The sequence below is a fragment of the Micrasema longulum genome, unplaced genomic scaffold (genome assembly GCF_059751315.1).
Source record: "Micrasema longulum isolate JH-2025_06_02 unplaced genomic scaffold, ASM5975131v1 h1tg000086l, whole genome shotgun sequence".
Taxonomy (NCBI): domain Eukaryota; kingdom Metazoa; phylum Arthropoda; class Insecta; order Trichoptera; family Brachycentridae; genus Micrasema; species Micrasema longulum.
This window is the reverse complement of record NW_028277292.1, coordinates 283,705-808,457: the sequence shown is the minus strand read 5'-3', so window position 1 is coordinate 808,457 and position 524,753 is coordinate 283,705. Positions and strand designations below refer to the sequence as shown.

The window sequence follows — 524,753 nt, the reverse complement described above, 5'->3', positions numbered from 1 at the left end:
AAATAAAATTATTCAATTCAATTTCAATAATTGCTCATATTTCTCATGTGCACTTTGATTGAATAATAATAAAATTGGAAATTAGCCATTGATTTTCAATAAACAATTGAAAATACTTCACTCTTGTTGCTTTTATTTCACATATTCACATATTCACACAGCCATTTCTGTCCACTACTGAACATAAGCCTCCCCATACTTTTCAATACGTCCCTTTCTTACACTTTCTGTATCCAGTAACCAACAAAAAGGAAATGTCACATACTACGAATACCGATAAAAATAAATGAAATTGATTAAGGAAAATTAATAGTATTTTCAAAATCAATACGGCTATTATGGAGAAATGTTTTTTAAACATGACTTAAAAAAATATAATTTTTAAAAACATGTCCCCAGAAAAACATGACATGTTTAGCATTGACACTTGTGACGTAAAGATTCGTGATGATGTTCAATATTTTTTTTAACGGATTCAAAGAAAGTTCAAAATAAACATGCATTGTGAAGGGATGTTAGTGGCGTGGCCAATGCAATGACCGTTTTCATACAAATATTTTATTTCCTTCTAATAAAAAAAAAAAATTACTCTACAGTATTTTTTAGACCCTAATTACTTGAAAATTGTAAAAAAATGAATATTTCTCTATTCGCTTTATATCATCTGACCATCATGTGGATGAAGGTATCGCTTTACTTTTTTTCTCTTTACGAGGTCTCTACTCAACTACCCTTTTAGCTTTTAGTCCATCTTTGGTCTTTTAATCTAGCAGCATGTTCCGCAAATGACCATTTAAGCTTAGCAAATCTTTCGACGTTATTTTTTACTGCACTATTTTTAAACATTATTTGAGTAAGTACTTATATATATATCATAATTATCACTAAGTTTATGATTACTTTGCTTAATATCTATGTATATTGTCTATGATTAGTTAGTATTCAATTAAGTTCACACCAATGATAATTTTAGTTGTCATTTGTCAAATTTCGCTAATTTGTGGTAGGCCACTTTGCTTTCTGTCGGGCTTTTGTATTAAAAATCATATACCTACTTAAAAGTGTTTTTTGTTATGTCATCGGAGATAATTTAGTTGATATTCGACGCTCGTATTTCCCAAAATGCGTGTGTCGCTATTGTATTGTTTTATTATTCAATACTTCTTTACCATATCAATTGACAGTAGATACGCTGATGGCTGTCATGCCTTTAATTATCTAAAATGTAATGAGGCGAACGGGACTGCGGCTCCAGTTCTCGATTTTGAGTTCAAAACTGAAATTGTACAAAACGAGTACATTGTATCATTTAGGGGTTATTACAAACCTTTTACCAGGGCTGGGTTTATAACTGCTGCTCTGAATCATTCTGGAGTAAGTATATTTATGATCACAAAATATTTCATGAAAAACATCAATTCATCAACATATTCCTGTACTGTTAGTGAAAACAATTCGTCAACTGAATGCAGAACTATCATAACTGCATTTAAGCTAGTTTTGCAGAGGAGGCATTTAAACATATATGGTTTTCGACCAGATCTATTAAATTCATAGACTGCAAAATTAGTTTATGTTACATTATTTTTTAAATAGGATAGTTCTTCAGTATAATAATAAACTCTCCCGACTTTCCTGATATTTCTGCACACGTCGAAAAAATCTATGGAAATATGATAATTCCAGCTAGGATCTTTCTGCACAACAAAATCAGTTGCATAAAGAACACAATGAGCTAATTAAATCAAAATTGACTTGTATGTGACTTAGGATAGATCTGCATTCAGGTGACGAATTGTTGTTCCTGTTCCAAAAAGTAATACAATTAATATGAGTGACAAACAGATATCGACCTATATCACTGGCCACCGTGTGTGCTAAAGTATTTGAAAAACTTCTGTTTCCAAAAAAAATAAATTAATGATGCTTAATTCGGTTTCCGACCAGGTTTGTCAACCGAGACTGCCAGGACTTAAGCAATCTGTGCGTTACTATGTAAATAGCAACGCAGAAATATTCACATGTTTTTTAGGATTTGAGTAAAGCTCTTGATGCAGTTCAATACAGTATATTATTATGGTCAAAGCTTTACAATGTGGGATTTCTTCGGAATAGTAGGCATACTACAGATCTGGTACAGGTTTGACCCCACCATACCTTTGTAACATCTACACAAATGCGCTCATATATAAATTAAATGAAGCAGAAGTCGGTTGCCATATTGGTAATGAATCTATAAATATTATTCGCTACATTGATTATGTATGGTCCTCCTCCTTATTTTGAAATGGCAATTTTCACCTCCCCTCTGGGGTGTTCTAACCAATGTCGAGTTGATTCATATTATTTACATTAATTTACATATTTATTTACACATGTGTTAGTAATATATTATATATAGAGTTAGTATTTACTACTTATTACCTTTTATACAATATATTTACAACTAATGCCATCAATTAATATATATTTAAAACATTCATATTTGTTAGTGAAAATTAATGATGGAAGTTCATTGCAATTTATTATAGAAATAAAAGACGAGTGATACTTAAATCCACAATTAAAAAAAAAAAGTACCATGGACTATTACTAAATCAATATTTTCAAAAGGACATAGTTAGAAATAGTCTCTTAAGTTTAAATACTTGGGACATGTTCTTCAGGTGACCTGGATATTGAGCGACAGAGACATGTATAAAAAAAAGTATGAAGTGGTTTAGAAATGAAATCATCCGACCTAAGTCAGATTAAAAATTTACGGTTAACCTGTTAACCGAGTATGACGGAATATTCCATCGTTCAAATTAGTCATTCTGTCAAAACCGTTTAATAATAATATGTGTAATTAACAATGTTATTATTATACATAATACAATTATTACATTGAGCATGATGAAAAAACTCATAATTTTATAGAAATATTACTCGCTGTACATACACACTCTTAACAAAATTTCTCGGTAGAGGGGTTAATAATTTCAATATATTTTTTAATAAGTGTTAGCAGAAATTCAGATTAAAACAGAAGTTAAAAAAAATGTGGAAAATAATGGCCAAAATATAGTGACATTTGACAAAAATTAGTAGGCAGCGGGCACTCCATATAGGCATTTGACTATATAGAATTTACGCATGTATTCTGGACTCTTAATATTTTTATGATAACCAGGGTAGACGGTAGGCACTGCTTATAAGTATGCCTATATGGAGTGTATGCCCATGGTAGACAATATGGAAAAAAGTGTGTGTGTGCCATTATGTGCACAAAATATATTTAAAATGTAGATAATAATAAACCGATGTTATTTTTTAAATCCCCCCATAAAATCAGAATTTATTAAGTGTGCCTAATACATTTCGCGATGTAGGTATTCGGTTAAAAGCAACAGTGGTTAGAAATTCTTGGGATCTTTTGTCTCATCTAGTTTTACTTGACTTTTTTTCTATTTTCATAGGACACAACTATGTATTTGGTTGAAGCAAGCTTAAAAATGCAGCCTTTGTCTGAATCTCATGGCCTTAAAGTAGCGGAGTATAATGTGCATGTGTTTGGACTTGTTTTCCATTCTTAAAAAAGTTTTTTTTTTAATTGACTTAAAACTGAAGTTAAATGATCTATAGTAAATGTACATAGAGTAGAGCATGTAAAGTGATAAAATGTGAGTCAGAATAAATTGTGATAGTGTTTGCGGTACATCATCATCATTCCTTTTCCGTATCTAATGGTGCATGGTACACCAATCGCAGCATATCTTAATCAATTTTTGTTACATGAAGGTAACGCTTACGCTTCAGGTACCAGTCCAGGGACTATGAAATATTCTAGTGTGAAAACATCCTTTTAAATAAATATTTCAAATTAACCATGTCGGGAATCGAACCCGAGACCTCTTGCATGGTAGGCAGACGCGCTGACCATTACACCACGAGGCCGACGAACAGTTGCGGTACAGAGTGCTAAAAAAACACTATTTCCATTCTTTTGGATATTTTCTTTAATAACAAAACATAGATATTTTGGACTTAACAACTTTTAACCACACTACTTATAATTTTATATTTCCAAATGATTACATAAACGTGTCAGTATACAAACCCGGTACTAATACAACCGTACCATTGACAAACTTTGATTTTGTGATCTCAACACAATACTTAATAAGACTTGTATTTTAGGTAAGCAATTGGAGGATAGTAAATCGTTTTAACCCAGCCCAAGACTTTCCGAGCGACTTTGATGTAGTTTTATTAAATGAATCGGACAAACAGACTGGTGTTTCTGCTCTGGAAGACCATCCCTCAATAAAGAGTGTAACAGCGCAGCAGATGGTGCACAGAGCCATAAAATACCTAAGCCCCGAAGAAGACACTTCAACGCACAAAACTAATTCTAAACCCAAAAGGAGAAAAAGGAACACCTCTTCAAACCAAAGTACTTGGAAAAGCAGATTCATCAGATCACAAAGTTCTGAGGAAGATATATCAATAAAAGTATGCAATTTTACTGTTTAATAATTTGTGGCAAAACTACATTTAGACTAGGGATGTAACGGATGTGACTTTTTCGACATACGCAGATGTGGATTTTAATTAGTGACATCTGCGGACGCGGATGTTTTAAGAAACACTACAGAAAAAGATATACAAACAATTTGCAAAGAAAATGATACATTTTTTCATAAACAAAGTATGTAAAGGCAAGTTGTAATATAAAAGTAGTATTTTTGCTACCTTTTTATTTTCAATAAAAGAAGTCATAAAATTAAATTTGGTGGTAATTTTTTTACAAAATGGGAAAAAACGTTTAAAAATAAACAAGAATATCAAAATTTGAACATTACTTTAAGATATAATGTCGTCGGGATCTTAGAACAACGACGCATGCGATTTTCTTCAATTTAAGAGCGGTTTCAATTTTTTTTTGACACTTTGTCTCACAGCTTCATAAGTATAAAAGTATACCATTTGATACTTGGGTTAGCTATATTTATATGTTTTTTTGAAATCTTTTAAAATAAAGGTCTTTATATAACTTTTTCAATGTCGAATATAAAAAAAGTCGATGTTCCATTTTTCGCACATATGTCATTGTTCTACCATGCCTAAATAAATAATAAAATCACAGTGTGATAAATAATTCTTCTGTTCAATTTTAAAATGGCCACCTGTAAAAAGGGTCAAACATAACAGAAATAATACATTATGTGCGTATAGAAAATAAGGTTCTTTGCTACTTAGTCAACAAGTTTATTATTCCATACACATATAACTTAGATAGACTATGGGAGGATGACAGGATATAGCGCTGCAGCGTCTAATTACAAAGCTTTTAGTTTACAAATAAACAATTTAAGATTTATTTTACATTGGTAATTAGTAGATATTAGTAATTACTTTCTAGCAATTGCGGTGATAATTTTTTTTCCAGTCTCGATTTATATTTTCGCAGGTATATGTATAATGATATTATTGTGTCATATCACTATGACAATGATTTCTACTAGTAAAGTATTAGGTGTACAACTTTGCTTCTGCCGTTTTCCTGTAGATGGCTTTAGCGGTAAGTAGTAGTAAAAAAAAACAGATCATACACTAAACTTGGGCATCTGTCAATATAACCTCATAGAAACATTACTTGATTTGTGTCTGGATTTTAAAGTTATTCTCTATTGAAAATGACAGTTTACAAGCCAAATTCTCGTCATTTGCGAGACGTTTTCAATTTTCTGCTTCAATATAAAGAAATCTGCGGCTAAATCTCATTCAGTGCTCTCAAATACTAATGGTGAGGCCACTATTAGTGGAAGAACATATCGTGAGTGGTTTTAAAGCTTTAAAGCTTCAAGAATGGTGATTTTCACATCGAAGGCAGCCATAGTGGTGGAAGAGAGAAGATTTTCGAAGATGCAGAATTGGAGGCATCACTTGATGAAGACTCGTGTCAAAGTCAAGCTGCGTTTCCAAGTAATGTCTACCCCATGTTGCAAAAGTGGTCAAGACATTACTTGGAAACATTGGAATGGGAAGTCCTACCCTACTCTCCAGACATTGCTTCCTTTAACTATGACTTGATTTGATCAATGGCACACGGCCTGGCTGACCAGCACTTTTGGTCTTATAAAAAAGTAAAAAATTGGATCGATTCGTGGATCGCTTCAAAAGATGACCAGTTTTTTCAACGCGGGTTTCATACGCTGCCCGAAAGATAGTATAAAGTAGTGGCCAGCGATGGACAATACTTTCAATCATAACTCATAAATGTTTAACCATTTTGTCACAGTATGGCCTCGAATTTTGGAAAAAAAACGGTAAAAGTAAAATTGTACACCTAATAATAAGATTTTTGCTTGGTGTCTTTCACAATATAGATCAAACTAAAAATATGTACAGTATTTATATCTAAAAAAATTAAGTATGAATGAAAGTAGTTAATTAATAATAAATGTTTTTTGCTTTAATAAATCTATTGTTTCGTGCGCGGTGTGGCAGATGGCACCGTCCCGCTGAAACCACATGTCGTTCAGATCCATACCATCCAGTTGAGGCCACAAGAACTCCATTATTATGTTCCTGTAACGAATGCCATTCAAAGTCACTGCATTTCCGGCCTCATTTTCAAAGAAGTAATGCCCAATCACGCCGCCTGACCAAAATCCGCACCAGACAGTTGCTCGTTGTGGGTGCATTTGTCATGGATCACGCGCGGATTTTCTAAGCCCCAAATTCAACAATTTTGTTTGTTGATGAACCAGTCAGATGAAAATGTACCTCATCGGTAAAGATGATTTGTTTCGAAAAATCGGCATTCACTTCATTTTGCTCCGTCAACCATTGAACGAATCGCTGGCGCTGTACATGGTCTGCTGGTTTGAGCTCCCGAGTGAGGTGAACCATGTATGGGTGAAGGTTGAGGTCTTCTGTCAAAATTCGCTGCGTGGTGCTTTGTGAAATTTGAAGTTGTTGTGAACGATGCCGAATTGATGTTCCCGGGTTTTCGGTAATACTATCGTTTACAGCAGCAATATTTTCGAGAGACCGAGCGGTACGTCGACGCTCAGTGGACTTACTGCCCATAATCAACCCATTTTTTTCAAATTTATTGATCACTCTTCTCACCTAATGCCACATTAGGTGCACTTCCACGACCGAAAATTTCGTAAAGTTTGCGAGAGGTTTCAGCGTAACTTTCCCCATTTTTGTAATGGGTTTTTACAATGATAACGCGTTATTCAGTTGTGTAGCGCTTCATTTTTAATAATCGGAACAATCGTTGATGCCTGCTGTCAAATTTCCGAGTTGCGACCAGTAAAATAAAAAAATGGCTTCAAATTTGAATCGTGCACTCATATTGGGTCACCCTGTATATATTTTTATTCTGTTGGTCATATTTTTTTAATACAAAAAAATTCTACTAATGGTTCATGCTGTTAATAAATAATGTCTCATATCATCTCTCAGAATTTATTTATATAGACCTGAATTTTCTTATGTTTTACAGCAAGAATACAATACTTTTAGAAAATTATTGAAAGCTGTACCTCGACAAATAACAGCTGTCTTACAGGCAGATATTTTATGGGGGATGGGAATTACAGGTTTGTAAAAAACACCTTTCACATTTACGATGTTAAAACTTCTTTAAGTTTGTGTCAAATGCTGAGTGCAATATATTTAATTTTATTGGTTAAAGAGACGTTTTTATGAAAATCTCATGTTTATTCCCAATTGCTTAGCCATTCTCTATAACTACTTTACTAACTCACTATTTTTCAATAGAAATCGAGAGGATTAAAAATCTTACAATTCTGTGTTTTCTCCTTATTCATAAATCAAAGTAGAGGTAAATACACACACAATTTTTAAAACGCATTTGATATGTTACTTTTTAGCTCCATCCTTTTTAAATGTATGCATCACTGACAATAATATTGGGGCTGTCTCAGCTCCCATCTTTGTGTGTCCAGGTACCCAAATTTTTGTCACACTGTTACACTCACCAACACAATTAAGCGCCCGTAAGCACTCTAAGGTTAATTTAGAATTGATCTCGACAGAGTTCAGTGCTTTTAGAGCAGCCTGACTGTCTGAGAGAATATAAATTCTTTTGTTTTTGTATTGTCTGCGCAAATTTTCATATGCACAGGCATAGATGGCATAAAGTTCCGTTTAGAAGACAGTGGGATAGAGCCCTAGGCTAAAGGAGAACCTTTTCGCGGGTCTAACTCCGTGTATCCCTGCACCTGCTTGTCCATCTTTCTTGGACTCATTGGTGTACCACACAATGTCTCTTTCCCTGTAGGGTAGGGGCTATCGGGCAGCCATTGTTCCCTATCAGGTGTAAACACCATAAAATGCTTTAAAAAGCCAAAGTTTATTTAAATATTGTCCATAGAACAAAGTACGATTTTAATATGCGACTCCAAAGATTCTGAAGAACAATGACACACGTGACTTTTCTGGAAATTTAGCCATAAAAAAGGATTATTTGCATTTTAGGTTTGAAAGAAACCAAATTTATATATCTGATCCGTGTATTAAAGGCAATACTTTTGTAGTTTTTGAGTTATGACAAAAAGTGTAAAAAAAAACATTAATCTGCTCTCCTGAAAAGTAAAAAAATTACACATGTCGTTGTTCTATGATTTCGATGATATATTAGTCTATACATACATACATGTAAAAAATGGTGAAACTAAAAAGTAACATGTACGCAATTGAAAAAATATTTGTGTATTTACCTCTACTTTGATTTTAATATTTTCAAGTTAATAAAATTGTTGTAATCATTACTAAAGTGGTGTATTTTTTAATTCCATTATTTTTAATGTCTTTTAATAAAATAAATGTACTATGAAATTTCAATTTGAAGAATTATTTAGATTTAATGAAAAAGAAATCGTTTCAATTTGTATCTTTCATCTCTGAAATATAACTGCTCACAATATGATCTTAAAATTATTGCTTTATTCACATTTTCCATATTTTACAAAACTTTAACTTTTTAGGTAATGGAGTAAGAGTTGCAGTATTTGATACTGGTTTGGCCAAAACACATCCTCATTTCAAAAAAATAAAGGAAAGAACAAATTGGACAAATGAGAAAACTTTAGAAGATGGTTTGGGACATGGAACTTTTGTGGCTGGTGTCATTGCTTCTAGCAAGGAGTGTCTGGGCTTTGCTCCCGATGCAGATTTACACATTTTTAGAGTGTTCACAAATAACCAGGTATTTATTTACCCTAGACAAGTAAATTTTTAAGTACAAGTAGAAATTTTTTATTTGAATTTAATTATACAATAAACTTTTCTAGGCATGTTAAATAAGTTTATTTATTTTTTATTGGTAAATATAACGAATTTTTTATTTTATTTATTTAAAAGCATAATTATACATTTATACAATTTAAAAAAAATTTCACTTGTTATATTTTTACTAAAACTAAAATCCCACCAAGCCACTTTTTGCTTGTTGGTGAAGATTATATTTATACTGACTTAATAATATTATTTACATTTATAAAAACAATGAATAACAGATTAAAATTAACAGCCGGAAAGATCAGAATAAACATGTTTATACAAATAATAACATATAATTTTTTTTTTAAATACTAGAAAATATATGAAAAATTAAAATATTTACACCTAAGCTACTATTCATATATAAACTCTTGATCGAGTAGCCACTCTCTTATTTTGCTCTTGTTACAATGTGAGTTAAATTTAAGTTCTTTTGGTAATAAATTAAAAATTGTAGGTACTAAATATTTGAGAGTTCTATTTCCATATTTATTACATACTTTTGGTACTACCAAGCCATCATTAGACGTGAAACGAGTATTATGGTTATGTTTGAGAGGAAACTTGAATGTATTACTATTAAATTACAGTAGTCCTCGAACAGGCAGAGTTTTGATTGTTTTGTACAGGAGATCATTATTACTTCTTTGTTCGTAAATCTCTGCAGGTACAATTCGCTTAACTATAGAATACTGTAGACCCTAGATGATTTTAATATTAGTTTTAGTCGAATGTCCCCACGACTTTATACCATATCTTATTATTGATTCTACCAAAGAAAAATAAATAATTTTAAGAGTGATTTTAGGCAAAATAAAAGATAACTTATAAAAAGTACTCACAAGAGTCCGCAATCGATCACAAAGTTTAAATATATGACGATCCCATTTAAAATTATGATCAATAGAATCACCATTGGTTTTAAAAAAAATATATCGATTCATCTTGACTCTTTAAATGGTTATTTGAATTTTTCAGGTTTCTTATACATCATGGTTTTTAGATGCATTCAACTATGCAATATTAAAAAAGATTAATGTGCTGAATCTGAGTATTGGAGGTCCTGATTTTATGGATCAACCATTTGTTGATAAAGTATGGGAACTTACGGCCAATAAGGTACGATACGAGTACATTATTTTTTAGTTGATTTTTTTCACACTATAGGCATTCATTTAAGTAACTCATTTTTTAAATCTTGTGATTTTGTGAAGGTTATAATGGTATCAGCAATTGGCAATGATGGCCCTTTATATGGCACCCTGAATAACCCGGCTGATCAAATGGATGTGATTGGTGTGGGAGGGATTAACTTTGATGATCAAATTGCTAAATTTTCTTCACGAGGGATGACAACATGGGAACTGCCTCAGGTATTTTTACATAAAGATTTATTTAAATAGAACAAGAGAGATTATTATATGAGGGGTGTTAAAACAAAGATGGCATTATCTGCTCATTTTCGTTTCTAGTAATATGCAATTAATGTTTTTTTAGTACTTTTCCCAGACTGCAAGGATGATTTGTTGTAATTTTTGCCAGCAGATTCTCTAAGTATGTACATTTATTCGTTAAACTATTGACTTATTTTAAATTAATATATGGTTTTGGTTTGCTTTTTGGTTTTTGTTCTGTAATGTAAAGGAGACTGCAAACTTGCTGCGAAACAAGATAAAAATTTAAAAAAACAACATCAGCGTATGAAAATAAAAAAGTTTAATTATTTTTGTAAAATGAATGTCCGTGAGGGTTAGTAAATAAAGTTGAAATAAAATTTAAAAAACTAAATAAAGTAAAAAATATATGAGAAACTGCCATTTATGGCCTGAAACCTTTACATACGTCAATAGCATCTTTGTTTCTCTATCTATCGCCATATCTAACTCATTTAAGACCAATGGTGGAGATTGCCGTCTTTGTTTTAACACACCTCACTTATATGTGTACATACAAAATTAATAAACACATAATTACATTGTGATTTTCAATAGGGTTATGGACGTGTCAAACCTGACATTGTAACGTACGGTAGCAGTGTTAGAGGATCAAGCATGAAAGGAGGTTGCAGGTCACTATCTGGTAAGATTTAGAAAAAACGTAAATACAGTAGACGCTCTCTTAACCGGCCTTGACGGGACCGACCCAGGGCCAGATAACGAAAAAGCCAGCTAAAGAGAAGGTGGTGAAAAACACATTAAAAAAAACACTTTCGCAAGGGAAAAAAAACACAATTTTTTCAAAATACTAAAAAAACAGAACTTTTATTCTATATCTATCTCTTCTATAGAAACTCACACATTAAAAATTAACATTTCATAAACTGTAAAAAATATGTACAGGAAAAAGCCACACATCGTTCCAAAAAAGGCATTCCTAGAAAGGCCGGTTAAAGCGGCGCCGGTTAATTCAGCGTCTACTGTACCTAATTTTTAACGCAATCTGAAATTTATTTTCTAACCTAATTATTGATGTATTGGTTTTGGTTGTCTATGATTGTTTTAATATAAGAGGATATCTGATGACTTGGACATTTCATCTTATTCCGTGTCTGTTTATATGGCATCCGCATATTACAACCGGCTAATCTGTCACCAGCCTGCTGTTTTGTGTCTTCCCGTGTTAAGTCCCTATGAACTGCTTACAAACTGTGAGCACTAGACATGAAGAACGTGATGCCTTGTAAAGTAGGCAAGCTTGCACAGTGTGGGGTTAATCTAACTAACTTAGCTTTGACCCCAATTTAAGCTAACCCATATTGGTCTGTTTAATCCATAATTGAAAAGCAAGAAAGTATTACAATTTGATGATATAAATCATAATGTATATGTGCATGAGACTGCTGCGAGACATTACAAAAATGTATTTATTTCAAATCTTCACAAAATACAAATGTGTAATTTAAAAATAATCTTACATGTGCTCTAATGTAAAGATGAAACTATTTATTTTCTGAATCATTTAACACGTGTCATACGTCCGATAAAATAGTCATAACTCAAAAAAGCAGAATTTCCAGGAGGGCCAAAATACTAAATTAACACGTGTTAAAACTATGTATTTTTCAAAGATTTCTTTATATTTTTCTTTTCACGCTTTAAAGCAATCTTGATGTGTCATATATACGAGGTTTGTTCAGAAAATAACAAGATTTTTTTTAATTTCGCGGGTTTGGAGAGTCTGATTGTCAATTTTTTTTTAAAAATGTCAGTATACATGCCCCTGAAGTATGCTAAAATTTTCAGCTCTCTTCATTGCTTACTTTGTGGCAGCCGCTACGGTTAGACGTGTTCGGCGATTTTCGTCTTGGCGATCCAGAATGCCTCCACTGTGACGATTGAGCCTTAGTTTTGTCATATCCTTAAACCGATGTTTCGTCACCTGTTATAACACGTTTTAGTAATTCTGAATCGTCATTGACTTCATTTAGTGATACCTGAGCAACTTCCATTCGCCGCTGTTTTTGTTAGAAATTAAACAATTTTGGAAAAAAAAATTCTGCCACGCGTTTCATACCCAAAACATTCGAAAAAATTCAATGACATGACCTAATCGATATGCCAACATCATCAGCGACTTCTATGATTGTGATTCAGCGATCGTTCATAACCATTTTATTAACTTTTTCCACGTTTTCATCGGTCGTTGATGTGCTGGGGCGTCTGGGCCGTTCGTCATCTTCAATGTCTTCACGGCCATCTTAGAAATGCTTATACCACTCCTTAACTCTTTTTTTACTCATAGCAGACTCACCATAGGCGTTTGTTAACATTTCACACACTTTCTTAAATTTTTTGCACAAAATTCGATACAAATTCTTTGATCCATTTTTTTAACAAACAAAAATCACCGAGCTCATAAAAACACATCTAGCCTTAGTGGCTTCTACAGACAAAGTAAACAATAAATACAGCTGAACATTTTAGCATACTTCAGGGGCACGTATACTGACATAATAAATAAAAAAAAATGACAATTGGACTCTCCAAACCCGCGAAATTTGAAAATTCCCGTTATTTTCTGAACACACCTCATATTTAGATTTGTCTGAAAAAAATCTATAACATTTTTTAAGGAAAATCTCAAGTGTCATGAAGAAAATAGTTAAAAATGACCCTGAGAATGGCAGCCTTCAAATAAGTGTTAGTGTAAGTGTATAATACGAGTAAATAGTAAAGCTAGAGCTTTGTAAAATTTTCAAAACATAATTTTTCTGTATACTTCACTAAAAATCTGATTTTTTCAAATTATGACTCTATTTTATCGGATGTGCGATATGCTTTTACTTTAGGTTTCAATGTTAAAATTCTTCTTTCTTTGTATGTACATACTTACTGCGTAAAAAATAACCTTTATATTATCTATAATGTTTTCATTTTAATATTCTTCAGCTTTTGATTGTATTTGTCGTAACTCAACGCAGGGCTTGTAGTCTCATGAAGTTTGGATATGAGACATTATTTATGTATTATTATGTAATTAAAAAAATATTTGTGATTGGAAGCCCTCTATAAATACCAATATGACCGTGTTTATTTGACTTCTGAAATTAGGTACTAGTGTGGCGTCACCGGTAGTGGCTGGAGCAGTTACATTGCTGGCAAGCGCTGTACTTGGAGCTGGTGGTGACCTGACTCCGGCTGCCATGAAGCAGGCTCTCATGGCTTCAGCTCGGAGACTCCCAAACATCAGCATGTTTGAACAAGGCCATGGGAAGCTGGATCTACTTAAGGCATATCAGGTATTTCACTTTTATATTTTCACAAATGGATTAAACTGGTATGTACATAATTGTTTTTATTACCAATTTTTGCGTAAACTTTGAATCAATTAAAATTTTCAAATTTATTGTTTTCTGACACATCTATTTGCTGAGCGACCTTATTCAAAACGATGTATACTGCATTTTACTGGACTAATGTTAAAGTCGTTTTGGTCTTTCTGCATTTTGATCAGTTTTGACATAATATTTGTTTATAAAATATATACCAAGATACTAATACACATATAATACATTTTTTTCCCATTGAATCCATATCAAACTAGAGCATTTATACATTCATACATTTATGAGCTATGAGAGTCAGATTTAGTTTATGCACTACCGAAATAGAAAATATGAAATTGTGTAATAATAACAGATCTTAAAATAATATATTTTAAAGTTGGTAAAGTCAGTGAAGAGGATAATAATTTGCAGATTTTGGCTTTAGCTCGACTATATGTTTCACGAATGCTGATTGCTTCCACAATAAACATGTTTTTTTTATTAAATACAGTTAAAGCATCTCAAAGATCTTAATTTATAACGGAACTTTCTATCAATAGTGTCCTTATCTATTCAGATTTAATTTCTCAAAAACACTTTATCATGAAATAGCAGAAAAGTTAAACATAATTCCTTGATACAGCTTGCCCCTCACATACCGCACACCGCATCTGAGGACATAAGTGATAACTTTCTTGATACACATCAATAAAGATAGCTTTTGTAATCGCCCCCCAGCTGCAACGTGAACTAATGTGTACTATCTATTTTAGTGCATGAATGATGCTTCTGCTGGTTTTATTATAAGCACTGTATATATTTTTTTCTGTGATACAATAGTAATTTTTTTTTGCGATTAATCTATTTCTAATTGTATTTCATGACTTTTTTATAAAATGTTTAAAACATGTGGTAAAATGCGAAATTACTGTGTCTACTGTTTGGCTAGCTAAAGATAAGAGCATTTTTCCCCATGATTTTGGATGTACATACTTCTGTGACTTGGGTCTAAAAAGGCCAATGCTGTAAATCACAATGTTAAAAGAGGATACTTTTTAAGACATTTTGTGGCATTTCAATAAACTGTTTTAGGTTTTTGAAACTAGTATCAATAAAAAAACACTGCCACATCTGTATGTGCATACAAAATAGTAGGACTCAAAATATCGAACACTCTTTTAGTGGAACAGAAGGGCTGTCGATGACTGTCAACAAGCCGGTTTCTTCTGAAGAGTTTTAAGTGGTTTCCTTTTCACTAGAGCAAATATTAGAGAAGTTTCTGATTGGCTCACTATAGAATATCCCCCCTGATCCCAGCACTTCTAAAATTGAAGCTTATTAAAAGCAGAAAAATCCACTTTTATGAATTATATACTTTGTACATAATAAGCAAGGTAAATAATGAATTCAACTCCTGTATAAAAAATATTTTAAAAATACAAAATTGTAAAATACAGATATTTTTAAATTAACATTGACCTTATACAAAATGTTGGCAAGACAAAAATTAAATCTGACATTGGCCGTTTTAGACCCATGACACAGAATTATTAATTAATATTAATTCTATGCTCATCTTTCACCAGCTGACCAAGATATCACATGCGTAACATGTATCAGTTATTATTGTGTGGAGTATTTTAACCCCTTTCATTTTTTTTGACATTTATTGCGGAAATAAAATAATTCTTATTAATAATCATGTTTTCAGCAATGACAAAGGAATTATAATGGAAAATGGAAGTTTAGGCGTTTACAGGGATAGTACATAATACCTCAAGGGCGCTTTACTAAATCGCTAGTAAAGCGCACTAGAGGTTATATTATGAAAATGGCACTATAAAGTTATACATTACAATAATTATGATCTGTAATTGGTTGTATTTCGCAATTATTGTACTGTTTTTATATGTTTTGAACTTTCCTATCCCTATAAGTTTCTGGAAGATTCCATTTTACTACAATAATGACTCATTTTCAAACTCAATGACAGCGCAATTTCTATGTACTTTTAGTATTGTTTTTTATATTGTGTACCGTTATTTTCAAATACATAGATGTATTTTTATCTGAAATATTAAGTATTAAAAATATTTTTTGTAAATAAATGCTGCAACATGCATAGGTTGTACCTAGTGAGGTAATAGCCAAAGAAAAACCTGTTGTGTCCGTTTAAAAATGACCACCAAAAGTAAAAAGAAATGGTAAAGGTTATGCATCATTCGAAAGGAAATTTTCCGCTCTAGAAGATGCTGTGTTTGCTTTTATGTTACATAAATTATTTTTTTAACTACAAGTCTTCAAAATGGAATGTAAAGTAGACAAAAGTGAACATTTTTGATACCTCGGCATTCAATCAAGGAAATAAAGGTTCCGAAGCTGCTCGCGATATTTGCGCAGTGTACAGTGAAAATGCTATGAATTATTGACTAGTTTGTTGTACTGAAGAAGAATACATTATTGGCTTATCTTCTTCTTCTTCAGCCTTGTTGTCTCCACTGCTGGATAAAGGCCTCTTCCAAACGTCTCCACTCCTTCCCATCATGTGCTTTTATCATCCATTTTTTACAAGCTATGGAGGCAATGTCGTCGACCCATCTAGCATACAGGGACTTGTTTATTTTCATAAATATATTAGAGTTTGCCAAAAGCAGCCCAACTTAGCCCTATTCATCTTGGCAACTCTGCTGTCTGGTTATCTTTACCGAGTTTGACTTTGTGTTCTAGATATATGTATTCGTCATCCACTTGGATTTTATTATTTTTAATGACAATGTCTCGTCCTGTTGGACTCATAATCTTTATTTTATAAATATTCATTTCCAAACCGATCCCCTTTGAAGCCTCATGTAGTTCCTTAATCATTTCGCCTAGTTCATCCGTGTCTTTACTTATGACCACTATGTCATATGCGAATCTGAGGTGACTCGAGTACATGCCATCGATCTTTACACCCTTATTCTTCCAATTTAGGGTTTTAAATACATCCTCCAAGGCTAGTGTAAAGAGTTTTGGCGATATTGTGTCCCCTTGTCTGGCACCTTTCTCTATTTGCATTTTATCAGTTTTTGTGTCCTCATCAATCCTCACCTCTATAGTAGCGTTGTCATAAATAACTTTTATTTATCTAATGTATCTAGAATCAACTCTGGCATTTTGCAGTGCTTTAATAACAGCCCATTTTTCAACTGAGTCAAAATCTTTTCGATAGTCTATACAAGCTAAATGTAGTGTTATGTTGTATTCAGTTGACTTTTCTATGAGTAGTCTTCTACGGGTTGATAGAAATCTAGCTTTTGTTTTAATCGGTTTGTTAGAATTTTTGTTAACGATTTGTAAAGGTGCGACAGGAGACTGATTGGTCTATAATTTTCGAGATTGTCAGTGTCGCCTTTTTTAAATAATAATTTGATTTCTGCATTTTGTCAATCATTGGGTAACACATTTACCAAGTAATATTTTTATGGCTTCTGTTAGTTTTCTACCGCCTAATTTTAACATTTTGCTAGTAATTCTGTCTTCACCTGGGGCTTTATTATTTTTCATATATTTCAGGGTATATTAAATTTTGTTGTGCTTCATTTCCGGCAATTCTTCAGATCCTACATTCATTAAACACACCTCTTCTTGTTTTCCATTTTTGTCTTTGATTTTTGCTATATTTGGTTTACCATGTGATTCATTTCCCTCTAATACCTACATGTTTTTATTATTTTCTGTTGTTTGCAATATCAGGTTTGCATTATATGTTCTGATATCTTTTCTTATCTGTCTTCTAATATCTTTATTTCTTATTTTGTATTGATCCGAGTCTCTATCAAATGTTTTCCTTTCTTCCATTAATATTAGGCTCACAATTAGTCAATAATGTACTCTCCTTCATTATTTTACAACAAATGAGTTAACAATTCATAGCATCTTCACCGTACAATGCACACATATCGCCAGCAGCTTTGGCAGCTTTGCCCTCGATCGAACGCGAACACAAGAAGGTGTCGAAAATGCTCACTTTTGTCTACTTGAAATTCCATTTTGAAGGCTTGTAATCAAAAAACATAGTATGTAACATAAAAACAACCATAACATCTTGTAGAACAGAAAATTTTCTTTTAATTGACGTATACATAACCTTCACCATTTTTTGATTATTTTTGCTGGTCATTTTTAAATTTGAAAAAAAAAGGACACCTCCTATGTTATTTGTGAATATTTTAAATAAATAAACTTTCCCGAACAATATATTATTCTAAAGAGATATCTATGTATCGTCTTACAGGTTTAAAATCCAGTATCTACTTTTCTACCAAGATTTGAACATACCAAAAATATTGTGTTTATGTTTTCTTTTCTTTTCAGTTTTTGAAAGGATATGAACCCCAAGGAACCTTGAGCCCATCTTACATAGACCTCACAGAATGTCAATATATGTGGCCTTATTGCACACAACCTATATATGTCGGTGGAATGCCAACTATTGTCAATGTCACAATTTTGAACGGTCTCGGTGTTGCCGGGAGTGTGGTAAGTCTCATTCAAATGTCTCAATTGATTTAAATTAGCTATGAAAGGAATGCAAGTCCAACCTGCTGATGGTCACGCCTGTTAGAAGAGCTGTATCTACATATATTGAACAATACTACTTTGGACATTGATCTTTAAAATTGTCTTTCATCTTTTTAAAATATTTAGAGGCAAGTGGTGTACTTTTGGACACTTTTTTTTTCGTATTTGTTATTTTTTTCTCGTATGTTAACACAGATAGGGCATGACTATTTGACAATTATTGTAGTCTGTATTACTTTACGGGTGGTTCAACCATCATATATTATATGTCAATGACAATAACAAACACGTTTTATGAGTAATGACAAGATTGACAGAAATTTGTTGCCAGCTGATAAAAATGTAATTCCAATATATTTTTGGGGAATTTTTATCTACTATATTGCCAGAGATTTTTTACCGATTTTTTCATTTTTCCAGTTAAATGTGACATGGCACCCGTACGTGAGTCAGCAACTACAGATCAGTGTGTCGCATGTGGATGTTCTCTGGCCGTGGTCAGGATGGCTTGCTGTTAGCATCACCGTGCATCCTGAGGCTCGGAATTTCGAAGGCGTCGTTCAGGGACATCTCAATATTTCCATATGTGGAGACTTCCTTAATACCACCCTCATGCTGCCCATCAGGTAAAGTAGACAATAACAAGCTAGATATTTGATTTTTTTAAATATTTGACAGTGAAATCAGTAAAGTTAAATTTATTTAAAATTGCAAAATGAAATTGAAAGATTGAATTTTTCAAAATTGTCATTCGTTTATTGACAAAAACAACATTGCTTTTTGTATGAACAAAACCGATAGGAAGACCCACGGTCTTTAAAACGGTTTTCGGGTATGTGAATGAAGTACTTTCACTGTAATATTTCACAGCACTAAGATGCCAAGGCTACCAGATTACAGAGATATACCTTTGGCAGCTTTTCTCAGTCGGCAATGAGCAATATTTCCTTGTATGTGGGCACCGCCAAGGAGACTCAGGTCTTCAGATGCAGTGAGCGGTATGTGGTGGGCAAGCTGTGATATTTCACTGTATCCGGATTGGTACCTAAAGCATAAGATTGATTCCTTTACCTGTATGTGTGCTGCAATAGAAATGATCTATATGTATGCAGCAGTGGAGTACCAACGCTTGCCCTTTGCACCATTAGGTGCGGATGAAGGAAAGGTTATGACAATTACAGGGCCTATAACCTGTCATTGGCAGATATGTTATAATAAACAAATAAACTTGATCAACAATTAACATTTTACAACAGAGATGAAGAACATTTAAGAGAAGGTAATATAGAAGTCTAGGCATCTACAGGGCTTATGACCTGTCAATGGCTGGTTTAAGTGGCCACTTTACACACTGTGTAACATTCACCATTCTGCCTATATTTGAACATCTATATTCCTTCAATCATAAGCCCTGTAGATGCCTAGACTTCTATATTACCTTCTCTTAAATGTTCTTCATCTCTGTTGTAAAATGTTAATATAAACAGCTCCCCAGGGAGTTGAATCCAGTCCTTGTCTACAAAAATTTGGACAAACTCAAAATACTGTTGATCAACAATGTTTTGACTATGTCTAAATGTTTGTAGACATTGGTGAGATTCATGACTGAATTATTTCACCTACCTACATTAATAAAGGCTTCAGCTCTTTTACTTCATAAAAGTCAACATATGGAGGAGGTGAGGGAATATGGATGTTTAAACATAGGCAGAATGGTGAATATTACACAGTATGTAAAGTGGCCACTTAATCCAGCCAATGACCGGTCATAAACGCTGTAAGTGCCTAAACTTCCATATTCCCTTCTAAAAAATAATTTCCAACTCTGTTGCAACAAACTTAAATCTAAATAAATGTATTTTAATCTCAAGTATTTTTTTTTAAATGCCTCCTTTTTGAACTCGGTGGCATGTTATTAAAATACCTTTTAGAGTTTTCTAGATTTTTTTGTTTTACCTTTCTTTACAAATAAAATGATGATACCGATAGTATTTTGCTTTATTTTTAGAGCTAAGATAATTCCTCAACCTCCGAGACACAGACGAATTGTATGGGATCAATTTCACAGCCTTCGATACCCTCCTGGATACTTTCCGAGAGATAATCTAAGGGTGAAAAATGATCCTCTGGATTGGAATGCTGATCATATACATACCAATTTCAAGGACCTTTACCAAAACCTACGCAATGCCGGTTATTATGTCGAAGTTTTAGGTAAAATATTCATTTTACTTTTTTTTTTGGATATTGAATACTGAGAAACAAAAGTATAAGTGACCTTGGGACTCGAAAATATTTGAATGTGACAAATAGAAAGAAACCAGTTGTTTTAGGTACCTACCTATTTAAAAAAACTGTGGCTTAACTTAAAGCTGAAAAAAGTGGATTAGGACATTTTTATTTCTGTATACCTCGCAATTAATTATGGATTTTTTCTTTGTTTTTATTTTGTGCTAGGATCTCCATTGACTTGTTTGGACGCACAACAATATGGTACATTGCTGTTAGTGGATCCAGAGGAAGAGTATTTTCCGGAAGAAATAGCAAAGCTGAAGCGGGATGTGGATAATGGATTGTCTTTGGTTGTGTTTGCTGATTGGTATAACACAACTGTTATGCGGAAGGTTCGATTCTACGATGAAAACACCCGCCAGTGGTAAGATATTTTGATTAAAAGAACTTTTGTAATTTATCAAAAATGTTACATAACAATTGGGCTGAAAAGATTGTAGGCTGACACATAGATGGCGTAATTGGAGTTAAATCCATATGAATTTTAGTTAGTACCAACCTTGAAAAGATACGTGTATAAATTTGACAGCTGTCGGACAATTGGTTCGTGAGATGTAGCATTGTGAGTGAAATTAGTTTTGTTATTCTGAAAAAAGTGGATAAAAAATTATTTCATGTGTTAATGAAGCATTGCTTTTTGGCGAAAAAAATTACTGTTGAAGCCAAGGCTTGGCTTGATAAACATTATTCGGACTCTGCATCAGGAAAATCAACTGTTGAGAAGTGGTTGGCTAAATTTAAACGGGGTGAAATGAGCATCGAAGACATGCGCACAGTGGACGCCGGAAAGAGGCTGTTATTGACGAAAACATAAAAAAGTCTAAAATAATTTTGAATGATCGTAAAGTGAAGTTGAAGCGGGAGTGAAGAGATGCGTGTGCAAACTAACCGTAGTATCGAAGATTACTAAACCGTGGACTAAATGGTAATGCTTGCTGTTTGTGCGGGGAAAGCAAAGACAAATGTGAATTATTATTGAAAGAATTTGGCGGAAAAATATTTTTATATTTTTGATACATTTTTAACATTATTTGGTAGGATTATGCAAAAAATTAAATCAATGTGATGATTAACAAAAAAGGTATTCAACAAATATGCTACCTGGGGGACCCTAGGTACCTCCCCTAGGCACGGGAGGGTCAATATAGTTCTTCACCCAGCCGATTTGTTTCTTCTTTTACGAGTTAACTTCAATTAAAATTGATGTTTTGTTTTAAGATTGAGAATTCAAATTGAAGTATTTATAATGGGTTCCTGTATACACATTAAAAAATACAGCAATAGTTCAGTTCTAAAAGATGTTCAGTAAACTAATTATTTCAAATGAATAAATAAAATAGCATAAATACCACTAATAAGCATTATCGAAAAAAACAAAAGAGGCGTGTTGTGTTGGTTAGGACATGTAGAATGAATGGACAGCGAAAGAATGAACAAAAACGTTGGTGGATGCAGAAAACGACGAAGACTGAGACATACCACATCCAACAAATACTTAAAGATGGACATCTCAAAAGTCATAATATTCGGCATGCGTGTATAAAATGTATGAATGTAGAGGAAAAGAGGTCTGTATGCAAATACGGAGTGATGTGGCGTTCTATCCTCTCTGCTTACTACTACAGGGAAGCGGCGTGATGATTTTGTTTTACCACTAATATAACAATAGCATGAAAATAAATAATACGCTTTAAATTGCTCTCTGTAATTGTAAAATAATCGTTTCTACAATCTTGAATGCTTTATTTTGGCCATTAATTTGCTTGTTTTTTGGTTCTAGGTGGATGCCAGAAACTGGCGGGGCAAATGTTCCGGCATTGAACGAACTTCTAAGTGTTTTTCAAATTGCTCTTGGTGACCGAGTTTTTCATGGAAATTTTCAGTGGGGTGATCACTCCATGTATTATGCGAGTGGAACCCACATACACACATTTCCTTTTGACGGTTTACTATTAACTGCACCTCTGTTAGACCAAGGCAAACAGCTGTTGTCTCCTGAAAATAAGGACATAAAGCCCGTAGAAGAAGTGGTTAATGTGCCCATCTTAGGACTTCTCCAAACCAAAGGACACAACATTATTTCCAACAGCATAGAGAATGTAACGACGCTGAACAACCAGTCTTTGAATGTCATGCAAAATGCAGGACGAGTAGTGATTTACGGAGACTCTAATTGTTTAGATAGCAGTCACATAGAAAAGGCTTGTTTTTGGATGCTAGATGCCATTCTGGGATACACATCTGCAGGCCACTTACCCAAACTGTTTTTAGATAACAATGTACCCCACAGAGAAGTCAATATTATTCCTTCAGGTAAAGCAGTTTGTACAAGTATTTATGTTGTTTTCTGTGCTAACAAATCAATTATAAAAGTAATTTATTGCAGAAATAAAAGACAATATAATAAATTACAATGAACAAAAATTTCATGAACACACTCGAATGTTTTATCTAAGTAATTACAAATTATGATAAAGGACTGTTATTTAAACTTATGAACGATTAACTAGTGTTAACAAAAAATATTAAGTATAAAATTTAAATACAATTAATTGCTTAAAAATAACATTATTTATGTAGTTATAGAAATTGATAATCCCAGTCAATACATTAATCATACATATGTAGTAAATATCACATAAGAAAATTAATATTAACAATGATTTTTCCCCTTTAATCACTAAGAGCGTATTCAACCAGTTTTAGATTCGAAACCTCAACATAACAATTGGGAAATATCACATACTATGAATACCGATAAAAATATATGATATTTCACAATCTATTGATTTAGAATAATTAATCGTATTTTCAAAATCAATATGGATATTATGGAGAAATATTTTCATACATAAATGTAAAAAATAAATTCAATAAAAGTATGTTCGTAGAAAAACGCAACGTATTTGGCCTTGATTGTTGTGAAGTCAAGAGTCGTGAAATTGTTCTGCACAAATTTCAACGGCAAGGAACAACAAAAATGAATCGTGGCGTATTAGGGGCGTGGCCAATGGAATGACCATTTTTTCGGGAATTCAAAATTACAAATTTAAAAGTATTTTCTATGCTACTAATAATTGGCAAATTTTTTTTTTTACTGGATGTTATTTCATAGACTCATACTACTTTAAAAATGTAAAAAAAATAGTTATATTTTCAAAATCTTAATAAAATTATGTGATTGGTATTAATTAGAAAAACCTAATGTTCTCAGATTTACCACAACGTATGGAAGGTAACGGACTTCATAAATATTCCAAAGTTTTGGAGAATATTCTTGGCACTGTGACACAGCCATTACCTGCCTGTCCTACTCTGGACATCCTCAAAGGACAACCTCTCAACTACACCCCGTCTCTTACATCTTCCCTGTATAGGCAACATCATCTTCTCCAGCAAAATGATGTTCTAATTGGTATGTATGTAAAATACTAGAGCTCATCGTACAATATATGTCACACTAAGAGAAAGACTACTAACTGTCGAACAAAATAATTTACATTTTTACTATGCGAATTTAAAAAAGTATAATGTTTGAAGTGATTCTCATTCGCTTATCTGCAACTTATGGTTCATAGAGCACTGCAATTGTACTCCAGCCACAGTGTATCAGCGATCATTTGTAATGAATGAACTTTTGAATTAATATTTCATGTCGACCGTGCCGGAAATCGAACCTGGGATTACAGTCATAGTAGCAAACATAACTAGTAATTCACGAGGCTGACTTATCTCCATTCAAATCTCTTTTTCAGGATTTTTTAGAGTAGTCACTGTCAGTGGCGGCTGAAGGGGTTAAAAATGGGGGGTCATTATTTCACAAAAATTTTCCTAATTTTTTTTTTGTAAAAATACATGAAAATATATATGTGTAAATAGATTTTTCCAATATGATACACAAATTTACAAAATACCTAACATAGCGAGTGCACTTTATCTTGGCTCATAGAGTTTCTTAAAAAGGTCTTAATTTGCTTTTGCGTCGAAAAAAATCTTTCACTCGCAACTGTCGTCATCATAATTCCTCAAATAAAAGTAACTTGTATATTTAACTTTAAAAACACAAACGAATTAGTAAAAATGTACAGAATTTAAATTTTATGAGTCAATATGAATTTAGTGCATTCGAAACAGGACCCTAACAAACACTAGATAATTGGACACTTGCAAGAAATAATATATTATAATAATATTAATTTACAAAGCTCATTTCAATGGTGTAAAAAGGGACGAGAAAATGTAAGTTTATGTTAATCCTTTCCATTAAGAGTTCATCCTTTTTAAGTGTAGTTATGTAAAATACATAGGAATTCATTTATCATTGTATCTCTTCCAGTCTAGACTAATGCCAATATTATATTAATATTATCAATCTTATTCTTATCTTCCTTGTTTCAATTGTTATCTCTACCGGGACAATGCCCAATGTTGTGCTAAATGTTCCGATGTTCATGCACGCACGGGATGTTTTATCTCTTTCTTTCTCATGAGAAAATCTAGAGATAGAGCTTTGGGACAGTTACAGAAATGACCTACGCATGGACATAACGTGAAGATTAATAGGTCCTTATATATTTGTTTTTTAAAATTATAAAACCTAATTGCATTATATCATAATTATCATCATTCCCTTTCCGCACCAAATGGTGCATAGGGCACTGCACTGGTACACCAATTGCGGTGTATCTTTAAAAAAAATGTAACATAAAGGTAAGATGATCAGTCTTACGCTTCAGTTGCCAGTCCAGGGACTATGAAATATTCAAGTGTGAAAACACCCTTTTAAATAAATATTCATATCAACCATGTCGGAAATCGAACCCGATACCTCTTGCATGATTGGCAAATGCGCTGACCATTACACCACTAGGCCGACATTATATTATATACTTTCTTTATAATATTTAAGTAAATTATTTTAATTGGTAGCAAATTTTGGGGGGTCATTCACCCAATGGACGTAAGGGAAAGCCGCCATTGGTCACTGTATTTTATTAGTATTTTCCAAATTTCTTCCCGAGTACAAGATACATATATGTTTGTACATGCATATAGTGAAATAAGTGATAAACATTTACATGCTCTTATATACTTTTTTGCAGGTGTGGGTAAAACCTTTGATAGAATAGATGAAATTGATGATGGTATTTGGGTGTGGCGTAATAAGCAGCCAGCTAAAGTGTATCCTACAATGACATACCCCCTCCAATCTTCTTTTTCCTGGATAACTAGTTTCTCATTGATACTTCTTACCTTAAGTGTAATGTACGTTTTTATCAGGTATTTTATCAAAAGACCTACATTTAGAAGAATAGTTTCCGAAAGTTTCATGAGAGTTGTTAACCTTTTCAATGTATCAGGAACTCGTCACACGACTGTTCCATAATGACTGTATGATAGTGAGAACTGGGCAGAGGCGAAAGGTAAATAATTAGGATTGATATACTAAGGAGTAGATTCAGAGATTTCGCTTTAGTATGCGTATCCTTTCTCCTTAACTTGTTCGCCGTTATGCCTGGAACAGCTGTCAAAATCGGGTCTCTCATTTAGGAAATGACGGCCAAAGCCGCCAGTTCAAAAGACATTGCTATTAAAAAGCCTAAGAGGAACTGAAAAAAATATATGGTAGGAGGAGATATATTGTGTACCTTTAAAAATCAGTCCTCAACGAAAGCATCACAACACAATTTCCAATATCTTTCTTTACCTACGGTCCAATCCAAAGTGAAATATTTTAAAAATAAGTTGTGATGTGCGTTCATATGAGTGGATCCTATGGGAAAAAAGTGTCCACGAACACTTGGTGATATAAAAACAAAGTATGTAAATTTAAACCAATATTGATTGATAATTAATATGTACTTTGTATTGAGTGTGTCAAATGAATTGTGGTAAGTCAAGTCAAGTTTAGATATAATTTTGAATATCAAACAAATGATTTTATTTGTATAACGTTGTACTTTATATTTCTTATATTTGATACTTTATATTTGATGTATTGTAATTCCTTTCACTAGTGAGTTTTTTTCATTTTCTAATATTGTTATTATTTGTTGTAAGTTGTAACATACCACCAATAATAATGTATTTAACCAATTTAGGCTAAACACTGGCTGTGCCTAAAAAGCCTTATTCAACCATAAATTCTACAATCTATACATTTTTAAACTTTAAGATTAATTAATAAATAATTTTGTGACTGCCAAATATAATGAGTAAGTTTTTAGATCAAATATGTTATTCAGAAATACTTTAAACGTACCTTTATGTATAGTTAAATTATAGACAGTATTTTGTTTAATGACATCATCATTATTCCCTTTCCGCACCTGATGGTTGCATTAGTACACCAATAACAGCGTATCTTGATCATTTTTGTTACATGGAGGTAAGATAATCAATCTTACATTTCAGGTACCAGTCCATGGACTATGAAATATTCTAGTGTGAAAATACAGAATGTTTAATGACACAGAACCCAAATTGAAAACATGTTCAAAATAAATTTCTAGCTTTCACCAAGAATCCCGAATATAATATATGTTTTAATTTGTTTTCTCATTTTCCTTATACTATTGTATTTATTCAGAATACAATGTTGTCATGATAATATAATATAACCCATGTTCGGGATACACAGTCAAAGACTAAAGAGTGTGGTTCTTTTGTGGATGAAATTAAACTGTGTGATAAAATGCACAATAATTTAAATGTTTAGATATCTGTTATATTATCCCTAAAAAGATATGTCTGGAAAACAATACAATATCTTCTGGTTTCTGACACAAGTTGGTAACTAACACTTTACTAGTTGTGAGATATCGCACTTTCAAAGTTAAAAGCTCATCGCAAATCAACAATTTAAATAAAATCTGAGTTGAATATTATAAATAATTATATTTTGTATTTATTAAACACAAAATATTTTTTTTTTCTTTTTGAACAAAGATTATTTGAGGCCATTTATGAAAACATCTCATTCTTCGAAAATTTGTTATTACCAGCTTGTGCCAGAAACCCGACGATATTAGGTACTCTTTTGCCTTGAACTACTACTTATCAGTAAAAGCTCAAACAGAGCATGGTTTATAATTTCTTTCGACTGATTTTGTTATAATTCCACGTTGGTTAGTTTATTTTGTACAAATTAGAATAAAATGTATGTTGGTCTTGTTCTTTGTACTTATTATTTTTAGTAATTTGGCTGTGGCGTTATTCTAATAATGTAATTGTAATTTATCGAATCATAGAATAAACTAACTGTAGGTAGTATTATACAATAAAATAATGTTTTTTTTAGTCATAAATAATATGTATATTGTTTTAAAATCAGTAATCAACAAATTAGTCCCGCATTCAAAAATAAAAATGCAATACCAAGTATTAGACATTTAATAATAATTACTTATTAACAGCATTTCAAATTGTGATTTCATATTCTACATTATGTACATAGGATTAGAATTAAACATTAAATCATTTATGGGTGCATTGTGTATATGTATGTTGGTTTATAATCTTATTTGCATTTTATGTTCTTCAGTATTACAAAAAGTGATGATTTTTATGGATATTTCACAGTTGTATTTTCATTATATTTGTAATAAGTACATATTGAATAGCTTTATTACAAATCTGTTCATATTGTAAATGAGCCAAATGAGGAATAGCTTTATTGCACAATTTAAGACTAAATAAACAGAAGTTCCGTTATTATTACCCACAACATTTTGTCAGGACTGAAATCGCGCCCAATCGTTCTTTTTAGTTAAGTTATCTACCATATGAGTCAGTGTATGTCATCAATCGATGATAGTGTCACAGTGCAAAACTGTACCATAAATTTTATGTTTTTTCAAATGTTTCGAATCGCTGAGGATAAATTAAGTTTTTCTAGTTTTCTCTATTATTATTATGTTCCTAAACATCCAATTATTTGTATTTTTACTGGCAAATTTAATAGAAAGTTACAAATGTTTCCTTTAAAAAAGTGTGAAATTGTGACACTGGTGCTTACTCTAGAAAATTTAGCATCTTTGCTAATTTGCAAGAAAGTTAAACATAACCAAATTTGACTAACGAATACGGAGCTGTCAATATGTATTCTGGCTTACATGACAATCCAGCTGTGACAGATACACCATGAATGTTAAAAGATGTTGTACTAAAGCTTTTTTCATATAAAAAAAGGGTTTATAATATCTTACCCCAATCTACATAATAGGCGTCATTTCAAAATATTGCTTTAAACATTTCTTCATTTATAAAAATCTTTTATTTAGTCTCATAAAAACCATAAGTTTACATAGATTTTTTAACATTCATCGACAAATGTTCAATTCATAAAATAATTCAAAAACAAAAAAGAAGTTCAAATACTTACTCATTAAAATTGTCTAGCACCGCATATCCTCTTAAAGTACAAGCGTGACCATACGATAAAAGTGGACACTGTCTATGTTCTTCAGTATGTGGTAAAGCTATAAGGTAACAAATTATACATTTCGAATGGAAAATTAATCTAGGATATTAGCGTATGAGAGATTTGGCTCTTAATTTCATTTTCAAATAAAAGAACACAATACGTATATCGTTCGCCACTAGCTAATCACTAAAACCCATTTTGACCATGTCCTAGTTAGAGGTTACAAGAATAATATTTTGCGATTAAATAATTTTTACAGGAAAACATAACTTAAATTTAAGTCGGTGATCAAAATAATATAAGAAAAATTTCTGTAGGTAAACAAAGCGTGAGTGTGGTTAAAATATGGACCATCTCGAATGCAATGTTTCCAATTTTGGATAATACCAGGTGAAGAAAAAGTTTTTTCTTATTAGTTCCTTGCTCATCCGATTCCTTGATTGTAAAATAAATAGCGAAAGAAGAAATGTAAGTCTGTTGTTACAGTAGAGAAACATGAAGTATGTAAGGCCTAAAACCGATCTAGCGGTCGAAATGCTACTTCCACATCATGTATCAGTCTATCGTATACTTTTGAAAAGTTTACGGTTTGTCATCTTAAAGCAATATGCCTAATTATTATTTATCGGGAAAGAATCATCGAGCTGATGCCATCATTCCAGCACGTCAGTTGAATATATCAAATTGGATAGGAGATGAAGAATTTAAATAGGAAGGAGGGAAAACACCTAGAACCTCAAAGCAATGAGGCGCCCCAGCTGTAGAGATGGAATTTCACTCTATTGCATAGAACAAAAGCTTTACAAATTTTTGGTTTTAGAAACAATTTTAACATTCGGTTTCGGTTTGTGTTTGCAATTCTCGACCTGAGTATCTATGGCCCATTGTTTTGTTGTAAACTATAGCTAACTTCGTTATTGATAATCCTAGAATGATTTTTTCCATATGGGCACAGCTACAGCTGTGGTGTCTTATTACTCTGAGCTTAGAATGGAGGAAATGAACAATAAAATGAATAGGGTTTCGGCATTTTGGTTTTCTTTAAAAGATAGATGAGATAATGGCTTAGTCAATTTACGAGTATGTACTCGTTACACTATGTATGTGGTTAAGTTTCGCCGAACATTTGTAGACTCCGATTTTAAAGTAAAATAAAAAGTAAAAATAGCTGAGAAAAACAACTGATTTTTATTATGTAGTTAGTTTTAGTCCAATCATTAGATTATTTAATCAAAACTGATTAACGATCTTTGATGGTGAACATCTAAGAATAGGTTTTTGAATAAGTGTTGAATTTGCATTTTATCAAAATGGAAAATTGTAAACATAGTTTTTTTGTTTTATTTTATTAGATTATTGTGGCCACTAAATAATTCATAGATTTTGTTGAAATATATTTATTGATTACCTGTTTTGTATTAATTATTGGATTATTTAGATTTAGTTGTAATTTTAGTCGTATAATTATAATAAATATTATTGTTATTTACGTCGTTGAAGAATTGATTTAGTCTATTTTCATCCTTATTTATTATAAAAAGCGCATTGTTAGAGTATAAAACTTGTGCTGTCTTTATTTAAATGTAAAATAGCATTTATACACATTAACATTAAGATTGTATTAATTACCAGTATACTGTTTACGAAATCAGCACAAATGTATAAAATGTAATTTTTAAAGATTTTCATGCGCTGTATTAATATTTCATTTTAACTTTTGCATTGATGAAATATTAATTTTACAAATAACACATTTACTATAATATCTGTATTATTCCACAACAAACCTATTTCCATCAAACAATATTTTGAGAAGGTATGTTATTTTTTCCAAAGTTTTTATACGCAATCAAAAAATCTTAAAAAATACAACGTAAAACAAATAAATTTTCAATATGCAAATTTATACATTTTAATGATTGGGTTAAATTAAAAAAATTATTAAAGATTGGTCTGTGAGAATATATTGTGGGGTAATTACTACAACTAGGTACCTTCAAAATCAGGATTTTTAAGTTAACCACTAAAACATATCTTTCTCCATAAATGCTAGAAATTGACAAGTCGTAATGCATTCAAATAGGATAATGATGAAGAATGCGCGACCTGACTTTTTGTTGCATTCATGAAAGAAGATACAGAAATGTGTTGATAGTAGTTAACTTTAGTTACCTAGGTGTAGTAATAACCTCACAATATCCTATATGAACATATGTAATTTAGATCAAAAATTTTCTTCATCAAACTTGTTAGATCTTTGGATTCAATATTATTATATTAATCTTAATCACAATAAAACTTATCTATTCAAAATAAAGTTTCAGACGTTTTTTGCTTTCTAGCTTTGGTATTCTTCAATTTATAATTATTGGACGTAATAACAATAATTATAAAAGTAACATATGTTTCTTAGTTTTTATACTGTGCTAAAAGAATTCTCGTGTTCCTGTGCTGTGTAGTCAATACATATGCAAAAATGAGAGATTTAAAATCTGAAAAATGGAATATTCATAACCAATTGCAGCAATCAACTAGGTATATTTGAAGTCAAAAGTATTTGAAATAAACATATTTAACAAACCATTTGCTAACATTCGCAATACAAGCGAACAGACCGCCCCTAACGAGGCCTCAAGAGCTACTGGCACAAGTATAGGCTACTTGGCTACTGGCCTGCATGATGTGTGAAATAGTTTCTTTTACTCGTGAATATATCTTTAGTATCGAGAGTAAGATGTAAAGAGAGTGTTAGACAATTGTATATTCAATACTCTTCAACTTCAAACGCTGCGACATTGCAACACATTGGTAAACTTCAGATTGTATTGATAATTTCTAATAAACTGTGCCAATAAGTATTTATTATTCAATAATAAATTATTTCAATCTATATGTAAATGTATAACGGAGGAATATCGAAAACCTTAACCTAGTATTTATTTTATTTGTAAGGATAATAAAGCTATTAGATGCAATGTGTACTAGCTACACCTCACCAGGAAGGGAGGGTTAAACCAGCTGATGTCAGGTCATAAGCCCTGCAAATACTTAGATTCCAACATTCCACAATAATTTACATTCCTCCTTAAAACAGGTTTCCCTAGTGAGGAGGATTCCATTTATTTTGTTTCAAAAATATTATAACTGTATATCAATTTTTTTAAATCCTTCATCTTATCCAAAAAAAGTGATTTCCTTCTTCTCTGTTGAGATATTGTTATCTTTAAACGAAACCCTACGAGTATTTAATTCCAGTATTAGTCTACAAACGATCGGACATAGTCAAAATATTGTGACTTCGGACATTCGTGTTTCTACAATTTTGTATTTATTTATATCTCAACAGAAATATCAATCTCTCAATGGTTAAATCTAGTACTTGGCTATAAAGAATTGGAAACATTAAAATACTGTTAAGTATTATATAATGTAATATATTATAATTCATATCATGGAAAATCTATATTTATTATCATATTTATAAACTATGTATGTGTTCTAATATAAACACAAAGTCATTAATTTATTTTTATCGAGTTAGTTTCAGACTCAAACCTTTTTTAAATGCAAGTGTGTTTCGTAATTATTTTGCTTATTTTTATAATTTCTACCTACCTACTTCCAATCAGTATTACTAATCATTTTCACATGGTTTCAGAAAATATCATATATATATATATGTATATTTATGTACATAATACTTAAATTTGAGCAGGATTATCAGAAAACACATGAAACCAAAAAAAATGCTAGCTTTTACATTCTAATATATTTATTTTTATTGAATGCAAACATTGTTGTATTTATAAAAAAGTGAACGATTGCACAGTAAAACAGTAATAATATTTTTTCTTGAGTTGTAAATTTTTGAAGTATTGTTATTGTTAGTTATATTTATCATGTGTTTATATTGAAGAATGCCAATGATATAAATAAACATGTTTTTGTAAAAAATAAATATTTTGTATCAAATTATTTATATGAAATATCCTCTAAAACAAATTAAAAATGTAAAATTGTAAAAACGTGTTTTATTTCGTCACCTTTTTTCAAAAATAACTCAGATGGCAAAAGGGACCATCTGTATTATTGTCTATGTTTTAGTTTTCAAAAGTTTTAATTAATATTTCAGTAAATACACGCAGCAATAAAACAAATCAGCGTCATTTAGAATGGTAATTTATTATTGAAAAGCAACACTAACATATTTTAGTTTGTGGTTTAAAGTCTTGAAATTGAGACATATTTCAGCTCTCCTGAACATTTTTGAAAATTACAGATGGTCCCTTCTGCCATCTGACTACCGAATTATAATACACAGTATTGTGCAAATTAATGGAATATTACACATTTGATCATACAAAAACGTTTATTATATATTTTTTTAATTACATATTTATTTATTTACGGACATTGTCCATTTACGCAATTTGTAGGGATGAATATTATAACATAAGAACACTTAAATAAATTTAAAAATAATAAAAGAAGCATTGACTAACGTAAGGGACATGCAACCATAACATATTTTTTATTAAAATGGACACAATATATTAATTATTTACTGTACAGAAACATACAGTCAAAAATGATTAAATTACACAATAAAGATATGGTTTAAAGACAGATCAGCAAAGTTTGTAAATAAAAATCATACATATTCAATTATGGTACATTTTTAAATATACCTCCTCCTTTTGCTTATAACAGTTTTAACACATTTTGGCATGAAATAAATGAAATTTTGACGATTTTGTTTTGTTTTGTCGTCTTGAAACCACACTCGAATTACACCTTCTATATCTTGGTGCTGCTGTCAAATTTTCGTATTCTAGATTTATAAAACGCCCACAAATTTTCTATTGGGTTTAAGGTCAGGTGAATTTTCAGGCCATTTAAGCATAATATGACACGGAGTTGTGCCCTGTTGAAAGTTCTGTAGTCAAATGAGCACCAATAGAGCAATATATTTCATGCTATTCATCGTTCCTTGTATTGGAATCAAAAATACAATCCTCATATACGAAAATCAGTCCCAGAACATCGTCTTCACAGAATGTTTTACCGCATGGTCAACATGAGCCATAGTGAGTTTTTTTATCCCCACTTTTTCAAACAAATTTTATGCAATATCCTTGTACGAGAAAGTGGGTCTCATCTGAAAACAGCACCTTTCTCCACTTTTCCGCAGTCCATTTGACACATTTTCCAACCCAAATAAGCCTTTGATTCATTACCCGTCAGCTGTTTCTTATGTGGTCGAATTGCTCTTCTTCCAGATTCAATAAGTCTTCTCGTATTATCGAGTAATGAATCGTCACTCCAGTGGCTGCTAGGTCTCATTGAAGTTCGTAACTTGCCTTTTTGGTGTTTACTTATATTTCTGATCAAAGATATTTCATCTTGGACAGGCCTCCCACATGTCCTAACTCTTCTTGATTCAACTGACCTTGTTTCTCTTTTCTGCTTAATAATCTCGCTGACTACTTCCTAAAACACAAAACATTAATTTATAATAATTATTTATCTCGTTTAGACCCATTGAAGTGTTTTATTTAAGGTTTTATATTTTTCGGTATATATTAGATACCTAAGAACGATGATATAATATGACAGATGACAGTCGACACAACTATAGAAAAACATAACAGTTGAACTTGTATGCATCTCATCAAATCTGAATGCAGGAATGATTTCAATATGTGTGAATAATTAAAAAAATAATAATATTATTTGGCGATCATTCGAATCTTTAATCTTGGTTTAATTACAATTTGCGTTATTTTTTTACTATTTGTATTTTGCCACGGCTCGATCACAATTTTTTATATGCGAAAATTTTGACTTTTAATTAAAAAGTAAAAGTTCTACATTATCTCTGATCGTAATTAAATACGTAATCCATAGAATTAAAAATAGTCACGTAATCATTATTTAAAAAATAAACAAAATCATTACTTACTAATAACTATGGTATATAATGAAAAATTATTTGCAATAGTATAGAAAAAATATTTAAAACAATCTCTTGCAGTTCTAATTTAATTAAATCCGTAATTTAATTAGTAAAATAAAATACACATTTTTGAAATTCGTTCTCAGATATGAGATGTGATTGGTCACATTGTTTTCCATATGTCAGTTAGACCACTACAACACTAGTACCGAATTTAAAATGACATTATAAATTGTGCAATGAGTACCTAATTAAATTTTATAAGTAATTACAAATTAATTTATCATGTAAAATGATTGACAAAAGATGTATAATGTAAAAAATATTTATAATACTAATGACAAACTCTCACAGTTCAAATTACTGTAATGAAATTCACATTTTTGAAATTCGTTCTCAGATATGAGATGTGATTGGTCACATTGTTTTCCATATGTCAGTTGGACCACTACAACACTAGTACCGAATTTAAAATGACATTATAAATTGTGCAATGAGTACCTAATTAAATTTTATAAGTAATTACAAATTAATTTATCATGTAAAATGATTGACAAAAGATGTATAATGTAAAAAAAATATTTATAATACTAATGACAAACTCTCACAATTCAAATTACTGAAATGAAATTCACATTTTTGAAATTCGTTCTCAGATATAAAATGTGATTGGTCACATCCCACATAGCAGTGAAACTTGGTACAAACTTAATTTAAGATTGATGGAAGGTTGAAAAGGAAAATTTGACAAGTTTTTATCAAAAGTTGCTGGAATATTGTTATGACAAATTTGAAGAGACAAGTTTTGACAAAACTTGCTGGAATCTTGTTATGTCAAGAATAGTATTTCAGAATCCGAAAGTCAAATAGTGATGATCAACACATTGCCATATACATAAAAATATGGAGAGAATTCCTTTTTTTATTTAAACTGTTATATTTAATCCCAGGACTTTTCTACAAGACCAATTTTTTTTTGGCACCACAACAGGCCGTGCGGCCCAATTACAGTGGTGAATTACAGCACGGTACGCCCAGCCTTAAGAATATCACATTTAATTTTTGTGTTCTTACCAGGAATCGAACCCAGAACCTTTCATGTGTGATCCAAATGTCTTAACCACTACACCACGGAGGCCGCCGAATTAAATAAGTGCATGACAAATATCAAAAAAAATGGTTAATTCCAAAAAACATTCAGATTGGCAATACTATCAAAGTCATAGAAAAATAATATATTTCACCGTTTTAGTCCGTGGGTTTCATGTCATTTTTAATTACGCATTTATCATTGGATGTTTTCCCGGTGATTTTAAAACTTTTTATACTGTTGAAGTGTTAATACTCAGTTTAAAGGATAAACTATTGATATGCCACTGAGGAAAAAACATTGAAAATGAGTTTTTGTTGCACTGTCACTCGACGAAACCATCTTGTCAAGAGCTCTTTAAAAGTAAATATGATATTAATATTTCATTCACTGCATAATGCTTTCAATAGTTTAAACTGATTAATTATTAAATATCACAAACATTATACTATTATTGAATTGAATTGATTGAATTATGTTTTATTTACAGAACGAAAAGGCTGTTGATAATATATCGATATAATAAACCATTTATAATAATACTTTAATCCCAGAGGCTCTTATACTTCACAAAAGTTAACAGATGGAAGAGTTGAGGAAATGAAGATGTTTAAACATAGGCAGAACGCTTAATGTTACACAGTTTGTAAAGTGGCCACTTCAACCAGCCAATGACAGTACATACCTAGACTTCCATATGTCCTTCCCAATTTTTTTTCCTTTTGTTGCAACAAATTTTGATTTGAATATCGGGTACTTTTTATCATGAGAAATCCCGCTAGTCGAAAAGCTAGTAAGTCATAAAACAGTTTTATTTATTTGTTTCAGAGTTGAGAGACAAAAGAATGCACCGGACTCTGATCTCCAGTCAATTGACATGAATTATTTGTCATCACATCATCTGACATCACATCATCTGACTTTCTTGGCAAAAATAGCCCGTAATTTTTATTATTTATTCAAAATAAATATACTGAGTAATAATAACAAGATATTTTATTTAGTAATAATATTTTTAAGAAGCTTCGTGTTTTTTTGTTTCTTTTTTTGTTTTTTTATTTGTTTTTTCTTGTTTTTGTTTTGTTTTCTCTATTTTTTTGGTTTCTTTTTTGTATTTTTTGTTTTTTTTGCTCAATAAATCCAAACTTGCATGATGTTTGTTTTTTTTGTAAAAACAAACATCATGCAAGTTTGTTGGATGGTAACTAGGAAGTTTGCTTTAAACTTGCCTCAAGTTTACAAAGTTGCAATCTCAAACTTGGGTCAAGCTTGAACTCTTGATACTTCAAACTTGATACAAGCTTAAGGCAAGTTTAAATTGCTATCTGGGATTGTTTTCCAAATGTCAGTTTTACCACTACAACACTATTTAACATTTCCAATAGACAAGTAGGTACCAAATTTAATGACATTATAAATTGTGTAATGAGTAGGTACCAAATTAAATTGAAAAAAACCCTTACATTTAATTATTATTTTCACATTTTACTATTGGTCACGCTAACACTCAATTTAGTATTGAATGTTTATATTTTTTTTAATACTTTTCAAAGATTGGAACGAATTGTTGATTTATCTTTCTTTTTCTAGTGCCTTGGCGGGTCCTCCCAACGTTGGCGATCACTACAGCAAAAGCATATGTATCTGTCCTGCTCTTCTTTCATACTTCGCAGTCAAGACAATTGCTTATTGATGTACTCGCAGTAGTGATTCCTGGGAAAAGTTGACCAGAGTGGTGCCTCATTGCCTTCTCTGGTGGATTTATCTGTCGGGGTTACCTTCTCTTAGCTGGTTGGTTTTGGTTTTGAGGCGCCAAAAACTCGCCTTTCATCCTCTCGTTATCTGCTGTGATCACACGGCTATGAGTGTGATGATCCTATTGACCAGGGTTCGTGGCGTGGACGCTAACGAATTGGACTAGTCAGAAGTGTTGCCGATGGAATGCAACTGGGGGTTTGCAGCATTTTATAGAATCACATCTTCCAGCAAGATGCGACTCACTGCGACCCTTCTGACAGTTCGATTTAAAATCTATTTAATTATTTGATTCAAGAGGTTCGATATGAAAACTATTTAAATGGGTTAGGTTAAAATACGGAGCGCTGTCTTTTTAAAATTTCGGCGTATCCAAAAAAAGTACAAAAAAAATAATATTTTTGTTGATTGATCTTGATGAACGCTACTCATGGGCGACTATGTGGCCTTTTAATTCAGAAACTCATGGCCTAGCCGAAATAGTGTAAAAGAAACGAGGAAGTTTTTGTTGAGTGACGTTAGCAGGCGCTACTCAGGGGCGGCTTCGTGACGTTACGAAATTATTTCATAATAAATTCATGGCGTAGCCGAAATACGAAATTGCATGGTGTTTCGAAATTAAACAATGAATGACTTTTTTTATAACAAGTTTGCTCAAAACATTAAAAGCTGTGCCGTGCCGCTCATGCTACTAAGCTAAGTCAGACAAAAACAAATTAAAGTCATACAGGTGTACTTACCTATTATGTTTATTAAAACTATTATTTGATGATACGATTATTATGTTTACTCTTATCTGTACCGGTCGGCCTCGTAGTGAAACGGTTAGCGTGTTTGCCTACCATGCGAGAGGTCTCGTGTTCGATTCCTGGCATGGTTGATATGAAATATTTATTTAAAAGGGTGTTTTCACACTAGAATATTTCATAGTCCCTGGACTGTCAACTGAAGCGTAAGACTGATCATCTTATCTATATGTTAAATTTAAAAAAATAAATTATTATGCCTTTATATATTATTATGAATACCATTTATCCTTCAGTCGTACATACAATTATTTTCAAAGTTGATGAATTAAAATTATGTCAAATCGCTTTAGAATTATTTCATGGTGTAATGAAATGACATCAAATCATTTACAATAATAAAACGTTTTTAACTTATGTATTTATTGTGATCTCACTCATATTTAAAACAAATAATTTAAACTTACCGAAAGTAAACTTCGATTTTAAACTATTGTAACCTAAAAATATTTGACATCTACAGTACCTACCTATCTATTTTATTAAGTGAAATGTCACGTTTTTAACGTAAGTATTTATTACAATCTCACTAATTTAGAACAAATAATTAAAATACACCTTTCAGCACATACTAATTTACTATTTCTGCTCTTTTATTACCCCATTTCATAATTTAGAACAAACAATTAACCACAGTTCGAAGAAAATAAACCCCATAAACAAACAAACAAAAAGTAAACTTCAATTTTATAACCTCAAAATATTTTACGTTTACCGTGAACCAGTCTGACGAAGAAAGAGAGAGATAGCGCTGTACAAAACAATTAAGGACGCATTTGTATTCCCTTTTCAAACGCCTTATGTCTTCTGCTATCGCTGACGTATTTAACATGGGACGGCCTTAAGAAAAAACATAGGGTGGGTTGATAAATCATTATTATATCTAATATAAAGTTTATATTTGAAGCACTAACTTTGTAGTTATTTATTATAGTAAAATAAATAAAACAACTTTGTTTTCAACCAATAATTTTTATTTTTCACCGACCGGCTTCAAAGCCAACGAGCTTCTTCGTCAAGGTTTACGTAACTAATGAATTGATTCTTTTTTTATTTTTATCATGTTCACTAAATACTACACGTGGGCCCAATAAATCAAGTCGTTTTTTCCTAACACGGATGGTAAAATAATTATAACTTCAATAAAGACACTGGATTAAAAGTACTTCATGTTGAAAATAAAATATTAAAATTAGACAACTTAGAAATCTTAGAAATTGAAAAAGCGATTCATAATAAGAAAACAATAATTAATAACCAAATAAACAATATTTCTTTTAGTCCTCTCCTGTCTTACTTCGAAAATAATGATTTCAAATTACCACCCGTGTAAGGAAAAAACGACTTGATTTATTGGGTCCATGTGTAGTATTTAGTGAACATGATAAAAATAAAAAAGGAATCAATTCGTTAGTTACGTAAACCTTGACGAAGAAGCTTTTTTGCTTTGAAACCGGTGGGTGAAAAATAAAAATTAGTGGTTAAAAACAAAGTTGTTTTATTTATTTTATAATTATTATATCATTTATCAATTGGCAGGTAAACACGAAATAGTACACCATAAGGCGGACTGATCTCCACTCAATTTCTTTTAGCAAAATTTTTACCCGCGAGTAGAATCTAAATAAATTAAACCAAAAAAGAAAATAATAAATAAGTATTCACCCACCCTAATTTTACCGGACCGACTGGATTGAAGAGATACGTGTAAAACAGGCCTGTACATGACCGACTCAATCAATCATTTTAAAACTATTAATATTATAGATTATTTATTGATGATCAACGGACTATTTCATTGTACTAATATATTTCGTAGTACTTTTAGTACAGCTTTTTATGTTGTTTCGCTATTCACTATTTTAAAACAAAATAATTACTACACAAGGCCATAATGTGCTATATTGCTCTGGTAACGGCCGCGTCTAGTTCGTGGTAATCTATGTATTTAAAATAGTGTATTTACACGAGAATATTTCATAGTCCCTGGACTGGCACCTGAAGCGTAAGACTGATCATCTTACCTTCATGTAACAAAAATGCAGCAAAAAATTCGTGCATTCATAGAATTTGCAACTTATATAATAATATTATTGGAGCCAATACGAGTGATATCTTCAACTTAAATAATAATAAATTCAAAAGGGAAATCAGCGACAGCATGCTGGCACTGTCGTCGTGGGTGAGTAATGATGAGTAAATACAATATTATTTTTTTCATTTTATTTTAAATTTACAATGGTACATATTTACAGACATTTTATTTATGAATATGTTGAGTTTTTCTACTGACATTTCTTGGTGGAACTGCATTTTAATAATAATAATAATAAAAATACTTTATAGTTTTATACCACTTTTATTTATAATTATTTTATATTTTTTTTACCAGTGACCGGGTTTCGTCGTGACCGACATCGTCAGACTGATCACAGACGTCAGACCAGTCTGACGATGACGATCACGACGAAACCCGGTCACTGGTAAAAAAAATACAAAATAATTATAAATAAAAGTGGAATAAAACCATAAAGTATTTTTATTATTATAATTTTATTTATGATTTTCCAAATTCTATTCTTGTATAATATAACTTTATTTATGACACATTACGTATATTGATAATTATACTATAATATTATATCTATAATATTATAACCGTATTATTGTAAATATGACTGTAGATTTAAATAAATAAAAAAAAATAAAAAAAATGATCAAGATATCTTGAGATTGGTGTATCAATGCAGTGCCCTATGCACCATTCGGTGCTCAAAGGGAATGATAGTCATAATAAATCGAGTGGTGCATAGTACCTAAACCAATTACAGCGTACTTTGTTAAATAATTATAATTTTTATTTTGATTTTTTTTCTCTTTTTTGACGGTCGTAAACCTTATGATTCTTTTGTAATCGTAAAAAACAATAAATGCAGTTTTTCTTTAAGAGAAAATTTATCACAAACTAGAACATTTTACAAAATGTGAAAACTCACGGATTGCGGATAAAAAAATAATATGTAAAAAAATTATTTCACTTCCAAAATATTGAACAAATTTAAATTTCCGATTTTGGGCTTGTCAGTTCAAATAAATCGATTGTACTTCAAAAATAATTTCTTTAAAAGAAATCTCGATTTTAAATTGTTTCTCAAATATATATCATCCTGTTGAAAAAAGGCTAGGTATCAATATCAAACATACTGCTTTAACGTCACCATTATGGAAGACAGTGGTGATACATTCTCTTGGTATTTTCAATTTCTACGTGAATAATCAGTGCCTTTTAAAAGACACAGATAATCAATTCGTAATGAAAAAAAAAATTGCTCGTACACCATTTTGCATTTTTGTCACAAAAAGTTAAGATGATCAGTCTTACATTTTAGGTGTCAATAAATGGCAGTATCTCGTACATTTTTGATGGTGAAGGTGGGACGTTCTTAGCTTCCCGTCATAATGAGGAATTCCACTGTTTTCAAATTTATTTATTATCTATTAGCGTACTATTTAACTAAGCAAAAATATATATACATATATTTTTTGTGCGTTACAAAGATATGACTTTTTAAAGTTACATTTATCAAATACCGCGCCAAATGACTGTAATCAGTGTGTCACTTTTCAGTAGTGACGTCATGAAACGGTTGGCGTTCTTACTTTCACTATCCGCGGTAAGTTGTATTTCTCCAGCCAATAACAATACTGACAAGAATCTATGGAATATGGCTTTGATAACTTCTTTTAGTTGATCGTAATTTGCTCATTTCTATGTAATGGTTGTTTTTACGAACGTTTCGATTTAGAAAAACCTAGAAAGTTGACATAATCTCTGGTTGAAATGTCAACAAAGTATTATTTGCTGGATTTCAGGTCGTAGATCGTATTATTCGCCGCCAAAACGCTGTTGAAATGTCAAAACTTTTCAATCACAAATTCTACTCTTTTTTTTCTATGGTCGAAACATTCCTTATAAAGTGCGGGGGCTTTAAAGCGGAAACCGGGAATACTACACGTAGATGTAAGGAGTGACGTCATTATTTACGATTTTAAAATGAATACCATTTTTAACATTTTTTTTTTCTATTTGCGTGCGTTTTTGAGATATTTCATACTACTCCAAAATTTTTAAATATTCACGTGTACACGAAAATATTTTTAAAATTCAATTCCGGGTTGGGCTGGAATTCCTCATTGCAAGTGCATGAAGTTCTTACCAAGACCTAGTAATTTCAGGTAATGAGTTCGGAAGGAGAGTGAAACCATAATTATTTATTAATCATCAACGGACTATTTCATTGTACGGCTATACTTCGTAGTAATTCTAGTATAGATTGTTATGTTTGTTTCGTTAATCGCTATTTTAAAACAACATAATTACTACACTAGGCCATAATGTGCTATATTGCTCTGGTAACGGCCGCGTCTAGTTCGTGGCAATCGATCGCGGCCACCGCGGGGAAAAGTGCGTACGGAACGGAGTTCCTTTTTCTGCTGTCTCTCTCAGTCGGCCTATGAAAATGCCTAGGTATTCAGAGAGATCTAAATATTAATTTATCTCAATTAAATGCATTACTATTTAGTTTAAAAAGCTAACTGTCTAGAATCCACAAAAAAAAAATTTTTAAATTAAAAAACAATTATTTTTTAAATTAAAAAACAAATATTTTTTTATTAAAAAATAAAAGATGTTTCTTAAAATTAAAATATGTTGGTTGATTAAAATTTTATATCCTGTTTTCAGTTTGTTTATAACATGTTTTGAAATCAATCTGGTAATATTTCGCACTTTAATTATTTACTACAAACATTTGGCAATCGCCATTCATGTTGTCGCGGACTCCAATTCAGGAGGCCCGAGGTTCGAATCTCACTCTACCACAACTTGTTTCCTATTTTCTAACACAGTTATTTATAATTAAAAGAAAAGGGTCGTTAAATTGAAATATATGCGTGTAAAGGGGATTACTTATTGTCTTTAAAATATAATATTAAATAAGAATATAAAAAAAGAAATGTCTGGTCTAAATTTTTAGTTGGATTATTTGCCGGTTAAAAATAATTATATGCTAGTTACACGAAGCCTTCAAGTACCTACATATAAAAAAATATAATGCATGTTTCTTTAGTATTTTGAATTGTGCGATTTTGAAAAAACAGCTTTATAAAATGATAAAATCGTACAAATTCCTTATTATTAATTTTTGAAGATTGATTATTATCTATAAATATTATCATCTGTGTCTAGTATACGAGATTTAGGTATTATACTTGACACGAAACTTTCTTTTACAATTATTTTTCAACATGTTATCAATAAATCCTTAAAACTCCTTGGATTTATTAACAGAAGCACAGCTGACTTCAAAAATATCAATTCCCTTAAAACTCTCTTCTGTTCCCTAGTTCGCCCGCACCTAAAGTATTCCTCTGTTATCGGGTCTCCATATTATGATGTTTACATCAAGAATATTGAATCAATTCAACATCGATTTTTGAGAAAGATAGGCTGGAGGTTTGGCTTATCCCGAGACCAATATACGGATAATGAGTAAGACCTTAAATATATCTTCTCTTCAATACCGTCGAAATAAAACCGACCTTCTGGTCCTATTTAAAATTCTCAACTCACTCTTTAATGCGCCTGAACTACTGAGCTTACTCTTTCATACCGATAACCATAGAAATAACTATGGTTTTCATTTCCTTATGTCCAGAATTCTTAGGTCTACCAACAAACATACCAGTCTTGATTTCTTTGATAACAAGTTGTCTTCTTTCAAACGATCACTGAATTAAATTCAATTACAAACACCTCCCTTCCGCTTCCACTCCTACAAAGTCTACTATATACCATTGAGTCTTTCTAATTTTTTTATAAAAAATTTCTATGTGTGAATATGTCCTTAAAAATGCCCACTGGGCGTAAATATAAATAAATTAATAAATTGAACTTACACAAATAAAAAGCTGTAAACTGTAACATAACTTTCAGTGCTTTGATTTTCATAGTATCACTGCTCGCAAGCGCAAGTGAGGCAGCGCTACAGCCTAAGTCAATCTAGCCACTGTTTGTGCAACCTAATCACATACTTGCACACGTAAGGTATGAATTATCCGGCATTAAATTTAAACCAGCATTAAACCACGAGCCAGAAATTAATTTAAACCAACATAAGACCACGAGTCCCCATTGAAACTTGGTTTTCAACATTTTGCGAAGTGGTTGCAACGAGCTCGTGGAACACCGGTTATAAGCTATATTCAATATTTATATGGAATTATTGATATGGCGCCACACATTAAAAATGAGAAAGTTTAATGCTTCTCAAAACTGTATTTTAAAAACGTTTTCTTGTAAACAATACGAACGTTTAATTGTACTGTAAATCCTTTCGTCTTTACTCATACCTGCAAGTACGAGTACATATACGTAGATTACGTATGTCGTCATAATTTATAAATAAATTAGTTCATCAATCATAAACGCCTATTTAAAAAACTGTAGGGAAAACAGCGACGCCACAGTTATACATTCAAGCTGGGATTTTTTAAATCTAAATCTAAAAAAAATCATGCTGGCGTCAAAACAATAAGAAAAGTTACAGAGGTATTATTAAATAGAGATGATGCTTCATAGAACGATTGGTTCAAATTCTGTCCTAAAAATGATCACCATTGCTGTCTAAACCGAGCAGTTGAGTAAAAAAGACTAACTCTATGCGAGATTTCTGAGACTATTTTACGCTGCTTCACATTTACTGACCGCTGCTCGTAAAACTTTATTTCCCATCAAGTTAAGTTCCGAAACCTCAGTTGAATGGAACACGAGACGGGTGCTCAGTACCGCGTCTGATGTATACATATACCTTTATCGATGCAAAAAAAGGTACTTTTATTTATTTATTTAGAAAACATTTTATACTTAATGTTTCAAATAATATTCCAAAGGAGTTTTTCGGAAAAACTCATGAAAGGACACGCATATAACAATATTAACACTTTAAATGATTATACTCGTATTATTCACAAAAGCAGAATAAAAAGTAATATGTAGGTATTATAAATTAACAACTTTATCAAAAAAATATTACAAACTTATTTTTTGTGTTCTAAGCTAAAAAATGTGAAATATTATTAAAAATTACATAAATGTACCTACATAATATTTCATTATTTGGATCAACTGAAGCAATATTGTTAAATCGTAGTTGATACCTACTTCTGGAAAAAATATAATTCTCCATAATGTCCTTTTCTCACATGTCGAAATTGGTACTCGAAATCGTGGCAATTGCTTTACTGTTTTAAAGCTACGTGTTGCAAGGATTTGGTACCAAACTTCGTCAACTTCACAGCCCTCAAAACGTCACGATTCATGTTCATTATCAACTTTGTTCCAAACCATTAAAAAAATTGTTGAACATCGTCACGAATCTTGACGTCACAACTATAAATGCCAAACATGCCGCGTTTTTCTAATGAATTTTTAAAAAAATATTTTCTTTTTTAAATTTATACAGGAAAACATTTCTCGACAATATCCATATTGATTTTGAAAATACTATTAGTTATTCTTAATTCATTTAATATATTTTTATCGGTTTTCGTAGTACGTGATATTTCCCTATCGGTGTATTGTATACTAATAGTATTATAAAATGCTGTTTCAAGTACCTACATTTAATACATTACAGTGCATTGGGATGTTATTTAATTTAATTTTACTTTTTTGAGACTACGTATTATTAAATGTCGGTTCCCTGCAAAAAGTATACACAAATATATATTTATATATATAAATATAAAAATGAAATTGTTTGTAGATTTTGACGATCAATCTTCATCGACTCGGGTTCGTACATTATGAGTATATATAATAAATATCACTGATGTTCATTAATACACAGACCGTCAAACTAGCCGATGACAGACATTTGCATGGTATTCGGTACCGGATGGTAAAGGTGATGTATGTAGAGGTGTGCAAAAAACCTTGATGGATTTATTTTATATTTGTAAAAAGAGGCTCGAGGTTCTGATTCGCAAAGAAGAGACTTATTAGATTTTATTCAGATGAACACGGTAGAAGTCTTGGAAAAAAATGATTGGCTCTGTGGAGTGACGACATATAGATATTCTATGAACAAGTAAGGTCATTGAGATAACTAATGAGAAGAAGAGAGAAAAATTGATTTGATAACTTTTCACCTGATGCTTATCATAAATAATTCTACTGAAATTTGTGTATAAAACCAAATTTTTGTAACGGTAAGTGTGGCAGTATTCTAACTTAACGATAGCAGTATTTATTATTCAATAATATCCCATTTTCCATGCCTATATTGTTATGATTTTGATGTTTGAAGTGAAGTTATATAATTAAGAGGAGTCATACTGGCGATACATTGTAATTTTATGAGTAAAAATTAATTCCGTTTTTAAAGAAATATTAAGATTTTATTAATTTCCCAAACTTTTAATTTTTGAAACTTTGCCCCCTCTTCTTAACGGTATTCAATTGTTTTACTTAAACATTGGAATTAAATTCAATACAGGTAACCCTCCTATAACAACGGACCCAAAAAAATTAAAATTTCTCGAAAACCCTTTTACAACACGGCTTCTCACAAAACGGTTCTGTATTATATGATGTGTGTACATCATCAGAAAATGAAATTGTTAGCATCTTACTTCTTCTTCTTCTTATGGTTCCTCTACCCGATGGAGGTTGGAAATCATCGTTGCGATTCTTACTTTATTGGCAGCTGCCCTGAACAAAGACTGAGTGCTGCAATGGAACCAATCGCGCAAGTCCTTGAGCCAAGAGATGCGCCTTCTACCTGCACTGCGTCTTCCTTCAATCCTTCCCTGTAGAATGACTTGTAAAATTTTATATTTTTCGCGTCTCATCACATGCCCAAAGTACTCAAGTTTTCTTTTCTTTATGATCTTCAGTACCTCTTTATTTTTTCCATTCGTCGGATAACATCATCGTTTCGGACTCTATCCACCCAGGAGATAATTAATATCCTCCTGTAGCACCACATTTCAAAGGCTTCGATATCTTTTGAAATGTTTTGGGTGAGTGTCCACGTTTCGACACTTAAAAACAATTCGAGAAATCGAAAGGAGATGAAGGTTTTGGCGATATGAGTATTCAGGAAGTTCCAGATCTATTAATAATAATAAAAAATCTTTATTAACCATAATATATACAATGTGATAAATACAAAAATAAAATAAAAAATTCTTAAATAAAACAAAGGTATACACGGTTAAATTGCGGACTTGTTGCCACAAGCAATTTTTTACAATCTGAAGAAATTCAAATAAAAAAAATACAGAAATGTTTAATAAAAATACGTTTTTTAAATTTGATACGTTTTAGTTCATTTAATCGCATCTTACAAATATTCATTTACACTGTAGAATTAAAATTTTATTTATTCGAAACACTTTTAACATTCTTGAAAAATTTTTCATTCAATTTATTTCTTGAATTTTTTTGGGTAGCATATAAATTTTGACTACCATTTCAATATTTGTATAAATGATTGTTTCATCAATGAAATTTTAAATTTTATTTTATTCCTGGTGTTATGAAAGTGGCTTTTTTTAGGTACTTAAATATTCAGGTCTTGATTATTAAGTTCTATTATATAAATGCCCGTCACTGTTAGTATAAATTTAATCTAATAAAAATTGGTAAACATGTTGCCAGGTAATCGGCATTCACCATTTTCCCATCACGTATTTTCTGAATTTTAAAACATCCTGTACATTAGTAGAGTTACCCCAGAAAATAATACCATATTTCAAAATTGAATAATAATAAGTGGACATAACGCATCCATTGTTTGATATTTTATTCAGTTTACCTAATACAAATACATAACCTCTTTATTTTAGCGACAACAGTATTCACGTGTGCTTTCCAGTTTAAGTGGTTATCTGATTTAATACCAAAAAGATTATATAAATAAAATAAAATTAAAATACCTAAAAGATTTCATACCGAAAATATAGAAATATTATTTGAATCACCTGTGCAGTAAAAAAATAATGCTGTATCATACGCAAAAAATAAACAGTGTATTTTAACAATTTTGGGTAGTTTATTTATGTAAATTATAAATAGTAGAGATCCTAAAATACTACCTTGTGGTATCCCTTTCCACAATTTTTCAATTTGATAAAAATGTTTCTCGAATACGAGATATTTAATTTATTTTTTTGAATAACAACTTTTTGTGCTCTACAAGAAAATACAAGAAAATATGTTATACTTCAATGAAAAGACGTTTCTAGCTAGAAACGCCCTTTTTATTTAGTAATTGAGTAAACATCTTTCTTTTTTAGTGTTAGTATGCCAATTGATTATACTCAAATAAATAAAATAGACGTTACTGGCCATTTACTGTTTTTCAAACTAGTAACGCTGACCTAATAATCAAGTAACTTCTAAATTACCAGCAGATCTTAAATTTAATTGAAAACGAGTAGGTACAATTATTTCAGATGTTTTTTAAAAAGGAAAAGAAGAAAAAATAAATATTTTAATCAGTCTATAATAATTATATAAGTCAAAACAGCTTTTTACATTTGTTAATCTTCGAGACTTTTTGGGGTTTAGTATCATTTATTAGTGAAAATAATAGGGTTGTAGTTAGTTTAGGAAGATAGATATATTTTTGGTAGATGCGTATTTTTTTCCTGATTCCGAATATGTATTTAGCTCATTTTTGAAAAAAATATTAGATGCGTCCTTCTTACTTATGACGGCAGTATTTTGTAAATACGATTCGAAACATTGTAACACAATACCACGTATGCCTGTACATTCTAGTTTGTTCGATAGTTGTATGTGGTCAACATTATCGAAAGCCGCTGTAAAATCCAAAAAGACTACAACTGTTTTTCTAATTTCATTTATTGAGTTTAATATTTCATTTGTGAAAGATAAAACGGCAGTAGTGGTTGTACCTTAGATTATATACATCCGGGTTGAACGTTTTTTTTTTATTCTGAATTGTTGCTGAAAATAAAACCAAAATTCTCAAGAAATTTTTTAATTCTTTTAAACACAATATTTTCAAAATATTTTTTTTATTTTGTAAGAAGCAAAATAGGTCCATAATTATTATGATTCGATTTTGACCTTTTTTATGTTTTTGAAATCTAATAAGTTTTTTGAGATAACTTAGAAATACACCTGTAGAAAACGATAAAATATAATTAAAGTAAATATTGGGGAAGCATGTATCTCTGAACAGTTATGTTTAATTATGTTGACCTATATTTTTCAAATCCGACACTTTTGTGTTTTTGAAGTCTAAAATAGTTTTGTATATTTCATCTTGAGACCGGCTCAATGAATTATTTAAAAAAAAAAAATATTTGGAAGTTCAACAAGAATACATAAAATACATAGATTTTTTAAGTAAGCATAACTAACGTTCTTTACATATATTCTCAATTATAGAACTCCACCATCTTTCATAAATTATAAATTGAATGTAGAATTAATATTAAAATGTTTAGAATAAGCCAAATTATGTTGGATTAAATTATTTAAGGGGGACGTAAAGACGTTGTTAAATTTGACATTAATTTATTATTTACATTTATGGAAAAAGTCATCTCAGAGTTAAAATGTTTCTTCGTGCTTATATTATATTTAATTATTTCCCAAGATATTTTGATTTAACTTTTATTATCTTTGATCGCCTGACTATTTCAGTTTCTTTTCGCCAATTGTTCGACTTTTGCTAGAATTCGTTTATATTCATTATAATGTTTTTAAACAAATAAACGGTATTTTTTTTTTATTTGTTTCAAGCGCTTGTTTTCAATCAATTTCTTAATTTCAGGCTTTAATCATTTTAGTTCAAGTTTACATGGATATTTACATCATTTATACGAAATGCACGGATTTACACTATTAGTAATTTCATTGATAAAATAATCAGAGCTATACATTTGTTTTTATTTTATATTTGTAAGGACATTTGGCTGATCCCAGGATATTTGTGAGATATCACTCTTCTTTATCAAAACATTTTTTTTCATTTAAAGCTTGTATGTAGATTTGGGATGTGATTTAAAAAAAAAAATATTTTTCAAGTAAATTAATAAAATAATATGATCTGATACATGCCATCATAAATATAACATGTCTGCTGTATGTTGGTGCCTAGTATGCAATATAAATAATATATTGTCTATATTATATATTTATCGGCCTCGTGGTGTAGTGGACAGCGCGTTTGCCTACCATGCGAGAGGTCTCGGGTTCGATTCCCGACTTGGTTGACATGAAATATTAGGTGCGGAAAGGGAATGATGATGATGATACTATTTTATTGCTTTTTATTCTAGTTTATTTATTGCAAGATGAATATCGTAATATTTTAATACACTTTTAAAAGATGCGGTTTTTTTTTTTATTTTTATTTTTATAACCTCAAAATGGAGTAAATATTTAATTTCTCGTACTAACATCCTTTCTGCAACAAAACAAAAAGTAGTTTTATTTTCTTTAAAAGTTAGTTTTTGCAAAAAAAATATTGGCATTTTTTTTAAAGCTTACCATGAGGGATGTTCCTTAAAAGTTTCGAGGTCTGGCCTTGAAAAACCGTGTATATGTATCAATGTTGAAGTCTCCGCATAAAATGACTTCTTTGTTTTTAAATGTTGTTATTTTATTTAACAAAGTCTCTAGTTGTTCATTGAAAGTTGACATATTTGTATTATTATAGTAAATATCTATTACGATAGTATTTGATTTGCGATTTTCTAAACTTACGCATTTAAATAAGAATACTCTATACTTAATGCGTTTATATAATCTAATTCAACTAAGTGGATATCATTTTTTACATATACACCGACACCTCCATGTATGTGAGTAGTACGACAAAATACTGAGTCTAATAAATTTATGGCTACCTTTTCTATTTTTAACCAGTGTTGAGATATGCTAAATTTATTTTATAGTAAGTACTTTATATTGAATTAATTAATATCATTAATAATTAATATAATATTAAAATGGCGAAACTGTTTTTTTGGAAATTAATTCAGACGTTCAAATTAATTTCCGGGAGAAGAGAAGCGATGTAGATCGTGAAATAAAATAATTTACGCCTAAGCCTAGTAAAAAATCTAGGAACAGCAAGCGACTCAAATTCTCACACTTTTTAAAGATGACGGAGAGCGCAAATGAAAAGAACTGAAAAAGAAGTTAAAGGGTGAAGATGATAATATCATTCAACCGGAAAAACATATCGAACAGCGATGAGGAAGACGATCATTAAATCGAGATAAACTAACTACTGTTAGTAAATATGAGTATGAAACCACTTACCGACTTTTTTAGTCTACCGGTTTCAAGACGTACCCGTCTCTTCGTCTGGACACCAATTATACCAACATGCAAATACTAAAATACACCTCCACCTTCACCATCACTGTAGTTTATAAATAGTATTTACAAAAATACACAAATCACATGCAGATTTATGGAGATGCGAACACCACCATTTGTCTAAACATGCACTAAGCTTTATAAAAAACGACGGAGGGGGGGGGGGGGGGGGTAGAAAAAAAGTAAGACACTTTACATCTATAGAAGCTTACAAAAAAAATGCAAATTGGATAAAAAAAATAATGAATTAATTTAGAAAAATGTTGTCAAAACTGAAAATCCAAATTCAATAAAACATCATACTTTTTACACCCGGGGTGTCAATCTATCTTTCATTCATTTAAACCGGAAGAAACTAAATTATTGTCAAAAGGATTAAAATTTAATCTCAATTACAATGATATAACCGCTTTATACGCTTTATAAATCTAGCCATGGATATCGAAACGGCACTACAAAAATAACAAAAAACTCATCACTACAAGTGCGCAGAAGTTTTAAATAATGATATTGATTTCACAAAAGAAAATAATTCCAAAGAAAACTATTCTCCCCATTTTCTAAATATTCGAAAAACCTTAAATGAAAAATATATCATTTTAACTAAAGCCGATAAAGGAAATTTAATTGTGATTTTGAATAAAAGTGACGACATATTAAAAGTAAAAAATTCTTATACAACGAAACTTTTATAATCTTTCCAAAAAATCCTACCAACAAATTTCTAAATGGTAAATATACGTACATTAAATCATGCGAAAGAGATTTTTTCAAGAGAGTAAAATATTACCACAAATAGTTCAAACAAATCCTCGAATTCCCAAATTGTATAGAATTATTAAAATTCATAAGGATAATAATCTTATTAGACCAGTAGTCTCGTGTAACTCCCCATCGTTTAAATTAGCTTCATTTATTACAAATACAGTTAACAATTTAAAGGTTTTTCGGCCTAAATTCACAATAAAAAATTCATAAGAACTAATTGACACTTTTAATGTTCTGGGAATTACCAAAAATGCGAAATTAGTATCATTTGAAGTAAATTTTTTCACAAATATCAATGTAGATGAATTAAAAACAATTACAAATAGTATTTTGAATTCTTCGGATTTACCGGAAGACATATCACATGATTTAAATAGACGTAAGTATTACACTCAAACCTCTAGTTTAGCCATGGGCCAACCCACAAGTCCTTTGGTGGCTGACGTATTTTTAGATAAAATTAAAAACGAGATTTTCAAATCTAAGTTTGTTTCTAAAATTCATCAATTCTTAAAATGAAAAAATAAAATTCACTTCAATTCAAAAAGAGAATAATTTTATTTTTTAGATTTAACATTAATAATCTTAAATAATATAATACAATTGAACATATACCGGAAACCAACGTACACAGATACTGTCATTGATAATTCATCCAATCATCCAATTTCTCACAAACACGCTGACTTCCATTCCATGTTACACCGATTGGTTAGTATCAATTTATCTAAAAATGATTTTAAAATTGAACCTGATACCACTAAACAAATAGATTTGAATAACGGTTATACCGTTAAATTAAATGATACCCTTTTAAATAGAAAACTAAAACAAAAATCAATAAATATATTCTTATATCCTCCTATAAATGCTAATAAAGATAAATATAATACTTGTAAATGGAGGGTAATTTTATACGTAAATAATACCCAAACTAAAATTACAAAATTCTTGCCAAAAAATATAAAACCTGCATTCTACACTAAAAATAATATTGGAAAATTACTAATAAACTGTAAAGATAAAAGTGAGATATTTGACAACTCCGGAGTTTATCAACTCCAGTGCAGCTCTTGCCCATCGAGATACATTGGGAGAATGTCACGTAGCTTCAATATTCGCATTGAAGAAGATATGAGATGTTAAATAATAATAATTTTTCAGAGTATGCTAATCATCTTATAACTTTATATCACGATTTGGATAAGGGTAAAGGAGTAAAAAAAATACATTCAAATAATAAGAAAGGACTTAAATGAAATAATATTGAGATTTTTCACATTAAAAAAGCCTTAAAAAATTATATTCCCTTGATAAATAATCAAATAACTTTTCAGTTCAGCCCTCTTTTCGAATTAAAAATTAACCAATCGGGTAACCCCACCTCTACCCCTACTTCCTCTCAACTCCCGTAATTTTATTTTTTTTGAGATCAAACATTTTTTTTTTTTAATGAGGATTAGTGCATGTTTAGACATAGTGGTGTTCGCATCTCTTTAAATCTGCAAGTGATTTATGTATTTTTGGAAACACTTTATATATACTGCGGTGATGATAAAGGTGGAGGTGTATTTTAGTATTTGCATGTTGGTGTAGTGAGTGTCCTGACGAAGAGATGGGTACGTCTGGAAATCGGTAGACTAAAAAAGCCGGTAAGTGGTTATATACTAATATACACTAACACTAGTTAAAATGTTTGACCACAAAGTTAATGCTTTAAACATAAATAATAAGATTAAACTGATGTAAATATGATTTTTTTACTGTTCGACACATAAATAAGATTTAAAATGTACATATACTAGTTTATTAAAATGAATACGTCTTATATCTAGGAAGGTCTGAATCTGAGTCCCGAATAATTTATCTTCTGCCGATTGCTACGTTATAGTGGCTCCGCACACTCCCACGTCACATGGCTAGCCTAGTAGCGACATCTAGCGTCAACGAGTGTCATAACTTCAAAACATTTCACTAACAAAAAAAAGATTTGTTTTTTTTCAGAACCTAACCCTCATTTCTGTGTCTCATGTAAAACGGTTTTAAATAACACGGCATTAAATAGGAACCTATCTACCGTGTTGTCGGAGGGTTACCTATACTTCATACAATCACCCTTTGGGTGCGCCCTCGATGTATTATATTACAAAAATGGTGCTGTGTAAGTTATCTATAATAATATAAATAAAAATAATTATTGTTATGGACTGAGAAAGGCATAGCTGGACTAAATTGTGCAAAAACTTGAAGATGGACATGTCAAAAATTCGAATAATTGGCGTGCGTACCTGAGAAGATGCATGAGTGTAGAGAAAGAGAGGTGTATAATTTGTAAATATGTAGTAATGTGACGTTTTATTTTTCTGATCATCCCTACGGAGCAATAAATGGCTTGAATGTTTGTTTATTTTAATCCGCAAATAGGTAGTTTTACATGGATTAAAAATGACATAAAAAAACATTTGATTATGATTCAGTTTATAGTTTTTATTCATGTAGGTACCAATTTAATATAAAATAATTATTCTTAAAAAGTAGGCACGTTTAATACAATATTTTTCACACACTTTTAGAAAAAATAAAATTGATTTTTTAGTATCAGACAGTACTGTAATGTTTACCTATTGTATCTTACATAAAAATATTTCAATACACACTCTTTCACATTATTGTGATCATAAACAAACAAAAATGATCAGTGAAGTAAAAGAGCTGAAACCTTTTGGTGCGGTTGAGATTCTAACCGAATTATTTCACATTCATACTAGGCAACGCCTGAAAATACCTTTCATTTTTTATACTTCTTGGATCGGCTGATTTATTCAATAATAATAATAATATTTTAATGATTCAGTCAGAGTCTCACCCGCATCAATAAAGGTTTCAGCTCTTTGACTTCACAAATATCAACAGACTGAAGAACTGATGGTATATAGATGTTCAAACATAGGCAGAATGGTAAATTTTACAAAGTGTGTAAAGTGGCCACTTAAACCAGTCAATGACAGGTTATGAGCCCCACAAATGCATAGACTTCTATATTCTCTTCTAAAAATATGCTCGTCATTTCTGTTATAATATATTAATATTAATAACTCCCAAGGGGGTTCAATCCAGTTCAAGTCTACAAAAATTTGGACAAACTCAGAATATTGCTCATTATATACGTATAAATTATTTAAAACACAAGTAAATACTACTTTTTTTTACAATTTTAAAGTAATAGGGGTCTATGAAATACGGTGCAGTGAAAATATTTTGTTTTTAGTGCCTATGGTATTAGTAGGATAAAAATATTTTTTAATTTATAATTTTATATTCCCGCGAACACAGTCATTATATTGTGTTGACACGTCATGATTCATGTCAATTTTGAACTTTGTAACCGTTAAATTTTTTAAAGAACATCGTCAAGATGGCGTGTTTTTCTAGGGAGATATTTTTTTATAATTTCTTTTTTAAAGTTATGTATGAAAACATTTCTCCACAATATCCATTTTGTTTTCGAAAATACAATTAATTTTTCTTAATGCCTAATAGTAGCGAAGTAGCTGAAGTTTCTGAGATACCTCTTCATGAGAGAGTGCGGGTATTATCCTTGGCTCTACCCGACCGAGTTTCTCCAGGGTATGCTTGGCTACAACATTTTAGAAACTAGAAGGAATGTGTACTTGACTATACATTTTTATCGATTTTTACGTTGTATTGTCGATAATCTTGGGATTATGATGAGCGTGGGTTTGTATTTTGTATATCCCTAAGACATCGTCGGCATAGATTGTTTCATATTCCGATATACAGGACTAACCTGCCGATGGTTATGCCTGTTAGAAGGGCTTCTGCTATGGCGAGCTATAATTCCGAGCGTGAGTTGGAGACAAGTGATTGCTTTTAGCGTCGTTATTAGTGGTTTCCAGTTATCCGGCGTTTTTAGTATCCGGCAGTGCTCTGTTCCGATATATGCCGGATTACAGAGGTACCGGTGTATAATATAAACAGTTTGTTAATATTAAACTTATCGTTTTATGAATAAGCATATTTTTTTTAGTTAAAATTTGGTACTTAAACATCATCAATATTTATTAATAAACAAGGCACGCAGTGCCATTTACCTTAAAAATATACATATTAAAAATAATATAAACATTTCAATATAATGTGAAAAACTTAAAAATTAAATATAAAAGTATTATTTTACATAAATACTATATAAATAATACAGCAGTTTTGAATAAAGAACATATTTAGATATTTAAAAAAAAATAAACAATGTGTGCAGATAAAAATTTAAAAGGAAACGAATTTGTATACATTTTTCTTTAAAAGGTACAAAATATAAGTATATAAAATACAATAAAATTATTTGATATCAAAAAATAATAATAAAAAAAATAGTCATAATAATGACAGTTAAAATAATTTACGTACGTAATTTAATACGTACTTATTTGTTTTATTTAAAACAGTTTGAATAAGTAGGTACTTCAATGTATATTAATTCAATTTAGGAATCTATGCATTATACAACATTTATTTAGAATGTTTTATCTCACCCTCCATTCTTCAAAAGACTTCTCAATTTTCTTCCAACCACTACCAAATAAAATCAGTCCCAAACTATTAAATTGTCTTCTCTACGCTATGCTTATACGCGGTTTTTCAGGGCCAGACCGCGAAACTTCAGAGAAACATCACAGGAACATCATGGTAAGCTTTAAAAAAAATATTTATAATTTTATTCCAAAAGGTTATTTAAAAAAAAATATATACAAGGATTTTTTTTCAAGCTCACCATGAGGAATGTTCCTCTGAAGTTTCGCGGTCTGTCCCTGAAAAACCGTGTATTTTATATCTTGATGCCAATACGAAACTTATAGATCGTCTGGAGCGCTTGCAGAATCAAAGCTTCCGCTTGATTTTTCATCTTAAAAAGTATGACCAACTCATGTGGCTTAGTTTTTATTATCGCATAAACTTTCAATCTATCTCGCTTCTTTATAATATTCTTCACAACCCCTGGGCTCCAAAATATCGTTGCTGAGAATTTCATTTACCATTCTGATCATGGTTTTTCGCTTCGCCCTTCTTAGGAGAGAACGCTATCCATTCCTCGACATAGCACATAATTTTTCAGCTTTTTCATTTCTATTCAAGGTGCTAGACTTTGGAACCTTCTCTAGCTACAAGAAATGCCTGAAACATTACCATATATCCTTAGGACCCTGACCTCCCTTTTAGTAGTTATTTATAAAAGGTATATATTTTAATTCCTTTACTTTCCTTGGTTTTTCTTTCTTTCTCCTTCCAAATCCATTACCTCATTCCACGTTCCTCATCCCTTAATATGTATAACATAATGTATTAACTCCACATTAAAAGACAGCTGTTATTTTTAATTAATTAGGTTTTTTCATGCACGTATCGGTTGACATGTATTTTGTTTTTTTGGTAAAAACTTTGGCCAGTCAGTTTTATGGTTGGCTGAAAGATATTGCTTTCTGCAATAAGTCCGCCAAGGTACGTATTCTTTGTACTTGAATATTTAAAATAAACAAATATTTAGGTATTGTTTGTTCCTATCATTATTGTCTGTATCCGTCCCATATGGTTTATCGACCTTATGGGTTAGGGCAAGCATACTCAACCCGCGGCCAGCGAGCCGCACATGCCCGCCGAGCTTTTATGCGCGGATCGAAACACATTTATTATCAGGAAGGTGATTGAAAAAAATGTTGCATTCTAGTTATGAATACGCGCGAATAATCACCGCCCGCCGAAATGACGGAAATAAATGAAAATCGGGAAATACGCTTTTGTTGATGTTTAAGCTAGTATTGGCTGGTATGCTGACAAACGATTAGTATTATTATAATTCTGTTTCAGTTTATTAAAATATTTGTTGATTTACGAAGTGGCGGCGCCCTTATCTTAATTCAAAGAGGTTTCAACTAATACTGTTTTTCCCTATAAGATTTTTTTGGTCATGTCAGTGTAATCAGTCAGGCGGCCTCCGTGGTGTAGTGGTCAGGACGCTTGACTCACACACGGAAGGTTCCGGGTTCGATTCCCGGTGAGAACACGAAAAATTTAAAAAGTGATTTTTCTCAAGCCTGGGTGTTCTGTGATGTAATTCACCACTGTAATTGGGCCTCCTGGCCTGTTGTGGTGCAAAAATAAATAAATTTTAAATAATTTAAATAATCGGCCCGCTTAACTTAGCAAACATAGTATGTATGTGGCCCGAAGAAAAAAAAGGTTGAGTATGGCTGGCTGAGGTCCATAGTTCTTCATAGCTAGTTTTGTAAATTGACCCGGTAGACGCGTGTCCTGTGTTTTTTATCAGATTATATTTTATATCTCGCCAAAGACACGAAAAAGAGCTGCTCAAATTATATTTTTAAAAATGTAAATAAACAAAAAATTGATAAATCATGTTTATCCGTCTATTTTGGAAGGGGGCGCGCTCGTGAGAAGAAAAATATTGGTGTATTGTTGGACAATACTAGTGTTAGTGAATTGTAGTGATGTAATAACCAAATAGTTCGGTTATTTCGATAGCCAAGATATTCCGTTATTTTGACAATCAGTTATTTCGTCAGGAAAAAACTCATTATCAAAGCGATATTTTTAAGACAAAGCGAGGTTTTAATTTATTTTGTAAAATTGTATTACTTTATTTTTAAGGAATACCCTGCTAAGCCTCTATTTTAAAAGCTTACCAGCAGGTAGGAAATAAAAGAAATAGAGGAAAATTATGAATAATACACCACAGCACCCCGGCCAATGAGAAAAAACTTTTTTGGATTATTTTTTACAACTGGCGGGAATTTTTACACGCAACTCCAGTTTCTCAGTTGGCCTTTAAATCAACTGCGCCACCTCATCAATTACATATTGCTGACGAAGACGGTTCGAATTCGGGAGATTTTGAAAAAACGGTTTTCAAAATGGCAAAATCTAATGATTTTTTAACTTTATATCAGATTCCATACGTAATCAATTATGAAGAAATGAAAATTGAGTCTGCTTTTATTTAATTTATTTAAAAAAAGTATTCAAATATTACCCTAAAAATAAAATTTAGGATTTTACAAAACAATAAATAAAGCTCCAACTCAAAATAATAAAACAAGCAATGCCAATTTTATTTTTAAAATTAAATGATAATATCTAATAGAGATAGATAAAATACAATTATTGTTACCCAATGTAATTTTTAAGTAGCCAATTAACATAATATTCACCGTATTATGAGCCTTGTAAATGACTGGATGGATTCCATTGTAGGATCTTTTCCGAAATCTATTTTGGCAAAAACAACCGAGAATTATTGACTCTCCCTTCCCGGTGATGTGTATCTAGTACACATAGCATATAATAATTTTAATATCTCCATGAATATAATAAAAAGTGAGTTATGGTTTTTTTTGGTAATCCTCTGTTATACATTCACTTATCGATTGAAATATTAAAAAAAAAAATAATAATAATGATTTGGCTCAGAAAAAGCACTTAATAACAACCCGGAGATGGATCGCTAATAAAATAAACAATTTACTAATCTGACGTATGTCGTTATTAAAAGTACTGTATACACAGTTGTCTCAAACACTCTTTACGCCTCATTATTGATGCTATGGGTATATTCACGAGCGAGGGAGACAAATTCACACACCACGTAGGCCAGCAGCAAAGTAACTTGTACCACTGCCACAATGTGTCAGTTTTTTACAGTTGCTTTCGGGACTTTATTAGCGGTCTCTTTGTTTGTGTTGCGAACGTCAGCCAATGTTTGTGTCATATTTTTTGCAATAAGATTGAAAATATTATCGCTTTTGTCTTCAAATATGAATGATTGAAGCAATTATCCAATATGTCATTTTTGCATGAGTAATGATTACACTGCACCGTAACACGTGGATGTTTATCGATCAAAAAAGGAAATAAAATATAGGTATTTTTATTACCTACATTAATTTGGGCATAAGACCCAAAATAGGTATTTTTAGTATCATTAGTAACCTAAGTAATTATATTAGTAAGACATTTCGTAGGTAAGAATAAGCATTTTAAGTATTAGTATTACTAATTTAGATGTTTTTTTATAAATTGATTTTTGTGAAAATCGCCTCAAGTGCTACTAAAAATAAAATCTAGAGAAACAACAAGTCTAAAAATTTAATCGCCTATGTAAGAAAGGAAAAATATACGGTGTTACAAAACAGTGGGCACATAGTTATTATTATTTATTTAATTGAATCTGGTGGTTATATTTAACAATTTTAAAAGTGTGCCCTCATTGGTATATCCCGTATCGAGTACACGTTTTAAATGATAATATTAATAGTTGTGTAAATAAAAGCTTAGATTATATTCAATATGAATAAGGTACAGTGCATTCGAATATTTGAAAATAAAATATGAGAATAAAAACAAAGAAGGTCCACAGAGAAGTTGGACTGACGAAATCGTCGAACTTCTAGGACGTGAATGGGAACAGAGTGCCTAGGGCAGAAAAACATGGAAAACATCTGCATCTGCTACAACAAGAGGCGTATATCCAGCAGTGGAGAGGAACGGGCTGATAAGAAGAAGAAGATGAAGTGTTCGGATGTTTAATAAGCTTCTGTTAATGTGTAAGTGCCTGTCAGCGAACCAAGTAAATTTTTGCTTGTGTAAGCACACTTACATGATTTATATGAAAAGTTTTTGTTAACATAAGCAAAGCATATTAAATACTTGAATAGACTATAAGTATCTTAAAAGATTAAAACCTTATTTATTATTCGGTTATTTTTAATGAATCGGTTAAATAAATCGGTAATGCGCATCGCTATTAAAGTAGAGAATGTAGCATGGAGGGGAATGAAGAAATAGCGGGAGCTGCGAGAGGCAAGGGGAGTGAGGTGCGGGTGGCGCCGCGCCGTCAGTCGCATTACCAGGGGACTTGGAGAGTTACGTCCGCGGCGTTCTGCACGCTGCGGGCTCACCCTGCCTTCATTCTGCTCTGTCCCCGCCTCGACCAGTACGCCCGTGCGCCGTGCGCCCGTACGCCCGCACGCCCGTACGCCCGTGCCAGTTTGCCAGTTTGCCAGTCGGCGGCCCGTCAGTAGTCAGTACGCCAGTGCTCGCGCGAGCGTCCGCTCCTCTAGTGTCGCTACACACCGCGCGCCGCAGTGAATCGACCGCTTCACGTGATCGCCGTACCTGTAGTGTGATGAACTAGTGCTCGCTTGGACAGTGTCTGCCATGGATATCCTACCGTGCGGGAACATCTTCCGAGAGCTGGAGGACGTGCACGACACGGGCTACTACTCCTCGCAGACTTCTCTCGAGGACCACTGGCAACAGGTAAGTGCTTCATCTCCGTTCTCAACTCTTCACTTCCCCAGGTTCCAGCTCAACGAACATCTCCGTACTTGGAAACTTTGTTTGTTCGATTACTGAGTACTTGTATAAATTGTATGCTCGCTGTTTTATTTCTTTGCGGTAAAAATATTTTGCGCGATTATTTTACTTGCGTTGTGATGATGATGATAATGATAAACTATCGCGATGTGATACTATTGATTAAATCGGCATCCACTTCCCAATACTTCATGATGAATTATTATGAAATAAAACAACTTTTTTATTGGAGTCACGTTTATCCGTGTTACACTAATAACAAAGTTTTTGTTCTTTAATAATTAATAGCGGTGTAATTGTTTTTTTGTTTTGTTTTATGTTAAAACCATGTACAGTGTATGTGCTATTGCATTTTCCTCCGAAGGTGGGTTTTCTTATAAGAGTCCAACGTGCTCAGACTGGAATCTGTCGAAAGATCAATATTCTTCTCGGCTTTATGTTTCGGGCAATCGGAGGCTCTATCGGCTGTAGCGGTTTTGTTATTATGCCCCTCCGATTGAAAGCGTTATCGGAGTAAGGCAGTGCGTATCTCCATTATCAGCTAATGATGTTTATCAAACTGTTAAAGTAAAAAGCCACGGACTTGGAGTCAATTGATTGCGCAGCAACTTGCCAAATCAGGTGTTTTATGAAATTTCCATTTTCAGGTGTTTTATGGCATTCTAGAACGTGGTTAATTGTATTTTGCACGTTTGTTTAAAATACTTCGTTGGTTTATTGTATAGGTATAGAAATTTCTGCCAATCAACATAATTCAAATTTCTCCAATTATGAATTATAGCGATGTTTAAGTCAACAAAACCTTGTTTGTAAAAATGTGTTGAGAATTCATTATTTATAAATATTCGTTTTCCGTTTTTGTTTGTTTAGGTAAGCTATTAAACTAAACGGAACATTTTTTTCATTTCCGAATGCTTGGTAAACTCGGACATTGATTTCTCTAATTGGATAATGTTAGTCTTCGATTATAATATGGGATAAAAATACTACAAAATACGATTTTCATGCACTGAATTTGATTGAACAATTGCAGAAACTAGGTTTACAAAACTGTGTATTTTTTTCTAGCTCAATATTATTGCTGTTTTTTGCCACTTTCATTTATGTATTACTTAATTAGTTTTCACGTCTTATACTATGCCATTTATTGTATAACTTCGATTACTGCGTGAATAAAAAATAAAAATAATAAAACCAGCATGGTAAGTAACACATGTGTCTGAATTTTTATTTGATATGAATGAACCATTGCCTAATTTATTACTATAAAATTTTAAACAAATTTATTCGGTTTATCTATTTTTTTTAATGATTTATTTTACATTATACATTAATTTCATTTGCTTTTGAATATTAATGATAAAAATGGGGAGACCAACGAAAAGGTTTTAAAAAAATTAAGTATGTAATATTTATGATAAAAATAAAAGTATTCTCAAAAACATATTTTTATTGTCTTAAAACGGGAAACATATCCATAGCTAAGCAGTATAGATGTGTATCACCAGTAAAAACCAAAAAATATGTATCAATTTTTTTACTGCTCATCATATATAACACAATGTAAATTACTGTAATAAATACGTAATTTTGAAAAAATCTTTTATAACTTTTGTACATGCATATACTTATACAAAAGGCACCCTCTGATGCCGGTATTCTACTGCATTTCCACAATAACCACCGTCGTTTTTTTTTTAATAGCTTTCGGTTTACTACTGTTGTAACATTGTCATTTGTATGTGTTGCTGTTCATGGCACTCAACTGTTCGTTATTTGGATTTTAAAAAAAAATCTGTGCTCAAAAAAAGTATTTTCCTACATTTTGAATGAATATACATATTTTACTTTATATGATGCAAATATTTTATTCCATAAATTCTCAGATGTTTTCTTATTAGAGCAAAGAATTATGTTAATTTCGGTTTCCGAAGATGTTTCTTTTTGATGTATCTGAAAATAAATGGGGACTTAATAAAATCAAATAAAAAATATGTACGTAATTATTAATTACTACACATATTCCTAAATATTGCATGTCTGTAATCTACAATTATAATAATATGATAACTTTAGAATTGCTATCTTACTCAAATAAATTTGTGTCTTATTGATTGGATACGAATAAATATTCCCACAAATGAAGAAATGAAATCCATTTTTCATTACAATTTTTTTTTAACATCTAAAACTTGACGAGTCGGAGATGTCTTACCGCGGAACGAAATATAGTTAGTTCAATTAATACATTTTTTATGGAAACACGATTTTCAATACGGGAATCATCGATCGTTTAAGCGCAGCGCTCTCAAAATATAATAATTTTGACTAACCGAACAACGGGATTAATGATAACACGAAATAAAAAATACATTGCATTTAAACATACATTAAAAATTGGTAAACGGTTTATCAAAGTAGCAAATGTAACGACTAATATGGTAAAAACAGTATAAAAACTACACGCGGGGCCGTAAGAGGAGGCCCATAGGCTCATTTGATTTATGCCCTAAGGGCAAATAAAAATTAAGTTTTTTTCTGTTCGCGTTATTTATGTTCATGTCAATAATTACTTCATTCTGCTGTTCTAATGTTAAACACTTTGCGGGTATTATTAAATTACGAATGAATTATTATTCAATATTTTTTGATACTTTAAAATTGATAAATAATAATAGAATTTCCATGGACTTAATCGATTCACAAATAAATATCTGATGATGATAAAATTAATGAGGATACCAAATAGTTAAAAATTTTACTTTTAATAATTTTTATAACATTTGATTCGTATATTTTTTTTCTCCAAAAAAAATTAAGAGTATTAAATTCGTAAAATAAATAAGAAAACGATTTTTCTAGGTATGCATCCGTACACGTATGTATGTATAAAAAATACCTACTTGTCGACGGTATTTTGGTGTTTCTGACAATATATCAGAATCAGCAATACTTATTTGCCGGCACATCGATACGCTTCGAGTTCCCCGAATTAGATAACCTAATTTTAATTATTTACTCCTGAAAGATTAATTCTGTTAGATTCAAAAACAAAATTTTGATTTTCTGATTATCTTTTCAGATAATTACATTAATGTATCCAAGCAGCTTTGTGTTATTAATAGTTTAGACCTTCTTTTAAACTAATCATCCCTAACGGTATTGGTATTAGAGTGGTAAAAAAAATATAACTGCTGTTTTAAAACAGTTACCCTTCCGAAGCACTTAAAACAGTTTCACAAAAATAAATTAAATCGTTTAAAAAAAACAAAAACTGAATCAACAAGCGCAGAAGTAAATATAAAAATACATTTCGCTGGACGCAAACGATTCAACGCCCCGCCGCACTCCGTACCGCACTTTGCCCTAACTTCAAATATTTATCCATAATACCTACCTATTCGTATTGTTATCTCCCAAGGAAGAAAATATACACATATTCGCATGAAATCTCCCCGGCTCATTATATTTTTGTATAATGAAAAGACAGACCGCGTTTGCTCTTAATAAACATTTCAAGTCGAAACCTCGTGCACGGTAGCTAATCGGGCTAACCACTACACTACGCGTTGAAATGCGGATCTTTTAACAAGGTAAACTTTTTATGAATGGAATATGGAAGTCTAGGCATTGCACAGCTGACATTCATCATTGTCTGATTTAAGTGATAACTTTACACACTAACATTCACACCTCTGCTTATGTTTGAATGTCCATCTTTCTTTTATTCTTACCTCTGTTCTTTCATTTATGTACAGTAAACGAGCTGTAAGGGTTTATTGCTATGCATGAGATTTAACTAGTAAACTCTTAGACCGGTAGGTTTCATCACCAATATTTTAAGAATATCATCTTTGTAGATTAGTACTGGATTTAGCCCATTAAGATTTTAAAATGTTGTTTATAAATCGTATTATACAGAGCCTACAATGCATACAATTCCCAGGAGTCATAAAAACTTTTTTTTTGTAGAAATATAATTAAACGTATTGATTTGTTGAAGCGGTGGGTTCTAAAGTGCATAATATAAATTAAAACCATACCAAAAAAAAGAACATAAGTCAGAGCATTTTCATGGACAGTTAAATCTAACACTTTGAAATGATTTTATATTAAATCGAAAATGTTTAATTAAAAAAAAAAAAAAAACATTACATAGGTGGGTATTTTACATTTCTACCTCTCTAATATTTAAGAAGAAATACAAATATTTCAATCACAGCCAAAGAACACTCGGAAAAGTATTTTCTTTGATTTAAAATCACTTTATACAGTCACTGGCTTAGTTTATAGTTTTACAATATTTCTCTACCAGCTGTAAAATTATAATCTATTTTATTTGATCGAATAAACGCAAATATAACATATACAAACATAGTAGTTGTTACTCACTTTAGTGCATGTAGCTAAGTAAAGGTGAGTAAAAAATGTACTCAAACTCAAGTTTAATCTTATCAGATACGTAATTCAATAATAAATTGGCTTCAATGATTATTTTTTTGTATTAAACGAAACAGATATTATTTCACAGTATAGTGTTTATAAACATGACTAATACAATATTTTGATGTTACCACTATAAATCGTAAAAAAGTATTTATAATAATTGAATCGATCCATGTTAAAGGGGCGCAAGTCCATGGACTCAAAGTTTGAAAAAATCGATAAAAACTTTTTAAGGAACTTATCATATTTCAAATAATATAAATGTATGATATACAAGTTTATTAAAAATATTTTATTTTTTTTGGTTAGTTTTTTATTATAGTTTTTTTTAATCCACGGAGTTATTCCCTTTCAGCATCTAAATATTTTTCTAATAAAACAAAAACTTTGAAATCATGTTTTATTATTTTTTCAGTAAAAAAGTATTACAATATTAAGTCTGCTTCTTTAAGTTAGAATGATTTATAGTTCTCATTTATTTTCTACCATCTCGTCAACATCGTGATCTCATTCGATGGTCTAGGTTAGCAGAATTTTGTTTCCGCTTTCTCGTCGGATTCTCCTCTTTACCCATGTTGAAATGACTTAAATATCCTGTAGCGTGTCACCTTAGAGTTTTAAGGTAAAAGTACTAAACTGACACTCATAAAGTATTGCAGTTAAATTAAATGTTTTATTTTAATTCCATGTTAAACGGGAAATTGTCAATGATCTAGTCTTCTTTTAACATGGAACTAAAAACGCTGTAACAATTTTCTACAAGTTGTTTGTTAGATTAGAGCTTTTTCGTTAGATACTTATTGAATGAGGACCAAAAGATATGTATTTTAAAAATAATCTTACTTAAAAATGTCGAAATCACCAAAAGTGTGACTTGTGTCCTTTTAACATGGATTGATTGAATTGATTTATTATTTTGGTCAAATTTTCATCGGCATATATTCTTAGCGTTCTTCTATTGATAAACATATATAATTTATTTTCACTGTTGATATTGTGACAGCTAATAATAAAATTTCTTATCTGTAATAACTAAGTGATTAACGTTACGAATATATAAAAATATTATTTTCTTCTAGCTAAACTTTAAACATTTATTTTTTAATTATTAATTGAAATATCGTTGCATTTGTAAAATGCATTAATAAGCCATAAGGATTTACTTCTATTAAGGCATAATCTCTTTACTTTTGCCGTCCAAAGCACACATTTTGATAAAGTGATTTTTTTACATGTATTACAAAGTTTAATTACTACCATAATGTAATAGGTAAGTCATACGTTTTCTCAAATGGGTTTATTAATTTACAATTTATAAACATTTTATCCAATCACAAAATTTTTCATTCAAAACAAAATTTAATAAAATTATAATATTAGAAATCAAACACTGATTTGAGTCTACTGAACACTTTATTTTATTTTTACAAATATAAAAAATATATTAACAAAAATTTGGTCACAATTGTTTCGCCTTGTTGTTGTAACGAAATTTTTGTTTTTATATTTGTAAAAATAAAATAAAGTGTTCAGTAGACACAAATCAGTGTTTCATTTCTAATATTATAAGTTTAAATATGGAGTTCTACAAAATAAACACCAAATCAATCAACAACATGTATCTATAAATTGTTTAATACATTTTAAATAGAACTACGTGGCTTATCGGGACTTTTTTTTGATAAATTGAGTATGTTGATATTGGGTGATTAATTTCAATATTCCAGAATTTTGAATCGATTTCTAAGTATGTAAAACAATATTTATTCAGTTTTGACAGTCTTTATGTAGGTATTTAATTACTAAAACTTCCAAGTACACAAGCAGGATCTACGGATCCATGAGCGTCTTTACGGAAGCAGTTGAGCATTTAATGTTACCCACATGCGCAAATACCAACACCAACTCATGCAGCAAAAAAATGAACATATGGTTAGTACATTCGTACGCGCCGCTTGATTTCAAATATGAATAAAAATCTCCTTGGCTCAGAATTTTCTTAGACATTTTTCTGCACCGTATAATAAAATATCTGTAGTTGCAACGTTCGATTAAAAAGGGTGCATAAAAAAACTAGATGCCATCTCAGACTAGAATCTTCCATCCGTATGTTTGCAGAAGCTAGAGCTTGTTTGTTGCGTGATACATCCGAGATTCCTTTACAAACCAGTTTAGTGATATCTGCGCAGCTTTAGGACCCTGTTAAGAGTATACGGTGTCTCCAAATCTCGTGGTTTTATACAAGACGCAGTTTCACTACGCGCTGCCATCTAATTGAGAAAATCTCGCATATCTGTATTGATCAAATTAAATAGTCAGTACATCTGCAATTCATTCGTTATCTGATATCAGATGTAGTTCCATGGGACGCTCTTGTAGCTGCTTCGCGCCGGATCGGCACGTCAACAGCGTGGGTAAACTTGTTTAACCAGTCTTTCGCTATACCCTTCCTTTCTCTCTCATTCTCTCTGTTATCTATCTCATTTATGATCTTCTCTTTCGCGCTGCTCTCTCTGTCTATATTTTGCCGCCTTCTTCCGTATTCTGTCTCTGGTTCTGGATTCCATCGCAGCCATATCCCGTCTTGTTTAGGCGTAAATGGTAGTTAAAGCGTAACGTCACTCTTCGTGATGGCCGTATCCGAAATTAATTAAGCGATCTTCATATTGACGAAGACATTAGTAAACAGAAGCATAACCGCTATCATTAAACTCCGCGTTAAGCAAAAATAATATTACGATGAAACATGAATTTATACTATCTGACGTTGAAACGGAAGCAGTTTTCGCCATTCAGTGGATTTCAATAAATACTTTGAGGCGCAAATTTGTACAGCCAAGTTTATTTTGTGTACTTAAGTGTAATTGTTAGTTACAGAATGACAACGTGAGAAATGTTTACAGGTTTTCTTTAACTACTGTTTTATTATTATCAAGTACCTTCACAGTACACGCGGTACACCAATTCATAGCAATTGTTTGCATACCTGTGTAATCTCGCAATGTTTTGTTTATTGAAATTATTATAATTATAACTTATTACGAAACCGAAAGCATTTAAGATGGTGAGTCCTCGGGCGTTTCGCAACAATTGGGTCTAAGCGGGGCTTAGGCAATAATTTTAATCTTCGTTGCAGCGTTGCCTACGCTTGTTAGCATTAATTTGGATTTAGCTCTGCCTCATTCGACAAGTATTTTTTTTCTTCTAAATATAGAACTTCAGCAGTTGCTCTTCAACACAAATATACTTGGATATTGCACATCGTATGTATACTGATAAAACCCTCTAAATGCGTTTTTGACTTTTCTGACAAAAATCTATTTGTCATTAATACTTTTTTAAATATTTTGGACATGATCCATACTCATGAAACCATCTTATTTCCTTTAAATTATTTTGATGGATGAGATTTAGAAAAAAAATATCTGATAAACGGAACAGGTTTTCACCAGAAAACACTGAAAAATAATAAAAAAACTGTTTGCAGATTTTTATAGATGCTAACTTTGAAACTAAACCTCGGTCAATTAAGAGGATTTTATGTTATCAGACGATAAAGCTCAAAAAATGACATATAACTGTGTTTCAAACATGTTTTTTCAAATTTCGTCATTTAGAGGGTTTTATCAGTATGCCTATGATATTGTGTTTATTGCAAACGGGTTAAAGCGCCTCTACACGCTGGCCAATACGTATTGACAAACGCATTCCCCATCTTGTAGAGGGCCTATTTGCGGCTGGCAGAACTGGCACTTGCGCTATCACATACGCTGGCGCGCGGTCTGTCTGTTATCGGTTATTCGAACACATCAAAGGACACTGGCCGATCGCTGGTCGTCGCATCCACACGTTGACCCAGCTTAAAGTACGCTACGCTCTACCGTAGAGGACGCAGGTGATTTTTTTGTGAGTTTTTGACGTCCGCACAGTTTTGACAGATACTGAACGACTCTCCAGTCTGTGGGCAGTGTAGCGATTTCATTGGCAATACGCGCGTCAGCGTGCTGGCCAACTTCGGCCATCGTGTAGAGACGCCTTTACTAACCGCAAATAATGTTTCCTTCTCGTGAATTGAAATACGTAGGTTTGCAGGAGCTGTTTGTGGCTTCCTTAGCATCTCCTCACTACTAAATACCTACACCCGTACTTATCAATGTATTCTTGGTACTAGTCAAATTACTAAAATTATTTAATTAATTGAAAATCGATTACAGGTAAGTGTATCAGATAGATAAGATAAATAATAACCCGTCATTTCTTTTAAAAAAAGAGAAATACTCGAGTTTTTATTGTTTACGCAAATATATAAAATTTCAGACCATTTCCTAAAAGTTGTAAATAACTTGTGCTGGAAAATGGAAATCGAGTTGTGGTAGGGGGATTTGAACCTGGAACCATTGGTTCGCGAGTTTACGATACTACGACGGAACCACAACCCGGGTCGCGTGTACATAAATATGATATGAACACATTTCATAATGTAGACAAATGAATTTTTTAGTGACAATATTCGAATACCTGGGTACCTTTACATTTATACATACACCCACAAATGTATATTACTTACATAAATATTTGTCAGTTAATAAAAACATTTTCATACCATTCCTTATGTACTCTTCTGGACTGGACTTCTTCTCTGAACCTCACGGTGAATAAGGCGTTGCTATTAGAAGTACATGCGGTTACATTTGACTGACGTCAAAGTAGAGCCGGTCTTCAGACCAGCAGCGTAGCGCAGCATAAGTTAGCATTAAAATTACGCCATTTAAAAAAAAGTTCTTGGCCTAGTTGGATTTTCGGCCTTGAATATCGTGTAAAATAAAAAATATTTTGCAGAAATGAAAATCTGCACGTATTGGCTATTTTTAAAAACAGGGAGTAAAAATAGTTTTTCTGTTTATACCTCTATGAATCATTTGTACTAAAACATTACGTTCATACATATATTATTTCATTAACCAAACTTCGTTTCCCAAGAATGCACATGTGTTGGAAGTTGGAATCAAGTGATCTTTTTTTATTCGTTTTTATCGGAACAAATGTGTAAATATCAAATGATCTTGTCGAATAATAAATAAAACATGTTTTGAATTTCAACGTAAACATTTTAACACGATTTATAAATAGACGATGACCGCTTTATAGAATAAAACCGCGTATTTTCTGCAGATCTCTCTTCCTTAAAACGTATTATTGATTCAGTAAATTTATTATGATACCGTGAATGCAAGATGATCTGTCTTACGCTTTGAAAATAAATAATCTACTGTCAGTTGGTTATACTGATTGGAAACGAATATAATGTGTGGTGTAAACATGCGAATATATTTTGGACGTATTTTGTATATGTCATTAATTAATGAATACTCATATACCAATCCATAGCAGTTGATCGAATAAACCTATCGATTGGTTAAAATATGTTTTTTGAAAAATATGTATAAAAAATCGTGGTAGAATAAATATCGACAGCTATAGTAAGTTATCTGAAAAAGAAAGGGGTAGTAAAAATACAACAGTCAAAATAAATATTCACTTTTTAGCTGTTCTCTACTTCCCTATTATCTCATGAGTGATCAACACCAACCCCTGTTAAATGAATCCTTCTTACTTCTCTAGCTCCCGAAGCAAAGTTTTGTTGCCTCTCAAGAACTTTCCGATTAGTCTGTTGTGTGTCGACCAAAATGAGATTTTTCTGGCCCCGACAAATAGAGTCAATTAGTACTTTCCTCGTGAAAGTTTGAGTATTTCTATGAAATTTTGTCAATTGGTATGACAATTCTGGTTCTTTAGCGATTATTTTTTTAACGTTTCTTCATAAGCTGGCCTAGTTAGTTGATTCTGGGTGTATGCCTAGCATATAAGCACGCCAATTTGACAAGTATCGATAAATCTGTCTACGTGTACAGACGCATGCCCTTTGGTATGTAACACCTAAATCCCGTGTAAAAAAAAAAAAAAAATAGAATTAAAGTATAATAATATTAGAATTCTTAAATTAAATTAAAAATTATGGAAGGTAAAGATAATAACATTTAATAGTGAAAATTTATCCTTAAGACTTCTAATGTTCGCAATTGTGGTGATAAGTGCTGAAACATAATTATGAACTGACATTCAGTAAAAAATATTAATAATATCGCATCAATGACATCTAGAAAAGCCGAAGGTTTGTTTAGAATCATGAAATTGATTAGTTCTTGGCAAAGCATATCCAAACAACAAGTTTTCTTGAGAAGTACATACATTCAGAATCGAGAGCCAGATTGCCACTCCCTTTTCCCATTCAAGTCCATTTTTTTAAATTATTTGAATTAGTTTTTAGCCTTAACGGAGATAATCGTGGATATCCAAGGAATTATAATGCTTGTAGCTATTTACCTAATTACTTAGTACTCATATAATAGCATATTTATAGATTGTAACATAAAAGCGCACGAGTATTTTCAGATCAAAGTTTTAACACGGCAAGTTTTAACAAACCGCGGTTTATCGATGTGAATGTTTCTATCGGATTCGCATTTCCATATTTTCACTGTTATCGTAAATAATAAACAGTAAAATTCATGCCATTTATATTGAATCCAGTTTTGACGGTACACTCGTTAGCGCTAACATTTTACTCATTAAGAAAAACACAAGTTATGTCGTTATAGAATTGTTTGTTACTATTTTGTCATGTAAAGTGACTGTTTCATTTATGTGTAACCAACGTACAGCAGATATCGGCCTCTCGTGTGCTGGCGAAGGCGAGTATCCAAGAAGGTAAAGTATTCAATAATATATATAGCTTTGGTAACCAGTAACCACAACTCGGTAACTGCCCATTGCAGCCGATGGATGCTACTTTATTGCGTCGTAAAATCGCATGTTTGACGTCGAATATTGTTTGAAGTATACATATTTATCTTTGAATTTATTCACAATAAATTTATTTCTTTTTAAATTCCATCTTTTGACGGTTATTACGAAAATTGAATCGAAAATAAAAGTTTGCGGTCAACTCAAAACTTGAGGCAGTCGAGCCTTCCATGTTCCGCTATGTTAATTCCTGTTGTTTAAAAAGGGGTAGAAATGTGGTGATTCGTCACCACGGGAAGTAGTTATGTCGCTACCCAAGTAAATAGAGGTGTATTCTATAATAAATATACAGTCCTATTGCTAGACAACGTTTTACATACAACATAAACCTTATATCCTAATATCTAGTAAGAAAATATATGTAGGTGCAGACAGTTTTCAAAAAGAGCTGGAAGTGCGCATAGGAATAGCATGCGCTCCATTCAACATTATGAAGGCTGTCTGGATCTGTAGTTCGAATATTTATTAAGTGAAAACTAAATTGCTGTCTATATGACGCCTGCATAACACCTATTCTCTTCAACGGGTGCGAATGCACTTCAGCGTGGCACCTCGAATTTTTATTTAATTTGTTATAAACTTGTATCCATACGTTTTCCATCTAAAGTTGCAGATTTACAATAAAAGTTTTTCAGTCGACTACATGTCCATCAAATCTAAATTTAAACGGATCTATTTTGGTCGTACGATAAGTTATATTATAGTCATTGTGTATTTTACATCCAAAGGCTGTCCGTGTATCGGCATGCCGTGGTGGTATCTGCCTAATCGATTGAGTTCATTCAATTTCGGGTCTATAATTAGTTAGTACAATATTTAGTGAAGTAATAACAACACTTTATCTTCTGACATGCCCTCTTGGAACTCAGTGACTTCTGCGAATTGATATTTTTTCCCCCTAATCCGAGCATTCCAAGCCGTTGCTCCGCGGTCTGTGCTCATTTTAATACCGTACAGTAAATTACCAATAAATCGTATATTATGTTAAAATTAAAATAAAACTATTTTGTTTTTAACCGCTTTTAAAAAAAATAACTACCTACCGGTTTCGAAGCTACACAAGCTTCGGATTAGTGGATACCGTTTAAAAAAACTAGGATAATATTTATTTGTAAGTTATACCTTGATTTGGAAGCTTATAAAAAAATGTGTTTTAAAAAAAAATACATAAAAATAAATATTTCCGTTCTTATGATTTACCCAAATGTTTACATTTTTGGGGGCATTTTCAACGACTGGTAAATAACTCACTATTACAAAATGGGAATCAAGTTGGGGTAGAGTGGGATTCGAACCTTGGTTTTTTTATTATTTGAATCATAGTGAATAATCATAAAGTTAGTGCTTCAAATATAAATTTTATACATATGTTATGTATTTGTATATTAAACATAATCTTTATCATATCCCACTTGCCAGGAATTAAACCTGAGATCTCAAGCATGGTAGGCGAACTCGCTAACCACTAAAGTACGAGGCAACGGAACTGTATTCTTTACCTGCCCGGACACGGACAAAATACATTCCACCTGATAAAATGTATTTTCTCGACTTGACGCTGTGTTTGTTAGAGTTTAATATTTCGCTTTGCTTTCGTATAAAATAAATGTCTAACCATAATAAATATTTGTATTTTCTCTTAGTTTCTGAAGCTCCTTTTTCTCATTTATCTACCAGTAACGTATGACCGTTACAGTCGTAAGAGGTGTATCTCTCTAAACTGGTTGTAAAACTTCACAATTTCTTTTTATTTCCAGGTATACAAAGTCTCACGAATTAATTATATTGACTACGCATACTGTGCTAAGAGAAATTTCAGCAAAACAATGTACCTTATAGTGTCGGACTAATCTTATTTACCTAACGGTAGTACCTAATTAAATATCGCCATGTATCTGTAAATAAACACTTAATAGTATTATGAATTATTATACATGAGTTAAATAGCGACATTTGCGTTATATTATATATTAAAGATGAATACTATTTTTATTTATTTATTAGGGGATTTTTTTTTTTTTTGGAATATTGACTCTTCTGATAATGTAAGTAAAACGAATTATGGTAATGCTAGGGTTTCATTAAAATTATTTAGAGAACAGGTATTACAAAACATTACGTCACTCTTTCAGTTTCCCCACTTCCGGTGGCTTAACAATCTGAACATTCCATGCCATTGGGCCTGTTACCGCAATTGCGCGTTTTTCGAATTCAATGCGCTAAAAAAACAACTAAAAAAGTCCGTTCAGATGCACATCGACTTTTCTAGGTAGACAGGTGCGTAAAAATTTATGTTAAAGCTTTTTTTGATTGGGAAAAAATCTATTCTACAATAGAGTGTTCTTTGGTCTTCTTCGTCCCACGTTACCATTCATTCTCGCCATATATACCTGTTTTACCATTCTTTTGACATCCATTCGTTCTAGATGCCCAAACCATCTCAGAAACCCTTTCTTAATCCTAAAAATGAGGAACTTCAGCTCTACAGGAAATTGGACACAAAAAATGCGCGATAAACATTAGAGCATTAAATCAATCAAAGTTTTTGAAAACGTACGAAAGAAATTACATATTTAAAAAAATACAAACGTACTATTTTGAACGACGTCACTGGTAACCGGTAATTGAACATGTTGAGAAAGAAAAATTGTAAACATATTATATTTTTCATATAGAAAACTTAATTTTACTTTGTAGATAAAATTGAAGATAAATTTTAATTTCCCTTTAGAATACGTACCCAGAACAAGTCATATCTAGTAAGATAGTAAGCAACCTTTCTTACAATTTGTCTCGTATTGTGTACTTTTTTTGGCTTATTATTTGTTTTTCCTTTTTTAGAATAAAGCTTTACTCAATTAAAGTAAGCCCCGATTTTGATTTGAACTGAATCAAAAATATAAGTGTATGTTTGTCGCCTAAATGTGCTCTTCCTTATAAGCTTAGGTCATGGGCCAGGAAGCAGAGTGTAATGCTCTTGAAAAAAGTACCTGGTCCACACCATGCGAAGGAACTGATAAAATGGTACTCGCAAAGTTTTGCTTTTGACCTGATAAAGCTCAGCCAAAATCAAGTGAGGGTTATCACTAAAGCCCTTACAGGGCACTGCAGATTAAACAAATATCTTGCTAGAATAAACCTTTCCCAAACTTCTAGATGTAGGTTCTGCAGTGCAGATGAGGAAACACATATACACATTGTATGTGAATGTGATGCTTTTCACCATAAAAGAATGAAGATCACTGGTTAAAACTGAGGATGTTAAAGAGCTCACCCCATACCTAATGGCCCGATACTTTACGGATCTGGGCTTGGAGGGGGAGGTTTGGCAAAATGAGAACTCTCGCCTTCCACACAGTAGCCAGGCACATTAAATACCTGGGCTTGGAGGGCGAGAACTATTTACGGGGACCCGTCACAATAGATCTTCACAGGTCGCAGTGACGTCAGGAGCTTGCATAGCACTGACCCCCACCATTAAGAATAAGAATAGTCGCATAGAGATAATTATGTTTACTCAGTTAAAACAATCGGTGGACAAATTGCTTATTGATTTTTTATGAGGTTGTCAGATACAAAAGTACAAGACTTGTAAATTATAATTTATCTGTTGTATGAGTATTTTATTTGTACATGGCTATCTCAAAAGACTTAGTTTACGAGCATAGTTCAGAAGGTAATCTTCAAATAATGGTCATGTGTACTTTTGTTAAAATTGAGTAAATGTGACTTTTAGTTTCTGAAGTTTTTTGTATTGAAGCAGATAGTGAGGGAGGCAATTTATAAACATAAAATTTTTATGCAAATAGAAGTACGAGTATTCTTGATACATTTGAAGTAAAAACGATTTTCGAAAATTAATGTACAAAAATATTTTTAAAAAAAAAATTCATTTTTGGACTTGACCATTTTTAAAGAATACGTGAGTTTATGATTTTTACATCTTACTTCAGTTTATTGTCATTTGATATCAATAGGAAATAGAGAAATTAAATATCTTATTATATTTATATTGATAACGCTGATCTCATTACTGTAGACATTGATTGCCAGACTTGTAGCTCATTAAACACTAATTAATAATGTTTTTTTAGGAGTTTTTTGTCTTTCCTCATTAGATTGGCGTACCCTTTGTAACACTTAAATTATTATAAACAAAAACTGCGTTTGTTACAAACTAAGACTGTCGTTTAGAGGTGCATTCTTACGAAAGTATGGTCGTGTTCTTTAAACCTCTATATTCCTTCAGTTCAAACATAAGCAGAATGGTGAATGTTACACAGTGAAAGTGGCCACTTAAACCAGCCAACGACAGGTCATAAGCCATGTAATTGCCCAGAATTTTACATTCCTTTCTATATGGATATAAATAACATCCAAGCGGGTTGAATCTATTCAAAATAAATAATTTTTATTTTCTAATAACTATAGAAATTCACACATCATTCTGCCTATGTTAGAACATCCATTGAAATTTGGAAAAAAAACATATGAACGTTAATTGGATTGGTTTGTAAAAAAATTGTTGGAAAATAACTGAGAACCATAACTATCCACTTCTAACACCCATTCAAAGTGTAACTAAATTGATTTCATGAATTTAATTCTTTGATTTGTTCTACCATGTGTTAAAAAAAAAACTACATTTTATGAAGATAATAATTACTTACATAAGACGGACGGTAGCTATATAGACAGAAATCATAAAAATATGATTATAATTTTAACTTTTTTTTAAATCACTAAATATATTTGACTTGCCGACCAGTTTCAAGACATGATTGTTCCTTTGACAAGGCATAAAATAAAATCAACATCAATTTACTTACAAAAAATAACAAGTAAGAATCTAAAATGCATTATTTGCTAACATTATGTGTTCAGAGTTATTCATTCAAATATTGATTTAAAGATAATCAGTTTTATAAATATTTATAAATATATACACTTCATATCTAATTCGTAAAGTCTAAAAATAAAATTCATTTCGGCTAACTTTTTGATCCGAGTGTTATTTAGAATAATCGTTGATGGGACTGCCCATTGTCCCGGCGCGGCGCCGGAAGTATTTTATTTACAAAATGTCCGATGACGTCATCGGGTGCTGCTTAAGTTGAATACATATACAGCGTGCCCAATAATACATGCCTTCCCACGAGCGTAGTGTGCGAGCTCCTTATAGCGCTCCCCTTAACCAAACTGACTTCAAACGTGGAGACGGGATTTACCAACCGCAAAATTGCATTCACGCAATCAATTACACATATCTACTTTAATAACTTATAATTGAATTTCACGATAACTAGCTCTTCTTATGTACCTACATTTAAATGAATGGGACACCGATATAGTTTATAATGTTTTAAACTAAAGCTTAACAAGCCTATACTTATTATACATAAAAAATAGATAACCCCTCCGTATTATCGTTTGTTTATGTTTTTACGTATCCAATTAATAAAATTAATCAATGAAAACACGAGTAGAAAACATAACATAAAAAATATTTAAAGAAACATTATTATTTTGTGATAAGAATGTCAATAAAATTAAAATGATTAAGTATACCATCAGCACTCGTCATTTCCCACCTGATTTTCCATGGGGCACCGCGTGCAGTGATTCATTCATTGGCGGCCTCTGTGGTGTAGTGGTTAAGAGACTTGACTCACGCATGGAAAAATTAATGTGACTTTTCTCAAGCCTGGGTGTTGTGTCGTGATTCACAGCTGTAATTGGGCCTCCTGGCCTGTTGTGGTGCAAAAAAGTGAACAATGAAATATTATGGTGCAAAACCATAATTGAAATCGAACATTTCACGTCTATATGACCAGGAATCGGGGCTTTTATTCGAGACTTGAGATATTTTCAATATCGGGACTCTTGAGATGCTAGTATCCGAGCGCTCTCTAGGGGGTAGTGAACGTGTTGCTAGCACGTCATTTGCATTTTAATTAAACAATATAACGATGACAATTTCAAATTTTATAATATGGCAATGAAAAGAATGTAGGTAGAATTTTACAATCTCAGTGCTAGCGCAGGCGACACTAAGAATCCATAGCAAAAACCACACTCGCCACGTCAAAGCTGCCACTTTTTTACTAGACAGTCTGCACCAGTGCGGCACTGCTCGCATGTATACTAAAGATGCATAAATTTTCTCTTAGCTCTGTCTGAAGCACGATGGATGCAGGCCGACTAGCCGACTTTATCCTAAACTAGTAAGTTGTTGATTTAAGGATTTTCTGTTACGTTATTTTAGTTAGGCTATTGTTGTGCGACTATGCTTGTTAGTTGATTGATATGTTTTGTATTCATATCCATAAAAAGTTTCATTAAAAGTAAACTAAATCTCGAAGTTTCGAGACTTAGCATCTGAGTCTCGAGATTCAAATTTGTGTGGACACTGGACGGCTTACTATGAATTAAAACCCGGGACTTCAAGCGTGGTAGACGAAAGCGCCGACCATTACACTACGAAGTTTACTTCTCCACGATGTCTTTTTCGAGATTTTTACTCGAAAGTAGCCATCGGGTCAAAAAGTCTCGTCCAGAATTCTGGTTTTATTTTACATTCAGAGCTGTAGGCACTTTTTAACCGCCCGTTCCCGGAGATCTTTAAGTAAATATACGTAACTATAAATGTTGTTTTCTTGAAAATAATATGTCTTCCTTAATTCCTATCCATCTTTGATTTCAATAATTAAAAGAAACGCATTAAAAAAAACGGGCCTAAAAATACGTATTATGTGTATTTGAAACTGGTGGTCACCGAATAATTAAAAAAAATAACCAAAACTATTGTTTTTATTATTTATATTCGTACGATTAATAGGTATGTTATGTTAAAAATTCTTCGATTTAAGCATAATAATAATGAAAACACCTCAACAAATCAATCGACGACCACGAAATTCAATATAAATGCTCCCCGGCTGCATAAAAAGCAATATAAGTAGATATTTAATATTTTTACAACGAACGGAAAAAGTCCATGACATTTTAAAAAACTTCACAAACGCGGAACTGCTAACTTTTAAAGAACAAACTTGTCTTTCATTTGAAACACATTTTTCTTGCTCTTGACTTTCAAACGACCGTGAAAAGACTTTCTTTTATAAATATTAAATCAAGCATATTGTATGTAAAACAAGCAATATAAGTTACCGAATTATTATTACTTAACCAAGTTAAATATATTTTTTTGAATTTTACTTTAAATTAACTGAAATTCATTTTTTAATATTTGTTAAATTAAATTGACTACACATAAAACAAAATAGTTTTGTGAGGGAAAAGATGAATGTTTGTGTTTTTTCAATACGAAATCAAGTAACAATATTATTTTCAGTTCCTTAATATAAAAAAAATCTGATCAAAGGTAATTCTCGCTTACACAAAAAAGCCTTCGTTGTAAAGCAGAAACTAGATTTATTGATTTTCCTTTATGAATCGAAAGACAAAATGCTATCACGACACGGAGTGTGCCTATAGCAGGTCGTCACGCGATCTCTTACCCTGTGGTACTTTTAGAAACCAACCCTTGTGTAAGCTGTAAGCACCCCTTAGTTTAGCGTAATATCGTCACTTCAAAAGCATACATTAACAGCTATCAAAGGCGTAAATGGACACGGTGGTTTTTATAAGAAAAATATATCTCAGGTGAATTGACCGTGAAGGGACCTTTAACTTATGAAAATTAAACGCAGTTTGATTGGGGTTTATTTTTTACCTAAGTTTTAAAATTAAAATGTTGAACCTACATAATATGTACATAAAACCGATAAAATTTTTAAATGAATAAAAGTGAATTAGAAAAAAACTAACAAATGTATAATAGAGGTGGAATGCGTACGGATTGATGAGTGGATCAGGCCAAATAGGTAATGAGTTGTTTTTATTTATAGTATTTTATTTGTGAGTTTTATGTGTTTAAATTATGTTTTATATGTATTTGGTATTATGCTTTAATTATGTTTAATAAGGCATCTTTTAAAATTATATAAAATGTCTCCGTCGGCTCGGGGCACCCCAGTGAGAGATAAGCATTGATGTAAAAAAAGTAAAACATAAACTGTAAAAGAACAAATAAATAAGAACATAAGTATGCAGTTATACAATTATTTTAGAATGGAGAAAATAGGATTGTGAATAATTCGAAACGATTGTGGGTTTCACAAATCCCATGTTTGCCCCCTAATTTGGGCATTCGATGTCCAAATTGAGGGTATTTCATCTTTGTCTGTTTACAACTCCTGGGCATCGTCCCGCGTAAGGTCAGACGTGAACTGCTGACAAACTGTCAGCAAGAATCTTAAGCCTTGTGGGTTTTATTTAACATCACTTTTATACTAACTAAAAACTTGAACGTCTACTTTATGCTAATTTTTTTTATTAAATTAATTTAGTTTTGACTTCACGCGCCCTGCTACACCAATACGATGCCTCCCGCTTAGTTTATTATGCAAACAGTAAAAACACTACGTTTCAATTTGAGCCATTTTTTAAATTTTAAAGTTTTTACTTAAACCTACGAGGCATAGTATAAACTCATCGCTAGATCGCCAGTTGTGTCCATTGAAAATTAAAGTACTCGTACGTAGCCAAAAATGTGTGCACCAAATGAGCAATATAAGATTTTTGCAGAGTATACACACACTTTTATTTCAGCCATATGTTGTGTTAAAAATGTAATCATACCTGCATTACATACCTAATGCAAAAAATATTTTATTGTAAAAATAGTACCTACTAAAAAGTGTCTGATTTCTGAGTTTTATGAAAATGTACAGCGTGCCTCGTTACGGAGCAACAGCTTTTTTAAATATTGTGAAATGTCGTTAAACATTTGGTACCCATTGTATAACACAGAGTGAGATTGAGGTACGTTGATGTTTCTGGCTTCAGCAGTAAAATGAATGTCAATATAATAGTCTGGAAACAAGATCCTGAAAGGTTTGACTAGAAGTAACTATGAGTTATTTAAAACATATACAAAGGTTGCGAATGGTATTTGGTTGAACGAAGCCTTTTTCTTTGTTATACAAGTAGGATTTTCCTATTTCCTACCTTTGCTTTGTAGTAAATTTTAGGTTTCTCTACTCTACACAACTGGCGTCGCGTCTGTGTGGCTATGACACGCAACATAGGGTACGCACACAAACACAATAATGTAATATTATAACAATGTGTGGGAACTGGGAACGGGAACAGACTGGGTGTCAAATCACCCTAACATTTTTCGTAAATGTAAAATTTTGTGCCTTTGTGTAAGTGTGTATGAACACATACATATACACGTACATTTATTACATGTGATGGTTTGTCATTGTTTTGGTGTATACAATGTTTTCCCCACAGTATGTATACACATGAATATTGTGAGTAATGGGCCAGTTAAGATAAACATATTTCCTCTTATTACTCAAATTCTAATTTAATTGAAAGGACGTTGTTTTTTGAAAGTCATTATATATTTTACCAATTATTTTATGACTATTACTAAATAAATACTCAAATTAGTCACATTAAATCTTTACAAAAAATATCCTAGCGGAACTACGGCAGAAGTTATTAGACTGACAAATATTTAATTTTTTTTTTTTTTTTTTTTCATTCAATACATATCTTCTTGCAAGCGGTAAAAATTGGAGCATTAAATTGTACGGCAAAGTTTACTGAAAATGTACGAAAAAAAAACATATTAATAATAACGGACTACTTTGAACGACGTCACTGGTTCATATGTTCACATCATTGGTAAGAGAGTTAGGGAAGATTTCCGGTTTGCTTGTCGTGAATGGACCAATGGGCAGAACTGATCGAGAATAAGCCCGAAGAGAACCTCTGACGTCACGCGCGGAGTTATTTCAGAAATACGAAACTTTAAAAAATCATAGCGCTGATAATACGATATGAAAATATTGAAAGAGTTGTTTTTGACCTTGTTTAATAGTCTATTAACAAATTAATCAATTAAAAAACCACTGAACTTCCTGATTCTGCCTTTGTTTGAATATGCATTTGAATTGATTTATATTTCACAATTTTGTAAAAATGGGTAATGAACCGTAAGACGAAAACAGTTTTAAATCAAATAAACGTTGATTTGACGGAACTAAAACATTAAAAATTAAAATCATAAAAGATCGCTTATCCACTTACTTCACTGTCTTTAGAATCGTTAGCTGCTTTATACTATCTCCATGATAAACGTATAAAAATATTGAACAGGCGTTTCAACGGATGTATAGAAAACCGTATGGTGTAAACACAGTCTATTTTGGTAAGGCGTGGATGGCTGCAGACATCCAACTAGTGATGCGAATACATCGATTATCGGGATACACAGAATCTAGCGTTTTTACTTATTAAGTATGCCGAAGTTACATTGTCATTTTATGAACTAAAACACTCAATATAACATAACAAGTAAACGTAACATTTCAACGTTAACTCTTTCGTCTACCCTCTCATCTCATCTTACATTTTCCACCACCATCATTCATTTTACGTGCATAGGGCACTTCGTTGGTAGACCAACAGCGGCGTATTTTGATTTTTTTGCTACACGAAAGTAAGATGACCAGTTTCACGATTCAGCTGCCAGTTCAGGGACGGCGAAACATTCTAAGTCATTCTTTGCCAATCATGTCGGGAATCAAACCTGAGAACTTGCATGGTAGGCCAAAGCACTGACTATTACACGTCGAGGCAGACTTTTTCCCCTTTTTTTATTTCGGTTGTTTCAATCGTGATTTTACAATTATAATTGATCATTCAGAAAATAAATTATTCCCGGTAACTGGTTATTAAATATTCGAAAACTATTTGTCCTCCGAATTAAACCATGAAACTATATATTTTTTTCAATTCAATTCAATTTAATTAATTTATTTTAAATAATACAAACATAACAAACTAAAGTTAAATGCGTACATATTATAAAAAGACAAAAAAATATAAAAAGAAACTCTTGTCAAAATAGTCGGAGAATCCTGTTCCGGAAAACCCCTTCGGATACATGGAACAGATCAACATCCAGAGCGATGTTGTTCAGCATAGATAGCACGATGTTGTTCAGCATGTTGTTTAGCAGCCCTTCCAACAGGCATAACCATCGACAGGTTGGTCCTGTATATCGGAATATGAAACAATCTATGCTGACGCTGTAATTTAATATTTAATTTGTAATTTTTTGTAATGTTAGACCTAATTATTTGTAATAGTACCCACAGAATACCCAGTTTGAGAAATATCAAATTTTATTATTGTAAATTTACCGGTAATCGAACCGAAATTCTCGTGCACGAGGCAAAGGTGTTCGCCACAACACCCCTTTGCTAAAAGCAAAAATACTTATAGGTAATCTTTTTGACGCCGAGTTATAATTATTTTAACTCATTTACGTCCTTTAATAGCGAAAATGAATATACCAGGAAATTAAATAACAGGTTTATACTTTATTCGATTATTCTTTTATATTCCTAAAAAAATGCACGAAGATCATAATATAATAATAATGGCCCATGTTCCACCAAATATTAAAAATATTATGTAATTTCAACTGTTTTTTTAGTAAAGAGTTTTCTAAGAAGTTTCAATTGGTAATAGGTATAGGTACTGTCATGTCAAACTAATGTTTATATTTTTTTTACGTTCGTGCTCTGTAACAATACTCAAATTAATAATGGAACGTCATACACTCGAACAAGGCTTGCGATTTGTGGAAATTTACTTTACAAAGCAGTTTTCAGTCCGTCAAATGTAAAAGTTGGCGACAACATTATTCCCGGAAATGGTCCTGTCAATTGGCCTCTACGATTCTGCGATTTGACGCCATTGGATTATTTCCTACGCGGCTATGTTAAGTCTTATGGAAATAACCCAACTACTCTTGAAATATTGAAAGCCAATATAACTCGCATTATTTCGGAAATAACGCCAGGTTTGTTGGAAAAAGTGGCCTAAAGTTGAACCTGCAGAATGCGCTACACGATCGCTAGGCAAGAAGACATTTGACAGATATCACTTACAATAAATTAAAGTGTATTTTCATTCTAGGAATACTGTATAAACAAACTCATCCAACACACATTTGTTTTTTTTTTACTTCAATTTATCACGTTTAAAAAAAAACACCCGATACATATGGTTCCTCTTTTAATTCTCTAAAACCTGAGTTAAATCAGGCAGTTGTAAAAAATATTTGATACGAGAGAATTATTTGAAAGTTTTCTTTTTTTTTCTTTATAGTTTGCTGTCAGTTCGAACATAGAATATGTTTCAAAGGTTGTTTTTTATTTGTATGGAAAATAATTACCAGATGCAAAAACATGCTAAAGTCCATTTTATTAAATAATACGTATAATGATAATATATATAAATTCAAACAAATCAGGTCACAGGCCAGTTGGAATTTGACCTAAAATAATGCATATAATAATGGAAGGAATCAGGTGCTCTAAGGAGAGTCACCCGACACCATTATTTGATTGACGAGTATTATGGGATAGATAAAAACGCCAAGTTAGTTTTCATTTGAACATACCTAAGATGTCAAAGGGTTTAAACCAAACGAAATTCCCAACTAAGACTTAGGTACAAGTATGTTATACCGCTTAGTGCATTTGTTTTCAGGGTCGACGATGGATGCTATAAATAGCCAAGATAAATTAGAATCAAATGTTCGCGACTGAACAAACTCTCCTCCTTTTCAGTGTTATTGAACTTTCCTGACCGTTTTCTACGTAATGTTTAAGAAAAATCTACAAAACCAGGGGAATGGTAATGGATGATACTTCCAGCCGCTCTATACTAGATAAGTTTAGAAGTGTCTACATACTCGATATTTGTCGCCGACACGTGACGATCGTCATTTGTCGCCGAAACGTAGCCGTCAGAAATGTTAGACATTTGATGATCGTCAAAAATCGAGTATATCTGGTATGAATTCGTGACATTTCTCGGTCGATATTGTTTATTGAAGACATTTGATTGTTGTCGAAAATAGAACGCAGGTATCGCGTCATTTGTCGCAGCTTGACGATCGTCAAATGTCCACTGTGTCTGTGAAGACCTTAATAGATTTAATTTAACAGACATGTATATTACCAATAATTTTATAATGAATTAGTGATTTTAAGAAGGTGCATAGTATGTCGATTATCGTATGAATGACGAAATAATACCAAACAAATAATGTCATCGAGTGAATTGTAGATAATTTAATTTCGAAACATCTTGTAATATTTTTACCTGACCTCGAGATTCATTCGACCCAATGAAACACCCAATTATTAAACATTGTTAAACAATATTATTTCAAGTGGGTAATGAACTGCAAGTAATCTTATTTTCCCAGTACTCGAATATAACGAACAAAAAAATCTGAATGTCAAAAACGTCATATTTACATTTCTCAATTATAGTCATTTAAGATATTCAATCGGTTTTTATAATAAAACATATGTACATATTTTTTAAGCATCAGTGTTGATTTCAAATATAATTTAAATAATAAGATCATGTATCAACAAAGTAAAAATTGCCATAAACCATATTGAACGTCAAAAAAAAAAATATCTTCTTTAAATGTATATGTTTTTAGTATCAGTAGTATAGTAAGCAAAGCATGTTTCGTATCCTATAAGTGTCGCGCAGAAGGTACGAAATTTGTAAAAACAAAACAAAAGATGAATAAATCGTTAAGCCGTTAGTCATGAAGGATTCAGTGGCAAAAAATGTATCCGCGTCAAATGAAATTCTCCTTTGTGGAATTCACCAATATTATCCTTATTGCTGTATTTGTATACTCGGCTATTGTAAACATACCTAGTATGCGAGTTGGTATTTCTTTGTCTAAACTTTTTGAGCTTGTAAGTACGCTTTTCAATTTATGGTGATGCATATTATTTAAGCTATATGTTTGTGTAAGACTGAACGTGTTTTGTGTCTGGTAAAAATAACATTTCCCTCAATATGTTTGCTGGCTAATGTTATGGATCTTTCGTCCATGTTTGCTCGGTTGTATTTCAGTCGTTCAATGAAATCATCCGAATAAATCTTTATATTCTACCCGACTTCATCATAACTGTTTCCTCGTTCGTGCAACAGAAGATTATTTAAGTAACGCGAAGCATTTCATTGTATGTTAAAAGCTAATTTGATGCATTTTCGTAATTCCGTCGGGGGTCCTGATGTGACTAATATTTAGGGAGAGTGCATCCAGGATATGTAGCATCTTGAAGCACGTGCAAGATATTTATAGAATATTTCATTTCCTCCCATCCGAGTCTGGTTTGCATGTTTTAACGTTTCGGAGATTTACGACCTACAGAATAAATTATTTTTGTAACGAATACGAATTTTTTATCATCTCCGGGATTTTCCTCACATACACAAAATCTTCAATTAAGATGTTATTACTTACGTTATACATATTACATACGTTACACAATATAATATAAAATATTGTGTAATATTTTATGACATTTTATATTATTTTTATTGTTATTAATTTAAGAAGGCCGACAGACATGAGTTATTTTATAAACCAATCAGGCTTTTTCATAGTAAACATATTTTAATGGTGCCTTATACATACATAAGTAGGTAATCATTATCTTTTAACAAACCACAAATGTATATATTTCAGGGCAAATTATTCAATTGTCGTGGGTGTATAATCAGTTACAAAAATATAAATTTTATACATAAATATGTCAACTTACAATATAAAAAATCATTCACTGATTTGAGTCTACTGAACACTTTTTTTTATTTTTACAAATATAAAAACCTAAATTTCGTGACAGTTGTTTCGCCTTGTTAGGACATTTTTAAACGAATGCAATGAAAATGCCCTAACACGGCGAAACAATTCTCACGAAATGTTTGTTTTTATATTTGTAAAAATAAAATAAAGTGTTCAATAGACTCAAATCAGTGTTTTATTTCTTATATTATAAGTTTAAATATAGAGTTCTTCAAAATAAACAACAAATCAATCCATAAATATGTCATTAGGGGAGCATGGGTAACAGTGAATCACGGGGTACAGTGAATCGTTTGCAATAGCTTTGTGTGCATTGCGCGCGCACATACGCTGTTTAGTTTGGTTGTCACTTTCTCATACCCTCTTCGGTCAACACATTATTACAAAACAATTTTTTTACATATATATTTAAAAAGTGTTTTGAACAAATACGGATTGATAATTTGAAAGGTCTGATTTTTCCATTCATTGGTCAATGTTTAATCTTTAAGTGCACTATTTTTGTTTATTGATATAAGAGCTTGTTATATTACCAACAAAAATATTTACGAAAACTGTTATTGGGTTACAGTAAAAAATTTCGTCTTGGGTCACAGTGGATTCTGATCTACTGTAACTCATGATGTTTTTTTAATACAATAAAACGTTGTAGGTCGTAGAAAGCAGATTCAAGAAAAGGGGACTGAGAGCTTAAGACGGAAAGCGAAGTCCATTTTTGCAACTGATAATAAACTAAATAAACTCAAAATATAAAAAAGGCACAAGAAAAGAAACGCAAACATACAAAGAAGGCTACAAAGATTTAAAAAAAAATTTTCAATTTTCGAGTAATCTTTATTCAGAACAAGAACTAATTTTTGAATAAGGCGGTGGAATTTTAACGGTATATCTCAATATCTTCCTACCTCTAAAGGAGGGAACGGTATATAGGTTCATTTGAGGTTGAAGGGAAAATAATTTACTATGCAGCCAAAATTACAGATGAAAATAGCAACGAGACGGAGGTCAGTTTCCTTGAAGAATCGGTTAAAAATCCAAATCGCTTCCACTTTACCCCAGTTTCGTTAATATATCATAAAATAAAGAACACAGGCTTAAGAAAGAGACTGCCTTCTTTGTAGAGCGTCGTGTAAAAGCTAAAAAATTCATGAAAATCAGAAACATTTTTTCTGATGATAACTACAAAAACATTTAGACAATGATAGGAGCATTGATGTCTTTGTTTTTATATATACATATTATATTCTTTCACTTACAATACATGTCATATATTTAATATAGATACACATATATTTAGTAAAAAAAATAGTAGGTACATTTTTAAACTTGTATTTTATTTTTAGTAACTTTAATTTATAACCTTATACCATCCACCCTTCCTGACTGTGTCCTGGCGGGTAAGAATTTAATATGGAGTTCTATTTGTGAAATTGAAACAGACCCTTCAAGGAGTGTTTTCAACTCGATGATGATCTAACTTATAAATTAAAATCCACAAACGTACAAGCTACCAAAAAAAGTATAGATTATAAAAATAAAAATACTAGTAGCATATTGTATCGAATAAAAATCTCTCGAATATTCAGCCGAAATATTTAGTATTGCTGTGCGTAATATCGTTCGGAGCCGAAGGATTTCACCTCCGCGCCATCGCCAATCCGCTTTATTTGATAACAAAGTTTGGAATGGTACCGAGTCGGAATTTTAAGTGGGATTCTTTGCCCGTTCGATCAATTAGTCCGCACGTAGCTACGGGGAATGCAGACTACCTTCAGATAAGAGAATATTAGAATATATTTTGTTCCCGGTATCTGCAAACGATACCAGAGTGCAGTGTTTTTTAACCTGTGGGTCGCGACCCCACGGGGGTCGCAAAGCCTTTAGCTCATTCACAAATGATTATAGACGTACTAATAAGCGCCGTGATAACAATTTCTCACCGTGGTTGTTTATCGTATTCGCGATCACAATGGAACATCCTTGAGATCGGGATTATTATAATTTTAATATTGTCACACTTTAACCTGATGCTTGGCAACGCCTAATATTAAATGTCAAAATATTTACGTTTCGCGGCACAAAATTCATGCTGCGCAATCACATATTTGAATTTCACAGGTGTAAATATGGAAATATTCCAAAACTGTAACTGAAGTAAAATAATTAAGTTTTGTAAAGTTTTATTTGTTTGTTCACAATTTATATTGCATTTGGCCGGCGGTCGGCAAGCCAAATGTCAAGAGAAGCGTCGCCATAGTAATTGTAAGTAATTTAATGTTCCCTTTTTTGTATAAGATACTCCATACTATTTTGTCAATGAAATATATTGTATTATTTTCTTATAATAAATGCCGATTATTTACCGATGAAAAAACAAACCGACACGAGCGTTGACTTAGAGATTACACACGCGTTGACTTATGACCGCGATAATTTAAGCATGTTCATTATGGTTCATTGTGGTCGCTGAAATGCTTATCATGTTTTTAAGCACGTCGATAGTCATGTGTGATTGCGCTGCTTGCATGGGTGGTCACGGCCACAAGCACGGCAAAAGTAAAAAGCAAAGGTTTTAGGTCTTTCACTAATGTAAAAATGTAAAAATTTTATTACCACATTAGTGTTGTGATGAAATGTAAGTTTCAAGTGCGTATAATTTTAGAAATATTGATGATTAATACATGGTTTAATGATAATTAGATTTACGTTATTATAAGGACATTCAAATATTATTTTTGAACTATTTTAAGACCAAATTTAAAAACAATAATTCGTGAGAAGGCTGTGCCTATTTGTTTTTTTAAACAATTTGTCTAATAGTAGTTCCGTTTTTAAGACGCAAATAATAAAATTATTTTCGAAATGAAGTCATGTATTTCTCTTTTTAGTTTTTATGTTCACTATTGAAGACAACGTTAGTTCACAAAGGTAGTATGTGATAAATGGCCCTCATAATTTCATAATTTCTCTCGCAAGCTTTGGATATTCTTCTTTTCTCGGTATCCAGCAGTCTTATTCTGTCACAATTTCATTTCGTTACTTCGTTCGTTCATCATATGTCCATCTTATTCTAATGCAATAAACCATATTTCGCTCTCGTTCCCTCTCGTACGATACGAATGAATTTACGAAACGAATTAGTTGATTGATCCTTTGCGAATGAACATGCCGTAAGCATCTTATAGTTCTGTTGCTAGCGCTCCGCTGTGCCCGCTTTTACCTTGAACTTGATTTCTCGATTAAAAATAATATGGCTACCATAAAAAAAACGAATATATTGTCGTTAAAATTGCTGTCATTCAAGTAGGATAAATCATTAATAATTTATCTGGGTCGCCAAGGTTGTCGGTTTTTTTACTAGTAAAAAGGTCGCGTATTCAAAAAGGTTGAAAAACACTGCAATAGTGAAAAGGCTCGTCATATTTCGTACTTTCCTTGCGTTTGTAATGATTTATGTAGCTAACGAAATTTCGAGTAATCAGATTACGCTTAATGTTACTACAACTTCCAGCATTTGGTGTGGATTATCACATTAATTTGAGGTAAATCTAGTATTATCAACGAAAAATGTGGGGCTTCATACTGTCAAGATCTCTCAAATGTAATTTCAGAAGAAAAGTTCAAACAAGATTTAACGGAATGGAAATTCTCATAGTCATATGCGTCCTTATATTAATTGATACAATTTAATTTAAAGATGATGTAAATTATATTTGAGTAAAAAGGTATTTTCCAGAATTAAAAAAAAGCTCTTAGATACTAATGACGACTAATGATACATTTGACTAGTATGATACTCCCTATAGATAAAAACGCTGTTTTATATTTTAATAGTTACATACATTATATTACGTATAATATGGGTTTTTTTTGAACCTGTAATTTTAAAAACCCGCTACGGTAAATACTTCAATTTTGGGGTAATTTTTTTAGTAGTAAAAGCGTTTTAGAAAATGTAAAACAGTTGTGGTAGTGCGGGGTTTGAACCTCGGACATATTAACATATTATTCAAATACAAACAGTCACTCACCCTCACTTCTTCATACTTACATGTATACACACCCACTCATTCTATACTTCTTTATGTTAACGATATATTTGTGAATATTTGTCGATATCTGTTATTGATTTTTTTTTCATTATTTTTCCTTTATCTGTATGCGAGAGATAAACTACATTATCTCCATAAATCCAACTTTTCAGGTATGACCAATTACTGATTTTCCATTCTTTAAGCATTTTGTTTTTCAATGAAAGGCTTTAAAGTAAATTTGTTTTCTTAAATACATACATTGATACACATTGCAAAAATACACATTTTAAAAATCATTTTTTACTTTCCGTGAAGTTACATTAAATAATAAATAGATTACACTAAATATTATTAAATCTTTGTATAAAACCACTTACCGACTTTTCTATGCCTAGCAGTTTCAAGGCGTATCCGTGTCTTCGTCAGGACACCAATTAAACCAACATGCAAAACCTACTATAAACCTTTATTATAGTTGTTGCACAAAAATATAAAACCAACACGACATGCATTTTAATTAGCACATGCACTGATTATGACAAACATGCACTGATTAAATTATGAAAATATTCTGTTATTTGAGAAATAGTTGATAAAAGGTAGAGGGGCTTTAAATATTAATAATAAATAAATTGTCTTCGCTATTAACGATATTAGGAGTTAATGCTGTTCACCATATAATAGAGGACAAAAAATGTGATTTCACCATAGTACTAACTCAATTTTATCATTATTTGGACTTTGGAAAACCCATAGTTTAAATCTGGTACACAATTATACTATTTTATATTCTCTTTTACTACAATATTTGAGTTTGTCCAAATGTTCGTAGACAAAAGACTGGATTTCATCCCCTCGGGAGTCACTAAGATTAACAAATTACAACAGAGATGGAGAATACCTTAAATAAGGGAATATGGAAGTCTAGGCATTTACAGGGCTTATGACCTGTCATTGGCTGGTTTAAAAAATAGTGAACGTTACACAGTGTGTAAAGTGGCCACTTAAACCAGCCAATGACAGGTCATAATATCTCTGTTGTAATTTGTTATTCTGTTTTACTGTTGATATCCTTGATAAACATTGAAAAATAAAATAAAAAGTAATGTATGTACGTATGAAAGTCTGTAAAAATATATCCTCGATTACGTATGCGTACTTGAACTCCAAATATGTATTGCATTCATATTTTCTTGCATCAGCAGGATGTTTTTTATTCCCCTGTTACCCTTTATGTATCAATTACAATGAAACTTTTAATTTGGCACGCATATTTTGTCGGTCATCAGTGCAAGCAATGAGAAACGTGTGGTAAAATAATTAGCGCTTACGGCTCATTGTCTCATTTACTGACAACACGTCTAATGTTATTTCAAACAAAGTCAAGACGACGCGATGGCTTCCATAATGTATCCACTGTATGTATTCATAACCATACAATTTTATTTGTATATTTTCACACAGTTCGTATGTTTGCATATAACATGATAATGACGCGTTTTCGTGTTTTAAGAAGTGAAATAATTAAGAACAGTAGTTATGAAGAATAATGTTAAAATTTATTTTTATCGAATTAAGAATATTTTCAAACAGAACACAAATTTGTCAATCGTCTACCAATAAATTTATGTTATACGTTGTACGTTAAGTTTTTATTGAAAATTAATTCCTACAATTATTATTATTATTATTATTCGTTATAGGCAGGCAGCCTTTGCTGATGCGCCTATACCTCGTGTACTGCTTTTTGTTCAAGTTCTTCTTCTTTCAAAAAAGCATCCAAACGGTTTTTGAACTGGTTGACTGAAACGCAATGGACTTGGCAATGTATTCCAGTCTGAAACTACCTTGCTGAAAGAAAGTTTTCATAGGGATTGAGGGAGAATTGAGGACAATAGAGCTTCCAGTTACGACCCCTTTACCCCCCCTATGCTTCAAATATTTTATTTTATTTATTTTTTCACTTCAAATTACATTTATTTACAAATTCATGAACTGATTATGGCTTTTAAGGCTGTGCTAGTATTAAGCCATAATAATTACAAATAATAAAATGAAATTACAATGACATGTGACTTAACAGAATAACAATCCAGAATAATAAAGTATGAATAGTAAAGAAAAATAATAAAACATTAAATAATAACAATCTAAAAAAATAATAAGACGTAAATATTAAAATATAAATTATGCAGATAATGACAAATTTTTTTTAGAGAAACAGTTACCAATAAAATAATAACATTAAAAAGAAAAGGTTTATATTCTTGAATAAATTTACAATAGTTTTTTCTCAATTAATAATGTTTTATATTATCAAAAATAAGTATGCCTATACCTAAAGCGTTTTTAATTTGAAGTGTTTTTAATAAAATGTTAAAAATGAGCAAGGCAAAGGAGGAAGTTTAGTGTTTTTTTTTGTTTTTTAATTTATTAAAATACTTTTTAACTAAGCCGTTTATTTAATCGTATTATGTTTATACGTTTATCAGTAAAACTATTTGTATTAAATTCGTAATCAGAAGATTTTGAAGGCATCCCCGAATTCGCATTAAATCATAATTGTTTAAATAAGACCATTAATGACCCGTACGTATTTTACATTAATTTGAAATTTATTATGTTAAAATGAAAAATAATTTCGAAATGCCAAAAGAACCCTAATAATAATCATCATCATAATGCCCTTATCAGCACCGGGTGGTGGATAGAGCACTACTTAAGTACCTACACCAAATGCATTTTGATCATCATCTGTTACATGAAGATACAGTGATCAGTCTTACGCTTCTGGTGCCTGTCCCTCCACATACCAGAAAATCAATTAGGGTTCCCTCTCTTCATCAGACATATTCTTGCTGAACGACGCAATATAAATCTAAATCGGCGGGAGGCTCAGCCGTCAAAACAGACAATGCCGCTGTAGAGCGATATTGCCAGCAGAGGCAATCTTTGACCACTCAAAATTTTGTTCGATTCACAAATCCAGATTTGGCCGTATGCCATCAAACTATGGCTGCCGATTTGCCAAACTCACAATGAAAGGAGCAATGAAAGTTATAGAATTAACTTCAATTAAAATCACGGTTAACGATTTTTTTAAATTTTATTGGATGGTTGGCAGAAATTGACATTTGGCAATAAGTCCGCCAATGTACAACTTACATTATTTTCAAAAAAGTTGAATAAGTTATGATCTATTTTTAAATATGGTTAAGTCATTGCCAGATAAGAACGCTCACATACTGACCACGACGTAAAATATATGTCAGCGTAGGCATTCTTATTTCTCCACGACTTTGCCCATTGTAAATCATTTATACATACATACTACTGAAATCATACTTAGTAAATCGGAAGCAATATACCTATGTAAATGAAAAAAAAGTCAAATACAAACTCTGAATTTTGGAGTACCACAAGGATCTATTTTGGGTCCACTATTATATATTTTATATATTAATGACTTATCACTGTACAATTTTGAAGGAAAAAATATAATGTATGCCGATGACATTGGACTATTATATAAAAATCAAACTGACGTATTAACAAACAATAACATAAACGAAGACCTTACTATGTTGCAGTGGCGAGCGGTGAGTTTTTAAATTGGTAAGCTATAAAAATTCTGATAAAATGTCCATAGCGGTAGTATGGCATATAAAAAACAAGTCTATTTTATATTTAATAAATAATTCCTAACAAATGGCTCCAGCGGCTAATAGTTTCAGTAAAAATATTTTCTAATGTAGCACAAACATTTGATTAAAAAAAAACTATTTTTATATCACATTATTATTCACAAAACGACATAAGTTATACATGTTATAATTATTCATATATATTTATTCTTAACACTATACACTAGTAACGTTTTTATCATAACTCTAACTAAATTTTAAAAGTTTAAATGGATACTGAAGAATAACCTACAATATTCAACTGTCATCGTATGCACAAATACGAATTACAATAAAAAAACAATTATCGAATCTTTGTTTTTTTAAAACCCACTGAAGAATTTATACTTTATTATGGATTAAAATATCAATTCGTTTCGATTAACATATCAATATATTAATAATTTTAAAGCAAATTTACTTTCAAACCACCGAAACATAAGTATGATCAATTACTGTCAATTACTTACTTATTATTGTAACTTTCGTGTTAAGACGTACGAAATATATTCGTTATCTCTTTCTCACACATAACAAGTGCGTATATTGTCACCTCCCTTAGACTGTCGTAAGTCAAATCGATGTATTTCAAAGAATACTAGCCCTTATGAAAAAGTATTGAAAGACTAAATTGCATTAATGAAAGCTGCAAGATTTTACTGTAATCGCAAGTGTAATTTTTCGAACGAGATTCTAAACTTTTAGGTTAAAGACGTATTTGAATTAGTGATTTTAAAGTGAGCAGAGTAATCTCGTGTAATCCAGTAGTGATAATTTTGGCCAATAGAGGCGCAACTGGTCGCTGTATGGAATAAAGGAATATATAAATTTACTTACCCAAGAAAAGTAATATATTTTTTTGGTGATGTGTTTTTTCCTAATAATACTACAGTATTATAAAACATTACTTACGATGCCAAAAAAATATGGTAAGCTGCATGTAATCGATTATAAGGAGCATTCGCCCCTGCTATGTTGACTAAATGGACGAACACAAACTTACTTACACTTAAAGGTTTTAAAATAAAACTTCCTTTTTGAATCTAAAAAAATGACATAAAATAGATGCTTACATAAACGATGAACGACTCACTGAAATTGAACATGTTAAATACTTAGGACTAACACTTGACAGACAATTGACATTGACAATTTTTATCAAAAATTTAATTAGCAAAGTAGCGACATTATCGAGTCTTTTTTTTAATCAAAAATTTTGTTCCAAAAACGGGAAAGAATTCTAATGTGTGAAGCTTATGTAAAAACTCAAATATGTTAAATGAAACTACCATGGGGAATAGGAAATTAATATGACATAAACAGACTACAAAGTTAGCAAAATAAAATATTGAAGTTAGTATACATATAATCTCCTTTATCTAACGGCAACTAAATAACTCTTTGAACAAACTAAACAATTAAATGTAACTACTCTTTTAACAGGAATCTTTAAACGTATTCATAAATTAGCCACTGATGTAAGAGAACATCAGAACATTATCATATAAAACTTTCTAAAACTAGAGAAGGACAGTCGAGACAAATAAATCAGGGACTGAAAGTAAACAATAAACTACCAGACAAAACTAAACAAAATACTCGGACAACCTTTACAAAAGATGTTGAAAATATGATCATTAACAGAAGAATATGAATTTTAAAAATAAAACAATATTTTGTTTAAAGTATGTGATCCGTAAGAATTTATGAATATTATTTTAAATAAAAAATAACAACAATTTTTTTTAAATGTAAATGTATTTATAAAATATATATATCTATGTGTTATATTCTCGCAAGCCTTGTAATAGCGCTACTTCACACAAGCAGTATTTTCAGTTTCAAGGTAGTACCTTCCTCGAAATGCTGACCAGTCAAATATATTTTTTGTCAGTCAACTGACGAATTGTACGGAAAACAAGGATTTTATTCCGGAAAATGATCTCGCCACTACTATACACATTCAGATGAAAATAAAATTGAAAGCGTTTATGTTTTTATGACAACCCTGCCAACATAATGTTTTGTCAGCGTTGTCCAAATATGTGTGGTTTCCGTCAAGGAATATTAAGCTGACGCATCTTGAATATAAAACAGTCTTGAGTTAATAAGAATGAATTATCCCCTCCAATCTACACAGTACCAAGCGTGCTCCTAACATTATTATTTGAAAATAATTTAATCATCTATGAATGTAGTGGAATTTGCATAGCGCCATTAAATATAAATTAATCAATAAATAAGTAAAACATTTATTTATTTTTTACTAGTAAACAATACATAAGTAATTAAATAAATTAACTATTCACGTTGAACGTGCTAAAAAAAACAGGCTCTTGTGTTTGGCAAGTGTACAAAATAATATAAAATAGACACAAAAATGCAAAAAAAATAATAATAAAGAAACAATTAAAAATGGAAAAAATATAACATTAAAAAAAAACAAAATTAATTAATACACACGCATATATATACGTATAAATATATGCATAATATGCATATATACCTACTTCTACAATACATACGGTACATATATACTTACGTACATTTTATTTAAAGAATACAGTTAATGTAAACTATGCAAGGAAGATTTTCTTTAATTTATTTTTAAATTTTTGTGCAATTTATTTCTTCCCGTAGATTTTATACTAAATTAACACAAACATTATATATTTTTAAAGAGAAGTAATACGTTTTTATGATATTTTATAGTTATTTATTTATTTGAATTATTGTACATTACATTACAAATCACTTTTATCACCAGCCCTACACCCTTAAAATTATTTATCACGCTAATAGTGTTCATTTGATGGTGAATACAATGAAAACTTAATTAACTTGTTTCAAATTTGTTTTTTGTTTATATTTTATTTATTTTTTAGCACCACAAACAGGCCAGAAACCAAAGATTACTGTTGTGAATTACAGCACGGAACACCCAGGCATGAGAAAAAATACATTTAGTTTTTGTTTTTCAGCGGGAATCGAACCCGGAACCTTTCGTACATGAGTTAAACGTTTTAACGCCACGGACGCCACGAACATTTATAAGAAATAAATATTTTTTTTAAAATTATTATCTCCTTCAACCATATAGCTATGAACTGTAGTAACTTTAGGGCCTCGATTATAATGGGAAGGTGAGGACGCCATACCTTCACCTTGGCGGTATAGTTGAAGATCTCTAGCGATTACGAAGATACACTACCGACCCCCCATCTTCAAGTTTTGGGTTTATATGAATACTTACTTCATTGATATGAAACAAGGGGAAGCGTACGTCACGGTACACATATCTACGCTCTAAAATGTCATAGCTTCAGTATGACGTCATAGTTGAAGATTAAAGTCTCCCGATCGACTACAAAGATGTACTACCGATACCCCCCACCATCAAGTTTTGATGTGAGTATATTGGTTTATACCGACAGGACTAGAACCCCTCGATACATTTATCTACGCATTAAAAGTGTCAAAAATTTTGTTCCACCCAGCAATTTTTTATTTATTATTTATTAAAACTTTTAATCGTTTTGAAGTGGGCACTTTCTATCACAGAAGCCCATTTAAAATATAAATAAAAACTATTTTAAATGTTGATGAAATAAAGAACGCGGACTAATTTTTGCAATCATTCATTGGTTCGTTCCGATCATATGATGTCGATATGGCAAGTAAGTAGAATATACCGAGGAAGATACAGATAGTACAGAAGTTAAGTGTACCGCCTCGATATATACAGATGAAGATAGCGTTCACAATCAAGGCACTGTTCTGAGTAGTTAGCCTAAGTCAATAGTGTTCGTTCGTATGTTGCGGAAACGAGAGCAAATACGATGTTGATAGCGTCAGAGTGAGATAGATATATGAGATGCGAACAAATTTACGAAACTAAGGCGTGATATGCTAATGAGTCTGTTCGTTAAAGTGGCTCTACACGCTGGCCAAAATGTTGATCAGTACGCTGGCGCGCGTATTGGCAACGAAATCGCTAAATTGCCCACACGTTGACAAGTCGTTCATTACGTACGTGCTAGGGCAACGTGTAGATGCATTAACAAGCGTTCAGCCAGTGCCCTTTGATAAATGTTGAAAAACCGACAAAAGACGGATCGCGCGCCAACGCATGTGCCAGCACGTGTGCCAGCTCTGCCGGCCACAAATACCCCCTCTAAACGTTTGCGAATATGTATTTGCCAACTTATTGGCGAACGATTGGCCAGCGTGTAGAGCCACCTTTACCTGTCACGGGTTAGTACATTGGTTTTTTACACATCCATTGCATATTCATTCTGCTTTCATCTTAGCTATACCAGTTTGATGTTTCACTTCCTTGTGTCAGTTAAAAAAGGTACCAAAAATTGAAATATTTGTGCGAATTATAAGAACACAAATGTATATTTTTTTTCTTAAAAAAAAAAGTGCTGGAACTAAAACTCTATTGTGACAGCTTTTTTTAATACGTTCAATTCATTTCTTCAAGGGTTTCCGAGAAATATTTAACAAACTTAAAATTTATTTTGATTGACAGATTTGAGATGATCATCCCCTTTCTGAGTTATAGTTATAAACGAACAAGGACTTATTATGATAGAAATTATGATATTTAAGAAAATAATAAAAATGACAAAAATAACTACGTTAAGTTTATGCGAAATTCACTGTCATTTTAATTTAATTTAATTAAAACAAAGAAGATGCAAACAAATTTACTATATTAGCAGTAGTAATATATACCAAAATAATCAGGAACTTCAGCCCTACGGGAAATTGGATGACAAAAAGGGTTTTTTTGCGCGCGGTAAAAATTAAAGCATTAAATTGTATGGCAAAGTTTCTTGAAAATTTGCGAAAAAAATAATAAAAAATATTTCAATAAATCGCACTACTTTGATTGACGTCACTGATTCATATGAACCAACCAATGATGTGAGAGCTGTGAAGGAAATCCAGTTGGCTTACCGTAAACGAACCAATGGGAAGAACTAACAGAAGAATCTCTAACGTCACACGCGGAATTTAAAAAAAAATACAAAACTTTAAGAAATTATTGCGCTGATATGTAAAAAAATATTCTTTTTTTGCTTAGTTTAATGATCTTTTAACAAATAAAAAAATGAAAAAAAGACACCAAACTTCCCCATTAAATAGAACATAATATTACAACGTTATAACACTATCTTAATATAATTTATCGTGAAGTGTTTAAAAGTGAATAATCAATGAATTGTGAAAGTATTTATTTTATCAATTGTTAAATTTCTCCTAATCAAGGAGGAACTTACAAATATATTGTGTTTATTAAAAGAACTGCTAATCATTTTGATACGCAATCTGTTCTGTAAAGTAAAACTTTTTTTAATGGAAAAATAAGAAATTTCCAAATTTGGTCGCATTTTGCGTTAGAAGTGTGTAACAGCGATAGCTATGAGAGTGATACACATTGCGCATGTGTAACAATACAGCTGATCTTACGTTATTGAACTCCAAAACTCGCGTCCGGACACCGAAACCGTCCTAGCAAAAACACCGTCGCAGAAAGACATTTATTCCGCTATATCGCCCCTCCGTCCGTGTGAAGTTCTCATCTCCCCTTTTTCTATAACTGCCTAATTTTACACGCTGGCACTTCAACCCTTCCCTATTGCAGACTTGCTTAGCATTCAGACCCCGAAAAACGAAAATCCGATAGAGAATTGAAGCTCGCTGTACCAACTTATAAAACGTATATACCTACATAGGTATGTAGTATAGATAATCTTCACAAATACATACACATTCGCTTCTAATTTCTGGATGTAGGTATTTAGTATTTTTTACGAAGGATTCAACGCTTATTTCAAATACTTAATAACTACTTGCCCATAATACACATGCATAGTGGATCGCAATGACTAAATATTTGGGGTGAAATTTTAAACTTTCTATTTTATGTGAAACTACATAATTATCACAATTATTTACAACCCTATATTAACAGAGTTCCCCAAAGTACCCAGTAGTTCAAGATAATTATTATTTCAATGTCACATATAAAAGCTATAAATATAGCATACGCTGCTGGAAATACAGATATTGCAAATACAAATAATTAAGGTTCACTCAGTACTAAGTATAATCATTGCTAATCAAAATATATCCATCGAAGTTAGACTAGCTTAGACTAGTGAATACAGAAATTTAGCCCCGAAACTCATGAATGGTAGTGAAACTTGGAACGGGCAGAGACAGGATGAAAGCAGAGCGAACGGTCTTAAAATGCGATTTCTTTGACGAATAAATAGGAATTCGATATTGTGTTATATTAAGGAAAAATCTATGTTTGACAGAATTGTGAATGATAAATCAGACAAGAGTGCAAATCTGGGCAGGTTTAGTTTATAATATTAAGAAGGGATTATTTAGATGTTTTAGTCACGTGGAACAAACGGATGATAAAAAATGGCATACGGCGAGAGAAAATGGTAACGTAAGATGAGGACAAATTCGAAAGACTTAGGTATTATTAGATCAATAAAATTTTCAAATCAGGTTATGTCAAAAGCAGACACAATCGACGGGCATGCATGGCAAGCATTATGCATTTGAAAATAGATAAGAATGTATGTTGGGATAGAAGCATGTGGCGTTCTTTCCAGAGGGAAAGAAGGAGGTAGAGACCTATCCCGAAAAAATAATAAGGGAAATAGTGTAATGGTGGTAATATGTCTATCGAAGCTAAACTGGCAGTGCGCAACGGAGTTTAAGTCCCAGTACTTATATATGGAAGTGAAACATGGAACTAGCAGATAAAGGATGAAAGCCGAGTGAACGCGGTTGAAATGTCATCTCTCAGACGAATGTGTAGGAAATCAATGTATGACAGAGTTACGAATTAAGAAATCAGGCGAAATCTAAGTCAGGTACAATTGATAAGATTAAGAAAGGGTCTCTAAGATGTTTTGGTGATGTAGAAAGAGTGTACGACTAAAGAATGGTGAAACAAGTATATATGGCAAAAGTAAACGGTAACATGAGACGAGGACGACCAAGAAAGACGTGACATGATCAGATGAACCAAAATCTTAAGTCTGGTCATGTCAAAAGCAGGCAGAACCGAAGGCCATCTATGACAAGATGTATGAATGTGGAAGAAGCTAGAAATGTATTCCAGGATAGACGTGTGTGGCGGTCCCCTACGGGGAAATGGCGTGATGGTAGTGGTGGTAAACGTATGAAAAACCGAAACCGAGGATACCGATAAAAATAAGGGCTGTAAACAAAGTATTTAAAATGAATAATAAGTCAAATAATCGACAAAGGTAATTTTTATATAAAATTTATGTTTGACGAATGTAAAACGAAAAGCGTCATTAATAATTATTATTATTGAATACCCGTAGTTTTATGACACCAAAGTTATTTCTCACAAAGAGCTATTATTGTTTCAGGCAAATGTAATCGCTTCGCACACTAACTGTTAGTTGATTGTTTGTGGTTAAAAGTAAATAACTTTCCACATTTCTATTTAAAATGAAAAAAAACTTTCTGCGAACACTATTAAAACTTGTATGTAATTGAAAAACACGATATAACACTTACCTACATCAAACAATGTATGTACGAGTATGCATTTTTTTTAAAGCGAGAACTTCTTTGGGAGCACCATTTACACTTTTTTTGCACGGCGAAAAATCAGTCAGATCCGAGGAAGCTCAGCTAAGCCCCGAGAGAGAGAGAAATAAATGCTGTGCGTCGTTGCTGTGCCCTTCTGTGTTTCATTTTCGAAAATAATTTTACGTACCTAAGTGTGTGTAGTAATAATTATATATATATCGTTATGTTCATTCCTATGCTTATATTGAGTTTATTGTAAACTTAAAGTCGATTACAATGGACATAGAAGTTTCTACGTCGGTCATGCGGTCAGCTGTTTATTCATAGGTTTTTTTATCATGAAATTATTCTTTTTATTTTTCATATTACAATCAAACACTGATTTAAGTCTACTTAAATTCGTTTATTTAATTTTTAAACTCAAAAACTAAAAATTCGGGCAGTTGTTTTTGTGTTTAAAAATAAAATCAACAATTTTAATTAGATTTGTTGCAACTGAGAGGGAAAACATTTTTGAAATGGGAAAATGGGAGTCTAGGCATTTACAGGTCTGCAAGCATTTGGACATGCTCAAAACATTCTTTAATTAACTACACGGTTAAAGAAGAAGTATAAAGAATTTGAAAATTGTCTCAGGCGTTGCCTAGTAGGTATATTGGTTCAGCCCTTTTAATATTCCCTCCTCAAAAATGTTTTCCCTCTCTGTTGCAACAAATTTAAATATGAACAACTAACTCCCTGGGGAGAAAATCCAGCCTGTCTGCAAGCATTTGGACATACTCAAAACATTGTTGAATTTTAATTAGACTTAAATCAGTGTTTGATTTTAATATAATATGGAATTCTACAAAATAAACGCCAAGCCAAAGTAAAAATGCGATTTTTATATTGATTCATGTACAATGTTGTAACAATTTCACATAATAAAAAAAAAACGCATTATTAAGTTTATTAAATATTTATACTGATTTATAAATGTATGAAACTAGTTTGTAAATCTTCACCTTAAAAATATAAAAACCTGCTTACAAGCTAGCCTCACGGTTTAGCGGGTTTTTACTTTTATTTTTGTATGCTTTTCGAATCTGAATATTTTTTTTATATCAAAAAATCTTTAAAATGTCTATGGACCCATACAAAATAAACATTATCCCTGGACTATATTATGTTAATAAAAAAATTTAAAAAAGGTATTTTTATAATTAGGCTTATTTCTATTTTTATAAACTTCAAGATTACACATTTTTTATCCCATATATGTACATTAAAGGAAAAGGTTCAGTACCTGCACGGAATAATAGAGAATTTCATTAAACACGCGTTAAGTTATTACAGCATGTAGTTCTTTGAATTTTTCTCTGTGAGAAAATAAAATAAACATGGATTAAAAATACACGGAAAAACGTACATATTTTTCAAGTTATATTTTTATTCGAAAACTTTGCAGTCGCGATCTCAGATTTTAAATAACCCATAGTAATAATAATACAACGATTCCCTCCTAAATATTATGTATTAAGTAAATGTATAATTATATTTAGTATATCGAGGCTATACTGACAGAATGCAGTAAGTCAACGGTCTGTATATTTTTACTATTATTAAATATTGGTACAAGATGTTGATTTCAAATTTTCTGCATTGCCTAGAATGAAGATTACTCTTTCAACGCTTAAAAAAAAATTGTGTGTGAAATAATGCGTTGAAATTTTTTATTTTTTATGAATAAATTTCTTTTCATTAATGGTATATGTTTTTTTATTCTAATACAAATCTTTTTTACATCTAGTAAATGTTATAACTCTCCAAAAAAGAGACAAGCTCTTGTGCTTATAAAATAATAATAAAGCTGTAAATGCGATTATCTCGGAACTTGTTTTAATAACTTAATGCATTATGTTAGTAAATCTTAGATATTGTACTTATTATTATATTATAATAATATAATATATATTATTACACTTCACTATACATACATTAAATGTATTTTCGATGTCGATAAATCGAATATGATAGTTTAAAAAAAAATATATACTAAGACTTAATATGAGATCACTGTTATACTAAAACAGGTTGTCTCTGAGAAGCATGTTTACTAAGGATGGGATGCCTGAGAAAAATATCTAAAGAAGGGTCCCGGGAACAGAGTGAACGACGCACTTATCAACCTAAAAACGGTTAAAAGTGCTTACGGTGCGAATGTTAATGGATGCAGAAATCGAGGAAGACCAGGAAAGACATGGCATGACCGAATTCAACGAATACTTGACTTGGACATGCCAAAAGCAGATTTTTTAATGTGGCGTTCTATCCTCTCTGTCTAGCCTTACGGGAAACAGCGTGATGGTTTGTTTGTTTAAATGAGTTTTCCAATCAATAACATTTGCTTTATTTTTTTATGAAACGGCCGCGTTCGCAGCCAAAATGGGCATTCTGTTATTTTAATGAACGCAACCGACATATAATGAACACTCATGTACGATGTTATTATTATTAAGAGCGGCTCTATTTGTACAGGGTGAATGGAGTGTGACCCTGTGACTTGAAAAAGGATCAATTATTCTTTAACAAGACTATTCAACTGGGAGGCGGCGCACAGTGGTGAAGTCATCTAGTTTGTCAGTGAAATAAAAAATATATACCAGAAGAAGATTTTAATCAATCTCCTTTTCTTGCATCGGGTATTATTTTTCATAAAAATGGTGTCCAAGGAAATAAGCAAATAGACCCTAGAAAATAATAAATGAATACACTTTTACAAAGTTACAATTATCTTTCCTTATATTCCACAGCATACTTACAGCAACGCAAGTTCAGATATTATATTAAGCAATGTGTTTTCTTGGTAAATTTAAAGTTTCTTAACTATTTTTAATTTTTCTTAATTTTCAATTTTTTCAATTTCAATTATATTTATTAATTCATATTAATTCATACATAAAGAAATAATTAGGTAAATTTAGGTATGTATAAAAAAAACACATAAGTATACATAATATGCAGAGAATAATATGTTAAAAAAGTAAAAGAATCTTGTAACGAAAAACTCCCTCAAAGACGTGAAAAATGTCAATGTCCAAAGTAATATTGTTCAACATAGAGATAGCTTATTATTAATATCAGACAAAACCACAGCAACGCGTGGCCGGTTTCAGCTTGTTATCTATAAAAATAAACATATAATTTAGCCCTCTCATAGGAAAATAAATTAAAAATCACAAACACGCAGGTTATCTTACATGCGTGTATCATTTATCATTGTCAATAACCGACTGAATTTGTCACACAAACATCGGCTGCAGAACAGCGTCTCTGTGTTTCTTGTTATGAGTTCTATCTTCGTGCTCTCTCTTACATAGATTTATTGCTGTATTGGAGTCATTTTTCACGTAGCAAGGTTAAATATTAATAGTACAGTTATGAAAATTTGACTTTTCAATTCAGATGTGAAAATGTCCATTCAAAGATTACAAAAAATACAACTTCAACATTATATAAAATAAGAGAGATATATATTAAGTCTTGTGTCGTATATAGACTAGTGTGAGGTCACAACTACACAATAAATAGCGTGTCATGTTTAAAAAAATAAATAATTACATTTATAATTTTGTGTTGGTTTAATCAATCGATAAATAAGCAGGTAAAAAAAAATTCTGTTGCATTATCAAGGAGCATAATAATTTAAAAAAAAAATTTAGTGCCCATATAAAAAAACATACTTTGTAATTATTTTTTATCCACACTAAATTTAGACTTTCGTATTATTGTTTTTTGACCACTGTGCGAAGGTAGTTATAATATGTTATGTACGAGAATCATGCTTTTCTATACATGTATATCTATTTGATTGGCTGTCTCTCTCTTCCAAGTGTAGGTAATTGACTATGGTCAATAGTTTAAAAGATAGGTATTATGTGGGTTGAGAGTTTGAGAGTCCTGTAAGAGATGAGTCTCTCTTGCGTGTAACTTTTACTTTTACTGAAAACCGTAATAACAATTATGATTTTATCATTCTGCAAAATGGCGCAATGTGCATCGGGCAAAATTTAATTTCGAACATTCCTACCAAAATATTTTTTTACAATGCGAGATAAAAGAATTGCCGAAACTTGAATAAAACAGTCATAATAATCCTGTTAATTATTTTATGTTCCTAATTTAATAAAATGTTTTAGTTTTTATTTTCCATGTTCCCAATAGGACAATAAAACGTCATATAACATTATTTAAATATTACAACATAGATGGAGAACATTTTAGAGAAGATAATAAGGTCTAGGAATTAACTGAACTTATAGCTTGTTATAAGCTGGCTTAAGTCGCGTCTTTATACACTCGCCATTCAGCCTATGTTTGAACATCCATGCTTATTCGATTCTCCCATCTGTTGATTTTTTCAATTAAGGAGTTGTAACTCCCTCAAGACTTAACTTTCTTGGGAACAAACGTACTATAGATCTCGATTTATGAATGCTTTGCACTAAATTTGAGTTTTTCTGCAAATGTATCATAATTATTTTTATATTTATCGTTTTGTGTTAAAACTGGTAGTGACCGATCGAAACAAGATTTTCAGCCGAAATCGAAACCGAATTTTGGCTTCTGTTTTCGTTTCGGCCGAAACCAAAACTATGTAAAATAAGTTAAAAGTCACTTCGAAACTTCAAGCTTTTTAGACCGGTTTCAAAGCAAACAAGTGAAGTATTTAGTAAACATGGATAAAATAAAATAAGAAATAATTTATTAGTTACGTAAATCTTGACAAAGAAGCTTGTTTGCTTTGAAACCGGTCAATGGAAGAAAAAAAATAGTGGTTAAAAAGAAAGTTGTTTTATTGATTTCATTGTAATGAAAAACCACAAAGTTAGTTCTTCAAATATAAAATTTACACTAAAAACTTGCTTATTTTGTTAACAATTTCTTCGTCATTTTCTTTTTCTTTATATTATAGATCACTTACATACATATTTACTATATGTATTTTAAAAAATAAATATTTTTATTTCTTGTAAATGCAAAATGTATATTACTTTGTAAAAGCCCTATGAGCGCAGATAAATAAATAAAACATTATTCCTAGTACACGGACTTTCTCTCCTAATGTTGTTATATAATTATTCAGTTTCGCTACAAAACAGCTCAGCTCAATATTGCTTGTGTGGAGATGTGACATAACCCCATTGCGTTGATCACAAATCGCACATGCTCATTTATGAAACTAAATAGTTTTGTGCAAGAAAACTAATCGAATTAACCATTTATTTAAATTTTGCTGAGAGTAGAATCCCGGAACTCGTGTTAATGGTAGTAGAACGCGCCAACCACACACTACATATTTTTGAAATCGGGAGCATGCTAGGTACTCACGGGAAATGTTGTGGTGTTGTGACGCTGCCCGATTAAATTTCGATAAAAATAGTATTTTCGCAATGTTTGTATGTGAGAATAATATAAACTTTTTATCCTAATACATCTATATTTTGATTAAAAAAATATTTATTTGTTTATTGACTACTAAGCTGAGCCAAAAAAAAAAGTGTTTATCGTTCTACCAGCGCTTGATTTTTTAAATTTTTTAATTACTCCATATGTGACATCTCAAGTTCTCTTCCCCTTGTTCTCGGTGAGTTCTGCTGACAGGTCAGTTGACCTTTCGCTAGCCGGAAATTTATCACGACTCTCTTATCATTGGTTGATTCGTAAGAACTGGTGACATCGTTCAAAACAGTTTGTTTTTATTCAAATATTTTTTCCGCAAATTTTGAAGATACTTTGCACTACAATTAAATGCTCAAATTTTTACCGCGCTTAAGAAAAAAAAACAATTTTCCGTAGGGCTGAACTTCCTTATTTTAATAGTTTATTTTTAACTGGCTGTACTTTTTTTCCTATGTAGAATTTATTTTTAATTAAACCTTTTAATTTATTTTTTTCATTTAATTATATTATCTAAAATACACACGCATTTATGGATTCATTGGTGTTTGGACGAAGAGACAGGTACGTCTCGAAACCGGTAGACATAGAAAAGTTGGTGAGTGGTTAAATACAAATACTTAATAACATTTAGTAAAATGTTTGGCCACAAAGTTATTGCTTTAAATGTTAACAAATTTATAATTGTTTTCCGGCCTCTCAGTACTATTAATTTTAGCATTTATTTGTAAACAATACTATAACTGCATAGTTCTGATATTCAGAAGAGAAACTTTCTTCATACTAAAAATCGAAATATCGATTACTTCCATTTGAGCAGCACACGGGCGTATTTATAGCTTTCACATGGGGGGTGTTTTAGAGAAATATAGGATGGCTCGATTGTAACCCAGTGTTATGTATTTTAGTCTAGCTTTGTTTTTTAAGTATCTCATATTATTAAGCTATAGCTATAGGTCAAAATTTCTTAATTAGTAGTAGGGTGGCTTGAACCCTTTAAACCCTAAACCCCCCTTTCATTATATTTTCCCGTTTTTATTTTAAACTACAATAGATTCATATGCCCAATTACAGCTCGAAACACCCAGGCTTCGAAAATCATCTTCAATTATTCGATCTTACCAGGAATCAAACGTGGAACCTATATCCACGAAAGAAGCGTCTTAAGTAAAACACCACTACTAATAATACATTTCTGTAGTTTTGCGTGTTAAATATAACTAGGTGCTCAATCACAGATGTTTATCACCATATTTGTCACTTCGCCGTCGATTGAAAGTCCTTAACCAATACTTATCCATAAGAATTTTTTATCGCGTCGATTATTAACGACAAGTGGGGCCATTGTGATTGAGCTGCTGTAAAGTTTGTATTAGCGTTTTCGACGCGATAGCGATGGCTACTCTCAGGCGAAAATCCTGCAAAATGAAATCAAGTGGAGATCAGTTCACATCGTAGAGTAGTGGTTGCCGCATTCGCCTGCCATGCTTGGTCCTAGGTTTAATTTGTGGCTGGGTGTGGACTTTTAATACTGATTTTAAAAGTGGTGGTACTCATAATATAAGCATAATATTGATTAACTTACCTTTCGCGTAGCAAAAATGATCCAAATACGGTGTAATCAAAGTAAAGCTCTATGCACCATTAGGTGCGGATAGGGTAATAATGATGCTGATGTATAATACACCGTGTATTTATATACTGGATCTCTCCACCACTTCCATTTCCACATGCAGTGGTGCATAGGGCGTTTAATTTTTAAACCAAATACAGCGTATTTCGGTCGTCTGTTTCATGAAGATGATCAGTTCTAAGATTCGGGTGCTAATACGGGAACAATGTGTTAATAATAATAATAATAATAATGGATAACTTATGTAGCGCCATTTTCGTAATATAATACCTCAAGGGCGCTTTGCAGTTAACACAATATTTCAAATGAATACTACAGGTCCACTCTGTCAGGAATCGAACCTGGGCCCTCAAGAATGGTTGGGAAACCACGCCAACTACTGTAAAACGAGGCGGAATGATTTCCACTCGATTTCATCATTCAGAAACGAGAACACTCGTCCAGAATTCTGGTTCCATTTCATACACAGAACAGTATTTGTCGTCCGCCTGAACACAGATAACTACAATATAAAATACAAAATTTTAATGATGATCCTCTGTAGTCTCGGGCATCACGATCTTGGGAATCCTAGTTTGGTCCATCCTCTCAATGGGGTCTCACCAGAATAGTCTTCTCTGTCCGTCCTCCATATTGCGGGTTCTGCCAATATTTTCTAATATCACTAGGTATTCTATATTTGAGAGTTCTACGCATTAGTTATTACTGATGGCTATCTTCTTTCCTCAGCGTCGAGTAAAGGGCCAGCTGTACTCTAGCGTGTCACTGGCACCAGCCGACAATGGGAGAGATGGAACTCTATGGCGGGGATTTTCTGCCCACATCTCTCGCCCGCGGGCGCGTCATAAATTATGCCACCAATCTACATACCATTAACCGCGGGAGGGCGACTCCAAAACTACTCTGGCCAGGGATATTCACGCTTTGGTCAAAGGGCCACACTGAGAGGATATGTAGAGCGGTTTAATGAATAGGCATTTTAATATACAGTTTTTCTGTCACTCTTTCGCTGTTGCCCCCCGAATGCTGTGTGAAAAAGGCAAATGCACGTCACGTCAGACTGATTATGCCTTACTAAAATCGAGGTCTCGTATTCCCGTTTTCCCTACCCCAAAACTAAAAAAGAGTACAAAAATAATTCTGCAGTGTCAGCATAAAAGAAAATCTATAAATAAACAAAAACTATAGGGTCACGCCAATGATAAATATCTATATTCTCTTCCTTAATCTCTCCTCCTTTCCTTTTCCCTCTTTCCGATTTTTTCCTTTTCCCCATTGAGTAATAATTTTGATTTAAGGTAATTTATAAACAAATACGTTTATTTCTATTTTTATATATTTTTAACTTTTTAATCTTTTTTTTTTCTATTGAATATGTTATGTAACTTGAATTATAAAAATAAAACTTTTATTTTATTGGTTGGTTGGAAGAAATTGCCATTTGGCAATAAGCCCGCCAATGTACAAATAACATTATGTACAAAAAGTTAAATAAATAAATAAAAATAAATATAGTGCGTAAAAAAAAATCGCGCTTGTGCCAAAATCAAGGGAGAAAATATGGGAATGTGTTTGTATAAAGGAAAGTCAGACCACGCATCCTCTTAACAATAATTTCTTGAGACCTGTACGGTATTTTCTCAAACATGCGCGTCTATAAATATACAAGGCCTATTTTATACACGACGTAACGCCACGATAAGGTTGCATAGAGTGGATTTATTAAAAAAATTAATATGTATTTTATCTTAAAATAATACAAACATCATACCTGAAAGTCCGAATATGAACGTAATTCTTATTATTATACAACTAGATACTAATCATTAATATTTTTAAACTCTACGCTAAAATACTAATATGGCAAAGAAAAATATTGAATGAGAAAATTTAATTTTAGAAAGAACCAGAAGATCTGTTGATAATGATTCATGACATGTAAAACGGCACAATTATTGAACCACACACCAACCACCGCAGCAATACCTACAATATCCTATCATACAAAGAATGTTTCAACAAATTAACCATATTACAAAAAAAAGCTTTAAGAATATCTCGAAAAAATAAAAACAGATACACAATGATAAAGTTAAGCTAGCTCTTAAGGTTTTATTTTATTTCGTGCCAGGCAAACTCACTCATCTCCTCTCGATTACCTTTTGCAAGAGTTTTATTTGAAAGTAGCCACAAAACAAATAATAAAATTTCAAAAATAATAAAATTAATTTTATATTTAATATCAATGCACTCTAATTTTACCGTATTGTGTGGATCTGGACGAAGCGTGTGAAATGGGTCTAAGATCAGGTTTCAACCATTTATTAGAGATTTTAGTTGACGTTAATGCTAGTTGTTTTAATTGGTTTGAAATACCTTTTTTTTTGTAAATATGGCCAAAACTCTTTTCGCACCCTGAGAAAATTATTTTCTAAAATAATATATTATTATGAAATTCTAGAAAGGGTTAAAATCTAGTACACGTCCATAAATATTTAAGACCAAGTACATGTATCATTTAATTTTAGTTTTATTTTTCACATTATGAACTTTACATTCAACCGATGCTTCATAAATCTTTAACACATATATTTTTAATGTTTTTATTCAAATTTAAATAAAAGAAAAAAAAACATACCAAAACGTGTTAATAAATGTAAATAATCATCATCGTCATTCCCTTTCCGCCTCTAATGGTGCATAGGGTACTGCATTGGTACACCAATCGCAGCGTATCTTGACAATTTTTGTTACGTGTAGGTAAGATGATCAGTCTTACCCTTCAGGTACCAGTCCATTGACTATTAAATATTCTAGGGTGAAAACACCATTTAAAATAAATATTTCATATCAACCATGTCGGGAATCGAACCCGAGATCTCTTGAATGGTAGGCAGACGCGCTGACCATTACACCACAAGGCCGATAAATGTGTGTATTTGTACAATAAAAAAAGCTTACGCCAGGGCCACTGTCGCGGGCTGGGTTCAATTTCAAGGTGTTCAGGGGCCGGTTTTGGCTCACGGGCCGCAGTTTAGAGACCCTTGGTTTAGGCCAGAGATTATCAAACCACGCACCTTGTGATAATGTAGATAATGGACGCTTAAAACGTCTTATTTTAAAATTTCAAATAACACCATCATCCTTCCCTATCGTATTTTGTGGACGATAAGACGCATCGGACCACAAGACGCTACCCAAAATTCAAATATTAATTTTTAGAAAAAAAATTGTTTTGAGCGATAAGACGCATCTGACCATGAGACGCACCCTAATTTTTGGCCGAATTTTCAAAGTAAAAAAGTGCGCCTTAAGGTCAAAAAAACATTTAAAAAATACTGTTAGTGTTTACTGCACATGGCATTTAATATGCGCACCATAATTTATTGATGCTGCAATCAGTATCTTAACCATACATCAAATAATCTTATTGGATTGAGTAGGAATCATATTAGATCACGGGATAAAAAAACTCAGGTTGTGTTCCCGTGGCTGGTGTTGCCGACTTACGGGCCCGAGGTCCAAGGTTCAAACCCTACTCTACCCCAATTTGACTTCTATTTTCTAATAGTGAGTTATTTACAACTTGTTGAAAATGGCCACCAAAATTAAAATATTTGGGTAAATTATAAGAACGCTAATATTTCTTTTCTAAAAATAAAATTTAAAAAACTATAGTTTTATTAATCGTTATGCTCACTTAGTATACGGGTATTATATCTTTCAACTCGATTTTTTAAAAGATATTTGAATTCATTTTAACAGAGGGAAAACATCGTTGATAAGGGAATATGGAAGTCTAGGCATCCAGCCAGTCTGCAAGCATTTGGACATACTCAAACATTGTTGAAAAAAATATGTTCCTTATATTTTTGAAGAGATTTTTTCTGTTAACCTGCTACTTGTATCGTTTTGCCGTGCAAAGGTAGTACTTTTTTGACTGTTTTTTGTGTTCAACAATATTATTTCTATTAAAAATGACTGTAAACGAAATGATCGATTGAGTTACCTATGTAGATTACACGTAATTGCATAGAATTTTAAAAACAATCATAAAAAGATATTCTACTAATAGATTACAAATACTTTTCGAGTCATATACTTTCCTCATCATCATAATTCCCTTTCCGCACCTAATGGTGCATAGGACACTAGATTGGTACACCAATCGCAGAATATCTCTATCGATTTGGTTACATGAAGGTTACTTCAGGTACCAGTCCAGGGAATATAAAACTATTCTAGTGTGAAAACACCCCTATAAATAAATATTTTATATCAATCATGTCCGGAATCGAACCCGAGACATCTTGCGTGGTAGACAAACGCACTGACCACAACATCACGAGACCGACAAATTCATATACTTCATATACTCTGTATTCATATACAAAAAAGTAATTCATTTACTTTATATCAGAATAATTTTATATGTCGAAGAATATAATTTTAACTTATTTTTGTAAAGCCTAATCACAAATACAAAAATCAAACTATTTTTTTTACAATTAAAGATACCAAATTATTTCGCATTAGTTACCAAATATAATAATAAATGTGCTATTGTGGTTCATAAATTGAATTACTCGTGTCTATTGTAAATGCATTTGAAATATTCAAATCAAAATTCTAAATGCAATTTCAGAATCAACCGATCTATTTCAAAGTAATTTTATCTTGGACTTCTTTGGTATAAAATCGAAATATTCAACGACAAAGCAAAATTTAGAATCAACATATAAAATTCCTTTGCTAAATCAACCGCGCTGTTTTCAAGCAAACCTTTTCTTGGACTTCCTTGCCCAAATCCATGAGACCAGAGTCTTATGTTGAGTTGGAACGAACAATTAATTACTTCTAAAAAATTAAAGGGCTTCTTTGGTAAGAAATCGAACTTTTCAACGGTACGTCGTAGCAACGAAAAATTTATACTCAATATATAAGCGTGATTTTTAAATGAACCATACTGTTATTAACCTCAAAAATTACACCCTTCTTCGATATCAAATCGGTTAGGTGAAATTTCGAATCAATATATAAAACGGCATTGCTAGAATTACAATTCTGTTTTCAAGCAATTTTTTTTCGGGCTTTTTAGAATAAAAAATAACTTTTCAATGTTATATTTTTATCAATTTTTGTAAATTAACCTTGCTGTTTTCAAGCCGAATTTTTCTTGTTTTTTTTTGGTATAAAACAAATCACACTAACAGTCATTTGTAGAGACGTTAAACTCCAAAATATATCACTATTTTAAGATGAAATTACATACTTAATTAAAATAACAGTTGAGTATTTTTTTATAACCATCGAAAAATTATTTTAACTGGATTCCGAGCAAAGCCGGCTAAAAATTCTAGTTGTTCTATAAAATACAGTGGAATCCACTTATGATCACTTTGGAACCGGTAATTTTTGATAACGTTATGGAACGAATAAAAATTATCACACAATAATACGAACCTTTATTTTTCACAAAACATCGAATTATTGTTGCGAGGATATAACGCGTGTATTGCCTGTAAAAAATAAAATTAAAATTCAGTCCTCAAAAAACATTCAACGAGTGAAGTTCTTTTAACATACAAGATCAACAACGGAGCCGTGCCAGCATCTACCTAGACCGCCATCTTCATACACGCTAGAAAATGGCTAGATAAATATATTTTTTTGTTGAGAATTGGTCCATATACATTCTCCAAAATGTTTCCCATCTCTATTGTTATATGTTAAAAAAAACATTGCTATATTTTTGATACAATACTTCAGATTCACGATCTGTTGCCGACTAAGGGTAACGTTTGTAGCTATCTGCTGATAATTGAAATGTGTAAGTTTTAATTGAATTTCACATGTATAAGGCAGGCGATAGTTGTTGCAGTAAATTTGTGTAAACGCATATTATATTTGATGGACGTTGCTTCTCAATTGCAGGCACAAAATGTAATTAAAAATCAAACAATATGCTAACATCGGAAAACACAGCATAACTGATTGATGTGTTCAAAGTATTTCTCGAAGTCATATTTCCTCGAATTACCATTGAAATATTCATGATTTGCACGTTTTTATTTATTTACACACGTTGGGCATTTTCTCCAAAAAGAAAAGTACGATAGGTACTAGGAACATCATAGTAAAAAAAATTAACATAAATAATATACCTATATAACTTCAGAGTAATGATTCGCTCCCGCTTATAGAGATGCCCTTTCGCTCTATTGCCCAAAACAATAGCGTACGATTTTTTTTGTTTTTGGTTTAGTAGCAAAATTTTCGACCTGAGTCCGTTGTATTGCTGTAAACTGCAGGTAACTTGTTTGATACTCATATAATGGCTTTAGTCCATGTAGGCGATTCTATAAACGGTATTACTCTGAGAGGATATCTATCCAGATAACACATTTAAAAAAGCACATAATGATACTATGATTTATGTATTACTCGTCGATGGGGAATTGCTATCCCGAAATTATAATGGCGTTCTTTAAATATAATAGCTTGTAACCATAGAATTATAATAGTCCAGATCAAACTGTATTATAATTCTATGCTAGTAACACTAAAAACAAAGTTTTGAATTTGACGTGTAGTGCTAGTTTGTAGTTGTAAGGAATGTAGGTATATTGTTGGTGACAACAATATATCTACAGTCGTTTACATACCCACACAGCTTGGCAAGTCATTCTAGATTCGTCTCTCCTAGTAAACAGTCGCTCTCTAACCACAGTAATATAAGCATTAAGAATACACCACATTCAACTACAATAAGTCTTATTATTGAACTTCACATACCACCATAGGGTACAACAGAAGTGAACACTTATTCAATCAATAAAATAAAAGGATTGGTAATTACATGAAATTGCGTATCTGAAAATTTCTAAATGGATGAAAATCTAGTAACTACGTGTCTGCAAATATTTGGACATACACTCAAAATTTAGTTCTTGTGATAAACCTGTTTTTGGTCTTAAGATACAGTATTATTAATATTAATAAATCTTTATTAACCATAATATACAATGTGATAAACATAAAATAAAACAAACGTATGCATAAATATACTTGTAATAAAAATTTAAGAAAGGATAAAACAATAAAAGTAAGTAAACAAAATAAATAAAAAAGTTATGAAAACACAAACAGTTCAAAATATTATACATATAAGATTATGGTGTCCATTGCCTACATTAATTACGTATTATGTATTGAATTGCATCCTCTAAATACTCATTTCAAATATAAAAAAAATTATTTTTTAGAAGCTCTTTTAACACTCCTGCAAAACAATTTATTTTCTTAATTATTCCTTATTTATTAACGGCAATTCAGCCGTTAACACAACATATAGCGTTTATGATTCAATATAAACAGGAAAAAAGAAGGTATTTTATATATGACTACTCTTACAAACATAATTACGAATCAATTGGGACCGGACCTTATTCCGATAATCGAAAATTGGATATTTTTTTTTTCAAAAAGGTCTATTTTATTTAATTACTGTATGTATGTTGAAAATGATTATGAATGATTGAAAAGGCAAGAGTTTCACATATGAAGCGTAGTTACAAGTGCTGTACATTAGTACAGTATGTACGAACCGTACTGTAAATGGAAGTCATTGCTTGCTGAACATCTCGGTCGAGGTAAGCTGTTTGACTCTCATCATCCGTTTTCGGGCAGTCAAGTCGTCATCTTAAATGATTTTTTAGAAATTCTGAAAGTGATTAGGATATTCAGCGATTCGGATTGTCGGAGTTCGGATAGTTGGAGTTCTACTTTACCACGTATTTTGAGATTTCATTAAATTTAGAACATTACGCACATAATATTTAACCATCAACTGAAATTGATTACCTATTTTGCCGGGAATAAATTGGTGATCTGTTTCCATAATTGCCTATGACTGAATAAATTAAACAGGTACGTCATTATATGAGGCATATTAATTTACAATTATCGTTATGAAAATGTAACTCGCGGGGATCGGAAAATCATTTTCTATTCGGTTCCTGTGAAATTTTATATCACATATGCCTAATTATTGTAAATACGAAATACCACCGAGTCGAGGTGAGAGATACTCAATGTTAAAGAAACACACCATCGTAAAGTGAATAAACAACAGTACGAGTATGTCTACACCAACACATTCCTTTCGGATGCGAAATTTACATAATTATTATATAATGTTCACCGTGGATTTTTTCAGATGCTGATTTCATTTTATTCAAGGTCTTCTAAACGAGCGCTCGACGATCGTCCGTTATGAATTTTGAATTTGAAACGGTCGCTTTGAACGTGCATGCTACGATCATCCGGCATACATATGAAAAGATGGCATTCCACATTCTGCATTTGTATTGAAACTGCAGTTTAGCTGCTTCATCCGCGTGAAGGAGGCGCTGACAGACAATCGATATTGCTAGCGTTGACGGAGAATGCCCTTGTACACCATCCACTGAGTGACGCCCGTTGGAGGGTGAATTCCAAGATCCGTCGATAATTCCTCTGATGTCAACAACGCTTCGAAAAATAGAACTAGTAAAAACCATAACTTATAATTTGCTAAGGTATCCAAAATTAAATACAATTAACAATAATTTGAGTTTGTCCAAATTTTAGTAGACAAGGACTGGACTTAACTCCCTGGGAGCTGTTAATATGAACATATTACAACAGAGATGAAGAACATTTTAGAGAAGGTAATATACAAGTCTAGGCATCTACAGGGCTTATGACCTGTCATTGGCTGGTTTAAGTGGCCACTTTACACACTGTGTAACATTCACCATTCTGCCCATATTTGAACATTCCTTCAAATTTTTCATCTGTTGATGTTTCTGAAGTTAAAGAGCTGAAACCTTTATTTATGCGGGTGAGATTCATCTAATTGTATTATTTCACCTACATACTGGGCAACGCCTGAAAATTATTATTATTATTATTTTTTTTCAATTTCTAAATTACTTCATGGGCCAGGTAGATTTATCAACAATATTTTGAGTTGAAGTTGAGAAGTCGAGATAAATCTCACCCGCGTAAATAAAAGTTTCAGCTCTTTAGCTTAGCAAACATGAACAGATGAAATAATTGAAGGAATATATGTAGATGATCAAATATAGGCGGAATGGTGAATGCTTCATAGCGTATAAAGTGGCCACTTAAACCAGCCAATGCCAGGTCATAAGCCCTGTAGATGCCTAGACTTCTATATTACCTGCTCTAAAATTCTCTTCATCTCTGTTGTAATATGGTTAAATACTATTATTGGATTCAATTCTACTTTTATTTTTTTAATGTTTGATTATGTCTTAACAAGACGAGACGCGTCACATTATAAGCAAGAGCTTATAATACAAGAGTATTTATTTAAAAAAATAATGTGGAATTCGATACAATCATAGTATTTTATTTTGGATAACTTGTCAAATTTTAAAATGAAATTCTACAAATTAACTGTGTTCACAATTAAAAAAACAAATCACAACTTATCTTTCGGCAGAACAGAAGTTATAGGCTCTTTTACCCGAACAATATACCTGTTTACTCAACTTAACCGTTTTAAATCCAATTTGATTCCAGCTAGAATATAATATTACATAATAATTAGTGAATAACATAAGTCGTGTCCGTTATTTTTTAAATGAAGAGGACGAGATTAAAAAATACATCAAATTGGTATATAATGTATGCTTCATTATTTTACAACAAATTAGTCAATAATTCATAGCATCTTCACCGTACACTGCGTTAATATCACGACTGGCTTTGGCAGCTTTATTTCCTAGATTGAACTATAACACAAGAAGGTCTTAAAAATGGTCACTTTTGTCTACTTGACATTCCGTTTTGAAGGCTTGTAATCGAACAAAATAATATATGTAACGCAAAAGCAAACACAATTTCTTATACAGCAGAAAATTTTCTTTTGTATGATGTATAACCTTTATTTTTTAAAAACTTTTGTTGCTCATTTTTGAATTTGTATTAAAAAAACGGACAGAACTTATGCTAACACTTAATATATCAATTTTAAGTTTTTCTATTAATTCTAGCTGTTATTATTTAAAATAGTTATCAGCAATTCTAAAAATATTACGCGTATGACAAATAAATAAATAAAAATAAAAAGTTAAACTAAAAAGAGCAGCAATATTTTGAGTTTGTCCAAACTTTTGTAGACAAGGACTGGATTCAACTCCCTGGGGAGCTGTTTAACTTCACAAACATCAACAGATGAAAGAATTGAAGGAATATAGATGATCAAATATAGGCAGAATGGTGAATGTTACACAGTGTGTAAAGTGGCCACTTAAACCAGCCATTGACAGGTCATAACCTTATCTTAAATGTTCTTCATCTCTGTTGTAATATGTTAATAAAAAGAGTAGGATACACTTGGTATTACATATTTAATGTATGTAACAGTTAGAAATTAAGTAGGTAATTGTTTCATATAATTAATCTTTTGAAAATCTCGGTTTTTGATTCACAAAATGTGTTATTTCAAAAAGTATTTCATTCGAATAGCCTTTCAAAGGCTCAAAAAACGAAAATATACACGCAGATATAAAATGTGCAGGTAACCTAATTTCTAATTAGCATTCAAATTCATAACAGTTTTAAATAAAATGATGTTTAGCGAACACCTGTTTTAGTCGGTGTACGTAAAGTTTTCGATGTGTTGATTTATTTCAAGCAATGTAGGCACCGCCGCGAAAAATAGAACATTCGTTTCATAGCCAGTTACGTATATTTTTTATTCAATTGATTTATTTTTTCTTTTCTTGTGCAAATCCTTTAAGCAGATATGTAAACATTTGATAATAATAATACTAGCGGCTTACTGCGTTCCTTTTAAAATAAACACCGAAGATATACAAATAAACCAGCACGGTTTTTTGTTAGATCTAGTCTAGACTAGGTAAAACAAAGTTTTTTAAGGCTTAAAAAAATATGCACCCGTGTTAATTTTTTCCCACCTATTCCTGTAAGTTTGACAACGTCGCATGACAGTGTTGTTGTGTATCCTAATGTTGAATCGTGTGCTGCATGTGTGTGTTTTGTGCTTATTTCTCTGTATTGTGATCACCTACACCCGTCCGGTGCGGCAGTGTAAGAGACAGGGATGCCACCTGCCCACTATTAAACTCCGATTCAATATAAATGTGAAATGTATTATTACAGCTCCTACCTATTATAAGGTTTTATGTTATTGCCTCGCTTAGATACCTACTTGCAGCGCGCGGCTTGACACGAAAACTTAATTCCTTATCAATTTATGGTAAAATTTAATAAATTTATCATAAAAAAATCTTTGCATATGGTAGAGCAAATCTAATGCGCTAATTATGTATTTATAACTCGGTCCGTCCGCTGTGGCAATTATTATAAATACTCCGAAATTAAATAAATACTGACAATTCAGAGTGTCATGTTTGTATTTTACATCTCCATACATATTTTTACAAAACACAACTACAACAGGTAAAGTGGTGTGGTATAGCCTCAGAGTAATAATGCGCCAAGCTATAGAGGAGCCCAAACGTAGGAAAACCATTCTATGACTATTGGGTATTAAGTTAGCTACAGTTCGCAGCACAACAATGGGCCATACTCAGGTCGAGAATTGCCAAACGGATATCAATTTGCATTGTAAATACTCTTAAATACGTATCTGTGTATTTAATATTGCAGGAATATTCCAATTTTTTTTTTTATAATTCGCCTATATTTATTTTATAAAATTGAAAATACATGTGTGTTTATTTTTTTATTTATTTTATTCGCAATATACTTATGTTACATTTATTGATACGTAAATCCCAATTCCATGAAACAAAAGTCCTGTGTTGAGTTTATTTGTTTGTCCGTCACATCTCCGAAACGGCGAGTCGTAGCGGCCTGAAATTTGAAAATATCATTTAAGATGCGATTTCAAGGTTAACGTTGCTATTTTCGAGTAAAAGTTTAATCGAACTCTACTCGATAAAGACTCAAATTTTATACGGATTCCTAGTGCGAGTGCGGCCCCGACATATTGCCCGTAATTAACTGTTATTATCAACAGTAAACAAACTTTAATTTACTAATTTATTCCTTAAATTGAGAAAAAAGAGTATCTGAAGTAAATATGTTGATATAAAGAAAGTTTTTAAGCAACAAAATACACGTGTCGGGACAATAAATGCCAAAAATCATGGAAAAATATTCGAAATCAATTACCTTTGAAAACTGACTTCTTTAACACCTTTGACGCTCCTACTGCTGCAACCAAACATACTACAATTTACAATTTACAATAGTCGGTTTTTATTTATTATAACGTACATATACAAGTCATTTACAAACAAAGCCAAGCACAGCGACAAAAGCATCCGATAGAACTGTTATGCCTATGTGGTCAAACAAAACAAAATGGCCGCTAATTTGTTGCTAACCAACATCGCTTGCGTTCTATGAAACATAGTGATAGGTCTTCTCTATAGGTTGACCCATTATTACTCTAAGGGGAACAGCAGATTTTTTTTGAACGGATCTATCGATTATCAATAAATATTGTTATTAAAGACAAAACAAATTAGTTTAAAGGTGTATAAATTATTCATTAAATTTATCGATACCCTAACTTGTAAAACTCGTAAGTTCACAAATAGTCAAAAATGATATTTTTGCGTATTCTGTTACGCCTTCATATTATCTTTATGTGCGTAAAACTAGTATATTCGTAGTATTCCATTACTGAAAAAAATACATTTCGAAAAAAAACCTTTTCGTCCGCTATCGAGGTAAGAACTGATTTTACTTCTTCCCTCAACAAAAGTGCACATTGAACACTCTTCCCGTAAGTTTGGGACTTACGAGTTTTCCAAGTTATGCCGACGATACAATTATTCGACAAGTAAATATAAAAGCGATGTAGGGCATTCCAATAAAAAATAATATAATTATATTACTATTATGCTCTGTTAAATAAATATCAACACATTTTTTCAATTAAATTCTTGGACCGTGTTATTTACTGTAAAACGAGATACGCATGCATTATTATATATGTAAATGAATATAATAGATGTGACATATATAAATATCTCCATATACAAATATACATTTCCATATTAAAACAAGGAAACAAAAACAAACAAACAATTACGCTGTTTCCCCTTTGCATACAGATGTCGCCTCCTCTACATTCATGCATCTTCTAACGCTCGCGCGTCGATCATTCGGACTTTTGAGATGTCAATCTTCAAGTATTTAAACATATAAATATCCAAAAAATTAGTTTTTAACAAGTTCTGACTTTCTATGTCAATCAACCGTTCGGTATTTTTAAATTCTAAAACAATATGTTCTGCTTTCGAGTTTCCAGATGCAAACTCCAAAAATCACACAGTCGCTCCTTCAGGGCCCCGAATACAATGGGAAGTTAAGAGAATCTCCGATATAATTTATTTTTTGTATTTTGATATTTTTTGATTGATTGACTGATTTGGTGTTTATTTTGTAGAACTCCATATTTAAACCTATAATACTCGTATAAGAAATAATACACTGATTTGAGTCTATTGACAAAACTTTTGTCACGAAATTTTTGTTTTTATATTTGTGAAAATAAAATAAAGTATTTTATATATTTTACTTTATACTGTCTCGATATGTACCGATGAAGATAACATTTGAAATCGCGGGCTCGGTATCCTTATGTATTATTTTGCTCATAAAATGATTATTTAACGCATCTTAATCGATTATTTTTTAAATATTTGAGTAGTGTAGTGTCAAAGACGGACATCTGTCATTCTGGTGGAAATTTAGATAACAACTGATTCTAATAGATTTTGACTCATACTTTTGAATGGTACTATCTATGTGTTACAAAAACGGATAGAATGTATATAAAAACGCCGTAAAAAATCGGTGTTTATTTCAAAATCGGACTCCTACATACTAGTTTAGTTCCAAAATCGGACACCTGTACAACCAACCAATCAGAGACCGGTTTTGGGTAACGTGATTAGTAAACTGTCATGGCGGGTAGTGTGTTGCCGTCAGTTGTTCGTTGTGATACGCTAAAATTAAAGGTTTTCTGAGTAAAATTCTGATGTCATTTATTATTTGAAAAAACATTACCACAATACCAAATCCGCACCTGACAATAAATTTGAATGGTTGGATCAAAAACGGACATCTTTGACTGAGTTTGTGTCAAAGGCGGACATCTGCAAGTTTTTGAATCAAAAGCGGACAACTGATTTTTTACAGTTAAATTTCAGCGACTAGTAATGAAATATTGATATTTTTAACTCGAAATATGTGTTTTGACAAATACAATTAAAGTATTGGGATAGAAAACAAAAATAATCTATCGATAGATACATCAGGGTTAAAAAGTGAGTGTAGCTCAAAATCATCTATATGACAGATGTCCGTCTTTGATACTACACTACTCATATACCTTAAAAAGACATACGTAGTGCGCAAGTCGGTGTGTGCAAATTGCTAACAATCCGATATTAACAAAGATCATGATACATCGTTTACCGCTTTACACGCTGCTATGCTGAAATCTACTAAATACATAGGTACCTTGAAATAAATTAAAGTATTTGAAAATGGGAAAACACCACTTTTTTTAAACTTTATTTCCCGACCAATTTTAATGGACATTTAACCGGGCAGCGGCGTAACGCACTACCTCATTCCTTATATGTGCCTTCAACGTAGACCCCATGTACATCTACCTGAAAAATGACCAGGAATGTTTGTTTTGTAGATTGTATACAGTTAATACATCCTAGATAATAAGCAAAGAAATTACTGTGGTAATACTACAGACTGTATTTCTCACACACTACGTGTTGAAAAGTGCAAATAAGTCTTCCCTAGAATCTCGTTAGTGTTGAAATTAAACCAATATCAATGTAAATATACCTACCCATAATCAAACTAGTGGCAGCGATTTCTCCACGTTTACCTGTAAATCAATATGCAGGTAATTGAAAATTTAGATGCTGATGATCTCTTCTTACACATTGATGTTGTTTTATTTACATTTACATACAAAATTATTATTATTATTACGATTAGTTTGATAGTTTGTATGTTTGACAAATTGGAAGTCGCGTTGAAGCCGCTCAAATTGAAATATTTATTTTAATTATATACTATGTTTATTTAATACTTCACCGGAACACATTATATAATTGAATTCACAATCTATTTCCTGAGAAAACCCGTGCCTACGAATAAATTTAACAATTTCAGTTTAGAATGACTTCTTTATTTTCTACACGAATAATGAATTTATAATACTATTTTTACATGTACAATAAAAAAATGTCTTACGTTTCAAATGCATTGTTACAAATTTCAAGTTCATCTTTTACTAATTAAATTTTGTAAACAACAACATCATTATAGCGCCAAACTAATAATAAATAAAAGTTTATCGGCGCGTTTCTAATACTAATTATAGTATAGAAAAGTAAATGTCGGTAGCTTGGATTATAGGTTGACCATAATTTTACGGTTTATTGCATTTGCATCTACTTACATATTTTTTTCATTTCCTGCTTGTATTTTGAGTTTATTTATATGTCCCGAACATTTCTCGGAAGACTATTTAGGTCTAAGATACAAATGGGAACATTGACCATATTCTACTGAAATAATAATTATCACAAGATATGCTTATTAGGCTTAGGCCCATGCGTCGTAAAAATATAATTATTTTATTTTTTATTTTATTTTTTTTATTTATTTAAAAAAAAAAAAAATATTTGCGTTCTTATGATTTACCCAAATATATAATTTAGAGGACCATTTTCAACGAGTTGTAAATAACTCACTATTAGAAAATGGAATCAAGTTGGGGTAGAGTGGGATTCGAACCACGGTCCTTCGTTCCGTGGGTCCGAGACACTAGCCACAGGACCACAACTCGATTTCAAAATTATTTTCTTTATTTGTAAATCGTGTAACCAAAGTATTACATTCCTAGGGGTTACAACAACTCAATTCGGGACATAAATAATATTAACATTAAAAAAATAACACATATTGAGAACAACAAAGAAACAAAGCAAGTTTAGCACCTTTATAACTAAATATAGCACAACAATATATACGCCAAAAACCTTTTCTTACACAAGCAGAATACAAAAAAAACACTTTTAAGAATAAAAAAAGTAATGAATCTACTAAGGGAGATAAGGTCATTAACATCACATGCCATGAAGATGATGCAGCCATAGTGATGATGAGAACATATCCATCTCAGTAAGTAAACATCTGGATGCCTAAGAAATGTCGTATAGTATTATTGGAAACATAATTCGGATACACAAAACGTGTGTCAGACCGATCATGGTGTATGCAATAGAGGCGAGGATAGAGAGAAAATAAAAAAATCGAAAAACCAAGTAGAAAAACTAAATAGAAAAACCAAATAACTACTCAGAACGTCAGAGATGAAAGTACTAAAGGCAATCGCAGGGAAACCCCAAAGAGGCAGAATCCAGAGTCAAGAAGTTTATTTATTTAACTATCGATATTAATCAATATAATGATTAATTCCATCTGGACAACGTCCGTCTGGAAGACCACTCAAGAGACGGAGGAACAGTTGGACCTCATCATCTCAGTAGAACAACTAGTTGTCTGTAACACAGATCTTAAGATCTCTTAAAGGATGAAGAAAGAAAAAGATTCATCAATATTGTTGTCTTTATGAAACATATAAAGAATACTGGACGGGTGTTGTTGACTCGATAGTTACAAAATACTCCGTTCTGCCCCCGGACACGGAACCCTTCCGGAATAGGACAAGCCAATCAGTCCATTAAATAAACATATAAAAATATAAAAAAATAGTACGATAAACATCAAACCACCTTGGTATTTTTTTTTGCGCGATGTGGATTTGTATGACCCGTGTGAAATAAACCAGATCTCGATATCTAGAAAATTAGGACCCCGATTATAATTAAAAGTCAGAGCTATTTTCCTGTTTTTAAAACAAAACATGTTTTTCTGTTCGAGAATGTGCTATTTGTATGAAAGTTAAAATTGCCTTCGTAGATAACCTGTAACAGTGTACGTAAAAAATAAATGAATATTACATTTTCCATACGGAAAACTCTATTTAACTTTATAGAAAATGGAAAATAACTCTATTAACTTTGCATTGTAATACGGGTCCAGCCATGCAATTGCAAATGACTAGAAATAAACGAATCGATAAACTGAACTCGATTTATTATTCATTAGAAAATTTGCGTTTTTTGTATGCAATTTTATCTAGATAATGTTTCATGCTAATATGTTGTAGTGGTTTTAGGATTCAGATTTCAAGGGGTGTTGGCATCAATTAAAAGATTTGTACTAAAATCTAAAGGTTTTCAATTCTAGTTGTCATATTAAAGTGGTTATATAAAAAAAACTAACAACTTAAATAGTAGATTGTTTAATACTGATTTGTATTCTAACATTGTTGGTACTAATTTATTTGTTGATTGAGCCATATTTTATTATAAAAAATGACCGACGTTATATAAAAAACAATAAAATGTAAAAAAATAGTTCACGCACCCAGTAAAAGTATTTTACAAATATAATGATAGAAAAACAAAATATTAATAAGAAAAGAAAAGAAGTTTGGGGATAAGTAAAAAAGGGGAGTAGAGAGATTTTTATAATATTGTTAACAAGTTTGAATTTTTCTTACGATAGTAACATAAACATATTAAAAGATACATAAATTGATGACACACTGACTAATGTTTCATTTTAGAGTGTTTAAATGTTTTTTTTTTAAATCACAAAATTTAATTGAAAATATTTTGTGTATGTTGAAATCTTTGTAGACAGGCAGGTATTTACAGTTCATAAGCTCTGAAAATGTCCAGACTTCCATATTACTTCTTAAAAATGTTTTCCCTCTGTGTTGCAAAAAAATAAATCGCAAAATTTAGTATTACAAATATCTAAAATGGGGACATTTTTTTTGGACAATGGATTATAAAAAAAAAGAATCTGTCGTCTTGACATAACGAAACAATTTATTGAAATACGCTCTAATAGATACGGAATACCGCTTTTTTTTTTATTTTAAAAGGAAAATACATATTAGAAATGCTTTTACGTACCAAAAGAGATCGAAATAAATTAATAAATATAACATGAAAAAAATTAGGTTTGTTTTAAAATTTATAGGGAATGTTTTTAAATCTTGACAGAAATCAAATCGAAAAAGTTTGTAACTAACTTATTTTTTGATAATGTAATCGAATAAACTTTTTTTGACCCAATTAAAAACACAAATTGATAATTTTGCCTTCATGAAATTTAATTTAGTAAAACAAACAACCTTACCATTTATTATTTTAACACGTTACAAAAAAATATTTGTACGTTTTAAAAATAATGTCTAAGTATTTTCTGTTGTTTTGCCAGTTAGTATTTGTTTTGGTTTGATTTCTTAATGTTTACGAATTATCTAATGAATGTAGAGAACGAGTTTCACAGATGGACCACGCGAACGCAGCATCTGCATATTTGGCAACCGACGAAGGATTTGTGGAGATTATAACAGGATATGCTCCTTCGGAAGGAACGGCCACCTAAATTATTGGTTTTAAAAAAAAACCACGGTGGTCCCCGAGCTATTTTAGATTACGTAAAACTAAACAAACAAAATAAGTTGTATTATTTAAAATACACAATAACAAAACACCGACATGAACCGTTTTTGCCACCATTGTATCTTTATATTCTTATAACTTTGAAACAATATTTAAAGAACTTTTTTTCTGCTCTTTGAAATATTCTTATGTATCATATGAGTTTAAAATACCGTCATAATAACTAACTTTACAGTGTTGATGAATGGTTTGATTGTCCGGAGAAGATTGTCCTTTATTAAAACCGTTTTTTTTCTTGCTACTCTTTATCTGTTTTTTATGTGTATTGTGTTACGTACTATTTGTGAAATATTTTTAATATGTGTAGGTACCATATGTATAATTAATCTTACTGTAATTTAATGTCGATTATTTATTTTTAACATTTAAAAAAAATATTTATTCATATAAAGATACATATAAAAAAATAACGTATCCCTAACTCTATGAGGCCAAGAGCCCTGTGTTCAGTTGAGATACAACATATACTTATTTGTAAATATCATTTTTATATACATGTATGTACTTTTTCTTTATAAATATTTACAATTTACTTTTTATTTTTAAATTTATCTTATTCACCTTATATACATACTGTGTGACATTATCTACATATTTCTATCTTTTTTATTACGCTGGGCAGTATGTTTTTTTGGTTTCTACGTGTCTTTAAATAAAAATGAAACATTATGTTAGTGTTTTTATTATTTTTATGCAATTTAAAACCATATTTGTACTTACTTGGAGTGTTTTTGTAAATGCCCCTTTAGCGTATTGTAAAATAAGGAATAAAGAATTTTTATGAAGATCACTAGTGATCTCATTCAAACAGGATTCTGTCTTTTTTATTATTACACTAGAAATTGAAATTAAAATTATTTTTTTAAGATAAATCTACGTTTCTCTTCTACAAAGGTAATGCTAAATTTATATTTGATACCCAGCTTTATATTTATAAAAATGTATATTACTAAATCTTCTTTGGGAATAAACCCAAAACAATCTCGGTTATTTTATATGTATATTAATAAATATATTGAGCATATATAATATGTTTATTTATACCTTTACAAAACATTTAAAAAAAAAAACAAGTTATTAAAAGAAAGTGGGAACACGGGGAGAAGAGAACCTCTGATCAAATAAGAAGACATGTTTTCATGTTATCTTTTTAAATCGTGGAATATTAAAATATCCTAAGTAAAAAGATGCCAAGTTATGGATAATTTTAAAAATCCAAAATGCTGTAAGGAAAATGCCAATAATGAATGTACATAGAACTGTGCATTATGAAAAGCGTTTAATTTCTTTTGGAATCCAAATCATAATAAGTGCATGGAACGTTTGTATAGAACCCACTTTTGCCCTATTATTTCTCATTATCTTGTAGGCACATACTTTTGTTTTCAAAATTAATACAATATTTATTTTATTTTGTTTGTGAATAGAAATACTTAATCCGCGTTAAAGATGAGTTGAGTTTCGCGCTAACTAATCTGATAATATAAAACGTAAGTATAACGAACCATATACATTGATTGCATTGGTATAACGAAGGGGTATTTTTGAAAGGTTTCACTTATTATTACAGCATGTGGTCATCGATTATGCAAGGAAGGGGTTTTACCGACAACGATGTCAGATCCTAACACAGGTGCGTTATTAGGAAAGGTGGGCCCTGTATCGTTAAGCCTATTGATGAAGAAGGTAAATCGTTCTATGGAACTAAAATATCTAAGAGGTTTACGAGAGATATTTTCACCCTTCTTTGACTACGCTAAAAAAGAACGCCCGTTCTATTCTGTGTAGTCAATACACCTGTAAAAATGAGAGATTTATAATCTGAAGAATGGAGTATTCATTGGCAATTGCTTCAATAAAATTTATTTTATTTAAAGTCAAAATATTTGAAAAAAATATTTGCTGACTCTCACAGCTAACGAAGCCTCTAGAGCTACTGGCGGTAGAATTGACTACTTGGCTGCTGCGTAAAGTGTTGTCTCTCTCGCTCGCAAATATACCCGTAGTATCAAAAATGAGACGTAAATAGTGCGTGAGACGATAGTAAATTAGGGACTCGTTTACTTCATACGCCACAACAATGCGACACATTGGTAAACTTGTGATTTTATTTGTGATTTATCTCTTAAAATGCCTTTTCTGTGCCCAATAATACTCAGTATTAAACAAAAAATATTAAAATCGATACGTAAATGTATAAAGGAGGAGTACCGAAGATCTAAACCCAGTTCTTGGTATATAAGTAGAAATATTAAATTCATTAAATGCAATGTACTCGTACATTCATATTACCGGGAAGGGAAGGTTAAAACGACATGCTTGTAAAATAAAAAGCTACATATTTGTAAGAGCATACTCCAATTATACTCAAAGAAAACGTACCCACGTAAGCTTGCGTACTTGAAAGAGGTAACGTGAAGTTTTTTTACAATTTCCAAGAAAATATTCAAAACATATTACATAAATAAAACACGAGACACTATTAATACACACATTTGGTATTATAGTCAGTAATAAGTTTCATCGTTTTCGCGATATTGGTGAAAATAAAAAAAAGGTTTTTTATTGGGACATGATTTGCATTGCACTCGTGTTGTGAGGCTTCACGGACGTAGGTTCTGGATTCGATTCCTAGTAAGTTCACGATGATTTAAATAAAATAAATTTCTATTGACTAAATTATTGATTAAATTACATAATATAATGTGTATTTATTTGTTAAATTTAGATAGTCGGGTCAATTGGATATGACGTAATACATTTTCATATAACGTATTTTTAGGTGGTTCTAAAAGTAAAATGGCTGTCTTTGGTGATGTGCATAGAATATTTTTAAGGTTTACTAACTACCTGCTCAAAGTTTACTCCTGTAGGAAAACTTTATAGGCTAAGTACTATTATACTGTGGGTTGCAAATAATATTTTATTTATGTTAATTTCATCAAATATTTTTGCTTAATAAATTGTTTTTTATTGGGGTTAAATAATACGCGTACTGAATAAATAAATTATTTATTGCGTAAACAAAGAACTGAATTAAGTACCTACCTATTCATTTAGCCAAACTTCGTTGAACATGGATAAAATTACATATAAATAATATTTTTTGTTAACAAACCCATTTTTTTTTCTATTATCCTTTCCTTAATACATAATTTTGTATCCAGACATATGAAGAATACAGTTCAGAACCCTAGATGAGTGTTTTCAACTCGATACTGATTTCTTAAGGTCCTGGGTTTGATTCCTGGCAGAGAGGGCGTGAAGTATTGATATTAAAGGTTTTTTAAACTGCAACATTTAGTTGTTCCTGGACTGGCACTTGAGTCGTAAGACTGATGAACTTATCAATGCAATGCCCTATGAAGCAGAATGATGACGATGGATCACATTAATGAAAACTCATCTTTGTGATCGCCACTGAATAATTTATTATTTAAATCGGTAAATAAACATTTATTTTAAATATGATATTTCTACACAAGAAACGCTTACCTACAGCATTGAAAACCTGCATTTTTTCTACATTTTATGTGTTCTATAAAAAAGTTACGTGTAAAATATGTAATGTTATTCATAATATATTATGTTTATTTAAGTAAAGCGAAGTTTCGAAATACAATCAACATTTTACTGTGGCTGTTTTGAAGAACTGTTTTTTTTATAATTGACTTTGAAAACGGTGCGTTGTCGCAAATATGCATGTATGTACGTGCTTTTTCGCGTTAAAAGACGCTTACTGAAATAATCTTTTCTTTTGTTCACAGGTATGCTGGTTTACAATTCAACGACCGATATTATAGGCACCGACATCGGTATGTACCTACGTTTAATTAAAAATAAAATACGGATGTTAGATAGAACACTTCTGCCAATGAAATAATGATCCACGTTAATATGCATATTTCTTTCACCACTTGAGTTTCAGTATGTTCCAATATGGACAACATGTATTATTAAACAGTGTGATCATAGCCAGTCATAAAAAATATTCTGGTTATCTAGAAAACGATTTATCAAAAATGAAATTAATCGATCAAAGATGATTTTATTCGTTGCTTTCGTCCTTAAAAACGCAATATTAATAATGTGTACATTATGATAAGTTATGTAGTACTAAAATAAATGCAAATAGTCATAAATAAACTATATTTTGCTGTTAATTGAACTTTGAGCGAAATAATTGTAGCATGTACGAATATTGCTGTTTTCCTTTCACTTTTAATATTTATCACAGTTGTTTTGAATTTGACGTATAATATTATTTATTTTAGTTTTATCAAAAAGCTTTTTATTTACCATTATTTTGGCGTTTATTTTCAAGTAAAATATGTTATTCGTGTGAACATATTTGTGAAAATAATTTAATTTACAATATGTTTCATTATATAAGGCGAAAATTGCATTGAATGATATATTTAGCGAAATGTTTCTGGTATGAATTTAATATCTAGCGAAACTCGGATGCTACTGAATAAAATTCTCATATATTTCTTTGATTTAAAAAAATCAATACTTGCCTACCCTTTTTATGACAGAAAAATTACATAAATAAGGTTTTTATTACTTTTATCTTTTGTATATTATGTCGTACATACGTTTATCTATAAATGGGAGTATTGAGCCATAAAACCTTTTCACTTAAATTATGAATTGTTCATACGACTATCTTCAGCAGGAAGAGTGGTTGACGTAATGTATCTATTTTTATTTAACTGGGTGATTATATAATTTCCAATGTTATTACATTTACACATATTTATAAATTGTTAGTAAGGTTTAAAAGGTACTACATCGACCTTTTTCAGTTAGACAGCAGAAAGACGCATAAAACGTCAATAAAAAAATAATTATTTAAATTACACGAAGATTTCCACGTACGTAGTGCACTAACTATTAACAATGAGGCACCGAATTCGATTTCTAACTGGGTCATAATTTAGATCTGCAGGTTTATTTTAGTTTTTTCTATTATTTAAGCTCGGGAAGAGCCTGAAGCTTTCAACTAATAACTTTGCCCTAGTGTAATCATTCATAACTCGTACGTTAAATTATTATAGACATGGTTCTTCGTCTTTTATCATGCATCATAATTACATTTGTAAATATTTTGATTGTGTTATGATTAAATGATATGTTGTTATACATTTCACTATTATTCGGTAATAACTAAGGGGTTGTAATTCATATCAACAAGATGATTTATCATTTCATTTTGTATTTCTTAGAAAATTAAAAAGTTAATTAACTTATAAACAAATTACAACAGGGATGGAGAATACCTTAGTTTCAGTGCTGCAGAGCAGCGTTTATTTTATAATTAAAAAATACATTTAAGAATTTGTTACCCACTAAGTCTAAAGACTTTTCGGTGGGACACATTTTTTTTTATGACAGGTTTATATTACATTTATTTTATTTATATTTTATGGATTTATTTATAAACAGGCACTATAAAGTATCTAGAAGATATTTCTTCAGTTCTTTTTTTTTTCATTTGAAGATTTTTCATGTTAATGATGGTTTGTGGGAGATCATTGAACAATCTTGGAACAACGCAATTTAATGTTTGCTCTCCGAAGTAATTTGTAATTCGTGGAACAGACAGTGAGCCCTTAGTTTTTAATCTAGTGTTGTGAGTGTGGGAAACTCTTTTTTTATATTCCGGATCAACAAAGTGATCTACAATCAATTTGTAGTCACAAAGTTGTTTTACCGGCAGGACATTGCAGAATTTAAAATATACACCTTCGCCCATATGTTTCGCCTCAAGTGGCTACTCGGTTAAGTGGCTACTCGGTTAAGTGGCTACTTTACACACTGTGTAAAATTCACCATTTTTCTTATGTTTGAACATCCATATTTCAGTGAAGTTTCAGTGATTTAAAATTAACTTTTGTCTAATGATTGAACTATTTTAGCATTTGAATCTTGGGAAGTTTTTTGAATAAATATTGCAATGCGTTACATTCACATCGAAATATTTTACGGTAGTATATTTTATACCAATAGCCATAAATCCTACAAAATATGACTTCCAATAATATGGTGCAAACTACATAACTTTATGTGGGTCGACATACATGATTTGTTGGATAAGTATCAAATCAGTTACAATAGATACTTAACATTTCTCGATTCCATTGTTGATGGATGGCTTGAAATGATGTCAGATTCCTATGCGTTTAGAAACTGAACGCGTTCAAATATATGTACATTCTGCGACATAATATATGTAAGCAATTTACAACAAAACCGCAAATACGTTCAAGCTTTCCTCATAAAATTATAAATATAAGTACGAAATTCGATCCGGTTTTGTATCACGTACAGGTAATACATTTGATATATTTCATCAACACAGTTGGTAAAACATTTACGCTTAACTAATTTACATAATCACCCATCTAAGCTAATAATGTTCTAATTAAAGGCATTTAAAAAAAGGATACGGTGTGTGTTTTACGTAGGTGGATATTTCACAGCTTTTATTGTTTTGAATAGGGTTGATATTAAGTGAAATTGATACAATGTATCCATTTATCTTTTTTGTTTAGTTTGACTTATTATTTATTTTCCGTCAAGCGCTTTCATTAAAACTGTAGAAAACGTTGTTTCATGTTTTCATATATAATATTTTGCATAAAATGTTGATTTGAACCGCGAAGCTAGGCTAGGTCAGTAGTAGGCATAAATAACACTGCGGATCGTAATTTTTTTCCAAACAGTAAGCGAAATTTTTTATTTTAGGTTAAATTTTTGTTTGTTGTTTCGATTAAAAAATCCGTTTTATAACATATCATAGCATTAATCTTATTACAAACAATACTTCTTTTTTTATTTATTTTTACATAATAATGTAGAATGGGTTCCTGCTACCTACTTAAGGATTTTAAAAAAAAGTATTATTTTTTTTGTTATTTTATGTGCCATTATTTGCAGCCGTATAATGGTTAAAATGCTTACCTGACGTACCGAGGCTTCTGGGATAGATTCCCAGTGAGATCACATTGAGTATATGCAATTTTTCTCAAGCATGGTTGTGCTTTGATGTATTTAAAAAAAATATGTATTTGAGCTTTTATCATTTACCAAAATATTTGAATTTTAAAACCATTTCTTAAAAGCCGTAAATAAATTGTTCAGAAAAAATGGGTACCCGTGGAGTCATGGTAGAGTGGGATTTAAACTTGAGACCGATCCGTGAGTTAGTAATACTACCCCCCCATTTACAACCCGGTTTGATTTATCAGTGTTATTTGACTTCTTGACTTATTGTGATGCAAAATAATAAGTATTTATAATAAAACCCAGTAAACTCCTATGTAGACGGGACCTAAAAATAAAAACCTATGAATATTATGAAAACAGTGAAACCCGTTAAACGTTAAGACTTAATTAAAAATGAGCAAAATATAAAATAATGTATGGCGGTAGACACGGTGGTAATAAATTAGAAAAATTTATGGTTTGTTTCGAAAACCACAAAATATATTTTGCCTCCGAGTGAAATAAACTGGCCAAATTCGAAGAACGAATTATTTGAAACGACAGAAAAAAATGATCGTTATCACTATCACTCCTCTTTCATATATAGAATACCTGCGTTTTCCGGTCCAATATACTAGGCCCCGAGAATTTCTCTGTCCACACAAAAAATCAGAAGCCGACGACTGCAAACATTCGTCGTTGTTCCAAATGTGTTGTGCAAACTGACATATTACTTGTTTTGTTATCGTTTTCGAACGATTTTCTCATTTTCTAAGACCTTGTCCTAATAATTATGTAGTTTTTTTTAGAACCTTATTTTTTTTCTGTAACACTTTATTATCTGTTCTTACCGTAGGAAACGATTATTACTGTAGAAACTTAAAACAGTACATTCTTAATTATAAGTAGATTAAATTCTTAAATAATAAAAGAGCATGTACAATATTTTTAAGATATCCGAATCATTGTATGCAATTATTGAATGAAACTCAATTTCATATTTAAAAATCATCAAAGTTTAAGTTTATGGACTTACAAATAAATTTATTCTTTAAGTAAAATCATAATATTTTTATTTGTAATAGTACTGTCGGGGGTAATTTGTGAGCATTTAATAAAATGCGAATGAATAGGGAAATATTGAATCAGTGTGCAGGTATTATGTGTCCAGGCGGATGAGGAACAAAACTCTTGGTTTGAAATAGAACCGGAATCCTGGGTGAGCTAAAAATCCTGAAAAAGGAAATTGGGTAGGGATAAGTCAGCCTCGTAGTGTAGTGGTTTGTATATTCGACTACCATTCTTGAGGTTCCGTGTTCGATTCCTGTCAGAGTTAATGTGAAATATTTGTTTTAATGGTGATTTAACGCTGCAAAATATATTTCACTGTCGCTCGTCTGGTACCTGAAGCTTTAGACTAATTACCTTACTTTCTATGTAACAAAAATTATCTAGATACGCTACGATACGAATGCGGTGCCTTATACACAACTGGGCGGAGATAGGGAGATTTTTTTAATTTTTTTATTTTATTGTTTTATTTATTTATTTTTGCATCACAACAGGCCAGGAGGCCTAATTACAGTAGTGAAGTACATCACAGAACACCCAGGCTTGAGAAAAATCACGTTTTATTTTTTTGTGTTCTCACCAGGAATCGAACCCGGAACCTTTCATGTGTGAGTCAAGCGTCTTGACCACTACACCACGGAGGCCGAAGATGATAATGATGCACGTATTTTATTAATCTTAACTATCACACACTTTCGCATTTCGCTCAATTTTAAACCAGAAAAACATTTTGTTGTGGGTATTATTTTACCAACCATTAGATTATCCCCAAAGACGTCCTTTTTGATGATCGGGAGAAAAATGTTAAAATCTGTTTTTTTAAATAACGGCATTTAAGCGCTAACTGCAGTAAACAATTATACCATGACTTCATGTACTGAAAAAATACAATTAAAAACAGATACATTTCTTATTCTTATTATAAAATACAATCAATTAAAAATATTATAAGTTTTTTTTGCATCATCTGAATAATCCAACCGCATTTTCAACATATTAATAAACCTCCCCACTGCGACATACGTAATACTGTGTTACTTTTTTTCTTGTTTATCTCTTTATACGTCTGCTTCGTACGTTTCATTCATTGGTTCCCCCCTGTTTTCATGTGGAAAATACAAACTTAGTTTATAAAATCGAGTAATTGACGTGGTTACGGTGTGAGTATTTACGCATCGTGAAGTTTTATAAAAATGCGTAATTTAACCTAGTTAATGCATTTATAGGTAGTCCGGTAGTCTAGTTACGTCATATTATGTTCGTGATGGCAAACTCCTAGAAACATTATTACACGGCGGCGGCGGCGGCGGCTCGCAGGATGAATGGGCAATTTAGATGCATACTAAAGGGATTACCCTAGCCGATTGAATGACAAATTCAATGAATAAACACAGCTATTTGAATACGCTGTGAAGTTATTCAGAATGCAATGTATTGTAGTTTTATTATGGATAAATTATAAAGCGCCATTTTCGTAATATAATCCCTAAAGGACGCTTTATAAAGTGATTCTAAAGATAAATAAATTTAATTGAAACTTTTAAATTTGTAATTTATGCAAAACAATTAATTTTGCTAACACATGCTACGGATTTATTCAAATGGTTAGAACATCATCATCATTCCCTTTCCGCACCTAATGGTGCGTAGGGCATTGCATTGTTATATAAATCGCAGTTTATCTTGATCATTTTTGTTACATGTAAGTAAGGTGATCAGTTTTACGCTTCAGGTACCAGTCCAGGGACTATGAAATATTTTAGTGTGAAAACGTTATTTTATTATAAATAAATATTTCATCCGTTATTTCGTTCCGAGACTTATTGCATCGTAGACAAACGCGATGACCATTACACCACGAGGCCGACACTACCATGATTAGAACAAGTGGATTTTAAGTTTTTTCCGAAACATCACTTCACTTTCACAGTTTTGCACTTCTGCTGGGAGAGCATTCCATGCTATAGGCCAGTGACCGGAAATGCGCGTTCACCGAATTTAGTACGCTGTTAGCGTAGAGGTAAAGTATTTATTCTTCTCGCCGTAGACGTAGCTGATTTAAGCGTAAGACGTCTGTCATCTGGATTGCATAGTTCCCTTAGATATTACGGAGCAGAGTTTTACAGTGACTTGTACATAAGTCAACAGTGTTTGTATTTCACCCTCTGTGAGATACGTAGCCAGTGTAATTCCCGAAGTGTTGGAGTGATATGACTGAACTTTCTGAAAATAATTTTCGCTCCGGCATTTAATACAGACTGTAAGCGAGTCATTTTGTTCATTGGTATACCTGCGTAGACACTATTGCAATAATCGACTCTAGACACTACAAACGCATTTATTAATTGACAGGCGGCATTGACCGGCAAATTTTTGCGTATGCATTTAATTTGTCACAGCTGGTAGAAGCATGAACTTTTCGTTCTACTCATTTGAACGCCAAGAGAAAGGTCAGAATTAAGGAAGACTATCAGTGATTTGTGGGAAAAGCGGAACTCCCTACATCGGGTAGTGCCGTATCCTGAATCAAATTAAGTCATCTGGCTGATGACATCCACGGTTTAATGTAAGTTTATTTATTTATTATATTTTATTTCTTCAATTCATCCATAAATTAAATCAACAAACGCGCTTCTCTCGCTTGGTTTGCAATAAACATAAATCTATATTCAAAATCCACATTATTTGATAATGTTCTCTATATCCTTAGTGTACAGGAGATAGAGTATTGGTCCAAGTACTGACCCTTGAGGTACTCTGGTAGACGTAATATGGGTAATTCAGAATACCTGAAACTAGTTGTGTTATAATATATTTAACTCTTGTGTGGTGAAAATTACACAGTGTTTAATTTTAAATAAATACTCTAGTAGGCATCTACTCTAGTTGGGTGAGCTTTTGCCCTGAAACACAACTGCGTATTCTCTTTCATTAAGGTATGAACTGAACCATCTATGTTCTATGTGCCTGATCACGAATACCATAAGTTTTCTCCAGACGTTCAAGCAAAATATTATGGTCTGCAGTATCAAATGCCGCACTCGTGTCCAAAGGAGCCAGCAACACCAGATGACTAGAGTATACCGCTGTAATGATGTCAGACAGTACTCTTATCACTCCTGTCTCCGTGGAATGAAAACGTCAATATGCCGATTGCCTTTACCGAAAATAGAGAACTCTGTTCGATGTAGTTAACGAGTCCATGAGAAACAATTTTTTTAAAGTATTTTTGATACGATGGGAAAATTTGAAATAGGGCGAAAACTAGTATAAAATGTAGTGTGAACGTATGTATCCATCGCTGTCGTTTCCAAATTAATTTCTCAAAGATAATGCTCATTGTTTATAGTGTATCGAGAACGTTTTAATAATCAGTAATCATACATCATCATCGCACATGAAATTTTCTAATGTTGAGTGCATTCATAATTTACAACTATTACCAAACTCGAAGTTTCATACAAATATTCTTCAATACTAACATCGAGTTATTTTTGTCAGTAACACTATATCGTCAACAATAGAGTCATATCTGATCGTAATCATTATTTATGGACGTTCAGAAAAACGTACCTCGCAGTAGTATTAAAATCATGTAAAAAAAACGCTGGAATAATAAATAGGTAACTTAATAGATGTGACTATTAATTATTTATATAATAAATCAAATACTCAATTATTGTTAGATTAACTGCTATCGTATACACGATTTTTCAGGGCCATACCGCGGAACTTCAGAGGAGCATTATTTATGATGTACTTTCCAAAATATCGTAATGAACTTTTTGAAAAAACCCGTTTTTTAATTTGAAATTTTTTAAACGTATTTGACCAAAGAAACGATACGCACTGGACGCGGACTTGTGAAGCGGTTGGGTAAGGGAGGGGTAGAAGTTTATGGAAGGGACGCTGGTCCCCAGATATAAAAGATTTTATAGTGACTGACCGAAACAAGGTTTTCAGCTCGAACCAAAACCGAATTTTAGCTTAAATTCTCGTTTCGGCCTAAACCGAAACTTACTTACTTGTTTGTTCATTCATTTTGAGGACCTCCGATAGTTCCTCAAGGCCGGTAGTATGTTAAGTAAATAACAGCATTTATCGATTCTATTCCTGGCCGATTATCTTTCGTCCCCATGCTTCCTTTGTTTGACCCATCCTTATGGTACCTACCTAACATCAAGATAGAAGATATTCAAAATTAGAAGATTCGGATTTAGAACAAAAACAATACAACATTTTTGACTTGACATAAAATCGGATAAAAAGTGGTTGGAATCGTCGCGCGTCGTGGAAAACATTGTATCATTTTATAGTTCATTTTTTCATCCAGTGCCAGAAATTGAAGAACATTCAGACCATATTAAAGGTAGGTATCCATTCTATGTTCCTATTCCTTTCTCAAATATTTCCCGATTCACAAAACTGAATGAAATTCGTTTTTCATTTACAGTCCGCCTTTTCGTTAACATTTTTATTAGAAAAAAAAAAAACGCCCAAAATTAGGCGTTTTTATTGTTAAACCTCCCGAGTTCATTGTAATAAGCGTTAAATATAGTGAAATACGCAATGAAATATGTATATCCAATTATGTTTTTGGACGTTTTATTATCTAAAAGCCAATAACTGTAATTGCCTATTACACAATTTAATTTGAATAATAAAATATGATTTGTTATAATAATCGGGAAGTCGAAGGATTCTTATGGTTTTTGCAATAATTAGATTTTTAAATATTTAAATTTCCCAGATTATTTTATAGGAGTTTGGTTCACAGCTGTGGAAAATGAAGTTGTCAGATCACTTAGTATCTGCGCAAAGATAAAGTTGACTTACATTTAAACAAATTTTCAATTTTGAAGCTGACTCTATTGATAATTAAAGATAATGAAACGTTTTCCTTTTGTCACTGCCACAAACTCGTAAACAAGTAGCATTTATCATATTATTCGATTACCTTTGTCAACTCTAGTAGTTAACGTGAAAACTTGATATTTTCTAATTATTGAAAACTGTGTTGTTATTTTCTGTTTCCAAACGTAAAATGATCGTCGCGTGGTAAGTACTGTACATGTACATCCATTTTACGCATGGCCGCCATCTCAGCGCCGCTAAATACTAACTCCGGTGAACCCATGTACTTTACCATTGTTCGCATGGGAAGTGAAAATCTCGCGGCTTTACACCTTACTTCCATAATATCGTAAACTACAAAAACTAGAAACTTTGGAAGTGTTTATTTATTTTATAATCACCCTTTATTTGTGGATGTGCTTGTGAGAGCGGAGAATGAGTACATTTGGTAGGGATTGTACTACACTAAGTACTTACTTGACATTTCTCATTATTACTCACACTGTGATATTTCCCACTTGTCAAACTTTCTCACGCTCGCGTCTTCAACAGTACCTCGGTACTTTCAGAGGGTGGCCATGTTATTAGAATTATTTTATAATTAAATATTTCCTTATTATGTTTTCAAAATATAAAAAATAATTATGTAAATTGCAAATCATCATCATCATTCCATGTCCGCTCCCTAGTTGGAGCATATGGTGTCCACGAAGCTCTTTCTGGCATCTCTATAGGCTGCCAGCTCCCGTGCATCCTCCCGAGTCAAGTTCGCGTCCCGTTGGTTTGACACGAACTGCCGACGAAAAGTCAGCAGTGGACGTCCAGAACGTCGAGAACGCAATGCCTTGTAAAGTAGGCGAGCGTGATTAAGGCTCTCAGGAGGAAGGCCTGGCCAAGCTGACCGTATCGCCTCCGCTTGATGACAGTTGTCACCGGAGTTTTCTGCGTCTTATTACTTCATTCCGCACAAAGTCAAACCACCGCACACCCATTCTCCGATTCTTCCGAGACACCTATTCTCAAAACTCAGTATTTTACTGTTTTGGGCCCTAGTGAGGTGCCACGATTCGCATCCGTAGAGGAGAATCGGTGTTATGCAGGCGTTATATAGGCGGCATTTGTAATTACCATCGATTAAATATTATTATCCGCCGAGACCGAACGCGTTTATTCCGTTACAACTGCTAGCGCATTTGCGGAGTTACTATTTCCGGAAGTTACTCCTGATAAAATATACTCGAGTGGTCGCAAAATAGTGTTTTGTTTTACATTCAATCGTGTTATCAAATAAACTGAAAATCACTACGTTATTTTCGAATAATAAAACACCGGACTTGAACTGAACCGAGGCACAAAACTTCAATAAAATATTCGTTAATATACTCGTATGAATTACATTTTTTCATATGAAATGTGTTTTTGTTTTTTACTAACGTCATCAATCATTCAATTGACCGTTTTTGTAATTATATTTATAATTTAAAAAAAAAAAAAAGGTTCACAAACAATAAACAATGCATATGAAATTGGTATAATAATAATATTTTACTGAGGGAATTATTATTTTACTATACGACTGAAGGGTTCTGCCCAGGTTACATTTAAATGTTAGTTTATGAAGAATTTTTTTTTGCACATATTCCATTAAATTAATGTGAGTTATGTAATGTGGTGACCAGAATACAAACCCAAATTTCAAATTACTACGAACCAATGAATTGTGCAAACAAATTATAGATGATACATCTTTAAAAGATTTACATGTTCTGTATATGAATCCTAACCTAACATCTTTAGGGCTTTTTCTTCGAAATTATTAAAATGAGAGGATATGTAAAACGTGAGTTGAGAGTTATAGCCTAGATCTCGAATCTTGTTGACTGAATTAATGCTCATATTATTAATACTGTAGATTAAATATTTTGTTATTTTTTTCCTTGTAAATATAATATTGTAACATTTTTGTACATTTAGGTGCATATCATTCAGATCACACCAAGTACTTAAAGCATCGAAATCTTTTTGGAGCATTTATTGGTCAGCTGTTTTTCAAATTCTAAGCAATATCTTTTAATTGTCAGCATACATCAGAAAATTTCATTTTAAGAGAGAGCCAAGATCATCAATAAAGACTGAAAATTAAAGCGGCCCAAGATTTGATCCTTGTGGCACACCGATGTCACAGGTATTGGTGATGATTCGAATCCATTCATGCAAAAAATCTGGCTTCTATTTCCTAAATACGATTTCTCTTTTAATACATTGAAATACAAATTACAAAGGCAATTAAATTAATAATATGACGAAATAATGAATGAAATTTGTGCATTGAGCTCTCAGTTTTTTTAAGATAATAATAATTCATCAGCATTATTTTGATACCTTTCCGTACACGATGATGCATCGGGCATTGCATTTGAGCATCAATCCCAAGTATCTTTACTCTGTCTTCTCCACTTGTCCCCACTCGATTCAGGATTTTTATCTGAGATTATCCGAGGAGTCAAAATCAGTCGTTCGGTGTTCTGGTTCTATTTCATATAGAACTGTATTCTTTATCCGCCTGGACACGGAATAGATAATTATTATGTAATGTACACAATATTTGGGTTTATCTGAAATATTATGAACTACGACAGATTTTAAGTCCTGTAAATAACAGGCATCCACATTCCCCTGAGCATACTCTCCGTCATTGTAAAGAGTTGAGATTGAGAATCTACAATAAAAAAGAGGTTAAACTTCTTTAAAATGGTATGACAAAAAATCATACAAAATTATCACATCTTAAACGCATGTATTATAGCGCCATATTCCCTTTTGTTATTTTATCAATAATAAACGCGCACAACTTACCCAACATTTCGACTCAGTTACGAAGTAATTTTTAAATAACAGAATAGACCACAAACTTCATTTTTATCTATTCGTAGTGACCCTAATGCGATGGCCTCCCCCTGCATATATTCACATACATATGTACGGGTCCATATTAATTTACATGTAGAACCCATGATGCGTGGATGAAACGGTTCTCGGCTTTAAGCGCTGACATTATCATATTTTTCAACAATGAAAAACATATTACAACAGAGACGAAGAACATTTAAGAGAAGGCAATATAGAAGTCTAGGCATGTAGAAGGCTTCTGACCTGTCGTCATTGGCTGGTTTAAGTGGCCACTTTACACACTGTGTAACATTCACCATTCTGCCCATATTTGAACATCTTTATTCCTTCAATTCTTTCATCTGCTGATGTTTGTGAAGTTAAAGAGCTGAAACCTTTATTTATGCGGGTGAGATTCATCTAATTGAATTACTTCACCTACATACTAGGCAACGCCTGAAAATGTTATTTTTCCAATTTATTTACTTCTTCATGGACCAGGTGGATTTATCAACAATATTTTTAATTTTTCCAAATTTTCCAGTTCTTGTCTTTAAAAATTTGGACAAACTCAAAATATTGTTGAACAGTGAAAAAGTTCATTTCGGAATTCGTAAATCACATTGATTTTCAGAAACCATGCTTAAAATATCTAACATTTTGATACGTGTTTTTTTAAACACCTACAATGTTAAAAAAAAGTTTTATACAAAACATTGCACTAGATGTTATTAAATATTTTTATTTATCCACCCACTGACTTTTCTATGTCCACCAGTTTCGAGACGTACCTGTCTCTTCGTCAGGACACCAATTAAACCAACACGCAAAGCCCACTATACGCCTTTACCATAGTTGTTGCACAAAAATATGAAACCAACAGGACGTGCATTTTAAGTGAAGGTGTATGTATAGTGGGTTTTGCATGTTGGTTGAATTGGTGTCTTGACGAAAAGACGGGTACGTCTCGAAACCGGTACACATCGAAAAGTCGGTAAATGATTATACACAAATATTACCTGACATTAAGTGGAGTATTAAATAGTTTAGGGCCCGGTATATATAGGCTAAGTACTAAGCCCTTTAAGGAAGCTTTACTCGTGCCAATACGTTCACCAGTACTTTGGTGCGCGTATTTATTTATTCAATACGCCCAAAAGGCTTTTACAAATACAGATGTTATAAACAATTTACAAATAAACAAATACACTTTAAACGTACATATTAGTAACGAAATCGCTACTCTGCCCACACGTTCATGAGTCATTTAGTGTCTCTTGGTGCGGGCCAATGTGTGGACGTGTATTCTCTGGTGCATATGTCAAAAGCGCACAAAAAGTACGTGGCGCAGACACCGAGATGGACATAGAAACTGTTGCAGTCACCATGTTTTAAAAATTAAATATTTAAACCATCCTTGATTTCAAGTCTGCAACATATCACACACCTATGGCTCGAATGTGTCGGAAATAAAATATATACTGCCAAAATAACAAAATTGTCAATCTTCCTGATATTTTCCCAAATTTTGCTAATAATCTCTTAGAAATTAATTTCGTTAGTAAGAACTTACGTACAACTTATTTTTTATTGTATTGTTAACTGTATAAGAAAAAAAAAGCTAGTTTAATTCTATCAATTTTGTGTTATTATATAATTGAAAATAAACATGTATATTTATATGCATATGAAATTGTATCCACGCATACCTTCAAATTGCATATTTTCTAGAATGTATCTTTGTTGAATTACCTTATACAATAAAATGAAAAATAAAATAAAATAAAGCCACCAATCAGACCATGAAGGTATGAGGGCAACCATCGGAACTTCATCACGCCAATTATAGATAAAGATAAATAAACATCAGTTCGCTCTTGGCACCCGACGCGTGTGTTTCTCTGATGCCCGCCCCCGACTGCGTTCGCCTCTTCGAACCAGCTCGGTCCTTTTGCGTACTGTTGAGGTTGATTGAGTGGTCAGCGCTTTCTCGCCTAGCCCATCGGAGCTAATCTCTCGGTTTTAAAAAAACTGCATTTAGTTGATCGTAGTTATGCAGGAGGCAGCCAGTAACAGAGAAGTAAAACTGAGATAATAGCACTTTTGTGAAAATAGTGAATATTCAAATCTACATAACAGTTGGAAGGTTTTTATTTTGAAAAATGATAAATAACGCATATATTCGTTTTTTTGTAATACAAAAAAATATTTAATCATATATTTGACCAGCTTTAATGATATTTAAAGTCGGGTTGACCATCTAACCTAACATGTGCATTTTGCAGAAAACAACCAGCCCTCGTTGAACTCTTACGTATGTTGTGTCATTATGGTATTAAAATGTAAAGAATCACTTAATTAATTTGTTATAATAACTTTAAAAATAATTTAATTATGTGTTTAAGGAATTTTGTAGACTGACTGGCTGACCACACAATATAAAATATGCATTTTGCAGTTAATCTAATATTGGATGATACCTCCTTCAAAGTTTGAACTTATGCATTCAGCATTAAAACATATTTTTTGTTGCGTGTATTTTTAAAATAATGAATTTTAAAATTAAAATACTTCAAATTTATTTGAGAAAACTAGATTTCTGGAAGCACTTATCTTCCCATCAGCATCTATACCATAAGATTTTTCTAGTGATGTAAGTTTTTTTTTCTGTAAATTGAGGGAAGCCGTTTTTGTGATCAATTCTATTTTCCGAAGGTGATAATTACAGTTTTTGAATGAAAGCGGTTGGCTGTTTTTAGCAGAACATAGAAATGACCTTACGGCATCCGATAACACCAATATCTCATTATTTTTAAATTGTGGACTGGCTGCATAACTAAGTTCAATTGTTGTTGCATCGTATTAACTATTTAAAGCCAAAGGATCATGTTTTGGGTCGTATTTCTTTGGAAGCTTTGAAAGATAGGACACATTATTTTTATTATTTATTATTGTTGTTTATAGCGTGAAAAGAAAAGAATAAGTAAATGAATAAACAGAAAAAAATATTTTTCTAGTGTATTGTAAAGTGTCTTCAGCAGAATGATAAAGTAATAACATGTAGTTATCAAAGATTTTTTCTAACTATATTGGCATTTACGTAATTTTTACAAAAAACGCTTTTACTTCCATATTTTTTTTCCTGAAAATCTTGATTAATTTAGTTTTTTGCTTTGAATGGTTTAAACGATACAAAAACAATTTAATGAGATTGCTTTATTATGTCGATTTACTCGAATCTAAATATAAAAAAAAGTGCAAGAATGATTACTAAAATGACCAAAGATATTTATTTTTATTAAAAACTTTTTATATGTTTTTTTAAAAAGTTTTTTCTTGATATTTTTTTATGTAATTTCACATGACAACGGCCGGTCACTTAAGCCTGGGAAACATTTAGGGCCTTAGTTATAAACTTGATATAAAGTTACGCCAAGGCATAGTGGTAGAATAAGAACGGAAATAACATCCTTATTCTACCACTATATTAAGGATGGTATTTCCATCCGTATTCTGCCACTATGCCTAGGCGTAACGTTATACCAAGTTTATGAGCAAGGCCCAGAATAAATGAAATTTTTACCCTTACCGTATGTATCTACCTACCTATCTTATTTATTTATTTGCTCTTATTTATTTGAAACTTCAAGTATAAAAAATAAGTATTTTGGCGGGCTTATTGCTAAAAGAAATATCTTCCAGCCAACCAAAAAACAGCCTGGTCAAAAGAAGAGTTGGTCAAAAATGTGTACTAAAAACGAAAACATATGATATTTTAAAAAATACACAGATTAGATAAGATAAGATTTTATTAATTTATGACAAAATTCAACGCTTTTAACATTACATATTTTATTTGTACGAAATACTCCCAATCAGCAAAAGGGCTGGTATGAAGGGATATAATTTATTATGACACCATAGTTTTAATAAAAAGTCGATAAAATAACATCACGGATGTAAGAACTGAATACATAATATACGAGTACATAAAATAAAAAAAACAAATTAATTTAAAAAAGCATTTTTTTAATTGGGAGATAAGGCTTGCACATTTTAACTTTAAAAAAGTACATTATGTTATACATATTAAAGGATGAGGAATGTGGTATCAGATAATGAGTTTGGAAAGAGAGAGAAAGAGTAACCAATAAAAAAAGATAAAAATACATATTTGATAAAAAAAAAAACAGTAAAATACAGGGAGTTTAGGTTTCTGAGAATATTTAGTAACGTTATACGGCGTTTCTTGAAGGTGGCTAGAGAAGATGCATTTTTACATAAAGAGGTAGCTATATTTATAGAACTTTGTTTCGATACTCTAACAAATACATGTGTTCATTTACGATAATTGGGGAAGTCATGCCTGTCCACACATCAAGTCCACTAAACTCAGTGAACGTGGAAAAATAATGTTCATAAACGTGTATTTTTTTAACAAGGGATTTGACAATCTTACGCACAACATCCTAATGCTTAGATAACCATTGCACTATGAGGCAGAGTACAATAATTGCGCGGCTTAGCTGTGATCATGTTTATTTTTAGCCTTTAGCCGATGTTATGGTTTTAGTATAATAACTTGTATGTTTTAATGTGTTCAATGCGGTGATAGTGGAAATAAATTGGTATTTGTTACTATGCATTCATAAACATGTTTACCCATTTATTTATATTTTACGAACTCAGTGGGATTGTATTGATAATCTGATTCTTGAAGGTAAGGTGATCAGTCTCACCCTTCAGGTACCAGGCCAGGAACAACGAAATATTGCAGTGCAAAACCACCTTCCAAATTAATATTTATTTATTTATTTAACACTTTATATAGATATACAATATGTATACATATAAGGGCGGGCACATTGCCTTAAGGCAATTTCTGCCTACCTACCCAAACCGTTCAGTGTGAGAAAATTACAAATACATGGGCATATTAAATCTTACAATTTTATACAATAATTAAACACAAATATATAAAAAATTAACACTATACTATGAAGAGGAGAGAGGGGACGGTAAGGAAAGAAGAAGGATAAAGGAACAATTGAAATATTTAGATAGTGACATTTCAATCTTGACTTAAATGTAAATAATGAAGGGTCGTCTCTAACATTAGAAGGTAGATTATTCCACAATCGAGCGGCTACTACTGTGAAAGAGGAGGCAAGAAAATTAGAGCGATGACAGGGTATTAACGGGGTTCTCTCGTCACTAGAACGAAGAGATAGTCCGTGTTGTGAAAGAGGTTGGAAGAGCTCTCTCAGATAAACAGGCGAAGTGGGAATATTTCACGTCCACATTCCCAGGGCCTAAAGAACACATCAATCACTTTATGAGGTGCATTTTTACCCGAGAGCAGCCATCGAGTCGAAAACGTTCATCCAGGGTTCTGGTTCTGTTTCACAGACACAACTGTATTTTTCATCCGCCTGGACACGGGGAAATATATATTTACACAATTATAAACATTCAAAACAAATAAGTAATTTATTTTCGAGCTACTTTTTTATATATATTTTATTTTAGCAGTAAGGTAAACTTAACTCGAGAGATTACTACATTACCTTAATAAGGGATTCACTAAATTAGTCCTCGAGTTACTTATCTACATTTTCAAATAAAATATTCCGTCTTATCCAATATCAAAGAACTTGGATGGATTCTAGGAGTTTCCTGAATCTATTAGGAAGACGTACCTTCTTTACATCCGGCAAAGTAACGGAAATAAATACGGAATATCTTTACCTTGAGCGGCAAGCCTCGATAAAAATGTACAAACTCATTTCTGTACTCATTTCATAAGGGGTCTTTCGTAAAAAAATATACATATAAAATCCAGTAGGTGGATTGATGTCCTAACGAGCATTTTTATGATAGTAAATAAAAAATATGTCTTGTGTTCTAGTGGCTAGCGCATTGGGTTATCGTGCTTGAGGTTTCAGCGTTATTTGACAGGACTTAACCTTTAAAAAGTCCGTTTAAATTGGCTCCCCAAAACACCACTCCACAACATATGATAAAAATGTAATCATACCTTTAAAGGTTCGTTACGATCTAAAAAACTTTTATTTTTACTAAAAAAATAATCCAGAAAAAAAGAAAAGAAAGAAAGAAAAATGTGGGGCGGCGGATTTGATTTTTTTTTTAAGGTCTGCTTCTTCTTCTTCTTTGTTTAGATTTACGTATGTACATACGAGTACACACTTCTACATATTTACGCATGTAGAAGTATGTACTCGTATGTACATATTTATGGGAAGTTGACTAATTTTGCGAAAGTTGGTATATGTGATATGCAAATTATCAGATCTTTTTAATTAGTTATACAGCTAAGAAATTGTTAAGATTTATTATATTTATATGAAACCATCGGTCTAACAGGAAAAAAAATATAATTTTTAAGAGTTATGCTATTGAAGAGTTGAATAGAAGTGTTTTTTTTAAATTATGTTGCATAATATAACTCAAACTATTTTTTTTTCTCTCGCTCTATGGAACTGAGTCATAGATATTTCGAACATATGGTTTTTTGTTAGTAATTTTTGAATTTTTTTGTAAACTTTTTTTTTCTGGGCGTTTAATGTATAAAATAAAAAAAAACGTTTCCGCTCAATAAGGTTTTTATCTGAAGAGCTAAAATCCACTCAATACAATAAAAATGTATTTTTTATATTGATATTGATAAAATTCTGTAATATCTCTTGAGATATCTGAAGTCTGCATCTATTTAATATCTCATTTTTTCGATGAAAATAAACAACGCATGTTTAGTTAAATAGAAGCTTATCAATTTACCCGATATAAACTTTATTTTGTGTCGAGTTGTTTATGTGCGTGACCGAGCGATAGCATAAAAATACATGTATTATTCACACAATAAATTTAAACTGAGTCACCTTACAGAGAGCAATCACTTGGCTTCACACAAACCAGTAACAGTTCTTTATATCTCAAATGCCAGGGAAATAGGTGATCAGAGAAAAAACAACATAATTTTTACAACGTTATAAAAACATAACTTAGACGCTGATGGAAAGATTATTTATTTTTAAAAAATCATTATAAATATTAGTATAAATTTAAAATAGGTACTTATTACTTAACAATATTTGAGGATGTCAGAATGCTTGCAGACTCACTGGATTTTCTCCTTAGGGAGTTGTTCATATTTCAATTTATTGCAACATAGAGGGAAAACATTATTAAGAAAAGAGTATGGAAGTCTAGCTGATATGGTTCAACCGGATGAATCTCACCCACATAATAAATTTTTCAGCTTTTTTACTTCACAAAAGTCAACAGATGGAAGAGTTAAGGAAATGTGGATGTTTAAATATGGGCAGAATGGTGAATGTTACACGGTGTGTAAAGTGGTCAGCCAATGACAGGTCATAAGCCCTGTAAATGCCTAGACTTCCATCTTCTTAATAATGTTTTCCCTCTCTGTTGCAATAAATTTACTTATTACTCAGATTATTTTTTGCCCCTTTTTTTGTAATAAATATTTGCGTTTTTATGATTTATCAAAATAATTTTATTTTCGGGGCACTTTTCAGCGAGTTTTAAATTACTCACTATTAGAAAACGGGAATTAAGTTGAGGTAGGTTCAATCTTCGGAACTCGATCAGTGAGTACGCGACACTAGCCATGTGGGCATAACGCGATTTGTTCATTTTGGTTCTTAACAAGTTCATTGGAGTTGTACTCAAATTTGTTATCTTCTTCATCTTCATCCCTTACGCGCCTAATGGTGCATAGAGCACTGCATTGGTACACGAATTGCAGCGTATCTTGATAATTTTTGCTACATGAAGGTAAGATTATCAGTCTTACGCTTCAGGTACCAGTCCAGGGACTATGAAATATTTTAGTGTAAAAACACCTTTTGAAATAAATATATCATTTCAACCGTGCCGGGAATCGAACCCGAGACCTTTCGCATGGTAGGTTAACATGCTGACCATTACACCACGAGGCCGACATATGACTGACCATTCGTTATCTACATACCTACTAACTGATAGATATTAAATAGTCGAACATTAGAAAGTTATGCGATATTCCTACTTCCTTCGCTTGTTTGGTGAGATATTTATTTTGTTTAAAGTTTATTACAAATTCATTTTGATGGGTATAATAACATGCTTAATTAAGGTCTGTTGACATAAGTAAAACATACTGTTTACTAAATCGTTTGTTACACATACAATATATTAGAGTACAACTCTACTATATGGTACCCTTTTTAGAAAATTCACATAAATAATGTTGAATGAGTCCAAGGAAAATTTTTAAGATTCATTAATTCCAAACTGCATTTTCCTACAGAACAATTAAGCTACATGTCTTTGTTAAATTCTTTGAATTTTTCTACTCTTGAGGATCGCAGGAAAATAACTGACCTAATATTTTCATATAAAATCATTAATTCTAAGTTCATTGTTGCGAACTCCTGGATTTAACCAATCTTAATATACCAACACGTAGAACTAGATAAAATAGTATTTATTATTGTCACCCTTTTTAAACCAACTATCTTTGTCACTCACCTATACCGCGTATACACAGACTAGGAAATGAATGTACCTCTCATATCGACATTTTTAACTCGAGTCTCTGTAAATTCAAATCATCTCATTATAAATATTTTATGATGTCCTATATTAACGATTAAAGAATTATTGACAAAAGTTACTTATGCAAATGATCTGGTGTTATTTAATTTTACATATTTTATATCTTTTCTATGCTGACATACAGATAGACAACAGATAGACACATTCTTAAAAAAAAATAAAAAAAAATGGATAAATGTATTTTGCAAATAAATCATGTTTTCGTAATATCACCATATGTTAATTTGGTTTATCTTTTATTTTTCTTTTCTTTTCATGTTCATATCATACCATATATATGTGCTATAAACTTTTAAATAATTAAAAAAGGAACGGCCCACGCTCAGACGCTGAAGTTAGTGAGCATTTTTTTCAAACCATGTTATAGCTTAATTTTAATATGTATTTTTCTAAAGTGTATTTTTGTAATTATATTTCTTTGTAAATAATATGTGTATGGAAAAATAAACAAATAAAAAAAAATACACACATGTATGAATATATTTTTTTTGTTATTTTTCTTTTTCTTTCTATACCCATGTTTTAATATTGTTTTTTAATTTTTGTTTATCTAACTAACTCATTAAATTGTTATAATTTATAATGTAAAAGGCACTTGTGTCGTATAATAAATAAATAAATATACATATCACGAAGGTGTATATATTACTATAAATACACGTGTATGATAATAATTTTGAAATTTCACCGGTCCATCTTTAAGCCAGTCCTTAATACGTAATAAGTTATTGACGACTGTAGGTTTCCACTAGATCGAGGAATATTCATCTCCTCCTCTCGAAAACTCTGTGACCTAGAGTATGCCGATGATGCGGTTATAATCGACGATTCAGTCAGAAGTCTTCAGGCCACTGTAGAGAGCCTTAATAGGTACTCCGCATGCATAAGTTTAAAAATCAATATTACAAAAACCCATGTACTGTGTTACACTTCATGCCTTGATGCCCAAAATCCCCTGAATCTGTCAAACCGAGTTATTGAAAGGGTCGAGAGTTTCAAATACCGTGGAGCATAAATATGCTACAGAAAATGGCAGCTTTCAAAAAGAACTAGGAGTGCAGCTAGGAATAGCAGGCGCTACATTCAACAGTATGAAGGCTGTCTGGAAATCGGATGTTCACTTATTGAAAACCAAATGCCGCTTATATAACGCCTGCATAACAGCTATTCTCTACGGATGCGAATCTTGACACCTCACTAGGGCCTTAAATAGAAAACTTTCGACTTTTGAGAATTGGTGTCTCAGAAAAATCTTGGATATGCGGGTGGAATGAAGTAATAAAAGAACAGACGCAGCAAACTCCGGTGACAACTGTCACTAAGCGGAGGCGATACGGTTGGCTTGGCCATGTGCTGCGGATGCCTCCTGAAAGCCTTAACCACGCTTGCCTACTTTACAAGGCATCGGGTTCTATACGTGCTGGACGTCCACTGCTGACTGCTCGTCGGCAGTTCAGTCAAAACTACGGGACGCGAACCTGACTTGGGAGGATGCTCAGGAGCTGGCAATTGACAAAGATGTTTGGAGGATCTTTGTGGACACCTTATGCTCCAGCCAGGGAGCGGACATGGACATGGAATGATGAATGTTTCCTCAAAATAGTTAAATAAATATTTTTTTCGTCGAGGTTAAAAGCGCGCAATCTCAAAATAATAGTTTTATTTGATATTAAAATATTATATGAATTTAGTCATGAACATGCCTTTATAAGACGAACAGTTTCTACGTCAATATTGTCAGTATCCATTTATTGAAATTTTCTGCTTTTTTTACCTTTACATGAAATGAGTTCAATAGAATTGGAAAATATCACTGAAAATGCAAACTTGATTTTATGAATGCAATCATTGTTCTATCTTCCACTGCCAAGGCAGATATGAAATCTACATTTTCAACATTCAATAAATGAATGCCAATCACAATTCAAAATAATTTGACTGTTTGTTTATTAAATAACAAAAGATCTGGAACTATGCGTCCAGTTTTAAATGAAAATTTAACACCATAGCTCACTCTCAAAGGGAATGAGTTGAATTATTTTATAAATTTAAGTATTTTAAATTAAATATTTCTTCAATTAAATATTTTAAAGGTAGTCTGTTGTAAATGTAATTCTGAAATTATTTAAGATAGTAATTTTAAACGTAATTTTATTTTGTATTCTGTAAATACTTATGGGTAATACGAGTACCAACAGTTTGCTTAAATTAATTTGAAAAAATTATTTTTAGGTCATTAATACTTTTGGCACATTGGTACAAACAGCAAACAACACAGTTATAAAAAATAATTTAACCACTCGAAACGGTTTAAACGAATTAAGTACCCGCCTATCTACCTCACAAAATGCAATATTTATTTTTATAAGTAATGTAACGGGTGGATTGTAATAAGTAACATAAATATTACGTGGGTTATTTATTACTCGAATCGTTTCTATTATTTTATAAAAAATATTTTTTAAATGTGAATTTGGAATATCTTTTAAGTTTTTATTTCAGCATTAAATCGTTGTTATTTCCAATATGTGAAGCGGTTTCCTAGATTAGGTCACCTACTTAAATATTTCCTTGTTTAAGATTAAAATCAACAGTAGAAACATACAAATAACTAAACAATAGGTCGTTCGGTTTCACAAAATACGGTATTACAGTTGTACGTATTTAAATTGTAATGAAATGAATAAATTACAACAGGGATGGAGAACACCTTAAAGAAGAAAATATGGAAGTCTAGGCATATACAGGGCTTATGACCTGTCATTTTGAAAAGAAATCGTGTGCTTAGTTTAATTTCGTTAATTTGATATCAGATAATGAAAACGCTACCAACTTGACGGTTTTATTGACGAACCAATACTGGTGTCATGAAAAGTACATTATAATAATGAATACTGTCTATATCAGGGGTGTCCAAACTTTTAAGCCTAAGGGCCACACTGACTACTCCACCAAATCGCAAGGGTCAAGACCAAGCTAGTTAATCATACCAACATACCGCAGTTTAAAACTACGCACAATTTTGGGTTTCGGGGTTCGGGACAAGCCGGGGAGAGAGGTATCTATCTCGCTGAAGACTGGGCTGGAGTGGACTCCGATCTGTTTGCAATCGGGTATTTTTGCAGGACGGGAATAACGAAAAAATATATAATATGTATATTTAGAGCGGATTTTTACGATTATCATGATACAGTATTGTGCGAATTTATTTATTTATTTATTCACTCTTTATCAAAATACAATTCCATGTTCACTTTGTCCAGCTAACAAGGGTACATACCCCGTTCCAAGCTAGGCAATTACATTTTAATATACTATAATAGTTAACAAATTAATATAGAGCACAGACAAACAAAATATAAACTTATTCGGATACACATTTTGATTAATATACATACAGACATACATATATATACACACATATATATATAAATATACACATATATACACATGTACATACACACACACGTACATACACCCATGCGCATACACACACATACATTCATAAAAACATAAAAATCTATAAATATATATTTTTTAAATTATTCCATATTTTTAATGGAATACAATTCGTTGTAATAATAAAATACTTTTTTTATTAATATTTTGAGTTACAGGTGACGTACAATCATAAAACTTTTTTTTTTAATAGGATGTATGTCCTTCTTTTGCTTTTATAACAGTCTGAACACGTTTTGGCTTGAAATCAATAAAACTTCGGCTATTTTCTTTTATTTTGTCATCGCGAAACCACACCTGAATAATAGCTTCTATCATCTTTATCTTGGTGGTGTGGTCCTATATTTGTATCCTAGATTTACAAATCGCCCTCAAATTTTCTATTGGATTAAGGTCAGGTGAATTTCCAGTCCAGTCTAAAAGAGTTATCTTTTTATCATTGAAATTTCTAAGCATAAACATTGTACGTGACAAGGAACTGAGTCCTGTTAATTAAATACAGCTCCACCATTAGGACAACATTTACTCAGTTCTGTACTCAAGTGCTGCTTCAATAGAGCTTTTTACTTTAGGCTATTTATCATTCCTTCTATTTGTATCAAATACCTGGTCCCCATATACGAAATGCAGCCCCAAAACATCTTCTTCACAGTCTATTTTACAGTTTGGTCCATATGAGCCACAGTAAGTTTTTCATCCCCACTTTTTCTAACAAATTTTGTGCGATATCTCTGCACGAGAAAGTGGGTCTTATCTAAAAACAGCACCTTCTTTCAGTTTTCTACAGTCCATTTGATATATTTTCTAACCCAATTGAGCCTTTGCTTCATCATACGTGTCCGCAGAAGTTGTTTCTTCTGTGGTCGAATTGCTTTTTTTACAGATACAATGAGTCTTCTTCGTACTGTTGAGTCATGTATCATGGCTGCCAAATCTCGTTGAAGTTCGTAACTTGTTTTTCTGGGGTTAAACTTTTTATTTCTGATTAATGATATTTCATCTTAGAAACTAGTTTTCCGGTTTCTTCCACATTTCCCGACTGCTTCCTGACTCACAAAACATTCATTTGCAATCTCCTTCGGAGTCATTGATGTATGTTCACTTAAGGTTATAATATTTTCCCCGTTTCCTCGGCGTGATTAGTCATCTATGATTTAATTCAACTCAAAAACACTGTCCAATATGCAAGCAATTTATAAAATTAGTCCTTTATTGAAAAAATGAAAAAAAAAAACAACAGACAGTATACCAACAAACATCAATATGAGCTCCCAAAGGATTAATGAACTGTAAGTTATATAAATAACTGTAAAATTAACATATGAGTGTTGTTATACGTAAAAAATGACAAAAATTACTCTTTTTCTATTAATTCGCCCAATACTATATAACTTTCAATGTGTTCAAAAAAGTTTTCATTATTAATTTTCTGGTAAAAAAATAAGCACATACGAAGCGGTTCGCAGTTGGCTTTACGTCATTTTGACGTCACGCGTTATGCCCGCTGACTGAGCTTCAAATAAACATTGCGTACATGTTTGGCGCCAAAACGTCGTACGTGCTGTTTGTCCTACAAGGCGCGAAACGTCTCGTTTTCGGGTAATTCAAATTATGCATATTTTTAACCTTTATAGAAAATTTATCCGACGTCCACCGGAAGAAATATTAATACCGTCACTATAGTAAATTTTTGGTCATTGAAAAATTAAAATAATGAAAACCCTATTTCGGTTGTAGTTGGTACCGCCATCTTGTAACAGAGCTAGAGCGTGTTGTGGAAAAGATCTGCTGCGCAATCGCTGGCTCGTCTGAGAGATTCGAGGACTTTCGAGAGTTTGAGAATAAGTATGTTTTAACAACCCTTTCGACCGTTCTAATTACATCCGTGAATTACCGATGTTTTTCATGTATTGTAAGTTTTAGGATAAGTCTCAAATCAATAATTGCAGTGAAAATGTTGAATTTCATTGTGGATGTCAGTTATTGTGTTTCTTAATTGCTCCTCAAATAAAAACACCGGATTATTATTTTGTAAGATTTACGTACTTTGTGAATTTTACAATGTAATTTAAATAATATAAGGCGGGACGGATACTAGGCATGTCTGCTTGCTGTTGCGGGTCGTAGTTTGGATACCCCTTGTATAAATTTGACTTATTATGAGTCCCAAGGAATCTCTTTGGACCACATTTGAATTTACCGTTATTTGATTAACCATTGAAAATGAAGTAACAAATCAATAACATTAATTTTCATAAAGGGGAAAAAGAAAAAGTAACAGTATTTCTGTTCATCCATTTTAACAAAATACACATAACACGTCAACTTGAAAATCCATATTCAGAAAACTACAGAAATTTAATGATCGATCAAAAAACAAAAAAAAAAAATATTCAAGGGTATTCTTTGTTACGCCAAAGCTATCTCTATGTTATGCTAACTTTTTATTTTGTAGCGTTTTTATAACCTAAATTTTTATACATAAGATTTAAGATATTTTATAAATGAATATAATTGTAAATAGTTCGTTATTATTTGAAAAATAAATGCCAGATTAGATCAAAAAGAGTATTTAAAGTATAAGCAAGTGTGTCAAATTAAAATAGAACAAAAAAATATGCCGATCCTTTCTCAAAATTACTGCGCCGATGTCATGCCGGTTATGCCGCCTTTGATTTTTTCGATTGGCGCACACGGTTAGTACCAACTGTTGATAATAATTCAAGAAAAGTTTAAATTCCCAAAAAAAATATATCACGATGAGAATCGTTCTGAATTAGATTAATTTAAACTAAATGACAATTTAATACTTGTAAAGCTAAATTAATTAAAATGTTTTTTTTTTTACTTTCAACAAATTTTTACCAGAAAATTTCATTAGTTTGATTGAAGAAGCTTATAATATTATCTTCTTCCAACTAAAACAATTAAGAAAGAAGCCAAAGATACGAATTGCGGATTAAAAACATATTAAAACGTCTTTTAAAACATTATGTAAAGGTTCTTTTAATTGTTTAATTTGAAATCTTTAAAAGTAAAAAAACATTTTTCACGGTGTGTAAAAAGCACACACCTACGTAGTTACAACAATTTAAGTTTTCCCAAATGTTTGTAGACAAAATACTGAATTGCACCCCTTAGGGAATTATTAAGATAAAAAAATCACAATAGAGCTGGAGAATATTTTAGAGACGGGAAATATAGAAGTCTAGGCATTTATAGGGCTTATGACCTGTCGTTGTCTGGTTTAAGTAGCCATTTTACACACTGTGTAACTTCACCGTTTTGCCTATGCTTGAAGATCCATATTTCTTCAATTCTTCCATTTGTTGATTTTAGTGTAGTTAAAGAGCTGAAACCTTTATTGTCGTGATGTTTGAAAATTGAAATTTTTTTTCAGGCGTTGCCTAGTATCTAAAACAATTTGATCAAATGAATCTCTTTTTAAACATCCGCATTTCCTCGACTCATCTGTTGATGTAAGTGAAGTCACAGAGCTGAAACTTCTATTGTTAAAAAGAGATTCGTCTGATTTAATTGTTTCACATACGTAGTTATAAAATCTGTTGATTTTTGTCTAGTAAAGGTTGGTGAGATTCCAACAAATTATTTCTCTATCATGGAAACACCTGAAAATATTATGATTTTCAATTTTTATACCCATACTTCTTGGACCAGATGGTTTAATCAGCAATATGTTTTATTATGTTCAAATATTTGTAGAGAAGTACGGGACTCAAAGTGTCGAATGCAGGTCATGCCCTGTGAATGCCTAGATTCCCATATTCCCTTCTCAAAAATATTTTTTGATTTATAAATTATAACTGGAAAAATCCAGTACATTTTTCATGTATGAAATTTCGGACGTATTCAAAATATGGAAATGAACTAAATTTTTGATATTTTTTAGTAATTTATTTAAATATATAATACAGTAATTGAATAAATAAATTCATAAAACATGCTTATTCTTTTTTTTAATCCATTATTTGACATTATTTTTTTACTAAACAAGATAAAGGATATGTTTTTTACCAAATTGTAATTTATTATCAAGTTCAAGAAATCTTTTTCTTTCAATCGTCTGAGTGTTTAGTAAATCGTCAAAGTGGATGTAACACCTCTGTGAATTCATTATCAATGTGTGATATAAATAGCGTTGAACACACATAGCTTGATTATTATTCCTTGTTGACAAAACACACGCTTACCAACTTGCACACATACATAGGTACGTACATTAATCTAAATATAGCGTAATGTTTTGTGTACATATTATATGTATTTGACAATTAAACAAATATTGTTTTTATTTGGCATAAACAGACATTTCGGTTAGACAGACATCTTAGTAGAGGTGATATATTTTTAAGAAGTTTATGTATATTATCTTGTGTTTTATCGCGTCCTTTCGTGGTGTGATTTTGATTTTCATTATAAATAAATATCCAAATAAGTTCAGTGTCAATAGAAAAAAAAACAGCCATATATTTTTAATATCAAACACATAGTCGTTCCCTGAAATAGAATTTGAAGCATAAGACTGACCACCTTACCTTCAAGTAACATATGATCGAGATAAGCTGGATTTATTTTACCAATGCAGCGCCCTATGAACCATACAGTGCAAATAGGGAAGCGATGAATGTTTACCAAAGAGGTAAAATAAACTCACCTTTATTTTCTAAAAATACTTGCAAATATCGGTATTCAGCTTGAAAAGTTAACTAATAATTTTCATGTTTGCATTATGTGAGGAGGCGGGTTAAAAAATCTGTATATGAAACCGTACATCATGATGTCCTATACTCAAAACGTCATCAAAATTGGGCAAAATTTTAATAGAAAGTTATTTTGCACTTTATGCTCATGTATTTTTTTATAACATTATACAAATGTTGGGTTCTTTTCGAAAGTTGACTATGTATTCCTAAAAAAATGAAAAATTGTAAAGCGTGATTTATATCACACTACAGATTTGGGGACGCAAAATATGTTTATGTATTAAATTTCGCCAAAAACCACTATTTTTTGGTGATTTTGCAACTCAAAATTATTTTTTTCATCAGAACGAACTGTATCCGATACGGACATACTCGTAATAAAAAATAATTTAACATAAAAAATATGGGAAAAGTTCGAAACAAAAAATAATTTTTCAAATACTTATTGCTGTATTTGGTGGACCGGGCTATTTTTTTCAGAAATTAACCAAATTCGTCATCCCTTCTTAACTTGTATCTGCAACTTATTTTTTTTTACTTCAAAAAATATTGATTCGTGAAAACACTAACTTTTAAAAATAGTCAGTTTTTTGAAAAAACCCCTGCAAACACTGAAGGAATATTAAAAAAATATATCACTTGATGCGCGTGCGTATTAACCAAATAATGAAATAATGCACTGGTTAATTGTGTTATTTTTTTACGCTTACGCTTTCATTTGATTTTTGTTTAGTATTTTAAGAACAAGGTCGAACTGATTACATACATACGTACTATTCATTTGCGTATGATAAGAGTATCCGTGTATTTCTATTTATTATAGCTGGGGTGGCCAACTTGATTAGATTTTTTTTTTTTTTTTATAAAATAAATATTTGCGTTCTTATGATTTACCCAAATATTTAATTTTGAGGGCCATTTTCAACGAGTTGTAAATAACTCACCATTAGAAAATGTAATCGAGTTGGGGTAGAGTGGGATTCGAACCACGGACCTTCGGTCCGTGAGTCCGAGACACTAGCCACAGGACCACAACCCGATTTAGAGTAGAAATCTACTTTTTACTGTCCGGAGTCTATGCAATCTACCAATCACTAAATTCCTATTCGCTCCTAATGGTGCATAGAGCACTGCAATATATCGCCAAGTGCAGCGTATTTCGATCATGCGGTACGTAAAGGAATAGCCTTTGAAATCCGGCAAGTGCCATTACAGGAACTTTGGAATATTGCAGTGTAAAATCACACTAAAAACAAATATTTCACATTGGCCATGCCAGGAATCGAACCTCGGACTTCAAGTATGGTAGGCGAACGCGACAACCACTACACTATGAAATCACTTCTTAATTCTCTTTTCAGGATTTCACAAAAACGAAGCCATCGAGACGAAAACTCTGGTCTAGAATTTTAACGATTCTATTTTACCCTCAGAACCGTATTTAGAAAAACAATGTTTTGTAACGCATGCGTTACAACTAAATAAATGGTAATTTGATGCAAAACGTCATCGATTTTTAAACCTTTTTTTTTCTTGTCGCGATCGACAGATTTTATATCTATGATCGACATCGACTGGTTGGCCACCGCTGACTTATAGAACAATTTGTATATTATTTATCAAGTATCTATTTCCTCGCATACTGATGCAGTGTCGTTTCCGGTTTGCACTGACAAGAGAGCCCACCGGAAGTCCGTTTTGGACAGTAGCCATTTGCAGAAGTTCTGTTCCCGAGTTAATGTGAGCATCTATTTAATGCATACACCGAGAAGAAGGGGACACACAGAGCCATTTTTTTTACATACGAACAACTTAGTACAACCATTCAGTTGTGCATTGTGGAATAATAATATTATTTTTTACAGATCAATAATTAACATATTATTTGAAAACTTTAGTGACTTTGTTATTTTTCTTTGCACGCATCGTGGTGCAGTTATAAGCCTGCAGTACATAAAATGCCGGGCCCGACTCCTGGCAAGGTCGTTGTGTGTTTGAGTTGCTTGGTGGGACTTTTGTATTTACTAATAATATTTCCTTTCATGTATCTTACATCATCTCTACTCTGGGGGCGAGCGGTGAGGTTTTCAATTAGGGAAGCAGTCACTCGGTAAAAAGTACAAGGTAAAATATGTGCCAACTACAAACACAACAATTCGAATTAAGTGCTTTGAAATTAACTAAAAAGCAATTTTTGACATAACTTCATCGTAGAAGATTTAAATTTAGTCAATGAATTTTATAAGACTATCATGTCAACTGATGAGCTGAATGTGTTATAAAACAGTGACAGTATATGAAAAAAAAGCATGGATTGGTTTGTTCGAACTGCTTTCATAAAGCTAATAAAGTTCTTAATTTGCGCATGCGCGGATTTGAGAAATCAGTACTGGGTGATTGTCTCATCATAGGAACCAACATACACCGTTGCTTATTTCAGAATTAGTCAGAGCGCAGTAAATTTCACTTCAGTTAGCGCATAACTGCGCAGTCGAAAGGTTGTGTGTGGGCTTGTCGCAATGTTTTAGAAGCAATTAATAAATATATCTTGACTAAAAGGATTAGTTAACTTATAGCTGATTTTATTATAAAAAAAAAAAGATGCTAATTGTTTTGATGTATTTTTTTAAGGAAGTATTAAATATAATAATAATAAACCTTTACTAACCATATTATACAATGTTATACATACAAAAATAATAACCAAGATAAACATAGTTGAATGGTGGCAATTTCTTATAGTCTAAAAAAAAAAAAAACAATTATATAAAAAAATAGCTAGTTTTACGCTTTAGATTATAGACCAAAGTCCATTAAATATTGCAGTGTAACATACATTAAAAAATATTTTATGTAAACTGTTTCGGGAATCGAACTCGAGACCTCTAGCACGATAAGCAAACGCGCCTACCGCTAGACAAGAAGGCGGACAAAAATATTAAAACAATAAAAAAAACAAGTAAATGTAGTTCTACAATGTTTAAGTATGTCCAAATGCTTGCAGACTGGCTGGATTTCCTCCCTAGGGAGTTATTTATTTTCAAATTTATTTCAACAGAGAGGGAAAACATTTTTGGGAAGGGAATATGGAAGTCTAGGCATTTATAGGGCTTATGACCTGTCATTGGCTGGTTTAAAGAAGAAGTATAAAAATTGGAAAATTGTTTTCAGGCGTTGCCTAGTAGGTGATTTGGTTCAGCTGGATGAATCTCACCCACGTGATAAAGGTTTCAGCTTTTACTTCACAACAGTCAACAAATGGAACAGTTGAGGAAATGTGGATTTTCAAACATGGGCAGAATGGTGAATGTTACACAGTGTGTAAAGTGGCTACTTAAACCAGCCAATGACAGGTCATAAGCCCTGTAAATGCCTAGATTTCCATATTCCCTTTTCAAAAATGTTTTCCCTCTCTGTTGAAATATATTTAAATGTAGTTCTATCTGTTCTGCGTAATTAAAGAAAAAATATTTTAGTCGTATATGCCTGTAAAATTGTATCGACGAATATATACTAACTGTGATTTTTATAAATATGTAGGTGTCTTTGTTTAATTACCTTATAAAATAAAATATTCAAACGCAAACCAACAACTATTATAAAAAATATGTAAAACTTTTTTACAAGTACCAGTGTATTATACTTTAGGGGTACAGTGGTGGGAGACTGATTTGATGAACAGGTATTTGAATATATTTTTTCTGTCCTTCCCTCTCCAAATACTGTGCGAAAAAAAAATTCCTTTGCTTATTCATGTTTGAATGAAGTGCCCTATGTACCATTAAGTGTGAATAAAAAATAAAAGAATTGAATTTCTAAACGTTATTCTAAATCGTCATACAATGTAATGGAGAAGACTTACATATAACGTGGAACATATAAAAATACAGTGATTCGATATTTTATAGGAAATCATAATAAATTGAATGTCAATAACAGACATTAGACCGCTTTCTTTGAAACCTATTGAAATTACATCATACTTATATTGTATCAATTTAAAAGATTTTTATTGCTCAGTCGTATATTCGCTTCAAAAATGTCATTTAAAAACAGAGGAATGTGAAAAAATAATTTGTTTATCAAATGAAAAATTCTGTAGCTCACTCAGTAAAATTAAGTTTTTGAAAACGCAATAAATCTTGGCAAGGCTTATGATCTGACCAATATTAACAGATAGGTAGTGACTATTGACTCGTGTGTCCAGGCGAATGATGAACGCAGTTCTGTGTGAGAGAATCAACCAAAACCCTAGGCGAGTTTTTGCCCTCAGGTGAATTCGCGAATAAGGAAAACGAGTGAAGGTAAGAAGGTGGACACGTAATATTGATTTCAAAGGTTGATTCAGGACTAACACTTGAAGCGTAAGACTGAAAACCTTACCTTTGTACTTTAAATAACATCGTAATAATAATTTATTTACAATTTTTTACACATTCAGGTTGAAAATAATATAATCATGTAATAAATATTCAACATTTACGAAAACTATTTTCTCATTGTTATCATTTTTGTTTGTTAAGTGTGTAGTGTGTATTAAAACACAGAATGAGGAAGTTCAGTGCTATGGGAAATTAGACAAATAAAATGTTTTCTTACACGCCGTAAAAATTAGTGCATTTATGAAAAAGTTAGGAAAAATGAACTGCTGCGAATTACGTCTCAAGTTCTTCCAAACCAACCAATGATAGTGTTGTGACAGCTTTTCGGATTCCGGGAAGCCAACTCACCAGTCAGGGCAACTCACCGAAGACTACTTGTGACGTCACGGGGAGAGTTGTTAAAAAATTACCTAACTTTAAAAATTTATAGCGTATGTGTAGCATTGATCATACGACACATAACAAAACTAAAGGTTTTGGCTTACTTTGATAATCTATTAACAAATAAAAAATAATTGAAAACCACTCAACTTTCTTCATTCAAATTTTGTATCTAGTATGAAATAAAGATGGGTTCGGTTAGTAAAAAAGGAGTAGCAGTAACAGTTGTCGTTCGCAAATTAAAGAGTTACTTGACAGGATATACAAGTTACAAGTCAGGTTATGTAAACGGTTTCTAAAATAACAGTTTAACCCGTAGCTATCTCTTCACGGAATCGCAATTTTTGTGTTTCGCTTGAAACTGTTGTACTTTTTCCTTACAGTAACAGTTCAATTTTTTGTGAATCTGTTTCAGGTGAATAACTGTTTTAAAATACCTGGAACATTTTTTTTTCACCTCTAGCATGAAAACTCACCGTTTCCGTCAAAGGAAAGCATATTGGTGTTATACGGTGGTGTAGGAACGTCGAATCTATATTTTGCTAAACAGCCAGGCCGCTTTTATTAAAAAAACTGCAATAATCACCCTTTAAAAATTTCATGGTTTCAAAATGTCACATAAATGAACGTCATCTCTTACATTCAGAGGTTATATGGGATATTAGATCTGGCTGTTTTCTGCAGAGTACATATTTTAGGTTGTGTGGTCAGATTTGAAAAATCACCGAAATTCCTTTAAAATATAATTCAGTTGTTATAAAAAATTAATTAATTGATTCTTTACAATTCAGTGCCATTATATAAATATAAAATAATACGATCAATACATACTGACACAACATACATAAAAGTTTTACTAGGGCTGGCTGTTTTTTTGCAAAATGCACTCCTTAGGTTGCGTGGTCAACCAAAATTTATGCTATTATCTCAGTTTTACTTTTCTATGACTGTCTGTTTTCTTCATAACTCGTTCAATTGTCGTACTTCATTCCAATGGGCCATATGCGAGAAGTCGAACTGTGAGTAGTCGAACTGTGAGTAATTACACAGTACCTAGGTACTATGTAAAGGCAGTATTCTGCCAGAGGCTTGTGATACGGCTTACGAGTTGCGAGTGTGTAGGAACGTATGTAGAAACTACCCAACTATGTAATGTATGCACGAATTAAGCTGTTTCATAGGGTTCGATAGATACCAGGCGCGTTCCGTCCATAGATACTGTGGATGCGGCGCATCCCTTGGAAATTTTAAAATAAAATGTATTTTATTTAAATAAAATTATTAATATGAAATAAAATCTACAACTATGCACTACTCCTAAAATTTTTACTGAGAACATTTGGGTGCGCGCGCAGCTAGTAGCTACGTATGCGTATTTCCTATATCAACGTATGTACTGAATATTTAGGTATCTTGTCCTTGATAGTATTCGTTGTATACGCGGGATGCTGCTTTTCGAATTGCGTTTAGTTCCACAGCAGATATTCGAATATTTGCGCATGCGTTTTAGGTTCATAATGTTTTAGATTTCTCCTACGAGACTCAGAGCGATAAGAGCATCCAATTTGTAAATGACTCTAATAACTTGTGGCATAGAGTTTGAAGTAGCGTATTATAGGCATTTGGCCTAAATTTAAGAACGACTATCTCGGGTCTTGTTTTAGGTGTTTTTTTTTATGTTTATTTTCTTTTCACACCAACGGGCACCGTCCGGAAGACCGTCGGTGGCGATCTTTCATCTTTATTCGGCGGAACTAAGGGACGCGGAATTCACGTTGGAGGGGGCAAAAGTGCTGGCTATAACGATATGGTCTCTTAGTTACAGCTTAGCTAGCTCTCTAACTTAAGGAAAATAAGAAAGTTTAGAGCTTCACCTCGAGACGCGCCTGTGCTCCCTTCCTCCCTCAATTTATTGACCGTCAACTATTAATTATTATTATTGTAATGGATAACTTATAAAGCGTGTTATATAATTCCCCAAGCGTGCTTTACGAGAATGATAATATGTAATAATGAAATTAATTTGATTTAAAACTTAAGTATAACTTTTCAGGAAAACAAATTATTTTGTCATCGCACGCTTAGAATTTATTCAAAACAAAATTGTATAATAGTTTAAATAAACAAATTGAACATAACTGATTAATGTGTAAATTTTATGATATAACATTCAAATTGTGAGTTGTCACATTGTGTAAAGTGTTATTCTGATAGTTTTTATCATAGACTTGCATTTCCATAATTCTCACAAAGCGCAATTAGTTTTAAATAAACAGCCTAAATTATAAATTTCATCAACATCTACACGATACTGGCATCCGTACAATACTACAATAAAAGAAATTAATCATAAAAAAAAACGAACGGAAGAATTTAAAAGTGAGTAAAAAATTCCTATACAGTCCACAATATTCTTTCTGTTATCAGTTTACAAAGTCTGGAAGGTGATGAGCTGACCAAACATCGATCATGTTTCATGGAGGTAAGGGTCTTATGATTATGTAGAATTACTTTTACAATCAAAAGTTCATGTTGACCTTCCCAGGAATCGAACCCGTGACTTTAAGCATGGTAGGCGAACGCGCCAACCACTATGCTACGGGGCGGACTTATTTCCACTTGATTACCTTATTCAAGATTTTTGCCCGAGAGCAGCCATTGAGTCAAAAGCACTCGTCCAGGATATGGTTCTATTTTTATACATATATCTATTTTTAAACCGCCCGAACAAAGAGAAAAAAAATTAACTGAAAAATTAATGTTTATTTGTAATATTAATATTTAAAGCAACTTTGTCGTTAAAAAAATCATTAATAGTTGTAAATAATTGCACATAATCACTATGGTACCATTTCTATGTCTACTCGTTTCGTCAGGACACAAATCACACTAACATTCTCTCTTCCTCCCCTCCCCCCTTTTGAAAGTATTTCTCCCGCAAGAACAAACATACAAAATAGAAGCACATCGGTGTTAACTAATAAGGGTATGTGTCCTATCAGCGCATTTGTGCACTAGTACTATGGTGAAGGTTTATAGTGGGATTTGCATGTTGTTGTAATTACTGTCCTGACTAAGAGAAGGGTACGTCTCGAAACCGGTAGACATAGAAAAGTCAGTAAGAAGATATTTTAAATTATTTTTAAAAAATCTTTAGTTTATTTGTTCCTGGTGTCATTTTAAAAAAAAAGATAAGTTTGTCACATAGCAACGAACCAAATAATAATAATGAGTATCATCATCATTATTTCCATATTTGTACCCAGTGGTAAAGGTGTGAAATCCTCGACCTGGATTCTTAATACTCAAGGCGGAAGTGATCACAATTGATGGTTTCGATAAACCCTCATTAGATTAAGAAAAAAACATGTATTTCATATAACAATAATATTAGAGAGTTCAATACAATTATAATAGCAAGGGCGTGTGAGTGACTAGGAAGGGAAAACCAGGATGAATAGAGCCGGCCGCCTCGCGCTGCTCGTAACTTAAACAAATATTATGTACCTACACAATACTATGTTAGTGCACATTATACACTAACATTATACAATGCATGGACACTACAATAGGGCACTTTATTGATACTCTAACTGCATCACGTCTAAATAAATGTTATTGTAATATGGAAGGTAAACTGTTTAGAACCACTTTAAAACTAAAATTTCACATTTTTTTAACACCGGAAATCTAACAAGTACATGTGTATGAAAATAATTAAAATAAATCTTAATTAAGTTAAAACAAATCTTAATTATTTGTAACCAATTAACATTTAAAATGCGTATTTTAAAACACGTATTTTTGTCTTATACTTTGTAGTTTCTATTATTATATCTTATTTTATATCTAATTCTTAATATTATATATATTTTTGACACTTGTGTAATGATATTTACTTACATGTCCATTCTTATTCCATTATAACACCCACTCACACACCCTCTCACACACTTACACTCACACAAACACACTAACATGTATTGTACAAGTATTTCACGTATTTCTGTGATATCTGTCATTGGTTTTATTCTCTGTATATTTTATTTGTTATATTTTTTCTACGTGTATTACTGTTGGGATCCCCAATAAATAAAATATGTAAAATAAATAAATAAAAAAAAAAAAAAAATAAACAAATAATAATAATAAAATAAATAAAATAAACAAAATAAATAAAATAAATAAAATAAATAAAATAAATAAAATAAATAAAATAAATAAAATAAATAAAATAAATAAAATAAATAAAATAAATAAAATAAATAAAATAAATAAAATAAATAAAATAAATAAAATAAATAAAATAAATAAAATAAATAAAATAAATAAAATAAATAAAATAAATAAAATAAATAAAATAAATAAAATAAATAAAATAAATAAAATAAATAAAATAAATAAAATAAATAAAATAAATAAAATAAATAAAATAAATAAAATAAATAAAATAAATAAAATAAATAAAATAAATAAATAAATAAAATAAATAAAAAAAAATAATAAAAAAAATAAAAAAAAATAAAAAAATAAACAAATAAAATAATTATTTAAAAAAAATAAGACGACAAAGAAGCGTTGTATTGGTATTGTTTTTAAAGATACGCTGCATTCGCTGTAACAATGTAGTGCCCTACCACTATTTTGTGTGGAGTTGCGAATGATGATAAACAAAGAACCAAGTTAAAAGTTCCAAAGATTTTAAGTGCCGGTAAATGTAAGTTCCTCCGATTCTTGTGGAAATATTGTGTAATTTCAATCAAAAATTGTCTCTCAAGAAACTTTCCTAAAATCTTAAACTTGACATTTTACCTAGGTGCAATAACACAATGAGTCTCTATACACGTATACATAATTTATTTGATAACACTAAGATATAGAGAAATTAATTTTACGTTTTATAGAAATACCAGAAACTCTTGGAGTGATCGCGCGAAAAATATTAAGCGAATTAAATCAACCCACGTAGGTTACCTTTCTGGATGTTCACCTTAACCACACCCCCCTGTATATTTGTACCCAGCCACGGGAATGCAAAGTGTTATGAAGGGCTCCTCGGTATTAAATTAAAGCCACACCTACTAGTTCATATTATCAAGTTTCGTAGGAAGCAAACGAAATTCCACCTGTGATGTTGGACTATAGAGACAAACTCAAACGTACAGTTTTAAATGTCTGGCTTTATTAGTTGGTGGCGGGACTTGGTGACATTTTCCGAGATTTCAAGAGATATAATTTTAATTCAATTTTTTTCAGTATTCAGTATGTACATTTAATTATTGTTTAAAACGCTACGGGGTGCACTGGGTGCGCAATAGAATTATCTAATGTTTTACCTACAGCCTTGCTGGGTGTTAAGAAGATATGCGATGCTAGACAACTTTGATGAATATGCATTTGAGCATTGTTTTTCCATCACTCTCGCAAATGCCTATCTGATACTGTGCGAAAAAGTCTACTGCACGTCAGGCTAATTTTGCCTAACTAAATTAGACAAAATCGACAGTTGACTGTGCCGTTTCCCGCATCCCAAAAGTGAACCGGTTTGATTATTTTGTATGCAACATTTTAACGAAATTGTATTTTTCATGGTAAAATACTAGCTTTCTATGCAGAATCCCACATAATTGGCATTAATCATTATATTGAGCGGTATATAAGTCACTCGATGATGCATATTGTATGCTGGGCAGGGAAAGTCATAAATGCTTATCTTATACATAAATGCACGCGGTTACTTATAGTTGTACATCTACATGAAGTCAATCTTCTTTGCACAATAACTACCTCTTTTATTAAAATTAAATTAAAATTGTAATTTTTTCCTCGGATTTGGTAAGTAAAATATATGTTTTTTTTTTTTTTTTTAAATATTCATCCTTGTTGTGTGTTGTGGCTAACAGTTAAATTTAAGAAAATCATCTCCCGTTAAAAAAAGAAATGATGAAAAAAAAAACTGACCTTAAAACGTCCTAGCGCGTCCACGATGATCTTTATTTCGGTAAGCACTTTTCTGGGGAGGGTATCATTTGGGTTGGATCAGCACAATATTCCTCGAAGGACCATTTTATGTATTATAAGCTACGTTACGTGTAAATAGAAAGTTGTTAAGCTTATTATACTTTGTTAATGCGATGCGTTTAGTTAAACAACACGTTTCGTTGATCACATTTGTTACGTGCAAAATAAGAAGTTCTAAACTAGCCTTGAAATCCACGTTCTATTTATGGATATCACAATGTATGTATTTCTTTTCACGTTCGCTACAAATGGGAGTATGTAGAAATCGCCAGACACCTCTAGGAAACCCTTTCGCCAGCAGCAATCTTGCATTTTTCCATATCAATCCTGCGCCGTCGATGGTCTACCAGGGTAGCATAAGTCCGCAGGTGTGAAGAGGAGGCAGTTCGGATTAAGGCTCTCTTGAGGCATCAGAATAAGGTGTCCAAGCCATGTTCAAATACACGATACGTCTTAAGGAGGATTTGTTTTTGCTTCCATTTTAGGAGTAGTCGGAACGCAAACAGCATAAGAAATTATTCATTGAATCAATAATTATAACAAAGTTTAATCGAGAATTTGTGACATTCTCTCCGAGATTATTTTTACACCGCCTGGTTACGTATAAAAGTACAAATATTTTTTTTTTCCAAATTGTTTTTATGCACTTATAACTATAAATACGTACATACATTTTTCTCAAAACATAATAAAAGCTTTAAGCATTTTTTAACGCACATAATATTAATAAAACAACAAAAATGATTTAAAGTTGAAATAAACTTAAGTAGTACATATGAAAGCCCCGCGACCCTAAAAAATAAAGTCAGAATAAATTTTGTTGGTTTTTTGTTTGATGAAGAATAATACAGAACCCCTATTCTGTAACTAATTAGTTTAGTAAATTAATTCTTATCGTATGTAGCGAGAACGAGAGCGAAATACTATTTTGGTAGCATTATAGTGGGATGGATGTATACGAAACGAACTAATTTACGAACCGAAATTGTGACAGAATAAGGGCTCAGACCCCTTAGCGTGCCTTTGTTTCCTTCCTTTATAATTATCTCATTGTAACGCTATTGAAATCGTTCTTCGCTCCCGTTTCAACGATGTTCGAGCGAACACTCGGGGACTCCTGTGCTAAATACTCAGTTTATAATTATAATGTAATTTTTCTTTTAATTTTGAATTTAATTCGCGATGATAGATCTATGTAAAATTGAATTATATGTAGATCTAATGGGAATGTATTTATTAATTATATTAATTATTCCCTTCAGCAACCAATGGCAACGGTACACCAACTGCAGCGGATATTGTTTTTTTTTTGTATGGTGGTAAGATGATCAGTCTTCAGGTGGCAGTCCTGGGGCCATAAAATATTCTAGTGTAAAAACACCCTTTAAAATAAATATTTCAAAACAACCATGTCGGGGATCGAACAGGAAACCCCGTGCATGGTAGGTAACGTGCTGACACTTAGTTTGAGAGACATTTTTTATTTTTAAAATTTATTTATTTATGACAAAATACATGGTTTTAACTTTACATATTACATTACATATTTTATTTGTAGGAAATATTCCAATCAGCAAAAGTACTGGAATGAGGAGATATATGATATAATGACACGATTGTTTTAATGAAATGTCGATTTGAATCGAATATTCGAATGAAATAGCTAAGTCGATTTTGGAATGAACTATGTATCTGAATCTGGCGCGACATACGCATACGTAAAGAAATAAATTATTATCGTTAAGAGTTTGCTATTCTAAGATTTGTTATTTTGGAAATGTTGAAGTTGTGCCGAACTCGTTCGTATTGAAACTTAAAACAGAAGACACAAACATACGTTTAAGCTCCTAATAATAATCATTGTTTTTGAAAAAAATAATTACTTACATACTCGAATATTAAATTTCTTATGCTTTTATAATTTTTATTTTATTTTTACTACAGTTTTTACATACAAAACATATAGAAAATAAAAGTACAAGGAACATAAAATGTTAAAACAGTCAATAAATATTTTCTACAGAGATGTAATAAAATTAAGTACACCGTCGGAAATTCTTCAATATGTAAAGAAAATATTGTTCTTAAAAGTAAACAATTTTAAGTATTCTGAAATTGTTTTTTAACAAAATACGCGTCTTTAAATATTTATCAATAATTATAAAGTAAAAGTTAATTGATATAAAATAAAAAAATAAATAAACATATATATGTATTTAACTTACATAATACAATGTCTGGTAGCTCGATCCTAAATGTGCGAGGTGACTAGGGTTACCATATGGCAGGCCTTTGCCGCATTTGACAGGCATTTCAAGGTCTAGACAGGCGTGCGGCCGGCAATGTTCTGATACAGCGTTTTTAATAGGATCATCTTTGATTCTCAAGCATCGGTAAATTTTTGACACAATAGCAGCTACCCCGCTTTTTACCCAAGATATGCATTTTTATAAACATTCGGGCATTTTAATTACCCTGTACAGGCATCCCTTCATGTTAAAATGGCAACCCTAAACATGACCAACTTACTTAGATAATATATTTACCGAGCACCATTTAAAACTCCGTAACTTGAACTGATTGCGTACCGAAATAAACTTTCATTTTATTGTTTTTTCGATAAATAATATCTAAACTATTCCGCATCTCAACAGTGTTTGTTTTTAAATTTCGTTTTTGTGTATTTATTTTTGGTTTTAAAAAATGTGAGAAAACTAAAGTAGTAGGTAAGTCATTAAAAAAAAATCTAAAGTTAATTATTTATGCAAAGTTTAGCTTTGCAGTAAATGACTAAGTATAAACGAGCCAGTCTATCATATAATGTTAAGTTCCTTTTTGAATTTCAGTTAAATAAAAAACGTGCCTTACAATGTTATTTTTACGTATTTTTGAGCGATAAACGAGACAGTTTTTTATTTTCATTTTCGCACGATAGGTTGGTGCATAAGACACTAGTGGCATACGATATGAATTCGGCAAAGGTATCTCGATCATGTATCCTTCTTCTTCAACCTGTAGTCGTCTACTCCTAAATCTAGGCCTCCTCTATCCTCCTCCACGCCGTCCGGTTTTGGGCTGTTTGCATCCACGATGTTCCTACATGCTTCACAATGTCGTCTCTCCCGAGTCGTCCAGGGTTTCTGGTAGACTAGGCCAACGCCATTTTGATGTTGCAACTCTTTCAATAATGTCCAACACTCCTGTTTTGGTTGATGATCTCATTTCTAACTTCTCTTATACTAATTCCCAAAATTGCTCGCTCCATGGCTCCCCGTGTGGCTTTCAGTTCATACACACTTTTGTTGGGTAGTGTTGGGTACTGATGGTCTCGAACCCATATCATGTAAGATAATTTATTACACAAGAGAAAGACGGTTATTCTAACAGTTTAGATTCCCGTTTAGGCAAACTATGAAATATTATAGCGAAAAACGCTAATTGAATAAATGTTTTCCAGGACTTAAATTATGGTAATCAAATTACATTAAAATATTTAAATTTACAATTCATTTTTCCGTGTTAGCATTTTTAACTAAATGAATTTAACGATAAATTATTTAGATCTACCATTATGTATTGTCCAAACCCAATTTTTAAATAAATTCAAACATGACCGGGAGTAAAATTTTTATAAAAGACATATTTATTTGTCCAATCATATTGATGTCTGATGACTGTCACCTCATAAAGATTTTTGTACTGTCGAGTTGCTTATCTAGAAAAACTCGTTCGGTCGAACGTTAATTTATTTTAATGTATCAGATGTGTGTGACTCACACAAGGAATGCGTCAAAGGTTAAGTGGATATCTCCTGAGCCCTGATCTCTAACTTTTCATAAGTAATTTTATTAAGGATTTGAACCAATTTATATATCAGACGCTTTAATTCACTGCAATGTATAAAGTTAATAATAAATTAATAATCGTCTTTGCTGAATGATGAGCTTCCATTTTCTATTTATTTTGTGAGCAACGTTAGCAAAGATACATATTTTGAATATATGTATACATTATTTAGGAATTTAGTGATATGATCATACACACTACTTAATGTATATAATATTACTCGTACGTAAATATACTAAATTAAAGTTTGATACCAAATCTTCACAACAGAAAGCATTCAAACAGTTTAATCAGATGACCAATTTATTTAGCGTACCAATTTCAAAGTACAAAAACAGGACTAACGTTTTAAAAATAATTTTTCTATTTAACATTATTAACTTTGATAGTGCTTGATAAAGTTTATTTGATTTATTTTTTAAATAATTTTACCAGAAAATTACAATGGCTCGGTTAAAATATTATTTTTATTTTTACTAGAAGCGTAAATACATGTCTTCTAAACATGCTGTAATTTACCTGTTTCTAAATGAGCCATTAACCAAAAACTCCTTGAAAAATAATACAAAATTTGGTAAAGTATATAATTAAATTCCTAATTAAAAAGGATAAATATTTTTTTCCGAAAATCAGGGGGTGAATTACAACACGCAACATGTACCTTTGATTAAAATCATTTTTTTATTTTTAAAAACATTGTATAGCATATTCTGAAGTTAAACCAATAGAATGGTGAAAATTACACAGTGTGTCGGGCGATGACTTAACCCAGCTGACGAGAAAGCATAAGCTCTGTAAATGCATAGACTTGCATATTCTCGACAGCTTCATCTCCGAAAAAATATATAAACAAAACGTGACTTGCTTTCAGACAGTTTTATTGATCTGGATGCCAGATATTGTACATATTATTATAGACGCCCTGTATGAAATAGAACGGCTGTCGCAATCGAGTATTATATTGTGGGTGCTAAGCTGGGGTCACACGAGGACAATATAATGGACAGGATAATATTTTCCTCTCCGGGCTCCATGAACAGCTTTGCCCGCGCCGGGCAGGACGATCGAACAATTCAACAATTTAACTGGAATTCACACGCGGAACGCTGCGAAAATGAATAACGACGCGCGTTACGAGCGAGTTCGCAAAATATATCATTTCTGTTATACCAAGATGTTTTTAGTGAAAGCACTCTTGCTATTTTAAAGACCGTACGTCTTCCTAGTGGGTTCGCTCATACTAAAATGTTAAAAAACATTTTTTTTTCTCAATAAACGTGTTATTTTAATTTCATAGACCGTGATTTAATTGCATTTCACTCTACTGCTTTCATTTCCCCCTTTGCTATGAGTTCGGCAAATTTAATGCAGAGCTTATGTCGGATATTGCCATTCTTCCCCAAGACATACTGGAAACACGAATGGTAGCAAAAACTGTGTTCACGTGTATTGAATTCAATTACAAAAGTCTCTTTCCATTACAGTATTTTTCATAAATTGAATAACATTAATTGAGATTACTATTATCATCATGTGAACCCTACCCTAGAATAGCACCTGAATTGTTTACAAGTTATTCCGTTGCACTATTTAGTGGGCAGGTATAAATGAGGTCGAGCGCGTCGTCCGTGCCGCCGCGCCGTGCCACCGCCACCGCGCCGCGCCACGTGCAGGTTGAATTAGACGCTTCTTACATATTTTAAAACATTCATATGGGTACATGTATTTATGCATGTATGGACTCAGTGGAAAGATGGCTAAGTATGATATGTCACTTTTTTAGGCATATTGATTTATATTTATCACCAGGTCGTCTTGATGAGATCTACAATCTGGCGAAATGTGGTATGTCATTGTTTGATAGAGTTAAAGAATATTAGCCGTGTCACTTTATTATACGTCTATTTTTCCTTTTCCAAAGATGGTAAATTGAAATATGTCACTTAACAAACAACATGACTTGAAAACAGATGTGACATTACCATCTTTAGAGATGGGTAATGGTTGACAATGTATATATCTTGTTTCGTCGACTTTGTTTTAGATGGCTAAATATGATATGTCAAACATATATTGTTTTGTCAATCATTTCTTTATTTCTAAAGATGGTATGTCATGTCTATTGAAAAATGACAAAATAAGAGTTAATTCAAATAAAAATATTTTTAATACTTATTTTTTTAACACTTTATCTACATATACAATATAAACTATACATATAAGGGCTGGCATATTGCCTTATGGCAATTTCTTCCTACCTACCCAAACCGTTCAGTTTGAGAAAATTACAAGTATATGGGCATAATAAATTCTAAGAAATTAAACTAAATCTTAAAATTTTATACAAAATTAGCTACAAAAATTAATTTAAAAAAATAATTAACACTATACTATGAAGAGAGGAGCGATAGGAAGGAAAGAAGAAGGAGAAAGGAACAAAATATTTAGACAGTGACATTTCAATCTTGATTTAAATGTAAATAAAGAATGGGATTTCCAACATTAGTGAGTAGATTATTCCACAAATGAGCAGCTACAACTGTGAAAGAGGAGGCAAAAAAATTAGAGCGGTAAAAGGGTATTAAAAGGGTTCTATCGTTACTAGAACGAAGAGTTACAAATTAGTTAATTGATAATAAAGTATTGTTAAAGAGAGAGATGTTACGGTTTGTGTGTTTCGGACGACAGTTATTCATTATGGAATAACAATTATTTTAGTTTGCATTTAGTCTTTTTATATTACAGTGAAGCGGTGATATTGAATAAAAAAGTAAAATTTATTTGTTAATGTATTTTAATGAATTCTTAGACTAAATCATGACCTAAGCGGGAAACGTAAAATTAACCTTACGCCCTGACGCATGACGCGGCGACGTGCTGACGCAAAGGCGGCGGCATTGTGGGTGCTCGGAGGGCGAGAGAAGTCTGGAAAAAAGAAATTTTCAGCATTTTGTGTAAACACGCCATGGTGAAAAAAATCCCGGAGAAACAAATGCTCATTGCATCTTCTGGCATTATAATTAGAATTAGGCTTGTAAACTAAAATTTGGATGTTTCAGAGCAAAATGTATTGAAAGTGACATATCATGCTTAGCCATTTTTCCACTTTTTTTTGTAAAAGGCAGATTTGGCGTTTGTGTTAAAAATAAATCAAATAAAATAATAATCAATTTATAAAACACAAATAAAATAGTCATATTTGTATAACTTATTGAAATAATAAATGAGTACAATTTTTTTAAATTGTTTTATTTTCATAAATATACAATTTTGTATTCCTTTTAATTATAAAGTGAATTTTGGGACATCTGTTAGCTATTAATTATTTGTTTTGAATTCAAATAATTTTCTCATTTTATAAGAGTTTCAAATTCTAATAAAATATGCTGTAAAGAAGGATGCCTCGCGTTTTTGTAGTCGACCTTGCACAAATATGTGGGTAGAAAAGCCTTACCAGTGTTTGCCAACCAGGTTATCACACGCGTCAACTTCAAACACGAAGAACTGGCTGCATGTTTATGATGAATAAAAATTTATAAGAAATATAATTTCGATAAGATTTTTCTATTATCATAAAAAAAATAATTTTGTAAGGACCAGAGTAAATAAAAAAAGCAAGAGACCATTGCTGCGGAGTAATGAGGAAGTTCAGTGTCTTTTTATATTTTTTATCTGTTAATAGAATATTAAACTAAGACAATTTTTTTATTTTAGTATATTGTATTATCAGCGCTATGATTTTTTAAATTCTTGTATTTCTGAAATAACTCCGCGTGCGACGTCAGAGGTTGTTCTATGACAGTTCCTTCGATTGGTTCGTTTACGGTGACCGGGATATCCTTCAATGCTCTCATATCATTGGATGGTTCATATGAACCAGTGACGTCATTTAAAGTAGTGCGATTTTATTAAAAAAGTTTTTTTTCGTACATTTTTAAGAAATTTCACCGTACAATTTAATGCTTAACATTTTTTGTATCCAATTTCCCGTAGGGCTGAAGTTCCTCATTTTAAATTTCATTTAAAAATTCTCTGAGAAGTGGATATTATTTTAAGTTTTTTCAGGGGACACTGATATGAACCAATAACGTTTTGTTTCGTAAGTGTTTAATGAGATACCCACAAGTTTCAGGTAAGCTAGAAATGCCTCTACATTTAAAAAATTTTGCAAAATACGCTGGGTTAGAAATAGATCATATTATGTAGGTACAGATTTAATACGGAATACTTGTTTGTAATATTTATTATTATTTTGCGACTAAATAAAGATACAATACAACACAAATGATTTAAATGTGTATGATGATACGCAAAAACTCCAACCATAGATATTTATGTTTTCATCATAACTTTAGTTATTTACGAAGATGTACGCATCTCAACATTAGAGAATCATTTAGTAATATGATTATGTAAATTTTGATCATCACTAAATAATAATGTTAAGTATTGTAAGAATCATGCTTTATTTTCAAATCACACCTCAAAATACCCAGAAATATGAAGTATTATTTCATCAGATAGCTTATTATTTTTGGATTCATTGGAAGAGAAAAATAAAATCTAGATACCAATGTACTTTATAAAGATGGCCTCAAGTGGCTTTTAAAATCGAGAAAAGGTCTGATTTGATTGGTAATTTCCTTCCATGTTTCCTTTTTACATTGCCCTTGCGTCGAGATAAGGTTTATCTAATATATTTCTTATTACTTTCAGAAAAGTTCCATCTCCCTTCCGGTATATGGCCACTCAATTTTATGAAATTTCGATGATGTGAAGATTAAATTGAAAGAAACAACACAGAGTACTTGACCAAAGTATGATGTTTTGTTTTTTCCATTTCATTATTTGTTTTTTTTTAATCAGACGGAGCACGCATGAGTGAAAAGATGAACATATTGTGTGATGTCATGAAGAGTAAACATTTAGATCTAATGTGTGTTACGGAAAGTGGAAAAAGGGAAGCGGTTTGATGGAAAGCGGACGTGCCGGTTCTCTGGTCCGAGGTCCTAGAAATCTAAAGGCAGAGCCTGCCAGGAAGTCATCGCGTTTTCGTCACCATGAATGATAGAATTTATGGAATAGTATTTACAATCCCGAGACTAATGTTCGTCTGATTTACAAATGTCGAATTGACAAGAATAATAGTATATAGGATGTGCTCCTGTGAATTCGGATGGCGAATCCGAAAAGAAATTTTGGACTAGTGCGATGAATTGAAAAAAAGACAATGCCAGAGTAGTACTTGCGGGAGATTTGAATGAGTAGGTGGGAACTCAAAGAAGTGGGACGGAGTCAGCCCTCGGTATGTTTGGGAATGGAAGGAATAATACTAATGGATGGATGAAGGTATGTCTGGAATGGAAACCTTTTGTGTCAAATACATTCTTGGATCCACCAGTATACGTGGGAGAGAGGCAATGGAGGGTCCATTATCGACTATGTAGTAATTGAATCTAGAATGAAACCCGCGACAGTTCATGCTCGTATGTACCGCCGAGTCGAGGGGAAAATCGATCACTTCTTAATGGTATCGAGAGTAAACTTGTTCCTCTAATGTTTTTTAGAGTCAATGTTGAAAAACTTATAAACGATCATTTTAAAAGGGCAGTTAACGAATGTGTGGAAAGTGTTAGCGTTGATAATCGTATGGGAGTATTAAAAAAATATTGTCTTTAACTAGCAACGGAAGTATTCGGTGCGGCAAAAAATATAGAAGGAATGGTGATGCCTGGTGGGACGATAAAATAAATAAAACTGGTGCAAAAAAGTCAGAGTTGAATTGGTCTCAGAACCCTCTGTGCGTAAGGCAAGAGTCATAGATCAAATTAAATGACGGGGGGTTCACAATGGAGTTTAATACTGACCCTAATGTACGGATGTGAAGTATGGAATTAGAAAAACAATTATGAAAGTAGGCTAAATGCTGTTGAAATGCAATCTCTTAGATGAATTTGCGGTAAAACTATCTACAATAGATGCACAAATGTCGAGATCTGTGAAGTATGCACGCCTGAGACATTCTGCATTCGTTTGGAATTGTAGTGCGAATGGCATTGATGTAGAAAATGAGTAAGACTGAGGAAGACATCGCATGACTAAACCCATCAGAAACTTGGTGATAAACACGTCAAAAGTCGAAAAAATCAGCGTACCTGTATAAGGTGTATGATAAAATGTAGAGAAAGGGAGGTCTGTTGGCAAAGACAGAGTGATGTGGCGTTCTATCTTCCTTCTCTCTTTCTACGGGGAATCGATGTGGCGGTTTGTTTGTTTTTAGAATTATGTAGGTGTGTATGTAATAATATGTACATCAGCTGTTAAAATACGCTAAATGGTTTTTCAAAATCACATATTTATGCAAGTCACATATTCACATGTTTATATAATGAAACAGACATAATACATGAAACATTTTAGCAAGGATGATTCACCGGCAAAATAAATGTAACATTCTGAGAAAACAGTGCTTTATGAATGAAACGTTATTTAAATAAAGCATTTTTGCATCACAAATGAGTGATAACAATAAATTTGTACATAAAACAAGGAAAAGATACTATTTAGTACATACTACCAGTAATTCTAAAAAAACAGGTTTTGTTCTTATTGCAGAATAACTGTTAAAATTATTTCTTGTTTATATTTTAAAGCATTTTGGGCTCATTTCCCGCGTATCGTCAAAATCCACACGGCACGGTAAAATAAGGGTGGATTGACATTTATTATATTATTTTTTAGATATAAAATTGTTTTGTAAATGTCAATTTAAATCGAGTGAAAATTAGTTGGCCTCATAGGGTACTGGTTATTGCGTTTGCCTGGCTTTAAATAACTGTAAATAGTAATTACGCAATCAATATTAATCCACCCTGTTATTTTATCCTGCCGTGTTGATTTTTACCATGGTGTGAAATGGGCCATAGTCAGAGATTAATGTAAGGTTTTAATGTTCTGATTTTTCAATTCCATTTAAAGGGTATTTGAACGTGATTCAAACAAGGAGTTTTAATTTTTAGTGATAAAGAAAAATAACTGAAATCTTTTAATCTAAGTTTCATATCTTACAAATGAATCGTTATTTAAATTATGACAGTTTCTATTTCTTGCGGTTGAGTAGTCATTACCAACGACTTAAGGTGTAAATTATTATCATACAATTTGCATTCTTCTAACAACGTTTTTAAACCGCATTGTTCTAAGAATAGTAAATGTTCTAAGAATGGATGAGTAATTCCTTTATTCATTATTGAAGGTTAGGTTACTTTAATTACTTTTTGAACAATCTATACTGATATTATACTTACTACACATCTATATCTATACTAATATTATAAATGCGAAAGTGTGTTTGTTTGCTTGTGTGTCCTTCACGTCTCAACGGTGTGACAAATCGACTTGATTTTTTAAAGATGAAACAGAAGTAAAAATGGCTACTTACTTTTCATCCCAAATATTCAAAAAATAATTAAATATAGTAACAATGAGCTACATTATTTGAAAATGATAAGCGGTAAGGTTGGATGTTAAAATTATTCAGTTTGAAATTATTTCTTTAAATTTCTATAATTGACTTTGTCTATGGTTAGCTTGATTTGCCTTTTGTTTTTCATTTTCATTGATGAACATATATACCGCAATGAAAATTTTAGATTTGTGAACAGAATAATGATTCTACGTAACTAAAGACTAACAAATCATCGTATTTCTTTCATAGCCATAGTTAGAAGACCAAGCTACTTTGACCCAATGAAATTATTATATGTTTGTGATTTTTTTTATGAAATTATATATTTCTTATTGATAAAAAAAAGTACTGTCATGTGTTTCTAGAGTAAAGCCAATTATTCAAAAATCAAGCGGCGTTATCACTCCTGACTTGAGATGACACACTTGCCATGTCTGCCTAGATCGTGCCATGACTATACCCATTGTACATTGAAATAGATTTTAAGATTGTTTCAGTTAAGTCAATTGAATTTACTATATTATATCATCAATGTCAGTCCGTAAGGGCTTTCATAAGCGTGTTGATTGGCTTGACAATAAAAACCCTTATTGATAAACGACAAAACTAATTAACTACCCAAATAACTTCTCCCTTATACCACGTGAGCGAAGCCGAAGCTAATACTATAATACATGCAAAAGTTGAAAACGTGTTTTACGAGAACAGATTTTTGTGGACATTATCATTTGCTTTCTAACGTCATCGCTTAGAGTAAATAAAGCTTAACAATCTTTCGAGAAGTTATGTCCAAATTTTTGACAAAAACAACTAGATTTAACCCCTTAGAAAGTTATTAACATTAATCAACAGACAAGGAGAACACTTTGGAGAAGATAATGTGGAAGTCTATACATTTAGGGCTTATGACCAGAGTTATTCAATCATGGGCAGAATGCTAAATGTTACACAGTGGTCACTTAAACCAGCAAATGAGAGATCGCATTTATTATTATTAATATTTGGTTGATTTATACATCGCCATTTTTGTGAAAAATTACCCCAAGAGCGCTTTACAATTGTATACTTAAATTTACATTCTAACTAAACTAAAGTGACATATTATATTTTCTGATTCAAAATTGAGGGTATGGTAATCTAAAGAAGTGAGATTTTATTTAGGATCTAAACTGACTGGGACTACCGATGATTCGTAAGTTTCGAGGCAATTGGTTCCAGGCAGAGGGGCCGGCAACGGCAAAAGCACATCTCAAAATCTAGTGTTTGGGGAGCGCCGGATTGCGACAAGTTTTCCTCATCCTGAATCAAATAGATAAATAGAGACCTAAGAGTAGTTTTTTTTAAGATACGTATTTTCCCTAATACAAAGGCCCGATAGGTATCTTGGAGCCATTTCATGAAGCTATTTGAATACTGTCCAGCAAAGCTAGTATTTTATTCTCTTTTGGCTTTTTAACCAGTGCAAATCTCGAAGATGTTGTGAGATGGGAGAATATTTTTTTAATCCTGAAATAAGCCTTGCTGCTGCATTAAAAACATATTGAAGTTTATTAGATGTCATCAATGTCTAGACTTCCATATTCGCTTCTCTAAAGTGTTTTCCTACTCTGTTGTAATATGTTATAAATAGAACCTACTTCTAATGTTGCAATGACACAACAAATATTTTTGCAGGTCAAAATTTATATTTTCAATTTATTACATTTACCTCTGCGTTCGAGCGGATTAAGAGTATAGTTCGTTTTTTTAAATAGAATCAGAATACTGGACTAGTGCTTTCGACTCCATGGCTACTAATAGGTAAAAATCAAGTGGAGATAAGTCCCCCTGGTAGTTTAGTGGTTGGCGCGCTCGCCTATCATGCTTGAGGTCCCGGGTTCGATTCCTGGGATGGTTGTCATGAAATATTGATTAGAAAGGTTGTTTTTCACTGCAATATTTCATGTTTCTGAACTGGCACCTGAAGCGTAAGGCTGACCACCTTACCTCCATATAACGGATGATTGATAAACATTGCATTTGATATACTAATGCAGTACTCTATGCTCCATTCAGTTCGGACAGTGATAATAATAAACAAAGTGATGTTTCAAATAAATATTTAACATCAATATCCATTGATAAAATAAATGTTCTATTCATTAAAAAAGCAAATTATCACGCCGTTTCCGTAGAGGCAGACAGATAAGATAGAAAGATTCGTTTCTGTTTTTGCATGCAGAACTCACTTCCTCGTCATTCATATATCTTTCGCACGCACTCGGATAATTTCTACTTTAGAAATGTCCATCTTCAAGTATTTGTTGAATTTATTCATGCCATGCCTTTCTCGATCTTGTAGTTCGGAATACTTAACTCGGGAAAAATGGTTGGTACATATCACCTTGTTTTTTTTTTTGCTTTTCTCTATCTTATTAAATACCGTAAATCCGTACTTATGATATGCTCTTGACGTAATAAAAAAAAATAGCCATTTATAAATCATTCGTGACGTAAATATTTATTTAAGACTTCAAGTACAAAGAATTAGTACCTTGACGGACTTATTGATAAAAGCGATAACTTCCAGCCAGCCAAAAACAGGCTGGTCAAAAGAAGAGTTGGTCGAAGTTTTGTACTAAAAACCATAAATGTATATCATTAGATACATACATAGAAAAAATAATAACCTAGTTAATTAAAACTAACAGCTGTTTTTTAATTGGGAGATAAGGCTTGCGCATATTAACTTTTTTTTCAAAGTACATTATAACGACTTTTTCAAATAACGACTACTTCATCCACATACTTTCAATTTATCTACAAATTGCTTTCGTTTTCATTATAAACGTATCGTTAAGCCGTTGTTGTCTCATTGGCTACCTACTTCCCTTCAATTTAGAATGGCATGGAATGCGCTGTGTCGCTACAGATGCGTAATACTACGAACGTAGTATGTATGCAGGTAACATAAGTTAGATCATCGTGAGTCACTCTTGCGTTAAGATAATAGAACCTAAATGCTTTTCACCTTCACGTTTGGGGTCAAATGAGTAGATACAGTAATGATTGAGACTTTATGACTTCACCTTCGTGACCGCAAGTGACAGTAGTTTTGTTTTAGGACGCATGTTGTATGCTTTAATATTATTTTTTTATTTTAATTTAGTAAAATCACGTGACCTAGCTACTTCCAACTCCTTTTTACTCTCTCAGTACTAGGGTCATTCCTCAGATACACGAAGAAAAATAATCATATCTCGTTATTTTCTTAACCACTAGCCAATGTTATATTTTTTACAAGACAATATAATTTTTATTTCGGTAGCTCACACCTCTGCTGACGTTTGTGTTTTATAACGATTGTTTTTTAAAATTATTTTACATTAAAAAAACTTTAAAATAGTTAACTTCTTTCGGTTTTTATACTTATAAATATGTTTAAAAAAAAAAAAAAAACATTTTTTTTAAATGTAAAAATATAGAAAACAGTAATATATGCCTTTTGTTGTCTGTATCTTTATTATTTTACACCTCCTGAGCCCCAATGTCATTCCTGAAGTATATATATTTTTTTGTTAACTATGCATTTTTTTGTTAACTATGCATTTTTTTGTAAAAATATTTAAAAAAAGAATAGAATTTATAAATCGAAAAAACTTTTTTGTATACTCTAGTACTGAGGGGTTGATTAAATAACAAATAACGGTTCTCGAAGGATGTTTAATTCGATTGAAATATTATTTCTGTAATAGAGCATTATAATTCCCATATTATCGACATCCCATTAACGATGTTCATCCATCGCCAATTATCTAAACTTAATTGATTATTCATTTACTTGTTACCTATAACCGATTACGAATTATTTAATCAGTCGAATTTCCATCAATGTTTTTAGCGCATCATATTTTATGTTACATTGTTTATACCGCTTTTCCGACGCCGCGCCGGCCGCCGCCGACGGTGTATTTACCATCACATATAATATCACACGGATTAGCATAATTAGGACAAACTCATTGCAATAACGCGTAAGTTACAATAATTCGTTTCCATAAATACATACGATCACTAAACAATACGGAAGAAAGACTTTGAAACCATTTTTAGACTGGATCTAAAGGAAACAAATGCCTTCCGCTAAGTTTCATTTGGTTTGCTTTCGACCGGGTTATCACAAGAGCCCTTACAGGGCGCTGCAGATTGAATAAACGTTAATTTTAATGACTCCCCGGGGAGTGAAATCCATTTTTTTGTCTACAAACATTCGGACAAACTCAAATATTGTAATAAAACCAACTGGTCCAAGAAGAAGTTTGAAAATTGAAAAATTGTTTTCAGGCGTTGCCTAGTATGTGAAATAATCCAGTCAGATGAATCTCTTCGCAACATTAAAAGTTTCACCTTATTAACTTCACTAAAATCAACAGATGGAGGAATCAAAGAAATATGAATGTTCAAACACAGGCAAAATGGTTAATGTTACACAGTATGTAAAGTAAAGCCTTGTAAATGCCTAGACTTCCATGATCCCTTATTTAAGGTATTCTCCGTCCCTGTTGTAATTTGTTAAACTTAGCTAGACTGAAACTTTCTACAACTTCTAGATGCATGTTCTGCAGTGCAAATGATGAAACACCCAATCACATTATATTTTAATTAAATAATTTATAAAACACTAGCGGATCCGACGGACGTTGTCCTGCCTGAACGTTGGCAAAAGACTTTTCATTGATATATAGGTACATACCTAGATACTTGTTTGTGATTAAATTTCAAAACTAAAAATTGTTAATATTCAAATATTAAATTCAAGTAGGTACCTTGGTACTATTTTATGGTTTAATTTTAGTTTTTCGAATATGGCATTCTTTTTGCAAACGTCAAACTCCGATCTTCTCACCAACAGAGGGGTGTACTTATGTAGAAATACGATTTTTAAAAATGTATTGAATTTAATATTATTTTAGCATTACCAAAAATCCAGTATAAAGAAATAAATAGGTAGAAATTATAAGGGATTTAAGGAAAAAATCTGATTGAGATCCACAAAAAAATGCTGTTTGTAAACGTTCAAAAACAAACTTTTTTTATTTACAAAAAAAAACATTTTCCAATTTTTGTAAATGCATTCTCCTCGAATGCAACCATGGTAGATTGATGAATAAAACATTTATGCTCTTTACTTTTTTTTTTAGATATTTGATTGAAGATTTTAAGATCTACGAACACGCTCAGCGCAAAGATCTATATTTCTCTAAAAATCGGTTAAGCCGTTTAGAAGGAGTTCAGTGACATCACACGTACAGAGGAATTATATATATATTAAGATTACAGCTGCGTCCTCAAGGACGCTTGTTTCACATGAGGATATTAGAGCGCCTGTCCACTAAACAGCCCGATTCTTTAAGAAACGGGGCTTGGGGGAGCAGGAGATTTAGCAGTATGAGAACACTCTTCCTCTACCTAATAGCCAAGCTCTTTAATAGGATTTCCAGTCTCGACATAAGTTTGCGTCTCGAGACCGAGACGAGACTCGAAGATCGAGTCTCGAAGTTTCGAGACTTTTCGAGACTTATAGACTATTCGATAATAACGATAATTCGGATGCAAACTAGTGAATGTAGTAAATAAATCATATCTTAGAACACTATCAACTAAACTTATTATGTAAATGAGTACAAAACATACCAACCAACTATCCCTTTGTATCACAAAAGCCCAAGTAAAATAACATAACAGAACAATCTTCTTAGATCAACAACCAGTTAAGGGTGAATCCGGCTTGCAGCCAGCTGGCATTATGCTTAGACAGAGCTAAGGAAAAATATGTGCAACTTTAGCACACATTCGAATAATACAGCACTGATCCTGCCTCAGTCTTATTTAAAAAATGTAGTTAAATAACAAATACGCGTATCAATAAAAATGGCAAAAGCCGTTTTAATTATTCGTTTTTAAAAATACGTATTGTTAGTCTTGAATTAACATATTTTTTTGAAGAATCTCATTATAAACATGTTTATTTTTTGGGTGGTACCGTGTGTGTTGAATTTGTTCCGACGTTTCGGCTATAATTCATGGTGAACATCTTCAGGGTGAAATCAGCTCAACACACACGGTATCACCCAAAAAAGAAACATATTGATAACAGTGACCGTGAAAACCTTCGCACGTATTTAATATAATTATAATCTTTTAATTAACTAATAGCAATTTATTGATTTTGCTTAGTCAGAAATTTAAATTAAGACATTGTATGCTACTATTTAAAGTAGGTAATGCAAAAAAGTGAATAACATTTACCATGTTACCTGTGAAAGCAAAATATTGTGTAGTTTTATAGTTTTTATAGATGAGTTAAATAAACACCTTAAATAGCCTTAAAAGTATTAAACTTTAAAAAAATATGTAAGCTATTAATATCAGAAATCAAAGGGTTTAATCTATGTCTGAAGTGGTTGAAGTTATTAACAATTAAGTTTTTCTACCGACTTTTCTTGGTGGAACTGCATTTTAATTATAATTATAAAAATACCCATATAGTTTCGTTTCTATTTTATTTATAAATCTTTATCAGTGACCGACATATGTCTGACGATGTCGGTCACGGCGAAACTCGGTCACTGGTAAAAATTTATAAATAAAAGTGGAACAAAACTATGTACATATTTTTATTGTTATAATTATTAACAATTTATCAATTCAGAATCGACCATAAAAAATGTTAATGAAGCAATCGAACTTAGCGATTAATTTTATGGTTTTGTTGCATCACTACAAACGTAATAATTTGCTAAACATGTTTTTCTGTTCCATTAATTTAATGTTTATAGGGTACTTGTTATTACAAAGATTACTCCGTCATCGTTAGATTGATCTACACAATTAGGCGTATTATAAAGGTAACACTGTCCTTCACGTTCATGTTGCAAGTGTTTTTTTAAATTTAACGTCTTTAAAGGTATTACCTACGTATTTAAAAAGTTAATTTTAGCATTCATTAATTAACAATATTTTGAGTTTGTCCAAATTTTTGTAGACAAGGACTGGATTCAACTCCCTGGGGAGCTGTTTAAATTAACATATTACAACAGAGATGAAGAACATTTAAGAGAAGGTACCTTCTGGACAATTTGGACAAACTCAAAATATTGTTGATAAATTACCTGGTCCATGAAGAAGTATAGAAATTGAAAAAATAATATTTTTAGTCGTTGCCTAGTATGTAGGTGAAATAATTCAATTAGATGAATCTCACCCGCATAAATAAAGGTTTCAGCTCTTTAACTTCACAAACATCAACAGATGAAAGAATTGAAGGAGTATAGATGTTCAAATATAGGCAGAATGGTGAATGTTACACAGTGTGTAAAGTGGCCACTTAAACCAGCCATTGACAGGTCATTAGCCCTGTAGTTGCCTGGACTTCTATATTACCTTCTCTTAAATGTTCTTCATCTCTGTTGTAATATGTTAATTCATTAATTAAGCTAGAAAATTTAGTCAAAAGTTAGTGTCTTTGTGATTTTCCATAAATCGTAATTGTTTTCACAAATAATAATTACCGCATGCTAACATCATTCATTTTATTTCAATACTATTTGTATTTTAATTATATATTGTAATTGTTTTCACGAAAACCAATTACTAAGCACTGACATTCTTCACTGTATTAGCATGTTATTTGTATTTTGATTAAGAAATGTTATAATTTTAACGTAAAATAATTACAACGTTCTAACATCCTTTACTTGATTAGATCGGAGTTTCGGATGACTTATATCAAATTTATAAGTAGGTACTTTTAGAAAATTTAGGTTAAGTACATTTCATTATTAGTGTAGCAAATTTAGCAGTTCACATTGAAGTGCTGGTCACGACTCAATGGATGGGAACAAATTATAAAATTTCAAAAACAAGGATAAAAGTAGGCTGAATGTCGAAATGCGGAGGTAAAATTCTGTACGATATGTGTACAAATGTCGAGATCCATGAATTATATAAGTCTGAGTTGACATTATCTACAAAATCAAGAAAGGAGTGCTGCGTTCGTTTTAACATGTAGAGCGAATGGACAGCAAAAGAACGGCTAAAATAATTTTATATGCAAATTTCGATGGATGCAGAAATAAAGAAAATCAAAAAAGACATGACCAAATCAAACAAGTAGTTGAAAATGGACTTGTCAAAAGTGGTTATAAACGTCGTACGAGCTTGAGAAGATGTACAAATGTAGAAAAAGGGAGATCTGTATGCAAAGACAGATGAATGTGGTGCTCTATCTTCTCTGCCTGTCGGCCTCGTGGTGTAATGGTCAGCGCGTCTGCCTACCATGCAAGAGGTCTCGGTTTCGATTGCCGACATGGTTGATATGAAATATTTATTTAAAAGGATGTTCTCAGACAAGAATATTTCATAGTCCCTGAACTGGTACCTAAAAAGTAAAACTGATCATCTTACCTTTATGTCACAAAAATGATCAAGATACGCTGCGATTGGTGCATTAATGCAGCGCCTTATGCACCTTTAGGTGTGAAAAGGGAATGATGATGATGATGATGATGATCTTTTCTGCCTACCCTTACAAAAACGGCGTGATTGTTTTGGCTCTGCGTTATTAATTATTTTGCTAAATCTCCCCCTCCAAGCCCAGATCCGTGAAGTATCATTTATGAAAAATTAACTATTTGTAAAAAAGTCAATTTACAATCAAAATAATTTAGATCTTGATTTTTATTTACAAATCTAATTATTCTGAGTAGAGGCGCATGGAAACCATAATTAGTCTTATGAATACCGAGGAACAGAATGTCATTATTTCTGAGTTTACGTGAATGAACATTAAGAGATATTTGTTGGAGAATAGTCGGGACATCAAATAAACTATTAAGTATCTGAAACATGCAGATTAAATCTGCATTAAATCGACGTTGTGAGAGACTGGATATATTCAGGAAAAGTTCCATGTCTGTATAGTTATAGTGATCTCTTGTGATTCCTAGTTTGAACGCATTTTTTCTTATAAATTTATGCTGAACTGATTCAATGCGATTTATATGAGTAACATATGAAGGAGACCATATATCGGAGGATCTACTTCCAAATGAAACAAATACGCCCGCCCCGTCACCCCCGCACGCACCGCTATGATAAGGGACCTATAACGCGCCAATTACACACATCTTTTGCCGAACATTCGGCTGCTGAATATTTAGTATTCGGCCAAATCGCTATTCGTGTGATTTGTATTATGGCTTCGAAAGACTACATCAAACACATTTGGATGAACAGAATAATATCCAACACCCGTCACCACTGTTCTCTCCCGTCACATGTCAGGTGTTCACTTCTCACGAATATGTGTAATATCTCCGAAATCTCCGAAGTATTCATTCGTCTGCGTAATTCTATAAATATTAATATATTTATTAAGGATACAATATTTTATTTTATTCTCATATTAACAATATTTTAGGTTTGTCCAAATGTATGTATACGAAGACCAGATTCAGCCCCCTAGAGCGTTATTGATATAAATATATTACAACAGAGATGTAGATCATCTTAGATAATGGAATATGGAAGTCTAGGCATTTACATGGTTTATGGCCTATCATTGGCTGTTTTAAGTAGCCACATTACACACTGTGTAACATTCACCATTCTGCTCATGTTTGAACATCCATATTCGAAAGTCAGCAGATGTGAGAAATGCAGTGCCCTATGCACCACTGGGTTTGGAAAGGGGTATGATGATTACGTTAAAAGGAAAAAAGTATTCATTTATTATTCTTAAAAACTTTTTTTTTTTTTCTTTTTTTTTTCTTTGAGTATTTAACTCAATGTTATTTGATTATACTATTTATTGCTTTAATTACTTTTATTTCTTACTTTATAAACCATATCTCAATGTTCATTTCAATCGTAATTTTGTATTATTTTCAATTGGTTTCAATGATTCTATTATTTTATATATTTAAATCTGGCCAACTGAATTTAACAGCAAATTTAAAGAAATAAATAATTAAAAATAAAATACCCTAACATAAACATTAAAAAGGTAGTATTTAGAAATACCTAGTTAGGATTGACAGTGTCTAATATAAAAGTAAATCTTTTCCGAGAATAACGCCTAAAAAAATTACCTAAAGCGTAATTAATAAAATAATCGTTCTTGGAAATTATCTTGTTTATTAATCAAAATTACGAGTTGTAAATTTACTTCAGAAGATTATGTTTTGTTAGTCAATATTACGTTATTTATATCAAGTTCTTAAAAATATCATGTTTCTTATTCATTAAGCGGATGAGGTTAAGTATGAATGACTAAAATGCCTCATGTTATGAAATTTTAAAATACCTTAAATATTTAATTTGCTTTTATTTTGTAATGAATATCTTTCGTGGCTTGGATATAAAAGGGTCAATGTCAGATTTCATCATTTTCTTGCCATCATTTTGTAGAGGGTTGATGTCAATGAAAAAACTTGAATATTTAACTATTTTATACTAACATATATATGTTGTAATGTTTTTTATTCATATTTGCCATCATAGACGTCAAACAGTTCAAAATAAAGCCACACAATGGCTAAATAATGACGATTTACGACATTGGCTCTTATGCATCCTTTATTTTATTTTCTAATATATATTTTTTTATAGGATATTATTTTATTTTCTCCTTAGTGTGTAACATGTTCTTCTATTATACTCGTGAAAAACTTTCGCTGGAAGAATATACTCTTTTCTATACTTATTTTTTTTAGATAATTTCTATTGTTTTTCCTAACAAAAGAAAAAAACACTACAATAAACGTGTTCGTTGTTCGCCTACCAATCTTATCTGTGATGGGTTTGCGACATGGTGGACGGGAAATTTTTCAGGACAGTTCAAAAAACCTTACGGGATTTGTAAGGTTTTTTGAACTGCAATATTTCATTTGTCTTGGACTAGCACCTGATCGCCTTACCTTCATGTAACAGATGATCGAACTACTGTACATTCACGGAGAATGGACCGCTGTGCACGTGCAAACCACGAGCCCACTGCGTGATATCGCATGATTGGCCCATTTTACACCACGGCACGATAAAATACAATACGGTGGATTGATATTAATCGTTTTATAATTTTTTTATTTATATCCCTACAGAGATGAGGTAGAATTTTTTCAAATTCAGGATTATGGATATTCGAACGTTTACAGGGCTTATGACCTGTCATTGGCTGGGTTAAGTTTTATAATTATTTATTTATTTAATAGCTGGCAAACGCAATAACCAGTGCATCATGAAACCGAAGAATCTCCAGTCGATTTCCTTTTGCAGGATTTTTACCTGAAAGGTCTCACTAAATTTGATTAAATTATCATTAAAATTTCTTTTGCTAAGTTTTACTATATTATTTGAATCGTGTTGTGGTCCTGTAGCTAGTGTTGCGGACTCACGGATTAGAGGTCCGAGGTTCGAACCCCACTCTACCCTAACTTGATTTCCATTTACTAAAAGTGAATTATTTACAAGTCGTTGAAAATGGTCACCAAAATTAAAATATTTGGATAAATTATAAGAACGATTTTTTTTTTTTTTTAAGTAAGGCGTTTTTATTGATATTTTCATGAAAACCATTAACTATAGAATTTTATGAAAAAAAAAAAACGAAAAATACAAACTTTATCAAATTTAAATAGATACTAACGAATCTAAAAGATGATATGTGTGAAATAGGCTATTTTCCGTCGGGTATCATGCGGCTGGTTTGTTTATTTGGAAATTCTTGTAATAATAGACATAATTTAGGCCGCATTTGGTTTCCGAATGCAGTGCTCTATGCACCGCTGGGTGCTGCAAGAAGAACGATGACAGTGGGTCTTAATATTAAAAATAAGTAATAAACATGTGTTTTTTTACAATATTTTGAGTTTGTCAAAATATTTGTAGACAAAATACTGGATTTCACCCCCTAGAGAGTCATTAAAATTAACATATTACAACAGAGATGGAGAACAATTGAGAGACGGGAATATGGAAGTCTAGGCATTTACAGGGCTTATGACCTATCGTTGGCTGGTTTAAGTAGCCATTTAACACGCTGTGTAACATTCACCATTTAGCCTATGTTGGAACATCCATATTTCTTCAATTCTTCCATCTGTTGATTTTAGTGCAGTTGAAGAGCTGAAACCTTTATTGTTGTGAAGTTTGAAATTGGAAAATTGTTTTCAGGCGTTGCCTAGTATGGGAAATAATTCGATCAAATAAATCTATTCATAACAATAAAGGATTCAGCTCTTGTACTTTACTAAAATCAACAGATGGAAGAATATAAGAATTATGGATGTTCAAACATAAGCAAAATTGTGAGTGTTACACAGTGTGTAAAGTGGCCACTCAAATCAGCCAACGACAGGTCATAAGCTCTGTAAATGTTGAGACTTCCATATTCCCTTCTCTAAAATGTTTTCCATATCTCTTGTAATTTGTTAATGGGTATTTAATACATCTATAAAAAATGACATTAATACATACCTTAATAATAATAATGAATTGTTCTCTGTGCGTTTTGCTTTGGAAAATATTGTTCGAAGTATTCCCGGGTTATTGGGCGCAGTAAGCATGTTTTATATGTATTATTACTGAGTGAAAACACGCACCGCAGCATCCGCTCGAATGTCCGCAAATAAAATGTACATTTTCATTGTTGCATTCGTAATGATTGCTCTTGGAAGCGATTGGTCGTTTGCAAGATATAAATAATACCACAAAATGTTTTGTACTGTGACAACAAAGCCTTTCCACCCATCTGGGTCAGTGTACGCGCGATTTTACAACTCCGTGTAACGTTACCCTCAATATTTTTCAACGGATGAAGTGAACAAAGGTGAGACTAATAGTTATCGCTGTGAGTTCATAATCGCTTCACGCCCGGTGCTCGCTTGCGTCGAGTCGGATACCACGCTGCCGCGCGCCGCGGCGTCTGGCGGCGCTAAATGCACCATCTGAACGTCAATCCTTTTTCTGCGGCTAGTGCTGTATAGGGCACTGGGTCGGGGCCTGTCAAGGTAATTTATTACATAAAAGCCAATGCAGTGCCATATGCAACACTTGGTGCGGATAGTAAATAAAACAATACAAAAATTTACTTTGTTTTTTTTTGTAACTATTTTAAACTAGAATTATTCAACAAGCATTATCGATAACATCAAGAAGTAAAGCGAATGGACAGTTAGTTGATGGATGCAGAAAACGAGGAAGACCTTCCGAATACATTAAAAACTTTATACAACACTTTTGTACGCAGTAATTTGGAGTTTGTATCCGTTGTGTGGAGCCCACAATACATAACAAACATAGAAAGGATTGAAAATGTTCAACGAAATTTTTTTAAATACCTAGATTATAAAAACAATAAAACTCTTTGTACTTACAGCCAATCCGCCAAACAAAATGGATTTTTTATCCTTGAAAATAGACGCACTGTATCTGAATTATGCTATTTACAGAAATTATTAAATAACAAAGTAGACTCTTTTAACCTACTCTCCAAAATTAATCTTACTGTCCCCATTCGCGTGACAAGAAATAAGTATTTATTCCATCTGCCAGTCTGTAGCACTAACTATGCACAACACTCTTTCCTCTATCGTTCTTGCTCTAACAAATATGTTTTTTTTTATCTATTAATATATTTTACATACCCCTTAACTTCTGAAAAAATAAATTAAGACTTATTATTTCTGGCTGCGATACGATCCCACTTACTATTTAATGATGTACACTCCTGAACACTTACTCTTACACTAATACACATAAACACACATCTACACTTACTCTCATACAAATACACATAAACACATCATTTTGTTGTAACACAATTTAATAATATGTATGATTTTTATTTAGAAACTTTGCTGGTCTGTCTTTAAACTGTATTTAAAAAAAAAATGTTATTATATCATTCTCAACTGTTTGTTTCTTTTAAATAAATAAATAGATAAATCAAATAAAATAAAATAAATAAAAGTCAGAATAATTTGTATGAATATATAGGAAGCGCCGGCTGTATGTAACGACAGAGCGGTGAGATGGTTTATTCTTTGTCGAGTTAACGAAATGCGTAAAATGTATTGCTAATATACTAACAGTCAGCGGATTGTCGATAGTCGACTTTAAGTCTTCTCCAAAACTCGTCTCACTAATAGCTTAGCTGATAAGATAACCCTTTTATTTCAACATCCAATACCGGTACAGATAAGGTTTTAGTGAGAACGTTTAATATAATGTTTCTCATAACGATACTCAACATTACACCTGAAATATAATTTATTTAAATGGAACAAAAATTGAATACGTTTTTTATATCAAAAAAACTATGTATAATCATTTTTTTGTTTCCATTTTGGTACATTTTTTATTACATATATCACAACATCTATTCAAACAAAAAAATCGCACATAAGCATGCGCGGGTATATTATGCAAAATATGGAATGGAATAATGGCATAAATATAATTTGTAATATTTACATGATACACTTAACGTTTCACCTCTAATGGAGAAAGATATCGTGTTCAGAGAGGGTTCATTAAAAAAAAACTATATTAGTTTAGTAATTTCTATACAATGACAGATTATGTATGCCCTGTAAATGTTTAGACTTTTTATACTCCCTTCTCGTGTTTTCCCTTTCTTTTGCAATAAATTTAAAATGCCAATTTCAAAATACAGAAACAGGACGTGCGAATTAAGAAATTATTTTTTCCAGAAATATTTTCAATAAATAAAATTAGTTAATCCAGAGAATGCGCAACTTGAACGTATAATTTTGGATGTTTTACCGTTTGTGCTTGAATATGTAATTTTTGTACTTAGAAAATGACTGATGGTTATTCATACTTTTTTGGCTTGTATTATGTACTATGTGTAATTGTATTATGCTTTTCATACCTTTTTAGCCTTTATGAAACATACATATTGTACATACATTTTGTAAATTTTAAAAACTTTTTCATTCTTGCTTGCAGATATTTGGCTTGTATTATGTAATTTTTCAAACTTTTTCCTTTTCAAAATTTTTTCTTCTATGGAATGTATTTTTTATATATCATTTTGAATTCATTTCCATACCTTGTATTATGCCTATTTTTATATATTTTTTTTAATTTTCAAACTTTTTTTTATTTGTAATGTATCATAATTTCTATTCTGCCTTTGTAAATAATGTTATTTTTTAAAATATAAATACGTCTGCAAATAAATATTTTTATCTGCATGACCCTAAATGAGTTTTTCACAAAATCTCCCTGGAAATACCATATAAAATTATGCATAATATGTTTTCAATTTAAATAAAACAAAAAAAAAACTTAATTTTTATGATTTTAAAAACATGAAAAAATACATTATCAGTTTCTTGTAATAAGTATTTGTTTTGGTCCGTGTTCCTTTAGCATTCACCGTTGTTTAATAAATCTCAAAGTCTCATCATCAAGCCACAGCTTGTGTTTTTTATTAGCTAAGTTGGATGTTACCTCTTGAACATTTTTAATCACCGTTAGCGTTTCTTCCTTAAACGTTGCTATCATTATTTTTATTTGCACCTATATTGATGGTTTCCAGTTTCACTTTAAGCCTGTTTTCTAGATTGGAAAATGTATTTTGGTTAAGTGGAGGAACTGCATCTCTTTTGATGGTTTTCAAATTTAGTCTTATGTTTGTGACTAATATTTGGTGATCGCCGCCGCAATCAGCCCCTGGATACGTTTTTTTATTGGATATATCTAACCTCCATCTTTCTGAAACCATCATGTAGTCTATTTGATTCCTGCAACGATTCGATTTAATAAAAATAAAAACACTAGTTTTTAAATTACTTATTATTTATTTAATTACTGATCGGTTTAGAAACTACGCAAGCTCCCTTATCGAGTTATAAATAAAAACCAGTCTGTAATGTTATAAATATTAAATCGATAAAAACGTGTTATTATTTTAATTTTAATTATATTATTAATACAATTAAAATTAAAATAAAAACACTTTAAGGGTATAATATTTATAATGTTACTGTAAATAAATATTATCATTGATAGCTGCAAGTGCTACAATCATGTTGTATCTATGTTAAGATGGTAACGAGTTACACATAAATAAATATAAACCAAAGAAATATAAATATATATCTTTCTTACGTCAATATTTGCAAGTGTATTATAATTTTATCCTTTTGAAAATTTTTGAAGTCGTATTGTCGTCGTCGTAGAAGTTGATGTAGCTAGTAAGGGAACAACGTGTCTATTTATTTCACGTCAGTATGTAGGTGCCTATATTTATTATTTATTCTCTAGTTCACTATTATTCATTCAAATAATTGTTTTAAAATAACAAATTCACGGAAAAATTGTTTGAGGATAAGAAACCTCATTGAAATTTGCGGTTGACGTCTTCCGCTGTGATTAAGTTCCAAGGTATATTAATTGTGAAATTATTGGGTAGATAATACTATTGGTGATTTCATTTCCGTAACAAGTAATGAATTACACACAGTTAAGACGCAAATCAACATTGAATACACATAATTTATCATAAGATAAACCATATACCCCAACTGGATTACGATTTTCTAATAGTGAGTTATTTACAACTCGTTAAAAATGGCCCCTAAATCCAAATATTTGGGTAAATAATTAGAACCCAATTGTTATTTTTTCAATGAAAAAAAAAATTGTCTAGGATGCTTATGAAATAGAAAATTTATTTTTTAATTATAACATAATATATACATTATGAATGAGATTGTCTTCAAATTTAATTGTTATGAGTAATTTTTAAAAACAAAGATTGCTCGCGGGATTTGACGCGAATTACAAAAGACTCTCCAGAAAATTACATTTCAAGCGGATGTCGAGTTTTGAAAAAGCGTGAGTCAATTGCTTAGCACATTTTCATCACCTCTTTTGTAAAGCCGCTTTTGATTTTCATCTTCATTATAATCTTACCCGCGCTATACATTCAATCGTGTATAGCGCACTGCATTGTGAATGCAGCGTATTTCGATCATCTGTTACAGGAAGGTAAGGTGATCAATCGAAGTTTTATGCTTCAGTAGCATGAACATGAAATACTTTCATGTAAAATCGCAACCTTCCTAGCATTCGAACCCTGGACCTCAAGCGTGGTTGGCGAATGCGTCAATCGCTACAGTTCGAGGGGGACTTTTCTCCTCTTGATTTCCCCCTTCGAGTCGAAAACACATGTCCAGGATTCTGGATCTATTTTATTTTTTATTTATTTTTTTATTTTTTTATTTTTTATTATTTACATACAAAATTTACATTTTTTTATTAATTATTTTTTATTTTTTTACAGGACTCACCAAGCCAATTAATATGGCTTGTCGGTAAAGATCCTTTACATTAAATCATATGATAGTCCTACATAATTGTATAATAATAATTACTACTAACTCAAATATAAGGAGCGAAAAAAAGTACAGATAATTTATGCTTTCAAATAAATATTTAGAAAAATGTTTAAATAAAGCAAAAAATAAGTGAATGATAACGCAATTATAAGATAAAAAATAAATAAATACAGAACCGGAGTACCAAAATTAAAAACACAAGTGTGTAAATATTCATTTGGCACAAAACATTTTTTTAAAAACATTATTTATTAACATATCCATATCTATATCTAAGTCTATATCTATATCACATCCTCATCCATATCCATACATATACATACCCGTACATGCACACATACATATCCATACATACATATATACACATATATACACATACATACATATTAAAATACATATACACATATAAACATCCATGAGAATATTATTATTTTTACAAATATTCAATTTTATTCATATATAAACTCCTGATCGAATAGCCAGTCTATTATTTTGCCCTTGTCACTTTTGGTAGTGCCATTTCTCAGATTGTTTGGTAACAAATTGAACATATTGAACATTTCACTCGCGGAACGGTATTCTTCATCTGCCTGGACACAGGCTTTTTATTTAAGTTTCAATTAAATATTAGTTCGTATTTCTGTTATGCATTTCATTTGCGCAATCATGTAAGTCAGTATTGGCAAAAAACGCGTTTAACTCTTAAAGGCTCAAAAAAATACGCGCGCGGCTGTGTTGGGTCAAATTAGACCCAGTTTTAAATGTCGCCTTTTAGGCATTTTTGTGGATTTTAAAATATGATTATTTTATCACAATATGATCTAAATCACGAAAACATTTGTGGTAAAGTTTTGTGTACAGTTTTTCATAATTTAGTTCAGGAAAATGATACTTTTTTACAAAATCGATCATTTACAGTGGATCTTATCGATCCATCTCCGGTAGGTATAAGTTAAGAAAGTTTTTGATTATTTGCGTGACAGTTCAATGACACGCGGTTATGTGATAACTTGGCTTTATGATTCTTGCTTTAACTTAAGAGAAGTAACGTATGGACGAGCATAATAATCGGCATATGTGAGTTGTATTTGGTACAAACATACATACCATCACGCTTATACGCGTACTTACATATGAGCCGAAACGAACAATAAGGCTTTAAATGTCCATGATTTATGTAAATTAAATAAATAAATTATAATTAAGCAATCTCTCATACATTCATAAACTACAAAATTTATTTAACTTTTAAGGATTTAAGTATCACTTGTTTTTTATTTCTACAATAAATTGAATATTTATTCAGCAATGTTTAGCGTGTGTCTAAATATTTTTTGACAGGCTGGATTTCACTCCCTAGGGATCTAAATTCTAAATTACTACCTAGGGAGAGAAAGAAAAATCCAGCCGGTCTGCAAACAGTTGGACATATTCAAAACATTGTTAATTGAAATAGCTGGTATGAAAATAAGTATAAAAATTGAGAAGTGTTTTCGGGTGTTGTCTAGTATGTGAAACTTTTAAGCCAGATGAATCTCATCAACATCAATAAAGACTTAAGCTCTCTTATTTATTAATATATTTGTTATTTTACAATTTACGTAATATTTTTTTTATATCAAAGATAATGTTCTCTCCTTTACTTCACAAAATTCAACATTGAAAGCATCCACCACATACCCGAATCCGTTTTAAAGACTAAATGTATTTCTTCGGATTCACTCATACAAGCAAGTTTTTTTTATTTATTACGAATTGATTATATTTCTTCCTCTACCAACCAAATTCAGTAAGGAAAAGCGCGAACAAATATTTACATTTACAACTTTCGATTTCCCTTTCGCTGTCGCTCTTCAAACCCCTTCTCATCGTCTACAGGGTAGGAACAAGGGGAAGTATGAAAATAAATAAATTATTTACGCAATTCGAACCCCTTTATGTCGTCAGTGATATGAAACGTTAGTTTCTACTCCCTGGAGCACCTGAACGCCCCCAGGTGACACTCAAGGCCGGTCACCGGCAGTGCACCCAAAAGCAGTAGACTTATCCAAATAATTCTGGTTGCAAACCAACTTTTGCCACCACTCATACCTACTCAAACTTTAATTATTGAAGAATTTTACTCCATCAATCGAAGGCAATAAAGGAGATGTATATTCCGTGATCAGGGAAGTTCTCAGCAAAAGATGCCCACTGACAGGGGCACCCACAATCGAAAATCTCAGGCCCCAGACACGTCCGGTGACTCCTGTTTAGTAAAGGATTATTACCCTCACCTTCCCTTAGATCGGGACAAAGACGGCACAAACATGACCTCCTCACCTCGACTAGCATGAATCCATTCCTCCCGTATATGTGTTATCTACAGGTGCAGTAGGCCTGGAAGTTATCTCGGTCGAGACGAGAGGCCGCCGACAGGTCCCACCTTTGAACCCACCCTTCCACAAACGCAGAAAATGCCCTCAAGTTGCTCCTATTTGCCACTAGCTCGGTACACCAAACATGTCTCGGCACATTGCTCAGACTACAAACCATAATGTCCCTCTCCGTGTCCAAGAGTGGGCCGTCCCACAAAATGTGGGACGCTGTTTGACGGAGTTCACCGCAAGCACACGCTGCGCAATGCACTAGACCCAAATAAAAAAGTTTTGCGCCAAACTCGCCGTGTCCTGATAGCTTCTGAACCACGTTGTGGTTCAAGCAACTCGTATCCAACTTCAATCTTATCGAAATGTCCGGGAAAAACAGCATATGTATGTCTACAAAAGTCAACAGATGGACAAGGTTGAAGAAATGTGGACGTTGAAACATACGCAGAATGGTGAATGCTACATGGTGTCTAAAGTGCAAAAATAATTTACCTCTTTGTTGCAATAAACTATGATATTAATTCATATTTCACATTAGGTGTTTAAAATAATTTCGTTTTATTTATCTTTATTTAAATCATTTTCCTTGGTTATGTATTTAAATATATTAACATGGGTTTCTTTTGTCATTGTTTTATTTCATTAGTAATAGTTAAAATAGTATTTTTAATTGATTCTTGAATAAAGTAGTAAATTTAACTTCAAATAAAAATGTATAATGTTTCAAATCATTCAATTCATATGTTGTAGGACCGATGTTTTTATTAAAATATTTTTTTCTTAGACATACTTCTGTGATTAATGTACTTAGTTTCGAGCCTATTCGGCCTTGTCATGTTATGGCGCTGTAGCTTAGCCGGTGGCGATTGGTTTCGTGAATGGAGGATCGTGGGTTTGGGAAGGCAAATTCGCGCAAAATCTTTCAAATTTCAAATTATTTTTTATTTATCGATTCTTTACGAACTTGCTGTTGCAACGTACACAATACATTCAAACGAAAAACGAACAAACTATCACACCGTAGGAGTAGGCAGGATTGAACATAATATCACTTTGAATTTGTAAACAGACCTCGCTTCCTCTACATTTATGCATATCATGCACGCACGCCGATTGTTCCGACTTTTTATCAAGTCCATCTTCAAATATTTGATGGATTCGGACAAGCCATGTCTTTCTCGTTTTCTGCTCCCATCAATATTTGTTTCGTTATTATTTTTAGCCGTACTTTCCTTGTATATTGTTTTCTCAATTTTATTTCTCATCACCAGGCGTTTAAAAATGCTTTGCAGGCTTTGTTGAACGGTGATTAAAATGTAAACAAACACAATGTGTTATTAATTTCACAATATTCCAAATCATTACAAATTAGGTATTCTTTGACAATATTGTAACTGACTTCTTTGATTTCAGCAAATATTTGCCGTATTGAATTTTCGAAAAAATATCAATTTTGTAAAATTCCACATTTGCATTTGTAGAAAATGTAATATTTCAGTTTTATTTAGTTGAAAATGCACGTAACCAATGGTAATGAACGTTTTCAAGAAATTTCTAGAATCAAAACATTGTTGTTATTGGTTTCGTCACACGTACGTGTATTTACGTATACATATTCGTGCACATTGTTGTAGGTTACACTATTACACTCGGGCCAGGTATTCGTTGAATATTTTCAAAGTGCTGTCATCGCAAACCGGTTATTCAACCATTGATAAAGGTGTAATATAAACCTCGTTAGCTCCACGGGCGATCAACGACTAACCCGCAGTTAGGCTATGCAGAAATGCCGGGCTTAGATCACTCACATGCGTTGATCATAATCAAACGAAAACGTATTTGATGTTTACATATCTGTGTTTTGCGCACGTACGATTGTAATAGAAAGCAACAGTGAAGAGTTTTATAATATCGTTAAACCACATCATTCATTTTTTTATTCGGTACATATGAATAAAAAAAACATCGAAATCCGTATGTTCTCAATCATTAAACTCCTATTAGAATTCCTTGAAATTCACCTTATTCGTCGGTGACCATCATTACATGACATTGGCAGAACACCAAAATGATGATACGCTTATAAAAAAAAGTATATTTTACTATAAACCGTGGGTTTTTGGAAACATGCTTATTAAATTATTTACGGACGAATTAAATTAAATATTTTCTTTTTTTGTTTGCTTTAAACAAGACTTTGGGTACTGAACTGCTTTATTTAATTGCGTGCCTTAATTTTTACAAATAACGGAAAAGAAAATCTCAGTATTCTTATTTAATGCATTTTACGTATTTCATCTAAATGACTCAATAAAATAAGTGTCGGATATAATTTATGCATCAGTGTGTACCTGGCTATGATTATATTTCAGTGTAATTTAGTATTAAGAATGCTCAACAAAGGGTACTATCATAGAAGCGTCATTTGATACGATTACCTACATTATGTGTGAATAAATTGCACAATAATACAGGAATATCATGTCTCAGGTATTAATGATAATATTCTCTGCCAGTGATTATTGCAAGATCAAAATAACTAAAGTAAATTGATGAGATGATTTCTGTTATTTATTTAAAACTAATGTATGCTGCAAACCAATATTGTGTATTTATTACCGTTATTTAATTTACACCATCTTGAAATGGTCGGATTAGACCCAGTAGTATTGAAAATTATTAATTTTCTGTCTGAAAAGTAATTTTTATGCATCATTTTCTTCAACAAAATAATTAAAAATTGTACACAAAAGTTTATACACGGTTTTTTAAGCTGGCTTTTATCTGACCCACCATCGCCATGTGTGTATTTTAATGAGCCATAAAAAACATATTTTTCCATGGTAGTCTCGCGAGCAGAAATCCGAAGAAGACTAAACATCTTTACTTTAAACGAAATCAGGAGTATTTTTTAAAGCAATTTAGCGGGTATTTATCTGTAATTTTACCAAATATTTTGACTTGCTAGCCAGTTTTAATACTTAGTCCTGAAAATAAGTGGTAGGGGAAGCAAATCTCGGCTCCCTGATCTTGAGTTTATATATATAACCCATAATGTCACTGTCCTTACATCTGAATTTTAAGAATTAGCATTTAATTTGAATTGTAAAATTTAAGCATAGTTATTGAGAGTTTTGAAAAGGTCTATCGATATCTTCCGCCAGCATTCGAATGCAATTATAAGTATTATTTATTTAATTACAATTTTTATGTTTACATTTGTTACGTTTTTTATTACATAATATATTATATCATTTTATTTATTTATAAACACAAAAAAATCCCACATAGGCATGGCCTGTGCGTGGGTATACTAAATCTAGAATACACGATGAAATCTATGGTGTAGATGCATTTATAAATACATATTTTTTATTGAATTTGTGAAACCACTATATTTGCGTGTGATAATAAAGCCAAAGGTTGCAAGTAACTCGAAATCTTTTGATTCCTTGAGGTTGAATCTGTTTAATCCTTTAAACCTATTTTACATAAACTACACAACTGTTACAAACTTGTAGAGAAAATATACCTCCACATTATATTAAACAAGTTTGAGTTGACCCAAATTGATGCGGTTTTACTCATAGTTAAGTGATAATCGCTTTACCACAACAATATTTTTACTAAATTTAATAAATTATTGCCAGTGATTATTTCCACGTACCCAAAAACCACTTCGATGACCGAGGGTCTCCCTATTGATTTCGTTCACACTTAAAAATAGAATTTTTTTATAAAATCGAGTTACTTTTCTAGATTTCAATTTCATAAGCGGCGATTTGAATTTGATTTAACTCTGCTGGGTTAATTTCCCCTTTCACTGCGGGTTTGCCAATTTGTATGGATGGCTATTTCGGATATTGTCATTCTTTTATCATGACAACATTGCAATAATTACAAGAACAGTAACTGAAAACTGTGTTGATTTCCTTGTATAATCCTAGGGGAATATTTAAGTAGTGTCAGTGAAAGTGCTTCTTCCACATACCCATAACCGTTTTAAAGACTGTGGGTCTTCCTATCGGTTTCACACATCAAAAAAAAAAAAAAACAATTGTCAATAAACAAATTATTCTTAAAATTTCATGTCGCGATTTTAATTAAATTTAACACTAATACTTTTACTGCCCCTTTCAAAATGAGTTTTGGAAAATTGTGTGGAGGGCCTTTGTCGGATATTGTCATTCATTCTCATGATCATATTGCAAACTCGAATTGTAGCAAAAACTGTGTTTACTTGTTTCGCAACAGCCTGTCCATTGCCCATTAAAGTAATTTCATAAATTTAGTATCATCAGATTAAATCATTATTGTCATTATATTAACATTTATTTACTCCGACGCCCTTCATATAAGTCACTAAAAGATTAATTCCATATTCATGCATGTAACACCGCTTATTTAAAAGTTATAAACTACATAAAATTACTTAAGTCACAGTGAAAGCATTTTTTGCAGGATAAGTATTATCAATAATCGCCAGATACTTAAGTGATTTCTGCTTCCCAAGTTGAACATACAGTGTTTACAAATTGCCTCCAAGCTTTTTAATCGGTATCCAAGTCCGGAACGTCTTCCCGTGCAAGGTTCGCGCCTTGATGTTTACATTTCAGATATAAGCGACGACAAACTGACAGCAGTAGACGTCCATGACAATAGAACCTGTTGCCTGTAAAGTAGGCCAGCGTGGTAAGGTTCGCTGGAGATATCCGCAGTATACGGGCCAACCAACCGAATCGCCTCCTCTTGATGATTGCAGTCACCGGAGTGTGCTGCGTAAGTTGTCTTATTTCTAAATTCCTTACAAAGTCAAACCACCGCACTCGCCAAGTGATTCTGTGATGCATACTTAATACAATCATCGTTCCAATTCTACAAACGAAAAGACATGTCCTCGGCACGTGTAACTCCAGTGAGGTCACATGATTTTTTACTGTTTATAATGTATACGCTGAGAGAGTCCTCAGTTCCAGAAAAGTAGATTTATGTAGATGAGCAGCAAATAAGGAGTGAAAAAATGCAAAATTGATTAAAATGGCATATTTAATTATTATTTCACTTTCAATTACAGTTTAATATACTTTTATCTGCTATAAGTAACTTATGTAAATAAAAAATACTCCTTTTGTTAGTCTCTGAACTAGTCTAAAAGCAATAATACGCCACTCGCTTATAGAGTCGCCCACGTGAACAAAAACCCTTATACGATTATCAATCACGAAGTTAATTAACAAGTTAGTTAACAATTTACAGCAATACAACGGGCTGTAGGTACTCAGGTCGAGAATGGCAAGCGCAAACCGGAACCGCCCGTTGCACGTTTGTTGTTAAAGCTTTTGTTTTATGCAATAGAGCGAAAGGGCATCTCTGTAAGCGGGTAGCGAATAATTACTCTGAGAAACTACCGGATAGTAATAGTCATTGGTAGAATTCATTACGCATACTCGCATCCATACCACTCAAGTTGGAATTCAAGATTCTTAAAACAATTGTCGTTGGCTGGGGTTGGACATTCTGTAAGAGATATTTGTATTGTATTTTATCTTTATTTAGTCCTGAAAAATGAAAATAAATCGTAATATATTTTAATTCAAAATTCGCATTATTTTCGAAACATGGAAACTCGAACTGTTCTTGAACTTTGCAACAATGGTGATTGGACTCATAAAGGTAATAAACCTAAATCAGTGATCGAACATCCCATTTCCAAGACAAACAAAAACTATTTTTTCCGAGTACCTTAGCCGTGTACATGACATGTAAGGCTACTAAATACAGGGGTCCAAAAATATGTTTAAAAAAATTGAAAAACATGGAAACTCATTAAGTACTTTTAAGGCTTTTTAAAATATATTGTTTTGAGTTTCAGTCAGTCTCGCCTTAGGAAGCACGAAATTGTCTCCATTTCTCGCTTGATGTAGAAGAAAACGAAAGTTGTTTTTGCATTAACTATTAATACTTGTATGTTAAAACAAAAAGTACCCTAATAGGCACATACCTATTCTTTTACATAATTATAAAAACATATTTTAATAATTTTTTTTTGTTTGATATGTTTCTTCAATTAAAAAATATTAAATTTATCAGATCAATAAAAATAAAACCACATTTTTTGCCTGGCATCTTTAAGACTTACAACCCTGTAGAAAGGTGGTAACGTATGATATGTCACTTTTTATAAGTTTGACGGGCTCTAAAAAATCAGAATTTTAGTTTTTAGTTCTAATTCTAGTGTCAGTAGATGCAATAAACATTTTTTTTCACTATATCAAATGTATAATATGTATACACAAAATGCTGAAAATTTTCAATTCATTTCCAGACTTCCCTGACATACCATATTTAGCCACCTAGAACAAAGACGGTAAAACAAGATATGTTTAGCATATCATATATTGCCATAAACAAAAACGGTAAAACATAATAATGAATTGAATTCAATAAGGGAGTTTAGTGCTACAGGAAATTGGATATAAAACTTCTTTTAAAAGGGTTTTTCGGTATTTTACATATCATGAATTGTCAACCATTACTCCATTTCTAAAGATGTCACGTCTCTTGTAATATCTTGTTTGTTGTTAAGTACCATACCTTGAATTGCCATCATTGAAAATAGAAAAATAAACATATTATAAAGTGATACCGCCAATATTCTCCATCATCATCATTATTCCCTTTCCGCACGACAATGCATTGGTACACCAATCGCATTGTATCTTGATCATTTTTGTTACATGAAGGTAAGATGATCAGTCTTACGCCTCAGCTACCAGTTCAGGTACTATGAAACATTATATTCTTAAAACACCCTTTGAAATAAATATTTCATACCAACCATGTCGGGAATTGAATCCGAGACCTCTCGCATGGTAGGCAAAGGCGCTGACCATTACACCACGAGGTCGCTAATAATCTCCAACCCTATTAAACGAAGACACGTCATATTTTGCCATGTCATACTTAGCCATCTTTCCGAGAGATAATATTACTATGTCTCTGCTATACTGTACTAACTCGGGCGCCGAAAAACGTGACGTTTATTGCTTTTATAAAATTCGTGAATTAAAGCTTCACTTGCCTTTTTTTTCTGTATATTCCAAAAATATTGTTTAAGTAAATAAATAGAAGAACAAAAGAGACATATAAAAAATATTTAAAAAAACTAATCATTTACAAAAAATATAATACTTGAGCGGATCAATTCTGATCAACGTCGCTCGGCGGTGACTCGAACGTAGTAATCCCCGAGGTAAGTTTTCTGTTGATAATAAATTCTGATTGCTCTAACTTAATTGCTAAATCAATTATTGATTCTCGATAAAGTAGCAGACAGCTAATGATATAGGTACTCCTGGGGATGCTACACGAGAACGTTTTATATCGACCAAGTTTTTAAAAGTCTGTCTGCGGTTTTTGTCTGTGTTTTGTGATATATTAATATCATTTGACCATACAAGTTTATATATCATTCATAAATAAAGATGCTACCAATGATGTATTATTATATAAAAACGTTACGAGCACGTAATTGTCTTTAATTTCTTCCTTCCTCTCTTAAGACTTCACGCGAAGCTGAAATATGCAGAAAAATGTTTGAGTGTGACGAGAAAATACTTTTCACTTTAAATGTGAAAATAAAACCCAAACCACACCCAGACGTAAGATTTTTATAATTATATTTAAATTTAAGTTGTAATATAATTACATTTATCACAATTTTAATAAACCTACATAAACCTACTAAATATATGAATATAGGAAACAAAAGAATAGAAATTACACCATCAATTGTAATAGAAAATGAAAAACTTAATGAAGTCACTGAAATTAAATATTTAGGTGTATTGTTGGATTCAAAACTTACATTTCACCAAAACGCTAAGATGATAATAAATAAGATTGCAAAAAAAATATCAATTTTGGGAAGGATCAGAAGATTTATTGATAAGGACTCCTGCAAAACTATTTACAAAGCAATTATTGAACCACACGTTAACTACTGTAGTAGCATTTTATTTTTATCAAACAAAGAAAACATAGATAAACTAACTGTATTACAAAATAAAGCCTTAAGAATCATTTTGAAAAAAAAAACAGATATACGAGGGTAAAGTCGATGGTAAATGAAATGAAATTATTAACATATAAACAAAGAATATTTTACAATACAATGATATTTGTTCATAAAATTATAAACTCTAATAAAAAACAGAATTTTGGAAAAAAATTGATCGGAACCAGCATGAACACGATCACAATACTAGAGAAAAGAACAAAATTAGACTTCCATTTAGGAAAAAGGCAAAGTCACAAAATTCAATTTTATTTAAAGCAATTAAAAAGTATTACGAAATGGAAAAAAATATTTATGAAGAAAAAAACATATCAAAATTTAAAATAATGGTCAAGACATATGTGATAAACAATTTATAAATTAAATATATTTGCAATGTTATTATTAGAACACACATAACAATATGTATGATATGTGTGCCCTACTTTAAGATTTAAATAAATAAATAAATAAAAATAATACTCTGACAGTCATTGTTGTTGTTTTGGTAACGTGCACAAATTAATGTACTAAAGAAATATGTATGCACATACCTATATCTCTTTCTCACTCGAATGGTATCACGACTTGCTGTATTTTTATTTAGAATTTGTGCTATGGGCAATGAGATATTTGCTAAAAAAAACTGCCTTCATTCGTTTGACAAGAGACATTTGGTACTACCAATCAATAGTTCTACCACGAAAAAAAAAAACAACCGTTATCATCGCGTTTGAACATTCATTTGTTTTCTACGTTGATGACATTTGAAACAAACATGTAGGTATTTAATCATTTTATTGAGTTCTGAGTGCTTAATCGTTGATGGTTTGATTAGATTATTCATAATATTGCAGGGCAATGCAATATTACGATGGGGAGAGCAATAAGGCCCAATTTTATTAAATTGTCGTATTTTCATAAGGAAGAATTAAGAATTTTTAATATTGAATCTTATTTTATCATGCGGGTCGTCATAATTTCACCAGTAATTTATTATTTGAACGAAATAACTAAATACAATGGAATAAACAAAAAAATTTTTTAAAAGCACGCTTTATTGAAGTTAGGTTATTATTATTTTGAAGAGATAATTATTTTTAAATTATTTCGTTTAATCGACAGTGTTTTGAGTACGTCTAAATATTTGTAGACAGGCAGGCTCGTTCAAATGTAAAAAAAAATATTTGGTTTTAAATTAACCGCCTCATCTCAGATGAGAGACATTTTTTGTACAAGAACAGCGATCTCGTTTTGTTAGAAAAAGTGACAACGAAAAGATAACGACAGCTCATATTGATCAAACAGTTGAACATCCGTCAAAGATGATGTTTTACGGGCTGCTTTTCTTATAAAGGTACCGGATGCTTTGTGCCAATCGAAGGGATGATGAACTCGCAAAAATACATAGACTTGCTAAAACAAAGATTGAAAGCTGAACTAAGAAAATTTGATGCCAACGCTTAAGAAATTTTTCAACAAGATTCGGTTCCATGCCAAGTGTCCAAGCTCACGATGAAATATTTCAAACACAAAAAGATATCATGCCTGGAATGGCCAGTAAACCCACCGGACCCTAATCTTATTGGAAATCTGCGGGCTATTGTGAAAACTAAATTTTGTCAAATAGATTGCACAAACAAAACAAAACTATTGAGGCTTTAATCCATACGTGGTTTCGAGATCAGCAAATATCAAAATACTGTAAAAAAACATGTCGATTATATGCCAAAACGTGTTGAAAAAGTTATAAAAGTCAAGGAAGGACACATTTTCTATAAAAACAACTTAAATTGTATTAACTTCTTTGTTTTCTTGTTCTATAACTAATAAATGTAGCTTTTTTCATTCCCACAATTCGAACGATACTGTAATACATGTTTAAAAAAAGTTCAACAGAGTAACAGATTAATACATATGAAATATAATACTTATTGAAATTTTAAATTATACATTGCAACAATTAAGAAACATCAAACATACTAAGAAGAATGATATAAAGACATTTCAGCCGGTTAAATGCATTTGGCACTGACAGATGTTTTGACGCATTGTTATTTGATTATTTCTTTTGTTCTCAGCTTCATTTGCGATAAGTGATTATTTCGTACATATTAATTACCATACTACATCTGTCGTATTAGGAAAAGATCACATATACGCGTAGTTCTAGGGATACAAAAAACAAAACTAAAATCGCCAATCTTGCGTATGGGTATACGAGTACTTTATTTATTTATTTTTAGATTCATTTTAATTTAATTTACCTTTATTTTATTTTTTAACAAACATAAAAATTCAAGGTAAATTTTTTTTTCAAAGTTTTTTTTAGAAATAGTTTTAATTACCTATTAAACGTAGCGTTTTAAAATAAAACCGGTCAAAAATATTTAAAGATGTTCATTGGCAATTATTTGTAGTACAATATTTGATAATACTCGTACAATGTAATAAAATATAGCGCCAAGTACTACTTGCGCTGAGACCTAAAAAGGGGGGAGTTCAGTGTTTTTAAAAATATTTTTCAATAGACTATCAAACTTAGCCAAATTTCCTTTGTTGTATATCGTATTATTGTCGCTACGATTTTTTAGAGTATTGTAATTCTTAAACTACTTCGCGCGTGACGTCACTATTGTCCTCTTCGGTGGGTTGGTTTCCCGGGAACCGGAAATCCATCACAACGCTTTATCGTTGGTTGAGTTAGAAGAACTCTCGACGTTTAAATTTATTTCAACAAAAAGGGAAAACATTTTTGAGAAGGGAATATGGAAGTCTAGGCATTTACAGGTATTATGACCTGTCATTGGCTGGTTTAAGTGGCCACTTTACACACTGTGTAACATTCACCATTCTGCTCATGTTTGAACATCCACATTTCCTCAACTCTTCCATCGGTTGACTTTTGTGAAGTAAAAGAGCTAAAACCTTTATCACGTGGGTGAGGTGGGTGAGGTTTATCATCCGGCTGAACCAAATCACCTACAGGGCAACGCTTGAAAACAATTTTCTAATTTATAAACCAGCCAATGACAGGTCGTAAGGCCCTGTAAATGCCTCGACTTCCATATTCCCTTCTTAAAAATGTTTTCTCTCTCTGTTGAAATAAATTTAACGATGAATAACTCCCTAGGGAGGAAATCCAGCCAGTCTGCAAGCATTTGGACATACTCAAACATTGTTGAACTATTGACGTCATTTAGTTGCCGCGAGTAAGAAAACATTTTTAGTAGCACTGAACTGCCGCCTTCCGGATTTTAATGGCCAATATCATAGCCATGAACTGTCCACAAATACTGCCGATAAAACATAGAAATCGCGACTTTTCATTCAAATACTTACCGTTGACCGTCAGTTAACAAAGTTGATTTGTAAAACACAGCCGTCGCGTCGGTTATCGTTACAAAAAGTTGACGGTACCTAGCACTTACGGAAGTTTGATAGATTCATTATAAACCGAACTAAAGTTTAACTACACACCTGTTAAATCACGTTAATAAAAAAATACTTTGACGTTCGATGACATGTAATATATTTTTTTATCTTTATATATATAATTCACCGAACCGTGATGTCACCGAACTCCTCCTAAACGGCTTAACCGATTTACGTGCGTTTTTTTAGAGAAATATAGATCTTCGCGCTGTGCGTGTTCGTAAATATTAAAATCTTCAATCCAATTTGTAAAAAAGAAGAAAGGAGCATAAATGTTATACTCATCGATATACCAGGGTTGCATTCGAGGAGAATGCATTTACAAAAAAATGCAATGATGTTGTTTTTTTGTGTTTATAAAAGTTTGTTTTTAAATGTTTACAAACAGCGTTTGCTTTTCTTTCCTTAAATTTCTTATAATTTCTACCCATTTTTCAATTTTGACTGGGTTTTTGGTAAAACTAAAATAATATTAAATTCAATACATTCTTAAAAATCGTATTCCAACATAAGTACACCTTTCTGTTGGTGAAACGACCGGAGTTTGACGTTGGCAAAAAGAATACCATATATGAAAAAAATATTTATTTAAAGTTTTGGAATTCAGGTACTTACTTAAATTCATTTTGGAATTTAATCATACACAAGTACCTAGGTACGTAGGTACCTACATACTTATCAATGAAACGTCTTTTTCCAACGTTATAAATAGCAAGCAAGCCAACGTTTGGGCAGGACAACGTCTGTCGGGTCCGCTAGTTTTCTTATGAATTTGCACCTTCAACTACAGCGAAAAGCTTTGTTTATCAAACGGGCTACATAATCGCAAAAATTCAGCAGAGCGCCTTATTTACCACAGAGTATGGTAAATAAGGCACAGATGAGAATATACGGCGGCTTCCGTGGTGTGATAGTCAAGACGCTTAGCTCACATACGGAAGTATGTTGTTGAGAACACAAAAATTAAATGGGATTTTTCTCAAGCTTTGGTGTTCTGTGATGTAATTTACCACTGTAATTGGGCTTCCTGGCCTATTGTGGTGCAATAAAAATTCTATCATTGATAAATAACTATTTTTGAAATATATGTTTATCCTACATCAATGTCACCTTAGAGCCCTGCGAAAAGTTATATCGTATACTATGTAGATTAATCTAAGTATTCTTAATTTTATTTTAAATAACGCTTTGTACTGTATCTGGCATTTGCATGGGTTTTGGTTGAATTAAAAATAAAAAAAGCATTTTCTTTTCAAAAATATGCCTTTGTCATTGAAACGATTTTATAACTATGAAGCATAAATAATATTAACACGAAGTCCTTTTTAAGGTTACTTTCGTCTCAGAAAAGTTATTTTATTCAAAATAGCTATACTATTAAGAAGGTACATTAATTCAAAGCACCAACGCGTATTTTTTTTTAGTATAAAATAAAGTCATATTTGCGGTATTTTTTTCCATATATTACCTGTCTCCAAATAAGAATCCGGCATTATCGTTCTCTTATTTACAAATAACGGTAAATAAGGTACTGCATTTCAACCTATTCCAGTTGCGGCTGTATGTTATATGTGAGCAAGATGATCGTGCTTTGGCACCAAAAGCGTAAGTGATCAAAGCCAATTAAACGACTCCACATATTTTTTATTATCATTATTTTTATTTTTCTTTTATTCATTTAAAATTACATTCGTTTACATATTGCACGTTATATTACGTTTACAACTTATTAAAACTTTTAAGGCTGTGCCCGTGTTAAGCCATAATAATTAACAAAAAAAATACATTGAAAAATCAATAAAATTGTAATAAAACGTAATACAAAAGAATATCAATACAGAAAAAAATATCATAAATAATAAAATTCCAGATAAGATAACGTAAACAAATAATCGTATATAAATATTAAAATATAAATTATACAAAATATACGCCAATTTTTTTTACTAGATATAAAGCACAAGTGCCTTTTAAAAATATAGCATTGTAATGAGTTAGTTAGATATACAAAAAATTATAAACAATAATAAAACATGGGTATAAAAAGCAAAATAAAAAACATATGAAACATTGATTGTGTTTTATAATCCCGAAGTAACACGAATTTATCGAGCAAGTTGAGACATGAAAATATGATAAATTGTATCCTATTTCAAGAATTAAAATCATAGTAAATAAAATAATATATAAATAAATTGTACATGCAATAATAATTTAATAATAGGTAAAAATAATGTCAGTCTCGTGGTGTAGTAGAAAGCGCGTTTGCCTATAATGCAGGGGTCTCGGGTTTGATCTCCGACATGGTTGACATGAAATATTTATTTTAAAAAGGTGTTTTTACTCTAGAATATTTCATAGTCTCTGTACTAGTACTTGAAGCGTAAGACTGATTATCTTGCCTTTATGCAACAATAATGATTAAGGTACACTGCGATTGGTGTACCGATGCAGTGTCCTATGCACCATTAGGTACGGAAAATTAATGATGATGATTAAAAATAATTATAATGGTATAAAATATTTTTGGCACTTTTTTCATTTCTAGCAAATTTCTTTGTGCTTGGCAAGAAAACTTAACTTATACAATAAAATTACTAACAGTGTCGTTTCCGTGTAGCGGTAGACAGATATTATGAAATACCATACGTACGTTTATTCTTACACTCTTCCACATTTATACCCTTATCATATAATATCCACTTCAATGGTTCCCTTCGACATGACCAGACACGACATTTTGGCCAACTTTGTCCTACGATATCATTCACTCTCGCCATACATATGTAAATATAAATCTGTTGCCTGGTGTCATGCTTTACAATTGTATTGGAAAGTATCAAAACGAGATTGAAAATATGATATAGTTTAGAAAAATATTTGTGGGATTTGAAATCTCAATGCGAATATTCTCCAGCTTCTCTATTAAGAACGACCGTTTAAGTTTTTAATTTACACAAGCATCTTGAACGTACATATAAATCTATTGCATAATTGTTTTTGGATACAGCGTTTGTAAGTATCTGGGAAAAATCCAAGTAACACAAGTATCACTTAGTTGGCCATCGAAGGTCGTTCGGTTGGCTCCATCATCACTTGGTATGAACAGCGCGTGCATTTATGTATGCAACAACCAACATGAACATTCTCTTATTAGAAAATTAATGGGCTAGTTCGCAACAACGACTGTTGAACATTTGCTTATCTGCTCGAGGCAAATTTATTCATAAATGATTAATGCTTTAGATAGAGACATTATTAAATTATTATTAGGGAATATGGAAATCTAGGTATTTACAAGGCTTTTGACTTGTCATTGGCTGGTACGCATCATCAGTCATCACTTTACACTTGGTAACATTCTATTCTAAATTATTATGAAAATAAAACTTACTTATTAGTTAACATATTACAACAGAGATAAAGAACATTTAAGAGAAGGTAATATAGAAGTCTAGGCATCTACAGGGCTTATGACCTGTCAATGGCTGGTTTAAGTGGCCACTTTACACACTGTGTAACATTCACCATTCTGCCTATATTTGAACATCTATATTCCTTCAATTCTTTCATCTTTTGATGTTTGTTAAGTTAAAGAGCTGAAACCTTTATTTATGCGGGTGAGATTCATCTAATTGAATTATTTCACCTACATACTAGGCAACGCCTGAAAATATTATTTTTTCAATTTCAATACTTCTTCATGGACCAGGTAATTTATCAACAATATTTTGAGTTTGTCCAAATTTTCGTAGACAAGGACTTATGCTTTATTGTAGGCAAGTATGTAGGCTTTATTTTTGTTTAATATTGATTTTTATTTATGCTTGGTAGGATGCAATCAACCTGCCAGAATTTGTCATTCTGACGAAAGAAAAGTAAGATATTGTAATAAATGAAATAGTTTATTACGCTTGCATATTAGAAGCCTTTTTATAAATTGAAAATATACCCTTTTCAAAAACAGTATTCTATTTATACAATGTTCTATTAATTTAAAAAAAAAATGTTTGTGTATTTTTAGGGTGAATGTCAATTAAATACTATAATTAAGTGCTTTTTTAATACTCTTAAAATTATGAAATATGCATTCATACTTACATATAGATGATATATACTTACTAGATACAACGAATCTAACTAAATTTAATCCTCTTAGCGAAATACTTTTTAATGTCAGAATTTTGTTTGAAATTTCCAAAAATTAAACAAATTAATTAGTACAGCTTTTGGTTTAAATTAATTATTCAATACCAGTACCCTGTTTACATTAGGCGTATCTAATCACAACACAGAGGACCCAGGGTTAAGTAAAATGACAACATTTTTTGTGATCTTCCTTGCCAGCGTTTACTATTATACTGCAAAAGCCGCCAATTATGCATTAATTTAAGCGCGGTGCAATTTTGATATGCATTTCATATTTATTCCACATTTAAGTGTTCTGAATAGGGTATAATGAATAGTCAAATAATTAATTATATGTACATAAGCAATGACTTAAATAATATTAATAGATGGCGTACATTCGAGTATTTTCTCATGTGAGTATTATGTAAACTGTGCACAACGCAGTTGTATAATACGTAATTCATTCAGGTTTGTGTGAATTTAAATCTCACAAATTTTTATTTTCAGATATAACGCAATTACCGCGAAAGGGGAAAAAAACACTCTCATTCAAATACGTAAATACATATTTTCCGTATATTTTATTTGATGTTACTTTTAAGGGATAAAATAAAACCTCTCTTTATTGAAAAATTAAGATACAGCAATACAAGAATATTTAAATTGAAAAAAAAGTTAATCAGTCTTCTAATTTAATAATTAATTAATGACCATCAATTCTTCACAGAACTCTGCACATTACTTATAAAGCCTACCTAAGCTTAATAAAAAGCTGCAGATGCAGGTCCAAGTACGAATTACGAATATTGTGCAGTAAAACACGCGTTTTAACATTTTTGAGCGTGAAGGTGAAAAAAATACGCGAGCTCCTGAGGAGGCTAGGGTACCAGGAATATCCCAGCTAAAATGCTATAAAAACGACTTTTCAAAAAAGTCATTATGATCGTCATAGTAGTGTTTATAAAAGTATTTCTATTCATATATTTTCCATAAAATACTTTTGCGAGAGTACGCCACCAACTATCGTGAAAGGACCGCAAAGGGTTGGGCGAGGAATGCTTGTAAAAAATAAATTTATAAAATCCGGATTATTTTGATTAGGGCTGGAAATATATGACCGAATATATGTGTGAACTGACCAAAATATTGAAGAATGTTAAAGTGAAGAGCGACGGTTTTTAATATTTGTTGTTTGCACGGGGGAAAGTAGAGACTAGGGTAAATTATTATTGAAAGAATTCGTCAGAAAAATATTTTTATAATTTTCATAAATTTTAAACATTATGAGGTAAAATCATGCAAAAAATCAAATGATTGTGATGGTTAACAAAAAAATTATAGAAAGAATATGGTACCTGTGGGATCCTAGATACCTCCTTTAGGCCCGGAAGGGCTAAGTAAACATCTCAGAGCATCTGTTGGAGATCAAATCATGGTAGATAAATGCAATAGCCAAGGGTATTTCATAAGATATTTTTTAATATGTTTTTTGTCATATCTGTATTTTTTAATACTTTTGAAAAATGAATAAAAAACAATATTTAAATAAGCACATCTATACATGCATTTCAAGATATTAATTTACTTTTCCATAATTTAAACACAATTTTAGCATAATGCATGGCAACAAACTTAATAGGGTAGATTAATCGATATTTGTAGATTGAATTTCGACGTTCATATTGCATATTCAATATCGGAACTTGCACCGGCAATGTACGGCAAGCTTTGGGTCCGTAATTATTTGTGTTTACGACCCATCGTTTTGATTATGTAAAATATCTTGTATTCTATCGCTGGCTTCGTGGCGTAATGGTCAGTGCGTTTGCCTACCATGCGAGAGATCTCGGGTTCGATTCCCGACGTGGTTGACATGAAATATTTATTAAAACGGGTGTTTTTACGCTAGAATATTTCATAGTCCCTGGACTGGTACCTCAGGCGTGAGACTGGTCATCTTACCTTCATGTAACAAAAATGATCAAGATACGCTCCGATTGGTGTATCAATCCAGTGCCCTATGCGCCATTAGGTGCGGAAAGGGAATGATGATGATGATATATTCTGTTCGCCCCGCCATCGCCAGAGAGCAAATAGTGTTACAAGCAGTTTAGTTTGATAATTGCCCATTTGCAGATAATTTGTATTTTCACAGAACGTTTACATACGTCCTTTCACGAACGTTTTATTTTGGACTTAATGTCATTTGTTACATTGTGCATTTCAAGAGTCTTAATGTGTGGGAATATACAAATTACTGTTTTCCTTTCATATTTGATTTGTATTGAATGCATACCGTCGAGATTACAGTTATTTACCTATTACATTTTGACGTTGCTAGCGGTAAAACGAATACATTATTATTGTTTTCATTGAAAACGTATTCGCATTGAAATACGAAATAACAGCTTAAATGTTTTTCCCGCAAGTATGGTTCGTTAAGTTGCATGCATAGATCGCCAATTGTGAACGATTCTTTGCCGCTTTTTGTTCTCTCCGACCTTGTGGACGAGTTGCAAACTAGATTGACGTCACCCACTATACATAGTAAGCTGACTTATGGGTTATTTTAGATTGAAGATCACTCGAGTGTATCCAGTCAATGGGAAAAAAAATCTGCGATCAGAATTATATATAAACCTGACGTTATTTGAATCGCGATTGACAGTTCAAAAAACGAACCCACGCAAAAACGTAATAAATAACAACATTATTCGGTAAGGAGATTATTCTGACCTTACCCAATTAAATCATTGTCGTCGTAGGGCTTCGGAAAGCCTCAATTCATTACGTTTTTAACAAAGTCTCTCTCCGCTTTACATCGTATTTTGAACAATCAGTTCAGGTTTAAGAAATGAAATCGTGGAATTAGTATTATAAAATATATAAAATTTACCCTTTTACGCAAAATGTTTCAAAGTCTTTAGTCAGAAAGTAAGGTAGAGGCAGTAAGCAAGTAGATGGTATCTCTACTGTCAAAACATTTTTTTTATTTAAAATACTTCTAATTCTTGGTAAGAACTGCATTTAAATTATAACAGTAATAATACATACTGTTATAATTTAGTTTAATTCCCCTTTCAATTATAATTTTCGTTTTGTCGTGACCGACATCGACTAGTTTGACAGTGTCGGTCACAATAAAATCCGGGCAATGCTGAAAATTATAAATAATAGTGGAGTTCACTAAATACGCATTTTTATTAATATCCAGTGAGATAATAAAAGATGACCCTTATATTACGCGCTCAATCAACCCTTCTGTTACGCGATTAATTCGTACCGCGTGATATGGAAACCGTGCTACAAGAAACCATGAATTATATCTAATCAGATTATTTGTACCGCGTGACATGGAAACCACGCTAAGCGAATTTCACAAATAATAACAATATATTCACTCGAAGTATAAACAATTTAAGAATAAATGTAAAAATCAAATTAAATAATACAATATTTTTAAGTAATATAACAGGAAAATCGTAAAGTATAGTTTTTTACTGTTATATTGCTAAAACTTTTTTATATGGAGTAATGGACAAATTTTTCAAGTCATTTACGTTGTTGAAATGTCTCGAACGAAAAATGCGTTATACGAGTATAGAAACCGCGTTATAGGAGGGTCGTTCTCAATTTTCGCTTCCCCTTATATAGCACCACGTTTTCCCTTTAAAAAATTGTGTAGTAAAAAAGCTCTGCGTCCAGTCAAATAAAGAATACAGTTCTGTGTGTGAAATTGAACCAAAATTCTGGACGGGTGTTGTTGACTTGATGGTTGCTCTCAAGTAAAAATCTTAAATAAAGAAATCGAGTGGAGATTAGTCCGCCTCGTCGAGTAGAGCCTGGCGCGTTTGCCTTATCTTGAGGTACTGGGTTCGATAAATGTTTATAATTTTTTATTTTTTTATTTTTTAAAGTTTTATTCATTTTAAGAAATAAGTAACATACATAATTGTATTTTTGTTCCCGCAAAGCCGAAGCTTGTCTGCGGGTTACATTACATCTAAAAAAAAAATTATAAGTAAGTACATAGTTTAATAATAATTAAAGAATAAAATATATTTATACACTTAAGTTTCACTTGCTGTTTAATAATTTTTCGACTATTTTTTAAAATGAAATTAGGTTTTTTTCTTCACGATTTTCAGCTGGTATTAAATTGTACAGTTTTGGTACTACACTACCCATTGTTCTGTCACCATAGTAGTTTTTCTGTCGTGGTACCATCAGCTGCTGTGCCAATACTTGTCGGGTCATGATCTGGTGGTTTATTTTGGATTTAAAATTGCAATCGAGGTAATGATCTGTCATTATCTTATACTGACACTGTTTGTTAATTGGCAAAACGTTAACAAAATCAATTAATATTTTATTGTTGTCTTTTGCTTCATTCTTTATTTTTACAGGTACGATAATTTTTAAAATTTGTACCTGTAAGTTCAAGACTCTATCCGTATAAGATTTAAAACTTAATCCCCATATTCTTAATCCATATTGAATAATTGGGTCAACTAGCCCCAAGTAAACTAGTCTCAGCACTGGGTATGGTATGTATGGTTTTAAATGGTACATGTTAAGTAGGCGAACTCTTAGCTTATTGCAAACTGTTTTTATCTGTTCTTCCCAATTAAAAGTGGAATCAATAATAATACCTAAATACTTATATTTTGAAACGTGATCTATTTTTGTGCATTTGCAGTCTTGTAGATTGATATGCAAGCATTTGTGAGTGTGTGCATATATTAACAAATCTTCTTTTGGTCTATTATATGGAGACGTAATGTGTAACGCTTTCATTAATTTAAGGTAATTTTAAATTTATTCAGACTGCAATATTTCATTTTTGTTGGACTGGCACCTGAAGCGTAATACTGATCTCCTTACCTTTACCAGTTTACTAACGCAAAGCCCTATGAGTGTGGAAAGGGGAATGATGATCAAAGGGGAAAGATATAATCTAACCGGACACGCTAAGTAAGTAAGTAAGGGGAATGATGATGACGATGATAAATATAACTAACTTTCATTTGTAATTTTTAAATGCACATCCTTTCGTTGCTGTACCATTCAACTGCATATTTGAACTCCTCTTTTTTTTTCTCTTAAGTTGATTCGCTTTGTAAGTATTCTTTTGGGTATTTTTTGTTTCGTTCACTAACATTTGATCGTAAATATATTAAAAACAAGTCTTAGCTATTTTTGTTCTGACTAGTTATTCAATTTCATTAATTTAGAAAGTGGAGGGCTTATCAATTCAAATCGCTGGGATAAATTTTATTGTACAAGCGTTTTATTCCACCGATTCATAAAGTGTTCACGGTTTTGATTAAACATAATTCTGCGTATATTATGAAAAGCTGTTTCTTGAAATAAAACGATAAATATAAGGATATTGTTCAATGAAATATGTTATTTGTGTAAAATTTATATTTTAATCGTTATGAATTTGACAAACCTGTTTATCTGAAACTAGAAAAACATTCGAAAACTTCTCAGGATAATATTTATGAAAATAATCTATTTTATTTTATATATTTTATATTGGAAAAACATAACGTTCATTGAAAACTAGAGTTAAAAAACATGTGAGATGTTTTCAAAATAATAGTTTTTCGGAGTTTGGAAAACATAGCCTCACAAAATTATCACTTATTTAACTATAAAGACGGTTTGAAGATGGTTAATTTTACGCGCACACAAAAAAAGTACATTTAATTATTTAGAAATATTAGATATTAGAAAGGCACTAAGTAAAAATTGGAATATTATTCATAATTACTATGCAGTCCTATTTTTAAAACATTCCTTCGCCCTAAACCCACTCATAAACCCCCCCTCTCCTCCTTTAGAAACACCCACTCACCCCTTACTGGCGGCTTACTTGGCACATTTTTCATGATATTTTAACTTATATTTAAATATACGTTACCAGTTAAATATACTTGGTACACTTTCACTTATTTATTTGACCAATTAGAGCTTTTACCCTCTAATGGGCATCTTCAGACTGGTAAATCTTTTTCAGTGTAAGGATAATTTATATAAAACTAAATATTATCTTAAGTGTAGGTATATTTAAAAAAACAAGTCAAAAAAGATACAATCATTTCAATGAAACAGAGTGGGACAAATTGACTAAAAACATGTGTTGGCGGTGTACTGTGAGGGAGGATTATTTTTTTATTTTTTTTACATCATAAATAATAAAAATAATGAGTCCTCACTGGAGTTACCTGTTCCGAAGACGCTTAACAATATACTTTTTTTGTAAATTGTTAAGCGTACTTTCTTCCGAAACACGAAACTGATCATTACCATAGTCATTCTTCTTTCCACACCCAGTGGTGCATATGGCATTGCACTTGTAAACTAAATGCCTCATATTTAATTTTGATCATCTGTTACATGAAGGTCAGTTGAGCAGTCTTACGCTTCAGATGCCGGTCCAGTAAAAACGCAATATTACAGTTCAAACAACCCATAGAACCAATATTTCACGTCCACTCTGACAAGAATTGAACCCAAGTACTCAAGAATAGTAGGCTAACGTGCCAATATCTACACAGCGCAGCGAGGCGGACTTGTCTCCATTCGATTTCGTTTGTTCAGTATTTTTACCTAAGAACAGGCATCGAGTCGATTAATCACTCGTCCAAGATTCTGCTTTTATTTCACGCACAAAACCGCATTTTTCATCAGCTTAGACATATAATAAACAAACTCATGCGATTATTTACTTGCCTTAGACGACTTATTTTTTAGATATATGAATGTTATTTGAAGTAAACGAAATCCATATCAAATAAGTTCAAACGAACGAAGTTATTCTATTTTAGATTAAGTAAATAAAATACGAATTCAAATAGTTTTTTGACATCGGTTTTTCTATGCTGGGGATTGCAAAGTAAGATAAGATCTATTATTTAAATTTAGCTCAATATTGTAGGTACATTTTTATTTTAAGGGATAAATTATGAATAGATGTCAGTTGCTTTTGAGATTTTTTTTGCGAAAATGGCGCTATATATTTTATTCTACTACTTCTGTGTGGCTAAGGTATAACGCGAATCTACGGAGGATACAAGATTTGAGATAAATCTCTCTTATTTATTTAAATGACGATGTTGTATTTTTGGAATATTCAAATGAAAATTTTCACACTGGATTAGGAAAGTGAAATTTTTATTAAAATAAATTATCCTTGCCATGTGAAGACTAATCAAACGAATGAAAGTGATGCCACTACCACAATAAATATGTTTTGCTGTACTAGAAAGAGTACGAGAAAGGAACTTATAACAATAAAGAAAGAGGCGCTGTTCTGTGTCCGGTATTTGTGTGAAAGAGACACAAATAAAAGAAAAAAATCGTTCAATCAGTCGGTTATTGACCGTGAGCAGGAGTGCGCGTTAGTTAAACAACCGGCGTACTTATGATTTTTAATTATTTGGGCCAAAACTGGCCTATATTATTTTATAATTTTTATAAATTATGAACATGGAATTATTTATAACAATGTTTAATTTATTTGTCTTTTGCTTGAGGTAACACGGTGCTAAATCACCGCGTGTATAATATTCTTTTAGCACAGCCTTATAAGAGTCAATGTTACCTACGGTAATTGTGAATATTTCTGAAAATCAATTCTCAAGATGTTCTTTAAGAATATCTACTTTTGTTTTATCTCGTACACTTGAAGAGGATATGTATCTGTTGGTTGTAGGTATGTCGTTTAAATTGAAACCATAAATAAACAGGCGAATTTTAGAAATGGTATTTTATGTTATACTTAAGAAATACATTTTGTAAAAACAGAAAAGTTTTCTGCCCAAATCTGGACTTAAAGAAATCAATAAGTCTAACTAATTAAATGATTAAACTTATATGTATTAATCTTCAACTTAAATATTATATTAAAACGCTTAGATTATGTTGATTGCAAAGGCGATAAATACAAATGATGATGGTCACTGCTCATGACAAATAATAGTCATCGTTTACGATGGCTTGGAAGCGCATTTAACTTTTTCCATTGCGGGCTTGAATAATGGCATTTTATAGCTATGATATCATCAGCTCAATTTAAGAGACTCTGTTTGCCATATCATAATGTACAAAAGCGCTAAGTTCCTAATGTTTTCGGATAGCAAAAACGCCTGGAATTGTTAAGTGCATGCCGCTTATCAAAAAAATATTTGTTTATAAAAAAAAAAACTGTATAAAATACCTTTAGTATTTTTAAACGATGTTACCTATCTAAAACAAAAACAATTAAAATGAGTTAAACGAAAAAATAGTTCAATATTTTTTTTTGTCTAATAATGTAAAAACTTATAGACTTTTAAAATTATGTTACAGTATTGTAAATTTTCAAACTTATATTACCATTATTATTTTATTAATGAAAAATGGTTCAGTTGGCTTTAGCAGGTTTTGGTTATCTCTGTCTTATTCCTTTAATTTTATTCTAATCACGTTTTACCACCTCTCCGCTGCTTACCTTCGGCAGCATTCCGCAAGCGCTGCTTACGCCGAGAAAGTTAAATAATTTTGTCTTGTTGCGTTAGTATCCTTCGCAGGGCCGTAGCCAGGAATATGCCAGGGCAGGCTCCGCCTGCCCTAGACGATTTTACGCCTGCTTTAACAGCTAGCCAGAACATTTTCCTCAGCAAAATATTCTTGCCAAATATTAAAATAAACATTTGTTCAAATTAGAAGTGGAAATAATCCGATGAATTTACTTAAAAAATCATAAAATAATTCGTTTTTAAACATTATAGATATTACAAGATGTCGGTTGCTCAATATATCCTATTTTTGGCTGTTAATGAACTAACATTACACAAATATATAAATATAACGAAAAATGTTTATTTGACAGCCTTTTTGAATATAAGTTGCTCTCAGATTAATTAAACTTGCTAAATGTTTTTAATACTTACCATATAAAACTACATATATACCATCAAATTATTTATTAAACACGTCATTCTCCACTGCAATATTTCGTGTTCCTGAACCGACACCTGTAGAGTATGCACCATTTGGTGCGGAAGGATGATGATTATGATATTTTGCTATGCCTGTGTATAAAATGCTTAAAAAAATCAACCTCCCCTGATTCCAAATTCTGGTTACGGCCCTGAATCCTTCAACAATCTACATCGGTTCAACAGGACATGTTAAACGTAAATACTGTATTGCATAAAATATAAATAAACAAACAATTTTGTTTGATAAAAATATGCGTTATACTGAATACCGAAAACAGTGAAGATATAAATTGTCAGCGCATATTTCAGTGGGTTTCTGTTAAATAAGTGTTTTAGAAAACGCGGAATTAAAATACCCACTTGCTTCTAAACTATAATTCAAAATACTGTCACACATATTATTATTTATTATAATAGGCTTATTTGTTTTCACATTATTATGTTTAAATTGGACGGCACCTCAGTACATTTATACCGAACAATACAAAAGTCGAGCGTTGACCTTTTTGTTACGTACTATCTTTGTTTGCCATTTCTTGCAACATCAATTTTACTTTGGTACATTTACACACATGTAATTTTAGAGTTCACGTGGTGGAAAATGAGTTATTTACACAACTGTCCATATACAAAATGCTATACAAATGACACAGTTACTGTAATTACAATGTCAACAAATAAGGTCTTTTACCCTACGTGAACAGACAGAATGAAGGAAGAGAAAAAAACCATACATATTGAGCAATATACCGGTTGAACATATTTCGTGAACTGCGGTGCAGTACGTAAATACGAAAATTTCACAACTCTCAACGGCATTGTATTCTTCAGTCGAACACATGTTAATTTATTCAGTGAAATGCGTTTGTTGTCACGTGAGAATCGACAATAATCATCAGTCATCAGCACTAGAGTTGTACAACGAAAAAACCTGTTTTATGATAACCTAAATATGTGTACTTTTATCTCACACACGGTTTAATTATTTTTCTCTATAGTGACAATGTAGGTACCTAATTAAAATGCTAATTGTCATCAACTAGTTAAAGCAACAGTGCTACGTAGCATATCAAGTTAAATGCCGATGATCAAGTTTGTGTTTTTGATTTTTCTTTTAAATTTCGAAAAATACAGAGAAGACACGGTTTTGACAATCTGCATCTTATTTCAAAGCCAAATACCTACTACATATTAATGGGTGTAAACATATCGCGTTCAATCAATTTAATCGTATTCATTGAACAATTCACTTCAATCTAATGATGTGCATGTAATGTCCTTCTGCAGCTTTTCTCGTTTGGCAACGCGCAATTTTTCCGTGTATATGGGCACCGCCAAGGAGACTTGCGAGTACGTCCTCAGGTGCCGTGTGCGGTATGTGGGGGCAAGCAGTTAAAACAAGATGTCAGTTTTTTTTAAATTTAAATATGAGCGCCAAAAGTAAAACAAAATGGCAAAGGTTTAACGTCATTCGAAAGAACAAAATATTTTCTAAAAGAAATTATGTTAGCTTTAAAGTTACGTAGGTATATTTTTACAATATTTTGAGTTGAGTTGTTCAAATGTTTGCAGACAAAATACTAGATTTTATCCCCTAAGGCGTCGTTAAGATTAGATTATTTTTAATAATCCGTAAGGGAACAACAACAGGGATGAAGAAGATTTTAGAGAAAGAAATACGGATATTAAAATATTCTCCATTGCTGTTGTAATTTGTTAATATTACGTAAATTATTTTATTTGATTACAAGCCTTCTGAATAGAATGTCAAATAGACGAAAGTCAATATTTTCGACACCTGTTTGCGTTCAATTGAGGGAATAAAGAAGAAAACAAATAAAGAGAATACAATTGACTATATCTATATATTTTAATAATGCTACTAAACTGTATTTCTTCTTTTAAAAACGTAATTTACGTGTTCTTTATTTTAATATAATAATTTGTAAATTTGTTTTTTTTTTTGAGAAACGTGTTAAATCGAACTAATACCATATAAGAATTTCGGAAATAATACATACTGTTGTTGTTAAGTTATATGCTTAATTTGTGTCTTTAAATAATTAATAAATTATGACAAGATTTGTATAACTCATATACATATAATATAAATAATGGCTGTGTTCATTTAAATAATTTATTGCGATTTTTGTCATTTGGCCCACCTCTTTAAGGGCGAGGTAAAACATAAATACGTATAGATAACTAATTAATAGTTATGTACATATACACAAATGCACGATTATTTGCCGCTCTTCATCATTTAAATTACTATACTTCAGTTATTTAATTATTATTTTTCTTTGTTTGCAGGTAAAGATTTTTCAATGACGTTTACTTAACATACACGGTAGTAAATAAAAGGGAAAAGGGCAAGAAAATTGAATGGTAAGCACATTTTCTTACTGATGTATTTTAAATATGTATTTACAGTACTACGTACTAGATTTTAATCCTGGGTTCAATATATAATGTATTGCAAATTATTATTATAACGTATGGCATATTCATCGTTGGTAGGATTTTCTCCTTTTTTAAACTAGACGAGATAAAAGCGAATGGGCACATGGTGAATTTATTAAACTAAATAGTATTTTTAAAAGAAAGCGAAATCATCATTTCAAAAGATAATCTTCTTTTTAACTTTAATCTACAGTAAAAAAGCATGACAGTATTTACACGCATTGAACATTATTTTTTGTAACTAACTAATTGATTTAATTTATTTAACATTATTCCCATATTGGGAATATAAAAACACATAAAAATTAATCGTCTCCAGTGGAGTGTTTATCCATTAAGGTAAAAACCTCTATGTTGCTAAGAATTCATGACTTGTCTACAAATATGTGATATTCTTAAAATACAATATATAGAAATTATTCTCGACATGATATTAGTACAATATTTGCTACGTACCTTAAAAAACTACGGAAATATTTTCTTTGCATCTCAGGGTAATAATTCACTAGAGAAGCCCTTTAGTTTTATAGCATAGAACAAAATCGTTCAAAGTTTTGGTTTGTGTTTGCAATTCTTGACACTAGTACCTACGGCCGAACTGTAATCTGTAGCTAACTTCGTAGTTAGTAATCATATAATGTTTTTATTCGTATGGGCGACTATAGCTAGTGGCGTGTTACTCCTCTAAGCTTTGGATGTATGTTAAAAAATTTCTACCTTTTAATTTATTCGAAAATGTTTTTGTGTTATTTTAAAGGCGGTATGATTTTTATAGAAACATTTGTAACGTCACAAGCATTATGAGATTATTGATAATATCATTTATCCCTCATAATAATTATAAAGGATTTTTTATTGCATTATGTGGTTACTATGCGGGTTAATAATTGGCGAACTAATAGCGGGAATGAACGATGACGCTATAAAACGCGCGCTAGAAATATGTATTGGGTCGAAATAAATTTTAAGGAATTTAATAACATAATCTGATTGCGATATACTGAAATCGAATAATGATTGTAAACATTAAAATTCTTTTTTTTTTTACAAAAAATGTATATTCTCCAATTTTCGGCAGTGTATGCATGCTCGTTGAATGTAGCCCTGGTAGTAACTAATTTCAAAACATTTTACTCTCTAGGGTACGTCGATGTATTAATAGGTCGGTATCTTCATTTACAAAAATGATTAAGATACGCTGCGACTGGTATACGAATGCGGTGCTCTTTCCACCATTAGGTACGGAACGCAAATGATGATGATTTAAAACATTTTTTTTTTTTTTTTTAGAGTCTTTATTCAATAAAATTTACATATTATTACATTATAATACATTATAAAGAAAACAAAGTATTAAGATATATTTTGTCCCGATAAACTATTCAATAATAGTTTGTCATCGGGTGCTCAGACATTAGTTTTAATTAATAATCAAATAAGAAGAGTACAGACATAATACTGTATACGTATAAAATAATAAACATAAAAATAGTTTAAAGATTTTTTTTTTTTAAGTAAGAAAATAGAGTAAAATAATACAATTAAAATTAAAGAATAGTAATTTACTGAAATATATTTTAAATATAAGAAAGAAAAAAAAATAATAGACACATACATAAATAGTGTGTGCTCATAAATGTAATCAAAACAAGATAAGAAAATAAATTAAACAAGGTAAAGTAAATCTAGAATTTCAATTCATATCTACAGAAAAAAAATATAAAAAAATAGTAAGAAAATTAAAAGTACGTATTAAAATTAAGATCTAACATTTTACATTTGTAAATGAAATAAGAAAGTAAGAAAGTAATAAAAGAAAAGAAAAGGTTAACCCAAGATAACCCAATAGCCATAGAAATGTTTTATCTTTTGAAGAAATCGATAGTAGGTCATTTATTTATTTATTATTCAGGGTGTTCTTTAAACCCTGTCACATCCAAAACCACAATGATCAGTATAGGCAAGAAGACGTAAAATATTTTTAAAAAAACAAATGGTTGCTTACTTCTGCAGGGGAGAAGTGAAAAGCGCACGGCGCAGTATCAGATTCCCCCTTCCCCCTCCTCGTTTCCCCCTTGCAGAAGTAAGCAACCATTTGCTTTTTTGATATTTCATTGTTTTAAATTTCATTCGTTCTAAAAAATGGTTTTAATGTGCCAATATGTCTTCTTGCTCATATTGATCATCGTGGTTTCGAATGTGACAGGGTTTAATGAACACCCTGTATATACGGCCTAAGCCAGTTACAACAGTTACATGAAGAAATATAAATACAAGAAACTGAACAAAAATAACATAAAACTATGTAGCAAAGCCAAACAAGGGCAATAAAATAATGGTATATAATATATTCATACCCACAATAAAAATATAAGACTTCGCTAAACCATGCCAATCCATCTTCATCCCATACTTTTTTAGTGGCGAATAAATCTACGAAAAGCCGGAAGATCTATTCAAAAAATTCCAAGTTATGTGACGAATTGCCTAATTTACACATTATGGACGTTGGGGCATAAAAACAAAAGTTTTCTTGGAATATTTTATAAATATCAGATTTTGACTTCTAGTGACATGTTTGGGAACATGAAAAGATATTGATTGCAACAGAGATGGGACATCACTTATAGCATTCAGTATTTTGTAATGGATCAAATACATAGCCTCATCTCCATTCAAAGCAAAATGGCACTTTAAATTGCGTAATGACGATCGAATACACAAAATAATGAACTTGTATATTATGCCGACCCATTAAATGGAGCCACATGCATTATTTGTCAAATAAAGAGGAATTATTAATTTTATAAATATGAAATTTAATTTCTGTACGTTTTATTTGTACCTTGGCGGACTTATTACGAAATATTAACCCCAAATTTACTACCAGGATTCAATATATTCAATTCGATATCTGTGATTACGAGATAACAGGACGTATTATTATCAGACTGAATCATTTCATCTACCTACATGGAGAGAAGTCATTTGACCTGTCTGATTAACTTCTGGGCGCAACTGTTATTTCCATTCATAGTTTATTCATCCTTGCGTGGACTAATTAGTGCAGGCGCCTACACGAGTTAACCTCGGTAAAATTATTAATGTGAATTAAGCACTTAATAGAAGGAAAGTAAAATAGCATAAATGATGCCACTTTATATTTTATTTCTTCTTTTAATGTAACAAGAGTAAAATATGAGTGTGGCTACTCGATCAAAAGTTTATATGTGAATAGTTATCAAACTAGCTTATGTGTAAATATTTAAATTTTTGATGATATTTTCATTCTTGTATTTATTTTTATCTATATTACCAATCTTTCCGGCTCTTAATTATATATGTAACTTCATCGTTTTTATAAATCTAGGTAATGTTATATAAGTAATTATTAATATAAATATCCACCGACGTGGCTAAGCGGAATTAGTTTCTTTAAAAAAAATTGAAATGTTATAACTGTAAAAATGTATATTAATAAAAAAAAAATCTAAATATAGTTTTTAATATTCTTCATTAAAGAAGAATAAAACAATATGCAAAACAACTCATTTTATAAACGTTTAACTATATTTTTTTTACCTCCCGACGGAATGGAAAATACTATTCCACGCGTAAAATAAAATCTTGGACGAGTGTCATCGACTAGATAGCTAGCTACTTTCAGGTAAAAATTATTAAAAAGGAAATTGAACTAAGAGTAGTAAGCGCGTTTGCCTACCATACTTGAGTTCCGAGTTCGATACTTGGCAAGGTTGACATTAAATACAGGCGGTTCTTGACATTGGCACTTTTAACTTTCGCACAATAGGGAAATATCACATACTACGAATACCGATAAAACTATATGAAATGGATTAAGAACAATTAATTGTATTTTTAAAATCAATATGAATATTGTGGAGAAATGTTTTCATACACGTGGTTGTTGGATGGGCGAAAAAAAACACCCACCATGGTTTTGTAAAGCACTAATTAAAATCATTAAAGAAAAAGAAAAAATCCACAAAAATGGAAGAAATATAACTGCGCTGCAAATTATTCAACCTTTTTGCTACTAAAATCCCGTCAAAAGCCTGTAAATTAAATTTGTTTTGACAAATACGTAGAAAATATAGAGACTTCGCTGAAGACCAATCCAAAAGTTTTGTTGTCATTTTCAAATTTTAAAAGATCTAATAACAAAACTTTACCTATAATAATGCACTGTGGAGGTGTTTCTGTTAGTGACAGCATGTCTATTTGCAATAAATTCAATAATTATTTTAATTCTGTTTATATACTCGACTTCAAAAAAAAACTTTTTTAACATTGTAAAATGAAATACTTGTCAGTGTGTAATAAGTTTATGTTCCTTTAATTATGTTTATTTTATTATAATATCAAAATAATGAATTGGTCAACTATATTATGAAAATCCCTCTCTTCCACTCTATTTGCTCATCCCTTAACCTTAATAACGAGCTCTTTTTTTTTATATAATATATTATTTTTCTCTTTACTGTGTAACATCTTCTCTCATTATATTTGTGAAAAACTTTAACTGGATGTATGTACTATTTTTATGTTTTGTATTCTTTTATAACAACTGTTGTTTTTCCTCAATAAATAAAAATAAAAAATAAAATAAAAATTCACAAATGTAAAAAATAAATTAAATAAAAATATGTTGCTGTGACGTCAAGATTTATGAAATTGTTGTACACAAATTTCAATGGCAGGAACAAATAAACATGAATCGTGACGTATCAGAGGCGTGGCCAATGGAATGACCGTTTTTGCGGGAATTCAATATTACAAATTTAAAAGTAATTTTTATGCTACTAATAATACGCAAAAAAAAAAATTTTACTGGACAGTATTTCATAGACCTTTATTACTTGATATTTACCTTTTCGCTATTTCGTACATTTTAACAGATTATGATTTTTACAGATTTTTATCGATAATGCAACAGTTGTTCGCTTCCATGCAGTTGCTACTGGGGTCAAATAGTGACAGCTGCGTTTAACAGATATAAGATGAGGAAAATAATTAATCAGGCCATCGAGGAAGCTGACAGGGAAGGTGTACCTATATTAAGAGAATTTTGAAAGAGCTATAATATATGGGCCGCAATTATGAACGCATCTTATAAACTACATCGGCACATATCGGGACGGTTTAAAGTATCGTCGATACTTTTGTACGAAAATGTGCATATTTGTATGAAAATTCGCAGTATCTTCATCGGTAACCTGTAATTGAACATACTCGTATACAGTTTTAAAAACTGTACACATATTATATTTTTCTTACAGAAAACCTAATTTTACTTCTTTGTCTTCAGCCTTGTTCTCTCCACTGCTGGATCCACTGAGGCCTCTTCCAAATGTCTCAATTCTTTCTTATCACCCGCTTTTATCATCCACATTTTACTGGCTACAGAGGCAATGTCATCTACCCATCTTTTCCGTGCACTTCTGACACCTCTATTGTTTGACCATGGTTTCCACTTTATTATTCTGGGTATCTGCCTGCCATTATTTTGCCTCGCTAAGTGTCCTGTATACTGTCGTAATTTTGCAGCACGATCCATGATACCCATGACTCCGGTTCGGTGCCTAATTTAATTTCTTATGCTGTCTCTAAGGTATACACCGAGCATCTGTCTTTCCATGGAGCGCGTGCATGTAGATAAAATTGAAGATAAATTTACTTTATCATAATACGGGTTATGGAACGCAATAAGATATATTAGAGACTAGTGGACAGAAATAAAAGAGCCAATAATGAAAGATTCTAAATTCTGAAGAAACTCTTGAAACTACAACATATGAATTAGTTAGCCCTGTGGTCGGTAAACCGTGGCTAGCGAGCCGCATGTGGCTTTTAAGTTTCTTGAGCGCGGCTCTCACAGCACAAGTTTAACTTTTTGTTTGATTCACTTCGTCTATGGATCCTAAAGAAGAACTTTTAGTTGTATTGATATTTGTATTATTGAGGATATGGCAAATGTTGTCGCGCATGGAGAAGCATCATATTTAACTCAATAAAATTGTTCCAATTTCACCATATGGAGCTAAAGGTATGGCCGAAGTAAGAAAGGTTTTATTTATATTTTTAAAGCAAAAATTAATAATGAGATACTTGTTTAATATTGCATCATTCGTTAAGACGCGCTTTGTGCAAATACATTTTCCAAAATAAATTTTCATTGTTATAGATTTTGTGATCAAGATTGTCAACACGATTGTCGCTAAAGTTTTTTATCATTAATAATAATAATAGAGTCTTTATTCTATAAAATACACATATTATTACAATATTAATGTATTATAAAAAGAAAAACATATAGTATTAGAACATAAATTTTGTGCCGATAAACTATTGAATAATAGTTTGTCATCGGGTGCTCAGACATAAGTTGTAATTGAGATTATAATATAAGTAAACCATTACAGTCATAATTTTGTACACATATAAAATTATGAACATTTATTACATTGTTTAAGATGCTTTAGTATTAGACAGAAAAAAATAAGTGTTTGATAGAACAGTACAGTAAGTGTTTATTAAAATTAACATCTTAAATATGTTAATAAAATAAGATAGAAACAAAAGAAAAGATTATAATGGATAAATGTATGTGTGGATTATGACAGATAAAAATACTGCGTTTCTTAAATGAATGTTTTACGTAAATAATAAATCAGTATTAAAACATTCTGTTTACTAATATTGGTAATTTAATGAATTTGTACTTGAAATAGAGAGTAAATATGGAGATATTCGCTGCATAATAAGATGTGTAGGGTTTCCAGAAAAAAAGTTTAAAACGAAAAGAAACTCGGCTCTCAAAACGAATCTGGATTATTGTGCTTCCGATCTTTGGCTCTTTTTTACTAATGAGTTTGCCGACCACTGAGTTAGCTTAATAAATAAACTAAACTTGGACGCCAACAATGAAGATATTAATGAGTTGATTGAATCTTACTCAGTACCTCTGTCAAATAAATACTTTATTAAGCCTTTTGCTGTTTTTTTTTTACATCCCTTGACTTTCGAACATTCGATATTCGCACACATTTTCAGGAACCAATTGCGTGCGAAAGTCGAGGGCCTACTGTATTGATTTAAAAGGTTGAGTGAAGCGTAAGTTTGACCACCTTACCTTTGTGTAAAAGATTATCAATATAGGCTGCATTTAGTTAATCAATGCGGTGCACTGTACATCACTGGATGCGGACAGGAAAGTCGTCGTCGTGGGGTGAATAACGATTGCGGGGAAAAAGCTTAAGTTTGATTTTCCATTTAATAGCTAATAGCGCCAATTTCCAAAATAAACCAACAAATTAATTGATAGAATTCCATTTTTTAATTTGGTAAGGTATCCAGAATAAAATACTTTTACTGAATTAAATTCTATTTTTATTTTTTAAATATACATGGTGTTCTTTAAACTCTGTCACATCCGAAACCACGATGATCAGTATGGGTAAGAAGAACACCTGTATATACAAGAGTGTATAATGTGACGCATTTCGTCTTGTTAGGACATTTTTGTACATATATTATACACTCTTGTATATGAATTTTAAAATTAAAGTAGAGTTTAATCCAATAAAAGTATTTTATTTTGGATACCTTACCAAATTTTAAACCAACAAGGTTTACCCACGTTAAATGATTAAATATATGGGGAGTAGGATATTAAAATGACATAAACAGACTACAAAGACAACAAAACAAAACAAAATATTAAAGTTAGTATATGACCTTCCCTACTTAACTGCAACTAGATAACTTTTTAGACAAACTAAGCAATTAAATATACCTGAACTCTTTCAACTAGAATCATTAAAATTTATCCATAAATTAGCCATAATACATAATACGAGAATATCAGACAAATACCATATAAAACTTAATAAAACACGACAAGGACAATCAAGACTAATGAACCAGGGACTGAAATTATACAATAAACTACCAGACAAAACTAAACAAAAGACTCAGACAAACTTTTCAAAAGACGTAAAAAATATTATTTTGAACAACAGAGTATGAATGAAAATGTATATATTATTCTATGTAAAATAAATGCGTTAATCTGTAAGGGTTTATAAATATTTTCAAATAAAAAAAATAAAAAAAATGATTAAAGGACATTGACTCACTTTTACAAATTATTCCCGATGCTCCACCAGATTATCTATTGGGTAGAATGTAGATTCGTTATCTTTCTTATTTGCGGTAATCTTTGTTTTTAGACAGTATGATAATTTTGAGCAGCATTTGAGGTTTTAGACACCTGGACTGGTCCAGGGTAGACTGGTCCTGTGTAGTTCGTGATTGACCCGGTCCTACTAACAAGGCCGGAAACATTGAAATAGAGATATGTTTCTCACATATCGGCCAGTCACTTCGCGAACGATAAGTAGGGAAAATTTCCCCACAAATTTAAACAAATAGATAAGATTATTATCATATAAACTTAATTTTTTTAATCCAACTAATAACTATCGGATAGTAACCACTTTTTTAAAATGCTTTAGGTATTTTTCTGATTTATCTTGGTTAATTCTCTGATTATTTTGCTTGTTTATATATGTACTGATCCTTATCTAAATACGTATTCATAAACACATAAATGTTTATCTGTCAACAAAAAAATTGTATTCGTGAAATGACATATTTTTAGGTTCGTTTCCAAGAACCTCTCTTATCATCATTAATGTGTTCGCTTCGTAGTGTTTCTCATTTCTAAAGTTTTCTGGAAATAAACTGTGACTTCATAAATTCAAGTTTCTCATTAAAAATAATCCTGCCTCGTATATTGAAGAAACGGCAATGTAAGTTTTATTTTTAAAGTGCCCGCGGCCCAAGTTTTGCATTCTTTGTTAAAAATATAGTTCTCTCCTCCTTATTATTTTCCCCTATCAACGTTACAGGATAATAATTATAGTGTAACGTTGATACAAAAATCTAGTATTGAACATGTCATATTTTTTGTCACTGCGTGTGACAGTGTACCTGGCATTGGAATAAGAGTTTTCAAAAATGTATAGAAGGTCAGTTAATATCATTTTAATATTACCAATAATTCAGTAAAAATAAATAAATGGGTAGAAATTATAAGCAATGTTCTTTGTAAACATAAAAAAAAAAAATTATACACAAAAAAAACGTCTTTAATTCTTTTGTATATGTATTCTCGGTGAATGCAGCCCCGGTGAACGATAAAAAAAACCTCGACGCTCCTAATTTTCTTCTACCAAATAAATTAAAATTTTAAGGGCTGTAAATATCCTCACGGCAAATATCTACATTTCGCTGAAAACTGCACGTAAATCGATGCAGTAGTTATGCAGTCCATCGAAGACACATACAAACATTGCCTGTTATATATATCAGACAAATCCGCACTATTGCTGATTATGAAAATAAATAAATCACATTAAATATATTATTATTTGAGTTTTTATAATCTTTTAAAGTATCAAATCTGCCGGTGGTCACCCTGTAGAAAAAACATACCGCCAATTGATAGCACTCAAGAATTAACAAACGAAAAGTGTTATATATTAGCCGAGAACGGTAATATAGTCGTATATATATATATGTCTACGGTGCAGAAAATAAAGACATTTTTGTAAAATAAATATCAATATTCGTAAGCGAGACCAACATTTAAAAACATATCTTAATAAATTATAATTGCAATAACGATGATATTAGTCCCAAATAATCATCAAATCTAAACAAAAACAAATATTTTACCTACTTCAAAATTCTATTTAGCACTTAATTTAAAAAATATATTTTCTTAAAAATATGATGCAAAAATTCAAATAGGTAACCCAGTTAATATTTTGTATCGACGACTATCCAGCATGGAATCAAATTTGCGACCACGTGCATAACATGGCATAGTTGCCTAACGCGTTAAACACTAGAGTCGATAACACAATTAAAAGGCGTAAAATACATCACAGCGTAAAATACGCTCCACCAGCAAATTGGTTCAAATTTGACACAATTATGTAGGTGTATGAAATAATTTCTTTGATGAATTTTGTATACATACAAAACAAAATTATTGAACTTTTTAAGTCAAAATTTCATTGTTTTTAATAATACAATACAATTTATTTAACATTGGTACTCAGTCAAACATTATACTCACCATCATCATCATTCCATGTCTGCCCCCATGCAAGAGTTTCCATGAATCTCTATCGGCTACCAGCTTCTGTGCGCCCTCTTAAGTCAAGTTTACGTCCCCCGTAGTTCTGGCATAAACTGCCGAAGAACAGTCACCAGCGGACGTACAGGACGTTAAAAACCTGATGCCTTGTCAAGTAGGCAAGTGTTTTTAAGGGTCTCAGGAGGCATCTGTACTATATCGCCCAACCAACCGTATCGCCTCCACTTGATGACAGTTGTCACCGGAGTTTGCTGCGTCTATTATCTTAATACTTTATTCCTCACATAATCAAACCAACGCACACCCAAGATTCTTCTGAAACACCTTTTCTAAAAACGAAGTATTTTGCTGTTATGGGCCCAAGTAAGGTGCCACCATTCGCATTCGTATGCAGGCGTTATATAGGCGGCATTTGGTTTTTACTGAATAAATATCAGATCTCAAGACAGCCTTCATACTGTTGTTTGTAGCGCCTGCTACTCCTAGCCGCACTTCCAGTTCTTTTTGAAAGCTGTCATTTTCCGAAACGTATACTCCCAGGTATTTAAACTTCTCGTTAAAACCGTTAAAACCTACGAACGAAACTAACTAATTTAACGATTTTTAAAGTTTTTAACGATCAAACATTCTAATATTGTCCGGAATATTGTGTTAATTAAAAAGTTTTATGGAAAAAATCCGTTTGCACTGTAGTGGAATTAAAAACAAAAATACTAGCTTGAACATTTGAAAAATCATGTAATAATATTCTAGAATACTTTTATGAGAAAAATAAACATCGTTAATGAAAGTTTTTGACACAAAAATCAATTTTCAACATGATATTTTCATACAAATACATTTTATGTAATTATTCCAATTTATGTGTGGATATTTCAATTGACTTCATCATTCAATCTTTTGATAACAATTTGTAGAAAATCGCCCTTCGGGTTGGCCAATAGTTTTTTAATATCAGAATCATGCAATATTTTTTGAAGTTTCCATAAACAATGAAAGTTAACACGAGAATCAAAAAGGTACAAAACAGTTTCTGTTGCGATGTACGTACGTCCTTATTTATAAAAGAGAGGGCATTATCTGCTTACGATTCGCAGTGTATTTACTAAACATTTAGTCAATCATATTTCCACAATGAAGATCAATCGTTGTCGGATGATGAGTTGATGAATGATGTTGAAATATAAGACGGATTTAGAAATATTCGAGCAGCTATGAAAATTATTTTTTACTAATTCATGCAGTCAATTCTCTATTTATTAGTTGTGTTTTTTTATTCAACGGTTTTAAAACGTAAAACCCCCACACGATTCAGATGTAAATTCAATTGAGCTTATCGTAAAAAATATGACGCTGCCAAATGGTTAAATCAGCCACTCAATAGGTGGCTAGGCCGTTCATTAAAATACCGTATTCAACTTAATGGCTAGGACGTTCGTTTAATGAATTCATCCTTTAACGTGTTGACTGGTTGAAAGCTAGCCCTTTGGAAACGGAGGAACCAAAAGCCACCAGGTTGGGTTAGGAAATGAGTGGCTGATTGAACTATTTAGCGGCGACATATCTACATATAACTTCTCCTACAACTTTTTTATTTGTGGAGGGGAAATCCATCTTGGATACCCAGTCATTCTGACTGGATAGTGCCGGACTCGTACCGGCTAAAACCCCCGTCTTCTTTTACGGACCTAATCCTACCTTGCGGTCTACCCGAGTCCGCAAATTTATCAGAATAACTTATATATTTCTATCTTGCTGCCTCTACAGGAATAGGTGTCAATAACATTTTGTATATTTCCTTTCTTGATATTATGAGCTCCATGAAGCTTCTTGCTGCGTTTCAGGCTTCCAGTGACCGCAACATGTCGTCCACAACGCAGTCTGCGTCAACATTTCTGCCCATTTGAGAGCCTAAACTTCTCGCTCTCCGCTCCCTTTCTCGCAGACAGACAGGGTATGTTCGGCATCGTCGGTTTCTGTCTCGCAGTACACGTATGCCTACGTCGGGAATTTATGAATTTTCATTGTCCCCGCCTACTCTTTTTATTGTTTCACATTGATGTAAAGGCACCATTTTTCCTCTTCCGTAACAATTCGGTACAAAAACGTTCCTGGTGTCCACGGGTTGCTCGGTGGCGGGCAAGATGTCGAGAAGCAATTTGAGGGCGACTTTCTTTCTTTGTCTCGGTCAGCTCGTCGGGTTCCCAGCTCTCTATTTTTTGGAAAATCCCATTGAATGAAGATGATTGAGAATCGTCTTCTGAGCGAAGTTCTTTTGTTTGACCAATTCACGACTTGTTTGGTGACCGTCCTCCTTCAAAAGTAATAGTACATAAGTAGGTACGCTACGAAATTATTCCTCAACCCAAAACTTGCCTTTATATCCGTTTTAACTTACAAAATATATATTTTATATAATGTAAAAACTTAAAGTGTGAAAAAGAAAAAAGAAATTAAAAAGTTTTATGTCACATAAATACTTTAACATACCAGTTTTGTATAAAGTTCATGCTTATTTAGACTAAATATATTTTTTAAACAATGTGTCTATATAATATAAAAAATTTTAAAAAGGAAATGAATTTTTTCAAGAGGTATTATTAAATTTTTATTAAAAAAAGGAATAAAATTATTTTTGATATCAAAACAAAAAAATTTAAAAATGAAGTATACACGCAAATATAGTACACAATGGCACCTATACTAAAGTATACATAGAAAGCACTATAATCTAACAAATGTAAATTACCGTTCACTATCTTCAAAATTATTAAATAGAGTTCGCGAATTGCTGCAACTAAACGGAGTAGAATTTAATTGGACTTGTTGAATGATCATTATCAAAGATTATCTCTTTTTTTTTAAAAAAAAAAAACCTCTATGAGGAAACCATCAACCACATTATCAATCAATGATAAAGGTTAGACGCGATATTTATTTATTTATGCATTTCAATACTCTCAAAAATACCCGACAATAAAGTTTTTTATTGAGGAAATTAAGTACGTCTATATACCATGATACTACACACTCAGATTTTAATTTGGAATGAAGGTATATAACCCGCTTACATTGAGAGCCGGGAGCTTTTAGTTTAGTTGTACGTACATTTAGTGTTTTTCAGTTCTGTCCAACGTATTTTGTGTAAGTGAAGTCTGATGTCCCGCGTCAAATCCTCCCCCTTTGTGCGGATAATTAAATATCCATCCCCTAGCTTGGATGCGCCTGACAGTTACTAAACCGTTTTTTTTTTAATTCATGTGAAATTTACAGCGAATTTTTAGTGGCGCAGTTGGTTAGACGGCCAACTGGAACTGGCGTCACGGATTCCCGACAGTTGCAAGAAAAATATCTAAGAAATATTATTTTCTCAATTGCTCTGGGTGTTGTGGTATATTTTCATAGCCTTCTTCTATATCCCATCTTTCCCACCTACTGACAAGCCTCTACAAGGCAAGATTTAGCGGGTTAATTCTTTAAAAAAGTGAAATTACTAATCTGGGCTGTGCCAAATTACCAATATTATAAAATACAATCTTACAAATAATTTTGGTAATAAAATCAGTTGTATGTATTTTTGACTTGTATTGAAGTTATTTATTATAGAAGCGGAATAAGGTAATGGAAATCGTTGCACTGTAGTCATTCATCACAATTTCTTTATCCGCACCCAGTGGTGCATAAGAGACTGCATTGGAATTCCAACTGCAACGTTTTTGTTACTTGGAAGGTTATATGTTCAGTCTTATGCTTCAGGTGCGAGACCAGGAACAATGGAATATTGCAGTATAGAACCGGCTTTAAAACCAATGTTTCATGACCATTCTGTCAGGAATCGAACTTATATTCACAAGCGTGGGAGGCAAATGCGCTAACCACTACACTACAAGGTGTACGTTTCTTCACTCAATTTCCTTTTTCAAGATATTTACCTCAGAGCAGTAATCGAGATGAAAACACTCGTCCAACATTCTGGTTCTATTTCACAAACAAAGTTTTATTCTTTATCCGTCCGGACACATAATTATATAACAGTCATTTAACATGATAACATAAGTTAGACAAAAAACAGTTAATTTTGGTATTAATTAAATAAAATTGAAACATATTTTATTATTTATTTGTATGCTTCGAAATAATTTTCTACTTGCCACTGATAAACAAGCCTCTATGCAAACATCTTTTTCAAACAAGCTTTAAACACTTCTGATTTCAATCTCCGGGATTAGTTTGCAGCAAAAATCTACATTTCCTTCTCCAATCACCCCATAATAAGATGTGTTTTTTTTTCTTCATAGTCTTTATTAAATAAAATATATTTCTTATTAATATATTATAAAGAAAACAAAGTATTAAAATGTATTTTGTCCTGATAAACTATTCATTAATAGTTTTTCATCGGGTGCTCAGAATTTAGTTTTGATTAATAATCAAATAAAAAGAGTACAGACATAATACTGTATACGTATAAAATAATTAACAAATATAACTTTGTTTTGATGCTTTGAAAAATATTATTAATAAGAAAAAAACTCAACAACACCAGATAAAAATAGTTAAAAGATTTTTTTTTTTAAAGCAAGAAAATAGAGTAAAATAATACAATTAAAATTAAAGAATAGCAATTTACTTGAACATATTTTAAATATAGGAAAAAAAACTCTATAAATAGTGTGTGCTCAAAAATATAATCAAAACAAGATGTTAATTTAAGTTAAACTCGGTGGGGTTGTCCTCTATGTATGGTATCAAATGGCAGTATTCGTGCTAAGAACAGTAAGAGATTAATTTTTTTTTTGAGTTTTTGTTTAACTTTAATTTGTCAATAGGAACTCTGCATGGTTTGTTGATTTGTAACTGCAAGGTACAAGTTTGTAAAGTTCGTTTATTTCTACAACATCCAGAACATGATCTTACTCTAGCTAGAGGGCAGGTCATAATCAACCAAATTTAGTTAAGAGCTTCTGGAATGTGTGGAACTTTACATGCAAAGAGGAACTTTGCAAATCGTCGTCGCTTAGGTTAAAGTCGCTAACCCGAAAAATGACAGTTTTTAGTAAAATACGCCATTCGATGCGTAAAATTATGTTCTTTAAGAGGAAAACGTCACAAAGGTAATGTAGTTATAAAAAATATTCACGAATCCGAATTATTTGTTTTTTATAACATGTTTCTTCTATTCTATTCTATAAATCTTACAATACATTTCTTCAAATAAAAAATATTTTTTAACCACAACATTATAATTAAATAAAATTTAAAAAAAAATTCTTAATATTTCTTTCCTTTCACTTACTCTTATAGCTCGGATTGTCCAGATTATACACAAGCAAAAGTCACTTAACATAATTTTGGCCACCTTTCTTCATTAAATATCTTCCAGATATTTTTTAATGTATCAGGAGAAAAAAGTTACCAATGGAATCTATCAAAAAGACACGAATAAATTATGTTATACACATAAAACCTCCAAAACACAAAAATTAGATTTTTCCTAGGTTTCCAAAATTTCAAATGGAAATTTCTAAATATGATGCTTTTTGGGTTAGTTACTGTTACCTGATCGGCGACGGATAATGCGACATAATTATGCATACCTGAATATTCAAATACATAAAAAATATGCACGGAAAGTAGACCACTTTTTTACGTATGGGTGTATTTTTATCACTATGTAACATTTATGTGTCTTTTCATGATTTAGTTCCAAAATTTCAAGGACCTATGCAAAATATTGTATTTAAATAAAAACTTTTTTGCATTTTGCTGTATTGTCAGTGCCGAATCATTAAATACATTTTAACCGGTATAACTTCTGCGTCATATTTAATCAAAAGCGATTATTATCAGAGATAAGGTGTTATCACGAATATTATGAACATAAGTATATTATGTACATTCCATTTCTGGTAAATAAGATTATTCATTAATTAAACTGAAGAAGGTGCGGAGTGTTGGAATTCACTAAAAGGTTATCAATTTTCAATCGTGTTTTATTTACTTTGTTTGTAGATTAATTAAAAAAGTATTCCCGAGTTTGCTGCTTATTGAATATACCATTATAATTCAGTAGTTGGATTACATAAAATCAAAGATAAAAATAAAAATTTAAAGCCCATTGCAGATTGCAATAGACCCGAGAGAGGCTTGACGATTGGGAGATCGCGTGAGTTGTAGTTTTGAAGGAGATTTCTCTACAAACGAGCGCTGATATTATCTACGCTCTATCCTACCGAGTTCTTCTCCTTAGTATGATTCCAACAGTCTAAGACCTGTAAGGATGTGTGTCTGGTTACGATTTATGTCAATTATTGCTCGGTATTCTCTACAACCCTGAAATAATGCGTTACATTTTGACAGGCGCCGCGTCGTGGTGCAGTGAATTAGACGACAACTGTGAAACTGGCGTCGCTGGTTTGATTCCCGCTAGTTGCAAGTTTTTTGTAATGTACCTTTAATGTTTTATGTTTAAAAAAAATATATCAAGCCATTGCCAATATATATATCATTGTATTGCAACAACCGATTAAAAAAAAAAAAAAATTGATTAATACATTTTTTTACGGATTTATCTAGTCCTCTTAACAAAAATAAATATATTTCTTTACAATATATACAGACAGGTACAATAGCTACTAAATACAGCTAAAAACATAAAGCTAGGGTAAAGAAATTTAATTAATTTAATAAAAATTATTATCTTAAGACAAGATCAAGTCTATCTTAGTGATTGTTTAAATTTAGAAAGACTTACACCAAAAAAGTCCAGATCTTGTTTCGAGTTTACAATGCTACACAATCGAGACATTGGTGCATGCAAGACGTAGTTTGAGCTGTGCTTATCAAAGAAAAGCACATTATTCTTTCGCAACTGGCGGATCGGAACATTAGATGCCACTCTTTCCAGTAACGGTGGTATATCAATTAAGCCATTTTGCAAACTAAACATGAATATTATGGAGTCCATGTTATTTCTACGTTTTTTTAGATTTGAGATTTTTAACATTGACCCCATTTCTCCGTAAGTGTAGTCTCCCCTCCCGAGGCCAATCATCATTGCTACTGTTCTTAGCAGACGATGTTGCACCGATTCGATCTGATTTATCCGGCCTACATAGAAGGGAGACCAGATCACGGAGGCATATTCTGAAAGAGGACGAACAAGCGAGCAATAAAGTGCTTTAACTGTGAACAGATTAGTAAAGTCACAAGATGTTATGCAAACAAAACCAATGAGTTTTAGGGACTTATTATTCATGATATCAATGTTCTCATTAAATGTTAGTTTACAGTCCACGATAATACTAAGGTCCTTAGTAGATTTGACTACATCTAAATTAATATTTTGGTTTTTGTAATCGAAGGAGATTTTTCTCAAGAGGCTTTAAACTCCATAAGAAGACATTATTTTACATTTTTTAATATTTAATTCTAGGTTGCTGGCTTTGCTCCACTTATTAAAAGAATCAATATCTGATTTTTTTGCAATAGAGAGGGGAACATTTTTGAGAAGGTAATACGAAAGACGTGTGAGAGGATTAAAGTATTATTAATATCATACTTTTATCCTGTTTTATTTAAGTATAAAAATGAATGTATCACTAAATTAATCATCATTTCATGTCCGTTCATTATCTCAAGACCGTCGAAATAAATCCGACCTTCTAGTCCTATTTAAAATTATCAATTCACTCTTTGATCCGCCTGAACTACTGAGCTCAATAAAATTAAATATCTCAACTAGAAACCTCAGACAAAACTTACTCTTTCCTACCGATAACCATAAAACTAACTATAGTTTTCATTCCCCTATGCCCAGAGTTCTTAGGTCTGCCAACAAACACGGCAGTCTTAATTTCTTTGATAACAAGTTGTCAAAGAAATATACTCCAATCACAAAATGCAAAGTAGTCGTTTAATCCCTTATAGTTACCACTATCAAACTTATAATAAAAGGATTCGTTAGGTAATTAAGCAACGCTTTTTAAAAAATACTTTTTGTTTTGGTAAATCAAGTTAAATACCACTCAACTTAATGGCACAAATATTCCAGTCTTCCCGGTTTCCAGGATACCACCCAATTGCAAGGGTAAAACGAACTTCTTAATTAATTCAATTATGATGGAGAACTAGAAAGTTAGCTCTAGTTAGATTTAAGCTGAGGCATGTTTAGTAATACAGCGAACTTTGGATTTATTTGTCCTGTGCTTGACATGCCCGCCATCTTATAATTCCACAAAAATTACGAGAATTATTATAAAATACAGATTTTCTTCACTGACATTCGATCACATATATTTTTAGGTATCCGATTGAAGCTGCCAAATTAACTATGTGTTCCACATTAAAAAATAAATAATTCGTTATGTTTTAAATAAAATTATTTTGTTAAATGATTAAATTAAAAATTAGTTTTTTGGTAACTATTTCATATATTTATAAAATCTTTAATGTATGCTGGTATTTATTTTATTATGTGAATAAAGTGAACATAAAACGTATGAGAAAATTCAATCATTATGTTTGTTCTACTCTTTACATTATATTTTAAAATAGTGAATTTAAAAAAATAATTTAAACCTAAAATAACAATAATGTTGTTATAAACTTAGGTCTCTTATCAAGTTGATTGAACGTCTCGCCGCTTTATTATTAACTAACACGTTATCAATAACATCAGTGAACTTATTCAAGACAATTAAAATATAGAGAAGCGTTATTAGCAATCTTTGAATTTCAACTTTCGCTTACGTTCGTATTCACAATGCAAAGATATCGATATAACGTTGAAAATATATGATTTATAAAAAATTATTCACTCGTAAATAAATACATATGATTTTTTTTTTTTTATTGAGAAAATCGCCATTTACAGCGTACTACAAATCAATGACAGGATTCTCCGTAACAAATTGTTGAACGCTGAAAAGTTTTTTTTCCACGGGTGAAAAAAAACCTATTCCGAAAAAAATATCAGCTTCTGAAAGTGAGATACTCGTAAATCTTTCATTGCGTTTTCACTTTTCCTGTTTTGAAAATGTGTATTTCCTTCTCCGGATCTCTACCTTGTCGCGGTGAGGAGGCTTGAGTATTTCTCCGCCAATGATTCACCAAGCTATGCTGGCGGTAGTAACTGTAGAAAGGGGCTCCCCTTGCCAGCCCAAAGTGGCTGACTGTGAGTGCCGCAAAAATAATAAAACATAGAAACTTTGAAAGCTTTCATTGTACCCCTCACTGCAGTTTTGTCAATTTGTGATCTATCAAATACACATCGTCAGTATAGTCACCTTATTCCAGTTTCCCAGTATGGCAGTGAACGAGTACAATGTTAATATGTTTCTTTTTTGGGTGATACCGTGTGTGTTGGATTTGTTCTGACGTTTCGGCTACCATTGCAGGAGCCATCTTCAGGGTAAACTGAGTGTGGTAGCCGAAACGTAGGTTATAGATTTTAATTAAGAACAAATCCAACACACACGGTATCACCTAAAAAAGAAAGATATTAATAGCAGTGACCGTGAAAACCTTCGCACCTATTTGAGTACAATGTACTCGTAAGTTCTACATTGAGACCGCGGACATACGAACCAGGGTCTTTTCTAAAAAGAATAATATAAAAAATATGTACAAACAAATCAACTGTCACAAAACCCCTATACGTACGTATTGGAAACTTCGGAAAATTCACTCAATACAACATGAACTCAAACAACAAAAGAAAAATAATTCGCATTCCAAAGCACATGAGTACATCAAATTATTAAGACAACACAGGCAAAGTCCCAACACATATCCTAACATGACCCTATCAAATTCACGAGCAAGTCTCTTTCGTCATAACACTGATCCTTGCAAAACCCTAATTGTCTTAATACCAACAATAAGAACAATCCTGTGCAAAGACTCTAATCGTCCAAACAATTTTTTTGACTTTAGAGCAGACGAAAGGGTTCTAGAACATAGTCAGCGCGCATTCCTCTCTAGTTGAGACTTTTAAATTCCGTGTTTATATAAAAATATGAGTGAATTACCGAATATACCTACATTTTTCACATTGTATCTAAAAACCTTAATGATCTACCAGGACATGCGAGAGAGGGGATCTAATATGTAATGGTACCCTTTTCAGGACTTGATGGTGCATAGGGCGCTGCATTAGTCGACCAGATGCAGCGTATTCAGATCATCTGTTACGTGAAGGCGAGGTGATAATTCTTAGGATCAGTCCAGGAACGGTGAAAATTTGCTGTGTAAAACCACCTTTAATAAAGACCCTCGTAAGGAATCGAACCTGAGGTGTTATACTTGCTTTAGGCCTATTATTTTTATGGAATAAAAGTGATCAAGATGCTCTGCGCTTGATAAACCAATGCAGTGTTCTTTGTTCCATTAGGTGCGAAAAGAAATGAAGTTGATGATGAAGATCAATCAACAGTATTTCGAGTACGTCCAAATGTTTGTAGACATAGCTAGATTTCACTCCCTAGGGAGTTGTTTTGATTGGAATTTATTGCAACAAGGAAACACGTTTTTGAGGAGGATATTATCACTAGATCCTCAACACAAAGACAACTTGAAAAAATACAAACTAATACCACTTTCAGACAAAGGGATTTTGAGTATTATTTAATTAAAATCTATAACCTACTTTCACTATCTATTAAAACAGTTAGTTACGAGAACATGTTCAAAAAGGCTACAAAAAATGGATAGTGGAGCTTGGTAGAAGTAAAATGGATTGTCTCATTCGCCCAAACCAATATTGAATCAACTGCTCCACAAGTGTATAGACAGTCTGAATATTTTGTTAATTATTTCTGTTTATTAAGTTAGTTTTCTTTGTTTATTCTCAAATGTAAAAACATTTCAAAAAAGTAAATTGTTAGTTGTCCTCGGCACGGGTAACCCCAGTATGGTCACATTATTTTTATTATTGCTTATAGTTTGTAAGAGTAAAATATGAATAAATAAATCAATATATGGTAGTTTAGACATTTACTGACTTGTTTAAGTGCCCACTGTTAATGTGGATTTTTAAACATAAGCGAAATTTTTTTTTATTTGATTTAATAGCATAATTATACATTTTTACAATTTAAAAAAATTTCACTTGTTATATTTTTACTAAAACTAAAATCCCACCAAGCCACTTTTTGTAGCTTGTTGGTGAAGATTATATTTATACTGACTTAATAATATTATTTACATTTATAAAAACAATGAATTACATATAAAAATTAACAGCCGGAAAGATCAGAATAAACATGTTTATACAAATAATAAAATATAAATTTATTTTTTAAATACAAGAAATACATGAAAAAATAACATATTTATACCCAAGCTACTATTCATATATAAACTCTTGATCGAGTAGCCACTCTCTTATTTTGCTCTTGTTACAATGTGTGTTAAATTCAAGTTCTTTTGGTAATAAATTAAAAATTCTAGGTACTAAATATTTGAGAGTTCTATTTCCATATTTATTGCATACTTTTGGTACTACCAAGCCATCATTAGACGTGAAGCGTGTATTATGGTTATGTTTGAGAGGAAACTTGAATGAATTACTATGAAATTGTTCCAAAATGATGCAAAGCCACAGTATTCCTCGAACAGGCAGAGTTTTGATTGTTTTGTACAGGAGATCATTATTACTTCTTTGTTCGTAAATCTCTGCAGGTACAATTCGCTTAACTATAGAATACTGTAGACCCTGGATCATTTTAATATTAGTTTTAGTCGAATGTCTCCACGACTTTATACCATATCTTATTATTGATTCTACTAAAGAAAAATAAATAATTTTAAGAGTGATTTTAGGCAAAATAAAAGATAACTTATAGAAAGTACTCACAAGAGTCCGCAATCGATCACAAAGTTTAAATATATGACGATCCCATTTAAAATTATGATCAATAAAAATACCCAAATACTTATACTCCTCCACAAATTCTATGAGTTCACAATTACATGTGTTAGAAATACCATCATGCAAGCAATCTGTGCAATGAGCAATAATATTAGGCAAAACATATTTTTTGGCATGAGGAGATTTTATGTATAAGCATTTAGTCTTTTTTGCATTAATAATGAGACCATAGTCATGAGCCCATTTTAACAATTTATTGAAATCACTTTGCAATATCTCTTGTGATTCTAATGGGTTTTTATTGGAAATAACTAGTGCGGTGTCATCTGCAAAAATAAATCTCCTTACTTCTTTAAAAACGTTGCAAATCACTGACACATAAATTATATACAATTTAGGACCCAAGATAGACCCTTGTGGCACCCCTGATAGACATTCCCTCGCTAGACTTAATGAATTCTTTATTTTTATACTCATTTTCCTCCCCACTAAATAATTTTCAAAAAAAGTTAATAAATTACCCCTTATGCCAATTGACTCCAAAATACATATTAATTTAGAATGACACAAAGTGTCAAAAGCTTTTGAGAAATCGATGAAAAGTACAGTGACATGATGCAAAATATTTAATTTGTTATTGATGAAATCTGCGAAATCCTGCAGCAAGTCATCGCAACTCTTTTTTTTTTGAAAACCATATTGGAAAGGATCAATGATGTTGAACTTTTTTAAATAAATATCTAAATAAATGCAGACATATTTTTCTAAATTTTTTTCAATTGCAGGTAAAAGTGAAATTGGTCTATAATTATTAACAATTGAATGATCCCCCCCTTTGTAAATTGGTCTAACTATGCTATGTTTAAACATCTCCGGAATCACACAGGTCAGCAAAATAATATTTATAAGGTGTGTAATTATAGGACCTAACACCGAGACATGTTTTTTGATATCGCACATTCTTATATTGTCAATACCGGTTGTTTTAGAATTTTTCATCGAGCTTATAATTTTTGTTATTTGAGAAGTTTTAGCTCTAGGCAAATACATTGAATGCTGTTTTGGTGTAAACGTGAATGATTCATGTTACACAGTGTATAAAATGGTATTTAAACCAACCAATGACAGGTCATACGTCCTGTAAATTCCTAGACTTCTATACTCCTTTCTCAAAAAATATTTTTCCTTCATATTAAAATGCAATAAATTTCAATGTAAAGAAAAAACGCTGTTTAGAAAATTGCATAGTAATAAGAAAACGAGAAATATTACATTTTATAACTGAATCTTTTTTAACACGGTTCTGTAGAAGGTAAACGGTATATTATAATCTACAACTGCGATCTTTGTTTACCTGGTGAACGGAAGTTTGAGCTGACATCGACAGGATCAGGGCCCTTATTTTTCTTCTTCGTTTCGTAAATTCGTTTGTGACAAATGTACCGAGAACGAGAGCGAAATAGCGTTTCGATTGCGTTAGAGTAAGATGGATATATCGTCGGGGTAACTAGTAAAATCCATATTTTTCCAGCACGTTTTACTTCAGGGGAGAATAAATACAGTTTTTACTTCAGTTACGATTGTAGCGAAACTTTTTATCGATATTTTTTATAAAATTCAAATTCAAATTATTTATTCACAAAGTAACATAACAAATAACAAAGGATTTAAGACGTTAAATTGGAACTTTATATCAAACCAAGAACCCTTGAGCAATGGTTCGACATTGTTAAAGTATAATACTCTCTAATAGCAAGAGTATTTGCCCCTTAAACATAGTTTCACTAATGTGAAAGATGTCGATCTCCAAAGTGATAATGTTCAGCTGCTTGACTGCTCTTCCAATCGGCATGACCAGAGGCAGCTTGGTTCTGGAAACCGGGAGGTAAAACAGTCTGTGCTGACGCTGTCGGAGATAGCCATCAGGAACATAAAACTTGATACTCTCTAAAATGGCCGAGTTATTGATGAAACCCCTTAAAAGTTTGAAAAAATGGGTCAGTGTAGACCCATCCCTTCTAAGTTGCAAACTATTGGTCCCAAGCATACCCAAGAGGAACCTAGTGGGACAGAGCCACGGATAACTACCATACTCCCTCATGTAGAGATACCTCAGAATTTTTTTCTGAAAACTCTCCAACATGAGGGATTTAAAAAAAAAAAAAATTATATAAGAGTTGCTTTATTATTTACCTTGCTTATAATATACAAGGTTTATATTTCAAAAGTGGATTTTTCTGCAATTAAATTTCTTTAAATTGATCTAAACTGTTGGGATCAGGAGGGATATACTAATGTGGGCCAATCAGGAACTTCTCAGCATTTGCTTATGTGGAGAGGAAACCACTCAAAACTCTTCAGGAGAAGCCGGCCTGTTGGCAGTAGTCAACAGGCCTTCCGTTCCACTAGAGGAGTGTTCGGCATTTTCTTCCCTACTTTGGTTTATTTTACCAATAGCCTGCACTATATTGATCATGTATAATACTACCTCTCGTGTGAGTTCTTTATTACCTATCACCGATGGGATGTCGCATAGATCTTCACCCAAGCTTCTGCATCGCGCTTCCAGCTGTTGTCTTTGAAAGCTGAAAAGGGAGCAATGCATCAACAGGTGAGGGACATCTTGAGGAGCTCGTCATCGCATGGGCAGCTGTCGATTTCGGAGAGCTTGAAGCGATGCAGGTAGCTCATAAACCCACCATGACCCGTAAGCATCTGGGTGAGCTCGTAGCCAGCATTCTGCATTCTCCTGAAATCATAGGCACGGAAAATGGTAGGGAAAAACATTTTAGTTATACTTCCGGTAGGTTCACTTAAATAACGATCGTTCCAGACTTGAAGGGTTCTGCTTCTTATTTTCCTTTTGGCAAAACTGAGCGGGAAATCGGCAAAATCGGGGACTGTCTTCTTGAGTGTAGCTTCCCACACTCAAGTTCACACACTGCGGAATCCTTGGCAACGAAAAGGCTGACAAAAAAAAAATATAAAAAAAATGAGGGATATGTACAGATTGTTTTAAGTCCTAACAGAAATCGCCCAAATATATATTATTTATTATTTGTGGGCTTACGAGTTTTACGTTAGGATGACAATGTAATACAAACAAACATGCGAAACTTGAAATTCTTGGTAACAAAGGTCTACGATGTATGCAAAGGAAGCGATTTGCTGATGAATGTCGATAAATCGAATGTGATGGTTTTTGAAAGAAATGAAAGTACGGCTAAATGGGAAATCACTGTGAATGGAGTTATACTAAAACAAGTAAAGGATTTGTGTATTTGGGAAGTATGTTTACTAGGGATAGAATGACTGAGAAATATATTAAAAGGAGGGTGAGTGCCGGGAACAGAGTGAACGGTGCACTTAAATCAACCTAGGCAAATAAATGTTTGTCACAAGAGGCAAAATTAGCAGTTCACAACGGAGTCCTGGTCCCGACCCTGATGTATGGGAACGAAGTATGGACTTGGAAAAACAGGCATAGAAGTAGGCTAAATGCTGCCGAAATGCGATCTCTCAGGCAAATGTGTGGTAAAACTATGTACGATAGATGCACAAATGTTGAGATCCGTACATAATGTAAGGCTGAGACGAGCATTATCGACAAAATCAAGAAAGAAGCTCTGCGCTGGTTTGGACACGTAGAACGAATGGACAGCGAAAGAACGGCTAAGAATATTTACAATGCGAATGTTGATGGATGCAGAAATAGAGGAAGACCGAGAAAGACATGGCATGACCAAATCCAACAAATACTTGAAGATGAACATGTCAAAAGTCGGAATAATCAACGCGCGTGCATGAGAAGATGTATGAATGTAAAGGAAGCGAGATCTGTATGCAAAGATAGTGTTTTAATTCAATTAATTTATTTTAAATATAACCTATACATTACAAAAATATATTCAATACGTACATATTATAAAAAAAAAAAAAAAATACACTAAAGAGACTCATTTCAAAGAAGTAGGAGAATCCTGCTACGGAAAACCCTTTCGGATACATGGAACAGATCAATATCCAGAGCTCACTCTGCCTACCCTTACGGGGAAACGGCGCGATGGTTTTGGAACTTACGAAACGAATCCCCACTGCAACACGGGCCCAGGTTCTTGTTTTGAAATAAATGCACTCACGCACACTATATTACATTATCGTTCTGTGATTGTGCTTCTCTAATCAACATTTGTTTTAGTCATCGCATATTTGCACGCACGTGCTGTATCGTGAGTTATGACAATCGTATCTTTGGGATAGTATTCGTGCTACAAGGTTTATTTTATCATCTGTGTCACCAGTTGTCTGGGTCCAGATGGATGCATAATACAGTCGTGTGTGTGAAATAGAACTAGAAAAATCTCGAAAAAAGAAGTTAAGTAAAGATAAGTCCGCCTTTCAGCGTATTTTTTTTTTTTTTTACATATTTATTACAGCAATATACAAGTAATTATTTATACAACAAATGAATTCAGTAGTAAAAGTAAGCATACATATTTTTTTATTTTTGCTGTTGGTTCATCTAAACTGCCTAACTAGGGATAGCTTCCCCGTTCTAAGGCAGTAAATTATGTATTTTATAATGATATTTAAAAGTATTTACAGTTTTATCATCATGTGTGCTTTTTCAGTCTTAAAGGTAAACAATGAATATCCAGAGAAAACACAAATAATACCAAAATCTCTATATCCTAAGTCCCAAGTCATTACTAGTAAAACAAGCAACCAGCTTACGTCCTTCTACATCGGACAACGAATTCTCTGACTCCCTCCGACCAATATGGATTAAGAATGCAGTCAACACCTTCCTCAGCCTGGCAATCCCACCACATTTTCACGAAACTGGGATAAGGTTATATACCCTCGGGCCTATATAATATTGCTGCCTTTGAGCTAAAAAAGTATTGACTCCTCTCTGTAGAATCAGATCCTTATTGGAGTGTCTAGTATTATGAACATGACAAACCCTTGCGTATTTTTCCCTGTTGAGATGTGGCGTATTATTGTATTGGTTGGCGTCTTCGCCTACCATTCTCAAGTCCTGGGTTTGATTCGTGGCAGGGTGGACGTGAAATACTGACATTAAAGCTTGTAATATTTCGTAGGTTCTGGGCTGCAATTTGAAGCGTAAGACTGATCATCTTATCTTCATGTAACAGATGATTGAAATCCGCCGCATTTGGTTTACCAACAAAGTCCCGTATGCATCACTGAGTGCGGAAAGAGTAATAATGATGATAAATTGAACGTAGTTTTGCAAAAAAGCAGCCATTCCTCAATTTTGAAAAAATTAAATATTTATGTTATCGGGTGCAGTAAGGTTAATTCTATGTCCTGCTAAAAACAGCAAGACTGCTTTCTATTCATTAGTATAACTACTAAGTTTAGGTTCATCGCGCCCGCGCCGCGCCGCAAAACGCTTGCCACTAGGGCCCAGCACTTAAAGGTCGATCGGATAAGAAAAATGATTTTTAAATTTTAATTTGACTCTATTTTCAATAGTAATATACCAGGGTTAGTTGATTTGCTCCACCCCTTGATAAAAGGTAGAAGAATAACCCATCAAAGATTGAAAATGATGTGAGCCTGCGTATCAGACCATCCCACACATAATAAACGAAGATTTGGAGATGAAAATAATTTCACCAAGACTGGTTTTTCGGATGTTAACGCCCACGCAAAAGAAAGTTAATTCGAACACTTACAGGAAGCTTCTTGCTATCTACTAGCGACATAAACAGGATTATCTCGATCATTATGTAACTACGGGCAGAACATTAGCCCACCACTATGGCCCCGAGAACAAATGCTAAAGCATGTAGAGGAAACCCGGGGGTCTTTGCTGCCCTGAATGTTTTGGGTCCCAACGTCCTCCGGCAAGGTCATGGCATCAGTCTACTGCGTCGCTGCTGGGTGTTGCTCGGTGGCCAGCCCCTCAAAGTGAGCCACAGTGACGGCTCCTATTACGCTTAACTTGCGAGAGGCGATAAAAAGAACGGGAAAGGCGAAAAGGGGATACTGTTTTATTATAATAAATTTCTTGCGCACAAGGTGCTAATGTCGATAGTCGTTATTCACGAAGCTGTAATTGAATTAGTTGAACTTCAACCATATTTCCGTGATCTAGCCTCCAGTAACTACCGGTTTTTCCCGAAACTCAAGAACAGTTGCGTGGAAATACATTTTTGGACGTCAATAAGATCATGAGCTTTGTTGATGAGTAATTGGCAAGGGTTAGACAAATGTAGTACCAGGAAGGTATAGAAATGTTGGAGCATGGTTTGAAAAAGCGCTTACAAGTCCAATAAATATGATAAAAAATAAAAATTTTCATCCACTCCGCAATATGTCAGAGGTGAAGCCTATCAGTCAACCCTCATATTTTTTATTATAACTGAACGTTACGTGTATATTCAATATTATCATTCCCTTTTTGCCTCATACTTAATGGTGCATAGGACACTGCGTTGGTTCACCGATCGCAGTGTATCTTGATCATTTTCAAAGTTCGGAATTAAAATGATCAGTCTTGCGTTTCAGGTGCCAGGGACTATGAAGTGTATTTTTAATATTAACATCAAACACTGATTTAAGTCTCCCTAAAATCGTTAATATTATTTTTAAACACATAAACGAAAATCCGGACAATTGTTCTGCCTTGTTAGGCATTTTTAAATTAATGTGAAGATTAAATGGACTAAAGGTCCTCAAATTTCTAGGTACGTAATAGTAAATTGATCGTATCCAATCATATCGTACCGTTAATTATAATATGGAGTTCTACAAAATAAACACGAAGTGAACCAGTAAATAGATTCTGTGAACTATTATAGTGTAAAAACACTTTTACAAATAAACGTTTCATGTCAACCATTTCGAGAAACAAGCCCAAGAAATCTAGCATGATAGGCAAACAAGCTGACCACTACACCACGAGGTCGGCATGTGAATTATGTGAGACAAATTTCATTAAGTATAATTATTTATATCTTTATTATAATTATAGAAGTTTTCACGACGGTCGTGCGCTCTTAAGAACACTACATTTTTTTAGTCGTTCTATTGTTCTCTTTAAGGATCAAATTCTAATTGTACTACGTCACATTAAGTGGATAACTAGAGAGATCCATTATATAATACTGTTTTAATTATTAATGTGAGAAAACAAATGTGTATATCATGTTTTTAAAATTACCTGGTACCAATACACGTGTAAAATATTGTCTTCACAGCAGATATGTTGCCTAGCAATTTCACGCTTACATAACTTTAATACGAAATCAGACTACTAACTCAAATGACTTAATCAACGTTTGAATTTGAATTTTTGCCAGTATTGGTGATTGAGGCGATTTTTTTTTATTCGGCATCAAAATGGTTAAAGCTTGTTTGATTCCTGCTTTTGAAGAGCAAAAAGTTCAATTAAAATTTCATGTTACACAAAATATGAATGGGGCAATAAAATAGAGAGCAATTTATGAAAAGCTGAAAATAAGACCATGTATTTGGTAACGATTTTACATGTATTAAAATAATGAAAACATAAATATATATACAATTGATATAACACAGACTCGATGAAAATACTGATATTGTGCAAGAAGTGTTTTTCATATTTTAATTTTATAAATCACAAAGGATTTTACATGATAGTAAAGGCCACATTATTTATTGATTAAAACTACAAATACCTTTTAAAGTTATACGAGTGTCAAAGTGGTTATTTTTGCTAGTTTTATTTATGTTATCAAGCGCAAGATGCAAAACTATATTATTTACTCATATATCATACATACATATATACATATGATTTAGCATGCAAGAAGAATTATTGTCGATACATTTAATGCTTTCTTGTAATACATTAGACTTCGAACACCGTACATTTTTAAACTATAATGTACAATAGACCGATCGTACCGATTATCAAAAGATACACATGACAACACTTGAAAATTTTATTCAAAATGTGTATCTTTTATCGAAATATTTTTATATTTTCCCAGTTCGCATATAAAGCGGAAGTATGATTCTTGCTTTCATGTTATTTTTTTTTTATCAAGAAACGCTGTATTTGGTGTACCTATCAAAGTCTTGCAATTTGCCGCATTACAAATATAAAGTAGCTAGAAGGTTATTTTTAACTTTTCTAAAAACGTGATTTTCTTCTAGCGTGAAAACGGATAGGAAAAAGAAACAAACTTACCCTTCAAAGAAGCTTATGAGTTCGTTAAAAAAAACATTTGAAGTTGTCAATTACCTACGTTTGTTTTTATATTTAATCCGCTTGTTTTTACGAATAAATTGCCACCGATTTACAGACTGAACTTTTTCACAGGCCACAGATCCAATTTAATTAACTCTTGAGTGGATGTGATGTCACACTAGTCGACACACGATACAAGACTTGATATATCTCTCTTATTTTTTTAAATGATCAAGTTGTATTTTTTAAATCTTCAAATGGACATTTTCAAACTGGGTTTGGAATCTAAAATTTGTATAACTATGCTGGATTTGAATATAAAAAAATATTTAACCTTACTACCCGAAAAATGATGTCCGCAAATACAGCAATACATCGGTATTAGAGAGAGCACGAATATATAACACATAACAATAAAGACAGAGACACTGTTCTGTAGCCGCCGTAGGCGGTGTCGTGTGAAACGAATTCAGTCAGTTGTTGACGGTGATGGAAGACGCACGCGTGAATTATGAGTGGCTAATTTATGATTTTAATTATTTTTGCTGTAACGGGGCTAAATTATATGTATTTTTTAAATATTATGTAACAAGAATTTTTAAACTCTCTGTTTTCATGTTTTTTTTTCTAACGTCTGAGCTTTAGAATATTTCGTATTGTGCTTGTGGTAACACGATATTACATCACCGGGCGCAAAGGGATTTTACCACAGCCTTTTAAGAGTTAAAGCAACTAAATTCTAGACCCCGAAATGCTGTTGAGAATAAAATAGTGCATTAGGGGTGAAGTTTGAAGTTCCGCGGATATTGCTGCATCTGAGGCAGCGGAAATTTCTTAGTTCAGAGGAAATCTGGTCAGAATCAGAGGGCTGCCATATTGGACTGTACGTTAAGAATAATTCCAAAGTCCGATAGCTAAAATAAATAAGAAATATCTTTGCTTTTAAATTTGTTGCAAAATCAAATAATTTCGTTCAATTTTATGACTAATTCATTTGTTTGTATTCTTTATATAAAGTTTAGTTTTTAACACATTCAAAAATCATGATTTAAAAAATGATTAAACGTAATTTAAAATTCAATTACAGTGCCAACAAAATCTGCGTTTATTTAAGTTTAGTGCAGATTTATTCTAAAGTAATAGGATGAAAAAGGTACATTTGTATTCCCTGTCGGTTTGCCCCAGTTTTACTATATTAAATAGTTAACATGAAAGAAACATTTTTTAGACTGAAAATTTGTGAAATGTGGAATGACCCTTATACAAATAATATCAAACTAATGTAATGGAGTGAAGCTCCGACCACATAACTATTCACAAAATATGTTAAATTTTGATGTGTATTATGTATGCGGAACTTGGCATAATTTTTTACACATCAAATGGAATGAAAACCTAATAAAAATAAAATCAGTATGTAATAAAAATGAAACACCCGATGAATTCCGCGTTAAAAAAATACCGATTTGTTTCGAGAAAATTCAAATTATTCTTCAAATAAATCATATTTACAGGCGCCATTTTTATAATTGTTCTCGTGAATCGTAGTAATCATTGCTAGCATTGTTAAATGCATTCGTAGTGCAACGTAGATAATGTCGTGTCATTATGATATTACCTTGGGCGCTTTTTGTCTAATTGAATGACCATATTATACTTAGGAGGTAATAGGTACTCCGCGAACCGAGGAATAAAATCACACAATATATTGAATAAAATAAAATCTTAAAGTATTAAATTTGCTGTTTAATGGAGTTTTATCCGTTTTTAACAACTGTTTATTCATAATTGAATTACTGAATATTTCAAAGGATTGAAATGATTAATTTACGAATACCTAATTAAATATTTTTTTCTTACGTTCTTGATATTATTAACATTAAAAATAAACAGATCTTAACAAATAAGGAGAACATTATTTTTTAGAATTGAATATCGGATATATTAATCGAACTAATTAACAGTCATTGGTTGATTTAAGTGGTCACTTTGCTTTCTGTGAAACATTTCCTATTGTGCCTCGAGTTCGATTTTACTTCCATATTACCTTATCAAAAAAGGTCTTAATTTTGTTGAAATATCTATCGAGCGTGACAAACTACCTAAGAGGTGAAATCCAATACTTGTCTGCAAGGATTTGGATATACTCAAAATGTTGTTAAACTAACACCTGGCTAAATATACTTGTCATGGATAAACCCAGTAGTCTATAAATGGATAATATTATTATATTCTGATCAAATTGTGTAAATATCTTTGCACTAAACAATATCTCGATATTGATAACAACCATTCCTCTCGGATTATTGTAATTTCATGCTGATGACCTTCAGGTGTCTCAAAGCCTTAGTTAACTCGAATGCTTTTATATACACTATACGTTTACCTACAATTCGTCATTTATTTACCTATTGATGCGGTTAACTCACTCAACTATATTCATTTTATTAGACCAACCGAGGTAGGTACTTATTTTCGGAAAAAATATTTGAATGAAGAGTGAAGTGGTCACTTTAACCAGCAAATGACAAGTCGTAAGCCCTGTAAATGCATAGACTTCCATATTTCTTTCTTAAAAATGTTTTTTCTCTCTGTTGCAACAAATTAAGAATTATTTTTATTTCAAAAAGGTTCTCCATTCCTGTTAAGAAATCTGTCATTCATTTGATCTTCATGGAAATCATTGACCATGAAATACTTTTTGGATATCAATGTTTTTTATTGTTTAATGATTCAATCACTGACTCCAGATCTTAAAGATATGTTTGCATTTATTCAAAAAAAAATCTGCTCATACATTGAAAAAAAACAGGTAAAACCTCTTTGAGAAGGGAATCTGGAAGTCAGGGTGTTAACAGGGTTTACCACCTATCTTCTTCTTCTTCTCCTGCCGCTCCTATCGAAGGTAGGCGACTATAAATTGAAACTCTCCGTGATTCCGAGCCATTCTGATTAGCATTACTGCATCTGGTATTCCAAACCAATGCCGAAGATTCCTGGACCATGATGTTCTTTTACGCCCCATTCCCAGTCTGCCCTTTATCTTTCTTTCCGCTTATCCACGGAATATGTAGTATTTTTTATTTTAACAGTAGTTATCGAACTTTTTATATTATATTCAATACTGCCCGTAAGATACAGCAGATTAACCTGTTCGACCACATTTTAAATGTTTAACTTTTTTTAACCTTTTACGACCTACCAGTGGCTGGTTTATGCTTACCCATTCTACCGTTGTTTAAACATACATATTTTCTCACCTCTTTAGAAATTTCGTGGTTTAATTCGTGTATTTGTCAACAACGATTTGGATTAACTAAGAAAATCGTTGATTATTAATTATTTTTTATATAAATAAAATGCGTTCTTCTTCTTCTTCTGCAGCCTTATTATCTCCACTGCTGGATAAAGGCCTCTTCTAAACGTCTCCATTTCTTCCTATCACCCGCTTTCATCATCCACGTTTTACCGGCAATAGAGGCAATGTCGTCGACCCATCTTTTCTGTGGCCATCCAACACTATTTTGTTTATCCACGGTCTCCACTTTATTATTCTGGGTGTCCACCTGCCATCATTTTGCCCCGCCAAGTGTCCTGCCAACTCCCATTTCAATTTCGCTGCATGATCCATGATATCCACGACTCCGGTTCGGCGCCTTATTTCTTCATTTCTGATTTTGTCTCTTAGACATACACCGAGCATCTGTCTTTCCATGGATCGTTGCGTGCATTTTAATTTCTGGCTACTGTATACATAAGAGTTAAAACAGAGTATTCATAAAAATATAATTAAAAAGGAATAAAACACATATATTTATAGTAAAAAAGTCGAAAATCGAAAAATCCCACATAGGTATGGCCCGATTGTGAGTAGGTATACAAAAAATGTTTATAATTTTTTGCTTATAATATATGAAAGAGAAAAGGAATGTATTCTGTAATAGATTAGGAGGTACTTTTTTATTTTTTAATAAGTTGAAAATAAAAAAAACATAAAAGTATTTCTTATTATAATAGGTCGACAAAATATATTAAGGGAAACAATAGTTAATATCTTTAGTTTGTCCAGAGTAGTTCGTGTTTTTTTAATAAAAGGAAAATTTGAAAAGTTTAGGATTAACAAAACATTATTAGTAAAGAATGAATTTATAATTTTTGGGCCTATAAAATTTGCATGTGTCTGTGCTAGCCTCGTTTTACAATATGGTATTTCTAGCACAAGATACCTTCTTAGTAATGAATCAACCATCGTTTCGTCAAGACAACCGCATCCACACCATCCGCATACCGCTTCTGCCACCACATCTTCGCGTAATCTCCGAATTAATTGAGAAAAATGATGTGTCCCAGAGCTATCTCTCCGCCTCCAGTCAGCTCAACAGGATCGATCCGGAACAGAGGAGATTCCTTTAACTTATCTGCTGGGATCCAAAGCTATCTCTTTTATTCCTCTCACCGCATCGTCCCGCATGGCCACTTGGCCCCTCCATGCATAACACACAAGCAGAAAATGTATTGTTACACACTTTGAAAACAAGTCGTAAAACCACCAAATGACCAGTAAAATAAACGGAATGACTCTCACAGGCAGCACAATATACTTAGGATTTACTTACGTTCACTTGATCGACAATCGAAATGGAACAACCGCGTTGACATCAAGTAGACCACCCCATAAAGCCATTCTGCATGTTTTACAAAATAAAGAAAACTTTTCGCAAAAAGACTAAAATACTTATGGATCAATTATAATATAATATGTTGAAAGCAAACTAAATTATCTAATCATGTACAATATTTAAAAGATGTAACCAGATAAAATATATTGGGATTGTAATAGACAAAACCATGAAACTGAAATCTCAAATTGCTACGATGTTAAAAAAGTTATAGAGCTTATATACATATTTATTAGGCTTAGAAATATTTTATAAATGCATTATGTATTTTAGTTGCATTTTACGAGGTATAACATTTAAGGCAACGTAAATATATAAATTATATGAACATTTTGAGTGCGCGATTGTGCAAAAAAATGTGTTTATATCTTTTGTAAGGGTGTGTTAGTGTATTTGTTTATGATTGTGCATGTATGTAGGTGGAGTATGAATGTGTGGTTAGTATAAATGATATCATTCACTAGTAATTTTTACGAGGAAAGCTGTCACCAACCTTATCAATTAATGTAAAATTAAAAAATTGAAAAGAGCACTCGGGTATAAACCCAAATATGAAGGCATTGGCTTGTTTAAATGAAGGTTTTTTAATATTTTTTCTCAAAAAACATTTTCAATGTCTGTTGTAATATCTCTCAATTTTGGTATTTATCTAACACCCTAGGGGCATAATGCTTTATTTGTCTACAAACGTTTAGTCATATTGATGTTGATATAAATTAAGTGCATACAAGTTTAGTTAATGTTATACAAAATCCGTTATCAATCGAAACATGTTTTCATAGAGGTGAGCTGTCATTATTACATCATATAATGCAGTGATTATTATGGGTGCTTCAAAGGGATGTCAAAGGCTTTTTAGGAGCCTCAACAATGCAATTAATTTCGAGCCTCCGCGGCACTCATGTGGTTTATATACACCGGTTGCCATGTAATTTGTGCTCAATCAACATAACCTTTGTTACAAAATAGAGAATATTATTTTATCTTCATTGTTGTTTGTAAAACGGTTTAATGAACTTATGACTAATAGACATAATGTAATTTTACCATTTAGTTTTCTCCTAAATATAAAGGTGTGAATTCCGGCCCCCTCACAAAACTCAAAACACCAAACGTTTCAGTTTTGTGAGTTAATGCTAGAGAAGAATATTAGATTGAAGGTGGTTTGATTTTATTATTAACTAAGTCCGAGAATAGACAGCAGCCTCCTATAACGAGCTATTGTTTTGTATCTTTCATACAAACTAGACTAAGGCACACGAATCGCAGTAAGAATGATCACCTTACCTTGATGTGTATGCTGATTGAGATACGCTTCATTTTGTGTATCAATGATGATGGTGACGATAGAAACATTACGTTAAAACAAATATTTCTTTCTTGTTCGAGTAGAATGAATTTCTTCAGTTTGAATTTGATGACTTACTTGAAGTTTATTCTTCACTGCGTTAAAGCTAGGATAGAAAATTGTGTAGCAAATAATTCTATCACACTTGCAGGGAACGGTTTCCCAACAGAAAACTGTTCCCGAGTACTTTACTTGCGCTCGACAAATTTCCACCGGATGTGTTGCTTCGAAGGAGTTCTAAGCTTTGTATGATCTTCGGAAATGAAGTATGTCAAAGAAATTCGAAACGTCCTTGTATCAAAAGGAATCGAGAAACTGTTGATATTTCTCTCCTTTCAACGTGACAAGAGATACGTAACAATATCTGGAATAAAAATTGTACTTCCGCAAATGCCTTTATGTTGTCATCAATAATTTCATTTCCGTATAATGGACAGTAAAAATATCAAAAAACCAAAATAGGAAACATATTCTCCCCTTTTACCTAAATATAATAATAACATAATTTTTACTTATTTATAAATTTGTATGAACCACATTAACTTTTGGTTTTGAGGTTACTTCCTTATTATTAGGATTTGAGCTGACATTTAGGCATAAAAAACTTTTATAGCCTCCCTTTATAAATAAAGCAATTAAATTTTAAATTAAATTAATGGAACACTTTGCAAAAGAAGCAACTACATAATATATAAATGACTTATGAATTATGACTATGTTTTATATTTTTATTATGTAAACGCTTATTATACTCATATCAATAATTCAGGGTGAGTCCCTTTTCAAGCACCAGATATTTGTCCCTTTTTTGTAGAGGAACGAACAACATTAATAAAAAAAACAAAATGTTATGCTTATGTAATGTCATTAAATTGTAATGTGCTTTGATTATTGTTATATATTAAACTGAATAAAAAAAATTAACTCGGATTACAACGAAGCTCATTTCTGATAAATGTGACAAAAGAAAAATACGTTCCTTGTTTAATGAAAGGCTTGTCAGGGTTTCTCTCCTGTAATTAGCGAATACAGCTAACAATGTATCCGGTTTCAATATAACCCCGCGGGATAATAAACAATTCGTATTATTTTTGTCACGGTATTGATCTAAAACCTTTATTAATGCGGGTGAGATTCATCTGACTGAATTATTTCACCCCAGGCAAAAACTGAAAACTTTTTACAATTTTTGTACGTTTTTTTTGACCAGTTAGTTTAATGATCAATATTTTAAGTTGAGATAGAGAAGCAACCAGCCAGTGACATGTCATACGCCCTGTACGTGCCTAGACGTCCAAATTTCCTTCTCTAAAATGTTCTCCATCTCTGTTGTAATATGTTAATCTAAATAACTCCCTACGGGGTAAATTTAAATATTTGTCTATGAGCATTTAGACCTCAGAGTAATAATGCGTGAACCTATAGAGAAGCCCTGTCACTATGTTTCATAGAACGCAAGCGATGTTGGTTTGTTAGTTGGCAACCAATTGGTGGCCATTGTTTTGTTTGACAACATAAACATAACGGTTCGATCGGATGCTTTTGCCGATGTGTTTCGCTTTGTTTGTAAATAACTTGGATATTTACGTTATAATTAATGAAAATCGACTATGGTGAATTGCAGTATGTTTGGTTGCAGCAGTAGGAGCGTCAAATGTGTTAAAGGAGTCAGTTTTCACAGGTAATTGATTTCGAATATTTTCCTATGATTTACATTGATTTTTGACATTTATTGTCCTGACGTGTGTATTATGTTGCTTAAAAACTTTCCTTAAATCAACATTTTTTACTTCACATACTATTTTTTCTCAATTTAGGAGATAAATTTGTGAATTAAAGTATGTTTACTGTTGACAATGACAGTTGATTACGGGCAATATGTCGGGGCCGCACTAGGCATCCATATTAAGTTTGAGTTTTTATCGAGTTTTTATACTCAAAAATAGCAATATTAACCTTGAAACCGCATCTTAAATGACGTGTCCAAATTTCAGACCGCTACAACTCGCCGTTTCGAAGATGTGACGGACAAACAAACAAATCGAACACAGGACTTCGGTTCCACGGAGTTGGGATATATGTCTTAATAAATGTAACATAAGTATATGATGAATAAAATACACAAAAAAATAAAAAAATAAACACACACATGTTTTTTTAGTTTCATAAAATAAATATACGCGAATAATAGAAAAATAAATTGAAATAACCCTGCAATAATAAATACATAGGTAAATATTAAAAATATTTACAATGCAAATTAATATAATATCGGGTTGTGGTCCCGTGGCTAGTGTCTTGGACTCACGGACCAAAGGTCCGTGGTTTGAATCCTACTCTACCCCAACTCGATTCCATTTTCTAATAGTGAGTTATTTACAACTCGTTGAAAATGGCCCTCAAAATGAAATATTTGGGTAAATTATAAGAACGCAAATATTTATTTTATATAAAAAAAAAAATAAAAAAAATATCCATTTGGCGATTCTCGACCTGAGTACGGCTCATTGTTTTGCTGCGAACTGTAGCTAACTTAATACCCAATAGTCATAGAATGTATTTCCTACGTTTGGGCTCCTCTCTAGGTGCGCATTATTACTCTGAGATTTAGACAATCTCAAAATACTGATAAAGCAATGAACTTTTAAATAAAATATATCTAGTACCTACAAATCATGACGCAGCCAAATGGGGTTAAAAGGAATACTATTGTGTTTATTTTTGTATTTATACGTTGGTATTTAATTGGTGTAAACCGCTTGGTTTTTAGCCATTTAAAGCGTAAAATCGAGTCATGACGAATAAAAAGCGTAAATGTTTGAAAGAAATGATATTGAAGGAAGTTATTTGAGAAAAAAAATAACATCTTTTACGTGTTTTGCATTCAGAAAATAAGAAATCATAGAAACTAAAATTGTAAAAAGAGTTCACATACATTTTACACAGAGATGTACGCTGTTTTAAGTACATTATGGGTATCAAAATAAAAACAATTTAAAAATTGAGAAATGTTAGGAATATAGAAGTTGCAAATAAATAATAAAGTAAAAATACTGAACTAAATAATCAATAAATTAAATAAAAATAATTAGTCAAATAAAATTAATTTAAAGGATAAGAAAAAATACAGTTTTAAAAAAATATCTTAGAAGGTACAAAACGTAATAATGAACAAGTTATGAATAAAGTTGGAAAAAACCACAACACATAAACGAATCTTAGATTTTTTTCTTGCGACTGGCGGGAATCCAGTTGATAATAAAACAACATCTATATTTAATATTTTAATGTCTTCAACGTCTATTTAATCTGGTTCATTTATACCCAATATCACGATCTATAGCACAAATAATCTCAATATTATTATGAACTCTCAATGTAAAATAATGATTTTTTTATATTATAATAGTACATATTAAAATAGTGTATCTGGAACTAATGAAGTTTTTTGGCATTTAAAGAAAGTTTAGTTTAGATTTTTATTTAAACTCAAAACAGAATTTATAGATGAAAATGGTCTTTTATTAACTTATAAAATGGTTTTTGCGATAATTTCTACATTTTTAACTTCAAAATGGGAAAAAGTGGTCTTCTGTGTTTTATTCTCTTAAGTATAGAATTATTGTATCCTTAGCACCTTTTTACAAAGTGTTTCTGAATAAATAAATGTTAAAATGTTTCTTAATTCATTGCAACATTTTGAATGTTAATACAGTGTGCAAAGTGGCCACTTAAACAAGCCAATGAAAGGTCATACACCTTGTAAGTGCCTAGACTTCCTTATTTTCTTCTAAAAAATGTTTTCCCTCCCTGTTGCAACAAATTTATATCTAAATAACTCCTTAGTGACGAAATCCTACCGGTCTACAATCATTTGGACATGCTCAAAACATTGTTGTTTGTTATGTTTATTTGTAAAAGGTGCATTTATTTTTGTAGCTTTTTAATGAACTTCATGAATGGTATCTACAACTAGGATGTTTGAAAAGTACGTATTTAATTTCGCTTAGCTTTTCACAACCTTTTACTGCCTAGTTTCATGAAAAAGTTTATTGTTTGAATTCCTTTCCTCGTGCCATTATATTTTCTTTTTCTCAATCCCATTTATCTTCCTCGGTTGTCTCCTCTCTGCCGCTCTAGTCTTTAATAAATAATAAAATAAACTTATCTGTAAACTGGATTCCAACAATATAAATATTTTTATTGCGTAAACAGACGTTCGATGATATTTAATGCAAGAAAACAAAAAAAAAAACTACATTTGAAATGTTTACCGATGCAACGTAATAATTTATCTGAATTTTGGACCGAAAGCAAAAAACTGAAATTGTATTATTTCGTCAATTTTTTTTAGTTCAATTCATTAATTTACTCCTTAAGGGAATTGTTAGGATTAATTACATACATTATTAAAATATTGACAGAGATTAACAACAAAGGTTCAGTATATATAATTAGATATATTTAATACATAAGAGAGTTGTGAAATCTAAAAAAAATACAATTGATAGCAAATAATATAAATTCTACATTTAAAAAATATGCACCTAAGCAATAATTTTGTAAGTAATTTTATGTAAAAAAAAAAATTCGAAAATATGTGTAATTTGAAATAGAAAAAAAAGTGATTACTACCAAAGACTCTCATTTCCATGAAGATTATTATTATTTTTATTATAGTTGGATAATTTATACAGAGCCATTTTGTGAAAATCACCTCAAAAGCGCTGTACAGTAAATAAATATCCCAGCACGTCTTGCAGCTACATATCGCATGCACGGTTGGACTTTAGGTATTTGATAACATTTACATATTAAAGCTAGATTTACAATCGTCGCGCAGCTATAAAGCGCATGGCGAGTGTAATTCTGGCAACTTAAAATTATCTTTATAAATTTACAAAAAACAAACGTTCTGTGGAGCATTCTCTTCATAATGTTATTTATAATACTTCAGTATTTTAAATAATTACTTAAACATATTTCAAAATATTTTGAATACGTCCACATCTTTGTATGTAAAAACTGTATTTAACTTTTGATCTCTTAAACATCATTCCATGTATGCAAAAATGCAATACATGTATATAATTTTGAATAAAAATCCCCTCTTCAAAATTATTTTTGAATAACAATTTAAACTTATTATTATTAAAGTCGATTGATTAATAAATTAGGTTTTGTGTTCCATAAAAAATTCCCCTTAAAACATTTCACCATGCTTTTTCTTATTTTTCAAAAGTCATTTATAAATAAATACTTTTGCAAAGTTTTGGTCTAATAGCGTTTTTTTGTTACAGGTATGCTTGGTGTACTACTTTAAACCTAAAAGCAGACTATTCCGCCTTGAAATGTGAGCATAAGTGATTAAAAAGCGTCAACCACTTTACTTGTAAGTCACAATTTGCTTTTTTAAATAGTATTATAAGCGTTTTTTTGCAGTTTTTCAGAATTTCAGTGAAGTATGTATAAACTTATAAGCGACGCGTTGCGAATTTGATGCGATATGTTAGGATTGTTTCTTAATATGTTTATTGAATGTGGTGTTCAAAACACTACTTACATGCGTATAAAAAACATTTTATAATCGTTTGTTTTCAATTTTTATGTTTTTTTTATGCATTTTTGTTGTATCCATTATTTTTTTTTAATATACAGGTTTTTAATTTAATACGGTCTTTGATGAAACTCCTAATTCCGAAAACCCCACTTTAGGCATTTGATGACGATTTATATTATATAATAAATTCAGTCTCGCATTTGTATACCTATTACCTATGTATATCAAAACATTTTTTAATTTTTTTTTATCAATTTATTTTTGTATAATGTTTTCGAGAAATAAAATAACTTTGTTTTATGAACCACTTACTTAGTTTACATAACCGAATAGTTTCAGCAAAAACGCGTTGCTCTTTTCAGAGTTATTTCATCGCTAAATAAATTGGTTCATAAAACAAAGTTATTTTATTAAAAAAAATATTATGCATAACAATGATCCTTTTAACAATGATTTTTGCATTTTATTGAACAGCCTAAGCTAATAATTAAACGTCTGTAAATAATATGCGTTAGATTTAAAAATTGTGTGGGCATAAACATTAAAATTTCCATTATAAATAAGTCTTACTGCAGTGATGTGAAATAATATTTTTGATTTCAATATTTCTTTACGACGCATTATCTATCTACTTTCTGAAGCATTATTTATATTCGATTTACGCAGTAAATTTCCATCTGTTACCTAGCAACATTTCCTCTGGTGCTTGATATCTCTGACATTCCGGAGAAAAGGGATAAAGGAAAAAAATTACATCAAGTTCGGAATTTTAAGGAAGCGCGTGTTTACGCTCTTGAGGACCAAAAAAGCGATTGATCTGCGCATGCCCAATAACCCCACTCCCCATTTAAACATCCGCTCTTCTGAAAGTAGACCTTACCGTTTCTGTCCCCAAAAGCTCCGAGATAAAAGAACCAAATTGTTTGTCACATTAGAATATAAACGTCGAGTACATAGCGCTCCCTTTTGGACTCTTTAGCCCTCCGTCTTGTACATGTACGTGTTGGCTCCGAATAAATATCTCTCTCAGGTTAAATTTCGGCTGTTTTTAGGCTAGATTTCTTTCCTCTCTCCGAACTCTTCTTTCACCGCACGCCCCCTTTTATCTCCTCGTAGGCCACGTGTTTCTAAAGGGAAAAGCGAATATTCCAAGGACGCCTTATTTGCTCTCAAACGGGCATTTATTATGCTATAAATAATTATTCTTGTTTTAGCGACATCCCTTCTGAAAGCGAAATATTCAAAACAACAAAAAAGAAATGTATGCAATAGTTATAAATGTTACGTATTTATAATGTACTTAAAGTACATGTAGATACTCGAACTTTGCTCTTTGCCTAAGGAAATTGCAAAAATGTATTATTAGTGTGGGATTCGTGAATATTATGTAAATATATATATGTGGAATAAAACAACCCACTCAATGTAAATAAAATTGCTACTAAACGGTAACGTTGCCTGAGTACAAAATCGTCAGCGGACTTTTAAAATGCACTAAGCGAAAAGTGTAAATTGTTTATGAGTAGGACAAGAAAGAAAGCTGTACTTGTTAATAAATGCTCATTTATTTTTTAACTTATTTATCAATTATATTTATTGCGCAAGACAATTGCAACACGTACGTCAAGTAACATATTAATACAAGAAACTTAACCAACTGAATATAAAATACACGTAGAAAAATAAAGAAAGGACAATAATAATGATGTAAATTACATTTGAAATACACCATACACACATAAGACTTCGAGCTAAGCCATGCCAATCCTTCTTCATCCTACACCGTGTTAGTGGCGAAAAGATCTTCGAAAACCGTAGCATCCATTCCAAAGGGCTCCAAGTTGTGTGACGAATCGACTAATCAAAAGATTCTGGACACTGGGGCATAAAGACAAAAGTTCTCTTAGAAGATTTGATCAATAGTAAATTTCAACGTCTAGTGACACGGCTGGGAACATAAAATAAATCGGTTGTAACAGTTTTCATGTGCAATGTTGGTTCTAATATTAACAAAAGTATAATATACGAGCATAGAATTAAGAATAGTTCAGAAGGAGCGTAGAATCATATTTGAATACATCGGACTGTATTCAAAAATCCCCCCACTTTGCCTCACTTTCGCCGCGCGCATGCTTGAAGTCGCCGCGTAATGGTCCCAGACCGTGAAAAATATAACCATAAAACAAATGTAAGATAATTATAATTTTTAAAAATATCAACTTTTTAAATTCTCTTAAATCTTAATGCACACGCGGAAACTTTGATTGACAGAACAGAGTAGATAAGTAAAAGGGCATTTGATAATAGTAATTGAATTAATGAACAAATCACAAAAGGGATGGAGAATACCTTAAATAAGGGAAAATGGAAGTCTAGGCATTAACAGGGCTTATGACATGTCATTGGGTGGTTTAAGTTGCCACTTTACACACTGTGTAACATTCACCATTTTTCCTATGTTTGAACATCCTTATTTCTTCAATTCTTCCAATTGTTGATGTCATTGAAGTTAAATAGCTGAAACCTTTATTGTTGTGAAGAAATTCAGCTGGCTGAATTATTTCACATACTAGGCAACGCCTGAAAATATTAGGACAAACTCAAATATTGGAATTAATGAACTTCGAACTTAACAAATAAAACAAATTTTATTTTACATAAAACGGATATTGTTATGTAATGTCAAAAAGTATTCGATGTTTTAAAGATAATGTCGGTCAAATGTCCACCACGGCGTTGTTTAATCCGAGAGGTCCAATTTTCGTTAGTTCTCTCATTAGATGAGCAAAGTGCTAGTCCATCATTGGAAAGGTAAACTAAATTCTCAGATAGATAGAAGAATGTTGTATAAAAGAGAAAGAAATTGAAAGTTTATGCCTTGTCCAAAAGAAAGCCATTTTAACTCTTTTTGAGGGAAAGACATCAACGATTTTTTTAAATGAAGACTTTAATCATTTTTTTTAGAAATTTCCTCATTCCTAAAACTAATACCTTTTTAATAAGACGTAATAAACCGTTCTACCCAATAGTTTAAATTTCCCCTTTGTTGAGTAAACTTTTTGTAATCTTTCCTTTTAGAAACAGAACTAATCATTAAAGTTTTACATTTAGATAAATGTTCTTTTGTGTCATAAAAACATTTCTTCCTCAAAATGCATCAAGAAAATTATGCTTCACTTTGTTGGTTTCTAAAACCCATCCCGCCGTACTCTTTGTATTATTTTTATCCACTCCGTTTTCCTTCTTTCATCAGCAGGGAAGCCAAAATTCCACTAAATCAATCAATACTAATGTCTTTTTGACAAAAAGTAGCGTTAAAAAATTGACTACCCTGGCAATACTAACAAAATGTCCATTTTGTTTTCTTTGACAATCTGACAGGTGGAAAAATATTTTTTTATTTTTTGAGTTATGCATTTGCTACTTACACATGCATTTGCTACTTACACATGAAATGTGATCCTATCACCTTTCTTGTTGATCCCAGCAACATTTCTACACCTTAAAACGGCACAACACGGCATGGCTGAATTCAAATCGGGAGTTGCGTACTGAGCGACGTCTACAAAGAAACTAATGGGTCAAAACGTAAAACTACTTGTTTAAGAGTAGTTTAGTCGCCTTCTGTTTGATGCGCGTATGCGGTTTCTGGACTATTTTCAATTCTATGTATAAAAATATTTTTTTAATTCATATTCATTTGTTTTTTTTCAAAGAAATCTCTGCGTTCTCACGATTTACCCAAATATTTTTAAAAAATCAAGCATTTTCAACGAGTTATAAATAACTCACTATTAGAAAACGGAAATCAAGTTTTGGTAGAGTGGGGTGTGAATCTTGGACCATTGAGTCATGAGTTCACGACACTAGGGTTGTAGTCCCGTGCCTAAAATCGGGGATTCCGTCTGAGGGTCGAAACCCGCTCTACCACAACCTATTTCCTATTTTCTAACACGGTTATTTGCGAATAAAAGAAAAAAGCACCATACCTGAAACGTTTGATTTAATCATTGAAACGCCAATATTTATTATTTTTAAAAAAATAAACCTGTCTACAGAAATATTAGGTGTTAACTTAAGTTGCGTCCGTTTTTTTTTAATATATGAAAATGAACACCAAAGATTAAGAAAACGTTGATTCGAAGGTCCATTCGAAAGAAAATTGTCTAGTCTACGAGTTATTGTGTTTATTTTTATGTTACATATATATATATTTTTTTTTAATGCAAGTTTTGAATATTGAATATCTAGTAGATGAAAGTAAGACACATATTGCAACAGAGATGGATTTCATTTTAGAAAAAGGAATATAGAAGTTTAGGCATCAACGGAAATTATGATCTGTCATTGGCTTTGGGTGGCCACTTTACACACTGTGTTACATTCACCATTTTGCCTATATTTGAACATAAATATTCCTACAATTCTTAAAAATGTTGCATTTTTTTAAGGTGAAGTAAATAAGCTGAAACTTTCATCATGTGTATTATTATGTTATAGATAAATATTTTTATTTGTAACAGATGTTTTGTTTCATTTTTATCGATAAATTTTTGATATTCTTGTTTTATAAAAATAAAAATGTCCAAAACCATTCTGCCTTTATTTAACAGATGGAAGAATTGAAGGAATATGGATGTTCAAATATAGGCAGAGTGGTGAATGTTACACAGTGTGTAAAGTGGTCACTTAAACCAGCCAATGACAGATCATAAGCCCTGTTGATGCCTAAACTTCTATATTCCTTTCACTAAAATGTTACCCGACTCTGTTGTTCTATGTAAATATTAACAGCTTCCTAGAGGGTTGAATCCAGTTCTTGTCTACAAAAAATTTGAGAAACTCAAAACATTGTTAAATACATATCATAATTTAAAGTTTAACTTTTTTGCCTCTCTTTTGGAGCAAGACGCTCGTGTTAAGTGAGGCCTTTGTTTTATAATTACACACGTTTTTTTTTTGTACATAAACTAAAAGATTTACAAAAACATTTAATTAATGTAATTAATAAATACAGCATGGATATTAGAATGTAGTGGGTTTCATTCTGATTAATTTATTTTGAATATTTTTATATTTTCTACACATTTTCATCATTAAGGTAATTGATTAAAATTAGTTTTTTTAAAGAAATAATAGTTATTTTGTGCTGCACTAGTGTTAATAAAAATAAGAACAAAACATTATGAATCAATACAAAAAACCATATACTTTATACAATTTTATCATGCCGTGTGGATTTTTATCGCTCATGTCGGATTTTATGTTGAATTTTGTTTAAATGTACGAGTTTGTTTAAAAATAAATTTATAATATAATTTTTAAAATATCTCTTTTTTTTAAAAAAAACGTCATAAAGAATAAAAACAATTAATTTAATAATTCAATTAAATAAATAAGTTTTTGTTTTATGACGTATTACATTTGGAATGAATAATTAAAAAAAAAACATTTATCAATTTAAGTCAACCTGGATTGGTCGGTAAAATTTCACGAACAACTTGAAGAATATAATATTTTGAGTAGAGGAAATTTATTTTTAATATTTTTGAGTGATAAATAAAATAACTTTATAAACCACTTGGTTCATCTACACAACCGTATAGTTTCGGCAACTACAAGTTGCCCTCTTCCGGGTTATTTAATAACAAAACATACAGAATGTATAAAAGAATCAGTGAACGGATTAGTGGGTGTCGATAAGGATAGTAGAGGGGGTAATTGTATTACGGCGGGGTTAGGGTGGGGAAGGGGTAATTGTGTTTAAGGTGGGATCGGACTTTAAAAGGAAAACATGAAAAATAGGGAATTGACTTACGTTTGATTGATTATTTACAATATTTAAAAAAAAAATAGCTCCTTTTTTTATTTCTAAAATGACAAAATTACTTTAATCATTAGTTGTATTGCAATATATAAATGTAATATTTTGATTCCGTCTTCAAAATCAAAGAGGTCGTTATTTGTCAAAATATCGCATGTCAACAAATTTTGAAATTTATTTTATTGTTTTTGCAATGTACAGATGTTTTTTTTTAGGTCCCGATTGTCTAAGATTTTTTTGTGTTCAGTCAGAAACATATTTGTTACATGTGTTTTTCATTGGATCATACTAAAACAGTTAGAATATACTTTTCATTTCTTTTATATTTTTGTCAATTATATTTTTTATTTTTTTATACCTTTCGTCTTTTTCACCCTTTTTGAGCATTTGTAAATTGTTGATTTACTGTTATTACTGATTCGTTTTTAAATATCACATGTTCAAATATTTTTTACTTTTCTTAATATTAAAATTTCCATTTCGGAGGACCGTAAATAACATAAAAGTCTTCTAACAACGGCCGGCCAAATTATAATTTTAAACTGAAAAAATGTAAATAAGTAGCCAAATAAAATGATAAGGATTATACAATGTTGAGTTTTAGTAACGTAATACCCATTTAATCGTATAAATTGTTTTATTGTATTGTACATTATGATTGGTATTTTTTTAAATCTTTTATTTCCAATCTTGCAAATTGACAAATCTATCATTTTGACTGCATCAAATTTGAAGGAATTACTTTAGTGCTCCGTGAACTCAAATTTCAATTTCCTAAAGGAGCTAACTGAATCTTTTATCATATTCTAGAAAACTGAATGAAAACATAATTTGTTCCGAGAAAATGAACAAGGAGGTTACTGAACAAACCGGAAGTTTTCACGAAAGCTCTTATTTCAATAAACCCTAACAAAGAAACGAAAAATATGGCGGTATTCTGTAATTGGAAAATGAGTGTACATATCTAGATAGGAACATAAAGGATCTTGTCGAAGACCGAGAAATTTATTTGTTAAAGGGAATATAAAACGAATAAGAGATGAATAACACTTTTTATTTTATTGGTTGGTTGGAAGGTGCATTCGCCAATGTGCAAATATTATCGTACAAAGTATGAAAAAAAAATAATAATTTTGAAGTTCGGATATTTACAATGCTTTTAATCGTCCATTTCGTAGTTTAATAGATCACGTTACACAGCGTGTAAAATTCAGTAGGTATTCTGCAATCTATGTACTTTAACATCAATTATTTATTAAATTCTTACATTTGTTGATTTGTTGTCCTTTTTTTTTTTTTTCAAAAATAAACTTTAAATTACAACATGAAAAAAATACGTACTTATTCATACAACCATAATATTATATTCCATTACAAAAATAAATCTCGAGGGAAAGTTTGAAATTTTCCATCCCATACATACAATACATAACATTTTTAACACCAGTTAAATTATTTATTAACATTGTTTCCGAATGCCATGCATTAATTTTAATTTTTTATATTAAAAAACATCATATTTATTATTTTACTATAAATATTTACCCTCAAATGTTAATTTTAGATTAATTTTAAAATGAATTCCTCGTTTTTTCGTGTATGGATACACAGAAGTAATTCTGTAAAATATTTTTAAAAATTGTTACATACAAATAAAGTAAGTAAATCTGCCTAATACAATCAACGTTTAATTAATGTTAATTTAAGGGTTATAAGTTGAGTAGCAACATTATACCAGTAAAAAGTAAGAGTATCCATCTTCTAATTTTTTTCAACATGGGAGTACACGCTTCAGTGTTATAATTCTCCAATATTATGACGTAATCGTTTACATTGATATAAGATTAACAATCATTATAAAATTACTCCAAGAGTGTCTCAATGATCTGGAAGCCGTTTGAGTTTAAACTCATATTATACGGATCGGAATACGAAGAAACTCGTAACTAAAGGCCGACAATAAATCTTGATGCGAATTATTAATAAATTAACCGTATAGTTTCTTGTTTTCAAATAAATATGTGAAGAAGCGTATTAAACTAGGTGTTATGCCCACAGAATGTGCGCGTAATATCTATATCAGAAAATGTATTGATTTTCGGTGAAGGAATTTTAATGGATTGAAACTCATTGCATCAGACGGAAAATATTTTTATGAAGGAAAAGTGGAAGTCTAGGCATTTACAGGGCTCATGACCTGCAATGGATGGTTTGGGTGGCCATTTCAAACTAAAAATTGGATAAATATTTGCATTTGTATTAAAATTTTCATATAATTTGTGTGTTATACGATAATATCCGTCCTGAGTATAAATCTGGTGAATTTTCTGACCAGTTTTCAGATCGTTTGTAACGGGTTTAAAGTACCCTCGTGTGGTACAATGTACGAAATACGTATTTTTGATTTCTCTATACGGGTGGGTTTGAGTTACCTCTAAATACTGAATGCTTACGAAGTCCTTAGATTCTACCCACCGAGTTTCTCCAAGCACGCTTTGTTAAAATAGTTTATGTATTTTATCTTATATGTATACGTATCACTGGCGGCTCCTGACCGAAAACATTGGCAGTGCATTTCTTTACATTTTGTCAACTTGTATATTATTCAGTTCAATAATATTATAATAATATGATAGGTCTGACGTGATAAACGAGCAATAGTATGACAGCCCGCGCATCGGAACCAGAAACGCTAAATGCGCCCAACATAATACGCACGTTATAGTTAGCTAAATTCGTACTAATATCATGTCATTACGCATGTTCAAAGTGACATTACAAACGAACTTCAAATCTGCGCATGCGTTGGCAAAGCCCGGAATATGAAATATATAATATATTATCTTCTCCCTCGCAAGCATTGTCTGTCTCGCTCAAATGTCAATTTTAGGAGATATGATATATTTCTTACAAATTCAGGATAAAAGATTGTGCAAAACAGAATATGCACTGGGACGATTGCGCATGCTTAGACAAGATGAGAAAATCGTCTGCTAGAGTCGATTTCGCTAGATCTTTTGGCGCTAGTATTGAATATTATAATGTTTACGTGTATAATATTGCAACGAATCCCTGTTTCTTTCTACCTATTTATAACATATTTTTACAATCAATAAAATTACTAATTTATTTACACAAATTTTTACTTGGCAGTGCACTGTACTTATGCACATACTAAGGAACCGCCTCTGATACGTATTCATGTAAGATAAATTTTTTAGGTTTTTTCAAATTTTTTTTTCTTAAAGATTGACATAGTCATTTCAATGAGGGATATATATTCAAGAGCTGTATTTTCGAAAAAAGTGGTTTTCATCCCCTACAGTGGCTATCACTATTATGTTTATATTTTATACTCATGGCTTTTGGAAAGATAAATATTTGCGTTCTTATTTTTTACCCAAATATTTAACTTTGAGGCCGGGTTCGGGAAATCGTAAACAACTGTGTTAGAAAAATGGGAAGTGAGTTGTGGTGGAGCTTGGTACCTCGGACCTTTGACCCCTAATCCGCAAATTCTTGACTCTAACACGGAACCACAACCGGATTAACATAGCGGAATCCTTACTGAATTTACGCAATATTTTCCTTGTATTTAACTACAGAATAGCTTTCATTGTTACGCGGTAATACCTTGTCAAGTGTACAGGTTTTTCAAACAGCTTTTAGCTTTTTTAATTAAAATTTTCTCTAAAGTGAGTTCATGACAGTTAAACTCCGTTCGCGTAATTGACGAATTTGATTTCGCGATTTTATAATAACCTGTCATGCAAAAATGGTTTTCTATCGGACGACAGTTTGTGTCAAGTGAGGCTGGAAATTACTCCCCTTTTCTGCTACGGGCGTTTGGGTATAATGGAATATCACGGTGGCTCTGTAATAGATATCTAATATCCAAGTAATACGACCTTTTTATATGAGATTGAATTTTTATTTATTTATTCAAGGGTCGGACATGATAAATAATCGTATTAGGTATATGAAATGTCCGTGACTCTGAACGGATAGTTCGAAATAAGTTTGATCTGCGAGCAGTAACGGCTTACCTATGAACTAATCTGGAATATAATAGGTTAGGGCATATTCATACAAAAAGGGTCCGCATATTTGATTTGTAGAAAGGCAATTTTTCATGTAAATTAGTATTTTATCACATTTTCAAATATTACGCACATTTTATTCTTGGTCCCTTAGCATCGCTGGGAGGTTATTAGATATTCAATTTTTATATTTAAAAAAAAAATATGTCTCTTTTTTAAACTTATATCTTTATTCCTTATTATTTTTTTTCTTACTTCTTCTAATTTGAAGATTCTTTTAAAATAAATTAATATAACTTGTGGGAAAAAATGTCATTTTATTCTCTCCATTACAATATATCTGTGCTGACACGGAAAAGGGGAATAGGTCGGTTTTTTTGCCAAATAGAGTTTTATTTATTATAATAAGATTTTTCATTTGCAGACACACAAGTAAAATAAAGAAAAGTAAAAAAAAATCCTCATCATAACGATTAAAAAGCGATTTTACATTTAGGCCTTAATCGATATTTCTTAAATAGTATCAAAGAAAATAGACCTGACTTGGGTCGTACCTTCTTACAAATATTTTGATCAAATATGTAACATGGAATACGGGCACAAGTCGACTTGCGCCCGCAGTGGAACGCAATAATTTTAATCCGGCGTCCTTCCAATATCAAAGGTCAACGTCAAACCTGAATCGTCTGCCTGAGCAGTGTGATCGTTGCCGCATATTTACTGTTATAAGAAGAAAAAATTCAAGATAACGTCGTGTCCAAGATGTCTAGATCTAAAATAATTATTGCCCCAATAACGTGAAGAGAAAAAAATGTAAATGGCCAGTGAGATTAAGTAACAATACATAATGTCTTTAAGTATATCAGTAAGAGCTTAGGAAGGATGCAAGCAGAGTGAACGCGGTCGAAATGCGATCTCTTAGACGAATGTGTGGGAATCAATGTATGCCATGGTTACGAATGATGAAATCTGGAGAGAGTGTAAATCTGAGTCAGGTATAATTGATAAAATTAAGAAAGGGTCTCTGAGATGGTTTGGTCACGTAGAACGAATGGACGACTCTTAAATAAGAAACTCTTAAATATATTTCTGACGCCGGTGGCTCTTGCACCGAAGAATTTTTCATTTAATGTCTCATCTATTCGCAGTGTCTAAAAATGTCTTCATTAGTTGGTAAAGATGAACTCTAAATTTTTTCTGGAGCTAAGTTTTAAAAATGAGATTTTGCGAGAATCGTATCTTTTTTAGACGACATATTTATTAATTTCCTCTTAGTAAGCAATCGCACAAAAAATAATTTGAAACTTTCAAAAATACGTAATATTTTTAAAACTAGTAAATCAAAACGAAGGGTGTAAGATAACCGCCACGGATAGATCAGAGATTGGATAGACAGCTTGGACCTACTGTTCTGTGACCTGAGAAGCTGCGCGTACGTTATTGCGCAAATGAGGATAAAACTCTTCTCTTCCACGACCTCCTAACCTAACTTAACATTCGGAAACTTAAGAATTCATTTTTGTAAAATTATTACATATTTTTCTTTATTTGTTTGTGAAAAAAAAACATATTTTTTATTATTTTTACATGCTTTCAATATAAAGACGGCGTTTTCTAAAAAACATGTAATAGTAAAAAACCGCATATTTTCTTATTTTTTCTAAACTTTGCGGCATTTTAGCGAGCCAATGATATTAAAAAAAATTAAATGGTGTTCTTGTTTTCTACAACGAAACATTTGAGACCTATTACGTTTCTGAATTCGAAAGTTAATAAAATGACACACCCTTTTATTATGGATAACTTATATAGCGCCATTTTCGTAATAAAATACCTCAAGGGCGCTTTACATGGTGATTATATTGTTAAGTTAATTTAATTGAAGCTTTAAATTTGTAATTTAATTAAAATAATTTATTTTGTTGTCACGTGCTACGGATTTATTCAAATGATTTAGAGAACAAGTGGGTTTTAAGTCTTTTCCGAAACATCACTTCACTTTCACAGCCTCGCACCTCTGCTGGGAGAGCATTCCATGTCATAGAGCCTGCGACCGCAAATGCGCATTCACTAAATTTAGTGCGCCGTTTGCGTAGAGGTATAATAACTTTTCCTCTCGCCGTAGACGTAGCTGATCTAAGCGTGAGACGCCTGTCAGCTAGTTCATCTGGAATGCATAGTTCCCTTAGATATTCCGGAGCCGAGTTGTGCAGTGACTTATACATAAGCCAACAGAGTTTGTATTCGACCCTCTGTGTAAAACGTAGCCAGTGTAGTTCCCGAAGTAGTGGAGTGACATGACTGAACTTAGAGATTCCGAAAATAAGTCTCGCTGCGGCATTCAATACAGATTGTAGGCGAGTCATTTTGTTCATTGGTAGACCTGCATAGATACCATTACAATAATCGACTCTAGACACTACAAACGCATTTATTAATTGACGGGCGGCATCAACCGGCAAATTTTTGCGTATGCATTTAATTTGTCTCAGCTGGTAGAAGCATGAACTTATCGTTCTACTAATTTGAGCGTCAAGAGATAGGTCAGAATTGAGTAAAACTCCCAGTAGTTTAACGGTGGGTAAACCTAACCTAACCCTAATGTACACCCATATATTTTTTGTACTAATTTGTTAAGATGGACGTGGCAAAATTATTTAAAAGGCAGTAAGGGGGGTAAAATAAATATGAATTTGAAATTATTGGTTTAATTTTTTTTAATTGACTTGCTTTATGTATGGTTAGTTTGGTTTGCTTTTCGTTTTGGTTTTGTATTAAGATTTTGGATTTGTGAACAAAAAAAACGATGCGACGTCGCCATAGACTAACGGAGTGTCATATTTTTTATAGTGATACTTGGAGGGCCGGCAATCTATACAAATTACTTTCTATCTAAAAAAATGTATTATTTCATCGGAAAAATTCTTATTGATAAACGACAAAACTAATTAATTACCTAACTATTTTCTCCCTAATAAAACGCCGCGGGTAAAAGCTAGTAGGTATATAAATGCACACTTAATTTGTTGCCATGTTTTATTTTATAGTGCAGAAAGGTTTACCGAGGCTTTGCTTACGTACATGTCGTACATATCTACTTGTTAATTATTATATTATGATAAGCTAACGTGCGTTTTATATTGCTTTTGCTCTAGGCCAAGTTAGTCATACTCATTAGAAAAATCGCAACAAAATTGATTTATTTATTTAGAATACAAACATATGTACTAGGTTACATGATTATAAATAGAAACTTAAAAAATACATATTAAAAAATAAAAGGGACTGTCGTCCAATAACATGCATTCACTTAATTATTCTGAAATAAAGCGACGACGCGCGACGGCTTAAACTACCTAAAAAATAAAATGGTAAGTAATTGAAACAATGTTATTCAAATGAATTTAAATAAATAAAAAATATGGAAAAAACAAGAAGATGGTGGAAAGGAAAAGAAAATTCATGAGGAGTCGTGGAGGATGAATGAAGAAAAGAATGAGTGGAAAATTGCTTTTTGATTTGACGACGAGAAATAAAGAGTGAAAAAAACAAAACGTCTTTTCTCTGTTTTTCTGAATCAAGCCTGATAGTTTTCTTCTCTACCTATTATATAGAGTTCTATATAAATACATAATATGTATAAACATCTTAATCCAAACGAATTTATAAAGATTTTTTAATAAATATCCATTTATGTATTTTGATCCTAAAATGTTATGTTAAATACTTTGAAACATTTAAGTTTGTAAGTGAAAATTCTTGATGAATGTTTATTGTAATTTATTATATAAATAAAACACGAGTGATACTTTAATCCACAAATTTACTTTAAAACTGTAGGTAGCTGTGGCTTATAGCTATAGGTTCAGCTGTTTTATCATGTATTTTAGAAAATTGTTTTATATTTGATCAGGAATGGAGAATCTCTTGGAGAAAGGATTACTTTACAAAGTGTGTAATATTCATCATTATGCATATTTTCTTTTATTGAGGAAATATACAATATAATTATTGTATCTTATTTTAATTATATAATCTAAGGTTATCAATGAATTATTCTTTTTTTTTCGAGTTCAAAAAAGAAGCAAAAAAAAAACATAAATATAAGTAGTTTAAAAATTAAAATCAAAGTAAAAATTTATTTAAAAAGTTTGTAGTTAGTATTAACATAAATGGAATTAATATAAAAGTAATTAAAAGGTAAGAATGAAAATAAATAAGAATAAAAAAACACGCTCAAATGCAAAAAAAAAATCAAAAGAAAAAACTCATAAAAAAAAGAAACGAGAAGAAACTTCAATAGAAATAAAAGACAATAAATTTAAGTTAATTTAAAAAGCTTCTTCAAAAATAATGTCACATTTAAGTAAGAAAAGCAATACAGTATTTTTAGAAGCAATTATAAAAGAAATGAAAAATAGTTAAAAACTATAAAAATATGTCAAGCGAAGCTGAGAAAAAATAAAGAATAACAAGTAAATCCAGTTATCTTTAAAATTTGAAAAAGCAGTATTAAGAGAAGAGTTTAAGCCAAAAGTAGTTAATAAAATTAGATTAAAGCAATATATGCAGTAATCAACATTTAGTAGAGAAATTCAATTCAAAATAACAATATTAAAGCATGTACTGTGATGTGATGTAAGAGAATAGGGGTAAGAACTTATTATAATTGATCAATGCATATGTTTCAATACTTTAATTAAAATGTTGTTTATTAAAAGAACTAGTCTATATATAATCCATGAACATTGATTGCTGTCGTAAAATACAAAGTAATTTTAAATTGGTTTGGTTGCGTTTTACGTGCAGCGAATTCTAGAAATGCAATTTCATCAATTGAATGGCGTAAAATTTTACATTTTGCTAACGAACTACACACGGCTTGGCGAATTTCCATACACGAGACGCAAAACAATATGATTTGCAAATTTATTGCGACAGAAGGGAAAACGTTTTTGAAAAGGGAATAGAGAAGTCTAGACATTTACAGGGCTTCACAACCTGCCTGTAGGGTATGAAATACAGCCTGTCTACAAACATTTGGACATACTCAAAGCATTGTTCAATAAGACTGAATTTCAATAATAAAAGCGAATATCTCTCTAGTGCTGTAAAAACCAATAAATGTATCTTGTTTAAAAAAAAAATCAAATAGAAATAAAAATAGGTACCTAACTACCGTCGGAATAAGAGGCGCGGCGTGCGTGCATGAGAAGATATTTTTTTTAATGTATTTTAGCTTATTATACATTTTTTGAGAAACAAGTCCCAGCTCCACGGTACCAAAGTCCTGTGTTAAGTTAGGACGAATAATAATTAATTAACACAGATATACATTACCACATAAAATATAAAATCAGAAATATAATTAAATAAAATATATATATGGCTCATCAATATTACGAACAATAAACATAAATATTTGATTTACTTGCGAATGTTGAGGGATGCAGATAAAGAGAAAACCGAAAAAGACATCTTCTTCTAGTGCCTTGCCGGGTCTTCCCCAGGTTGGCGATCACTACAGCGAAAGCATATGTATTTGTCCTGCGCTTATTTTACATTTCGCAGCCAGAACGACTGCTTATAGATGTACTCGCAGTAGTGATTCCTGGGAAAATATGACCAGAGTGGTTTCCCGTTGCCTTCTCTGGTGGATTTTATGTCGGGGTTACCTTCCCTTAGCTGGTTGATTTTTGTTTTGAGGCGCCAAAAACTCGCCTTTCATCCTCTCGTTATCTGCTGTGATCACACTGTTATAAGTGTGATCCCATTGCCCGGGGTTCGCGACGTGGACGCTAACGAGTAGGACTAGTCAGTAGTGTTGCCGGTGGAATGCAACCGGGCGTTCACAGCATTTTATAGAATCACATCGCGAACAATAGCAAAAATAGAATAAGGGGTTTTAGAAACCAGAAAAAGAAAAATAAAAAACTAAAATATAAAATGTAATAAACGGCACCTTTCTCCCTATCGGACCCTTTTTCTTTCTCTTTTTTAATCTCTCCTCTTTTACGATTTCCTTTTTATTGCTTTTTTAATTCTTTGTATTGATTTAAGGTAATTTAAATACAAATACAGTTATTTCTGTTTTTGTATATCTTTAGCTATTTTATGTTTAACAAATGACAGCAGAGATGGAGAATACCTTAAATAAAGGAATATGGAAGTCAAGGCATTTACAGGGCTTATGACCTGTCGTTGGCTGGTTTAAGTGGCCACTTTACACATTCACCATTTTGCCTATGTTTGAACATCCATATTTCTTCAATTCTTCCATTTCAGGTCATAAGCCCTGTAAATGCCTCGACTTCCATATTCCCTTATTTAAGGTATTCTCCATCCTCGTTGTAATTTGTTAATCTTAATGACCCCCGAGGGGGTGAAATCCAGTCTTTTGTCTACGAAAATTTGGACAAACTCAAATATTGTATTTTATGTTTATTTTACTGAATATGTTTTTTAACTTGAAATAAAACTATTATTTAATTTTTTTTTATTTACTTATTTAAAACTTCAAGTACAAAGAGTTGGTCAAAACACATACACGAAAAAAAACCCAATTAATTACAAATAACAGCTATTTTTTAATGAGGAGATAAGACTTACAGATAGTATCCCTAAAAAGGTGCATTATGTTGTACATATTAAAGTTTGAGGAATGTGGAATCAGATAATGAGTTTGGAAGGAGAGAGAAAGAGGAACTATTTTATTTTTATTTGTTGGTTGTAAGACATTTCCATTTGGCAAAAAGCCCGCCAATTTACAATCAACGTTATGAACAAAAAGTTAAATAAATGAATATAAGTAATGCGCAGGTATTATGAAAAAGCGTTTTATGGATGATAATATTTTAACCGCAAACAATGTTATCGATCAGTCGAAGATACTAAGCCCCGATTACAATGAAAAGTTGACAGAGTTATCTTCGACTGTCTATAAAGAAAAAATTATATTTGTGTACGAAAATGAATATATTTGCATGAACATTTAAACTATTTTCGTCGGTTACCTATAATTGAACATGTTTAGAAAAAAAAAATGTACGCATATCCTGCTCTTCATACTTTGTAGATATCAATAATATTTTGAGTTTGTCCAAATTTTTGTAGACAAGGACTGGATTCAACTCCCCAAGGAGCTGTTAACATTAACATATTACAACAGAGATGAAGAACATTTTAGAGAAGGTAATATGGAAGTCTAGGCATCTTTGGACAAACTCAAAATATTGTTGATAAATCCACCTGGTCCATGAAGAAGTATAGAAGTTGCAAAAAATAAAAAATTTCAGGCGTTGCCTAGTATGTAGGGGGAATAATTCAATAAGATGAATCTCACCCGCATAAATAAAGGTTTCAGCTCTTTAACTCCACAAACATCAACAAATGAAAGAATTTAAGGAATATAGATATATGTTCAAATATGGGCAGAATGGTGAATGTTACTCAGCGTGTAAAGTGGCCACTTAAACCGGCCAATGACAGGTTGTGAGCCCTGTAGATGCCTAGACTTCTATATTACCCTCTTCAAAATGTTCTTCATCTCTGTTGAAATATGTCTTTGTAGATATAATTGAAGAAACGTTAACTTCCCATTGTAACCGGGGGCCCCGGTTCAGCGTAATCACCCAGCTTAGGCTTGCCGTTACACGTCGCGCGTCGCTCGTCGCCAGCCGCCAGCCGCCAGCCGCCAGTACTTTGCGTCCTACATTTAGTGTTATCCAAGCGTAACTTTCTTCTCCAACAATTTTGCAAAGACTAACGCAATCGCCATTTTGATGGATAAACAGCATACATCTGTCGAATTGAGTTATCGATAGTTGCGTTGAGAACTAGATCTATCCATTTACGTGCATGTTAACCAATATACATATAAACAGAGCCCTGAAGGCACCGTTAAATGTATTTATCACTTACGGTTGTTATCTATTTTAATTTAATCTTTACACCATCGCCATAGTTTGATTTCTTTGCCAGTAGGATTGACAGCTGTTAACGCATCATGATGATTATTTTAGATAAATCATAAAGTTAACTTTCGTAGAAATCTTCAAAAAAAGGCGCTGTATGGTATTTATTCCAATAAGTCTCAGAGCTATAGATTACAGATAAATCTCATAACGAAATTTGGAATCAGAGTTCAAGAATATCATGGTATTTAGATACATATTAAAAGTGATATTTATTTGGTATGAATATATTTCTAAAGGGAAATAGACTTTAAAAATACAGTATTTAGGCAATTCATGTAGTATAATATGTCATATTTATTCGTGTCGGCCTCGCGGTGTAGTGGTCAGAGCGTTTGTCTGCCATGCAAGAGGTCCCAAGTTCGATTCCCGACGTGGTTGATGTGAAATATTTATTTGAAACTGTGACTTGATTGATTTGACCGGACTGGCACCTGAAACGTAAGACTGATCATCTTTTCTTCATGTAACATATACTTCATGATCGAGATACGCTGTGATTGGTGTACCAATGCCTATGCATCATTAGGTGCGGAAATCAATATCTTATCAGCTTTATATTCTAATACAATCGACGATCAAGATGACGTGGAATCTTCATTCATGTGACCAATGCGTTTCCAAATTAGTGTCTGGCTTCAGAGTGTTTGTTGAATTATTTGAAGACGAATACCAGTTTTGCGGCCTTTTCATGACCTAGCCTATTTCTAAGTTTGGACTGAACGAAACCAAAGGATGAACAGTATCCCTCTAGAGTGGCTGTTGCTGCAGATCAAGTATTCTTCTGCTCCGGATGAATCCCCGTTTCGATCAACAACATGGAACAGACGCGACTTTCTGGTGCCCGCAGAATTTTAATTAACATAAAGTCCAAAAAGTCAGTAAAAACAAACACACTTACTAAATTAGACAGGTAAATATCATTGATATAATATTACTCGTATATCTGCAATAATCATCATGATATAATATATTCACATAATAGATCAGATTCGAACTTTAATAATAATTCCTTCTCTGTATGCTGCCTGATAATTAATTCGTATTCGAATCTTAACGCATTTAAGGCAATTTTATTCCAACGTCTCGCATAACACTTATTAAAATAAATGAAAAATTACTGTTAGAAATAAAAAGACAAGAAGAATTCATTCATTTCTTGGCCGGTGCGATATCTCAAAATAAGCCCATTTGTTTACATTCATTTTCAGGACATTGACACAACGCTATAGACGTACCATTTGACTTATTTTACTGTAAAATTGAGTTCTACTCAGATAGTTTTCGCATTGTGTTTTCTTTCATAACACGATTTCTTGACGCAATCAAACTACAGTTGTCAGAACTGTTGACAAAAGTTTTTTTTTTTACGAATATGTGCAAAATCAATTCACTTTTATAAGCGAAAAGAATATTTGAATGAAAATCATGTTATTAACATGATTTATATTAAATTCCAAGCAATATTCTACTTCTTCGTTTCCTCAATGCTGAGAATCGTAATTTACGGTGAGACTGGTAAGCACAAAACGTATACGATCTTATCAGTTCCACGCAGCACGCAGCGGCGAGTTAAGGTCTCCCCTGGTCATCTACCTCACTTAGTCACACCAGCGAGCGGGTGATGTTCCTCTGCTTCTTTTGTTTAGAATACTTACTGTTATAATGCTTATCAGGAAAGGAAGGGACTCTCGTCTGGCAATTCGACCAAAGAAACTCAAACCCGCCGGACTGCATACCGTAGATAGTCTATCATAAATCGCAAATCGTTTGTCCTTCTAGCTGTCCATAGAATCCTCCACGTAAGACGCCAACCCACATTTTAAAAGCATCAGCTCTTGCACGGTCACAGGATTTTATTGTTTAGAGTTACAAATTTCCCCGGATTTTATTTCGGTGTGATTGAAAGTTTCCCGATCTTTTTGTATTTTTTCAAGCATGGTAGGCTTGCAAAGGACCTTTTTTTCTATTTCAATTCGCCTTTTGTTTCCATCTCACGTCCACCTTCTGCACTGATTTGAAAACCTTGGTATAATATCCTGTACGATTTCTAAACCTTGCAATCTATTCGACGGTTGCCGGCGATTTGCCCTATCAATGCTAGCAACATATTGATACATGTTACAATTGTGGGAGCAGTTCATGTCGTATTAGTGGTCAAAAATATCATTAATCATGTCATGAACTAGTTGTTTCTGAGGTTTTGTAAAACACCGCAATTTTTCGTTTCAAATTTGCTTATCAAAATCGACATCAAACAATCCGCGCCGCTATAATTGAGAAAAATTAAATTATATCGAACGGCATATAAAACTTGGGTCAGTTAACATCATATGATGCAATCTTGATAAATTATTATTTTACTGTTTATGCAACGGCCGATTTCTACAAGTGAAATATATTCTACAAAATTAATAAAAAAGTCAATACAATTGACACATATTTTAACATATATAAAAAACCCTTTCGTGAAAAGAATACGAAAATCTAGGTGATTGCTGGTCTTAAATATGAATGTTCTAACCTAGTCAGAATCATGATTGCTACAGGCTGTGTAAACTTGAATCAGCCAATAACAGATCATCATCATCATCAAACCCTTATTTGCACCAATTGCACAAGGCATTACATTGTTAAATCAAATACAGTGTATCGAGCAGGGGCGAATCGTCAAAATGAGCGATTATTCAGAGCGTACCATAATATTTGACTTTCGGTTATAATGTTTTATAGTAAGTATGTTTATGCAAAAATAAATAAAATAATTGTTATTTATTATAAATCACCACCACTATTTATATTTTCCTACAAAAAAGTGCGTTCAGTGCCCAGGCCATTCTTAAAGAACGATGAAACTAGCCGATAACCTTGGCTTATTCCTCCACACAAAAAAGTACACTATATTTTACATCTTCAACCCAAGTCAGCTTTAAGTACTAAAACAAGCTTGCAGATTACAAATATTATTTGAAGATTCTCTATTTAAAAACTAATACGAGTATTTCGAACATTATTTCCGAATAACTATTTTTCTTTGATAGGATACCGTTGACATATTATGTACCACATACGACATTTAGCGTTCGCAGTGGCCGTTTTTAGCATTATTAATTTTAAAAGAAATCGGCCAGTGCTCAATGAAGAATAAAGCACTAAATGTACTATTTAAAAGTTAGTGTATTGCTTCATTTAAATTATTTATTGACAATTCTTGATGGAATTCCATTGTAATGATGTAATAACTTATATTTCCATATAAGTTATTAATTTAAAAAATACTTGGTACACTTCCACTTATTTATTTTGACCAATTAGTATTTTTTAAATTAATAGCTTATATGGAAATATAAGTTATTACATCATTAGTGTATTGCAATAAAAACCATTTATTCACATACCAAATATTTAAATTTTTAAATGAACTGAAATGTTTTCACGCGTGTCCAAAATATGAATGACCGGTATCGGCTTGTTGGGTCTAATATTCTAAATGAATTTTTCTTAGAATAGGAAATTTTATTTATTTATTTTTTATTTGCTCGACAACAGACCAGGAGACCCAATCGCAGTGGTGAATTAAGCACAGAACACCCAGGCTTGAGAAAGATCAGATTTAATGTTAGTGTTCTCACCGGGAATCGAACCCAGAATCTTCCGTGTCAAGCGTCTTAACCAATATACCACAGGAGGCCGCCATTATTGCACATACAAAATAATGCATTAAGAGGGTTTTATTCGTATATTCACGAAATGTTAGTATACCAAATGCACCTTACTCGCCGTTGAATTATTAAATACAGAAAATTCATGAAATGTTGATAACTGTCACAAACGAGCAGATATTTTTATGTAATGTTTATATTATTTAACAATAGGGGAAAAAAATAACATCGCCATCTGTTATAATAGCAGTTATTATGCACCACCATCAATGAAGTATGTTGTTAAAAACGATAGAAAAAAACTTTTTCTACCTGGTATTTTTTGTAGTCCTTTGTACCATCTTTGAAAGGTAATACGTCTGTTAGCAGTCTAGTATTTTTTGTATCTAAACATACTCGACTATATTTTATCTTTCGAACTTTTTTCTTATCTCGCTGATAGTTACTAAACTCACGTAACTACCTAGTTTTAACAGTTAAAATAAAAACAAATTCTTCGCATTTTTAAAGCATTAACATAGATAATATTATATTGTTTATCTTTAACTCTAAGAGCATATTTCAATAAATTGTCTCCTTAAATCAACACGACATGCGATATGTCAATTTTTTTATTTATTTATTACCGAAAAAAAAAAATTAATTCATTTTTTCATCGTTGTTGCTCCAGATTTATCATACTCTGTAATTTTTAGATAATATTGACAACAAATAAAAAAAACCTTTATACATGAGGTACAAATCCTAAGTAAAGAAGGTGACAGAATAAATATCTATACATACGAGTATAACATCAACCCGCGTGATGAACGCTGTAATGCGATCCGAGGCGCCGCGCCGGATCGAGTGCGAACTGCGAACGACATCCGAATAACCCAGAAAACTCGCTGTGCATCTGAATTACTGTGAGAATCCAAGATAATTATTTATTTTAAACGAGATGTTTATCAGTTCAGTATATAAAAAAATATTTAGGTTAGTTCAGTATATAAAAATCATTTTACTACGTTTATGTAATTTGTCAATAGCGAATTATTTATTGATTAATTTTTAATTCACATTTGTTCTATTTTTTTATTATATAATATATCATTTTATTTATTTTATTTTATTTATTGTGATTCACAAATAATAAGCAATACATACGACATTGGTATAATAATTACAATTTGTTATGTTTAGATATTGTTCATCAATTATATGTGAACACAACATGCGCAAATAAGTTTTTTTTAAATTATATATATATATACATGTATTTTAAATTGACTAGCTTAATTTATTAAAACAAAAAAATCCCACAAAAGCCAGGCCTGTACGTGGGTATACTGATACAGAATCATCTTTCCTCATCTCTAATAAAGGAAGTTTGTTCAGTGGTTTTCTTTTACCATTATTATTTGTTAATAGACTATTAAACTGGGCCAAAATTTTGTTTTTTAGAACATTTAAGTTTGTAAGTGAAACTTCTTGATAGAAGATCATTGTAATTTAATTATAAATAAAAGACAAGTGATACTTTAATCCACAAATTTGGAATATCCAGCGACCGGTTTCATCGCTTTGGCGACATCTTCGAGACTGGTATCTTTATTAAGGAGTTTAATGTATTTATACAAAACAAAGGTAAGGATAAATAATTCAAAATTATATGAAAGTAAATTAAATAAAGTTATTTTTATTTAAGGGTCATTACCAAATTTTTTCGGGTTAACTAATTAGTTGATATAATACTATTTAAATGAGTTTAAGTATTTTATTTGTAGTGTCCCATCCTTCGTGAGTGTGATTTTTCCAACTATGATTTCTGAAAAACAAAGGGTAAAAAGTCATTAGTAAAAATATATAACAATGGGTATAGTAATGGAGAATGCACGTGTGTTATCTGTTCATTAAGTAATTCTACGCCAGGTTTATTTCTTAATCTATTTATTTTGAGAATTTCTAGTTTGTCAAGATTATACCCTTTAGGTGCAATATTCATTATTTTTACATTATTTTTTAAATCAAAGGAATGTATATAAACAAATTTATCAGCGCTGTGATGTTTTAAAGTTTTTTTGGTTCTGAAATCACTGCGCATGTATCGTCAGAGGTTCTTTTCCGCTTATTGTCTGTCAGTTCTGCCGATTGGTCCGTTGACGGTAAGTAAACCGTATGACACGGAAAGTTCTGGATTCGATTCCCGGTGTGAACACAAAAACTTAATGTGATTTTTCTCAAGCCTGGGTGTTCTGCGCTGTAATTCACCACTGTGATTGGGCCTCCTGGCCTGGTGCGGTGAAAAAAAAGTCTTTCACGGCTCTCTTATCATTGGTTGATTTATATGAACGTCGTTAAAATTTAGTTCGTTTTTATTAAAATGGTTTTTATTCGTTTTTTCGTACATTTTCAAGAATCTTTTCCGTACAATTAAATGCATTTTTCGTGCCCAATAATCCCATAGGGCTGAAGTTCTTCTCTTATCTCCTCATCTTCATCCTTTTTGGATCTTATTTTATTGTCATTTTTACTTTTGCTTGTAAAAAGCTTTAACTACAACTTTTTACATGCTTTTTGTACTTACCTTTTTACATTATTTGTTGTTTTTTTCTAAAAAAATAATGAATTTAAATACAATCAATAAATAACTGAGCCTCTGCCATGTCATTCCTTCGTTTTGTAAGTAAATCCGTATCTTATATGTCCATCTCACTCTAAAGCCGTCAAAATCATATATCGCTCTCGTACCCGCTACATACGATACGAACGAACTTTCGGAACGAAGAAGTGTTATGATAAGGGCTCTGGGGTGAATCAAGGAATAACCAGTATATATTATAGTAATTTATTTTCGCACCACTGTCGCCAAATTGTACATTTCCCAAAAGACCGCATTTTTACACATATTTTTTCTACAACTATTTTCTAGTGTTAAGTGAGTGAAATAGTGAATTAACTTAAAGGAATCTTACTATGACATTTACCGTAATACGCAGTTCGCAACAATTGACATAAAAAATAAAAACTGCTGAAAACGTAATAATATGTGGAAAACATAACAATGAATTTGACCAAAACAAACAATGCCTATGAAAAAATAATAATTGTTCTGTATAAAATGCCTCTTTCACAGTCATATTTAAATAGATAACTTAATTTTCGATTGCGATACAAAGTGCTCCGAATAAAACCACAAACAGCAACAACAACAACAACAATAAACCATCACGCTGTTTCCTCATAAGGGTAGGCAGAGAGGATGAAACGGCACATCATTCTATTTTTCTCACATTGATGAAGAAATGCAGTAATGTATTTTGACGCTGCCCGATAGTAGCTGAGTTTCGATAAAAATTGGCGCTTCAATATTCAAGAAAAACCATTCGTGAATATCGACCAGCTAATTTTTATCTAAACTCAAATGGACAGCGTCACAACACACTAATGAATGTTTTTTCTTAAATATTGCGGCGCCATTTTTTATCGAAACTCAGTTACCATCGGGCAGCGTCAAAATACATTACTGCATTCCTTCTGTGCGCCTTGAATGCAGACCCCGTTTATGCGCAGTTAAATGTGTAGGTACGCCTTTAAAAAAATCGACAATTGAACGTAGTTATGCATAAAACAGCCAGTCCACAATTTTGGAAAAATTAGATATTGTTGTTTTTTCGGGTGCAGCAAGGTTAATTCTAAGTTCTATTAAAAACAGCCAGGCCGCTTTCTTACAAAAAAGTGTAATAATAACCCGTTTGTTCCCCGAATTACAAATTACTTCTGAGAGCGAACATTAAATTGCGTTGTTCCAAGATTGTTCAATGATCTCCCACAAACCATCATTAACATGAAAGATCTTCAAATGAAAAAAAAAGAACTGAAGAAATATCTTCTAGATACTTTATAGTGCCTGTTTATAAATAAATTTGTAAAATATAAATTAAATAAATGTAATATAAACCTGTTATAAAAAAAATGTGTCCCACCGAAAAATCTTTAGACTTAGTGGGTAACAAATACTTATATGTATTTTTTAATTATAAAATAAACGCTGCTCTGCAGCACTGAAACTGAAACTGAAAAGTAGTGCCGATCACAAAAATGGCATTTCTTATTTGCAAAAAACACCCATAGCACCAGAAAAATCTTACGGCACTTGAAAAGTTATTAAAACTGGTAAATACGTAATTAGATTCTTGTTAATATTATTGAAAAAAAACTCATGTAATCATTGTTTATCATTTGTCAAAGTCAAAAACATTCCAACAGTTGTGTAGATTTGATAATTCACTATTTTTACAAATGTGCTATTATCTCAGTTTCACTTTTCTATAGCTGGCTGCTTTCTGTATAACTACGTTCAATTGCGGTGTAAAGTCCTGAAATGGCTGATCGGTGCGGCGTGAATCAGTCATGGTCATTTTGAGAACATATTGACTTTGTTTTTTAGTTTAAGAATATGAGACACACATCTTTAAATATATTTAAATCTTTTTAATCTTGTTTTTTAGCTTTAGAATATGAGACACACCTCTTTAAGTATATTATTATTTTTTTGATCTCAGTCAACATTTATTTTTAGTACAATTATGCACTCGGTAAAATTTAATTTATAAGTTAAATACCTACAACATATTGTAGGCAACCCTTTTCCAATCCAGATTTTGTTGAAGTTAGCATACGTTAATAAATGCATCAGTTGAAAAGTGGGCTGAATGTACTATCAGCAGTGGTCAACATTTTTCTGTTTTCTTTACAATCATAATATATGAACAGTGAACATATCGAGAAAGTCAAAATAAATCATTTATAGCCGGACCCCAAGACGCCCCAGCGTGTCATATCTTCGTTTCGTAAGTTCGTACGCATCCCAATCTTATACACATACATCTATCTCAATCGAAATTTGCTCTCGTTTCCTCTAAATACGAACGAACACTCTACGGCTCTTGCGCTAACCGCCCGAGTCATTGGGTGCAATTGGTTAACGCACGGTATTTATTTCGGTGATATTTTGATGTGTATGTGTTTGTATTTTAGCTTATTTCAGACGGATCGTACAAATCCACGACACGGTAAAATCAGGGTAGATTACGTCTAAAAAAATTCGCCTTAATGATTTTCCTATTCGCACTGTGTGGTTCATAGGGCTCTGTATTAGTGTTTCATTACAGCGTATCTTGATCATTTAGTACGTAAAGGCGAGGTCATCAGTTTTACGATGCAGGTCCAGTCCAGGAACTTCGAAATACGAGTGCCGTTGTTAGCACTGACCATCACCACCCGTCAAACAAATATTTCGCGTCGATCCTGCTGTTAATCTAACACAAAACCTCAGCCATGACCATGACAGTCAAACGCACAAACCGTAATACTGTGAGACCGACTATTCTCCAATTTTTACCTAAGAATAGCCATTGCGTACGGAGTTCTGGTAGTTTATAAATACAGAATTGTGTTTTATTTCTTCTTATGAGCCCCTTTCTGTCCTCTGCTGGACATAGGCCTTAAATATTTTTTCCATTTTACTCCATCCTGGGCACTCGGTGTCCACCCATGTCCCACGACTTCAATGAAGTCATCAGTCCATCTCCTCTGTGGTCTCCCCATTTGTTTCAACAGAAATTTTAATTTCCAGATGAATGTCGATAAAACGAATGTGGTGGTTTCTGAACGAAAAAAAAGGACTAATGAGGAAGTTCGGTGGTTTTTTTTAATTTTATTATTTGTTAAAAGACTATTAAACTAAGTCAAAAAACTGTTTTTTCAATTTTTATATATCGTATTATCAGCGCTACGATTTTTTAAAGTTTTGTATTTCTGAAATAACTCCGCGTGTAACGTCAGAGGTTCATTTCCGCTTATTCCCATTCAGTTCTTCCCATTGGTCCAGAAGCGACAAGCAGACCGGAAATCTTCCATAGCTCTCAGATCATAGGTTGATTCATATGAACCAGTGACGTCATTCAAAGTAGTGCGTTTTTATTAAAATATTTTTTATCATTTTTTCCGTACATTTTCAAGAAACTTGGCAGTACAATTTAATGCTCTAATTTTTACTCCGCGCAAGATATCATTTTTTATATCCAATTTCCCGTATGGCTGAAGTTCCTCATTGTGAAATCACTGTGAATGGAGGGGGGGGGGGAGTTATAATGGAATAGGTAGAGGAATTTTCGTATCTCGCAAGTATGTTTAGCAGGGATAAATATAGAAATATTAGACTGAGAAATATATTTAAAGGAGAGTTAGTGCCGGGAATAGAGAGAACGGTGTACTTAATTCAACTTCGGCAAATTAATGTTTGTTGCAGGAGGCAAAATTTGCAGTTCTCAATGGAGTTCTGGTGCTGACCCTGATGTATGGGAACGAAAAATGGACTTGGAAAAACAGGAATTAAAGTAGGCTGAATGCTGTCGAAATGCGAATTTGAGGTAAAACTACGTACAATAGACGAAAAAATATCGAAATTCGTACATTATGTAAGGCTGAGATAAGCATTATCAACAAAATCAAGAAACGAGATCTGCGTTGGTTTGGATGTGTAGAGCGAACGGACAGCGAAAGGACGGCTTAAATATTGCCGATGCAAATGTTGGTGGATACAGAAATCGAGGAAGACTGAGTAACACATGGCATGGCCAAATCCAACAAACACCCAAAGATAGTCGTGTCAAAAGAAATAATCGACGCGCGTGCATGAGTAAATGTACGAATGTAAAGGAAGCGAGATCTGTATGCGAAGACAGAGTGGTATAACGTTTTATCCTATCTGCCTACCCTTACGAAGAAACGGCGTGATTTTTTAATTTTTAATTTTATTTATGTAAATGCCTTGTAGGCTTTTATATGTTTTACAGATATACATATTAAGACAGACATGTATTTTACACAAAAGTAACAAAAAATAAAGAAGAAAAATAAAAATATGAAAAAAACATATTTATATATTAGTACAACATACTATAAATATTTTTAAGAACATACATATATTAGAGCGAAAAGAACAGAATTACATTTTTAAATATAAAAATAGACATGTATTTTACATAAAAGCAGAATTAAAAAAAATATATATGAATTAAGAAGAGTAAAAATAAATTAAAGATACTTGTAAATAATCATCTTTACAGTTTGGTAAAAAATATATGGTTATACATAATATTACATGCATATATTGCAGTGGAGAGAACAGAAGTGCATTTTTTCGTATCAGTTATATTGAAATAATCTTAATATTAAAAGAAAAAATAAAAATTTAAAATTTAGATATAAGTCAATAAACGGTACACAATTAAAATCAACATAGTACTAATGGTTTGTTGTTGTTGTTATATTTTTTATCATTAAAAAAAAGGTTTTCTTAATTTTTCTCCTGTACAGGAATATTTTTGGCACAGACTAAGCTTAAATCCACCAGATAAAAATCACACAATATAAATCAATTCGCCCTCTGTATTTTTACCGAGCCGTGGGGATTAGTACGATCCATCTGAAATAGGCTATTACCAGTCAGTTTAAACTGTGTGTGAAAAATATGTAGCATGTATTTATTTACCGTAGCCACTTAAGATACTTAGCAATACAGTAACTTTGTTGTAACTAAATTTTAATTCATCAGAAACAAGGACATGGCTTGTATCATTTGTAAAGTAGTCATTGTTTTCGGTTAGAGGTTTCGCGTGTTAATTACTACTAATAACAAAATGCATCATAGGCATGTATGTATAGTACACTCGTGTATAGCCCCAAGCTTTATGCTCGCCTCGCGCGAGTAATTATTATTATTTTATTTTTTTGCACCACAACAGGCCAGAAGGCCCAATAACAGTGGTGAATTACATCACAGAACACCCAGGCTTGATGAAAATCACATTTAAATTTTCAATGTGTTTTTTTAGTTTATAGAGTCTTTATTCAATAAAATATACATATTATTACAATATTAATACATTATAAAGAAAACAAAGTATTAAGATATATTTTGTCCCGATAAACTATTCAATAATAGTTTGTCATCGGGTGCTCAGACATTAGTTTTAATTAATAATCAAATAAGAAGAGTACAGACATAATACTGTATACGTATAAAATAATAAACATAAAAATAGTTTAAAGATATATTTATTTTTTTTTAAAGTAAGAAAATAGAGTAAAATAATACAATTAAAATTAAAGAATAGTAATTTACTTAAATATATTTTAAATATAAGAAGAAAAAAAAATAGACACATATATAAATAGTGTGTGCTCATAAATGTAATCAAAACAAGATAAAAAAATAAATTAAACAAAGTAAAGTAAATCGAGAATTTCAATTCATATCTACAGAAATAAAAAATTAGTAAGAAAATTAAAAGTACATATTAAAATTAAGATCTAAAAAATGTAAATGAAATATGAAAGTAAGAAAGTAAGAAAGTAATAAAGTAATAAAAGAAAAGAAAAGGTTAACCCAAGAAAATAACAAAAATGTATTCAATGAGGGATAAAAAAAAAAATAATAATAAATAAAAAAAATATATAAAAAAACCGGGTTCTCACTGGGAATCGAACCCGGAACCTTCCGTGTGTGAGTCAAGCAACTTTACCACTACACCACGGAGGCCGCTTATGTTTTACCCAAGAACATTTAAATCACAGGGATCCAAAGATTTTTTCTTATATTCATTGTTCGGATCTCTCTTTTAACTATCTTATTTTTCTCATTCTAATAGACGACAATGGTCTGCCGGTGTCTCCCAGTAGTTTTCCTCGCCTAACTTGTCAATGAAGAAGTTCAGCCGCACGGAAAATATGATAAAAAAATGTTTTCTTACGCCTGGTAAAAACAGAGCATCAAATCTTCGGCAAAGTTTCTTAATTCGTGATTTTTTTTAAATATTTTGATAGAAATAAACTATTTTTAACGACGTCACTAGTTAATAGTCACAAACTTAAAAGACTAACGTGTTTATTCAAAACAATTCAAAATATAATTAATGTACAGAACTTTTACAGATATATTTTGCATTGTGGCAATCAATTTTGGAGTACGGTATAATCGGTTGGGGTGGTGCGAGTGACACAGTTTTAAATAGTGTATTTGTTGCACAAAAATCCATAATTAAAATAATACTCAGAGTCCCGATACAGACGTCTACTGAAGAAATATTCAAAAATCACAGCTTATAATACCAAAACAATTAAACGCTAAAACAATACTGACTTACAGATACAAAAACTACTCTTACTTAAATGAAAGACATAACCCCTACAATACACCACATCAAAAAATATAATCACTAGATCCTCAATACAAAGAAAACTCAAACAAATACAAACTAAAACTATTTTCGGACAAAGGGATTTTGAGTACTATTCAATTAAAATCTATAACCTACTTCCGCTATCTATAGAAACAATCAGTAACGAGAAAATAATAAAAATGGCTATAAAAAAAATGGATAGTGGAGCTAGGTAGAAATAAAATGGATTGGCTCATTCGGCCAAACCAATTTTGAATCAACAGCTCCACAATTGTATAGCTTATGTTAGGTGTTTGTTACTTTCATTGTGCGTTTTGTAATATTAATAATATAGATATAGATATACATAGTTTTTAAAACTGTAAATATTTTGTTTATTATCTCTGTTTATAGTCTTCTTTGTTTATTATCTAATGTAAAAATATTTCAAAGAAGTATATTGTGTCCTCGACACGGGTAACCCAGTGAGGTCACATTATATTTATTAATAATATAGTTTGTAAGAGAAAAATATGAATAAATAAATAAATATGAATCAACCAATGATAAACAGTATTGTGAAAAATTTCCGGTTTACGGTACATCAACGAACCAATTGGCAGAACTGACTGAGAAGAAACGGAGTACAATTTGAGACGTCACACGCGGAGTAATTGTAGATATATAAAACTTTTAAAAATTAAAACGCTGATAATACGATCTGAAAAAAGTTTTGGCTTAATTTAATACTCTATTAACAAATAAATAAATTTAAAAAAAAAAACACTGAACTTCTTCATGCTGGGTTCATCGCATCGTTTCGTGGGGTGGCGATGATTTTTTGTTATAACAAACATCCATATGGGTTGATAGAGTACTATCGGATATCGTTTGGATTTATCAACAATGTTTTCTTTATGATATAATTTTTGTTTGTAATTTTTTTATTAGTTAAGGTATAACAAGGTGTTCAAATTTTATTTGTATAACTATCTAAAATAAATTCATTATATTCCCTTCTCAAAAATGTTTTTCCTCTCTGTTGGAACAAATTTACATTTTAATAACTCCCCTGGGAGAAAATCCAGTCTGTCTGCAAACATTTGGACATACTCAAAACATTGTTGAATCAACTAACTGGTAAAAGAAGAAGTATAAAAAATGAAAAACTGTTTTCAGGCGTTGCCTAGTAGGTAAATTGGTTCAGCCGGGTGAATCTTACCCACCTGATAAAGGTTTCGGCTCTTTTACTTTACAAAAGTCAGCAGATCGAAGAGCTGAGGAAATGTGGATGTGTATGTTCGAACATAGGCAGAATGGTGAATGTTACACAGTGTGTAATGTGGCCACTTAAACCAGCCAATGACGAGTCATAAACCCTGTAAATGCCTAGACTTCCATATTCCTTTCTTAAATATGTTTCCTCTCTCCGTTGCAACAAATTTAGATCTAAATCACTCCTTAGGGAGGAAATCCAGCCTGTCTGCGAACATTTGGACATGCTTAAAACGTTGTCCTTTTACTCTAATTACTGGGTATTTACATTTTACGATTTTATCACATTTAAATTGTAAAGATTATTTTTCCGTGTTATAAATAAATAAAAATTGAAATGAATGCCTAGACTTTCATGTTCCTTTCTTAAAATGTTTTCCCCCTCTTATTCAATAAATTTTCATTTAAATAACTCCTTAGGGAGGAAATTCAGCCGGTCTACAAACATTTCGACACACTCAAAACATTGTTTAAAAAAACATATCAAATCTACTTATTCTGTCAGATTAAGTAATGCTAATTTTTTAAGAAATTAATATCAGTATATTGAAACTTACGCTTGATAGGTAATAAAAAATACGTGTCACCTTAAAATACTTCATTTCGTCAGTTTCGGGAGATAACTCAGCTGGTGTTTCAAAAATAATTTTATGTATACGGTACACTGTTTTGAATGAAATGTTTTTTATTTGACTTTAATCCCCCGACTCATTTGAATAATTTTCTTTTATGTTTGCGTTATACCTATTTGCATATTTCAATGATAATAATATTTTCACGTACACAAGTAAAGCTCATAGGCTATTTTCGTTTACCGTGATATATGCTGCATATTAATGTAAAACATGATGGAATGCTTGTTCATTATTTTTATGCAGGTGTCTTTGTAATTTCTAGTAAAGTTCAAAACTAAAATTTACCAACGTAACTGAGAATTATCCATTCGCCAATGGCCATTTTTACACCAGTCGGGTCGGTCGTACAAATTCACATGACACGGCGACATTACAAATGTGTGGAATAATAAGCCAAAAATGTAGTAGTAAATCAAACAAATCCATTTTAATTCTTAAAAATAAATTTTAAAAGATTATCTCGCAGTCGTGTATGTTTATATATTATTTATGCATTTTGATAATATTTTTTTTTTCAACGAGGTATCAAGTGTATCCTAAGTTTTTGTGATAATCACCGGATTTGACTCGCGAGATTCCTTTATTTTTTTTAATTAGGTTAAAATCTAAAGTAAACATATTTATTTCTAAAAATTACCTTGCTCAGTATCTTTCTATTTGTTATTTACATTTTCATCGATATCAAACTCAGAGTAATAATGCGTACCTAAAGAGAAGCCCTAACACTATGTTTCATAGAACGCAAGCGATGTTGGTCTGTTGGATAGCAACCAATTGGTGGCCATTTTGTTTTATTTGACAACATAAACATAACGGTTCGATCGGATGCTTTTGTAGCTGTGCTTGGCTTTATTTGTAAATCACTTGGATATTTACGTTATAATAAATAAAAATCGACTATGGTGAATTGCAGAATGTTTGGTTGAAGCAGTAGGAGCGTCAAAGGTGTTAAAGAAGTCAGTTTTCACAGGTAATTAATTCCGAATATTTTTCCATGATTGACATTGATTTTTGGCATTTATTGTCCCGACATGTGTATAATGTTGTTTTTACAATTTCCTTATATCAACATATTTACTTCAGATACTATTTTTTCTCAATTAAGGGGATAACTTTGTGAATTACTAGTATGTTTACTGTTGATAATGACAGTTGGTTATGGGCAATATGTCGGGGCCGCACTAGGCATCCATATAAAGTTTGAGTTTTACTCGAAAATAGCAACGTTAACCTTGAAATCGCATCTAAAATGACGTTTTCAAATTTTAGGCCGCTACGGAGCCATTTCGGAGATATGACGAACAAACAAACAAACAATCTCAACACAGGACTTTGGTTCAATGGAGTTGGGATTTATGTATCAATAAATATAACGTAAAAATATTGTGAATATAACATAAATATATTTATGTTTTATTCATTGATACAAGGTTCAATGGAGTTAGGATTTATTTATCAATAAATATAACATAAATATATTGTGAATAAAATGAAAAAATCAATGAAAAAATAAACACAAACACGTATTTTCAGTTTTACAAAATAAATATAGGCGAATTATATAAAAATAGATTGGAATAACCCTGCAATTATAAATACTCAGGTACATGTTTAAAAGTAATAACAATGTAAATTAATATCCATTTGGCAATTCTCGACCTAAGTACGGCCCATTGTTTTGCTGCGAACTATAACTAACTTAATACCCAATAGTCATAAAATGGTTTTCCTACATTTGGGCTCCTCTCTAGATACGCATTATTACTCTGAAATACCAAATAATATTAACATGTTTTTAAAATAATCGGGCCTGTTAAAAAATATTTTTCTTAAGTGTCTTTTTTCGTTAAATGAAAGTAAATCGACCACAGCGTCAGAGCTGTCATTTTAATTGTCAGATAGATATAAGTGATGCCAGTATTAGCGATACGGATCTATGCTCTGCAGTAATTCTTTCAATATTTAGACAAGTGCAACTGGGTTAAATTTAAAAATAGTTGACCCGCCCCATATACGTCATAATTCATTTTTGGGCAACCCTTCCCAATAAATTAATATAATAACGATTTTATATTGAGTAATATGCCGCTGAAGGAGCTGTCTAGTATATTATTTGCATTCGCGAAAAGTATCGTTAACTGATCATATGGTGCGGTTTTATAGGAAGTTTTAATTCCTTTTTACAATATTATTTGTGCGTGCTGGCATTGGAATATGCAACATCCGTCCATAGATTACTCTCATCCGGTCTGTGTTTGCGATCTCGCATGCGTACCTATTACAGATGAAATTATTAGCATTAGCATCATAAAAACATCATTAGTTTACCATTATTAGCAAATAAGCTTGCTAAATTTAATAAATGCAATTTATCACCAGACCTGCTTCTTAAATTATACTGTTAATAAATAAAAGTGAAAACTGAATGAATACTTATTAAATTTATGTATACCAAACTCATGCGCAATAATTATTATATATCGGGCTATACCGACAAAATGCATTAAGTCAACAGTCTTTATTTATTTCAAATATTTTTGAATACAGGTGCAAGATGTTGATTTTAAATTTTATGTTAAGCCTAGAATAACGATTAATCATTTTAGGCTTTAAAAAGTTTTAAAAATAAAAAAAATGTTTGAGAAAAAGTGCGTTGAAAAAATAAAAAAGCTTTAGATGCGAAAATCTTGGAACTTGTTTTAATGACATAATGCATTCTGTCAGTTAAGCACCGAAGCACATTTTAATATTTAAATATAAATTATTTGATATGAAAACTTCTTATCCTTTTGAAGCACAGTAGTATAAAAAACACACCATATATTCAATGTATTTTTCTGATATTAAAACCTGGGTAAATATTAAGGGGAAAAAATGCTTTACAATAAAATAAATACTAAATTTTTTTCGTCATATTTCGAAAGTATAATATATTGAGAGCATATTTGGAAAGTGGAAAAATTGAAGCATTCAAAATTAACGGAGTTATCTCAATTAGTCATAGCGTACACTAGCGAGTAAGGTAGCCGGAGCGCTAGGAGTGGAGCAACCATTCTTTAACAATACTTTAGTACCTATCATTATTTTTTCTTAGTTTTGGCAGAGCATTGACTACATTTGAAGCGGTAATACCGTTACGTTGTATGTTGTATTTGTAGGGCATTATATATATACATCAGGAAACTGCAGGTACACGAAATGCACGTTGTCCGAGCATGAGAGTCAGTTTAGCTGGGAAGTTTGTCGTGTACGGTTGGAATAAAATATTACGGTTTGAGTACTCAGAGAATCGTAAGTAGTGTTGAAAATATGAAAAAAGAAATGTCTAATTAAAATCATATTTTTTCTAAAAAAGAATTTGCCAAATCATGGAAACTAACTGAAAGATATCGCATTAAAAAAGATCCAAAACTTGAAGATTTTACTCCATTACTTGGCACTGCGATTAATCAGCATCTTCTACCAATTTATAAATATTAGTGGTAATTAAAAAGTTTTATTTCCTTAATTACAACATTGGTGATACAATACAGACATAACGTTTTGCTAACGTAAGTCACTAGTTTTTGACTGATTTTAAGAGTTGTTTACTCCCTTACTGGCATGATGGTAGTCAAATTTATACCACCTGGAAGAACACTGTCCATTTTTTTTAACACTCAATAATCAAATAAATAAATGTATTTTTTGTGATATGATACAAAGTTGTGCCTCAAAGAGTTAAGACGCACCGCGTAAACACGATTGGAGCGAATGAGTCTGAATTGTCGCGTCGCGCTTAGAGGTATACGTTCATTCAAGCTAATTCGTGGAAGCCGAGTCCCAGTTTTCAGTATTTTATTTACTGTGTGCTTAAGCACACCTTAAATGCGTATAGTATTTTCCATTTAATTCACATAAATACATTTACATATTAGGGATATTCAATAATTCCGTCACGAACGTAAGATGCTAGAATCACTTTATAATTAATTGACAATACAGAAGAACTCTAATAAACTAGCAGTTTTGCGAAATAAACCAGCATTACCGAACACCCCGGTCCCATTAAATCTGATATATAAGAAAAAATAAAGTTTTAAATTAGCTAATACAATGACTAAAAATTAATACGGTTTAATTAATATAAGCAATAGCATTTTACACGCTAAGCTTATTATGCAATCTTAGCATGCTAAAGATATAAAAAAAGAGCAATGATTGCCATCAACAGTACCTTCTATCTACTATAGGTATATAGCGCTGTGTCGCCTGGTCCAGTGTGGCATACCACGGTCGGGTCGTGGTTCAATGTGAAGTTGTTCGGCAAGTGGCGGAATGTAGGCAATCCATAATAGGAACCTACGAGCACTTGGCTCGCTGACTAACTGCTGAATGGTTCATTCATTATCTTTGCAATACTGCATCGTACCTAATTTGAATGTGTCTGCAAGCGTACCGCTAATGGCCTAAGTTAAATAAAGGTATCTGCAATGAACACAAAAACCCAAACTTTTGATGGTAAATTTCATGTAATGTAGTTACCTGGTTTCAATTGTTTATATACTTGCACAGGTACGCCTTAAATGTATTTATTGACATAATTAAATTAAGATAAAGAAAAAAAAATCAATAAAGTATCAAGACGTTAAAGAAGTTGTCTTTGTACAGACTTTGTACATACTTTGTACGACAAAATACAGACGATCGCTAAGCAAACCGTCTTGGGAATTGTCAAAAATCATATAAAAATCATGTTGCGTTTATAAACGCTTAGAAGTAGGCACTTTTTATCACAGAAGCCTATTTAAAATATAAATAAGAAATATTTTAAATTTTAATGAAGTAAGGAATCGCGGACTAAATTTTTGAAGTCATTCATTGGTTAGATTCGATCATATGACGTCGAGATGACAAATTGGTAAAGATAGAGATAGTACAGAAGTTAAGTGTACTGTCTCGATATGTACATATGAATATCGTATTCATAATCGCGGCACTGCACTGGAGGTATCTGACGATGTCCACATGCTCCACTTAGAAGTAGGCACTTTTTATCACAGAAGCCTGTTTAAAATATAAATGAGAACTATTTTAAATTTTAATAAAGTAAGGAATCGCGGACTAAATTTTTGAAGTCATTTATTGATTGGATTCGATCATATGACGTCGAGATGACAACTTGGTAAAGATAGATTTTCAATTATTATTTCAATTATGCTTTTAAATATACATATATTCTTTTTCTGTTGATTTAAATGATACTCTTATTTTGTTTTTTTTTTAATACTACTATGTTTTACTATTATTTTGTTGATTTTAATGATACCACTATTTTGTATATTTGATTATGTCTGATTCTTAATTTGTATAATTTATATTTTAAAAATTATTTCTGATTATCTTTTTTGCATTGTATTCTTTGGAATTCGATTATTTATTACATTTACCTTTTTTTCTAGATTGTTATTCTATGTGATTATAATTTGATCTAATTAATTTTAATATGTATTTTTATTGTTATTTATTGTGGCTTGACACGAGCATAGCCTAAAAAGCCTTAATAAGTTCATAAATATTTAATTTTGTAATTGTAAATTAATAAACAAATAAATAGAGATAGTACAGAAGTTAAGTGTACCGTCTCGATATGTACAGATGAATATCGCATTCATAATCGCGGCACTGCACTGGAGGTATCTGACGATGTCCACATGCTCCACTTAGGAGCGGATATGAAAAAGAAGAAAGAAGAAGAGAGGATTTATATTATTGGATGGAGGATTTTTATAATTGGATTAGATATTATTTAATAACAATGCGTAGTCTAGCAGATTTTTTCATAGACATCAAAATTATATTTTATTGTAGATCGCTATATTATGTGTAGGCGTAAACACTAATCGAATTAATCAACCAATGAAGACATTCTATATTTTTTCACAAATATTATTCCCTAAAAATGTTATTTCCTATACCACAAAAGCTTTGGCGCATATTGTGATACTAGATGATTCTTGAAATATGGGTTTCTTTATAGTAAAGCGAGATTATTGGGAATTATTGATCCCAAAATCCTGCTCGTGTAAAGCCATCCATAAATGAAGGGCTAACTAGTCAGATTGTTTATTCATTGTTTAGAATTCTATGCGTAACATATCGAAACTCTCATTCAACGAGGTTTACTTCGATTAAGTATCAAACCTTATCAATACATTAAAATGTTTTTTACTACCACTACAAATGTACACACGAATTAAATATTGCTTTTAAAGGTTTTAATATTTACATTTTAACTCCAAAGAAACGAGTAAAAACAGTTATTTAGTATTTAAAGTTCATACAGTAGACATTATTTACACAATAAATTATGTCATTAAAAATTAACAAATAAGAAAAAATAAACTTATTTGAGATGAATAAGTCAATCAGATACCAAAATAATTTCAAAATAGTTTTGTTTTCAAAGGAATAAAAAAATATAATTATCTCTCATATGAACTAAAAACTGTTAAAACTAGTTTATCACTAAATAAATCAAAAGTAAATTTTAAGAAATTTTTAAAAACCCTAGTAAAAACTGCATTCTATTTTAATTAGTATTACTTTATTATTATTTTCTATTTTTCTCTTTATTTCGTATAATTTTTTACTTTTATTCTTATGTACTTTCGAAATTATATAACTTCAAATTACTTAATAACAAGAATAGCACAAGTGCTTTAACACGTAGTTTTACCACACATTCGCCTGAGAGGTAGAGTTTCGCTTATTGTAGATTCATACATCAAATTATTACCATAATATAAAGTTGCTTTGACTGCCTAGTATCTTACTAAAGTGTGTAACCCTGTTCTAAGACAGTAATGTAATGTTATTATTATTATTGAAATGTTAGTAGATTAACTTAAATCAAATCTTGCGCGAAAATATTTAAAAAGCAAATTCATGATCATTAATTACGTATTTTTTTCGGGTTTATTAAATTCACATCCTAAATAATATGCTACCCATATGTGATAATTATTTAATCATTACTGGGGCGAAATTATTTGTTTCTATCCTAATCCGTGCTCAATTCGAATCGTTGCTAATGTTGATCATGTGCTGTGAAAGGTCCGGTCTAGAACCGTAAAATATGGATAATATCTAGCAGGGGGAATCGTCTGTAATAATAATAAAAAAATCACACTTACTTTATTTAAAGATAAACAAACAAATCATTATCATTTCGTATAAATCATCGCCACAGTTTGTATTTTGTTATCAGAAATAAGTAAAAATATTAATAATGCACGCCTAGCATCAGCAGTGAGCCAAAAAACTAGCCGATTATTTCAGCTTATTAAATTTCTTTATACAAGTAAGTACTCTATATTTTTAACATATTTAACCGCGTTGCAGTTATTTCCTCCTAAAGTTAGCTTGCAGATTTACACAAATTATTTCAAGATTTTTAATTTGGAAAACAGTGTTTCAAACATAGTTTCCTAAATTTTTTTTAAGCATCTTTGAGATGATACAGTTAACATACATATGACCACTATTACTTTCGTGCAGCCATATCACAGGACATGTGGCGCTTGACGTGGCTGTTTTTGGCATTATTCATTTTAAAAACAAATCGGTCTGTTGACGTTTCAAAATGTCAATCGTAATCTACTCAATTAATTGTGGTATTTTTTATGAACTTTTGTACTAGTTTTGTATTAAAATATTACAGAATATATCTTCTCAATAAATATATCGCGAAGTTTATGATAATCGTCATTTGATTTGATTTTATAGATGAGAGATGTTGTTGTAAGGCAGAACTACAGAAAAAATATCAATTCACACATTAATTATTACTTATATTTTATCTAATACTATGTCGGTATAAATTTATTAACATTTTTTGCAGCATACCACCTGTAAACAAAATCACAGTTCGCCACTGGTAGATATGTTCTCCATCTTTGTTGTAATACGAGTATGTTGATAAGGTAAACGACTTAATATCAGGAAGATAATTGTTTCGAAATGTGATATTCAGAGTCGAAGGATGACGAAACATGTTTCATAAGCTGGGCCCCGATTACAATGGGAAGTTAACAGAGGTATATTTTACTGTCTGTAAAGAAAAACCGATATTTAAAGTATTTTCATTGGTAACCTATAACTGAAGATGTTTTGATGAAAAAAATGTATGCATATTCTGCTTTTCACACAGAAAACTTAATTTTACTTTGTAGATAAAATTTAAGAAAAATGTTAACTTCCCGTTGTGATCGGGGCCCTGGGAGTTATCCGTCCAAAAGTTTCGTGTATTCATGTACAGCTTTAAATTCTACGTCGAAGCAGCTCAATTCTGCGTAACGGTTTAGCCGCAGTTAACTTTCGACTCCCGCTGTAGACACTACTGTAGTGACTCTCTTTTAACTCTACGAAGAATTATATGTTGAATGAATTTAAAAAAAACGCAGTCATCTTCAATTATTGTCGATAAAGTAAAACCGTTTTCTTTTTAAACGAAAATGTAAATACTTATAGAGAAATTTTATGTATCTGCGTCAATACATATAACTGAAAATGCTTAAAAAAGGTTTCGTTTGAATTATTTTTTTTACCTAGACAATTGAAGATAACTCAGCTAACTTTTCATTGTAATACGGTCCTAGGCTGGATACCTACAACAGTTCAAGATTTAAATTTATCGCAACAGAGAGAAAAAATCTTTTTAAGAGGGGAATATGGAAGTCTAGGCATTTACAGGGCTTATGAATTATTTAAAAATATAAAATTTCGACATACTCGAAAATGGATGATTAACTCTTAATAGGCTGTGCTAAAATAGTCATTTCCACGCGAAGATGTAAACTCTAGTAAAAGACAGAATGTTCTGATGTTCAGGAATTAGAAATAAAAATAAAAACTCAGAGACATACTGTTAAATAATTCCATTATCTTAATTTATAAAAATAATAATATAAATTGGGAATGTGAAAGCAAAATAAATTAAAAATCATAAATACGCCGGTCGTTAAACCAGCGTGCACTCCTGCTCACTGCCAATAGCTGACTGATTGAACGAATTTCTTCTTTTGGTTTTGTCTTTCACACGAACATCGGCCACATGACAACGTCTCTGTCTTCCTTGTTATTAGTTCTACTCTCGTGTTCTTTTTTATACAGTAAAACTGATTTATTGTGGTATTTGGCATCACTTTCATTCTCATAGCAAGAATTAATATTTTTTTGTATTCAATTCCAATCCGCTCTGAAAATTTCCATTTGAAGCTTCCAAAAAATGCAACCTCAGCATTTAAATAATAAATAAGAGAGATATATCAAGTCTTGTATCCTATGTCGTGTTTCACCAGAGCCACACAAAAGTGTCTAACTAACTGGTTTAAGAAGTAAAAAAAGTTAACAATATTTTCAGGCGTTTCGTAGATCAAACTCGTCCACATCAACAAAGGTTTCAGCTCTTTTACTTCACAAGAGTTCACATATGGAAGAGTTAAGGAAAAGTGGATTGTGCACGTTACACAGTGTGTAGTAAAGTGGCCACTGACAGGCCAATGACAGGCCATAAGCCTGAAAATGCCTAGACTTGCGTATTTCCTCTCAAAAATGTTTTTTCTCTCTGCGGCAATATATTTCAATTTGTAATCAATATTCAAGCACACTATCAAAACTCGTATCGAATAGATGGTTTGAGTAAACATACTTAATACTAAATTGTCAATATCATGCCTCTCTAGTTTACTCCCGATGGAATTAGAATTTAATTAGACTTCCCGAAGCCACTTTACTCTGTACACTAGTTGTTTTACCAAATTGGAAACATAAGACTGACCTATGCCGGCGTACCGTTCATCCCTTGCAATTTCTTGTCTACGGTACTTCGGTGCACTGTACCATACGCTCTCTTTGAGTCTATGAAAATAGCGTAGGTACATAATATGATATACGAGTAAGCTTCTTATCTTTATGTACCTACAGAATTGTGCAAATTAATGGAATAAAATAATTTATAACAATAAAAAACGTTTATTATCAATATTTTATATTACATATTGTTACATATGCAACCATGAAATATTTTCTAATTAATCTCCTTTTCTTTTATAACAGCCTGAACACGTTACGGCATGGAACCAATTAAATTACGATAATTTTCTTTTATTTTGTCGACCCGAAACCAAACCTGAATTACAGCTTCTATCGTCTTTGTATTTGTGGAGCAGTTAAATTTTCGTATTCTAGATTTACAAATCGCCCTCAAATTATCTTTCGGGTTGAAGTTATTTAAATTTTACAGGTGAAGTATAAAGGAGTTATGTTTTTATTATTGAAAAATTTAAGAATATGACATGAAGCTGCGTTTTGTTGAAACACAGCTTCTCCATTAGGTTAACATTTATTCAGTTCTGTAGTCAAGTGCTGCACCAATAGAGCATTATATTTCAGGGTATTCATTATTATATCCGTTGGCATTTAAGATCTAGTACCTTAATACGAAAATAAGCCCCAAAGCATCCTTCTTCACAAGATGTTTAACCGCCTGGTCAATATATAAACCACAATAAGTTTTCCATCCACACTTTTTCGATCAAATTTTGCACGAGAAAGTGGGTTTCATCTGAAACCAGCTATCTCATCCAGTCTTTTGCAATTCATTTGGCATATTTTATAGCTCAAACAAGCTTTTTCTTCATCATTTATGCCGTCAGGAGTTGTTTCTTCTGTGACAGAATAATTCTTCTTCTCCCAGATTCAACCTGTCGTCTCGTATAGTTGCGTCATGAATCGTCACTCCAGTGGCTGCCAAGTCTCCTTTTTTCTTGTTTACATATTTTTTTATTATATGTGTTTATTAACTAATATTTACAATGATTTAAATTCATATGGGCTATTTTTAATAATATGCTATTACTGAAAACATAACACCTTTATTAAAAATCAATAACTTTCTTACATTCTCCATACTTGCAGCCATCTCATCATACAGTTATAATCCTTTAACTAATAAAACTATTTTGTGTTAATGTTTTCTTTCTAAGTAGGTAGGTAGCCTTATCCTATTCCTATTCTGATCAAATACAAAAATAGAAAGATGACCCTGGTTCTTTTTTTTTCTGAATAATCTTTCTCTCTGACTCTCTGACTGACCAAAACGTTCAATCTTGTTCTGAGTTATTAAAGTGTGTCTACCGAGGTTCACATTTTTTCTTCTTTTCCTCGGCGTTATATCAATAATAAAAACCAACTCAAAAACTATGCAAGTAACTTCGGAATCAGTCTTTCATTCTGAAAATGTAAAATAAAAACAACCAACTATGTACCTCGTAGAATGAGAAAACGATAATTTATACATTTTGGCACTAAACAATGGTCGAATCGATAATAGAGAAAAAATGACCAAAAATACTGTTATTCTATTAATTTCTATAGTTCTGTATTGAGAACGTGTATTCGTTCAGGAGCACATTCAATTATTTTCCGTCTCAAACATCTTGTCAGTCGATTTATTCTCACCATCGCGATTTAATTTTATACTAAAGGCAACTCTATAAATGCGTTGACATTACAAACATAGTCGATTTTGTCTTCATTAGAAAATGTTTTCAGTGATTTCATCAATCTACTCAGTTGATTTATGTATAAATATAATGCAAAATTTAAAATTGCTTTAGGAGTTTTGTTATTTATTTTGAAAGATATGAAAATAAAGTCAAAATAATTTGGATAAAAAAGTATGAAATACTCCGTATAAAACCCACGTTGAAGGCAAACGCTGTGTAGGAAGAACTTAAAAGGGTGGTTTAATTGTAGTTCCAAATCCTTATTAAGAGCAGCTGCAGACAAATTTTAAATTGTCATGGTGATGGCCAACCTCCACACTAGAGTGGCACCATATGAAGAAAAAGTTGAAAAGAAAGCTGTTATGAAAATCGTATGGTTAACGGAATAATAATATTTGTTCAACGGGAACACAATTTCATATAATATCATGTATTATGTGATAAATATTTTTATTCTAATATTTGTATAAACTTTACACCCTTTTTCACTTTTAAACCTACCAATTTTAATCTACATTAAATTAACAATCATTTTTCATGATTTATCTGGAATACCATTTGTCCATCTATCTACCCTACCGATAATTTTTTTAGAGTCGGTAAATTCGCTGACTGTCAGGCTGCTTTTTTAGAGTAATTTTTGTCAATTTTTACCCTCGTTAAAAGAAAAAAACCCAGAAAAATATCTTAACATGTACGCAACGAACATAATTTATTATAATCTAGCATACGAGTCTTCAATGGTATCTTACTATCTTGGGTCAGAAAATATTCAATATGTTTAACCCTGGTGCGAAGGTGTCTGACAGTTACATCTGTTGAGTAAATGAATGCTGCGTGGAAAGGGGAAATTAATTTCTTTTTAGGTAGGTTTTATTTATTTTTTTACTTTTCTGTTTCTTTTATTATTTGTTTTTTTTATTTCTATAGTGTAATAATAATTCAATTAAATTTTTTGCACATGCACCAACTCAAACAAAAGTTCTTAAGTAACACAGGAAACTACTAGTTTATCAGGACCAGAAACGATACTGCTGTATGCGAGAGGTAAAGCACAATATCTCCAAAAACCAAACTTTTCAGGAGAGACGAATTAGTGATTTTTCATACTTTAAACATCTAGTATTTTTCAATGATTGGTTTTAAAGTAAATTTATTTTCTAAAATATATATTGATACACATTAAAAAAGATAAACATTGAATTTTTTTTTGGAAAACTGTATGTTTTCTTGCTGTCTTTAACCTCTATTGTGGTGTGGAGATAAAATAAAAAATAAACTAATTATCTTTGTTAAGAAAGAAATTAGAAGTTAATGCAATGAAAACGAGATTCAAATAAGCGTGATTTCATAAATCATATAAATCAAACTCATCATCATCATTATTTCCATTCCGCACCTGATGGTGCATAGGGAACTGCATTGGCACACCAATCGCAGCATATCTCGATCATTTTTGTTACATGAAGATAAGAGTCTTACGCGTCAGGTACCAGTTCAGGGACTATGAAATATTCCAGTGTAAAAACATCCCTTTAAATAAACATTTCATATCAACCGTGTCGGAAGTTGAACTTGAGACCTCTCGCATGGTAGGCAAAGGCGTTGACCATTACACCAGGAGGCCGCTAATGTTCTCTGACCCTATTAAACGAAGACATACTATATTATAATAAAATACTGAACTTATATATTATATATAAATATTTTCGTAAGGAAAAATCGAATTGACTTTTTTTACATTTTTTTTTTTGCACCACAACAGGCCAGGAGGCCTAATTACAGTGGTGAATTACATCACAGAGCACCCAGGCTTGAGAAAAATCACATTTTAACTTTTGTGTTCTCACCGGGAATCGAACCCGGAATCTTCCGTGCGTGAGTCAAGCGTCTTGACCACTACACCACGGAGGCCGCCGATTATGTAATGAAAATGAATAAATTTAATTCCATGTATTATATTAAATAAATTTAAAGTGGTATTTACCATTTAACGGACAAAAATTTTCATTTCGACATAGTAATAACTCGTTCTCTAATGAGACTTATTATTAGGACCTTATATTATATTACCGTAGTTTACTTCTCGCATACAGACTTGTATTACGGGAACAAAATTGAATATAACAGAAATCGTTAACTACCCACTGAAAGGATTTCCTAAATTATATTTGTCAGTTCAATAAAGTGTTTGAATTTTCAAATAAAGCTTTTCGTTGACGGAAATACTTTTAAACGAAATGTATTGTCTAATTAACGTGTTGATCGAATAGCGTGGGAAATTATTTTGACAAGTAATATTTTTTCAATGCTTTTCAAACTTTGTTTATCAGATACAAAATTCACTGTTATTTGGTTGGAGCTAATTTTAATTTTCTCTGTTTAATTTACTTACTGTATCTAAAAATGTAAATTGAAAATCTGTAGATATATGAAATTATGTATTTATGTTACGTCAATAGTTTTTAACACATAAAACAAAAAAAATACGGCCTAAAATCTAAAATCCCTGTTATACTATGCTTGACACGAGTATGAAAGCGGCCACAGTGCTAATATTTCCCCACCCGTTTTGTATACGGTGGTTTGTTGCTTTCCCGATATTTTTCTAAATCTAGTCTAAGTTTTGTTTGCCGTATGGATAATCACCATTATCATTTTTTTGTTCTTTTTGCACCCAGTGGTGCATAAGGCACTGCATTGGTAAACTAAATGCAGTGCAGTTTGATCATCTTCAACATGAAGGCAAGGTGAACAAACCTACTCTTAAGGTGCCATTTTAGGAACAGTAAAATATTGCCGTAAAAAAAACATTAAAAAACAATAAGTCACGTCCACCCTGCCAGGAATTTATTTTACTCTTTAAATACATATAAAGGCAGGCATATTGCTTTAAGGCAATTTCTTCCTACCCCCCAGAACCGTTGGACGTATTTTAACAGAATCTTATAACAATATTTTAGTTTGTCCAAATGTGTGCAGACAAAAGACTAATAATTTTATTTATCAATTTAAAACAAAAATTACCTAAAAATTTGCACTTTACTTTGAAAAGCGGAGAAAAGAGGTGATAGGATGGAAAAAAGAAGGGAAAATAATAACTCAAACATTTAGATTGTGACATTTCAATTTTGGTTTAAATGTAAATAAAGAAGGAGCGTCTCTAACACGAGTGGGTAGAGTATTCCACAATCGAGCAACTACTGCTGTGAAAGAGGAGGCAAAAAAATTAGAGTGGTAAAGGGGTATAAAAAAGTTTCTCTCGTTATTATAGCGGAGAGATAGTTAATGTTGTAAGGAATCGAACCCAGGACCTCAAGGATTGTAGGCGACGCCAACTATTACACTATAAGGCGAACTTATTTCCATTTGATCTCCTATTTCAGGATTTTTACCTGAGAGTAGTCTTCGAGTTGAAAATATTTGTCCAGGATTATGGTTCTATTTCATTCACAGGACTGTATTCTTTGTCCACCTGGACACAAAAAAATTAACATTATGTGTTTAAATGTTAGCCGATACTTAAATTACAGAAACTCTAACAATATACACAGCTCTGACTAATAATGAGTTGTTTGTAAATCCTATGAGTAAAATGTACTCTGAAAGAAGAAAAACGATTAAAAAAATATAAATAAATTAGTCATACGTAATTCACGTTTTTACGATATGATTTGAGCGTATTATTTAATTATAGTGCTTTATTAAAAAAAAATCCATACCTACGAGTACATTAATGAAATTATAATGGTTTTTTAGGTTATGGCTGTCACATAGTTTTATATTATTTTTGTTCAGTTTCTTGTTTATATATTTATTTGTGTAACTGTTGTAATTGGCTTAGGCCGTACATATAATAAAGAAATAATAATTCAGTCAGCTTATTAAGTAATAGTATGGTCTAATCAATGACTGTATGACGAATCCGATAAATAATGCTAACCTTGTGTCGTTTATACTCAAATTGTTTTCAATCTCGTATGCAAATGCAAAATTTTTTAATGCGTACTAATTTTTAATCAAATTTTCACCCAGATTTTGTGCGCGCTTGAAAGGCATGTAACATTTTCGTATAGACGTGTCACAACATAAATTATTCTCAAGTTTCATTCATTTTAAGAATCAGAATATGCACACGCGTATTCATTTTGTAACACAAACATTAATTTTGTATTACTTTTTGCAATTAATTTATTAACCCTTACGGGTTACATTCATTTAAGAGAACAATTTTAAATTTATACTCTGTTGTTAATGCTAATATTTTAAACATCTTTTAAAACGGTATTTTGTTTGGTTTTGTCCGGTAGTTTATTACATCATTTCAGTCCCTTGTCTATCAGTATCAAGTGTCTCGTTTTAAAATGCTGCATGCAATATTGTTCTGATATTCTCATATTGTGTCTGAGTTTGTTACATTTTAAAAGTCAAAAGTTTTAGCTTCTTCGTCTTCAATTATGTCAGTTTGCCACTGATGCCATTGTTAACAAAAGATTTTAGTTGAAAAGGCTTAGTTACATTTTATGTTTTTTTAAAGAGTTCTTTAATTGCAGTTAAATAGGGGAGGTCATATACTTACTTTAATATCTTTACTAATACTAATGGTAACATTAGTTAAAACCACAAAATTATGCTTTAAATATATAATTTACTTTTATGCTGTTGTTGTCGTCTGTTTGTCATTTTGGTTTCCCGCTCTTCATAAATGTTACATATAACATATTTTTTATTTGAAATATCATGCCTCATACATTAAAACATTTATTATTTTTGGAACACAGTTTTTGAATTACTCGATAATGTTGCTTAATTAAATTATTCGTATGAATTGCCCATGTATTTTTTTTTCTCTCAGATTTAAAATATTTCGAGGTTCTTTGTTTCAGGTTAGCTTCAGGACCAGCTGGGAAATTCCAGTGTTTAGGCCGGACCTTTATTTTCACATGTTTTTTTTTTCATTAAATTATGCTTCAAATAATTCAAATCAAGAATAATAATATAAAATCATAAAACGTACCCAAAATAAAAAAAAAAATATTAAATATAAATTAGAAAATAAACCATTAATAATTAAAACATGAAACTACTACTACTAATACTACCATCACGCCATTTCCCCGTAGGGGTAGGCAGAGAGAATGGACCGCCACACACGTCTATCCTGGCATACAATCCTAGCCTCTTCCACATTCATACATCTTGTCATACATGCTCTTCGGTTCTGTCTGCTTTTGACATGACCAGACTTAAGATTTTGGTTTATCTGATCATGCCACGTCTTCCTTGGTCGTCCTCGTCTAACGTTGCCGTTCATTTTTGCCATATATACTTGTTTTACCATTCTCTCGTCGTCCATTCGTTCTACGTGACCAAACCATCTCAGAGACCCTTTCTTAATCTTATCAATTATACTTGTCTCAGATTTACACTCTCGCCTGATTTCATCATTCGTAACCCTGTCATACATTGATTTCTCACACATTCGTCTAAGAGATCGCATTTAAACCGCTCTAAATGAATATACTAATGATAATAATAAAATTAAAACAAATAAATTAAATTTAATTTAATTTCAAAACATAAAAAAACCTTAAATAAAAAGAACAAGGAAGTACCCATTTGAAAATTATAAAAAACACCATTTTAAGTCATAGAAATAATATACATTAAGTAAAAATGTCTACTCTTGTCTATTTGTCTGTCTTTTGTTAGTCCTAAGTATTTGACATGTTTAATTAAAGTTAGTCGTTCATTGTTCATGTAAGCATCTATGTTATGTCATTTTTTCTACATTTGAAATGTACAACATTACATTTTTTTTCATTTATTGTAAGTAAATTTGTGTTTGTCCATTTAGTTAACACATTAAGGTCGTTGTTAGTTAACACCTCAGTTTGATTTTTGTAAAATAGTCCTGTGTCATCGGCATTCATATTTTTTTCCTGTTTTGAATGCCTTTAATACATAATTTACGTTCATAAAAAAATGCTGTTAAATAAAAAAAAGAGGATTATTCAACAACTGTTGTTAAACAAGTCAGTTGCGTTAACAAATTGAGTAATTCACAAAACAAAGTATTTTTAACCCTGCAACGCTCGCTCCCTAAATAATCACACCGTTGCGGCGGTCGTGCGCGGAATGACGTTCTGCAACTGCTCCTTTTGTTAGATTATTTTTTTAATTTAAATTTTCATGGGTTACATACATTTAACAACATATTTTCACTTTTAAAATTCACATTCTGCTGTTAATAATTATATTTTTAACATCTTTTGTAAAGGTTGTTTGAGTCTTTTGTTTAGTTTTGTCTGGTAGTTTATTGTAAAATTTCAGTCCATGGTTTATTAGTCTCGATTGTCCTTTTCTCGTTTTAAAAGATTGCATATGATATTTTTCTAATATTCTTGTATTGTGTTCATGTTTACTACAATTTTTTTCAAGTTTTAATTCTTCGTCTACAATTACATCAGTGGCTAATTTATGAATTAATTATAAATTATAAAAGATTCTAGTTTAAAGAGTTCAGTTACATTTAATTGTTTAGTTTGTTCAAAAAGTTCTTTAGTTGCTGTTAGATAAGGAAGGTCATATACTAACTTTAATATTTTATTTTGCTGTCTTTGTAGTCTATTTATGTCATTTTGATTTCCTGTTCCCCATAGTAGTTGCATATAACATATTTTAGTTTTTACACAGGCTTCATACATTTTTTTTTTTTCCTTTATAGGAACAAAGTTTTTGATTTTAAAATATAAACTCGATAAAGTCGCCACTTTGCTAATTAAATTGTTGATATGAATTGTCCATATCAATTGTCTGTCTATTTTTAGTCCTAAGTATTTAACATGTTCAATTTCAGTAAGTCGTTCATTATTTATGTAAGCATCTACTTTCTGACATTTTATTCTAGATTCAAAATGGATAATATTGCATTTTTTTTCATTAAGTGTAAGTAAGTTTGTGTTTGTCCATTTAGTCAACATAGTAAGGTCTTCGTTTATGTCATCGTTTGTTATACTCTTGTTTGCGGTCACTAAAAGGTTAACGAAATACACCAGTATTTATAATAAGCAGTATTTTTATAAATTATTTATTTTACGTGAAACAATCATTTCATTTTTATTACTGAAACCCTCGTCCCTTTCGAAAATATCACTCTTAAGTAGATTATATCCATATGTTAGTGTATTTTACAATATCATCAAGCATATATTTTGAGAAGAAAAGGTAAAAGATCTCATCGGGTGTGATCTGAAATCCTGCACGCGTCAAAACGCAAACGGTCGCGCGCGGATTGGATTCCGCGAACCGCTCGCGTGCGTCACCTGGCAACTCTGACTTGAGATTGACTCGACTGTTTCAGACATCACCCCGAAGGAGAAGGGAACAAAGGCGCGTGCGCTGTGCCCGAGAAAACAAAAGATATATTGCATGAAATCTAAATTTTGCGAAATTGCATTTTACGTACGATTGTTCCAGGGATAATTTTCAGAAAAAGTAAAATACATATTATTACTATTGCGCATTTTTTTTATCTACTGCGCATACAGTTAGGTAGTAGATTTCTCTGGATCATGTCTAGTCTGCTTAACTAGATACAACCTGTTTTAAGGCAGACATTTTTATTCAAAATAAACAATAATATTACCATCTACTAGTTGATTAATTATTCAATTATACAATATTAATTTATACAATTTATCATGTAAGAATGTTTTTAGTAAATTTTCCGATTTTAAGTATTTGTAAATACCCAACCATTTGCCGAATTTTCCATGTATTCCGGTTTCGAGACGTAACCGTCTCTTCATAAGGACACTTTTTACACTAACATGCAGATCCCATGGTTGGTTTTATATTTTTGTGCAACTACTCTGGTGAATTTGAATAGTGGGATTTGCATTTAGCGTAAAATGTGTCCTGACGAAACCAGAAGACATAAAAAAGTCGGTAAGTGGTTAAAGACAGATATTGAAAACAATGTTTGATCACATGGTTTATATGAAATATTAACTACAACCGTTCATATTTTTTTCTGTAAATTTAATAACAATTTGGAATGTAAAACTTTATATTTTGTGAAAAATATGTATTTATATCAAAAATAATTTTTGCGCCGTACATAACAACTATAACAGATCACTCCGATAATTACTCGATGAGTTTAATAGTCGGATTTGAAAGGAATTGATGGATTAAAATCTATGCACCTGTACGCAGCTCACCGTTTTATTATTTGAGTTCTACCGTATTTGTGAAATACGGTGAATAATCTCCATGAGTAAAAGCAAATATATTAACAAGTGTTTTACCATTTACCATGGCGCAATTTGAACGAACGAAAATATTTGCCATGGTTAAAACAAACGACCATATTTGACGCTAGCAAAATCACGTTTTTATATTACAGAACAATACTTTACTCTTTCAATATCGTATGTAAATTTACTAGGAACTTAGCAATGTTCAAAGTCCAAAGAGGTAAAATTCTATTCTAATCTATGCTTTAAGTGAAAGGTTTTGTTGATTAAAAAGTACGCAAGTACTTAAAAAAAATTAGTACTGTACGCCTATTGTTGTCTTATATTTATATTTAATGTTTTATACAGGGTGTTCTTTAAACCCTGACACATCCGAAACCACGATGATCAGCATGAGCAAGAAGACATATTGGCACATTAAAATATTTTTTTAGAACGAATAAAATTTACAAAAATAAAATATTTAAAAAAAACAAATGGTTGCTTATTTCTGCATGGGAGAAACGAGGAAGAGGAAGTCTGGTATACCGTCAACCACGCGGCGGCGCCCCCTCGCTTCTCTCCTGCAGAAGTACGCAACCATTTGTTTTTTTTAATATTTTCTTTTCAACAATTTGTTCGTTCTAAATATTTTTTTAATTATACTAATATGTCTTCTGCCCTTCTTCTGCCCATAATTATCATCGTGGTTTCAGATGTGACAGAGTTTAAAGAACACCTGTATATTGATTGATTTGGTGTTTATTTTGTAGAACTCCATATTTAAACTTATAATATTAGAAATCAAACACTGATTTGAGTCTACTGAACACCTGTGTACTTGATGCAAAGGGCACAGCATTAGAATAGTTCATTCTGTGTATCTCGACCGTGTGTAATGTAAGGGGATGAGTTACAAATTCAAGATGCGTTACCAATTAAAAGTTAACCGGATAACAATATTATATTATCCCTACTCAAAGGACCATATTATTCGCCATTAAACTAATGGTTCTTGGTTTTTAAAAAATATTTTTTTGTAAAATAAAACAGGTTACATGGTATTACAGTATCACCGATGAAATAGTTATGCGATGTAAGCTCTTAAAGATGTATTGCGGAAAACATCAACTTTGTGGTTATTCTTTATAATAAAATAAATACAAAAAGAACTTTGTTTTTAACTTCTTTTTTTTTCTACCGACCTGTTTCAAAGCTACATAAGCTTTTTTATCAAGGAATACTTATTAATTAATAATAAATATTTATTAAAATATCGTATCCATCTCTCTTCACACTTCCCATTATTAGAACAACACTGTAAAATTCTGTCGGTCTCGTGGTATAATGGTCAGCGCGTTCGCCTGCCATGCAAGAGGTTTCGGGTTCGATTACCGACATGGTTGATATGAAATATTAATTTACAAGGGTGTTTTTACACCAGAATATTTTATAGTCCCTGGATTGGTATCTGAAGCAGAAGACTGATCATCTTACATTCATGTAACAAAAATGATCAAGATACGCTGCGGTTGGTGTACCAATGCAGTGCTCTATGTACTATTAGGTAGGGAAAGGGAATAATGTTAAAGTTAAATAGAATAAAATTCATTAGTTAAGTAACCTTGATAAAGAAGCTTAAATAAAAATATGTACTTATTCAATTATAGAGAATCAAACTTATTTTTTTACATTTTTTTTTTACTTTTCTTAAAGATACCTGCGCCTGCGTAGACAAATGCGCTTTTTGGTCACTGTGGAATAGTCAAAATTAAAAAAAGGTTGATAGTTGAATAATACGAATACTTACTTTACTATGGTGTTTTATGTAGAATTATCTCAAAAGTGTAAATATTGAAATGTATAGTTTACTTAGCCATTTTTTTTTCAGTTTACATTTGAACATTCGGTCTGTGTCTGGGCAGATTAAGAATATAGTTATGTGTGTGTAATTGAATCAGAACCCTGGACGAGTATTTTCGACTCGATGGCAGCTCTCGGGTGAAAATTCTGAAAAATGAAATCAAGTGGAAAAAAGTAGATTTCTGGGAAGGTTGGCATGAAATACTTGTTTTTATAGGTGGTTTTAAACCGAAGTATTTTATTCTCCTTGGACAAGCACCTGAAGCGTAAGAACGATCACTTTAACTTCCTGTAACATAATTGAGATACGTTGCATTTTATTTAGCAATGTAGTGCCGGCTCAGTATTTGATGATGATAATTATATTTGATTGATTGATTGATTAAAATAAAATATCTCATTACGATGAATTCCACGTTTGTTACTCCCATACATACAATGTATATAGACATATACATATTTGTGTATGTCTATATTAAAAACTATTAAATGTTTGATATCCGCGAGTGTGATGTTTTGACCACCGTTTTACGGGAGAATATTTTGTCTTCGAGATTATTCTTTGATGGACAGACATAAGAGTATATCTGCAAAAGTGCAACTTTTCGGAAGAGCAAAAAATGTTATTATGAACCCAATTATTTAGCTACAGAACTCCTATTTTCAAAATGGGTTATTTTGAAAATAGGACTTCTTCTTTTTCTTTTCAACATCCGCTCCTAAATGGAGCATGTGGACATCACCAGTTGCCTCCAGGAGACCCTGTCGCCGGCAATTCGAGGTTGCGAGCTCTTTGTGCATGCTTCCATCGTCAGTTATGTGATTGGTTATTATTTACAGATAATTTCATGTCTGTCACAACATTTAAGTGATTTGTACAAATAACTGAAATATTCCAGATATTTATATTACTTGAACCATTAAAGATGGGACAAAAATGAGTCTATTTATACTTCTAGAACTAACTAATACTATTTGTACTACTCAATGAATGATAGAAATGAGTCTACTTATATTACTGAGACCATCTTGTACTATTTGTGTCAATGAAAATGATACAAATGTGCATACTTATTTTATTAAAACCAAAGTTTAATAAACACAAAGTTGTTTATTTATGTTTTAAGTAGTCATAGAAGTTTTCTGTTAATACCATTGATGCAGGCATCTACAAGTAAAATTTTCGCATATAAATCACAAAATGAACTAAAATGCAGTTATACTCTAATGTCTGTCCATAAAAAAAAATATTTTCAGGAATTTATTTTATTAAAATCGGTAAAATAAATAGTCAAAAAAGTAAAAAAAGGTACAGTAAATAGTCCTAAATGTATATTCCCTGTTAATTGTGATAAAAAATAATTTAACGTAGTTCAATTCTTTAAGCAGCTCATTTTTTTCACAATAATGCTATTATCTTGGTTTCATTTTTATATTTTATTTTATTTTATTTGGGAAATCAACAGTTCTACATACATATTTTTAGTAAACAAACAGATATATTGTATAAACTCAGAACTAATAACAGATTTCCACATAGTATACAAAGTTAGTAAAGAAAATATATTACATATCAAATAAATACATACAATTTTTACATATAAAAGTGTTATTTTCATGTACTCAATAATCAAAGATTTTTTATATATTTAATATAAGAACATTAAGTTACTGTAAATTAGGCGGGATAAGGACAAAAATGCTTGAAGAGAGGATAAGGAGGGGAGGGGAGATGTACATATTTATTATTCAAATGTCTACTAAGTTACATAATACATTTTTAGTGTAAATTTTAAATCTGACAGAGTGATGTTTGTGTAATCTTTATTTTTAATTTTTGTATTGTACATTGAAAAAGTCCTACGAAAAAAAGCATTTTTAACATACGATGTTTTACTTATTAGTGCATGAAATAGGTGGTACCGTCTACAAATCCTGGCTGGCACATGTATTGTTATTAAACCAAGCAGTTCTGTACAGTCAACCATTCCTGTCATTATTTTGTAAAGCAGTAGTTGGTCCGCACACACTCTGCGGTATTGTAGAGAAATGATTCCATGGAAGGTGGAGGCAGTGAGAGTAGATACATAAGAAATACCGGTTTTGTATTTAAGGTACTTTATAAATTTGTTTTGAATATTTTCTATTCTACTTATATTTATGGCATACTGGGAATTCCATATCTGAGAGGCGTATTCCAAATGGCTTCTGACAAATGTATAATGTAATGAAATAAGGGCCTTTGGATTATCAAAGTGTTAACTCATTCGAATTATGAAACCTAACATGCTCAATGCTTTGGAGGTAATTTTATTGATATGCGATTCAAAAAGTAGTTTTGAGTCTAAAACAATCCCAAGATCTTTAATTTATATTTAAAAACAGTTTATTCAGTTTATATGGCTCGCTATTTTCCGCTTAACTGCGTTCAATTGTTCTTTTCTAATATTTTTTTTTATTTTTACCCGCGTATTTTCTAATTTATGTTTATTTAAAAAAAATTGATGTTATTATTATTATTTGAATTTTTTAAGCATCATTTAATCTAATTGAAAAAAACACATAAAAAATAAGGTCCTTCATAGGCACAGGATTTTCCTGTCTAGTCGAGACCTGAAACAAAGAAAATCTGTACATTTTAAAACTGTGAAATACTTAAATAAATAAATATTGTTTTTGTCGGTTACGATGTTTGGCGATCATGACTCAATATGTGCAAGAACATGATATATACAAGCGTAAAAGTGAGTACGTACCAACGGACTTTGTAAAGTTAGGATGCTAATTTCTGAAGCTTGTTTGGCCATGTGTTCCCAGATTCCATCAGCTTAAGGGTAAATTCCACGAAATATTTAAGAAATCGTTTTATTCAGATAATTCCTCTTAGTACCTTTCTTCAAAGTCAGTAAACAATGTTGTTAGAAATATTAATATTGAACATTAAATCCATCCTGTAAAAATGATTTTAATATAAAAACAGATTTCTGTTTAAAAAATCTTATTTTTACCGTACAGTTTTTTACTGTTTGTTTTTTGTTATATCATCACACTTACTTGCCAAACATACTACTTTTCTCAGTGTATTATTATAAAACATGTATTTTTTCTAAGGTGGAGAAGGGGCTTGGTAAGCCGCTATTATTGTTGTATAACAACTCTATGCCAATGAACTACCATTGCGGAATTTATTTTCTTAGATAAAAACATCCATGGACCGAATGGTTTTTCGGGATCTATTGGGAAGTTGTCAAAAACATGAGAGTTTTCAAAAATCACACGATTTGACATTATTTAAAGCTCTTTAACAGACTTATAAATTATAAAATTAAATGTTTATTTGACATATGCTTGGCTGCATCAAAATGTGTCGTAACATTTGATTTGGCGAGAAGACTACCAGGAAAACGTCTCACGCCAGATGGTTGACGACAGCAAACAGGATATTACGTTTATATATTTAAACAGAAAATCCAATCAAAAAAATAATTGACTTAGCTGCATTTGCTGCTCAAGTTTATAGGCCTACGTGATTTACAATCGAGTAATAGTTCATGTAAAAATGGAACTCTCTGGTCTGTTAATTATTATGGCATAACACTCGCACAGCCTAAAATGTTAATGAATCGTTAAACGAGTGTGATTTTTAATGAATAAATAAATGATCAAATTTTTACTATGCCCATCACATGAATAATAGGCTTTTAAATCACGTCTGAAGAAACATCTCCTTTCTCTTCTTTAATCTCTTCTCCTTTCCTCTTTTCTCTTTCCTCTTTTTTCCCTTTTCTCTTTGAGTAACAGTTTTGATTTAAGGTAATTTATGAACAAATACGTTTATTTCTATTTTTATAAATCTTTAACTTTTTAATCTTTATTTTCTATTGAATATGATATGTTACTTGAATTATAAAAATAAAAATATAATTCTATTGGTTGGTGGGAAGAAATTTCCATATGGCAATAATCCCGCCAATGTACATATAACATTATGTACAAAAAGTTAAATAAATAAATAATCGATCTGGTCAATACGGAGAAATGCATATTTTGCCTATTACGAGAATCTTTTACTGTCAATGATAACCAATAACGGCTGCAATATAAGAGAACATAGTTACAGAAGGATCATAAAATCTCGTTCTTCAGAATTAATAATAGCATTTTTCATTCCTAAATTAAACTTTAAAATCGATAATTTTCATAATTTGATTGATTGGCATGACCCAGACCTTGTTTTTTTTATTTTTTTTATTTAAATCTTAAAATAGGGCACACATATCATACATATTGTTATGTGTGTTCTAATAATAACATTACAAATATATTTAATTTACAAATTGTTTATCACATATGTCTTGACCATTATTTTAAATTTTGATATGTTTTTTTCTTCATAAATATTTTTTTTCATTTCGTAATACTTTTTAATTGCTTTAAATAAAATTGAATTTTGTGACTTTGCCTTTTTCCTAAATGGAAGTCTAATTTTGTTCTTTTCTCTAGTATTGTGATTGTGTTCATGCTGGTTCCGATCAATTTTTTTCCAAAATTCTGTTTTTTTATTAGAGTTTATAATTTTATGAACAAATATCATTGTTTTGACAGGACCAGACAGGATAACTTACAAGTGTGAAGGTGTTGGTATTTTTGAAGTTTCCCCGCCACACACAATCAGTAGAAAGATGTTTCAGTTATATTTTTTTTTATTATTACTTATTTTTTTTAAAATGTCACATATGAACATTTAATTTTATTTCTAGTTTCAGCATTTTCTTTGGGAAAAACATTTTGAATATATTTAAAATAAAATACCCACGAACAGACTATGCCTTTGTGGGATTTCTTGTTTACAATTCTTATTATTGATATGTATTTCATAGCTATGATTTTTTTTTAAATACTCATTTACCTCTTATATATATTGTAAAAGAAAAAGAAAAAAAAAGAAAAATAAAAACATTTTGTATATACTCGTGTATATATATATATATATATATAGATTACACACGAGTTTAATATTATAACACAACTAGTTTCAGGTATTCTGATTACCCATCATGAGGTGTAATTATTACCTAAACCAAAGTGCAGAATAGTGATTCGGTCCTGAAAGGGTGGGAATAGAGAAGGTATGGCCGGGTGCGGCTCAGGCGGTAAGACATTGGTAGGGAGGGAGGGGTTAAGCGTGGTCAGTTTTCTATTTATTGGCAATATTGAAAGCAGAGGTGAAGAATTTTAGAATACAATATTATTAATCAAAGTTTTGTCAAAAACATTTTTTTTTGGTTTTCCATTATATATTTTTTAAATAATTTATTAGCATACTTTTATATGTAACAAAATGCAAAAGTTTAATTTTATCTGAATAATATAAGAATTGATTCTAAGATTTAATCTCAAGGAAGAGGCCTTTGCAGGTTGCAGGCGACTGTTGCGAGACATTGCATTAATTTACTTATTATTAATCAAAATATTTAAGGTGCACACATATCGCTATGTGTTGTTTATATGGTGATATGGAATTCATAATTAACGCTATAATTTGTATTTTTGTATTTGTCAATACATAATAATATGTATGCGTTCGCTTAACATTATTCCCTTCTAAACACCGCTTTCAATATCATGGCGCTTGGGATTCGTTACTATTTTACGTAATATATGTACTTTGGTAATAAATATATCTTATGATAACGAAAACTATTGTGTGACTGTTATATTTACTTTACAAAAAATACCGCTTATCCTTGTTACAATTTTATTCGAAATAATATCCATTAGAAAAGTCTAGAAAAATTGATTAATTAGATGCGTGGTTTTCCCGATTTTTATCTGTGTCTTGTAAAACTATCATCTGAAGAATTCACCATAAAAATCTGTTTTAAAACGTGTCTTTGCGAAATAAATGCTTAATAAAATATAGTTTATATGTATTACGTAGTCGTATTTCACCAGACAATCCATTGGAAAATACGTTATTTTGACTAACATATTTTCTCTCTTTTGTTCTAGGTATGTCACTGACGGGCGAAGGGGAGTTTTTTTTCTTTTATGCTATGGGTAAGCGTAATATTTTAATATACAAAACTATTCTGCGGCGAAGCGGCTAATGCTTTTTTAAATTTATTTATTTTATTATATAAGATAATTTAACAAAGATGCACATTTTAAAAACATACAATTTGTAGATAGATTTCCAGATGAATATATTTTTTTAATTATAGAATTACACAACAATGATAAAATAACAATTAGCATTCGACATTTGATTGTGTTGGACAAATATTTCTTGTACAAAATAAGTTAAAAACGTGTACCTATAGAAAATTGTAAATTTAAATTAATTTCCAAGATATTGTAATGTCTATCGTGCTCTTTCGGCAGTACATGCGGACCAAAGGGGTATATTGTATTTCTTAAAAAAGGAGGCAGTTTGAACACATCCCGATGTCTGAAATTTCTAAATGTAGCCATTAAAAACGTTTCACATGTCACAACATAAGCATGTCAATCACCTGCTGCACGATAGTAAAGTGTTCAGTCTGACGCTTTCGGTGCCAGTTTAGCGACACTTAAATATTACTGTGTAAACCAACAATTTTTAACCAATTTTTCATGTTGCTTTTACCAGGAATCGAACCCGGGACCTCTAGCATGATTGGTGAACGGTCAACTACTGCACTATGAAAAACTTGTAGGATTTTATACATGTGGATGAAGCATAAAAGCTCCTACCCTGTACGAGGTGACAGTAGAAAACGATGGTATTCTTTGATGTATGTTTATTACATGTTATATAAACAGAATAACAGAAAGGGTAATCGCATGCATGTTTTACGTTGAGTCAATGAGCAATAAAAATGGACTACATTTTGGAACTATCTGAGGCTGTCCGAACTAACTAAAGTTACTACCACGTATATAAATATATTTATTGTCCATTGTTTATTTTACTTCCTAGTGGTATTTTGAGGTCGTGAACTAATTCCGCGTTTTTCAGCGATTTTCCTTTGTAGTTTGTTGTTAGTCAATTGAATGTTTTGATAGTAAATTGTTTACATATAAATTCTTTTTCTGCACTGTCAGATAACAGTGGGTATTCTTTTGTTGGGTGAACTTGCTGACCCACAAAATTAAACATACTTAAACTTATGGATATGTGGTAAAAATAAATAATGCCAAAAATAAAGAAAGTAAAACTTTCATTTTAATTTACCGTTGTTAGATTCCTTGGCATGGTTGTCTTGTTTTGTATTACGAAAAAAAATCGGGATTTACTGGACTGACCTCTAAAGTGTGAAAGCGTTATAATCATCTAAATCAATGACGCGCGCAATAAGATCTAACTTAAGTAATTATGTAACTCAGAAGAGAAGAGTCCGGCTGCGGAGCACAAGCTTCCCCGAATATAAAACCTCTTCATTGTGCAAGGAAAGCCTCTCCATATTGGGAAAACCGGTAGGGTACGTGAGAGATTGCTTTCTCGTCTGGCTTTACGCACATATGGCGTAAACTGTGTACCATGGCTCCTTACTATGCTTTGGGACAATTTGCACGCACACATATGCTCGCAATCGTTAATTAATTCTCTTCGATGGAAATGCTTTCGGTACATTAGGGATAAAAAATATATTCATTTTATATTTAATTTTGAAATAGTACACACATAAACATATTTTTATGTAGGCTTTTATAATAACTATAATAAATTAGAATTATTCTGTATACATATATATTTACAGGCAGGATTTCACTCCCTGGTGATTAAATAAGATCTAAATCTACTGCAATAAAGATGGAAAATATTTTTGAAAAAGGAATATGGAAGTCTATGAATTAACAGAGTATTGTTGATTTAGATAGTTGGTATAAAAGAAGTATATAAATTGAATATATTTTCAAGCGTTGCTTAGTAAGTTAAATAATTCAGCCAGATGAATCTCACCCGCATCGAAAAAGGACGAGTTCAGAAAAAAAAATATGTTTAAACATAGACAGAATAGTGATTGCATAAATTTACATTGCATATTTAGTACCAGGGAGGAAGAAATTTGACAAGAAACATTTTATTAATATTTATTTAAAGCATTCACTTTGTCGTCAAAATTTGAGCAAATGTTTGTAAATATGCACCAACTTTTCTATGTATACCAGTTTCGTCAGGACACAAATTTTAATAAACGCCTTCAACATAGTACTTGCACAAGAATAAAAAACCATCTTGCTGATAGAACACGTGCTATTAGAAGCTAATACCAACTTGAAATGTGTATAGTGGGATTTTTATGCTAGTGTATAGTGTTCTGCCGACGAAACGAGTACATACCGAAACCAGTAGACATAGAAAAGTCTATAAGTGGTTATTTACAAATATTCACTAACATTCATCGAACGTTATGACATTCACAAAACAAAAACTTTACACGCTGTGCACTTAGATAGCCTTTGTTTTCTGCTCTTTACAAATTAATTTCGTAATTACGAAAACTAACCTAACCTAACCTTCCAGTATCAGACAAATAGCGCTTTAAGACCGCAATATTGATGAACCGAGAAACCAAGTGATTCTGTTGGAAGAAAAATACATCAACATGTTTTATGAAACATAAAAATAATCACTTTTCAGTCCACTCCTTCGTTTTGAGTCAATACTGCCCCTTCATTGATTTGGCGGCTTTTGCAGACAAATGAATATTTAAAGTGAAAAATATAATGAATTGTTTTCAATTTGTCTTGGGGGTAAGTTTTCTCGCGGTTTTTCGATGGAAAATGCCCCACACAAAGTTCCTCATAATAATTAAAATATTTGTGAAATATTGAACATAAATCACGTTTTATGTTTTTTGTAATATTGGTGTAGAAATAAATATTTTGAAGTGTACAATGATAGCAAAATAAATAAAACTTCATTTCAGAAGACTTTGTGTCTATACGACGAACAATGTTATTTTTTTACTAAGTAACATAAGTAGTACAATTATGTATTTTTTTTATGACCTCTCGGTAATTTCTACGTGTAAGAGACTTGACTTCTACAGTATGTATAAAAATAAAAGCCTGACCTATTGTGGCATTTATTAGTTCTTTTATAATAAAAAAAACTATGTGTGTATACTGTTGATAACGTATGTGTCAACATAGTCTTAACAAACTCTCAAATAATATACTGCGCCAAAATATTAGAAACGCCGAAAAGAAGTTTGATGAATTTTCTCTACCTCTTCATAATCTCAATACAAACTTTGACAGTATTATTTTAACCGAAAGTTGGCTACACTCTTCATATGAAACAAAAATAATCCACGGGTACGATGCTATCACCTCCTCAAAATATTTATCAACATGACGGAATATGCTAATGAATCACTTAATGCGTCTGTGACTGAAGTAAACATTGTTGAAACCAATTGTTTGCAAATATCCCTAAATTCTGAAATAACTATACTAGCAATATATGGACCACCTTGCTATGCAAACAAAGCACCCTTTTTATAATTTCTCGAGCAGATTCTAGAAGAAAACAAACATTAAAAACAAATTATCTTAGCCGGAGATATCAACAAAAATATTCTAAGCGGAAAATCTGTTGTAATTGAATACACTAATCTTCTAATGCACTGGATTTATACAATTAATTAATGTACCAACAAGAGTGACACAGGAAGCGGAAGCTTGTATCGACCACATATTTGCTAAAACAATTAACCCCACCGTATCTGCTGCGCTTCGCACCCCTATTACTGATCATTACACCACTGCAGTTGGAATTAAAACCACAGTTTTCTACCCAAAAAAGTCGATAACTCATCAAACTACAATTTTTTAGTTTCATAAATTTTGTAATATTATCGTATTTATCTATTTTATTCAATTTTGAATGATTTTCTTTTTACATCTCTAGTAAAATATATGCTTTATTTTGTATAAAAAGAAAAAAAATGCCGTCTACCTCAGAACAGGTGTTGACAATACCTAGCGAGAATAGACAATGCCTAATATTTTTGTTAATATTTTAATTTTGCTTATTTGTATATGTTTGACCTTCTTCAGTGTTTTGCAAACAGAATATAATAATATGAATTAATAATCGCCGATTGTCGGAACTGAACTGAATTCATATCAAAAATTTATTTCATGCTTTACGCAAATTGCAACATGCTTTACGCAGATAACGAAAATCATAAGTATAGTCTAAGCTTTACAGAGTTGAACAGCTTTACAGGGTCTGACTTTTCTTCATACAAACGTATTATCGGATGCTCTCCCGGGATCATGGCGCTAGAGCAGAGATTTTTTTTCGCAATCCAGATATTTACTATTAGCGTGTTTTTATACTTTTGATAAATTGTTTTTTTTACGGAAGCTGGGACCATCCGGAAACCTAATAAAGCCCCTAGTTTTATCTGCCGTCTTCGGACGTATGGTATTAAATAAGATATATAATTTTGAAAGACGGTAAGGGTATACAGAAAAAAATATTTTGATCCTCTTTTAAAAAAAAAACGAAATCGGTTCAGTTTTGAGGTGCGAAAAATGGAACAACAAAACGTCGATATTTTATTTTATTTTATTTTATTTGGGAAATCAACAGTTCTACATACATATTAATAGTAAACAAACAGTTATAGTGTAGAAACTCAGAACTAATAACAGATTTCCACATAGTATACAAAGTTAGTAAAGAAAATATATTACATATCAAATAAATACATAAAATTTATACATATAAAAATGTTATTTTCATGTACTCAATAATCAAAGATTTTTTTATATTTATTTTAAGAACATTAAGTTACTGTAAATTGGGCGAGATTAGGACAAGAATGCTTGAAGAGAGGATAAGGAGGGGAGGGGAGATGTACATATTTATTATTATAATGTCTACTCAGTTACATAATGCATTTTTAGTGTAAATTTTAAATCTGATAGAGTGATGTTTGTGCAATCTATGTTTAAAATTATGCAGTCAGTTACCTCACTACCCCTTTCAAATACCATAACTTTTGACTTACTTTCGTTCATCGCCAATTCGCTCTCCAGGCATACATCATACATTCTAGAGACTGTTTGCTGTAGTATATTACTATACATAATCAGTCCGATGCGATAGGCAGTTGTTTTTTTTGCAAAATATCGGGCAGGCGTCTGCGAAAGAGTGACCGAAAAACTATGTCCAAATACCTTTTCATCAAATTTCTTTAAAACCACATATCCTCTTAAACTTGCACTGTATAGACAGGAATATTGCAATGCATCGGGCTCTTAACTATATTGTTTTTTTTAAGATTTGAATCCATCTCCAATTTGTTTCAGTGAGTGATAGTATAATATTATATAAACCCATACATTTTGAAAAAACTCCACGTCTGTGTATCTGAAATACAACTTAATAAGTTTAAGTTTTAATTATTATTGCACACAAGTTCTTTGTTTTCCTGTGCATGTGCCTTATTTTCCGTTAGGTATATTATTATACGAGTATTATTACATATTTTTTGACAACCAATCCGTAGTATTGTGGTAAGCCCATTTTTATATTTAAAGTAAATATTTTTATTTCCGTAGATGCATTTTGCTCAATTTTGTTACAAAATTTCGTTATACTGACAATATTACTTTTATGTAATTAACTAACAAATTAGAAATTTGTGTACTGACGCCCCGTAGTTAATTCATCTTTAAATGCAGTTTTCGGTTAAGGAAACATTTACGTATTTTCAAAGTAGGTGCACAATAATTAACAGGAATATTTGTGCAAAACAATAGATTCCTACAAAATTGAAATTTATATTCTGGCAGATGCCAACTCGGAAGACCTTTAAATGATGGGAAAATACTTGGAAACTCACGTCGTAGGAGCGAGGCAGACATAGAAACTCAAACTTAATTCAATTGGTCAAATTACGTATTTATCATTATAACCTTGCATATATGGTATTGTGTATTTTTTCTGTATCCAGATAATGAAAAATACAGCGCTGTATGCGAAATAGAACCAGAACCCTGGATGTATGTTTTCGACGCCATGGCTGCTCTCAAGTAAAAATTCTGATAATGAAAATCTAGTAGATATATGTTCGTCTTAATTTGAATTGGTTGGCGCACTCGCCTGCCATTCTTGAGGTCTTGGGTTCGATTCCCGGCAACATGAAATAGTGGTTTTTAAGGTTTTGTAAACTGCAATATTTCATTGTTCCTGGACTTGTACCTGAAGCCTAAGACTGATCAACTTAACATCATGTAACTGATGTTTGAAGAACAATGTGTTTGGTTCGCCAATGCAGCGCCCTATGCACCTCTAGATGTGGAAAGAAGAATGATGTATGGCACTAAATTTGAAGTTAGTCAAAAGGTAAAGAATCTTGCTAATTAATTTGTTACATCAAGATAAATTGATCAAATTTTGCTTTAAAAAAACACGTAAATAATTTCAATCTCGTCAGAAATTAAAACTGGAGCTTGATGAGTGGTATCTAAACGTTTGTATCACCAAACCACGAGCGAAATTTTTTTACTATACCATTTAATAAATGGCATCACCAAATTCATCCTTTATATATTTTTATTAATTAATATAGTTACATAAATGAAACACGTTTTTTTTTCTAAAACAGTCTACTTTAATATATTTAGTTAATGTTATAACTGTAACTTTCCAAAAAAGACACTAGTTTTTGTGCTTGGAAAGTGACTTACACTGTTATAGTTATTTAGTAATTTGCAGTTATATAATATCGAATATATTTACCTGAGAAAAAAAAATACAGTTCGAAATAAAAAGAAAAATAGAAAATTATAACAAATACTTATTAAAATAGAATGCTGTTTTCACCTACCGATATTAAAATATCATACAAAATGGGGTTGTTCGTTGGTTTAAAAAAAAAAAACATTTGTCTATAGACTATTAAACTAAACCAATTAAAAAAAATATTACGTATTGTATTATCAGCGATACGATTTTGTAAAGTTTTGTAGTTTTAAAATTACTCCACGTGTGACTAACAAGTTCTCTTTAATGTGTTCTGATTATTGGTGAGTTAGCTTCCCGTAAACCAGAAATCTATTGATTGATTCGGAAAAAAACTAGTGACGTCGTTCAACGTATAACCGGACAGTGGAGTTGCCAAGGAAAACAGGAATATAAGTTGTCTGCTTTCGGCAAACGAAGGTATATTTTTAAAAATAAACAAATCCCAGAATGCTTGAAAAGACAAGCCTATGAATCGTGTATATTGCCGGTGACGACATACGGACTAGAAATTATGTTTGCGACCTAAAAAGATGGACAGAAACAAAAATGCACGCAACCATCCATGGAAAAACAGATGATCGGTGTCTAAGAGACAGAATAAGGAATGAAGAAATAAGGCGCTGAACCTGAGTCAAAGATATCATGGATCGTTCAAAAAAATTTAAATGGCAGTAGGCAGGACGCTTATTGAGGCAAAACGATGGCCGGTGGACACCCAGAATAATAAAGTGGAGACTATGAGCAAACAAAAGAAATATTGGAAGGCCACAAAACTGGTGGGTCGATAACGTTGCCCCGATAGCCGGTAAACATGGATGATAGGAAGGAATGGAGACGTTTGGAAGATACGTCATTCAAAGTAGTTAATTTTTATAACTTGTTCCGTGGATTTTCAGCGTTCAATTTAATACTCTAATTTTTACCTCGCGTAAGAAAAAAATTTTTACCATCATAAAATTACTATAAAATATTAGAATAAAATCATGAAAACGTATATTTTAAAAAAAATCGTATCTGGTTACTTTTTTCTCATTTCTGGATAATCTCTCACGTTTTAATGGCGGTTATACAATTATAGAGCTACAAAGCGCTAGAATTATACTGCACTTCACTGTATTCTTCAGACTCACAAATGTTTTATGGTTTACGTACGTCCGCCAAGAATTCCCAGAAGCCAATCCTTAAATACATTTACAGTAATTAACATAAAGGATTCTGTTTATTACTAGATTCGGAGCTTACAGTGTCAAACTTACAGTGTCAAACGTGACATTTAAATGGAGTGATCTAATTAATCAATTAACCAATTGACAAGCGTTTGTTTGCACTGACGATTAGAGTAAATAACGGGTAGGTTATTTACCTAACGTAATCATGCCATTGAATATCTACTATCAGATTTATTAATCAGCTCGAAGAAGATTTGAATTATAATAATAACAACGTTCTGTTTAGATTTTTCCGATTTATTTATATTGCTGCTATTGCTGGTGCACCAGTCTGACGATGTCGTTCACGACGAAACTCGGTCACTGGTCAAAATTATAAATTAGAAACAATTTAATACAGTTATTTATATTCGTATACAACAACAGAGATAAAGAACATTTTATAGAAGGGAATATTAAAGTGTACGCATTTACAGGGTTTACGACCTGTCTTGCGGATGCGAGTTAAATTCTGACTAAATTATTTCACCTACGTACTAGGTAACACCCAAAAATACTTATACTTTTTAGACCATCTAGAGGCCGACTGCATGTTAAAAATAATCTATGAAGCCAAGGATTCACCAATTGGTTTGTATGGATGGGTGCGCGTGAATTGATTTGAGGTTAAATGAGAAAGATGGATTACAATTGTAGTTAAGTATTTATTTAGCAGATACACACGAGTTACATCCTTACAATTTTGTACAGAAGAAATTTACAATAGCGAACATTGGCGAGGAGCTGGTGGACGGGTGACACGAAATGACGAGATGAAATGTGCATATTATTTCGATGCACGACGTTTGATTACTTGTCTGAGCTGACGTTGCGTCGGGTTACGCGTTGCGGGCCAGAACGGTGTTCGGCCCTGTCAACTTTACGGCTTGATGGCGATGACCTCCGCAGGTTAGTAAATTAATCGTTTATTTAATTTACTAGAGAGTGGTTCAGAATAGCACCCCAGGGCCGCGATTATGAACGGCCATCTTTATCGGTTTATACTGAGACGGTATAAACTAATATTGATATTTATGTACAAAAGTGCGTATATTTGTATAAAAATTCAAAGAGTTTTCGTCGGCAATCGGTAATTTAACATGTTTAGAAAAAAAATATTTAAACATATTCTATTTTTCATACCGAAAACTTAATTTTACTTTCTAGATAAAATTGACGATACATTTTAACTTGCCATCAGAATACGTACCCGGGACTCCATTTTTAACGACTCATTTTACTTCCTGCGACAAACACTACAATGAATGTTTAAAACTATGTAAGTAAATTACACACTTTCGGTGTGAAATAAAATTATTAGATTTTGTATTGCCATTACCACTCATCAAGTTCTTGGTTCGAATTCTGACTTCATTGCGTTTCTAGATATTATTTTCTGGTATTCATCTAAGGCACAATATTGACTGTCTTAACTTCGTGTCGCAAACAACTCTGTATTTCGCAAGTTAACAAGTCCGTCCGTTACATACAACTAAAGGTTCCTAGTTATCATAAATAATACAATGTCCAAAACATGAAACTTTATTTTCTGGCCTTTTTCATTAAAACATCGTATTTTTCCTATTACTATTCAAATGAAATTCCTAGGTAATATTTCTTTTAAATATTAGAATGCCCGTAAAATGAGCCAAAATTTTACTCATTTCATTACTTATAAATAAATTCGTTTTATTTGACTCTTCAATCTAATTTAACGAACAGAGAAGAGTATTTTTTTGCTTTTGCTTTGCTTGGTAATCAAAGTAAACTTTCTAGGAATTTACGTGTCAACAGTGCATAGGGTAAAGCTTGCAAAATCTAAGCAAAATTCAACCATTTGCTTAATCTGTTAAACTATGTAACGAGTGCTGAGTTAAGCGCGTTATCAACGAACCTAGGTAAGTTAACTAATATTGACTAACTACTAAAATTTAAGCATTATTCGTGAGGACTAGTTTTGAATTCACTAAATAGTTAATAGGTGAACTTTATGTGGCGTTTTCACACTATAAAACAGTACTGTGTTTATTTATTGACACCACGAAAGTATTCTTATAGGTCTACGTAGTAAATGCTGAAGACATTTTCGTAACATATTTGTAACATATTCCAAAACGGAAAAAAAAACATACCTATTTTAACAACTTACAACAGAGACGGTGAACATTTTAAAGAAAGAAATATGGAAGTCTAGGCATTAACAGGGCTTATGACCTGTCATTGCCTGGCTTAAGTGGCTTTTACACACTCTGCAACATACCTATTTTTATGATTACCAAATTACTAAATGTCAATACTTTTCAATTTTATTCCAGTTACCACTAAAAATATACAAAACATTTGAATTAAACTAAAAAGGAACTTATTGATAACAGTAACCTTGAAAACCTTCGCACCTATTTTTTTTTCTGGGTTAAAAAACAATTTTGGGAAGCAAATACATATTTTACAGTTCTGTAGAAATAAACCAAAATGAAAATTTATCGAATTTAAATTATTTTAATGTTAACAGCATTGGTTTTATGTTCAATATGTTTATAAATAAGTTAGTGATTCATATCATTAATTGTAATCCTTTAAACTTATTGATTTCACAGACATGTTAAAGTCTAAGCTAAACCGAGTTGCACAGTTTAAATCCGGGGTCCTGGAACACATCGTACCCACCAAAAATCATTTACAAACATTATTGTCTTTATGAGATTTGTAAATGCTAAAAAAAAATCCAACCTCTGCTATGACTGTCTTTTAGAAAGTTTCAAAGTAAATTTTAAAAGCTGAAACTTTAAGTTAGCTAACTTAATAAATGTGCCACCTCGTATGTTTTATTTCGCATATGTTTTATTTCGTTTAGTACTTAAAAACTTAAACAGATTACATCCAATAAAATATTACGTGCAGCAGTGCGTGCATTTTATTTTTATCTTTAAATTCTATTTTAATGTAATTTTAATTCTCTGTATTTTTAAAATTATTTTAGTATGTGAGTTTGAAATAGTTCAATGGATTTATGGACATTCAAATTATATTTTGTTAAAAGACTTCATTTTTACTCGACTATTGTGTGACATAGTAATGTGGTTTAACTTTCAAATTCATTAAAATACACAACAAAATAGTAGAACTGTATCAATTGTAAGAAACCGGACACTTTATTAAAGTAATGACCATGTATTTTGTTTTGATGATTGTCATTCGGCAAAATATTATGATTATATTACCTCCTCTCTCTGTTCACAAGGCATCTAGTTTAAGATCTCAAGTTGTCTAACTACCACATAAATTTTATAAAAGCTGTTTATTCGCTCTTCTGTGATAAATAAGTTAAAAGCTCGGCAAAACGTTCAAATTCGTTTTGCATCTAACTTAAAGTACTGGGTTTCACATAAAAAAAACGGAAAAAACGGGATTTGCACAGCAGCACTTCTCTCGGTGAAAAGCTGTTTAATAGCTTGAATCCAATTACAAAGTTTACTGATAGTTTTTTTAGAATTAGAAACCCCGAGGTAATTGGATTATGAAAAAAAAAGATTTTCATAGTTTTCAGGAAATGTTGAGTGAAATAATTGGTAACATAACATCCCACTACTTCATATACGAATAAAACGTTTTTTTAGGCCAAGTCAAAAAAAATATTTAGATTTCATAAGTTTTGCAGAACTTTTCATTCTCTGAATTATATAAAATGATTTGTTTATTGCGCCGCAGTTTAAAAAAACAAGCAGAAGAAAAATTGTTCGATTGGACGATTTAATAATTTTGAACGTGTTTGGACCTGGTGACAAGGGAGAATAATAAATGAGACACGAAACGTCTTTATTGCTTATGATATTGTCAAAATGGAAACAAAGTCCATGTTCAAGTTACGGAATTTAATGAAATTAATTTAAGAATACCATTTTCTGTTTCATCACAATAATTGTATCATATTTCAAACATCTGATTATTTGTTATCATTAAAACACTTTAATGTCATTACAATAGAATAAAATTATATGAAAACAAAAGACCTTTTCGCGGGTAGGCAGAGGAGGTAGTACGCTGTCACCACTCCACTCTTATCAAGACTCTACTTCATCTATATCTATGCATTTTTCATTCACGCAAGTTAATTATTCCAAAACCGACGTGACGCCGGCGTTCGTAACGTCCATTTTCTGTCGACACATTTTTTTCAGATGCTCAGCATCGATTATATCCGCAGTATATTTTACGATTACATAATTCTCTAATATTACGGCGTAGATAGCGCTTGTTATGACTTGTATTTTATTATAATATTCTAAGCTCGGGGGTTCATTCTAAGAAAGTCAATTCCACTAGATTGAGGTATATCAATATCCTCTTCCGATAAACTCTGCGACCAGATGTCGATGATGCAGTTAAAATAAAAGATTCAGTTGGAGGTTTTCAAGTCACTGTAAAAAGGCTAAATAGGTATTCCGCATACATGGGTTCAAAAAACAATATTGCAAAAAACCCTATGTACTGCGTAACACTTTGTCCCTTGATGCTCAAAGCCCCCCGACTGCTCAAACCAAGTCACCGGAAGGGTCGAGAGTTTCAAATGCCTCGAAGTGTAAATTACACAAAATAGCAGCTTTCAGAAAGAGCTGGGATTGCTGTTAAAATAGCAGCCGCCGCATTCAATAGTGCGAAGGCAGTCTGGAACTCACTAGAGATTAAAACAACAAAATACTGAATTTCGAGAATAGGTATCTCAGAAAAATCTTGGGTGCTTTAATCCTTGAAGAATTGATAAAAAAGAGAACGGACGCACAAAACTCATCATCAATCATCAAGCGGAGGCGATAAGGTTAGCTCGGCCGTTTACTGCGGACGCCTTCTGAGATCCTTGCCTAATGTACAGGGTATCAGGTTCTCGACGCCCTAGACGTCCGCTGCTGACTGTTCATCGACAGTTCATGTCAGAACTACGGAACGCGAACCTGTCTTGGGGGGATGCAAAGGAGCTGGCAGCCGACAGATCAGCCGGGGGCTTGGAATAGAATTATGATGAATCTCAGGTCAGATTTCTCGAAGTGGAGAAAAATTGTTACTGTTCCTCAAAATGTGCTAGTGAATATAAATAAATTACTACTGGAGTTCCTAGTATTCTCATGAGAAGGGAAACGACATGGATGACAATAAAGCTTAGAATCAGTCCCTTGTGTTTCTTTGGTAGACAATGTATTTATTTACATACGTTAACTCCATACCAAAGATAAATTCTACACAGTTGCATTACCATATCGACTTACATTACACTCGCACGTTTCAAACGAAACGCCATGTTTTGGAATATTTTTTCTCGATGAATAACGTGATCAAGAAAAAAATATTAATTTATATCCCTTTTGTTTGCCAATAGGTTTATCACTGATGATTTGAGTGTTTTTTTGCGTTAAATATATTTATTACGTTTTTGAGTTAATTAAATATAAATAAACGCTTTTGATAAGGTAATATTATTTAATGTTCACTTGAGAAAAAATGTATCAAATAATTTATGAATATATAGCTTTCACTAAATAGGGTAACAAAAATAGCGATAGTTATATGTAGATAACAAATACTGTATTCAATAATATCATATCCGTGCCTTATTTTACCGTAATATCAAATCGGCAATATCGATCAGATGGCAGAAGAGACAATCTGCAATTTTCAAAAATGTTCAGAAAAGTTTATGTAAGACTCAATTTCAAGAATTTAATCCTCAAACTAAAATATGTAAGTATTACTTTTTAATAAGAAATTAGCATTCTAATTGATGCAGTTTGTTTGTACTGAAATATTTATTTGAAACTTTTGAAATCTAAAATCAAGAAAAATATTACAGATGTTCCCTTCTGCCATCTGATTACCGAAACATTATTCAATTTAAAAAAATACAGAGGAGTCAAATAATACCTGGTTACTTTAATATTTTGAGGATTATTGACATTGTGGTAAAGTAAATTATACAAAAATAAAACACATATGAATATTATTTATTTCAAACACGTATAATTAAATAGAAAATGGCATTTCAATTCGAGGGCAATTGCCTTCCTTGCCTTCACTCTCCGTGACGAGACGTTGCGCTGAGCAGAAAAATGTCAGCGTGTGTGGTGAGAAAATGCTTTAATTATACTGTTACTCTAAATTAAACTGATATTATCTGTGTACGATATTTCGTTCCGTTCGAAAACACAATCCAATCTATTCAATAAGTAACATTTTGAATTTATTATAGAAATAAAAAGCGAGTGAGTCCACAAATTTGAAATATCCAGTTAGCGGTTTCACTGATGAAACCGGTCACTGGATATTCCAAATTTATGGATTAAAGTATCACTCGTCTTGTATTTATATAATAAATAACAATGAACTTCCATCAAGAATTTTCACTAACGAACTTAAATGTTTTAACATTTTTGAAGTAATTTTTTAAGTAAAAACAAAAATAATATGCAGTGCCGTTGCTACGGAAATTAGTTGTACAAAAATATTATGAAATGTGTATTGTATTTATTTATTTTATTTTATAAATTTATTGCATAATATAAGTGCACATATTCAATAACAGGGAATCTATATAAAACTAGTGAATACCCAGTTCTATACTTATATAATAATAACAAAAAAAAAACTACATTTTGATAATTGCCCAGCTAATCAAATGTATGAAATTAAAAATCGTTATTATACAAATATGAAGTAAATATATATGCCAAAAATACATGTTACTTAAACGTAAATAATATAGTATAATGTACAATAAAAAACAAATATAAAGTAATGTAATACATAAGGATATAAATAATATGTGTACTAATTATATAAAGTACTACGTTTACTGATCTACATATATTTTTCAAAAAAATCTCTCGCTACACCATTTATAAATGTATGTGTTTATCTTCATCACATAGATGTTTTCATGTGCATCGTGATTTGCTGCGCCTTTTTATTTTAAATAAGGAAGTTCAGTGATACGGAAAATTGGATATAATTTTTTTTTCTTAAACGTGGTAAAAGTAACAGCATTTAATTGTGCTGTGAAGTTTCTCTAAAGATATCACACGTGGTTTAATATTGAAAAATTGCTAAACTTTAAAACATCATAGAGTTGATAATACGATCAATTAAAATGTGAAAATTTTACTTAGTTTAAAAGTCTATTTAAAAAAATAAAAAAGTCACTGAACATCCTTATTGTCCAAATAAGAGACGCGGTTCGAAGGAAATAAATAACTTGTGTATTTGATATACGTCAGTGCCGATTGTATATTTTACATTTATTTATTTCTTTGATATATCACAATAATATTTTATGCAATTGAATTAACAATGTATTGCTCACTGGAAAAACCCGTGTTTATAAGTTCATTTATTTATTTTTAACACAAATAATAGTTTTCGAATATACTTTTTTCATAAATATACTATACATTAAATATTTAATTTTAAATTTAAATAGAGTATTGCAAATGTCAACTTAGTACACTACTTACTTACACTATCCAAAAGGGATATTTTACGTTACATTGCGTTTATTTTATTTTATTTTACATCATCATGATTGAAGTTCGTATGTTTTCACGGTCTTTCAGGGTTGTTGTGACGTGTGTTTTTTCTCCTTCCAGCTGACGTTTTGAAAAGCGTTACACTGTCAATCTGCCAAGAGAATGGGCAGAAAATCACCACAAGTGTTTGCGTCATCGCGATTTATATGTATTTTAATATTCAAGAATTTGAGCAGATAGCGATTAAATGATACTCGAGTAAATTTACTAGTCTTGTTTTTCTCAATTTCACGCATGACCCAACGCATTAATTACAGCTTAAATAACAACCCCTTAACTTCCAATTTCGTAAGTAGAACGTGCTTAAGCTAAGATTCTTGCTATTGCCACCAACTTTGAACCCAAGTACGCTTTTAACTTATATTATGAACGAAGATGAGTCTGCTCGTCGGTTTTAAAATTACATTATGATTCTCCAGTACACCTACTTAAAAGTTTGTAAGTAAATAATAATCTAATCCTTGTACATATTTTTTAAATTTCCTTTAGAGGGTAGGTAGTGTTATTATTACTTATTTTATCGTAAAATTATAAAATATATATTTTTGGTTTGTACTTATTAATATTTTCGCTTTTGAGACTCAACCTGAATTAGGTTGTTTGCGAAAATTTTGGTATAATTTTTGATAACTCATAAATAAATTAGACAAGATAGAAGAATCGAATAAATATGCTTTGAACGAAGATAGATTTAGGATTTTGCAAGACTGTACAGAAAATGATATTTTATCATAAGCCATTAACTCTTGGACATAAATATCGTCGGGTTTTTGGAGAAAGTTGGTATCTACAAATTTTCAAAGAGCGAGATCTCTATAAAATTTGTGTTAAATAATCTTTATTTAAAAAGTTAGACATATTTTGTAATTTGTTATTATTATTATATTTGGATAATTCATGTATCGTCATTTTTGTAAAAATCACCTCATGGGCGCTGTATAGTAAATAAATATCCCAGCACGTCTTGCAGCTACAGACCGCATGGACGGTTGGGATTCTAGTTCTTCGTCTCCAATTATGATATATAAGAGCTAGAGTACAGCACATCAAGCAGCTACAGAGCGCATAGACAGTAAGAAATCTAGATCTCATTTACATATTTTTTTACCTGACAATGAGGTTTAGAGTTTAAGTGATATTTAAAAAATCAAAATAAAAAAACCAATGTACAAAAATAGGAGTTAGAATACATCAAGTCTTGCAGCTACTGAGCGCAAGGACGGTGGGAATTCTACACCCCATTTTCAAAATTTAGGTATTTAATGGTTGATAACATTAACCTATAGAAGCTAGATTACTAGTCGTCCTGCAGCTACAAAGCGCATGGACGAGTGAAATTTTAGCAACTTTAAATTATCAATGAATTTACAAAAATAAACATCGAGAATAATAGTGAAGTGTTCCTGGTAAAAAGTAAATAAAAAAAAAACTAAGCACCGTTTAACAACATGGAAAACAAAACAGATTCTTTACTCCCTTCTATTAAATGTTTTTCATCTTTGTTATATTAATAATTCCCAAGGGGGTTAAATCTAGTTTTTGTCTACAATCATTTGGATAAAATTTTTACTAGTTTTGCTTACTAAATTAATAAATTAAATATTGTACCGTATAAATGTATTATTATTTTTTTATTATCAAAATTTATTCCTACACTGTATGTTGAAATTTTATTAATGAATTGAATTAAAATTTGAGATACATGTTGAGTTTTCGTTTTTGTTGTTTTGTTTAACATTTTTTATAGATATTAAACATATGGTTATTTTTAATTATGCCTAGAAGACAAAAGCGGATCTTATTTTTTAAAGATCGTGTTTTCTAAATGTCAACCATTATTTTGTTTACACTCCTCTAACCTATTCTACATGTTTTCAAATACACGCCTACACAGTGCACTGGAAATAACGTTTATTTTAGATCGGATATTGTTTTTTAGCTGTGCGATACTGGCAGGCTGATTTTTGCAAACGAGACTCTTAAAACAGTCCCACAAAAAATAGTCATATGGTCGAGATCGGGAGATCTTGCGGGCCAGGCGATGTCGCCAAATCTGGAGATCATTTTTCCTGGGAATAATGCCTTAGCTGCGTTCATTGATGGTCTGACTGTGTGGGCAGTTGCACGATCTTGTTGAAGAAAGAACCATCTTGAACGTGTTGTCCAAAAAAAGTGTCAATCATTTTGCAGTATCTTTCAGAATTGACGGTTACGGCTAGGCCTCGCTCGTAGGGCCCTATAATGCATCTTACTGAAACGGCACACAAAACAGTGACTTTTCAATGTGCAGTTATATCTCATACATTTCTTTTGGATTGTCTGGACCCCAGTAGCCACAGTTTTGTTTATTGACAACCAAAGACAACAAATTTAATGAAAATGTGCTTCATCGCTAAGGAAGATGTCCCTCATTCAATAATCAGTCGAAAATCTCTCCAATATCTGTTCGGCATACAATTTTCTTGATTCATTATCATTATTTTGTAACTTCTGCATGATTTATTGATTTTTTTTCCGTAGAATGTTTGCAAAGTCGACCTCGGGATGCCTAAAACCTTAGAGCTTTTGCCCATCGAAAGTTGCGGATTTTCGAGTACAGAATCACTGACGCATTGCATGTTTTCTTCTGTTCATACCATCGATCTTGGACCAGAACCCGGTTTGTTTATTGTTGAAGCTAAAGGTCTAAAAACAGTGCTACCCAGTTTTAAATTAATTTAGTCGATGGCGTATCACGAATGCGGCGTATGTTGAAGCAAGCACAAAACTTCCGCCGCCAGGTAATGGGCGAATAGCCATTGGTTAGATACGCCTCAGTATCGTAAGCACGCTGCTCTCCTGTCCAACTCTTCTGTGCTCCCGTGCCTGACAAACTCGCAACGCTCACGATACCAAAACACCCCACCTTATCTTGTAAAAGTATTCATATCGGCAATATGATTGATTTGTTGTGGTATAATGCAGCAAATAAATTTAGTTAAATATATCCGAATATTTGGTGGTATTTGTTATGGCTTTCCCAATTAATGTTTTATTAAATGGCGGTTCAACTCGCCCACATAATGGTTAAACACCCCCGTACACGGAAGCATGTTTAAAATATCTCAATACCTTTATAGCTTTCACGTATTTTATAATTAAACATATTTTCCGTTCTAATTTGTATTTTGTAACATGGAGGCTTAGGCAAGCTGATTATTTTTTTAATGTCGTTATGCTGTGTACTAGTCTTTTACTACTTTTCGGAAACATGTATAATTTTTGTTTTTCAGGAAGTTTTCGTTTACTATTTCAATTAGAATATTTCGTTGCAAAAACTTCATTTTATTTTCTATCGATATAAACCAATGTACAGTGGTTAGTTTTCTTAGTTTATTTATGAAATAATTTCCAGCACTCTCCTTATTAAATTTCTCTGCATTTTCTCACTTCATTCCTTTGTAGCCTCGTATCTCCGGTTGACCAAATCGAATTCCGAACACTGATTCTTACCTTTTCATATTGGAATTCCGATCCTTTACAGGCTTCCTTTGAGAAGTAATAACCTAACCTACATTTGAGTATTTCGTATTAAGGATATATGATATGTATTTGATCAGGATCGCTGGCGGCTCCTTACCAAATACCTTGGCAGTGCATTTCTTTACATTTTATTTATTTACATATTACGTTTAACAATATAATAAGTCTGACATGGTAAACGAGCGATATTAATATGATAGCCCACACATCGGAACAAGGAACGCTAAATTCGCCATTGTTTTTGTTTGCATACTGTTTATAGGCACTAACATTATACGCACGTTATACGTAACTAAATCGACTAAATTCTTAATAAAATTATCTCACTACACATGTTTAAAGTGACGTTACAAACGAACTTCATACTTCAAATCTGCGCATGCGTTTACAATGCTTGGAGTATGTATATTGTCTTCTTCCTGTAACGCATGATCCACCGGTATGAAACGTAGTCCATCTTGCTCAAATTACAGTTTAGCAGATATAGCATTTTTCAAACAAATTTATGGTAACATATAGTGCAAAATAGAATATGCACGGTGACAATTGCGTATACGTAGACAATTTGAGAAAATTGTTCGCCAGAGTCGATTTCGATAGATCTTTTGGCGCAAGTTTAGAATATAATGTTGCAATGAATCCCTGTTTCTTTGTATGACATATGTTTATGGTCAATTACTCATTTATTTACACATAATTTACTTGGCAGTGCACTGCAATTTTGCACATACTTTGGAATTGCCTCTGATATTAATCCAGTCAGTAAAACAACCTAGAACCTGGGGTCGGACCAACCAAAACGGTTGTTTTTTTTAAAAACTCTGTAACTTTACATACGTCCCGATAAATTGATTTAAAAATAATTTTGTAATAAGGTGCTTATTAGATTTTAAAATATAAAATGAAATACTACGCTCTTGCATAATTGTGTATTATTTAAAAAAAATATATTTAATACGTAATTCAATCAAGATAGGTTCATATCTATAAACTTACTATTTGTACTTGTAGATATGCATGAAATCATTTTTCTGCAGTGATAGTCTTAATTTAAAACTGAGACAGAGGATGGTTAAGTGCTGTGTGTGGTCAATACTGCTCTACGGGGTTGAAACATGGACTCTCAAGGTGAACTCCATGAACCGATTAGAGGCTTTTGAAATGTGGCTTCACCGGAGAATGCTGAGAATTCCATGGACAGATTTAGTGACCAACGTGGATGTGTTGAGACGAGCCAGTGCCAAAAAAGAACTACTGTCCTCAATAAAACAGAAAATTCGCATATCTGGGACATATCATGAGCGAAAGCAAATATGCGCTTCTACAGCTGATTATGATGGGAAAGATCGAGGGAAAGCGTGGAGTTGGAAGGCGACAGATGTCCTGGCTAAGAAACATCCGCGGCTAGAAGGGGCGCGGGGTCGAGGCGCTGTTCCAGTTGGCGCAGGACCGGAATGCCTACTCCAGAGTGATCGCCAACGTCGGGGAGACCTGATATGGCACAGAAAGATGAACGTATCTTCAATTCATGTATCTTCAATTAATCAATCATCAATTACAGAATATGAAGTCAACTAAATTATATTTACGGCAAGGCACACTCACTAAAAATATAATATTATAATCATCTATTAAGAGACCACATAAATTAAGCGACGAATTTCATCATAATCATCATAATTCCCTTTCCGCACCTAATGGTGCATAGGGCACTGTATTGGTACACCAATTGCAGCTTATCTTGATCATTTTTGTTACACGAAGGTCAGATGATCAGTCTTACGCTTCAGGTACCAGTCAAGGGACTATGAAATATTCTAGTGTAAAAACACCCTTTTAAATAAATATTTCATATCCAACCATGTCGGGAATCGAACCCGAGACCTCTTGCATGGTAAGCAAGCGCACTGATCATTACACCATAAGGCGACAATGAGGCGATGAATTTAGCCCTATTGATATACACATTTTCCTGTTTAATATAAAAAATTTAAAAAATTATTTTATATGTTGAATAATTTATAGGGCCATTTAGTAATTTAGCGTATAAATCCTATTAAAGTTTTTTTCGGGGTTATGCAAATGTTCGCTTTCTTATGATTCACCTAAATATATCAATTTTTCCGACCACTTTCAATTAGTTAGAAATGACTCACTATTAGAAAATGCAAATAAAGTTGGGGTAGAGTGGGGTGCGAACCTCAGACCTCTGATCCGCGAGTCCGCAACACTAGCCACGGGACCACAACCCGATTCATTTAAGTATATATTTTTTTCTATGTGTGTTTTTGTATATCTTTTTTTTGCATATACTGCATATAACTTCGCAGTTTACAAATTTATAAACTGGTATAAAAAAAAAAATGAAATTCGCTGAGAAGGTAATATAAATGTTTTTTTTTTAATCATTATATAAATCAATATTTTATGGCCAAAGTTACGAGAAAAGTCTGAGTTTAAACGAATTCGTTGTAAGCTTAATTTTTTTTTGTATTTCATCGCCCTTTTAATGAACTTTTATTTTTTTTTTACTAATTTTATGTCATTTTTACTATGCACACTTTTCTAATTGAAACCGAAATAAAATACACAGATGACATTAAATATCTGTTAGATTTAGCTTGCCAAGTATAAATTAAACATCTTATAAATCCACAGTATTTTGATGGGTACATTGTGTAATAAGTATACATATGTTCGAATTACGACTTAAATATTTCCGACGCAGCTATTCTTTGTAGTCATAAACGATGCATTTCTTGTTTATTTTTATTTCTTTAATATGGTGATGTTGATAAAAGAGGTCTAAAAGCTATTAATTGCATTACTTGTGAATCTAATTACCAGCTGACGAGGTGACATTCTGTATACAATCTATCTCTCATTAGGGATTAGCAGTAAAGGGGGAAATCCCACATACGGACGACGCTTTCGCCGGCAATCATATCGCCTTAAAGCTTATATTACCCTCTGTATACATACACAGACAATACAGGGGAAGTCAGCTAGTGTCCAACAATCTAATTCTAACTCACCTATCTATTCTGCATAATAAGCAGCTCGTGTCTGTCAGCTGAAGCGGATAAATTCAAGCGTGTAACGTAATTAGGAATGATTTGGCGTGTTATGCACATCCAATGCAGCGGGTCGAAAATTACATATTATGAACACTAATTATACCAACATAGAGGACTTGTGGTGATGTGGTAGTTTCACGCACTCCAAAATAGAGGTGCGAGATTTGAACCCCGCTCATCCCCAATGTCCCTAATTGATTTCCAATTACTGGCACAATTATTTACGACTAGTCTAGAAAGTCGATAAAATGAAAACTTTTAAGTCAATCATAAGAATTCAAATATTTTTATACTCGCGAAATTAAAAAATTCCCGTTATTTTCTGAACACACCTCGTACATCTTGTTCTTCACTGTAGAATTTTATGCCTTAAGCCAATCTCAGTTTTTCTTCTTTACGGGTATCTTATTTTTTACGGCATCGTGTTTCATGCCCAGACTCAACACGGATTTTCTAATGAGTCGGTACAAGTTCACAGGCACGGTTCATTCTTGGTTGAGTCTCGTCTCACTGTTTTTTTATTTTTGTTTATTGAAAAAGTAATGATTGCGTTATGTTTTACCCGTATATGTTATTTTGAGGGCCATTTTGAACGAGTTGTACACAACTCACTTTTCGGAAATGGGAATCAAGTTGGGGTAGAGTGGGATACAAACCACGGACCTTTGAGCCGTGAGTCCGAGACACTAGCCACGGGAACACAACTCGATTGATTATTTTTAAAACATATACAAGAACAAGATATTAAACTCCCAACCGTTCTAAAAAAAATCTCATTTGGGACCGCACCTACATAAAAAGGAAACATTTTTGCAGCAGTATATCATATCAGTTAATACAATCCAAAACAGTAAGAAAACATAATTTGAAAAACATGATCACAGTATTATACACAATCTAATAATTTACGTTAATAACTATCACTATCAAAAAAGGTTGAAGTAATATTTTTAATTGAGAAACTTTAGATTTGCTATTCGATTTTTCGTTTTTTAGTTCATCGGGCAGTTTATTAAATTGGGAATAGCCAATATTTTCCAGAAACTTTTTGCCAAACTTCATTGAGCGAAATTTAGGTACGTTAAGATTTTTTGAGTTTCGTGTATTGTGGTTGTGAATATCGTGAATAAATGTGTTGTGTCATGTTTAATGTTTCTGTTCATTTATTCAACATGGGTGTTTTAGCGAGTCAGAGCAAGTTTACAGGTAGTTTTTGATTTCACTGAAAGCTTATTGTAAAACTTCTTTGTTTTCCTAATATTCACTAAATTAAAAAAGTATGTGAGATTATTAAAAATAAACCCGATTTTAAGATTTCATTTAATTCCATGATTATTTAACATGTTGGGTTCTTTACACTTTATTAAATTGTTTTGTGTCACCCTCGTACAGCACTTCGCGCAAAACTCAAATTATAGTTTCACCCTCAAAGTTTATTGAAACATTTTTTCACAATGAAATCATTTTTTTTCTTACGTACGCAAATAAATAAAGGTAAATAACAACTACGTATTAACAAAATGTTGTGTTTATAGGCGGACAGTTTTTCCAATTTAAAGTTTGATTCAAATTATATACTAAAATTCTAATATTTATAAATTAACATGTTAAAACGGAGAAAACATTTTAGATAAGAAAATATGGAAGTCTAGATATTTACAGGGCTTATGTCCTGTCATTGGCTGGTTCAAGTGGCTGCTTCGCCAGTTTCATCTTCCGTCAACAAATCATAAACGTCCTAAATGCTCATATCGTCAAAACCGTCGATTCCGATCAATTTTGCGAGTTCTAATATTGGCATATAAATTAAAGCTGGCGCAATATCATTTTCTGGTGTTTTCAGCTTCAACCGACTATTTCCAAGTACATCATGTACTCAACTGTGTTCATGTGTTTCGGCGTAACTGCGTTGTTGAAGACCATGTTATAGGAGGGTTGGCTGCATATTTATTTAATTTATTTAGATAATGGTATCTAATTTGATTTTCTGTCATTCAATAAAGCTTACAGTTAATCGCATATAAATAGTAATTGAAATATATATGTTATTAGCACACTTTGTCCTAAAGCTCTCCTATTTCGGCTTTGACTAGAGTAGTTAGCACAAGAGTCACATAGTGTTCGTTCAAATGTAGCGGAAACGACAGCGAAATGCGATTTTGGTTGCGTTACAGCGGAATAAATAAATGGGAAACGAATGAATTTACGAAAGGAAGGCAGGACATGCTCATTATTACGTATTCAAACAAACTTAGTTGCATTCGAAATTCCAAAAGCTTTCTACTATGTACGTATTTCGGATAATTGATTTACTGCGCGTATGTGTACATCAGTGATTAATTAATTTCATTGGCACGCCAGTGTGAGCTGCTAAAGTTTTTACGTACAAGCATATATGTACATATACCGTGTGTTTGCAAGTATGGTATATTCACATTTGCGACACAGACTATTTCCCTTTTTCATACATTATATGCAGCTGAACTCTAATCAAACTTCCACCTCTATTTTCCATCCGGTCTCTGTGAATGGAACTCCGCGGTTGAGGGTTTTGAACAGTACAAAAGTTAGCTGGATGTTAAAAAATGTCAGCACTTACTCGAATTAATCTCCCAATCTAATTTTACAATATTTATAAGAATTTGAATGGTAAACAATTAACGTGTATTATGGTTTAGTAAATACTCCACTTATAACGCTTACCTCCCTTACTTTTATAAGAACCTATAGGTAACCATATTAAAAATACACGACTTTTTGTGGCGAAATTCTATGGTTTTGTGTGAGACTGGGGTATTCCCTTTTGGAAGAAATTTTATTGGTAAATTTATTATTTGCTAATACGAGTATTACATATCGTCGTCAACGGGAAAATACCTCTTATGTGGTCGATTTTACGAAAATGAGTTAAATATGACATTGCGTAGATTTTCAACTGTTCTACCGATTGGAAAAACCTCCCATGCGTAGATAATACTGTTACTTAATTCAAAACCTTTATTTGTATCTCTTATGTGGTCTTTGAAAAAAAATCGTTTTCAAATACCTCCCATGTATTCCATGTATACATAGGAGCTTTTGATTTAGCAAACTTCTATGAATATTAGCATAGTGCGCGTTTTGAAAAAAACACATAGGAGATGTTTCATTGTTTCTTCCTGCTCATTCCTGCCTTTGGCGCCTTTTTTTGACAGTGTTGACAGATTGATTTACTCTCACCTAAAAACGTTTTAAAGCATATTTTTAGCATATTAGTGGTGCATTACAAACAACATAGAATACTATAGGAAAGAACTGATAATACTTTATGTAAGTACTATTATTTATTACGTAAATTATGAGGTTTTTTGTTTTCTTTACTACTCACATAGTATTGAGGTTATGTTGTTTAGTTTAAATAATGCGGAATATTATGCATTTAACTTTTCGGCAAGTTCATTCGAACCAAAGCTTTTAAAAATTGCTAATGCCTAATACTATTTGTTCAAAAACCAAATTTGATTGTGTAAACTTTTCTCAGATAATGACAAGTCGAGGAAGACGTATGATTGAAATGGTGAACGAAGAGAATAATAAAGCAACAAAAAATGCAACAGAAGTAGAAAATAATATTGGCGAGCATTCAACACTTCAGATGACATTATCATCTGAGGAATATTTTTCTTACATCCCGGATGAGTCCTTGAAGAAAATAATTTCAGAAGTATTACCATCCACCAATGATTACGAATCGCAGATTGCAAAGCGGACTGATGATGGTGTTTTTATCAATTTTATGAATATTGAAAATGAAATGGAAATTCAATTTTTGGATCAAGCAGAAGGGACCACAACTACAACTACAATTCAAGCAAGTTCTAATTTATCAGTAGATAAAACAGTGCACACTGAGGACCCTGTTATTAATCATGAAGTGGAGATTCAATTCTTAGACCAACAAGCAGGGATTGCAACTCGAGAAAGTTCTGATTTATTAATAGACAAAACATTGCGTGATAGAAAAGAAACTGGAAGACTTCTTCGAGCATCAGGAAGTCCATACGTGGGATATCGTAAAGTTAATCAAAAGGTGGTTAACGATTCGAAAAAACCAGCAAGACTTATGAAGAGTCGCTGTGGGCATAATTTGTTAGTAAAAAAAACTCAGAGGTCTTTCATGTGTGCCCAGATAACTGACTGCATTCGTCAAGGTCTGTTTGAACAATTTTGGGAATTAAAGACTTGGGCTGAAAAAAAGGTGTTTATCAGAGGATTTGTGCACACACGATCTATAAGAAAAAGACGAAATAAAAATGTGATTGAATCTAAAGTTTCACAAAAAGAACGAGGCCATGATATTTTATTACCAAAAGATGGGGGTGAAATGGTAAAGGTCTGTAGGAGGTTTTTATTGAATACCTTGTGCTTGGGAGAAGATACGTTCAAAAGATGGAATAAAAAAGAAAATATTATTGAACATGATTCAGCTGAACATAATACAACTGCACAATTACCGCCAAGAAAAAAAAGGAAAATTGAGACTTCCCAATCTGTAAATAATTGGCTGGATTTATTACCTAAGGTTCCTAGTCATTATTGCAGGAAATCATCCAAAAAAATGTATGTAGAACCGATATTTCGATCAAAGAAGCACATGCATGACGTATATTTGAAATGGTGCCTTGAAAAAGAATTATGCTCTGCTTCCTTGAGCGCATTTAAAGAAGTTCTCAAAAGCAAGAATATTGCTATTCACAGTCCAAGAAAAGATCAATGTGATACTTGTTGCAGCTTCAAACTGGGTCATATTTCAGAAGAGCTGTACAATGTGCATGTGATTAGGAAAGATCAGGCTCGCTTTGAAAAAAATAAAGCAAAAACTGATGCTCAAGTCAATAGTAAACATATTGTAGTGGCTATGGATCTTCAAAGCATTCTATTGTGCCCAAAGACATTACAATCTGCAATGTACTACAAAATGAAATTACAGGTTCACAATTTTTCAATATACAATTTGGCAAATCGTGATGTTAACCTTTATGTGTGGCACGAAGTAAATGGTGGTGTTACTGCAAATGAATTTACCACGTGTATAATTGATTTTATTTTGACTTGTGATGCAACATGTGAGAAAATTACATTAGTGTCAGATGGTTGCGGTTATCAAAACAAAAATAAAACCCTTGCTAGTGCCCTCAGTGATGTTGCTGTCAAAAAGAATTTGACCATCGAGCAACTTTACCTGACTAAGGGACATACAATGATGGAAGTAGATAGTGTCCATGCTACATTGGAGCACTTGTTTATCCCTCCAATAAACACGCCCTCAGATTACATCGCAATGATGCGAGCAGCGAGGCCTGAAAAGCCCTACACTGTGAAAGTAGCGAGCTATGATTTCTTTTTAAATTACGAGGGTAAAGAAACTAATTTTAAATCAATCAGACCTGGAAACCAAATAGGGGATTCAACAGTGGCTGAGTTGTGTAAACTAAAATACACCCCAGATGGAAATGTATTTTATAAAACTAAATTTACCGACGAATGGGCAATACTACCTCAGCGGCGTACTATTGAACATAATGTGCCATTGAACAACATTAAACCCCTCTATGATCAGCCCATTCCTATAACAGATTCTAAGTTTAAAGACTTACAATCCCTTAAAAGCGCAGTAGAAAAAGACAGTCATTCATTTTACGATAGCCTTCCTCACAAGCCAGACTCGAGAGTTAAACATAAAATTAAATCTAAAAATTAAGTAATAAGTTGATTACTTCTTACATACCTGCAAAGATTTATTATTAAAATTATTAATTATAAAGGGCAGGCAGCTGCAAGCTGACATAAAATGATTGTATTTTAACAATATTATTTTTATTTTGTTTTATTTACTTTAGTTTTTGTATGTACTTTTTTCTGAATAAATATTTTGATTTGATTTTTGAATTTTGAATTTTTAACTGGCAATTCAAGTATCCTATGTGGCTGATTGTTCATTTTGTACATCTCTTAACATCTGAAAAAATGCTCCCATGTATAGTTAAAAACCTCCTATGTGTCATTTCATGTCCAAAAAAACCTACCATGTGTTTAAAATCACAAAAAATGTTATTTGTACTTCAAATAAAAAGGTTTTTTTTCGTGAAAATACATTCTGACATTTAAAATTAAAAAGCGTATTTTTGGTGTTTTATAAAACAATTCGTAGCTCTCAGAAATCAGTTTTTAGTTGCTCCTGAACAATTACGTTTTTGACACACGGGAGGTATTTTCCCGTTGACGACGATATGTCATATTGTATCTTTCGAAAAAGGATTAGGTTGTTGTTTTTCAAAACGGTTGGTTTATTACTTTTTATTGGTTTTTTTTTTATCTAATCATTTTTTTACATATAAATTGAATAAGTAAGTGCTTCAAATATATATGTAAATTATAAATTACGTAATGATTTTGCTCCACTTTTGTGTAAAATTCTCTTAAAACTTATTGCCGAATGGCGTCATTACGTTTTAAGTCAAATAAAATCCTTTATTTAAAAAAATGAAATTATATCTTATTTTATCTGTTTGAATCCAGTAAGCGGTGCCTAAATTGTTCCAGCTATTACTTTTAGACGAATAATTGAAGGAATTTTAACAAATTATTACTTCAGAGCTGCTGATATATTTACTCTGCCTATAACGATTTTTTAAAACAACTTTCAACTTCGTTTGTCATTGAAATCTTTATGAAACTTAAAGTCATAGGTGTCTTTTGTGGTGTAATGGCTTAGACGCTTGCCTCATGCACGGGAGTCCCAAATTTGATTACGGGGAGATTACAATGTATTTACATGTGGTTCATTTTAAAGTAAATAAGAAAAAAGGAGAGTGCGGATGTATAGTGCGAACTGTTCCTTTCCCCTCTCTATGATTACCAAATAGAGCTTCTCGCTACTATCCGTGGCCCTGTTATAGGTCCTGTCGGATATATAGATTTGGTGGCTTCCAATAAGAATTTTAAGGCTTTTAAAAAGTTTTATTAATCATTTAGGTAAATTGATCATGTCCAATCAATTTTATCCCAGTCAGTGAAGAATTTACTTCTCTCTTTTCTCAATATGAAGTGCATATTATGCACTTCTAGATTACTTTCTTTCAGTTTAAAGATGCTAAGGCTACCATATTACAGAAGGTTCTTTTGGATAGCTTTTCTCATTCAGCAACGAGCAAATTTTCGGTGTATGTGGGCACCGCCAAGGAGACTTATGTCCTCAAATGGGGTGTGCGGTATTTAGTGGGAAAGCTGGATAGTGCATACAAAATTCAAGTTTTCTTTTTCAGAAAGATGTGGGTACTCGTTATCAGTTGTAAAATTACAAATTTAGATTATTTTTAATGTTTTTTAAAACTACCTAGGTAATAAATAAATGAATTTTTCAAACAAATGAGTTTGAATCGATTAAGTAAAATATTGTTTTAAATCGGAACATATGTTTTACATCATCTAAAATTTCAATTTGTAATTTATGGCTTGTTGTTTCAAATTCGAATAACATCATGTATGTCGTGTTTGTAGGTAGAAACTTTTAGATAATAGAGTGTAAATGCCTAAAAGTCCGTCGCCGCTACAGATTACATATTTCGCAAAGCGAAATTGGTTTTAAAATTTCATGACGGTCATAAACGGGGTGTACCTTTTGTAGAACGCCCAAGCGCACTGCACTACAAATAGTACGTGTAAATATAATAAATATTTATGAAACAATTTTTAATGAAATAAAAGTGAAATCATCAACTTAAAATAGGTAACTTATCTACAGTATGTATATATTATGGTATCCCTTACATTTAAAAAAAAAAAATTCTTAGGCTCATCTCCTGAATATTTTCCAATGGGTCAATCTGATATGATTGATATTACCCCGTTCCGAATTTGAATTTTAGGAATTATAGGTTTTGTAGTTTGAGTGTAGAAGTGAAAAACTTATTGATACATATTTTTATACCTAATTTTAAATAGCAATTTAATACATTTTCACTCTTTGTACTATATGGTTTTTAATATTATTGTCTATATTTTTTTACAATTATTTTTTCTTGCCATCTGGGTACAGTCTACGATGTTCTTGAACACACAACACGAATTGTTTTTGCTCCTTTTCTACAGTCAGTTAGTAGTCTATGAAATTTTTCCACTAGTTTAACACCTCCTTCCGCCTTTGAAATTGTGGAATCTATCCTTTTATATGATTTTTGAACTTGTGAGAAGCAGAAATTTTGATGAGGAGCTTTCACAGCTGCTCTGCACTGAAGCCACGGCTTGACACAAACATTTCAAATAAACTGAGAGACACCTCTTAAGGCATTTTTATTTGCATTGAACAGTTTAAGTTGTGATCTTAGCAGATTTTTTTTTTAAATAGCTCTTGCCATCCATTGAGCTTGATCCATCGCCCCAGGAGGGCGTATTTCTAGTCTTTCAAAAGTCGCTTTCCAAAAACATTAGAAAAACTTCTATGAATTCACCTCTCAGTGTTGATTTATCATTATGTTCCTGGCATTCAATGCAGGCAACAGTTTACTATCCCAATAAACAGTAAAAATTACAGGTATACTATTCTAGAAAGTAGATTGAATCGTTTCAGAACTTTCTCTTCTATTCTTCTGCCTGATTTTAAAAATAGAAAATTTATTTAAAGGGAGTTCTTCAGTGTTGTGGCCAAGTGCCTTTGCTGTCACCTGAAGGAGATATACAGAACCTCTTACACTCAGCTGGTATCTATCCAAAGCAGCCACTAATACAGGAGTAGTAAAATTTTTCGTACCACGCCTTGCAGTCTCTCCAACTAAACATTCAACAACATTGATTTCAACTAAACTTGGATGTGCGCTATCGAATCTTTAGACCATGAAGAAGGAAGTACAGCAGATGTTGATGTAGCTGTTTCTCTTTCACTTTCGCTTCTAATTTTTGCTTCTAATTTTCTTTTTCTCGATCCGCGAGTTTTTGGTCTACTTCTGCAAGGTAACCTTTACGCCCTGGCCCTATTTGGCAAAGTAAAAACATCCTATTTTTTTTTTCCAACTTGATCATGTGTAGAGCATTGGTATGTGTAATATCAATTAGATTGTCCAAATTATTTCTAAACTCATCTTCAAGATGCTAAAAAAAATCACTCAAATATAATAAATGTATATTTTTTATTAATATTTGCATTCAAAAGGTGATTTATCTTAAACCAAGAATTATGGGATGAAATATATTATTTCGGTTTTTGGCCTTTTGATGATGTAGTGCAAACAAAAATCAGTAATGAAATTCGAACTAAATATTATTTAGCAATATTTGTATTTTAAAATTACATCAAATATAAACAATAGTGTGCAAGAAGAGATGTGTATAATGAATGTAGGATCTGAAGAATTGCCGGAAATTGAGCACAACAAAATTGAATATGCCCCGAAGTATATAAAAAAGAGTAAAACCCCAGGTGAAGACAGAATTACTAGAGAAATGTTAAAATTAGGTGTCATAACAGAAGTCATAAAAATATTACTTGATAAATGTATAGAAGATAAAAAAATACCTGACGATTGGCAAAATGCAGAAATTAAATTATTGTTTGAAAAAGGCGACAGTGATAATCCCGAAAATTATAGACCAATCAGTTTTCTGTCACACCTTAATAAATTATCAACAAAAATTCTAACTAACCCATTGACACAAAAACTTGATTCTTATCAACCTGTAGAACAAGCAGGCTTTGGAATTAGAGACCACATCAAATTACTTCGACTAATACTTCGGTAATAGAAATTAAAAACTTGAATATCTCCATATATATTAGTTTTCTATACGTGTTATGTCACTGAACTCCTCCCAAACGATTTAACCGATTTACATGCGGTTTTCAGCGAAACGTAGAATCTGTAAAAAAAAAATTTGAATCGTTAATCTTTTTTTCATCTACCTACCAAGTTTGCATTCGACAAGAATGCATATAAAAAAATGGAACGATGTTGTTTTTTTGTGTTTAAAAAAGTTTGTTTTTGAATGTTTACAATCAACATTCGCTTTTTATGGATCTCAATTGGATTCTTTCCTTACATTCCTTATAATTTCTTCCCATTTATTTCTTTTTACTGGATTTTTAGTAATACTCAAATAACATTTTTGGACATCGTATTCCTACATAAAGTGCACCCCTGTTGGTAAGAAGAGCAAACTTTGACATTTGCAAAAATAATTCTTTTAAAAAAAAAAAAATATTTCATGTTTCAGAATTCAAGGTACTTACCTAGGTATCTGCTTATTAATAGAAAGTGTTTTTCCAAGGTAATAGCAGGCAAGCCAATGTTTGGGCAGAACAACGTCTGTCGGGTCCGCTAGTATATAATAAACCTCAAACTCTCATACACGGGGCCGCGTATGTAGTTTCATCTCAAAATAAAAAAAAACACGCAAGACAGTTGTTAATTAAGCTATCTTCATTTCAACAAAATTGCTTACACAAGAAATTTTATTCCAATGTAAAACGGGTCAAGTCAATTGTATCACTAAATAAAAAAATTTCACCCCTAATAGTGGTTAGGTAGGTTGGTACGTTAGTCAGTTTTCCAACTCATTCGATGAATGTAAAAGTACTGGAAAGGACAGCGTAGAATGTATGAACTAACTCAAAGTGGGATGGGTAACGAACGTGATTTAGCTCTAGTATTGGAAAACAGACATAAACTCTCCTCGAGGCAAAAAAATCAATGCCCCAAGTCTCATGCATTGGGTGGAGTAATATAATAAATAAATAAGCAGACATCTTGCTTCGGCATGAAAACGGACAGTGAAGACGTTCAATGTGCCAATTTTATATTGATTGTGACAAATACCAACGTACATATTCAAACCAAACTCGAGGGCAAAATTACCAAAACATCATTTTTCAATGGGAAAAAGTGTTCGTTCAAGTATTAAAGTCTGGATCCATCTAATTTTGTTTTTTTATTTTTTAATTCAATTCAATTTTCTATTAACACTGTGGCAGCCTCCGTGGTGTAGTGGTCAAGACGCTTGACTCACACACGGAAGGTTCCGGGTTCGATTCCCGGCGAGAACTCAAAAATTAAAGGTGATTTTTCTCAAGCCTGGGTGTTCTGGGTCACTGTGATTGGGCCTCCTGGCCTGTTGTGGTGCAAAAACAAAAAATCACTGAATTGGTTAAACAAATTGTTGAATATTGGGGATTTTTATCGTTTCTATATTTCTTCAATAATATAAATTATACGAACTATTTGTGAAGATTACAAGAAAGTTCTGTTGTCACGATATGTAAATATAAATGGTTTTTTTTTTCATTCTAACTTTGTAATCATTACTTCGAGTAACGTTTTTGTTTTGCAAAGTTCAGTCCTTATTTAATTTGAATTTTATACGTCTTTCTCCAAAGAGACCGTTACCTGCAAAAGGTTCAACTGGGAGGAAAAGGGTAAAAAAAGATCGTCCAGATTAATTGCAGCTCATGTGAATTTTTAAAATCCTTTCATTTGCCGTTTTTTGTTTCATTTTCATAAAAACTCTAGAAATGTTTCGTTTTTGGAAGGATTAAACTTTCTCCCACGAAAAAACAGACCGTGTTCCACTAAACTCAATTGTTTTAACCTATCGAGAGTGTGATACCTGAAATGCTGAGTTCCAGCTGTCCTTCCATCTCTTTGGTGATCTTCCAGCCAGGCAATGGTGGCATATCATCTAGGATTTTATGGGCCATGGTATGAGGGATTCTGGAGCTGTCCATTCTATCTACGTGATCTCTCCAGAATCTTCTCCTTGTTCTGCTCCACCGTACTGTGTCATGTGAATCGCAAGTCCGTCTAATATCTTAATTCCGGACTCTGTCTCTTAGGGTTTTCCCCTAGTACTTTAATTTCTGACGTTATGGGCAGATTTTTGTTCTCACCGTATCTGCTCTCGGCTCTGCTGCATACGTCATGACCAATGTCTGACTTACGTTTTATGTATTCGGACCTTGCTCAATTCGCATGTGTTTATTGTGCCATACTATATTTTTCAAGCATCTAGATATAGCCGAGGATCTATTCGTTTGTTCCTTTACTTAGGTCGCTGTGGATTGAGATTTTAACACCTAAATATTAAAAAGACATGACCTGTTCCACTGTCTTATCATCTATCTTCAGTTTGTACCTCTAGGGTGCTTAGATATTGTTAAGCTTTTTGTTTTACTGACTATGATGCTAGATAATGCTTGGGTAACATGCGTTGTAAATCAACTTCTAATTCTGCCACTATGGTGGCATCGTCTGCGGTAGCATGTTATGTTACGACTTTGTCTCATATTTTGTAACCTAGTTCCGGCTTTGCCACTTTCTTTATGATCTTGTCCATAAGTAAATTGAACAGAAAAGGGCTCAGACTGTCACTCTATCTTATGCCACTGACTGATTTTTTTAGACATTTTTCCGTCGGCTTTCATTTTGGTTTTGCTGCCAGTGTTACTGTCGTAGATATATATATTAAAATAAATAAATACATATATTCCGTTCTCTGATTCCTGTTCCAGATATTCCTCTCCCTGTTATATTTAAATGACATTATTCAGCTATACCTTATCAAACGCTTTTGTCAGGTTGACAAAGCATACGTACCTACACGGTTTTTTGTATTCAATTGATTTTTATTGAATTTGTCTAATTATGAAAATGGCATCGGTGGTGGAACGGTTTCTCAAATACTTGATGCTCTTTTCTTGTTTGCAAAGTTTTGCTCAAGTTTTGTTCTAAAAATAATTGTAAGTAGTTTCAGCATCGAACTTAGTAACGAGATACCTCTATAGTTTTTAAAATCGCTTTTTTGGCCCTTTAGGTACTGTTACGTTTGTCTTGCAATCTTTGGGAATAGTGCCAAAATTTTACTAAAATTTATTTTCAAGAACAATTTGATGAAATACGAATTCCTAATTATTGAACAAATAAACACACCCTTAAGGTGTTTATTTTGAAATGAAATTGAGAAATTAAACAACTATGTTTAAAAAATAAAATAAAAACGATACCAGCAATCATTTGCATTCATACTGAATTAGATGATTCTCCGTTTCGTCGAGTTGTATAATTTATTCAAAACTTCTTTTTAATACGCCTGTTAAAATAAATAAAATTCTACATTTAAATTAATTTGTAAAATTTATACAGAAAAGCAGCGACAAACAGGTGTTTATGCCTCTAACATTTCTCAAGAAGATATATTTGACAGCATTAAAAAGCTCCTTTGCGTTAAATTAAAGTGGTATAGCCTGAAAAATCGTGATTTTGTCAATACTAAATTAAATTAATTGATAAACAAAGTACCATGTTACATATTTTCAAAAACTGTTTTCCACGTACCTCATTATTTTTTCTATGAAATCAAAGGTTTTCAAATCGTAAATGATGTTATAAGTTTTAAAAATTAAAATCGTGTTACGAAGTCCGCAGAGTAACTCTTGATGCATCAGAATTTAATATCTCATGTTCATTCAATCAAAGTCTTGTAGAAACAAGTTTTCTAGCTGCTACGTTATTTTTATTTGGTTAGTTTGCTAAGTTGATATGTACCGCTCAAGACTCGATGGAAGTGTTAGGAAGGGACTACTGGAGTTTGATGCCGAACTAAACGTAGATTCGCACGATGGAAAGAGGGCATGCGGCTTAGTATCGACCGCGTGTATAATAACTTTATACGGGAGGGGATGAAGCACACACCACTTTACACGTGGCGTTTAGTGGATAAAACTAATCAGCGCTTTCTTTATTCAATATAAGTCGATTGAAATTTTTAGCTCATAATTAGATTACCTAGATTTAAAACAATATTTTAATAAGTTTTGTTTATTGCTCTTTTCTATAAATACTCTTTCTTATGTATGAATTAAATAACACGGCGCAATTTTCGTAATGCATATACTACTTAAATGTTCAAATTCATCACCATTCCCCTTTCCGCACCTAATAGTGAATACGGCACTGCATATGTACACCAATCGCAGCTTATCTGGATCATTTTTGGTTAAGTAAGGGTAAGATGATCAGTCTTACGCTTCAGGTGCCAGTACAAGAACTGTGAAATAAAATAGTGTAAAAACACCTTTTTAAAAAAGTATTTCATGTCAACCATGACGGGACTCGAACCCGAGACTACTTGCATGGTAGGCAAATGCGCTAACCACTGCACCACGGGGTTGACTTTAATTTGAGTTTTTTTTCCAATAAAACAATTAACTTTATAATAATATGCTAAAATTTATTCAAACGATTTAAAGCACAGGTTGGTTTTTAATTTTTTTTAGAATCGTCTTCTCATTCCCACAATTTCGCACTTCTGCTGGACCATAGGGCCTGCGAGTCTTTGCACAGGATTGTATCTACTGTCGGTATGAGAACATCTAGGGTTTCGTGAAAGATCAATGTTATGTTGAAAAGGAGTCTCGAGTGAATTCGATTGGGTGATCTAAAGATCTGTGTTAGGACTTTGCCAGTATTGTCTTGTCTATTGTCTTCGACGGTACCACCTGTTTCATGTACCAATAAGTAAAACATCGTAGATTAAAAATGCTTTTTTTCGTAGGACTTTTTCAATGTACAATACGAAATTTAAAAATATAGATTACACAAACATCACTGTCAGATTTAAAATTCACAGTAAAAATGGATTATGTAACTTAGTAGACATTTTAATAATAAATATGTACATCTCCCCTCCCCTCATTATCCTCTCTTCAAGCATTTTTGTCCATATCCCGCCCAATTTACAGTAACTTAATGTTCTTAAAATAAATATTAAAAAATCTTTGATTATTGAGTTCATGAAAATATCATTTTTATATGTATAAATTGTATGTATTTATTTGATATGTAATATATTTTCTTTACTAACCGTGTATACTATGTGGAAATCTGTTATTAGTTCTGAGTTTATACACTAAATCTGTTTGTTTACTAAAAATATGTATGTAGAACTGTTGATTTCCCAAATAAAATAAAATAAAATATCTGATATACTTATGTGCGTTGGAATCTATTTCTTCACTATCGTGCTAGGAATCTATAATAACGTGATTGTACTGACTATGTGTATTTGATTAATCACACATTAACAATACTGCGTGAGGTGTACAATAATAGCTTTTAAATTTTTAATGATTTTGTTATTTTCGTTGTTTGACTGTAAAGAAATAATAAATATTCGCTTAGTTAGATTTTTAAAAATGATAGCGAATATTCAAAGATTAAATAAGACACAAGTCCTTATAAAAAAAATACGGGAAAGGGGTGGGCACTTTTATTGTATGCGCAGCTGAAGTCCCCAGTACATCAGCTGTTGGTGAAAGGTGAACTTGTTATCCCGTCGATCTTCTCAACTTTCCACTAACTTTTTAAATAAATTTTGTGATTCCGTAATATTGTCGTGGTCTCTTAAAAGGAGGGCCGAGGTTCAGACCCCGCTCTGCCACAACTCTTGATTCCTATTTCGTCAGTGTAAATGTTGCGAAGTATTTAATAATCACTTTAACCAGCCAATAAAAGTTTTTGAGACGCTGGAATCTTTTAAATGTTTTTATTAAAAATATTTTCTATGTTTTTGTAGGTACTAAGCGGGGGAGCGATTAAGCGGGATTTTTTTTAGATTTGATTTAATTGGTGATTTTATATTTTAATTTTTAAAAGTGGTTGACAGTTCCTCCCAAATTTGCTTTCGATATCGTACTCTCCCCCTGCCCCCCCTGCCACCCCTCCGACAACTCAACGCTCGCTGGAATGCCTTGGCTTGGTCAAAATGCCTGGCATTCAGAGTATTTCAACCGTTTTATAATATGATATAAGGCATAAAGTGCCCTGCAGGTATTTTGTACGACGGGTATTTTCTTTATGCCCCAAAATAAAGGCACTTATGCTAGTTCCTTATTTCATTTAGTCACACGTTTTTATGATACTTTTTGTGCAATGAATACAAAAGATGATTTTATATTTCAGTAGGTTTGTTGACACAAGTAATTTTTTTTTAAATCAAGTCCAATTAATCGAACTCTGTTTTTACTCAGTGAGTTATTTATATAGAAAGGAAAAAACTTTTTTGCACCTCGTAAAAAAAAAGATATTTAATATAGCTCAATTTTAGCCTTATTAAAATATTTTTAATATTAAAAAAAAAACTTCGTAGTATGACATTTGCACTTATTTATTTATAAATTAGTATAAACCACTTTAACTTTAGAGTTATACGTCGACCGGTTTCGAGGTTCCTTCATCATCTAGTTCAACTCAGTTCAAGTCCTGATGATGAGGAAGTAACCTCGAAACCATCATCATCATCATCATTCCCTTTCGGCACCCAATAGTGCATAAGGCAATGCATCGGTGCACCAATCGCAGTGTATCTTTATCATTTTTCTTACATAGTAAGAAGTAAGATGATCAGTTTACGTTTCAGGTACCAGTCCAGGGACTATGAAATATTCTAGTGTAAAAACACCCTTTTAAATAAATATTTAATATCAACCATGAAACCGAAACCGTTTGACATACAACTCTAAAGTTAAAGTGGTTTATAATTTAATTTTGTAATTTCTCACTGTAAACAAAGTGTTCTTTGTACGTTCTCACATGTAAAAAAAAAAAAAAGTATATTATTTAGTGTCCTCGGCACGAGTACCAGTCACATTTTTTTTTGTTAAACAAATTTATAAATAAATAAGTGTAAAAATATAATATGTGTTTATAAAATATATTTATATATATATTTATATTTATTGAAAAGCATGTAATTCGCACGAACGAATAGTCGATCGGTATTAAATATACACCAGTTAGTTACGTGCAAAATGAAAACGATAGTAAAACATTGATAATAATTTACTGTGACGTCAACTTTTGCTTTCATAGAGGATAATAAAAGCTTTTTAGATGTACTTTCACTTTGCTTTCAACTGCGTTATTTGGGATGTTTATAGGAAATTAATATTTGGAATAGTTGCTGAATGTACATATTGTAAGGTTTATATTATATATGAATATGTACCTACTGTATGTAATGCATGTAAATGTGTGTATGTATCTGTACATGTATGTATATAGCTGGCATTCGATATTATAAGTATTATTCACCTACATTTAAAACGTAAACGATTTTTATTTTAATTTTAAATTTTTTGTCGTTTTGATTTTTTTAGTCGTTTCATAAAAATCTGATTGGCCGTTTTTTTTATTTTAATACCTACGTTTTTATTTTGAGCAACTACGTTTTCTAAATAAAAAATATTTATAAAAATATTGATTTTATTACCATTTTATATACGGTAATAATAATTATCCAGTACTTTAATGTAAATGTTTTTAATAAAAAAAACGTAAGTGGTTTGTACGTAAGATACTACTATCTACAGTTTAAGATTTAAAATAAATGCAAATTTACAATTTTACTATATATGTACCTCTACAATATGTACAGTGTACCTATATTTAATGCTCCAAACAGTTGCATGTATGTAAGTATTACGTTTTCTAATTTTTTTTTTCCTTTCGGATAATTTCTACAGCGCCATCTTTGCGGAAATCACGTAGGGCGCTGTATATTTAGTCCTTACTTTGTTCTTATTGAGCATTTTTATAACAACTAATCAATAAAACGCAACAATATTTGAGTTTGTCAAAATGTTTGTAGACAAGACTGGATTTCACCCCCTCGGGAGTCATTAAGATTTATACACGCCACCTTCCCTCTCCGTTGCAACAAATTTAGACAAGATGCCGAACTCTATTTGTTTTCATACAAGCAACAAAACGAAATATCGCACTTTTATCGACCTTTTGAACCTTTCATACAGAAAACCTAATTTTGCTTTGTAGATAAAATGAAAGATAAATTATATCTTTACAAGGATGGATAATACCTAAAAGAAGGGAATATGGAAATCTAGGCATTTACATAGATTATGACCTGTCATTTGCTAATTCAAGTGGCCACTTTACACAATGCAAATTCACTAAAATCAACAAATGGAAGAATTGAAGAAACGTGGATGTTTAAACACAGACAAAATGGTGAATGTTACACAGTGTGTAAAATGGCCACTTAAACCAACCAATGACAGGTCATAAGCTCTGTAAATGCCTAGACTTTCATATGCCCTTCTTAAAGGTTGTCTCCATCCCTGTTGTAATTTGTTAATAAAAGGCAACATAACATTAAGATGAATGCATTACAACAGAGATTAAGAAAATTTTCGAGAAAGAAATATGGAAGTCTAGGCATTTACAGGGTTTATGATCTGTGGTTGACTGGTTTATGCGGCCACTTTACACACAGCTTTACACCGGCCGGTAATTTAAATTTCCACGTTAAAGCGCCTCTACACACTGGCCAATACGTATTAATGGCTGCTGCGTTTATTTCCGAACTTGGTGATGAAATAACAACACCTTATACTCCCTTCAAGCAGTCACTTAAAAAACTCTGAATTTTGTTGTTTTTATTTTATATAATATATTTATTTTATGATATACCTACGTTAAAAACGTTGCATATAAGCAGAATCAATAACAGATTTACGTCTGTTATTTAATACGAATCTTAAAATGAATACTAGTGTAACTGAAACCATGATATTTTCAATATTGTAACGGAATAGGACGGGTATGCATAGATATGTAAAAAGAAAATATGGATAAAGAAGCGGAGATGAAAAATATTTATACTAGTAATGATTTCTATGCTGGTAACGCTGGTATGCTGGTGCTTGAATAGTCGGTAAAAATGATATCAAAGGAATAAAAAGAATTCATTTGTCGATTCAGGAATTTGAGTGAAGTAGGTAGATACAAAATATAAATATTCAGCTTTGTCTGATTTCCCTCGTTCAATAAATGCAATTTTCAATACTTGGCGTTGTTTTGCCATCTAAATAAAATATCTCGTAGACATTATTTTGCAAATGTTAATTTTATTTTGTTTTCCCAGCACGAGTAGAAATATTTCTATCACACTTGAAAATTTAAGTAAATGAAAAACTATCTGTACAATTGTTTCTCTAAGTTAGATTTAATCTAATATAAAAAAAATAGTAAGTTGTAATAGTAACCTGTCGTTAGCTGGATTAAGTGAGTAATATATATATTTTTTTTAATTTGAAAATTTATTAATAAACCCTTACGGATTATTACATTCATTTTTAAAAAAATATATAAACATTTTTCATTCATTCTCTGTTGTTCAAAATAATATTTTTTACATCTTTTGAAAAGTTTTTTGAGTCTTTTGTTTTGTTTTGTCTGGTAGCTTATTTTATTATTTCAGTCCCTGGTTCATTAGTCTTGATTGTCCTTGTCTTGTTTTAGAAAGTTACATATGGTATTTGTCTGATATTCTCGTATAATGTCCATGTTGACTACATTTTTTTACAAGTTTTAGTTCTTAGTCTACAATTACATTAGTGGCTAATTTATGGATAAATTTTAATGATTCAAGTTGAAAGAGTTGAGTTATATTTAATTGCTTAGTTTTTTTTTGTTTAAAAAGTTCTCTAGTTGCAGTTAGATAGGGAAGGTCATATACTAACTTTAATATTTTATTTTGTTGTCTTTGTAGTCCGTTTATGTCATTTTGATATCCTGTTCCCAATAGTAGTTGCGTATAACATATTTTAGTTTGTACATAGGCTTCATACATTAGATTTTTTTTCCGTTTTTGGAACAAAGTTTTTGATTTTTAAAAAAAGACTCGATAGTGTCGCCACTTTGGTAATTAAATTGTTGATATAAATTGTCCATGACAATTGTCTGTCTATTGCTAGTCCTAAGTATTTAACATGTTCAATTTCAGTAATTTATTGAATACAGTTAAAATAATAAAAGTACACGGTTTTGATGTTGTCAACATTTTCAATACTTGAACTTCAACGAAAATATAAATAAATATTTTCAAAAGCTATAAAAATATAAAAGCAAAATAAAAAATAATTTAAGGAAAGAAAAAAAAATCAACGAAAAATAAAAATATTACCTTTTGAAATTGGTGAAGCGTGTAAATAGCCTCGCTGTGTAGCGGAAAATCTAATAGCCTTCGGTAAAATAACAGTAATTTTCCAAATTGACAATGTTAGCAGCAGATAAAAAGGCCGAAAATTTGACCAGATTAATGTCAAAGGGCAATGTAATGAACAGTAAACTTAAATTGTGCTTCAGTGTTAGTTTATGCTCATTCAGTCTCGTATCCTGTCTGGACCAGCTCACTATCAGCAGGGATGTAGTCTCAATGCGATGTGGTTGTCACGAATTTACCAGAGACGCGGAACAGTATACCCGAATTATAAAGGTATAGCGGGTTGCGTACGAAAATTTCCACAAAATAGATTAAAAAAATATTTTTACTAGGGCGGCAAATGCCAATAGAGATATGATATTCGTGGTGCTAAGCGAACATAATTTTCAAACACCAGCAATGGCGAAGCGGATAGCAGAAGTTCATAGATTGTGGTCCAGCGGCGGCGGGGCGTCGGAAACCCAACAGTGCGCCAGCAGTAGCAATTCCATAATAAGAAAATTAGCTAGCAATTACCTGCATACGGATTCCTTGCTGAAATAGAGTCCGAACTAATTATCGGCTCAACCAAAAGTTAAGGTTATACCTAAATCAACAGGTATAGAAAGTGTCTCTCTTTTAACTACTTTTGCAATAAAAATATAATTTTATATCTATTAGAAACATGTCAATCATGTTTTCACTTTGAAGAAATTTTATGTAAAAATTTCTCGCGTTGATAAAAAGGCACGCCAACCATTTCATCGCGGACCTTATGCAGAAAAGTATAAGAATAATTATATATCGTTTAACTAACTTGCAAAAATCCAATCTCCAAAACAGAATGGAAAAAAAACAGTATAATTTCAACAAATTATACTGTTTTTTCTCCCTCCTGTAAAACGTTTGCTTTTGGAGAATGGAGTTTTGCAAGTTAGTCAAACGATATGTGATTTATTAATGAACAGATTCCTTAAAATCGTTTGATGTTCGGAAAAAATAATAAACCCGATAAAACATTTTATACAAATTAGATTTAAGTGTCCTCTCCACTGGGATAAGCTATTCTATGAAAGACTGTACCTACTGTTAATATTTATTTATTAAAAAATTATAATCGTTTACATATTGATGAATCTAAAGGCTTTTTAGGCTGTGCCCGTATTAACCCATAATAATTAACAGTAAAAAATACGTAGTAAAATTAATTAAATTATAATAACATGTGATGTAATTTTTGAAACACTCTAAAATGAAACATTTTCAGTGTGTAATAAATTTATGTTCCTTCGATTATGTGTTTTGATTTTTTTAAAAAGAAATAACCCGCTAAGCCTATATTTTGAGGCTTGTCAGCCGGTGAGATAGAGGGAATGTAGAAGGGGGTAGTAAAAAATTAACCACAACACCTAGACCAAATAAAAAAAATTTAAAAAAAGGATTTTTTTTTGCAATTGGCGGGAATCGAAACCGCGATGCCAGTTTCACAGTTGGCCGTCGAACCAACTGCGTCACGGCGCCTGACATGTTCATGTTATTATTATATTAAAATTTTGAATCGGTCAAATATTTTTTGAAAATCCCTCTCCTCCTCTCCTCTACTCTATTTCCTCATCCCTTCTTGCTCTTTTTTCTCTTGTCTTATGTATGTTATTATTTTTTATCTTTATTGTGTAACATGTTCTCTCATTATATTTGTGAAGAACTTTAACGGAATGCCTGTACTATTTTTATTCTTTTATATTATTATACAACTGTTGTATTTTCCTAAATAAACAAAAAAGTAATAAAATAACCTAAAATAAGCAGGTAACTACATCAATAAAGTAACATAGATTCTATATTTCCATATCAAAAACGTTCTTAATTACTGTTGAAATATCTACCTACAAGATGTTAAATTAATAATTCTCAGTGTATTGTGTACTCGAAACGAGTCTCATCAACCCTTTAGTGTTAATCAAAAGCTAAAATAAATCAATAGTTTTAATTGTTTTAAAATTAGCGCACATTGCAGCGCACGGGTTTGTAATACACTAGCAATTTGTTCCCAAGATCCTTAACCTTCCTTTCATTTTTAATCCTCCAAGATTTTTCAAAACTTTCAAGGACGATACATTCAGAGTTTTCCACGTGTCGAGTTTGCGGATTCCTTTTTCTCATTCCATGTTTTTCAGGATTCTATTTCACGATCCTTTAAGTTATTTCAAAAGCAGTTTCGAGACATCTTCTTTCCATTAAAAAAGACCAAATGACATTACTACGCTTAATTGATATTACGTCATTTTGTTAAAATGATAAAGAGTGCTTCCAGCAATTTTTATTTATTTTAAAAAAATCACAATTCAAATGCTTATTTTGCTATTACTTTTATTAGTATATTTCTTATATCTTTAAATTGCTATTTATCAAAAGTAAATTTTAAATTATTCCTTTCTAATGTAAAAATCCCTTGTCCTTTCCTCATACTTTTAATTTTTATTTTTTATGTAACTTTTTTTCTCCTTCAAGTATGGAAATGAGTCGTCTTAAAACAAAACGGCAATCTCCAACATTGCGCATTGGTTTGAAATGGGTTGTGATGGATAGAGATACAAAAACACTATTTACAGCTGCAAAGGTTTCGGAGCTTAACGGCAGTATATCATACGAATACATTGTTGACTCGGTATATTTAGTTCCGCAGCAACAACGGCAAACAAAAACCAAAGCAATCTATAATAAAATTAAAAATAAGTATTTAATTACCTAATAAATACAATCAAATATTCACAGAGGGTAATTTCTAGTAAATACCATTAACTAAAATAATAAATTATCTATGGAATCTGGTAAAAGAACTTAAAAATCATTTATTGCATATAAGGCATTTTCAGAAAGAAAGTACTAGATTTTGAGATTTAAAAAAAAAGTGTATTTGAAAAAAAAAATACAGGATATTGTTGACTTGCTTGTTGACTATTTTTCCACCTATTCGTCATCCCGTTTGATACATGTAGTGAGCCGTGGCACAAGCTTCTTGATGCTTTTCTCAAACAACTCCCCCTCCACAATCTCCTTCCCCCGCTTCAGAACCTTTATCTGCACCTATTCGTCGATTGAAAAATTTAATTCTACGCGTGTGTGCCTTCAGGGAGGTAAAAATATGATTATCTGAAGGCGCTAAGTCAGGGGAATAGAGCGCCTTGGTTGCTAATGCTGTGTGAGGACGGGCGTTGTCACGCAATAAGCACACATCTTTCCCTCAGTTTGTTTTAAATGCTCTTTGTGGTTTTTTTTAGGATCTCACAATATTGTCGTGAATTCGTGTTCTCCCCATGAGGCAGAAATTCTACCAAAATGATTCCTTTTCGGTCCCAAAACACTGAAGCAATGATTTTTTCCCGAAATTGTGATTTAGAATTTTACGAAAACTCCCTTTACCACTTTACCACACTCGTTCTGTTCATAACACCTTTGCCGTAAACCGTTTTGATTTACAAAAACCATTCGGTAGGTGTTATTCCTTCCGCGAGTTCAAAGCGGAAGCACGCGGCTAAAACTTGGCGGGATTTCTTACGGACATCTTTCACCCAACTAGACACTACATCGTGAGTTTTTGTTGTACCGTGTTCCTGCGATGCTCGTTCTGTCAAGAGATCCCCCTCTACCACTCAGTGTTCTCAGATTGAAGGCTTCGCCCGAGTTGTTTTGGAGACTTTTTTTGTTCAGTGATTTTTGTGCACCAGAAACTTGATTATATTTCTTTTATAAATGTCCTGGAAGAGACTTGCATTTCTAACCATATTGATTGGTCTGAAGTTGACAGTGTATTTCTATAGCTCTTATGCTGTTTTTATAAAAAAAAATGTATATGTATCTAACAATGTGTGTTCGAATACACGCCTTGTTCCCTTTTTAATTTCACTAATGATATTTTCGCTTTTTTAACTGTTCCCTACATCTTGTGTCAGTAAACACGCACAGAGTCACACCTTCACATAACACGCACGATTATATTCCAACGACGTGTAAGTGTTAGTAACACTCCCTAATATAGTATTTGATAGATACCCACTTTACCCTCCCAATTCCCTCGGCCAATCGCGTGGCAAAAATATAACTATAACTTACTTACGAATGCTACAACTTATGTTAGTGAAAATATGTCACGATATAGATGCATACTATCTAAAATATTGGTGGACAGTTTACTAAACATTGTATTTCAGGGGCAGACCGCGAAACGTCAGGGCCCCATTACAATGGGAAGTTGACAGAGTTATCTTCGACTGCCTATAAAGAAAAACCGATATTAAATTTGTGTACAAAAACGAGTATTTGCATGAACGTTTAAAATATCTTCGTCGATAACCTATAATGAGGAATTCCACTGTTTTCTTATTTATTTATTTTCTATTAGCGTACTATTTAACCAAGCAAAAATATATATAAATATATATATTGTGCGTTATTTACAAAGATATGATTTTTCAAAGTTACATATATCAAATACCGCGCCAAATGACTGTAATCAGTGTGTCACTTTTCAGTAGTGACGTCATGAAACGGTTGGCGTTCTTACTTTCACTGACCGCGGTAAGTTGTATTTCTCCAGCCAATAACAAAACTGACAAGAATCTATGGAATATTGCTTTGATTACTTCATTTAGTTGAGCGTAATAGGTAGATCTGGCAACGCTTTTGAAAGGTCAAAACTTTTCAATCACAAATTATACTATTTTTATTCTATGGTCAAAACGTCCCTTACAAGGTGCGGGGGCTTTAAAGCGGAAACTGGAAATACTACACGTAGATATAACAAGGCCTACGCCTTGAGATATAAGGAGTGACGTCATTATTTACGATTTTAAAATGAATACTATTTTTAACATTTTTTATTATTTTTGCGTGCGTTTTTGAGATATTTCATCCTACTCCAAATATTCACGTGTACACGAAAACATTTTAAAAATTTAATTCCGGGTTGGGCTGGTATTCCTCATTGAACAATGAACATGTTAAGAAAAAACAATTGTATGTATATTCTGCTTTTCATACATAAAACTTAATTTTACTCTGTAGATGAAATTGTAGATAAATGTTGACTTTCCATTGTAATCGGGGCCCAGAGAGACATTCTGAATATATGTTCCGAATTGATTTTATTCCAACATGAAATAATAAAATGATTTATAAGATAATATGTTTTTGAAATCGTACGTAATAAATTATTTACAATAATTTAACTTTCAAACAAAAAAGTAAGTTGAAATGCCAAGTTATTAAACGAGTAATTGTCTAGACATCCACATTTACACCTGATGATGGGTAATTCATAATACTAAACTAGTTGTGTTATAATATATTGAACTTTTATGTGGTAAAAATTGCTAAGTGTTTCATTTTAAATAAATTCATAATGTTTTTCTACAAAGTAAATGCTGAAACAATAAATAATATAATTTTTCCTTTCTGCTTAGTTGATAAAATTCCAGTATATAATTCCATCATTATCATTCCCTTTTCCGCTTCTAAAAGTGCATAGAGCACTGCATTTGCTAACCAAACGCAGTGCATTTCAATCAGCTTTTACAATTGTTTAGGTGCCAGTCCAAGAACAATGAAATAATGCAGTTTAAACGACTTTTAAAATCAATAATCCACGTCCACTCTGCCTTAAACTTAAGATTTATTGATTCTATCTACGAAGGCGGAGTTATCTCGACTCGATTTCATTATTCTGGATTTTTACCAGAGAGAAGCTATCGAGTCGAAAACACTCGTCCAGGGTTCTCGCTTTATTTCACACACATAACTGTATTATTCATCCGCCTGGACACGAACACGAAAATTCCCGTATATGTCTAGTCTTTTTTTGAACGCGCTCTAAATACTGTTCATGTTTCTGATTTCAGAATTGTTACGAAATGGAGCGGTACCTTAAGGATGAACCGAGATTCTCCAAGAAGTCGTCATCGGAAGCCGACTGCAGCTGGAATATCCTCACCGCCCCGCCTTCCACGCCCGGGCGGCTAGACTGGAAACTCGAAGTGGAGCCGTTAGACTGCCGGGCGTACGACTTGCCGCCGAGTAGGGACTCGCCGTACAAGCTGCGGGACGAAGACGCCCTCTTCAAGTTCCGCAACGACGAGGACTCGCTGTTCAAGATGCGCTCGGACGACGAGGACGAGGACACGGACTCCAACGAAGACTGCAAGGCGGGCCTGTCGCTGCAGTTCATCGCCCCGACGCTCACGCCGCCGTCGTCGCCCGAGTGCAGCGCGGGGCCCGGCGTGCCCGCGCCGCTCGTGCGGCTGACGGCGCGGCCCGGCGGCTTCACGCGCCTCGTGTCGCAGGGCGTGGGCCTGGCGCCGCCGGCCGCCGCGCCGCGCGCGCACGCCGCGCGCCACGACTCTCCCGACTCCAAGCGCCGGATACACAAATGCCAGTTCCCGGGCTGCAAGAAGGTCTACACCAAGAGCTCCCACCTCAAAGCTCACCAGAGGACACATACCGGTTAGCTTCAAATTGTCTTCCACATACCTAGAATTAAAACTTTTTACGAAAAAATACGAATACATCACTAGGCATAGCCCATGTGGAACCATTCGTTTACAAAATTTATTTATTATCCGCAATATTGCAAACAGATACGACATACAATGGTGTACTTCTGGGAGTGCGATATAAGAAAATTTATTTCAAATTTATTAAATTAAATTTAAATTTTTAAATTTAAAAAAAAATATTTAATTGAAAAATGTACACCTAATCCCCAACAAAAGGCAAATATTTTGCAAACTGAAAAATGCATTGTCGACTGAAGTTTAAAATATTTAAAAAAGTCGAACTTTCAAGACAAGTTTTGGGCATTTGACTAACTTTGTTTTCTATTTTGAATTTTGATCGGTGTTATGTAATCAAAATTTTGATAGTTATAATATTTATGATTGAGTAGTTCCAATGTGCATTTAGAGGAAATATTAGCGCTTTATTTTTAAAGGCTGATATAAAATTTAAAAATTTCAAAAGCGAAGTAAGGATCATCAATTTTTAAAAATTGTAAGTTTATTTTATTTATTTTACAGAAACATAGTCCACAATGATTAAATGATATAATAAAGATAAGGTTTAAAGACAGACCAACGATGTTTTTAAATAAAAATAAAACATGGGTTGAAAGTAATATTCATTTTTATGATCTTTCCTTTCGCCAATTTTATCATTTTCAGTGGAAAAAAAAATTTTTTGAAATGTGATTCACTGTGCCTACGATACATATTTATATTATATGTATTATGTATATTCATTATTAATATTCCCCTTCGTTACTACGTTACTGAGCGACGATAAATGCAACGCCAAAGCAGCTCAGAATTCTCTATTAGGAAAAGCAATTAGTCATTTTTCAAAATTTGGGAAAATGTACGATTTGGACTTATTTAACTACTCAGCTCTCCGCCGCAGACGGAAGCTGAGTCTCATTGACAGTCATAATATTTACACTCTTTTTATTAAAAGAAAAAAATACTAAATCTACTATGTACATAACATAAACATCAAATTTTACAAACATCACTCAATAAAACACCAACACAAATAAAATCACGTATTATACACATTCTCGCTACATCTTGTTGTCTAGAAAATTGTATCATGTACATATTGTGTTGTGTACGTAATTGGCGATGTGTAAAAGCATGTTTTTTTGTTAACATATCACTGTTTGCAAATAAATAAATAAAAATTCATTAATAAATAACTTTTATGTAGGTACATCTTTTGAATAATAATATCAATGGTATTCGAGTCCTGATTCTCTCATGCTGTGTATATTACTATTTATTTTCAAGCTCCTGTTCAATCTTCCCCACTGACATCACAGCCACGAAAACAAATGTTTTCATTTTTATTTCACCTTTAAATCAACTTCAACAGCCGTCGGTAGTTGTAGAGGTAGAGGACAGCTGAGGCGAGATTCACTAACCGAATGTCGGGGGATGATTTCAGGGGAAAAGCCGTACAAGTGCTCGTGGGATGGCTGCGAGTGGCGCTTCGCCCGTTCCGATGAGCTGACGCGGCACTACCGCAAGCACACGGGCGCCAAGCCCTTCAAGTGCCGCAATTGCGACCGCTGCTTCTCGCGCTCCGACCACCTCGCCCTGCACATGAAGAGGCACGTCTGAAACTCGCTCATGCGGCAGCACTAGCCGCCCCCCGGTGCTGTCGGCGCCGCCCTCGGCCCGCCCGCAGCCGCCCCCGCGAGGGCCCGCAAGCCCCGCCACAAGGGACTCCGCTCCAAGATCTTGTCGGGCAAACTGTAACCAAACAATATATGGATGCCAAACACGTAGATAAACCAAACCGAACTCGGGAATCAACCGATTTGTACATTCCGAGCTCGACGACCAAATGATTGCCAATTCTAATGATACCTACCGTTGCCCCAACTCTGGGACCACTTCGAAGGGCGCGTCAGCGGAGAACGCGACTTCTTCGCGCTGAGCAGTAATTGCGGTCGGTGTCGAACTGAACTCAAACGTTGACTCGATTCTGGTCTCCAGATTTCACGACTCTTAGTGGCGAATGTTGTATGGGATGGGATGTGGGAAGTTACAAAGTGCAGATACTGACTGAGGTGCGGACTGTTACAATTAAAGAACAAAGATAGAAATGTTTTCCGAAACGCGAGTGCCATCAACTTATATAATATGTATAATGTAGTGCGAGTTGTCCAGAATATTTCTGAAGTGAATATCCATTCTGGTCTCTAGAGACTTTTAAGCTTTTCCTAATGTGGTAACAAATTATTTGTCAGATAGGATTTTATTTAAATTGCGGTTTTCTTCAGTTGAAATCTTGCTATTATTCGCTTATATTAGATTTTATTTAAATATATAATATTGTTTTATCATGTTGATATATTTACATGTTTTAAGGTGTCCAAAAATAAAATTATATTTCCCAAGACTTATAAAATTAACATTTGTAATTATTATTTTGTTAATAATTATAGAGACACCTATTTATTTGCTATATTTAAATCATTGCCATAATTTGAAAAGCTTTTCTTAGTTATAAGTTTTTCTTTATACTCGTCAATGTCTATAAATAATGTAACGTATTATCGTGTAATCTGCACAATTATGTAGTAAATATGAACCGTGACGATTAATGGAATTATCCCGAAATTCGAATCACCGCCACCGTTCTTAAGCTAAAGGCAACGTTGCACTTGCGGGTGTAGGCTACATTCCCTACGGTTCCTTGCTTTACTGTAACTCTTTTTAATATTGTAATTTATTATTTTCACCGTTACTTTTATATGAATTAACATTTTTTGTACTTTTGTAACACATACTTATTCACCCCTTAAATGAAATAATTGTTTTATCGATTTATTCAGAAAAACTTTTTTGTACAATATGTATTACATTAATCTTTACACAATTAGAATAAATGTACTAGGAAGTCTGCTTTCATTTTTTATTCATAACAATTTTAAAAATTTGTAGTAAAATTAACTAAATGTTTTACAAGGCACAATCTTTTATATAGTGCATAATGTTAATGTTTTGAACTGATAAGGATTATTAGTATCTGAAGTAATAGGTGGAATAATTGTAATACATGTGATGTTTTATTAAAATAGTTTGTATGCTTCCAAATGTTTGTGTTATAATGATTATAGATGTACGTTTGTATATCCTTATTAAGGGAAATGTGCCAATATTACTCCGAGGCAGTAAGAAAAGGTACGCGATGACTGGGTAAATTGAAGTAGCCAACGATCATATTCTTCTCAACTCTGAAACCTCTTGGGATTCACACAAATAAATACAGAAGCGAACTCAAGTTGTGATCACTCACCCCTAAATTATATGTACCGAAGAGTATAGAGTATTTATGGCCAGAGTGGATTGTGACCGATGCTCTATTCTTCCAACTATAATTAACTTGCTCGGAACACTTGGAATCGATAACTTCGTCAAGTGGAGCCTATTCCCGAGTGGACGTTATTAGCCTGAGTGAGCGAAGTCAATGATATGTTGTCTACCTTCAATTGAATAGTGCTAATCGCCTTAAGTAAGAAATAATAACACTGCAGTTTATGATGTGTTCTCGTGTATTAGTGTTACCATATATCTAAGCAGGTCGTTTTTCTCTGTGGGGTACAATTCACTCAGCTGAAATATTGAGCATCCAAAGTGAAAACGATACGTGATTGTGAATGAACAATTTATGTGTATATTATATATGTAAGTATATATGTATATATTTATATGTATATATAAATATGTATAAATATATGCATACATGATGCATAGTTTAGCCATAAGTTAGAGATACAATCTGAAATTGCTTGGAGATACACACCCTAACTCGGAGTGGTGTTCTAACCCTGTGATTGACCTTGGACGGCTCTTGCCGGCTTTAGATTCATAATCCTAAAAGGTTAAGAAATTTTTCAGATATTTACAATATTCAAAGCATTTATTACCATTTTTAGTGTCCCAACGTATTCACAATACCTATGTATGAATGTGTCAAAGTATTAAAATGAAGACTGGCTCTAGAGAGCGTTACGTTTACGAAATAGGCTCGTTTAGCCTCGGTCTGAACCCGGGCTACACTAAGTCAACTCCAAAGTAAATGTAATATTAACATTTTCAATTGGCCGTAAAATATATTATATTAAATTAAATGTATATTTGAAAATATGAAAAGAGAAAATCATTTGGAATCACAGAGCGGTTTACTAAATACTGCAGTAAGAAGCCTAACTTATTAAACTAGCTATGAGAATAATGTTTTCTTTGTTATAGTTGCATTTTATACGTGTACATATATATATTTATATTAAAAACGACCCCGTTTCCCTTCCTCTACTTTCGGTTCATTGTTTATGTCTTGGAGAAAATAAGTAATTGCATTAATTGACACAAAACAAAATTGACAAAACTATTGGAATTCACGTCTTAACATATTTATAACTACTTCTGTGGCTTGTGAAGCCCCAACAGGAGCATTGTTTGTTTATTTAATGAATCGAAATTAAATTGCTTTGAGCAAAATAAATATATTATGTTAAATAAATTTTCTTAGACTAAAATATTCAATATTAGTGGACATAATGAAAATGTTTATTATGAATTTGATGATATTTGTTCTTCCATGTAAAGTTTTTCAACTTGTAAGTCGTGGGAAAAAGTTAAATAAATGTGTTATTTATCAGTAGTGCGTTAGAAAATTATACCGAAAGTAAAATCCAATTTTATACATGTATTATCTAATATTTTTACATTCTTTTGAAGTATCCACATAATATAGGCTACTCAATGTGAAGTTCTGCTGAAATAATGATTTCCCTTTGTAGAGCTATCAGTGTATACAGAAGATTTGAATGTTAAGTTTGTAAGTTTAGTGAAGATTTCAGAAGATGAAATTCCATTATATGTCTAATATAAATACTATATAGATGTGAAAAATAAATGTTTTATAATTTCTATAAATGCAATCGAAGTACTATTTTTAATCTTTATTTCACTTTTAGTTTTTATTGCGAGACTTATAAATGCATACATATTTCATAATGTTATATTTTTCATCATCAATTTCTTTTCGGTTGCTGTCGTTTATGAATATGTTACGTTTCTACTTTACATAGATAATATTATTGATTCGAACTGATATATTTATAATAGTAATTTATTTTAATTTTGGTACCGAATTAAGAAATTCGAATTCTACGGAACAGTTTCAAAAATCGATTAAAAATCAAATAATTCCTTGAATCCGATATCTGTTACATAATACTATTGCCTTTTTCTAAATTATTTTATTCACTTAAAGCACAAACGTATGCTGAACATATTGGAGCACTACAAGTTACAAATTTGTGGTCTCCTCAATAACTGACTTCTTTTGCACAAACTCAACTAATCATTCCTTTCACGTGTCTTTGATTTATTTTATTGAGATTGGCATTTTACGATTAAGAATTATAATATTATACATACATGTTGCTAATTACAATACTATTATCGATTGCATGTAAATACGATTGTTGTAGGAACGGACATATATTATTGTGTTGGTATCAGAAAGGAAAGTTATTGCATTTTGGCTAATTGTATAGTTTGCTGATGCACACATGTAATTTATTTGTAATGTATCTGCCGATGCTGTTTAAACAACATGTATGGACGTAAACTTATTGCCATGATTTGTATTCATGCTAATTTCAAAATAAACGTATGTTCCTGTTGAAAAATGAACAGTCTGTCTTTTATTTTATCTTATTTGTATTATATTAGTATTATGTATTGATCAATGCCAAAACAACAAATTAGTATTGAAATAACGTTTTTCTATGACCGTTAATCCGTTTGAATTGCATTTAACCAGCTCTGCAATAAATATGTTTGTTATATTATTTTTAAAATATCAGCTGTTATCTTACATTCTCAGTAAAATGACTTATATAGTAGATACCCGTTAAGTGGCATTAAAAAAGACTCAATTTAAATAATATACCTTTTGACGGTGGATTTATGTTCATATATTTTTATTGATAAAAACAAAAATACGTAATTTTAATATGAACATATATTTAAGTTTATTTTGTTAAAACAAAGTATTATGTATGCATTATTTATATGAAAAAAGTTTACAACAAAATCTTAGTGAGAAATCAAAAAAAAAAAAATTTTCAATCACGCAACGAATTTTGCAACATAATTCATAACTCATTATATGATGAAAGTAATGTAATTGGTACCAAAAATGAAGAAGTATGAAGTATACATAGAGCGCTGCATTGGTACACCAATCGCAGCGTATCTTGATCATTTTTGTTACATGAAGGTAAAATGATCAGTCTTACGCTTCAGGAACCAGTCCAGGGACAATGAAATATTTTAGTGTAAAAACATCATTTTCAATAAATATTTCATGACAACCATGTCGAGAATCGAACCCGAGATTGCATGGTAGAAAATCTCCACCTTAAAACAGGCTGTGCCATGTTAGATGGAGATTATCATAAACAGAGAACACTCCGTTTTCATTTTACATTAATTGGTTTTATATAGATTCCCTGTTATTAAGTATGTTTTTTTTTTGCAATAAATTTATAAATAATTACACCACGAGGCCGACAAAATATGCTCATTACATTAAAAAATTTATTTATTCAGGAAGAGATTCAAACGTATGTACATTTTCATGCTGACAGAACACATTCACATGCGTAGTTATTCCTGGCCTCAAGGTCCCGATTACAATGGGAAGTTAACATGAAATGTATCTTCAATTTTATCTACAAAGTAAAATTAAGTTTTCTGCATGAAAAGCAGAATATGCATACAATTTTTTCTTCTAAACATTTTCAATTATAGGTTACCGACGAAGATAATTTAAATGTTCATGCAAATATACTCAGTCGAAGATAACTCTGTTAACTTCCCATTGTAATCAAGGCCCAGCTGAGCCGTAAAAAATTAGCAAGTAAAAGAACAATATAGGACACGCATCGTTTTACTATTAACTTTTCATCCTTTTCCTGTTTAGTTTTACTACTTTCCTAGACACACATCGAGGAGTTCACATACTTATTTTGTATGCCATCTTTCTTACATCGTCTTTTCACCGTGGTTTTATTTTAAAGTAAAATAGCCCCTATTAAAAAGTATTGAAATACTATTTCACGGAGGAACGCTTTTAGAAAAAAACGGAAATCAAAATCAGATTTTCGGTAAATGATATTAAAACAACATTACCGTGTTAAATTAATTGAAAATTTAATTCATTATGTTTGTATGGAATAATCCATCAATCTCCAAAAACACTCGCAAACTAGTAATGGCGTAAAATTTTTTTTTTTTAATTCATCAATCTGCTGGTTTGTTGTTGCTTAGATCGCTAAGGTCATCAATATTCAATGGTGGGTCCAATAATAATGTATGGTAAGCTGCAAACGATACGCAGATAATTCTGTGAAAGTTTATAATCGCATTTAGAACATTTGAAAGGGTCATTTAAAAAAAAACTTACATATATATTTTATATACCTAGAGTCGCAGACTTGAAAATCCCTGCGCCCGGAGTATTTTACAAAACTATTGGCATAATTGTTTTTTTATTTTCCGCTATTTCGGTGTAATAATTAATATATATATATTTTTTTATAAAATAAATTCTACCGGCTTGCGTTATGAGAAAAGTATTTGGAAAAATTATGACAAAACTTAACTATTTTGAAATCTTTAGACCAACCTTTGCATAAATTGTTAAATGATCATTTAAAAAATATATATATTGAATACCCAAGAAAATAATCAAGCTGCAAAGTAAATAAATGATTATAAGATTGTAATTACTGTTGTAATTTTCAATTGTAATAAATGATCTATAGAACTAAGTAAAATTCTGTTAATTATTATCAATTTGATATTAATTCAAAAAGATAAATATATTTATCCACTAACGACATCTTGTGACTATATGTCAAACAATTTTAGAATACTTTAGTGTTGTTTTTTATTTCTTGTAAATAAGCTTTTATGTTACTTTAATAGGCAGTATCATTCAAAGCATTTTATTTTAATTATCAATTATTAATTGGCAAAGCATAAAAAAATCATTGACCAATATTATTGTTTTAAAATATACTATGTATAATAACGTTTTGTAAAATAATAATATTGGCGTATTTTTTCAATTCTTCTTTGCCATTAATAAATAGAATAATATGCGGTGTATGACAGTGCCACCTATTAATACAACAAAAAAGCTTCTTTACAATTAAGAAAATACTCTACAAAAGTATTTAAAATGTGTTAAGTAGGGATTGTCAAGAAATAAATATGTTACAAAAATAATATAAAATAGTAAGTAAATACATTCACCGTAATGTGGACATATTAATATCAAAAAAGTTATTTAGAAGCTTTTTTGCTATTTTAATAGGTGGCTTTATCATACAATACACATATTATTTATTTTATTTTATTCAAGAGTTTTACAGCTTTTACATAAAAAAAATAAGTAGAAATATATTAACAATACTAGAACCAATTTAAATTTACATCATCATCAGTGGCGCTACAGCCCGTTGTGGGCCCTGGCCTCCTCCAGAATTTGTCTCCATTCGTCCCTGCACTTCTCTTCTCTAGTTCGCGGCTCTTCTCTAGTTCGTCAGGCCAATCGCTCTTATGTCACTTTCCACATTACCCAGCCATCTTAATTTTGGTCTGCCTCTGCTTCGTCTGCCTTCCAGAGTGGAATAAATAATATTTTTTGGGGTGCGGTTATCATTCATTCTTTGCACATGGCCCAACCATTGTAATATTCTTATTTTGATGAATTGTGCAATGTTGGGTTCGCCATACAGTGCATCTAATTCACGATTAAACCGTCTCCTCCACACTCCGTTTTGGTTGACAGCACCAAATATCTTCCTAAGTATTTTTCTTTCGAATACTAATACTATATTTTCATCTCTTTTAGTCATAACCCTAAATAGTCTAAATTACAAGCCATTGGCATAAGAGATCCTTTATTATCATTTTTCAGGTCTTACCTAAGTGAAAGAAAACAGTTGATTCAAATTAATAATTCCTTGTCTTCTCCAATCACTGTTACTTCTGGAGTACCTCAAGGAGCCCACCTTGCTCCATTATTATTTAATATTTTTATAAATGATATTATCAATGTTTTTCGAAATACAAAATTCTGGCTTTTTGCTGATGGCAACAAGGTACTTAAACTAATTGAATCTCCCAATGATTGTCTTCTTTTTCAACATGATATTAATTGTTTTAATGAATGGTGCGACATCATTTGTCTTCAACTTAACATTGACAAATGTAAAATAATATCTTCCTCGCGACGAAAAAAACCTATACAATTCAACTACAAACTAAAAAATACTTCCCTTTCAATGGTTTCGTCAATAAAGGATCTTGGCATTACTTTAGATGGTAAACTCTCCTATCGTGAACACATTGATAATATTGTAAACAAATCTCTCAAAATTCTCGGTTTTATCAATAGAGTGACGGCGGACTTCAAAAATATAAATACCATCAAAACTCTTTATTGCTCACTAGTTCGACCCCATCTAGAATACGCTTCTCCTTTTTGGTCTCCATTCTACAGGACTCATATTGACCATATCGAGTCTGTCCAACACCGTTTTTTAAGAAAAGTGGCATGGTTGCTCGGATTACAAAGGGGTAATTATTCTTATTTTGAAATAGAGCAATCTCTTAATCTGTCTTCATTGGAGAGACGTAGAACTCAGATGGACCTTATATGCATTTTAAAAATACTTAATGCTTTAAGTGATGTCCCATCTCTGTTGCAATCAATTTCTTTTCATGTTCCCAACCGTGTCACCAGAAGTCAAAATCTGCTATTTATAAAATCTTCTAAGAGCAACTTTGGTTTTTATGCCCCAATGTCCAGAATGTGTAGATTAGTCAATTCATCACATGACTTGGAATTTTTTGGGATAGATCTTCCGGCTTTTCGTAGATCTCTTCGCGACTAAACAGTGTGGGATGAAGTTGGATTGGCATGGTTTAGCTCAAAGTTTTTGGTCTTTCGTTTTTTTTAATATATTGTATACTATTATTGTTTTGCCCTTGTTTGTCTTTGCTAAATAGTTTTATGTTCTTTTTGTTCAGTTTCTTGCATTGTTTAAACAAGCCATAATAACATCTGTTTGCTGCCGATAGCCGTGCTCTAATCTCGGTACTATAATTGTTATAATTAGTCACTGCAGTACCTAAATATTTAAAGGAATTGACATTGTCTATGTGGTGTGACCCAATGTCAATTGCCTGTTGTACATAGTTTATTTGTGACTTTCTTGCAAGCATATATTTAGTCTTAGATGTATTAATTTTAAGACCCATGTCAAAGGTAGAAAACACAGAAAATTACAATATTATTTAATTATGCACAAGAAAAAGAACAGCAGTGAGAAGGAAAATGTTGAACAATGTGCTAAAGTATACACACGTTCCTTAAGCTTTTATCTAAGTGGGTACGATTCTTTTCAAGGCGGTGTTGGCAGTTTATATAATTTTTGTTTCCTTGTCTATGATTCAGGTGGCCGATCAAGGCCCGATCACAATGGGAAGTTAACAAAGATATACCTTTTCAAATCCATTACAGATATTTGAAATATCCCCTAGCTGTACTCTTTTTTTTGCAAAAGTACTTCCGATGACTTGTTTGTATTTTTTGTAAAACAGTATTAATAGAAGTGAAGTATATGAAAACGGGGGAGAGGAGAGAAGTGAAGGGAGTTCTATCAATTGATTTTTTTTCGATTAATCGACACTATACCATAATGTACCCATAGACGTATTTTCCTTAAATTTATCATCATCATTCTCCTTTCTGCACTCAGTGGTCCACAGGGCGCTGCATCGGTAAACCAAATGCAATTTTTAAAAATAATTTGTTACATGAAAAAGTGATTACTATTACGCTTCAGGTGCCAATCCAGGAACGATGAAATATTGCAGTTTAAACGATCTTTGAAATTAATATTTCACGTCCACCCTGCCAGAAATCGAGCCCGGGACCTTAAGAATGGAAAACAAAGACGGCAACCATTACACTGGAAGGCGTTCTTATCTCCACTTTATTCCCTTTTACCGATTTTTTGCGTAGACTAGCCACCGAGTTGAAAACCCCGATTCAGGGTTCAGGTTTTATGTTTTATGTATTTCACGCTTTAATTTGGAACCTTTTAAATTTACGCGGGAACGACAAGCGCATGTGCAAATATAGTTCAACATCCAGATTCCCCGTATAACCCTGCGGTGGTCGCGCGGGGTACATATGTCACCCACTACCATAAAAAATATCTTGAAATCAATGTCAATGTGTACCTTGAAACTTTGTGCTTAGATAGAAAAGTGCTTAGCTTAAAATAGAATATTCGTACTCTCCACTCAGAGCGTGTACCGGGAGGATCTCTCGAAGTTCGTGGTGTGCATATTGTCGTTGCGCCTGCAAAATCCGTTTATTGATTATTATTTTTTAAAATCATTTTTAATTTCTCATTAAGATTACACAACCTTGTTACAACAAATTTAACTAAAATATTCGTTCATAGTAAAATGAAGTATTTGTCGTTTTATAATAAACGTATTTAATTAATAAAATATATTAATATTTTATTTTAAAAAAACATAAACAAAAACGTCAAATACAAACGTATTTAAAAAAATTCCGTCGACAAAAGGAACACATTGTTTAAATTATCTTCTTTTTTTAAATGTCGCTTAGCGGATATATTTTAGGCGCATTATGATGTGTAACTAAAAATGAAAAAAATACATCATTTTACAAAAGAACGCGGTAAAATACTCATAATGTTACGGCAATTGAACCAGTTGTTTGAAGACGGGAATAAATCACAAAATTTCTCAATTTGAATTTTTGATGAAAATGTCATCTTCAGAAGTATACATACCTATTAGCCCAAAGAACGCAACAAAAGCCGTTTCCACTGCGGAGATATAGATGGGTAAATTAAGTAGTAGTTTGAAGAAGGAAGCAAAAACCGGATTTATTTCGATTTACATACGATAATACGAATGCCAAGCGCGTTGCAATCGCGGAAAAAATGGTTCACTTCAAGAAATTTTCCCATAAATAAAAAAAAGTGTTAACATTATGTCAAGAAAGGAAAAACGTTGGAGCGATTGTTTTCGACTATTTGCAGAATTTGCCATTGCCGAAGATTCCGGTGCAGGAAATGTTTTATCTCAAAAAGCTATGACTCTACGTCTTTTGCGTTCATGATCTGAAGAAAAACTCTGCTGACTTCTACACGTACCATGAAGGAGAAGCTAAACGAGGACCTGATGAACTGTGCAGCTTGCTGAGTAAAACCATCCAGAATATGGATCCTGCTATTAAGGAGCTCCAAGTATTTAGTGACGCGTGTGGATGGCAAAATAGAAACAATACCCTCATAAGGTTATTCCTAACCCTGGTTACGCCGGGTCATTTTAAGAAGATATACCAATACTTCTCTTTGTGTTCCGTGATGTAATTCACCACTGTAATTGGGTCTTCTGGCCTGTTGTCGTGCAAAAAAAAACAGTTAAAAATACATGAAAGAACTGTTTTGATGTAAAAAGGTTGAGGTTTTAAAGTTTGGCGACTGGCGTTAGTCGACTAAGTAGCTTTTCATCATCATTGTCAAACCCACACACACACTCAAACACACAAGGCACAATGTTAAATAAACTATTGAGTATCACGATCAAGAGTTACTCCCGTAACAAGTTCCTCTTGATGTGATCAGTTTTACGCCAAAGATAAGTAATAGTGAGACTATTAAATAAGATCGTTTGGTTATGACCTTAAATTACCGTCACTTTCCTCAAATGGCGCCAAAATCAAAATTTTTCGTTTATATTTCAAATAAATAAATATAAATGTCATAAAATATAAGTTTTTTTAACTACCATCTACAAATTTTACTTATTAATTTGATTTATAAACAATGTAAAATAATACATAATCTGCACTGTTCTTCATTGCCTACTCTAATAAATTAGAGTTTAGAGCAATAGTCGATATGGGCGTTGGTTATGACAAAAGATAAATGTGATAAGGTTTGCTTATGACATTGTTCTGATTGACAAAAGAAAGAAATAACTCTGAAGCTCTGACAGCTATGAGAATGAACTAAATAATAAATATAACGTACACATAAACAGGATGAAAACTAAAGTGAAGACTGTGGCCCGTAATGAGTAGCAAATAAATATAGTAATATTAGGAGCAGTACTTATAACCACAAAAGAGTTTCTGTATCTTAGAAACAAAGAAACCTGGGATGGCACAGCAAAAAGAGGAGTCTACTGCCGCATACACCAAGCAAAGCTTGTGTTTAAGAAAAAAATCAAAGACTTTCGACACAAACAACGTAGAACTGTAGGTCCGCTAGCAACTTGCTAAAATATATGTATGGATCATATTGATATTCGGTTGTGAGACATGGCGCCTTACCGAATGAGAGACTAGAGGCGTTTCAGATGTAGTACTACAGAAAAATATTAGGAATTTACTGGAGAGACTACATCATTAATGACGAGGCTCTCAATAGAATCGTAGAGGGGAAATATCTAATTAGAACCATATCAGAGAAGTGACCCCACTGGATCAGCCCTATTATGCGCCATGAGGGTTTTCTGCATGACATATTGAGAAAATTGCTGAGGGTACAGATCACAGAGAGGCCCTCGACGGGAGTATTTGGAACAAGTCTGCGAGGACAAGACTGCGCCTCATATGTTGAAATGAAGAGGGCTGCAAAAAATAGAGCGCAGAGGAGTACAAGACACGGGAATTCACTGCTAACCGTTTCTTAAGATTGAGACAGTGAAGAAGAAGAAAAATACCTTTTCATTATGTAAATCCACTTTAAGTTGGTCAACTATCGGTTAAAAACAAAGTGCAAATAATGCTTTTCTGCTATTTTGATAAAATCAATTTGATATTCAAATCTTGGAAAGTATTATTCCAAGATTTTAAACGGGTTACGATTTAAAAGTAATTTTTATTTTCTAAGACATTTTTTTTCCTATAAAATCTACAGAGACGTATGCTGCAGGAAACTGATTTTAAGCGTATTTTTTTCAAAATCTCGGCATCTGCGGTGGTTGTTTAAGTTCACATGCGTAAGAATTTACTTAAGGCTCTATGTCCACCGATCTTGTTAAGTTTTAAAACATTGTTTTTACTAATAAAAGTACTAAAATAATAACTTTGAACGTCCCATTCTTGTAATTAATCTCGGCTATCACTCGTCGGATCAAAACCTCATTTTAGTCTTGAGACGTATTCTTAAAACAAAGCTACTGGTTTCTGTAATTTCCTAAAAAATAAAAATTAGTACGCCATATTCGCTTTTTACCAAAAGTAACCATAAAATTCCAGAATTTGGTAAAATTACCGTAAATTACAGGGGTACCTCTACCGCCTTGCATCTTTACGTGTAACCTACGTGACCTGTTACGTTAGCATTTTTACACAATGTTTTTTTTTTAACTTAGATATTTATTAAATTTTATATTTTCAATATTCATTGTTTTGCGTTACAATATAAATTACATTCCGTTTACATATTATTAAATTTACATTTTATTACAAATAAAGACATACTTACATTATTATTTTAAAATGGGGCCTAAAGGGTTTGCATGACAAAAAAACATCGAGCAATACTTTTTTTTGTTGGTTGTCCTTATTTGGCGTACAAAACCATTTTTTTGTAACATGTAATATAATGTATGACCTGTCATGTAATGATCATGTATTGTATAATATCAAAAAAAAATTGTAGTCTAATTTAAGATACGAATATTTTTTTGTAATTATTTCAATAAAAACAAGAACATGCGTTTAATTTAATATCCCGAAATCAAATTGAGTGACATATACAAGTGACGTATCCCGCGCGACCACTTGTGTCACATATTCAGGCGCGACCACTGAAGGGTTTAAACCCTACGCACTGGTAATTAAGTTCCATATTTTGACACAAGGGAGCTTCTTCGGGTAGTGACGAGCGCATGTGCAGATAAAGATACAATTTCGTTTCGTTTCGTAAGTTCATTCTTTTCTTATACATCCATTTCTCTCTAACCCAATCAAAATCGTATTTCGCTCTCATTTCCGCTCATACGAAACGAATAACTAACTAAACACAACGCTCTTTCCTCTATCGTTTTTGTTAAAACTATATATATTGAAATAAATCATGTTGAAAGAAAATTCCTCTACTAGGCTAAACATTCTCACAAATTCGTGCCTTGATCACATTTTTCTGAAAACTATCCAAAATGTCTCCCAAAATCTGCTACACTCAAAGTTGACTTAACTGACCACTACCTTACTTTTTACTATGGGAGTGCTATGGCACGTTTAAATCTAATAATTCAAATATGTTAAACGACCAACAAAGAAAAAAAAAGAAAAGTAACTATCAAACATTAACCAATTCGTTACAATATGAAATGTGGAATTCTGTATTCTCATAAATTATGACGATCCGAACCAATATCTTAACATTTTGTAATGAAATACTGAATAAACAAATACTAATAGTAACACCCAAAAGTAAACACAAAAAAATAAAACCATGAATAACCCGTGGATTAATAACTTGTATTCAACAAATAAATAAACAATATAAAAATCATGCATGATTTTGTTTGTTTAATCACAAGCTCATTACTGAAAACAAACGTAAAGATTTTTTTTCCAAATGTGTATGCATAGTAAAAACAATAAAAAGTAATTAGGATCTTCGAAAATTCAATCAATAAGAAACTGAAAATTTATCATTACAATTCAAATAAGAACATGTGTTGGTCATCTAACAGCCACCATCAACTCCTCAGACTCTCTGCGACCAATTTCACTTAGAAAAATAGTCAGTAACTTCTTTAGCTTGCGGCTCTTACAAGATTTTCATAGTTCTGGCATTATATTATATAGCTTTTGTTCTATGTAAAAGTATTGTCTATGTGCTAAGGAAGTTCTAACCATTTGTCGGGAAATCAGATTGCTACTGGAACTCCGAGTCTCATTATGATAATACACTGATGGAAGCATATCTCTGTTAATGTGGGTGACCACCGCTGCCCCCAGTAAATATTGTCTGATGTCCGAAGCACTGTAAACTTCTTGAATAAAGGATACTCTGATATCTGTACGGCTTTTTCAAAATCGTTCTTATCAACGAATTTTGTGCTTTTGCTGCTGGGTCCAACTCTGTCTTGGTACAGCTACCCCAAGCAATTACACCGTACTTCATGATAGAGTTTGCCAGTGCAAAATAGAAGGATTTCAAGTCTTTGGGTCTTAGTACATTCATTAGAAATAGGAAGAAATGTACCGTGCGCTTAATTTTTTATGAAATTGTTACTTTACTCATATCCCACCTTTAAAACCAATCAATCTTAATACCTAGGTATTTGATGTTTGTAACTAACTCTACTTGTGCACAATTACATTTGAAGTCACCGTGGCATTGGTACAGCCGTGAATCGTAAAATGTAAGCAGCTAAAGTTATGCCAAAGCAAATGTATTTAGTTTTTCTGAATTCAGAGAAAGTAAATTATTATTCCACCGTCTAGTCAAATCAGTACTTGCTTTTTATGGACCTCTAACCGATTTGAGGCATTGTAAACATCAGCCCTACAAATGGCGCGAGTCTTCTTGGGACTCAAATCTAAAAACTTGTACTTCTTGTTTTTGTAAAAGCTTTGGAGGTTCTTCTTGCTTTTGGTGCATCACGATGAACACTCGTGCAATGGCTTTCCTCACGACTCGTATTTTTGACAGCTTGGAAGCTGCCCCTCCAGTAACCTTCGGAACCCAAACGTTTGTGAGTTCAGTTTTTAACTCATCGAGTTGCTTAGTTAGATTATTTTTGTCCTTTGTCCCAAGTTCCAAACACTTGACTTTAGCCATGTTGTAAGCCGAAAATTTTAATTTTAATTTCTTGGGTTAGGTTTATTGCGTTTTCCGTACCCATGCTCTTTCTGAAACCATATTGATTATTGGAGAGAAATTTATTATTTTCAATGAAAGATCTTAGTCTAACGTTGGCAATTTTTGAAATTATTTTTGAAGTTCTTTTATAGATAGGTCTTTAGTTTTGTATTAGATTTTTCTCACCATTTTCATGTAAAGGTATCACAATTGAATCCTTTAGGTGTTTAGAAAATAATCCACATTTAAAACTAAGATTAAAAATATACGTTACGGGTTTTGCTACATCATGTTTTTCTCGATTCGCTCTTAGTTTTGTGACTAAATTGATGTAATTTTCACCATGAACTCTGTGATAATTACCTGTAAAAACAATAATTTTAAGGCATTTATTCCATCCCACCAAATCACACAATTCCTCCAATCATGATCTGAATTATGGAATTTCGTGTTTCGTGTTATATGACAGTCATTAGGAGTTTAACCCATCGTAGCTTTACAGCTAAAATATTTAATCAAGTCATGGAAAGAGGTTTAATTAAAGGTATTTAAATAAAAATTGAAATATTTTTAAGTATATTTGTGCACATATTACGCATTTGTTGATTTTTTAAAAAAAACTAGTATTTTTCTTGCATGTTTTATATTTCGTATAGGTATAATATAAAAACTTTAAAATTTTGTTTTATATTGTTTATTTTACATTACAATGCCTGTAGTAAAATAAATCAAAGAAGAACAAACAACATGTTTATCATTTAGTCTTTAACAATATTTTAAGGTTTCATATTTCTTTTCTCGCTCTTTTTTTAATAACTTTACAATATGAAACCCTCTAATAAATAGTTTTGAGAATAAGTTATTTTCATTGGTAGTTTTATCTACTGTACATTTCTTGTTTTCAAATATATAAGGCATCTTTATATGTTAATTAATATTTTTGATATGCTTAATCCATTTTTCCTTAATAAATATTTCAACGCAATAATTTAATTGTTGCTTTACGGCGAGAAATATCATATTTTTTAACCACATCTATTAATTTTTGTTTTTTATGAATTACGACTTACGACTTCTATATTCTCTTCTCAAAATTTTTCTCCATCTCTGTTGTAATATGTTAATCTTTAAAACATCTGGGGGGTGAAATATAGCCCTCGTTTTACAGACATTTTAACAAACTCAAAATCTCCGCAAATTTTCTTTGTCTGCATTTATCTCCTGTACGTTCTTAATATCAGGTCAGCGTCTAAAGTTGAGACGTGAAGTGCCGATGAACTGTCTGACGTTGATGTTCAGGACTAGAGAATCTGATTCCTCGGAAAGTAATAAACAAAACACATGAATGGAAAAACCAATATGAAGCCGTGGTATAGTGAGGACGTACAAATCTTGACAAAAGTAAAAAGGCAAAGTTATCTGGTATACAGAAGAAATCCAACTTTAGAGGAATACATAAAGTATGAGGTAATGCGAAACAGGGCCAATAGCGAGAAAGACAGAATGAAGAAAAAATATTGGTTGAGATTTACCAAAGACATGGAGAGATCTTTATGGAGCACAAATAAAGGCATGAAACATGCTTAGAATACAGAAAAAAAAAACCATAAATGAGTATACACAAACAAATAAAATATCTATAACAGAGTGGGAGAACTATTTTGGAATTTATTTGGCAGCATGGTGCAAATAAAAACTGTGACACAGAATAAAATGTGACGCTAATCATTGATGAGACAATTTCAGCCAAAGAAAAAAAAAAATTGAAAATCCCCAGGAATTGAAGAAATCCCCAATGAATTGATAAAATATGGAGGCACAAAGGTGGCCACAAAAATAACAAAGATGTTTAACAAATTAGTGGAATTATCTGAAATACCAAAAAAATGGACTCTGAGCATAACGATTCCCATTCTCACAAAAGGTACCAAAACAAACCTTTGAAAAATTTTAAAGGAATATCTTTGTTGTGTGTTTCTTAAAAAACTATTCACTAGTATGATACGAGATCATACGAGTTCCATTAAAAGAGATCATACAAAACAGAGATGAACAACAAGGATTTAAAATAAATCGCTCTACAAGGACGCAATATTCATGATAAGACAAATAAAAGAACACTCCATCGAATATAATTAACTGGCTTACATGTGTTATATTGACCTAACTAAGGCTTTTAACAGAGTGCTCTTGGAGAATGTTATAAATATCTTAACTGAAACGTACCACCAACCATCATTACAATAATTAGTACTTTAAATAGTAACAAGAAAGTGGGCATAAAAGTAGTAAATTATATTTTTCTTTTTATATGTCCATGTTAAATATTGTTTTTATTTTTGTATAAATAAACTAATTATAATGTCATATTTTATATTGTAAAAGGCCATTGTACCGTATACTAAATAAATAAATATGCTGAAGGAGAGCGAAGTACGAGTTTATAAAACGTGCATAAGACCTATCATAACATACGGCATTGAAACAAGAGTCGACACCACTAGAACAAAAGCCTTCTAAGAACGAGGGAAATGAAAACTCTCTGACCCATCGCGGCAACGACAATCCGAGACAGAGTAAGAAACTCCCAAATAAGAAGGTTCTGCGACGTTGAAGATATTGTGCGATGGGGAAGATCAAGAAGACGTTTCTGGAGAGAGCACGCGGAGAGAGCAGACTCAGAAAGAGTGGTGAGTATACAGACCCCTCCCGGAAGACCACCAAGAAGATGGCGGGACAGTTAGTCGTCCGTATCCCAGGAATAGGCTCCGAGCAGTATCAGGACGCAGTCCTAAAGAAAGCAGAAGAAGACGTATTATGTACTTACATCTAGGCACGAATTAATGTTTTTTTTATTATTACTTATTAAGAAAATCACCACTCGCCAGTATTATATGGGGCATATATTTTTTTCCCTAGAATACATCTGATCTCAGAAGAACATTTGATCCAAACACGGTTTAAATAAACCATCAAATCAGAGAAAGAAAGATATGAATCTATAAATTTAAATGTGTACAGACCGATGAATGGGCGCCGGCCAGGAGCGAAAATGGAAAAAGAAAACTCCATTAATAAAAGTCTATCAGAAGCACAAGAAAACGGATTGTAGTTTCGTAATTTGCCTTTCACATTCAATCTCTCCGGGTTAAGTATAGCCATTTTAGATAGTCAATAGTAATTTTTCTATCTTCAATTTTCAACTTGTGAATGTACAGTAAATTACTAGGTCTAATATAAATATGTATATAAATTGTTTCAGTTTCAATCGAAACTTCGGTTATAATAATAATTTGTCACGTCAAATTAACAGCAGACCAATTATTGATTTACTTATTGATTAATAGTTATGTAACAAACATAACATTCCCCTAGACAACGAAGCTTGTTTCCATAGAAGTCGCTTGTGACAACCCGTTTATTGCATCGCCAGCCCCCGTATAGAGATGCGCACATCAGAAAACTAAGACAAGAAGGCGATCTTTAAGATACCTACTTGGTAAAAACCCAGTCAGACAAAAACAGGTAAATTAATTCTGGAAAATCAATCCAGGAGACGTGAGATGAAATCCCCTTTTGTAGTGAGATATTTATCTATTTTTTTTTTCACGTTATAAACAATAATTAATAATAACAATAATGTGACCTCACTGGGGTTACCCGTGCCAAGAGCAGGGCTTGAAAATATTTATGTACACATCAAAACATCCAATATATTATATATTTCAATATACAGGGTGTTCATTAAACCCTGTCACATCCGAAATTACGATGATCAGTATGAGCAAGAAGACATATTGGCACATCAAAATATTTTTTTAGAAAAAATATAATAAAAAAATATCAAAAATATCAAAAAAAGCAAATGGTTGTTTACTTCTGCAAGGGTAAAACGAGGAGTGGGAAGGGGGGAGTCTGATACTGCGCCGCACTCCCCTCACTTCTCCCCTGCAGAAGTAAGCAACCATTTGTTTTTTTTAATACTTTATTGAAAAAAAAAAATATTTGTTCCAAATATTTTTTTAAATATGCTTTTATGTCTTCTTGCCCATATTTATCATTGTGGTTTCGGATGTGACATGGTTTAAAGAACGCCCTGTATATTCGATGCATTATCCACTTTCTTTTATGTTTCGTCCCAAATTAACACAGGGCTCTTGGACTCAAAGAGTTATACGCTATTACTTTTTTGTTATATGTACCTTTATGTTAATAAATAAAAATAAATAAATAAAATAAGTTATACCTATTATGTATGAATAGACTGGTATTTAAAACCCATAATCGGTATATCTGGGGCTTCACGGTGCTGATTGAAATATTTAAAGAGGAATACCAGTTTTGGGGCCTGTTCATTGCCTAGCCTATTTCTAAATTTAGATTAAACCTAACCAGAGGATGTTAGATCTCTAGACCTGTTGTCGCTGCATATTATTTCCCTGCTCTGGGAGAATCCCCATTCCGGTCCACAACAACAAATGCGATTTTATGGTGCCCGGGGAATTTCAGCAATGTTAAACATAATGAAACGCAGGAATAAGTCGTAGAACTACTAAATATCATTGATATATCAGCAATAAAATCATAACATACATTGTAATATATATCGTGATAAATATCAGTGATATTATATCCTTCGAACCCTGATTTTTAGTATGTCATTTCTGTAGATAAGTCTTCTCGTTTCACTCCCTGACAATTTTATTTAGATAGCTAGATGTCTCAACAGATACGAAGTTATAACGTAGACACGGACACACACATATCTATAACATGCCTTTATGCAGTTATCTGCAGAATTTTAGATAATATTTTATACTTATATCTTACTTCCAAAAATCTTAAAGATTTGGAAGGACAGAGTGATGAATTTCACAAAGTGCGTAGTAACTAACTTAAACCTGGTTATTACTTCACTAAAATCAACAAATGGAAGAATTGAAGAAATATGGATGTTCAAACATGGGCAAAATGGTGAATGTTACACAGTGTGTGGCCACTTAAACCAGCCAATGACAGGTCATAAGCCCTGTAAATGCCTAGACTTCCATATTCCCTTATTTAAGGTATTCACCATCCCAGTTGTAATTTGTTAATCTTAATGACTCCCGAGGGGGTGAAATTCAGTCTTTTGTCTACGAACATTTGGACAAACTCAAATATTGTAATTCAGAAGTTTTGTTATTTTATTTATAAATTTTGCTTTTTTATTACTGTAGAATTTAAAACGTGTTTATCAAAAGTCGTATAATAGTCAGTTTGATCAATTTCAACAGTGCCTGATTTGAGAAAGTACCGTTTAATAGATTTATGGAAAATGTTATCAAGGCTCGTGTTTGTCAATATATTTGGTCTACTTGTAACACAATATAAAAACCTTTACCATAAAGCATATTTAGATATTCAAATAAATGTCAATGAATTTTAAATGAAATTGTGTTTTGTATTGGATTTTGTAAATTGATATTATGATCTCCGAGATCAAATCAAACTCGATGTTTCCAAAATCCGTATCTTTAAGAAACCCGTGTACTTCATTTATAAAGGCTTTACTATCTAGAGAAGGTGAACGATAAATACGACAACAAGTAAAACTGATACGAACAAAATTTTAGTAGAAAAATTTCGTATGGAATTAATATTATTGATTGAAATTGCAATGAAAAAAAATAAATTATTTTTAATCTGTGTTAAAAAATATTGTGATGCCGTCAAGTGAGGTATGTTTAAAAGGTTCTGTATACACACACTTCAGAAGATAGAATGACATGATTGCTATTAGTTGATGTTTTAAAATACTACTCGCATTATGTCTTGTGCTACTACCACTACTACTATTACCATCACGCCATTTCCCCTTAGGGGTAGGCAGAGAGAATGGACCGCCACACACGTCTATCCTGGCATACATTCCTAGCTTCTTCCACATTCATACATCTTGTCATACATGTCCTTCGGTTCTGTCTGCAAATCAAAATCTGGACTTAAGATTTTGGTTTATATGATCATGCCACGTCTTTCTTGGTCGTCCTCGTCTCACGTTACCGTTCATTTTCGCCATATATTTTTTTCGCCACTGTTTTACCATTCATTCGTTCTACGTGACCAAACCATCTCAGAGACCCTTTCTTAATCTTATCAATTATACTTGACTCAGATTTACATTCTCGCCTGATTTCATTATTCGTAACCCTGATTGAAAACAAATGATTCATAGTCAAGATGTTGATTGTCGTCCGTTAAATATGATAGAATAGATCTTCAATAGTTTCGCAAATTGGTGTTGATTCTTTTATTTTTATAATCCTTTTTCAAGTCACGGGGAAAGAGTATCTGGTAATACGTGAATAATACATTTTTATTATTGTAGTAAAATATCATTCAAGTAAATAGCATCCCGAATGTTGAAACAGGAAAATATTTGTCTTTTCTCATAAACATTATATATTTCCATTTCTTGTCCATGTGAGCTTTAAACTTATAACCCTATGCTTTTGCGGCTGGGGCGAGCCGCAGTTGTTTATTTGAGAAAGTTAGTTTATCATTCATGCAAAAATAGTTTTCTAGATTGTCTGTATTTTAAATCCTTAGCAGTTGAATCACCTTTGTTTTTTATGTAGATTTTTTCCTTGTCTCTTTTGAGTTTAATTTCAAGATTACATATGTATTTTTAAAAATGAATTGACATAATAATCGACCATATTATTTTTTGCCATGTCTCCACAATCTAGTTTTATCAATAACCGTTTAATAATCAGGACTTTGGAATTTGTATCTTTTATCAGTTTACTCCTTGAACTTCAACCAAAGTATCAAGAGCGTTTTGTTCAATCTGAACAATACGATTTTTTTTTCTTTTTGATATTTGAAGGTTTCCATGTGTTTTTCTATTCCATCCCATCTTTCATTATCAAGAAAATTTTACTAAAACATCAATTTACAGAAAAAGGAATTTAAACCAAGACTTCACCCTCTTTTGATATGAGATATTATCAATGACAAAGCAGATATTCTGGACGCAACATTATGATAATCTGCTTAATAAAGATTCTGACAAAACAGGTAATACAATAGATCTACACTTGAAAACAATAAAACCTAAACACCACCCACAATGGATGAAATACGTCACTCAAGAAAATGTATCAAAAACAATTAATCACCTGGGAATAATAATATCTCTGGAAAACTACCCAGATATTATGGTAGTGATGTTGAACATTACATGACTTAATTATTCAAATATGGGAAAGGAAAATATGCCAGACGACTGGCGCGTCGGTGTTATATGCCCCCTGGACAAAAATAAAGATGTCATGAACTGTGATAACTAACTGTGACACTGCTGGACACAGTTAATAAAGTCTACGCTGAATCCTGTTTAAAAGACTTCTCCCACATGTTGAAAATATAGTAGGACAACACCAGAGTTTATTCAGACCAGATAGATGAACAACTGACCAAATATTTTCATTGAGGATCAAAGTGGAAAAAATGCTGGAATGTAACATTGAGTCCCACCACATGTTTATTGATTCAAAGCGGCATATGACAGTATTAAGAGGGCGAAGTTTTACGAGGCAATAGCTGGATCGGGGATTCCTAAACAGCTAACACGACCTGCTAAGGTGTCAATTTCTGTCACACAATGCTCGGTAAATGTACAAAACAACAAATCGGGCCCATTCTAGATGTACAGCGGTCTAAGGCAGGGTGATTCACTGACATGCCTGTTGTTTAATGTTGCCCTGGAAAAATCCACGAGAGTTGCAGGGGTAGAAAAAACAGGAACTATTTTTAGATAGCCCACCCAGATATTAGCCAATGCAGATGATCACGACTTAATCTGGAAATGGAAATTATAATGTGAACAAGTAACATTAGAGCAATTGGCCTGGCGAACTAAAGAAGAGCCGCAAGGTGCAGGGAAGAATGGAGACAGATTCTGGAGGAGGCCAGGACTCATAACGGACTGTAGTGCCACTGGTGATAATGAGCTTTCATTATCAGTTTATTTCTTTCAATTTTTTATTTTTGGTACCCCCCTAGAAAAAAAAGGAGAAAAAAATATTTAGTAATTTTAACATTTACGTTGTATAATGAAGGAGGATACAAAATGAACAAATTCTTTGTAATTTGTCCTCTATTTCTCTTCATTTGAAAAAAAAAATGGACAAAACGCATGTTAACATACATACTTAAGATAAAAGTTTTATAATGAAACTTTCATGGTGGTTTTCGAGAAAAGCATTCTTACTTAATACATACGTTATTGTTTAATAAATGAGCCCAAAAATGTTCTCGTAGACTCTTAATTGTTTTTTCTTTATTTTCTCGCTTGCGCGATTGAACGTGGAAAAAGGGAGGTATCGAAAATGCGCACATTCGTCTACTTGACATTTCATTTTAAAGGCTTGTAGTTAAAAAAATACATGTAACGTAAACACAAACACACAATCTGGTAGAGCAGATTTTTTTTTCAAATGACGTATAATAACCTTACCTTTTTGTTTTGCCCTGTTTTAAAACTGACATAACATATGTTAGCACCCAATAAATTGTTCAGATTTCAAATTTCTTTCCTTTCGTTGTACTCTTTATTCTTACATTTGTCTTCTATAATCAGTTGGCCTACAAGTGTTTTTTTTGTTATTCGTTTCCTATTTTAGAAAAAGAAATAAAAAACAGGGTTCAACGAAGCCGTACAAACATTATTAAAAGAAAGCCCCGAAAGAAGCTTTTCGCAGAATAAGACCTATATTCGTAGTTCTAAGTAGGTGGTTTCTTTTCATTTAAAACTCCATTTATTTTCTCCAATATCATAATAAATCTATTGTTTTCTTATTTTTATTTCTAGTAAGGAGATTAATATTAAGTTTAGTTTTGTTTTGAATTTTTTAGAATAATATTTTTTTGTTGTTTATTTCCATTTTACATATACTTTAATGAATCATTTCGTTTTTCTTTTTCTTCTTGCGGTCCCTTGTCAGCTCCCCCCGATGCTGGCAATCACTACAGCGAGAGCGTCGTTGTCCTGTGTTACTCTTTTAGTCCGCAGCCAGGACAACTGCTTATTGGATGTACGCGCCATAGTGCTTCCTGGAAAAGGGTGACCAGAGTGGATTTCCGTTTCCTTCTCTGGTGGATTTTTCTGTCGGGGTTACCTTCCCTTAGCTGATTGGTTTTGGTTTTGAGGCGCCAGAAACTTGCCTTTCATCCTCTCGCTATCTGTTGTGATCACACCGTTATGAGTGTGATCCCATTGCCTAGGGTTGACGATGAGAATGCTAACGAGTCGGACTAGTCAGTAGTGTTGCCGGCGGAATGCAACTGGGCGTTCGCAGTATTTTATAGATTCGCACCCTCCAGCAAGATGTGACTCATTGGGACCCTACTGACAGTTCGAACTCCTTGTTTTTAGAGTAATTAATTATTTATTCTATTGAAAAGTACTGATTTCGTACGGTATAAAAAATACTGCTCTGTGTCTACATGAATAGATTTAAAACCCAGGGCCGCGATTACAAACGCTATCTTTATCGGTACATATCGAGACGGTATAAAGTAACATCGATATTTATATACAAAAACTAATATATTTGTACGAACATTCAAAATATTATCGTCATTAACCTGTAATTGGGCATGTTTAGAAAAAAAGATGTGAACATAATCTATTTTTCATACAGAAACTTAATTTTACTGGATATATAAAATTGTTGATAAATTTTAACTTACCATTAGAATACAGGCCCTGGTCGAGTGTTTGGGGTCTCGATAACAACTCTTAGGTGACAATCTTAAAAAAATAACCAATTGATGTCCAAGGTTTGATTCCAGGAATGGTCAAAAGAAATATTCGTCGTTTTTCCACTGCAATTAGTCTCTTGACTGATGCCTGAAGCGTAAGACTGACAATTTAATGTTAATGTATATTACAAATGTAATGATAGCTGATAAGCTACGATTGGAGTACCAATGCAGTGCCCCATACACCATTAGGTGTAAATTACGGGAGAGACAATAATGATGTATTTTTAATCAGCTTTAGAAAAAGCACATTTTCAATTATTGCCATATCACAGAAAATCAAACCCGAAACCCCCCATGCGTGAGACAAGCGTCATTACATTGAAAAACATGTGCACAATATTTAAAAAGTATTAAAGCATGGCTTTAGTTTGTGAAATGATATATATATATATATATATGATTAAAAATACATCATTATTGTCTCTCCCGTAATTTACACCTAATGGTGTATGGGGCACTGCATTGGTACTCCAATCGTAGCTTATCAGCTATCATTACATTTGTAATATACATTAACATTAAATTGTCAGTCTTACGCTTCAGGCATCAGTCAAGGGAATATGTATATATATATATATATATATATATATATTTATATATTTTAAGTGTTAACCAAGGAGTGATAACTTAATCGAATAAATGTCTAATTTTTTTAAATGAATCACAACAGAGACGGAGAAAATTAAAAAAAGGAAATATGAAAGTCTTGGCATTTACAGGGCAGGGCTTGTAACATGTCATTTTTATATATTAATGTTTTTTAATGACATGAAGCGTTTTACATATTTATGTTTTCTGTCCCCTGTTAAAATACTTATTTGATCTCCTGATCTTTAAAATATGTTAGAAAAAGTATAAAAGCTGTAAACGTTGTAAACAATTTCCCAGTTTTGAGGATGCCTACTTAGGCGAAAGCGCTCGTTCGAGAGAGAGGAAATCCAGTCCCTGTCTCCAAACATTTGAATATAGTAAAAATATTACTTTATAGCCAAAATAATAAAATAAAGTAAATAAAATAAGGACTGGATTTTCCTTAGTGGGATTTAAGTAGGAAACTCGTTGATGATTTTTCGAATGTTTGTCTCAAATAATGTAGGTACAATAATCTTATGTATGTAAATAAATAAATAAATAATTTTTATATCCGTTTTCTAGTTTGTTATTAATCGGGTTGAGGTCTAGTGGCTAATGTTGCAGACTCACCGATCAAAGGTCCGAGGTTCGGACCCCACTCTACCCCAATTTGATTTACATTTTCTAATAGTGAGTTGACAACTCGTTGCAAATATTTTAAATATTTGGGTAAATTATAAGAACGATAATATTTTCTTTTAAAATGAGTAATTGTAATAATTTTAGTAAAAGAAATAAAATAATGAAAAGCAAGGCTTCTTTTCACACGGCATATTTTCGTTATTTTAACTTGTAGCGAACTATAATTTTCTCTAAATAATTCGCAACAAAACTTTGAGCACTTCATCAAGTCGAAAACATTCATCCAGAGTTCAGGTTCTATTTCTCAGGTTCTATGCATATTCTACATACGTCTGGACACAGGTTTTAACGGGGAGATAAAATTATAAAATAAATAATTGAACTTATGTTTTATTATAAAATTGAAGTAGTCATATACATCGATTAAAACTTATTATGTAAGGTATATTTTATCAGAATATGATTTTGCTTTGAGCTACTTGTTGCCTCCTGCCAAACAGGTGGGGTAGTAACAACCACCTTACATACATTCGCGCAGAAATCATATCTGTTCACTTACATATACAGCGTTGATACGTAGGCGTTACGCAGACTATGAAAGAGCCTCCCGTAGCGATAGCATTCAGTCGTAGACCATCCTCCGCCTGCTACGCCTGCATCCGCTACTTCCAGAAAAGAACCATTTGAAATAGTGACGATGTTCCAAACTTAAATTTGGTAAGTTTAAATTTCAACTGTCTATTATGAATGTCCTAGAGGTTTTGCAATTATATTTTTTATTAAGAATTACTGACTTATAACCAGCGAATGACAATACTTTTGAATGGTGAAATTTTAAATAAACAACAATTTGTTAAACCACATCGTTTTAAATTAAATAAACTTAAATAATGTTTTGTACGTCTTTGCTACATAGTTTCGTGTTCTTTTTGTTCAGTTTCCTGAACATAAGTACTTTACACTCAATACAACTGTTATAATTGGCTTAGAACGTAAATATAATAAATAAATGTAAATTTATTCTCAATGGTTTTCGAGGTTTTGCAAATAATTATAATATTTAGTTCATTAAAAATGCTATTTTTAACGCTAAATTATAAAAATCTCTTATTTAGTGGAGTATGCAATTTTTTTTTGCAGGTAACCACAATGATTGTATTTCAAAAAATATTATTATTCTTAAAATAAACCAACAATGTTTATAACCACTATATTTTTTTAACGACCGCTATATCTTGATAAGGAAGCTTGTGTAGCTTTGAAACAAAAGTGGTTAAAAACAAAGTTGTTTAATTTTCATTTTAATTGTAAGTGGTTAAAATATAAATTTCACAAAAGTTTTTCATTTTTGTTGTGTTATAATTGTTAATATTAATTTATTTTATATGCCTAGAGGGCTTTTACGTGACAGGTACAAAATGACACTTTAAGCGTTTCTAGGCAAAAGTTAATCTGTAGGTCTAAATACTCGTAACATGTATCTAATATAATTAATGTGTATCGAATTTGAAACGGGTTGTGGTTTCGTGGTAGTATTGTGGACTTACGGACCAAAGGTTCCTGGTTAAAATCCCACTCTACCATAACTCGATTTCCATTTTGCTAGTACAAGATATTTACGACTTTTAGGATATGGTCTGCAAATTTAAATATTTGACTAAATAATAAAAACTGAAGTATTTATATTTCTACCTAAAAAAATAATTTATTGAATTACATTATGCTTCATAGATATACATAAATGATAATAATATATTACATACAAGTAGGTAGGTACGTAATTTTTTTTTAAATATAACAGTTTTAAGCAATAAAAAGTAAACAATAGGTACTATTTAAGTGTACATAAGTAAAATACAAAAAGTCAGTGATTGTAAAAGCATTTGAATAATTTCAGTTAATTTGATTTTATCACCGTAAGAAATTTTAATCTTAAAACCGACAACGGAAAACGAAATATATCAATTTCTTCTTACTCGTTTCCGAGCCGGTGTAGTCTGACGATTGGAGAATTCACAAAATAATTATGTCTACCAGACGCCACAACAAAGGTAGACTGCAATTTTTTACATCTTTTTGGTACTTTGATACTTATCAGTCTCGTTAAATCAGGAACGTACAGTGTGCCATCCGCCATTATAAAAAATTGGATGTATCAGAAAGAATTCTTTGCTTAGAAAGGGATGACTCATTTAAAAGGTTAAATAAAAACTTAAAGTTAATCTGATCAACTGAAAAATTAAGTTTCAATTTGATGAATCTAAAAAATATATTTTGAACTTTTTCAAACTGCATTACATGGACATTGTAAAAATGTGACCATATTATAAGTTATTTCTAACAAAGGCAGTAAACAATGTTTTTAAAAAATGAATTAAATTAAAATCATTTACAGTTCGAATCAAATATCCAAGGGATTTCATTAATGCGTGGGGCAAATGACAATTTATCATCGAACAGTATTCCCAAGTCTTTTATTTGTGTAACTCTTACTATATCAATAAAATTGATGATGTAGGAAAAACATATTGGGTTTTTGTTTCAAATTAACGTTATGAAACTACACTTGCCGACATTTAGAAGTAGAAGAAGTTGTTTTTCTGACACCAATCATTTAGTCTCACAAGGTAAAATGGAAATGCTTAACAATTACTAGTAGAGGTGATATATGAAAACCATTTTTTTCTGCGATTACAGTTTAGTTCAGATTAAGTTACGAATAAAATTAAATTTTCACCTTTTAAAAATATTGATGTACTTTTTGAAGTAGTTTCATTAATAAGAAATTTTAAAAAAAACCTTAAATTTGTCATATTATATCAATACTCGTATATTGATTGATTTGTGCTATGTCAGCAAACACCGCCCCCACCACTCACCATAGTTTGTGAACTGTTGTGATATGCATATTTCTTAAAAACCTGTTTTTATTTAGAGCAGTGTGGCAAAATCTTGGCCACTATTCTCCTTATGAAAATAAAAAAAATGTGAAATAGTTTCTCAAATAACGTTTTTAGCAGCAAGTCTATCGATTTATTTTTCCGAATCTACCTATTTCAGCAAAATATGCAGTTTACGTGTTGATTCTTAATTTCATTTTGTTACGACTTACCGTTCAAAAGTTCGATTTTATCCGAGTAAGAAGTCCGTAAAAATTTGGGTTAAAAATAAACTGGTTGATCCTGATATTGCATTAAACACTTTAATTCTCTTGCTCAGATTTCATCAGATCAGAAATTCTAAATGCTTATTCTAAATGTCGTTTCTAAAATGTTAGAGTTTTTACAGAGCAGAACCAAAAAAGTTGTCTTGAAAAAAGCACGCTTGATTTTTAAATGTCATTTTACATGTCAGCTCTAATTTTCGCGTCTCTCGAATGTACGGTTTAAAAGTTCAAGTCTTTGTCGAGTAAAGGCCGAGTCAAATTGCATTTTCATTTTTTATTTTCGGCAACATACCGTACAAGTTGAATCAAGCAGGGCAAAATAATTTGGCTGAAAATAGAGCGGTTAATTTAAAAATGGCATTTTACGTGTTGATTCTAAATTTCAAGTTTCCACAACTAACCGTTAGAAAATTTGACTATATCGAGAAGTCAAATAAAAAATTCGTGGTTTATCCGAAAATGCCGTTATATGCGTTAATTATAAATTTTAGGTCTCCACAGCTTACCGTTCGAGTCAGTATTGATTAATTTAAATTTGTCTCTAAAGCAGCAAGATTGATCTGGAAATAGCATTTAACATATTGTCTCTAAATTTTACGTTTTCGCAACTTACTGTTTGAGAAGGTGAGTCAGAGTCAATGATTCATTCGAAAAAGATCGAAAATAGTGCGTTGATCAAGTAATGTCATTTTACATGTTTATTCTAAATTTTATGTCTCTAAGACTTACCGTCCAAATGTTCGATTTTATAGTAAAAAAAGAGGAGAATTTATTGAAAAATTGGCTTAAATACAACTTGGTTAATCTATAAATGGCATTTTACATGAATGTTCTAAATTTCACGTCTCTAAGATTAACCGTTAAAAATATGATTTTAGCTAGGAAGGCCGAGAAAATTTCGGCCCTAAACATCGCAGTTGACATTTTACGTTTGCATTACAAATTTCACATTTCTACAATTTACCGTTCAAAAGTTCGATTTTATTATAAAAATAAACAATTCCGAGGAAAAACTAGAAAACAATGGCTAAACAATATCGCAATTGATAAATTGCATTTTATATGTATTTTTCAAATTTAACGTCTCTAAGACTTATTTTAAGAAAAATCAAGTCTTTATCAAGTGGAACAACATACAGTAATACAACAAGAAAATCATAAGCACTGTTTCATATAGCCGGGCAAAGTGAACAAAAAACTGTAAATATATATATTATGAAATGCATGAATAAATAAATATAATTACCATTCACCATCTTTGAATAAGTTCAAAAAGTTTGTTCTACAGGAACAATACCCTACACTAAATATATCAGATAACTATTGCCGAGTTCATGAAGTCTATTTAATACGGCATTACAAGTATACACTGTCCGTGAATTGTTGCTACAAAACGGTAATTATTAAGGCCAAACATGTCGCGTTTTTGAAGGGACATATTTTTCATTAATTTCTTTTTTAATATTATGAATGAAAATCTAATTAATTTTTCTAAAAATTTTTTATTGATTAATTTTTATCAGTATCCGTAGTATGTGATATTTCCGAATTCAAAGCATAGAAGAAAAGCATTCCAAATGTTTTGTTTGGTTTTAAGTTTAACAACAGAAGTTTAACGGGCTGTTTTTCGACCTGAGTACCCACGGCCCATCGTTTTGCTGTAAATTTATTTATTAATGTATACGCCCAATGGGAATTTTTAAAGAAATTAAAAAGACACGATCGTATATAGTAGACTTGGTGGGAGTGGAAGCGGGAGAGAGGTGTTTATAATGGAATTTGATTCAGTGATCGTTTGAAAGAAGACAACTATTAAAAAAATATAGCAACTTCGTGATTGGTAATGCTAGAATAATTTTTATCCATATGGGAAGCGCTATAGCTGTGGCGCCTTATTAATCCGAGGTCTATCAATGGGTCAAAAAATCAAAATACCAGTTGGTTTCATTTCATTTCATTTAGCTCTTTAACTTCACTTAAATCAACAAATGGAAGAATTGAAGAAATATGGATGTTCAAAAATAGACAAAATGGATTATGTTACACAGCGTGTAAAGTGGCCACTTAAACCAGCGAATGACAGGTAAAATTTGTAAATGCCTAGACTTCCATATTTCCTTATTTAAGGTATTATCCATCCCTGTTGTAATTTGTTTATCTTAATGACTCCCGAGGGAGTGAAATTCAGTCTTTTGTCTACAAACATTTGGACAAACTCAAATATTGTAATGTACGAGTATATAACATGCAATTTTTCCAGATATTTTAAAGTAAAATATCGTTTATAAGTGTGAAAACTATCATCGAATTTTCATTTTATTCGGATAAATTTTATTTAGCAGATATGTATTTGTGTTTTGCTGTATTAAGACATAAATGATGTATTGTAACACATATTTTCATTTGCATTTATCCAATCGTTTAAACCTTTTTATCAATGGCATATTTAAGTATAACATTTATTATTTTTATGTCTAATGTTGATGCTAATGGTAATAATTTATGAGTGATGTTATTACATATAAGATGTTTCTAAGAATTTACTTTCTTCATTTACATTAAATATTATCTTTCAAAAGTCTCATGACGCCCGACGTCTTTTATAACAAACTCTGGGTGTAAAACACCACAGTTATCAAATAATACATTAATAAATAAATATCATTATCGATTTTGATAGACTTAGGTTTCGTTAGACGTTTGATATTTGTATAGTTTGTTTTCTTTTGTTACTTTTTTAAAAAGGAATAACCCACTAAGCCTCTATTTAGAGGCTTGTCAGCAGGTGGGATAAAGGGGATATGGAAGGAGGTAATGAAAAATACACCACAACACCCAGACCAATTGAGAAAAAAATTTTCTTGGATTTTTTCTTGCAACTGGCGGGAATCGAACCCGCGACGCCAGTTTCACGTTTGGCTGTGTTACCAACTGCGCCACGGCGCCTGTCTTATACAAATAACGTGTTAGTATTTGGAACTGCACATACGCACGCAGCTTGTTCATAGATGTATGCAAAAATGATGATAAAAAATAATGAAGGTATAAGCTTAGTAGGTATAGTTTTTCTGGATAGTAAATGCTTTTAAGAGTAAACTTTTTTTATACCCGGTATAAATAGTTATACAGGGTACAGTTTGACATTTATTTTTTTTAAGGATACTTCCTTCTCCTTGCAATATAAAAAGAAATCATAACAGTGTTATTATGCGAATATAGAATATACAAACAGAAAAAAAGACCAACTTACTCTTTAAAATATTTATATAGCTACACATTCGCGAAAGCTGATTTGATAGTAGTATCTTCGTCTATGTCTGTGGTCCATGTTATAACCTCAAAATTGACACACATGACGTTTTGTATATTGCGTAATTTAATAAATCAAGAAACATTATTTATTGTTATTGAATTGAGAGCTTTTTTTTTAAAATAAACATAAGAGGTAAAAACAGAATATTGAAAAAAGAATATTTTAATAGCAATTAAATACATATTAATGAAATACATACCAACAGTAAAAATAGTAAACAAAAAATCCTACAAAGGCATGACCTGTTTGGGGGTATACAAGAAATGTTTATGATTTTTTTGCTCCTATAATAAATAGACAGATATAATATGTTTGTGTAATATAAAGAAAGAGTAATGAAAATATTCTGTAAACAAATTTAAGGTACTTTTTTATTTTGCAGTAGTTAAAAAAGAAAATAAAAAACATAAAAAAACAATAAAAATATTCCTTATTATTGCAATGTGACATTTAAACGGTGATATGTTTAATTACAAATTTCTGCAGAAAAAAAAACTATAACTTAGTGATTTTTAAAGCATGTTTTGATATAACAATCTGAAATGAGTTCTATTGGAGTTATAAGCGAGAAATTTAAACTGCTTTCTAGCTCATATACAACTTTTTGACGGTGGAATACCGAAAAGGCTTTGAACGACTAATTTTATGAGACGAAAATGAGTCTATTTCAAATAAAGATATAGGTCGAATTCTAATTCCCAATTTATTCGATTGTTCAACATGGCACTGGCCCCAAGAAATAACATAGGGTGGATTCATCAATAATATTTTTTTTAATTAATTCATTTATTAATAGGCAGGTAAACACACACGAAATAGTACACCGATCGATTTATTTTAGCTAAATTTTCACCCACGAGTAGAAACTAAATAAATAAAAATAAAAAAGAATACAATAAAAAAAAAAGTATCTTCCCACCCTAATTTTACCAGACTGAGTAGATTGGCGCGATACCTGTAAAACGGGCCCGTACACGACAGACATAATCAATCATTTTTAGACTATTAATACTATAGAAGATTGAAGTCTGTTTTGCCGCAAACAATTGCAAAAACTATTTTTAAATTCTTAAATCGAATATTTTACTAATATTTTTGGATCGTTGTGAAATCCTTGTGGTTTTGTGATTGGTTGGTGACAGATATGTGTTTACCATCAACCAATCCGCTGCATATTACTGTGGAATCGGATTTTGCAGGTATAATATACGCGCGCAGCGCACTTAGGCCCATTTCACATGTGCAGCGCGTATCCATGCGACATCGCATAGTCAGTAGAATTGTATTTGTGTGAGTGAGAAGGGGATGGGAACTCCAGAACGATTTAATTTCTAAAGTATCAATTCGAATATTCGAATATCGATTCGAAGTTACGGGATCATGTATATAATATAAATATACACCTAGCTTCTTTAAAATTTCATAACCTCGATTCATTAACACACAGAAAAGATATCTTCGATCAGATCCTGCTTTACGAAACTGTAAATAATAAATTTGATTCCCTAGAACTAATTAATTTAATTGCATACCGTGTCTAGAGATGCAAGGCGGTAAAACTACAGCGGTATTTTACGGGAATTTTACCAGATTTTGGTAAAATACAGTATTTTTCGCTACGAAACGAATTTGACGTACTAATTTTTATTTTTCAAAGATATTACAAATACGAGTAGCTTTGTTTTAGGACACTTTATATGACTGCAAAAACCAGGTTTAGATCCATCAGGTGGTTGTCGAGATTTATTAGAAGCATGGGACGTTCAAGGTCATTCGGTATGTACTTTTTTCACTTTTTTTATAAAAAGGGTTATTATGTTTTGAAACTTAACAGGATCGGTGAACATAGGGTCCTTAGTAAAACCTTAAGTTTGTGACCTTGAACGACCACCGCTCATGCCATGATTTTGAAAAAATGGTGCTTAAAATCAATTTTACAGAAAAAAAAAACAAAAGTCGGAGAAAATAAAATTTACTTTAAAATCGCAATAATTTTTTTTTTCTTTGGATCAATATTTTCCAAGATACACGTTTGAACATCAAATACATTTTATCAACATAGCGGAAAAGCGGTATTTACTCTAACTTTTTACTAACTATTTTATAGTTGACCTACGAAAAGTCATCATTATAATCATCATCATTCCATGTTCGCTACCTAGTTGGAGCATATGGAGTTCACAAAGATCCTCCTGGCATCTCGGTCGGCTGATAGCTTCTGTGCATCCTCACAAGTCAGGTTCGCATCTCGTAGTTGTGACATGAACTACCAATTTAATTAGCAGCAGAGGTCTAAAACGTCGAGAACTTGATGCCTTGTTAAGCAGGCTAGTCTAAAAAAATAAAATTTACTTAAAATCGTACTATTTTTTTTGTTCGTAAGATCAATACTTTTTAAGATACGCGTTTGAACATCAAATACATTTTATCAAAATAGCGGAAAAGTGCTATTAGCACTAACTTTTTACTAATTATTTGATACTTGACCTACCAAAAGTCATCATCATCATCTCTTTTTTTCATCATTTTTTAAATAAAATCGATAGGGATGTAATTATAAGCAAAAAATTAATTTTTACAAAATTGTGGCATGAGAGATGGTCGTTTAAGGTCACACACTTAAGGTTTTACTAAAGGCATTATGTCCACCGATCCTATTATGTTTCGAAACATAATAACCTTTTTTATCAAAAAAAGTAAAATAAAGTACATACCGAATGACCTTGAACGTCCCATACTTAAAACAAATGTCGACAACCACTCGTCGGATCTAAGCCTGGTTTTCACTGTCATGTAACGTGTCTTAAAACAAAGCTACTTGTATTTGTTATATCTTCAAAAAATATAAATTTGTACGCAATATACACATGTATGTTCAAAGTATGAATGACAATATCCGACTAAGACCCTCCATATAATCTTCCAAACTCACAGTGAAAGGGGCAATGAACGTAGTAGAGTTAAATAAATATCCATTTTTATAAACGATAAATCGATATTATTATCGAAGCTAATCGAAACGAATAATGGCGGTACATCACTTTTCCACCAACACATTCGTTAAAACTCTTTGAGATGTTCTTATGAATACTATAAAACCTGTTGATATAATCGAATATTTTTTATCCGATTTTTCTGAAAAAAATTGGTATTGATTTAAAAACAATATTTTCCGAATAATTAAAACTTAAAACTGCACTAAAAAGTTTATGGTATTTATTTTATACCCTCTCTAATTTGTATTATAAAATAATGGGTTAAATTGTTCATTTTGTTTAAATATATGTATTTCATAAGTGTTTACATGTAGTTGACGAAAAATAAGTAGTGTATTTTTTCTTTCAATGTTTCTGTATTTTATTTTTCATTGTTTGTAAACCAAATAAATAAATAAATGTCGGGCGGGATGGGATTGCTATGAAGACGATATATATTATTCAATAATACGCTAATTAGCAGCGCAGTTCATTTAATTTTCTGTGCAATTGACTTAACGGTTCCTAATTTATCATTTCATTTGTGAATAAAAAATAGCAGATTTAAGATATATGCGAATATCTATAAGTAAAACATTTAAACAAAATTTAAATAATAATACGTTGTGAATAAAAATACTCATTTAGTCATGTTTCTTACAGTTAAAGGAACATTATAAAAATTTCATGAAATGTATTTTATACGTTTGTTATTTTTTTACTTGTCTAAATCACTCTAGAGCCAACAATATATTTGAATACTGAAAAATAACACAGTGTTTTTTTATTTAGCTAATGAAATAGTAAAACAAATCAATGCCATCTAAGCCAAATAAAAATATATCTATCTTAGCTCTTTTGCCAATAATTTAGGTTTCTGCTCGATCAATTTCAAACATGTAATTCAATTTTTAAAATACATGTTTGGTTTTTTATACAAGAACATAATTTTAGTTTAGTTTCATTAATTTATCATTTTTTGACACTAAATCTGAATTCCATAGAACCAAATTCCTGTGCATTGAAAGCTAAATACAAAACTATTGTGTTTATAAACAAAATGAACAAAAGTTTTGAACAAAGGGAACAAGGTTTTTTTCTAATCAGTGTGAACTTGGATATGAAACTAGAAATAAAAATGAAGTAAGGCTGCCATTTAGTAAGAAAACGAAGACACAGAACTCGTTGATGCACCGAGCTGGACAGTTTAAGGAAATACCATTAAAAATAAAACAGCAAAAAAATACCTCCAAAGTATCGAATATTTCAATATAAATATATTGAAATATTAAAAATAAAAATATGAAAATAAATATATAAGTATACACTTTACATCATTTATATAAATAACATTAATAACTATCACTATCAAAAAGATTTAAGTTATATTTTTAATTGCGACACTTTTGGATTTGCTATTCAACTTTTCGTGTTTTAATATTTATTTATAATTCGGAATGGTCAATACTTTCCAGATACCTTTTTCCGAACTTCGTTGAGTGAAACTTCGGTACATGAAGATTACCTGAGTTACGCGTTGTTATTATTATTTTCGAAATATTATTTTATTATAAAATTATTTTATAGAAATACACCATTCCTTTCTCAACAGTCCCCTTGGTAAAACCTGTGTGAAGGAATATGTTTTTTTTTTTTTAATAGTAATAACAACAAAAAACATTAGAAAAGATATCTTGTTAAAAAACACTTTTTTCTAAAGAAAAATGACCAAAAAATAGTTTTCACAATAATAATAATATTACGAGTCCAATACATAAGTTTTTATGTATTTTTTTAGTTAGTTTATACAATAATGCATTATAAGAATAGGCATAATTATATTATACATTTTTAATTTATATTTTTTCTTTCATTCTTCATACTTCATAAATATATTTTGAAAAAACAACGCATTATCCATAAATAAAAAGTCGATTACGGAAATAATCTGATTCGGTTATTCGAACTATTTATATTGATAATAATCGTTTGCGATTAAGCACACCCCAACAGATTTTGGCAGATTTTTGTCTGGCAGACCGGGTCGTCTTCATTTTACAACGCGTGTAAAAAGGTAACAGATTTTGTATGCGTTTGCAGGATAAGCACGGTAAAATATCGGGTCGTGTGGATTTGCGTGGCATGTGTGAAAACGGCCGACCTACGCGAGGAATTGGATCTACGTAAACAGAAGTTTATATATTTTCCACGCCTAGAATTGTACAAACTCATAACATAAATATTTCTCAATTAACACTTTATTATCAAAATTTTAGAGTAAAATCCAAACTAGAAAAATTCAAAATAAACGCATCTTTAATGCCAATATTTTGAGATTGTTCAAATGTTTGTAGACAAAATTAGAAGTAGACTTAAATCAAAAGATTAAAGAAATATATATGTTCAAACATGGGCAGAATGGTAAATGTTATACAGTGTGTAAAGTTGCCTCATAAACCAGCTAATGTCAGGTCATAAGCCCTGTAAATGCCTAGACTTTCATAATTCCTTCTCTAAAATGTTCTCCATCTCTTTGGTAATTTGTGCATCTTTAATGGATTAGAATATATTTTGTTAATCGGAAACATGGCTCAGTCCTGAAATAAATAAAAAAATGAATAAGGGTTCTTCTTTAAAACTACTTACAGAATGGATCGTGATTTAAAGACAAGTATAAAATTAAGAGGAGGTGGAATTTCGATATCTGTAAGTTTCATATTCACAAATTTACTGTTGGCTGTACATACATTCCACCATCATCCGACGTCCAAGAGTACATTGACCATTATGAGGATGTAGAGAGAGAGCTTCTGAGAGTAATATATCCAGCTACTAAAATAATATTATTATTGGGTGATTATAACCTGCCAAACATGAAATGGGATCTTAACAATGACTGTTCCAACTCGGATGATATCAGTGATTAAGGTAGTCAAAAAATAGTTTACATGTCTTGTTTCTTAAATTTGCATTTGTTCAATTATTTATATAATAAATAATAAAAACGATCGACTTTTGAATTCAATATTTTTGAAATCTGGAAATATAAATGTATCATTAGCAAATAGTTCGCTTATGCCAATTGATGAATATCATCCATCATTATGTATTGAATTATCTTGAGTGACTGAATTTTTAAAAAAATAATGGAAAACAATCTGAATTTTGCCAAAGCAGATTATATTAAAATTAACTGATTTCTTTTGAGAGTTGTTTGGACTTTCTTGAATGCATGTGGTGTTCGTAATATATTGTTGGAAACCTTTTACTATAATTAACATAAAGTAATAGATTCTAACGTTCTTATTACTAAGCGTTTTGTAACTGAGTATCCCTCAGTTCTCATTTGTTTAATTTCGAGGAAAAAAATGGTTTACAAAACTTATAAATCAACCCGTAATATGACTGATTATGATATATTTATTAGTATTAGGAAGTGAGCAAAAACACTTTATGTTATAAAAACTATTTAAATAAACTGGAGGAATCTACTGTTTGAAAACCACAAAATAAATACAATTTCTCCAAGATACTTAATAGCACTGATAGCAAAATGGCTGAAAGTTTTCAATATGTTGATTATTTATTTGTAGAAAGCTTTGCTCAGGTTTAGGTTAATAATTAATTCAGTTCCAACTTCAATTATACCATCTTTTAACAATTACAACAGTGTTATTAATTTTAACATGCGATTTTTTTTACGTTGCTGAAAAAATTAAATCTTTAGACATAAATAAGTCATCTGGGCTGGTATTCTGAATGCATTTACACCATTTACAGCGTGCTATAACGGGTATTTACTACGTAAGAACGCGCTATAATTACGTTCGGAATTCCAGCCCTGGTCCTAATTAAAGATGCAAGTCGGTAAAATTACCGCGGTATTTTACGGGAATTTTACCAGATTTTGGTAAAATACGGTATTTTACGGTAAGAAACGAATTTGACGTACTAATTTTTATTTTTCAAAGATATTACAAATACGAGTAGCTTTGTTTTAGGACACTTTAAATGACTGCGAAAAACAGGTTTAGATCCATCTGGTGGTTGTCGAGATTTATTAGAAGTATGGAACTTTCAAGGTCATTCGGTATGTACTTTTCTAAAACTTTTTTTTTATAAAAAAGGTTATTATGTTTTAAAACTTAACAGGATTGGTGGACATAAGGTCCTTAGTGAAACCTTAAGTTTGCGATCTTGAACGACCACCGCTCATGCCACGATTTCGAAAAAATGGTGCTTAAAATAAGTTTTACAGAAAAAAAAAACAAAAGTCGGAGAAAATAAAATTTACTTTAAAATCGCAATAATTTTTTTTTTTTTGGATCAATATTTTCCAAGATACACGTTTGAACATCAAATACATTTTATCAACATAGCGGAAAAGCGGTATTTACTCTAACTTTTTATTAACTATTTTATAGTTGACCTACGAAAAGTCATCATTATAATCATCATCATTCCATGTTCGCTACCTAGTTGGAGCATATGGAGTTCACAAAGATCCTCCAGGCATCTCGGTCGGCTGATAGCTTCTGTGCATCCTCACAAGTCAGGTTCGCATCTCGTAGTTGTGACATGAACTACCAATTTAATTAGCAGCAGAGGTCTAAAACGTCGAGAACTTGATGCCTTGTTAAGCAGGCTAACCTGAAGTAGCATTATGTAGTATTTGATTATTTTATATTATAATGTACATGTTCAATGTTTAAAGTATTTGTAATACCTACCACCTGTACATTTGTGAATTTCAATACTTTTATCAGAATGGATGTAAAATTACGTAATTTTACCAAAAGGCGCAGTAAATGACGGTAATTTTACCGTAGAACATGGAGACTTTTTATTTGTTTTTTTTAAACTTAGTTTATCTTATCTGGACGCACAGATTTAGGTTTATTCGTACAAATATATTAGTTGAATTTTAAAAACTGTTTACTGACATTAAGATGGCGTCATTTTTGTAAATCGCGATCATTTTTTTTACATCAGTTTTATCTACTTGTTTAAAAGGTTGTTAGCTTTTTTACAAGTATACGAGGGGGGACCCAAAAAAACGGGAATTTCGTTATAACTTCTTTATTTTTAAATATTTCTACACCAAATTTTTATCACCTTCCAAGTATTCTTTATTAACTACAACTCAAACGATCCTTCTATTGTTAAAACATTTTTTTTATTCACTTATCGGGATGTTTTTTAGGCCTTTCAGTGATTTTTGTTTTACCTCCTCCACAGTGGCAAAACGCTTTTCTCTCATGTTCTGTCAGAGTCTTAGGAACAAAAAGAAATCACAGGGGGCTCTATTCGGTGAGTAGGGGGTGAACAATTGCTGTCATGCTGTTTTGGTCAAAAACAGCTTTACGAAGAGAGCGGTGTGGGCCGGCGCGTTGTCATGACGGAAAAACCAGTCGCTTGTGCGCCAAAGATTTGCCTTTTTCTTCCGGATACTCTCCCCAAATCTTTTTAAAACCTTTGAATTGAACTCCATAATACTCCAGACATCTCACAGGGTTGATCAATGGTTCGCAGCCGCGCGTTGCTCTCGACAATCGGCCATCACGTTTTCGGCGAAATGGAAAAAATTGTTTCACTAAAAAAATTCCCACAGATGAACTGATACATTCACAGCAAGAGGACTTCGCAAACTAACGCAAAAGACGTGTCCCTAACGAACACCGGATTAAAAAAATGGGTATTCGCACTCTCCTTCCCCACCACAGCGCGATTCCCGTTACTTTTGGGTCCCTCCTCGTATTTCAAGATTTTGATGACATTTTGTGTCATACAATCGATCCCTTTGATTGTCACAACCGACTAGTTTCAAAGATATATATTTATTTTATATTTGTAACCTTTATTATCATATGCATATGGGTGCTGGTTATATTAATTAGTCTTGAATAGTGTCGATTTGTTCCCCTTCACATGCCATTTTCATCAAACAAAAATGATAGAGGGTATAATGTAGCAAATAGCGAGCTCAATTTTTAATTAATGGTCTATGTCATCGTGACTTTTTTAATACTTTGAGTGCATCTAAAAAAAGATCCGCCCGTGGTTTTTAACATAAGTTTTTTTTTCGCAGTCACGTATTCTAATGAAAGAATTACTTATAAACTTAAAAATATTAATAATTATAAAGAATACAAATACAGGTAGTACAAATACAGGTACAAACACTTTAAACAGTGTACATGTACATAATAATTAAAAATAATTCAATATTACATAATACTACTTCAGGTAAGTCTGCTTAACAAGGCATCAAGTTCTCGACGTCTTAGACCTCCGCTGCTAATTAAGTTGTCACAACTACGAGATGCACACCTGACTTGTAAGGATGTACAGGAGCTGGCAGCCGACCGAGATGCCTGGAGGATCTTTGTGAACTCCATATGCTCCAACTAGGTAGCGAACATGGAATGATGATGATTATAATGATGACTTTTCGTAGGTCAACTATCCTCAATCAAAGTCAAAGTCCTCAGTGTCTCTGGTGCCGTTGGGACCAAGTATCAGTCTTTGATCCTGGTGAGCTAGTCGATCTCCCCTCGTCGATTCGCGACGAAGGTGGAGTAACGCAGCGCGTCCGTCCAAATCCAGCACACCACCGTAATGAAATCGGTCCAGAAGTGAGTCTCCTGGACCAATGCTTGACTCTCTCTCTTGATGGTGGACGCAAGTCGCGCCGCCAAGAGAGGAATGGACAGTGGCTTCAGTTACTCGAACTTGCACTTCCCTGCCACAAAACGTCTTCCGCTACTGCTCACGTAGTAGGCCACGATACAAAAGGTCTTTTACGAGGCGTCACTGAACAGGGGAAGAGCCACTTCTTCTGTCTTTGATATTACATCAATAATAATTCACATTTGTCTTTGTTTCCCCCCGCGCAAACAGCATGCAGTTTAGTGATCTTTGATACTTCGGTCAATTTGCACGTCTCGTCTGTTTCCGGTTCGGCCCATTTCACATGTGCAGCGCTTACCCATGCGACATCGCATAGTCGGTATAATTGTATTTGTGTGTGTGAGAAGGGGATGGGAACTCCGGAACGATTCCATTCCTAAAGTATCGATTCGAATATTCGAATGTTGATTCGAAGTTACGGGATCATGTATACATATACATACAAATTTCATTTGTATTTTCAAAATTATATACCAAGCTTCTTTAAAATTTCATAACCTTGATTCATTAACACACAGAAGAGATATCTTCGATCAGATCCTGCTTTACAAAACTGTAAATAATATATTTGATTCCCCAAAACTAATTAATCTACTTGCATACCGTGTCCCCTCTAGACCGAATAGACTGATATTTTCTATCTTCCTAACATAATTTCTGAAGATGTTTTTAAAATTAACTTAAACTTACTGTCTTTTTTTTTTAAAGTTGCTTCTCATCGGTTTTTTTAATCCCTTAAAATATGTACGTAAATATATTTTCATTTTTTTAAGAAAAATGGTTTGTGCACTTTATCGTGTTTTTTTATTCTTATTTATTTTCATTCTTACTTTTTAATTACTTTGAGTAAAGTTTTTTATTCATGTTAATAACATTTCCATTTATGTAAATACTATCTGGATTTTTTTAACATAACTTTTTTACTTCGACTTTAATTCTTTAATTACTTTCATTTATGTTTTTTCCCATTACAATATTGTACTTGAAAAATTCAAATAGTTAATTGATAAACTTATCATGTAATATAATGTGTAAACTTTACTGGTCCATTAGAGTTAACCCTAACTTTGTGTACTATAAAAACAAAACACATTTTAGAATTTATACAATGGTTTCAATATGTCGGTACAAATATATATTATGTGTCTCAATTACATTATGAGTATAACTTTTGCTAAAAAATAATCAATATGCTAAGGTATGCTAAGGCTAACTACCTACTTAAGGTCACACACTCAAGGTTTTACTAAGGGCATCTCACCCACGTGATAAAGGTTTCAGCTCTTTTACTTCACAAAAGTCAACAGATGGAAGAGTTGAGGAAATGTGGATGTTCAAACATGGGCAGAATGGTGAATGTTACACAGTGTGTAAAGTGGCCACTCAAACCAGCCAATGACAGGTCATAAGCCCTGTAAATGCCTAGACTTCCATATTCCCTTCTCGAAAACTTTTTTCCCTCTCTGTTGAAATAAATTTAAATACGAACAACTCCCTAGGGAGGAAATCCAGCCAGTCTGCAAGCATTTGGACATAATCAAACATTGTTGTAATACATATTATTCAAAATATATCTACTTTTGAATATTGGTCACACAGTTGCACATTAAAATATATAATATAACTATAGTTGACCATACAGTGTACATTTATTATGTGCCTACATACAGAACTGCACACAACCTGCATAATATAGGCTGCAGATTCAAGGCGCAACATCATAACTTGAATTATTTTTGGAAATTTCACTTTTAAAGGAAGTTAAATATATGTTATTAATATCAATACAATTTACTTTCTGATTACACATATGGCAGGTTCTATTTACAAATGAATTTTTTTTTAAATTAGTGGAACATTTAGAAATTTTAAAAAGAGATTGGTTTCTGGTCTGCGTTACTGGGATAAGTGATAGAATCTTAGGGCAATCTATCATGTTATTTAAAGTTTTGTACATAAAAATGGCGTTAGCCATGTTCCTTCGAGTTTGGAGAGTTTGGAATTTAGGTAAGTTTATAGATTCATCTGGACCTGTATTCTGAGTCAACCGTCTAAAATTGCAAAACGATAAAAAATTTGATTGCATATATTCAATTCGGTTAATGTATTTTTTGTATTGAGGGCCCCAAGCGGGAGATCGAATTCTAATTGACTTCGATCAAATGTAAAGTAAAGAGTTCTAAGAGTGCGCGCATGATTGAATTCTCTCCCTATACGGAAGAAGAAACTTAATATTTGATATGATTTTTTCACAATTGAGTTAACATGTGCCTCAAACGTTAACTTATTGTCAAGTTGAACCCCGAGATCCCGCATCTCATTAACTGTAGTAAGTACTTGATAGTCAAGGCAATAATTATGGATGATTTTAAAGTTGTTCCTTGAAAATGTGAGCACAGAGCATTTTTTAATATTCAATTTTAGTAAGTTTTGTTTCCAATATCAATTTAATCTATCTAGATCTTCTTGGAGTTCGACACAGTCTAAATTAGATTTTATTTTTAAATATATTTTCATGTCATCAACAAAAAGTATTTAGTACCATTTGAAACACATGCACTGTCAGAGTATGAAAAATATGTTTTAATTTGTAAAAAAAAAAATATTTTACCTATTGTTATTTCTATGTTCTTTATGTTTTTTTACTATTTTTTTTCTTTTTCTTAAAAAAATATGTTCTCTTGTTATAATATGTGATCAATTTGAGAAAAAAAAATTGTAGTTAGTTTCATCGGTCAAATTACTCAACACTGTTTTTGCATTTTTTCGTTTTGTCAATATTGTTGTTTAAGAATGACTAAAGTAAATATTTTTGCATTTTAAAAATGTATTATTTACCAATTAACATAATATGTACCATCTAATTATAAACAAAAATCAAAATTAAACTCGAAAACAAGACATTTTTTAAAAAAGGGTGGGTCTAATGGGGCTCAGACGCACATAACGTAATTTTTTAACCACGACGCCAGTTAAGAGTTAAATATTATTAATATGTCTTCAATTGGGCACCTAAATTGCGAGTTAGATTACTTATTGCGGCTCCCTAATGAAATAATTGCATGGAGTTGGATCAGGTGTTTTCAAAACTTTTTAGTTAAAAGGCCACACTAACTTTTCCATTAAGTTACGATGGCCAAGACCTAGCTAGTTCATCATACTAAAATACAGTACTTTTGAATTGGGCGCAATTTTTTGATTCGGGATTCCGGAACCAACCGACAAGCAAGATATCTATGGCCCAAAACGCGGGAGTGGACCCCGCTACGTTTGGAGTTTTGGTTAGTCCTAAAGAAGTACGAATACAGTCACAGAATACTTTTTTTTTTATTATTTGTTTACATATTAGACAACTCACATGAGCCAAATTATATAAATAATCAAGCAAGCGAAGGAGTGCGGTATAGCGGAGTACTTGAGAGGATCTATCGGTTGCTATATAGGCAATGCCTGTTCTAAACCGATATGTTAGGGCAAAAAAAATAGTAATATAGGGTCGTATTTGCAAAAATTTACACGTATATAATAAGTATGAATGTAATCTACAAGTAAGTATATAATAAAATAAGTATGTATATAACATACGTGTACAAATTAAGTTGTAATTGCTAACAATTTTTTTGACTCTTTGCTTCCCATGTATATCAACCATTTGCCATTTTTTTTTTTGCCAAAACATGTTCTCCTTTCGTTTATCAAGATGTAAGGCACTAAGTTATATAGCTTTGGTTCCGTAAAAATATTTGAAACACCGCTACACGCGCTCTAGGCATCATTAAGTCATTCCTCACAGAACTTCGTATTTTGTGTGCATGGTGTACCCTGTCCAGAGTATCCCCGTGTTTATGGGTTCAATATATATTTTTTTTATATTAGATTGCCTGACATCAATAACGCGTAGAGTTTTAATCAACTCTTCACTCGGAGACCCCTATGGCTTTTTAAGAATAACTCTCAAAACAGATTTTTAAACTTTTATTAGTGGGTTTCATATAGTCCTAGCAGCTCCTCCCCAACCGACACATCCGTAGGCCAAAACTGAATTACAGAGTCCATAATATACACTTCGTATGTCTATCATAGACAGTATATTATGTAACGTTACAAACACATATGTTAGTTTTCTTACTCTACCCATTAGATAATCAATGTGCTTTCTCCAGTTGAGGTTAGCGTCAATAAAAATCGCCAAACATTTTACATCATCCACTCTTTCTAGTTGATTTTAATTACAGAATGTGGGTTTTTTACATTTTGATTCGTAAATTTTTAATCATAACGTATTTTTGGGTTGGCCTTTGACTGTTGGACTAAACGTTGCATAATTAGTTTCCGTAGTGTGAAGCGTAAGTAAATTATTATCAAGCCAGTTTTTAATAGAATTAATTCATAACTCTGCGTTTTTGTATATTTGTTCCCAAGTTCTTCTCTTCACAACTAAAACTGTATCGTCAACAAATGTGACAACTTAACCATCTATAAGCAGGTTACACAATTTTTTTATAGAAATAACAAACAATAAAGGTCCTAAAGTACTACCTTGTGGTACACCGAAGTAATTTTTTGCTTTACTCTTGCACTCACCTATTCTAACCTGTTGCGTTTTCTGAGAGATAAAACTATTTAACCAGTCAAGAGATAAACCCCTTATTTCAATATTGAAATGTCTGTTTAAGAGGATTTTGTGTGATATAGTATCAAATGCATTTGCCAAGTCAAGAAATATCGAGAGAGTTTTCTCGTTATTATTCATATTTTTTACTATAAGTCCCGTGGGTGACTTGATCGCATCATCTGTACCTACACTGATTGTCACTAAGAAACCTTCGTTTCTCCACATAATCATTTAGTCTATTTTTAAAAGCTTTCTCTGAGATTTTGGCCTATAATTTTCAATCTTATTCTTATGTCCGGATTTATAAATTGGGTGCACTAATGACTGCTTAAGGTGGGAAGAATCCTTAGGAAAAACTAAGATTGAATATATGTGATAAAGGTTTGGTGATAAAGCGTTTAAATTGTTAAAGTATATTAGTATTGAAAACATCAGGGCCCTTAGAATTTGTTTTTTTTAGGCTGTCAATAATTTTGATAATTTCAACTTCTGACGTTTTTTTTAGTTGGAATACGGACGTTATATTTTTATCAGCAATAGTCGAGGCTTACTTATCCTCACTCTGATTAGATTTGAACAAAATGACATTCGAAAGATTAAAACCTACCGATGTGAAATATTCATTTGCGCAATGGACAATTTGTTAGGGTCATTTGTAATTTCTGAATCAGCTAAGTGAATGGAAGTTGATTCTGGGTTGCTTTTTACTTTTGTTTTAGTTATTTCGCGAATTATTTCCCACATTTTACTCGTAGAGGTATCGTTACCTAACATCAATTTATAATATAACTCCTTCGCATTTTTAACTAAACTATTACATATATTTCTGTATCTAGCATAAAACTTTATTTTATTTTCATTTAAAGGATCTTTTATGCCACATTGTATAAATGATTTCTTTTGTGAATTGATTTTACTGCATTATCAGTTATCCAAGGTGTGAGATGAATTTTTGTGGGAAACATCTATTTGATGTGTTTTTATGAAAATAATCTACCGTTTTTTGAACAAATATATTCATCCCATTATTTGTAAGCTTTTTAAAATATTTCTTCTCACGACTCTTTTTTGAGTTTCTTTAGAAGGGTTGCGTAGTTAATTAAAGATGAACAATTATTAGTAGAGGTCGGTTTTATTTTTTGAGTATTTTGTTTGATAGTAATTTCTATAGTGTAGTGATCGTGTTGTGCATAACAAATGAAGTTGCATTGTGAACATTTCTGGTGTTGACTTGGTCAAGGCAAGATTCTGAGGTTCTTTGTACTCTAGTAGGAGTATGAACATTACACGTATAGTTATGTTCCGCCATGAGGTACAGATAGTCATCAGACTGTCCATGTTTCTCACCTAGAGTATTAATAATTATATCTCTTATCAATACACCCTGCATACTTCTGCTGAACTGCTGGAAAACGAGGTGCAAAGAGTGAAAAAATGGTTCCATATTAGTGTAGGATGGGGATCTATAGGTAGCGAAGATACAAAGAGAATCGTCAATTATAATATTGAGACAATTACCTTGCTCAATCAATATTTCCTTCACATTCACACTTATATTATCCCGGATGTACACAATGACTCCACTGTTTTGATTAATAGTATGTTACGAGTGATATTCTCTGTAGCCTGTAATTTGTTAAGATACCTATATAGTTTTTATGTAATCTGCATTCTGAAAAGATAATGATATCAAAAGTAACACTTTCTTTTATATAATAAAAGAAAATTAAAAATAAATCTAAATTTTCAGTAGTGCGTATATTTTGGTGAATTATGTTTAGTTTGGCCGCTTCCTAATTAAAAAACAACGCCTCATTAATGGTTTTCAAAAAAATCTTTTAACTAGGTACAATTCCATCTAATTCATCATATAATGTTAGTCATTTTAAAATGTACAAATATTTTGTTTCTTTGATAGAAAATAACACCATAAGTGCAAATATGCAGATAATGGCATAGTTATATTTTTTGTTATGCACCTAGAGATTATTTGTAATAAATTAGTTTGGAAGAGGTTCGGCGCCGTTATCTTTCTTATTGCGGTATACAAATACAAACTAAAACCACTTTCGGAAAAAGGGATTTTGAGTATTATTCAATTAAAATCTATAACCTACTTCCACTATCTATTAAAACAATTAGTAACGAGAAAATGTTCAAAAAGGCTATAAAAAAATGGATAGTGGAGCTAGGTAGAAGTAAAATGGATTGTCTCATTCGCCCATACCAATATTGAATCAATTGCTCCACAAGTGTATAGCTTATGTTAGGTTTTTGTTATTTTCATTGTGTGTTTTGTAATATAAATAATATAGATGTACATTAATACCTTGTTTTTAAAACTGTCTGAATATTTGTTAATTATATTCGTTTTTTTAAGTTAGCCTTCTTTGTGTATTCTCAAATGTAATTTAACAAAAAGTATATTGTTAAGTGTCCTCGGCACGGGAAACCCCAGTGAGGTCACATTATTTTTATTAGCAATTATAGTTTGTATGCAAAAAATATGAGTAAATAAATAAATAAAAATACTTGTATTTGTGTGGAAACATGTTTTTATTATTTTGTAAGTATTCAATAATGAAAGGTAATATGATATTTATGTTTGCTATATTATACATAATAGTAGTAAGTGTTTAGATAATATGCAGTCGGTATGGTAATAGGAATAAAGATAGTGATAATAATAAAAATGAAGATAAATAAATAACAATTAATAAAAAATAAACGATGAGCAGAGATCAAGTGATGTTTTGACAAGGAGTCATAGTGTATTTATTAGATTCTCCGAATCTACTAGTGTGGGTCGTGAGAACTCATATTTTTTACAAATACTAAGCCATCTTTAGTCCAAACATACCAACAGCTGCGCTCTCGAGCCTTTACTGCACCACCTTGTCGCGAGTAACAGACCTGGATCATGTTCGGGAAAAGTTCTGCTCAGTGATCGCCAGTCAAAAAGATCTGAATACTTTTGTTCAAATCGAAAGAAAACATTTTGTAATCCAATAAAAATTAACTGTGGAATGCCGAAAACCAGGCATCAGGCATGTTCGGCCGGATCGGTGGTCCTCGAGGGCCTGTGTCGGCCCGCGGGCTATAGTTTGGAGACCCCCGAGTAAGATAAATTAATATCGATAACCTGAGTAAATATCAGAATTGTATTTTTCACACCGCACCGCGGAGATTTTATCAAAATCATTTCGGATATTAAAAGTATTTTTTGTTTTGTATTATTTCATGTTGACCGATTTTTAAAGCAAATCAGTTGAGTGAGGTAATACCTAAAAGCTTGTTTTTCGTTGTTTTAATTATTAAAAAAATAAAATGTGTTGTAGGTACAAAATTTTAAACAAATAACGGACGTAAATTTTGTATAATAAAAAAAAAAAAACACTGCCTGACCATCTTTTAAATCATCGCAATTCACAAAGGAAATTTCTTTTTTTTTTTATTTCAATGAATTTCATTGAAGTTATATCAAAGATATTTTTTAACTCTTTTTCCCTCATACACATTGCTTCCGTAAGACTGAGAGAGACGGTACTATATCGGATGATTTAAGCCGTCTGACAATTTTGCCCCAAACTTTAGACGATGAATTTTTAAATACGAAAATGAATCAGACTTACTTAGAGAATAGATGAAGTTCCAATTCGTCAATTTTGTCGAACGTTCAACATAGCACGGCACCATGAAATAAACATAGTGTGGATTTATTAATAATTATTTTTTAAATTATTTCGTTTATCAATAGGTAGAACACTATGAGGCCACTAATTTACATTCGATTTGTTTTAGCAAAATTTTCATTCGATAGTAGAAACTAAGTTTATTCAACCATAAAAGAAAATAATAAATAAGTAACCACCCACCCTAATTTAACCAAACCGAGTGGATTGGCACGATACGTGTGAAACGGGCCCGTACGTAATAGATACAATCAATAATTTTTAGGATTAAATAAAAATTTCAATGTTCCGTCAGCCAAAAAATGTTTTTTTTCTTATGTACATATTATGTGATTTAAAATTAGTATAGAAATGCATTATGTGCTCTTACGTTTCTACTAATGTGTATGAACGTGAAAGGATTTGCGAACGAACTGAATTAATAGGTTTTTTAAATGAATATCAATAAAGACGAGAACCATTTTAGAAGCCAATTTTAATTACTCTTGTAAACCCGAAACGTGTTTAGTGTATTTTTGAAAGTCAGCGATTATGGTGGTAAAGAGATAATATTTACTTGTATTTTCTTATATTGAAGAAAAATGCTATAAATTTTATGTTTCGTGTGTTTTGTTGAAATAAAACAACCGATTTGCCAAGCTGGCACTTAATTATTCATTATGACGGTTTACTACCAATAGGAATTCTTTTAAAGTGTTGAGAGTTCATTCAAAGTCTACACCTACATTCTTAACGGAGATGAATTAGGTGCCTAAAATTTGAACCTGGCCGTACTTCTCTTGACGATGACTACCTTAAAGATTAGCTAAAAATGTTGATAGAGTGCCCAATACTTTGCAGAAAAGCCTTACTTTGTACAATACTAGGGACAGTATACCTGCTCACGGAGGAGCGTTGGTAATTGAAAAACTGAGGATGTGAAGAATGAATTGTCAAAACATTTACTTTATTGACCAGCTCTGGCATCTTTACAATATCTTTTCCAAATATTCACATACTTTATAAAATTTGTGGAAAAAAATTATAAAAAATTGATAGAATAGTAGATGGGTATTTTTCCGAGTTTCCAGAATCGAACTTCAGAGATAGAATATACTTATTTAACAAAGCATGCTGAAATCAATAAACAAGAGCTACGCAGAAAAATGAATTGAATTTTAGATTAAAAAACACAATCGTTCACTCCCAGGCCGTGAACTTTCCACCTTTCCTTCGTATATATTGTGTACTTTAATACGCCAAGGCGATGACGCTTTGCGCGCCAAATGACCTTAAGAGTAGAAAAACGTAATAAAAAAAATACTCGCAAAGGGTTTTTCTTATACGTATTTTTTATATGAACTGGTGAATACTATCTTACCTAGTTAGGTCTCTAGATTTTGGGTATTTATTTTTATGCTTTGAGAAAAAATAATAGTTTTTGGTAATCAATCCATGGCATGCTAAATTTCAGCTGTCCTTCCTTACAATACAAATATGTTTATTTTGATTCCGTAAAATAAAAAACACCATTAATTTTATTCCTCCTGATTCATCTAAATCTTTCAATTTAGAAGGCAATTTATGTATACGCAATATCTATAACTTGAATCTTGTGCAGCTTCTTGTACCATTAACTGCACCATATAAAACAAGCTCAAATATTGTAATGAAACCAACTGGTCCAAGAAGAAGTTTAAACATTGGAAAAATGTTTTCAGGCGTTGCCTAGTATGTGAAATAATTCAGTCGGATGAATCGTTTCACAACAATAAAGGTTTCAGTTCTTTAACTTCACTAAAATCAACAAATGGAAGAATTGAAGAAATATGGATGTTAAAACATAGGCGAAATGGTGAATGTTACACAGTGTGTAAAATGACTAATTAAACCAACCAATGACAGGTCATAAGCCCTGTAAAAGCCTAGACGTCCATATTCCCTTATTTAAGGTATTCTTCATCCCTGTTGTAATTTGTTAATATAATACAAGCTTATGTCGTAAATTGTGATTTAATATTAAGTGAAATGATGGGAAAAAAAAAACAAATGCACACTCTTTATTCAAGTATAAACTATTGCATTTCGAAATGGCTTAAAATTATAACAAAAACCTATTTTTATCAGAAAACATCTTGCGTATTTACAGATCCTACAAATTGTACAAAATCAATTTCCATTTCCGGGTGGATATCATGAACTATTTTATTTACCTATTTTTATGTAGACATTGGTCACCATTTCAACGTACTCTCGAATAACGTATTCGTTGCAGGATTGGATATCTTAGAGAAATCTAGACGGCTATTTAAAGGGAAATTGTTAAACTCTACTACGGGCTCAATGTTGCATTTATATGATTGCAAAACGCAAACATTACTGTAAAATATGTCATATTATGGTATACATAGGAACTAGTGGTTATGTTGCTTTATTCTCAGGCGTATGGAAAATGAGTTCGGTACTTACGTGACTATAATATGACGGCCTGAAAACCACACTGGTAAAAGTAAGATAAACATGAAAAACGACGCCAGATAATGTTGAAGTATAAAATAACAAAATTTAAAACCTAGAAATGGCATTTTAAATAATATGTCAGAATTTTCGGTCATTACGGCTTACCGTTACAGATATTTTTACGATCATCAGGCAATGCTGGGTAAATTCTTCTTTTTATGTGTCATGTTAGGTCCTCCTGACGTCACTTGGAGGTATGTGTCCCTATATTAGCTAGCTTTAAGAAGCTTTAAACAGCGCCTAGACCATTTAATTTGATCCCCATGTACGTGTAATCTATACAAATGTATTGCGCAGTGCTTTTTTTAATGTTAATTCAGAGTACAGTTTCATGAAAGCTTGTTGGTTCCAATACAGGTTTTTCATAATGTTATCCACACAACATTTTTGAAGCATACGCATTAAAATCCTGTCTTTTATTTTACATTTACTTTTTAAAATTTATTGCCAGCAATATCTTTCTAGTCATAAAACCATTTTTATAACCAAAATGAGAGTTTTCCAGATCGTTTTCACATTTTATTCTTATTCTGAAATATTATTTTTTAAATGTCTTCAGAACGTTTCTTATAATGTACGGATCTGAACATTTTTGCATCTACCGTACATATTTTTACCACACATTCTCCTGAGAGATCGCATTTCGACATCATTCAACCTACTTTCATCCCTGTTTTTCCAAGTCCATTCTTTGCTCCCTATATCAGAGTCAGGACCAGGTCTCCACTGTGAACTGCTAATTTTGCCTATTGCAACAAACATTTATTTGCCAAAGTTGATTTAAGTGCACCGTTCACTATGTTCCTAGCGCTCATTCTCCTTTCAATATCTTCCTCAGTGATTCCATCTCTAGTTACCATACTTCCTAGATACACAAATTCTTCTACTTGTTTTAGTATAACTCCATTCACAGTGATTTCACATTTAGTCATACCTATTTTTGTATCTTTTTTAAAACCATCACATTAGATTTATCGACATTCATCAGCAAAACGCTTCCCTTGCAGACATTGTAGACTTTTGTTAGCAAGAATTGCAGTTCCTTTTTGTTGTTAGCAAGAAACACGGCATCATTAGCATACAAAATACAATTGACAGTGAAATCACTCATTTTTACTCTCATTTTTAGGCCTTTCAGTTATCGAAATTTTCGTTGAACAGCCATGGTGACATCACACATCCCTGTTTGACTGCTTTATGAATGTCAAAACACGATCTGTATGATCCATTTACCATGGCACATGCTGTGTTGTAGTTATAAAGAGAAACAATAGCCCGTGTCGGATTTCCGCTCACTCCATACGATAACATCTTCCATAAATTTTCTCTGTCAACTCTATCAAACGCTTTTTGCAGATCGACAAATGCGCAGAAAAGATTTTGGTTTTTAGCAACAAAATTTTCTGCCATGTTTTGTAAACCAAACATTTGATCCGTACATCCTCTTCTATTCATAAAATTGCTTTCATTCACTTTCATTGCTGTTCCGGAAATTTTTACCCTTTTCCTGAATATTTGTATATTTTCTTGGAAGTTATGTGTCGTTTTGATTCCCTCTCTCTACCGAAAAAATATTTCGTGTACACACACCTTGTTTCACTCTCTTCTTAAATTCATTATACATTTTTTAATCCAGCACACTTTTACCAGCCACTTTACTCACTGCCAGTAGATTTAACTATCCTTCCTTCATTTTTTGCACAATTTTTCTTGCACCTCTCAACCACGTATCAACCACGTATCAATTGTCTCAGGCTTCAATTTAGAGTCAATGACTACATGGTCGATAAAAGATCTTTCATTGCCTCTCTTTTACGTATAAATCTGAATTTTCTTATGATCAAAGAATGTATTTGACCCAAAAATATTTCATTCCAGTCATACCTCTAGCAGTCTTTTCCCATTATCATTCTGCTTTTTATCTTAATCATACCTAGGTCAGACTCTATCTCATCTCTTCGAGTTTCCACCCATTTAAATCTCTCGCAGCTACTACCCTCTCATTATTTTTTTCCTATTCATTACATTTATTCTACTTATCCAAAACTTATCCCTCTAAAATTAGCTGTCGGAGTTTACCGGAGCATATCCTATTAACAATTTTACTCTTGTCAATATAACCTTGGATCTGACAAACATAAATCTAGATCTTAGAGAAGACATACTCTTGCATATATTCTATGATCCACGCTCCATCAAACCGCTTCTACCTTTTTAGTTCTCTGTTACGCACATTGTATCTAAATATTTATTCTTCATCATATTACACAGTTCGTTCATTTTTTCACCCACGCGACCCCTTACATTTCATGTCGCAATTCTGCATTCTTACGTCTTCCTCCTCTGTGCGGCCTCTTTCGGGAGGGGGACTTGATGGATTGCGAGTCTCATTGAAGTTTTTTAAGGCCATCCTCCCGATTAAACTTAAAGCTTTTTAAAAGTTAAAAAATATATAAAATATACAAATGGACAATGAACTAACAATTGCTACACAAAAAAAACTTATTCTATCAAAAAAACACCTTTTATTTATAGCAACAACAATTAATAAATTTTGTCTTTTTCCTCTTGCATTCTTTGTTTTTTGGCCCTCCTTCAATCTGATCAGTCGCTGCCGCATGTACTCCAGATAGACGGTAAATAACAATAACTGAAGCGCTTGGTTTGATTTGTTTGGTGTTTCGATGGTGATGTTTAGTGGGCAATAGTACAACTACCGTTTTATTTAAAGTAACAGATGACATTAGATACGCAATGAATAACAAAATGCTAACCTTGATAACATTACTCGGCTTCAGCAGCGCTTTCAACTCTGTGGATTTCGATCTTTTGTTGGCTAGGCTTAAAACACTAAATATGACATCAGATTTACAATTATATTTTCATTGCAGACCTAAAAACACCAGCGAAGCAATAGAATCGATGTCTAATACACTAAATTGCATGTCAGCATGGACAAAAGAGTGTGGTTTACTAATACCCATCTAAAACACAAATTATGTTTGCGGGTAGTCAAAGATTGCTTAGTGAGCTAGACATACCTTCACTTTATCCTCTTATTGTCAATGGTACCAATATTCAATACAGGAAATCCGTAAAAAATCTAGGAGTACAAATGGATGAACACCTCTGCTGGCGAGCTCATACTGATGAATTAAGCCGCAAAATATTTTTCAGTCTACACTCACTTAGAAGGTTGCAAAAATTCTTACCCATCAATACTAAATGCACCCTTGTACAAGCATTCCTACTACCCATTCTAGATTACGCTGATGTTTCCATGACTTATTTAAGCTGTGAGCAACTCGATAAACTTGAACGACTTCAGAATACATGCATAAGGTACATTTTTGGTCTTAGGAAATATAACTGCATTTCTGATTATCGTAGGCAACTGAAATGGCTCAAAAGTAGACAGCAGAGAGACTATCACTCCCTCTCACTTCTGTTCAATGTACTTCATAGTCCTCACGCTCCTTTATACCTGCGTGAAAAATTTCAACGCTTATCAGTTTATGGTTTACCTCTTCGTTCTAATTCTCAAGGCACTCTCTTAATACCCATCCACAATTCCTCTTTCTTCTCTAACTCATATAGTGTCCATGCGGCTCGACTGTGGAATCATCTCCCATCCACCATCAAAGATGTTACTACATTATCTCTGTTTAAATCTCGTCTGAAGAAACATCTCCTTTCTCTTTCTTAATCTCTCCTCCTTTCCTTTTTCCTCTTTCCTCTTTTTTTCTTTTTCCTATTGAGTAATAGTTTTGATTTAAGGTAATTTATAAACAAATACGTTTGTTTCTATTTTTATATATTTTTAACTTTTTAATCTTTTTTTTCTATTAAATATGTTCTGTAACTTGAATTATAAAAATAAAACTTTTATTTTATTGGTTGGTTGGAAGAAATTGCCATTTGGCAACAAGCCCGCCAATGTACAAATAACATTATGTACAAAAAGTTAAATAAATAAATTTAAAAAATGTTTTGATGGTAAAAATACGCGTGAAACACCGCACACAACTGGGCCTAATATACTAGTAAGGGTCACTGTCTTATTTACGATGGATCGGAGCTTTACCGCCTAACACACCGAAAACACTAGCCATACTGTAAACGGAACATGTGGCATCTTCTTCAAACAGTTCCAGTAATTTCACACACAACAAAAAACAGTTATAACGCTGTGCAACACTTAGAATAAAATTATTGTATAATTTGTTATATAACTGTTTTCTTTTACTCGCATTTAACATAAAACTCAAACAAACCTCATTTTCTTATCCAAACACAAACTTGTTAAAAAAACGGAGGTTAAATATTTAAAATGTCCAGAGAAAACAATTAAAACTGCGGAGTAACTTCACCACGAACCCGGTCACCACCTTAAAGTATACACATACTCTAAGGTTGCCACCAAGCGCCGAGGCTTTTTTTTTATTTTCACTTAAAATATTATAATATTTGGGTAGATCAAAATATGCCAAAGTAAAAAAAATATGGACAAATACAAACTATTCAAAGAATTTTCCAACAATTTTTTTTGTTAGTATATGGCGTTGCTCAGAACTAACAGGGCCTTAGCCCCATCAAGATGGTCAAATCACATAATCGTGTGTTTTCTTAAGCTTCTTATTTATCATAAACTGTGACTCAATAATAAACACAAAAGATTCAGAGGAAAAAGAAAAAATAGGCAGATTAGACGTTTTCAGATAATATGCTACGGACCCAGTTCTTTACAAATACTTATAAAAACATGTATGATCTGCGGCTCATGGAATAGAATAAACAACCTTTGATTGTTATTCAGGGTTCATAAATAATAGGGTCACAATAAAGAATCGGCAGATTTATTTTATTCGTTATTAACTGCTCTCCAACAGGTATTTGAACGTTTTTTATTTTTAATATGTTTGAGAGGAAAAAAAGCTTTGTTATTAATTAATAATAATTAAAAACAGCAACTGCATGTTTAAACAAAAATGTAACACAAATTAAAATGTCATAAACATTATCTGAAAGCTGAAAGAATTCTAAAAAAAAAGAAAATAATTTTAGATTTTCGGGTGTTTGTCCGACACTAGAAATCAAGACGCTATTTTGTATGCTTTTTAAAGTTTTAATTAAGATATTAACTTAAAATAATACCTTCATCTCAACGGTTGGCAACATAAAATCACAAAGTTTTATCTTAAATGCAATTTCAAATTGATCCAGCATTACACAGTTTGATTTTGAATCTTCTCAATTGTAAACCGTAGGGAGGTAAAATTTTAACACGTCGTTTAAAATACTAATTTGAGCTTAGAGTATATACATCTGATGTATTTACTCTAAGATTTTAAGTTACTAATCCGCAATTAACTTTAAATTTACCCGGCGAGCGGCGCCGCGTTGGCGTTGTACATCGTTCGAACTTCGAGCGGATGCTCAGTGGTAAGCTTTTGCGAAGTGAAATTGAGTTGGAAAAAATTCAAACCACAATAAAGTGTTATTTTTTAACATTTATTTTCTTTATTGGGTGATATCGTGTGCGTGAGATTTGTTCCGACGTTTCGGCTACCATTGCAGGAGCCATTTTCAGAATAAACTGTGTTATTTATAACTTAAAATTTACCTGGCATTAAGTGGTGATAGCAATATTCTTCCTAATAGTTATAGTAAAAAAAAATTGTAGAAGTAAAATACAAATTATTTTGGATAATATTTTAAAATTTTAATAGGAAAATTAAATCACAACTTAAAATTTACCCCGTAAATTTACTTAAGCTGTACCGAAAAACGAATCTCTGTTTTTTTAACTGACCGCTCCCAAACGGTAAGCCGTGAAAATAAAACGCATTTAAATATAGATTACAATTAGTCATTAAAAAAACTGTTTTTAAGTTAATTGCGCTAAAAAATTCACAATCTATCCCTTGGTAAAAAAGCCGGTTAAGAATATTATTCCGGTTAATCCGCACTAATATAATTACTAAAATAATAACACCTTTAATAATAACAGCTTGTCTAAAAAAAAATATTTGGAGAAATTGGAAAAGTATTTTCTGGAGTTTCATAGTGGGCAAAATGTTCCGGAAAAATCCCACTTACATCAATAAAGGTTCGCACAAGAGTTCCGGGTTACATTTTCGGTGACATAAAATAAATAATAAAATTATTTATCCAAAGGATCCAAAAAAAAAGTACACGAATACCTAAATTTCCGAATTTCATTCTTATGGTTTTCTGTTAAATATAATGTCTATTAAGTTCTTACAATTACGTGACACTAATTTTCATAAGTAGATTTTATATTATTTACATGAATATCAATACACGGGATCATCCTATTTCAAAGTAATTGCATTTCTGGTTGCACAACATTATGATACAGACACGTAGGAACGAATGATTGAATATGAACATGTTACTAACATGACTACAACCAATGCAATTTCGGGATTCACATCCTTTTCCAGCCGCATAGATGTATGTAGGTTAATAAAACTATCCATACCCTAGAGGTTCGCGTATTTGTATTTGCTCAACCAACGATAAAAATAAAATATTAAAGGCGAAGTGGAAAACTCGGATTGCATTTAGCGGAAGCAGTCAGAGAATCATTCATTTTTTAATAAAACTTGCCTTTCAGTTTTGTTATAATCAAAAGTTTTCAACGATGTTTTAAATAAGCTTAAACTTTTATTGGCAAGTCGGTAATTGATTTTTGTTCTCTCGGGGCCAGTTGCATAAAAAATAGTCGAAAACTTGCACTAAAATAACTTCATTTTCGTCAAAATGGACAGAGCGGGAAGGATGAAAAAAGTAAGATAAAACAACAGCTTTGCCGATTTTGATGATTAAGCTATAATTATTGAACTTTTTGTATATTATTAACTTTTGATGGTTCATCTGGCCCTTAAAATTTCATAATCATAATTTTCTATACGCACCAAATGGTGCATAGGGCATTGGAATACCAATCGCCGCGCATCCTGATCTTTTTTTGTTATATTTATTTATTTGACAATTGTAGTCTGCATTACTTTACGGGCTGTTAACCCAACACGTAATGCAGACTATAAACATAAGTTTAAAATTAATTAATAGAAAACAGGTAGCTGCCAAACTGCCAATGTGTACAGAAAAATAGATCCATATTATCCGCAATCGAATTGCCCTAGTAATGTGTGAATTCTGACTTGCATTTGTACGGCGTCTGGGTGTGTAAAACAGTTTATGAGATCTCGCTCTAGAATAATTATTGGGAACATACGAACTGATCTCTTTCAGTATATTTGGATTATATATACTTCCAGAAATCAGCTGATAGAAATGTTTCCCAAGAAAAATTTGACGGCGAGATTCGAGGGTGTTGTAATCCAGCATCCCAGCTAGAAATAATAATTGATAGAATAGATAATTTTTATTTTCTTTAAGATACAAGTATCGCAAAAACCGCTTTTGAACCTTTTTTTATTTCGAGAATGTGGTTTGATTTAGAAGGGTCTCCAATTATGAAACAGTATTCTACTATGCTGCGGACTAGTGTATCATATAATTTGCGAATTGCGGTAGTATTATTAAAATATCAAGTTCAAATCCAAGCATCTTACTAGTTTTATCTACAATACTAGTAATATGGGATTTAAACGTGAAATTCGCTTCAAAAAATACACCAAGAACCTTAGGAAATTTCCAGGTAAAACTACATTTTCCACTATGTAATATCTTATATTTACATATAAGTTACTGATTCAAAATACTTAGTACACTTTCACTTCTTTGTTCAGCCAATTTGCGCTTTCACCCTCTAATGGGCGTTTTCAGACTGGCAAATATTATACAGTGTAAGGATAATTTATATAAAATTAAACACTATCTTAAGTGAAGGTACATTTAAAAATAAGTTAAAAAGCACAAAATACGTATTATTTCAATGAAACAGAGTGGGACAAATTATTGAAACATGTGTTGGCGGTGTACTGCAAGAGAGGATTCTATTCTATGAAAATATATATTGTTTTATTACAATGGACAGGGTCTAACTAAGGGGACTAATAAGGGTGAGTTTTTAAAATTATATCTGCTGAAATATTAAAATTTTATCAATATTATTTTTTATCCTATTCATTTCCTAAATTTCTTATCTATCTAACTTTGGACTTTTATATCCTACATGTAAATTTTTTATGTCTTTTGATTCGTCAAAATTGTGTTTTAACTCCCTTAAATGTGATGCATAGTTTGAAATATCGTTATTAAATCTATATGAAGCTGAATGTTTTTCAGTCTTTATTGAATTGCTCTCCCGCTGTGTCTTATATATGAACCAGGACAATTACGTATTAATTCATATATTCCGCTTCTTTTTAAATTGGTTGACCTGATCTTTACTATTAATTCATGTTTGGTCCAAAGATTTGCTCATTATAAAACGAAACTAAAAGAAGATTTATTGAAAAAATTACTTGCTAACCCTATTAAAGAGTGAAAGCGCCAATTGTTCGAACAAATCAATGGAAGTGTACTTAGTATTTTTATTAGTATCTCATATGTAAATAAAAGTTATTACATCATTACAATGGAATTCAATAAATCATTTAAATCAAATACATTATTTATGTTGTAAGGAAATTGAGATGTTTTTTTTAGCATTTTGGTATGCTAAAAGGTAATTTTTTAAATACAGACCAATGCCATAAATTACTCAACTCACTTTGGAGGCAAAATCAGTCCTTAGCATTTTTAATAGATTTGAAAATCTTTAAATCGTTAACAAAGAGAAGATAGTCGAAGTTTTTGATCGGGTCACCCGTATCATTTTTTAATATAAGGAAAAAAAGAGGCGCCAGGTTGGATCCTTGAGGAATTCCAGAATTCGTGTTGTATTCATAAGATATGTGGTTCCTGTAGGTGACATACTGTCGACGATAATGTAAAGCATGAATGCCAAAAGGTTGGAAGTCGAAAAAAATTAGTTTAATTTTGCAGGTAATATATCATTATCTACCTTATCAAAAGCTTTTTCAAAGATTTGATTCTTAATTTTGTCTTTCAATTTTAACTTTTTAATTTTAATTCTTAATTTTAACTTTTAATTTAAACTTTTCACTTAATTTTAATTTAAACTTTTCATTTTAATTTTAACTTTTAATTTTAATAATTTGATTTCAACTCTTACTTACCTACATCTACTACCTGAATCGAATAATTTATTGTTAGTTGTGATTTTTTTTTACAATTAAATTGAAATGTTCATGAAAGCAGAGAGAGAGGGAGGAAAGTATAGTAGCTTCACAATGTCTTCTCCTGTATATGAACTTTTTATGTAATATTTTTATTTTTACTTTTTTAGAATTAAATTATTTTTCCCCTCTCCTCCTGCATTCATTAGTGTGAAATCTGTAATTGGTCTTACTTTTTAAAATTGTTCTTTTGTACCTTGTTTTCTTATATAAAGACTGTATGATTTCATTAATAAATAAATAAATAAATAAATAAAGTTGGTATCTACAACATCGAGAAGTGAAAAATTTTACTACGAATTCTGAATATGGTTGGAAATATTTAAAATATTAGTTTCAAGAGATCTAGTTGGTCTAAATTCGTGTTGGTAATCCGAAATGGCACATATGATGGTTAAATGATCAATCTTACGCTTCAGGTGCCAGTCAATGAAATATGCCCGTCTAAAAACACAAACATGATATGTCACAATATGCCTATAGAGTGCTTTTTAGACTATACTACTGCAGTGAAGAAAGCATACATCCTGTTTTCACGCAAGTAAATAAAAAAAAAATGTGCTTGTCTTACAAGTCAACCCTGGGCACGCCATTGCTTACATTGTAGGCAAACGAGCTGATGATCATTACACTAAAAAAGGCCGATTTGGAATTTAAGATAGATGTATGTAGCTCTCAACCAGGATGACAACATTTTTGGTCATTGGGATATATAACTTGTTAACCATCCATCCTTTTTTAAAATAAAAACAGGAAAAAAATCATTCATCAATACTAATTACAATGGAATGCTGTTTTTACACGAGTTCAAAAAACTTCTTTAAATTTACTTTGAGTTTATTGATATAATTAGTTTTAATAGTTTTTAATTAATTGGGGAATTTTTGACACCTTTGAAGACAAAGCTATTTTGACAATGACTTGTGTGGAATTTAAGGATTTTAATATTATTTTGGTATCTGAGTACCTTAAACTTCTCAAATTCTTTTATTTTTTCTTCTTTGTAAATCTGTACAATGGAACTTTTTTATAAATACTGCCCTAGTATGAACTTTAAATAATGTATGTAGAATTTCCGTATTGAATGTTGAGGGTTTCTTTAAAATTGCTTTAATAATTAATCTTTGTACTATTTTAAGAGGGTTTAATATATTGACATAGGCACTACCCCATCCAACAATACCATATTGTAATAATGGCCATACAATTGAGTCATAAGGATTTTTTAAATTTTTGATTTTTAAAATATTCCTTAATCTAATAAATACGTACATTTTTTTTCTAATGCGTTAAACTAGTTCACTAATACAGTCTATATATTTCAGTTTTGGTCTATGTATACACCAAGAAATTTAATTTTATCTGGTGTATTTAGGAACATCTGAACATGCTAGATCGCAGTTAGTTTTGTTCCACTTACTTTGGTGAGTTATTGGTTCTAGTACTGAATCTAAATAAGTGAATTACTGAATTAGTATCTTTATATATATATATCCCCTGTACGTGTGATGTCACGGTTTTCAGAGAAATATAGATCTTTGCGCTGTGCGTGTTCGTAGATATATTTTTTTTAAGCGAACCCGTAAAAAATAGGTTAGGAGCATAAATGTTTTATTTATCGATCTACCAGGGTTGCATTCGAAGAGAATGCATTTGCAAAAAAAAGGAAAGATGTTGTTTGTTTGTGTCTGAAAAAGTTTGTTTTTGAATGTTTACAAACAGCATTTGTTTTTTGTGGATCTCAATCAGATTCTTTCCTTAAATTCCTACTATTTTTAATGTTTTCCTAATAATTTCTGCTCATTATTTCTTTTTATTGGATTTTTTGTAACACTAACATATTATTAAATTCAATACATTTTAAAAATCTTATTCCGACATAAGTACACCCCTTTGTTGGTGAGACGACCGGAGTTTGACGTTTGCAAAAAGAATGCCATATTTGAAAAAATATAATTTTTTAGTTTTAGAATTCAATCACAAACAAGTACCTATGTACTACTTATCAATGAAAAGTATTTTGCCAACGTTCGGGCAGGACAACGTCTGCCGGATTCGCTAGTTGTTATTAAAAAATGGCATGATTTTTGTCCTCTCCGTATTTAAAGATAATATATTTTTGTCAAACCATAATTTCAGTTTTTCATAATGTCATTAGCTTCTAAATTTACGGAGTTTCAATTAACTTTCTCAACTGTAACAACCGTATCATTGGCATATGATATTATTTTTTAATTTTAATTTTGACAAAATATGTTGTGTAAATAACTACCGCTGCTATGTTACGTATATCATCAATATTTATAAATACGTGATCTAAGCATGAGGGCCGTTGACCCTGTACATTTCGAGTAAATGAATTTAGTTCTGCTGGCATATTGAGTGAGGTAATAATCTTTGTCGTTTGCAATATTTGTAGGGGTATAGTTTTGAAGTTAATAGAATAATTCGATTTTAATATCGATTTATTTAAAACGGTTTATTTTGAAAAATATTTGAAATAATAGGTGAAATAGTTGTTTGTAAATATTTAAGTCAGTTTGATAATATCCTAAACAGGCGAAACGCGTCACATATATTAAAAAAAATATGTATTTAAGAAAATTAAAGTAAAACTAAATCTAATAAAAGTGTTTTGTTTTGGATACCTTACCAAATGTAATTTGTTATCAAACGCGCTACAAATATAATTTTCAATCTTTTAATACAACAAATACATGTGTAATAAATATATGTATTGTAAATACATCTAAAATAAATACATAACCAATAAAAATATTTGTGAATAAACATGCCTCTATATATATATCTCTACATTCTGTCTTATTTTTTTTTTAAAGAAACAAAAACTATGCACGACTTACTCGTATTTTATTCTATCTTTTACTTATATTAAAATTTTTTCTGTAATCACAGTCATGGTGGTCGGCTCGATAATCCGCGGATTTTTTCAAATTAAACTTGCTATTTTGCGTACAGCAGTTATTGCAAAAGGGTGTTCAATCGAAATTTGTACATCTTTCTTCTATGTGATTTTCCGAACAGTGCGGCAAATCGTTTTTTTTTCTTCTAAACATGTTAGCGCCCTACGACCATATTTCTGGTAGTGATAACATTGTATAAAGCCCGTTTTATATTGGTCAGTAAATGGTACAAGATCTTGTACAGAATTTGGTCCAATAAATATTGTGTCGTAAATATACAAATTAGATGAAATATGTTGTCAAATTCAAAAAACATGAAACACGTCCAATTTTTTAAACAACATTAGGGCCAATATCTGCACGCGCATCCCACTATAACATTGTTAACTGCCATCTGTCAAATTAAATTATCAAGGCCCACTAAATTATTTGTTGCTGCTTGTGTAATTTTATTTATTTAATTTAAATGGAAACTAAGAAAGATTATCATAAAATCAACGATTTATTTATTGAAAAAACAAAATAAGTATATAGATATCTACATGATGTTTTTTTTATGTTTTCTTGAATTGTATTATTTTCTAGATATTAATATAAATCAATGCTAGTGAGAGAACAATAAGCGAAAATTGAAAAGAATGGATTAATAACGGAGCATTCCTTTTGGTTTTTTTTAAACCGTAATCTAAAAACCCTGGGCCAAATAATACTATTCATCAGCATTCTTTATATGATCCCTAGTTGGATCATATGGTGTCCATAAAGAGACTCCGGGCATTTCTGTCAGCTCCCAAATTAGGTTCGCGTCCCGTAGTTCTCACTTGAACTGCCGAACTGAATTGATGTTATTAATTCAGATACAAATCTATTAATTAAAATACAAATAAAAGTACACAACATTTATCTTTCAATGCATTTTATTTTAAAGGCAGTTGAAGAAGAGATCATACCAATAACTATTGTACCGTAAATACACAAATTGGATGAAATATGTGGTCAAATTAGAACACGTCCTATTTTTCATACAATATTTCAGCCAATATCTGCGCGCGCATCCCACTGTTATATTGTTAACTGTCATCTGTCAAATAGGTGCGAAGGTTTTCACGGTCGTTGTTATCAATATGTTTCTTTTTTGGGTGATACCGTGTGTGTTGGATTTGTTTAGACGTTTCGGCTACCACACTCAGCTTAAACTAGGGTTTCCTAGGACAGCGGTGCCCGTATTTTAACGGCCGTAGTGAACGGTGATGCGGTGGATAATCGTCGTAACGGTGACTAGAGTGTGGTTTCCTAGGAAAACGGTGTTATCAACATCATTTAACACCGTTTCCCTTAGGAAACCACTCTCTTGTCGACGTTACGACGGCTGTCTACCGCATCACCGTTCACTACGGCCGTTAAAATACGGGCACCGCTGTCCTAGGAAACCCTAGCTTTACCCTGAAGATGGCTCCTGCAATGGTAGCCGAAACGATGGAACTAATCCAACACACACGGTATCACCCAAAAAAGAAACATAGTCATCTGTCAACTTTAATTTTCAAGGTCCATTAAATTATTTGTTGTTGCTTGTGTCATGTTTTTTATCAATACACAAATTGAGAAAAAACTAACAAATCAACGGTTTATTTATTGAAAAAACTAAATAAATAAGTAGAAAGATGACTAAATAATGTTATTCATCGTCATTCTATGTCCGCTCCCTTGTTAGATCATATGGTGTCCACAAAGAGCCTCTATGCATCTCTGTCAGCTGCCAGTTACTGCGCATCCTCCCGAATAAGGTTCGCGTCCCGTAGTGTTGACTTGAATTGCCGAACTGAGTTAATTTTATTATGTCAGATGAAAATCCATTTATTATAATACAAGTAAAAGTTCACAGCATTTTTCTTTGAATGCGTTTTATTTAAAAGGGGGTTGAAGAGATCATAAACAAAAATATTTGTTTTAATTTCTTTATTCGTAAAAAAAACAAGTTACTGGAAAAAGCATTAAATTGAATATGCCAAGCCATTTTATAAAAAAAAAGACAGTTATTACAAAAGCAAAGAGAAACACTGAGGAGAGTTTTATCGTAGAATTCAATTTCTACAAATAATATGGTTTTTCAGTGTCTATGTTAAATAAAATAAATCTGTGGTCAAATTCAGAAAAAGATAGAACGCGTATTTTTTAACCAATATTTGAACCAAGATGTGCGCGCGCACCCAACAATAAAAATGTTTTGGCTGTAGTCTGATGAAAAGTAAGCAAATCATACATACGACTTTGCTATTTTAAAACGCGAAACTTTTTGAATTTCGCAATGTGGAAAAAACATAAATGAGATAATTATGTATTTTTTAAAGATATTTTGAATAAAATATTCAGTTATAAGTTTTATATAAGTAACTAAAATATAATTTTGTTTCGACCGGCAGATCACGCCTTTCGAAATTTAGATTAAAAACTACATTGGTTTTTATGTATAAAGACAAAGCATTTAAATAAAAATATGCTCTAATGATTTTGAAGATAATGAATTTAAGTTTGTTATATTACTTTACAAAATTACATAAATTCTCTAACGTTTTTCTTTGTAAAGGAAAAATAAGAAACCTGCTGACAAGCCGGTTTTGCGGTTTGGTGGGTTTGATTATTTTTCCTTTTTTTTATTTTTTCTGTTCATGTTTACCTTTTTAAATAAAAATAAATACAAGAAAAAGCTGAAAGTTATTAAAATAAAATAAAAATATAACATTTTGCTAAAATTCCATGTTTTATTATTTATGCCTTCAATAATCGTTTAGATCAAAAAAAATTTAGCATTGAGTTTTTTGTCATTTTTTAGGAAGAACATTTTGGGTAGACTGCAGACTGTAGACACTGCAAAAGCTGCTAAGAGCAAATGTTCACAATCCATGTTGATTTAGTAGAAGCCTTATGTTGGTTGTTGATCGCAAAAATAACAATATATTGTTAGTTGTCAGTAACGGCGTCGTCACTAAATAGCTCGGTTTGCGAACTGTCAAATGTCAAACAGCCTGTAATCTCTAATGGCGTCGAACACTACGTACTGCGCATGCTTACGCGCAAGAAACTGTCCAATGTAAAACAGCTAATAAAATGGCCCAAGATTTGGCACAATAGTTATTGTGTAAAAAACTGCGCAAAAACTTGCACAAGATCTTGTACCTTTTTATGCCCAATGTAAAACGGCCTTAAGAGGGTTGCAGTCCTCCATTACTAACATTTTATAATTTACGTTTCTTTTTCTTTTCTCTACGAGAATTTTTCTGTAGTTTAGATGATGTGGTTAGTTTTGTATCCTACTTGGCCGTCTTTGTTTGTGTTTTTCCGTTCTATTATGAGTTTAATGGTATTTTCATTGTCAATTGCATTTTCCAGACCTTCATTTTGCATTTTCAATCCGTTTATAATGACTTTTTCTAGAAGTACGCATTTGAGTTTTTAATTATTAGAAACGTTATTTTTTTTTAAATTTCTTCTGCATTTGTTTATTTTCCAAATATTTTGTTTTTTTTTCTCTACTAATACTTTTGAATTCTTTTCTTGACCTTAAGCTTGTTCTTGAGTAAGTATTATAAGTTTGTTGTATCCAACTTTTTTAGTCCTACAATTCAAATTTTCAGTCTTGAAAGAATCATGTTTTTTATTTCTTCATTTGTAAAATTGTTTGATCTTTATTTCAAATTTTGGTTGAGTTGTTGGAAGTTTTGTAGTGTTTGTGGATAACATTTCGTTATATGACCTTTTGTTTTTGTTTTCAAATTTTTCAAGTTTTTTTAATGTAGTCTTCATTATTTTTAATTATCTTTTCTTCTAGAGCTATTATTTGATTTTTAAAATTGTGATATATCGATATTAATTTGTTCTTCCAAAACTTTCAGATTTTGTTTAAGAACGAGTTTTATTTTAGAATCATTAACACTAGTAATTTTGCTAATTTCATTATATTTAAAAAAAAAATATTTCACTGAAATAAACGGCACGCAGTGCTTTTAACATATTAGTTGCATATACAATAAAAACATACATGTATGTGAAATTATAATTAAAAAATATTTATCAAAAAAATTTAATACTAAACATTTTTTTACAAATTAAGAAATCAAAAAAAAGATGCAAATTTTCAAAATTATATTACCAGTTATAAAAATATTGATAAAAAAAAATCATTTGGTATTAGGAATATTTTGAATCTGTTACAAAAACTAAAAATAATACATATTAATAACGAAATTAAAACGATTTTGAATAACACTAAACAATAAATATATATGTATATATATATTTGTATGAGTAATTAAAACTACTACTCAGGTAACTAGTATAAATATATATAAAAATACATGCTGATATAAAAAATTGATAAAGATAAACATTTTGTACCTATAAATGAAATCATGAAAAGAAAAGAAAAAAAAAGTAATTTAAACAATTTTGAAGAATACTAAATGATAAAAAAAAAAATTGTTTAGAACTATTATTAATTATAAATTTTATTTCCGTGTTGATATCACATGTTACGTCGCCCGTCTGAGGTTACGCTTATAATAATATTATGTTGTAGGTAAGTTTTAGTATTGTTGTAACTATGGTACTTTACGATTAGTAATAATCACATACGTCCGCTCGCTTTTACTAACAGAAGTGAAGTGAATATGAATCATAAACTTACAATAACACTGTTTTTATAAAAAAATAGTTTAGATTGTTTCCTTTAAATATATGCTGTTTTTTTTTTAATAAATAAATAATATTAAATTAAACAAGTACTTTTTTTACAGACTACTGATGGGATAAAAAATATAAAAAATGGCGTTCAGAAATCCCATCTTGAAGTCATGTTGTTGCTGGCCTTCTGTACTAAAGGGAAGTTATCTTTCGGGGATATATTCCGGGGTAAGTAAACATTTTTGAAATGTACAATTAAAGAATTTGCTAGGATTACTTCAGTAAGTCCCTCAATTGTAAATAATTTAACAAATCCCATATCTCCTCTCTCTGTATAAATGTTGTAGTCCCGTAGTAATGTCCCGGACTCACCTATCAGAGGCCTGAGCTTAAAGCCCCGCCCCGCTCAATCTTAAATTGACTCCAATTTCCTTACACCACTTTTATTAAAAAACACAATTAAAATTTTAATCATCATTCCCCCCTTTAACTGCACTGTATTTGTGAAAAAAATTCAGCGTATTTAGATCATCTATTACATGAAGGTAAAGTGATCAGTGCTACGCTTCAGGTGCCAGGAATAATTAAATATTTCCGCTCAATAAACCTTATTTCACGTCAACCCGCCAGGAATCAAACCCAGAACCTCAAGAATGGTAGGCGAAAGCGCCAACCACTACACAACGAGGCAGACTTATCTTCACTCGATTTCATTTTTATGGATTTTTACCTAGAGCACTCGTCCAAGGTCTGGTATTTTACACACAGAACTGCCCCTTATTAAGAAAGTGCCTAATATTGTAATTAAATAATTAAAAATCACTTCGAGTGCTTTCAAATCTTTGTACAGTCACAAAATTAACTTTTGAGAGATTTCATTAGAATTGACAGATATTTCAACATCTAATTCTTTTATAAGAATATGGATGTCGAGGGTTCCTAAAATTTAATACAAAAAAAGATTGGAGAAACGTGGAAATTTATGTATCGACAGAATGTAGAGTGTTACATAGTATTTAAAGAGACCACTCAAACAAATCAATGATAGGTTTTGGCCCATTAAATACCAGGGCTATGGTTTACAAGAGGTTCGTTTCACATTTCGATATTAAGTTTATAGATAGGTTATATAGTGTACATGGAAGCAAAATTTCCCTTTGATTCTATAACCTTACACAATTCAACGTTATACGGTAATTACTCCAACCAACTTCAAAATGAGCATTTTTAATTAATTAATATCAGAACATATCACATACAACATTCTAAAACGTTTCAATGACATTCTAAACAAATTTCAAATTTATTTTGTAACTTTATTAAAATGAACCCTGTATTATTGTTTGAAATTAGTTGATGTTATATTTGAATTAAATGTTTTGTATTTCATTACATAACGGTTCTCCGAATTGTTCAAAAATTTAAACGAAGAATACATCGGAAGCCAATGAAGATGAAAAGAAAAACGTGATTAATTAAAAAAATGTCCATGCAAATGAGATCAGCGGTGTTCGGAGGTGATTATACAATCTTATTTTACTGTCGAAAAAACGTTTTTAAAAAAGCTCAAATACCGAGAAGGATAACATTATTTCAGAGCACGCAGGTAATCAATTTAAGAAAAGATTATTCACAAATGCTGAACACTGCATTATGTCTTGTCACAACGTGACGTAGACGTCGGGTACTTTTGCCTAGTAACAATTCAAGAGGTTTTAATAACAAGTGTGTTGATAGAACATTTCGGCAAACGCACGCTCCTTACTGCTTTAACGCACGATGGCAACTAATAGGGTATTTTCACGTTTTTTTTTTATTTTCTAAAAAAATAGAAAAAAAAATTACGATGGTAACTGTACAGTTTTTATTTTTTTATGTCCACGCGTTATTTTTTCAGAGCGGTTTAAAAACGTATAATTTGAATTGGCGCCAAAACGAACATTCGGATGCCGTATGGGCTTGTGACGTCACGCGTTACGAATTTGACTGACCGTTCAAACAAATTCATACGAATTTGTATGGCCTACGTGTTGTTTTAGTTGTAATCGGTTGTTTTACACTGTTTTAACTAATTAACGCGCATAAAATGTCTTTAGTTATAAGATACAAGTACTGTTTAGTTTCGATGTGCACAAACACTACGGTGAAGACGCAAAATAAAGCTTTTTTGGCTATTCCTAGTACCTAATGAAAAAATGCAGAAAAAATGGTTGAACGCATTTGAACGTTATGAAACGAGATGTTAAAAAAAACAAACCACTATTTTTTTTCCGTAGGTCTTGTTCAGTACAAAATACTATATTTTATGATGTAGACTGTAGACTATAAACATTTACTAACAGTAGGTACTGAAATTAGCACTTATAAAGCTTGACAGGTACTACAATACCAAAATAGTTTATTCTTTGAACGTTATTGTTTATATTTGTATTATATTTCTGTACTTATGTTACTTAGTTTAATTTGTGGAACTGTTGGTTTTCTATATGAATAAAAAATAAAATTACTAAAAAATTGCTGTATGAAAACCTACTTAATTTATTTGTGAAATTTATTGCATTTACAAAATGGCAACTGATCTTGAGATGCTGGACAGTCTTCACACTTGCAGGAATCTATTATTTCCTAGACTTCATCGCAAATCAACGTCACCGAGTACGATTTGGTTCTAACTTTATGTTCTGCTGGGGTGACTCGACCTTTTACCATTCAAATATCACCCGTCCGTTTTACTTGAATGTAATCTATGGCATTGTCTCCGTAATTTACCCTAGCTGATATATTAATAAGTAAATCACATTTAATAAAAAAAGGCATTAACACGCACTCGAGCAACAGAGATGTTTACAAGCAATGGTATTTTATGGAATATGTTGTGTCAAAGTCACGTTACTTCCCTTTTGCATTAAATGTACGCGAAACAATATATTTATAGTACATGCAAATAATACAACTATTTAAATGAATACATTCTGGAAGCAAACATTATATATTTGCTTACCTTACATTTCTATACTCGGAACTTAAAAAGTTTGTATTGGATGAGAAAAAAATACCCATCATGATTATATCTATTTTGGGCAAGTTATCGAATTTTCCTTGTAAAAAAACAATTTCAGTCATAATGCTATGGATGTTTATAAATGAAAACAAAGGAAAAGACGAAGTTTAACTATAAAAACAAATAAAAAGCCACAAGCCGCCCGCGTCGGAGTATCTCAGTATAGGATTTGAGTGAACGTAGGATATTTAAGTCACGCGTGACGTCATCAACCCTTTTGGCCAGTTACGGGCCGTTTTATTTCTATCAAACTTTAAATAGGAAATTATAAATGAAAACATTCGTTTCAGATTTTGATAGTAATATGGTTCCAATCGTAAAAATATTCTTTAAATACTGAATACATTAAAAATCATATCCCCAGTTTATGAAAATACCCTATTGTGTCGAGACAACATTTTATAGTTTCGCCTTTCAATCGAGACCACTAGCGCTCCACTGCGACATCAACCGACTGAATGGTGTGCATTTAAAAAAAAGAAAGTTATGCTGTATGTTATGTTGTTCACAAACGTCCATCAACTGTTTTTCTCTTGGCTGAATTTGTTTTTTAAAATTTATTTATAGAACATGCCATATTTACAAATAAACCAAAATTTTAGGTTCGACTTTTTACTATACTCTCTTCTGTATTCCATTTGCGCGACATCCAATATTTTTTGTTTTAGCGGAATTTTCAACAACAACAAAATGCAATATCAACAGCTATTCTACAACAGCAGAGTCAAAGAGTCATGTAAAATCATCAAAATTAAAATAATATGCTTGGCTGAGAATTTTGATGAAAAGGTATTTGAACATAGTTTTCCTGTCACTCTCTCTCAAATGCTTCCCCGATACTAAGCAAAAAAGACAACTGCACGTCGGACTTATAATGCCTAACTTAAATTAACAAAATTGAGATCTCGTATTTCCCGCTTTCCCATCCCAAAACTGAACAAATCATTTATATTTTTTCAAGAAAGAGTATAGAATATAATTTTCAGGGTCGTTATAATGAATGTTTTTTTTTTAAATGATTTTTATTGAGTACTTTCGAAGACGGCAAATAAAACTGGGCGCTGTTAAGGGTTTTTAGAGGGTCATAGTAAACAATTAAGAAAATAAAAAAAACGGTAGGAACACGTCAATGGTTGATATCTACAGCATGTAAAAAAACACTGCACTGTGTCATATCTATGTCATAATCCAGTTAAAAAATATGTGAATACAATTTGTAAAAAATATGGCGTAACTTTTGATTTGTATTTAGGTGCCTGAGTACTTGTTTACGATTGAATTTAAAAACTAAAAATAATTCATATTAAATAAATAATTATTTTAGTAAATGTCAAACTTTGATATTTTTACAAACAGAAGTGTACTTAATGTAGAAATACGATTGTCTTAAATGTCAGTTTATATTATTTTAACATCGAAATCCTGTAAAAAGGAATTAATGGGTAAAAATTATAAAGAATTTGAGAAACGGGTCTTATTTGGAGCCATAAAAACTAATTTCGTTTGAAAACATCCTTCCTTTTTTTTGTGCCCCGGTAACGATGAATGAAACATTTACGCTCCAAACTTTTTTCTACTTTAAACAGATTGAACATATATATTTGTTGACCGCTATAAATATAGATGATATTTTATCATATAAATAATTATATGATAATATATCACGTTGAGCTTGACGAATATCGACCCGGGACTTCATGCATGGTAACGATTCTGATGAATGAATATTTATACCACAGGCGAACTTATAAATGCACAATGTAAATGTACTTCAAATCCATAAGATATAACTAGTAGAGTATCTACGTCACAAAACGTTAGTACGTGACCTTAAAACAACAGGTAACATCTTAATTCCAAAACTAAAAACAACTACAGCACAACATAATTATACTTACAGAGGAATATTTTTCTTTAATAAAATAAGCAAAGGGAATAAAAAGCGCAGCTAGGAATACTACATATTAAAGAAAGAAGTGAAAAGTTATATTTATAATTAGTTTTTGCTAAGCACTGATTGACACTATAGTTCATTTTTTATTTTTGTAATTAACATGTCCTGCGAAAAATATTAATAAGTAAAAATAACATAAACAAATTATTGTAAGACGTCACTCCCCATTATGAACACAATACTTTTTTTTATTTTACGTAATGGAAAACGTTAATGTAAATATATTATGTATTACATTTATAAAAAAATTGTATTGCGTAGTAATATTGGATACTTATATTTTTTATCTGGACAAACCGTAAAAAATATTAAAAAATCATTATAATTGTTGACAATCGTAAATTAATTCGTTTTACGTTATATAAGTCATGAAATAAGAGTTATCTCAGAAAAATTGTTATGGTTAATTTCATTTGTACCTTTTCATAAATGTAAATTAATCATTAATTATTAATTCAGTGCAGTGAAGCAAAATTTGCAGACTAATTACGTTCGCCTCAACAGAAATCATAATTCATTGAAGTAAAAGCGTAGGGTAACTTAATTTCTCTCAGAATTAGAGATAATTATTTGTTTGTCAATTAGATCACAGATTACACGATACAGTAAATTTTTCGAATTCTCGGATTGAGTTGATTTTGTTGAAAATTATCAAATCACATTTATTCTACGAAAACAAATATGTGTAAGGATTATAATTCTAGGAATATTAAATGCGACGCTCAGAAATTGAAAGCATCATGATAGCATTTCTCGATAATGTTTATATTTTATAATAATTTGTAATTTATATTTGTATTTACCCTTTTTATAATATTCTACTAATCAAAAAATGTTCATCAGTAGTCTGCAATGTAGATATCCTATAAGGATGAATTAGGGGTAAAAAGAATATCATGTAAATAGTTCCTCGGTGGAACCAAAAGAAAAAATAATGGGAGAGGTTATACGCCATTAAAAAGTAAGTGTCCTATTCTATAAGATATTGTGTTTGCTTTTACGTTACATGTATTATTTTATTTTATTACAAGCCTTCAAAACGGAATGTTAAATAAGCGAGCATTTTAGATACCTTGTGTTTGCGTTCAATTGTTCAATTGTTCAATTTGCGCAGTGTACGGTGAAGATGCTATGATTTTTTTACTTATTTGGTGTACAATATTGAAAGAAAATGTTTTACTGTCAAATTTTTTTGTTGTTTTGGCCTCTTGTTCTCTTCATTTGGAGGTAAACGTACACAACGCATGGTTCGAAGTTCCCTATTTAAATGTCAAGGAAACTCACCGTTTTGAACTTGTGACGTCACGGGCGGTGTAGTTACAAAACTTTAAAAATCATTTTTGCACATTCTAATCATGTGAGTCGAAAAGCCGAGCATTTAGTGAATATGTCATGAATAGGCAAATTTTATCTAAAGACCTGGTTTTCTCTGATAAAACGAATGTAAATGTTTTTTCATAGATCACCATCACACTCCATTAAGTATCAATATAAACTTGGAAAGGATCAGATATCGATAAATAAATAATCTGATCGTAAATATAATTTCAAAAGGGAAAATCCCGGCTGAACCAATTCACTATGAACCAATACTAGGCAACGCCTGAAAACAATTTTTGAATTTTTATACTTCTTTTTACATTAGTTAGTTTCTCACCTGAATATTGTCCTTAGACTGGAACTTTATCAATATCAAAGATTTCAACACCATAGTGCAGTTGTTCTATGACAAATTATGGAACAAAATTGACAAATTTATTCCTAAAAATATGACAAAATCAAATAATCGTTACCCACTATGGTTTAGTCTGACACTCATAAAACTTCTAAAAGAAAAAATAAAATAAGACTAAAATAGCTAAAAAATAAAATAATCTTTCAGATCATTATAAATTCTCAATTAAAAGAGCCAGATCCAAAAAAAATCAAAAGGAACGCTTCAACTCCTACATAAATTTTATTGGTACATTTCATGATTGTTATTTTACAGCAATTTAAACTGATGTCAAAGTTTTCTGGTCCTACTCTAAATCATTGAGTACCACAAACTGTATTAAATTCTGTGCACCTAAATAACATGTATTTAGAGAATGATGAACAAATTTCTAATCTTTTCTCTGAATATTTCGCTTCAGTCTATCAAACGAACCCATCATTGCAGTTTACAGATGTAAATGGTGCTCTTGATTGTAATTAGTGTGTTATGGGCTTAGCAGCTATTACTATGCACACTGTAAAGGAAAAACTAAAGGAGATTAATACAACCAAAGGCCTTGGACCTGATGCGATATCTCCCTTATTTGTAAAGCATTGATTAAACGGACTTTGTAAGCCGCTGACTATTATTTATAATCCCTTACTATCAGGAATATTTACTATCATCAGCATTATTTATAATCCCTTACTATCATCAGGAATAGTCCCAGTTCACAAGTCAAGTGACCAAACATCAGTAAAAACTATGGGCTGATAAGTATAATATCCTGTTTTTCAAAAATATTTGAATCCCTGAAGTACAAATTAATATTTAATCATTTCGAACCTCAACTTTGCCCCGAACAGCATGGGTTTGTTCCTAATAGGTTGATAAATTCTTATTTATTCGAGTTTAGTTCTTATCTATATGAGTCATTTAATAGAAGAAAACAAGCACAGACAAACAGAGTTTCAAAAGGTGTTTGACAAAGTCAATCCCAATATACTATCAGTAAAATTAAAACGCATTGGTATACATGATGTTCTTTTACAGTGGCTAGAATTTTATCTTAAAAACGGAATTCAATTAAAACTTATTAATGGCTATCTGTTATCTCCTGTAGTTGCAAGCTCAGGCGTACCACAAGGTTCCAATTTGGGACCTTTGTTGTTTTTAATATTTTATAAATGACCTTGGTTTGATGTCAAAATGTGATGATAATTAGTTTATTGATATTTTAAAAATAAATAGAAAAATCGGATTTGAATCTGATCATACCCTATTGCAAAATGACTAAAATACACTAAGTAACTAGTTAAATCAAAATTACATGTTTTTAAACGTTGAAATTTTTTATGTAATAAAATTTACAATAAAGTGAACAAAAAAAATATATTCGTATTTTAAAGATGGTGTTTTGATGAAAATTGGGCAGACAATACGTGATCTAGAAATTACATTAGACTCAAAATTTGTGTTTAATAATCACATTGCTGATATAAAAAAAATCCTTGATAATGTTGAGATTCGTCCATAGGACAACAAAACCATTCAAAAACCATCAATCTTCTATGAAATTGTATAAATCTTTAGTGAAAAGTAAAATAAAATATAAATTTACCATTTGGAATCCACATTACAATAAAAAACAAAACGTTAGAAACTAGTAGAAAGATAAATGATTTGTTGCATTTATATAAGATTGTCAATGTTAAATTGGAAAGTTCAAGCTGTGGGAGTTATGTATGTGTTCCTGATGGTCATACCTTAAGGAACCCAAAAATATTCTACGTAGATTCATTTAAGAATAATGTGTCCTTCTTCAAACAAATATCAAGAATGTGCCTATTAAACAAAAACATTGAAAACGTAGAGATTGACATTTTTGACACTAGATTGTTTAGAAATTCGACTTTATAAATTGCGTTACAATTCTCTTTTAATTATTTCATGGATCGCTTAAGATATCAGCATTACTTTCTACGTAATAACATAATCTTTACTACTATACGTTATAATGCATTAAAGTGCGCCATATTATTATTGAAGGTGGGAAGATAAAATGTAGTGTACGATCTCAATTGGCAACTAAGGACATTCATGGGTACATTTAGGGTTCTGCCCAGTTTACATTTAAATGTTAGGTTATGACAATTTTTTTTAGCACAGATTAAATTAAATTAATGTGACCAGACCAGACTACACATCAAGATTACAAATTACTTCGAACTAATGAACCGTAGAAACAAATTATCGATGATACATATTTAAAAGGTGTACATACTCGTATTCTGTAAAGGAATCCTAGCATCTTTAGGGCTTTTTCTTTGATATTATTAAAATGAGTGGAAAATGTAAAGCGCGAGTCAAGAGTTATTCCTAGATCTCGAATCATTTTAACTGAATATTAATGCTCATATCATAAATACTGTAAATTATATATGTTGTTATTATATTACTTGTAAATGCAATCTTGGAACACTTTTGTACATTTATGCGCATATCATTCAGATTACACCAAGTATCTGCAAAATGCAGGAAGATCCTGCCCAAGAAACTCCAAGTCAATGGAAGAGTTTACTAGCTACACATTCTTGGAATTGGGGAATTAAAGTTATAGTTAAATTTGGAAGATTAGACTAGATTGATTGCAAGAGATGATTGTTTCAAGTGACTTTACCATTTTTTTTACAAATTACAACAAAGACGGAGTGCATTTTAAAGAAGGAAATGTGAAAGTCTAGGAACCCTAATTAATTACTCCCTAAAGGGTAAAAAATTCAATCTTTTATTTACAAATATTTGGACATTATACTTTATCATTTTGTTTTACTTTAAAGCAAATTATTATTTTTTAAATGGACAGAACTTATGTTAACGCCCGATAGAAAATCTCCATTTGAAAACCTATCAAAAGCAAAACAAGTCACAGAACTTATTCATGCGACATCGCATAGGCCGTTTTCACACATGCCACGCAAATCCATACGACCCGATAATTTTACCGCGTTTATCCTGCAAACGCATACAAAATGTGTTAGTTTTTCAGACGCGTTGTAAAAATGTACACGACCCGGTCTGCCAGACACAAATTTGCCAAAATCTGTTGGGGTGTGCTTAATCGCAAACGATTATTATCAATATTAATAGTTCGAATATCCGAATTAGATTATTCCCGTAATCGACTTTTTATTCGTGGATAATGCGTTGTTTTTTCAAAATACTTATGAAGTATGAATAACGAAAGAAAAAATATTAATTAAATATATATAATATAAATATGCCTATTCTTATAATGCATTATTGTATACACTAACTAAAAAAAATACATAAAAACTTATGTATTTTACTCGTAATATTATTATTATTGTGAAAACTATTTTTTGGTCATTTCTCAAAAAAGTGTTTTTTAATTAGATATTTTTTCTAATGTTTTTTGTTGTTATTACTATTTATTTATTTTTTTAATAAAAAAAATATTCCTTCGCACAGGCTTTACCAAGGGGACTGTTGAGAAAGGAATGGTGTATTTCTATAAAATAATTTTATAATAAAATAATATTTGGAAAATAATAATAATAACGCGTAACTCAGGGTCTTCATGTACCTAAGTTTCGCTGATCGAAGTTTCGAAAAAAAGTATCTGGGAAGTATTAACCATTCCGAATAATCAATAAATATGAAAACACGAAAAGTCGAATAGCAAATCCAAAAGTGTAGCAATTAAAAAATATTACTTAAATCTTTTTGATAGTGATAGTTATTAATGTTATGTATATAGATGGTTTAAAGTGCATAATTATATTTTTATTTTTAATATTTCAATATATATATATATTGAAATATTCGATACATTGGAGGCATTTTTTTTTTCAAAATTGTAATAATTTTAAATGTGTAATACTGTCTGTAGCTCTGCTTTAATATATAGAAATACATTATGCTACATTGCCTCTGTCACTTCAAAACTATTTATTTTATGTTCGTGCTTTCCTTTTCTGATAAAGTTATAGGTTTTATTATTTTTATTTAGTCTTTAAATAGTACAAACATAAGATATGAATGTCCTAATATATTAACCTGTATATAATTATTATTAAAATATATACTCATTAGAAACATTTCTAAACAATATACGTACATTTAAAAAAAACTTATTTAAAACCAACTCGAATAGAATTACTTTTTAAGATATAACTTATCTGCTACACATGCTTTGTTTTATTAACTTACATTAAAATGAATTATTATTTTTTGTTCACTTATTTCTAATGGTATTTCTTTAAACTGTCCAGCTCGGTGCATCAACGAGTTCTGTGTCTTCGTTTTCTTACTAAATGGCAGCCTTACTTCATTTTTATTTCTAGTTTCATATAGAGTTCACACTGATTAGAAAAAAACAGTGTTCCCTATGTTAAATTTTTTTTTTTTCATTTTGTTTATAAACACAATAGTTTTGTATTTTGCTTTCGATACACAGGAATTTGGTTCTATGGAGTTGAGATTTAGTGTCAAAAAATTATAAATTAATTTAAATAAACTAAAATAATGTTTATGTATAAAAAAACCTAACATGTGTTTTTAAAATTGAATTTCATATTTGAAATTGACCAAGCAGAAACCTAAAATATTGTCAAAAGAGCAAAGATAGATATATTTTTATTTGGGTTAGGTGGCATTGATTTTTTTTTACTATTTCATTAGCTAAATAAAAAAACTGTATTATTTTTAAGTATTCAAATATATTGTTAGCTCTAGAGTGATTTAGACAAGTAAAAAATTACCAAACGTATTCAATACATTTAATGAAATTTTCATGATGTTCACTTTATTTTTAGTATTTTTATTCACAACGTATTATTATTTCAATTTTGTTAATTTTGTTTTACTTATAGATATTCGTATATATCTTAAATCTGCTATTTTTTATTCACAAATGAAATGATAAATTAGGAACCGTTAAGTCAATTGCACAAATACACTACCTATTTTTTGTCAACTACATGTAAACACTAACAAAATATATATTTAAACAAAATGAACAATATAACCCATTATTTTATTATATAAATTAGAAAGGGGATAAAATAAATAATATGCACTTATTAGTGCAGTTTTAAGTTTTAATGCAAATTATTAATTATTAGGAAAATATTGTTTTTAAATCAATACCAATTTTTTTCAAAAAAATCGGATGAAAAATATTCGATTATAATCAACAGGTTATATTATATTCGTAAGAACATCTCAAAGAGTTTTTACGAATGTGTTAGTGGAAAAGTGATGTACCGCCATTATTCGTTTTAATTAGCTTCGATAATAATATCGATATATCGTTTATAAAAACGGATATTTATTTATATTAAAGTAAATTTATACATACTTCGGTAAAATTTATATTTAAATACATTATCACCAAACCCTTATCAGAACCCAATGGTGCATAGGCCCGTGCATTGTTAATTTGAATGTATATATTATTTGAATCATTATATTGACCATAATAAAGTAATAATTGCATACAATAAACATCAACGTATGCGAGTGTAAGAGTCCTTCTTTACACCTTCAACTTTAGTAAGCAGAAAATGAACTCTTAACAAAATTACCAAAACAATCAAATTATACAAAAAAAAATGAGAATTAAAAACACTTTTTTTTAAACCACTTTATGTGTTCACACAACTGACTAGTTTCGGCTACAAATCATTTCCCTCTTTAGGGTTATTAACAAGTAAACAAACATAATACATATATTCGGTTGTGAAAACAAATACAGTGGAACACAAAACGATATTTTTTATTCTCAAATAAAAATTATATATTACGATGATCCACAATGTTAGATTTACAAACATCTAAAATAATACAATGACATTAGGTTCATCACCATCTAACCCTTATTTACACCCAATGGTGCATAAGGTACTGGAGGTGTAAGTAATGATGTACCGTGGGAAAATTCCCGAGAGCGTAACTCCCCGGAGCGGGAGTACATTCCTCCACATACCCGAAACCATTTTAAAGACTGTGGGTCTTCCTATCGGTTTTACTAATTCAAAAAAACAATATTTTGGTCAATAAATGAGTAGATCTTTTGAAATTTCTAATTTCGTATATTATTTCAATTCAATTTAACTCTATTACGTTCACTGTCCCTTTAACTGTGAGTTTGAAAGATTATATGGAGGGTCTTAGTCGGATATTGTCATTCATCCTTATGAACATACATGTGTATATTGCAAGCATAAATGGTTGCAAAAACGATATTTACTTGTATCGCAATAAATTAGAGATGCAAGGCGGTAAAATCACCGCGGTATTTTTCGGTAAGAAATGAATATGACGTACTAATTTTTATTTTTCGAAGATGCAACAAATACAAGTAGCTTTGTTTTAGGACACGTTACATGACAGTGAAAATCAGGTTTAGATCCATCGGGTGGTTTATAAGATTTATTATAAGTATGGGACGTTCAAGGTCATTCGGTGTGTACTTTTTTAATTTTTTTGATAAAAAAAGTTATCATATTTTGAAACTTAACAGGATCGGTGGACATAATGCCCTTAGTAAAACCGTGTGTGACCTTGAACGACCACCGCTCATACCGCAATTTTAAAAAAATAAGTTTTTTGCTTATAATTACGTCCCTATAGATTTAATATAAAAAATATGAAAACCTAAGAAAATAAAATTTATTAAAAATGTTCATATTTTTTTTTCTTTGGACCAATTCTTTTCAAGATACACGTTTGAACATCAAATAGAATTTATCGAAATAGCGAAAAAGAGGTATTTGCACTAACTTTTTACTAATTGTTTGATAGTCGACCTATTAAAATTCATCATCATCATCATCATTCTATGTCCGCTACCTAGTTGGAGCATATGGTGTTCACAAAGATCCTCCAAAAGCAAAAGAAAGAGCAAAAGTCGTACGGGTTTTGGGTATGTCATAATTCATGCTCTGGGAAAACCTCGTACGGACATTTTGCTGAGACCTCTCCTCATTGTTCGACCAAAAGCGTGTAAGTGCTTCTTTTAGGTACAATTGTCTCATATCCAGCACCTTCATGTATTGGAACAGCTGTTCTGACGGGTGTGTTGGAGGGTGCCGGATTTTTGTTTAGATTTTATATAAGACCAGAAAATTACATGTACAACAGATAATGATTTTAAATAATCCAAATTAAAACTTATGGGTGCAGAGTGCGTCGGATTTTCAAATTTCTAAACTAAATTAAAATATTAAATAACAAAAAAAGTTAAATATAACTAATTATAAAAGCAATAAAATTCTTATTGGATGACATATAAAATTAATCTGTTTATTTAAAAGGCAATGTTCATATTTATGTCCTTGATCAATTGAATAACTACTGGACCAATTTACGTGTGGTTTTCAGCGAATGATATTTGCCTTGAGCGTATTTATAGCTCTTAAAATCTTAAATTTATTAAAAGAAAAACAGTTGGAAGCGTAAATGTTTTTGTCATCGTTCGCGGTTGCCGATAATACGTGTACAAAAAATTGGAAAGATGTTTTTTTGTCAAAAAAAATTTGTTTTCGCATGTTTACGAACAACATTAGTTTTTTATGGATCTCATTAAGATTATTTCCTTAAGTTCATTACAATTTCCACCCATGTTTTTTTACTGTATTATTGGTAATACTTAAATAATATCTACTGACATTCGATACTTTTTTGAAAATCACATTCCTAAATAAAGTGCACCCCTTATAGTGAGAAGAAGGAGTTTGACTTTTGCAAAACGAATTCCATATTTGAAAATTAATTATTTTGAATTCTCGAATTCAATCATAAACAAGTAACTAGGTACCTACTAACCAATGAAAAGTTACACCATATTTTTTATGTTTATCCAAACGGTTTTTACATGCTTTCACCACACAACCAAGCATTTTAATTTCCAATTAAATGTCAAGCTCATGTCAAAACCCAACTGGCGGTTAAAAAACGAATAAATACGCGTAGGCCAGGACTAAGCGTCTGGACATGATTTAAGTGTCATAATTTAGGGCTCAGGGCGGGTCAGTGTAAACTAATAGGTCAACGGTTTTATTTAAGAAAACCAAACCTGTTTCTTTGGTTACGTAAAAGCATTATGGAGCCAACTTTGTAAGTATACTTAATGATGTGTTATCTTGAGAGAAAAGGTGATCTGACATTTCTTCATACAGTTGTATTCCCGTATTTTTACCCTGGATTATACTCTATAAATATTTACCGCATGTCTCGATAGTTTTACTTTATTGATAAATAGTTTATTATAAGAACGAGAAACATCCTAAAACCAATAAAAACGTCCAGTTTTATCTGCGGTCTTCAGGCGCACACTTTAAAAATATACTAACTATTTTTAAAAAACACAAAACGTACCGATACAGAAAATTTCATTTTGATACTATGTTTTTTGCAAAATAACAAAATCGGCGCAGTCTTGAAGTGCGGAAAATGAAAACAAAATGAGCAAAAAATATGAAAAACATCTAATGTGTCTATTTAAGATAGGCATAAAAGGCCCGAAATGCAGTTGTCTTTTTCGCTGAGCGTCGGCAGCCATCTTCAAAACAGTGACTGGAAAACAATGTAAAAATACCTGTTTACTAAAATATCCTGTCACCGCACATCCTCTCATTTTTTGTAATCTGAAATCAAAATTTCATTGGGAGTACCACAAGGATCGGTTCTCGGACCAGTTTATTATATACATAAATGATATTGTCGAAACATTAAAATATTCAAAAATAAGACTCTTTGCAGACGATGCTTTAATATATATATCGGGAGAAAATTATAAAACAATTATGGACAGACTAAATCGTGATCTTAATAGTGTATCACTGTGGCTAAAAATTAATAAATGAAAATTAAATGTTAACAAAACTAAATATATGAATATAGGAAACAAAAGAATAGAAATTACACCATCAATTGTAATAGAAAATGAAAAACTTAACGAAGTCACTGAAATTAAATATTTAGGTGTAATGTTGGATTCAAAACTTACATTTCACCAAAACGCTAAGATGGTAATAAATAAGATTGCAAAAAAAATATCAATTTTGGGAAGGATCAGAAGATTTTTGATAAGGACTCTTGCAAAACTATTAACAAAGCAATTATTGAACCACACGTTAACTACTGTAGTAGCATTTTATTTTTATCAAACAAAGAAAACATAGATAAACTAACTGTATTACAAAATAAAGCCTTTAGAATCATTTTGAAAAAAAAAACAGATATACGAGGGTAAAGTCGATGGTAAATGAAATGAAATTATTAACATATAAACAAAGAATATTTTACAATACAATGATATTTGTTCATAAAATTATAAACTCTAATAAAAAAAAACAGAATTTTGGAAAAAAATTGATCGGAACCAGCATGAACACGATCACAATACTAGAGAAAAGAACAAAATTAGACTTCCATTTAGGAAAAAGGCAAATTCACAAAATTCAATTTTATTTCAAGCAATTAAAAAGTATTACGAAATGGAAAAAAATATTTGTGAAGAAAAAAACATATCAAAATTTAAAATTATGGTCAAGACATATGTGATAAACAATTTATAAATTAAATATATTTGCAATGTTATTATTAGAACACACATAACAATATGTATGATATGTGTGCCCTACTTTAAGATTTAAATAAAAACAATATAAAAAAAACATAAACATATTATGTATTAACCTAATTTCAACTAGCTAAAATAATTGATATTCAACTTTCAATTATTGCGTTCATTTAATATATATATAGTATGTACTCAAATCTAGAAAAAGCAAACCATTGCCGGGTTTAGCTCGTTATTTTATAAAAATCAACATGGTTTAAAAAAAAAAACAATTAATGGTGTCCGACTCAACGCTGTTACCCAATAGGGGCAGATAGAGAGGATACACATCTTACCACTATTCCTTTATATACAGACCTCGCTTTCTTTACATTTAAACATGATTAAATGCACGCATTCCTAATATTCCGATTTTCTATATGTCCAAAAAGCATTTGTTAGATCTAGTCAAACCATGTCTTCCTCGTTTTTTTTCCTTGTTTTTTTTTTAGTTTTCTGCATTCATCAACATTCACATAATTAACCTTTCTAGACGAATTTATTTATTTGAATCGACAATATACCACTACCGCAAATTACAATGTACATAAATTACATAATTGGATAAATAAAAAAACGTGTTTTTAAAAAAAAAACAATAGGTTAAAAAGGTCCAACACATAGTTCAAAAAAAAAATAGTTAATAATAACGAATAAGTCACTACTTCACATTATAACACAAAGTTAGATAAGACGAATCTAAAGCTGATAATCCTATCATGGAAAAGATCCCCATCTCTCGGTAGATTGTTCACCAGACAAATCATTCTCCCCACATGTATCATTTACGGTAAGATTTTCCTTCATTCAGGAAGAACAAATAATGGTCTGTGTTGCCTAGTTTTTAAATAGTTTCTCGGTACACATAATTTAGCTCCAAAATGTTGGGATTAAAAATTAACCAGTTCAGAAGTTTAAAGGCCGTCATAAGCAGGATATTGTTGGGTATTTTATTGTAGAAGCGTACGCAGTGCCCCACAAACGATGTGCTTACCCTTCTTAGCTTTAATTTCGGGATTACTTATTTGTCTTTACGTCTTGTACGAGTATTATAATTATGTTTGCCGCTACTTTTTAGCAAGACAGATATGTTTTTACGCACAAACATAATATTTTTATAAATATACTAACTATATATCGTAATGTTTATTTTTCGAAAAAGCTTTCTTAAAGAATCACGAAAATGTAATTTGTATATACCTCTCACTGCCCTCTTTTGCAAAACAAAAACTGCGGAAATATCGGCCGCCCGACTCCACACTAAAATGCCATGAGACATAATAGTGTGAAAGTAGCTAAAATAGACTATTTTCGCTGTAGCTACATCCGTTATTGCATTTACCTATGCATTTGCAGTCACAGTTACATTACATTTCTGGAAATAATAGGGAAAAGGGAAAAAGAAACTGACGCTACTAGAAAAATATATGTACGAATAAATTATGACAAAATTAAACAAAAATTGAAACAGGAAAAATGGAAAAACATCCTTAGTCAAGAAAATGCAAGTAAAGCCATGCAAAACAATGACATCCTCAATACCCAGATAAATGAAAATTCTGAAATATTAAAAATTACTCACAAACAAAAAAAGATTACCCCTTGGATCTCAGAAAATTCAGTGAAATGTATAAAAAAAACGTGATCACCTACATAGTTTAACTAGAAAACACCCAAACAATGATTCTCTACTCCATTATTATAAAAAATATAGAAATACATGTACCAGAACTATAAAAAAGGTAAAATAAAAACATTACGCCAGCAAAATAGAAGAAAGCAATTATGATACCAAAACTATATGGAAGGTCATTAAAGAAATAAACAATACGTCAAACAAAAACCAAACACTAATACCGAGAATAGTTGAAAGTGATAGGACATTCACAAATAAACAAGAAATTGCAAATGCACTCCACAAACATTTTTCTACCATAGGAACAAAAAAAACTTCTGCTCCCAAAGAAAAAAACAAATTACGGACAAAGGCATTATACTTTTCTGGCCCTAAGCTATACAACTTTTTAAGCAAGGACATATTGGCGAACAAAATGAAAAACAATATTTTCAAAGCTAGAGTACATAAATGGATTGCTAAAAAGACTAGACAGAAAGCTGAGGAATATGTTTCATATATAAGAATGTAAATATAGTTTATTGAAAAACGAAAAGTTTCTTTTTCGTTTTATTGGTGTAGATATGTTTTAATTTTTATTTTTTTTTAGTTCTTTCGAATTTTCACACAATTGATGTGAAATTATGTACAATTATGTATAAATAAAAAATACACTGACACTCCGGAACGTGCCTGTGGGCCAGTGGAGTGGCTATATCCATAAAAAAATAATATTATTGAATGTACCTACCTATTGTTTAAACATTTTTGTTAACTATGTATTTGTATTGTATCTTTTATTGGATTAAATAAATAAATAAAAATAAAATCTAACTATATCGAATTAAAAGTGTATTTTTTATTTATTTTATACATCGACGCTGGAATGAAAAAGTTTTCAAGAGCCATGGAGCAACTTTACAGAGAAACCAATTAAAGCTTGTTTTTAATTAATAAAGAATAAAGTATTTTATTTTTTTATTCCAAATATGTAAGAACCATGCCAAAATAATTCGTTTGCATGAAATTTTCTATTAATAAAAAAAAACGTTTTTGGCTTCTCTGTAAACTTGCTAATTGTCGCTATGTAACTTTTTCCTATGCAGCGTCGATATTATGTACTTGCCGCGTTCACCATACGCAGCAATTACAATACGGGCATACTTGAAATAATGATTATATTTGGACAGACGAAGGATACAGTTTTGTGTGTGAAATAGACCCAAAACACCAAACGAGAGTTTCGACTCGATGGCTACAGTCAGGTAAAAATCCTGGTTGCGTATTTGCCTATTATGCTTGCGGTTCAGGATTTGTTTCTTGGTAAGGTCAACATAAAATGTTTTTTCAAATTAATGTTGACTTACACAGACATATATTTTACTTTCGCCGGACTGGCACCTAAAGCGCAAGAAATTATCCATATGTTTACACTGCGATTAGTATACTTATGCAGTACCCAATGCTCCATTAGGTGCAGGTAGCAGTGTTTCTTAACCGTATTAAAAGAATCGCCCCCTTTACCACAGTAAAATTATCCAGCGCCCCCTTACCCTCCCCGCCCCCATCGAACAAAAAAATTACACTTTTCTCTATGTAGGTATGTAATGAATCCATGTTTTTCCTACTACAAATAAAAAAATATATGTAGTACAAAAAATAAAATACAATGTAATTTTTATAAACATTATGTGTCAATTCCAATTCTAATTCTCTTTTGTGTCACATTAATATCACATAAATATAATATTATTTTTAAAAATAAGTAAATAATTCAATTTCAAATTTTAATTAAAAAACTAAAAAAAGCTGACTTAAGCCTCATTTGATGGCGTAAATTTCGTAATAGGTTCAAGTTTGGTCAAATATAATCTCAAATTTCCTCTTTGACTTATTTGTAATAGATTCCGTTATTTTTTCGATATGTGCATTACTGAACTAAAATCCTTCTCTACTAAATGGGAAGATGGAAACGCAATGATGGGTCATTTTCTTTCCACAGAAGAGGGAATTGGTGGCAAAAATAAACCCAAAAAGCATTATAATCACATTGATTGACTACTATTTTGGCTTCGCAGTCATTTTGTAAGTCAACAAACTGCTCTCGTAAATTTGAACTGACACTTTCTACGTCTGATAAAAATGGATTACCAGCCTCGGATGGTACAAAACTTTAACTCATATGTGATAATTTAACCTTTACTAAATGGGCTTCTATTTTATATGACGAACATTATATTGAACTTATTTTTCTATATTGACACAATGCCCACTCGATCTTCTGCAGCACCCCATAAATGCAAACAATTTAAAAACGCCCCGCCAGAACTTCAAAACGCCCACAAATGGGCGCTGGCGCTCCGGTCAAGAATCACTGAGGTAGACGATGATAATGATACTTGAAATATTGTATTGTGATTTTCTTTTTCGTGAAATCGAATGGAAAAAAGTCAGCTTGGTAGTGTAATGGTTAGTGCATTCACCTACCGCTTTTGTAGGCCCGGGTTTGATTCCTAGCAGGACCCACGTGATTTATTTTTTTAAATGATGATCAACACCGAAATATTTCACTGGTAACTGATGCGTAAGATTGACTACCTTACATCGATGTTATAAAAATGATCTAGATTCGCTGCGATTGGAGTACCTGCATAGGACAGTGCATGTCGCTGGTGTCACTAGGGCGCTGAGTGTCATTATCTACACTTTAAATATTTTACTCTATTTTAATTTTTGACTTATTCTTGCAAAATGTATTAAATACTCCAAGATTAACACTTAGCGGATTTTAAACATTTTGTCCGCCTTTTCTTTTTGGATTATAATGTAGCAGATACAAAGGCTTTAGAAAAACGGAAATATGTCGCCGCCGCCGCCGCGCCGGCTCGATTTCCGGGTCCTGGTCGGATCACAAATGTATCATCAACCACGTAAAAACCATTTTTAATTTATTATCACAAGCAAATTTGTTAAAATGTAAAGTCACGAAATGAAATTCAAAACAAAATATAATTAAATCTGTTTTATTTCAATAATGATTCTCAGTAATGTTCATATGGAATTTAATAATGTTTTGAGAATGTTAATGATTTTCAGTACTGTTTCATATTGAATTTAATAATGGTTTGAGAATATACAAAGTTGAGTACATAAATATTGGTTTTGACTTCAAAAAATAAGTTTTCAACAGATTAATAAACTATATTATACTATAGGGATCGACAAGCAATATTTTTTTGGCGATAATATTTATTAATTTTGTTCATTAATGCTCAAAGGGCATTTGTAAAAAAATTAATAACACACACCACCATTCTTAAATACAACACAAATATGCATAAAAAGAAGTGAAATTACCTAAGCTTGAAAAATTAGAAAAGATAACGAAAAAGTTCCACAAAGTAAAAAAAACAATGAAAATAGAGGTAAACAAGAAAAAAAACATTTAACCAAAAAACTGCAAAGGTATAATTTAATGAAAACAAATTCTGTAAAGCAAACAAAGTTATTTAAGTCTTACGGTAAGCAAGAAAGAAAAATGTGAGTAAAGAAATAAAAAAAATATATGTAACGCGTATTTGCCAACACCCATATTGTTTAAAAATGAATTAATATCCTAAACTACATCGTACAATAAAGTTTTTATTATTTTGATTGTATAGTGTAGGTCCAGATGTTTGCAAATAAATACAAGATTTTGCCTTTGAGGGAGTGTATCAAAATAAATATAGCCATAACGAAGTTAAAGGGAAAATACATACAGTTACCACAGGTGTTTTATTTATTTATTTATTTATTATGTTTCTAAAGACATTTACTTAATTATTTATTTTTACATTCGGCAAATAAGTTTGGTCTGTAGTAGTTTCAAGCTATATAAACCTCACAGGTTTTTTTATAAACAAGAAATAAATAAAAAATAATCTCGATTTAATTTGACAGGAACTGTGGCACAGTTGGTTAGCCAACTGTGAAACTGGCGTGGCGGGTTCGATTCTCGCCAGTTGTAAGAAAAAAAATCCAAGAAATATTTTTTTCTCAAATGGTCTGGGTGTTGTGATGTATTTTCTATTGCCTCCTTCTATATCTCCTCTATTCCATCTGCTCACAAGCCTCAAAATAGAGGCTTAGCAGGTTATTCCTTAAATATATATATATATATATTTTAATAAATATATTTTATTTTTTTGGCACAGTTTCCGTATTATAATACTTCAAATGCGCTTTACAAAGTGATTTTGATTCGACTTAAAATTGAAGTAAAACTATTTATTTTGTCATCTCGTGCTATTGACTTATTAAAATTATTTATAGAACAGGTGGGTTTCCAAAAATCACGCAGTTTCGCACATCTGCTGGGGGAGCATTCTATGCCACATGGCTTGTGACCGCAAATGTTCATTACTGTGCTATTAGTGCGCTGGTTGCGTACAGGCATAATGAATTTTGACCTGACCTCAGCGTAAGATGTCTGTCAAAAAATTCATGAACACATAGTTTATATTTTTTATAAATTCCGGGGCAGAGTTCTGCATATATAAGCCAGCATAGTTTGTATTGCACAAATCATCACGCCGACTTTCCGGAGGAGTAGGCTGAGAGGATAGAGCGCCAGTTTCTTCTTCTTCTTAGTTTTTTTTAGCTTTTTTCACCCCTAACTGGGGTGTTCTGATCCATATTTGCTTAAAAACATCGATCGCTTTCTCTACATTCACACATCTTTAATGCACGCACGTGAATTTTTCCGACTTTTGAGTTGTCAATCTTCAAGTATTTTTTAGATTTGGCCAACAACGTGTAATAGAATGATAGACATTTCTATATAATGCCTATGGTAATTAAAATTCGTTTCTGTCCTAAACTATTAGGAACTTTATAGCAAATAAAGTAGTTAGTTGATCTCTGAATAAAGACTTGTTAAAATTCATTAATATTACAACCGAGATGAATAACCTTTATAAAAAAGTAAGAGCGAAGACTAAATTTCTACCGAGCTTATGAGCCAGCTCATTGACTGGTTTAAGTAATCTCCTGTTTTGTAAGAAAATTTGACATTTTAAAAATAATTATTATATAAGTGGGTTAAAAATTGTCGTTGTATCTTCTTTAAACATAGTGTTTCCAAGGCCAGACCGCGAAACTTCAGAGGAACATTCCTCATGGAAACCTGGGAGAGTGGGAGTTATTAAGATCTAAATTGTAATTTTGCGTTTATTACTTTAATATTACATTTCTGTTTATATTGAAATCAACGTATACAACTTAAATATGGGGATACGCATGTTTGACTTTTCGGTTAATCTTCGGTTAGTAACATATCACAATACTTACACCGGCGGATAAAAAATAATCGTTGGTTTTCGTTTATTGAAAATGTATTTATTTGATTTTCAATTACTGAGAGTTGGCTAACTGATAGTTTTTATAGCTCCGAAGTGTTTGATGATAGATATGACGTTTACCGGTCTGATAGAAATCCGACAACTACAGGTTTTTTACGCATCAGAGTGATTTCAGCATCAAAGTTTAATCTTAATGCATCAATTATGCGTGAATGTGAGTCAGAAGCTGAAAGTATCTCGATATCTATTCGGCAAAAATCCAAAAATTATTTTATGCGCATACATTCCAAAAGGAGATCATTTTCAAGATATTCTCAATAGTTTCACGAGTATCAACTGACACATTTGAAACAAACCAATTGATAACTTTTGAATTTTAGGTGATTTGAATTTAGCGGATATATCATAGTCTTTCCGAAATAATAACTGTTTTCTCACACCAACCGATTATAGCCAGAAAGCCAGCTTTGGTTTGATCAGTTCTAACAATTTTGCTAATTTAAATCAATTTAACTAACTACAATAACAGAATTTTTCGATTTTGTGCTAAATACCGATGATATGAAACACGATTTTCCATCGGATTTCCCCTTTGAATTGAATCTGCATTCGAAGTCAAACAATGCATTCACTATCAACCTATTCAAAACTTATTTTTTCACGTGGAAATTATGGTCTCATCTAAACTAAGCTATATGAAATAAACTAGAAGGATTTATTCAAATAAAGATATTCATGGCTAATAATATTCTATAATATATTAAATGAACTTATTAATTCATCATTACTAAAAAACGAGTCTTTCTCTCCACCAAGTATCCCACATGGTATATATATATATCTAGTCTGATCAAAATTTTAGACGAGTTGCATACCAAAACAAATATTTGGACAAGTTCGAAAAGTACGGTAATCCTATGGATTATTCGGATTTTTCCCTTTAAGAACTAGGCAAAAACACAAATCTAAAGCCGCTTTCAAAACTTACATTGAGCACACAAAAAACAACACCTGCAATTCCTCTAAATTTTGTTTGTTTTATATAAAATCCAAACAAAAATCTTCTTCTATTTCTTCAATTATAATTTACAACGAAACTATTGCTGATTTCGGGCAAGATATTTGCAAGCTATTTGTATTTGAAGCATTCAAATCTTCTTTTAGTACTTCACAACATGGTTTTATATCTGATAGATCTACAGGAAAAAAATAAGTTTATTATGCTAATTATCTTCTTAAAAATTTAGACAACCGATTTCAAATTGACTCAATCCACATGAACTTTAGTAAAGCCTTCGATAAAGTTGATCACATCTACTAAAAATGAAACTAGTTTAGTAGTCACATTAGTGGTGATTTATGTCAATGGATATGTTCTTTCATTGATCACAAGCTGTAGTAATTGCTGGATACAAATCCAACTGCTAATCGGTTACATCTGGCGAACCCCAAGGGTCACATCTAGGACCCCTATTATTTAATATATTTACTAACGGCATTTAGTAATAGTAAAATATTTATGAAAATAAATTCGATTGAGGACTGCAACCTCCGACAATCTGATATAAACCGGCTCTTAGATTATTGCAGCATCAACCATCTTACCCTTATCATTAATGAATGCACATGTATATCTTTCGCGTAGACATAATACTTTAAATTTCCAGTATGCTGTTATGAATGAAATGGTTCCAAGGAAGTACGTTATTAGAGACTTAGGAATAGTTTTAGAATCCAAGCTTGTATTCGATATTCATATTATTGAAATTAATAATAAGGTTTACAAAATGCTTGGTTTTTTAAATGCAAATATCCAACGACTTATGAGAAGTCAGTCTAAATTTGCTTCAATTATATGGAATCCAATCCAATCTAATGTCCAGGATGTTCACGAGTTAGCAGAACACTTGACACAGCTTTCTTAGAATGGAAACCAGCAAATGGACCTGCACCTCCCGTCGTACATTTTTGTCAATAATTATTCCTAGATATCTAATGTACTGGTTTTAAAACTGGTTTTAAAAGCTGGCACGAACAATCAGACTTGATTTCCAGATCCGCTTCCAAATTTCAACTCGATGGTTACTCTGAGGAAACGCTCTGGTTTAGGAAATCGAGCAGATAATTCCGCCTCGTTGTGAAGTGGTTGGCGCGTTTGCCTACCATTGTTGAGGTCATTCGTTCGATTTCTGGCAGGGTAGAAATTGATATAAAATGTTGTTTGAACTGCAATGTTTCATTGTTTCTGGACTGGCATTTGAAGCATAGTACTGATCCCCTTACCCTTGTGTAATAGATGATCAAAATTCGCTGTATTTGTTTTACTGATGCAGTTAAATGAGAAAAATTCTTCTAACGCTGTTTTGTTTTCTCCCTTAGATTTACTTCGTTGTGAATACTGCTGTTACTTCAGAATTCTTGTATGAAGAAAGAAAATACGTCTTTGGAAACGCCTCAGCTCCTTCGACCTCGAGCTTTTTGGAACCAAATACCGTTTCTCCGGGTAAGTCCGTTTACAATTATTCGAGTAAATACAGATGCATTTTTGCATACAATTAAATTTATACTAAAGAAAAACTGATATTCATTAGAACTTTGATCAGGGCTAAAGTTACCTAGGTATTTAATTTTATAAGAGTTGTATAAGAGTAATCTGTATAAGTTTTTTTCCAAATCAAATTCAGTTTTATCATTCAAATCAATTGTGAATTTATTCATTATTTTCTAATCGTTCGTATAGAAAAAAAAACAAAATGAATTTTAAAATCCATTTTTTTTGAACGATAAAAATATGTGTATTGGCGGGCTTATTGCTTAAAGCAATATTTTTTACCACAAAAACAAACTTGTATTGTGGTGCACAAATGTCGAGATCCGTGCAATATGTAAAGCTGAGACAAACATTATCGAAAAAATCAAGAAGGTTTTGCTGCGTTGGATTGTACAGTGGTGTGAAAAAGACTTCGAACAGAGCTCCGCAATTGTATCACAATAGTCATCCACAAAATAGGGTTACAAAATTTATGTAGCATCGAAAAATGCTTGTATTTTATTGAAATTCACAAATGTATTATATATTTTTCAACGTAATCACCGTCAAAATCGAGACATTTCTCTAGTCGAGGCAGTATTTGTGTCTCAGTGCCAACAGCTTCTTCGACCTCCTGATCGTAGGAAAAACATTTTCCACTTAAAACCACTCTGTGGGGGGGACAATATCCCACACAAACGATGTCAACAACTCGCGCGGTGTGAGGCATGGAGTTGTCATTCAAGAGGCTTACTCCCCGGTTCAGCATTCATCTTCAACGTATTGCAGACTCTTTAGGCATAAAGTCAACCAAAAAAATTCCCTTGCGATCCCAGAAAAATGATGCCATAACTTCCGGCTAAATGAGCCGTTTTAAACATCTAGAAGATGGAGAAGATGAATGACGGCATTAAAGTGGTTGTCTGTTGGATTCTAGGGTGTGTGACCTACCCACGCCTTATCTCCAACCCCTATTGAGTCCAGACGGAAAAATGACAATGGTGAAATGGTGTTAGCATTCTGGGCACCCCCCTCGTACACAACTTTATGTAATCAAGTTTTTCCGACACAATATAAAAAATGCCAGGAAAGTTTTTGCGTAGGTTGATTTGCGAAAATGTTCGTCACTGATAGTCTCCCACTCATTGCCCTGTCGGGAGTACCAATCAGTACGACCTTCTCTGAACAACTAACCCTCTTTGTGGCATTTTGTCGACTCGACACATCACTTCCATAAACTTCCACAAGCTTCCTATAAATATTCACTGTAGTATTATTTTGTCGGCCTCGTGGAGAAACAATAAGCGCATTTGCCTACCATGCAAGAGGTCTCAGTGAAATATTATTTTAAATTATGTGTTTACAGTATACTGGTACCTAAAGCGTAAGACTGATCACCTTACCTTCATGTAACGAAAATGATCAAGATACGCTGCGATTCATGGACCAATACAGTGCCTTATGGAAATGGGATGATAATGATGATGATTGTTCTGCAAAGTCATAAAACCGATGACCGCGTGGATCTCGCACAGGCGGGAGGTGGCGGGAGAGCGCGACGTGCTCTCCATCGGAAAAAAATAATTCGACCAAACAAAACGGCCGACAAAAGCGCGTGACCAAATAAACTGACCGTTAGGATCTCCCCTACACGTCAGGTGCGCCAACTTTGTAATCGAAAAATTCTCACGGCCTCAGGAGCCTTTGTAATTTTATTTTGTGGTTAACCCTCGTATATAGGCTTCGGTTATGAAACTGTTTATAAATAAACTTTTTTTATTGTACTATGTAGCTTATATACTATTCTGAATGCGTAACTATAAAAAATTATATGTAAATTATTTTTTCCTTAAAATTCTAGGAATTCATGGCTAAATAATATAATTTAAAATACTAATTCTAAGAAAAAAGTTGCCGTTTCCTTTACCTGAAAAGGGTTGGAAGTGTTTTTTATTGAAATTACGAAATAAAAGTGACAGTAAGCAGTTGAATATTTTATCGAGTACTCCGGAATACTCCGGAAAAAAATACTATCGTAAACAAACTGTAAAAAATCTAAATATTTTTCAATTATTGTTATTCATCTTGAGTTATAGAAGTTAATGTTTTTTTTCAATGGTAAAAATAAGTCAAATAAACCTGGTGGATCGTCATAAGATTCTTCAACAGCAAGGATTAAATGTGCAAGAAATTCGTAAGAAAACGATGAAATCTGCTGGTAGGATTCATTACGTTATTCATTTTATTTTTTTAATACAATGTTGTATTTGAAAAGAAGTAAATGCCCAAAGAAACATACTAATACAGCAGATACATTTTTGAAAGTACTTAACTGAAAACCTCGCGGAGGCTACCGGTGTTAAAGTCTGTTTATCTCTAGTTCAAAAACATTGATAAAATCGGGTCTCAAAGGATGTGGTGTGAGAAGTGAGGATATGTAACGTAAAGGAAATAAACAAAAAAAATATATATTTTTAAAAAAATGTATTCGTGGACAGTGGAAAAATGGAATTAAGTATTGTGGACCGTTGAGTGAGTTGAAATCATCGTCAATACGTGAGAAGAAGACCTGGAAAATAATATGGAGAAGAATGTTTGGCACCTACCATTAAACGCGGAAGAGATTCTGTCACGGTTTGGGGATGTTTTTTTGGATCTGGGGTTGGTAAAGGAGGAAAATTAAATACTGAGGGGTAATGTAACATTCTGGGAAAACATGCTATCCGCTATGGAAAAAACGGGTTGCTGATAGTTTTGTTCTGCAACAGGATAATGAACGAAAGCATACAGCCAGACAAGTATGCAAGGGAAATTCGATTATTAGATTGGCCTGCTCAGAAGCCAGACTTAAATATAACAGAAAATTTGTGGGAACTTCTTGATAGGAAAATACCTGAATGGTGTTCAAAAAATAAAGAAGATTTGTGGATGGTGATACTTGAAGAATTTTTTTGTAGTTGTAATATTTTTTTAATGCGTAAGTGTCGCCTCAATAAAGCTGTATTTTTAATTATTTTTTTTGCTCACAAAAATCTTCACTTTGCCCTTATTAACATTTTGTTCGAAGACTTTTTCACACCACTGTCCATGTTGGGCAAATGTACAGCGAAAAGCCGGCTGAAAGTTTAACATTGCAAATGCTGATGGATGTAGAAAACGAGGAAGACCGAGAACTACGTGGCATGGCCAAATTCTACAAATACTTGAAGATGAACAAGTAGAACGTCGCAATAATCGTCGTGCATGCAAGAAACGATGCATGAATGGAGAGGAAGCGAGGTCGCTGTGAAAATACAGATTTGGCGTTTTTTTTTTCTCTGCCTACCTCCGCGGGGAAACGGCGTGATGGTTTGTTAGTTTGAAAACATATGCAACGTACCTAAGTAGTTTAAAAATAAACATCAAAGAAAAATAAAGTATAACATAATGTAATCTTGCCATTGCACAATGCACATAGTATTTTGGTTTATTTTGAAATCAGTTACCCAAACATATATCGGGTACAAACAATAAATTACCAAAAGTAAAGTAAGTATGCATGTATATACTGTATATTTATGAATGCACTGGAAGTGTCCGACTCAACACGGATTTTCTAGCGAGTCGGGGTAAGTTTACATGCATGGATCGTTCCTGATTATATTACTATAAGGTGTGTATTTGTATTGAATACAAAATTTACGTATTATGTTGTTTTTAAATCAATAATAATTTATATTGTCATAAACTTGCCCTCATGTAAATATTACCTGTAAGGGCTTTATTATTTTTAGATAAGTCGAGATTCAAAAATAGGATGAATATATGTTGCATTTTTATAAGCATGCTTCTACTTTCATTGACTGCTAACATAATAACAATATTTTTATATCGTATCGTAATACAATTTATAAACTGCTTAGTTCGTGCTTACTTACATAATGTTACCTACCTAATGATAAAAAATTAACGGGAATTTAGCAAAAAAAAAAATTTTAATTTTCAATAAAAACATTTATTATCCCCTTTAAAATACTTGCCATTTGCGACGGTGCATTGATGCCAATGCTTAATACAATAGTCCACGCACTTTTCACAAACCTGCAAAGGTATGGCCTTTAGCTCTCGCAGCGAATCTTTTTTATGGCATTTATCGTCTCAAAGCACTTCCTCTTATTAGCAACTTTAGTCTTGGGAAAATAAAAAAGTCAGGCTGGGCCTGGTCTGGAGAATACGGTGCTTGGCTGATGGGATTAGTCGAATTTTTGGCCAAAAACTCCGAAATAATCACCGCTGTATAAGTCGGCGTTTTATCGTGGTGTAACATTTTGGGACGAGGGGGGCAGTGACGCGTTTCATACCCAAAACATTTCAATGATGAGAAGCTCAATGACACAGCAAGCTCTCTGATTGGTATACATCGGTTTTTCAATACGATTTGCTTTGTCGATTTGATGTTTTCTTCAGTACTTGACGTTGCTGGACGTCTAGTGTGTTTACCATCATCTAAGCATTCACGAACGTTCTTAAACCTCTTATACCATTCGTATGCCCGTGTTTTCAACATTCACGATTCTTCAAAGGCTTTATTCAACATTATCAATATTTTGGCAAATTAAATTTCATTAGCAACATAAAATTTAAGGCACGCTCGTTGTGGAAATTTTTTTATCCATTGTAAAAATCACCACACAGCAAGTTTTCGACTCACTCAAACAGACGCTGACCTAATACTTATCATCCGATCGCCATCAAACTTTGAAAGATTGTCAAAAACAACGCTGTCAACGTGACGACAAAAATTAATACCGATTGACGAGATTTCAAATGAGAAATTTCCGTTTATTTTTTATCATAGGGTATATTTATATGCAAAGGCACACAATAAAATATTAACAATAATGATCTTATTTTCAGCTACTGTCGTTGTGAATATCATGTTACTAACAAGCTCCATATTCGGAACACTGACAACTGTAATGCTCTTCTTGGGGTTGTTCTCGGTAATTACTAACAATATCATAAAATATACTAATATTAAAAATATTTTTGTGGTATTTAGAACATAAGTATGATTCATCATTACAAAATTCACGATCTCAAAAAATTGTAAAAATTTTCATTGCGTTCGTTAAGTTTACCTTTACAAAATCATTCTCATTAGGATGGATTGCAAAAAAACCCCTAAACGTGAGCGTTTGTATTTTTGTAATGGTTTGTCCCTAAGTTGTCGACCGCTTTAATGAATTAAAATTGTGTATATAACACCCATTTTATTATGCAAGTGCATTATACGAGTATTATGTCTTTTATTATAAATTTGTCGTTGAAACCGCAATACGTACCTCATGACCCCCCCCCCTCCGTCCGCACCCGATGGTGCATAGACTCCATTGGCACACCAAATGCAGCGCATATCGATCATATGTTACAAAAAGGTTAGGTGGGCAGCCGTATGTTTCAGGCATCAGTCCAGGAACATGAAAAGTTACCACCTTTTTTTCAATATTTCACGTTGATCTGCCCAGGAATCGAACCCGGGACCTCAAGCATGGCAGGCGAACTCGCCAACCACTAAACAACGAGACGGATTTCTCTCAAATCAATTTTCTTTTTACTTTTTTTAATTTATTGTAATCTACAGCCATATGCACAATAATGCAGTTTTACTACAACAGATTCTTAATACTAGACTTACCGAATTTAAAAATAGTTAGTGTTACACAGTGTGTAAAGTGGCCACTTAAACCAGCCAATGACAGGTCATAAGCCCTGTAAATGCAGAGACTACCATATTCCCCTTTCTAAAATGGTCTCCATTCCTGTTGTAATTTGTTAAAAATTTTCGTGTGTCTACATTTTTTACCTTTGCAAATTTAAAATAAAAATGAAAAAAATAGTATTTTATTTACCTCTCACTACTCGTCAGAATTTATATCTGAGAGCAGTCATCGATTTAAAATCACTCGTCCAGGATTCTGGTTCTATTTCAAATACAGAACTTTATTCTTAACCCGGACACAGAAAATACGTACCCACCTATGTATTAAATAAAGAATTATAAATACACGGTAAATTAATTACCATATTTGATAGATATTCGACTAATTGGTTCCGGGACTCCACTCACTGAAGTAAAACAAGACTGCATCCTCGCATCGTTCTTATTAATTATACTGATGGATTTCATCTCACGTAAATCAATACCACCTAACTTAGGCGTGGAAGTGAACTCCCCTCTAAAGTTGGGCGACTTGGAGTACGCAAGATGCGGTTCTTCTTGAACTGACTATCGGTGACCTTCAGGAAATAGTTGACAGACTGTATTTATTCTGGATAATTTTTATACCGCCGTTTTTGAGAAAATCACCACAATGTAATAAGTAATGCCAGTACTCCTATACGGTTCGGAATCCAGGAACCCTGCACCCTACTAAAGCTGAAAACACCAAACTTCTGATGTTAAGATCAAGTGAACTTAATGTTTACTTGGTTTACCGAAAGGCACTAACACATAAGCGTAGAGTTATCAAACATTCGAACGCACTGTGCTATGACCTGTTATTTGTTTGTTTTAGAGCTTCGAAGTTGAAAGTATTTGTTAAAAATCATACGATACGCTGCAATTGGTGTCCAGAGCCCTAAGTACCATTAGGTAGTATTACTGTACTGTACAGTACGGAACACCCAGGCTGGAGATTATCCACATTTTTTCTTCTGTTCTCACCGGGAATCGAACTCGAAACCTTCCATGCGCCTTGGCCACTACACCACGGAGATCACTGGTGTTTTAATAGTATAATATAATATTACAAGATGTGGATGTTTTAACCTAGGCAGAATGGTGAATGTTAGTGTGCAAGTTATTTAAAATCTTTATAATTGTATTATACGCAGTCTGAAATCCTGACTTGAGACGGATTTTATTTCTAGCAAGTCGGGATTCTTTCCACCACCCAAAAAAAAAAGGTGTAATCTATATCATTTTAGTTTCAAAACGTATCTGAGAAAAATTAAAACTACTAAGAACTACCAATATGTGTAATAAATTACAGTTTTGTCAATCACTTATTGTAATTGTACAATTACAAGGAGTGATTACAGTTTATTTACTGTATAATATAATATATACTTGTATGTTTATAAATTTGTACAAACCACTTTAATTTAGAATTATACTTCGATCGGTTTCGAGGTTATTACCTCATCGTCAGGAATTAAACTAACTTATAATTACTCGCGTTGCTATTTTTTTTATTAATGGTAGTAACCTCGAAACCGGTCGAAATATAACTCTAAATAAGAGTGGTTTATACAAATTTATATACATATAAGTGTAAAATGCCACAAATACCACAAAGTGAAAAATGTTTTTGATAACAATAATACAATATAAACTTATTTATATTTTATTATTTTGCATCAATTATTTTCTGTTATCAGATTATTGAACTATCTATCTTTTTTTGTTACAAAAGCCGTCAAATGTTTTGTGTTACTAAGCGTTCGGCTCTTTGCCAACAATTTCTTGTGCAGTCACACATTTACCAAATCTACCTGACATTTTTTAACTATATCTAAATTTTTATCGCCATTATCTAGCATTGATTAAACTACAATTGGTAATTTCTAACTTGTTTTTACAATTATTCATGTTTTATTTGTTTATCAACTATTACTAATTGGGAACGCGAAGCAGAGTGGTAACGGGCCACTATTTAACTTCAGAAATCAGACTGTGCACAGAAACTTCATATGGTATGTGTTTATTTTCCCAAGAATACAACCTTCTCTACTCAAGCTTGCAGTTTTTTTGATCTCCTTGTACGAATAACTGATAAAAACGCTGATGATAATTTCGTGGTTATTGGTGATTTTTATATTAAAGACATAAAATGAGACCGATCCTCAGATGAAGCGTACCTTATGGCCACACCTTACACGCATTCGGTTATTGCACGGCTCATTGATCTCATGTCATACATAAATGCGAAACAATATAATTATGTGCGCAATTCTAACTTAAGATGTCTGGAAACTGCAAGGCCCCTGATAAATGAGGAGTGAAAAATAACGCGTTCTATGATTCTAATAGTGGCTGAAGATAACCATCATCCAACAGTAAAAATGGAAACAATTGACTTAAATATCTTAAAATGCAGAACAAACGACATATTTTCTACTAACCCATCAACTTCAATCAATGAATATCTTATAAACATTGATTGGCGTGACGATTTCAAGGAAATGACTCTTGACCATGCTGTTGACTCTTCTTTCCTCCACCTTCATAATATCGAAGCATTGAACTTTATGTACCGTACTAAATGCCAAGAACCACCAAATTCCTTTTATGACTTTAAAGTTATAAGAGAAAAAAAAATAATATTTTTATTACTACATACGCAATACAGAAACAAATATAACTAGTTCCCCAAAATGCTTCTGTACTTGTGTTAAAAGTAAAAGAAGAAATAATTATATCCCAAAAACAATGCGTTGTGGTGGAGAAATGATTGAGAAAGGTTTAAACATATGTAAAAAATTCTGTGAATAATTTCATTCCACATTTCATAAATATTATCAAATTCAAATACCAGGCAATTCAAAATTAGTAAATGACTCACAGTGTATAAATAGTGCTGATATTAAAGGAAAAAAAATGAGCAAATACCTTAGTAAACTTGACGTCAGTAAAGGTGCTGGAAGTGATCGAATTTCTACTATCTTCGCTTAAAATAGCGCTAAATCTTTGGCTTTGCCACTAGCAATATTATTTAAAGGATCTTTTCGTAAAGGCATATTCCCAAAACAATAGAAGGATTCTTTACTTATACCTATATACAAGTCAGAGTGTAGAAATGAAGTTAATAACCATAGGCCAATATCCATTCTTTCAGTATTTCGTAAGATTTTTTAATCTATCGTTTACGATCAGGTTTATCCCGTAATTAAACAATACTTAAACATCAATCAACGTGGTTTTGTTTGCAGAAGATCTGTTTTAACAAATCTGGTGTATTTAACTGACTACGTTCTTAAAAATATGGCCAAAAAAACACAAGTTGGCGTTCTATACACGGATTTTTCTAAATCATTCGACAAAGTTTGTCACGCGGTTCTTAATGAAAAATTAAAACTGATTGAAATTCACGGTGATCTGTGTACTCGTAGATGGTTTTGCTCTTACATAGAAAAAAGACTTCAAGCCGTGGTTGTGGCTAGGTTTAGGAGTTTCCCAGAGATCGATTCTAGGTCCTCTTCTTTTTAATATTTACATAAATGATATTTTTTACTGGTTTGAATTTGCATTTTTTTCCCTGTACGCTGAAGATTTTTACCGAAATTGAATCTTTGAAACATTTTAACAACCTTTAAAGAGACCTTGATAGGGTCGTCAAATACTGCGACGATAACTACCTTTGTTTAATTGTCTCCAAATGCTTCAAAGTTACCTTTACCATAAATAAAATTATGAAATCATTCTTTCATATTGTAAATGAATACAAAATTACCGACGTAGACTGTATTCGTGACTTAGGTGTATATTTAGATAAACGAATGACAAATGTAGAACACATGGGGAAGACTGTATATAAAGCTGACAAAACACTAGGCCATACCACCTGCGCGCATGCGTGAAGTGGCCCCGAAATGTTTTTTTTTTTGCACCACAACAGGCCAGGAGGCCTAATTACAGTGGTGAAATACATCATAGAGCACCCAGGCTTGAGAAAAATCGAATTTTTTTATTTTTGTGTTCTCACCGGGAATCGAACCCGGAACCTTCCGTGCGTGAGTCAAGCGTCTTGACCACTACACCGCGGAGGCCGCCAGACCGTAAACAATATACACAAATAAAAGATAATTTTGAGTTATGTTATGTTATATTTTACAACAATAAATATTTTACTAACTAGCCTATAAAAAAAACATGTACTTTATTAGGCAAACGGAAAAAATACATTTAATATTTAAGTAAATTCATACCGTTAAATATTACACTAAGGCTTATTAATAGAAAGCCGGGTAAAAAAATTTACTACCCTGGCAATACAAACAAAATATCCACGTACTTTTATTTAACAATCTGACAGATGGTAAAATAAACAAATTCTTAAATACTTCAATGAGTTCGCTTCTTACACAACGCGGCATAATCGAATTTAAATCGGCAGTTGCGTACTTAACGACGCCGACGTCTACAGAGTACCTAATGGCCAAAACGTAAAACTACTCACTTGTGAGTAGTTTAGTCGAATTTATTTTATGCGCGTATGCGGTTTCTGGACTATTATAGTTCTACGCACTAGGCTTTATAATAAGAGTCTGTAAGCCATTTAACAATCCACAGACACTAAACACACTATATTTTGCACATGTACGCAATATCCTTGAATAATGCTCCACATTCTGGTCTCCTCAATATTCCAAATATTTGTTAACAATTAAAAAAATTCAAAAAAACTTTTTGGATGACCTATATTATAAGAAGCTGGAGTACATAAATACAATTTAGCAATTTTTATACATAAAACAATTAAGGGAATGGATAAAATAAAAACTATAATAAAATTTAACCAACAATGTCATACATATGAAACAAGGAGTAAAAAAAAGATAAGATTACCAATGAGGAGAAAAACGAAATCTCAAAACTCATTGTACAAGGGATTGAAGCTGTACAATGAGTTGAATGAATGAATAAAGGAAATAGAAAAGACCTAAATATTTCAAATTAATTGATAATTAATAATTTAAAAAAATATGTTATTGAGAATTTTGATAAAAAAATTATGTTTTCAAAAGTTTAAAAAATCGGTACCTCACAATCTTGAAGAACCATCAATGATACCGTCTTTCTTTACAAAATAGTCAACAACAACTTAGCTTGCCCACAACTGCTTGAGAAAATTAAAGTTCGTACCCCTCAACGTACAATTCAGCTGCAATAATTGTTTCATGATGGTGGTATTTCAAGCACAAATTATAATAAGAATGAATTTTTCCTAGAATCCAAAATTATAACAACAATTTTTTTTCTGAAATCGAAATATGTTTTCTTACTCTAAACAACTATAAAACAATGTTTGAACCTTAATTGCAAATGATAATTAAAAATTTATCTAACTGTACCTATTTAAAATGTTGTTTTTTGCACATTTTGTTTTTTGTATACTTTTATATTGTAATTATTTTCTCTTGTTTGAAAGAAGGCGGGAAGGCTGATCTGGGGTTACTCCGTATGGATCCGCTGGCGAAAAGATTTTTTAAGACAGAGTAAACAAAAATCTTTTTATTTTATTTAGTTTTTTATCATTTCATTATTATTGTAATATTTTATTTTTTCACAAGTGGAATGATACCGTGTGGGTTTTCACGGGTACGCTTTTTTCTTATTTTTCGGCATTGTATTTAGTCATACATAGAAAACGCGCGGCCTCCGAGGTGTAGTGGCCGAGACGCTTGACTCACACACGGACGGTTCCGGGTTCAATTCCCGGTGAGAACCCAAAAATTAAAATGAGATTTTTTTCAAGCCTGGGTGTTCTGTGTTGAGTTAAATTTTTTTTTTTGTAAAATTGGCCTATAATTTTGGTTTGTTGGTAAATATTGTTTATTTTTTGTTACAATGGCTGTTATTTTCTTTTAATAAATAAAACTCGAAAATATATTAATATCAATACTTGCCAGTTTCGCAGTTTTTTTTATTTGAAAATTTATTTACTTACCCTTACGGATTATAACATTAATTTTACAAAAATAATATAAACATTTTTTATTCATACTCTTTTGTTTAAAATAATATTTTTTTACATCTTTTGAAAAGTTTGTCCGAGTCTTTTGTTTAGTTCTGTCTGGTAGTTAATTGTATAATTTCAGTCCCTGGTTTATTAGTCTTAATTGTCCTTGTCTTGTTTTAGAAAGTTGTTAGCCATCTTACCAACTGCGCCACTGCACGGCGTCTGCTGTCTTTTCTAGTTATTATTGAAAAAGTCAATTCATTTTTCGACTCAGTAAGTTCAGATTAACTAATGAACTGTCTTTATTTACTCTCTGTTTATTCAATTCGATGGGTTCTTGCGAAAAACCTACATAACATGTTATTGATACGATTTTAGGGAGTTTTGCTTTACAAGCACCTACGGTGTTATCTAATAAGTCTGTGGGACTCCCGAAACGAATACCCACTGTTATCTGACGTACTATTGTCTTAAGGATAATGCAGATATTCTAATTCTACATTACATGTTAATTCTATATAAGGTTAATCCTTTATACACAACGATTATTGAAGAAAAAAAAACTGTACATTGAAGCTTAAAATGTATTTTTGCAATGTGCGGATCTGAAATGAAGCTACAAGCCTATGGAACTGATCCGAGTAAGTGGAGGGGGTTTTTAATGGTATAGTAGGTATTGCGGTCCCAACAACGAAAACATTAAATAATTTTGAAATAAATTATTTATTTTATTAAGAATTTTTTTTATCGATTTCGTTTTTAAACTGTAACTTTTACTTTTTCAGGATAACTGCTATTTGCTGTGTCCCTGGATCTTTTCGGTGATTTGCGACGTTATAATAAAAGCAGTGCACTTAATATACATGATCGTTTTAGAAACGGTAATATTAATTTTAATATTTCTCTTATTATTTACTCTGCGTAACTATGTATGTACAACATATTACAATAATTTGTTCATGCGTGCGTTTTGCCAATTGGCTAATAATGTAAATCGGTAGTGCGATGGCAACAGTTATATCTCACTCAGGCATGAAAGCGAAAATATGTTTTGAAAACAAATAAGATTTCTGCTATAACTTAAATTTATTATTTCATTTTTTAGTATAACATATGTGTGTACTATATACAGGGTGTTCATTAATCCCTGTCACATCCAAAACTACGATGATCAGTATGAGCAAGAAGACATATTGGCACATTAAAATATTTTTTTAGAAGGAATATTTTATTTTTTTTAATATCGGAAAAAGCAGATGGTTGCTAGTAAGCAGTGCTAGTAAGCAAGCTTCTGCAGTGGTTTAACGGGGAAGGAGGAGGGGGGAGTCTGATATTGCGCCGCGCTTCCCTAACTTCTCTTGCCCATACTGATCATCGTGGTTTTGGATGTGACAGGGTTTAAAAAACACCCTGTATAGTGACGGACGTGTTATTTTGTGACTTCAAAGATTCCTTGATTTTGAGAGTTTTGTGGAATAAACTTGAAAAATTAAACTTTTTTCCATCACGCTATCGAAATATAGTAGGTACTGCGTGTGTCAGATATTCGTCATGCATTGATATAATTTGTTTGCAATTTTTATTATTGTAGTTTATGCGCAGATTATATTTACTTCTTTTTTCTTCTGGTTGTATGTCCCATTTACTTTGGGTCAGCCCTCCTAGTCCTCAGTCTACACGTCGGACTAGGAGATTTGTTGTTTGGTTTGTGTTTTACGGCCGGTTGCCACCTGACGCTGAGACAGTGACCCCTCTTACTAACTGGGGCTTTTGATGCCATCGTTGACTATTGCTCCTCCGCTGCAATCCGCAACACATTGTCCTGCCTGACGCTGCTGTCTTCCAACAGCCCGAAATATGTCCGGGTGGCCTAAGATAAGATTTATGTCTCTTCCGTCTGTTCCACCGTACCGGTGCACTTCATCTCCGCCACACGGCCTGTGGGGTCTTTACCCGTAGCCCCGGGCAAGGGATCGCGTTATAACCCGCAACACTGGGTCCTCAACTCCTTACCCAAACTTAGCCTTCTAAACACTTTGGTCTACTGAAGTGAAAGGTGCCTGAACGCCTGACGCGCTGAATGAGAATTACTCCAGTGAATCCAGTCCTCCAGGAATTAGGTTAATAGTCTCGTTTAGCTTTGACAGGTAAATATGTGCCCACAAACCATCGCCCGAGACCGAGGGCCGGGGGTTATATTACGAATTAAAAATACATTTTCTTATGTTTAGTATCTGTCCATTATATATTTGATCGGTGTTAAGGGTCCATCTAATAATTTCAAACGTTTATTTAATTGTACGTTATACATAATAACATATTCAGCCACTCACGTGAATTCCTTAAATAAACGAAAAAAATCAATAATAAATAATTTATACTTTTATATAATATTTATCTTTATCTTGTGAAATATTTTTTAAACATTTAATTAGTTTCTTTTTTTTCAGAAAGACAGATGTTTTAAAACAGTTTTATAACTGTCATTTTATACTTAGATATTCATTTGACGTTTAATCATCACTGTGGCCATTAAGCATAGTGTAGTTGCATGCAAAAAAACAAAAATCCTGAAATTTCTTTCGTCTCTACCCCCGCGAAAAAAATCAGAATTAAACCCCAGGGGGCTTTTAGAATAGTAAAAAATGTTGGCAAAATGAATACAAAGGTTACGACAAAAAATATAGGTGGCAGTTATGCAGTTATCAATAAAGATAAGTTTTTTTAAGATCCGATAATAACATTTTATAAATACAACCCATTATAACTTTTTAATTTATAACATTATATATTCATATTATACTTTCTGTACTCTCATATTTGAGAAAAAAAATTAATTGAATAAAACTAATATATATTTTTTTAAACGGTTATATAGATATCAGACTAAATGTCAATTTTTCATATTTCTGTGAAGAAAACAATCTTAATTACAATTATGCATGTAAAAGTGGAGCTAACAAATATTACGTAGGTATTATTTGTCGTTTTGTTCAATATTGTGACGTGCGTATTTTTCACAGAACTACGTACATCTTGTGCTGCGAGTAAAGAAACTGTAGACATATTTCACAAAATGACTACGGCAATTTTAGTACCTGCCATACAAAGTATAACGGCAAAAATTACTGTTTTGCGCTTAGAATGGACAAATAATTTGAAGTGTACATACAGTGTATGTGTGTATATTATGAACAAATCGAAATTTGATGAATATGTAACTCCAATAGATTTGTACTGAATTCGGGTGCTCAAAATATTATTCGATTTGTTGCTATAGAAAATGTCATTACATTCTGACTGCTCTCGGGAACGAAATATTTTATTTAGAACTTTTTATTTGTAGTTTTTTAGATAAAGATGTAAATCGTGAGATAAATTGTGTATTGGATATAAATTATACAGTTGGGTGGCTTAAAGTGCTGGTAAGGTAAAAAAAGTTAAATTTCAATATTATTTTCATCCCTCTTATTTGATAAGTAATGATGGATTATAATAAAATCTTTAATTGGCCGGAGTATTATGCTAAATAAATGTGACATTGCGTCCTCCAACTTTTACAAAGTGATTATCTTGAGTGAGTTTTTAAATTTTATATTCTCGATAAAAATAATTAAAAAACCATTCAGAAATCAATACTCGTAAAATTCAAAGAACAAATTAGTCAATCATAAAAATTACGAATTTTAATTGCTAAAGTTTAACGTAAATATATTAAATCAGCCATCAAGATATGACTACTCTAATGAAAGTTAAAATATCTTAACAAATTACTTTATTAGATTTTCAAAACTAGAAAAAATAGACGAGAATGACAGGAATAACGTCTCGAGAAAAAAAATACCACTTTAAAAATATGATTGAACTTGGAGGCCCCCGTGAATGGTACAAGCGTTTCAACCACTATGCCACGGGATGATTATAAAAGACTTGTAACTAGAAATAGTGAACTAAGTGGAGGTAGAGCGGGTATCGTAAGTTGGATTCGAATTTGGCTGTATCCAAAGTCACACAATTTTTAATATTTTAAAAATTACAAAAAATATTACTGTTTGTCTATCAAATCTTTATATATAATTCCTCTGTACGTGTGTGTCACCGTACTCCTCATAAACGGCTTAACCGATTTACGTGCGGTTTTCAGAGAAATATAGATCTTTGCGCTGTGCGTGTTCGTAGATATTAAAATCTTAAATCTAATAAGTAAAAAATAAGTAAGGAGCATAAATATGTTATTCGTAGATCTACCAGGGTTGCATTCGAGGAGAATGCATTTACCAAAAAATTGGAAAGATGTTATTTTTTTGTGTATAAAAAAAATTGTTTTTTAATGATTACAAACAGCATTTGTTTTTAGGGGATCTCAATTAGATACTTTCTTTAAATTCGTTAAAATTTCTACCCATTTATTTCTTTTTACTGGATTTTTGGTTACACTAAAATTATATTAAATTCAATACATTTAAAAAAATCGTAATCCTAGATAAGTACACTCCTCTGTTGGTGAGAAAACTGGAGTTTGACGTTTCCAAAAAGAATGCCATATTTGAAAAAAATATTTATTTTATGTTTTGGAATTCCACCATAAACAAGTACATACTTGAATTCAATATTTTTTAACAATTTTTAGTTTTAGAATTTAATCACAAACAAGTACCTAGGTACCTACTTATCAATTGAAAATCTTTTTCCAATCTAATAGCAGGCAAGCCAACGCGCAACGTTTGGGCAGGACAACGTCTGACGGGTCCGCTAGTAATTAATATATTTGTAAATAATGTTCATCAGTTTTGAATACAAACCACACAAGTTTACATTTATACTTGTAATCCGGAAATCTATCACAACACATTATAACGCTATAATTATTATTCACTTGAACCTGTGACGTTTCAAAGTAGTTTATTTTTATTGAGGCCATTTTAATTATTTTTTCAATACATTTTCTAGAAATTTTGCCTAACAATTATTTTTTACGCACGTAAGAAAACATTTTTTTACCCAATTTCCCGTAGCACTTAACTTCCTTATTATTTATCTATTTACGATGTTTCTTGTGCCGTCAATCAGATAAATGTAAATTGTTACTCATTAAACAAACATCACGGAAATTAAGTATCAACAAAAATACGTAATGTTTAAAGCTGTAAAAAAAAATATAGGTAAGTGTCCTCGGTACGGGTAACCCCAGAGAGAACAAATTATTTTTATTATTGTTTATAATGTGAAAAAAAAAACTTTCTAGCGACCGTTTCGTGAATCCATCCAAATAGGTAATAAAAAAAATTATAAAATCTAAGCATATTGATTTATTTTTTATGAAACGTTAATTATGTAATAAAATATTTATTATCTTTGCCTTAATCTGTCCATCTTATAAACTAAATTAAACATAAACATTTATTGCTAACGAAAATAACACAATTTGATGAGTGCCTAATATAGTATGTATACCAACCTTCAAATGTTCTTAACTCTTAAAAGGCTGTGGTAAAAAAATCCTTTGCGCGCAGTGATGTAATATTCTGAAGTTCAGACATTTGAAAAAAAAAAAACATAGAGACGTACAACTTAATAATTCTTTCAAAAATAAAAATACCATCTTACAGCAAAATAACTTCAAAATCATAAACACGCCGGCCATCTTACATGCGTGCAATCCTACTCACTGCCATGCCGACTGAATATACGAACACCGGCCACAGAACAGCGTCTCTGTTTCCCTTAATATGAGTTATACCTTCGTGCTCTCTCTTATGCAGATTTATTGCTGTATTGGTGTCACATGCATTCTTCAGATAGCAAGCATAAATATCTTTTATATTAAAAGTCTGCATAATTTTACAAATTTCACTTTCCAAATCCGGTGTGAAAATGTCAATTTGAAGATTACAAAAAATGCAACTTCACCATTAAAAAAATATGAGATAAATATTAGCCCAGACGTCAGGTCGGTAAATTGCACTCTAGCAAGAAGTAATTCAAGGAGTTTTAATAACTAGTGGGTTAAATAGAGCTGCTAGTTGCTAATAACATATTCTGTGCGCGACCTTGAATTCTTAGTAGAAGTTTTGAAAAAAATTCAAAATATGCTCGAAATTCTGTTTTTTTGAGCATATCTCGACTTTGGCTCCCAGACAGTTTTAAGTGAATTAAGGCTTTATTTTGTTTTTATTTGTGAAGATTACCCCCCAAAAAGCGCACTAAAATTGTGATTTTGAATGAATACACACCAATGTCTTAAAGAGGTATTGGTGTAAGTATAAAACCCGTCAACAATAACTTGCAGCAGAAAATGGACATTGAGACTATTTAAGTGAACAAAAAAGGAAAATGTGGAAGAAAAAGAAAGACAACAGCAAAGGCCGAGGCTTTTTTATTAGGAAAAGTAAATTATACCCTAGGAAGACCTTTAGCAAGACCTTCAGCAAGATTTGGCATACGCTAGAGTTATTGTTCACAACTCCACCGTACAGAAACGACTTATTGAAGGGGTAAGAATAACAATCATTCCTAAAAATAGACTGCTGCCATAGCCATGGGGAAAAAACAATTTGTCGTGGCAGGAGCGTATACGAGCTGGACTGCTGAAGATTGGAGAAAAGTGTTGTTCTCAGATGAGAGCCATTCTTGGTTCAAGGACAGCGATCTCGTTTCGTTAGAAAAAGTGACAACGAAAAGATTAAGACAGCTCATATTGATCAAACAGTTAAACATCCGTTTGCGAAAATGTTTTGGGGTTGACTTTTTATCAAATTTACCGTATTCCTTGTGCCGATTTAAGGGATGATGTACTTGCATAAAATACAGAGACTTGCTAGAACAGAGATTGGAAGCTGAACTAAGAAAAGTTAATGCCAACGCTCAAGGAGTTTTTCAACTAGATTTGTATCCATGCCATGTGTCTAAGATCATAATGAAATATTTCAAAGACAAAAAGGTATTGTGTCTTGAATGGCCGAAAACTCCTCGGACCCTAATCCTATTGAAAATCTGTGAGCTATTGTGAAAGCTAGACTTTGTAAAACAGATTTTACAACAAAAATAAAACTGATTTAGTCTGTCCACTATATCCATACTTGGTTTCGAGACCAGTAAATATCAGAAAACTATAAAAAAAAACTTTTCGATTCTATGCCTTAACGTGTTGAAAAAGTTATAAAAGCCAAGAAAGCACACATTTTCTATTAAAATAACTTGAAGTGTAATCATTTCTCTGTTTTCTTGTTTTATAAATTATAAATGTTGCATTTTTCAAATTATCACTTGTGTTCACATCAACGTGAACAATACTGTACAATTAATTTTTTCGCAACTTTTTGCTAAAACGTACACTTTATAATACAGATCAACAAATTCGCGACTAAAACTAAAATTAATTTTTTGTAGCCCCAAGAGTGTTCAATGGCATGGATAAATATATAAAGTTCTCCGAAATGAAAGCCATTTCCAGGAGAGGTGTACAGGTTTGGATTTTGTCTTAGATAAGAGACCATCGCGGGAGACTGCAGCGAGATATTGCATATATGTATTTATGTACGATTATTTATGCGTATTGCCCAGATGTTCATTGAAATATATGTTTATGGAATGTCTCTTCATTTTTATTTTTGCTATTGTTGATTAATGCGCAATGTGCATGCCTCCATTTTTCATTATGTTGTATTTCAACTCAACACAGGGCTCTTGGCCTCAAAGAGTTAGGGATACGTTATTATTATTTTTTATAATATCTATTTATTAAAAAATATTAGCAAAGAATTATTTCATCATCATTCCTTTTCCGCACCTAATGGTGAATAGTTCACTGCATTGGTACAAGAATCGCAGCGAATCTTGATCATTTTTGTTACGCGAAGGTAAGATAATCAGTCATACCGTTCAGGTACCAGTCCAGGGACTATGAAATATTCTGGAGTGAAAACACCATTTAAAATATTTTTTTAAATCAACCATGTCGGGAATCGAACCCAAAACCTCTTGCATGGCAGGCAAACACACTGACCATTACACCACGAGGCCGACAGAACTACTTATATTCTGCAAAACTTAAAAAAACTCCATCTTTGAACAGGCTGTATAGTACGGGTAAATTATATATTAATACATAATGTTAATTGTTTTTCATTGATCTGTGGTAAAAAGAATGCGAATATCATCGTTTTCGAAGTCGTTTTACTCAGTTTGACACATTTAGACTTATGGCACTCTGAACGGTGGGTGTGATATTACTCTTATGTAATGTTTATTGCTTAAATTGTATAAAGTATAACAACTATTTATATAAACTTAATTACTTAATAATATTGAAATAGTATTTACCATTCTATTTTTATTTTTCTTAAATAGCAAAATTAGACGATTCATTGGATTAAGGGTTAAAATTGGAAATAAAATGAAAAAGACTTGCGGTCAAACCTGAAGCGACTGACCGTCGGCGTCGGCGTCGGCGTCGCTGCTTTATAATATATTCATCTCAAATGCATGGGTGAAATAATCACTATTGTAGACTTCGAATGACCATACAACAGATACATCAAAACGCGTCTGTTAGAATGTATACCTATCCAAATATTAGAAAACAAAAAAAATACAAAAATCATGAATTTTTTAAATTTCCCGACGGGAATATCTCAACTAAATGGAAAAACTTTTATCGATAATATATCACAAATCCAGGTGTATAGAGAGCTTGCGAACTGTCACTGGCTGGGTATATTAATTAAGATTATATCAATTAAGATTCCAGCTCTATTTCGGTTCAGTTTTTTTTGTTTTTGTGCCGTCAAAATCGGAGTTCTTTGGAAAGCTTAATTCTTTCAATAATTACGTTTTATCAAGTATTTTAATTAAAATTATTTTTTTAAGTAAAATCATAAAAACAGTCATGTATACAAACATAATATATATCAACGGTTATAACGAATGAGAGTATTTCAGCATCAACAATATTTTGAGTTTGTCCAAATTTTTGTAGACAAGGACTGGATTCAACTCCCTGGGGAGCTGTTTATATTAACATATTACAACAGAGTTGAACAGCATTTAAAATAATATAATACAAAAGTCTAGGCATCTACAGGGCTTATGACCTATCAATGGCTGGTTTAAGTGGCCACTTTACAGACTGTGTAATATTCACCATCATGCCTATATTCGAGCATCTATATTCCTTCAATTCTTTCATCTGTTGATGTTTGTGGCCACTTAAACCAGCGATTGACAGGTCATAAGCCCTGTAGATGCCTAGACTTCTAAATTATCTTTTCTTAAATGTTGTTCATCTCTGTTTTAATATTGCATATTTTTATTGTATTTTTCTTTAATTCCACATGAAATTGAGCCTTATTAATCGTTTAAAAATAATAAAACACCTATTGTATTTTAATTCATACCATTTTATTGAATTATATATCCCAAAACACAATTTTTTTTAAATATACATTAGTAAAAATAATTTCTAACTTGTAAATATTTCATTTCTACAGTATGTTTTTTAGCAACGAACGCCATTCGAAGCCTGATATTACTATTAATATTTTGCTAAAAATGCAACGTAGAAATGAAATACTCACAAACCAAACATTCTTCATAATTAAAAAAAATATATCCATATTCAATACATTACTTTATTCGAAATGCGTTTACTATACTTACTATGTTGCGGAAATATCATTTGGAATTTTTGCTTTTATCAAATGTTTTATTACTCTTCTTAAACAGAATGCGAAGTGGAAAGCAAACATTTAAAAAACATCTACCTTATAATGTGCCTACGTTTTATGTGCGAAAAATTACGTTATTAAAGTGATGCGCTTATTTCTATGATTTTATTAAAATCATGTAAATGCGTTTTTTCAACTGCTTGTGTCTGAGTGCCATTTCTTGCTATAATTTTGTTTTCATTTCTAGATTAATTTCAACCCTTTGACATTAGTGCTGTTCCTCTTGGACATTTTCATCATCGCGATGCATGTAAGTATTTGGCTATTTTCCTTAATAATTATTAAAGTATTTAATTATGAATATTTTTTATTGAAGAAAAAATTCGTTAGTTATCCACTCTGTTAAACGAATTTGGTTGATTTCAAATTCGTATTTATTAACCATTGTGTTTTCTTTATACCATATCTGTAAAAGAAGGTAATTTTGAAGGCATGAATAAATAAGTCAAATGTATTTACAATAATGTCCCTTGCGTTCCCGTGCGGATGAATTCTACGAATACGACATTATTTCTATTTTTTGTACATGTAAAAAATATATATACCTGAGCTTAATATGAGTCAATCATCCGTTTTATAAATACTTAATATCGTATTTTTTACATATTTTATTCCTATTTGTACAGTGAGAAAAATGTTTAGGAAAATATGTTGGTAAATATTTTTCGAAATGTTCAATTTTTATAATCGAAAAAAGTAAAGTATTAACAATCAAAATCCTTTTTTGTGTTCGCTATTATCTGGTAGTATTTTAAACAAATTATTTGTAAAGGAAAATACAAAGGTTATGCCTTTTTATTTAAAACTATGGAAAATTAGTGTTTAAATTCTCAATAACATGTAACATATTTTTTATCAATATTTCTAAAGAGATGAGGTAGATTTTTTTCAAATTCAGGATTATCGATATTCGAGCGTTTACAGGGCTTATGACCTGTCATTGGCTGGGTTGAGTGGCCACTTAACTTCAATATCAATACATAGATGGTGCTCCAACACGCTAGTGAATGCTTTCTCATTTAACAAGATATATACAAGAATCAAAATGATACCAATGTCGATATTCGCTAATAAGCGGAATGGGGAATGTTGTTAAAAACGTAAAGTGGCCACTCAACCCAGCCAATGACAGGTCATAAGCCCTGTAAACGCTCGAATATCGATAATCCTGAATTTGAAAAAATTCTACCTCATCTCTGTAGAAATATTGATAAAAAATATATAACTACTCCCCCTCGGGAGAAATCCAGATTTGTGTATGTACAAAAAATACACATACCAAAAAAACATGTAACATGATTAATTGACGTATTTACTTTATACCACTGGCCAATAATAATTAGACAGGTTATTCTCTCACTAGCTGCATCACAGATTTAGCAAATATCACATTGCCCTCAACAATTCGAACAAACGAGACAACAATTTACAAAACAAAAATACATACGCAAACATTCGAGTAAAAAGGCGTTCTATGCCATAAAATTAAGAATAGTCCAGAAGGAGCGTAGAATCATATTTGAATACATCGGACTGTGTCCAATAATTCCCTCACCATGCTCTACTTACGCCGCGCGCATTCGTGAGGTCGCAGCGTAATGTTGCTTGATAGGAGAAAAAAAATCATAACCCAAATATAAGGTTAAAAAAAAAAGAAGCAATATGTTAATTTCTCTAAAATTTTAGTTTTGTGCACGCGGAAATATTGATTGACACAACATAGTAGATAAGTAAAGGGTAATTTAATAAGAGTAATTGAATTAATGAACTTTAAACTTAAAATATAAAATAAATTTTATTTGACATAAAACAGATATTTTTATATCATGTTAAATAATATTTAAAGTTTTGAAGATAATGTCAGTCGAATGCTCACCACATTGTAGTTTAATTCGAGATCCAATTTTAATTAATTCTTTCATTAGATGAGCAAAGTAGGGTAAAAAAAAATACTACCCTGGCAACACTTACGAAATTTCCATTTTGTTTCTTCGACGATCTGACAGATGGAAATATAATTAAATTTTTAAGTAATGCATTTGTTATATACACATTCATTTGCTAATTACACGTGAAATGTGATTGCATCCTGTTTCTTTAAGATCCTAGCAGTATTTCTACACTTTAAAAGGACACAACACGGCATAGTTGAATTCAAATCAGGAGTTTCGTACTGAGCGACGTCTACAAAGAAACTTATGGGTCAAAACGTAAACCTACTCATTTATGAGTAGTTGCGTCGCCTTCTGTTTGATGTGCGTATGCGGTTTCTGGACTGTTCTTAATTCTATGTTCTATACATTAGACACTTTTTCATGGTGTTTTTTTTTTTAAATGCATTCTTATTATTCACCTGAATATTTAAATTTTGGAGCCATTTACTTTAAGTGGTAAAAAAGCGTGTTGGAAAAAAATGAGAAACAATTTGCAGTAAAGCGGGATTCGAACCTGAGACCTCCTGATTCGGAGTTTCCGATACTACTTACGGAACCGCGACCCGTCGCAATTCCCTAGTTCACATTTCATTAAAACTCGTTTTTATAACGACAAAACTGCCTGTCAGTGTTTTTGTTTATGTACTTTGAAATGTACCTAATTATATGTCTTATTTTCTAAATTGAAATACAATCACAATTTAAACCATATGTATTAGTTCGATTTTCACAGTTGTAGTGTATAAATATGTCAATCAAAGCTAAACTGGCAGTGCACAACTGATTTTTAGTTCCAATACTTATGTATGGAAGTGAAACATGGAACTGGCAGAGGAAGGATAAAAGCCGAGTGAACGCGGTTGAAATGCGATCTCTTAGACGAATGTGTGGGAAATCAATGTACGACAAGGTTATGAATGATGAAATCAGGCGAGAGTGTAAATCTGAGTCAAGTATAATTGATAAGATTAAGGAAGGGTATCTGAGATGGTTTGGTCACGTAGAACAAATGGAAGACAAAGGAATGGTAAAACAAGTATATATGGCGAAAATGAACGGCAACGTAAGACGAGGACGACCAAGGAAGACGTGGAATGATCAGATAAACCAAAATCTTAAGTCTGGTCATGTCAAAAGCAGATAGAACCGAAGGGCATGTATGCTACCCTCAAGTAAAAATCCTAAAAAGAGTAATCTGGTTCTATTTTACACTCAGAACTGTGTTTTTTTTTCGCTTGCAAACTGAATATGGTGTTCACACACTGATGATCTCGCGTTCACGTATAATGTATGGATATAACCAGTGATCGAGGTGCCACAGTTAGAGTACCAGTGCAGTACCGAACACGCCATTGAGTTTGGATAAGGAATTGAAAATTATATGATTTATGTCAATATCTTTATTTGGTTGTTATTTCCAGTTATTTTCCTTATCTCAAGTGTTCTCCATCTCTGTTGTAATATGTAACTAACAGTGTCAGAAAATGGGAGACCACAACAGATCCGTGGAAAATAGTCACTAGTTACTAGTTACAGGATTTTGATTATTACAGAAGTCTTCCCCATACTAAATCTCTGAACGGCTCTCCGTTCGAGTATTCGAAACATAATTAACAGTATGGAGTGTCATAACTACATGTATCTATCTACACATTGCACTGCAGACATCTTGCGTTATATATTGACCCGACACCCGGACGAAATGCAAATGCCGTTATTATATAATACACTATGTAGGTATATCTTATTATTCGGATTGCGACCAACCCGTGATATTATTAATTGTGTGAATAACTTTACCCACCGGTGAAAATAATAAAATCTTTTTGTGAGATTTAATTACCAATTATTTATCGGTTGTTTTGAAATTTTTTAGTGTATATTGTTGAATATTTAGGGTACAACTAGTTGTTTAAATGTATATTTTGTACAACTATCGAAATAAATATATTTCATTATATTACACTTGCCGTGCGCAAGGAATGATGGCATAAATAGCCGAACAGAGGTTTCTAATATACTTACATAATATATGTCATTTTTTTCCATACAAAATTTAAATACCTAATAACTGTATTATACACAAATTGGTTAAAATCTTGCATGAAATTTTAGAACACGTCCTAATTTCAATACCATTTTTTCACTAAGATGCTGCTTGCGCCCACAAATTGTATGTAAAAATCGGAAAGAAAGCCGGCATTGCATTTCGAAGGCGGCAGAGTCTTATATGAATCCATCCATATTCTTATTTATTTCATATTGCGTATACACTTGTTTTTAATAATCTCCTGAATCCCTAGTTTTAACATAATAAATTCACAGAGAAACACCCAAAATTTGATAGCCACAAAGCCATATTTTTTTGCGATCTCCTACTCAAAAAACGCAAGAATTAAACTTACCCAGTCCTGAAATAACATTAGGATATCGAAAAAGCATAATTCTGACCATTCGCAACTATCTTTTGTAATTCTTATCTTGTTGAAAATAGATGATATGTAATTAATTCAATTGACAGCTTACAAAGACAATCTGACATAAGATCTTGTAGAGGATACCGAATAATTTCACTCATCTCGGCTCAAGCCCTAACAGGGTTTACACCGTTAGACCTTAAAATTCAAGAAAGGAAGGACACTTATAATGTCAAGAAATTTGGTATGCTGTTTTCCATTCCATATGATCGCAAGTTTCAAGAAACTGCAAACTATTTCGATTTACCTAAGCCGTGCGAAAGAATTCCGAAAGTATTCTTTTACTTGACAAAGATATGCCTCCTTATGCTCCCAATGAAATAAGAATCTTTACGGATGGTAGCCTGCTCGACGGCAAAGTGGGAGCGGCATTTATTCTTTTTGAGGGTGATAAAGAATTACCAGGCAGAACATTTAAATTAGAAAATTTCTGCTCAGTTTTTCAGGCTGAACTACTCGCAATACGAGAAACTCTCGAATAGTTATTAAAAAAACCATCAGAGAGGTGGGTTATTGCAAAATTATTATTAGATTGCCGTTCGGGCGTTCAAGCTATAACTGATACTTGGTCGGTAAATTCAAGCATTGTAGATATTCAGAGTGAAATTGAGCATCTAAAAATCAGAGGGATGATTATTTCAATATGCTGGATAAGAGGACATGCTGGTATCGTAAGAAATGAGAGAGCAGATGAACGAGCAAGAGCCGCAACTTGTAAAAGAACGGCACCTTTCTTCTCAGAATTTCCTCTTAGCTTTGCTAAACGCTGTATAAAACAAAATACGCAACAGCGTTGCGAGGATCATTATCGCGTTTCTTCTACGGGTAAAATCAATAAAATGTTTTTCCCAACGCTGGCTGATGCAGCAAACTTCCGTCGTCATCACCAAAGTACTTTCGAAACAACCCAATTTTTTACCGGACACGGATCTATAAGGAGTTACCTATATGGGTTAAAATTAATGAATGATGACTATTGTCCATGGGATGATATTTCTTCACAGAGCATCGAAAATCTGTTATTTCAGTGCCCATTTTTCAGTTTACAACGCCATAATCTTGAAGCAGAATGCAGAAAAGATGGAATATCTTTAACAGATATCCACACTGTAGTTAGAAGTAGTTATCACGCGCCATTGTTCTTGAACTTTGCAACAATGGTTATTGAACTCATAAAGGTAATCAACTAAAATCAATGATCAAACAACCCATTTCAAAGACAAACAAAAACGATTTTTTCCGAGTACTTTAGCCTTGTACATGACACGTAAGGCTACTAAATACAGGGGTCTAAATATATATTTAAAAAATAAAAAAAATAATTCAAACGGTTAATTTTATATTTCAGATATACTCTATATTGTGCGTTACATCCCAGCTCCAGCAGTATCTTATCGACAATGAATTGGCACGTGTTATGAGGCGTAATGAGGTAAGAATAATAAATAACTCTTTTAATATTGAATATATATTAAGTATTTGGATCCATTTTCAACTAGTTGGAAATAACTATTTGAAAATAGGAGTAATGGTAGAGTAGGGTTTGAATTCGGGACCTCTGATCCGTGAGTCCGCATGCAGCGTACACACTACCGCAGGACCACATTCTGATTCGATTAATTTCATGTCAAAATTTTCGGGAATGGAACCCAGACAAACGCTCAACAATACACCATGAGGCGTACAGATTAAAACCCCTTCAACTGTCTAGGCTTCTATAAAAACTTTTCATCATCATCATCATTCCCTTTCTGCACCTAATGATGCATATGGCACTGCATCGGTACACCAATCACAGAGTATCTTGTTCAATTTTGTTACTTGATGGTAAGATGATCAGTCTCACGCTTCAGGTACCAGTCCTGGGACTATGAAATATTCTATTTTATTATTTTTCATATCAACCACATCGGGAATCGAACCCGAGATCTCTTGCATGGTAGGTAAACGCGCTGATCATTACACCACGAGGCCGCCAAAAACTTTTACTTCACTAAAAAATGTATTTATTCAGACCAACTCCGCATATTTATAACATGTATTAAAATATTAGTTTACCTATGAAATTGACGTTTTTGCAAACTGGCCAATTTAAATATGGCTAAATGTCGTTTGCGTATAAATTACAAAAGATCAATTTTTTTTCAAAATAATTTTTTTTTTCGTCGTTTGCTCAGATATTTTAGAATAAAAAGCAAAAGTGGAAGCAGGCTCATTTTAAATTACGACTGAGATAGCAACAGCTTACAATGTAAGTGACAAAACAAAATATTGAGTCATTTACATAATGTCGGCAAAGTAAAGAGGCCTGTGAGCATTCAAAATAAGCTTAGGGTTACGGTGTGGTGGTTCTGTGTCGGCCTTATACATTACACCATCACACAATATGGCTCAACTGTACCTGCAGACGAACCTCTATTGATAAGAAGTCAGACAATAATGGAGAAGCTCGCAGTAAAACAACTGAAGCTGGTCAATCGCTTGTCGCCACTTCTGCTTCACGATAACGCCCAGCCGCACACTGCCTCTAAAGATGGCTCTGCGTGCTGGCCAATCCATTCGCCAGTACGTTGGCAAATAAGTGCCAAATGTGCAAAGGAGTGTTTTTGTGATTGGCAGAGCCGGCACACGCGCTGGCACATGCTCCGCGCGCGGTCCGCCTGTTGTCGGTTTTTCAACACATATCAAGGGATGCTGGCTGAACCACTTCTTGTCAACCCCTCTTTACGTTGGCCCTGCTTTTAGTACTCTATGGACTACCGGAGAGGGCACGCGTGATTTTTTACGCGCTTTTAACGTCCATACATTGGCTCGCACGGACGGATGCTGAACGACTCGCTAACGATTTATTTTATTTTAAAACATTCACGTGGTTCATATATCTGGATCATAGATCATATATCTGGATACATGGATCGTGAAATTTCAGATTAATATTCCTCGTGTTAAAATATAAAAATATAAAAAAATTCTAAATTTTTATTTTTTCAATGAAAAAGTTTGTTATTATAGTTGGAAAATGGAAACAATCCTTAATGCCTCGGATTAGCATTCTTCCACAAACCTCTACCCCTCCCCTACCCAGCCAGTTCCCTAGTCCGCGTTCGGTGGGTATCGCTTTGTTGATCAAATACGATTTTTATCTCATTTTTAAAAAAATTAATAAAAGCGATTTTTGAAAAAAAATAAAACTGTATTTTTTAAGGTATTCTGTAAAAATGTTCCTCTGAAGTTTCGCGATATGGCCCTGAAAAACAGTGTATATCGATGTATAAAAGGAAAATGAAAAAAAAACGAAAAGACTTTTAATACATATATGGTACATTACAGGTTAATATTTAAACTAAATAAAATAAAACTTTAATACAAAAAAATAAAACTACACAAATCAGCACATACAGGTAGGTAAGCACCTAAAAATTATGTACCCGTGTATATTTATATATATTTTAAACGCTCACAGATTATTGCTTGGAATAATTAACATAATTTTAGAGAGATTTCAATAAAATAAATCTAAATCAAAATATTGAAATAAATATAAAACATTGATTTTAACCACTTTATTTTTTCTATCGACCAAGCTTCTTTGAATAAATTCTGTACCTCAGAGGCAGACGGATGCAAATCCAGGATTTGATGAAATGACATTTTGATTTTCGAATCCAGTTTATGATCATGTACATTGATTTTGAAGAAATATAAGTCTTACAATAAAAGTCCCAATGTATTAAATTATTCAAAATACAAATTAATGTTCTGAATTATTAGAAATCATTTAGAGAAAGTATATTATTTAGGCTATTGTTAAATATTTGATGTTTGGATTTGCATTCGTCTGCCCCTGAGGTACAGAATTAGTAATAAAGCAGTGTTTTCTAAATATAAAATCTAAGCATATTGACTTATTAGCCAAATATGTCACGAGTTCGATTCCCGTCAGTTGCGAGAAATAAACTAAAAAATATTTTTTCTCAATGAGTATGCGAATTTCTCATAATTTCGTTATATATACTCTCTTCCTCATTTACTAACCAGATTTTTAATAGAGACTTTATTTATTTATTTTCAGTTCACAATTAGTAAAAAATATCACAATATAAATACAATTTATAAAATTAAAAATAATAACACTAAACATCTTTCACCAATTATATGTGAACACTAATAGTGACAAAAGAAAAATTAAATTTTTTATATAAACCAAAATTTAGTTTTCATTATATGTTATTAAAGCAGTTTATTGGAATTTATATAAGATTAATTTTAATAAAATTTAATTTAGAAAGATGCAATATTACAATCGAATATTATTTTACTAGATTATTAATAAAGTCTCGTAGTAGTAATAAGTTTTTTTTAATGTATATCAATAGTTATAGTAATAAGAATTGGCAAGTTACTCTTTTTTTAAATCATTTCTACACGTTTTCTTACACCGGGTAACAATAAAAATATATGAGATAGATATTTCTTTGAGCGTGTTGTTGTTTTGTTGAGTTTGTAGTCTATTTATATCTCCTTGATTTCCGGTACCTTCTTACCCCATGACGGAAGCAGATAATTTAGATTAAACACGAATGTTGTTTGATTCCTAACCCCTCTATAATCGAAAATGAAAATAATTTTTCAATGTAAAACACTAAGAGAGATAAAAAAGTACTTTTAATTTGTCTTGGTAATTTATTTTAATATCTACTATAAATCCAACAATGTTTGAGTACGTCGAAATGCATGCAGACTGCCTGGATTTCCTCCCTAGGGAGTTTTTCATATTTATTTTCCTCCTCAAAAATGATTTCCCTCTCTGTTGAAATAAATCTACTATAAACTATAGAAAAACAAAAAAGTTTGAGTTGCCAGCAAAAATCAACTATAAATTTTAAATGCGAGTGATAAACTACCTTATCTTCAATAACCCAACTTTTCAGGAGAGACAAATTAGTGATTTTTTTATCTTGTATTTTTATATGAGAGGCTTTAAAGAAAACTTGTTTTTTTTTAAACATTAATACACATTACAAAAATAAATATTTTAAAAATCTTCGGGAGTACTGTTTGTTTTCTTACTGCTCTTAACTTGTAATTTAGTGTGGAGTTACAACAAAAAACAAATAAATATTTTTTGTAATTAAAGAAATTAAAAGTAAATCCTATTTTTTTACGTAAAAGAAGACGACAATTTTGATTTCGACAAAGTAATAGCTAAATTATCGTATAAACTAAAAATCGAATATAATAGAACATAAAATAAGAATCCTGTAAATTACCGGTGACGACATACGAACTAGAAATCTGTAACACAGAAAAGTAGCCAGAAACTAAAATGCACGCAACGATCCATTGTAAGACATATGCTTGGTGTAAGTCTTAGAGACAGAGTAAGAAATGAAGAAATAAGGCGCCGAACCGGAGTCGTGGATATCACGGATCGTGCAGCAAAATAAAAATGGCAGTGTGCAGGACGACACTTGACGAAGCAAAATGACACCCAGAATAATAAAGTGGAAACCATGGGTAAACAAAAAAAGTGTTGGAAGGCAACAGAAAATGTGAGTCGATGACATTGCCTCGAAAGCCTGTAAAACATGGATTATGAAAGCGGATGAAAGGAAGGAACAGAGACGTTTGGAAGAGGCTTTTATCCAGCAGTGGAGAAAATAAGGCTGAAGAAGACCAACAAAAAACTCAATTTCATCATATTTAGAGTTACCATAATTTTCCTATAGCAAACAGAACTGAATACTCACTTCGGAATGACTTTTTTTCATATGGGTGGTGCATTATTTTTATCTTGCTTATAATAAGCAAGGTTTGTATTTACTTCAAAGGGATAGGTATTTACAATATTTAAGTTTGTCCAAATGTTTGTAGACAAAAGACTGGATTTCACCCCCTCGGGAGTCATTAATATTAACAAATAACAACAGGGATGGAGAATTAAAGTAGGGAATATGGAGGTCTAAGCATTTACAGGGCTAATGACCTGTCATTGGCTGGTTTAAGTGGCCTTTTTACGCACCGTGTAACATTCACCATTTTGCCTATGTTTGAAGATCCATATTTCTTAACTATTTGTTTACTGCAAAAACAATATTGATATGTTTATAATATTATATAAGAAAAGGGTGGGATGTTTCGGCTGTGGCTTGTTTAAGGAGCTTCTCCGTATTGCTTGCTCAAGTGACGAGGAAACCACAGAAAACTTGTCAGGAGAAGGCGAACTGTTGTCATTTGTCAACAGACCTTCCGATTCACTTGAAGAGTATTCGGCATTTGGTGTCCTGCTATCATAGATACCTTTACTATATCTATCATGCATAATGTTACCTTTCTTGACAAGTTCTTATGACTAATCGCTATATGAACATCGTGTAAATCCTCATTTAGACTTCTGCATCGTGCCTTCAGTTGCATTATCTATGCTTCCAAAGGACTATAATGAAACCGACCAATAGAGGATCAGCATTTACACCACGTGACTGTAATATTAGTAAAGGGTTCATCACTGAGTGTTTTGCATTATTGGTTTTACTCTGTTTTGTATTTAGACTTCATAATAAAAATTATGGATTATGTAACTTAAGGCCCGGCCCATTCCAAACCTTGGCAAAAATCCACATGGCGTTATAAAATAATGTAGGGTGGATTGGTATTTATTGTAATTATAACCCAAAAAGAAAGAATTGTCACATTAAGTTTTGTTAATCTTTAAATGAACATTTCAACTCTTTTGATTTATGAATATTTGGTCAAATTAAATTTTATAGCATTTGGATAAACTCAAAATATTATGAAGTAATCCAACTGGACCGAGAAGTATAATATTCAGCGTTGCCTAGTACATATTATGTCGGTAAAATAATTTAGTTAGATGAATATCACCTACATCAATAAAAGTTTCAGTTCTTCAACTTCATCAAAATTAACAGAGGGAAGAATTACAGAAATTAATATGGATATTTCAGAATGGAAATTTTACATTACCACTTAAGCGCCAGCACAAATGGCGTTTGTGTCAATGGCTGCTATTTACGAAGCTGGGTTTGAATTGGTTGAACATCCCTTATATTCATCTGATCTAGCTCTCAGTGACTACTGGCTATTTATTTATTTAACTTTTTGTTCATAATGTTATTTGTACATTGGCAGGCTTATTGTTAAATGGCCATCCAATTCTTCCAACAATTTCAATTTCTTCCAACCAACCAATAAAATAATAATATTATTTCATATAATCTAAGTTACAGAACATATTCTATAGAAAATAAATATTAAAAAGCTAAAGATATATAAAAATATAAATAAATTACCTTAAATCGAAACTATTACTAAATGAGAAAAAGGAAAAAAGAGGAAAGAGGAAAGGAGGAGAGATTAAGGAAGAGAAAGGAGATGTTTCTTCAGACGTGATTTTAACAGAGATACTGTAGTAACATCTTAGATGGTGGATGGGAGATGATTTCAGTCGAGCCGCATGAACACTATCTGAGTTAGAGAAGAAAATGGAATTATGGATGGGTATTAAGAGAATGCCTCGAGAACTAGAACGAAAAGGTAAACCACGAACTGATTAGCGTTGAAATTTTTTACGCAGGCTAATAGAACATTTACGTGGATTATTTTTTTATGACAATGAGGTCATGTGCTATGTAGTGGTTGGCGGGGGTCGGACAAATGTGCTAGCAGGAAACTAAAGAAATGTCGGAGCAGCTCTGAAAAAAGTGCAGTCAAGTCCGTTTGGATTACGTCGAAAAATAAGATTAAAACACTTTTTCTCATCCACTTCAACATTGGTCAAGGGTGGAGCATATCAATAAACCCTTTAGACTTAGGTTGCTTGTGTTTAGATATAATTATATGCACCCTTTGTAGTGAGTGTCCCGATTGAAGGCAACCGTGTGGAATAATTGGGGTACCCATCTACACCGGCTCACGAATCAGTTTTCCAATGTATTGGAGAGACTGCCCAGGTGTGCAATGTTCCCCCCTCCCTTATTGGGATTAGCAACGAATTTATGTTGTTCACCGAAATAGAATTTCCCAATAAATCACGAATGAAGAAGTTCAGTGCTACGGGAAATATGATATGAAAAAAGTTTTCTTGCACGCGGTAAAAATTAGAGCATTAGTACAGCGAAGTCTCTCGAAAATGTACTTTGTTATTATCTACTTTGAACTAAGTTATAAATTCTACCGAATGATAGTGTTGTTATATATTTCTGGTTTCCGGGAAACCAACTCACCAATCAGCAGAACTCACCGACTAGAACTTCTGACGTCACTGGGGGAGTAATTACAAAACTTAAAAACATCGCAGTGCTGATAATAAAATAGATGAATAAAAAAGGGTTTTATTTTTTATTTTAAATTATGTAATATTTAAAAAAGGGTTTTATTTATTTTTTATTTTGGCCTAGTTTTTTTTTTTTTTTAAGAAATATTTGCGTTCTTACGATTTACCCAAATATTCAATTTTGAGAGCCATTTTCAACGAGTTGTAAATAACTCACTATTAGAAAATGGAATCAAGTTGGGGTAGAGCGGGGTTCGAACCACAGACCTCTGGTCCGTGAGTCCAAGACAATAGCCACAGGACAACAACTCGATTTTGATAGTAAGGGTTTGTCAATGAAAAATTTAAAATAAAAAATAATTTAAACAAATAATGGTAGCAATTAAAGATAGTTTTTTAATATTTTTATAAAGGAATAACCCGCTAAGCCTCTATTTTAGAGGCTTGTCAGCAGGTGGGAAAGAGGGGATATGAAAGGAGGTAATAAAAAATTCACCACAACACCCAGGTTAATTGAGAAAAAAATCTTTCATTGATTTTTTTTCTTGCAACTGGTGGGAATCGAACCCGTGACGCCAGTTTCACAGTCAGCCGTCTAATCAACTGCGCCATGACGCCTGTCATTTTTTAAATTTTAGTGGCTCTTTTTGGTGAATAACAGGACAGTTGGTGCTGCATCTCGCCTACCCGTTAATTGTAGTCATTTGAGCTGCAAGAATAATTTCCCCCTCCATATTTGCAGCCAACAAAGTTTTCATCTTTTTTTTTTTTTTTCACTCATTTTCTTTTTAAATCACAATGGTCTTTTAAGCTGAGTTTATTAAATATACAATTGTACACACTCGCCGTTCACTTTGCAAATTTTGCTTTATCCCGCCAAACGTAGAAAAGATTTATCCACCAAATGCCGTCCTTCAACCCTGAAAATTGTTTTTTTTCCAAAATCGGACGTAGTGGGTTACAACTTTCATATATATGTTCTAACTGATAGACAATATAAACGATGTTAATAAAGAGAGAACTGCGTTTTACGGCGTTTGACTTTGGTAAGCTTAGAAAGTTTAAAAAAATGGAAAAAACCAGCGTTAAATAACGACTCCACAATGTTAAAGAAAAAACAAGTGAATTTATTTTTTATAAATAAATAAAAAATGAGTAAAATATGTACATACCAGTAGCTACATTATTGATACTTGTAATTTAATTAAGTATACAATAACACGTGTTGACAGCTTTATGTTTCTGAGGTGACTAATGAGTGTTTCCCATAAAAATAATTAGTGCTCACAAATTTGTCTGTTCTTGTCCCTATCACACAAAATTGAGAGCTTATCTACAAAAACCTATTACGCATCCGACGAGGACATGTATTTAGCATGGTAATACAATCGTTTATTTTTTATTACAAACATTGAAAATTTATACCTATTGAGAAACCAGATAGCCCATCCGGACGTTTGTGCGGCGCGGCGCAGTATTCCGTTCGCCGAGTGACCGCCCGTCACCCCTCTGGCGCGGGCGCGCAATAAAATAAAGTTTAAAGTGAAATAATCTTTGCATTTTTGTCAAAATGTGCCAATTGAGTTGACTTTTTTGTGCGAACTCTTTTGTCCGTTTTGGCGAAGATGGAACAATTTTTTAACTTCAAACTTTCTTTAACGTAACTTTTTCATGCAACTCGGCCTCAGAAGAAGAATCACAAAAAACTTTTATCGAATTGGCTTTTATATTATTTGTCTATGTTTCTCAACATTTCATTAAAATAAGAAACAATATTATACTTAGTCATCGACCTAAATTATTTTTTACAGGTTTTTCCGATGGAGAACCGCATCCAACCGTTTTCCAATAGCGTTCCCGATGGTGAGTGAAAATTTTATTTTATAATATTTATGGATAACTGTTTTTTTATATGTTTTAATGATAATACTAGCAGGCAACAGTCGGATATCGCCGACTGTTCCATGCTATAGAATTCAGCCCATCGGGCCTAAAGTCATCGGCCCTCCGGGCCTCAATGAATTTGTTCCAAAGATTATGGCTAATTAGGATCTTGGATGCGCTGTATAAGTTAGAAATAATACATAAAAATACATTTTTATAAATCACTTTGTAAAGCGCCCACGAGGGATTCCATTACGAAAATGGCGCAATACACGTTGTGCATAATTATATTTAAATTTCCATTAATTCAATCGTCTAAACATTTTTATCTATGGCATATTTAGGTAGGTAATTTATTGTTTTTATGACCAATGTCGATTGCAATATACTTTTTCTAGGCCTTTAAACTAACATCCAAATTCTTGTTGTATGACCATCTAAAATAAAAAGTGCAGGATCTTCAGTGGGTGGTTTTACGTGAGAAAGAAAATGTTTAAACCATTTCTCAAAAACTTCAACATTCCTCCAGCCTGAGGTTACTACGCGTAGGCTGAACCAGGAGATGCACCGTCCATCTATTATTCTTTCATTTGGATTCTTCGAAAAATTACACCAGCGCGGCGGGAGGAAATTTCAAGCCGCAAACATGCACAATACCACTGTCGTAATATTTGTTTCCGACCAGTCAATGCAAAAGTCTTCATATTTTTTATTGGGACCGTATTAAGGCTAGTTTAATCGGCATAAAATATTCGGTAAATCTGACCGAGTATGTGATAAAATTTGTCTTGATTCTAGAGTCCTTAACGTTATGGCTCAAAATCTCTAGGCCAATCAAAACCTGCGGCACGTGTGTGGTTCGAAAATGGGTGATTAGCGTTCCGCTAATTGATTCGCCAAGCGCAAAGCATCCCTAACTGTAAGGCCGTACATTCTTGTACCTATTTCGACAATGTGAGCAACGAGCTCGTTGTCTTGTTCTTTAAAAACTGGACGTTTACAGCCCACGGGTTTCATAGGATTTATGGTCGATTTATTATGTCCTATTTCTCACTGTTTTAGTGGAACTGAATATTTCTTACTTACTATTTTGAACGGCAAACCACCATCTATCTGTCTATCAGCCGCCAACGCATCTTCATTCCAATCCTGCCCGGCTATTTTGCTCACGTAATTATTAGGCATCTAAAAATAAAAATCATTGATTTAATTTTGTGTGGGGGAAAATGATCCCGGGATGGTTGTGTACCAGTACAAGGAGATCGTTTTGACTCAAGCGTACATTTATTGCAAAGTTATTGTTACTAAATAAAAAAAATCAAAAACTATTATAATATTAAACGGACTTAAGAATAATAAAAAAAGCCATTTTCATACAATATTGTCTGTGCAGTATAAAGAATGTAGTTTATTCATACTACATATTATGATGTTTGAAATGACTTACCTTAGACTAGATTGGTGAAAATTGTATTTTTTTTACCAACACTCTTTAATTTTAGATAATAATCTGCCATTACAGTAAAATTTCAACAACTTTATTTTTATTCAATGTATGTTTGTGGAATTCAAAAATAAAAATCGGTTGTAATTTTCTAACTCAGGGGATCGTTTTACCTCGAAGGATCATGTTGTACAGGTCTCCCCTACAATTAAACGCTCTAATTTTGACCGTGCGTAAGAAAACGTTTTTTATATCTAATTTCCCGTACCACTGAACTTCGTTATAGCATCTTTCATTGATATTTAAATATATACAACTATCAATATGTGTAGAAAATACGCGTAGGTCTTATCGTGATTTGTACCTGGGATTTTTATTTATTAATAAAGTACAGTTAAAGCGTTCATTTCAGATTACACTCCCGCTCCAGTACAATTTTCCAGGAAGAAGAGGTCTGGAACTTCAGGACGGGCTGTGTCTTTTGTCGAAGAACCCGAGTTTCCCGTTCCCATGCCCCGCGTCGATGATGAAAATAGCAGGGGTAGGCGTATCAAACATATTTATAAATGTACAAGTCTGATAATAAATAAAAGCACGACATGTTTATTTCACATATACGAGATGATTTTTTACTTTCTGAGCTAAGGTAGGAGCATTAAGAGGATACGCGGTCTGACTTTTTTTCGTATATGCGCGTATTCCTGTATTTTCTCTCTGGACTATGTCACTAGAGTAGGTTTGCCATCCGTCCCGATATATCGGGACTGTCACCGTTATTGAGTCCTCTGTCCCGACGTTCCGATGAAACCTATAATGTCCCGATTTAGAATTACACAGTACAATGCTGTTAATCAACATAAATCTTCTACGGCCGTACTGACTATAAATGTTTAAATATGGTTGCAAATACTTCCAGCAATTTATGTATTTAAAGAAATTCATTGAAGCTCATCTTGCCTCGATAGAGTGGAAGTTGAAGGGCTCTGTGAAATATATATTTTTTCAATTTTTGACATTTAGCTAACAAACTAACTAACTAACTAACCATCACGCCATTTCCCCGGAGGGGTAGGCAGAGAGGATAGAACGCCACACCACTCTGTCCTGGCACACTTCCTTTGCTTCCTTCACATTCATACATCTTCTCATGTACGCACGTCGATTATTCCTAATTTTCACATGACCACTTTCAAGAATTTGTTGTACTTGATCATGCCATGTCTTTCTCGGCCTTCCTCGACTTCTACAACCAGACACATTCGCATCATAAATCTTTTTAGCCGTTATTTCATCATTCATTCGCTCCACATGACCGAACCATCGCAAAAGACCTTTCTTAATTTTTTAAATTTTTTTTTTTTAATTTTTTTTTATTTTTTTTTTTTTATTTTTTTTTTTTTTTTTTGCACCACAACAGGCCAGGAGGCCTAATTACCGTGGTGAATTACATCACAGAGTACCCAGGCTTGAGAAAAATCACATTTTAATTTTTGTGTTCTCACCGGGAATCGAACCCGGAACCTTCCGTGCGTGAGTCAAGCGTCTTGACCACTACACCACGGAGGCCGCCAATTTTGTCGATAATGCTTAACTCAGCCTTGCATTCTGCTCTAATTTCGACATTAGGGCACCTATCATACGTTGTTTTTCCGCACATTCGCCTGAGGGATCGCATTTCAACAGCATTCAGTCTACTTTCGTCCCTTTTTTTCCAACTCCATGCTTCGCTTCCATACATTAGGGTTGGTACCAGAACTCCATTATGAACTGCTAATTTAGCCTCTTGCGATAGACACTTATTTGCTACGACAGACTTTAAGGCACCATTAACTCTGTTACCGGCACTAACCCTCCTTTCAATATCCTTGTCCATATTTCCATCTCTAGTAAACATACTACCCAGATATACAAATTCTTCGACCTGTTTCAAACTATCTCCATTTACTACAATCTTACATTCAGTCATAGTTACATTTCTTTCAAAGACCATGACGTTCGACTTTTGCACATTCATTAGCAAATCACTCTCCATGCACACTTCGTAAACCTTTGTAACCAAGGATTGCAGTTCCTCTTCGCTGTCAGCTAGGAGGACTGCGTCATCGGCGTACAGAAGGCAACTGACAGTTAGATTACTCATTTTCGCTCCCACATCCATACTTTTCAATTCTTTCATACATTTATCCATGTATATGTTGAATAACCACGGTGACATTACACATCCCTGTTTGACTCCTTTAGGGATGTCAAACCAGGAAGTTAATGACCCATTTACCCTTACACACGCTACACTATCTTTGTACAAAGAAGCAATAGCGCGGACAAGGTTGTCACTCACTCCATACTCCGATAGAACCATCCATAATTTTTTCCTATCAACTCGATCAAATGCTTTTTGCAAATCAACAAAAGCGCAAAAAAGCTTCTGGTTTTTCGCCAAAAACTTTTCTGTCATATTGCGTAATGCAAATATTTGATCCATACATCCTCTACCATTCATAAATCTACTCTGTACATCCCATACTTTCTCCTTGGTCACGTTTCTTACTCTTTCTATCAGTATTCTTCCATACATTTTGCCGACAGCGCTCAGAAGACTGATAGCTCTGTAATTCCCACACTCCACCTTAGAACCCTTTCCCTTGTATAACGGCATGACAACTGCCCTCCTCCAATCAGGTGGAGTCCTTTCCTCCTTGAGACACAAGTTAAAAAGTTTATGTAGCCATGTGAGAATTAATTTGCCACCCGACTTAATAAACTCTGCTGCAATACAGTCATACCCTTGCGCTTTACCATTCCGCATACATTTGACAACACTGATAATTTCTTTCATACTAATCTGACTTACCTTATCATTTGCGTTCAAACACACCTCGAATAATGTCGATACATCGGCACCGCCCGAGTTATCAGTGTGCGATTCATAAACTTCCTCAAAGTATTCCTTCCATCTCTCTTTTATTCCACTCTCACTAGTCACCATTTTTCCATCCTTATCTTTAACAACTGTCATGCCTCCGCTTTCACTGCTACTCCTGGAGTTTTTCACAGCTTTCCAGAAAACTTTAATGTTTTCATGGAAATTGTGTGTCATTTTTATTCCTTCTTCATCCTTCAATTTTTTCTTCCGTTCACATACACCCTGCTTAACCTTTTTCTTACTTTCACCATACACGCGTTTAGCCGATTCATATTCAATTGTATTCTTTTTTACAGCAAGCAAATTTATCCACGCATTCTTCTTTTCTTTAACGAGTTTTTTGACTTCGTCGTCCCACCACGCATCACCTTTCTTTCTCCCTAGCGTTGTCACACTGCACACTTCTTTCGCCGCTTCGCACATACTTATTTTCAAACACTCCCACATATCATTTATACTCATACATTCTACATCTTTTTCGTTCAGTCTGTGACTCACAGATCTTTCAAAATTATCTTTTATGTCAGCATTTTGCAGTTTTTCAACTTTGACTCTAGAAGGAGCCTGCACTTTGTTTGTTTGGGACCGCCATCCCTTAAACAGAATCACCCTTGAGACCACTAAAAAATGGTCTGATTCCATCTCGGCCCCTCTGTACACACGTGTGTCGACAGTTACAGGCTTCAATCTAGAGTCAATGATGACATAATCGATAATCGACCTTTCATTTCCTCTCTCCCATGTGTATTGGTGGATTCCTTTATGCTCGAAAAATGTATTTGATACAAAAAGGTTCCATTCCAGGCATACCTCTAGCAGTCTTTTCCCATTGTCATTCACTCTTGCATCCCCAAACATACCTAGAGCTGACTCCAGCCCATCTCTCCTTGTTCCCACCCAACCATTAAGATCTCCAGCCAAAACTATCCTTTCGCTATCTTTTTTCCCATTCATCACATTCATTAGACTCGTCCAAAACTCGTCCTTCTCAGATTCACAGTCGGAGTTGACAGGAGCGTATCCTATGATAACAAGCAATCTTGTCAGTCCGACCTTAAATCTGACAAACATGAGTATCTCACTTACAAATTCATATTCATTCATGCCCTCTATCATTCTTGGCGATAGAAACGCAGCAACACCCCGGCAAGCTCTGTCCGTCTCAGGGAGACCGGACCAGAGGACCAGAGTATCACCGTGCTCCATCGAACCACTCCCTTTCTTCCAAGTCTCAGAGACACACAATAAATATATACATTTATTCTTCATTATATCACACAGTTCATTCATCTTATCAGTCATACGTCCTCTTACATTCCAAGTGGCAATTCTACATTCCTGAGAATTCCTCCTCTTTGCGCCCCCCCGAGAGAAGCGACCTGATGGGTTGCGAGCCTCATCGCGGTCACATTTAGCGAGTATTTAATTTCTATTCCTACTCAGAAAACCACACTGAAAAAAGTAATATAATTGATGTTGGCCTAGTAAAAAGAAACGATAAAAAATGTCGTCTGCTGCCAGGGACTGTAGAATCAATATTGCAGTATTACGTCAATATTAAGTCAGAAAAAATATATAAATATAAATGTAAATTGAAGCACCACATAAAATGTAAGAAAAACATACCTATTATATTTCGAAAAACCATTATAAAATTGACTTTTTTTGTTGCTGCATATCCCCATTCCAGAAAGTCCCGAGGAGACGATTACGAAGATAAAATACCGATCCCCCAACATCAAGTTTTGATGTAAATACATCGGTATGTAGCGACGGGTCAAGTACACCTTGATACGCATATTTACATATTAAAAGTTACAAAAAACTTCCACTGATAAATTTTTCCTTTAATTAAGATTTTTATAAATTTTTTTCGTTCTGTGGTTAGAACTTTTTTTCTTAAAAGCTTATTAAAAATGTGAGAAAGAAAAATCCAATTTTGAAGCCTAATTGAATTCTGACATAAGTGTCAGTTTTGAAAACGAACGCCTAGATACACGGACAATGTGGCTAGATTCTACCTTATTAACATATAAGAACATCTAAGCGTAAAATGTAGCCACTTTAAAAATTTTATTTGGTTATTTTATTTGTTCCATCTGTTTTACTATATTCCAGAGTGTACGCATCGAGACATTAAAGAAGCCGGCTTTGTAATCGCTCGGTAGAAAAGTACGGACGATCGTTAAGCAAACCGTCTTGTTAATTGTCAAAAGTCATTGAAAAATCATGTTCAAGCGAGCATTTTTTGCTTAAATTGGGAATTATTAGAGTTTATAAATACTTTGAAGTGGGCATTTTTTATTACAGAAACCTATTCAAAATATAAATGAGAACTATTTTTCATTTTTACGAAATAAGGAGCGCGTATTGAATTTTCGGGGTTATTCATTGGTTGGATTCGATCATATGACGTCGAGATGACAAGTCCGTAGAATATATCGAGGTAGATAGAAATAGTACAGAAGTTAAGTATACCGTCTCGATATGTACCTACAGATGAAGAAAGCATTCATAATTGCGGCACAGGTAAAAAGTAAGACCCAATATTATTTATCTCCCTGTCTGCCTCGCAGTACAATGATCAGCACATTTGGCTACTGCAAATGGTCCTGGGTTCGATTCCCGAAATAAGGTAAGTTGAAATATTTATTTAAAAATTTATTTTTTTACACTGAAATGTTTCACAGTACCTATCTGGGCTAAATCTGGAGCGTGAGAGTTGAGTGAAACATTTAATATTTATGTAATAAATTATAGAGATAAGCTGCGCTTTGTTGGGTGCCAATATTATACCCATGCCCGTGGACTATTAGAGGCCAATAAGGACGGTGATGATACACAATAAGCTCAGAAATTAAATTTAAAAATAAAACACTTATCGAAAAAACATATGTGTACTGTTATATGTGTAGGAGAAGGTGGTAATATGGACCCTCTATTTTATCCTAATGTGCCTGTAAAAATAATGTCGAAAAATTAAATTAGTTGTTCCTAAACTAATATTCAATGATATTTTCATATGAAAATTCATATCAAAATTATGTTCTTCTGAAACATATATTTATTTGAAAAAAGTCATTTTACATTGTTTTCCAACCTACGCTGGTAAAATGGATTCCGGGGCTCCATGTTAAATGTATTGATAATAATTATTTACAGAAGTCGCAAACACACTTCCGTTCACATCTAGCTCAATTTTTGTGGACCCAACCGTTGTACGTGCTGCTGTAATATACCTACCCATTTATTATCAGTTACTACTGGACGATGCAGTTGATCGCGTAAGCATGGTGCAAAAATGAGCTACTGGAAAGTTTCTGTCGGCCAGTATTTACGTCGACAGACACAGCCCTTGTCTGACCAATATATTTGTATATTGGTACAGATTGCCAATAAATTAAGCATACATTACAAATAAAAAACGGACATTTACTATCGCGGGTTGACGTCAATTCATTACGCTGTATCTGCCTACAAATATTTAAATAAACCTAAATTTAATAAGGTGTACGAGTTCATTTTCTAAAAACATCGACCCCGTGCATTCATTACACCGCACTGAATTACATTATACCCCTTCGCTGCGTGGCATGTCTGAAATAGTATATCAAAAAGAAAAAAATAATTGCAGGTATTATGGACCTCGGTCATCTAACTATAACATTAGGGGTTCCATAATACATGCACTATTATAACCGTTCAAAAAAACTATTTTTCACTGAAAAATAGTTTATGTCGACCATATTTACCTCGACAATCATAAATACGTCCTATAAGTTTGTTCTTCACTCAGAGATGACCTCCGTCGAACGCTTATTTTCGCATTAAAAATAATTCACTAAGACAAAAACTTTTCAAATTTTACCCGGTGAAATCGGTTTAAATTTGAAAGATAATGACCAAAATCATGTGTCGCCCTTTAGCGTTATGTTTCTGGTTCGTTTGCAACTATCATAGTTATGGTTATATTATATTAAATGCAGGTTCCATTTTACCGCCTTCTCCTCTTTACATACATATGTACATATGTGTAACAATTACGAACATGGATAATAATTATTCTGCTTTCTGTGCCATATACTGCGGATCCATCTACGTTGTCAACCTTATGCTACAAATTTTTTAGCACACTAAGGTGTGGTAGCATTCTAAATTTACAATACACCATCATTTTATTTCTTATTTTAATTTCAATTGAAATTTGCTATTTTCAATTTTTATTTGCGTGTTGTCCAGATGTTTATTGAAATATATGTTTTTGTAATAATTTTGCACTTTCCATGCTTCCACTTTCCATTTCCATACGGCACTACGGAAATTTGAATTGAGTATTATTATATTAATTGCTATAATTTTCTTTCAGAGAGGGCTGAAATCCTGGAGTTGGTCGAACTAAACCCCAACAGAAATTCTCTTTGGTACGAACGAATGAATGCAGCAAATTAAACGGCACTGAAAAGGATTTCGGACAGGCAAAATGTAGATTCTTGAAGACCAGTCAATATTGAATAATCGTAAATTTTTCATCATAGGCGTGGATTTAACAT

The 524,753-nt window shown here is 31.9% G+C and overlaps 2 protein-coding genes and 3 long non-coding RNA genes across 8 annotated transcripts; 3 read left to right on the top strand and 2 right to left on the bottom strand.

The window, feature by feature from the left end:
- Positions 1–937: 937 nt before the first annotated feature.
- Positions 938–30,756, top strand: S1P (membrane-bound transcription factor site-1 protease). The gene is made up of 15 exons (XM_088234256.1): positions 938–1,374; positions 4,180–4,494; positions 7,502–7,598; positions 9,009–9,229; positions 10,282–10,422; positions 10,518–10,676; positions 11,295–11,382; positions 13,854–14,041; positions 18,425–18,589; positions 19,052–19,257; positions 20,640–20,845; positions 21,089–21,287; positions 22,704–23,236; positions 24,138–24,338; positions 26,026–30,756. Exons 1-15 carry the CDS (start codon positions 1,123–1,125, stop codon positions 26,307–26,309), a joined length of 3,255 nt encoding a protein of 1,084 aa, XP_088090382.1. The 5' UTR covers positions 938–1,122; the 3' UTR covers positions 26,310–30,756.
- Positions 30,757–33,511: 2,755 nt separating this feature from the next.
- On the bottom strand, positions 33,512–35,442 carry LOC148284827 (uncharacterized). Of its 2 annotated transcripts, none has more exons than XR_015823726.1 (2): positions 35,311–35,442; positions 33,512–34,838 (listed from the first exon to the last, which is right to left on the bottom strand). It is a non-coding gene; the product is annotated as an uncharacterized LOC148284827 (long non-coding RNA). The 2 variants fall into 2 exon arrangements; XR_015823721.1 differs by lacking the exon at positions 35,311–35,442 and adding an exon at positions 34,939–35,200.
- A 26,639-nt stretch (positions 35,443–62,081) lies between these two features.
- On the top strand, positions 62,082–387,871 carry LOC148284824 (Krueppel-like factor 7). 3 transcript variants are annotated; one of them, XM_088234225.1, is made up of 5 exons: positions 231,236–231,258; positions 272,928–273,019; positions 333,467–333,514; positions 381,509–382,109; positions 383,604–387,871. In XM_088234225.1, the coding sequence occupies exons 3-5, from the start codon at positions 333,506–333,508 to the stop codon at positions 383,777–383,779; spliced, it is 786 nt and encodes a 261-aa protein (XP_088090351.1). In that variant the 5' UTR covers positions 231,236–231,258; positions 272,928–273,019; positions 333,467–333,505; the 3' UTR covers positions 383,780–387,871. The 3 variants fall into 3 exon arrangements, with proteins under 3 accessions (XP_088090340.1, XP_088090357.1, XP_088090351.1); XM_088234214.1 differs by lacking the exons at positions 231,236–231,258; positions 272,928–273,019; positions 333,467–333,514 and adding an exon at positions 62,082–62,503; XM_088234231.1 differs by lacking the exons at positions 231,236–231,258; positions 272,928–273,019; positions 333,467–333,514 and adding an exon at positions 197,417–197,524.
- On the bottom strand, positions 148,527–149,721 carry LOC148284826 (uncharacterized). Its single transcript, XR_015823731.1, has 2 exons — positions 149,075–149,721; positions 148,527–148,932 (listed from the first exon to the last, which is right to left on the bottom strand). It is a non-coding gene; the product is annotated as an uncharacterized LOC148284826 (long non-coding RNA).
- On the top strand, positions 358,459–361,709 carry LOC148284825 (uncharacterized). Its single transcript, XR_015823729.1, has 2 exons — positions 358,459–358,895; positions 359,107–361,709. It is a non-coding gene; the product is annotated as an uncharacterized LOC148284825 (long non-coding RNA).
- Positions 387,872–524,753: the final 136,882 nt, after the last annotated feature.

Bases quoted from the DNA above. Each gene is read 5' to 3' on its own strand.
- S1P (XM_088234256.1), top strand. From the start codon at position 1,123: ATGCGTGTGTCGCTATTGTATTGTTTTATTATTCAATACTTCTTTACC. The intron at 10,677-11,294 runs GTATTTTTACAT...GATTTTCAATAG, and splicing joins CAACATGGGAACTGCCTCAG to GGTTATGGACGTGTCAAACC. The intron at 24,339-26,025 runs GTATGTATGTAA...ACTTTTTTGCAG, and splicing joins GCAAAATGATGTTCTAATTG to GTGTGGGTAAAACCTTTGAT.
- LOC148284824 (XM_088234214.1), top strand. From the start codon at position 62,402: ATGGATATCCTACCGTGCGGGAACATCTTCCGAGAGCTGGAGGACGTG. The intron at 62,504-381,508 runs GTAAGTGCTTCA...TTCTGATTTCAG, and splicing joins TCGAGGACCACTGGCAACAG to AATTGTTACGAAATGGAGCG. The intron at 382,110-383,603 runs GTTAGCTTCAAA...GGATGATTTCAG, and splicing joins TCACCAGAGGACACATACCG to GGGAAAAGCCGTACAAGTGC.